Below are 576,716 nucleotides of genomic sequence, written 5' to 3' on the forward strand. Positions count from 1 at the left end.
GCTTCAGAAGATCCACCATCTTCTTCTGGACTCTGATGGTAGCAATACTTATGTGGGACACACACACACACACCACACACACCACACACACACACACACACACACACACACACACACACACACACACACACACACACTAACACACACACCATATATATCACAGTGAATTTCTACCTCCCTAGGTTCCTTCCTTACTCCCCATCTTATACCTTCACCTTAGATTCCCACAAGACACACTGTTTATACCCATATGCATAGATGCAATTAAATCAATCACGAGTAACTGACCTAAGTTTAGTCTGTTGGGCAACTATGAATGAATTCCAGTGATTTTGATACATTCTGAAATTTCTCTAGGCCACTTTTCTTTATAATTGCCCTCACAGTCACTTTTACTAACTACAAAAGACTCAAAATAAAATAAGATCTTTGAACTTATTATTTGAATAAATGTAATATTCTCCAGCTCTGTCAGACATTTAATTCACATAAAGAGATTCTGAATGCCATTTGACCATTTCAAGGGATGAAAGAAATAGTTACAAAAATATCTCAAGTGCGCTGATGAGCAAATCCAATGATGCTCACAGAAATTGTAGTATCATAGGAATAATTTCACAGCCTTTTAAAATGGCAAGTGTGAAGACAGTTATACTTATTAGACAGTGGCTCTAATTGACCAGTTTTCAAAATGTCTTTAATAATTTTATTCCATAGTTAGTCATACCCCACATGAGTAGGGTTCTCCATAAGATAAGCCATGAATGCTCATACCAAATGAATTAAATTTGTGATTTATGTGTCGTTATGTCCAATATTGGTTTTAGTAGCATCAATGGATTGAAGCAACAGGATACAAAGTTGTTCAGCGAAAGTGGCTCTGGAAAGATTGGGAAGAAGAACAAAACAAGAGCAAAATACATTTTATGATATTCTCAAAGCACTAACAAAAATATTTTTAAAACAGAAAAAAAAAAGATGAATGGATGAATTTCTCACAATGTCTGCTTCCACATTTGCATGCTTGCCCTGTTGGTATCTAGGTAGGAAATAGGCAAATACCTTAGATTCAAGTCGGATTTTATGCATAAAATTTGCTAATGATGAGCCACTCTGGCATTTCCATGTGACAAATCCTAAATATTGCCGCAATTGCTATAAAAATAAACTACTAAGAAAATAATCAGTCCCCAATTAGTTGCATCTCCCCATGCTTCTCTTGAACAGTTGCTGAACTAGGGTGAGTATAAAGTAGTATAAGGGAAACAGATTCTTGGCTAGCTAATCAGAAAGCTGAAAGTACTTACAAAAAAGTGTTTATGCTCATGGACTGAGTTTGGGACTTTGGAGGACACTGTTTAGCTCTCATAGATTTCATTTCCCTATTTGAAACTGTCAAATACAAACTTATAAAGTGTGCATTCTAAAAAGGACATTGCCAAAAGTATACTTTTTACACATCAGGATGCAATATCCCTCACAACAGACTAGATCTTCTCACTTACACCAAAGTCCTGGTATATACAAGTAGCGAGTGCTCCCCAAAGCCCTGGTACATATAAGTATCGAGGACTCATTTACACTCCCTCAAAGTTCAATGCAGAAGTAGGCAACTGTCCAGTGTACCTTTATACATGGTAGTTATGCTCTACTCACCTCATATTTGGGGGTGGGTTTCATCTTTTCATCCATAATCTCCATGGTCAACCATTGAAATGAACATTTAGTACATGCTTGAAGAATATTTGATGCAGGTGTTGTAGCATGTTATAAAGCTGGGTTTACCCAAAACCATCAAGTACTTCTCTGGGGTCTACATGTTAGCTAAACACTCTGGGTTGGTTCAAGCTTATGACATATACATATTTGTGTGTTTTGTGGTTGATTCCATGTTTCTAATTAAGTGGTTCAAAGGGTTTCTATATATTCGGTCAAACACTATTCTGAGATTATACTTGATGTATATTAGAATTCTAACAACATTTGAATCAATAGACTAATCACAGAAAATTGCCTTCTCCAGTGTTGGTGGTCCTCAAATGGATCAGCTATAGTTTTGAATAGAAGAAAAGGGTTTTTTGCTTGTGTTTTTTGTTTGTTTGTTTTGTAAAACAGAGAGTACAAAAAATTTCAACGATGAAGCATGTAAAATACAGAAGTATATGTCATGAACTAAAACATTTCATTAATATTTTTCTTTTTAAAAGTATTTTTATTAATACTTAGAGAATTTCATACAATACGTTCCTCTTATTTATTATTATCTTATTTAGTCTCTTCCCCAACTCCTCCATATCCCCCTTGCCTGAGAGTGTGAGGTTCAATATTATTTTATTCTGATTTTGTACATGATAGAAACATTAATTCTCTTTGGCTCTCAAGCTTGTCAGATTTTAGACTAGCACTGACATCAGTGTCTCTCCTGGTCCCTAAAACTTTTGTTCACAGGTTTTCTTCTTGCTAAATTCTCTGGGAACCCCAATCAATCCACTGTTAAAAAGAAAACCTGGGCGGGGGGCCAGGAATGGAGACTGGAGAGATGGAACAGCGCTGGCTGCTGTTCCAAAGGTCCTGAGTTCAATTCCCAGTAATCACATGGTGGCTCACAACCTTCTATAATGGGACCTGATGCCCTCTTCAGGCATGCAGGTGTACATGCAAATGGAGTACAAAAAATACATAAATAAATGAATCGTTTAAAAAAAAAAAGGAAACCAGGTTTGCATAGTAAGACCCTGGCTCAGTATAATAAGTAAATAAATACATAATTAGAAAAAGAGGGAGAGATAAAGAAGGGGAGAAGAGGTTGATAAATATTTCCTAGGAGAGAAATATCATTTTTGTTAATGTCTTTGGCCTACTGATCCTTGTGGCCCTTCTGACTTCTAGATTTCCTGGCAGTATAGTGTTCTCTGGGCTAGAGTATGGCCAGGTAGGTGCTTTAGTAAATAATTAACATTGATTAACTCTGAGTTTTAGGCCGCTAATGATTAAAACACTTGTTACTTTCAGTAAAGTATATGTGCTGTATATTGTTTGTCTGTCCCTCATGCCCAAACCATAATAGATTATGTAGCCTAAAGGGGGAGAAATAGTACAAAAGTACACACACACACACACACACACACACACACACACACACACACACATGCACAAATATTAATCAATGAGATTATTTTATTAAATAATTTTATGCACATCTATAACTTATATTCTTATGGCATACATGGCCAATCAAATATTTGTACTATGTCAGATGTGATGGCACCCTTCTGTAATTTCCTCAATAAGGAAACTAATGAAGGAGACTCCTGTGCTCCAGGCAAGGCTGGACCATATAAGGAGACTCTACCTCAAGCCCATCCCCTTAGCACCAAATTATAGCACAGTCACTATTTACATTGTTCAGTCACTATTATTTGAATCATAATTGCAGTCATCATGTTAAAAAATAGTCCTGGTAAACAAAAAGTATACCAAAGGCCTTAAAGAGATGCCCATTCTGAAAATAAAAAGGAAAACCAGGAGAATTCATTCTAACACTCACTACTTTTGTGGACCGCTCACAAAGATCACATTGTAGAGAAATATCTGTGAGTGGGGCTTTTTCATAACTATTGATCACGTGTCACCTCTGGAAATAACACTCCTCACATTGAAGGTTTCCTTCTAAACTTTTAAAGTTAAATGTGTTGCTTTAAAAGCAAAGGAACAAATGAGACATTTGCTTTCATCTGGGAAGCAGATCTATTTTTAAAAAGCCATAACCTATGCTGTAGTCCAGAGAACTCTGAGCACAGCCATTTAAAATTAGTTGTATTTATAACAGAATTTTACTAGAAAAAAAAGCCCACAGGATTAATTAAATAAGGTTATGTAAACAAGAAAAATGTTCCAAGGGTCTACTTATGGGTAAAGCTTTAGGCGCTAATTATATTAGTCTTCCATCACCATGTGAGTTATTTACAATAAATCAGTGTGAGAGGTTTCAAATCTGAGAGAACCAAATGAAATTTCCTAGACCAAGTCACTTAGTAGCTATAACACCTTTCATTTTTAAGTTCTTAAATTTCAACACTCTCTTCTATCCAATGTAGAAAATAATGTCCATAATCTAATAACTTTTAAAAACTACTATCTGATAATATTTGAAGATTAAATGTTAGCCATATGTAATATGCTAAGACTGGTATCTGGCAAAAAAAATGAACCACAATATACTAACACTTTTTATTATTAAATCTAGTTCTGTCCTTCAACATCATGAAATGAACACATAGAATACTCAAGTTTCAGTGGCTTGTTGCTGAGGAATAAAAGCTTCCGAAATGCATTGCCTGTATAACCAGTCTATGTCTCACCCCTGTGAAGGGTTGGGGACTTGGTTCAGGTCCAGGCAGCCAGTGCTTTGGCTCCTGCCATCTCAATGGACAGATGGTATTCAGTTGACAGAAGGACTCGTCTAGAGGGTCCAAAAAGGCCTGTCTCCTATTTTAGATGACTTGGATGAGATGAGAGGAAGGTGGAGCCCAGTAGAGACTGTCATCCCAAATGCACACATGGTGTGAGGTCCCTTCAGCATGGTGTCAGAAGGCAATTAGGCTTAGTAATGTGGCTTCTCGGGATTCCAGAGAGAGTGGTCCTGGGAGGGCCATTGGTACAATGTCATGTCTACTGCTTTCTATTGTTAAAATCATCCTTTCATGGTTAAAGGGCGGGGGGGTGGACAGAGAAGGGACAGTGGCAGGGGCATGACTATCTCAACACATTACAGGTGTTCTGTATGTTCTCTGTGCAGGATTTGTATTTGTATTTAAAGCATACGCATGCATTCAAAACATAGGATGCTCATAGTTTATCGGCTACCTTCTTAAACAAGTACAGAGGAGAGAGTTTCTTTTCTGCTTAGGATTGTCAAAAAAATAAATGCTTTTCTCTTAGCCTCTAGTTTTGGTTCTTGAGAGTGTGAAGAGAAACTGACAAAAGGCGGAATGGCAAGAAATACAAAACATATTTAATTTCCATTGTATGCACAGGGGTTGACAGAGAAATATGTCTAGGAGATGGTAAGGGTAGGGCTGACATACCATCTTAATAGGGGCTGTGGGAGGGCAAAAGAGGATTTCTAGAAAAACAAATGGCTTTGGGGGAAAATCAATGGGCCTTTAGGAGAATAAATGGAAGATATGATGGTGTCATGACAGGGCCATTTTATCTTATGCAGGTGCATTCTGCCTGCTGCTGACTTCTTGACTTCAACCATAAGACTCACTTCCCTACTTCAGGGGAAGGGATATTGATGAGAGTTGAATTATTTGGGGGAAATTTTACTGTGGTGAACAAAAAGTGTACAGAAAACTCAGCAGCTGTAGGTTCCCAAGTGCCATCAGCTTGACGTCGATCTTTATGCCTCCAATGTGTCCTGAGCCCTTTTAACATCGAGGAGAAAAAAAAAAACAAAAAAACACGTACACACAAACACATTCTCCACCTAGAATTTTGCATGTCTTTGTGGAAATGCTTTGCATACACTAGTTTCTGGGTCTGCACTTTAAAACAGATTCCACGCTACTCCCTTTTCCAGGACATATCCTAACACAATCTGTGATAGTACACATCTATACCTCTGTACTTTCTAAGCTGCCAAAGTGAATGCTGGGAAAATCCTTGGAAGCCATTACACACTACAGTGGCATACATCACTTAATTATAAACAAAAGCAAGTGTGAATTCACAATAGTACAGTGCAATACACTCAATACAAATGTATCCCTGTTTCAACTTTCCCATTAACAGAATCTGTCCTATTCCCCACACACACACACCAAAAAAAAATCCCCTAAAAAGTAGGTGGCATTTTAAGCACCATGTAAGTCGTAAGTGTGACAAGGAGGAACCTGGGTTGGAAGGAATATTTCAGTTCTTAATCTCTTGTAGCTGAAAATCTTGGAAGATGCTGGTGCATGTGAGAGCTCCTCTAAGCTCCATCAGCATCAAGGATCGCTCTGTAATATTTGTGGGTAGTTGGAAGGCACACTGGTTTATAGAATTTTGAAAATTATGATTTTATGGAGAAATTTAATGGAAATAGGAGTACTACCTAATTTTCGAAGATACTTTTTGAAGTTCACCACACTTTGTCCTGTCTCCTGTATTTTGAAAGAAGGTTAGAGACAATACTTTCTCTTTGTTATATGAAAAGGAAAGTTCAGTTGGGCGGTGGTGGTGCACACCTTTAATCCCAGCACTCAGGAGGCAGAGGCAGGTGGATCTTTGTGAGTTCGAAGCCAGCCTGGTCTCCAAAGCGAGTTCCAGGAAAGGCACAAAGCTATACAAAGAAACCCTGTCTCAAAAAAACCAAAAAATAAATAAATAAATAAAAATAAAAGAAAGAATGCTCTATAGCATGGGAAAGGCCAAAGTAGGTGCTATTTTTCCCCCTGAAAATAAAGGGATATGCTCAGGTTGTAACATCTGTAGAGAGAGACAGGGAAATCCTCAGAAACAAAAGAACCTAATTTCAGTGCTGAATGTAGGTTCACAATGTCAGCCATAGAGCCTGTTGCTAATCACTGCTGCTATTTACTTATAGAACAAAATGCCTAATGTTTTCTCCATTATTCAAACTAAATGCTCACGTTTGCATCTTACAAGGTTATGCTACAGTTGTGGAAATAGGTGGAAATAGGTTCTCTCTCTCTCTCTCTCTCTCTCTCTCTCTCTCTCTCTCTCTCTCTCTCTCTCTCTCTCAATACAGTCAATTGGAGACAATACCGAGAATTAGCTACACAGACAAAACAAGAAATAATCATAGGAACCACAAATACAAAGACCCCTTTTTATACTCACATTCCACTGTGATTTTACAATAATTTATCAAAAAGAAGTCTTGTTCAAGGTGTTAAACTCTTTAGCCTTCACAAGAGAGAAAAATAACTCAACAATGCTACTGTAATCCATCAGGTACAAGTGTCAGTGCTTTTATGAAAAACTTACCTTGCCAATGAAACTGTTTCTATCTATCCCTGAAGAGCATACCTGAGGTTTTATATGGTTGTATAGGTGAAACTGATGTTGTCAACCTTCATATAAGTATTTTTAATCAGCTTTACTTGGACGGGTCTGTTAGATCAGTACTGAAACCAGCCTTCAAAACATACTACTGATTTCCAAAGTCCATTTCTTCCTGAAACTTGTTGACAATCCTTGAATATTGTTTCTATTGACATCAGTAAACAGTTTTTTTTTCCCCCAAGACGGTTTCTCTGTGTAGTTTTGGTTCCTGTCCTGGATCTTTCTCTGTGTAGTTTTGGTGCCTGTCCTGGATCTTGTTCGAGGCTGGCCTCTAACTCATAGAGATCCACCTGGCTCTGCCTCCCGAGTGCTGGGATTAAAGGCGTGCACCACCACTGCCCATCTCAGTAAACAGCTTTACTAAGAAAGGCAAACAATTTATTTCAGCCAGTGCCTCAATTTCCCTTCCACTCAAGCTGCCCAAAAACTAGACAAGTTCATTCTGCCTGCAGGAAGCCTAGAATCGATCGCCTACCTTAGGCCTAGAGTCCAAGTCAGAAATACTTATGAAACAGTCTAAATGATAATCATTGGAAATATCATTACTTCTAAAATATCATAGGAAATTAACCTAAGAAATGAAGTTAGCATTGTACAAGTAATTTATTATTTTCAATGGCTTCTTGTATAAGCATGGTCATTTGTTTTAATGTAACCCTTACTCAGACCATTATAATGAGATCCTCCTCTCCTCTCAAATTCTTAATATACACATTATTTGGATCAATGGTAATTGTTCATAGTAACCTTTGATGTATTCTGGCTCTATAGTGAAGAGATGGTAAATGTGTCCAGTCCATACTGCAGAACACATTGGCACATCCAAATTTACCATAGTTGTTGACAGGTAATAGCTTCAAGTGATTCAACAGAATGCACTACTTCTGACCTGCCAAACACCTTTCTCCAAATGTTCATCTACATTTGTCAAAATCCTTTTTTCTTTCCAAATTGAAGATTGTTAAGAATGTGTGAAAATTAATAAATCTGAAATATCCCATAAATTATGCTGTAAATAGAGCACAATGTTTCTCCTGTTGTAGTAACAAATTGGACCTTTTTAATGTGATGCATAAATTGGGAACCTGTGTACATTGAATATTTTGGCAATTATAACTGTACAAATGGGAAAACAACCAACCCTAAATCTTTGCCAATATTAAAGTAGAAATCTTATCTATCAAGTTCTTTGAATTATTTTAAAACATAAAACCTTCTAATTGAAATCTAAAAAAACACAGTTTATGAGCTAATATTTATATAAACAAATTTATCTGCAAGGTTTTTTTTTCCTTTGAAAACATAGATCTCACACCAGTCTTGGTTGAGTATTTTACAGTTATCCAATAGGCTGTAAGAAGCATTTTCGTGTAGTTATCTAACTGGTGGTCTTCTTCTACTACCGTTATGTATAGCTTTGCATACATGATTTAAACAGCACAGATGATGTTATTTCTTGGCTAGGGACCAATTAAACAACCACCGAGGGAAGCAGTTGCTACCTGGCTAAAAGGAAATCTGTGGTTTCCTTATTTAAATTGCTGAGTTTTAATGTCCATCAAGAGGCAGTTATTGCAATGAATTATTCAGCCATTTCAGTCTACTGTGCTTTGGTGCTACACCCATGGATTTCCATCTGCAAAAACGGGGCCAAAGTCTCTCAGCGACCCAAAACTCAAATTGTACTCGGTACTAGATTGTTATGTTTACTGTTTAAAAGTATATGCTCAATGCGAAAGCATTTATAAGTACTTAGAGAAGGAAGACCAAGGCATCAAATTTGCCGAAAGTACGTCGGGAAACCGCTGATTAACATAGGCATAACAGGCACCTTCCAGGAGAGAACCTCTCCTTAAGGACGAAAGGTCAAAGCGTTTGGAGATGTCGGGTGTCATTTCCTCCGTTTGTCCCTTGGTGGAGTTCTTGAGTCACTTTTTCCTTTTCCCCAGTACCCGCTTTCTATTTCTTTCCAGGACTAGCTATCAGGTTTACTGTATTTAACCTTTCTCTCGTATTCTTGTAAATAATAGGACGTCTATTATAAATGAAAGCCTCCCGACCCTGAGACTCTGCCTCTGGCACTGGCTTCGTAGGCTCACCATAAACTTTTGTTGTCCTTACTTTTTTTCCAGTCCTCTTTTTTAAGGCTCAGCCTACATCAGGGACCAGAAAGCTATTTTTTTTTGTTCCGCGCTGGCACAGACATTCTTAACTGAAAAAGTATTTGAATTGTTCAGTTTGGGGGACGGTGTTCGGCAAAGAAAAGTAACCCAGCTCTTATTAGACAAACATTAGTATGGAATCCCTATATTTTAATCAATTTCATTTTTACATCTAGTTTATTTCATATTTAGATTTATCAAGGGGGATTTCTTTTTAAACATCAACAAAGAAAAGAAACGAGACTTGCAAGCTTTTTAATAGTCCCTCAAACATTTTGCTTCCTCCAAGTGATGAGGTCCCATTACTGATCAATGCAGGCTTTAGAACACTACTCTTACTCGGTTTTGTCTGCCAGCGAAGCCGCGGCGGCGGCGGCGGCGGCGGCAGCGGCAGAAGCAACAGCAAGCTGTTTAATTTCTTGCAGCGGGTTACACTTTTTGATCCCATTTCCTCGTGAACCTTGCCTCTCAGGTTGAGAAGATAAAAGCAGCCTCGGGTCTGAGAGGCCGGGTGGGGTCTGTGCGTGGGGGCGAATCCGGATATCACATTCCCCCGGTGAGGTCTGCTCCTGGGAGGATTAAGTCCCCGGGTTCCATTTAATGAAATTGCTGAGCACTTGTGACTCTGGCACTAAGACTGCGGAAATGGGGCGGGGGTGGGGGAAACTGCTGCTCGCCTTCATTCACCCTGCGCACCGGCTGGAGGCAGGAGTGACGGTGTCAGCGCCCAGACAGGGGGCGGAAGAGGATTGGGAGCTGCGGCTTCCACAAGGGCGCAGGGAGGGTTCCTCCTTTACCTCCCTTCACCCTCTTCCCGCCCCTTCCATTCTCTTCCACAGGAACCGCTCTGCGAGGCAAAAGAGCTGCCACTTCTTGGCTGCTCTGGCGGAAAGGTCGGAGCTGGCGACCGAGGTGGGAGGGAGCAAAGCTAGGTTTCCCGGCCCAGCAGCAGCCTGGCAGCGCTGCTCTCCATGCAGCACACGTCGGACCCATTTCCCACGCTGGCTTGGCTCCGCGGCGGAGTCGGTGGGGATAAGTGGGGAGGGCGGGAGGGAGGAGGCTACCTCCCTCTCGCGGAGGAAACCACTCCACTGTGAAGGACGCCCTGCACCCCTGTCCCCCAGTCATCGTGGAAGAAATATGTGCAGCTCTAGAGAAGAGTCCCCCCCCCCCTCCACTCAGTGGTCCACCCCTTTCCTGCCAATAGCGGCGGAAAAAAAAAAAAATGCTTGAAGAGGCAGAAGGGGGTTATTCAAGTTTATGGTCTGGCAAGGGAAAAGGTAGTGCATAATGTCTCTCTGCCCACGCGACTGCCTGAAGTTTGCAAAATTCTAGTAAGGCGACGAGTGGAGTGAGTGCATGTGCGCCGCACTGGCACGCATCGGAATGCACGGCGCAAAGCCTAGCCGTGGAGATGGCGTCCCCCTTCCCATTCCAATCCGGATCGGGAGAAAGCAGGCATTCAGATAAACCCCTATTCTTCCAAATGTAAGGGGGACATCGCGTTACTGCCACTTCGCCGGCCGCTGAGGCGCTGCGGCGCCAGCCCCCGCCTCCAGACTGCGGCGGTGAGCACTGAGCCTGCGCGCCAGGCTTTTCTCGCTGATGCTGCAGATAGGGAGCTGTGAGCTCTGGTGGCGGCGGCGGCGGCGGCGGCGGGAGGCTTACGGGGAAGGCCGTTCTATCGGAGGAGGAGGAGCCACCCCTCCCGGAAAGATGCTGCTTTATGGGACAGGAAAATACTCGCTAGCTCCCTGGCACATACTACTCACAGCTCCGTCCTCTGTGCTTCCTCAGTCCCCCCCCCCCCCAGGGAGAGCTTGGAAACCAGAGCCGCTCCCCTCCACCCCTCACACACACACACACACACACACACACACACACACACACACACACACACTCACACTCCTGATCTCTGCGCTCGCCCAAACAACCGCGCGCTTCCTGTGCTCCTAGACTTTATTGGTATTTGCCTTATTTAAATTATTCAGCCTCCTCTCTCCGGTCTTACAAAGAGCGAAACTGACGCTGTGAGCTTTTGGGGAGGGGGTCCGCCTTAAATTTCTTTAGGGGGAGACCTTTAAATTTCCAGAGTATTCAAACCCAACAACATTCTTCGAGATAGTAAGACTCTATCTAAATACCACCCAGCCTTGTCCTTCTTAATCTTTAGGGAGAGGGGCTTTCCTTTGACAGTCTTTGAAATAAGGAGTAAGTGGCTTCCGTTCGGAAAATACCACCAGCCCTGAGATCTGACTAGGCAAACTGCGGTGGTCATGACTGAGAACAGGGAAAGCCTCACGCCAGGGAATGGCAGGGACGATCACGAGGCACAAAGTCAAAAGGAGAGAAAAGGCGTTAAGCATACTCGGTACACAAAGTTGCCATTAAAGTTTATTTCCCTTATATCCAGATAGGTGACGCTACACTTTGCCAGTTACTAAAGACTGCAGGTTCTGCTCAGAAAATAATATCCAGGCTTCTAGCATGTGTTTTATTCCCCAGGCGCGTGCACACACGGTCTATCCCCAGTGAAAGCCGGATGACAGGAATTCCAAGCATTTAAACAAAGGCAGGCATTCTCCCCGCCCCAGCCCAGACCTCCAAAGTCTGGGCTCCAAAAAAGGAACCTCTCCGGCTCTCACCGGAGTTTGATGTTCTCTCAACACTACTGCAGTCGGTCATGGTTTTACAGAACACAAGCCTCGCTTTCGGGACTCACACGTTGTCCTCAGCCTACCAGTAGCAATGCACTAACCCAGATGCTCGATTGCGAAGCGAAGACACGCCGGGGGTGGGAGTTGGGGCGGGTGGAATACATCGTCTGAGGGTGGACGTAGGAGGAAGGTATACTAACACCCTCGCTACAGCTCTTACCCACGCAGCCGGATTTAGTCAAAGGAGAAAATCTCCCAGTCCTAGAGGGGAAAAGCAATCAGCCCCCTCCCCTAAACTGGCTAAGGGGACCAGGTTCTGGCTTCAAGGGGCTGAGACTGGGCAGTGCCCAGTCGGCCCTGCGAACTGCAGCCGGGCTTCTGTGAGCGCCGCGGCTGGCTGGTACTTCCTCTCGCCTCCCTTCCCCGGGCCCTCCTCCCTGGTTCTCTGCAACTGTGTAGTTTCGGAAACCACCGCCGCCGCTGCAGCGTCGGGGACAAGTCTGAGTCCGGAGCCCGCGAGCTTTCCGCCGCAACCGCCACTTTATGCAAACTTGCGGGTTTCCGGCTCGCGGGTAGCGAGAGCAGGAGCTTCCCCGTGGCGATTCAGTGTCTCGGAACAGCCACCGCGGGAGAGGCGGCGGGAGCGCGCGCACCAGACTCTCTCCCAGACGCGAAAGCGGACGAGACAACTGCGGAATTCACCCGCCGCGCCAGGGCACTTCCGAGACAACAACCGACTGGCACTTTTTCTCCCTTTGGCAAACTAGATTTTTTTTTTTAAGCTACTTGGCAGCTCTGTTTGACTCCACCTCCCCCTCCACCCCCGCCTCAGTGCCTTTGGCTTTTCTTTGGAAACCCGGACAGAATTGGGCATCTTTGTTAATTGCCGTTAGGACTGCCGGGCGGTGCGATTTCACCCGGCCAATGTCTGCGGATGCACGGAGCCAGGCTTGCTCACCTTTGAACTGCAAAGGGATCAAGTTCAGCTCGAGTTCCCTGCATTGAGACTGGAAGAAGCTGAGAGACTGTGCAGGAGAGTGAGAGAGAGGGGGGAAAGGGGAAAGGAGAGGAGGGAGGAGAGAGGAGAGAAGGGGAGGGAGGAGAGAAAGAAGGAGGGAGGGAGGGGAGGGATCGAGAGAGAGCGCGGAGAGAGAGAGAGAGGCTGCAATCTCCTCCCTGAATCGCGCACAGCGCTGCAGATCCCACTGCTCCAACACGCGGGCCGAATGCAGGTGAGGGAAGGCACGGACTCTGCGGCTGAGAATCCAAACTTGGGCACCGCGCGGTGCGCACGGTTCGGCTCTAGCCCCCGCGGGCGAATGGTTGCTGCGGTTTCAGGCGGCGGCTTCCTGACTAATGACCTTGCGCAGAGTTGTTAAGAAAAAAAGAGAAACCCGAGCTCTCCGGGGTGAGGAGCGACCGACTCTGGGCGGCTCTGAAGATGGCTCAGGCTGCTCTTTGGCGCGCTGGGGGCACCCGGTCGCGGACCGAGCTGTGACGCGAGGCGTCTTCGCTGCACCTTGCCAGGAGCGACCTGCCGTGGAATTTTTCATTCAAGATATGTTGAGTGGCTTCCCGGCTGCTTAAGAGGAGTCAGAGTTGAGACTGGCTTGTTGCTGGCCCCGGAGCCTCTTGCAAGAAGCGGCTCACGTTTGTCTGGACCTCCGGAGCCTAAACAGAGACTGGGTCTAGAGTGAGTGGCTGGAACCTGAATCGGACTTAACTCGAGTAGCAGTAAAGGACTAGCCCGGCTGACAGGCGGGGAAGGCTGCAGGTTTGCTCCACTCCGCTTCCGAGCTACACCGCCCGCTTGCCGAAGCGGCTCCGGGCCCCTTCCCAGAGCTTGGGGACTGGATCTCAGGATCTTCCCGCGGCGGGGATGACTTTGTGGGGGCACCGAGCCCGTGGCGCGCAGTGTCCCGTGAACTGTAAGTACTGCGAGTGAACGGTGGCTGGCGAGCGGGCGATTAGCACCCATTGCATGAATTATGAAACAATAACTTTCGGAAGAAGCAGGAGGAGGAAAAAAGAAGCATCTATAGCTGCCCCCCCCTCCCATCGGCCGACTCTACACGCTACTCTGGCCCCCTCCCTCCCCTCCCTCTCGTTTCTTCCTTTCCCGGAGAGGAGGACCGAGGGGAGGGCAGGCGGCCAGCCCCGGAGGAGGGGGGTGTCGAGGGGGGTTGTGGTTAGAAGGAGCAGTAGCAGCAGCAGCAAGAGAAGATGCTGAGGATGCGGACCACGGGATGGGCGCGCGGCCGGTGCTTGGGCTGTTGCCTCCTTCTGCCGCTCTGCCTCAGCCTAGCCGCCGCCAAGCAGCTGCTCCGGTACCGGCTGGCGGAGGAGGGCCCCGCCGACGTGCGGATCGGCAATGTGGCCTCGGACCTGGGCATCGTGACCGGCTCGGGCGAGGTGACTTTCAGCCTGGAGTCTGGCTCTGAGTACCTGAAGATTGACAACCTCACCGGCGAGCTGAGCACCAGCGAGCGGCGCATTGACCGAGAGAAGCTGCCCCAGTGTCAGATGATCTTCGACGAGAATGAGTGTTTCTTGGACTTCGAGGTATCAGTGATAGGGCCCTCGCAGAGCTGGGTGGACCTGTTTGAGGGTCGGGTCATCGTGCTGGACATCAACGACAACACGCCCACCTTCCCGTCACCGGTGCTCACACTCACGGTGGAGGAGAACCGGCCTGTGGGAACGCTCTACCTGCTGCCCACGGCCACCGATCGTGACTTCGGTCGCAATGGAATCGAGCGCTACGAGCTGCTCCAGGAGCCCGGGGGTGGCGGTGGCGGCGGCGAAGGAAGGCGCTCGGGGCCGGCGGACAGCGCCCCCTACCCAGGGGGCGGCGGGAACAGTGCGAGCGGCAGCGGCCCTGGAGGTTCCAAGCGGCGGCTGGAGGCGCCTGAGGGTGGCGGCGGAACCGGTCCTGGTGGCCGAAGCAGTGTGTTCGAGCTGCAGGTGGCAGACACCCCAGACGGCGAGAAACAACCGCAGCTGATAGTGAAGGGGGCGCTGGACCGGGAGCAGCGAGACTCCTACGAGCTGACCCTCCGAGTGCGCGATGGGGGCGATCCACCTCGGTCCTCGCAGGCTATCTTGAGGGTGCTCATCACCGACGTGAATGACAACAGCCCCCGCTTCGAGAAGAGCGTGTATGAGGCTGACCTGGCTGAGAACAGCGCCCCGGGCACCCCCATCCTGCAGTTGCGCGCCGCGGATTTGGACGTGGGGGTCAACGGACAGATCGAGTATGTATTTGGGGCTGCTACCGAGTCGGTAAGAAGGCTACTGCGTCTGGATGAAACGTCGGGCTGGCTCAGTGTCTTGCACCGTATTGACCGGGAGGAAGTGAATCAGCTGCGATTCACAGTCATGGCCCGTGACCGCGGGCAGCCCCCCAAGACAGATAAGGCCACGGTGGTCCTCAACATCAAAGACGAGAACGACAACGTTCCCTCCATCGAAATCCGCAAGATAGGGCGCATCCCACTTAAGGACGGGGTGGCCAACGTGGCCGAGGACGTCCTGGTGGACACCCCCATCGCCCTGGTGCAGGTGTCCGACCGAGACCAAGGCGAGAACGGGGTAGTCACCTGCACGGTAGTGGGAGATGTGCCTTTCCAGCTTAAACCAGCCAGCGACACAGAGGGCGATCAGAACAAGAAAAAGTACTTCCTGCATACGTCCGCCCCACTGGACTATGAGACCACCCGGGAGTTCAACATAGTCATAGTAGCTGTGGACTCTGGCAGTCCTAGCCTCTCCAGCAACAATTCTTTAGTGGTCAAGGTGGGAGACACCAACGACAACCCTCCTGTCTTTGGTCAGTCTGTGGTTGAGGTTTACTTTCCAGAGAACAACATTCCCGGTGAGAGGGTAGCCACGGTGCTGGCGACAGATGCCGACAGTGGGAAGAACGCAGAGATTGCCTACTCTCTGGACTCCTCAGTGATGGGGACTTTTGCCATCGATCCTGATTCTGGGGACATCTTGGTCAATACAGTACTGGACCGGGAGCAGACTGACAGGTATGAGTTTAAAGTTAATGCCAAAGACAAAGGTGTTCCTGTGCTGCAGGGCAGCACCACGGTGATTGTACAGGTGGCTGATAAGAATGACAATGACCCTAAGTTTATGCAGGACGTCTTTACCTTCTATGTGAAGGAAAACTTGCAACCCAACAGCCCTGTGGGCATGGTCACCGTGATGGATGCTGACAAGGGACGGAATGCGGAGATGAGCCTGTACATAGAGGAAAACAGTAACATTTTTTCTATTGAAAATGACACAGGGACCATTTACTCCACAATGTCTTTTGACAGGGAGCATCAGACTACATACACTTTCCGAGTGAAGGCTGTGGATGGGGGAGATCCTCCCAGATCGGCTACAGCCACGGTCTCCCTCTTTGTGATGGACGAAAATGATAATGCTCCCACGGTGACCCTTCCCAGAAACATTTCCTACACCTTGCTGCCGCCTTCAAGTAATGTCAGGACAGTTGTAGCGACGGTGTTGGCAACAGACAGTGACGATGGCATCAATGCGGACTTGAACTACAGCATTGTGGGAGGGAACCCTTTCAAGCTGTTTGAGATTGATCCCACCAGTGGTGTGGTTTCCTTAGTGGGAAAACTCACCCAGAAGCATTATGGCTTGCACAGGCTGGTTGTGCAAGTGAATGACAGTGGCCAGCCCTCCCAGTCCACTACGACTTTGGTGCACGTATTTGTCAATGAAAGTGTTTCCAATGCAACTGTGATTGACTCTCAGATAGTCAGAAGTTTGCATACCCCGCTCACCCAGGATATAGCTGGCGACCCGAGCTATGAAATTAGCAAGCAGAGACTCAGTATTGTCATTGGGGTGGTGGCTGGCATTATGACGGTGATTCTAATCATTTTAATTGTCATGATGGCAAGATACTGCAGGTCCAAAAGTAAAAATGGCTACGAAGCTGGCAAAAAAGACCATGAAGACTTTTTCACACCCCAACAGCATGACAAGTCTAAAAAGCCTAAAAAAGACAAGAAAAACAAAAAATCTAAGCAGCCACTCTACAGCAGCATTGTCACTGTCGAAGCTTCCAAACCAAATGGACAGAGGTATGATAGTGTCAATGAGAAGCTGTCAGATAGCCCAAGCATGGGCCGATACAGATCTGTTAATGGTGGGCCCGGCAGTCCCGACCTGGCAAGGCATTACAAATCTAGTTCCCCCTTGCCTACTGTCCAGCTTCACCCCCAGTCACCAACTGCAGGGAAAAAACACCAGGCTGTACAAGACCTACCACCAGCCAACACATTTGTGGGAGCAGGAGACAACATTTCAATTGGATCAGATCACTGCTCTGAGTACAGCTGTCAAACCAGTAACAAGTACAGCAAACAGGTAAGATGGATCCCAGACACATTTGCATACCCCAGGGAGGGCTGATCACTTGGAGACAGCTCAGCCTCTAGGAGGTTGTGTCTTTCCTTTATAACGGTCCTTCCAGTTTTAAAACCAGGAGTTTAATGTTCATCTATAGGTCACTAATGTACCAGAGGCCTTATCGGACAGAGGTGTGTCCCTGTTATTTTACAAGCTAGACCTTAGACTCCTGAGGCCTAAAGGAGAGGTAGTGTTATGTGCTACTTTGTACTTAGCCTTAGTTCACCCATATTGTCTGTTTACAGGCTAAATATGTATGATGTATTGGGAGAATTCTAAGGGAAAATTTTCTAGAGTAACTAACTACTGGTGACCATGCTAATTGGGCCCTGAAAGTTTTAACTGTGTCATGAATCATGTAGGATTTTACAAGTCAGCAGATACTGATTCATACAAATGCAGAGCCAAGTCCAGAATCTGGAAATCCTGCCATCATGACTTGATTTGATGGAAACAGTGGCTCAAAAGCACTTAATGATAAGCAAGTGTCATTCATAATTGCATTTTTAATTTTTTGCATTGATAACATTTATTTATAGTGAGTAGGCTCCTATGTTGATATGCAATCAGCACCTGAATTCTTCATATCCAATATTCCAAAGCTTCTAAACAAAATCAGGTTGTACTGAGTACAAGATCCTTGTGGGTGTTTGAGGATATACTAGAAATATAAAGGTTGTGTGTGTTACTTTTGTGTGTTACTTGACAGAGCTGTTTCCTGGTGTAATCTGGAAACAGTCAGGTATATGTATATATGTTGAGGGTAATTTCTGAATATATCAGATTTATTTTTCTACTTTCCTTGTGTAGTATGTATTACGCAGAAGTTTACTTTTTATAGCCACCAAAGTTTGACACATAGCAAATAAAACCTTTGGGAAACTGCTCACCTACTGCCCAAAGCATTGTAAAGAATGCATCACATGTTTCTTATTACCAAAACTCACCTTAAGAATTACATTTATGGCTTGTTAGATGATATAATATAACAGTTTTTCTACTAGGTATGTTTTGCATGTAGAATGTTTCAACTGAGAAGAATTGAAGTTGTTATATAGTCTCATTTAATGTTATGGAGAAGAATATTAACTTCTTGTAGTTTTCATCATTGTTAAAATATTTTCTACACGTAGAATTTTGCTTTGGATAAGAAGAATATACTTTTTAATATGCAGCCTTAAAAGCAGTAAAAATTATAGGTTTGAACTACCGTATATGAAGTGGCTTTTGAAAATAGGTCTTTGGATGCATGTAAGCTTGAATTATTTATCTGAAACCACAATTTGATAGTGTGGCTTTACTGGAGTTAAGAGCAGATGTGTTTTGACCTGGTGTTTAATGCCTTTCGTCAGTTTTGTAAATAAGGATGACGCTAATGAAAATATAGCAGTTTTTTCATATTATTTACATACACATGCAAATAAACTGAGCTCTTGGAATTTCCTTAGAAAATGATAACATTAATACAACATAATGTGAAGATGGCTTTACGCAGAATATTTACATCTCCATTACCATATTAGTAGTGATTTTGCCCTATAGTAGAGTGGCATTTGTACTCTAAGTTGTTTAATTGTATGCTTTTGAGTGGGTATATACAGTGGAAAACTGATAAATATCGTATGCAAACACCACATGAAGTTTGTGTTGTCACTTAAGCTACGTTTGATTCATTTGATGGCATAGCTGTATATTCTTGAATTTTAAAAGATATTGAAGGTCAAGACAATTGGCATGCCATTTGAAAAGCAAAGTGATATGCTCATAAATTAACTAATGCATGGTATTTGTCGTCTAATTGAGCCAAGTCCTTTTGCCAAAAAAGGAAACCCACAGAGTGAGTGGGATGAATCACTCAGCTTGGCAAAGGTGACTTTGGAAAACTTGCATGCCATTAGTTTTGTCAGAGATGTATAAAGTGTTAACCACAAATAAATAGCTGACCTACAATAAAATAAAAACAAATGAAACACACTTCCCCTAATGCAATTAGTAATAGTAATTGATACGCTTCATCTGTTCAGTATTGCTGTCAGGGGACAAGAGATCCACTTCCAACTCACTTTGTACCATCTGACATGAACACAGTGCACTTGGTCTGGATTTTTGTTTATCTTATACGTAGCTACTTTTCTATTTTTATGCGTAAAAGATGTAGTTTTCACAGCACTAAGACATGTTTTGTTTTGTTAAACTTCATTTTTTTTTAAATACACAGAGGATTTTGCTGTTTTCTTCCTCTGATCAATGAATATATCCAAAATTCAAGACTTCTAGTCTTCCAATTTATTAGATTTGAAACTTGTACTTTTTCAATTCTTTAGGGAACAATTTAAAATGTGCTTTTCACTTGCTACAATGCCTTCATTTTATTTATTTCTTTGAGCTGTTTTATTATACTCTATTTAGACGGATAAAATGGAAATGATGTTTCTTTTGGTGTTTTCTGCATGAGAATTGGACAATTGGATGTGACATTTAAGTGATATTAGGGGATCTAGTGTAGTAAGCCAAGGCCTCCCCAGAAAAAGTTTGTAAATAGCGCTTATCCTCCCTGCCCCACCCCCATTTTTGTTGGGTTGGTTTCTCAGGCTCTAGGGACATTCACTTCAAGCACCCAGCAATACTTTGACAAACTCTAGATATGTGTTGCAGAGTGGTTGAAATCATTTTTTCAAATTCATGCACTGAAAAAACTGAGGATGGTACCTGGGTTTTCATAGCTCAGACCTTTTCAATGCAAACAAAAGCCTTTGCCATCTAATACTTGATGTTTACTTAAGCTCATCCACAGCATTTCTGAGATTGTCACCCTTACATTTAGTTCTTTGGTTTCTAGGTAAACTTGGTGGCTTTTAGTCTTGTGACCTAAAAGGACAACTGTGCATTTAATTTATGAAGAAAAGGAAAATGCATGCTAAATAATTTCAACAAAACTGCAAAAATTAATGAACTCCAAATGTAGAATTAGCACTTCTCTTGCTATTCTTAAGTCCTGCTGAGTTTGTCACTTGGTATGCTATTTTTTTTTTTAGATAATGAATTTATGCTAAGTTTATTGTCTTTCATAAATGGAAAGTAAAGTAATTTATTTTTGATAAGAATTGAGCTTAAATAAACATTTATTTTAAAATCCATTTTGAACTGATCTCAATACACTTATGAAAAAAAAATCCTGTTTACCCTCCTGACTGTCTCCCTTCTGTAAGGAACTACTGAATTAGTCTGAGTAATGTTCTCCATGTTCTTCATGCACTTAGTTAAAATGATACAACAGAACTTAATGAAAAGATGACTATGATGTTGGAAGCAAATGGGTGGTTTTCCATTATTATCAGAGCGCTACATTTTATGAAAAATTAAGCATCCACTTGCTTGTGCACCAGCACATTTATTTTAGCAGTAATATGCAAAGTGATGTCAGCTCCACACAGCCTTTTGGTTCATTCTCCAGGCCAACGTCTGTAAGATGGTCCACCTGGCTATAACCGAGAGCCCTTTCATGAAGCTCAGTGACTCTGCACATTTTTTTTTTTCTGTTTGGCTTGGTATTCTAGGCAGGGACCAGATAACTAATAGGAGTGAGACCTTTACTAAGCAATATTACCTGGATCGTTGAGTAAGTAAGGAATACAGGAAACTTCATCTAGGTATGGGGGTCCATGGTGGAAGTGTAGCTTTAGAGGGAAGTTCACATTGGGCACTTTAAATTGTCTCCCATACTTATCTTAAATAAATGAATCAATGAATGGTTAGCTGATAGAAATGATCAATGATAAGAATGTGCTAAGTATACACAGTCTGAACTATCACAAGCTATCTTTCTGTTTACCTTCAACCACCACGCAGGCTTGTGTGGCAACTATGGGGCCAATCGCGCTTTATTTTGTGTTAATGTTCATTCACTGATGTGTTTATGATATTTGAATGCTAAAACTTACACAAAGGAGAAATAAAAACATGCTAGTGAACAGCTTATTGCCTGTACCTAAAAATCGTGAGAGTTATCACATTTGAAAATGAAAAAATACCACCTCAGCAATTCCCCCGATTTATAGAAGAGGAAACTGAGAAACTAGCATGAAAAAATTAATCTGATTGGGATCACCAAAGTGTTGGAGATATACTGTAGACCAGGGCCCTCTCATTAACCATTCAACCACTTTTAGAGGCAAAAACAAGCCCCGAATCTCAGTCAGTTTCTCTGTGTAGAATGCAGCAGTAGCCTGAATCTGTTTAGGTTTTCTTGTGTCCTTGCTAATATATTTGGTTTTAAAGACAGACCTCTTTACAGTAGAGTGTAATTTTGCCCTGGGCTCCAGATCTTATGTGGCTCTATAAAAAAAGTAAAAGCTGCCAGGTGGTGGTGGCACACGCCTTTAAATCCCAGCACTGGGGAGGCAGAGGCAGGTGAATCTCTGAGTTTGAGGCCAGCCTGGACTACAGAGCTAGTTCTAGGACAGCCAGGGCTGCACAGAGAAATCCTGTGGAGAGGGGGTTGGGAGGGGTAAAAGCTGTTACCATAAATCTACAGTAAGTTTCCTCTTTTATTTATTTATTTTTTCCTTTTTAAAGCCCTTAAACCCTTGTCTAGAGCAGAGCCCGTCTCACGTACATTGCACGGTGCTTTATTTAGCATTAGTTAGTGGGAGAAATCACATCCAGGAAAAGCAGAGCTGAAACCACTAAAACTAATCTTAATTATCACTTCTGGTGAATTAATGTTTTACAGGCGGAAGAAAGGTTTATTTTCAGGAATTTAGTGATGTTTGTATCAAGCTCTAATGCTGTGTACAAACAACAGAACCATTTAAAGCCTCTGATGCAGGGTTCCTCTGACAAGTCAATTTTTATCCTTAAGCATATTTATTATTTATAAATCCATAATTTGAAAATAAGAGTTTTGTCTATTTCCAGATCTCTGTACCAGCATTTTGATAGAGTGTAAGACTTTAGGGAGATTTTCTACCTCGTGATTTTTTTTTTTAACCTACATAAATCTTTATTTTCCTTCTTTCAGATGCGTCTACATCCATACATTACGGTGTTTGGCTGAATTCCACTCCAATATGATGCTCCATTTTGCACCATACTCTGTGATCACCTTGCTACCCCGACACCTGCTGGAGCCTGCCCTTGGCCGTGGGGTGTCAGCCAATCACTGTTTGTTCCACTTGTACATTTTATTTTCAAGCCTTTTCCTCCCTATTTAAGGAAAATAAATAGTGTGAAAATAACTTCCAAAGAGGCAGTATTAATACAGCCATGTATTCCTCACAGATGTCTACAGTTCTGTTCTCAAAGAGATGGCAAGCAACTGTTAATACCTGAGAGCAAAATCGTTAGTAAAAAAATAAAAATTAAAAACAAAAAACAACCGTATTTCAATAATAATAACTCTAAGGCTTTGGCTTTGTGTGAAGAAAGGGAAATGGAGTTTCATACATTTTTGTCTACAGTACACTAAATACTGACTTCAAATAAAGCCCTGAACTGATCAATGTTTTCTGTGTCATGGAATCAGAAGTTCTTCCAGATAGGCAGGCAGTTTTAGAAAGAACAGGTTCCTGCTCAATCTGTTTTGCAATTCTGAGGGTCACTGTGTGTATTTGTGTTTTTATCCCCACGTGAGTATCAATGACTTCAAGCACTTTTATTAAATATATGCTCTGTGACTTTCTGTGAGTATCACAGGCACAGCAATGGGTGAAATTTTCCTTCATCTTGAAATAAGCAATCCAAGAACCTATATAATTTTCAAGAGTTGTTTTGTTGTTGATGATGAATTCATTAAGAATTAAAAAAAAAATTCAGTTAGCTTTACCAAAGTCACTGTAGCCAAATTCAGAAAGAATATGTACCCTCCAGTTTTGTGGACTGCAGTTGGAGGGAGGTTAATGTTTGACGTCAGATAATACAAACTCAGGATTCTAAGAATTAAGCACGTTCCATTGATTGGGAACTTCAATAGGCGGTTTTAGTTGTAGGAGTGATAGTTTAGGTAAGTAGGCATTGTCTGGACAACCCTTCTACCTCCCTACGGCTGTCTGTGCATCTATTTGTTATATTTTATGTTTACATGCTGTGCATAGTCTGATTCTTTTTATAATGTATTTATTGCACCTCTGTCCTGCCCTATTACAATTTTCTCCAAGTTCCAAAGTACTGAAGAAGAGTTCCATATTCCCAACATTTTGTTTTGTTTTATTTCATTCTGTTTTATTTTGTGTGCCTGAATAATTGCCAGTATAATAGCTTTTTAACAAATAGAGAATATTGGAACAACACTGAAGTATAAAGCGGTGGAAGCTGCTGGAGCCCATGCAAATCCCTAATGTACACTTAAGGGTTTTTACGCCGTTAACTGTTTATCTGATTTTGCAAAAGGGCCATTTTCTGAAGTATCATTGAAATGACAGTGAAATTCCTGAATAAAACTTAATTATCCTTTTCCTCTCCTTTTGTTTTGAAGATAAGGCCCAGGGTAAGAGGCTGGAGAGGAACCCAGACTCTGTCCTGCTTCTCACAAATGCCCATTTCTTCATCTCAAGGAGCAAATCCACTTCAGTAGAAATTAAAATGTGGATTTTGTAGCAAACCATAGCAACTCACAAACAAACAATTAAATGATAGAACAAAGTCTGGGAGTTGGGGTGAGTAGACTGTGTAGTGGGTGCCTACAGGTGGCATTTGTGAAAACTCTTACAAAGAATCCTCCAAGTCAGCATTTGCAAACTCAGGCTGTGGCATACTCTTGAGGAACAATTCTATATATCCAACTTCTACCCACAATAGGAAGTTATGAGATAGTACATGGCTAGCATGCAGGGGCACTGGGTCCAATACCCAATGTTCCCAAGGCGCGCACACACATACACACACACACACACACACACACACACACACACACACACACACAAACTATACACACACACACACATAAACTATATATACATACACACACACACACACACATATATATATATATATATATACATACATATATGTGTATGTGTTTTTTATAAATAATTGAAGAACAGGAGTCAGAGCAAATACTGCAAGTGCAATATTTTTGTTTGTTTGTTTTAGTTGTGTCTGCGTCCACAAGAGCATTTCTGTTCTTGGTTCCCAGGTAAAGAATGTATCTTAGTGTAAGAGAGATCAGGAGTACATGGAGAATCATGCTTTATCGCACTATGGAGTGGGAAGTGACAGCTGTTTACTGTTATGATCAGAAAAATTCAATAAAACCAAAGCAAAAACTTGCCATCATGCCCCAGGATTTCAGGTTCCATTCATTGGAATGAGAATGGACAACCACACACTTTTTGCTGCAGCATTTAACACCAGCAAGACTTCTGAGACACTGGAGCCCTCTCCTTGACATTTTTTGCTGGTTTTTGTTTGCCTAGTTTTCAACATGCATGTGTGTCCTGTGACCAAAGATTGCCCACTTTCCCCCAGCTTCCTAGTCCCAAATATTATCAACTTTGGGGTACTTTTCCAGTCTTTGCTGTAATTACTAGAACTTACTGTTGAAGGGTTCTCCAAGTATTGGTGGAGTTAAAAAAAAAGTCACCCATTATACTGCTTATCTTAGTGTTTAGATATTTTATTTTAAATTAAAAGACAGTAATTAATTCTCTTAGAAAATCCAAGGAGGACTACAGCTATGCTATCAACTAGTTCATTTAGTATGTTCATTCATTTAAATTTTTTTTTTTATTTAGTACTTGGAATATTACTATCTGTCGAGGGTATGGAGCCTAAGTCTCTGCCCTCATGAAATTAATATAATGATTGCAGAACCTAAAAAGATGGGAGTCAATATTTGCATCATGCCTTTTGATACATGTTTGCTCCTTTGCTCTCCAGAACAAATTGTTGAAAAAAAAAGCACTTTCATTATTCCACAGATGAAGCTAATGAAGTAACCAGCAGTCTTTTCAAACCGAGTTTAAGAACTTTATAAAATCAATGACAAAATATTCTCTCAGGACTCAAGAATACTGAAAGTGTCCCAGTGAAATAGTGAAGTTCATGTTTTTGTTTTGTTTCGTTATTGGTTTTGTTGAAAAAAGGTCTCACTGTGTATCCCAGGCAAGCTCTGAACACACTGTAAACCCAAGCCAAACTGCTTGCCTCTGCCTCCTGGGGTGCTGGGATTAAGGGCCTGTGCCCACCATGCTTGTGGAAAATTGTGTTTTAAAATAAAGTTTATTTTTAGATGTTAGGGGTAGAATCTTCCCCCAAATAGATGGAATTCAAGAGTTTGGAAAATATGGAAGAAAAGTTTGTACATTTTATTTTATGATAAGGTATATTTCCACAATCCTAACATGCCTTTTTTTTTTCAAAAGTCACTAACAGTCATGAATTCCAAAGTTTTTAGTGAGTTACAACTTGAAGATCTAAGTGTTCAGTGTCAAATTGATGTGTACCATTGTATGTTATTAACACAATATTTAAAATCAAATCTTGAAAAATTAATTTTGACCTTGCCATTTTTTTGAATGTATGTAGGAAAATGGCCCAGGACCTTTCCACTTGCTTGACAAAGTGATTCCGTAGTCTGACTGTCTCTCAGGGAACAAAACAACACACACACACACACACACACACACACACACACACACACACACACACACTCTCTGTAATTTTGTATCAAACTTTTCTTTCATGTGTGTTATTTTTAAATCTGTTTCATTTCTATTACCTCCTGCAAGGCTGTGACATGGAGCTAAAATGAGAACTAGATCAAGGCCATTACTTTCCACGGATAAAGATGCAAACATGCTATGCCTCGGGCAGTGGATTCATTATGTTCAGAGGAACTGCTGCCCCTAAGTTTGTCTCTCCCGTCTGTAGCCAGAAGATTTCCTTCGTCCCAGCCTGCTGGAGGTCAGGACAAAACTCTCCCACTCGTGTCCCCCAAGTAAACTCTTATATCTTAAATTAGCCCATAACTATTAATCTACATATTGTCACATGTTCTGTGGCTTTACCTGTGTCCCTTTACATGTTGCTCCTTGGGTGGCTCCTTGGTGTCTCTCTCAGCCTTCTTCCTGTCTCTCTCTTTGAATTTCCCACCTGCCTCTCAGCTGCCTTGCCATAGGCCAAACGGCTTTATTTATCAACCAATCAGAGAAACACATATTCGCAGCATACAGAAAGACATTCCCCCCTCACCCATCACACTTTTTCCTAGTCCCATGGAGCAGTCCTAATTTAAAGAAGACACATGTGTTTGTTGAACAGAGGATAGAAGTTTCGTTCAGAGTTAGCTTTCAAATCCATCCATATTGGCTGTGGAATACGATAGGACCTCTTCCATATCACTCTCTAGGATACTCTGAGACCTGGCTTGTCTTTTTTTTCCTGAGAGATAAGAGTTCTCCAAGATGTAAGCCCCCTATTGTGTTGCCTGGAGTCTGTCTTCTCCACCAGGACAGTGTGGTTTATGATCCTGGCTTCAGTAGCAAATAAACAATTCCGTTTTCCTGACCTTCATTCTTGGTCAAGTTGTAAACATCAAACCCATTAATAAGATGAATCAAGGAAAATGTTTAAGATGAGCAAAGGAAGCAGCGGTTACTTGACATGTTTCTGGCACATTTTGAGAGGTGGGTTGGGTAGGTCTTTTGTTTTTGTTTTGTTTTGTTTTGTCAAATCATCTGGGAAGAAGGAATCTTAAACTGAGAAAATGCCTCCATCAGATTAGCTTATCGGCAAGTCTGTGCACTTCCTTGATTAATGATGGACTGATGGACGGAGAGGGGGACATTCAGCCCACTGTGGGCAGGGCCAACACTGGGCAGGGCCAACACTGGGCCGCTGGTCCTGGGTTGTATTAGCAAGCAAGTTCAGATAGCTGTGGAGAGGAAGGCAGTAAAAAGCATCCCTCCAAGAACTCTGTTTCCCTTTATAGTGAAATAAACCCTTTCCTTCCCCAACTTGCTTTTGCTCCTGGTGGTATTTAACCTCAGTAATAGGAAGCAGTCCAGGACAAGGGGGCTCGAAGAACCTTGCAAGCAAATAGGTTGTCAATATTTTTCTGGAACTCCTTATCTGAGGCAAAAAATAGATACATGTACTCCCCAACACAGGCATGGATGGATCTCTGTATCTGTCGATTTGTATATTTCTGCAGATATTATTCATATTCTGTGCCAACTCAGACACCCCAAACATTCTGTTTCCATCCTACATCATGGCATGTTGTCATTTTTAAAGGGGAAATGCTGGCATATCTGGAAAGAGAAATCAGGGTGTATTGAATGGATAGAGAAAAGGAGGTCTAGAAACGGGAAGACAGCCTTAGTTGAAGGAGCTAGGCAGTGGGATGAAAGCAGAAAAACTTGTGCCATTCCAAAACTTTCCTCTGGACTTTGGAATGCCCTGAAGAGTTCCCTTTTTAAAATGTAAATGACCTCTGCTGGAGTTTGCTGGGGCTTTTTAGCACACCTGGGTGTAAATTGCTTTAAGCAGATAACTAGGTCAGCACATCCCAAAGATCAATAGTCCTTAAGAAATGGAAATTTTGATTAGGGCCTTAGGGAAGGGTGGTAGCGCCTGGAGCCTGGAAGAGTGAGAACTCATTTAAAGCACCCAGTGTCTGCAACTCTTAACCAGCGTCCCTTCAGCGTGTGTGTGTGTGTGTGTGTGTGTGTGTGTGTGTGTGTGTGTGTGTGTGTGTGTCGGTGTGTGTGCACAGCGCGTGTGTGTGTGTGTGTGTGTGTGTGTGTGTGTATGTCTGTGTGTGTGTGTGTGTGTGCGCGCACAGCGCGTGTGCCTTAGATTTTTATCAGAAACGGATGTTCTGATCTGAAAAAAAAAGCAAATGTCTAAGGCTTTGCTTTTGGCAGAGGGATGCCACTAAATGTCAGGACTTGATATGACTGCAAGATAAGAATGAAAAAGAGGTACCCTCTACTTCCTCCTGTTGAGGTCAGGTCTTTTGTGGCTGGTTTGGTCTTCCTTTTCTCTCCACAGCATCCAGTTCAACTGCTGTGTTCTATTTATTATCTGCTTCATATTTTGGGGGAGAAAGAGAAGAATAATGGGAGGGGTAGAAAAGGAAAAAAAAAAAAGGCTTCCTGCAAGTGTGCCCACGTTCTTCCTACCATTATTATTCTGCTAGCAGAGTGAAACAGTTGCCACTTATTGGGCCTTTGTTATCAAGCAGTTGTTTCTTATCCCGGTTTTAACCTGAGGAAGCTGAGATTTAAAGAGGATAATAACTTTTTTTTTTTTTCACGGTTGGAAGAAACTTCAAAGGGAATTCTTTTGACAAAAGTCTGTGGATTGTCTAGAGCAGCCTGAATGCGCAGGGCTCCAGCTGCCTCCAGTTCTGTGGAGTGGACTAAATACTTCAAGATTTTAGAGTCAGTAGAGGGGCATTATTTTAGTAAAATAATTAAAATTGGGAGGAAGTACACACTTCTAATCCAGTACTGTGGCGATTCTCTTATATGGTAAGCCTGTCCTGACTGAATATAATCACTGTTGGTTTTTACAGTGCACAGACACTACAAATTAGGATTTGCTTTTCTTTCGTGGAAATTTGATTCTAGTATATTACTTCTAGACGCTTTATTTATCTGTCTATGTAATTATTTAGGTCTGGAGGATCTAAAACCTAGGACATTTTGCCTGCTAGCCATGTGTCCTTTACCATGGATTTCCAGTCCTAGAGAATTGACTCCACACGGTCATGCTTAACTTTTTTCTCATGAGAAGCCTGTTATTTATTAAGCAGTGCAATGTTATTCATGAGGCCTTGTTGTTTACCATGCGAGAAAGCCACTATAAGAGTTTATTAAGGGAAGGGAATAGGAAAGATATGCATAGACCTAGGGAATGACTGTGCAGGAAGCGAGAAATATGTGGAACCCACCCACATGCGCATAGGGGCTTACATAGCCATGCTACGCATGCGCATAGATTACGTGATCGTGCTGCACGCAAATTACGTGATCACGCAGCATACAGTACGTAGGATGTAAGGCCCTGAGATAACTAAGCATCTTGCCAGCCCACCTGTGGTCATGTAGCTGGGAGAGTGGCTACGGATTCTAACAAAGCCTGCCTACAAAACTGTAAGTGAGAGCCTCTGAAATTCTAAGTTCTTCTTAGAAGTTCACTCCTGGGGGAAAAAAAAAAAAACCAGAAAATTTGAACCTGTTGGGAGAGTGTGAAAATCTGTCCACCAGCCCCAGCTGTCCCTGATTGACATGTCCACAGGAAATTCTTCTGTCATTTCACATACTAATCCCTGTTCTGTGGGGGTCCCAGGGAACGTCTGGGACTTTCCTCTGCACCTTCATGAAGGAAGATACTGTTTCTAGTTTCCCAGGGGCTTTTCTAGTCCCTTCTGAAGGTAACTCGACACTTCGGCGGACTTTCATTAGCAGTACAAAATGATTGAAAAATATTTTTTCCTTGTCAGTTTGAACCTCTGCTTGTCTGTTCCCACAGTTCCTGTTAAATTGACACTAATCTGGTACTGAGAGACAGCGGAGTACGGCCCTTCCACGTGTCAGGAGGTCCGAGAGCTGTTGTCGGAAAGACAGACATGAGGGTGGGTGCCCTCTCCTTGGTAAAGAGGGGTGATGGCTTATGCTGTAAAACAGGTAGTTTAGAGAAGGCTGGGGCTAATTTGATTATATCCTTTTGACACTGTTTTGATTCCAACACTTTTTAAGTCAGTCATTTCTTCTCGAGGGCAACCTTGCTGGGAACTTTTCTTTCACTCTATGTCCAGCATCTCAAATTAACAGATGCCAATTTACTGAACTTTGACCCTGTACCAACCACTGTGTTGAGCGCCTGTGCTAGGATATCATTGCTCTTTCCAACTTTCTAGAGGATGGTGGTTTAGCTATCTGCTGCTGCACAGGAGCAGAGGAACGAGCTGCACCCTCTCCCATCCACCTCTTCCTCACAGTACCCCAAAGAATTCACCCCAGTATTTCTCTCTCCATATCTGAAGGTCTGTATTAGAGCGGTTTGGGCAGACTTCAGTTGGCAAAGGAACTTATTTAGACATTTGCTGCTTTTCTACTCCTCAGTATCTGCTGTATGTCCTCAGCAGCTGTGCCTGTGTGCATGTATGTGCCTGTGTGCATGTATGTGTCTGTGTGCACATGGACGTGTGTGTGTGTGTGTGTGTGTGTGTGTGTGTGCAAGTGTCTGAGAGTGCGTATGGAACCTAGAGAACAACCTCCTATAACTTTCCTCAGGAACAGTCTCCTCCCCCAACCCCCTCCTTTTTCTGTTGTTGGTCAAGGAGCTTCCAGAGATCTTCCTGTCTCTCCATCACCAGTGCTGGGATTACAAACTGTCATTACATCAGACTTTTTCGGTTTTTTTTTGTTTTGTTTTGTTTTTTACATTGGTTGTGACAATTGAATTCAGGTCCTCATGTTCTCAGGACTGTAGCTGGAGTTTCTTTCTGGGTCCCACCAATTCCCCGTGGTCCCACAGCCCACTTATAAAATAATCACTCAGAAGCTTATATTAATTAATATTGCTCAGCCATTAGCTCAGGCCTACCACTAGCTCTTACATTTAAACTAACCCATAATTCTTATTTATATTTAGCCACATGGCTTGGTACCTTTTCCCAGTTCTGCCTTTACATCTTGCTTCTCATGGTGGTGTCTCCTGCCCCAGCCTTCCTGTTCCCAGCATTCTCCTCTCTCTTTGTCCCGCCTATACTTCCTGCCTGGGTACTGGCCAATCAGCACTTTATTTATTAGTCAATTGGAGCAACACATTCACAGCATACAGGGAGATATCCACAGCACAGGACACACGTTTTTCTGACTGTACTATCTTCCCAGGTCTCTCAGCAATTTTAACAATTTGTAGGAGTCTTCTACAGGCTGCCATAACAAAATACCACAAACTGGACATCCTAAACACCAAGAGTTAAATTTTCTCTTTCTCTGAAAACTTAGATTAAGTGCTGGTCAGTCTGGTTTCCAGACAGGTCTTTCACTTGGCTTGTAGGTAGCTGTCTTCTTATTACGTCCTCACATGGCTTTCCCTTTGTGCATGTGCAATCAGGAAGCTCACTATCCCCTCCTCTTAGAAAGGCACTAACACTTATCAGATGAGGACCATAACCTTCAGATCTCATTAAACCATAGAACCCTGTCTGGAAATACAGGCATGCCAAGGATTCTGACATTAACAGATGAACTTGGGAACACACAGTTTTGTTCATAGCAGACTCCATTCTTGGTTTGCACGAGAACATGCAGGACTGGACCATCAGTTTTCACATGCCTATCACTCATTATATATAGTCTTTATGTTCAGGGGAACACATACTTTCCACTTATCCTGTCAAGATGAACCTCACATATGTTTTACAATGAAAGATTATTATACTTGCTTTATCTTCGTGATGAGTATATGACACTGTAATATGTGTACGTGCATATACAATTTTAAATACTTCTTTTTAGTTTCCTACTTATAACATCTCCTGCACATCACTGAACGTTTTTGCAGTTTCTCCTTTTCATGGAGATCTTTTAGTTATTTTAATTTTGCTAACCAGTAAGTGTGTGTAGGTATACTAATTAAAGAAATACCAGTATTTACACAAAACAATTCACAATTGTATTTTTTTTTTTTTGGTTTTTTGGGACAGGGTTTCTCTGTGTAGCTTTGGCACCTTTCCTGGAACTCACTCTGTAGCCCAGGCTGGCCTTGAACTCAGAGATCCACCTGCCTCTGCCTCCCGAGTGCTGGGATTAAAGGCGTGCGCCATCATCACTCAGCTGTAAATTATTTTTAATGGCCATTTTAATACTTAGCATTAAACATCCAGTTTTTTCTTAATCGTTAAAATCCAAATGAAAAGCAGAAGTTAAATGTCCCTCTGTCAGCATTCCTAGGCAAGGAAACAAAACACCTGAGTCCACTTTTCACAAGAAGTATCATTCAGAGCCTCTAAGGCTGGTTTTACATCTGACCTCCAACATTTAACAATGAGAAATCAAATAGTCCTCTGTTCAAAGAAATAGAAATAAGTAGCACATGAACAGAAGTGTATTTACAAAGTTGCACTCAAATCTGCTTTTCAGTATATTTAACTCTTGAACACAAGGAACAAAATTAGTTCCAGAGATAACATTTCTGATGTCAGGAATCAATAATGCTAATGTCTATTTTTCCAAAACCAATACATCAAGTGGTCAGAAACAATGAAATTCACTCACCTAAGCTTGTTGGCTTTTCCTTTAATATTTTGGTTTTAGCATGAAATATATATTAATGCATATAGGTGTGTATACAGTGTACATATCCATACATGCACAGAAACATATAATACCCATGCACCCACAAAAAGCAATATAGTTAACATTTCAGAGAGTAAATGTTCAATCACTAACAGCTACATGCCATTTATATTCCGGGTAGCATCTAGGCACTGGGCAAACAGAAAAGACTCCCACCAGAAGAAAATGTCTTCCTCCAGGGCATCATTGGAACACTATACATATCACAATAGCTAAGCTTAGACTGCACATTATATTCTGGATGTTAAGCAACGTATCTTTCATATATATATATAAGCATCAGTTCAACACAACAGCCATGAAGTCTCATTGATAGTCATCTTTACAGTGTAGACATGTGGAGTTGTGAGTAGTAGAGTTAGTGACTTACTCAGTCACATAATTTGCCAAGTGCAGAGCTGCAGTTCAAGTACAAACAATCTTGCTACAAAAGGCCACATTCCCAAGTACCGTGAAGTACAGGAAATCGTTCTGCGTTATACACAACTAGTTCTATGAGAATGAAATTGGATTTGCTCACTTCTCAGCAAGGCTTCAGTGATATCCTAACCTTGCGATTTTGATATCTTTTCTTATGTTCTTGAAATTAGGTCAGTCAGTCCATTTTAAAAAAAAAATAGTACCACCTTAAACCTCAATCAAAATGTAAATCAGAAGATGGGAATTTGTGCATTCAATGGATGCTTTCTCTTCCTTTCCTTCAACTTACTCTAAAATTTTTCAGAAATACCCCAACACATACTTTTGTTATTTTAATATTCAATTCATTCTATATTCATACACTCTTCTGCATATCATTAGTGCAGGCAGGAGAAACAAATTCATTAATCTTCTGTGAATTGCCATTTGATGCAAGATAGGAAATGCCTTTTAACGAAGAGTAAAATTTTGCCAAAATTTTGTTAATCAGCACTTTATAAAAACAACAGTATGTACTTTTCTCTTGAGTTTTCAAAAGCATATTTGAAAGAAAGTAAAGAGAAAGTGAATTACTTACAGAAGATTTTTAGTCATTTATTCTTCTGTTCCTTCAAATAATACTGTTTGTTAAACATTTCACTAAAATATAGCTTGCAATCTGCAGGGGGCATATTCCAAATCCACAGTGGATTTCTATACCATGCTTTATGAATACTTTATCTTGTCCCACGCACACTTGAATATTTGAATGTGAAATACTCCCCCAACAAAAGAATCACGTGTCAAAGTTGTGGACCTGCAGCAGTGTTCACAAGTGATTTGAACATGAAGAGTATAACCTCAGCAATGCATAAATCCATTGTTGGATGTAGAATCTGATGGCCACATTGGGAGGTAGCCTGACCTAGGCAGTAGATGTAGGTGATTAGGGACATGTCCTGGGCTACTACCTTATTTCCAGCTTTCTTCTGCCTCTTATCTTCACCTCCCTTCTTGCATGAGTTGAGGTGCTTGGTGCCATAGCACGTACTTCTCTTTATATTCTGCAAAGATACAATGGAGTTATGTGAGGATGGACTGAGACCTCGGAATCCAAAAGTCCAAATGAATCTTTCTTTATTGTTTGCTAGGTATTTTTGTAACAATGATAAACAGTTATTAACATTCACAGTTACTATAGCAAAATGTAATTTATAATTACATTTAGTAAGCTAAACAATACTAACTGATGGTGATGTAACAGGATTATAAGAATATACTATAATGAAACTTATTGAAAACTGCAAACTTCGTACATTTGGAAATTTTTATGTGATATTTATCTGACTGTTATTGACTATCACTAACTGAATCTGCAACTAAGAGTTGTTATTGCTTAACATTTGTATAGTTTAAAAATAATCAGTTTTTTAATTTAAAATTCAAATCAATTTGTAAGAAATAGCTAAAATGCAAATGAACAGCACTGAAAACTATATTGTAGGAGGAAGTTCCTCTCCCACCCGCCAGTTCCTGAATACTTGGCAGCTGCTTCTTAAATAATTGACTCCGAGGCTTAATATTACTCATAAATGCTTGGCTGGTAGATCAGGCTTATTAGTAACTAGCTCTTACACTTAAATTAACCCATAATTCTTATCTATGCATAGCCACGTGGCTTGGTACCTTTTCTCAAAATTACACTCTTATCTTGCTTCCTCTATGTCTGACTGGTGACTCCTGACGCTGCCCTTCCTCTTCCCAACATCCATAGTTTGGTTGCCCTGACTATACTTCCTGCCTGACTACTGGCCAATCAGTGTTTTATTAAACCATTTCCAAATCTTTACAATGTACAAGAGCATTATCCCACAGCACTGTATCTTAGTGATTTTTTTATGCAAACAATGCTGCTCTAATTTTTGGCATGACTAGTATTTAAAAACACATATCAATGATACTTTCCATTGTCAATTTTTTTCCAACTGTAAAGATTTTCTAAAATATCCTTGAAAAATATTTCTGGATTCTCTTGTATATTGTCTCTACCTACCTACAGTCAATCTGAATTTATCTCAGTTTTTGTAGGAAGGGTGAATGATTTTTAAATTACCGTGTGTGGTGTGTGTGTGTGTGTGTGTGTGTGTGTGTGTGTGTGTGTGTGTGTGTGTGTGTATGTGTTTGCATGAGGTTTTGTGCACTATGTGTATCCAGGAGCCTGGGATGGGCAGAAGAAACCTCAGACACCTAGTAGCTGGAGTTGTAGAGAGTTGTGAGCCCCTATGTGCATGCTGGGAACTGAATCCAAGTCCTCTGGGAGTGCAGCAAGCTCCTTTAACCATTAAGCCACCCCTGAAACCTCCTGTTTACAATTTGTAATCATTAAAATCGATGGACCAAGATTCTGAGGCTATTGTTTCCTCATTTCATTTTCTTCTCTTTAATATATTGTGTCTTTGTTACTCTGTTGTTGTGAAGACATAATCAAAGAAACTTATAGGATAAATCATTTAATTGGGGGCATGCTTACAACTTCAGAGCATTAGTCATTACTATCCTAATGGGACCATGGTGATGGTGTGGACAGACATGGTGCTGGAACAGTAGCTGAAAGCTCACATCCTGACCCACAGGCAGGATACAGAAAGAGAGCAAGGCTGCGTCTGCATTGGGCTATTGAAACCTCAAAACCCAACCCCAGTGGCACACCTCCCCCAACAAGGTCAAACCTGCTCCAACAAGGCAACACCTCCTAATCCTTTTCAAACAGTTCCAGTAACTGGAGAGCAAGCATTCAAATATATGAGCCTGTCGTGGCCATTCTTATTTAAAGTACCAAAAGTGGCTGAAACATTTCCACCATTGCTGCTAATTCCTACTGAAGTAAGTAAAGTACAATAAAATGATAAGAGGTTCAGTTAATTTCCAGATCACCTTTGAATTCTTACAGAGTACCACATACCACTTGCTTTTTCTTCTCTTATGACTGCTATTCAGCAACAGCCAACTTGGAAGCACTCTATACTAGATAGAACTCTATCACAGTGTGTAATTGGAGAACTAAGGATAGATATCATAAATATACTATCATCACTAAATCAGTAGAATATGACAAAAGTAGGGTCTAGATCCATTCTATTTGAGTTGGAAGGCTTGCCTGAATTTGGTATCTGAAAGAGGACAATTAGTTATGAATTTGTAAGTTGCAATAAGGGTATAGATATTACTTGATGGGGGTAAAACAATAGCAAATGTTGATGTCCTAGTATGTGTTGAATGCTTACATTGTATATACTTGGTGAAGTTCATCATTTCTTCTATGTGCATTGTCTTTCAAAGTGCTTCTTGGGTATGTGTTGATGTCAGGGTCTTGTTGTTTGTTTGTTTTTGTTGTTGTGTGTGTTCACTCAGACAGATGGGAATACTTGTCAGTACCTAGTAAGAAGCAGGGTGAACGCTGACTTTACATAGTGAGCAAGCAATGAGTGCATATGCTTATGGGTCCTTGAGAATTCTTAGCTACTAATTTTAAGTTCTTTGATTGTTCTCTAGTGAGAACGATTGTCACCAAAGCACAAGGCAGGGCTTGCTGCCTGGTGGCAAACAAGTATGCTGCTGCTCTGTTTAGCCTCTGTTTACTTTCACAGTTGGCTTGTGATTTTAGACACATTCTATAGTATTGTTTTGTCTTCTAACTTCCCCAGGTGCCATGGCATGTGTGCTCACATGTATGTGCAAGCATATATACACTCATTGAATAAATGCATGCAATACATCAGTAAATATAAAGGAAAGCTCAGTTCTACATTTTAAGCCGACAGACACCACACAGAGAAAATGAGAATGATTTATGTGAAGCCTAACAAAGGAAACCCAGCAGCAATTGTTGTCTTTAGTTATGCCACGCGACTCCTGGCACTTACCTTCTGTTCAGCATTGATGGGGTGGTGCTCTTAATCTCCATGATTCCCATGATTCGTAAGGACTGAGAGTGTTGATAGGTGAAGTGTGAAGTTAGTTTTGATGCTGTTTAATAGGACTACCAAGTGAGTTCCAGGAAAGGCGCAAAGCTACACAGAGAAACCCTGTCTCGAAAAAACCAAAAAAACAAAACAAAAAAAAAATACAGAAGTAAATTACTTAGCAATACTATTTTGCACATCGAAGATAATGAAATTAAGAGATTTCTAACACTCTAACTCGCTTTGCAATGTGTCTTTGTTTCAGTGAGTGCAATTCTAAGCAGGAGATGGATACAGAACTTCTGAAATTCATTTGAGTTTTTATCTCTGATGTTCAGCAAATCATTCAAATTTTCCCTATCTTTCTCTCCCTTTGTTCATCATTGAACAGTCTATCTTGTTCATCATGGAACATTTTATGTGAGATACGAGAAACTGTACAAGTCCAACTGTAAAATCTGTGGGACTAATGAAAATGATTCCTATTATGTTTTATATTAAGCATTTTTGATAAAGATAGAGGGAAATTTCAAATGAAGTAAGGATTCCAAGTCCAGGTATTTCCTAGAAAAATTAGTTTTATAAAAAAGACTATCTTGTTACCAAAAATAGAGTTGTCACCTTTCATTCCTGCCACTCAACTGTGGAAGTGAATTGAAGACACATTATTTTATCAGGCAGGGAAATTGCTGCAATGTCATGTGGAAGAAAGGAGACAAATACGCTTCAGAAGTAGTGTGCCAAGTCTCAATTTACAAAAAGAAAAAAAAAATCAAGGATTTTGCTCAGGAGTCCAAAAAATGTTTGGCTTATTTCTTCTTATCACTTAAGCTCATTCCTTGCTGTGCGTTTTTATTGAATAATTGAAATAAAATGGGTAAGGAAGGGACTTGTTCATCAAAGGCAAAAGGTAGTAAAAAGTAAAAGTACTCAGGGAATAGTGATAGAAAGTTTTATCTTTCTGTACTTTCATGATTGCCTACATTTCTTCCTAAACTTGTAGTTGAAAAGGTCTAGGGGGAGAAAAAAACCCCTCAGTCATGAGGAGTAAGCCAGAGAATAAAGGCTGACATTCCCTGCTCCTTCTCCCTACCAGCCCTTCTCACCCCACGCCACTCCCCCAGTCTCTCAGACACAAACACACACATCACCACAAATGCTACCATCACAGCTACCAGCAATTCACCTTCACTAGCTCCAACTATTTTGTTTTTCAATAATCACTATTTATATCTGAAAAATTAATTTAAAAAACAAGAGTCCCTTTGGTGATCACTAATATTTAGGGGGAATACTGGACTTTTTTTGGAAGCTGCTTTAAGAAAACACTTTTATGAAATCCCTCCCTTGATTTCAAGCTGTGGAGGAAGAAGGATGCCAGAGTGATAGTGACGGCAAGTTGGAAGCTTGGTCCTCTGCCATCTTCCTGCAGGACACTGGACAGGGGGCAAGCTGTGTCTCCCTTGCTCCTCTAGCTCCTCGGCAGCAGGCTGTTTGGGGTCATCTGAGATGCTGTGTCTCTCCCCCAGTGACATCCTGTCAGCCTCTGCACTAATTCTCTCCTCCTGCCACCAAGCAGGCTGTCTCCTCATGGCTGCAAAGAGCGTCAGAGGTCAGGACGAAGCAGCCAAGAGCTAAGAAGATCTTATACACCGACTGTCCTGTCAACTTCAGTATCCAAGCTACATTGAGAACATATAGATAGTGCATACAGATTTTATTTCACCAGAAAATTCCCAGGATTTCTCGTTCATGTAACTAACATCAGTAAAGCAGAGGTAGAACACAGTTTGTCTAAGTTGTGTTCCTGTTAACTTTTAGAACTTGAAATAAGGAGCACCTTAAATAGGAGTCCAATGGTGTTTCCAAATGGAATGTCTAAATGAATGTTATTCACTTGTGTATTTGTTTTCTCATTGTTGGTGCCCTTTTATACCAGGAATCTAATGCAGAAACCAATGGTCTTGTAGGGAAACTGCTTTCCACATCTTCTACAGGAATAATAATGTAGTATGAATGAGGTTGTAACGGGAACCATACACACCCCAGGGAAAGACTTAACAATTCCTAGGAAGGTTGATGCTTGACAAGAAAATGGTAATACAGCTTTGATTTCTTCCTCCTTTGTAGTCTGGCATCAATATTACAACCCTGGCTATGGGGCATCAGCCATTCTCATTGGAACTGAATTAAAATGTATTTTCTGGTTTCTGGGCAGTAATGGCACACGCCTTTAATCCCAGCACTTGGGAGGCAGAGGCAGGTGGATCTCTGTGAGTTCAAGGCCAGCCTGGGCTACAGAGTGAGTTCCAGGAAGGGCCCCAAAGAAACACAGAGAAACTCTGTCTCAAAAAAACAAAACAAAACAAAAACCCCGTATTTTCTGTCCACCTTCTTTTACAATTCAACAGTTTTGTTCTTATTGGCTCCTAATGGGTTTCCTCCTTGGCTGATAATATTTAGATGCAGTAGATAAGCAACTCAGCTACACTCTATTTTAGTCAGTCTGTGATTTCAGACCAAAACAAAACTTTTTTTCATTATAACTCTTCACTCTAAATTCTTAACACTTGACTTTTGGTTATTTTTAGATGTCAAAACACTTTCAAGTGAGAACTATTACTGTCACTAAAGAGATAGAAAGTAAAGCAGTCTATGCTTTGAGGTGAGTTCCTGTGGCGGACTTATGCAGATGTGTGTAATGAAGGCAGCATTACTGGCATGTGTACCCCTTCTCAGGGCAATTTCCTTAGGGAATATACTAATCCATCTGACACGTGTTCCCTTTCCCTAAAAATAGCCATGTAATCTTATGTTTTTATGCCCTGTATTTTTTAAAAAGTATAATGATTGTAGAAAGTACTCTAGCATTGGGATGTCTGCAGAAGAATCATAAAGATTACTTTTTAAACAATTTCTTATTATTTTTAGGTGCTTTTCAATTTTTACTAGTGCTTTCTTTTTTTGAGTTGAGCACCTATCATGTGTACTATTAACACTGTTACTTGTTATCAACTGGCTTTTAGATAATCCTGCTTAAGTGACAGGATGGTGACAGCTTTTAAGATATTGCCTCTCCAAGTTATATTTCTGCTCACAGAGGGTGCTAGAAAAGCAGAGCCTCCGCGTGAGACTTTTATGAAGGAACTCAGAAAAGACATGCAGAATGCAAGGGAAAATGCTTCGAGGTCAGGAAACCCTGGTTGAATTTTCTCCCATTATTCTTAGTCTCTTGATTCAGACTGTTAAGCTATAATTTAGACCGCTGGATTATAGTCCAGCTGCAAATTAGGCATTCTTTATATAGTATTTATGTCATTGTCAACTTTCTCAGGGCTGTTGATATATCTGTGCGTGAATGGTATGTTGAATGTATTATGTATTTATAAACATACTTATGCATGTGTGTGTATATATACATATACATGACACACATACATACACACACACACACATACACACACACACACACACACACACACACACACACACACACACATATATCTCCTATGAACAAAAATAATAGTGCTAAGGGAATTAAAAAAACCACAAAACTCTCTCTTCCAAAAAATAATGAAGGTTAGTAGTAGCTCTGGCCTAGATAATAGCCAAAAGAGAACACAAAAATTACATTACTATCACTTCTAAAATGTATTAAAAAGAAGCAACAGGAAGAACAACATTTTAAAATGGTCCTTATCAGGCCTCAGGATAAAATGGTGAGTGCAGATTCCGCAAAGGATGCTCCTTATTTAACAAATGACTAGGTTCGTTTCCAGAGGGTTCACTCAGGATGCAAAGCTCTGCAAGATGGAGTACGAGCAGAGGAGCCAGTGTTTAGAAGAAGTGTCTCAGGGTGGTCTGCCTCAGTTGCAATCCGCCCCTTAATATTTTGGCACTTCAACTTCTTGGTGTTTTATCCTGTGAACTCGCCCATCTCCTGAGGCCTTATTTTCAGTAACGATTCTTGGAATTTGTCCCATTTATTTTCTGCAACACCTTGCACAATCTTTTTCTAACTCTCGCAGGGCAGTGGTTTGAGCTAATACATTGATTGGAACATACCAAGAATAGACTTACACTGGTACACATTAGTGGTTTAATAAGGTAACATTACTAATGGTTATCTGCAGGAATTTAGAATTGACTTGATAAGAAGAAATGACTCTCACAATGGCTCTTTCACATACCTCTGCCTTATGAAAAAGCACTTCCTCCTTCATTCATTCATTTTCCTATTACTCTTTTTGTTCTTTCTTTTTCACCTTTATGTTGTGTAGTCTAGTAAGCCACAGATACATGTCATTGTCCTGTGTAGATGTAACCAACAGTCTTATAAAATAAGAAACACAGAGCCAATTCAGAGAAGAAAGCCAAGAGGTCAGAGCTACGAGTCTCACCCTTCCTGATTCAGGGATCCTCTCCAGCCAAGAGAGCTCTCCGAAAAAGGACCTACTTCCTGTGTGTCTGTCTTTAAAGTCTTCCTGTTCTACCTTCTCATTGGTTGTAAACCCAAACATGTGACTGCCTCGTCACTGCCTGAATGTACCGCCCTCCAGGTCCTTAAAGGCGTGCGCCACCGCCGCCATGCACTTGCTATGACTCTAATAGCTCTGACCCCCAGACAACTTTATTTATTAACATACAATTAAAATCACATTTCAGTACAAGTAAAATACCACCACAGTCCTGGGCCATTCCTGCATGAGGTTCAGTGACCTGAGTCATTTATGTCACTGGGTCATTCATATCTGTAGTGAAATGATGAATGAATCAGAATAGAACCATGTGATTATTTAAAAGAGATTATATGATGTACCTTAATATTTTAAATATTTTATCAGAATTTAAGATTATTGGCTATCATGGCATTCCTATTAAAAAATTTAAGACACTGGCACAGTCAGTCTTTAATATTAGCCTGTTTTGATATCCTGTATACAGACAACATTGAACTGAATCTAAGGAAATGGGGACACTATGGGCACAATTAGGAGATTAATCCACTTCCTGTGTGAGGTTGGCCTGTGCCACTAACCACCACTTTCCAAGTGTTTTGGGACTTTGCCTTATTCTTCAACTATATCCTCGAGGTTTCTGTATCAAATTAGAATGTTAAAACGCATCTTTCTTTCACACAGCTCCTCCAGTTGTTAAAAGTTAGCAATGGGTTTCACATGGTTGAAGTCACTGCATTGGCAGAGTTGTATTTCTTTTTAGTGGGTAAAGAAAAAAATGTTTTCTCAAATTTTTCAACTTTTAGAAACGGCCTGCCTTCTTTGGCTCTTGACTGGCTTCCGTATTCAGGCCCATCATTACAGGTCTTCATCACAGCATCTTACTCTAACCCTTATTCTCCTGCCTCCCTCTTAGACATGGAGACATTAGGATTACTTTGAGTACATATGGAAAATTAAAAATTTACTCATTTATAGAGTTGATTGGAAGTTTCAATTTCTTCTGCAATCTTTTTGTTCATAATTTTTAATACATTTTTTGACTATGTATTTTTGTGTGGGGTGAGGAGGTGTAAGCATGTGCAGGTGTTCTCAGAGATAGAAGAGAGAATAGGATTCCCCCACAACTACAGTTACAGGCAGTTGTGAGCTTTCCAGCGAATGCTGGGAACTGAACTGCGGTCCTCTCTAGGATGCATTATTAATGGCTGAGCCACATCTCCAGCCTTCTGCCTAAAATCTTAATGCCTCTTTGCTCTGTGAGGTATATACATAGACTCCCTGGATTATGAAAGAAACATCTTGGGGATCCATCTCTCTACCTACTTTAGGTCTAATAGGTAAACTCCAAAAATGGAATGACCTCACTTTATAAACCATCTGGTACATTTTGTCAGTCTTCAAAAATAACAATTCCGGATTGTATATCAGAATAGAAAAGGCTAGATAATCAAATATTTTTCTCGTATGATGAAGATTATTTTTATACAGAAAACTTTAACCTATTTTGAAATGTCGACCATGAGTTTGGTCGCCAAGTTAGTGACTTTACCCTTTTATAGGATTACAAGTCTGAGGAATTTTATTATTTCTTGAACTTCTCAAGTATGAGCTATCTACAAATTCTATGCTGGCTGTTTGGTGTGGTTTGGCTGAACTCCACCCAGAGACAGGAAAGAGAGTGGCTAGCCTTGAAGTAGATTAGGTCTTCTTCTACTCTTTTGGTTTTGTTGTCCAAATCTTTTCATTGAGCTGAACACTACGTTTTCGGTAGGATGTTGTAGATGGTAGATGGTATAGTGGACACATGAATGAGAACTTATCAAGAGCAGTGTCTTTACTCCCTAGGATGGCATATGACAATGACGTCACTGAATAAACTGCATGTCGGGCATTTTCAGGGCCATCACGACTGCAATGCCATGCAGTTGTGACTGGCACAAGTCAAATTCCTCCCTTTTACCTTCCATGATTGTGATGTGTTATCACAGGAAGCCATGGCTACTATTTTTAGAGTAATACTCATCATACAGAGGAGGGTGTCATTGTTCATTGCAAAAGACCATTCTGTCATAATTTTCTTAGATGTATTCTGCTTACTCTGTATACATTTTTTGTTTGGAGATAATGACTTCAAGATGCTGTCATTAAAAAAAAAATACCCACTCTCCATCCCTGGCATACAAGTGTTAATTTGTTTCTTAGAGTCTGGTAGCAGTTTGTGTTCTCTTTCTTAAATGAGCAGATTTCGATAGGTTTGTGTTTTTCACTCACCATAGAGCAAGCTGAAGGTGGGTGAAGGAAAAGTCAGTCTTTGGAACTCTGAAATGCATTAAGCTTCTCACTTGATTTAACACAAAATGATCAAATACATGTGCATGCCTATGCCTAGAGTTATTCTATTTTTCTATTGTAATCCTGGTGGGCTTTTTTGTAGAAGTGGTTCAGAATACATTATCTTTGAAGTGGATTCCAATTGTCAATAAAACATGCCTGTAACATTATTCTTCTACAGGGAAGCAAAAGAGAAAATAGATAACTGACTGTATCATTCTCATTTAACATAATGCCCAGAAAACTCTACTATGACTTTTGTATATCATATGCAACCCACAAGCCATGCTGATGAAGTTATGGTATCAAGGCAAACGGTAGCATGCAGTCATTTAATAAAAATATGTGCTTATAAAGCAAGGGCAGTACAATGGGGATTAGATTCTGACTTTGTTTTTTAAAAAAGTCTATGCACATCCTCTGTATAATTTTAGGGTAGAAATATCAGATTATTATTTATGAATTTTATTTTTTCTTGTATGTAAGAAGTGATTCTAATAATATCTATCTGCAGAACTGGAGTTCAGGTGAGAGTAAATAGGTGAAAGTAATTTATGAATTGTAAATTGCTATACAAAGTATATCTATATTTAGGATGCAGATGCTAAGGATACTGCTAATATGCTACAAGTCACAGGGTAGAACTCATAAAATTATCCTACACCTGACATTACCAATGCCATGGTAGTGAGACTTTGTCCAATTGGGAGTCATGTCCACTGTAGTTGAAAGTGCCAGACCAGGCACCAGATGTTTTGAGGGAGAACTGTGTAGAGAGACCCTGGATGTGTGGAATGTGGAGTTAGGTAATAAATTTACTAACCTCTCTCTTTTTCCACTCTTTTATTTTAAAGATATGCTCACTTTTATTTTATTTACATGAGTGATTTTTCTGCATATACACAAGTGCAATTGATGCATGCCTGTTGACCTTGGAAGCCAGAACATGTTGCTGGATCCCCTGAGATTGGAGTAACAGATGGCTGTTAGCTACTATGCGTGTGCTGGGAATCGAACCTGGGTTCCCTGTAATGGCAGAATGTGCTCTTAAATCACTGAACCATCTAGCCAGGCCCTCTTTCTTTTTTTAAATTTAGGCAAAGGATTTCCCATCGGGCAAACAGAGCTGTAAGCCAGAAGACATGGGGATGTTTGAATATTTCTCATACTGTTTGTTTTTCGTACTATCTAACTTGATTACGTTGGGAATGGAGAGAGTGGGTAGAATGGACATGTGCTAGCAGTGAGAAATAGGAGATAACTATTCCCCAAATTTCTTAAATTGATTTAGAATTTTGAGTCTACAAAGAAACTACGTCTCTGGAAAAGATCATCTGTATACTTAAAGGGAAGTCAACACTAGATACTAATTTGGAGAGGAGAATTTTCACACATACATCTGTACATTTAACAATATTTTAAAATTGTTATGTGCATGGGTGTCTTGTCTCCATGTATGCATGTACACATGTGCATGCCTGGTGACCAAGGATGTCAGAAGAGAGCATTAGATTCTCTAGAACTGGAGTTGCAGACAGTTGTGAGCCATCAAGTGGGTGCTGGGAATCAAACCAGGCTTTCTGGAAAAGCAGCCAGTGCTCTTAACCACTGAGTCACCTCTCTAGCCCCTACTTTTTTTGTGTGTACATGTGTAAACATTCATGTATGTGAATGTTGGAGTGTATGCCTGTGTAGCAGCAAAGTACAATTTCAGGTTTCAGTCCTTGGCTTTCACCTTCTCTAAAGTAAGATCTCTTTGGTGTTTTTCTTTTGTGTAAGCAAGACTAATTGGCCCATGAATTTCTAGAGAATCATCTGTACCTCACCCCCATCTCTCCATGGGGATACTGGGATTTGCCATACTGTGCTATGGTATGCTTCCGGCCTTTGTGTGGTTCCGGGGAGTCAAACCTATGTCTTTTCACTTTCCTGCCAAGTATTTATTTTTATTCAGTTTTTTTATTTTTATTATTTTTATTTATTTATTTCTATGCCAGTTTTTATTCACCGAGCCCCCTTCCCAACCCTGTATATGCTTCCCTTGAGATATTTTGTGTTCACTCACCGTATTAAAACTGAAGACATCTGGTTAGAAATGGTCTTCCTTCATTTATGTTGATTCATTGGTGAGTTCCTGAAATCGTGTCACCAGCCAGGTACTAGTCTAGAGACAGAGTCAACCAAAAATTTGAGAAGAAAATGGTGTCCATACTTGAAGTTAGTATTAGAAATGAAAGCTACTGCAATCCCTCGAGCATCAGTGTGGAAAACTGGGGGTGTATGGGGAAGGGGTGGGAGGGAGGCCCCACTTTACTTTGGCTGATTAAAGCTCTTTCAGAGTGAGTAACATTCATAGAGTTCCTTAGGACAAATCAGTGCTGTCTGACATGGTGAAACATGAAGAGGTATAGCAGTACTGTGAGGGATCCTGTGTGTTGGAACGGAATTGGTAGGGAATGGGGTTGTAATGTACACCAGAGTTTCAATTTACAAGGACTTTGTGTGTTGTGTTAGCATATTAGAACTTTAAAGAATTAAAGTCATCCAGTCAAAGATGCTATGAATGTGCAAAATGAGTCAATTTTAAAAAAATGTTTCTAACTGTTACACCCTTATGTGGTATGAGTCATTCAGAATTTTTTTGTCTTTAAATTAAAATCCTTCAAAATAATATCTTACCATTGATTCTGCACCAATTCAATTATTTCTAAGTGAGCTTAATTTACTGAAGAGTTTTCTAAGACATTTTGATCTTCAGAAGGGATAGCACTTAACACATATCCTTTGCGAGCCTATTCTGATCAGAGTACTGGAGGATCAAAGACACCGGACATATTTTGAGAATAAGAGTCCTACTTCTTTTTCTCAACTATAAACGTTCTTTATATCCTCACACACAGTAGAAAATATTTCCTGTATCATTGGTATATAAAGTTAGAAATTTTAATTTGAGAATATATTCTTTAAATGTGCACACTGTATAACTGGATTTCAAATGAAATGTGCATTTTCCTGACTTTGATACTATATAGCCATGACTGTACATTGTACTTGGTTATTGTACTTGGTCTTTATAATTTATTAGTCATTATATTTCCTCCTCAGCAGAGTTTGATGCTTGGTAGATGTTTCATGGGGCTTTAGATTTACTGTATAGATGTCCTTTTGTCAGAACAATTGGATTTTTTTTTTTTTTTTTGAAAAAAGGGCTCATGTAGCCCTGGATGTTTTGGAACTCACTATGTAGACTAGGCTGACCTCAGACAGAGGTTTCTTTGCCCTTACCTCCTAAGTACTGGGAATAAAGGTTTGTACCAACATGCCCAGGTAGAAAATTTGATTTTCAAAGAATTTTAAAACAATAAATAATCTTTAGACAAAGCTATAGATTATTGTGGTCGACATAATAATAACTCATATGTTCCCCATAATTTTAAAAACTATTTTCAAGGCATATTTTTTGGCTATATAATTTCTCTTTTGTTCACAATCACTTAAACAAATCTTAAATTCCCCACATATTTAGGAGATAAGAAAATTGATAACCTTTAGTTGTTAGTGTTTTGAGAAACAGAATGATTTTTTTTCCTAATTCATTTGAGAAATCACATCACATGGTTACTTTTAGGAAACAGAATCTGCCTGAGTACTCCTCCCTCATCTGCCTCTCCCTTCTTTCCGCTGTGGTCTTTCTTGTTGGCTTCCTTGGTCTGACAGAGGAGGACCTTTGATGATCTTTTCAGCATACTTCTAAACCAAAGAATTGATTGGAAAAGCAATGAGGTAGTGACAGCCCCATTGTGTTCCTTCTTTTCCATCCTGAACATGAAATGTGAAAAAAAATTTCATTGCAATTGGAAATTTTAGCATTTCTATTTTTACTTCTGAAAGTAACAAATGCTAAATTCTGTTTTTTATCTTGGTGTGAGGCATTAACACAGCAAGTCATTGTTAGAAGATGTGCGTGACTGCTTTGAGCATTTGCTGAGTCGTTTTCAATAAACATGTAATGTTGAAATTTGGCCATTAATGCTGACTCAGTTAGGGACAGAAATTTTATGGTCACTCAACTATTCTTGTTTACTTCTTACTTTTAGGGCTAAAGTAATATCTTGAGGACAAGACAGGACAAATGTTATTGATAAATGGTGGCTCCACATAAAAGGTACTATTGAAATATATGTCTAGTTATTCTTCAAGGAGTGTCTTAGTTGGGGTTTTTATTGTGATATTAAAATAACATTACCAAAAACAATTAGGGGAAGAAAGGGCTTATTTAGTTTACACTTTCATATCATAATTCATCATCAAAGGAAGTCACTGCAGGAACTCAAATAGTGAAGGAACCTGGAGGCACGATCTGAAGCTCAGGCCACGGAAGAGAGCCACTTACTGACTTGGTCTTCAGGGGTTGCTTTGCCTTCATCATATACCATCCAAATCTCGAGCCCAGGGGAGACACAGCCCAGAGAGAATTTGGCTCTTCGTCATCAACCATCAATCAAGAAAACGCCCACAGGCTTCCTCACAAGCCAACCTCGCGGGGACATTTTCTCACTAGATATTCCCTCTTCTGAAATGACTCTAGCTCATGTCGAATTGACATTAAATAGCTAGCATGAGGAGTAAATACATGGCATGCTCCTGTAACCCAGTTTAAAAACATTAGCTCTTAAAAAGGGAACATTTTAGTTTCCTGTCACATATTTTGGGAAGTTCTGAGAGGCATAAGCAGTGTTCAGATTCCAGGAACCTATGATTAAAAGTATCAAAGGAAGTGGAAGAGTTCTCACTTGGCTCATATGGGAGTTCACATACCATAAAGGTCAGCACCATGCTTTGGTGACTGTTTAAGTCATTATGAACAATAATGGGCACTAAAAGACAAGGCCAGCTCATTACTTTTAACTCCTCCATACAGGACCCTTTTTATTTCAGGTACATATCTTATTTCTTTTCTAGTATCTCTAACTGTAAAAGGAGAGACAAGCTTTATAACTCTCTTTTATTGGTAGGGAAGGAGAATGAAAGGACTTCAGTGCTCACAAAGGTATTTCCCAAATGTTAATGTGGTTAAAACACCAAAGAACATATGAAGAGCTCAAATATTGCTGAGTTGATATATGAATGTTCCTACTTGACGAAATTGAATTATTCCTTAGGAACACACTTTGGATAAGTAGAGACATTGAGCAGCCATTTTGTAAGGTGGCATCATATATGCTGTGTCATGAGCCCTGTACACATCTGCCACAAATCTCAAGGTGGGGTTGAGCTGGGCTTCAACAGGAACATTTTCCAGGCTCTGTTAGAGTGAGTGAATTCTTCTGTCATTCAATATTTATTACTTAATAAATATTGTTCATTTTGGCTCTGTGTCTGTTCTCATGGAGTTTACATTCTAGTGTAAAATGATAACACACATTTATAATATGTTGAAATTAAGAATTGTGGTGAAGAACTGGAGATGTAGCTCGGTTGGTAGAGTGTTTGTTTAGCATGCCTGAAGCCCTTGAGTTCAAATTCTAGCACTGTACAAACTGGGTATGGTGGTACAGGTCTGTAATCCAGCACTTGGGTTGTAGAAGCATGATAATCGGAAGTTCAAGGCCAACCTCTGTTACATAGCAAGTATGAGGGAGTTCTGGGCTACATGAGATCCTGGCTAGACAAACAAACAAACAGAAATAATTTAAATGGTGTCTTTTTCAAGTACATCTCTTTTAGGTGTTGTCTCAGTTACTGTTCTATTGCTGTGATGAAACACTATGACCAAGTCAACTTACAAGGGAAAGCATTTAAATGGGGGACTTGCTTAGAGTTTCAGAGGGATAGTCCATTGTTATCATGGCAGGGAGCATCATGAAAGGCTGGCATGGTGCTGGAGAAGAAGCTGAAAGTTCATATCTGATATTTAAGTTGCTGGCAGAGGGGGAGAGAGAGAGAGAGAGAGAGAGAGAGAGAGAGAGAGAGAGAGAGAGAGAGAGAGAGAGAGAGAGAGAGAGAGATACAGAGAGACAGAGAGACAGAGAGAGAGACAGAGAGACAGAGAGAGAGAGAGAGAGAGAGGGAGGGAGGGAGAGAGAGAGAGAGGATTTAGCTTGGGTTTTTGAAACCTCAAAGTCCACTACCAGTGACATATCTCCTCCATCAAGGCCACACCTCCTCCAATAAGGTCACATCATTCCCCAAAAGTCTCACTAACTGGACCAGGCATTCAAACATATGAGCCTATGGAGGCCATTCTCATCCAAACCACCGCAGCTATTAATAATTTTTGAGTTCACTGGATTTACAAAAAAGAGTGATATTAAAAGAGTTAATTCTATATCTGACTTGCAAAATAATGCTTGAAATCTATTTGAATATTATACATTTTACTGATAAAGCCTCGCTTTCACCCAGAAGTATTACTGATCACAAAGCACCAGATGCTTTTTAGCATGTTTTGTTAATGTGACTCATCGATAACTCCATGCACAGGCTCACAAATTGGAGTCAGGGTGAGCAATCTGTGTCCACTTACATTAAACTCTGCTGGAAGCAGTTGCTCTTTTCATGTCTGTTTGCAGCCAGCAAGTTTTGCTGCAAACGCTGGGATTTTTCTGGAGGGAGGAGGCAGTAAGTAGTAGCGGGGATTACTCTTAGCCTTCCCCATGACTCATTAGAACGTGTCCTGAAAGAAGTTTAGCTCCCCATCAAGCAATCAGCGAAACCTTCCTAAGTCATTTGTCAAATGGGAAGGAAGACAGTTGTCCTAGTCTGGCAGCCCCAGTGATGGGGACAGAAATGTGTCCCTGTATCATGTTTCTTTTCTGTTACAGAAAACATGATGTGCTGATTTAGTTTAGATTGTTTAGGGTCTAAGGTGGTTTACACTTACAGAAGTTAAGAATTAAAGGTCTTAAATTGTAAGGTGCTAATGTGAATGAAACTCACACTTGATGCAGGGAATATTACTTAGGAACAATAAATCTTGTCTGGTTCAAGGTACTTTTATTGCTGTTAAAAATGAAGGTCACACAATAATACGATTCAGGGAAGTATGCAAGACATTTAAAGAGATTTATCATTTTCATATGACACATGGGTACCCTTTTAAAGGATTCTGATATTTTATCTTCAATTCAATTTGGTATTTAAATATTTTAAGTCAACCCTTTAGAAGCCCATATGTATTACTTTTTGACATAGTCTAGCTATGTGGTTTAACACATAGCTGGGTGGCTAAAAATTCTGGTAGGCGCACACCATTGTTGGAGTAATTTTCATGTGGGTTTACCCTGGGTTAAAGTGTGTGAGGATGGGTTATCCCATTTTACCTTTAAAATACTAATTTCTGCAAATGAAGATATGGAGATTTGCCGGTTCAATAGTTTGTCAAAGATTACACAGTTACGAATAGAGATCTGGACTTTCAAGGAGAGATGCATGATTCTATCACTGTCTCAGCTAAGATCAGCCACAAACAAGTGTAGCCTGGCCTCTCACAGCATTTGTGTTTGTCTGAGGTACTAATGAGGGACTGAAATTCATATGGTGATTATCTGAGGAATGCAGACAATTCAACTCTTTAGAAGAACTGATGCTTGGTTTTTTAAATCAATGGGTATGCTTTTTCCCTGTTGGCCTCATCTGTCTGTAGTGGCTCCAAGAACTGTAACGGTTTTAGTGTTCCCCGCAGCTTTTATCTGTTTGTTTGTTTTGTTGTTGTTGTGTGGAGAGGTTTATGTGTGAGAGCCTGGCGCTCATTTCTTCTTACTGTCTCCATTTCATTTGGCTGTGGGCTTGCTGCTGACTCATGTCCCACTCAGGGGATCGGCTCTCTGTGCCTTGCTGGACACAGTTGGAAACTACCCTCCCAGGGCTTACAGAGGCAGCTGCCACAGCAGTCTGTGTGTGGTGACCCCTCTGAACATTTCTCCTCAGTGGTAGCCCCAACACTTCTACAAGGATTATGTTCCTTATTTTACTAGTCACCACCTACCAGAAGAGTTTCAAGAGGCTGTTGGTTTCTGTATTTGAATATCTCTCATCTCCATATGCCATTGTAAACCTGAACTCATTACCTCGCTTGTTGCTGCATATTCTGCCTGCTCCTCTGAATGGTCCCATCTACCCGCTGCCCAGCTTTTATCCTGCCTTAGGAATTACTGCAAAAAGAAAAACAGACTTGCATTCCAGATCACCCAGGTAAAATGCAGGATGGAGTGGAGACTGGGGAATGTATAAAGAGGTCCCGAGCAGGTTGCATTTCCCACTTGTCCCTGACCTTCTCTGGTTAGCCACACTGACTCATTTGTTCTTTGCCCAATAGGACTTTCCCATGGTCAGCTCCTTGTCTTTGGGTATTTCTTTTTCTCTGTGTGAAAGGTTTTCCCATCCTTCTTCAGGCCTCAGAAACACACTCGTGTTTCATGACTCAGCTCAAATGTCACTTCCTATCAGTGCGTTGCCTGTCTCCTCCCACGCCCAATGACTTGCTCGCCTTCCTTCAGTCTTTATTGCACATGCACTAACACTTTGCATTGCAATTACATTTTTACATGTCTATTCCCATAATAGCATGACCTTTTCAAGAAAATAAAATTACCACATTTAGTTTATCACTGAATTTTCAATGCTGAGATCAGTCTGTGGAATGGTTGGAGTGATTGGATAAATAAATATAAGCAAAAATGCCTTTATTACATAAGGTTGTGGTCAGTACAGGACAGTGCTGAAGTCACCAGGATACAACAAAGAACAGCACTGTTTTTTTTTTTTTTTTTTTTTTAAAAAACAAACGACATTTTACTAATCACGTACAGCTTAAATTTTAGTGGTAGGACTGATGCAGATAAGCAAATTATAAATTTAGACAGTGACACATATTATGAAAGACATGTAGAGGCAAGGGATAGAAAGTACCAAGCCCAAATTGAATGTAGTTTTGTATGTATCTCGGGGAAGGCCCAGAGTGGAGGATGTCTGATGGAGACCTAAAGTGTAGGTTGGAGGAAAATTTGGACACAACTCCTCAGGAAGATAATAGCAAGCATGAGGGCAGAGATCGGCATGGTGTACTGGAGGCATCTTCCTGGACATCAGCGTAGAAGTGGGGAGGGAGACTTGGCATACAGAAGGAAGAATTACCACATAAAGACAAATTAGGAGAGACCGAGAGTTTGGATTGCCTTGGGACTCCGCCTTTGTTTTTTATGTGTGTGTCTGTGTGGTGTTCATGTGTGTACCTGTTTTGTTCCTTGTGGTGTGCGGGCATCCACATGTGGTTGCTTGTACAATTCTGTGGGAATGCATGCAGAGCTCCAAAGTGGATGTTAGGAATTATCGCTTTTCCCACCTTGTTCATTGGGTCAATGTCTCTAAACAATGGTTCTTAACCTGTGGGTCGCAACTCGTCCAAGGAGTCAGATGACCCTTTCACAGGGATCAAATATCAGATATTTACATTACAATTCATAACAATCGAAAATTAGTTAATAAGTAGCGGCTACAATAATTTTATGGTTGGGGTCACCACCACCTGCGGAGCGGTATTAATTGTGCCAACATTGGGAGGGTTGGGAATCACTGCTCTAAGAGGTCCCTGTTTGGGTGGGGCTAGCTTTGCTCTAGCTTACTCTGAGGATCTCCTTGCTGTCTTCATCTTCAGAATCTGGAATCCCAGGCAGGCCTTGAGTTCCACACATTTGCTTACATGGCTTCTGGGCATCTGGAATCTGCTCCTTACACTTGTGCTGTAAGCCCCTTGGTCCCTGACCATTACTCTAATCCCCCACTTGAGGTTTTATGCTAAGAATCGAATCTACAGAAGATGAGCAGAGAGGGAAATGTCTTACGGTATTTCATATAATTCTCCAACAACAGTACCCTGTTTCAGGTATTTCTGGCAAATCTGTGACCTTGGCTTTGAAAAGAGTGTGGAAAGGCTGTGACAGCATGGCTTATTTCCCTCTACATATGTATGTGAAGGTAGCCAAAACAAAACACAGACACAAGCCACAAATCCTACAATTGCGTGGCTATTTGGTGAGCACTGAAGGCAGATAATGGAAGTTATTTGCTCTTGCCGGTAGACAGGAAGGAAGAAAAAAAAAAGTCAAAGCTTGAGAGTGTATAGCCCGGTACTTGTATTCCCAGCAACCGCAAGTGGCTCCGTGCTATTTTATAAATGGAGAAATGAGCAAGTGCTGTGTGTGGAATTATCGGTGTAGTGCTTTCACTGGACATGCTAAGGCATTCAGTGTGGCTCTCTGTTTGCTTCTGGGAAGGATCTGTAAAACGGTCAGATCATTGCTTCTATCTGTCCTGGAAACATGTTGCAATGCCAGACTTACATTGAGGTTAAACACTTTTCTGCTAAAGTGATGATACTGGGTTTTCAGTGCTAGAAGTGTTGACTCTTAGGACATTTTGAAATCAAAGGCCCTTTGAAAGACAAAAGGAAGCTAATCAAACAGGCAGCTTCATGCCAATCTGTGTTTTATAAGGAAAGATAACATTCCTCGTTTCCAAGAAGCGAGAAAAGATGCAAATTGAACATTAAGCTGTTAGGTGCCAGACATTTTATCTTTTTATGAAAAGAAAAAGTCTATTGTAATTTTCTCTTAGCTAACAGTATTGTGATATAAACATGTTAATATACTATAGACTTCATATCAATGTGTCTACAGATATGTTTTTTGAAAAACTTTTGAGTATTGTGTGATCTAGTTTAAGTAAAAAAAATTAGGAATAAGTTAAGAAGGAGCAAATATTATATTATTTAAGAGAAAATATATTGTCCTCAACATACAGAGATCTGCATGCTAATGATGGATATTACATTTTTTGGTGATGTCCAGTGTGCCTCAAAAGACTGGCCTTTTTTTTTTTTCCTCTTGTTTTTTTTTTTTTTTTCTTAATCCTGCAATTTCTTTATAATGAAACTTAGGTGATGTTTTTACTAATCTCTGACCTCAAAACGCAGATGGCACCTCTCTGCCCTGGAATAGAGTGAGTAGAGTACCAGTGGGTACACATAACCGAAAAGATAACAAGACACTTTAAGAATTCAATAGGTGTGATATTTGAACTTCAACAAACGTTTGCTTCTTGAGGTCAGTATTCCTACTTAGAGGACTTTTACAGGATTATAGATCTCATCTTAATAGTTATTCCCAAACAGTGTCCTTCTATTGATGAAGGGGTAGAACAGGAAGGGCAGGGAATAAAGGAAAGGGGATGGATATTCCCAGCCTCAAAATGCTCATCTGCCCAGCTTATACTCAGTCCTTGCCCTTCTGTGGAGTCATTCCGTCTTCTAGCCCAGCTTTCTTGCATTGCAATTTTCCTTTTCTTCCAGGATTTCCTACCTCCTCTCTTAGAAAGTGGTAGAAGTCTTCAGACAGTGTCAGTAAGAAGCTACTGTTTCTTTCGTGATCAGGAATCATTAATTTTATTGAAGACTGAAGGTTTTGGTAGGACTTGGACATTGTTGGAAATACTAATAGTCTTTTATATTAATTTGTAGGGGAAAAGTAGCTGATGTGTGTAGTTTTTCCAACTTTAGAATTTTTTCCTACATGTTTTTGTTGGAATTTTCTGTCTTTGGTCACTTTCCTGGTTCTGTTAGCTGATAGAATAAATTAATAGAGTGTTTTTATGACACAGAGGTGAGAATTGGATAGATGTACATGCTTCATGTGACTTTGTGTTGATCAGCTTTAATGTATGAAGTTTTTATTCAATGCTGTAAATTACTTTCAATTAAATTCCTTAAGTGTATCTCTGAGGTATGATATTGCTCAAAGGGTATACGGCACTGATGAGCCCTTCAAGCCAAGTATACGAAAGAACTAATTTGCAACCAAAGGCTCCTTTTTTTCTGGGCTCCTTGTGGTAGAACTAAGCTGTATATCTTACACAGAGACAGGTCCAGGTGGACAGTGTTCTGTGACATCATAATAATGTGCCTTTTCCCCAGCCATCTTTGAAGTTCTGCTTGCAGCATACATTAAGCAAGGCCCATATGCTTTGGTTCTATTTGAAAAGGAAGGCTTCTGTAAATTCCCCTTACAGAGGGTGACCGTGTGGTTTGGCGCTTGACAAAGAAATTACTCTTTGTTTAATAGTCACCACTCATGTGTGGCACCATATTCTTATTAGACACCATGGAGAAATAACTTAATGTCTTAGGACTTTAAGGTAGTCGGACCAGGTGAGACCAACTTCTTGGCAAAACTTAATAAATGAAGCCTAAGGGAAACAATTTTTAATTTTTTTTTCTAGAAGAGATTCACTCAGGGAGATTTAAGGAAGTGACATTATGCTCTGCATATCTCAGCAGGGGCCAGGCACCTGCTCTTCCAAAAAGTATGCTGGTTCATGCTCATGGAAAAACACATTAGAGCAGCATTGGATAATACATTTATAATGAAAACAATACATATATATATATATGTGATTAAAATTTTTCTAATAACAACCTTAACACAATAAGAGGCAAAATTAATTTTAATATCATACTTAACATTAACTGCAAATATATAGTGTTACATATCATTTAATTAAATGTATTTAATATCAGTTGATATAAAAATGACAAATTAGGGGCTGGAGATATGGCTCAGTGGTTTATAGCACTGAGTGCTTTCAGGAGGACCCTGGTTCGGTTATCAGCATCTCCATGGTAGCTCACCACCCTTTGTAACTCCAGCAGGAAATCTAATGCTCTCTTCTGGCCTCTTCCGCACCAGGTATAGACATGGTACAAGACATACATGAAGACAAATAGCTACACACATTACATGAAATGAAAATAAAAGGACTGTCAATGAAACATCTTACAGTCCCCTTTTTAAGTCTGATATATATTCACAATTACAGGATCTTCTTGTAATTTGGCCTAGCATCATTGTTAGTGTTCATTAATTATCTGGAGCAAGTGACCTCTGTGTTACTTCTCACAGTTTGAGACAATTGCTTTCAAATCTAATAAATAAGCTTGCAATGTGAGAAGGACCAAATTTGAACCACTCGACTGTGTCTAAATAAGAACATGCTTAACACTGTGTTGTATGTTCTACAGTATGCCAAGTTCACAAAACTCATCATCTTTTAAAGTCCATGCAACAGGAATATGAATTAGATAGACTATGTTATCTATTTGGTAGGGGAAAATGGCTTTTAGCATTTGTTTTGCCTGAAAGTCTCACGGGAGCATACGCGACCTGCCCAAGATTTGATATAACATACCTGCTAACCACACTTGAGGATCCTCTTAGACACTGTGCTTAATTCTTAGGCAACTATGTGAACTCATGCTTCCTTCTACAGAGAAAGCACTACTGGTGTTCAGGGGACCGTGACTGTGCGATGTAAGAATATTATAAAGTATAAACCAGAGGCAGCTGCACTGTGCTTATATATTAATCTGTGTGGTATGTGTGCCGTTGCTGAAACCCAAGTGCTGGAAGAGGAAACCACCTCCTGAATACTGCTCCCCTACACACACACATGCTCAATATCCTTCTTGAAATGTGATAATTGGACAACTGAATATGAAACTCACAGAGATCTGTCTGCCTCTGCCTCCTGAGTGCTGGGATTAAAGGTGTGTGCCACCACTGTCCCGCAAATGTTGCATTTCTAAAGATTACTGATTATTTTTCTTCTGAGACCATAAGAAACATAACAATTAATATGAAAAGCTGTTTCCTGACTATCAATCACTGTCTAAAATATATGGAAGACTTCATCATGACTACTTTAGCGCAGTATGCAACAAAACCATGCTGCCTAAAGCCCTTTAAGGACATGACTCTTTGCATGTAGCCACATGGTTAAAGAAGGTCATGTGTGGAAAGTCCTTGACTCTTATTTTCCATTCCTCCTGAACTCCTGGTACGAATGTCTCCTCTTACTCTATTTCTAGCTTGACTACGAAGTGACCTCCCTTTGCTTTTGATATTGCCAAATATTTGAAGATCAATGGTGGCTATTAAATTAAAATAGTTTATTTACCCCTTGAGGATTTTCAAAGACCAAAAAAGCACTTTTTTTTTCAGACAGAAAACTTTAGTCTTCTATAATTGCTGTTTTGTAATAGATCTTTAGATTATAACAGCAAGTATTTTGAGAACTTGAAGGTAGTTGTAAAATGTAGAATTAATAAAAGCACAAAATCAAGCAAACATGTTTTTTTTTCTCTTAGTTATAATAAGCAGAATCAACTTGCTAATCCTTATTTATCTATCATTAGAGTGACTGGGTATATAATCAGAATGTTCCAAACTTGATTATATTCTCTAATGAGAAAGCTGTTGATAGATGATGGGACAATGATTTAAATATATTATACCTGGCCTAAATTGTCTGCATTTTTTTTTAGCATTTATTGAGCGTGTGTGTGTGTGTGTGTGTGTGTGTGTGTCTGTGTCTGTGTGTCTGTGTGTACATGTGGACACCTGTGTTAGAGGGCAGTATTCAGGAGGTGGTTTCTTCTTCCAGCACTTAGGTTTCAGGAATGGCACTTAGGTACAAGTCCACGTGTCAGAGACCTTTATCTGCAGAGCCATCTTGGTAGTACAAATAGTATTAATTTTAAACATTTATTTTCTAGTCCTGAGAGTATAGACATTAGTCGATGAGGACAGCTTCTTGGAAGCTTACCCTTAGCAGAATCAAACTGGAGTCACAGTACTTTATAGCTAATTTCTGATAAAGCTCTCCAAACAATTCAGGGTAAATTCATTTGAATATCAAGAACTCTCTTCAGCTGCTTACAGGAAATTGTCTACTGCTGTCGCAGATAAACATGGAAGCAGAGGGAGAAACTTCTAATGTGGAGGGCACACTCATTACCAAGCCTGTAAGTCAGTGTTTTAGCAAGCACCACTGATACTCATGGGGATAGCTGTCTAGTCAGAAGTAGGAAATGTAATCCCATGGGGCTCTGTTAGCCTGGGAGTTCAGGATCAGTTTTGTTTTTGATCTCTGTTATTTCTCAAATCCCTTTTCATTAATGATGAAACAGGGTCTCAATAACCTAAGATACCATTTGGAAAAAGAAACCGAAAGATTATACTGTTCACCTTGTAGTTGTTTGGTATCTAACTTCTTGTTGCTTTACATTTGTATGCTCAGTTGGGTTTTGATATATTTGTGCATTTCAAACATTAACTCATCATATAACATCTACTATTTGGAATGAAATTAGACTGAGACACCTAGGGGAAAAAACCCATGGAATAGGAAATATCACACAATTCACTAACATCTAGTTTCTCACATAGACCCCATTTCTTATTATTTAATTCACTATTGTAACAGACAATTTATGCATATTAAAAGCAGTCAGTGCCAGAGACATGAGGTGTGTGGAAGACAGCTATTTTCTGTTTTCAGTAGTACATAATAGCCAAAGATAGGAAAAACATAGGTGTAAGAATCTTGATATTGATCCCTAAGTAAAAATTGAAATCAGGTGACACTAACTAATTGTTTATAATGGTTTAATATTCAGCACTCACAACAACTGCAACTTTGTTCATCTTGTGTTTCAAAATTCAGGTTACTGAGGAGGATATTTTAGGAAATATTTATTCAAAATTGTTAAATTTGCATTTAATAAGTATGTTAGCATGTATAACAAACTGTTGTGGGCATCAACAGTCCATCTTTAAATATAATTCAGGAAATGATTCAAGTTTATAGTATTTTAAAATGTTTACAGTTTGTAATTTACCGTAACTGGTTTATCTATGCAATAGTAATACTATGCAATAGTACACAGTCAATTTGTGACAGGCAGCAAAGTTTTAAAGATATTGAAGTAAATGTTAGTGCTAAATCATCATATTAGAATGAGTGGAGTGAAGTTCATGAAGGAAACTGCTTAGTGTTGAGATCCTAGCTTGGGATTGACTGACTCTTTACTGTTGTATGAGACGATCGTGAAAGCCATGTTCTATCTAATGCTGTGGTTGACTTGATGAATACTCAGTCTTTTGTCTCACCTGTCCTGCATGTGTAGTTTCTATAAGAAACATCCATTGCAGATAAGATAGCTCTTGTAAGGGAAGGCAGATTTGAGGATTTAGGGCACTTAGTATGTATCCTGGTCCTTTCATTGATGTATGAAAGAAAGTAATGACACTTGTTGGGCAGAACATCTCATTATCTACACATTACTTCTGAAAAGTACTTAGAGTGATAAATGTAAGGCCACGATATCAGAGAACTAGTTTGAATAATCCCTACTATCTTCGTATGCAAATCTCATTTGGTCACAAATCAAAGAAGGGCTCTTAATGACAACTGATGTCTTCATGTGTAGTGTTCCTAACCTTCTGTCCTTCCTATAATAGAGGCTCAAATTGTTCTTGCAGAGATTTCTAAAATGTATCATCTTTTGCCCTTTTTTTTTGTTTCCTTAGGCTCTGGTACCTTTGAATACCTTTAGACACCCACGCAAAATTGTCCTCTTACTGACTTTGTACATTGGGTTTTAAGTTAATGCATATATGGTGAACATATAGTACAGACTATCTGTGGGGCAGGGAATATGTTTTCCCTTAACTTATGTTTGCTATTTCGTTTTCAGCTTTTTTAAATTTGAGCATCTAAATGTAAAATCCAAGACGTCAAGAATAAATCAGAGTATACATGAGTTCCAAATCCTTATTTATGAATTATGTACCGTAAACCTTTTATCATGTTTTCTAATGAGAGGGTGATGGCTGCAGGTGGATCACAGCACTGGTTGTTTTAATAGTTGAGAGAGTTGAAGAAGGTACCAAAGGATTTGAAACAATAATGACTTCAGATATTCAGGCTGATTAATTAGACTTCCTCCCCCACCCAATGCTAGTGTTTTACCGGGAGGCTGTCTATTCATTTTAGGCAATGCATCAGTCAAAGGGGTGGGCCAATTATCTAACCTGCATATTTATAATTGGGAGGGAGTAGGAAGGATCCAAATTGCCTTGAGACCCAAAAAGGAACCAAATGACGCCTGTTAAGAGACACTGGTAGGCTTTGATAAGACGTCACAGGAAGGAGTGGTTGGGGATATAGTCCCAAAGGAATCTTTCCTTTTACAAGTAGGAGAAGAGTCCCCCTTAACTGTAAAATGACACTGTGTCACAAGTAAGATATCATTTTTCAACTGTAAGAAATTTAAGCAAAATATTTCGATATTATTTTGAAACTTACAACCAAATTAAAGTCTTAATTAATATTTTTGTTCCTTCCTAAGTATTCATTTGCAAAACAAATTGGTCTGACAAGACTTGTGATGTGTGATAAAGGCACTGATGCATGGTTTAGAATTTTATGATACCTTCGTTAGTGTGTAGAAAGAACACAGGGTTTTCAATTCACTCAGGACTGGTGTCTTTATAAACAGCATACAGTGCTGTTATTTGGAGAAGTACTGCAATGTGTAAATAAACAGAGGTTGTATGAATATATGGCATGTGTCACTAAAATAACGTCTTATTTATGGGAAAAAATAAATTTCTTCTCTAATGAAGGAACAGTTAATAACTTTCTCTTATTACTTCTTTCTATCTTTGTGTGGTGCTGGGAGTCAAATAAAGGGCCTTGATTCTGAGAGTCACGCACTCTGCCACTGAGCTACATCCCCAGCCCTATGTGGATTTTAAACAATGACTCTAGATTTGTGAGACAAGTATGCCTAAAAATGCTGAGTTATGACAAATATTAGGTTAAGTTAAATTTAAAATATCAGTTGTGCCACTTTTATCTGCAGAGGATGGTCATTGCTTTCAATCTATTCTTGACTCATCTTTGTAATCCTATATTAAGTTTTAAAATTAGTGTTGGGCTGTAAATGGTTTCCCCATTAGGAATCCCCATAGTAATAACATATGGCCACTGAAGCCTGTGCATCCCCTCCCCCCACCTGTTGAACCCGGCAAGGGCACACTTTACTGATACACTGTGAAGTCATGGGTGTTAACAGGAAACACAAACGCCATTTCTTGAGACTGTAGCCTTTGTTTAATACGTTCTCAGGTAAGAATTAGCAGTCGGCAGTCATCCACTTCAAACTATGATCTAATCGGAACTCGAGAGCTAAATCAGAACCCTGGTGATTAGCTCTTAGTTAGTAGCAAGCCCCAGGGAAAACTTCAGTGCACAGGAAGTGATGCTAATGATTCATCCAGGCGGTAGCTGCAGGGACCAAACCAGTGCAGAACGGAGCCTCGACCCCAGTGATTCTCCACCGTCCCAATGCAGTTTGATACAGTTCCTTATTTATTATTTTCATTGCTATGTCATAACGGTAATAATCTGTGTTTTCCGACAATCTTGGGAAACACCTATGAAAACATCTTTCGAACCTCGAGGGGTCCTGACCCAGAGGTAGAGAAACAATGCTCTAACCTATCTCAGTTTTGCCAGCAGCTGTCCGAAGTACTTTTTTTTTTTAAGCAGAGGGCAGAAGTAGGAACAAAAACTGTGACGACTTTTTCATAAAAAGTCAGTCTCTGAGAAAAACAAAAATCTTTCATTCTGGCTGGAAATCCTTAAAGCTCTGCCAACAGTGAGAAAACACTTATCTCCTCTAAGGTCCTGAGTGGAAAGAGTTTTAGAATTTAAGCAACACATTAAAATCAGACCATAATAGTCATGTGGACTGGAGGACCTTTCTTGTAATTTAGAATACTGACCTGTAAGCTCGGGAGAGTTAGACTTTTTAGAAAAGCCTTCTCCTTCTTCTAAAGTAAACATCCAGAGGAAAGATGTAAGTGAGCCTAAGTTAAATTCTTTGGAGCAACAGGCAGAACTCCAATTCTGCTTGCCTCATCTGGCCTTCAGGAGCATACTTTTATCTTTTGAAAACGGCACCCACTTGACTTTTCCAAAGGGCTTATTTCACAGTCTTTTCATATTCTTTGTACGTTAATAATGTGACGGTCAGCAGCAGTCTGGCATTTCAAACATAGGAGATGGGTAGAGTTGGCTCAGCACTGAAGAGCACTTGATACTCTTACAGTGGACCAGAGTTGGCTTCCTAGCACCCTCATCAGGTAGCACATGACTGTCTAACTCCAGCTCCAAAGGATCTGATGTCCTCTTCTGAGGGCCAATGCACTCAAGTATACATATCCCCACACAGACACACAATGCATACATACAATTAAAAATTAAAAGTAAATCTCAAAGCAGAATTAGAAAGGAATATTTTCAAATGTATTTTTCACTCTAGTTTGCAATATTATATTCGCCATCCCTATAAATCTGGGGCTGCCCATTACTCTGGATGCAATAATAGATACTCTATACTGATGAAGCAATTCTGTCCTTACTCCAGCCCTTAATTTATTGTTGTGTAACAATTAGATTTGTTATGGTTATTGGCTATTGCAATTCTTATGCTTGTTTTTCCAATTTTAATTTGGTTATTACTAAGAATGTGAGAATTTTGTAAAACGGGTGAATGGTCAGCAAAAGAAGGCAGGTGAATGGATTCGACTGTGACGCACTTGATTTCAGCCTCCCCAGGAAGCATCATTGGCAAAGGGGATAAAACAGAAAGACCTCTGAGGGCTGGGATCTGAATATGCTCCCTGCAATTCTATCACGTTCCGCCAAGAAACCAGGCTGAGAAAATAGTGTAACGGAGTTTCAAACAAGGGATTTTAAAGTAAAATTTCTTGAGAACTGCTATTTTTCTTCTTACATTGTCCGCGAATTGATTTAAGAAGGTGCCAGTGGATAGAAATATAATCTATTTTACCCACAATTTCCTTTTCAAGCTCTGTTATTCTGCTACTTCCCATGTACTTTAAAATCTACTGACTGCTCAGAAGGCCCCGTATTTATATAAATTGGACAAAAATCATTGTGGAAACAACTTGGAATGAAGCAACATTGTGACCAAACAGAGTTGACATCAAATTTTCCAGGTAGTGATATGATAGTACCAGGTAAATTCAGAAAATGCACAATTTTTTTTTTTTAAAAATGGGATCAATTTAATATTGATCTTCAATGATTGTGATTCCACTTACATGCATTATTTACAATAATTCAATTTAGTGAGGCACACAGATCAGGGTCAAATAAATGTTTGCGTAGCCCTTGTTGGTAGAGAGGGTGTTTTTTTTTTCTCTCTCTCTCATGATTCTGAAAGTAGAAGTCTGCACTGCTCAGTATTGAGCATAGACAAGCAGAACTGTGAGTTTTTGCATCTTTTTTGAGAAATCACTTGCAGAGTTGCAGGCTGGGCACCGGGACTTCCTGCACACAGCCAGCAGAGTCACATCTGCCTCTGGACTTGCTGACTTGGCTGCAGAGCGGGCCCCCTTAGGCCCTGCTGCCAGATCAGGTGTGGAGGACACTGCAGAGCTGTCACTCCGCATGGTTTCCTGCAAGTCAGCTATCTCCTTCCCATCTGTGTTGATATTCTTTCATGGCTTTTTTCCCCCCTCTGCTTGTCTGGCATGCATATATTTGTCTGATAAGTCTCAATTTGGCTCCAAGGCTTGCCTTCCCAGTTTTGAAGCAAAAGGGAATTTCTCCAAGCCTATATCTGTCCTTTAATTGTGCTTGCCATTACGACATAATTCCTGACTTTGAGATATTTTATGATATCCACAGCAAATTAACAGTATTTTATATGTTCCTTTTAGTCTTGAGGATCTCATTCCATTAAGATCTATCAAACTGCAAATTTTATTCACTTTAAAGTTTAAATAATAGACTATGGAATTACGTGTGGAGTGGCTTTTTCCATTTTATAATGCTCTCTTAAGCTAAAACGTCATTGTTCCTCCCCTTCTACTTCTCAGCAGGAATTGTAGATAGTTTCATTGTGGCCTTCCGAGGCGCTGTCTTGAAAAGTCAGGGCTACATTTCATAGGTTTTATTTTTAGTGCCTAACAGTTTTTACATAGCAAAAGCTTGATTATTTGTGCTTTGCACCATTAATTGGTGTTTTCAGCTATATTCTTGATTATGCAGCTAAATTTTTGCCTGAAGTGTCCAATCCCGCAGGCTTGTACTTGCAAAACACCCCTTGAGTTTATTAAGAGTGCTATACTCACAATGGCCAATGGAGCGGGCTCAGTGGGTATCCTGAGTTGGAAAATGAAAGGGCGGATGATTCAAGTGTACCAGGCTCTGATTAGAGGGCCACGAGCAGCTTCCTTCTCTTGCAGATTAACATCATTTCATGTTCTGTTTTCAAACAAGTAATATCTGTGCTAAAAGCAGATCCTACAGATCTTGCTAATGCACTGAGTTCCAGTGGCCCTGGCCTGAAGTAATCCATCAGCCTTCCTTTCCTGTAGGGAATAAATCAGTATTGCCTTCATGTGTTTTGGCAGGCTTCCTTAGTTATGGGAATGTGGTTTGAAATGGTTTATGACTTCCTGCTTCTAAACAATAAGAACTAGTGTGAGTGTCTTGGCCTTATTATGAGAGCATTTGTTATGGAAACTGTTTGGGGTGAAGTAAATGGAAAGACAAATTGACACTCAGGTGGGAATAGTGTGGTCCCTGAGAGTTCAAACATCTGTCTTCATGGATTCATTCACTCCAGTAATGCTAATGGAATGCCTGCTTCTTTAAAAAAAAAAAAACAAACTTTTAAGTTACAGCAAGAAATTTGTAAGTTGCCTTGTAATTAATGTTAAAATCTGTGTTTCAGAAAATTATTTCAGAAAATTTGACACTGGTCAAACTTCCTATAATAAACACAGGGGAATAAAATGCATTCTCTTCTTTGAAAAGCTGGAAAACTGAACAAAAATGTCATTAAACAACTATAATATCTCAGTAACTGCTGCTGAAGTTTTACAGGGAAACAAATTTTGAGAAGAAAATTTGCATATTTTCTTTGTCTTCGCTCCAAAACGAAACAAAACTGGGTATGATAGTTCATGACAAGAATCCTAGTGCTTCAGGAAGCTGAGGCAGGAGGATGGATCAGGTACATAGTCCAACCCTGTCTCAGTAAATAATAAACATATAAGTAGATAAAAATAAATAGAAACACTGTAAGCTATCATATTGTTAGCTCTGAAAAAAATGACATTTGTTGAACTTGGGTTATGGAAAAACCTCAGAAGTTTTTCTTCGTCAGCAAAACAAAACAAGACCTTACACACATGCTTGCATCTGGGATGCCATCCAAAAGTGTTTAGCAGTTTGGCTGAAGCCACCTTTGGAAAACACATAATTTCCTTCTTCTATCTGGACATCGGGAGGCCATCAGAGTGTCAGTGCTCACACCGAGAGAACATGACAGTTGGTCAGTTGTATTTTTTCTGGCATATAAAAATCTAGATTTTCTTCCTCAGACCCCTTGTTAGAGAACAAAAATGGAAAATTGTAATCATAATAAATATGGTTATCCCTTGGTTTTGCTTTACAAGAAGATTCTCAACTAAAATTTTCAAAGTAAAAAATGTTGTGACTCCTCGGGATTAAAGCTAATTGCACATTTTACAAATGTTTACAGACATGAGGAATCATAAGTCAATAGGAAACCCTCATTTTTTAACTTGTGTATGACTTTTTCTTTCATAATGACATAAACATTTTTTTTTTTATGAAATCAGAGAGCTATCAAAGCCATAGAAGGAAAAAGGAGCATGGGTGGTCTCTTTTAAAGGCATTCATGAACTCAGATTTTGTATAGCCAACTTGATAACATGTTTCATGCTGGGACCAAGATGAATGCTTTTAGTCAGGAGTCTTGGCTTCTAATATGAGGCTATAACTTCATATAGTTCATGCAAAACAAAGGAATGCATAGACTAAGTCTTAAGAAGTGGCTAGAAATTGGCCCTTCTTCTGTTACCCTTATTTGTACATAATCCTTTTATCTTGTACTGAAGATGCTCTGTTTGTGTGTGAATGTCTATCTGGTGTTACACGCCATATTAGTACAAACATTGTTCAGTATTCTTTTGAGGTAGCAGTTTTTAATGTCAGAAAGAATATGTAACCATGCTCGGACTAAGAGTAGTCCTATAATTCCATCAGCTATGACTTGGAGGGAAGAGTCATGAGGCCGAAATATACTTGCAACAGTCCCTTTCTGGTATTGCAGATATGTCCTAGAAATGACAGGGACAAAGAGGGTTATAATAGCACAGTGGTGATGATGGATAAGCACTTACTGTATCCCATGTGGATAGCTGTTAGCAATGTGCAGTGAATAATTAAATGTTTTACATACATTACTTTATTAATGTTGATAATGTCCCTATGAAATAAATAGTATGCTTTCCATGTGTCTTTGAAATAATTCTTATTAAAAATTTACTTAATAAATAAGACAGTCTAAATTGAATATCATGTCTTATTCCTGGTTCAGGTATAAATGATAAACAGGTAACACTTAAAAACTGTCCTCATGGGTGGGCAAGATGTTTAGCAGGTAATGAAACTTTACATTGAGGTTGAGGACTTGGGTTCTAGTTCTATAACACACATGGTAGAAGGAGGAAACCAACGCCTACAGGTTTCCTTCTGCTAGGCTCTGTGACACATACATACAAGCACGTGCACACACACACACACACACACACACACACACACACACACACAAACACACACAAACACACAGAGAGACAGAGACAGATAAAGAGTCAGAGACACACACATACACATAGAAAAATAAATATAAAAATTGAAACAGCTAACTCTTCTTTCTGCAAGAAGTCAATTAGGTAAGAGAAAACAAAGTGTAAAAGTCAATAAACCAAACACAATACTGACCTACATTATTTAGTGCTGTAGGATGTTCTGTATGGCAGATGTGGTGCTCTGATTGGTCAATAAATAAAACACTGATTGGCCAATAGTCAGGCAGGAGGAAGTATAGGCGGGACAAGGAGGAGAATAAAGCTGGGAAGTGGAAGGCTGAGTCAGAGACACTGCCAGCCACCACGATGACAAACAGCATGTGAAGATACCGGTAAGCCACGAGCCACGTGGCAAGGTATAGATTTATGGAAATGGATTAATTTAAGCTATAGGAACGGTTAGCAAGAAGCCTGCCATGGCCATACAGTTTGTAAGCAATATAAGTGTCTGTGTTTACTTGGTTGGGTCTGAGCGGCTGTGGGATTGGCAGGTGAGAGAGATTTGCCCTGACTGTGGGCCAGGCAGGAAAACTCAAGCTACAATTTAGTGTTTTAATAGTTGCAACAATGAACCCTCTCACCCTCTTATTCTTATCTTTCTTATATTTTTGTTGTTGCTCATCTCTCTGCTTTTCCCTTAGCAACAGCATCACCTCGGAATGCACTCAGCTGCAAATAGTGGATTCACCACAGTCAAATAGGGGAGGGAGGCCGCTTTTCCCTTCGAGCACAAGTCTAGATATCAGAAGTCAACAAGTTTTCCTGAAGAACCCTTGTACCACCTTCTCCTGGCCCACCATTCTTAGCCTTTGATTTTCCTTTTCATATTTCTAAGAATGTGGTTGTCTCTATTTTGTATTTTTTTTTTTCAAGTAAGGAAAGAAAAATGGACACATAGAATGGAGAATGGAAAATCATCCTTTGGACCCATTTACTTTCTACTTTGGAAAGGATTGCCTCTTCAAGGCCTTCTCTATGAATCTTTTTGTCGAGACTCATGTGCCATGGCTTGCCAATGATACAAACTGGAAGCAGGCATTCACATTTTCTCATTTAGCTTTGATGACATAGGAAGACAAGAGAAAGGATGGTTTAGATTCCCCGCCTTACTGTGACTGAAAGCAGTAACCCGGGTCTTCAACTACACGCTGCCAAGGCCTCCCACATCTGTTAGCATCACTATAGTTTCTTCAGTAGTTTTTTTTTTTTTTTTTTTTTTTTTTTTTTTGCTCAATTCAGTGACCAGTTTCTTTTCACTCCAGTAATAGGATTGCTTGCTGTCTCTTTTTCTGACCTGTAGAGCCTCTTTCATTGATTCTTTAGAATTCATGTCCCTTCAAGTATCCAAGAGGGTATATTCCCAAGAGGATACATGAGAACTCCCTTATTCTTAAGTCTTTCCTTGTTTCTGAAGATAAGACTAGAGAGTCCTCAGAAGACCAAGTTACATAGCAATCTAGTGAGCTAAAATCACACTCCATTCCTCTCAACTATCCTGCCTAGTTTTCTCACAGTATTACTAAATAATGTTGCCACAACCATTAACCACAGAAATTTTGACATTGTAAAAATCACTGATATAGAAAACTTTAATCACTTAAGCATTTTCTCAAAATCAATCATTTAAATTTCAGAGAATGTTAGCAAGTGACTAGCCATATGGGGGACATCTTCTATTCATCTGTTTATTGTGTGCTTGCTGAGTAGGTGGGACAATACAGAAGCCAGACAAAAAGTAGCAAACCAGAAAGAGAGAAACTTTGCCCTGATACAGTTTATATAGGATACAACAAACACATAGCATTGTTTTTTCTACAGCCATAGGATATTTATTAAAAGGCTTATTCTGCTTAGGGAACTGTCTTAGGCACATATAGTTTATGAGAAGAAGGATGCAATTTTTTGCTACCACTGAGCAGTGATGTCAACATTAACATTATGTCCCAGGCATACATGCAATAAGGAATTCAGTTAACACTCTTTGACTGCTCATTAACTGATGCAAGATAGGAAATGAACGTGTGTGTGTGTGTGTGTGTGTGTGTGTGTGTGTGTGTGTGTGTGTGCGCGCACGCGCGCACTCAGCAGATACATATCTTTATTTGGGAACTACAGTAATTTATATGCTTGTTTTAATTTATAATATATTCTTTTTGAATGGCTTGAAATGCAGTTGGATTTTAAAATAAGTCTAGATATAAGTATACATTTATTGGATTGAATTCTAACAACTTTGACTCTCTCCACCTTTATTCCTTTGCTTTATTGAATTTAACTTGAATGAAATCTTTTATTTGTCTAAGTCTATTTCTGTCTAGTAAGGAAGTTGAAATTGATCATGCCTTGACTTTGTGGGCCAGCAGAGAACCATGACATTCCAGGGTATTGATTTTGTGGTGTTAAAGGGTGACAGATCCAGTGTTAAAGTGCCAGGAGAGAATTGGGTTTCGGATTGTACACCATAAGCAGTCTTGGCTTTTGCTGAGGCACGACTAGCTTTTTAAAGTAAAGATACAATTACAATATTTACGTAGTTTGTACTGCATACACTTAGAAATATTAATTTCAGCCAAAATTGTTTTATCACGTTTTTGAAGTAAAAAGTTGCATGTGCAATGCATATCTTACTTATCTATACATATTCAGCTTAGAGCATATGTTTATGTGTGTATATCCTAAAAGTATATTTTATGTTAAGAATATTGAGTGATGCTTTCAGTCAACATGACTGATCCTTCCCAAAGCACATTTATTACTACATATGGACATTGCTTGATAACTACAAACCTTGTTAGTTCTTACACCATTCATCCTTACATATATTACTTTAAGGTTAGTATCTGTTATGGCTTCCCTCATTTGGGTACCACAGGATATGAGTATATGATATCCCACATTTCAGAAAGGCCAGAAGTCTATAAATGTACTGCTTCATGATTTTTGTTGTTATTGTGGTTGTTGCTTTCTGGGTCAGAAAATAATGACAAGTTATATTATGATGGCTGTTGTAATCTTGAACTGAGGAAAGATAACCATGGTCATCTTTCATTGTTCCATTTTCCCACCAGGATTTGTTTTTATACAGGCAATGACCTTTAGTGAATACATTGAAAATAACATTTTGATTATATGATAATTGCTGAGAAACTCTGCTGAGCTCTGTCCAAGAGTATCATTCAAACTAATCAGAAATGCATGTGATTCATGGACTTTAGCCAATCCATCATAGTCATCTTTCAAATTTTTCCACATGTTCATCCAAGTTCCCATTCTTGCCTTAGATTCTGACCTGCAAAGAAGAATAGAATGTATTTTATAATCTGTTTGTTCTGTTTTCTAACAACATAACTATTTTGCTTAAGCAGATTTGCTAGGAAATGACAGCTTTGAAAAATTGGACATAGGAGCTACTGGAAGCATTTCAGTACTAAGCAATCTCAATAGTGCAGAAGGGAAAATGAAATATCACTGTGTTTTAAAGATGACAGTTTTGTCAAAGATCTTCTTCCACTCCTTGGCTTAAAACAAATGGAGTAAATCAAGAATGTATCTGTTCAAAATGCGTACACATCTCTACCAAGGAAGCTCTTCTTCCTAGGTACATCTGTTCAGATGCAGGGGAGATTGTCATCCTCTTGGCTTGTTTTTTGCTTTTGTGAATTTTGAGGTCTTGATATTTCATAAGAATAAGCATTGTTGAGAGGAGAGAAAAAACGTTTATTTATATATCTAAATATATATTTATGTGCATATAATGATTAATATTCAGGAATATAAATAGTACTGTGATATGAACTGTGTGTGTGTCCATGCACATGATTGTTTATGTGTGTGTGTATATATATATATATATATATATATATATATATATATATATATAAAAGGATGGGAGATAGCCGGGCGGTGGTGGCGCACGCCTTTAATCCCAGCACTCGGGAGGCAGAGCCAGGCGGATCTCTGTGAGTTCGAGGCCAGCCTGGTCTCCAAAGCGAGTTCCAGGAAAGGCGCAAAGCTACACAGAGAAACCCTGTCTCGAAAAACCAAAAAAAAAAAAAAAAAGGATGGGAGATGAAGACAGATGGAGGGATGATGAAGAGGAAGAAGGAGAGAGCAAGAGATCCTTTCTTGTAAGAGACTAAAACCAGAAGATCATGAATTTGAAGGTAGCCTGGGGACATAGTGAGACCATGTTTAAAAGAAAGCAAGAAATAAAACAATAACAGCCACCTTAAAAAGCCTAAGTTTAGGTGCTCAATTGTTTATGGATATATTAAAAATATAGATCCTTAAAAAACATTTTTAGAGTTGCAAAGGCAGAGCAAGTGTGGCGTTATCAGCCTTTAAGCAAAAATTCATCAGCAACTGGAAAGGCAGTGGGGTGTAGAGTGTTTAAGAGTACAGAGATTAGAGGAGACTTCCTGGGCTTAAAATTCCACTGCTGCCAGGCTTTGGTTCTGTGATTTGGCCAAGCTATTTTCTCAGCCCTGAATTCTTTCTTTGTTCCATGTGATTGCTGATAGTCTCTGTTTCCTACTGACCTTGCGCCTTGGCCTGAGATCCTGTAAACACCCAACAGAATGTTAGTTATGATCAATGACAACTATTAACATGTAAGGAAGCCAAGAATGGCAGCAGAAACTCCAGGAATTAATTCAGAGCAGCAAATAAATGTTCCAAAATTTTTCAGGGTTCCTGTAACACTGTTTCTTATAGAAAAGTAATAAATGAGTGTTGGCCAATGTCATTATTGTCTTAAAAGAAAAATTACTGTTGATTATAATTGAATATGGGAGATACACATTCAGCAGTGTAATTTAAAGATTCTACTAGAAGGGAATCACTGGCAAATTCTGGCTCCAGATTCCACAGACAATGAATGGGATAATTTAAAGTTCATAGGCGATTCCCAGATTTTCTTGTTTCTGTTAAAGAGAGGTGTCCTGTAAATGCTTACATGTTTTAATGACTATTTCTTTCCACTCACAGTTAGCAAATGTGGTTATTTTCCTTGTATTAACTTTCTGAAATGGTTTTCATTTAATTCTTTGTCCACTTGTGGGCAGAATTTGCCCCTTATTAAAAAGGTACCCAATCGTATGACTTTAACTGCATTTTAACTTAACATGTTTCATGAAAAAGATTGATTTATCATAGTATACACTAAAAGCATCCTCATATGTGATTTATTTATACATTTTACTCTGTTTTAGAGCCCTTCAGAGTTTCCTATTAATAGGATTGTCATTTTTATGTATGGATGGATTCTTGGTATAGTTTGGCTTTGGGCCATCATGTTATCTATCCTTTCAACTCTTTGGAAACATTGACTTATCTCATTGCATTAGTGCAGGCTCAATTTTGTTTCAAGTCATAGATGACAAAGGTCATTTCATTAGGCCCCTCGATTGCCTTACTTCCCTGCAGTCTTCAAGTATCTTCTACTAAGTATCATAAAAAAATGTTCTGCTTCCATTAACAAAAAGTGAGCAGGGAAGAAAAAAGCCAATTATTTGCAGCACATAAAATCCTTATGATAATTTGGTAGACTTTAATTAAACTAATACATCACACTGCACTTATAAAGACAAAGGAGGAAAAAAGGGAAGCACGTAATCTTTTTTTTTCCTGTTGAGACACACCATATTGCTTTGTGATTAAGTGCTTTAAGCATTGTGACCTATTTTAAAATCTAAGATTTGCAGTCCTTTTCATACAATATTAAACGTATTAAAAATTCGATGCAATATTGATTAGAACCAGGCCCTCCACAAAAGCTTGAAATGAAGCTATATTAAAGCTTGGCTTAAAAGTAATTTGTATTAATTTCTTATGATTTTTAAACCTTTTAAAATAAAAATCCTAACGTGCCGCCGAACACAGACATATCTTTTATCACGAAGAATATTGTTCTGCCATTTTGCATTTATTTTATATTTTGTGCTGCAAGTGTTTTGGATAAGCCCACCGGCATTATTAACATAAAGTCCACTGTCAGTCAGAAGAATTCTTTATTTCACAAGTAGGGTTACTGGGATTAGAGGCATTTGATTTTTATTTAAACAATCTCCTGAAATCTTCAGCTTCTCTGAGATGTAATTTGGTAATTTAAGGGGAAATAAACACTGACCTGGGGATGAGGATTGAGAATAAGGATGATTAAGACTTCTTTGTGTGCTTGTGAGTATGTGTTGTGTCTGTGTAGGGTGTGTTTTCATGCACCAGAGTGTACATGTAAAGGCCTGAGTGCCTAACTCTATCACTTTCTGCTACATTCCTTTAAAATAGTTTCCCATCGAGCCTGGAGGTCGTGGTGGCCAACAGTGATCCTCTTGTCTCGCATCCCCCTCAACCACCAAGCTGGGTTGTAAACACAAGCACAGGCATGCCCAGCTTTTCACATACTTTTGGGGATTTAAACTCTGGTCCTCATGCTTGGGCAGCAAGTGCTTTTTACCCTCTAAGCTATTTCTCAAACCCTGAAGACATTTAATTTTAATCCTACATCTTCAGTGTTTTATTGAGTTGACTTTGACACCTCTCTGGACTTCAATAATTGTCACCGGTAAAATGGGTCAGGTAGTAAAGGAAGAATGCAGACAGCTTCTTTATCTTTGAAATTACATTGCTTCTATATGTTACTTATTAATATAGTGTATCTCTATATTCTAAAAGTGCTATTAAATCCATGCACATCAATCCTTAAATCAACGTCTTATTACTTAGGAAAGCATTTATTAAAATGTCTAGTAATTTCTAATTGTAATGAAGCACAGATTTTTGACACTGGTAAGCCACAAATAAAATTAAAATGGAATCATATTCAATTTCTATCCACCAAATAGACCACGTAAGCAATGTGCCAAATTTTGCATTTTGAGCGGACACTGTCTGCAAGCTCGAAGCTGGCTGGTTAGATTTGGTTTTCTCCTGAGAATATAAATGTTGCGTCCTGTTGTATTTCCTTTATTTGCTTGTTTCTGGGTCTGATTGGTGGTTGTCTAGGGTTCCCCAAACATCTCACTGTTTTCCAGACACGTGTAGCTTCAGTGGCATTTGCGGACAGCAGGCTTCCTTTTGCCATCTCCTCACAAGCACCTCTTCCGGTTTTTTTTTTTTTTTTGGAGGCGGTTTTTGCTGCTAATTTAGCACACAAAGATTAGCTAGAGCTGCCATGGTGTCCAAGGGTAGTCAATACCGTGCTCTGAAGAGGATGATGATGAGAGTTTAAGCTCGTATCATTTCACTCTTTACTGTGAGCTTTAAGAACACAAATATATTCTCGTTCAACTTTAGTCCAGTGCAAATGAGACTGTAAAGCTGCGATCCTGTCTATCATTTTTTAGTTATATAGTGCTTAGCAGTACTGGGATTAATCTTTATCACTCCAGGATTCACACATTTCTTTTTCTTTGAAATAGTTATTAAAAATTAAATTTCAAAGAAAATGAGCTAAATGAGAAAGGCTTGGATATGTGTAATAAAACAGACAAGAAACCTGCAGCTGTATCATTACGTTGGTTTTTTCTTAAATAGTTTAGCTGCATGTTTTATCTCTGGAGTTCCTGACATGTTGTCTACATACGATGTTCAAGAGGATGGATTTCTGTTTCTCCTATCACATTGCCTGCTATGAAGTGTAGGGATATTAAGCTAAGGACAGGAAATTGGGGAGTCGCCCAGACACATTTAAAAGGAAATCTTCAGTGTACATAGAGGTTTCTTACTGCCTGGGACTTCATGTCTTATCTTCTTCACCAATTGCTTTTCTCCAAGGCAATTCTTGCCCTGTCCTTGGGCTCCTAACTGAGCCAAGTTTAAGGTCAGTCAGTCAACAAGCCCCTTTCCCACTGCCTTTACCATTCCTGCTCTGATGGGTTGAGTCTCTCAGAAACTCACCTCCTTGGGTTTTGTCTTTGTCTCCCCTCAGCTGCGAAAGCATTCACACTTACGCTTCTGTGGCTTTCTTTAAAAGATTGAAGAAGAAGAAGTTCCCCTTGAGCAGGGCTGGTCTCTTGGGTTGCTATCCATTTTTTTCCTATGCCTCCTACTAGACTGGACTTTATAACCTTAGGTATTGTTGCTGACACTAAGATTCTATGATTCTAATAGGAAGCCAAGTGAATCAATATTGATTGTGTGGTTCTCCGGCCCAAAGAATTCTTTTATTAGGCTCCAAGTCTTTCACACTCTGAAGTAAGAGCAAGCTATTTCAGGTGAGAAACGGGTATATATTACTTACTAAGGCATTTCCTTTCTTGGCTGATTCAGTGGCTAACAGTGAAAAAAGACTTCTGGTCTTTAGTAATGTAGAAAAAATATTGGCAAATGTCTCTCTGTGTGTGTGTGTGTGTGTGTGTGTGTGTGTGTGTGTGTGTGCACATACCTCACACAAGTAAATGAGCTAATAACGATTAGTCTGATAAATACATAAGCTTCTAGGAATCATCATAACATGTACATTTAGAGTGGTTTAGGAAATATATAATTTTGGTTATTATTTATTAAGCCATGCCCCAAATGGAGGCAGTTACCATTGTGACAAACGTGTCTGTTTTTTTAAAGTCAGAATTTAACAGTAATTTATGTGCAAACAGTGCAGTGAAAATGCATTTGATTAGGAGTTCCAAGTCTTGGTTTAGGTCCCTCAGTTTATCACTTACATGTATATAATTTTATATAAGAAGATTCCTGTCTCTGGGCTCCACTTTCTTCAACGTGAAGTGATCAAAGTTCAGATGGCTGCTTCACAAGGCCTTTGCAAGTTTAAATGATATTTTAATAAACACTCTTGTGAAGAAAAATTTCTTCCCTCATATTTTGGGAGGTTCATAAAAAAGTATATTTGACATATACTTTACATGATACAGGGTCTGTCATAAGGAAAGAAATCAAAGAAACCGGGAGACATTTTTATGGTTAGATTTCACAAGAAGTGCAGAACCATTGCGAAGAGTGTTGGGACGGGGTGTGTGAAGCAACGGTTACGCACAGAGAGGAGCACAGCATGGCCTGTCTGTGTAGATTCATGTGTGACCATGTGTTGCCAGAGATAAGGAAATTCTTGTCCTCCAGGCATACATACATTTCTGCTCCGCAAGTCTTCCGGGTGATACCTGATGACCTGTTTCAGGGAGAGGGGTTAAAGGAAGGTGAAAAGCCATCTGTTTCTTCTGTTGGCACAACTGTGAGTGTGCAGTGTTTTGGGGTCCTGGATGCTGGCTCTGTCATCTCTACATGGGTGTCACAGTCACAAATAATCATCACTGTTTACAGTTTTTATAAATTATTTATATAGATCATGAGTAAAAAAGCAAATTACTATTGAGGGTTACCTTTTTATAGTCCTTCAACTATCTAAATCCTGTGTTTACTATATTTCTTCTTTTCTATTTAAAGTGGGTTTTAATATATTCCAAAATATAATAAACTTCCAGCGTTAAGGGGCTGTGCTTCTTCTTTATTATAACTGAAAGTGACTTCCTTATTGGGCAGTCACGCTCTCAAATATTAATAACAACTTCAGTTTCTAGATGGTAAAAATTAGTATGAACGTGTTCTCTGTGTTGTGGAATACAGTCTGCTTTTTATGAGATACCTCTCACTTTTTCCTCGATTTGAACATCACTCAAGGAAAAAGTGATGCATATTCATAGAGTTATTTTGCATATTGCCAATTATATGCAAACACATTCAACAGACACGTGCACTTAATTTTCTCCAATTACATAGGTGCATGATTAGTACTGAAGCATACCTAATGAAAATAAGTAGAAAAATACATACATACTCTTTCACAGAATATAGATTTTATTTTTCTGTGGTTTTGGAGTTTTTTTTTTTTTAAAGAATCATAGGTTAAAAGCAGGTCTATTCCTATGTGGGAGAGTTCTGTATTTTCTTATACCTAGATTTGAGTCCCTTCCCTAGTCTCTGAGTAGATCAATTTCCCTCTCCTGGCCCTTGTCACTATTGATGTCCAGGGAGCACAAGAAAAGGGGGAAAGTCATTTTTGTAACTCAACTACTTTCTAATAACTTTTGTAAATTACATTCCTAGTTTAATTATTTGGTCTTTTAGTTAGGGGATGAAAGGTTTGAGATGTGGTGATAGCCTCATAGGAAAGGGTCCAGAATGACTTGGCTTCAAATGTGTGTGTGTGTGTGTGTGTGTGTGTGTGTATGCACGTGCGTGCAAGTATGACTTGTTGCCTGAATGATAGAAATTAATTGAGGAGAAAGGTTGAAAGGGGAAGACACAGACCATGTCTTTACAGCTTTACCTGAATTGGACGTGACTGAAAGATTTGTTGGATCTGATTTACTGAAGCCTATCTCCTTAGCAGTGGTGATCTGAAAATTACTTCCAGGGCCATTTTAATTAGCTGCTTCAAATCAAAGCAAACACATCCTGGTAACACACATTTCTATTCTGAACCTTACCAACAGTTTTCAGAACTGTGATCCCTAAATGGTTCTCTGTGAGCTCAACAAATGATTTGAAATATGCAGATTTTTTTGAAACAATAATTTTTAATGGTGAAGAAAGAACCCATCTTTCCTGACTCTAGTGACAGGTGGATATTAGAATACAGTTGTGTTTTTCCATGTATTACAGCCTAAAACCATAAACAGCTCTCTACAATTGGTTGAGTTGTGAAGTAGTTCTAAGTAATGTTTTAATAAGGGGATTTCATTATCTTTCATGACAGGATGGTGCATATATTATTTAAATGTGTTATATTCCTGGGTATGATTATAAATTGAAATTATAAATAAATGTTGAAAATAAAACATTAAACATTTTGACTCTTCTGATTTTTATTTTTTAAATGTTTCATCTATTTATTCATTTATTAAAAGCTTTGCAGAAAACTTTGCATAGATAATACTTTAAAGAAAAGTAAATGAATCTCACATGGAAAAGAAAAAAGAAGCTTAATGTTTTTTTTTTTTTGTCAGACTAAACTTAAATAGGAAAAATGAAGAAAGTGAGGTGATATCAAAGTATATATCATTTACTGCCCTTCAGAAGAGCTATGTTCTAAGATCAAAAGTCATATGACAAATAATGTATAGCAAGTATGTCCGCATCATTTTAAAATTTCAAAATTACCTTTATGATATCATGAGATAACAGATAATTTGATTTACTTAGCTATCAGTTGCCAAATATACATTCATTCATTAACACAATTTACTACCAACTGATCATGTGCAAATTCTGGGAAAGAATAGGTAGAGTGAACATGATGTTTATCCTCAGGGGTGACAACATAGCCTGGAATATGATAGAAAAATTAAATGAATAACTATAAAACAGTTAAACGTGTCATAAGCACTATGTATACCTGTCATATATGTGAAGGACACAGAATAGGCAGATGGAATGTTTTTCATGCTTTATGGTTATGTGATGGTTACAAGCTAATTTGCATATAGAACATAAAATGAAATCTTTCAAATATCTTTGGTTAAGAAGCTTGAATTAAACATGTACTGATATGAATCCTGTGAAATGAGATAAAGTATACCTGATGTAATTTTATGATTTTTATCATATTTACTTATGATTATGCAATTGATCAAATCATGTTAAAATTTATTAACTTTTAGAGTTGCTAGAGAAAAAATATTTCTTGGAATAGACAATATTTAATAAGCAATTATGTCATTTTAAAGCTGCTTTAACTTACATAGTGAATAAGGATAACTTACTAAGAGCGCTTCTCAAAGCTTTCCTCTCAAGAAATTAATTTTCAAATTAGCCAGTCATTTTATTATACTATTTAGTTTTATAAATAGGTTGGTAAGCATTCAGAGGAAAACAGCATCTACTTCTTTCATAAGTTTGTATTTGCATGCAGGTATGTTGTGACCTTGGAATTTCAATAGAAGATTTTTCTTTCCTTATCCTGATTCTTAAGCACTTTGAATCAGGAACTTCTTTCACCAAGTTTCTGACAATGACATCATCCTGTCGGCAGTTTTCAGGCTTACTAAAGATTTTGCTATCATCATTTGAAGTTCAAATTGGGAAAAAAAAATGCTTTGTGTAGTTTCTTGCATAGAAAGCAAAAATTAGCCCATTGATTGGTCTCAAGTTCAGAATAATATTGAATACCATTTAAAGCTTACATTAGCACCAAAATATTTTGAAGGCATATGCATCATCGTTTCCCTTTCTACAAATGAGTTACAAAGGCAGCGAACACAGCCTGACAGCAGTCATGCCTTGGAAGCACAGAGTAACGTGTTTACCAGAGATCAGCAGTCCGTTTGTGCATCACATGTAAATTGCTAGGCTTCTAGGAAGAGAGAGTGAGCCATCTCATGATATCATTAGACACTAAAGCGACTTGGAGGGTGTGAACATTTAGATCTAGCTCACATCCCTGACACTTCATGGATGTGTAAGTTAAAAGGCATCTGCAGCATAATTACCATATCACTTTATTCCGATTATAGAATACATACACTTTACTCTCCATCTTCCCTCCCCTTGACATTTCATAGCCTTGAAAAGCTTGAACCTTGAAACACAATTAACTCAATGATTCTTATACCAATCAAACAGTTCTTGTCAGAGCTAATATCCTTGGGACTAGCCAGCTCTATTGATTTTGGTGCCCCAGGGTTGTTAATTGTAGCGAGAACTGCTATGTCTCTGTGACTTCTGAAAAAAGGTTGTGGCCGCCACAAATACATCTTTAAGAAGGAAAGAATACCATTAGTCGAGATGTGCAGTTCAAGCTTTGCAACTAGGCTGGCTGGCAAAACCCTACTCACATCCCTGTAAAGCAGACATATATTTTTGTATTTTTTATAGGTGGATACAGTGCAGACCACGAACCCACCTGGCCACATTGAGGAATCGTGTAAAATCAATGTATGTGCTCGTAAGTGAAACACATGCCAAGTTCCAACTCAATACGTTGGATCCTAATAGACCCGGATTTGTCTGCTGTAGAAAGAAATTGATTCCCAAGGGGCGAGATCACTAGCTCATTAAAATGAAGCCCTAATTTTGAAGAACACAAAAACTTTCTGCTAAAAGAAATCAAGCAGTACTTTGCAAACAAGTGAAAACAATGAAGGTCTGAATACAGACTTAAAGAGGGATGTGAGAGAGGTTTTACAGTCTTTGCAATTCCCGTGGGGAGAGTCAAATGTCATCAAACTCAGGAGTGTGAAAAGACCAGGAAGCCCTTTCTTCACTTTCAGTTCAATGGACTCAAGTGAAGAGTGGCCATGCCTATCTCCCCTCATTTCTCCTCATTGTTGTGGAGATTACTATGAACATGTATGTGTTCATTTGCCTTGCTTAAACTCATTGGATGCATTGAGTAGAAGTCATCAGGACCTGCGCTAGATGAACAAAGAAGTGGAAGTGTATTCCTCAGGACCTAATTCTGGAAATTAGACAACGTAATGCTATTTAATAAGGCACTGAAGAAGAAGTACCACTGCCAATCAGGGAAAGTGGGGAACTGGAGACTTGAGAGGAAATGCAATTTAGGTCGTTCTGGTACCCACTGAACATGATTTATGAGGTTGTAGAAACAGAAGAAAAATCACACCATATTTAAAAATCTTTTGCACAATTTCTGAATGAGTTTAGGATTAGCCACATAAGTGTTCAAGGAATACATGGCCATTATGTCAATAGGAAACTGGCCTTTTGAGTTTGTAGTCCTATTCCTTCATGTGTGTAGAGGAGGGACATTTTAATAATAAAAAAAAAAAAAGATAAGGTTGAGTTGCATGCTAGAAGCTCTTCACATTATTGTTACTTCCTCAATGGAAGACACTGTATAAACCTGCAGACTAATTTTCTTAGGAGTGTGAGTGTAGATGTGTACAGTGGTGTGTGTGGAAGGAGGTAAAATTTAACCAGTAGCATTTGCACTTGGGTCTGTTACCTAGAATGGAAAGAGGTCACGTCAATTGTCCTAAGTCATTTCATCTGTTACTACTAATGATTACTATTCACAAAGCAAGGGATTCTAAAATAGTATGCCTGCTGCAGACTTTCTCCAATTAAATATGATATTTGATGTGATTGAGCCATTTATATTAGGATGGTTCTGATGTCTGATAATAATGACTGTAGCTCCTGTGAAATGAGTGTGCAGACAGTTGAAAATGCATATTACACTCCTTCAGGCTGTTTCCTTCAGTGACAGGGCATGAATGAATCACGGATGCTAATATAGAAGGGACTAGGGAAATATTTGTTTTCCCAATTATAGCTTTTTATTCTGTCAGTAGGTTATGTGCATTTATCCCTTACATTTGTTCAACCTAAAATGTGTAACAAATAATCTTGTGTTAGTATAAATGAGGCAGTATATATTTGAAACAGATGGACGTATTTTTTGTAGTCACCATGTGCCATAAAATTTTTGAAACTGCTGTCCTTTGGTATTTTTATTCATTTCTCCCTATCTTGCTGATTAATTTTATAGTTGAATTTTTACCTCTTCTTTCTATGTGACAATCAATTGCAACTGATCTTCTTATCTATAATGTTACAGGGATTTTTCTTTATTTATGCTATTACAATAAATTATAAAACTGTATGATTCTATTGTATTGAATATTTTTTGTGGCCAATATAATAAAGGAAACCTACTTTATAAAATGCCTATGTTTCTTATGTCAATAGTCCTGTTAAGCACGTTGGTGTACATTGCTACATATAACATGTTCAGCTTACTGGTCTTTATTGGAGACAAAAGAGCTTAGACACTGAAGATTTAAGATTTTTTAAAAATATATTTTGAGGACTGAAGAGATGGCTCAGTGGTTAAGAGCACTTGGGTTCAATTCCCAACACCCACGTGGCAGCTCACAACTGTCTGTAACTCCAAGATCTGATACCCTTACATAGACATACATGCCAGCAAAACACCGAAGCACATAAAATAAAAATAAATAAATTTAAAAAAGAAAAAGGTGTGTATGCTACCACACCCAGCCAGCAATGTTTAAAAAATATATATTTTTAATTAAAGTACAATTACATTATTTCCCACTTCCCTTCATCCCTTCAATGTGTCCCTTGTCTCTTCCTCCCCCACCCTCTCATGTTCTACCCACTGCTGTCTCCCTCTTAAATTTTTTTTGGCCTCTTTTTCTTTGATTATCATTGCTACATATAAATATAGATGCACAAATATATAAATACAACGTGTTTAGTCTGTTTTTGTTATTTATGTGTGTAGTTTCAGGGCTGACACTTTGTATTGTATAACCAAATAAGGCCCGTGTCCTTGAGAGAGGCTAAGTGTACCTCTCTTAGCATTCATTAGTTGCCTATAGTTCTTGGTCTAGTTGTAGGATTCTATGAGATTGTGTCCCTCCCACCAAAAGTGTCTGTTGATACAGACATTGTTCAGGTCTTGTTTATAAAGCTATTTCTAGGAGATGAGTCTCATAGCAAGCTTTCTGGTCCTCTAGCTCTTACAATCTTTATACCCTCTCTTCAGATATGGTCTTTGAATATTAGGTGCAGGAGTTGTTTTGTAGATGTTTCTGTTGGGCCTGGGTTACCCACAATCCATTCATCTATGCAGTATAAAAAAAACCTGAACATTTGCAAATCCATGTTTGAGTTTGCTTTCAGCCAAATCTGAGAAACTGTGCTTTGATATTCAAATTCAAATAGGCTTTTGCTTGTACCATCAATAAAATTAATTTTCACTTTCAATTTCTAAAATTAGATAATTTACAGATTCTCTAAACTGATATTTCTTCCTGACCTCATTATTAATAAGCAATGATCTTCAGTATAAAGAGGATCATATTCAGTTTTCCACTTTAAATGACCCAAGACACAACCCACACCTTAAGACCAAGGTAACAAAATTCACAGTTGTTGCTTCTGTGCTCTTGATTTACCCAAAAGGAAGCATGCCATGATATTTACGTTCCCTCTAAGTTAATAGAAGCAAGAGACACCTAAGTACAAAATCATTGTGTTTGCAACAGAGAAAACCATTTTGTTCTGCCCAGAGTTGAATGCACGCCCTGGCAGACTCTAAGGGAGAGAGAGAACCAGTTTTTCCTGCTCTTTACCCCCCAAGGATTGATCTGCACATAAAGGTCTCCATGACTTCAAAGGCATTTCTGGACTTGGATCAGGCTGGTTGAGTTCAGAGGAGAGGCAGACACCGGCCCCTGATGTTTATTGCTGTAGGCTCTTTTATCTAATGGTAATTCTTTGCTTAGAGGAAGCAACAACAGACAGAGTAGTCCTGTGACTGTTAAAATTTCAAGAGGCATGTTTAGTCGCAAAGCACCTCCCCAGGACAACAGTACTGTCATTTGACTTCCCTGCTACTACTCCCACTGTGGAAGTTTCAGGAAAGCGGAAGAAACAAAATGAAAGCAAATTTCTCTATCAACGGATCCAGTATATATGTCATGGATTTTTTTTTTCTTTACTGTATACTGACTTGTAAAGCAGTGCTGTTTTCATAATAATAGAGGTGGCATGGCTCAGAGTTTCTCTTCTTTTCAGAGAACTGGTCAAATCTATTGTTTCTTTTTTTTTTTTTCATTTATCTTATTTTCTAGTCATTTGTACAATTCATCTAGACAATAAAATTTAATAGCTCACATTAATTGATTTTAAAAGATTAGCAGTTGAGGTGGGAGGTTCGAAGATGTTACCTCCTCCTCCCGGTTCCAAGCCTCTGCTTTGCCACTTTCTAAGAATTTTAGAGCTTTTCCTCATCCCTCTTTTTTGCTGAAGATTGTTGTATAAGTCCTGGAGCAGCTGTGAATGAGAAGCAGCTCAAAAGCTGCATGCAGATCAGATTTTCACAGGAATCAAAATTTCACTAAAGTAAAATCAGAAAACATTAAAGATTACAGTGCTTTCCATTGTAGCTCAAAAAAATTTTTTTTTGAATGCTGCTTAGTTTACAGCCATGTTTTGATAAAAAAATTAATTGAAAACTGAATTCATTTTAGTATTTTTCAGATCACTTTTTAAACAAGTTACTAAAAGTCACCTCCATTCCAGTGATGTATTAATTACTGTTTACTATTACCAATCTCATATTGAAGGCACTGGTATTGTCATTATACCTGTCATACAGCTGGGAAAATAAGACGGCGTTTCAGTTACCATTTAGAGCTACAAAACTAGCAGGAGATGGAGCTGGACTGTATTTACACCCTGATTCAGTGGGTCACACTCTAGGCTGCAAGGCTTTGGGCCCCCAAATACTATAAAACACAGATATGAGGTTGTTGAGTTATATTGGGGGTACAGAGATTAATTTTTTGGATCCTTAGATCACAGTTCTATCAGCATGAGATGGAGTCAGGCTGCCTAAGTTTGATTTAAACACTGTTCGAAAGTTCTAGCATACAGAAATATTCGTTAAAGATAGACTCTGATATAAACGATCTGCTTTAAATACTGTAGACAGGAAAGAAGGAGAACTCTTTTCCAATTTATTTGCTTTGTGGGCTAAACATATGTTCCTATAAATATGGAGTTTTACACTGAAACATTTTAAAATGCAGATTTTGCTTCCCGAATCTAAGAGGACTGCAGAAAATGACAACTGTATTCCTTAAGGAAGTGGAGTTCACAGTGCAAGGGGAATCCGTGCGCAGGCACTTACAGTGCCCCACGCACAGGGGCTCCGGGGTCAGTGCTCTGAACCCAGACAGCCTGGGTTGGAAACATTACTCACCAACTGACTTTTTGCACAAACACACCTCTCTGCTTCCATTTAATCATGCACACACTTACAAAGTTAACAATGTCTAGCCCATAAATTAGCGATGACCAATTAAGGATGTTAATGTGGGCAACATATAACATAGTATGTCATACTATCCACTAATTCAATGTTTCCAATCATTAATTTTCTTATTAGTGTTTTTATAATTGACATCGGAGTGTATTAGAATGGGTGTGGCGGATGTTCATGAGCTAAGAAAGAGCTAATATCATCTCAAAAAGGGAGATGGAGACCCCTAGAGCAACTCAGCAGAGTCAGGCAAATAGGGGTTCTCCAGGGAAATCCACCAGTTTCTGGTCTGCTGCTACTCAATCCCTAAACTCTGTGTGCTACGGTTTTCTCAAGCATAGCCAAGTTAGAGTGAACCGGGAAAGCAGGGATCAGTCTTTGTCTAAGCCAATGATGAAAGTTTTCAAGAAGAATATTTGAAGACCATCTTACCCACAGGTGAAAGAGTACAGACTTTCCTCCTGATATCACTATCATAAAATTATAAATTTTTTTCTAAAGAATAATAAAAAAACTAATGGTACAGTGGTTTACATGACCACTAGACAAGTGCATTATTTGTGTTATTTTTGCAAATGTCCAAGAGGTATTTGTTGTATGAAAAGGGTTTTATTTTGAAAATTATTAAGTACCAAGTGTTCTGTGTTTATTAAATGGTAGGGTTTGAATGCACAAGATAGAAACAAAATATATGCCTGTGCCATTGAATTGGATAAAGTTTAGTATTTGCCAATCAGTGGCTTTCATCAGAAGCTCTGTGATTGCTTGAGCACTGGAGAGGATAAAACAAATGCCACGACCTTCATTTTCACCTATTTAGAACCCCTTCTTCAATAATGCAAGATGATTAGTAGCTGTACCTGGCAATGATGGCCTCAGACATGGCGCCATAGCAGTCTTGAAGCACATCACGTCACTTGTGAAAACAGGAGAAAGTTCTATTTTAAGTTCCTATTACCGTTTAGAAGGGGAGCTTTTGAAGAGAAACAAAGCAAACTCAGGAATGTTATGAGACTGCAAGTCTGAGGAATTTTTGCTGTTTAAATGACAGAGCTGGACCCTGTGTGTTTTATGATGTTAACTGTAGCATGACCATGGATCCTATGCTGTTTTCCGTAGATCTCTGATGGGGAATTATCATTGCCGTGATTAAAAGGAATCTCTTCCTACCTCTATCCTCAGATGTTAAGGGGAAAAGTACATTCCTCATTTTGAGGCTCAAGCACCCTTATGAGTACAGTTCAGCCTATTTTCTAATTGCTGCTGCCCAATTGTGTTGGTGAAAAGTCTGTCCTTGCAGGATCTAAGTGGGATCCAGGTCTCTGATCTTCCATCTTTTCTGCATGTCTAGCTGTGAACGGGGAGTCAGCATAGGCTTTTTTTTTCTCCCATGTGAGACATTCATGAAAGACACAGACATTTGGAATGTGTATTCTGGAAACATCAGAAACTGGATGCCTCCTGATAAAACATTTTAGATGGGCACAGCTAGGATACATGAACTTTCTGGTGACTTAATACCCAATAAAATTTGTGACATTTTTGAACTTAAAGTTGAAAGTCGATTGTGATAGTCATGTTATTGAAACAAATGTGCGCAAAGAATAGCATTGAAAATATGAAGGAAAAAAAAATCAGATGAATAACATGGACCTTTCAATAAAAATCTTTTGCTGAAAAGTTACAGAAATACCTTATTTTTTACATTGAGAAGTTGCTATAATTCTTTAGAAGGAGAACTTCCATTTAGTCCTACATTAAGAGAGACTGTATTCAAATGAATACCAAGGAATGTACCAACACAGGACCTTTCTTATCTTCCAGCAGCTCAAATTTAATGTAAAGAAAAAATGCAGTCTATATCTTGCATGCAGGCTCTGTAATCATAGGCTGTTGCCATCTGAGATTAACATTTGGGCTAAAGAGCATGATTAGAGGATTTCAAATTACTGGTTACCAAGTGGAAATGACACAAAAGTTAAAACAAAGTAATACAGCAATCTATTTTGTGCAATATATTTCTTCTACTATTTAATTAGCAGCTTAATTAGCATGATGTTTCATGTTGTGACCTAAGCCATTCTACTCTCAAGAGGTTTGATGAAGACAATGAACAACAACAAAAAACTACACTTCAAAGTGTTGATGGATGTGTCAGGTGTTACCAGAATTAAAAATAATTCTTCATAAAATAAGAGAATGCCCACCACGTTTTTCTTGAATCCAGAACCGGCATTTTTAAGAAGACTTTTTACAATGTGAAATGCTTCCAGGAATAAAAGTATATGAACTAATTCTGTGTGATGTAGTCAAATGAACCACATTTTAAATTCTAAGTGACCACAAACCAATGCCTGAAGGATTCTCTTAGATAAAAAGATATGACTCTTGCTGTTTTGAGAGCAAACATGAAAGGCAGGTATAAAGATAATCAGATTTTTGAATATATAATGTGACTCACAGGATTCTATTAAGAGCCATTGAAATGATTTACAAAGGATGGCATTCTGGAAAGTCTAACAGCTCTGCTGTTGGACAGGCTTGAGGGAAAAATGTGACTTAGAAATAATTTACCCTGTGTGTGACATGAAAGGGTCTCTCATCTTCTCTTTGCTCCCCCTGTGAGCGTGTGTTCAGATGGTGAGCATTTGTCTCCATTATACAGGATGCATGTCTCTGCCAAGCCTCCCAGTCATATGCTAGAAGAGTAGCTCTGGTTTGTCAGAGCAGACAGTAGCCACGATGGTTTTCCTCTGAAACTCTGAAATGCAGCAAATCTTATGGAAGGGTTAAACTGCTCATGATCAAATTCACGCAAAAGAATAAAATATTTCACTATTATGTGAATGAAATTCATTCTACAAGGAACTATAAGGAATTTATAGGAGGCTACTTTTATTATTGACAAAACCGTACCAGGAAGAACTTATGTAAGGTTTTCATTTTGCCCTTATCTCTACTACCATACACTCACATGACCCAATTTTTGTTTAGTAGGATTTATTAAAAGGTCATAGTAATTATATAAATAGAAATAGTATGGATCATTAACTGATGGCATGCAGTCAACCAAATTTCTGTTTTCTAGAATACAGACTTGATTGGTGATATGAAATTTGTTCTGGAAATAAATGGGCTGGGACAAACACAAAGATGTGTACATATATGTGTATACATACACACATACATGAATATATGAAATTATTTGAAAAGAAATGTGTGTGATATTTCTCAGATCAATTTTGAACTGAAGTCACTAAGACACTGCTTCATTGCCTGAGGACAAAGGTTTCATTTCAGTTTTCACAGTTTGCTCTCACTTGTCTGTTCTTGAAAAATTATGATTCACAGAGAAGACGAAGCTGATGAAGATTCTCTCCCTAGTCTGAATGAGTTTCACATCATACATACACACAAATGAATGAATATGGGCTTTTAAATGTGTGTGTGTGTGTGTGTGTGTGTGTGTGTGTGTGTGTGTGTGTGTGTGTGTGTGTGTGTGTGTGTGTGTGTGTGTGTGTGTGTGTGTGTGTGTGTGTGTGTGTGTGGGGTGTGGTCTTTTATGAGACAGGATTTCACTCTGTAGCTGTGGCCTGAAACTCACTCTGTGACTCAGAGTGTCCTGAAACTCCTTACAATTCTCTTGCCTTAGCCTCTCCAGTGCCAGGTTACAGTCATAAGTCATCACCCACAGCTATAACTTAAAGACATAATTGGTTCTGGGAATGTAGCTCAGTTGGTAGATTGTCTGGTTAGCATACTAAAGTTCTGGGTTTGATTGGTTGGCCCCTCCTAATCCAGAGTGATAGCATATAGGCCAGGAATCCAGGACCGGCCAAAGGTTTGACCTGGAATGTCAGGAGTTCAGGGTTGTCCCAGGCCTCAACCAACCCTGGCCCACTTGTTCTGTGACAAAACCAGTCTCAAACCTTTTTTAAAAAGGACATAATTTGTAAATTGAACAATGAAGAGTTTAGTCTATTGATTATGGACTGATCTTTGAGCATCTTTGATAATTCTTGTGTTTAAATGAAGATGATAAATCACTCACTGTGTTATGAAAAATGTGGTTTGTAACATTTTAGACATCCTCGTCTATGATATATCTACAACTGCCTGCCACATTTTAATCAGCTGTAAATGAAAGTTGCTATTAAAGGAAGGCTCAGCCAGTTGATGTAGGGTACAACTTAGCTACTTCCAATGAGCTAAGTTTCTGAAGAGGTCTGAATGTAATACATGATTTTGTCAGTCATACGCTATGGACCTGTAAGTGCCATCTGATATAAAACAAATCTTATATAAAAATAATCTATACACATTCTCCTGCCACACAAGCATATTATCACATCTCTCTATCTGTCCATCCTTCAATCTTTCTGACCATCCATCCATCCATCCATCCATCCATCCATCCACCCACCCATCCACCTTTATTTTGAGTTTGAGACAGTCTGTTTGTAGTCCAGACTGTCTTTAAACCATAGAAATCCTTTGGCCTCAGGCTTCTGTAAACTAGGATTACAGGCATGAGTAACCATGGCCAGGAGTATGTCTAACAAAGGGCTTGCCTTAATTATAAGCTAGACTGAGATTCCAATAATAGATTGTAACTAGAGTGTTAGGGCAAAACCCTGTCTGCACTGATGGGCCGTGACATGGACGTGTAAATCAAATAAGCCCTTCCCTCCCCTAAGATGCTTTTGTTCATGCTGTTTATCATGGCAACAGAAAACCAGAACACGGTGTGTCTAACTTAACATTTTTCCTTTATTGTTTTCAGGAATTGAAAGCTGATTTTAGAACCATTTGTTGCTTTAGACTTTATAACCTTAATAAATGAGCTTGCTGCTTTGCATCGCTTCAAAGGGGTGTTTTAGAATTGTTTGGAGCATACAAATGTGTTTATAAAACATGGTAATTTTTGTAAATGAGAACATAATAAAAATGATGATCAATGCATTACTCTGAGCTGCTTCCACAAGGATTTCTGAGTTTAGAAACTATTCATTAAAACAAATACCAAGAAAATACGCAACAGTTTTTCAGTGTTCATTATTTATTTTCTAATAGGATGCTGGAGTGTAATTAGGTAAATTCATATCCTCTTCTCCACTTTGTTCTTCCTTTGTTTTATTATATCAAAACTTTTAGGAAGTGAAACTTTTTTTTTTGCATATTTGGATAGGATCTCACTATGTACACCAGGGTGGTCATGTGTACCTTTCCAATGCTAAGATTAAAGGCATGTATCAGCACGCCAGGTCAGGATGCAACACACCTATAAACAGGACATTGTTTCATCAACCATTGAATCCTAGTTACCATTCAATTTTGCTTAAATGTAAGGTTTGGGAACAGGTAATTTTTAACATCTTCAAATATATTGTTGCAACTTTTCTTACTAACTTGATTCTCAAATGTCTGCTGCAGCTGGATAGTTAGGTTGAATGCATGTCCTGTGGATGGTTGTGGGTATCCCTCAGCAGCGATTTCCACTTTTCTTTGAGTCTGCATTTTAAATTGATCTACTTTAATAACTGTGAATAGACATTTCCCAGTTACTGTACAACCTAATATTATTATATGAAAACATATGTTTAAAAAAGCATAAGCTTTTTATATGCTGGTATTTTATGTAACTGATCAAGAGGATGAAATTAAGTAGATGGAATTAGGCTGGGAGAACTTAAATTAAATTAATTTTAATGTTGTGGACATTTATTTTCACCAATTCAGACATGAAAAACAGCTCATCAGTTCTGCCCTGTTCATACTCCCAGATCTTTCAAGGATAAAACAGCTTATTTCAGAAATATTTAGAGTGGTTCATTTCTAATAAACCACAAATGTTTTATTTAGTCTTGGAGTCCTGTTGCTCTGGATCTAATCTCTCTCTCTCTCACATCTGTACTTTCGTATTTCCATAAGACTATCTTTTAGTCATTCCTGTTATTTATAAGGGTATTTTCTCACTTCATAGTTTGCTAACAGGTAATTCTATGCAAAAAAAGTTTAAAAATTATTATTATTAGTGTGTGTGCATATGCACATAAATGATGTATATGAGAGTGTGCTCATGAATTACACACATGTGGAGATTTGAAGACAACTCTGTAATGCCAGTTACTCCTTTCATTTTTACATGGATCCAGAGGATTGAACTGAAATCATCAGGCTGATGCAGTAAGTGCCTTTATCCCCTGAGCCATTTCCCAGGTCCCATGCCAGCTCATTCTAAACCACACTTTAATCTAATCCTGCAATTCTTTTTTTATTTTCATCTAGACAAGAGTAAACCTTACCATTGTGATTCTTCTTTTATTAAACATTTTCCAGCCTAACAAATTGTTGATCTTTAACTGTAAGCATCTTTATCTGTGTGGTTTTTATGGTGCCTAGAACTTTTAAGTTTTGATGATTCTGTGGTTTTGCATATTAGTATATGCATATTTTGTTTCATTAACATATCTCATAACTATGTAAGTACACATATGATTAATATTTACTGTTCCTCCACTATCAGCCTTGTTGAGTTCTTTGCTGAGAGGAAATGCCCACAAAACAGAAGTTGAATGTATTTTATCATATAAACGGAATTTTTGTTTTCTGGGATATTGTACAGAGTCTATGGCAGCCATCCAATATTAGGTGTTGTGCATATTCCATTCCAAAGAAGTACGAAATGCTGGACAACACCTGCAGGGGCTCTATTTGGTCACATTCTTCTGTGATATTCAGGATCTACTAGTTGTAGAAATTCAGTTGTGGGAAAATAAATGTATGTTACCTGGATGTAATAAATACAGGATGGGAATAGCTAAACACCTAATGGAATTACAAGTAAGTATCAAGGAAAGATGGCATTACGGAAAATTGAAACAAGATAAAAAGAGTTAAGACATTATATTCAATGTTAATGTGGTTCAACTTGATTGGGGAAAAATTGAAGTCAGGCAACTGGTTTCTAAACACAGAAGGGTAGAAGTCTTGTATTGTTAGGAAAACAATGTAACAGAGAGAAATGTGGATGAAGGACACAAACATCACTTAAAGAATTTAGTTTAAATGCTTAGCTGGAACATATTTCCTTTTAGAATCTCAACTTCAGTGGCCGTACTTTATGCAGCATAAGAAGTAATAGAGGCTAACTGCAGCCACTTGTAGACACCAATGCAATGCAGTTCTCTGGAGATTTATCGAGTTACTAGAAGATTAACTATAGTTAACAGCAACAAAACAAGAAAACTACATGTACTCATGGTTCAAAAATACACAGAGATGGATTCATTCTTTTACCAGAGTTCACTTTTACTTGCAACAATACAGTAAATCTATGTGGCATTTGGGAGGTACAGAAAGCATGATTTTATTGTAAAAATCCCCACATTCTAACCCACAAGAGCCAAAGAGACTATGACATTAAGCTATAATCTCAAGGAAACCATGCCCACTCGGCTGTGCTGAGTTTATGGGGTAAGAATGCATTAAATCCATGGTATTCTATCTCAACCATAGTCTAGACTTATTGTGTAACTTATAAGCTGAACTTTTTTCTGTTTATCTCCAGATCTACATTTCTCTGATTTTTATTTTAAGATATATTATTAAATCTTTTTTTTTGTAATTTATGATTAAATTTGTCCTTCGTGGATAAAGAATTTCTGCAACAAATAATACAGATATTATTTCTTTTTTCGCTTCTTCTTTTTTTTTTTTTAAAGACAAGGTCCTGCTCTGTCACGTAGGCTGGCCTTGAATTTACCACATAGTTTTGACTGGCCTCCAATTCAAGGGAACCCGACCCCTGTGCCTTAGCCTTGTGAGGGTTTGGATTATAGGCAGGTGCTGTATGCCCTGCTTGGATATAATTTTCACACTTCTTCATTTTATAGGAAATGATGTTTTCTTAAAAAAGAAAAAGTCAGTAGTTCATAAGATCTTCTTTTCATAAACAAAGGAAAGTCAGTTTAGTGACAGGGAAATTTTAAGGATCATCAGTATGGAGGGCACAGTCTGGATGGTTACTTGTTTTACTTTTCTCTTTCTTTTTTCCACATTTAATTTCAATTAAAAGATATGCTACTGGCTGGATGCTTTCTGTCTGGATGTATTCTGTCTGATCTTTGACTTGCAATAAAGAATTCCAACTTCAATCTGTCAAAACTGAAGGCACCCATGGTATTCTAGGGGCTATCTAGAATTTCAAAATCTAGAACCATTTGTCTTTAAATAATGACTAATTCATGCTCCCTAACTTGTTAGGGTTTTCCATGGAAGATGTCCTGGAATGTCTTGCTGAAGCCATTTTTCATTCATGAAGTGCAGAGGTTGTACCTACTGTATTTAGCAAGGGACTTTATAGGAGATGCTAGCGATAAATACATACATAGTCTTTAGATACTGTTTCTAATTTTACTTATGGTTTATCATAAAATTTATGCTAAAAGTAAATAGAAGTCATGTTCAGTATATCATATAATTTTTGTTGTACATTTATTTGGAACTTTGATTCTTGATTAATTTCAAAAGGAATTCCATCATGCTTTTAATATTGTTCTTGCCCACCTGTGACAATGAAATACAATGTCTATTCATTGAAATGGTTGGAGGACTTTATTTTCAACTTTTACTTACAAGTCAAATTTTCTTATTAATATTATGTTAAGATGGGATATTATTCCCATAAGATGGGATGTAATTTAAGTTTTTTCAGTGCTTGATTTATGAGTAACAACTATATCTTCCATTGTTATCACAGTAAAGACTATTAGTAATATCAATGTCAGTTCTTTAATTCTTGAGCTGACTTGACAAGTGCATTAAGCAAAAGAGCATACGTAATTAGAAGAGAACTGGCTTATTTGAGATACACATACATATATGTCAATATATCTACTTATTTAAAAAATGTATCTGCAATGCGGATTCTCTCTTCATATTGTTACTTCATATATGTGTTTATTTGCCAATAAATATATTTGTATATTTGAAGATGCTTAGAGGGCTATAATAACTCAAAAAAAATCTGTTGTAATCCAGGCACTATTTGAATCTAGGAATATAAATATTAGAAACACACTTTCTGTTCTACTGAGGGACTCATTACAAAAAAAGGGATGCTGTGTAGTAAGAACTGGGGAAAAAGAGATAATGAAGAAAGTGAGGGCACTTGTGAAAAAGGTTTAAATATATATACACATACATACATACATATGTACACATACACATACATATATACATACATACATACACACACATATATACATACATATATATATATCTATATATATATCTATATATATGTTTCTGACTTGAACTTTACAATAAAGGAAATTTCCTCAAAGTAAATTAAAAGGAAAAGGCATTTTATCTCAACAAGAAATAATGAGAAAAATCTAGAAGTTTACCATTTATTAAATAAGAGGTACATAATCTCTATAGGATAGGCAGTTGAGATGAGTCTACATATGAATTAGAAAGAGTAAGCATGCTCAACTCAAGATGAACTTTGACTTCCACCCCCTGCCATTTGCTTTTATCCTATAAGCATTTGAAAGAATTTGAAGAGCATGGTTCAGCTCAGAGTGGATGGCAGTTCATAGTAAAATCACTGAAGGAAGTGATTCTTTTCAGGGAACCAGAGAATCGGATGGAGTCGGATCATACATTCTGATGGCATGCACACTCACATTGACCTTGGATATAGATCTTGAGGTACATGGGTAGATAAGTATGTGATATTTTTATAGTTGAGTGGATATTGCAGAAGAAAGGAGAGAAAGACGGAAATGAAGTTTGTTTCAGATTTTAGGTTCAACCTTTTTAATAAAAAAGTGAAATTTGAAATATAGGAGATAATAATTTGGAAAGAGAATTGCAGGTTCATTTGTACTTACCTATAGATAATAGGAGAGAGAAAGAAAGAAAGAAAGAAAGAAAGAAAGAAAGAAAGAAAGAAAGGAAGGAAGGAAGGAAGAAAGAAAGAGAATACAAGAATATAATAATACAAGAGAGCACAAAGAAAGAGAGAATACTGATTTTGATAAATCACAAAAGGATGACACAAAAGTCAGATAAGTAAATTTAGAATGGCAGGACACCCTCAAGTGACCAGAAGAAAGGAAGAAGTCATTTTAGTGAGAATGGATATACTAATAATACCAATAAAAATATCAACAATAAAAGCAAAATCAGTAACCCTGACTCGGCACTAAACTGTCAAAAGTTTTGTGAAATTTATTTTGGCTGGGAGATTTTAATGACTGTTTTTAATTTCCTTAGGGGTTATCCGTCTATTTAAATAGTTTATCTGGTCTTGATTTAACATTGGTAAGTGGAATCTATCAAGAAATTTGTCCATTTCTTTTAGATTTTCCGAATTTGTGGAGTGCAGGTTTTTGAAGCATGACCTAATGAGTCTCTGTATTTCCTCAGAGTTTTTTGTTATATCCCTCTTTTTGTTTCTAATTTTGTTTATTTGGATACTCTCTCTCTGCCTTTTAGTTAGTTTGAATAAGGGTTTATCTATTTTGTTGATTTTCTCAAAGAAACAACTCTTGGTTTCATTGATTCTTTGTATTGTTCTCTTTGTTTCTATTTTATTGATTTCAGCCCTGAGTTTGATTATTTCCTGCTGTCTATGCCTCTTAGGTGTGTCTGCCTCTTTTTGTTCTGGACTCTTCTGGTGTGCTGTTAAGTCACTAGTATGAGATCTCTCCAAATTCTTCATGAAGGCACTTAGTGCTGTGAAGTTTCCTCTTAGCACCACTTTCATTGTGTCCCATAAGTTTAGGTATGGTGTGCATTCATTTTCATCAAATTCTGGGAAGTATTTAGTTTCTTTCTTTATTCCTTCCTAGACCCGGTGGTAACTCAGTAGAGTGCTGTTCAGTTTCCATGGGTTTGTAGGCTTTCTGTTATGGTACATTTATAGCATTGGAAATCAAATTTGTAACTTAAAATGTTAAAGTGAAATCATGTTTGTGAGCCATTTTCTTAATTAGAGTTACTATTTCCGTGATGAAACACCATGACCAAAAGCAAGTTGGGGAGGAAAGGGTTTATTCAGTTCACAGTTCTATGTCACTGTTCATTACTGAAGGAAGTCAGGACAGGAACTCTGATAGGAAAGGCATGTGCCTGGAGGCGGGAGGTGATGCACAGGCTATGGAGCAGTGTTGCTTATTGGCTTGTTCTCATAACTTGTTCAGCCTGCTTTCTTATAGAACCTGGGGATGGCACCATCCACAGTGGGCTGGGCTCCCCTTCATCAATCGTCAATTAAGAACATCATTCATTAATTAAGGAAATACCCTACAGCTGGGTTTAGGGAGACATTATCTCAACTGAGGCTCCCTCCTTTATGTCACCTTCACACAAAACTAACCAGCTATGAAGCTGAATTCTCCAAGGAGAGGTTGAAGTGGCATGGCCAGGACAGGGAAAGATCTGCTCCACCTTAGAGGATACAAGTAAATATGGAGTAAACTCTTGCAAACACCACTGCATAAATGGCTGAAATCAAATTTTCTCAATTTATGTAATAACTATGCCATAATACAGAACATGCTGAACTTCTTTATTGCCAGTTTTTCTGTTTGTTTAAAGAAGGATATATTGAATGACAGACCTACCAAACTAAAGTCGTAGGTAAAATGTAATTTTCTCAAAGGAAGCCACAGTGCCCTTATCAAAAAAAAAAAAAAAAAAAAAAAAAAAAGATAGACTACAAGATCTTAGTGTAAAAGTGAACTAGGCAAATTCAACTTAAATGTGAGGGAACCATGTCTTGGAATGTTAAATAACGTGTCTGAACTCACTTTGGAAGGTAAATGAATCTACAGTAAAGCCCAATCCCAACACTAGTTATAGAAAATTGAAGTATGTGAAAATGGTAACTTGTAAGGACATGTTTTTAAAGAGTTTCATTATTATTAGTATCAGGCATGACAACAGCATCAGGAAGGAGTATATAAAGATGCTGAATCTTGGCAAAGGTAAAAAACAATGCCACCAAGACCTGATGGACAAAGCATTCAAGATCCTTCCATGGCACACAGTGAGATGCAGATGAGCAAAGATTCAGATAAGTATAGCGACATGGAGGAGGGACAGGGTTGGGTTCACAGCTGATGGCCTGAATGTTCTCTGTAGGAGGTGGACCCCTCTGTGGAGAGTGAAGGCTGTGAGGATGTGGGTGGGCACCCAAAGAGGGTGTGGTGGGAACAGCTGCTGTGTGGAATGGTAAGACCTGCCAAGTAGGAGTGAGTAACCCTGCTGCCGAGCAGCTCAGGCAGGGTTCAGCTGACATGGGAAATCATAAAATTGTAGCAGAGTCAATCAGCGTGGTTATTCAATTTTCTCAGGAACTCTTGGCAGCTCAGGAGGAAGAGGAGAGCACACAGATGGCAGGGCTGATTTGGTAATAGGATTGAAAAGGCAGCTGTGAGAGAAGGTCAAAGACTGGAAGAAATCAATTGCACCCATGAAAGTGTGTGGAAAATGGTTATGCGGGGCGGGAGTGCGAAAATTGGAAGAAGATTGAAGTCGTGCAAGGGGGGACTACTAAACCCTGAGAGGGCAAAGCAGTAGAGTTCATCAGCCTCTGGTCCTTGAGAAGAGGTATTCTTGGGTCAGTGGGGCAGGTGACCTGAAAGAAGAATGTCACCATCCTAGATATTACACAAGAGGACAGTTCTTTGCCAATGAGCGTGAGTTGTCAAAGCTCAATGGCCGTGGAAACTACTGAAGAACAAGGTTGAAGGAATATTGAAGATTAAATAGAGAAACAAAGCATTGAACAAAGTTAAATTGAACAAAGCATCCAACTCATCCAAAACAGTAAGGAGTCAGAGAAGAGAAAATAACAACCTACTGTCAAATTCCTCAAGTGAGTCAATGATGAAAGAAGCACTTCTGCATGAGAAGCCTTAGGAGGGTAATGGAGAGCTAGAAAAGTTCCAGAGAATGCCCACTTTCCTCTTTTCAGTGAAGCAGTAATGTCATTAACAATATCATGTCATGCATGCGCATGAAACTCAATACCTCCCACACATGGGATTTCAGTTGGTAGTTGACCTGTGGCATGCTCCAGTCATTGAATTCCTTCCTGCTTACTGGGTCATGCCAATTTACAAGCAAACCTAAAGTGCCTTCGTCTATTTTAAACCACAAGGATCTCTGACCTCCTCCAGTAATCACCCTGTGTTTCTAATGTCCTCCATCATTGCTTGGGAAAGTGTTGGCCCCATGGTTGTTCTTCAAGTACTTACATCTTTTTTTTTTTCAGCTAAAAATATTTTATTTTATCATCAAGTACTTACATCTTAAGAGTCTCCCCTGTCTACTCCAAGGGACTTTTGTCCTTGCTGTACTACTGACAAGAGTCTTAACAAAGTCACCAAATCTCCATTTTCTGAAGCCAGTGGCCAGTTTGGTTTATTTGTTCCAATGTTCATATTTGAATGGTTGTTCACTTCTTCTCCCTGGAACATTTCTGTGCTTTCATGATCCCTTAGTTTTCCTGTGTTTGCCGCTAAACCTTATTAGTCTTCTCTGTTGTTTTATTAGATGCCTATGTCATGATGTGAGCCCAATATTTTGATTTCATGTATTATCTCCTAGGCTTCTCCTCTGGACTCTGTTCACTATGTGTTATCTACTTGGCTTCTCTGGTGGTGTGGAAATTTCTGGTCCCAGATTATCTTTGGTTTTGTCAACCATTATCTCTGGAGTAGGGCTAGTTAATGAATTCTGGCACTTTAGTTTCCATATCTCTAAATTAAGGACAATAATAGGAAGTACTTTGTGATGTTTTGTGGGAGGATTAAATAAGTGAAATCATGGAAATGTTTAGAAATGTGCTTGGTACATTCTATAACTAATAAGTATTCATGTTATCACAAGCACAGCAGGACAAAAGCAGAAACATTGATAATTCACTTAAATTTTCTATTTTGTTTGAAGGTGTTACCAAAATGCACATTGAAAGTTAATGTCTTTTGCATGGTAATGAATGTGGACACTTCATCCCCAAATTCATATGCTTATAGTATTTGGAAATGAGCCTTTGGGAGATAATTAGAGCTAAATGAGGTTGTGAGTTTGGGACACCAATGATTGCGTGATTGGCTTTGTAAGAAAGGAGAGACATTTGAGCTAGCAGGCATGCTCTGGCTCATCATGTGATGCTGTCCACCACGCAATGATGCAGCAAGAAGGCCCTATCCAGATACAGTCCATTGATACTGAAGCACACCAGATCTGTAAACTGAGTTAATCTATATACTTTAAAATTATGTTGTCTGTGGTATTCGGCTTTAACAACAGAAAATAGGCACAGACTTGCCAGTTTGCTCTTCTTTTAAAATTTTTTCATATGCATGAACAGTGTTAATATTTTCCCAGTTTGTACAGGATAAGACCACATAATAGAGACTCAAGTCTGTATTATGCTCCTCCAATACACTAGTAATTTGTATTCATATAAAAATCTATAGCAAGTCTGACCATTGTTTACACATCTTCTTCTGATTCAGTGCTGCTCCTATAGCCCCTATAGCACATTCCCCATGGAGTGATCTCTCTAAAGTGTAAATGAAAACAGAGCCTTTCACCCTTTAAAATTGCTGGTGACTTTTATGGTGGTGTGAGAATAAAGTCTAGTCTCCTAAAGTGATCTATCTACAGCAGGCATTGAATGTGTAGCAGCCTGCCTCTGTAACCCCCCTCCTTTAATTCAAGCGTTATTCATAAAGTCAAAGCTGTTCTGACACCTCTTTGTGTGTCACTCAAAATGCCACAAGATTTTCCATGTCAAAGTCTTTGAACTTGTTCTTTTCTCCTCATGGAACACTTTTCCCCCGTCACACCTTCAGTCTGCCTCTTTTCCATCATGTAAACCTCATGCTCAGTGCCAAATCCTCACAGCAGTTTCCTGCCTGTTCCATCATGGTGCTCCGCTTCCCCATTTCTTTAGCATTCATTAGGATTTGCAGCCTCTGCTCCTACCTAAGTTTCCACACCGATCACTTCTCAACTTACAAAAAAAATTAAAAGGATCTGTAACAATAGAGTTGCACTTGTTTTACCTGATTATTTGCTTTTTTGTTACTAGATTTCTGCAGGATTATTTCTGTATGTACTGGGGCAGGTGGTTGGACATTCATTCAGTGATTCATTGATGTCTGATAAATAATTAGGCATTGTTCTATGATAAGCATCTCCAGCTCTCCTCTTCACTTGTGGAAAAGTTGATGTGAATGAAGGACTATTAGCTTTGGATTTGTACTTCTTTTGAAACGATTATATTTTTGGAAAAGTTATTCTTTTGGCACAATTAAGAGCTCTAAAGCAACTGTTAAAATGGTGTGAAGATTGCCTTTAAGCTCAAAAATACTTCACTTGAATCATTGTCTAACTAATAAGGTTAATGAATTAGAAGAATCTAATTTCACCAGTCGTTCCCAAAGGATTAGGCCATGAAATACAAGCAAATGTAAGACATTGCATTCTTACACTTGCTTTCCTTTTGAGCAAAGAAATGGAAAACATGTTTCTCACTTTTTCTGAAGCAATGATACCAATGTACTTGTACATCTTCATGTGGTAATAAATGTCACTTGTCTTGTGATTGACTTTGACCATAGAGGCATGTTCATTAATTACTGTTTAAAGGTAATAGTAGCATAAAGTGGAAGACAGAAGTATAAATTAACATCAACCACAAAGTTTCTTCCACAAAGTAGGCTAGACTCTTCAATGTAAAGATAAAATGTTTGCAGTCCCCGTCACCCCTTTGCTATCTCTAAAGAGTTGAATGGGAAGTAGGTCTACTATGTACAACCCTAAACCACAACTGTCCATTTCTGGATTGTGTACATGATTTTAAAGATTCTGTGCTACAGAATGGTCAGATAAATACTGCACCAACAAGCTGAAGTCATCACCTATTATTACTATCAGCATCCACTTGTAAAAATTGAAATTTGGTAGTACAGATACACTTTCAAAATTCAGTTGACAGAAAGGGCTGGGACAGTGTCTCTCCACTCAAATAATTTGTGCATTCCGAAATGAGACTCTTCACTAGAGCTTGTGTCAGGAAGACTGCAGCAAGAGTGCTCTCAACCCAGTTCTTTTATTACCAGCAACAATGGTCTCTCTTGTGAGTCAAGGGTGACTTTTTTAAGTAGTAGGGAGAAGTGGAAATTTAAACACATCTCTGTTCACCTACAAATACTAGGACTGAAAAAATGTACTCAGGCTATGGAATAGATTCCAGACTTTTTCATATGTAGTGAACAAACATCCCCCCAAAAATGAGATAAATGTAGTGAATCAATAAATGATCTGTGAGGATAATAACTAGTAAATTTCAAAATCATAGACAACCAACTATAACATGTTTTCTGGGTTAAGATATACAGTAGTTTTTCTTATGTTCTTGTTAAGATCTTCAATGTATTAATTCCAAAAGATAAAAAGCATTTTCAGGGTAGCTTGCTCATCTCCCCCACTTTCTCTCTAATTTTCTTTCAGTATAACAGAAACAATTGCTAAAAGAACACCATTTGGCTAATTTCCATCTGGCATCCTTTCCCTTTCATTTTCACTGGAAAGTGTGGAGTCTGCTCTCTAATGCTATTTCTGAGTAAACCCTGCTATCAGTTCAACACCCTTCTTCCTCATTTCTAATATAAGCAGTTACCTCTTGGCAGCAGTGGGAAGGGGGATAAATATAACTGTGGGCTCTGACTGTGTGGAATTAGACAAAAACAAATCGTAGAAATATGGGCTCACTAATTTCTAGTAATCTTTTAGTGCTTCAGCATACAAATGTGCCATGTGGAAAGTTCAGTCTGTGTAGAAGAATCTAGTATTTTATACACAGATAATTAGAAAATTGTCAAGACATATGTTGCTTTTACAAAAATTTTTGTATTTATTGCTTTGTAGATGATACCAAAAATTATCATGGTGCTGAATTATGAACAACCTCTTGACTTAGAGGTCTTTATCAATGACTAATTGCTGCTATTTGTAACCCACTTTACAAGCAAATAAAGCCCCCATCTGGTAATTCTGTTAACAGCTCTATAATAAAATAACGATTGAACTTCTAAAAGAAAATATGTAATTATGAAATATTCATATTTGTGTCACTGTTGAAAAGCTCACAAATGTATCTGGCAAAACAAAGTTTATCATTCCTCTTTTTATTCTCTAGTAAGCTTATAACCTTTTAAAGATTCAAATTAGATTAATGATGCAAAGATATTTTCATACGTACTATACAAAACAGAAAATTAAGGCGGTTATTTGCATAAATCAAGACCAAAAAACCCCTCATAATGAGGTATTGGGATAGAATTCACAAATTCTTTCCCTTCCTCATCAGTTCCCACTGCTTTCCACAGTAAAATTTTTGGGTCAGCTTATGAATCTCAACTTCCTCCACAGAGAGAGAGACGAGAGAGGGGAGCCCTTTCTAATGTTACCTTCAACCTTGTTTTGAAAGAGCTTTTCTCTTCCTTCCTTCCTTTTCCTTTTCTTTTTTTTTCTTCTTCTTTGAGACAGGGTCTCATGTAACCTAGGCTTGCTGTGAACTTCTGATTCTTCTACCTCACCCATCCAAATGCTGGTTTTAAAGATGTGAGCCACCCACAACACCTGGCTTTATTTTGAGACTTTGAAATTGAGCAAAATTCTGCATCTTCCTGAGAGTCAGTGACCAAATGTGAGAAATTTCTATTCTAGTCTTGAAGCCCTGTTATGAAGAGTTAAAAAAAAAACCAAAGACTGGGAAATGTTTTGTGAAAGCTAAATCCCTCATTGGATGTAGACATAACTACCATCACCCAGGCTTTTGAAGCAGAAAAACATTCGCTCACCTCAGTGCCCCAAGAAAAGTCATCCCGTAGACCTGCTCTAGTCCTTCTTCCTCCTGAACTAACACCTGTGGATGGCTCACTAACCAGCTACTTTTGCAAAGGCTGGGGTTTAGGACTGTTTCTATATGTTCCTAGTTTGAAGACCTCTCATCTGCTGCTTGCCTTCTGCCTTTGACACCCCAGAGAACCACAGGCAGAACAGGTTGGCCTGGTAGACATATGATTTATAACAGCCTGTTTTAGCAACCTCACTTGTGGATGATATCTCACACGTCTTGGTGTTGCTTACAAAGCAAATTCTTCTTTTCTTCTTGCTGTTCTCTTTGTTCTTCAGTGTGCACCTGAACTAGGTGTGCTTAAGATTTCAGGTGATTTGTTATTATTATTTTTTACTCTTGCTTATGTTCTATCTAATAGTAATTTAATTTTGTAATTAAAAATACCATTTAAAGTTTTGGTTTATAAAAACCTGAAGTACTTGAGAGCCAAGTCAGGAGTAAGATCTCCAATGGTTCACCTCTTCTGATATTTACCTGAGTCTGAAATAAATCAACTGCGTATATGTTTATTTCACTAAGCGAGGCTGAGATGCTCTGAAAAACATATTTCTTTAGCTCTGCTGTGATGTTCTTAGCAGGTACTTTTTATGTGCCAGCTGAATGAATGGATCTGTCAGTAATTGTTGCATGTAGAACTAGCTGTATTAATTTACCTGAGAGAAGTCACCTTAAAAGGTGAAAGATTGAGGCAGGAGAGATGGCTCAGTAGTTAAGAGCACTGGTTGCTCTTCCAGAGGACCCTGGTTCAATTCCCCGCAGCCATGTGCTCACAACTGTCTGCGACTCCAGTTCCTGGGATCTGACACCTTCACACCAATGCACATAAAATAAAGTTAAATAAAAATTTTAAAAAGGCAAGTGATTAACTTTGGCATAGTTTCACAGGTTTTTTTCCATGGTCACCAGTCTCTATAATGCTTTTAGAAAGTGGCCAGGCAGAACAGTGATGGAGGGGCAGGCAGAGGAAAATGGTAGCCAGGAAGCAGGAAAAGCCAGAGAGAAAAGTGAAAGAGAAAAGATGTGCTCTTCAAAGGCACATCACAATGCGCTACTTGCTCCAACCAGCCTCCTTCCTTGGCGCATTCACTATGAACTCAATATTGGATTAACCCGTAAATGAAGTTAGTTCCTGCCTGATCCAATCACCTCTCAATGTCACCAAGTTGGGCTCAAGACTTCAACACATGAGCCTTTAGGGTTGAGTGTTTAAAAAAAAAAAACAAAACAGGTACAATATTAACTTTACCTAATAACTAATTTAATATGCATTTGTTTAACACCCTGCACACAAGTTCTTGGTTTAGCTTATGCTTTTATACCCATTGTCACAAACGATAAAAAGAACATAATTTTCTCATTCCTTGGCTATATTACTTAATGTATTTTATTCTTGAGGTGTACACTTAAATTTTAACAGTGAAAATAGGAGTTCTATGGCAAGAGAAGGACACAGGTCATAAAATCTAATGACCCTGTGTAATGAGGCACTATTACAGAACATTTCAAACAGTTAATCATTTTCATATCAAAATGAGATTCAGACATCTGGCTATATTTAAGCAACAAGGGACACTCCAAACCTTCCCTTCATGTAGAAGGACTCTGTACCCTTGTGTGGAGGATTCCTTTGCCTGGAATGTCAAATTACCAGCATCTGGTTTGAGTTGGACAAAAATAAGCAGTTTTATTCAGTTCAATCCAATAGACATGTGTTGCACAACAACTTATTCATGAGCCTCAGTGTAGAACAGTAAAGAGGGCTTTGGACTTTTCTTAGTGGATCTCATAACTAATACAGGAAGACAAAGCACCGTCAGTCACCTATAGAAGTAGCATTCAACAAAAATGAATTAGGGCTTGCTATTTATCTGGCACTGTACTCGATATCAATAAAATGCTAGGAACATTAAATTGACTTGCCCTTGACATTGGAGGGTGCCCACAGACAAAAGAGACACTTTAGATATGTGATACTTCTTGGACATTGTTATCTTTTTGAATTAGAAATTGAAACAAGACCATTTTGAGCAAAGTAAAAAGTTTTGGTACATGCAGGCTATGAGCTTATTCTTGCAGCAGATGTCAATCATATTTGGTAGTGTCTTGGGCAACTAAAATGCCTCACAAAGGTAAGACAGTCAGTGGCCTATGTGAATTGTAATATAGTCCAGGTTGGGAGATGGAGGCTGGAGGAAGGTGGGTAAAAGATTCAGAGCACCTGAACTGTGCCTGGGACTAGTGATATTTCTCTAGAAAGACGATGAGAACAACAGCAAAAACTAATGTACAGATTTATGGAACTTATATAGTGGAGTAACTTATGGATGCCTGAGATACAATTTCCAACAAAAGAATTTCAGCTCAGTGGAAAAAGATGGCAAGATGAAGTGTTGTTATCTCATGAGAGACAGGGGTCATTTCAAGCAAGAATGTGAAGCAAGGAACTGTTGCTGAATATTGAACATTTCATTTTATTTTTTCTCTCTGTCTCTCTCTCTCCTCTGTCTCTGTCTCTGTCTCTCTCTCCTTTCTCTCTCTCTCTCTCTCTCTCTCTCTCTCTCTCTCTCTCTCTATCTATCTATCTCTCTCTCTCTCTCTCTGTGTGTGTGTGTGTGTGTGTGTGTGTGTGTGTGTGTGTGTGTGTGTATGTGTGTATGCAGGTTCAGGTGCATGTGTACAGGCTTACACTGGGATTCTTCTTGGATTGCTCTCAATTTTATTCTTTGAGGCAGGATCTATCAGTTTAATCCAGCACTCACAGAATAGGTTATTCTAGCTCTGGGAAACCACTGTGCATTGTGATTACTGCCCCTGACCACTAGGCATTTATATAGTTTATTCCTGTGGAATCTGGACTCTAGTCCTTGCTGGGGAAGTACTTTACCAACAGAAATATCTTCCCAGCCCCTGAGTTCTCAACATGTCTGAGTAGTAAAGCTTTCTAACTGGATTGAAAAAGAAAACAAACAAACAAACAAAAAAATGCCAAACACTGTAAGGGCTTAATATTTTGGTGGAGTACGCGGCTCTGTGGTTTGGAGACTGCCTTTTATCATTGCAGTCTTCACTTGTTAAGTATTGTGAGTTTCTGACTGTTTCTTTCTTACCATTTTGTTATTCTTCACAGAGTTTGACTTTTCTGTGTTGGACATCAAACCTAGGGTCTGGTTATGCTAAGTAAATGGTATACCGTTGAAACCTACCTTCAATTCCTCACACACTTTGAAAATATTACCTATAAATGTAAAATTTCAAAATTGTATGTGAAATAGTGTAACTATCCCAAGTCTTAGAAACTCATTTGGGCTTAATTAAATACTCTAATTAGAATATAAATTCTTAGCTCCATTATGTGACAATTTCCTCATTTACCCCTTGTTGAATACATTTGAAAGCCACATTTGACAGTGAGTAATAATACAGTTCATAATGATGGGACTCTTTTAAATGATTTTCAAAAATCTAAGGTGTGAAGGAAATCTACCTTCTAGTACATGTGGTAGCTTTCATTTCATTCAAACTTTAATGAGTATCTAGCAGAATGCACAGTCTTCCCATGTTTTAAAAATCTTATTATCATGATGCCATTGTTTTTCTCTGCTGAGTAGTATTCCATTGTGTATATGTACCACATTTTGTTTATCCATTCTTCAGTTGAAGGGCATCTGGGTTGTTTCCATGTTCTGGCTATTACAAACAATGCTGATATGAACATAACTGAACAAGTGCTCTTATGGTGTGGTTGAGCATTTCTTGGGTATATGCCCAAGAGTGGTATAGCTGGATCTTGGGGGAGATTGATTCCCAATTTTCTAAGAAAGCGCCATATTGATTTCCAAAGTGGTTGTACAAGCTTGCATTCCCACCAGCAGTGGAGGAGAGTTCCCCTAGCTCCACATCCTCTCCAGCATAAGGTGTCTTCAGTGTTTTTGATCTTAGCCATTCTGACAGGCGTAAGGTGGTATCTCAGAGTTGTTTTGATTTGCATTTCCCTGATGATTAGGGATGTTGAGCAGTTCCTTAAATGTCTTTCGGCCATTTGAGTTTCCTCTGTTGAGAATTCTCTGTTTAGTTCTATAGCCCATTTCTTAATTGGACTGTTGGGCATTTTGATGTCTAATTTCTTGAATTCCCTATATATTCTGGATATCAGTCCTCTGTCAGATGTGGGGTTGGTGAAGATCTTTTCCCATTCTGTAGGCTGTCGCTTTGCCTTGTTGACCGTATCCTTTGCTCTACAAAAGCTTCTCAGTTTCAAGAGGTCCCATTGATTGATTGTTTGTCTCAGAGTCTGTGCTACTGGTGTTCTATTTAGGAAGTAGTCTCCTATGCCAATGCATTCAAGACTACTTCCTACTTTCTCTTCTAGCAGGTTCAGAGTAGCTGGATTTATGTTGAGGTCCTTGATCCACTTGGACTTAAGTTTTGTGCACGGTGATGGCATCATGAGGTTTGCAGACAAATGGATGGATCTAGAAAAAATCATCCTGAGTGAGGTAACCCAGACTCAGAAAGACAAACATGGTATGTACTCACTCATAGCAGGATACTAGACATGAAACAAGGATGACTTGTCTGCTACTCACATCACCAGGGAGGCTACCTGGAAAACAGGACCCCAAGAAAGACACAGGGATCACCCAATGACAGAGAAATGGAATGAGATCTACATGAACAGCCTGGACATGAGTGGGGGTAATGAAAGGCGAGGGTTGAGGGAAAGAGAGCTTGGGGGAGCGGGAGATCCCAGCTGGATCAACAACAGAGAGGGAGAACAAGGAATAGGAGACCATGGTAAATAAAGACCACATGAGAATAGGAAGAAGCAAAGTGCTAGAGAGGCCCACAGAAATCCACAAAGATACCCACACAACAGACTGCTGGCAGAGGTCGAGAGACAGCCTGAACTGACCTACTCTGGTGATGGGATGGCCAAACACCCTAATTGTTGTGCTAGAAACCTCATCCAACTACTGAGGGATCTGGATGCAGAGATCCATGACTAGGCCCCGGGTGGATCTCTGGGAGTCCAATTAGCGAGAATGAGGAGGGTTTATATGAGCGAGAATTGTTGAGACCAAGGTTGGATAAAGCACAGGGACAAATAGCCAAATGAATGGAAACACATGAACTATGAACCAATGGCTGAGGGGTCCCCACTGGATCAGGCCCTCTGAATGGATGAGACAGTTGATTGGCTTGATCTGTTTGGGAGGCACCCAGGCAGTGGGACCAGATCTTGTGCTCATTGCATGAGTTGGCTGTTTGAAACCTGGGGCCTATGCAGGATTGTTTGGCTCGGCCTGGGAGGAGGGGACTAGACCTACCTGGACTGAGTCTACCAGGTTGACCTCAGTCTGTGGGGAAGGCTTTGCCCTGGAGGAGATGGGAATGGGGGGGGGGGGTTGGGGGGAAGGTGAGGGGGACGGGAGGGGGGAGAACAAGGGAATCCGTGGCTGATATGTAGAACTGAATTGTATTGCAAAATAAATTAATAAAAAAAAAAAAATCTTATTATCGCATCCTTCCTTCTCCTTCATGTAATAAGGAGAAGACATCATTCATCTAATTCATTTTCAGAGTCAGTTTGACTACATACCTTCTTCTTCTTGTAAAAACTGTAGTGAGTAGTAGGTGAGCTGATGAGTTTAATTTTTCAACTACATAAACATGCACATATTAAATCCTCTAAGTGTCATAAATATAATCAGGCCTTTAATTAGAAAATGTAAGAAACATAATTCTAAGAATTATGAAGATATATTGAGCTTCTGTTGGTGAACACATCTGGGGAGATGAGTAATTTGATCAGAATGTCTAGTTTCTAGCAACTTCCAGCTGAAAGCTTTGCAAATCCATTTTGCCTGAGCCTATCGAGAACCGTTGAAAGTAAATATAGTGCATGATACAAGCAATCTTCAAAAGCAAACCCATCTTCCACTTGAGAAAGCAGTTAGATAGTTGGTTATTTTTTCAGTTTTATTTTATCTTTAACTAGAGAGAGGTTGATCTATGATCTGTTAAAACATGTTTTGAGTTAAATATGTATTTATAACAAATTTTAAGGGGGGAGTATACAGTGAAAAATGAACTGATCATTTTGACAGGTTACTGTAGCACGAATCTTAAATCGTCTTATTAATAAGAACAAACCTGGAGTCAGGTATTGGGGTGAATGCTGAAAGATCAGAGAATCAGAACAAGCCACAGCTACCTCACCTCGACAGTTCCTCAGCTGATCCTGTTTCCTCAGATTGGAAGCCTCTGAGTCCTTATCCAAATGGATCTCAGCTGAACTGCTTCTCAAAAACCTGAAAGCTTAACCAGGCTCTACTTCCTGGTCCTCAGACCTTATATACCTTTCTGTTTCCTGCCATTACTTCCTGGGATTAAAGGCTCTTGTTACCATGCCTGGCTGTTTCCAGTGTGGCCTTGAACTCACAGAGATCCAGGTGGCTCTCTGCCTCTGGAATGCTAGGATTAAGGGCATGTGTGCCACCATTTTCTGGCTTCTGTATCTAGTGGCTGTTCTGTTCTCTGACCCCAGATAAGTTTATTAGGGTGCACAATATTTTGGGGAACATAATATCACCACAGGTTACTTGGTTGATGATTTTGCAGGCATTCTGGCAATTCTAGATATCACAAAGTCAACATTATTCATCTTATATGAATATTGCTATGGTAAAGCATTATGCTAAAGGCAGAGAGTTGTGGAATATATATAAATAAAATGTATAAAAGTATAACATACAATATATATGTTGCAGTCCTTAACCATGAAAGTGCGTCTTTCCTCTTTGGGGAAATCGAAACAGTACAGTATGACAAATACTACTGTATCCTAGAGTTGAGAAGAAAGACACCAGACTGTAGACAGTCTGTGCAGGCTGCTTCAAGCAAGAAAATGTCATATTTATATTGGAGGTTCTTTTTTTAACTTTCTTTTTATTTATTCTTTGTGTCTTTCACATCATGCATCTCCATCCCATTCGTTTCTCATCCCTTCTTTTGCATTCTCTGTCCTTGCAAGACCCTCCCCCCATCGAAAACAAAACAAAATAAAATTTAAAGAAGAAAAGGAAAAGAGGGGAAAAAATCATCATGAAAGTTGTAGTGTGACACAGTGAGTCACACAGTCAACCTCTTTATCCACATATCTTTACTTGTAAGTATTCTGGTTCGAGGCCTCTGGTTTCTGCTACACTATCTACGCTGGGCCCTCACTGGGACTCCTCTTGGTTATTCTGTTGTTGCCCTGTGTTGTGGAGATCCTGCTGCTTTAGGTCGGCAGGACCTGCCCCTTCATGTACTCCAGCAGATCATAGATGGAGTGGATGTTGGGGTGGGCCAACTCAAAACCCTGGTCCCAGGACCATGTAGTTACAGGGTTGATCAGCCCGCCAGTTCTCCCTGTCCTCACCAGCAGGGTGAGCTCTCCAGCATCGCCCTAGCTAGTTCAGCCCTTGTAGTGATGAGCAAGGGGCAGAGCCAGCTCTCCTCTTCTTATGGCCTCAGGGCCAGCTCTCCCACCTGTCACAGGTAGAGAGTGGGGGGCGGTCGGGGGGGCGGGAAGGGGGAATCTTTTTCCTGCCCACACCACCATATGACCATATGGCAGATGAGGGGTGGGGCCAGATCTCCCAAGCTCACATTCTCAGGGCCAGTTCATTAGCACCAGTGTCGGCAGGGTCAGCTCTCCTGTGCTGTCCAGGTGAGATGCAGGGTCCACTTTTCTAAGCGCTGCAGATGGTAAGAGGGGGTTGTCTTTCCCTCACCCTCGCCACTACATGGCAGACAAAGTGGGTGTAGCTGCTCTCCCATTTTCACAACCTCGGAGCCAGCTCGCCTTGCCTCCGCCAACAGTGTCAGCTCTACTGTGCTGCCCAGGCGAGGAGCAGGGCCTGCATTCCTGACTGCTGCAGTTGGTTAGGAGAGGGTCAGCTCCCTCATGTGTCACAGGATGGGGCGAGGAGTAAGGAGGAGCATCTCTCCCCTGCCAACATGGAGGTTATTTCTTAAGACCTGGGAATTCTATTCAAAGTATGTGCTAGTTTTGTCAATAAATGCAGGTGCCACGAACTTCTGATCCTATCTATGTACTGTTTTCATATTTGTACCAGTGAAGCTGCTTTAACATTATTGTTTCTTATATTTATATGAATATGCAGGTAATAGTTATTTATATGCAGGTAATATTTACATAAATATGGAAGATGCCTCTGTGAAATATGCACACTAAAGAAGAAAGAAGTTACCATTAAAGACATTTGAAAATGTTTCTTCATAAGACTTTTGCATTTCTAGTGATTTTAATGTTATACAAAATCTGCATTAAAATTTTATTCATTATATGAGTTTAAGTTGGACTTATTCACATGTGATCTTCCTTAATTCTCAAGTCATCACTGAATTGATTTAAACCATGTTAAGCAAGATAGTGACTCCCTTTTACCTAGATTTTCTTCTCTGAATATCAGAGTGAAAATTTAAACCTATCATAGCATAAATGACCGCTTTCTCTACCTACTTTGTCTTTCTTTTTATGTGAGTCAGCCATTTTATGTTAGAAACCTCTGCAGTTCATGCTTAGCATTCACTGCTTCTCCTGACTACTAGTTGCTACCAAAGCAGGTGGGGATTTATAATACTGCTGCAAACTTTATGGAATCTACCAATTCAATATATTCCTTAAATTTAGGGAAATGTTCCTAGATCCTCAAATTTAATTACTAATTTAAGGGTAGGAAAATGAATGAGTCGACTTCTCCATAATTTTTATTAAAGTCAATGCGTTAATTAAGAGTCATGAATTGAGCATCTGCCTTCCTATATTATGTATGACGTGATGAGAATGTAAAAAGTGTAAGACTATTCTTGTACAAGATGGGTTGGTAACATAAATCTTTGAAAGTATTAACACAAAACAAATGATATATTAATTAAAAAGAATAAAGTCCAATTGTAATATATATGATAAAGATTAGAAGTATCTATGTTTCTATCTCAGGACAAATTAAATGTGTATGTGTTTATATATATATAAACTATAATAAAAGAAATAAGATGCCACTCAGCCTCTTACTAAGCTGGAACTTTCAGAAAAGGAGTTTGAAACAACACAAGTGAACTCATTCAGTAAATCAACAAATGTGTATACAATTTGCAGTTTCCAATGCTCTAATGAGACTCCTGATTCATAATTAAATTGTGTAGATGAATTGGTCTTTTAATTCTCTTATAAATATCATTTTGCCCTTCTTAAGTGGGAACTCAGAAAAAAAATGACTTGTAAAATTTGGTCACACAAGTTTCATAGATATTTTAAAATGCATTGTATATATTTAAAGAAATTTGCATGATGCCTGGTTCTCTGGAGTTTTTATGTAATGCTACTAGTGGAATATTTTGCTCTAAAATACATTTTCAGGTCTAAATTCCCTGAAGTACTTCTCTCCTGCAGTGAAATCCTTTAAAGAGGAATTTAAATTTAAAAGGTGCAATTTGAAACACATTTTCTTGTGTCAAGTTTTGACACTGACCTTTTAAAACATGTAAGTTGGGACTTCCCTTTTTAATTATGTTGCTTCTTTTAAATTAAATCTACATTGTAATTCTTCCTGAAATTAGGTAATTCTTTAGAATGAGACTTCTTTTCCTTGTCTTAGATGTGAGGGGTGGGGCAGAGAAAGGATAGTTTTATATGCATGTTTAAATGAGACACGAAAACAACTTAAGCGGGATTGCATCTCTATATTTAGGTAGTGGAAGACTGAACATTTTTTCTACAAACACTGACTGTCTATGATATCAAAATGTATACATGTTCTTGAAAATAGATTTTCCGGGAGTTTGGAAAAGTATTTCATTATGATGAGTTAGTGGGGGAAAAGTCACCCACCAGTGAAGTATTCCTTAACTGCACTGAGGGAAGGGAAGAGTGATAAAGATTTCAGAGGGCTTTTGTCTCCATTCAAATATGGAGAACCACTTCAGCTACATCATCAGGAGTTAGTGTATCCACTCTCCTCCTGCAGCATCAGAAATCTGACAAGCTACCTAATAAGATTCGGACTGAACACATCCAAGTACATTTTTTGATCATGTTGATTATTCTAAGATCCCTGATCCTTTTGGCTGTGCACTGCATACTTGAAAAAATGTACAAAAAGAGAATAAAAGTTATCCTCAAGTAAGGCTCTGACAGCTATGATAAGACAAAAGTGTACTGGGATTAGGCCCTTGTATCTGAGCAGCTGCCTGCCATTTTCTTGTTGAGGAGCCCTGGACAGTTGGTTTCATCTTAGAGTCAGTTTATCATCTTAGTGTACTATTACAGGGCATCGAAGGCTAAGTGCCATACCTTCTGATGCTTTTCTCAACACTCCCCATTGAAATTCTTCATGTTTTTGTGGCCTGAGTTGTACAGTGTTAGCATTTTACAGCTTTTTTTTTTAACCTTGTAGTTTAATTGTGAGATATAAGGGGGACTGCGTTAGACATTGAACATTTGAGATCCAACAATTTCACTTGCATTCCTGTATCTGCCTTGTAAAGGTCTTTAACTAGGTGGGTGTAGAAAATACTGTATGTAATAACGATAAAGTTAATGAAAGTGGGGGCTTGGGTAAACTGTTGCAAGACATGCATTTTCTCCCTCGTTGATAAGTGTTTATCATCTGGGAAAACGTATTGATCAGAGATGAGCAGATTATTCAGAATGTGGTGCATTTTTGTTAGAGGGTTTTGTTGTTGTTGACACTTTTTTTGTTGTTGTTGTTGTCTTCTTCTGTTTCTGCCTGGAAATGGTGCCTAAAACATCTAACTGGTCTCCCTGCTCCCAACCCTGGCCCCTACAGCAGTCTAGTTATAAACTCATTGTCAGAGTTCTTCTTTTCAAACATCATTTAAATTACTCCACTGTTCAGAAGCCTCTAGTGACTTGCCATCTCAACCCTAGTGAGAGCCAGACGCCTCCAGGTACTGCAAGGTCTGGCTTCGTCACAGCTCTAGTCGCCTCCTTCCACATCTTTATCACTCAGCCTCTTCTGCTGCAGCCTCCTCCCTGTTCTTGTAGCATGGCCAGATCTCCCTACTCAAGATCTACGAGCGCTTGGCCTTCTAGGAGGCTTCTTGCAAATTTACAGTTTCCTGGTTTGAAATAGTATCTCTGATCCATGCTCTTGCCCTCCTCCTCTCAACTAACTTAATATATGAATGTAGAGTGTGTGTGTGTGTGTGTGTGTGTGTGTGTGTGTGTGTGTGTGTGTGTATGTGTGATTATGTGTATGTGTGTGTGTGTGTGAGTACGTGTGTGTGTGTGTGCATATGTGTATTTGTGTGTGTGTGTATGTGCAAGTAAGTATGTGTGTATGTGTGTTTTTTGATTTATTTTTGCCTCACTTCTTAATTTAATTCCTATGAAGTTTAGACTTGCTGTTGAATTAGACAATTAAATAGAGAAGTTCTTTATTTTTTCTCAGCTTTCATATTCCAGTTGTCAAATGGATCCAAAAGAAAGATTCAGAGTCCAACACAATAAGACTTTTCCCCATTGTTGCTGGCTGTTTTTCACTTCCAAATACAAGATGATTCTTTCCTGAATTGTGAAAGTAATCTCTGTGAAGAGAACCTATCAGTTCCAATGATGGTAATCGATTTTAAATGTAGCTGTAGCCATGCAAGCACAAATAACCACAGATTTGTCCCAAAGAAGTATAAAAAGGGGAGTTTACTGACAAAAATTTAAGGAGCAGCTGTCCTTTACTTTTGACATGCTCATTCTTACTGGAAAAGTCTTGATTTGAAACTAGAACAAGTTTCCGGGAAAGCCGTTCTTGCTGTTAATGTATGCACTTTCATGATGGCAGGAAACCCAGCCTCAAGGAGCAATATGACTAAGAGTCATGTCAAGACCTGGAAAAGAAGGGATTAACAGTAGGGGAGATTGCAAAACAGAGCCCAACCCTGAGCTATCTAATTCCCGTCTTTTACACCTGTGGTTCTAAAACCGAATCTGATTGATTTGCACTCTAATTGTCTCTGTTGCCAAGCATTTTGCATTGTCATATCCTGCCTGGAAAGGGGAAGAAAGCTTTTAGAGTATGCCATTCCTTTAGTCATAGCATGAGGCAGAGGTGGGTAGACTGTGGCCCACAGTACACAACATAGATGCGTATATTCCAAGAGTTATGTCTCCTGATTCTTAAAGATATACTGTGCCTGAGGGTGGATGAGGCCTTCCGAAAACTTTCTGTCATATTAACTGAGACCTCCGAAGTAAGCAATGCCTTCCAAGGAGGGAAGTCAGTATGAGAAGAATTAACATTGACTTGGAGAGCCTTTGCCTGCCCATTTGTTGCTGACCTGAAATTACAGATTTAACTGGCGTTGCTTCCTTTTTTAGATCATTTAGATATGCTCTGATTTGAATGTATTACAAGAAGAGTCTATTTAACTATATATATATACTTTTCATTCTCCTGGGATCTGATAATGTTTGGGTGGATTGTGTGATTAATTAAATGCAGATGGCTTTGTGCTTGTACAAGAATTTTACATTGTTAAAGGAAATTGAATAGATAAGTAAAAATAGACTCTGTTGTCGTTTGCTAAGGACAAGTTAAATGACTCATCTTCAGATTGTCTATCCCTGCCTTAAAGTTGATGGGGGTGTTATGTTATGATAGTTTCTTGAATAATTAAGTTAAAACTGGTTATGAAATCATTTGTTTAGTAGATTTTGCTCAGATAGTTTTCAATACGTAGAATTTTTCTCTAGCCAGGTATGGTGAACAAATTTCTCTAATTGGGCTCAATATCCATCTCTTTTGGATAGTGAATTTTCTAGAAAGTTATCTAGAAAGATATTGAGATTTGGCATGTATGAACGTGGTCTCTTGTGTGATAAAGGTAGCTTAGAAGTGATAGCCTTATGAGTTCTGAATAAATCCTTATTGAAGGCATTGAGTAGCAGACATTAAAGAAGCCCTGAATCTTAGAGGGTGATCTAAATATAGTCATGTACTACATGAAATTTTGTTTTACTAGAGATGGATGGTCCACATATATGATACTATACAGTCCATAACCTAGGTGTGTAGCACACAATATTTTCCAGGTTTGTGTGAGTAAGTTTTATGACAAAAATTACCTATTGACATATTTCTCAGAATGCATTTCTCAAAATGCATCCACATCACTAAGGAATGCATGTTTATGTTTATTGAATTTTGAATTCTTATGAAACAATTAACCAGCACAATTAAGATCTTAAAGGTTTAATAGGCTAATCTAATTTATCAATTGAAATAATTATCTTAGGTCTTTTCAATTCAAATTTTAGATAGCTTGCTAGAAAAATCAACTTATTATCACAGAAAAAAGTGATATATTGTAAAGAAAAATAGGAAATGACCTGATAACTTTCAAAATGGGACCAAAGTAAAAGAAAACAATAAAAATAATCGTGTGTGTGTCGGGGGGAGGGAGATGAAGAGAGAGAAAGAGAGAGAGAGAGAGAAAGAATCACCAGGCATAGAAAACTCCAGTAGAGCTGTATGACCCTAGTCTGTCTTGTTTTTACAGTTTTGACTCAGATATTTTTAAAACATGAAGACAAATTTCAGCACCCTCTAGAAATCTTTAAAAAATGACATTCAACTGAATGGCTTCTTCACATTTGTTTAAATCTGATCTGTTTGTAGAAAGTCTGCTAGAACAAAGGGAAGTGTATTTGATAAGCTCTTACACACGAAGACCATCTGGGCAGCAACAAGTGAAAGATGACAAGCCATATTCAGATGAGTCTAAAAAGGGAAACACATTATTTGGAAGAGAAACAGTACATTACTGTGGCAAAACGGAGCACTGTGCTAAGTAAAAACCAGTAGCTTCTTTGAAGGAATTAAGAGGTTTTGAGAGGATGTAGGTTATAATCAATGCATCATATAAAAATTGTTATCATACTATGAACATGCAGATGAGTTAGGAGCAAACACGGGGTACATTTGCCGAATCACAAGGATCCAGAGCAGAGCTTACTGGAGATGACGTGCAGAAAATGCAACATTCTCAAAAATAAGTTATAGTGAGAAATATCCTGGGTGTTCTTATGTCAACTTGCAGGGTATTTTCAACTCAAGATCCTAACACTGTTCTTCTTATGCTAGAGCCCCTTTTCACATTGTAACAACAATCACAACAATGAACCCAGGTTGCTTGCTTATGTCTTGACTTGGGCACATCATTCCCACATGTATATAATATTTCTTGAGCATTATCGTATAGCACATAGTTGTGCTAAGAACTACTGGATCACTGCAGTGGATCTACCATTTCACAGGTAAAACAGTTGAAGCCTACAGAGATTAAATAGCTTTGTTGCTTGCATCCAGTAAGTTACAGCATTAGGTTTATGTTTGGTTCTAAAGTCCAAATCTCCACCACTTAGCCTATTCTCTTCATTAGTTCTGGAAAACTGTGGCACGTGACTACTGTATATTGTCAGCCAAGCATTGGTGGAAGGCAAGAGATTCTTTTATTAATAGATTACATAAATAAATATGCACGCATTTTTAAGAGTATTAAACATCTTTGTGGAAAATCAGCATAACCTTGGAATAGTTATCTGTGATGATTATTATTATCAAGTTGATAGATTCTAGAATCACTGGAGATAAGACTCTGAACATGTCTTAGTGATTTTCCAGATTAGGTTAAGTGAAGTATTTGGCATTCTTCTACGCAGTGGAATAGAGGACCGTCTAAAAAGGAGAAAAGTAACTATGTATCAACATTCATCTCTCTTTCATTCCTGACTGTTGAAGCCATGTGACAAGGTGCCTCAGGTACCACCTGCCATGACAGGGTGTGTTCTCTTCAACTGTAAGCAGAGATAAACCCTTGAGGACTTAATTTTCCTTTTAAAGACAGTATCATTATTATTATGTGTGTGTATGTGCACTGGTGTGAGAATAACTGCACAAACATGTGCTTATGATGTTTTAGACTTCCAGAAGATATCATGCAGGGGCTGGACACTCTCTTGGTTTAGTTTTCAGTTGAGAAGGAGGCATGCTTTTTTGTAGTTGATTCATGGAAGTTGGTGTGTCTCTATCTTGGCACATTGTCCCAGAGCACAAATGAGGATAAAGCAGTTCTGAGATGAAACTGGGGATTATGGCCTTCCCCAGGTCTAATTGAGAGTTGTCATAGTCCATCTTTTCCCAACTTCCTACCCCTTAGGCTATTCTGGAGTGAATGGAAGGATTTCTTATGTTGCCAATGCACTTGTCTTCTGCTAAGACAGAGAGGCATCCTTGCTTCTTCATAGCTACCCCTTATTATTTCCAGGGACAGATGACCTGGGTTCAGATGTCTTAGATATTCAGTGTTTTGACGCTGTAGTCATGGGAGAAGAGTTGCTGAAATCTGAAACATTTTTTTCTTAAACCCAAACCCATCCTTCTGAATACAGTCTTATTGTGTCTAGGAATATTCAGTTGAAATGGCTTTTGCATACTGATGTAGCAAGAATAGCATCAGTAGGAAGGATGAAATGTGTATCCCAGAGGCACTATTCAGAACTTTCTGAGTGATGTTCCTCGATGCTTAGTTTTTATTAACAGCTAAATTAAAAGTGAGATAAATTGAGGTAAGCTCCTTCACATCGCAGCATAGTAACCGGTGATCTGGGTAGATCAGTATCTCAGATATTGGCTGATAGCTCAGAGGAGTAAATTCTTAAGCTCAGTCCTGTAACCTGAGTACCACTCTTCTCCTTCAAGCATGATTAATTAAACTCACTGGCGGTGAGGTCATGGGAGTCCCTCCCACCCACAGCAAATTCATTTTCAAAGAGCACCTGCTTTTACATTAATTTGCAGGCGTCTTCTATTATTTAAATTCGTTTTTACTTAAAATAATGAGTAAATTTAAAACCTTGCCTAGTGGAGCCCTCGATGCTATAAATGTTTTACAGTACAAAGTGGTGAAGGGTGGGCTTGGAAAGCCACATGCCACCTCTGAAAAGCATTTTCTCTTTGCCTTAAATTAAACAGCCACAGCCTGGTGCAGACTACCAGTGAGCTGTGCAAAAGGTCAGGTGTTGGCGTTGTCGTCTTTTGTTTGTGTTGTTATTTTTCTGGCTGTTAAATGGCACTGTTAGGTTTAAATAGCTACTTTGCATTCCTGTGGGGATATTGTGTGTATTTTTATGAATCTATCTTGGTTTACTTATTTGTGCTCCTACCTGTTCAGATTAAAAATTCATATATATGTCCATATTTGTAGTGGTGCATTTTTAAGTCCAAGGCTTTTAAGCATCCATGCTTCTTGTGGTCAGTGCACAAGAGGAACTGCCCTTTAATACAGAATGCAACTGTGGGGAGTGCTGGTGAGTAGAGTATAATCCACATGAAATCTGAAGACCTGAGAATTATTTCTTGACTGCCTCCTGCTTTTCGACTGAACTCATTTGACTCTGAGCTTTTAGAAATAACATGTAGAATTAATTCCCTTCTAAAAGCAGCAGGATTTTTTTTGCATGCGCTATCCTTTTCATTCACCAGGGTTTGCATTTTATACATAAGGCAGAAAAAAGAAAAAAGCATTAAATAAGATAAAAGCTTATGGTTTGGATGTGTTAGCATGGTCTTGACGCAGAGATTCATATAATGAACAGTTGGTTTACAAATTGAGGTATTTATAATGAACTAAGAAATGAAGATGTTCCCATGTAAACGTTTGGACACATTTGTATTTCATAGAGTGGATAATATGGCTGGCTTAGTAGCTTTCTGCTGATAAAAAAAAAAGATGGAGGCATGTAGTAGGCATTCTGATTTATCTCATTCTATAGTCGTTGCTATCTTCTTGCCCCCTTCACTCTGATGCTCCTGTCCTTTGGTATTTTTCATAGCTTGACATGTAGCAGTAATGGTTCTATTAGCTGCAGCAAATCTGCTGAGCTTGCCTTTTGAGGTGAGCGTGGCGTCGCCGCTACTTTTTTGCAGGCCCTTGTTAGTAAAGTGCCCTTTACTGACTCTGCAGGAGCCATCACCTAAAATTAAACATTTTCCGCTAGACCTGTCCTGATGGTGTGCAAAATGATTATAGTCTATGATGCCACCTTCTCACTGACAGCTACATACTGCTGAGATTACAGTAAGGTCCTTAAAAATTTTAATATGATGCTACTGTTGTGTACTAGGTCTGTGATAACAACTATTTGAAGCAATGCTTTTCAGAGAGCAGCATGTGATAGAAGCCCCTTTAAGTCATATTATGGAAGCACGCGGGTCTTATTAGACTGAAAACATCAGGATTTAGAATGGTGGGTTTCTATCAATTGGAAAACTGACATGAATTCTTCTAGATGAGGAGAGGCTCTCTCAGCACAGGTCCGAGAATGCTGCCTCCGCAGAACAGAAAGCAGTCAACCCAAACAGAATCTCTCATTTCACTAATTTTAGGGTTATCGTTTACATTTCACTCTGAAAGTGTTTCTTTTCTTGTTTTACTCAGCAAAAAGAGTTTCTTTTTATTCTTCAGCAAATGTACAGAACCCAGAATATACAGAGGCCTATAAGGTTTTTGAAGAGTAAAACTCGCAGGAATGGTGGAGCCATTTCTCCTGTCTGCCTCTCTGAATGTCTGCAATAAGCACAGAATATTCTTTTCTCCTCCTTTGTGTCCATTCTCCTGCCTCCATCTTCTGGGCAGATTTTCTTTTGCAGTTTATCTTCATAATAGCTTAGAAGCTTATATCAATTCTTTTTCTAGATCATAATCCATCAAGTATAGCATATGTGTGTGTGCTGTCTCAATTACAAAAACAAGGCTTTGAAATCTAATTTACCACTCTCCTGGAAAACTTCAGGCTTTTAGTTAAAGAGATACTACCGACCATTCACAGGCACATTTTCCTTTAAAAAGGGAAGAAAAATATTGAATTGCTCTAACACTGGATGAGATGCTTTAAAGTTGCAGTTCAAGAACAAAATTCCTAAAAGACCCCCACAGTTTTTTTAAAAGAAAGATACTATAATAGTTATCCAACCAAGGAGTAAGACTTTCCCCCCCCTGCTTTGGGGGCTTTTGTCCAACTTTTTAGGGAAGTTATTTAACTCTGACTGTGATGGTTAGCTTTTACTATCGATTTGATACAACTTAAAAGCAGCAGATAAGATTGTTTACAAGGGATTGTTACATTGGATTGGTCTGTGGGCCTAATCAGGGGGATTGTCTTAATTAAGTTAAGAGACATTGGAAGACACAGCCTACTGTGAGTGGAGTCATTTCCTAGCCTGTACTGTAAAGCATTAGAGAACTGGAGCTAAGTAGCAGCAAGCAAGTGAATGCCTGTGCATTTATTTCTCTCTGATCTTGACTGCAAATATGATGTGACTATCTGTTTGGCTAGCTGTGACTTCTCTGCAATGATGAGCAGTAACCTGAAATTGAAAAGTGAAATAAAACCTTTTCACCTCTAAGTTGCCTTTGTCACAGTATTTATCACAGCAGCAGAAATTCAACTAAGATTTAATGCCAACATTAAAATTTGTATTAAGTGAAAAAAGAAGAAAGAATGTAAACATCGTTTGAAGAACCTGAAAGCGATTTCGACTGAATGTGTTGTAAAGAAATAGCAACATAGAGCAAACAATTGAATTATGGCCCTGGGGCTGCAGGAAACTTGAGTTTATCTGAGTAATATGCCAAGGTGTTTTGACCCTATCATTTAAGAAATGGAAGTCATCACTAGTTTATAAAAGATGTGTTAGAAACATGGAAACAGATAGGATGGGGGGTGGTGGTCAAAATTCAGAGGCAGATATTTAGCAGGGCTTGTGGACAGATGACAAGTGACTTCACAAGATCAGGGGAAACGGGGAGGAGAATGAGGAAAGCTACTGAAGACTTATGTGACAGACTCGGCAGATCTGGGGTGTGTGTGGATCTACTGTACCGAAGAACCTGGCAAAGGAGCAGACAATATGGCTAGTAGCCTCGATAAGAAGTGTGTCCTATAAAACAGCAGAAAGCATTCAGTCACGTCTTTTCTGCTTCGGCACTGTTGAAGCAAGGGAGACAAGGCATGCTGCATAAGGGATTTATTTATTATTGCTTTTGAAAATCTGTGAGATCCACCAAAAGGCCATTAATGATATTTTACTTTTGTGTCATGCAGTATTGTTTCTAATTTGCACTTTACTGGAAATTTTTATATAAATACATTTCCAATACGTTTTCCCCTTTACATAGTTCCTTTTCTCCCCCTCCCTCTCTTTGTGTATTGTACGTGAACCATAAGGAATCTTAAGATAGATCAATGCTACATTAAACTTTAAGAAACGACTTCATCAAAACCACATGCTTCATTTCCTGAGGATTGTCAGCAAGCCCGGGGAAAAACACGTCTGAAACTTGTGTTGTTATCAGTGCTTCTTGCTTCACTGCTGTGTTGCCATTAGGTTGGTCTCAAATAGCGGTCTCTTGCCAAAGGCATAGAGGATGTGTGCAGTAACGAGGTCAAGACTTCAGTGAGGACTTGGAAAAGGGGGCCCTGGCGCTTTAATTCCTTAAGTCCTTGGATCATTTCTAACATATCCAAAGATATTAATGTGTTCTGTGTGGCTATTTTTTACCTTGCTTTACAATTCCAAAATGGCAGGTCAGACTAGGCCAAGGATTGACTGGCTTTTTAAATTAATGTTTAATAAGATGGGATGACTGCCAGACCCTAGAGTAGTGGACACGGCTTAGGTAAATGTAGCTATTTTCTTCACTTTTTGCTTGGGTCCAACTAGAAAACATCTCTCCCTCTCTCTCTGGTTTTTAGAAACGGGGTTTCTCTGTGTAGCCTTCATTTTCCTGGAACTTGCTATGTCCATCAGGCTTGCCTCGAACTCACAGAGGTCCTCCTGCCTCTATTTCTCTAGTGCTGGGATTAAAGGCATGCGCCACCACTGCCTGGCTGAAACAGTTCTTTTTCTAAGCAATTCTGAAGTCTTTCTTCTTCTTCCTTGTTTCCCTCTACATTGTTTCCTCATTTATTTCTAGCATTATTATTTTGTCATTCTCATTTTTTAAATAAAATTTCTTTTTATTTATGTGGTGTGTGTGTATGTGTGTATGTGTGCGTGTGTGTGGTTTATGTGTGTGTGTGGTTTTTGTGTGTGTGTCTGCACATGTGCATGTACTCATGGAGATCAGAGTGGAGTTTAGTTGAATCCCTTGGAGCTTGAGTCAAAGGCTTTTGTGAGCTTCCTGGTATAGGTCCTGGGATCCAAATTCTGATTCTCTAATAGAGCAGTATGTGCTCTTAACCCCTGGACACATCTCCATCCAGCCTATCCCTCATTATTCATGTATCAAGGAAGGCTTTACACTTCACCAACCATTCTTTAAAATCAAATAGCAAACCTTAAGTTCTATTCTATTTGATGACTTCATTAAAACCACAACAGTACCATCATTTATTTATTTCAAGGACCTATACTGAGTTAGAGTCATAAATATTCATTATGAATTTTGTGAAGAGGAAACAGCACTGATAGAAAGTCATGTCTTCTTCCCAATGGTGGTTCAGATTCTTTGGGAAGGTATGTATATATATATCTCACTGAACATTGAGATAAACTTGGAGCTGCAATTTGTAGGAGGAAACTCATGCTTTTAAAAATTAACCACAGTAATATAATTCATCAATAGTCCATCTTTGCTCCGGTGGAGCTTCCAGAATATACAGGCCATTAAATACCTGTGTTCTGGAGCTTGTTGTATATCTTAGACAATATTGATGGGAAACAAGAACTGAATGTTTTTACTTTTGGAGCATAAAACATACATGTAAACTAGACGCTATGAACACTTGGAGATTTCCAAACCAACAAACGTCTTCCACTATACTATTCCTAAGAGGCTGTCATCTGAGAAGGCTGGGAGGAACTCTCCTCATCTTGCAATTAATTACTCTCAGGAATTTTTTCTTCAGTTTTTCTTCTCAGTGCTACTTTATATTTTCCCCTATGCTTTCCACCTCTTGCACTTAGTGTGTATATAAGCAGTGACAATGCATTCTTTTCTTTAAATGAGGGAGTAAGAGTGTGGAGAAAATCTATACACTCGGCTCAAATAAAGTCATCGTTAACTTCATTTATACACACACACACACACACACACACACACACACACACACGTGTATATATATATATATATATATATATATATATATATATATATATATTCTTTTTTTATACCTCAGTGCCTTGTAGAAAATCCCCAGAGATGCTTACAGTCTTATTATGTGACACTTGTTTTGTGCCAACTCTTCTTTTGTTTGTTTTAATCCTCCCCAGCACTTAATTAAATAGGCACTGGAATTCTAATTTAAAATCCACAGTAACCGAGGGTAATAACGGTTAAGTAACCCTGTGCACAACTCAAAGTTAGTAGCAGTCCCAGTGGCAGGGCTAGGGTACACAGCTATGTCTGCATCTGCAAAGACCATAAAATCCATTTTTTCATAAAATAGAAAACTATCTATGCTTGACTGTCAGGGAGTGACTGTTCAAGCATAAATAATACTTTTGTGAATGTTATGTCCCACAACTTGGTCATTGAACATTGATACTAATGAACATTGAACCTGCAATATCTGGGCATCATAGTTTCAGAAATAAAGAAAAATGTAAGAATTAAACTGAGTGGATAGTGGTGTCATTAAGCATAAAATATTCAATGTGAATCTGTTAAGAATTTGAAGGTAACACCTTATCATTTGAATTATACTTGAGGACCATCAGTGTCTACGGGCAATGATGTGTGCAATGAACATCTTCTTGCCACACGTTAGCAAACAGTATCCCTTGGAGGAGATAACTTGTGACTGAACATGGACTGTGTTCTCAAGAGTCCTACAGGCTAGAGAGCACACAGATGTTGAGTTTGGAAAACATATTAATGGTTATGTTTAGGATGAATATTTGTATCATTTTGTACTGGAATCTTGTACTTAGGAGTGTAGGTTTTGCAGTCATACAATTGATATTTAAAATTTAACAGCACCATTTATTAACTTGCAGTCTCTGGGCCTTTATATGATCTGCTTTCCTTGTCTTGTCTATGAAGGGAAGTAACACACAGATCTCATTTCATAGGATTGATTTCATAGGATTGTATGACAGGTGACCTCACAGAGCTTGCTGTGTGTCCGAGAGTGTATTAAGTATTCTCTAAAAAAAGAGCTAAGTGGGCACTAATATTGTCCTTTTTGGGTCTTTAAAAGGAGTTCATGTACTTAAAGTGTTCAGAGCCATGGCTTGAACATATTAAAAACTCAATAAATGTTAGCTCAATAAATATTATCCTTAGCAAAGAAGCAGGAAAAGTTACTGACAACAGAGCAAATATCACATGCATAAACTGCAAAGAAAAGAGCAAATACATACTACATGCTTGCCAAAGTAAGACTTGTGAAATTGTTTCCAGTAGCCAATAAAGAGACACTCTCAAGTAGTATGTGACACAGAGAACTTCTCAATTTCTACTTGTCAAACAACATATGAAGAAGGGCCAGCTGTTAACTCTGCAGTAGCATAAAACTAGAGTTGATTAACTCATAAAGTGTCTTCTTTTCATTAAAATGGGAAAACTACCTTGTGAAAATGCATCTGGCCATCAAGGGATCTTATTTTGGTGATGTGAAAAAAGTAATAGAATACAATGATTTATATGCCTGCATATTTCTTATTTATTATTTGTTTGGTCAAATAGTGATTTGTTGGAGTCTAGGAGCATGATTCTCTGGTTTGGAATTGACTTATTGATATACTTCTTTTCTTCTTTTATCCCTTTTTATTTGTTTTCCTTTTATTCTGTGCTGAGAATCTACTCATGGTCACAGGCATGCTAAACAGACACTTTGCCACTGAGCTACACTCTGAACTATGGAGTAATGTTTTAAAAACGTTTCTTACTTTTTCTAACCACAGAATACACACTCGGTATTATGTGTGTGGAAAACCATGGTTAATCAAGGTATTTTCTACTTTGTTATTCACAAGGCTTTGTGTATAGTATGCGTTTACCTGGACCCATGTTATTTTAAAACCAGGGGTACTAATAGAGATATCTAAGTAAACTATTTCTTATTCTAATAGTCATTTGACTGTGATATATAAAAACATTTAATAGTCTCTAATGCTTTTGAAATCTTTCTGACTTTGCCTGTTAGGGCATATTTTCCTGAGTCAACTAACCTGGATGTGAAAATGTATCTGTTTTATCCAGTCTAAGGCATCCACATTGAGATACATATAACATCATCTCTGGATTTGCCATGTTATCCTTTTGAACCTTATCTGCCATTCTATTGTGTGTGGTTTGGGTGAAAGGAGCCTGAGCAACTGACCTTGGAGACGAAGTCAACTGAAAGTAAGTGGACTCCAGCTAGGAATCCCCACAATAGACATGAAACGTCCGTAGTTGGATAAGTCAACACTTCATTTCCCACAAATTCATTAAATATTTAATATAAACAAAATCCACATAAATGCATGAATACAGAACATTGTCTGTTTGTTATGAAACACATAGAACTTCAGATGTAGGTGACAAATTAAGAAAGAATGTGATATGGGTTAGCAGAGAAGTTGAAGAGTAATTTTAGAAATTTCCCATTTTTTTAAGCAAACATGGAAGGCAAACTTTCCCCTAATTAGGTTTTGGTATTGAGAAGCAAAATGCTTGTTGGGTCAAGTATCAATATATAAATATGTGGAAGCAGCTGCATGAGCTCACAGACGAAGCTCAGTTTCATGAAGCAATTGTCTGAGACAACTATTTGATGCCTATGAAACAGTGCTGCAAATGCCAGCTCTTGAAGTATGCGCTCAGAGCACTTTTCAGAGCTGTCCAGGAGTCCCACTGTCACCAGACCTCCCCATTCAAATCTTCCTGCATGCCATGCTTTTACACAGAGGAGACTGTGACACTGCCGCCCACTCTAGGTTTCAATTAGCAAAAGGAGAAAAGGCCAAGATATCCACATGGTCCACAGATTTTTAAGGAACATGGCTAATAAATGTAAGACGCCGCACAGTTTGCTCTAAAACAGAGAGAGGGGTGCGAAGGGGGTGATGATGCACTTTATGGCCCGTGTTTTTTTTTTTTAATGATACTGCAGTTGCTCCTTTAACACCCTGTTATTTATTGAATACCAGAGTAAACAGGATCGTAAATCATAGACACACATCTAGCTAATAAGAACTGGCTTTGGTTTTAGAGAGTGCTAATTTGTATAACTTTATTTATCCTGCTGCTTTTCATTTTGCTCTATTAGTCTTTGTTCCATGAAATCTCTTCCTTTAATAGATTCTCTTCTTGAGACATTTTAAAATGCATCACATGTCAAATCCAATTCAACTAAGATACCTAAATGCATGTTGTTTCAATAAATATGAATGATTCAAAAAGAGTATGCTTGTAATTGCATAAAACTGACTTTCCACATTATATACATTGCAGAGATGAATGCTGTCAATGTATGCAAGAACCAAAATTAAGCTTTTAAAAAAACACATAAAATAAATTATTCACATCACATACGTCTATACATCTGATAGTGCAATTAGCAATCAAAAGAACTACATATGGTGATGTAGTGGAGGCATTTTGAGTTTGTGTATCCTGCCGTTGATGGATTCAGGTTCTACGTTTTGCACATTTTCTATTTAATTATTTTACACTAAAAAGATAAAAATAAAATAACATGCTTTCTTTATTTTAGTTCCTTTAAAAATCATCCTTCTCACTTTTCTCCCACGTCTGGCTCTCATTTCCCCAGTTTAGATAGAACGTGTTTTTCTTCTTTTATCTTCCCTCTCTTTCCTGATATGCAGGCCTAACATGAGTAACAATAATAGAAGCCCGGGACCCAGATCTGGGGAGATTTGGAAGGTCATCAAGGTAACCACTCTGCAGTTGGTTAGCTGCTAAGCATTCTAGGATAAGATTCCTTGGCACTCTTCTCAATAGCCCCAGGAATTCTCTCATGTTTCAGATTGCTTATTTCAATAGTCTCAAAGTTGTGTACATTACCAAATTAGTCACTTTAGCAGAACTATGGCTTTTCCGATTGTTATTTCCTTATAGTGATCCCATAATTTTACTACTGCTCTCTTCTGTTTGAACTTCCTTCAGTCTCTTTTTCTCTTTATTTAATGTTGCACCTCTATCAACTATAGCAAAATACTTACACCTTTAAGTAGAATAGCATTTCTTCAAAGTGCCCTTTGGAAACACGTAGAAACATCCAACTGTGGAAGGTTTTCCAAAAGTAGACTCTTGTGTGTGTTCTTTTATTGTCTTATGCACTGTTTGCTCTCTAGCATGTCTGCCTTGTTCTCAGTGATAATTTTGTTCTTTCCATTTGGCCAGAATTATGTGCATTTGTGTGTATACTTTCTATATGTATATACATGTTCATATTTGTATATGTGCTTATTTGTGCATGGAGGGACCAGAGGTCAATGTTGGGAGTCTCTTCAGTCCTTCTCCAGATTATTTTGAAGATGACCTCTTAATCTAGTTTGTTGGCCAGTGAGCTTTTGCTATCTGCCTGTTTCTATCCCACTCAGAGCAGTTACAGATGCAGGATGTCCCACCTGGCTTTAATTAAATGGATTTTTCGGGATCCCAAATCAGGTATTCATGCTTGTGTGACAAGTACTTTACCAATTAATGCATCTCTTCAAACCCAAGAGGACAGATTTTATCCATGATGACCTTCATCTATTTATGCCCGGACAATTAAGGAAGAGAAAAGATATAGTTATACTTAGAATTCACTCAGATGGGATATACTGTTCAGTGCCACCATCCTAACTATTTCAAGAAGACGGTTATGAATCTGGACTTGTTAATGCAAAGAAGTGGGTTAAACTTAGTATTTAGCATTTAAGGGATTAAAAACCTAACCAGAAAAAGGGTACAAAACTTACAAAAGATAATGTAAGATTTAAACTTTATCTGATAACAATTTCAAAATTTTGAGCACAGGCTTCTAGATTCAGTCTTGTATAATAAGATTGCCAATGAATTTAGCAAATGAATTTACTTCCATCATTAATTTTTTCTGTGAAACTATTTTAAGTTGGTTAATTAAAACAAACTAAAAATGAACAAAAACAGCCAGAAGGGCCTCTACTTGTGGTGCACACTACCTAACCAGCTTCACTCTAAAGTAGGAAGAAATGTAGTCGAGTCAAATTTAGCTATAATTAATGACGTAATGGTAGAAGACCTGTTTTCTATGACACTTATGGGGTTCATGTCTCATCTATAAAATGGATGCAGATGCCACCATCAGTAAAAGTTTTTGTCATGCTTTCTCAACTAATGAGTTATATTCCTTCAATCAAAGTTGGGTGGATGATAAATGTTTCAGATGTTTTATAATTTTCATAATTTCATGTTTTTAGTGACTAGCCTTTCATTGAGATCTAGTCACATATGATTCAGTCCTTTAATGATTTCCCAAGTTGGCACTTTATAAAAAGCACAGTAACTCACACAGGTCTATGTGGGATTTGTTAAATTTCTTTTGAGAAAACACAAATGTATTCACACCTACAAGTGAGCTGAGCATCACAAGTTGATGCAGACTTGTGAGTTTTTCTTGTCACAGATGAATGAACCTGTTTTTTTGTTAGAAAAGATACAGTCTATAATAACAAGCTGGAAAATATCTAATCATAATAATACAAAAATAGATTCTAAGACTCCACTGTTGAAGAATTTTGTCTCACTACTCCCTCACAGACAATTGGATGTAATCTAGTTTTCAGGTTTTTAAATACTTTTGTTTTTCTGTTATTCTGTCCCACTATTGGATGTACTCTGTATAGTCTAAAATTATGTGTCTTCTTAGCAGTGACAATTTTTGTAGTTAACTGGATAGACTATAAGTGATAATAATGAAGCCCATTGCCCACTCACTGATGGTTCAACAAGGATCTGAAAACTCTATTCATGGTTACTAGCTTTTAATACCTCAGTAAGACTGTACAAATCTTTCCTACCATTACATGCATTCTCTCCTTTCTCTCTCTCTCTCTCTCTCTCTCTCTCTCTCTCTCTCTCTCTCTCTCTCTCTCTCTCTCTCACTCTCTCTCTCTTTCTCTCTCTCTCTCTCTCTCACACACACACACACACACACGTACACATACACACACACACACACACACACTTCTCGATGTGCATGAACTTGAATAGATTTCTAGTCATTTACTCATTAATTTAAATCAAAATACACTGATGTTCTTGCCATTTGACAGACACTGTCTAAACACTGGATATGCAGATATGAAAAAGAACAGTTATTTTCCTTTAGGCAGTCGCTGTCCAGCAAATAAGAAAAATAAGTGTATTAGCTCTCAACTACTGTGATTCAAACTCTAATTGAAAAGTTGTTTCTGTGCAACAGCAATGTTTTGGAAGGTCAAAATACTCAGTCATACCCCAACTGCCAGGCCATCTGCACGTCTGTATCATATCTCTAGTTCATAATGAAGGAAATATTGTTGACTCAAGCCATAAGAGTCCACAGTCTTGAATGGTCCGACTAGAGCAAGGTAAGAGGATGGAAAATACTCCAAAGTGTATTTGGAGTATACTTACACCTGTGTGTATGCATACCTTTAAACACAGTTGTTTATTGTCTTTCTGGTGGTAAGAGGGTGGGAATGCAACTTAATGAGCTACATTTCAGGTGTCAGTGGGTTTGTGTTCTTTTCTGGAGTCTCTGAAGAAATATCTGCTTTCTTGTCCATTTTAACTGCTTGAGACAGCTACATTCTCTGTCTCTCAGCTTACTTCCATCTTCAAAGTCAGCAATGGTTGGTCAAGGTGTTTTCACAAGTTATCATTCTAAAAACTTCCCTCTCAATCTTCTACATTGAAGAGTCTGTGTATTATAATTCCTTACTTGGGTAATCAAAAAACACCTCCTTTAAAAACAATCATTATTGACAATCCTTCATTTCACCTTAAATCTCAATTCTCCCCCACTTTATGATATAATATATTCATAGATTCCAGTAATTTGGACATTGGTATCAATGTGAAGGGACACTTAATTCTAAACACACACACACACACACACACACACACACACACACACACACACACATTTCCATTAATTATTAAATATCGGGGTGAAAATGTATAAAATAATGAACTGTTTTGCATCTGAAAGCAAGAGTGATAAGGACTTGAAGATTTCGTTAAGAACCTTCCCCATTCTATTTATTGGGTGCCATATAGAGACAGAAATGATGTAGATAAACAGCTATAAAATATAACAAAATGCATTGAAAGGATGGAGCAAAATTCTTCTCATTATGTGGTAATGAAATATAGAAGAAGTACCTGCAAATGAATATGAAATGTGTGTTTTTGATAAGACACTCCAAGTCAAAGTTAGATCAGACTATTTCTACAAAAAGTTAAGAGCTGGGTAGAATTTCCCATCAATTTGGAAAATTTAAAAATCCAATTTCCTTCATATTTCTTTTGAGTTTATTTAGTGAAGTAGTTAACCATTTAATGACAATAAGCTAATACATATGACACTAAGCGTATGGCAGAGACATAGCTACCTGCTTTATATTGAGTGACTACTTTCTCATCACAAGGGATAGCATTAGCCTATGAAGAAACCCTTGGTCTTACTGTGAAAAGGGCTCCTTGTGTTTCTGTCACTATCATAACATTTTTAAGAAATCTTTCTCTTTGGTGTGTGTATGTACACATGAATGTTTCTGTGCATATGTGTGTGGGTGCTCATGTGTATGTCCCACATGCACATACAGGCCAGATAGCAGCATCTAATGTTGGTCTTCAGGAGGCATCCCTCTTGTTTTCTTTGGACCTGGGTCTCTCAATGGGTTTTGGGACTTACACATTAAGCTAGAGTGGCTGCAAAGCAAGACTAAGGGATGTACCTTTCTCTGCCCCAACACCATGGAAATTATAGACACACACCACTACACTTGGCTTTTTCTGTGGGAACTGAGTGTCAAATACAATTCTTCATCTTTGTATAGTGAAAACTTTGCTGACAGATCCAGTTCCTTGTCAACAATTCTTAAATGACTATTTGACCAAAGACCTTAGATTTTCACTTTACACTAGGGTTTGTAAAATCTGTTTACTCCCACCTTGCTCATCCCAACAAAGCAAAGCTTTGGATTTACATGTTATGAAACTCTTGGAGAAGAGAACACTGATAGAAAAGAAGGCCGTTTGGCATAAATGACAGTGTGGAGAGTAACAGAGTCAGGATTTGAAATGGAGAAGGGTTAAGCATTGGACCACTCCACCTCTTCTTTGAAGTAAAAAATCTTGTTGTCTTAGAAGTGTCTACTGCTCACCTATTAAATACTGTCTGGTCTGTGGTTAACTTCTGCTAGACGCTAGTTGAACTGGATTGTATTTGGTGTCCTTTGGTAAAAAAAAAAAAAAAAATGTTCATTTCACTTCTAAACAAATACAAATGAAAGTATCAAAAAAATTCTTGAATCTCTCCCCAGACATTTGTTCAAATGGACAAAAATCAGTGATTTTCTCCTTTGCAGAATTATGTCCAAAGGGAATCATTTGAGCAAGGTCCCTTACTAAATACTTACTAGTTACAATTACACTGTAAAATTTTCTGGAAAGACCTGATAAAACTACATAAAATAATATTTCTCCTCTCTTTTTTTTCAAGAAATTCAAACTTTTAGGTGTTGTTTCTCTATATATATATATAGAAATATATATATATATATATATATATATATATATATATATATATATATATATATAATATATATATATATATAAAATTAATTTTCGGAGCATAATTAAAGTATAACCAAATAAGAATAGAAAAGTCATCCATAATAATAATGATGAGTAGAGGATACAGATGAGATGTTGTATTTCTATTTGATGTTGTATTTCATTTATTCAGTTTTCTTTTGAGATATCATCTTGTTCTGCACCCCACTCTAGCCTCAAATCCTAGATCCTCTTTCATGTGTATTCAGAGTGCTGGGATATCTGTAATACACTCCACGCCTTGATTGGTGGATCAACTTCTAATTAATTTAAAATGCATCTTTCAGGGTTTGATATATGCCACATAATACTGCAATGCTATGAGAATAATGCCAAGTTCTTGCTAGTGGTAAAAACACAAACTCTCAGGGAGCACAGAGTTCATTTGCCTTAGAGATCCACTCATATGAGATAAGTTATCTGGCAAGGGCTAGAAGAGAGGACAAGACACCAATGTCGGGTTTTGAAACTTTTAGTGCCAATTTGAACAGTTGATCAGCCCACTGCCATTTGTTCTATCACCTTGCCATCTACAAAAGGGGCATAGTAATATTTACAATTTCTACTTCATAGGCTAACATAAGTGCTCACTTAGAATAGAAAGAAGGTATTCTGAAAAAAATTTAAGAGGCATGAAGGAGATATTAAACTAAGATAATTTTCTTGTGTCAAGTATGTTTCCAAAGAAAATGTAAGCAATAAAATTAGAAAATGTGAAATGAAGAAGACTGTCTTAACATTATATACAACTACCTCACCTTAATTCCTCTTTTATTCTTTACATAAACCATATTTAGTGACGCAGTGATTAGTTCAAAGCAAATAAAATGAAGATGTATGCATAGCTAATTTATTTTAATCCTTAGTTTACTATGTTATCTATATTTGGGATGACTTAGATAGTTAACGGAGAGACCAAAGTATGAAATCCTTAGCAGGGCTGACTTACTTGGCTCTTCTCACCATTTTATTGAACATTCATTATTTATAAGGTATCTCAAGTAATGCAGAGATAAATTAAATAAGATGCAGTCTTTGCCTTCACAGACAGCAGTTTACAAGTGATAATAGGGATAAAATGTGTATATACAGACCATGTGTGTTTAGTGCTGTAAGACCATAACTCCTAATAATCATAGGCGGAGTGTGCATATAAAATAGAAAAGGACATAAATGACAATCTGAATTTCATTTCTGGTAAGAAACAAACAGTTTGAGAATCAGGTAGTGCGCATGAGATGGAAAGTATTACAAATTTATTGAAATCTCCGTGGTTGCTTTATAAGGAATAACCAATGCTGCTCAGGTAAGGGACTATATATGCTGGTGCAAATTGCCACAGCAACATTTACTGTGGCTTATGAAATTTAAATTTCTCTCCTGAAAGTTTTATTGCAAAGAGTAAATACTTTTGAAAATATGATCAGTAGCTCTAGTAGTAAAATAATGTTATGATAAGAACATGTACCCAGGAGTTATGATAATGATAAAAAATATGTCTGACTCTAGCTGGCTCAGATCATTTCAAGATGGTAATACAATATCTGTAGGTCTCAAACACGGGAGATAAAAATCCCCCGATGAATATACAATTTACATTATTGTGACCTTGAAAGCATGTTAAAATAGCTTACTGTTTAACTTCAATAGCTGAGCTGAGTGCCTCTGAGTCTGTTATAACTGATTCACATTGAGCCTTCCTGACCAGCACAGTAGGGCATTCCTGGCTCCTTGAGATGCACATAAAACATTTCACATTGAGAAGCCAGCTTTGGTTTCTAGGAGTTTCAGAAATGAAGGTACTAAAGAATAGTTGCATAAAATCTAGAATATTTTAGGATGTATGAAGCTCATCTTAGAGTTTTCAGTGTGTTGAATCAACAATTGTAGGTTGCATAAAAAAGATTTATTTCAGCAGCAAACTTTACTCCAAACACTGGATCAGACATGTGCAGAAATTAATGATATTGCTCAGGAGTGAGGTCTTGTTCCTGATGGCCACATACAGTGACTGCTAATGCCCTTTTCAACTTCTATCCCGGGCCCTGCATGGACTCTCTGACTTGACATTGGACACTACTAAGAAGAGACAAGCATGCAGAGAGCAAATGATTAATGTAAGCCCTTTTCCAACTAGCCAGAGGCTTAAGGAATTCTTTTCTGCAGCATTCCAGAGATAATGGTCTACCATTTTATCTCAGAACAGTTCAGGTCATTAAAAAACATAGATATGTTAGACTGTGGCATCTAAGAGGTTGATGTTATGTAGACAGGAAAACAAAGATCAAAAACATACATGCATGTGTTATCTCAGAGAAATAATGGGCTTGCTTTGAAATACATGTAAGGAGGTTCATTCCATTTCACATTGATGAGCTAAAAAGTTTTAATTAATATCTTCTTTATAGTTTGAAAAAGTTGCTCAAATTTTCTGAAAAGGGCATGTTGTGTGAATTGAATGGCATGTACCTGCCACCTATAAATAATATTTTCTCCAGTTTACGCAGAATGATTCTAACTCTATTCTACTTATTTCTAGAAATGAAATCCCCAAATTAATCCTAATATAAAGCACAGGTTTTAAAATTAGTTCAACACTTACACACCCACACAATATTACTGTATTTGGATCCATTGTTGACTTACATGAGGTCAGTTCTGTTCCAATTTGGCATCAATAGTCCACAAGAGTATCTTAGGTTCCAAAATACTGTAGCCAAATAGCCTTTCCATCACGCTGGACTAGGGGAGAAGAGAGATGATCAACTTCACTTGTGCTCAGAAAGCCTAGGTGTTCCATATGGCTTATTTTCCACTAGCAAGTTATTTCTGAAAATTTTAGGGATTCTGTTGTAGTAGTACAATATTAACATTCTAGTATGTTTGAGGCCTTTGCCAAATAAATGAGAAGTAAAATGGAATAAAAAATATTTTTTTTAAGAAGCCATACACTGGTGTTTCTCTCCACACATTGAAATTGAGCATCTGAACAGATATTTTTCTTCAACTTTCTTTTTTTTTTTTTTGACTGTGGGATTGGATCCTTTCTTAAATTTTAAGAATTCGATGTAACTGAGGCATCTTGTTACTATTATAGTATTTAGAAGTTAATTCTATGTTAATTCAAATCTTATATTATTCTCATCCGTTCTCAAACACATATTAAAGGTATTGTTTTTCTTTTCAATTTTAAACACAAACAAAGAAGGTGTATCAATCTATGGGGAAGTGATCTGTCAGCAGGCTGATGCAGAAATCCAGCACTTAACAAAACAAGCCCACATTTTGTGTGAGGGCCATGGCAGACCAAATATGTGTTTTCTTCCTTCCTTCCTTCCTTCCTTCCTTCCTCCCTCCCTCCCTCCTTCCCTCCCTCCCTCCCTCCCTTCCTTCTTCCTTTCTTCCTTCCTTCCTTCCTTCCTCCTCTCTCTCTCTTCCTCCTACCCTCTATATTCAAACTGGTTCTCTCTGTGTTTTCCCTGCATCTGGAAAGCGGTGTGGATTTTATTTTCTATTGTAGAACAGTGATCCACAGGAAAAACAGTTGACAGAGAACCAGAAATAAACAAAATCTAGACCTACATGATCTCCGGCCTCAGCTTGCCTTCAAATCAGGGCCCAATGATTCTTACAAAACAATTCATAGCTAGAAACATGTGAAAACCTAATACTAGTATGGTCTTTTGGGAACCAAAGCATCACATTTCCTTTCTCTGTTTCCTTGGTCCCTCTCTTCTGACATTTCTTTTTTACATTTTTGGGTATTTATTTTCAGGTAATGACTACTAGACATAGGTCTAAGATATCATACAAGAATGAAACAGTAGTGTGAAACAAGTCTCTGAAACTATAATAGGTATTACCAATGACTACTTACTATATATTAAATATAATTATATATAATCATAAGTGGCATATTACATTAGTGCATATAAAATTACAATTAAAATCTGTAGGACTTTATACATAGTGATTGCTATATATTATATGGTATTTATACTTATTCAATAGAATATAATTAACAATAATTGCTAAATATTTTGTGACTAAATTTTCATATTCATTAGCAGAGGTGATTCAACATAAAAAAATGAGAAAGCAGTTTACATTCTAGATAACTCAAATCAAACTCATAAACCTTGAGGTTCATCTGTAAAATGGGAGTGTTTATAGTTTGGTCACATACTGCCCGTAAGCCACAATACATGCTTGATGCCTGGAGTAGAGTCTGGTTCAAAGAAAAAAGAAACATTATTCCAAACCATGCAAATTGAAAGTATGTAGTAATCCTCTTGCTCATCCTTTGAGGGGTGGGGTCATATGAGCCTGTATATATATTCTTTTTTTGCCGTAGAAACTGGTAAGGAAAGATAATCTTTACTCAAGGTCAGCTAGTAAGTTATACATTGCCATTAAACCTACGAGGTTTTGGCTTTGCTGTCTTATTTTAGTGCATTAGGCCACAAAGTCATCAAAACAAACCAGAGAAGAGCACCATCAAAGGCAAAAGTAATAAAATCAAAGGATACTGGAGCAGCGTGGTACTAAAAGCCCTCCGCTATCTTAGTCCACATTCTCAGACCTCTCGAAATGTTATTGTAAAGCTTAAAAAGGCTTGACTGGAAACCTTCATGGCTTTTTAAAGACACCGTGTATCTCTTGCTGACTCATGAATGCTGAATTAGCAATTGTAATATAGATTTGTGAATATACATCAGAAAAATGCCAATACTTTTTGCATTGCCAAAGCCTTTAGGCATTTACTGTTGAGAAAGCAGTACTATGATTAGCTAAGCAGATGGCTGTTGCTATAGCAGTAATGGAGGGGAGCAGGAGAGAGAGAGAGAGAGAGAGAGAGAGAGAGAGAGAGAGAGAGAGAGAGAGAGAGAGAGAGAGAGAGAGAGAGAGAGAGAATATAACCGAGAGAATGAGAATACTTAAACAAAATGATTTGAAATGTTCAACTGAAAATATTGGTATGCATTTCTGCTTTCAATGTGTGTGTACATATACATGTACAATATAGGTCCAGTTCTTTGCCAACCTACCAGGATTTCTCTGTCAGAATCAGGTGAGAATATACAAAAAGGCAGGAAAGTGCAATCTTAGCATTTCCACTTGACTTTGGTGCTTTTGTTTCCCCGCCTACTCTGTCTGATGCCCATATTCTTCCTACTGATTTTCTCCTTTAGGCTTGGCAGGGACACTTAGCTCGATGCCAGTGCGGTAACCTTAAATTTGCTTCCTTAAGTGGCTGAGCTCATCTCTTCCTTCATGTGGTTTGTGGGATTTTTCCTTCTGCTTCTGACTTCACTCTACTACCTCGTACCTTGGCCACGCTCATCGTACTTCCGTTATTGTTATCCTTTAAAAAGAAAGCCATAAATATTTAAAGCATAAAGCATTAGCCTGCCAGTTGCGGGGATGGATATTTTTAAGTGAGTAATAATGAGGGGGAGAAATTGGATTTCTCCAATCATTATAAGGGTCTAAGCGAGCAGGGAGCAATTCTTAAGTTACAGGATCCTACTTGTCCCATTTCTGTGGAGTAAAGCCAAAGAAAAAAAATTGTAGATATTTTAAGAGATGGCAACACAGGGAAGGAAACCAAAGACATCACAAAAGCCTCCAGTGTAGACCCAGCCATCTGCATACAGTTCACAGAACTCTTCTGTTTATTTATGAGGCATGGAATGTGTAAAGCCAACTCCTAGCTGTAAAAGGACATACAGTTGCTCTCAAGTTATTTCTTTGCCCACCCCTCTTTTTTGTTCACTGCAGAACCAGGGATTTGCTTTCTTGTGCACAGAGATCCAATGCCATACAAGCGAATCCCATTCAGGGGATTTCAAATTCTTGTGCTTGCACAATAAAATGACAACTAAAAATTATACTTAAAAGACGAGTAAAAAAGGATTTACGTAAATGCAACAGATCTTGATGAACATGTATTGAAGTACTGCATCTGCCAATAATCCGTTGTAATAGCTCCACCATCCTCCGTAAAAGAAACAAAATTAAATTGAAGACAGAAACATTAATTTTCTAATGTAACATCATTCTCTTCAATATAATAATCTTAGATTGTGATAGACAGGAGGAAGATAATGAAAGAAGCAATATCTTTTACCTTAAGATCTCACAATTTGCTTCCTAGTAAGATTCCCCTCCCCCAGAAGTTTTTATAGGGAAAATGATTTTACAAATTTCATCTTGATGTAAGAAGTTCAAGAAGGTAAATTGTTTAGACATTAAAGAATTAAATGTGTGTGCCATTGTTAATCTGTTGCTCTATGTTCTTTCTGGTTAAAAAAGAACATAATGTCATGCAGCATAGTAACTTCCTTGATATGATGTTTTAGTTTAATCTATCCAAAAGATCACCCTCTAGATATTCTACCAAGCCATTTTACGGATGTGATTTTATGATCTCTTTGAAACATTTTCAGCCTTAAGCAGTAAGCACAAATAGATGGAAATAGTTGGTAGCTTGAATTTTTGACCTCTAAATGTGGACTTAGAATCACCCCCTTGGAATATGTGAAAGAGTGCATATACCTATGAATATGAGGACATAAACTATAATAGTGTGCCAGCACAGTATTGTCTTACCACAGATTCTCTGTATCCCCCTATGCTTTACAGAACATAACTATCTTCTAGGGGTACATACTATAGGCAGAAATTGATTTTTCCTACCCACAAAAGCCTGTGGCAAGTTTGATATCCCTCTGGGTTTTTCAGTACCAGATTAGTTATTTCTCTGTCTATCCATGTAAGACCCTTGCTTCTAGAGGAGTTGTCAGATAGTAAGTACATTTCTCTTAGGGATATAGAGTCTCAAGCTACAGTCTCAATGATTCATTGGGGAAAAGCAAGGACATGGGTCATAGAGTTGAATGAGAGGATGAGTGTGGAAAACGCTAGCTAAGAATACAAACCTGTGCTCAGTCTGTTGCCTCTAATTTGGTAATGATTCTAACTCTCTTTAATATAGTTTCTTTATTGGAATTACTGCTTTCATTACTTTAAATATTTTGTATGTAGTCTGATACTGAGATACATACCCAGAAGCAATACGTCTTTAAGAACACACGAATTCACTGGACACAGAAAAACATGGATCTATGGTGTAGTAAGATAAATGTCAAGATGCCTGCTTAACATTTGTTCTGGTCATCATATATATAATCTTTGTATTATTATTCTATTGACATCATGCTTTTCCATATTTGGAAATGGTAATTTCTTTACCAAATTTGACTAACAGCTAACATTATACCAGTTCCTTAAAATTTTATACAAAATACCATAGACACATATTCCAGTCTCATATATCTCAAATGTATGTGTAGATTTCAGCAGATAGTTTCTTTAATGATTGGATGGACAAACAAATGAAAGTTATATGCAGTGACATCAAGTATAGAAGAAGAGCTTGTGTGGACTGAAGAGATGGTTTATCGATTAAGAGCACTGGCTGCTCTTCCAGAGGTCCTGAGTTCAATTCCTTGCACCCACATGGTGGCTCACAACCATTTGTAATGAGATCTACCTGATGCTCTTTTCCGTCATGCAGGCATGCATACAAATAGAGAAGTCATATACATAAATAATAAATACTTTTTAAACTTAAAAAAAAGAAGAACTTGGAAGACAGACAAGTAGGGAAGGCTCATTATGGGAGGTCAGCATTGCCATGGAGCTTAATTTGTATTCTGTCATCTGTATTGAGAGGTGTCTAGGCTGGCTATGACACTGTGGGACAGATGACCTAGCAGACCACTCTGGAGGTAAACTGAGGAAGGACCGCTGCAGGGGGCACACTATGTTGAATAGATGTTGAAATTTTCTTACCTGTCTTTTCTATTGTTTTCATGGTACTTCTTCTCTGATCCTGGTCTGTTTGTACATTTATTTTTATTATTATTATTTTTAACCAATCCCCTTGCCAATTCTTATATGAAAGGAAAGATTGATATTTGTTTTGTTTGATACCATAGAAAAAGCAATTATACCTATGGTAATATAGTAGGAGCTTAACTAGTGATAAACTGTAGAAATAATGAACGCTCAACACTTTAAAGCTGAGTATGGTCAATGACCAGGTATGTGTTTTTTGAGCTTCGTGTTCTTTCTCACTTCTCTTCACCAGCCCTTTCTTCGGAATTAGCATATTTCGATATTCTACATTTTAGGTAGGAAATTTGAGATGCAGTAGACATAATTCTTCCAGTTGATGGTGTACAGAGTATTTGCACAAGCTTCCTCCCCTTTTCAGTTCTGTCCTCATATTGTGTGTCTGTGTGTTATGAGACATGATGCAAACACACAACCCAAACCTATCCTAGCTAAGTTTAACACATGAGCTACAGAACAAACTGGTTCCCACAGCCTTCTAGATTTTGCCCTTCAGAGACTTGTAGTGCATTTGGCTGTGACTGCAATTTACCTTTTCATTACAGTTTGAATGGGCTCTTCTTTCCCATACAAGAAATCTATTTAAATATGTTTACATGGACTGCACTTTCTCTTAGGGACAGAAAGTACTTCACTGTGTCTAGGCACTTAAAATTCTTTCAGGACCTCAGGAAGATATTCACAGTGATGATTTTCCTGTAGATCTCAGTGGTAAAAAAAGTCATAGTATCCAGAAACGCATAAATGATCTTGACAATCGAGCTCTATTTCCCATTATGCATTACTTGCACTGTGTGTGTGTGTGTGTGTGTGTGTGTGTGTGTGTGTGTGTGTGTGTGTGTTGTCTTCAATGTCTGTGACTTTCCTTAGCTAGGGAGTTGAATACATCAGTTTATTTTCATATGGAACTTATTTTAAATAATTGCCACCTGTGGGAAGTTCTCCTGCACTGGAGGTCTGAATGAGACCTATGACTGTTCCTATTACATATTACTTAATTGCATATACAGGAATTAAGCATGAAAACTGTCACTGAAAATGAGGTCAGTGAGAAGAGGTTCCCTGTGTCTCTCATGTTACTAACCAAACAAATTCAAAGTTATCTTAACCCATTGCAAAGTTACTGTAGGAAAGAACAAAAAGAATGATAAGCAGTTTAACTTCCTCTGGTGTACTTAGCCGTAATTACAAGAGAGTAAAATATTCAAATGTCTGTTTTTGAGTCAGTCATCGGCAAACCTGGGGAATTCATTTAGTGTTGACTTTCAGGGACTCATAGTGGCAACTTCCTATTCCTCTCAGGATTTTCATATCTAAGGTTGTATGTAATCAGAGGGCATGGAAGAAGACATGGAGTCATAGCTATAAATTTTGTTTCTCAAATCGAATACTCATAACCTGACAATATTTATTAATGTGTATAGTATATGTAATGCTGCTTCAAAAAGAATTTCAACACAAATCACTTTGCATATTAATGGAGTAACATTTCACTCTGGAGTAGTAGGGGTATTGAAAACAATGCACATTATTACAACTAATAACTAAAGTTTAATCATTCTTATTATGTTCCTCAATGTTAAAATCAGGTAGAATTAGCCTCTGACATTGGGCATAAGCATGTTTGTTTGTTTGTTTGTTTTTAATCTGTGTGTGGTTTTTGACTACAAAAAAAAATCTTCTTGGAATGAGATGTCTCCTCCACGTCATCTACCACCCGATAGCAACACCACTAATCTTCAGGAGAGTTTTATACTTAGCTTGAAGTTCCTCTAAAGAGCTTAAATACTTAAGTGATTTTCTTTAAAGCAGTAATGGTGAATTATGTGGTGCTCTAATTGTGCTATTAGTTTATCTAAGTTAAAATGCAATCTACTTAATTTGAGGGTTTTATTACACACTGGTCACCAAAGGTGAAATACATTGAAAGCATACTGGCTCTTAACAGGTTAGGCATTTGCAGATGCTATATTTGATGGAAAACACGGTTTCCCACATTTATTTTGGTTGCTATTATGGGATGTTTTATTTTGAGCTGGAAGTATAATTTAGAAAGCTTGGAGGAAGCTTGCTTAATGTTTGGTCAGAGGTCAGTAAGTGTGGATCAAAGTCTTTTATTTCTTCTTAGAAAAATGAATATCACTTCCTGATATATCTACATGATATGTAACTTTTTAATAATCAAATGTCTCTATTTATGTGGCAGCATGCTTGAAATTTAAAAAGCACACAAATATCAATATTGTGTAAATGTAAATAGAAAGAGATGTTTTACCATGCCTTTTAATGAGTAGTAGAAAACTAGAAATCAATTGATTCAATAATGTTTAAAAGTATTTAAGAAATGATTTTTGAAGGCTGGAGAGATGACTTGGTTGGTAAACATACTTGCTATGCAAATATGAAAACCTCAGTTCAAATTCACAGAACCCATGTGAGAGCTGAGTTCAGGGTGAGCATCATAGTCCCAGTGCACCTGTGGGAGAGATAGGAAGCAGAAAAGAGGAAGAGCCCCAGAAGCTTTGGGCCCAGCAGAAACTCAACAGAGAGACCTTGTTCCAAACAGGATGGAAAGCCAGGATCACCTTAGGTTGTCCCCTAACTTTTGATGTATTATGTACCCACTCACAGACAGACAGACAGACACACACACACACAGAGACACACAAACAAATACACATATACACATGCACACATGGGGGTGAGGAGGAATAGAGGAGTGAAGGGAGATATATATATATGTTTTTTTACTTTTCAAAAAATTATTTTTGACTGTGTCTTTTTGTATGTATGTATCTGGGTGTGTGTCTGTGAGTGTATGTGCCTATAAAGGACAGTGTTATTGGATCCCATTAGAGCTGGAGTTACTGACAGTTCTGAGCTCTTCAATATGGGAACTAGTAACTGAACTCAAGTCTTCTGCAACAGTATTATGAACTCCTAACCCCTGAACCATCTCTCTAGCCCCAAGCAGTGATTTTCAAATTTAATTTTATTTATATTTTTTCAAAAATAATAATTTAATCATTAGGCATACTGTTTATAAATCATTAACATTTTGTTTAAATAGAGACAGCTGTATGGTCAATAGCTACATGAACTGTAGCTAACATGACAACTATTCTTACTTATACTCAATTCATTGCTTTTAGTGTGTGTGTTTGTGTGTATGTGTCTTTTCTGCATAGTATGGGCTTCTGAAATTATTGATGTTCACCTCCTAAAGTCTAGTAGTGCCATTGAAGTTGTAATGATCAAAGACCTCTCTAGACGTTACAAAACATGCCAAGAGAACTGTGGCTAGTAAGATAAATTTGTGCAACTGTGTTTTTACTGTTGTTCAAAACATATGTTGTGAATATGTGTATTATAACATTGGACCAAATACTACAGGTAGAAATTAGGCTTTCATGAGACAAGGTATAAAATCCAAAAGAGAACATTTTTACATCCATTCACATTTGTGTGCTTGGCAGATGTGGGGCTTTAATGCTTTATTATTGTGAGTTAGATCAACAAAAGACACGTGCAGATTTGGACCCCCTGACTCCAAGACAAATGTGTATGAACATCCATGACTAGCAGTCTGGGCTTTCTGCATTAGGGGATGATTCAAACCAGAGTTGCAGGCCTCCCCTCCTGCTTCACACCAGAAGGCTTTCGAATAAACATTTGGCTGGAACGTCTTTACAGGGCTCATCCAGCTGTCCTGTGAAGGAACTGTTGCCCACACCCACATGCATTAATGTCTGCTTGCCAAAATGTTTGTTTGCCTTCACATAGACAAAGGCAAAATGCAATGTGAGCAGCATGCTGTTAAATTATTGCAGTGAACTCAGATGTTTTCCACATGATGTAGACAATTTACTGGAATATTCTTTAAAGAATGATGGGAATTACTAGTCGACATCTGCTGAAAATTATAACTCTAAGTTAATCTTACAATTGCTTTTAATAATGTAAAGTTGTGTATATAAATTATGGTGTGATTTTGTTCTCATTTTTAGAGAATTGAATTCTGTACTTTAGAAAAGCTTTTTGTTTCAGTTTTTTTTTTAAAAAAAATCCTATCTCCTATCCCTTTCCTCCTTTCCACTCTACTACTACTACTATTACTACTACTCTACTATTACTACTACTATTATTTGGTTATTTATTATCATTATTTGCCACTACTCTTTCATCTCTGGATCCAGTAATGTATCACCTGGGAATTAGAGTAATTAGAATAATGTCAATAGTGGTAGAATTTTACTCTAAAAATGATTTTCCAGGGAAGAGTGCAAACTCTTTCCACATGTAATTATTAATATATATTTAATAAATTGCCTTGAGACAGCCTGTCCTAATGTGAATGGTCAGTATTGCTTTCTCTCCCATATAATGTGTACTTAATTAATTGCATATCAATGGGGATATGTACACCTGTTTCGAAAAAACAAAAAACCCATAAACTTATATGCAACGGTGCTATAAAGTTTCTTTTTTATATAAACTGTTTTTCAAAATAGTTTTAGTTAGTCACTAGTAATCTGAAATGTTCTCTAGAACATAATTTGTCAAGGAGCTCTTTTTTGGCTGGGTAGCAGCTCAAAATACACTGTAAAATTTGAAGGGTTTTATGTAAACAGGGGGATGGTTCCATCAGAAAACAGGAAGAGTAGATGGAAGAGGGTCAGGTGATTGTCTGCATAATTCTGTTTTTAATATGCGTGTCCCACTGCTGACATTCTGTGGCATGCACAATGGTGATTTTTTTTGAGCAGTTTTAGAGAGGTTTGTAGTGGGGTTTTCTATCCTCTTTTGCATTGATTATTTTTTTCCTTCTTAGATGAGGACAGATGCAAGGAGGGCTGTGTGCCTAGATGAATACTTTTACTCTTAGCTAAATGAGTCTGGCACAGACACAGCACTGCTAGCTTTCAGTACAACTGAAAATAAACGCTGTGGTCCAGAGGTCTCTCTTTCCATAGTTCTGCTAAATCATGCTTAAAGTTCAGTTTGTGTTCCAACAGTAGCATTTAAGACAGTGTAGTTAAGAATCCTTTAACATTTCCATTTACAACTTCCCCCTCATTCTAACATTTTCTTTATTGATTTTAAGATGGTTCATGGTAACAGCTTATCAGCGCTTACAGCCAATGACCTAAATATGCAATTAAAATTGCACTACGCTAGCTAGGTGATAAACTAGCTCTAGCTATGAGTTTTTGAAATGCTATTTTCTTTCCTCAAGACCTCTTCTTATTACTAATTATAAAATGGAAAAACACATTGGTTAGATTGAACCCTTTAGAGAAATCATGCTAGGTTCTTTATAGATTTAAAAATGAGGATGCTTAAACATTCTTTTCCTTGTTAATAAGTCTCATTGGCCTTTAACATTTCATTTCAAGTATAAAAATGTTCAGTTATTTATGATGTGTTGGTGGAGAAAATAGGAGCAGAGGCATGTGCATTTTTATCATGCAAATCGCTATATGAAACACTGATATCCAAGAGAACATGCCTGGAGATGAAACCTAGCTTTTTGACAGTTGTGTGCTCATTTATCAGAGAAGTCTACTCCCAACTCAACTCCCAAAATGAAGTCTGAGCTGGGGGAAGTCATTGACTCTTTTAATAGAGAACATGTGAGTTCACCTTTCTGTTTATTTATTCACTAATCATTTATTATTTCTATTGATCTTAAAAGATGGAGTCTCACTGTACAGCCTCTGCTGGTGTTTAATTTGTAGAGCTCCTCTGGCTTCTTCCTCTCAAGTGCCTGTATCGTCCCACACCTTGTTATCACTTCTTTAAATTTAAAGTCACTGACTCCATGTTAAATGTGGGACAACTTTGTAAGATGACTAAAGAAGCTTCCCATTTTAAGGGCAGGAGGACGTGGTCTCTTTTGGACCTTTGTGCACTTTTCAGTATTCTTCCTTCTGACATATCACTGTGTCCTAGGACACAGCTTTAGTGGTATAAAGGATACTGTTGTCCTAATGGTAGGGACAAACCTGGATGGCGGGTTACCTGGATTCATTTCTTCATGACTCTGTTTGCACTTAAGAATTAAGTTATTAAAATGTATAACCTGCACTTATTCAAAATTAAATAACCACATAATTTTGTTAGCTTATTTTACCTTTTTGGGTCTCAATTTCTTTGTGTGTAGAGCACAAATATGCTGTTTCTTTTGAGAGATCTAATTCACTACAGTTAAGTCATCAATCATTTTCTTCACTAACACCCCCACATCGGCCCCCTCCTTGAGCACCGAATCACTTGAGTTCCCTGTTCTTCTTTGATATTTCTTTCGTTTCTATTTCTGGAATCCAAAGCAGAACAGGGTTCCTATTCTCTGCCAGCACAGATGTATCTGTATTAGTCTGGGCTCTGGTCTTCACTTTCTAACTTCAAGTCACAGTCCTTCCCTTGAGAACTGTATTCCTGTCAGGACTCTAACCATCTGTAATGCTACATTATTTGTAGAGAGGTTGCTTTTTTCTGCATCTTCCTGCTACCTTTTCCCTTTTGGATCCTTTATTTTTTTCTTCCTTTTCTATATTTTTCCTCATGTAGCTCCCAGATGATTGTTTTTTGCTTTTGCTTTAGTACAGCAGACATAAGCTATTAGCTCTTCTCATATAATCCTACTTTATTACAATTAAAACACACTTCTTTTAAAACACACTTCTTTTGTGTGAAGACATCAACTGAGAAATATCCTTGACATTCATATACATTGTGTGTGGTCAGAGAGGCCTTACTGTATCTCATTGTCCTCACTCAGTCTTCATAGGAGACATCAGAATGGGCTTTTAAAGTGCAGTGTGATGGCTCAGCATTTAGTCTACTTAGATATTGATTTTTCTCTTCACCAGGACTCCAATTTTGATAACTACTCATCTTGTTCCTCTGAACAAGCCATAGACTATTTGTGCTAGAAATAGATGTGGGGATAATTTTGTTTCACCTCGTATTATAAATGAGAAAACTGGCGTTCAGACAGCTTCAGTGACATGTCTGAGTCTATTTCTAGTCAAGGCTAGGAATGAGATCTTACCCTAGTTTTGTTACTAGAATGCATAGCTCTCCACTTGTGCTTCATATTTATTTTTTAACTTGATCGATGCCTATGGCATTCATGTTTGAAGCATGGCCCCTCACTTTCTAGTTTATAAGGCACTGAGACCTATGCCAAGACCATGCTCTGTGGTTGATCACTCATCTCCAAAATCTGGGTACCCTAATCCACTGCCTGCCTACTCTTCTTCCCCACAAGTATATTTTCTCAGTGACAATTCACTGGCGAATCCTGTGACCTCCACATAGCCTTTCTGGTTTTCTCTCTCTAGAGTCCTGTCCCTTTGCTTCTGGTGCCAAGATTCTCCTTCATACCTCATATCCTCTAGTTGTTTGCCCAAGAGAAGGATGATGTATATCGGGTATCTTTTTACTTCAATCTCTTGCTATGCTAAATGATGATGTTTGAGCAAGCCAAGGAGTACTTCCCTGGAAATCCATTATAAAATGAATATAAGACTGCTTTTAGAAATGTGTAGTCTTCTTTTTAAATGACAGATACTATCTTCATGACCTTGCAAATTCCTTTCACCTGCTGTTAATCTGTGTGTGTTTTATGTTGAAGCATAATGCATAAAAGCATCATGTTATTGGGGAAATTCCTTTCAGAATGCCTCATGGGATAGACTAGTAAGATTGATTTGAAGTGAGAATCTGTCACACTTCATTTTAAATGTAGTTTCTATAATTAATATGTGACCTTGTGAAAAGTTGTATGTTAGATGCAAAAATTCAAACTAAGGTTCATCAGTTTCCAAAAGGGTTTTTATTTTTGTTTTGTTTTTAAATTTTGTGACATAAGAAACACTCTATTTGAGAATGTTCATTAAATGTCATTGAGGAAAAGAGAGGATTGATGATTTTCAGTTTTAAAGCCAAGGAAGAAAAGCAAGTGCCCTTATCTTTCTTGAAGGCAAATGATTAAAAATTAAGTGAATCTTCAAATTATTTGACATCTTAGCACTTAAGCTGTTTCAATTGTAACTTGGAGGTAAAGATAGTTGTATAATCTAAATAAGATCATTTATGTATGTCAGTGACATTTTTGGCAAATGGACTCAATGGAACTTAGATTTTTCTTTTCATCTTAATGAACTGAAAGAGTAGTTTCCTTAAATTAGTGGGTTTTTTCCCTTGACAGTATATTGTTGACTTGACAAATTTGATGGCCAGTGATGTTGTATATCTCACTTGTTACACATACTTTATATAGTTAGAAATGATGACTTATAGTAGTCAACACCTGAAAACTAACATTCATAAAAGTCAGCTGACACTGTGGTTCTTAAAGAAAATCATTGGTTTCCCTTAAGGTAATCTTCAGTTATAATTTAGGAGAAGAAACTTGTTGGCCAAAAATAATGGAAGAAAGACAAAAATGCTGTGATTCACTCCGTACTATTTTATATTTACTTCAAGCAAAGGCCAAAAAAGTGTATTCATAAACAAATGAATTGTGGTATAAATATTTTTTTTTTATTTCTGGCCAGTGAGCTGAGTGTCTGCACAATTTTTGTATTTTGCATTTAAGAGGGTATGGCAAAAGAATGACACCAAGTTAAGGTATGAGTTACCAAGGTTAGGAAGCACCCTAGGGCCACAAAGGCCCTTTTTTCATATGTGGGTAGACATATATAGAGCAGTGCAAAACTTAGCGAGTGTGTCAATGTCAGGAGAGCAAAAGGGAAAGGGCATTAGAAGATGATGAAATAATTATTCAAGACCTTAGACAGTGGTCCAGTCAATTAATGGCTCCAGCTCTGCTAGAGGAGAATGTGTCCTTCAGCAATACTACTTCATCTAATCAGACAGAATCTTAAATTGTCTCTGGAGACTACTTGAAGTATCTCAGGCTATTAATATGTTAACCAAAATGGTGGTAGTGTGGGAAAATCTCTTGGTGATCAAATCAAACAGCACTCCTTGACGTTTCTTATTGAATCATAATGGTCCTTCTGAAAAGTCCCTGAAGGAGGAAAGACTTTAAAACTTTGCTGATGAAATTCTTACTTAATAATATTATGACCTCCAAATTTCCACATTTGTCTTTGGTGTTTCTTCTATCCCGACCAAGTGTGAGGTAGAGGCTAAGGTTAAGCAGCTCCTCACGTGAATGTTCCAGAAACAGATTTCAGTCTTCATTTTCTTATGCTCAACAAAAACATAAAAGTCAGGTCCAAGGATATTGATTCAGCTTAGCTAAACAGCAGAAATTACACCTCTGAGTTCTAGATGTTTATCAAGACTGCAAACGGACTTCATCCTACCTGCTGCTTCATAAAGATTGATGGATGTTGTCTTTCTGGAGTGTTACCTTGAGAAGTACTCTATGGTAGATCAATGTATTGGGCAACCAACATGTCTAATTAGAGAGACCTGCTTTGAAATGTAAGGGAGAGGGAGATGGACACTTGATAGGATTTGCCATTTCTGTCTTAGATAGTAAGAAATAAGGAGACGTTTGTGGAGAAACTGTAGATCATTAGTTAAAGATGTAAACGAATTCTGGTTTAGGTCTATATATCTGAACTGTGTGACTTTGGGGGAAAACAAACAGCATTAATTTCTTGTCAGAAGAATGTTATCAATCTCTAAATCTTTTGAGAATAAAAGGAACTACTTATGTAGGAATTCAAATTTTATATGCTTGTCTTTTAATCAAATATTTGGAGATTTTTGTAAGAGTTGAAATTTTCTGAAATATGGAAATAATTTGAAAATTATTTTTCTCTTGTATTTATTAATATGTCACAGCAGGCCTAAGCTGTTCAGGATGGAGACCCAATATAATTGATGACACAGTTTGTTTTTCTTTTAGCATCTCTTATTATATTTATGCTTAGAGCTAAAAGTCACTTTTCATGTAAAAACTATCTATGTAACTATCAAAATTAGATGGAATTTTTTTAAAAAAGCTATTGTGTACTCCAAAGCACATTTTCTGTCTGAGTAGATATGCAAGAATTAGCTCCAAAGAGATCATATTAATCAAATTTAAAAGCAAATGTAAATTTAAATCAACCATGCAGCCCTGCTGTACAGCAATTAACATTTCAAGGTAAAATGAAGTGTGATGATAGTGAAGTCCAATTCTGTGTAGAACTGGAAACATTTTGTTTCATGGTGTATTTGAGCAGAGAATTGAAATTTGAAAGAAAAACAGTTGTTAATAAACTGGCTTTGACATTTCAAGATATAATCTAGACTTGATTACAATTTCTATTAAAAGCACTTCTAATAAAAACATCTCATTGTTTCCCCTTATAATCCAGATAAGGTTTTCTAAGTCTTGGCACTGTTAATATTTTGGATGGCATATTTTTTCTTAATGAGTTTATCTATGCATTGTGGCATCTTAGCAACATTCTTAGCCATTATTCATTCACTACAGGCCCATAGTAAGCCAATCCCTCCCATAGGTTGTGATGCCAACTATATTTCCAGATACTAGGCATTGATTTGAAAATGAAAAGAACAGGTTCACCTCTCACAAGTACCACTGCTCCCAAATTGTGCAACTTTTACTTATTGTATCTGAACAAACTCCCCCTTAAATATATGAAAACTGTTGGTAGTTTTCTTCAGCTCTAAGTTTATTTTCTTCTCAAAGCTCTAAGTTTATCTGGCTATATTTTCTTCTCAATTTCTTAAAGGCAAAAGCAGGATTTCAGAGACTGAGTTCCTTCAAAAGGGTCTTTGAGAGGCACAGAGAAAGATAGTATGAAGAAAGGTAGAAATCATCGTTGGTAAAGGCAAAGGGCTGTAGCAATGCAAATCCTCTATGAATGTCACCCAGGAGTCTGAATTTTATAGTTATTCCTGGTTGCCATGGAAATATGTGTGAAGGAATTGGAGAAGTGGAAAGGGAGGGTTGAAGGTTGTAGGACATAGGTGGGTGGCAATAACACATTTCTCAAGAGTGCTCAAGTAGTAAATGTACTCTCCTTGTCATATTTATTTTTGAAACCCCTTTTCCCATGAATCAAGTGTTGTTATTTGTGCCCTGATTAGGATCTCTTTGGCTCTAAGTTAAGCACCTCACCTAACATCATGAGGTAGCTATTACCTAGGCCGACTCAAGCTTTCTTCTGTCTGAACAGTGACTAGAGAAATATTGGCCTTCTGAAGGCTATTGCTAATCTGCAATGTGTGCAAAATCTGCTGCTGTGATTTTTCTGGGTGTGCTGACAAGGCCAGGAAGCTGCAGGTTGCTGCAGTGTCTCTGTCTAGGCAGCACTGTTGCTGAATAATGGAGATTCTAATTTAATCTGCTTGAGCTGGGGAAAAGACAACATGAATTAAAGCTTTCTGAAGATGTCTGATTTGTCATACTCACAACACAGCACATAGGTAAAGGAGTTTTTTCATTTAGCAGCCAGCTTTTTTAATGCCTTGTGGTTTTCTCCTTTCCTAAGATATTCATTGTCCATTGTCCCTTGAACAAGACAGTGTAACAGGACATACACATTTGGTGTGAAAGTGAGTAAACTGGCTGGCCAGTGGGCGCTGTTGCTCTGTTCAGTGAACTCATCTTTTGTCCCGGGTGAGAAATCCCCTTCACTAGAATTTATCCTCAATCATGAGTCAAATGCTCCTCTCTTGAAATCTGGCTTCTCTGTCACCTGCTGCTGTCACCTTATTGTATTGGCATGCTGCACAGTAATCTATCAGTGCAAATTAATCTCTCAAAATTTGGTAAATAGGATGATCTTTTGCTCTGTAGCATGCAGATCATGTTGGTAAACTCAGAAAGACATTGCAGTTAGCACAGGAGTAGCCCAACGATGTCCTTTCCCTTGTTACAAAGACAGGGGACAGGTAATTTATTGTACACTTATTCACCCCGAATAGGTCAGAACCATGAAATTTGAGAATCCTTCATTTGAGGCTATCAAGTCATTGGGGAGATTAAATCTACATTGTGCTTTAATCTGCTGGATGGCCGCTGCCATCAGTAAAATGTCGGATCTGTCGGCATAGTTAATGGAAGGGGCACTGTCTGGGTAATCAGCAGCTGAATGCAATGACAAGTAATTTTATTGAAGTACCAAGTGAGAACTTAACCCTCTTGATTTCTTCCCTTGAACCCTTTTTCTTACTTCTGATGGAACGAGGACATTTTTAGAAAATACAGTGAGTTCCATGTCAGGTTTAAACAAAATGTTTCTCACCCTTACTCCTAAATTTAGTGCATCTGAACAGTGGTGCCTGGAAGAATGAACAGATTACCAGGGGGGAAAAGTAATTTTACAAGATTAATGTAGACTCTCTCTCTCTTTTATCTTGTAGTAGGTTGCCGTCTTAGTAGTAACCCTTTGTAATATTTACATCTTGCTTCTCAGCAGAGGCCAGTTCAGCTTCATCATGTATGTACACGTATTCATTTTTGCTGTTGCTGGAGCCAAGTTTTCATAATAAAATATGTTCTCTCCCCTCCCCCCATTAGAATGAGTGTTGAGTAGATAAAACGGAGAAATGCAGGTTTAATTTCGAGCTTATGAAAATGGTGCATGATTATGTTGCAAAAGCTGCAAAGTCAGACATGAGAATCAGACTATCTTTCAATGGTCATATGGACAAGAATGAATGTGACAGTAACATTTTTCCTTCTTGTGACATTTAAACCCATACTTTACACAAACATATAGAATCGCTCTATTGATGCTTAAGGATCTATAAACATCACTCAAATTGTAAATAATTTTTAAATTAGTAACCATTCATCTATATATGTTTTAAGACATATACATCTGGATTATAATTTGTTGACATGTGAATCAAACTAGTTTATGAAGCCTACTGAAAACAGCAGTTTAATGATTGTCAACATCTAAATATTTGCCCTTCAAAAACAAGCTGGTAAGATTTCTTTCTTAAAACCAAGTCCTATGACGTGGGATTGTGAAATTGTACACCAAACTCTCGAAATAATTTTACAAGCTTTTTTTCCCCTTTTTAAATCTTAAAATGACTCTACTTTGTCAGGCATCTCAGCCCTCAAAGAACAGCGCTAGTGGTGGTGACTCAGCCTGGAGGTTGAGACAGAGCGGTAATGAAAGACGTTCTGCAATTAGAAAACAAGGTTAATGGTGATGTTTGAGTGAAACCTTTTCAAACCCACTGTCAAAACACAACTTCTTCCCCCCTCTTGTTTGAATTTCGTGGCAACCTTGCTACTTGACTTTCTTTCTGGGGTGTGTTTCCCGAATGCCTTTCATTTAATAGACATATTTTAGAAATCTAATTTTGCTGTCTGCGTCAGATCAGCGATACTGTGGAAACCTAACAATTTTAGACTGTCTGGATGCCGTTTCCATCAACTCATTAGCATTGTTATTGAGGGTGACATGAGGGAAGTTATCTCTCTCACTCTGAGCATCTTATTTGTTGAAGACCACAGCCCCGGCACCTTTAGAAAGGATGTGGTTTCGCCAAGTTCTCTTTTTTTAAAAACGTGGTGCTGTTTTCCATTATAACCTCAATTTATGTCTGTCTACAGTGCTTCCTGGAGATTTTATAAGACCTTCCTGCATGCCGACAGCATGGCTGGGTTATGAATAGGTAGCCTAAAGAGCTTAGCTCCATAGAATACTAGATCTGGAGCCCAGGCTCCTCATTTTACAGAGGAACTGGAATTCAGGGTGGTGTTGCGAGGAGCATCAGTAAGAGCATTTTTCTCACCCCCCCATGTTGTCTCCCTTCCCCCATTATGTCCCTTGGCACTGGTTCTCTCTCTCTCTCTCTCTCTCTCTCTCTCTCTCTCTCTCTCTCTCTCTCTCTCTCTGTCTCTATTAGAAACATTTTTCTTGGAATCAGAAAAACCAGTTTATGTATATCAGCTTTTTAGAAAAAGAAATTTTCCTTGGTTTTGTTGAATGAAATTACAGACCCTACCCAGTCTGTTGTCTTGTGCATTCATTTTGGCCCAAATGCCTATCTTTGGTGTGGACTTTTAAATATTTATAAATTTAACAATGCAAAAAACCTAAATCTCAAGAAAAATTATAGGAACCATTCAAATCCATGGTTCGTATTCTGAACCATAAATTTACTTCCAACCATACCTCTGTGTAGAAACTTTCTTATCAATAAACCAAATATCTATATTTTGCCTTCTGTGATTCATACCAAAGTGTATGGCAATACTCAAGATTGCCAATTGCCATTTCCTATGAGAAGTGAGTATACACTTTGGCAACCTTTTTCGTTTCTTCAATAATGAAACATGTGAAGAAAAATATTTTAAAAAAATTGTCAACTCGGTATAGGTCTTCAAATTACCTTCTAAGCTCTCTGTTTTGGTATGTATCATCACTTTCATGGTCCTCCTATCTTTTGTCCCTACTCTTAACTGCACTTGACTTTGTATCACTTCAGCTGTTCACTAAGGTTCTCAGAAAATACTTTTGAAGTCTTTCATAGAGCTTCTCACTTTGCTATTTCTCTTTATTCTTGTTTTGTTTCCATAGGATTTCCTTAAGAGCAAAGATAAACTCAGTTTTCTAAATCTAGCAAGGGATGGAAAAAATTATATTAAAATTAACATTAAAAGATAGGCCTGTAGAAAAGTTAATATTCAGATGAAAACAAACACACCCAGACCATTTTTAATGCCTTTTGGAGTAAGTAATAGTAACATCTCAATGGCAATGAGAGGGTCTCTCTTTAGGTAGTAGTAGCAAAAGCTGGGGCATGCAACTAGGCTAATTAGCTGTTTACTGATTTCTTACCACTGAGTTAGTATGCCCTGAGCATTTAATTTGTTGTCTTGTTACTGTGTTGAGGCTGCACATGAACCTTTTAAAAATTCACATATATTAAACGTATCTTAGGTCAGAATGTATTCTGTGCTATGTCTTTTAAATTCCTGCTTGAATTCTCCCCACACGCCACATGTTATTTTATTACAGAACTGGGAAAATAAAAATTCATGGGCTGTAAGGATTCGGCATTGTGTTCAGGACCGACTCAGACACACTTGCCAAACTGGGCTAAAATATAAAAAATAAATAAAAATTCATGGGCTGTAAGGGTTCGGCATTGTGTTCAGGACATTCTCAGAGACACTTGCCAAACAGTCACTCGTACTGGGCACTGCAACTTATAGCTAAGCTTCTTCCTAGCAAACAACTCTTCAGGCTTTTTCTTCTTTGTTGCTGGTACTTTTGTAGTGGGGATGTTAATTTTATTGTCGGTCTAATGCATTCTCATTTTTTAAAACTTCCTTTTACTGTCTAAAATTATGATTTCTCTGATTCCTTCCTTCCTAGCTAACAGAGACATAAAATATCAAACTACCAATATCCAGCTCAATGTTTTAAGCATTTGATCAGGTTTTGAGGTATAATCAGATCACATTTATATCTGAAGAAGTCAATAATTCTATCCTAAACTATATGGACTGCCTTCTGAGTGGTTCATGCTTTCAAAACACAGCTCTCAATATTCACCTCTTGTATGTTCAGCAAAGAGAGCTCTGATTCTGCCTTATGTGATTCAATATTATCCTTGGGAAGAAAGGAACTAAGTTAAATGGTAGGACTGGATCCAGAACTAGCAGGACTTGGGTTCTAGTGATATGGGAAAGTAGAGTGTTTGAATAAAGCACTTAAGCAATGAGAGAAAGCCATCTCTCCATGTGTCGGTACCTTGAGTTGTTCCAGAGCAGAACAGTAGTGACAAATAAACATTACAAGAACACTAACACTAGGAATCTTTCAGATTTCCTCCTTAAGGAGAAACAACAAAATTAGTGGGGAAAATAATGAGCACAGCCTTAGTAAGAACGTATAACATGTGCTGGAGGACAAATAATGAGTTCCGCCCTTGTAAGAACATATAGCATGCTTGGAAGCTTTTCAAACATCATATCCATAAGAGATTGGAGTCTGAATGTGAGTTTTTTTCAGTCCCATTATACAGAAATGGGGACTGAAGTTCAAATGAGCTAAATATTTGACAGTGTGCTGTTTAAGTAACAGAACACTGACTATTTCCAGGTTTTCTAAACCTGCACGTTTCTTTCTTTAGTAAAGGTCTAGAAAGAAACTTCAAGGGAAAGAAATTTGAATTCTTTGATTGTGAAAATAACAAAAAACAGTTCTTCATACTACCAGGAGGAAGTAGAGGAGAAGAAATATTGGTGGGCACAAAATACTGCTTCCTGGTGTTTTGATTGTTTCAGTATTACCTGTATTCACAAATGGAGAAATTTTAGTTGGATTTCCTGGCTAGAGTTTTCCCAGTAAAGGTCACCATTAACATCCTTTTCTCTTTTATGATATTCACATTGTAGGGTTTATTATCTGTACTAAATACTTTGGGTAAAATTAAATATTGATCTCTTACTAAAATTCATGTATTAATACTGAAATCATCTTAATGCTGTATCTATATAATTATCTTCTATATCTCAAAAATCACTTTTAAAAGTCCACTTCTGCTTACCAACAACATGTGTCTCACTATTACACACTTAGGGTTATTATAGCATGCTGTCCATTTTTGTGCTTCATAGGCATCATAGCTGGTGGACTGGATGGTTGCTTTCTGCCTTTGGAAGCTTACATGTTGTCTAATGGTACCATGCAAGCAGAGAGAAAGCATTCTGGCCACAGATCTCTAATTAGATTTAAGACCTCTCAAGGAACAGAAATAATGCCTGGTACTGGAACTCTAGCCAACTCACTACTCAGGGATATTGAAGTCATGGATTTTGGAGAATCTACAACCATCACTTTACTAAAACAGCATTATCCCAAAATACATTTTAAATATTTTTCTTTATACTCACAGATTAAATGTAGTCTTTACCTATCTTCAAAGAGACTTCTCTTTGCAACAGAGGGAAACCATTACAAAAAAAAGCATAATCAAACAAAATTCAGAGTCGTGGAGCCCAGCCACAAGAGATACATCTACAAAACAACACCCACATGGAAGGCCCATGGAGGGAAGGCCCTTCAGAAAAGGCGGTGAAAGAATGTAAGAGCGAAGTATCAGGGAGTTTGTTGTGACATTGTGTATGCTAAGAATTCAAGAAGCTACACCCATTAAGCCTCACCAGCCTGACTGTCTAAATATGAGCTGAACAAGGACAGCAATAAACATGGTAATTCGGATGGGGGAGAGATTATAAGGACTCAACCCTACACAAAGAACTACAGTCAGTTAAGGAATGCTAAGACCTGGAAAAATAGTCTTCGGCAGGGAAGAGCGTACCAATTGGATAGCCAATATCAAGTGGTTAGTCCTGAAAGCATACATAAGTAACATTGTACAGACTGAGCAAGTTATATTTAGGAACATATGTATATACATATACGCATCTAAAACGATTTTAAATTTAAATTTAATTTAATTTAATTATTTTACCTTACAGGTCCTTTGAGTATATTATGGCTTCTCGTTTTCTGTTTGTATGGAATTCCTCTGTATGCAGACATGTGTGTCTCTGCGTCTGTGGGTGTTTCTTGTGTTTTTTGGGGGGCTCTTTTTCTTCTGTTTGTTTGTTTTGTCCTATTCTGATTTCTTTTTGTTTTGTCTTATTTTATTTTATTATTATTCTTTAAGTGCTGGTTTGTTTTCTAATGAGAGTCAAAAAGGGGGTGGATTTGGATGGGAGGGGAAGGGGGGGTCTTAGAGGAATTGGAGGAGGCGAAACCATAATCAGAATACATTGTCATAATCACAATGCATTTTCAATAAAAGAAAAATAGAATAAAAAGAAAAAAAATAGAGTCCATGCCATGAATTTGAAAGAGAGCGAAGAGGGGCATATGGGTATGTTTGGAGAGAGGAAAAAGGAGGGGAAATGATGTATTTATATCATAATCTCAAAATTAAAACCTACTTTTGATCCCCATGGTTCCTAGAATATTAAAAAAGTGTTTGAATATACCGTGCAATATTTCAAGAAGCTCTCATCAACTTGATGTTTTAGGAAGAGATATCCATATGCTGCCTTTCTATTGAACCTTCTATATTATATGACAGCTCCGCCTTGCAAGTATCAAGTGCTGTTTGCTTCTATATGAGAATGATGCCAGTCTTGATTCCACACCCACAGAAATCAGTCTGGAGTTGTTTTTCTGGTAGAGGTGATTATGCTTATCTGAATTAACCCCACTCTCTTGTTTTGGATTCCTCAGTGATATAGTGTATGCAGGTATGATATGGCTATAACGATGATGGCTGGAGAACCCTTGCAGCAGTTTGGAGGTCTTAATGCATGGGATTATTTGTCTCTATGTTATGCTGTAAAGTCCAGTTGGACAACATTTCTATGGTCACTTGGACCACACTCACACACATTTGTACATGCACACATACACATAGTTTTCCTTGTTAATCATTCTATGCAACACCATGTTACTTGCTGGTATCTTATGGATCATTCTTTTATCATTTTTCTTGCTGAAAAACAAATCCAGCATCACCTTAACAAATGTGTGTGTGTATGTGTGTGTCAAATTTCTATTTAATTCAGTTTTTACTGATAAAGAGTCATATTTTGGTTAGCCAGAGGCCATGCCTTAGCTATTTAGATTTATGTTGTCAGGTTTTTATTATTTATATTTTTAAGTGTTAAATTTCTGTTTCGTTTTAGTCCTCAGTTTCAAATATAAGTGACATGTGAATTATAATAAAATTATAATTCTGTTAAAACAAAATTAGATAGTCTAATATATGTAATGGTAATGGTAAAAGCAGCTAGGAAAATGATCTTTCTGGCCTTCTCTTGATCACTAACTAGAGAAAACTCAAGATAAAGCTTGTGTTGTTGGATAACTTCCAAGATTACTTGAATTTTGGTTCTTGAGTTTCTAGTTTACCCATAATGCATATATTTAAATTTAGAAACAATCATAAGACATTGCTGTTGACTAGAGCATATATACAGTGGAACCTTGTAATGAAAGTGGAAGCCAAAAGTGTAATTAACTTCCAAAAATATAAGAGGGAAATGCCAAAAAAACCCTCAAACTCTCTAATTAATAATGAATTTCTTTTCTTGGGCTTAAATTGCCAACATCATGTTAATTTTGCCTTAGGAAACATTCTTGCCATTATCTATCTCTACTGCAGCACATGAAATCATGTTGAGGATTTGGGCGACCTGTCATACAGCACACTCTTTTAAGAAAATCAACCATTATTTTTGTTAGAGCAGCATTGACTATTTGCAAAAGACTCTTCAACTAGCTTTGTGACTCTTGACATTCCTTCATAGGAAGAGGGGATTGGAAGGGTCACTGGGCCCTCAGCTGACATCCTGGCTACTCTATCCTGTACCTTGAGCCACTTTCTATAATTCTGCCACAATTGCATGTAGCTTTATAGTTTTGAGGTCTCAGGAGGAGCTAGAATGTATTGATTTTTACAGATCATCTTAAGGACGGGACTCCATTTATCCAGCTATGTGGAAGCTATCTCAATGTTGGGGCAAGACTTTTTGGTAGACTATTTGATTTGGGATCACCCATATTCCTGGAAGCAACTCTTCACTCATGATGTGAAAGTCATGCCAATTAGTTCTCCAAGTTGGGCTTTGTTGGTCTCTGTTTTGGTTTGTTATTGGAATGTTATAATGAAGGGATGGATGTTGGTTTGCTTTTGTCCCAGAGAATGAGATCCTAAACCTCTTTGTGAGAGTAGAAGACTATAAGTTGATGGATTGACTATTGTGAATTCTAGAAATTTCTCTTTGAGATAATCCTTCTTTGAATTACATGTTAAGACAGACAGTATATTCAGTGTTCTTACCAAGATGATTGCCGTGGGATGTCTTTCTGTGTGCTGTGAATATGTGTTGCTCTGATTGGTTGATACATAAAGCTGCACTGGCCTATGGCAGGGCAGGATGGAGCCAGGTGAGAAGATCCAAGAGAGATAGTGAAAGGAGAAAGGAGAGGTGAAGGCAACGCCATCCCACTGTCCAGGGAGCAGCATGTAATGGCACACAGGCAAAGCTATGGAACATGTGGCAACATATAGATTAATAGAAATGGGCTGAGTTTAGTTATAAGAGCTAGCTAGCAAGAAGCTTGAGCCACAGGCCATGGCCATAAGTTTGTAAAAAATATTAAGCCTCTGAGTGATTTTTTTTTTGGTTTTTCGAGACAGGGTTTCTCTGTGTAGCTTTGCGCCTTTCCTGGAACTCGCTTTGGAGACCAGGCTGGCCTCGAACTCACAGAGATCCGCCTGGCTCTGCCTCCCGAGTGCTGGGATTAAAGGCGTGCGCCACCACCGCCCAGCAATCTGAGTGATTTTTTTATAAGTGGCTGTGGGAACATGGTGCCTGGTGGGACCAGAGAGACATCCGACTACAGATGATCTCTTATGCCAATTGTGAATGTCCTTGTGGGGTTTGCTATCTTTGCTAATTCTTCAGTTATTGCAGGTTTTTCATCTCTTTACTCAGCAGCTTCTCTTGGCTCAACAATAGACAGTTCATAAGTCAGATCAAGTGGAGCACCGTTTGCCCTTAGTCTGTCACTTCCCACTATGACATAGCAATGCATTGCTAATAGAGTTCCATGAGTTGATGCAGTGTAGCTTGGTACTCTGTGATTATAGAAACCAATTCTAATCATTAGAATACACAGAACAATGCGATTGAAAGGAATGGAAAATAATAATCTTCTAATCATAAGCAAGGGACAAATTCTAAAGTAAATAAATTCTTTCATATTTATTAAAAATAGTTAAAATTCTTATATTTTGCCTGGCTGATTTAACATTACTAACAAATGTGTCCCTTTTGCAACTTCAAAGATCTCTTCAAGTTCATGTGTGTTCTGGGATCAGAAAGCCACTAAAGGAAATTGGACTTTTGCCTAGTAGTTATGGAATAACTTCCCCTTGTTCCAAAATATTATGGAACGAAGAGGATATTGTATTGGTTTTCTGCCCAGAGAAATGATGCCTCATTCCCCGATTACGCAGTTTGCTGTTCTCAATTCTGTAATCTCCACCACTCTATGTGGCTGTCATGCTGTGTTTTGCAACTGATGGTGACTGTGCCTCCAGGGTAATATCTGCTTCCTCTGGAGATATTTTGGGTTGTTATGTGTAGCCTGGTGTTATTGGCATCTAGTGAGAGTAGGCCATGGATGCTGCTGAACATTCCAGTGTTTATTGTAGCTAGGCCCCTGCAACAACGAATCATTGAGTCCCAAATGTCAATAGTGCTAAAGCTGAGAAACCCTGCATTACACTGCTTTATATGTTTTATGTCTAGTACCTTGAAAGTTTGATATTGGACAAAGATTGGTCTCCTATTTCCCAAAGTTTCTTAAAATACAAAGGTTGTTCTATATATACTGAATGGTGAATGGCTCTCAAATGGAAGTCTGCCTATGGTTATTAAATTTTTATGTTTTCGCTCCATTTACTCATTAGCGAAGTTTGGAAAAGATTAAACTTTTATATTTGGCACACAAAAGATTCTCACAATTAAAAAAAGAAAGCGTGCTGCATTTTTTTTGCAGAATTCTTGTTAGTTTTCTTTTCATCCCCCACTAGAACGCATTTTAAAATTATATATTCTGAACAGAAATATCAACATAAATGTGCTTTCCTGAAGCATGCATCTGCTATCAGTGAGGCTGACTGAAACTCAGACATATGCTGGGTGGCAGCAGATAAGTTGGGAATTAGTTGTGATAGGTAATCCACAAAATAGCTAGACCACATGCCAGTAATCAAGAATTCACTGTAATTACTTTAATCTGTAATCAGCTCAACACAGTGCACAAAAGACTGGCAGAGGAATTCTGCAACCAGAGAGGAAGTTGGTTAATTATTTCAAGACCATCTCTTTGTTCCTGTATTGATTTTCAATTGTGTGACCTTTTTATTCATTCATTTATATATTTATTCATTCAATACAATGTGTTAATTACTCTAAAAGCATATTAATTACAGAGAGAACAATAAACAATAAATATATCCCCTGACCTCTCAATCCTCCCAAGCTCAGAGTGAGAGATGGGCATGCAAATAAGCTCATAGGAGCCATCTTTCTTCTGTTTGTCCCTGGGAAATGGGGACGTTGGAGGTTCAAAGTTAATAAGCAGTAATTATGAGAAAGTCTTTAATTTTTATACTGGAGTGAAAATAATTATTGGAAAGCATGCAGACATACACACAGAGATGCACATCTGTTGTTGCCAAGGCAGACAGTTTACTTTACTCATGAAACTAGAGAATTTTAGTTTCAATTTGAATTTTTGGTTCTTGAAAGTATATACTTTACATGCTAGACAAATTTTATATGGGCAGCAAGTTTACTGCTGGTGTTGGTCGATAACATTTAGGTGCTTTTGTGTTTCTTTCAAACAATCATCTTACTCTATGAGTGAAAAACTTTGCATTTTCAAATGTGACCCCACATTATTGCATACTAAGACATTATGGTTTGGTTCAGATGTTAAATACCTCAAAATGAACAACTAAAAAAGGTTTTTACAACCTTTTGGATTAGAATTTGTCTTTTACAAAATACAGTATAATATGAATAATAGGAGGTTTTTCAAAGGGGGTGTTTAGGTAAAGAATGAAGGGGCGGGGTTAAACTTCAGAAGCATTGTGAATTAAAGAACAACACCAAAAAAATCCTTCAGAGATTTTATATGAGTTCAACGTAAGTTAGCACCAAGTGTTGCTCTACAAAAAAGTGAGCACCTGTGATTTTAGAATGCTGGATTAAGATAGCCTATGGAAGATGAGAATGCATAGATGGTCTCATATTGATTGTACCATATGAGTAGTAGCGTGCCTATTTTTCAGGCACCTTAGGTAACCAATGACATCACACATGCACAGGCTAGAAGAATATTTAGAATATGGGGAGTCAGGATGCTGAAAAGCCATGTAAAGAAAAGTTGAAGGTTTTATTCTTGGTTTGATGCATAGGACTTGTGAGTGTTCATCAAATCTCATTTGTAAAATTCTGAGTATTTTAATGTCAGTTGTGTTCAAGAAGAACTAGGTTATAATACACAGGATGCTGGTAGAAAGCTATGTGGAAAGTGGTTTCTGATAACGATTACTATGTACCAGGGGAGCTTCTTCAGAATTGAAGCAGGAATCCTGAAAAGTAGTTAAGTTTGTACTAGTAAGTGGGTGAGTGATCTACAGAAGCTGGATTACTGCATTATCATTTGGAAGGCTGTTTACTGACCCGCACGAAAGGAATTTGAACATCTGACCAGTGCTTGATCCAACCATGTAAATAAAATACCACCTGCTGATCCTACTAAACCCTAAATACTCTGGCCATGCCATGAGAGGAGACTTGAAAGGAATCAATAATTAACAAACACTTTAATTATCTACAATGGCATTCTATTTCTAGAACAATTTTGTAAGAAAACACCATAGAGACAAGTGACAGAAAGTACCTAAATTCTTCACAATGCAGCTAATATTTTTGGCAGAGATACAAAATTGACTGGATTTAGATTCTAGCAGAAGTAGTTGGCGAACTTATAGAAAATGATGCTTATGAAAACAATATGTTCAACTTGGCATGGAAAAATCATCACATGCTAGATGGAAGGCTTCAGGGATATAAGAATGATGGAGCGTAGATCCATTCTCTCCCTGTCCCTTGATTTGGAAGTATATGTTCATTGTGAAAAAAAGTGAACACACAGTCCCCATCTCCCTTATCTTCTGGCATGAACCAGTAAGTTAAATTTCCACATGTCATAGGGACATATGACCTTACTCCAGTCCTTTCAAAGCTCTAATTAGCTAAAAATATCGAGCTGTTTCTCTTCCTTTGGCTGTTTCCACTCTTCTCATTATTTCATGTGGTAAAATGAGTGAAGTTGGCCCTTCATCAAGCAGTTTAATGCAATTTACATATTCATAAGGAGGGGTTACATTAGAAATCTAATTTCACTTATAACCTAACAGGATTGCTTACTGTCTAATGTAGCTACATTATTTCATTAAAGTCTCTAAACTTCCTAAAGAAAGTTTGTGACTATCATGGTCCATCTAAAGATGTGGAGGCTTAGGCAGTTAGATACTGAAACAGAAAAACTGAGATCTTCTTGGTGCTAAATCCATGCTCTTTGCACCGTGTACCCCTTTCTCCCTTATTTGACTTAAGGCATATTTATTAGGGCTATTTTTAAACTGATCTCTGTAGAGTTTGAGGAGATTTACTCCAGTCTCTAAGTTCGCTGTTGAGTTTTTCAGGTTGCATTTCTGTGAAATGAAGTGAGTTGATATTTTGCTTGCACAGCTGTGCTCAGCAAACGTTTGCTTTCTGGTCATAGCCATAAAAGGAAAATGCTTTCTACAAATAGTGTCTTGAGCAGAAAAAAAAAGCATTGTTGCTTTTGATGTGTTTTTACTTCTTTCTCTGAAATCCTTACATGGTAAGTTGGAGTAAGACAATCACTTACAGAGGAGTGAGCTTGGAAAGACAGAGAAAATCGCCCAGAGCCAGTTTAAAAAAAAAAAAAAAAAGGAGTTTTCTGATTGTGGCCCTCATTTGGTAGGTCAGGGTGCCTGTGGTTTACATTTCTGTTTATAGTTTTGTTCTTGAGTTTTCTTCCTCAGAACCTTGCGCTGGACATCTGTTGGGTAGTCAAAAAGTGAACTAACGTCACCTTTATGTATGAAGAAAAACTAGAATTCATGCAGGCACAAACAGGAAATTTCTTTCCTACACCTTTGCTGCCTGCTCTGTGGATAGCATTAGAGATTCTGTTTGCCCAGGGTGATGAGATCAAATTGATATGTCAGCCCAGGCTCCGTACAGGTCCAGGGATCAGAGCTCTCTGTGGTTTCACCGAAACACAAACTACAGATTGAGAATTATTGCTGGTTTGAACTTTTAGTTCTGATTTGATTTGGTTGTCCCAGGTGGAATTAGCCTGTGTGTGAGGGTAGAAGTAGGTAGGGCTGAAGGTGAGGGGCCAACTTACTGTTTCCCAAAGGCTCCTTCCAGAAAACTGTTCAAGTTTTAAAGGATGTACTCTAAGCAGAGGGGAAGTATAGAAGCTCTGTAGTGGGTTTTTTAAGTATTGGAACTTTTGACATATACTTAATGGCAGCTAATAACAAAATAATACTTACTAAGAAATAATGGAATGGCCTCTTTTAGCATAGCTTGTGGCCCAATGTCTTTTGTGTTTCAACACCTGGCATTTTTCTCCTGGATCATATCACCTGGTTGTCAGTTTTCTGGAGGGACAGAGAGCAGTGTCTTAGATTTGGGTGACTCCATAAGAGCCCAGCACACAGTGCCTTTGCATGAAGAGGGTCTGCAGAAGGCTTGATGAGTCAACAGATTTGCTATTTCCTTGTGATGGAAGACAGAATGTGAAGCTGAACATGCCTCTCTGTTTCTGTTGCATGTTTGGATCACCTGAGGGAGAAATAGCATCCATTTTCCAGCTTGGTTGTGGGACTTTACAAAGAAGGTATTTGCATTTTATCAAGAGGCAAAGTCTCATTCTGAGAGACTCACATGTAATTCTAGGTTAGGATGCAGTTTGAAATTTGCATATTTTTTTTTTTTTTTTTGGTTTTTCGAGACAGGGTTTCTCTGTGTAGCTTTGCGCCTTTTCCTGGAACTCACTTGGTAGCCCAGGCTGGCCTCGAACTCACAGAGATCCTCCTGGCTCTGCCTCCCGAGTGCTGGGATTAAAGGTGTGAGCCACCACCGCCCGGCTGCATGATATTTTTGATACATGTTCAATGTATAGGTCTACCAATCATGCTGGTGTATCTATATGGGAACACCATAGTGTATTTCCCTGGAAAGGGCTCAGTTTGAGAACACATTAGTTATTATTAATAGTTATTATCCATCATTACGTGTCTTATAAAATCTATCATTTTCACTACTTTTCATCAGTCTTGTCAGAAATGTATTCTGACAGGAATAAAAATTCATGTAGTAGTAACTGTGACTCCAGTTAATGACACCAGCTGCTATGAATATTCACCTTGTAATGCTATCATATCTGGCTATGTATTTCCTGCACACCAGGCTTTTTTACACTCATCATCTTATTGATGCCTATTATAATGTTATTTTTAAGGTGAGGAATCATTGGGTTAGGCTCATTTGCATACTAGGATCCTACAAATGGCACAGCTGAAATTCAAATGGTATGTCAGATTACACTGCTCAAATTTTAAACATTACGCTGTTGACTCAAGTTCCTGGCTGACTATCTTTGCCTTTTCCCAAGCAGTTATGAGGAGGCATTGCATATTTTCTCATTTAGCTTCTTTGATGATGCATCTTCAGTGCCTTCCATTTTATGATGTATATTCAAAGATTTCTGTTTGGGTAATAGCAATTCCTAGTGCTTCAATTTTTTCCTATTCTTTTTGTGCCTTGTGTGCATTTAAACAATATAACTAAATGATAAACACTCTGATGGGGAACATAATCCATGTTTATGTACGTGTGACTGATGAAAGCCAGGGTCTCATATGCAGAATTCTTGATCCTAGAAAGAAGCTTGTTGTTTTAAAAAGCAAACAAAAGCAATTTGTTCTTTTACTCAAGAGCATATCCAATGTAAAGCTGTCAAACCCTACAGTGTTACAATACATCTGTATAGCCATATGTTGACAGATGTTTTTGTCTGTAGCACTGGCACTCTGATGTATAGTATGACTTCGATGCAAAGATATTTTTCTTTACTTTTTGAAATACTACCTTCAAAAGATAGCTCATGCATACCAATAAAAGCATTGCAAAAATGAAAGCAAATTTAAAATATATAAAACCTAAAGAAAGCCAAACATGTAACTAATCAATTTTTCCTTGGGCAGTCTTGGAGGATCGCATGAGAATCATACATCCCTTTTGTCAGGTAGTGTAGAAAATTACAAGGTAGAGTGCCAGTTCCTGATGACAAGAGAGCACTGATACAGTAGGTCATAGCATGCTAGGAAGACAGATGTGAAGTGACACTAGGCTTTCATGTGAAAGAAGCTTGTGAAAAAGGCCAAAGGAAAGATGGCCAGAAATCAACCAATAAATCATAGCTTAGCCTACATACACTAAAAAAAAGTAATTAGATTGGCTAGAATTTATAAAAAGAAGAAAGGAGAAACATGGACTGTCTCATTTGGGAGCTTTTATATTTGGCATCTCATCTTCCTTTATTCAAGATAGGAAAATGTTCCTTCTTATCATACATAGCTTCTATGGAGTTGTATTTTTAAAGCCTATCTTTGACAAAGACTGTTCTCTCCATGTGTTATTCCGTCGAGGAAGTACAAAAATAGCATCAGTTGATTTCCCTATTGCACCTACATAAAGATCACATTTTAGCGTCGTTTGGAAGCTATTGTCTGCAGAAGGAAGAACTGTGATGTGACTCATTTATACTCACCTGTCACCTGATGTACTTCAAGCACAGTCTTGGTTTGACGTCAACTAATCTAACATACTTTTCTTATTTGGGTGTCCCCAAGTACGTCCTGGTACCAGGTTGTGTACTTCATGGCAATTACAAGCATTTTTTTTTTTATCAAAATCTGAGGGTTTTCAATCTTTTTTTCTTTCTCTCTCCTTCCCTCTCTCCACTTGAAGTTACTTGGATATTGGTTTTTATTTTCTCTGTTTCTTGCATTTCATTCGGCTCTTCCACAGGGATGCTTTTGTTAACAAATGTTGCTGGTGTTTCAGTGAATGAGTGTAGAAACTTCCCTCATATATATTTATGAAAAATTATTCATAGGTACTTTACATTGCAGCACCTATAGGGATTTTCAGTCTTAGGACTGGGTAAGAAATTTGATTGTGTGGTTGTAGTTAATATAATTGACTTGATGGTAGCAGACATAAAATAAACGTATTCCAGGGTATTAGCTCAGTACTTTATTTTTATCTCACAGAGACCAGTTGGCAGAGGTAGGATGGACCAAAAGTCCTGGGTTTTATTTTGTGCAGTAGTTCTGGTGTTCAGGCTCCTTCCATTTGTAATTACATTACACATAAGATCTCTGAGCTACTAGCTATAGCCTCAAATCCAGCCTGCAGAAGATCCACCATCAGCTTTATTGCTCTGGCCAGCTTGCTTCCAGTGATGTTGGATTGGTAAGTACTAGTCATGCTGCTGTGATAAAAACAAACAAACAAAACAAAACAAAACAACCCCCCCCAAAAAAAAACATTAAAAACAAGAAACTATAGTCTCTGGCAGCACAGAAACTTTCTGATTATAAGTCTCCAAATACTAACAAAACCCAATTATTTTGGTGGTCATCTGACATTCTTTAGGACACCATTCAAAAGAAGTAGCTTAGTTCTCACCTCAGCCTCCACTCTGTCCATGATTGAGTGATAATATTTTTTTTTAATTCTAACATAGACAACTACAACAAGATAGGCAGTAGAAAGTGGAAATGAGTGTCTTTAAGGTTCTTAAGAGTAGAAAATGAAATTGCAGCATGGGCATTTCTGACCCTCTGAGTCTTGGTGGGATTCTTTCCTCCCTATTTCTTGCCTGTGGAGGTACCCAAGTTTGCCGAGCATTTCTTGACTGCAACTATACCACTCCATGTCTCTCTAAAATCTAATATAACTTTTTTTTTAAAGTTGTGTCCTTGACTTTTTATTTTAGTGCTGGGAATTTAACCCAGGGCCTCACATGTTAAGGGTACACTCCGCCACCACGCTGTCTCCCTGGCGCTGTGCCTTTGACTCTATCTACTTTCTTCATCTTTTATAAGAATTCTAGTTATGCTGAGCGAAGGGCCACATTAATAATCTCTGTTTAGCTTGCTTACTTTTAATAGTTTTTTTAAAATAGGATCATGTTTCTAGGCAGCCAGGTTTAAGACTTTATCATGTCATATCATTGTGGAAGACAAGATTCTACCCAGGACAGAAAAACTGAGCCCTTCTGTTTCCCTTTTTATTTCGTTGGCAAGTATTTGTCTAGTAATAGAATAAATTCAAGACATGACAATTATAATTATATCGAGATTAAAAAAAATCTTTCCAGATGTTGACCAGGGCTTAGCTGACATCTTTTGATTAAGTTCCAGATAGTAATTTTGAATTTTTGGACTATGTAGTCATTTTCACAATTCCTCATTTTTGTCACTGTAGCATGCAAGCAAACACAGACAATAGGAAAGAAATGTCCCTGTTCCACTAAGAGTGGATTTGATTGAACTTCATTTGCTTTATTGACTTTGGCCTGTGGACTCTAATATTTGCATTGCTGTGTTAGACTGTGCTTCATTATAACCTGGATGTGAACTTGATGAAATGAACCCCAGTACTGAGCTCAGACAAACATAAATTCAAGTTTCGGCCATTGCTGAGTAGCTGTGATTGTGAGTGGCTTACCCTCTGTAAGTTAACAGTCCCTCATTAATGAAATAAAGACAATGCCCATAAATCATGCTCACAGTCCACAGCTCACAGTACTGGTTCAGATATTGTTGTCTGTAGAAGCATTCCTTCACAGGAGCAGTGCAGTACCGTGAGTGAGGATTATGGCTATTTGTGTGTATTTGATCTTGGGCAAATTTTTTTGTATTGCATGCCTCATTTTCTTCATCATTAAAATTGAAATAATAACAGTGCCTACATTTTAGCTTGCTTATGATCTTCCAGTGGATTAATACATGTCATGCAATTAGACCATTGCCTGACACTTACTCAGCACTCAGGAAATGTTAAGGACAGGTATTACTCATTATTTTTATAATTGACCTCCCTTGTTACTCAGCAATAGGCTATATTATTGAATTTTAGTTTTGTTGAATTTATGTCAAAGGGTGGGCCAAATGGGCAGTCATATTCATGACTAAGTACTGACCATTTTCTATTATTAGTTAGATTAGGATGGAAAAAATGGTTTTTTTTCCGTCCTTTACACTATTCATTCTCACCTGCAGCGAGCAAAGGTATCAAACTGTTAGAGCAACTCTTGTATGCTCAGGCTGCACTAAGCAAAAAGGTGTCCATATGTATAATGATTGGAAATTGAAGACAAATGGAATATAGGTAGTTACAGTTCGGTCTTTGTTATAAAAATTCAGCTGTTTTATCGGCAATGTGGACACTATTTAAAGTCTTTCCCATTATCAAATATGTGAAGATGGGTAATTGTATTTTTATGTATAACAGAGATTTTCAAGGATATATAAAAGATGAAAACTTCTTCAGTAACTGTGTTTTCTTATGTATACTAACTTAACAAAAGCCAGAAGCTTTTGTATCTTATTAGAAATAAATAATGAGGACGACAGATGGAAATCTTGAACTAGGTTTAGACTAGTAAATTAGAGGACTTGTCTGTTAACCAAGATGTCTACATTTGTTGATGTTACTTAGAAACATAAATTTGCCTTGAAATAAGTGTGTAAATAATGAGAATTCTTGGGACTGCAGAGATAGCTCAGTGAGAAAAGTACCTGCCAAGCAAGCCTGATGGTTAGGCTTTGATCTCCAGCACCCATATAAAAGGTTGGGGCTGGAGAAGTGGAGACATGTGCAACTCTGGAGCTCATTTGTCAAGTTCACTGAGAATTCTCAAAGAGCACAGTGCAGAGCGATGGAGGAAAACACCTGACAGTGACCCCTGACCTCCACACATATGTGCACACAATTGTATATTGAATGTTATGTGCGATATGTCACGTTTCCAGCACATATGCCACTTGATGCTTATTTAAGTTACTGAAAGTCCATAAATATGTAGCTTGATGTACTTTTATGTCTTCAGTTGGTTTATGGACGTATTGTCTGAATTTGCAGGGTAGGCTAGTCTTGAACTCTTGATCCTCCTGTCTCAAATTATCTAATGCTGACATTACAGACAAGTAGAAATTATTACTGGTGGCCACACCTGGTCAGCTTAGTGATTTTTTTTTAATATTTGAGATATTATTTCAACAGAAACAACAAAAATCTGTATAAGCTTACCTGAATTTGTAAGCTCTCAGCAATAAGAGGCTCACTATTTTAAAACAGTAAATTTGGAAAATCACATGCATCACTGTTTTTATTTTATTTATAAGTTAAAATTTGTGTGTGTGAGGATAGTACATGTACATATGTGCATACATGTGTGTGTCATTCCCTCAGGACCCATCCTCCTTAATTTTGGAGACATGGTCTACTAGGACTTTGGGGACATATGTCCAGCAAGGTTATTGTCCAATGGGCACTAGGATTCCTCCCATTAGCAATAGGCTATATTATTTATATATTTTTTTGCTTTCCAGCAGTAAGATTAGTCAGGTTACCACCACTAAACTTTTTAGGTGGGTGGTAGTGATCAAATTCAGAACCTCATGCTTTTACTGTACGCACTTAAGGTTTCTCTTCTTTTTTTTTTTTTTTTTTTTTTTTTTTTTTTGGTTTTTCGAGACAGGGTTTCTCTGTGTAGCTTTGCGCCTTTCCTGGAACTCACTTGGTAGCCCAGGCTGGCCTCGAACTCACAGAGATCCGCCTGCCTCTGCCTCCCGAGTGCTGGGATTAAAGGCGTGCGCCGCCGCCGCCCGGCCAGGTTTCTCTTCTTATTCTTCTGTAGCAGAGACCGTTTGGCCATCTTGGTCGCATTAACTCATTTAGCAATCACAGTTGTTGGGGCTTTGGTTTATTATTAATTCGACCGTAGCTTTTGAATATATATGTGTTCACGGTAGCTCTTACATTTGGTACACCATACAAGAACTTCTACCTACTCCCATTTATTTCCCTATTCCTAACATGTATTTTTTTTTTCAAGACTCTGACCTCTTGTTCCTCTAAATCCCCTTTACACAAGGACCCCTGAGACTACTAATTCATTAGGGCTGCTATTTCAAGGTACCAAAAAAACTAAATGGTGGTAACCACAGAAATTTATTGTCAAGGCTCTGGAGGTGACAAGTCCAAAATTAAGGCGTGCGTTCTCATGGCTGAAGCCTTCTGATGGCTGTGAGGAGCAAGCTGCCCTGGCCCTCCCTCCTTGGCTCGTCTAAGCTCCTTCCAGTTCACCTGGCACTGTTCCTGTAGGCATAGCTCTGTGTCTAGATTTTTCCCTTTTAAGAAGGACATAATTTATACTGGATTAGAGCCCACCCTAATGAGCTCACTCTAATTCTGTTACCTCTACAGAGGCCTTCCAAATAAGGTCACACTCAGAGGTTCTGAGCATTTAAAACTTCAACATTAAGATCCAGGGCAGCTTGAGTTAATCGCTAACAGAAACTATGGAGACACTCACTTCTTTCAAGCCAGGGAGGAGAGAATGGAGAGGCTAAGCAGCCGTTCAAGTCACAAATTCTCTTTGTGTCACAATTGGAAGAACACCAAAGTTGTTTTTCTTTTTCACTCCTTTTCTGCTCTCTCTACATTAACACATCTGTTTCTCCTACCTAGGCAGGCAAATAATTCTAACTTGGACACACATGTTTTGCTGAGAACCATGTGGAAGGCATTTAGTCATTTAACCCCTATTTGCTTTGTTAGTGCTTAGCCCAAGGTTTTTAGTTACAGAAGTAAATATGGTTAATTTTATAGATACCTTCTACACGTAGGCACACAATTTATTCATTCAGTAAAAACTTCCTGAGAAGTCTCATAGTCCTGGTGACAGCTAGACATTTACCCTGTTATTGAATTAGGACGTGTGAATAATTTTCACAGCTTTTTCATTCTTGTGCTGTTAGTTATGTAAGTAGCTTCTGACGTTCAGATGCTCTTGAAAAAGCATGTGCTACCTCTAGCTAAGTATGCCTCTGACATTTCTAGGTACTGATGGTGTTCCTGTGATATCTGTGAAGGATTAGTCAGTCTTAGAAAATCCAAATCAGCATATTTCCTCTTCTTCATCCCGGCCACTGACATTCATCAACCTGAATCAGTAGCAGATTGCAAATGCATTAACATCAATCTATAGTGTAGATATTCTTGTCTTTCCCATCAAGTGAAATAGGAGAATGCATCAAAATAGAAATTATTTATAGGCAACGTTGCAGTAAACATTTCAAGTATGTGAAATATTCAATGTATATTTATTTTGAGCTTAATATACATAAGATGTGAAAAATGAAGAAAAGCTGTTCCTATTACCTTTTTATATTTAAGATCCAAAAAACGTTTCAGTGATGATGTATGAAAATACTATAGATACTTCCATTGCATGTAACACACTTCGAAAGATATGTGCTGAAATGCTGTGTATTTGTATTATATGCAAATTATGAGGTATATTCATTGGAATTTGGGGGTTAAAATGCTTGAAACCTGAGAGAACAAGTTTTACTTAGGCACATAACGTGAGTCACTTATCTCTGATGTATAATTTATAATATCTTCTGCAACATGACTGATAGGTACAAACATGCTAATGTTTGCAAACTATTTTTTTTGTTCACCCAAAGTCTTTTAGCAGCAATTGGGGGGTATTATGAAACGCACATGAACTGTTCTGTTGGAGGGAGAGTAAAGGAACAGGAAAGACTACTTAGGATAAACAGACAAAGTTAGTATAGGGATTGCTGTCTAGAGGCCATGACAGGAACAGTACTGGAGATGGAGCAGAAAGCTTGACAGGCCAAGGCCAAGCAAAAGTCAGACCCATGCGTGAAGCATGGATTCCTGTGAAGAAGGACAGGCACTCTCTATCTGGTGTCAAAATCAGAAATAATTAGGGAAGAGATGTGAAAAGTGTCAAGGAGTAGTAAGAATCTTCCAGAAAAGAAATTACATTGCCAACTCTTCTTGTATTGATTAGCAAGAGTTGTGTAGTAAGAAGAAGAATTTGTAGCTGTCAAAGAAAGACCTGCTTAGGGCAACGTTCCCTGTGTGTAATAAAAATAAAATGGTAATACAGCTTGAAATAAAAGAAAGTCAGGAGCAAGCCTGTCTGATAGGCAGATAGATTCCCCCTCCTGCCTTGTCAGAGTCAGCTTTCCCTAAATGGACTCTCAGTTGGGTGTTTTATAGTTCTCAGGGGTCCTTCCCTTTTTCTGGTTGTTCTTTGTAGATACCCGCCCCCCCATCCTACCCCACTTTGTCTGCAAACACAAAATCCCCATCTCATGGAGTCTGTTTCTGCTTTTCCATGTATTCATGTCCTGCTGAATCTCCCACATGAGTGAAAGATAGAGGAGCTGGCTTTGGACCATTAGAAACCGTATCACTTTGACCCATGTTTTGTTGCTCACACAGTTGAGTAGATTTATCCAGTTGAAGGAAGTTTGGAAGATGTAATCTCTGTGGGCTCTCATGGACTCTAGAGATTAAGAGAAGGGTGGAAAGAGAAAGGAAACATATAGCCAGTGGCTTTTATCCAAACTGTTATAATATGGCCTGAAAGAACTTTCTATCTCTTCATGGCTAAATGAAGAGAGACATATGCTGATTGCTAAGAAAACAGACCTTGAAACTTCAATGTATTTTCTGTTTGGGTTATCTGCTGTGGTCTTGTGATCATTTGAAATTTTTGTCAAACAAGATCCTTAGTTAATATATCTACAAAGTGAAAATATCAAAAGTATGTAGTTTAGCAGCACCCAGCAAAAGTGAATGCTAAGTATTGTTAGGTAGTTTTATAAGGAAGTAAAAGCTAAAACCACATGGTTTCTCTGCAAATTTGTAGTTAGAATAAAAACTCCAAAAGTTTTGTTTCTTCCTGTCTTTCTTCTTCCTTGTTTTTTCTCACGTTTCATTCCTTCCTCGTCTTTTCTTTCTTTCCTTCTTTCCAATTTGCTTAGTTCTTTTTTTAGTTTGTCAGTCAAACATGGATGAAACTGTGACCTGAGTCTGATTTCTAGGCATGGAAACAGTAAGAATGAATATTTTTCAGGAGAGACATAACCAAAATGCAATAAGGGGAACATATTTATATTAGACATTTTTATACTTGGAACTGTGATAAAATGAGCCGTACCTGAGGATTTTGGTAAAATTTCTCCCCTAGGCTCTGAAATATTTCCACTTAAACAACAGTGTCTTTGAAAGTACATAAATTCACCTTTTAGGCTTGAGTCTGTCTGTACTGAGTCTAATTGTGGCATCATGGAGATATGGTTTTTGCATTTGATTCTTAATTTGAATTATACCTTTTTTTGGCAAGGAACCTGACCAATAACAATAAAGCAATCATTGTCAAGATGAAATGCAATATTGTACAGATTATGTCCTGGTTATATTTACATACTCATGATTCTGCCACCTGCAGGTGTTGGCTTCATACTGAAGGGAGTTTTTCACAAGAAAAAAGAAGTAGAAATTATAAACAAACATGCATCCTCATTTCCCTCTAGATTTTCTATTTAAAAGACAGAATTTTCTTACTTCTTCTAATCTGATGACACATTTTGGATTATAGACTTCTTTGATGATTTGATTAAAGTTAGGAATATGTCCCTGGAAAAAAGAAAACACTTAGATAACATGTTTCTGAAATATTTTTTCATACAATTTCAATGACAAACAGATAACCTACACCCCACTAATAATTTCTACTTCAGATTCTAATGCTTCGAAACTCCTATTTTTATCAGTCTGTTACAATGAAGTGTAGAATATGTAATGGAATGTCTTTTAGGTGTTTTACAATTACAATCAATTTTAAAGTATTGGAGAAATGCAATAACTAAGAATAATCAAAAAAGTTCAGGAGGTTTAACTAGCTGCCCTAAAATATACAGTGAATGAAGCCAGTCCACGCTTTTCCTCTAAGGGTTTTGATGTGTCAGTGGAAAATGGAACTACAGAAAAAACTACAACAACAACAACAAAAACCTCTCAGTTTCCATACTCTCTGTAGAAAGTTTATGTTGCAAAGCTATTTTCAATATAAATTCCTTACTTAAAATAGTCTGACTAAGCCCAATTTCATTGCCCAGACTTAAAGCACATGTAGACTATGCATAATTTGTTATATGGCACAGAGTTGTCATAGTTGTGAATCAGTGGCAAACACTGTGATCAGTATTAGCATCACTCTATACCTTTGCACCAAATTCCTATTACAGTTCTTTATTGGGTGAGGAATCATCTCCTGTGTGTCATACAGGTTGCGCAAGCAAAACAAATATAGAAGCATCAGTCCTATGCTGTTGGCATCTTCTTTCCGTTTTTTTTTTTTTCCTTGATATTTGTGATGGTTAGAATTGATTGTCAGCTTGATAGGATGTGAGATCATATAGGAGATAAACTTCCAGGAATACCTGTGAGGGACTACCTTGATTTATTAGCCTATGTGTCTGAATGTTAGGGGTTACCTAGATTCAGCTAAGTGAAAAAGGAAGAGCCAACTTGCTGGAGAACATTGAAAAAGTAACCTGGACACCAGTATTGGTTTCCTTCATCTTTATTCCTGTGGATGCAATGGGAGAAGTTGCCTCAACTTCTCACGCCATGGTAGACTATAAAAAGTAAATTGTTTTTGTGAGGGAGTTTTATCACAACAGCAAGACAAGTTGCTGTGGAACAATCTTTTTATACATTATGATTTACTCTCATTGGCTAGTAAAAATGTGATTGGCCATAGATAGCTCAGGCTTATTAGTATTTTCTCTAATTTTGTCAAACACGAAAAGACTAGATATTGTACTGTATTTCTTACCTAATAACATTTTTACTGTATACAATTTACTATGTTAAAGTTAAAATTTTTCTTTTTTTATTTAGACAAAAAGGGGGAAATGCTGTTGAACTTTTTGTACACTATGAATATGTATTACTCTCATTGACTAGTATAAAGCTGATTGGCTAATAGCTGGGCAGTAAGAGATTGAGGTTGAGAGCCAGACTAGGAGAAAACTGGGAAGAGAAAGGGCGGAGCCAGAGAGTCATCACAAACACAGAGAAGCAAGATGAGAGTGCTGTACTGAGAAAAGGTACCAAGCCATGTGGCTAAGCATAGATAAGAACTATGAATTAATTTAAATGTAAGAGCTAGTAACAAGACTGAGCTATTGGCTGATTATCTATAATTCATATTCAACCTCTGAGTTGGTTATTTTGGAACTGGTGGGCAGGAAAGAAATGTTCACCTACTAGTAACTACTGCAGTATCATAGATATTTAATTTATATGAAAACTCATTGGATACCTATACCTTTTTGGCAAAATGCAGGCCAATAATTTCCTCTTTAATTAACAAGAGTGATATACAATAACAAAGATAAGAAGTAGAAGTGAAGTAAACAAGGAGAGTGCAGCAGTAAATTGAACAAAGTGCTTCACTGTGTGTTCAGAGGCTGTCTTGTTGCTGGTGTGATTGAATTGGGGACTTAAATGAAGACATCCGTATTTGTTGTTGTTGTAGTTACTGTCACAAAACACCTGACAGCTATTTGTTAATGGAGGAGAACTTTATTCTGATTCAGTTTAAGGGAATTTAATGCGTCACTCTTGGGAAGCTGGTGTTTAGTGGGTCACTGGCAATGGGAACTTGCTGTCACCCTCTCACATGTTCATTACCAGGAAGCAGAAAACTTAGACTAAAGTTGGGCGGGCTATTATCCTCCAGGCCTGTTCATTAGCAACTTCCTTCCTCCAGAGAGTCCCTAATGTTTGTAAGCTCCACAGCCATCAAAACAGAGCCGCTAGCTGGGGATAAAGTGGTAACAATCCACGAGCGATGAGGAATATTTCATGTCCAGTCTGTGCTCAACATCAAACATGGTCATTGCACCAGTTCTCCTGTTGTGTTGGTTTTGCTGTCAGGATCTGCAATGGTCTCCCTAACTTCAAATGTACACGTTTTTAATCCCAACATGATCAGATTAGCTCTAATTGAGCCATACACCCTTCCTGAATTTTTGTATATGCACCTCCTTCTCTCCCTCCCCTCCCTCTCTCTCTGTGTGTTATGGATTGGTACAAGTTCATGAGTGCTCAAGTGCACATCCCCGAGCACATGTCTAAAGACCAGAGATAAATGTCATGTGGCTTCCTCAGTCAGTTTTAGCCGTATTTCTTGCAGCAGGGTATTTCATTGAACCTGGAGCTTGGCATTTCAGCTTGGAAACGCTTGGCATTTCGTTGGAGCTTGGCTAGTTGAGAACCTCCAGAGTTTGCCAGCCTCCATGTATCTTCCTCAGTGCTTTGATTAAAAACCTCTGCCACCATAGCCTGATCTTCTATGGGTACTGGTAAACTCTGGTCCTCAAACTTTTAGGGCAAGCATTTTCCATTGGTATTCTCTCTTCAGCCTCTGAATGAAATTGTTTGAGTAAGGTCAGGGAAGAAATAACAGACCTTTTTTTTTTTCTCAGTCACAACCAATCACCTGTAAGTAACAATGCAGACAAGAGCTGGATGGGTTGTAGGTGCAGTTACTGACCCGGATAATAGCGTGCTTAGCATATCACTCCTGGAACAAAGAGGAGAGAAGAATGACTTCACTTGCCAACTATCTATTTTCTTACCACAAGAAGCATGAGTCCTGGTAATGCAAAGGAACAGCTACCCACATCTAAGCACAGCATGAAGAAAAGAAACAAAAACAAAAACAAAAAAAAACCCACTCACAGTTGCAATAACCAGAGGTCACTGAGGAATTTGTGTCAACTCTAGCACGAATTAGGAACCATTTTGTTCATTTCTAGCCATCCTCCACCACCATTTCTGGCTCTGTGACTGCAGTTAGATCTCTTAACGGCTTTGGAATGTGGTGTTTGTGTGCCTAAAGGAGTCCTTTCATTTAAGAAATTACTTTTCCCAGAAAATTGAAAAGTGCTTTCAATAAGTCACACCATCTGCTGCTCTCATATTAAGTTAAAATTGGCTAAAATTGAATCTTCATTCATCTGACATGTCGCTTTCTCCTTCACAACTTTTGGCAGTGTTGTGTGAAATCAACCCTTAGTGATAGCCTTTCAGTTGGTAGGGCTGAAGTTTGGGGCCCTTTCCTAAATCTACAGCATTTTCCCATTTGTACCACTTAGTTATTGACTTTCATGATAAGAAAACGAATATAAAATTAGAGACCGTATTTAAATAACAATTCTTTAACATTAGTCATCTAACTGCCACCAAAGCTGAGGGGTACCTTGAAAGGCCATCAAATGGAGGAACATCTCCATCGGGGGGCTATAACCTGGGCCAATAATGATGGGAACAGTTTCCTAATTGTTTTTGGATATGGTAACTAGAAACCTGTCTTCTGTGTACCAGGTGGCCAAATAAATAAAATGTAGACCTGGGGAAGTTCCCCTCTCTGCACTTTAGGCACATGGGAAAATAAATATTTCATTGCATGCCTTACCTTTGGAAGAGCTGAAAGAAGATAAAAAACACAACGCAATTTTTACTTATGGAAGTCACTGCCTTAGCAATAGCTGTGATTACTGGAACATGAACTCATGCCAAAGGTTAGTAGACACTTACCCAGCATTCCCAGTAATCTTATATCTGTGCTAACTTTAACTCACGTCTCAAGTGTTTTATACTTTCCGTTTTATCACTGGAGTCTCTTATTGCTCACAAATTCAGCCTTGAAAACAGAGGTATCCTATATGCCTTAATGTCAAGGAACTGTTTTTTTTGTCTTATATTGTAGAACATATTTTCCCTTGTTATCTGTCACTAGGCCATTTTATTTTATCTTTTTAGACAGTGAATTTTCTTATCAAGTGTGTTTACTTGCACACATATATACACCTTTCTCAGGAACATTTCTCTATTTCACTACACTGACTTTTCTAAATGTCTCAGAGTCCCATGGAGGTAATTAGTAAGAATGAATTGTTATCTGCTCTTTCATGGTGGAAAAAAAGCAAGGCACATAAAATTTAATTGATGTACCCACTCAGCTTGTTAGTGGTAGCATAACCAAACAACATTTCTCAGGTACTTCCTGGGGATATGCATTCAAATAAAAGATGTAAAATCCTCCATCCATTCTCCATCCATATGCAGGATATTTCCTTTTTCCTTGAAATACTTTTAGAGTAACTGTAGGCCTAAGCAATTACCGAGTCATGGATTTGGAATTTAGGACCTCAGTGTATTTGTTTATCACACCAGTGTGAGGAAGGTGACATGGTACTGTGTGTTTCTCGTACTTTTTGAGTCCTCTGGATATTGAGAACTATTTCTATGACAATGAATAGACAGCTGGACATTTGTCTTGCATTAGCTCGGACTTCATTGGATGCGTTCTGATATTTTGTGTTTTGATATTTTGTATTTTCTTTTTAATAGTGATACTGTCTACTAAAATTATTTCATGACATTCTAAATGATTATGGCTGAAAGAATGAAAAACACTAATAAACTAAAAGCAATGTTGTTAGGGACATATTGTTTCCAAATTTCTTGTCATTGTCATTTCCTTACAGACACTAATAATGTTCTCACAGTCTTAGAATTTCCTTACAGTTCTCTAATAATGAGCATGACCATAGTTTTACTGAGTTTAAAATGGGGCATTCCTCCTTTGCACAGGCTTAGCAAATAATGAGTAAGATAACCGTGAGAAGAGCTAATATTTCTTAGTCTTTATTGACAAATCTGTCCCATTTGCCTTTCCTATTTTGTTGCTTTTATCCCATAGGGGGAAGGATTCTTGAAAGCATCTCATATTCTATTTTATTTAATATTGTCTATTAGACATATTGTCCCATGCTAGGTACTGGTATACTTCCTCTTTGTTAACTTAATACTATAATGATATGCATACACGGAGCAAAAGTAATAGCTACACTGTCCACTTTCCATTAATGCTGTTGATGTCTGTATGCAATGAGTGTTGAAACTATTCACATTTCATATATGGAAAGAGACATGGAGTTCTGCAAACACTGATGTGGATTCAGCATTAAAGCTAAAGCAATTTGACCCCTGTTCAAATGACATGGTTTTCAGGTTTTCTGTTTCTCACATATACATGTTGATAAGCGTGTAGTGTGCCACTGCACTCAGGTTGACTCAGTTTCACCTTTTGTTTTGTTACTTATCAGCATGAAAAAAATCAGACAAGTGACTAAAACTTTTTTCTCATCTACAGCAATGTAGTTGTGGTATGCGTTTTGGATGAATTAAGTAAATCATCAGTATGGAATGCATAACACAAATCACATAAAAAGCATCTTGAAAGGATAGACTATCTTTTAGTTTTTCAATGTCTGTCTAGAGTATTTCTTTTGAAATATTAATTTCTCTCTCTCTCTCTTTCTTTCTCTCTCCCTCCATCTTGTTTCTCCTCCTCTTTCTTTGTGTGTGTGAGCTATGAACAAGGCAGTCTTATACTTAGTAAATAAAACAGTGGACTGCTAAAGTAGCTATGACTAAATAATGATTCTCTGTTGGTGATACAGATATTGGATTTCTTGAAATAGCTATTGTCTCTTTCAATATGAATTCTTAGTGCTAAGTTTTTTATAAGCATACTTTCATCACAATGATTTGAAGCAGAAACTATCTGTGTGTATTTTTCTCTTCTGTATTATGCTGCAGGATTATCAAGCTTGTCTTTACATCCTAAGATCCACAACACTGAAATAGAGTAGGCACTCAATAAAGGGTTATTATGCTGTCTAATACACTGAACTATAGTGTGAAGTGTCTAATACAATTTAAGGCCACAGCAAGGTAAACACATATTTGTTGTCTACAGAATGTCATGTTTTCCCAAAGACCTTCATTAAATGCACAAGAAGACATATCCTTTGTATTCTCTAGTATCTCTTTTTCCCTCTAATAATGTTAAATTCATGTGAATGCAATTTGACCAAAGATAATTTTGTTAATTTTATGTTTAGTTCAAGGATGCTGTAAATCACAGAGTGTGCATAGTCAGTCTTATGTGGAAAGATTTCTATGTCAGCATACTACACAAGTGAACTTGGACATGTACTCTTGCACTACATGATAGTATTCAGAACTTTATAGTAGGAGAAATATTGGGCCTTTTATAAATGGATCTATATAAATAATTCCATCATAATTTCAAAATTTGAATGCTATAATTACTCTCTGTGAGGTGGTTTAATAAAATACAATAACAACACAAATATGTTGAATGTGATAAGCCTGTAAATATGAGAGTCATGTTATACTTAGCCACAATATTTAATCAATGAAATTCAGTTTGAGAGATAATTCTATAGGTGAAATAGAAATAAGAAAATTCTGTTGTTCAACAAAAATGAACTGTAATGCAAAAAACAAGTGAGGTAGAGAGAAAAATCTATACATTAAGGATGCATTATAATAAGTTGGCAGTGTGTAGAAAATTTAGGTCCTATTTTAAAAACATAGAGCAAAATTTATATGTAAATTGGAAACAATTGAAAATACAAACAATGGCTATTTAAAAGGAATTATTGTGAATTGAGTAAAAAAAATTGTGGCTCAGTTCCAGAACTCTGTGTTATTCAGATAGATGGTAGAGTATGGATGGAGTGAGAAGATAACTGGGATTCAATTCCTGGCCACTGAGAAAATATGGGAAAATAGGACAGATGGTTCTTGGAATGATACCTGTGGAGACAAGACAAATGTGTCCATTAGAACATGCACTACTTTGTTGAGTTTACCATATGACTGAAATTTTCCATTGCAAAACAAGCTTGAAAATTTACTAGACATTATTTTATAACTACTCAATAAACTGGTAGAATTCTGAGCTAGAATATAGAGGAGCTCTAAGGAAACATATGTGCTCTTGTTTGAAAATAACGGAATGCTTTGAAAGGTTAGTTGAATATTCTTTGGCTTATATAAAGGCCATATATTTCACTACTGATTTCTTTCTCAGGAAAGCTGATATTTAGGAGCTTTATCAAATTTATCTTAGACCATAACATATCAAGTTCAGAAATTAAACAATAAAAAGACACACATAGTGATGTTCAATGGTGTAAATAAGAATGCAGTAATGTCGTTTTATAACTTTAATTTTTTTTTCAAAATCTGTTGTGAACTTAGCACATGTCATAGGACTTCTGTCCTCCTGCCACTGAAACAACCTGGCATAACTCCAGAGGCTTGTATGGCACAGAAATTTGTGTCTCCCACTTTTTGTGTCTGGGAAGCCTATAGCGAGATGCCAGCAGATTTGGCATCTGGTGAAGTTCTCTTAGAACATAACAACATCAGACTGGGCACTAGAGCCATAAATCAACACCAATTTAAGAAATAAGCAGTTTCATTGTGTAGATAAATATGTAGATGAATGGTTTCAGGACAACAGGATGAGTGTAATAACATATACAGGGTTGTCAGTCAAATTGCTCTGTGCATCTATGGAAATACCGTTAAGCCTTTGAAGTGATATATGCATGTCATTTACTTGTGGTGATTTAGATTATACAATTCAGTCATTATTCACAAAAGCTTTATGGAAATATTTGCTTCTGACCAATATCTATGGCGATCTTTTCAAAAATATAGACATGAAAATCACTGTCCAAGTTATAATTTATGTGTCCATTGTATCTGATTTTCATTTAAAGCAATTCGTATTAATTTAATTTGAAGTATTCTGAAGCTGAACAAATAGATAATTGTCTTATACACTCTAAGGACTTTCAATTGTGTGCTTAATATAAATACCTTATAGTTTTATATTATTTATAGTGCATTGTGTTTTATGGGCCAGTTTAAAGATGGAACTGTGGGTTAGGTGCAAAGTGTTTGCAGTTCAAGCATGAAGACCGTAGTTTAGATCTCCAGCCGCCTAGTGGACAGTTGAGCCCACCTATAATCCTGGCTCTAGGGAAGAAGAGAAAGGAGGTCTCTGGGTCTTTTTCCCTGGGTTTGTTGACAGACACTACCTCAGGGAATGTAATGGAGAACAGTGGAAGGAAAGACAGAACACCAACCTTCAGACTCCACATGCACACACATGTAATGCACCTGCCCATATGTACCCTAAACATGAGAACACACACACTCACACCACAAGCAAGCACATGCACAAAATATAGAATTGCTTAAGATTTCATCATTTATTATTTTTCTTCATGATTTGTAGCCATAAGTTTTCTAAGTCCCACCCCGCCCCTCGGTCCTGCAGCCGCTTATAAAATAGTCATTCAGAGGCTCAATATTAATTGCAAATTATATGACCTATGGCTCAGGCTTCTTACTAGCTAGCTCTTATAAAATGTGATTAAATCACTAGCAACCCACAGAATCAGCTTAATGATCAAAGGAATTTATTTGGGAGTAAACTCACAACCATGGCAGATTTATTGTAGGGTCCGGGAAAGCTGAGCTATATCCTACACTGAATGGCTTGTTCCAAGATCTCAGCATCCAAACCACAAGGTAGCCAAGAAAGAGCCCCGCATACCATCCCAGGTCTTAGGGTCCCTGGTGGCCATGCCACAGGGTCAGGTACCTCAAGGTCATAGGCTGTAACAGCTACAGCTGCCTCATCAGGTGTGGTGCTTCAGGGCGTGGCTCAAACAGCCATGAATTACATCAATTATATAGTCATTATCAATTTCTGAGATTTGAACGTTTTGAACACTTAAACAAAAACGTATGTTATTGTATTTCTGTCATACTGTATAGAGTTTGGAAAGAGATCACTCTTTTGAGGAGCATTATTGAAGTTCAAATTGCAGGTTTATGTTAATAGTTTTCAAGGTTAGGTAGTAAAAAAAATACATGATAATTATGTAGAAGTGATTCATACCAACATGTTTTGGGAGAAAAATCATATTATTTCTATGACTCTACTTAAAATCTTACCATGATCCATAACATGTGACATCAGCAGTGTTTTAATAATATATGAATGAAGAAACTAATATCCCTAAACTGAGGAATGTGTCTTTATAGTTGCCATGTTAACACAGTTGAATGGGGAGCCTCTCTTTTACTAAACATAACAAAGCAATGTGAAGAGAAGTTCCGAGGGCTGGTAATAGGATTACAGGGGATACTGTGTAAATGCCTGATGAAAAATAAAAGCTACTGTATCTACACAATGTACTCTTTCTAGCCCTCTGTGTTTCTCTTTCTCTGGTTCCCTATGAAGGAGGCCTATTGTTATCAGCTGTCATTTTTAGTTGTCTATGAGCTCCTGTCTGTTGATCGAGAGAATTACTTTGGTTTAATATCATGGTCCTGCAAAGGGATGACACACATTGGAGGTCTAGTGACTGTTTACAACCTCCAGTGAATCAGAGTCAACACTTAATTAAATGGAATGAATATGTTGCTTGTCTATGGGGAGATTTGATCCTGATGCTATAAATTCAGTCTCTGCTTTACTCAATATTCAGTGCTGTACAGAAACACTACTCCTGATGTTATCAAACCCTAAGAGTATTTACTACATGTATAATTTGTGGGGCTCCTAGTTATGTGGATTAACTGGATGTTGGTCAGGATCTTGTTACCCTTAAAGGCTTTCTCTTCTTCCTAATGGGGGACTGATACTGCCTGGTGCATTCTAATCCCCCCCCCTCTCTCATTTAACTATACAAAGAACAGCAGCTATAATAAACTGCATTAAGGAAGGGAAGCCAACATCCAAAAGGCATTTGCTCAGCAATAAAAATCTCCTAATTAATTGTATATTCCAATAAACTAGTTGAATCTGACTTTTTTCATTTAGTCTTTGATTGGCTGCTTTTTGTTACTGTTGTTGCTGCTGCTGTTGGTTTTCCTTTTTTTTCTTTTTTCTTTTTCTTTTTCTTTTTCTTTTTTTTTTTTTGTTTTGTTTTTCGAGACAGGGTTTCTCTGTGTAGCTTTGCTTCTTTCCTGGGACTCACTTGGTAGCCCATGCTGGCCTCGAACTCACAGAGATCCGCCTGCCTCTGCCTCCCGAGTGCTGGGATTAAAGGCGTGTGCCACCACCGCCAGGCCCCCCCCTTTTTTTTTCTTTTATGTGTTGGGATTGTACTCTCCAGAGAGTTTGGGGGTGTCATTATGCCAGGAAGCATCATGAGAGAGGACTATCATTTTGTTATGTAACAAGTCAGACTTCTACTCAGTTTAAGTGGAAAATAATCTATACAACTGTTGAAAACTGACATCCACTTTACATAATATAGACAGAAAAAAGAAAGTCTACCAAAAATATGAATGTTGAGTATACTAATTTTATATTAATTTAAGTATGTTATCAATGAAAAATATGGGGAAAATTGGCAGAAAATATTTACTGTTTATAAAATAGACTGCACAAAAAGATTCTATAAACTACTATGGATGGATGTATATGAAAAGGAAGAGTATTGAGAAGAAAAATACCACATACAATCTTTCCAGAAATAACTGGAAAGATACTAAACTTACTATAATATTTCTCAGTGAACTAGAATCTGAAATACAATGATAACAAAGCAAAACTCTCATTATAAAAATAAATTCCAAGGAGAACTTTATTAATTACAAATTATTCTGCACAGGTCTGTTAAAAACGATAAAATATTAGTACTCCAGGTCGCTTTACTTTAATGGATCCAAATAATCCGGCATTCATAAGTGAACACCAAAATGTGAACCAAATAATCACATTCTGTTGTGTTAATATGAAATTTCTCATGCCTTTGGTATCAAAACTTATGCACATAGGAAACAGCACAGAGGATCTACATAACTGTATTGTTTCCTGAATTGGAGAAGCCAGATTGACAGATGCTGTCATGAATTAGGACACTCAACACCTGTTAATTAAATAGTATAACTGACCCCTTCCAGCAATGTATCACTTCATACTTACCAAGCCATCTTCTCCACACAATAATCAAATGAGCCGATTCCACTCTACAATGAAAACAGCCATACTCATCTGTTTCTGCCTGTAATTTGACTATTATGGTGAAGTGAGATCATCATTGTTTAAAGAGTTCTAGGAATGTTGTACTGTCACCTTTTGAAGATAAGCATTGTTAGTAAAAACTTATATTCTTCTTTTACTCTATGTATTATCTATCACAGTCTATATATTCTCAAAATTATCAGCATCCAGTTCTTAAATAGTTTTAAAATTTCCAAGCAATGCTAGTGGTAGCTTCACTTGTAGTATATTCTAATTTTCCAAAATGTTAACAATAAATTTGTTTCTGAGAGTGGAGATCTCTCTATGTCCCTCCCTCTCTCTCTCTCTCTCTCTCTCTCTCTCTCTCTCTCTGTGTGTGTGTGTGTGTGTGTCTCTCTGTGTGTGTGTGTGTGTGTGTGTGTGTGTGTGTGTGTGTGTTTGTGTGTGTGAGAGATAGAGACAGAGATAAAGAGACCCACACAGACAGACAGACAGACAGACTGATGAGGTGAGGAGGGAGGGAGCAATGGAGAGAGAATCGCTTGGGGGGGGTAATAAAATTCACAGAATGGTTAACTATTGAGTATGCTGCTATTCATTTTATTATATGTCTATAGAATTGGCAAATTGCTTTTGTTTCTCAGTTGGTGTATAGTTTTCTTCAAGTTGAGCTGTGAATTCAGCCATTCAGCACCTTTTCTGGTCTGCAGGTGTGTGAACTAATAATCCTGTAGAAATCTGACTTGCTATATGTGTGATTTGAATGTTTCAGTCTCCTGGTGGCAAGGTTCATTTTGTTGAATGTTAGTATTTAACAAAGAATCTTTTGCCTCTGCTTCCAGAAATTATAATCTCATTTGTGGGTGAAATAAGGAGTAAATTTTGCTTAAATAATATATGTGTATGGTTTATTCTGTTACTCAAAGTACTGTTTTCACATTTTAATTTGACAACAGTGTGCATAATTCACCATGCTTTAATATGTTAGATTAATATCCTGTAGAGTGATAATGTTCACTACAGGTTTGTGCAATCAGTGGGGTAGAGAGAGGTTATTGATGGTGATAGCCATTCACACTTCTTTAGGTTATTGCTCAAGGTGCCAGACAGATTCCTAACTGTCCCTGGAGAAATAAAACAAAAACTTTTAATATTCTTCATAGTATCTGATAGCAAATTATTTATTGTATGAGGTATTTTTTTTTGGTTATGAAACATGATTCCTGCTGGAACATTAATCATGCATGCAAAATAATCATGTTTAAAAGAAAGCCTTCAGGGGCTGGAGAGATGGCTCAGCTGTTAAGAGCATGGCTGCTAATCCAGAGGATCCTGTTTTAATTCCCAGCACCCACATTGACAGCTCACAACTATCTGTAACTCCATTTCCAGGGAATCTAATACTCTTATACAAACATACTTATAGGCAAAACACCAATGCATAGAAGAAGTAAATAATTTATTTTTAAAAATTATAAAAAGAAAATAAAAAAGAAGGCATAGGGTTTACATAGAACTAGTTAAGGCAGTTTGAATATTTCTTTACACCAGATACCTTCATTCTGGAGCAAAGTTTTATCCTAAAGAACGTATCTGCTGCTTTAAAGTACTATCAAGTACAGAAATGTTAGGAGAACTTTTCCCCTACAATTATGTGTAGCAAAGCACATACTAGTGAATTACAGCATAGTCTTCCTAGTTCTGTAGTTTCTGGGGAAACTCAGGAGATGAGGGTAGGGTACTGGCAAAGCTGAGACCATCGTTTAAATTTGGCAAAATAAGAACTAACTTTTGCTGTCACAATCTCAAAGCTTAACCAAGTAAGAGATGTTTCAGTTGTAAGTATCTCTTGTACGGAATGCGTCATGACACAAATACTTACATTTTGAATGTGAATTTGGGGATATTGTGAGAAGAAAAAGCATCTCCAGGAGTGGAAAGACTCAGAACCAGTGCCTGCACTTTGTATGCTTCGGTGTCCGTTGTTAGTCAACATCTCTGAAAAAAAAAAAAAATTCATCGCCTATAAAATCAAATTCAAATGTTTTCATGAGAAAAGCTATATATAATCCTCTGGCATTTTATTATGTGTGAAGTTACTTGCTGGGCAGTGGTGGCACACATCTTTAATCTCAGTACTGAGGAGGCAGAAGCAGGTGGATCTCTGAGTTAAAGGCCAGCCTGGTCTACATATCGAGTTCCAGGACAGACTGGGCTACCCAGAGACACCCTGCCTCAAATAACAACAACAGCAACAAAAACCCAAACACCCCAAAACCAAAGACAAATAACCCCAAATTTCTCTTTACTAAAAAGTTATAGTTTTTATTTTTTTAATTTCAGTTTTAGTAATATATCTAATGTCAGCTTCACCTTCTACCATGGCCAAATGAGTAATGATACAGACATTTTTTTTCTCACTAAGATAATAAAATTTCAATAGGAACATTAAAACATTTGTGAAAATAATGAGCTCCCATCTCATACTAATAATATTGAAGGGTATAAAGACTCTAGACTTCCAAAGAACCTTCTAGATCTGTCAGCAAGGCATGCATAAATAACCAGGAGAATATTGCTGTATTTATTATACAGTCTTATATGTACATCTTTAGTGTTCTATGACATAATTTCAATTAGTAAAATAAAAATATTTCAAGTTAATTCAGGTGAAATTTTTTTTTTTTTTTTTTGGTTTTTCGAAACAGGGTTTCTCTGTGTAGCTTTGCGCCTTTCCTGGGACTCACTTGGTAGCCCAGGCTGGCCTCGAACTCACAGAGATCCGCCTGGCTCTGCCTCCCGAGTGCTGGGATTAAAGGCGTGCGCCACCACCGCCCGGCTTCAGGTGAAATATTTTAAAAATCAGAATAAAAGAGTTTATGAGCAGGCAAATGATGATAATATCTGATATGCTTCTAATGTGGTGTAGATTACAGCTAGATTTCCCCCAATGGTATCTGTTTTACAATCTTCAAACTGTTATACCTCTATAAACCTTACATGCCCTTATTCATTTTGCTTCTATTCAGAATCAGAGCAACATGTCTGTTGTTAGCTAACCTACAGTAAAGTTTGAGCAATTGTGTGGGTTTTTTTGTTTGTTTGTTTCCTTGGAGCATTCTATGATGTGGGATATCTCCCTTCTTTTCCAAGCACATCTAAAGATGTAGAAATATTGAAGCAAGTATCCTTGAGTAATGGCTCTAAACTAGTTTGATGCAGACTCTCTTTTGCTGCCGTCTTATTCATCCTAGTTTATACGATAAAACAGTTTAAACAAGAGCAAGCTCACTCAAAGAAATGATGCCATCAAGGATGGATGTGGCTAGTCTGGCAATTCAATATGCCAATAATTGAAAACACTATCAATACTTTATTTTCCCACTCACTCAAAATGATTCATCTGTTCATGCATTATGGAATTCTAGGTTTCATAGTACAGGCATTCAGAGCACTCCATCCACTCTGATAAGCAAGAGCGATTCTCAGTGTACAATAAGGAGTTTCAACAGGTATTGCTTCATTCTGAACACATAACATAGCTCAATATTTTGATGACATGTTTATTTTCCTTTCATTTATATTGTGAAAGACTTCTGACTAAATCTTGTTATATTTGCATTTTGGACTGTAAATTTTGAGAGAGTATTTATTGCAATTTAGGTATATGGATTTGAACAGGCACAATATTCTTACTGTGATATTGGAAAGCAAATGAAATTTAAAAGGACATTTGTTTGAAATTTTTATTGGTTCCAATGCAGCTTAGTTGTTGTTGATTTCGGGCGTTACTCAAATGCTGAGCTGGCTGACACTGTTCTGTAATATTTTTCCATCTTTAAAGCTCTCAGTCACCATGAATGAGAAAATTAAACTCTATAAATGTATAAATTACCTTGTACTTTAAACATAAAAAGAAAACTTCATCTCTGGCACAAGAAATGATTGTTTTTTTTCCTTTTAGTTTTGCATATGATGAGTAATTTGACCAATTAGGTATAGTAAAACCACACTAATTTAGACTAATTGTGTGGAAAATTTTAATGAAGGAGTGGAAAATGTGATAAAGATTTAAAGAAGGATGTACTTTTTCAGAATATTTACTATGTCTCTGAAAACTGCTAATTAAACCATAATTTTGACGTAATATATGACTTTTATTAGAAGAATGTGATTTTTTTTGCAATTTACACACAATTTTTCACATACACAGAAACCAGCACACTTTTGAAATGTTAGCCAAACAATTCTCACTTCTTACCTGCCCCCTAGGAGCCTTTTTCACACCAGCAAATTGCCTCACAAACTCCTCTTTCAATGATAATACAAATATTTAAAGAACCTTGAAAATGTGAGATTTAAAAAAACCACTCTCATTTATTGTTTCATTCAATCAACAATATCCTGAGTATGGTAGTCTACTTAGTCATAAGCAAGAAACTTGGGATTTTTGCTCCTATTCAAAAACATTGATAGAAGGTTAACTTAAAGAATCCTGATATAAAATCCTTGCTAATCTGCATATTGATGTCCTTTAATACTTTGTAGAAGATAATTACTTTAACCCTTTAGTAGAAATAAGTTGAAGGCATTTGATGTAGACATTGGTTGAATTTATTTCTCTTAGTTACAGACTTATAAAACATGGTTAGAACTCCAAGTTTTCAAACTTTCCTTAAACAAAGCTGTGTAAATTGATAATTTTGATCATGATGGTAGATAATAATGATAATCAAGTAAATTGAATTAAACATACATAGATGTTTAACTAGCTGTAATAAATCACATTGGTCAATACTGTAGGCAAATAAAATGGATTTAATTTACTTTTTTGTAGGAATATCCTGGGAGTGGTATTAAGGGTGCTCCTGGGTAGTTCGGAGAAATCATTTAGTACAATGCATTTGATTCTTTAGTAATAATGGAGCACATCTCCATAGCCTGGTTAATAAGCTGATTTCAGACTTTTAGTGGGCTGTCTTACTCATGTATCTCTGATGTACACTGGACATGGTACCTCCCTTTACCTGAAGGGTACCACTTTGTTATGAAATCCTAGTAAGAAATTTGAGAAGCTAAAATTTCCAATTTGCCATAGGATAAATAAACATTAAGAAATAGAGGTCAGTCAAATTGAGTTAACATGCCCTTAGTTCGTAACCATAAATGTAGCCTCAAGAGAAAAAGCTTGAAGGAAGTAAATGGCCATAGATTGCATTTGATGACTTTTCTTTTTCCTTTCTTTTTCTGTCTTTCTTCTTTTTTTGTCAGGGGATTGGCTTGATGTAGACTTGATCTCTGGGATCTTTAAAAAATTTGAAGGAGGTTTTTGAGGTACTGTTCCAAAATAGAACACTTGGCTGTTATGTGTAGCCAGAAGTTTCTCTGGTCCTGCCCGGCCCATGGTCAGGATGAATCTCTCCCACCCACATCATGCAGCAGCTTGGTCCTAAGTAAACACACACTTTATTTACAAACTGTGTGGCCTATGTGTCAGGATTCTTGCTAGCTAGCTCTTATAACTTAATTCAACCCATAACTATTAATTTATGTATTGCCATGTGTTCTATGGCTTTCCCTGCATCCCATTATGTGTTATTTCTTAGACTGAAGTTTAATGTCTTCTCCCACTCCCCTTTCTCCTCTCACTATCTCTTTTGGATTTTTCCTGCCTGGCCCCATCCTGCCCTGCCATAGGCCAATGCAGCTTTATTTATTAGCCAATGGGATCAACACATTCATAATATACAGAAAGATATCCCACAGCATTTCTCCTTTTCTGTCTAATCAAAAAGGAAGGTTTTAACTTTAACATAGCAAAATTACATATAATAGAACAGTTATCAAGCAAGAATTACAGTTATAATAGCTAGTCTACTTGTATTTGACAAGTTTAAAGAAAATATTCTATTATCTATTCTATATTTGTGGGTCTAAAGTTTCATATCTAATTTACCTTTTATCATAACCAATGAAAATTATAACTGTCTAGTCTTCAACTACACCAAAGACTCTAGAATGATATAATATTTCCTGAGTAAATAGAAAGTGCATGGCAAGCAACTTCCACAATTCTAGAAATGACAGAGACATCTGGCTACTTGGACAGTCATCCAATGTTCCTCTGTAATGTTGGGGCATCCATCTTCAGCCTATAGACTTAGAGTTCTCAGTCACTTCTCCTTGTGTCCCGCAGAATATCTGGCAGTCTCCTCTGTGAAGCATGAACCTGAAGAACCATCTCTCCTTGTTTTGGCATAATGTAGTGGTCATTTTCTTATGGGTCCCGTAAGTCCAGTTTCTATAACATCCTGTCAAGCAGTCAAGGCAAGGGCACTTTCTTTTAGCCCAATGATTAACTTTTGCCACAAAGAAAGCATACTCCATTAATGGGTTTCTTCAATGCCCATCATCTTCTTTGAAGTAGATTAGTGCTGCTAGGATCAGATGTGTCTCATTGTCCAGGAAAGTCTAAGTTCTTAAAACATTTTAAATGCGGTGTTCTATAGGTCTTTCAAGTGTTTGAAGATTATCTACCTACTTGAAATATACCTATGTATATCTAGAAAACCTAACTAACATGACTATAAGTTTAATTATCATAGATGATTAATTATTAATCTGTATTTCTTAATTATACATTACAATTTTAAAAGAGTAGCATAAACATAATACATTAAACAAGAGTAGAAGTATATATACAGTATAACAAAATTAACTTTAAATTTGTATCAGTAAGCCAAAATCCATAGCAATGTAAAACATTTCAAATAAGTTGTTGCTGTTTAAAAGTAGATTCAATAATCTACCCTTTTATCCTATCATTTCTATATCAGACATTTCTATATCATACCCCCTCTTCTTCTTTTAGAAAGAGATTGATTTTGACCAATAACAATTTATAACCAATCTCCTAAACAAAGACAAACATCCACAATCCATTTTTGGGAATTGTGGGCATAGTGTTCTAGGCTACTTCGTGCTGATTGGGGGTGCTGTAATCTTTGGGGATCCTGAGAAAATTTGAGATAATGGTCAAGTTCTGGGAAGACTGGCTATAACGTTTGTTGATAGATACCATCTGTCAAGGTTTAGGAGGTCTCTCTTGATCAAATCTGATCCATCTTAGCCTACAACAAATCCGCAGCCTCTTGCTTCCTATGGAAACAAAGGCATAGCCTCCTTTCTAAAGCAACATATCCTCAGATCCAAATTTTGAATTCAAGACATCTTTAAAGTCTATATATTGGTTTACTTCAGCAGCCTTTACAACCAAATGTCTCTCTCAAGTTAAAAATCCCAAAGACAACATAATCCAGATTCTTTGTGTAATTTCCATCTTTACGTAGTTTATTATATTTTTTATGTATTATTTTATTTTTTAAGACTTATTTTTAGGACTATATCCTTTCTATTTTCTCTCTCAAGCCTAAGTACCTTTTTACACACATTGTAAACTGTTTAAAGTTTTTTTTTTTTTTCCAATCTGGATCTGTTCTGTTGTGTATCTGTAGTCATTTTTGATCAGAAGAAATTTTAAACTGTTAAGCTTCATGGCTAGGATAAAAGCAGCAGCAGCCCTGGGTGCTGGCTCTGCCTCATTCTGCTTTTCACCATGGTGCAAGTCCTATGAGTAACACTTACCTCCCCAATTTTGGGAAGCAGTATAAAGTCTACATCTGTGTTTTTAAGCCCATGCATGGCTGTGCTCCCAGGCCTGTAGGCATCTGCTGGGAGAAGCCTTTTTGTATCATGGCCTGGCCAGTCAGAGACTGTGGGAGTCTGCCATGTTGCCGCTGAAGCCCACTGTGCCCAGAGCATGCGTCTCTGTACTGAAGTCCTGCATGAGACCTGAAGTAGGAAGCTGGGTTTGGCTCCATTTTAGAATCTCTTATTAGGTTCTCTTAGGTTTTATATGGAAACTCTTGCCAACACATCAGGCACCAAAATATAGCCATAAGTTTCTCCGGTCCTACCCAGCCCTGTGGTCCCACAGCTACTTATACTCAGAGGCTTATATTACAAACTGTATGGCCTATGCTTCAGTGTATGGCTAGCTAACTCTTTCATTTTAAATTAACCCATTCCTATTAATCTATATGTTGCCACATGGTGGTGGTGTTACCAGTCTGCTAGCATCTTGTTGCTCCTCAGGCAGCCTGGCATCTCTTCTGACTCCTCCCTTCTTCTCTCTGTATTTCTGCTTGGAGTTCCCACCTGACTGTAAGCTTTCTTGCCATAGGCCAAAACAGCTTTATTAATTATCCGATGGGAGCCACACATATTCACAGCATACAGTAAGACATCTCACAGCAGTTTTGAGTGAAGGAGTCTTCAGCACTGGGAAGAAAAAACACACACATAATCTGAAAGAGGTGCTAAATTTATGGCTGACATTTGTGTTCTGAGACTCAGTTCATTCATCTGTTAAATATGGTATCAGACATCAAATTGAAGTATTATCAAGGTTGGCTCCAGTTCTGGTTTTTAAGGGAGAGCATACAGGAACAGTAAGGTGGAGTACATCTGTGAATGAGAGACCAGCTCTTCTTGAATGTCATTTTTAACTTTGCAGGTCACAGATTTCGACAGTATGTTTAGAGAAAACCTCTGACCCCTATCACAACACTACAGAAGGCAGTGCTTGGGTTGGAGCTGAGGCTGAAGTCTTCCTTTTTTTGACAAATGCCATTTTACTCCAACTGAGATGGAGAGGCCATAATGGCTCATACTATCTATTCAGTGGTTCTTAACCAGCACTTTTACATTATAGAAGAGAATGGAATAGAATAGAATGAAATGAAATAGAATGGAATGAGATTTGACAAAAATAAAGTAATATAAATCAGTGTTCTGCATGAAGTAGCAGAAAATGCAGTTTAAGGAGACTTCCCTTTCATGTGGATGTGAACAGGATAGGATTAGAAAGTTTATTTCTTCCTGTCATTGATGATTTTTTTTAAATTGAAACCCTTTATTATGAATTGCATTATATTTTAAGAAGGATTTTGGAGAACAATGCAAATTCTTAGACATTTCTCTCCCGATCCCTTTAAATGTACCTAAAGTCACTTTATAATGAGTGACCCTAGGGATAGTGCTACATACTAAATTTGAAAAGATAAACTTGACTTTTCTAATATATTTCTGCTAAATAGTCACCTCTCACCTCATTTTCAATTTGTCTATTATCCCTGGTTCCTTAAGATACGCATCTCTCAGAGGCTCACCCAGGGCAGACTGCTGTGCACCGAGCATGATGTTTGTCATCTGTTGCTGATTTTAGTCAAGTCACTTCGCTTCCAGGCAGCAGTGACAGGTCTTCTAGGAGGAGCCCAAGCCATTAGGTAGTTGTCAAGATGTCTTCTGTGGGTTCTCTCAGCTGTTGACTCTAACCTTTGGGAACTTTTTCTTTAACTTTTCTCAGAATCCTTCAAAAAAAAAGACCCAGTTGGCTGTGGCTTTATTCCTTTTCCTTTGTTTCATGAAGCCCTGATTAAATGCATGTGTTTGTCAGACAGTGACAGAGGCTGAAATCACTGTATAGATTGTTGGTAGATCTTGCAGTAACTAAATTTCCTGATTATCAGTGAAGTTGAATCCCATTTTATTGTCTGCTGTACGTTTCATCTCACAGTCCCCCATAAAAATAAGGATATTAATGATGGTATGAATAAACAGGAGTCAAGTAATGTGACTAGTGTTACATCTTTTATATAATTTTTTTTTTAAGAAAGGAAACCTACCTAGGTAACTGGGGGAAGATATTTTTGTTTTATTGTTTTTTTTTTTAATTTTTCTTTTAATCCTCTAAACACTTTATATTCTGAATGCATGGCTAGGGGCTTTCTCTAAAGTGATTTCCATGTACACAGAGATTGAGATTGCTATGTATTTTTTAAACAAAGATCCATCAGTTACAACACAGTTTGTCTCCATATTAGAGACTTGAAAATTGAGACAGGAATTATTTTGCCTTATATTGTAGACCTAATGAATAGAAATGCTAGGTTTCCAAATCAAGGGGGAAAGTTGGGAACTTAAGAACTGTTACTGAATTGCTGCTGAAGTGGAAAGCTGAAGCATGGACGGCAAGTGTGCCAACCATAGTTTTCAGTTGAGGGGAGAGATGGGAAGTTCTTGCCTTCAATCTCATTCTCCTTTTCTTCTTCTTCTTTTTTTTTTTTTCCATTTCACATACTGACCTCAGTTCCCCCTTCCAAACCTCCTCCTGCTCACACCCACCTTCCCCTCCCACTCCCATCCACTCCTCAGAGAGGGTAAAGCTTCCTATGGGGAGTCAACAAAGTCTGGCAGATGGGGGGAGGGGCTTGGTCATTTGCATTCTTTTTAAAGTATTATTAACCCCAGTGAAATAGTCCTTGGAATTTACATCAATTGTGAAAGACCTCCCTATGACGCAGGGGATTTTTGAGGTTCATTGAGGATAATCATGTTAACTGAGGAAAGCAATATAGAATGTAGGGAGCAATGCACAGACACCTACTCTCATTATCGTTACCATGATTATTTATGAATCCAGCATAGAAATCACAGGACAGAGGAAAGTCAAATTGCCCTAGGGGGTTGTGGTATAATATACCAACAGAACAATTTGAGAGGTTTGGAAGGTGGAAAAAATGAAAAGGATATGTATGTATATTAGTAGAAATGTCAGAGATCTGGAGGAAGTGGGGAAGTCATGGCTTTGGAAATGTTTCATAACGTTACTTAGTGATAACACTTTTTAAGACCATCCTAGTCTTAAAGGAGACATTAGCCTTTTACCACATGGAAACCAAGTCAGAAATGGCAGTAACTGTTAGTAATGTGAGAAATAAAACTCTCACTAGTCCTACATGACTGGCTGCTAATTAACAGGAAAAAAATAGCTTTAAATGTCTCTTGATAAGTGTTAGATAACTTCCTGAAGAGAAATTTTCCCTTTTTAAAAAATCACATGTTGCTTACTCCAATACCAGCTAATAAATAAAAGCCGATTAGTCATTCTGTGTCTGAACAAAATCCCAAGCTGATTTTAATTACAAATTACTTTTCTTAGAATGTATTAGCAGTCCAAAAAATAGAACCCAAGCTAGTCTTCATGCTAGAGATATAATGTAAATGGGATGAGATATTCATTCAAGTTTTCCTGCACTTGTTTTCAAAATGTAAACTATGTACTTCCAAGGGTTGAGACATTTTATAGCGAATTATGCTCAAGATCAGACCACTAAACTAGAAATGGTACCTTTAAAACCACACTGAGAGGAACAGGTAAATATACTTCCATTGCATAGGCTTATAAATATACAATGATTGAATACTGAGATTTAATTGGCAGCCAAGGCAAATTAAAACTGTACTAATTTTCCATTTTGTTTTAGGTCTAGAATGGACTTTTTAACTCTGTTGACATAGATATTCAACTTCATGCCCAGAACACATCTGGAATGCCGTCTAGTCATTAATTTTCTATTTAATATATTTATGTATTTTTAGTTTCCCAGGTGATTCAGATGTGCAACCTGGATTGTAAAATGCTGAGTTGTTTAAAATAAGTGAGGAAGTCTATTTGACTTCAAGCAAATGGTTCAAGCTCAGATCATGGAAAGTATAGCAACACTTTTCTTTAGACTTGGCTTAAATATAACAACCATCACCTACAGATAATGTCCAGTGGAATTAAAATATCATTGTCTAATTTTTCCATCTGAAGGAACATGGAAAAAAACACCTATCAGTGCCAGCTAAAGTAATTGACTTTATTCTTCTTAGTATGGTTTCTTTCTTACAGTCCACACTGTCCTAACATTGTTTTCTTTGTCTTCAAATAATCTGGCCTGTGCTAAAGGATGGCTTAGTTAGACAAGTTCTCTTATCTACATATGCGGAAGTCTCCCTGACTGTTTATCAACTGCTTAAGTTCAGCCAAGGCCACATTACTGCCCGATGAGTAAGAGCCCATCTGTGGATCGCTCAGCAGCTGCATGAGTGTAGCCACACTCTCTTTATGGGCACTGGCATCTTCTGTGAAATGCAGAATAACAGTAAGACTTACCCATAGAGTCACAATTTCAAGGGAATGATGTCTGAGTGGACACACAGTAAGCAGACTGTGAGTATTAGAGCAAACCACAATGCATTTTAATTCCGCGCTCTTTGTCTAGGCTGTTGCTAAGGACAATTTCCCATCTTCTAGAGTTGCCTAAGAATTGTCTATTACAACTGGGCTTCTCTTTCTCTTTATTAGTTATTGCAGTATGTCCATGCCCTTTTTAGACATAGCTGTATTTTTTTAACTTTAGAATTCTGTCAGATAAAAATACCATCTTTATTTATGATCTGCAAATATAAAGCAGTTTTCATTAAAACCTGAAGCTAATCATTTAGAAAAAATGAAGATTATCTTGTTCTTTCCCCAGAATAACAGTTCATTCTGTGTTTATTATTACTGCTGTTTGTTAATATAGGAATAGCTTGTGATGAGATCCAAGGGTGCAGAAGCACCAGTGAGTCAAACGTTTTACTCTATAATGAATTTGACAATTTATAGATGTCACATATGTTGAAAGTTTTGCACTTTTAAAGTGAAAATTAAGGTAATGTAATGTGTGGAAATGGCAATGTTTATAAACATATAAAATATGATGTTGGAGTTAAAATACAATGATCTCAGGGTCTTTTTCTTTCAAACAAAGAATAAGAATATTGTAAGTTCAGCCCATCAAATCTCTGACAGATGTGGAGGTAAAGCGGATTAGGAAGCTAAACAATAGTACTAATAAAATATGACTGTTCGGCAGTTGCTGTGTGGTTTTATTTCTGTCACATGCTTCAAAATGTCCATATGTCCATAAGCTTAAGAATTCAATCACTAACCATAATAAGATGATATATAAAATAAATTTTTTGTAGTACTTAATATTTGAATAACTTACGGTGAATATTGGAGAGCTAGATTACTTTACCAAATATGCTTTGACTTTGAACTCTAGGGTTTTATGAGCTTACTATATGAAAATCAATCACGCTTAAGTCCCTATCTCAGAGCTAGATTGTAGATATCCATACTTCCCCAAAGAATCACAAAATGCCAACATTTGTTGCTATTTAGTGAATTCCTCTTTCTTATTTTTCCTAAGAAGCTCAAGCTTTGCATATGCAGAATTCATCTCCCCATAATATATTATTTTTCTCAAAAAGATGAAAGAAGAAAGAATTTAGGGATGAAAAAAAATCTACAAATAAGGAATGAAAATTACTGCTAGACACTAATGATTTAATAGCCCTCCCTAGGGTAGATTAGACCATTCTTGAAATCAAGGTACTCATTATCATCAGCATCATTGTTTCTCTTCCTATTCTAGTGTGGTAGGAAAAAATATTTTTTTCTAATTTCATAGATTGTTTCTAATGCTCTCTAAAATTCTATGAGACATAGATACCTCCTATGTGTATGTACTTCATTGTTATTGCTTATAGACTAAGCCATTTTATTCTTTAAGTTTCTTTATATCTTTACAAGTAAGAGGTTATTATCTATATATACACCAGAGGTGCAGCTTTTCTCAGACCAATTAATGACCTAAGATTAGTCACTTTATACTTGCTGACAAAGAAATTCTGTTAATCCAAATTGATTTTACCTAAGAAAACTCAAACTTAAATTTGTGGTATTTTCCCCTCACCCAGGTATCCCAGAGTCTTGGTTGCTCTTCATTTACTTGTTTTTTCTTTAATTGTTGTTTCCACCACATTATGATGACATTAACATGATTGGTTGCATATCTGTACTCAAAGTCTTTAAATGATAAAAGCAGGAAGACCCTCACAGCACCAAGACAAAGTTTGTCTACTGAGTGAGTTTCATGTCACCCAGGGATGGATAGTAAGAAATTATCTCAAAAAAACTGAAACAAACAAATAATATACACACACATAAGACTATAAAGATGTCTTTTGTGAGCTGTGTTATACTTACTAAACTAATAAGTTCACATAGATGACACATATATTTAAATGTTGCTCTGCGATAATTTTTGGAGTAACATATTTTGCCCCAACATTTGGATATGAATGTAAATTTAAATGAGACAAAAACCTTTATCACAAATGTGAAGACCAACTCAGCTACTCTCTCTTCTCTTTCTCCCATATGTAAGGTCCATGTATGGTCCTGTGTAAAGTTTTCTTTGCTATGGAACCAATTACTGTGGACACAATGGCTAAAAACCATATAAACCCTACTTGGTGTTTCTTTATTGCAGAGAACCAAAACGTATCTAAGTAGGCTATGAGTCAGGAGCTGGCAATGCAGTGGACATTCAGGAAGTTCTATGGCAAACCTGTTCCTTCAATTTTAAAAGCTTCTGGGGGTCACCTGTGTCCCTAGGATGTAGTCCCCTCTTTCCAACATCTAAGCAATGGGAAGGGACCAGAGTTCTTTTTGCTCCACTTTGATCTCCTCTGAAGATTCTTTTTTTTCCCACTTTAAATAACCTTGGTGAATCCATTGGACACACACAGACAATCCAATTGTACCTCCCTACTCGAAGGTCAGCTGGTTGGCAAATGTCATTCTACCTGCCACCTTAATTCTCCTTTACAGGTAAGAAAAAGCACTCATAGTTTCCCGCAGTTGGCATATAAACTTCATTAAGAGTTAAACAACAACAACAACAACAACAACTTTTTTCTGACTTTCACTCTTTTCCTTATTTTTTTTTTCTAATCACTCGATCCATGATAAGGAATAAAGAGATATTGAGACCATGGTTGGAAAAAGCACAGGGACAAATAGCCACACTAGTGGAAACACATGAACTGCGAACCAATAGCTGAGGAGACCCCATGGAACTGGACCAGACCCTCTGGATAAGTGAGACAGTTGATGAGCTTGAACTATTTAGGAAGCCCCCAGGCAGTGGGACCAGGACCTGTCCTTGGTGTATGAGCTGGCTTTTTGGAACCTAGGGTCTATGCTGAGACACTTTGCTCAGGCTTGTTGCAGGGAGGAGGTAACTGGACCGGCCTCAACTGAATCTACCAGGCTGGGATGAAGCCCCAGGGGAGACCTTGCCTTGGAGGAGGGGAGAAATGGGGGGCGGGTTGGGGGGCGAGGCTGGGGGGTGGGAGGAGGGAGGACAGGGGAATCTGTGGCTGATATGTAAAACTAAATTAATTATAAAATAAAAAATATTTTTTTAAAAAAGATAAAAGGAAAAAAATTAGCATAGACATGCCATTGAATGTAGTACTCTACATGTTACCTGGTAGATTTAAAAAATAATTGGATAATTAATATGAAACAAGTGAATAAAAGAGAGGTCACAGAAGGGTGACTTATCCCTGTAGTAAACTGGCTCCAAAGTTAGGTTCCATTCCGTTTCATCATCCAATGTTTCAGTAAAAGTTCAGAGACTTCCTCTACTTCTCTCTCTTGATTCTGTTCGGAGGCTTGAACCCAAATGGAGTAAGGAAAGGTATCTAAGGACACAAACCTTCATTTCATACAGTATGAAAACTCCAGGATTTTAAATGTATAGAGCTCCCTTAACGGATTTCACCAGGTGCAGTTCCGATGAAATGTCTAAGAGAGGAGAGGGGAAAAAACAGAGAAGTAAATGGAGCATCTGCTTGAGCGGCTCTGCAAAAGCATATTTTATTTCCATTCATTTCAATAAAGGAGAACTGATGGTAGAGCTTTCGCCCCAGGCCCCTGTCTGTGCTTCTGTGTTTTACAAGGTAGCTTTTCAAAGCTTTCTTTTTTTTCTTCTGCCGCTGCTTATGTGTTTATTTCTAATGTTTTTTAACATTTACAAACCTAGCCATTCCTGCTGGAATTCCTCTTGGTTCTTCAGCATTTCTCCCATGAACTGCTGTGGACTGGCCTCCAACTGTGTAATTTACCACACAGGTTTATCGATCTCGTTCAGCTCTTTCTGGAACGCAATAGGTGTGTAGGGGCATCATGCAAGGCAAGTGAGAAACAGGAGAACCGAGCGTGATTACCACAATGCCAGATTGAAAAGCATAAAAGAAAAGAAGCCTTGGCTTGTAGTTTGTGAGAGCTTTTTAATGATTAATCTTCACCTGGCCCAGCTGGGTTTAATGACGGAATTTACCAGCTATAGATGATTCAGCCCAGTGGTAGGCACAAAGCAAGTGCTTAATAAGTCTTTGTTAGACTGAATGCTATTGTGAAGATACTATTTTTCTCATTAGTTGCCTGTCAATATTCTCTCCTTACCTAGGACTCCCTCTGTTTTCCTGTGTATATCAACAAAGAGACTTACAAGAAGATGTATCTCAGATGAACTGGGGACTGAAGTCCAACTGTGGTCCCTCAGGCTTTCATCACCGTGTTTTATCCCAAACTTGCTAGCACCTGCTTTTAGGATTATACATCCCAGAGATGAATGTTCTCTTACTAACATTGCACATAGTAGGGACACAATTAGAATCGTAGTTGGCTGCGCAAAGAAGGAGCACAGAATAGGTGCTTTCAGAGGATAAGGAAGATTTAGACAAGCATCTTTCATAGACAGGATTTAGAGGATGCCTTTCCATATTCACTAAGATGTTAAGCTCAGTGGCAGCTTGCCACTTTTGCAACTCTTCATCAATATAATTAATTAAAATGTTTGATTACTTTGCAAATTTTTTGTTTGTGATGTTCATTTGATGAGTAAGTATTCCTACTGTATTAATATTTTTCCTTTTTCCTTTTTGTTTTTTGTTTGTTTGTTTTTTTTTTTTTTTTGAGACAGGATTTCTCTGTGTAACAATCTTGGCTGTCCTGGAACTCACATTTTAGACCAGGCTAGCCTCAAACTTACAGAGATCAACCTGCCTCTGCCTCCTTTGTGTTGGGATTAAAGGCGTGTAGCACCACCACCCAGGTGTATTAATATTTTAAAGACTATGAAGTATTTGGATTTTCTTAATGGATGAACAAAGTTTATTTTTAAAATCATGTACTTCAATGATTTAATCACTAATCCAGCACATACATTCTTACAGTTGAAGGCAATTATAAAGCTGAATAAGTTATGAAATATCATGTGCTACAACTCATTTTAATGTTGAAGATATTGAAGCTGAAATACTAATTACTGTCCCATGTTTCATATTTAATATTGGGCCACTCTTCAAATATAATTCTTTCAATCTCACAGATCAGGGCTATATCGTTAAAAAAAGAAAAAATGTCAAAATATATTACTAGGTGGTATTACTATATCATATATAGTGTAATAATTTAGACTATATTTAATTACTGGTATTGAAATGAGAGTATAATAGATAAATTGTTCAAAACTATAATATGCATTAAAGTCTGTAATAATATCTTCAAATATTTATTCAAAAGAATTAATACATATTGAAACAATTGGATGTATTTAATTTGATTACAAATATACTTTCTAATAATTTGCCAGAATAGAGAAAGTTTATTAAATAGCATCTGCAACTTTATACTTCAGGGAATTAGAAAATAGAACTGATTATAACCCTCCCCAAATCATTAGCTATTCACATTGTTTGAGATCTTGGTGTAAGGAAAACTATTAAAGGCAGATCCAAAGCAGGGAAATTTTCATCCACTGTGCCGGAAAGTAAGGTTTCTTGGGGATTATGGCACCTGCAAGTTGTTGTTTGTTTTTGTCTCTTTTGTGGGGCCTGCCACCCAGTTCCTCAATAAATCACACACAGAGGCTTATTGTTACTTAGGAATGCCCGGCCTTAGCTTGGCTTAGGTTCTCGCCAGCTTTCCTTAACTTAATTTATCCCATGTACCTTTTGCCTCTGGGCTTTTCCTGTTCTCTTACTTCTGTATCTTACTCTTACTCTGTGACTTGCTGTGTGGCTGTGTGGCTGTGTGGCCGTGCAGCTGACCCCTGATGTCCTTCTCCTTCTATGTCCCCTAGATCTTAGATCATTGAGTTCATTTCAGGTTGCATCAGTACTATTTTGTACTTAGTTGTGAGTTAAGAAAATGTAGCAATGAGCTTGTGGTGCTCTGCTTCTCTCAAAGTACATTCATGTAAGATTAATGTTATCTTAAAAACGTTATTTAGATTTATCTATTTTATTTAATTTTTGAGTATTTTGCCCCTATGTATATATGTGCAATATGTTCACAACAGCCATAAAGGTCAGAAGAAGGTAAAACATGCACTGCAACTGGAATTATGGATGGTTGTGTGCCACCCCGTGGGTGCTGGGCACCCAACTCGGGTCTTCCGCAAGAGCAGTAAAAGTATTAACTGCTGAACTGTCTCTCTGGCCTCCAGTTAACCTTAACCTTTAAGGAAAGAAAACAAAACAAATAATGCTTGGTGAGAAATCCAAATTGTCATTTTAGAACTATTTGCTACTGGTGGATACTAGAAACCCAAACCCTAATTTTTATTATTATATGAAACTCATATATACAAATACATATATCACCAAAACGATTATCAACAGCAACACCAAAATCAAATGTAGCAAATATCTGCAATATCTTAAGCTGCTATTTGTTCTTATTTAATCAGCAGATGTTACTCAGTGATATATTGTTATATCAAGTTTTATATGAATTAATTTTATACAGTGCAGCTTTTAATACTTACAAGACTGTCTTTTCCTTGATATTTGTATCCCAGTTACTAGAAACTGTTATTTTAATTGGTAAGAAATGAAGTTCAGGCAGATGAAATGATTTTTCTCAAATCATGATGTGAATAAAGCTAGGGTTAGGATTTGATTATAGCGTTTTCTGATCTAGATTCCAAGCAAGTTTTCACGCACCATAATACTGGTGACTTGAAAAACAATTTATGAGCTAAGAAATCCATATAAATGGATTATGATACTGTGGTGGACTCAAGATGCTTTGTTAATTAAAATAAAGACTTGACAGGTTCTCCATGAGAGCGACTTGTTAACATTTTCACAGTGGTACCCTGCTAGACTGTCTATTATATAGTCTAGATAGCACTAGTTCTGGAGCATGGCACTTCTTGTTCTTTAAAGAAGGAACAGGGAGATGGGGAAAATGGGCAGAGGACCTGGTAGGGAAGTCAAAACAAGAGAGAAAGGAAGATGAACAAATCACACCAATACTGCATGTAAAAGCCTCAAGGAATCACATTGTTTTATATATACCTAAAAGTATGCACAATATGATTAAATGTGTGTCTGGGGATCCCACACCATGTGGGTACATCTCAAATACAGCCCCAGCATTATGGCTCAGGGGATATGGCAAAGAGGATTGAAAAAGATCGTAAGAGCCATAAGACCTGAAACTCTGTTGGGAGATTTTTGTCTCCTGGAAATAAGGAAGCTACATCCATGGTACCACAACAACACAGCTGCCTAAACAAGACTCGATCAATGGTAATATCAATAGACATGCTAATACAGAAGGGGGAAGTCTTTCTGGGTACCACTCTTACTCCTAGAAAAAGAACTACAGGTAACTAATGACTGTTAAGAGGGAGCCTTTCCAAAGGATGAGATTCATGATTAGTTATCCAGTACAATGTAGTTAGCTCTAAATTTATACATAGACAAGCTACACTAAATAGACTCTACAGGTTGTATTTGAATAATAATAAAAATAATACAGAGGCTATCAATTTGAGAGAGATGGAGGAGGGACATGGATGGGGTTGAAGGGAGGACAGGAAAAGGAGAAATGATGTAATCACGTCTTAATTAAAAAATAGTAAAAGAAATAGCAAAAAAAAATTCTGTGTGGGTGATCTTAACTTAAATGATTTTACTGCTAAAAACAGGCTTCTATGTTTCCACTGTCTCAGAATAGCAGGTTACAAGAACATGTATATGTTTCCATTCCATTGGACAGCAACTATGGAATTCATCCTGCAAAATTTATCTTATGTGGTTAATATTATTAAAAAGACACACTGGTGTATTCTGTGTGTAAGAAATATTACAGTATAAAATATTTAAGCATCAATCATTTTCTCATTACTCTTCAGGGTAACCAATATGTAAGAAATTCAGGAAGATTCTATTTTTAAAAGAGAGAGGGATAGTATGGAATAAGTAATCTGATGGAGGAAATAGGAGACTCTAATTAAGGAGGATAGAAGGAATAGAGAAGAGGGAAAAAGAAAGATAAAATAACAGTAAGGATGTCTGAAAAAAATCATAAGAAATTATACTATTATCTATCTACCTTCAAAAAGAACCTATAATACATGTAAGTCTGTGTATAAGTATACATATAGAGTTGAACTGAAATCCTCTGATTTGTATTTACAATGCCCCCTTAATTAACCAAACATAGTTAACAAAAACCCCCACAACAAGCATGGGAAACTCTTTTTAGTGTAGTTGGTTAGGGTTGTCCAAGAGAGCACCAAACCATATAGCTTATAGCTGTTGCCCTTAGTTACCCCCTAGAAGTAGAAGATAAGTCCTTTCTGCTGAAGACACAATGCATTTCAGAAGCAGAACCCAGGATCCCTGAACTGGACTGCATGCCTTCTCCTTGAGAACAGACTTTCTGGTACAAGAGGGTGCATACAAGCTTCCAGTGGAGGGATTCACTCTTTTTATTTTAGAATCCCATATATGTTTATCCTCCCTTTCAGATCCTCCCAACAGATCTCCCTCCTAATTTCATAACCTCTCTCTGTCTCTCTCTGTCTCTGTCTCTGTCTCTGTCTCTCTCTCTCTCTCTCTCTCTCTCTCTCTCTCTCTCTCTCTCTCTTCCCTGTCTTCTCCCTCTCTCAATCACTGAATTTATTTGATGCTGCTATTATCTCCCTGGGTTTAGGGCCATTGGCTGGAGCATGGAAAACCTAGGCTATGGTACTAATGTATCACTTAGGGATAAAGATTCTATGCTCTTTTTTTCTCTATATGTTGACCAATCATAGGTCTCATTATTAAGTGCCTGAAAAAAAACAGCTTGTCTAAAGAGGGTAGAGAGTTCCCCCACTCTATGGGTATAAAGGTAAGAACTTGGAGAGCAATTTGATACTATGTCCATTTAATAGCATTGCATTACTTTGTCCTTCCCTGGGGTCATAACCTCCCCTGCCAGCTTGTTCTTGGCCCTATTCACAGAATGTTATAACTTCTGTCTTGAGAAGCAGGGCTTAAATCCAATGTGAAAGTGGTTGGTTCAATATACATTTCTTATGTAAGTGTTCAGTTTTATCTCATCATTGGAACTCTATGGGAAGCTGTTAGGAATAAGATGGATCCACATTTCTGTCAGCATCTGGCATATCTTTATTTGGAATCATACTTTCAGAAGGTGAAAATATCTTCACTGAAGGAAGTCATGTCTAAAGATACACATCTTTTGAGCGCTGTGTTTTCTTCTTGCTGTAGAGATGGAAGAGTAACACAATCTTTAATTCAAAAGAGGATAAATGAAGTGTCCACAAGAGTCTTTTGTTCATTTGTTTTTGTTTTGACTTTGTGTCAAAAGGAAACACCAACATGACTTACTCATAGTTTACAAGGGAACCTTCCATTCTATCCAGTTGTGAGGAACAGCTGTTTCATTTTAACTCAGTTTTCTTTAATATTTGAATTTAGTTTTGACAATTTCACACATGTATACAATGTGTTGTATACATATTCACCCACTGTTATCCCCTTCCCATTTTTACATTTCTTGCAACTGGTTACCCTCTTACCTCCTGTCATATTGTTTTCTGTAGGTAGCTGCTCTATGTTCATGGTTACATCTTCTATATCACTTCCAGAAGACAGTATTTCATAGCACTCCTTCCCATTCTCCAACTCTTCTCGTGTTTCTATTCCCTCATCTCTGATGCTCCTGGGACTTAGCTGGGGGAGGGTAGAGTCCTTTTTATCACAGTAAATAACAAAGAGAAAAATGAACCAAATCTGTGTAATGTTCTTTTTGTGCACCAGTATCTTGTGCTATTAATAATGAGTAAGGCATATGTACAAATTAAAGGCTTAGCAACAAGTCTCTGAACTGGAGCATCCAAACAACCCACAAACTGTAAAATATCCTTTTGAATAATTAGGTCTAATTTTTTTTATGGCGTCTTTGTACAGCATCTTGTACTGGATTGTATCAGAATAAGGAATTTCTGCCCAATCTGGTCTTCTGCTTCTTTTTGTGTCATCAGTCAGATAGGATTGATTCTGTTCTTCATAGTTGTAAATATTGAAAAATAACAATAGTAACATTTTATTGAGTGGAAACATTATTAGAATCTCAAAATGCTGTGTCCACAAGTAAAGTGTCCCCCAGATGTGGTTGCCCATTCACTTTTGTGTGTCCAATGACTATTTTCACATCACAGTTGCACGGCTGAGTAATGAAGTAACTGTCTATGCCTCAAAGAGTCAGAAATGTTTATATTTTGGCCCTTCATGAAAAAAGGTTTATCAAATTGTGAACTATGTTTAAAAGCAACCAATAAGAAGTGGTGAAAAATACATAAATTAATAGTGGCCATAGTGTATCATCCCAGCGTGTTGTGTTCTAGAACATTTGTTTTTCTAAGAGATTTTATTCTTAGTCTGGCTATTTTTTCCCAAGAATTTTCAACTTTGTTTATTCTGTTTCCTGATGCTTTTCATGAGAGAGAAAAAAACAAAACAAAAAGAGGCCAGTTTCCACCTTCAGAATAAGTAGTTCTTGCAGTGGTTTTCACTTTGAAATTGAGCATTTTTTTTTCTAATTTGTAAAATCAGAACAAAATATGATGCCTCTGGACAGGGCCTGGAGAAAGGACAACTGGAGTGGAAGGCAGATTGTACATTGCTGGTGTGAGGAACCACCGTTTCATCCCTAGAATCACTGTTCTTTTGTAGTAACACACCCCGATCTGTAGAACTAAGAAATATACCTCTGGATTCTTATTTTCTCAAGTGTACATGCAAACAGTGATGTCAAATATATAACTGCACACCAGTAAAGCAATAGCTATTTAACTTTCCCCAAATGAGCGTTGTAATTAACTAATCCACATGCCTCAACATGAGTCTTCTGAACATCCTTTCATCTATTGACATGAAAGAAAGATGGGCATTTTGAAGTGTGGAGGAATGTTGAGGCTTCGGTACATGAAGGGACCCCTAAAAAGTTTAAAGACCTGATTAAAGTTTGTTTGAGGGTCCTGCCAAATATTCTGGCCACTAATGCACTGTAGAATCCTAGGTATGTTTATTCAGTAGCATTGACACAGGCTGAGAATGTTTGCAGATTCATCAAGCCTATGTTCATTTGCAGGGAAAGGTCTCCCAGCATTAGAGAGCTCTGTTTTTATCATAGAATGCACCACTCCTCCGAGGGCAAGAGCCTCCTCATGACTATTTCGGTGCTTTATGACTGACAAAGAGTCATTAGAAGTCTGTTTGATGGACATAACTAAGTGAATTGGAAAAAATAAAAAAAGCCTTTCAGCCCATTCAGAAATAATTGATGTGACTGAGACAGCTGTATGTGAGTTCCAGATAAGGAGACAATTTATGGAGAAACTACTGAAGCTAAAAGAGAAGGTGCAGATTTAAAGTTCCCAATAAAGCCGTCTGTTAGACACAGCAGTATTCAATAAGGAAAAGATTTAACCTGAGGTGTTTTCCAATAGATGACATCCTTTGGGGCCCATCCTCTTGCAAATAAAATTCCCATAAAGGTATTGTCACTAGGTTTAAAAAATGGACTCTAATGGCAAAGTATCTGCACTCTTAACCCAGTGTTGCATTTATTCTTTCACTCTGAGGAACAGAACTTATAATAGACAGGACTTACTAAGCTTAAGCCTCCCTTTTTCTCTCCAAGAATTGATCGCTGCTTAAGCAAAGAAACATGCATTTTTTTTTATTCTGTGTGTTGCAACTTAAAAGATTTTTCTAGTTGTAGACCTAAGGTAAATATCTTTCCAAATGTGTGCTCTTGTAACATCATAAATATGTAGTCAGAAGTTTTCCTATGTCCCATCCAGTCCTGGAACCAGCCGCTCACACCCAAGTAAACACATAGAGGCTTATATTACTTATAAACTGTATGACCAATGGCTTAAGTTCCTGGCTAGCTAGCTCTATCATCTTAAATCAACCCATTTCTATTAAGCTATGTTTTGCCAAATGGCTGTGGCATTACCAGTCTGCTGGTATGTTGCTCCTTGGGCAGCAGACTTTCTCTTTCCTGTCTCTCTCCTTGGATTTCCCACCTGCCTCTAAGCTACCTTGCTATAGGCCAAAGCAGCTTATTTACTAACCAGTGGGAACAACATATATTCACAGCATAAAGAAAGACATCCCCCAGCATAAACACATTTCAGGTACAATAGATTTTTAAAAATTGTTCCAACAATTTAGGGTAAATAAAATAAAGGTGTTGTTATTGTACATGTGTTTTTACATAATCATCTGTACTTCTTTCCTCAAAAATATACATTAAACTTCTGACAAAGAAAATTCAACCTGGGTATTTTGTATATTATCAATGATTATACTGTGTAGCTGAAGTTTCCCTTTGTCCCAGCCTATTGGCAGTTGGGATAAATCTCTCCCACTAGCATCCAAGTAAACACACAGAGCCTTATATTAATTAAACTGCTCTGCCATTAACTCAGACCTATGACTAACTAGTTCTTACATTTAAACTAACCCATAATTCTTATTTGTGTTTAGCCATGTGGCTTGGTACCTTTTCCCAGTTCTGCCTTCACATGTTGCTTCCTCTGTCTCTGGCTGGCGACTCTTGACTCAGCCTTCCTGTTCCCAGAATTCTTCTCTCTCTTTGTCCTGCCTATACTTCCTGACTGGCTACTAGCCAGTCAGTACTCTATTTGTTAACCAATCAGAGCAACATATTCACAGCATACAGAGCAGTATCCACAGCACTTCCCTTTTTCGTTTTTCCCATGCTCCAGACTTCTCTGGATTTTAGTATATGTTTCTTGTTTGATATTGTTCATGTTGGTTGTAGTTCTATCTTGTCTAGGTCATTATCCCTTACTCCTCATGGAAAATATTTGATAATCATTCCTATTGTATATAGTTTTGTATTAGGTTATAACTTTTCTTATTTAGACAAAAAGGGGAGATGTAGTGGGTAGTTGTTCCAGCTTTGACCTGGAAGTACTACCACCATTGAGGCTTCCAGTAACTGTCATGCCTATGAGGTGGGGCTGAGAGAGGAGTCCTTAAGACCCAAGATCTGGATGTGCCAGCTTTCTTGGTTCCTGGATCCTGGACATTGTGGGTAGATCGAGCAGAGTTCTCCAGCAAACACTGCTGGATTGCACTATACTTTTCGAGGACCCTGTAACCCTTACTTGTAATTTACCCCACAAAATAAACCCCCCTTTAACTACATGGAGTTGCCTTAATACTTCCACCAATATCACTGTTTGTCCTTTTAAGTTCATGAAATTAATTTTATATGCAAATGGTCACTATAGTCATACATTGCTGCCCTTGCATTCCTATTTTCAAGGAGGGAGGGAAGAGGCTGACTTCTCAAAGTTCATGACAACAGAAAAACAAGAAGGCTGCCTCTGTGTGATACCAGAAAACAGTGAATGAGATGATAAAGAATGTAGCATGCTGGTTACCAGTCTATAACAGTTTTAAAGCAATCTGAATATGGTTTTGTAACCTAGGTGTTGGAGAGAGAACAAGCAGCTAAATTACCCCAGAGCGAGCATCTCATCTGGAATTTGAAGATATTTGTGGCCACCTACACAGTATTGTGGGTAGACCCTATCATTGTGTCCTTAAGTATAAGCTTCTAGTATATAGTATTGAAGCACACAAGTAGTTGATAAATATCTTTACAATCTAATTGGCCACCAAAATAATTGTTTTATTGAGGGATACAGTTAAAATAGTTCTTGAAATATTTGGTTCCTATTATGTACACACTATGATTTTATAAATAATTTGTGGTTTTGAACATGAAATTAGGCTTGAAATTTTATGTGGATTTTAGAACTTCTACCTAGGAGCTTTGTGAATTACTGAGCCAGCTCTATATTTCCTTTAAGAAAAAAAATCAAACTAAATGATGGGAGATAACTTTGGTTATTTAGCAATGGCCTGAGGTATAGTGCCTTTTATAGGATGTGTCTATGAGGGAGCTTAAGGCTCTTTTTATAAGCTATCTCATTAATTCTCCCAGAATTAAGGGGCAGATATTATTATCTCTATTTTACAGTCCCTGGGCCTAAGGCATAAGAACCAAAGGTCAGCTAACTTGTCCAAGGTCACATGGAAAATCTATAGGGGAATTTGAAATATTTAGTTTTCTCTTTTTTTATTTTTAATGTATTGCTTTTCTTATTTAAAACCTATATACACATTTACATGTACCAAGATAAGAAATTCATTTTGTGGTCCTTTGAAATCTAATTAAACATATTTCTCTGTTTTAGTTAATTTACCAGTCACTGAGCTTTTTATTTTTCCTTGTGACTTCTGTTGTTGAACACCAAGTTTTGCATTTTAAAAACTCACCTTACCATGAGCATTTTTCTGTGCCCATGATAAAAGACATTAAGTATCAACAAATAAACAACTGTCTTGCCTATGGGCTGACTCCCCATGGGAGACCATGCCTTGGAGGAGGTGGAAATGGGAGGTGGGTTGAGGGGGAAAACTGGGGGTAGGGGGAGAGGGGGATCTGTGGTTGATATGTAAAATAAATAGAAAATTTAATAAAATAAATTTAAAAAAGAATCAGCAAATAAATCTCTGCTTAAATTTCTCTTTCTTTTAGTTTGTACAAATGGTAAAATGCTTTTCTTTTTCTTCTTTCTCTTTTCCATCCCTTGTTCCCCATGGTTTAGATTATCCAAGAAGTGATCACATTATTTTTAGCATAGAGTAACATTTTATTTCTGTCTCAGGGGTTTCAACAGTGTTCAGATTTTTCTCCTCAGTTCCTTCATTTAATCATTCCTCTTTGCCCCCAGTAGTAAAGTTTGAATTGGTCCTCAACTCTGTCCTGTCATAGACACCTCGGTTCAATAACTTGTAAGGACTGCTTACAATTCGTAGTATGTTTGATAATGTCTTCTCCATTTGCATTTTATTGGAAGTTTCGTTTTATTTTGTTTGTGTGTAGATCTATGAGCCTTTGAGCTTCTTCACTGTATACAATTTTTTTTTTTTTTTTTTTTTTTTTTTTTTTTTTTTTTTTTTTGGTTTTTCGAGACAGGGTTTCTCTGTGTAGCTTTGCGCCTTTCCTGGAACTCGCTTTGGAGACCAGGCTGGCCTCGAACTCACAGAGATCCGCCTGGCTCTGCCTCCCGAGTGCTGGGATTAAAGGCGTGCGCCACCACCGCCCGGCCACTGTATACAATTTTTAAAGGCCCTGGATGATATTGCATACCAAATGTGTGGAAGTATAGTGAATTAATGAAGCATGACATATTGATGACCACTTCCATTCAACTACCCAGACCAGACTGTCCAACACTGTTGCTGCTGCCTCTTTTTAGTCCTTCGTTGGGGTAAATGTTTCCCATACTCTGAAGTGTATGAGTTTGAATGCTTTCAGACCCTGCCTTTGTACTCTGAGAATGAACAGCACATGGCTGTAATTGATTATAGAATTTGTAGACACGGTGGTGACTCAGGTGATTTTTAAAGCAGTTTATCTTTAATGCTGATTTATTTAGTTTATGTTGTGGTAGGTAAGGGCATTTCATTATTTACAAATTTTCTAGGTAATTCTATGTTGTGTGTAAACTGCAGACTCATCACTTTCTCTGTTCTACTTTATATCACCAGTAGTTAAAAAAAGTACCATGACACACACGATACAGTTTTTGTCAGAAGTCAGCATACTGTCTACATTTCTACTTGAGTCCATCTTCTTTGAATATGGAGGTGACATAAATTCTGTATTATAATCCTTATTATAAAACCTAACAGTTTTTTCACTTGATTCAACTTGATGATAGATGGTATATAAGTCTCTCTCTCTTCATCACCTCCATATATTTCTTTCTTCTTTCTTTCATCCGTCCACCTCTCTATATATTTCCATATACCAACTAAGTGAATATGTGTGACATACTATGAAAGTCGAACTTTAACCTTTGCATCAATACTCCATTCAGTTAAGTTCCAATACTAACTTTGTTCTCTTCATCAGTTTAAATGCATCACCACAGTGATTTCTATATAAGAATATAAAACATAAAATAATAAAGTATGAAACAAAGTGTAACATATAGTGATATAATGTTGATATTGCAGAACTATAGAATTCTAATGACATATTTTAAGAGCACATCGAGTGATTGGTGGGTGTATTCTCACTCATTGTGTGATACTTTTCATTTTGAGTTTTAATGTGAATAATATTTGCATTCATTTAGAAACTATATTAAGCAAAACAACTTTCACACAAAAAAGAAACTGATGAACTGAGTGCTTGTTTAAGTACTTAGTATTTTAAAATTCTAATGCTCTTCTAAAATAAGTTATGGAAATCAAAATATTCACAATCAGAATGAGGTAGGAAATCAAGAAAATGAAATGCTAAGTTCATGACTATCATTGTATAATCCATTGTGGAATTATTGCATTTATTTTTGGCATTTTTTTCGTTAGAAGTGTAGACCTTTCCCTGCGATTGTGGCACTGTTTAGGGGGGAAGAAAGATCTAAGTAGAGGTTTTGAGATTACTACCTTCACCCAAAAGTTTCTAGTTTTTGAATCAAAATGAAACACCATTTCTAAAATCTCTCATATTTTCTTTCTGTGTTAGTATAGTTTATGTGTCTCTGTGTTCATTTTGAACTGTTTCTTTCTTTTGATAGCTGAAACTATACCTAAAAGATCTGAAAGTCATTGAAATAGATTTTAGAATAACATTTAACCTTCCATTTGCTTTTTAGATAGATAAATACTTTTAACCCATTGCATGGCCCTCCTATTTCCTGCCTTAATATCATTACTATTAATAATCATTAATATTTCACTGTTCAGCAGTGTTGGTTGAGCAGAACAGTTTTAAATTTTAAAAGAGCTGGAGTGGTGTCATTTTCAAAGGGAGACTGAATTCCTCAGACAATTCCAGATACTTTGTCGCCATCTGATAATGGCAAATGGGAGGAAAATTTAAAAAAAAAAAATGAAAAGTGAGATAAACCAAAATGATTTATCTCTAGAAATGGTACAAAATATAATGATCATATTAACAAAATGATAAAAGTTCTTTGTGAAACAAAGTCCATGTCTCTAGGTTTTTTGTCAGGGAGTTGGTCCCATGATGTACATGCTGTCTACAGTGAAATCCTGTGTAACTATTTTTCCGTACTACTATCCCATTCTGTGATACATTATAAAGACCATAATAGTATTTAGTGCCCACCCATGTTAAGAGCTTGAAGTAGGATAAAGAAGATTTTGCCTAGACTGTATGTTCCTATTAAGCTCATAAGGAATGAGGTAGTAGCAGAAATATCAGCAATGTGCAGATTTTGCAGGAATATTTTTTCTCTATAGCAGAATAATGGAGAGATTTGTGGAAGCATATATTTGTCTTTAACAAAGCCAATTTATAAATTAGGGGCAAATGCCACAATTATTAACTTTCTCATTACTAATCCACCATGTGCAGATAATCCTTAGAACTCTACAGTCCTATTGGTCACAGTTATGATTAGACTTTTGTACCATGAGCTTTCAAGCTATAAACAGTCAGAAAAGGTTCTTAAATTTATATTTATGTTTTAGCAACAGTAATTTTAAGCTGAATACTGGAAAGGAGCAGTGTGGGCTGTAAATACAGTAACTATGTATGCTTGTGTCACATTCAAATTCATGCGGAGTTAATGTATGTAGCTGTTATTAAGAATTCCAGGCAGCTAATAAGCAGCATTTAGTATATACATTATGTATCATATGTCATATCATCAATATTGTACATTCCTTTAATGTGTTAGTTTTTTCTATGTGTGATGCACCATTAGCTTGTTCCCATAATGAACTTAAATTTGTTTTCATTTTATTATGTAACTAAGATAACTTGCAAGTCTTATGCACAGTAGATGTGACCAGGCATTGTCACTAGCAGAGGTACTTGTTGGCTCTAGTTGGGTAGTTTTACAGGATAGCTAATAAACAAAATAAACTTTACACTTGACCTTAATGTGTTTGATTGAACTACAATTATGGTAAACACATGTAGTTGAGTCTTTTGATTTATTTCCCATTAATAGGATAAAGAAAGTTTTACAGGTCATCTTACTATGTACCTTACTTACAATGTCAAATAGAGTTTTTATTGGAACAAAGTAATAAATACTTTGTAATTTCCTAATACCACATCCAAATTCTTGATTAACAGCTGCACTGTTTGTAACTGAGTGCCAGCAAACACAGGTTTAAAAGTCTACATCATATGGACTTGATTTGAATGTGTTATGTCATTTGGATGAAGTATTTCAATAACATCCTTTCACAATGGGTTGATTCAGTATTTTCTCCCCAACTTGCTAGCCCTTGTTTTTTTTTATGAAATCTATTTTTGAAAAGTGTAAAAACTACTCAATGGAAAAATGTTGAATATATAAAACTAGTCTATATGATTTTAATGCATGTTGGATAAAATTTGTGTTTTCTTACCTTTCTTGCATAAGTAGATTTTTTTGTTTTCAATAAGAAAGGTATAAACTCTAGGCTTTGTCTTAGTTAATATATATTTATCCAAATATATTTCTACCTGTTTAATAATTTTGTATTGAATTCATGTCTATAAATTTTTAAGTATGTGTTTTATAAAATAAGATCATTTAAAATCTTATATCTTAGTGACATTCAGAATCTTTTCTTTTACAGCCATTTCGTAGAGTGACGTTTTCTGTTGTGAGTCAGCCTCAGGACCCACATCAGGGGTCACTGCAGAGTTGCTATGACAGCGGGCTGGAGGAGTCAGAAACACCAAGCAGTAAGAGTTCATCAGGGCCAAGACTGGGTGCCCTTCCACTCCCAGAGGACAACTATGAAAGGACCACGCCGGATGGCAGTGTTGGTGAGGCAGAGCATATGGAAAATGGTAGGGGCAAACACAACATCCACACACATAATCACGCTAGGCAGCCAGAATAATTAGGCTTGTGAAAGTTAGTCTAAAATAAAAACAAAGCAGATTACACCAAAACTATTTAAAAATATTAAATACTCTGTAAAATTCAGAAATGACAAATAAAGAAACATAATTCTGTAGATAAAATTCATAAAATTATGCCATCATTTAGAGTAGCTCATCAGAAATAAATGAACCAAGAAACAAATTAGAACAGTTCCTGATATGAAAATGCTAAACCAGTGCACAATTGCTAAATAATAACAACTAAGGGAGGCCTTATTTGGCTTTTTTCTTCTATTCATTTTTGTCATGCAACTATTTCTTCAATTGTCACAAACCAATCTTAGTGAAAGGAAATGACCATGAACACATTTTGCTTGAGTTTTACCTTTCCTGAATATTCAGCAATGCATTTTCAACCCTGTTTGTTTGAATGCCAGGTGAAATGGGTGAGACGTGAGTAGGAGTGTCTTGCTCTCGTTAGTGTGCAGTAAATACCATTAGCACTCCTCTCCCCTTAAAGTAGATGGCTTATCCCAATTTTTGCAAGAGAACAGAAATAAAACAAAATATAATTCTCCTTACTCTTGCCTCATTGTGAGGCGATTCTCATAATTGTCACAATTCTCCTTTATGCCTTTTTGTATGTCATAAAATGATATTTCAAACAATACATGTAAATGCTTTCACATTTGCTCATGTTCCTAAAGACAATTGTGGTATTTATTTTCTGGATTTTGAGTACCAAGTAAACATTTGAGGAATATGTTTATGCCAAACAGTGGAGTGCCAAAGCTCTTCCTAACTTTATTATTGTTTCCAATGTGAAAGAGATACGGTTATATATCAGGAAAGGCAAGGGAGGTGCATTCATTTTGTCTGTAGCGAATAGTTAAAATTTATGTCATTCATGTCATTCACCACCTCAATCCACTAATGAAAAAGGATCTTTTTTGCTTGCTTTATATCAGTTTTATCAGTGGTGGCATGCAAAGATGGTATATTAATGCAAAGGAAAACAAGCTTGTTTTTAAAAATTTTACCTGTGAATATTAAAATCCATCAATGAATAAATCAAAAAGTGACCCCAAGTGAAGTAGTCTAAACTAAATTGTAGTAAGTAATTATCTTTCTACATTATTATTAGATTTGATACCGGAACCTACTGATTGACATCCCTCTTGATCAATTATTCAGATTTTTAAATGGCATTTTGCCTCATGGCTATTAGGCTTGCTTATCTGTGTGTATGGTGGTGTGTGCTAATGTGGAAAGGAGTTTGATGTGGTCTTTCTAAAAAGCAACATTTTGTCAGTAATATTATTAAATGAGTATAACATTTTGGTCTGGATTAAAATGATGCTGAGTATATATTTAAGGCAAGTATATTAACTACTTGAGCAAAAAATAAATATTAAATTAGAAAATAACTTATATGCAATTATATATAATATATAATCCTTTTTAGTAAGACAGGGTTCATTGCACTCGGGGCTTCTATTTTATATGAAATTATCTTCTGATAATAGCACAATTAATGTTTTTCCTATAAACAAACAGCATGTTGTATCACCAAACCTTTTTTTTGGGGGGGGATATCAGTGATTTTGGTAACACTGGCATAAAAAGCATAAAATTGGTGCTATTTTTCTGTTTGTTTTTTATTTCTTTAACTTCAAAGCCATTCCACGTTTTAAAAATAATCAGGAAACGATGCCTAATTAAAGTATAATTATTCTTGATGAGCCCACATAGGTCAATTTTCAGAAAACATGCATGTCATGAAAAAAAGGAGAGGGTAGTATATAAGTAGAACAGAAAGTTCACTGAAAAACATTTGCTAATGAAGGTTCCAGTTCTTTTTCATAACCATGCATTTCATAACCTATCAACAGAAAAAGCCATGGTAACATAACCAATTTTCCTACACATGACTAACACTTGATACACAGGGTCTATATAAGCGATTTGTCATTTGTTGCTGCCTGTGAACTATGTTGTACCTGATCTATATATAATTGCAGAAGGAGATGAGATGCGCTTTGAATCCAGACACAACAGTTGACATTTGAGTAACAGTTCTATTTGGATCTACGTCTGATAAATTCTCCTCTAGATATAAAGTGTGATTGTATTGCTTGAGTTCGGGTAATTTCATTTTCAATATTGATGGGCCATTATGACATAAATAGAATTGGAACTGAAACCTGTCAAGTATTCATTTATTATATTTAATTGGAATACAGATAATCTGTAGTTTTTTGCTTGGTTAGGCTTTAATCAGGATTTATTTTGATTTGCATTTGGATTCTCCACGAACATGCCATTTTGGTACGTGCTCTCCTATTTCCTAATTATTATTATTTCAAATATTTTCCTTCAGTTTTAACCTGTATGAAACTGTGTACAAATCACTACCTGTCTTGGATTAACTCTCTTGGAAAGTTTAGAAGATAGTTTGTAGCATGGTAACATATGGCATTCCAATGCCATGTCACAATCTAGAAATAAGTTAGGGTCAAAAATAAGATGTCAAAGATGCTGTGCCACGGAAGTCACTGAAACAGAAAAATTGAAATAAAAATGCATTGGGGTGTATTTACATTTTACTAAAATTTGTATTGATCTTTTTTTAACTCTTTATTAAAAATAATTTCATTAATAAGACCCATGACTTTTTTCCTATTTAGCTAGCTTTATATAGTCCTACTGTGAGGAAAAAATAGCACAGTATTAAAATGAACATAATTTGTTATAACCTGAATAAAGTAGAGTCTCACTATTTTGAAATTCCAAGGAATTTCTAGAAAGTTTAATAGCACTTATGCCATGTAGATACTTTAAGAAAATTACATATTTATCCATAAATAGGATTACCAATACATTCCTTTTTTAATTAATAATCATCAACATTGTGACTTAATGTTGATGTTTTATTGATAAAATTGATATAATTGGTTATTTGACAGTTTATTAAAATTTTAATGCAAGGATATATTTTAAAATATAAGAGTGTGGTACAAAGTTATGATAAAATGTTGGGTGATAAAAATATCTGAAACCTGTATCAAGTAATTGATAATTCAAGAAGGGAGTAAATATAGGCATAAAGGCATCATTACATTAAAGACAAATATTGACTACGCCTAGCTTGCTCTTTCTTAATAGCGAACTACTCTTCATAATTTCTCTTGAAATGGTATTTCACTTTCATTGGGGCTTTTGTATTTATCTTGGTCCTCATCTGTAAGCCCTGGTCTGTCTATTCCTTTAAAAGTCTCTCTCTGAATCAACTTTGCAAAGTCACTTTGCCTTTGCTATATAGGACTTTAATATATTTGGAGCACCAGAAGCTCAGATACAGAAAGCACTCTACTTGACTTCTAATTGAAACATTGTCATCAGTGGTGGCCTGACCACATAACTCTTCTGAGTTTGTGTCTGATTATTGTCATGGCAGTGAAATAAATTAACTTTGAAATCTCACTGTAGTCCAACAATCTATGATTTTTGACTTTACATCTGATCCTTCTATCTTTAAGTCTACCTTCATATTAGAGATATAGAGATAGATATACAGACAGCAGACATACAGACAGACACACACACATGCAGAGAGGGAGAGGGGAAAAGAGACAAGGAAAGGGAGAGGGGCATCGCCTAGTGAGGTGGGCAGTGAGTTTTATGTGTATTATGTGGGCAAGGCAGTAGTAATTCTAAGGCCTGCCTCACAACCCACATAACATCTGTGCATTCTAATAGTAGATTACATTTATCACATAAATCAAAGAAGAGGGCTGAGTCAGGGCTGTGATTTCTGATCAGGTGGGTGGACATGTTGGCATTACAGCAGGCCAGTGTGGGTGACAGTTTCGGAACCTCCTTCAAATCACACAATGCAAGAACCATCTGGAGATGTATTTCACCAGGACTTTAGTGCCCTTCACATACATTAGGTGTTATTAATTCATGCCACAGTAGAGGAAGGATTGTTACTTCTTGCTTGACATCTAAGTGGGTCAGAGTAAGAATGGACAAACGGTATGTACATTTTCTTTAGGTAAACTTTCATAATACAGCATTAGGCAGGCTTTAAAAAATTAAAGGAGGTGAGAAATTTGACCCTTCTAAGTCCTCAGTTAAACTCAATGAATTTATTTTTTCAGATCTTCATAAGTACATTTAACTTTTTCCAGTTATAATTTTGAATCCCATTTCTAAATTTTGTCAACCTTATATAAGGTTGACTCTATTACTTTATTCATGCCCATGTCTTGTCTGTCTCTTCATTTCGCATGCTTTTAGTAGCATTTAGAATACCTTGATCCTGGAAATTAAAACACGGTACAGTGCACGGCGAACCCATTTTCTCTTTGGCATTACATTTTCACATTACATTCAGATGAACATGAGCATTCATTAGGAAAATCTGTTTTCCTGTGGCCAAGCAAAATGAGTGTGGAAACCAAGCACATTTTTGTGTGGAGTCAAGCATCCTCTGTCTTCTCTTCACCCAATATCCATCTCTAGTGACAGCGGAAAAGCATTCTTGTGTAATTGATGTTATCATATGATGTTTTCATTTAGACTGGGCTGTGTAGCAAATTTTTTTCACCTATCTCCAGATCCTTATATATGTGTGAATAGCACAACTTTGAAATTCAAAATAAATATCTTGCATTATTTTCTATTGGAGGAAACTACTAAGGCTTGCTAAGGATTTATTTTCTGAGTTCTGCATATCTCCCTGTCAATCTAGTTGCCAGTATCTCACTGAGAGTATGTTTTTCTACTTTTCCAGCCATCTGAGACATGGCTCTATACCTCCCAAATGTCCTCAAGAAATCTGTATGTCTCCACTTCCAGACGATGACCTTGTTCTTCCTTCTTCCCAGTGATTAAACAGAGACAGTGATTAGAGATGTTGTCAGGACTCAGCCAATCAAGACTTGGGCTGCAGCTGTTCTGCAGCCTGCCAGTAAAAGAGCAGTACAAGCTAAAAGAATCTAAGACGATACTGTCCTAGAAGACACTGAGAGGTGCTGTGAACAGAATCTAGTGGCTTGAAAACAGGTCTTGAAGCCTAAAAGCACCATTTGAATCCTATTTCCATCTTTTTCTAAGAGTGTAACTTTTTAGCACTATACTTAGCCCCAATTTCTTCTAGCACAAACCCCAGCTTTGTAGAAGAAAATGATTCTGATGAGATAAATAATTTATGCATAAATATGATGTTAAATCTATTATATAAAAAGGTTAAAAGTTTTGCTATTATTTAAAGAGTTAGGAACAGTAATCTTTATTATTAAATTTAGGTGGATTTGATGTAACTTAATATCTGAAGTTACCATAAAATGTTTAGTCTTACAAAGACAGTATGTCAAAATTAACAGTCAAAATATTCTCACCATGAATAGTTTCTGCTGAATTTCTCTCCTGGTAGAGAGCCATGGGACGAACCAGGTGGAGATGGGGAAGAACAAAGGTACAAAAAGATTGGCAAGAAGCCTTCTGTTTTCTTGATATCAAATCAACTTGAATGTTTCTACCATCCAAGTTTGGGCAGTGCCAATATTAACCTTGTAGCACATTTTTTTTTCTTTTAAAAAAGTTTTTGCAGCTGGGCAATGGTGATGCATGCTTTTAATCCCATTACTCTGGAGGCAGAGGCAGGTGGATCTCTGTTAGTTCAAGGCCAGCCAAAGCCACACAAAGAAACCCTGTCTCGAAAAACAAAACCAACCAACCAAACAAACAAACAAACAAAAAACAACAGAAATTTTGCAGTTTATAGTTTATATTAATTTTTTTTCATTGACTCCATTATTCTTCAGGTATAGATTTCTCTTTGAATGGCTGCAAAATACTCACACTTACAGGGGAAATGAAATAAGAGTGTTCAGTTAATATGGTTATCCAACTCCCAGTCCTTTCTCTTCTAATCTCAGTATTAATAATTGATGCTGATAAAATGTGTGGCCATGTTATCCTTTTTATTCTAACCTTGTCCTTTAAAGCTACATCACTCCGCTGAACTCTTATGACATTTAAAAAGAGAATGAGCTCTCATCAAACCTCCAAGTGACTTTGGAGGTCCATTAGTGGGCTTGCTCCCATCAGACACTCAAAGCATGGGGTTCTGAGAAATTTTATCCCTAATTGAAAATGCATTGCTTGTTTAACTCCTTATTTAGTTAAGGGGTTTATTATAACCTTTCCTGCTTTTTCCTACAGGTACACACACACACACACACACACACACACACACACACACACACACACAGAGTCTCTGTCTTTTTGGCTCTGATTATCTGTCTGCTCTCTCTTTGTCTCTTTCTCTCTTCTTGTATTTTTCCCTCTCAGTTTTTACACAGAATATGTGTGAAAACACGAGATTTGAGAATAATCTTAAGTGGCCTATTCAGTGACAAAAGGGAAAAAGAAAAGAAAAGTGTAATTGGTCTTTGAAAGTGTAGTTAGTATGCCTAATCTCTGGGTCTAGCTCATAAACTGAGAAACTAATCTGTATCAATATTCCTCTTGTGGAGAAAAAACACTTTCTGTTTACCTCTTCTATTGCAGCTTTTTTTTAAAAAGCGAAGTGTTTTCTCCTTGAGTAAAGCCATGTAAAGCAATATCCCTTAAAACCCTTGTTTCATGATTATATAGAGACAAAACTATGGTTATTCATCTTGACTCAACAAACAGGTATTGAAATTGAAATATGACCAAGGCTTTTTGCGGAAGCTCGAGTAAATGGAAAAGATTCCCTGCTTTCAGAATGCAGTTTCTTTCTGCCTGGAGACGCAGCCTTTATTGTTGTGAATTAGATAGGATCCAGAAAGGAGCAAACCCACCAAGAAGTTCAGACTGATGCAGGAAACAAAGCAAGGAAAAAGACATTGTATCAGCAAACAACTATAAATGCATTTCTATTTTACAAACGAAGTTACAGGCTGTAAGAAGGCTTGAAATATTGCTTGCCTCATATCCTCTTCATCTGTGTTCAACTTAATTTAAATAAAATAATTACACTGTCTGGGAAGCTTTATGTTAAATCAGAGATCTTTAAATCATTCAGGTTTTATAAAGTCATTGTTAATATTTCTCCTTGTGTCTCTGTGTCCATGCTCGTGTGTATGGAGATATGGACATGTACATATGTGGGCATTCATGTGGGGGTGAGATAAATATTGGGTTTTCCCTTCCGTTGCAGTCCACCTTCCTTTTTTAGACAGTCTCACTGCACCTAGAGCTAAGCGATCTACTTCCCGAGCCTGCCTCTGAGCTCTAGGGACCCTGTCTCTCCATGCCTGTGCTAGGGTTACAGGTGCTGCACTGGCCTGGCTTTTCCACATGGATGCTGGAGATAATTTAGTCTCATTTTTGTGTTGCGAGCACTGTACCAAGGGAGTCACAATCTCGGCCTCTGAATCAATCAATCTCTCTCTCTCTCTCTCTCTCTCTCTCTCTCTCTCTCTCTCTCTCTCTCATCTCATCTCACTGTGTATGTATCACTGCCCTGAAATTGCTATTTAGACCAAATTGGCCATGACCCCACAGAAATTCATCTGCCTCTGCCCCCCCCCCCATGTCTTGGTATTATAGCCATGTGCTATCTTTCTTTTTAGTATATATTTTTTTCATTTTGTATACCAATCCCAGTTCCCCGTCCTTTCCTTCTCCCCGCTCCCCATCTCCCTCCATCCCACCCCCTATCCACTCCTCAGAGAGGCAAGGCCTCCCTTGGGGAGTCAACAAAGTCTGGCATACTAAGTTGAGGCAGCACCAAGCCCCTCCCCACTGTGTAATGGCCGAGCAAGTTATCCTGCCCTTGGGAATGTGTTCCAAAAAGGCATTTCATGCCCCCAGGGTAAGTCCTGGTACCACAGTCAGGGGCTCCAAAAACAGATCTAGCCACATACCTGTCTTAAAATCTGCTACTTTTCTATTTTTTCATACAATTTTTTGGTATTGACATAATTGGCAACAAAAACCAGATTCAGGTCTGCTCTATAAAACAAATTAATTGTTTACCAAAGTGGCCAATACTACATATGTTTATTCTTCCAATAAGGCCTTGCAAATTTAGTTAGACCCTATAAAGACTGTTTTTATGTCATCCCTGTGCTCAGGAGACCAGTTATTGTTCAGGTTTAGTTGATGAATATATTACATCACAGTTGATTGGATTCAACAAGCTTATTTAGAAAATACTAAAAAAAAATACTCCATTCTTTGTGTTCATTAGAAATTATTTTTGTATTGTGACACATTCCATTGTTATCTACAGTTTGGGCAGTTAGTTTGCTTTGTTTTAAAGTCTTGATTTGAGTAAGCTTTACTTAATTCTTGCAGGCAGAGTTTTGACATTGGGTCTTATTATCTTGTTTGCATTTCCAATCCTGTCCAGAAAACATGATTAACTTTCTGTTAAAAGTATGAGAAAATACTTGTGACACATGCAGATTTAAGTGCCTCCTCCAAACAGACTTTTACTGTTAATATGTAGCATTCTCAAGGGAAATGACCTTTTATACTATATATGTTCAAATGAAATCTATGACAAGCCTAAAGTTGTTTTAGAAATAAACAGATTATAGAATCAGCAGCAAGCTGTTTAAAAATCTTTTTCTTTAGTGCTTCTTATTTATAAATGTGTGGCCTGTGGTTTTCTTTTGTTTGTTTGCTTTTGTTTTTTGTTTTGTTTTTTTGTTTGTTTGTTTTTCAAAACAGGGTCTCTCGGTTGATTTTTTTTTTTTTCAATCTGGTGTAAAGTGATCATCATCTACTTTGGTGAGATCACTGGATACCAATACATGATCTACAACAGGCACATAGCTCTGAAGTTGCATTCTTCTGAGCCACACTGTCTTTTGCTGAATTGTGTATATTGTTTCTCTTCTATGTGAGGGCATATGTCACTGAACCCGGACCCACAGTGAAAGTTCATAGATGTTACAGTGGAAACTCTATACAATCCCAGAATGTGGAGTATTATAAGAATTCAAAGTTAAATGAATCAATTGATTTCAAATAAAACATTTAGTCCATTAAAATTCCAACTCAAGAGCCAAAGGTGAATGCTCTTTGCTTTCTATAGCCTTAAATATTATGATGTAGAATTTTGTGGACATATTAAATGTGTAAAAGTAGTATGAAAAGTTTAAATACTATAAGTAATATAGGAGGAGGTTTGATATACTGGAGGCATGAAGAATTGTAATCAAACCTTGAGTATGTGTGTGTACATATATGACTGTGTATACACAAAGATGTACACATTTGTACATCAATATACAAGTTATAGCATATACATGAATATGTATATTTGATAAACAGAAATATAGAGTTATTGGAAATAGTAAGTGATACCAGGAATTGCAATGGAGAGGGCAGGGAGCAAAAACTGCTGTTTGCCAACTTAGGTTAAATGAAAACAGTAGTACATTTCCATAGGAACGAGCATTGTTAAAACATGTCAAATTTAAGATGTCATTAAATAATATGGGTAATATTTATTAAGTCATGGGAACAATATATCTGAAACTTGGGGGTTACATAAGCATCAAAATTAAGGTTTAGGGGTCATTAGTATGCTGGCCGTGATGAATCGTTTGGAATAGGTAACACACTATTTATGCATATGACATCAAGTAAGAGTTGATACTGAAAGCAGGGTCCTAAAAGGTATTGGGATATAAGAGGATGATGGAGAACACAGTTTCCATTTGAAGTGACTGAAGAGTATTTTAAAAATAAAATAAAACAAATAAACAAAAAACATGTGGCAGATGAAAGGGATGAGTAATGATGAGAAAGTACTTACTGGATCCCTGACTCTGTAGGAATCAGTATTAAAGCAGAAAACGCAGTCGTTAGCATATCTTGGTTTGTTGAGAGTTTTAGAACACTAAGATAAGATGGTCAATTCTCTGTATTCTTATGTTCATTTATGCTCCATTCAAATTTCATTTTATGGCAAACTGCTTATAAACAGGGTCTGGCCCTTTTGTCTGTGGATGATATGCTTGAAATAATCTCTCTACTGGATGTCCAAAAGAATAAAACATGTTAAATTTATTTATAGGTGCCAAATAGGAGTCATTTATTTCTGATATAGAATTGGTGGAAGTTAGATAGCTGGGGAAATTGGAGATCAAAAATTGTATGATAAATACACAAGATGTATGAGAAATACCAAGATGAGGTCAGCAAAGGAAACCCTATGATTGCATCATTTTATATTAATCTTAATGCCCTGATGTCAAGAACTATAATTTATGCTTTCATTTTCAAGATACTTTGAGACAATGTTCTTCAGAGTCTGAAATCTCTAATAAATTACTTTTGCTGTCTTTTCTTAAATGCTGTAAATAATTTTTTTCAACAAAACTAGTTATAGTCTTCTATTTGGACTTTCAGCCATTATTTTATTTTATAGTGCTAAATAATGTTTACATTTCACATGATTGGGACTAAAGGAATATTTGAATTGTTGAAATTGTGATGAGATCAAGTCATTGATGACATTGCCATGGTCTTGTTCAAAACATTTAGGATTGAGATTCAAAGATTTTTGACACTGAGACAGTGAATAGTGTGATTGGATGTCATTACCACAATTGCAAGTAGATGTGCTTCAGAACAGAAAACAATAAAATTAAAATTGAAATGACAACTGCGTTTGAACTGTGTGGCACAATGATGTCTAAGTGCACCACATTTCACATATCCTTAACACCACAAAAGTGCAGTGTCAATGATGCCTCCACTGAATTGCAGAATCCACAGGAGGAGATGCCTCCAGATATATCACGTGTGTAGACTTACTAATAACAATTTGGCAGGACAATGTGGCTTCTTATGTTGTTTTATATATGCAAATTTAACCATGAATGCCATATAATTTTTCTTTCTGTATGTTCACTGTTGCTTAGTAGGAATTCATGGATAGGGATCATATTGGTGGAAGGCATTCTGTAGCTCAAGACAGGCTTACTATTGATAATCACTATTTAATAACTTCTCAGAAAAATGGGAGCTGATAAGTATTTGTTTTCTCGATATCTCTAGACTATCTGGAAATGTCCCTTTTTTTCCCCTCAGGATATTCTTTGTCCATTGACTTGGAGCAACAAATAAAATTATAGTAAGGCAAAGCTTGTACTAGAATTATCTTTCTAAATACATAAAACACACTTCTCTCAGGGCTTCAGAATCAGAGCCAAAGATGGTACCTAATTCTTAACAGTAAGAGTGTGTTGTTGGATTGCAGTATTGGTTCAATAAATTTAGAACAAGAGAATTTCCCTTTCTGGAGACAGGATGGTCATGCCTTTCTTCCAAAAGCAATAGCCTTTATTTAAGAGGATCAGGGAGAAATCACAGTACTTTTAAAACTATTCAGTGATGAGGATGGACTCAGGGGAGCTTTTGAGCTCAGACCCATGAGGTCTAAATGGGCCTGCAGAAGAACCTTGTCTAGACAAAGAAATCTGAAACACTGAGGACTTAGAATTCTTCCATTTAGTACCCTTATCAATACTGGATTCTAACCCAATTTCATGTCTCTAATTAAAGGTTATTTTCTGTCCTCTTTAGGCTTTAATCCCTTAATGGATTTGCATATTCTTTCTTAAAATATATAAATTATATTCTCAACATTAGCTTCAGAAATGTATGTATAATCAAACCTTGTGACTCCATACACCTGGGATACTCAATAAGCTGTCTTTGCAGTAACTTTAGCATTCAGGAAAAGTACTTCAATGTTTAAAGGCATTGGTGATACTCGACATCCAAATTACAGATAAGAACTATATCACTGATTGGTACACATTTGATGCAATAGGCATTAATCTGCTTCTCACTTGTAAAAAGCTCTGTCTTTAATTTATCAAATTGAAGGAAATTGAGTCTCAAGGTCCCATCTTTATTCTTTCCCTTTGCATCAGTTGAAGCAATGTTGAGGATACATCATCTTTGAGCAAGTGGCTGGAAGCAGCATGTTCACTCTGAAGCATATTTTATCAGAGATTTTCCCTTTCAGCTCACTGCCCTTTATGGGATGTGATCAATTGTATTCTGCCTTCACCATTTCTCTGTAAATTCAATTTTGAAAGCCTTTGCTAGTTTCCTGGACAACCTGGGTTCATCTCTTTCTCCAAGAATAATGAAGATCTGAAATCTAATTCTAGCCTATTTTTAACCCTAGCTTGTTTTTATCTTCTTTTGTGAAATCAAACCCACATGCTTTTCTTTTGCAGCACATGTCTGAGTATTCTTAGTGTCCTCAGGCTCAAGGAACCATTAAATTAGTTCTATCAATTGTCCATGGGTTTACAGCTGCTCAGGTGTGTTTTTCTTAGGTATCCAATATTTAATTTTAGAGCACAGAGAACAGAACTTTTGAGTAGATTGTTCTGCTTTTGGTATCTTAAATGTTTTTAAAAATAGAAGGTGAAATGCATTACCATTCTTACAGTAATGAAAAGCTCTGAGTTCCTCTGATAGTCATTTTATTTCTGAAGGAAAGTTAGGATTGTCCCAGAGTTAGAGCCTCAGCTTTCACACTTGATTTGTCTACTTCTAGAAAACTCATTCCTTTGCTTCCTAGACTGAACCCACCATTCCTTCCACTCTGTCTTACTGAAACCTTGTCTAAGGCCCTTTGGGAAATAAATAATTCATTTTCTTTATTGGAAGTCATTATATTTGTGTTATTTCAGATTATAATATTTCTCTTTTCCTTTGGGATGTCTTCTAGAAGTGCCTTCACAAATTTGCAGGTTTTTTTTAAAGGTCTCTTAAAATATAACAAATTCTACTATCTCACAACTTGTAATTTAATATATGTACTTGCCAACAATTAGAGCTACATGTCTCAGCTGTAGTCCAAAGCCCCATTAATTTGAACAAGAGATGCTGAGTTAATTTATGTACTGTTTCTCCATTTATGTCCACAAAACTATGACAATTTCTCTCTTTCTCTCTCTCTCTCTCTCTCTCTCTCTCTCTCTCTCTCTCTCTCTCTCTCTCTTTCTCTCTCTCTCTCTCTCTCTCACACACACACACACACACACACACACACACACACACACTGAAATTAAGCATTGGTACAGTATTGTTAATTAAGTGCTTAGTAATTTGCACAGCTGTTAAAATCATTCTGGAATATACGTCCCTTTTCTCTATGTTAAATCAGACTTCAGATTTATAATATTAGATACATGACTTTGGTCAACTCTTTGCTGCTATTATTTCTCTTTAGCCAGGAATGTGAGCTTTCTCTTGGCCCTGTTGAATCCTCTATTGGATTCCGATTCTCTATGCTTAGAACACATGGATTTTATTTGCTGTGTACATGTTCCAGTGTTTATTACAAATATAATTATGTCAGAACAATAGAAAAAGAAAACATTGTAATGTCACATTTGTTTTCTGTCAGTCAAATGGCTTTTATTTTCAAGAGTCCTGCATATGTTTTACTAAATTTATTGATGAGGAATAGTAAATGTCAGAAATGAGTATCTAATAAGATATTGGTCAATATCTGTTAAAGACCTTCAGTGCCAGGACCAGAGTAGTTCTCAAAGACATTACAAACAATACCAAATACTAAGGATAAAAGTAGAGCTTTGTAAAGATCATAACCAATATCAGAGAGTGGATAAAATCTGCCAATTAGGCACCCATTCACATCTCTTAAGCAGATACCCATTGAAACTGCTAATTAAACCAAATAAATTCATAACTCTAAAATCAACTTTTGTGGGGCATTTGAGATAATTTTAGGAGCACAGTGCAAAACATCCCATTACAATACAATTCAAGCATGAAAATATAGAGCAACTAAGTCATTGAAAGTGTTTCTTATGAAGGAGACAAATGAATTAGAAATGCATTCACTCATCCTCCTACACACACAGGAAACCACCAGGAAAGAATAGCAAGAAGTTTATAAGACAAATGGAACATCAGCATTATTAAATATCTAAAAATAAAATATCATCAGCATAAGGAAGAATTAGGATAATAAACTAATACCTTTATAGTACATAACGACCTTCTCGGGGATGTTACACATCCATCTGCTTTATGGAATCACCCTAATGAAAATAATATTATCTATATTCCCAGATGAAATGAGAATATATGTAAAATCTTAGGTATCTAAACTATACTAGGTGTTATTAATTTTTGCACTATTTTACATCTATTAGATAGAAATGACTACATTTGCATTATTTTATTTAATACATAAATAAACCTATTTAGCCAAGACAATTACTACTATTTTTTAGCATTCACTTTTAATTTATGAATTTGAAGATTTTTCTGCACATCTGTGTGCATTCATACCATGTGCATGCATGTGCTTGCTGAGGCCAAAGGGAGCATCAGAGGCCCTGACATTAGAGTCACTGAAATTTGTGAACCACTATGTGGGTACTAGGAATTAAGCTCAGGTCCCATGGAAGAACAACTAATGTTTTTAACCACTGAGCTACTCCTCCACCTCTAAACTATTTCTATTTTAAAAACACATAGATATGAAAAATAGTTTTTGTTTCATACACTTATTTGTTGTTTAATTCTGAGCAAAGCACTTCTGTTGCTGCCTCATTGTTTAAGGCAAGCAATAACTTCATGCCTGTCATCCTTTGTACAGAATTCTTCTTAGATGTTTGTTTACAAGGAATCACAGTGAGTTTGGCACAGTGGTACAAGTCTATAATCCCAACACTTGGGAGGTAAAGACAGGTAGACTCTGTGAATTCACGGACAGATGGTCTTATAGCAAGTTCAGGACAGCCAGGTCTATAAAATGATAACACGTCTCAAAAAAACAAACAAACAAATCTCAAAAATAAAAAGTACAAAAGAAAGCATGGTGTGTGTTTTTTCAGGCTTTGGCATAAATCAATATCTTATTTCATCATTATAACCAATCTGATCACGACTTTGACATGAGCCAGGTATTTATAAACTAAATTCAGTCACTAAACCAGAAAGAGACTAATAGGTGTGGTTTTATTTGTCTTAATTTTATTTGTTGATGGGTTTTAGAATAACAAGATAATATATGTTACCCCAGATAGAATGAATGTCAAGTTTATATTCACTTCTTACATTTGATGGTTCGATTTCATTGGTATTTTACACACACACACACACACACACACACACACACACACACACACACACACACACACACACCGAGGAGGCAGTGCAGTGCAAGCGCATAAGGCTATGTAAGGAAACTAGGAAATTATTCATTAGGATTAGATTCTAAATTTATTTTCTAGACTTCAAAATAAGGTAGAAACAAAACAATTCCCTTTCAATTAGAAAGACTATTCAGTGAAGTAAATGAAAAATGATGCTTGGACAAGTTATTTAATACAATTAACATTGTGTCAGTAGGGCTGCATGTTTCTAATCAGGTAAAAGGTCAGCTAAATTTATAAAATCGGAATTTTTTCTAAAAAATTTCTCTTTATAAATGTAGTAAATATTTCATATGTGTATCACTGCCTTAAAATTTCTAGAGAACCCACATAATATTTATCATATATTAATAAATTAAAAAATGTTTTAACTTTTTAAGACATGGGCACACATGTGCAACACGTCCCCACTCTCTAGAGAATGCTTACTTTAATTATACTTACCAATGATCTAAATTATTAGGCTTGCTTAAACTTGCTTAAGCTAATAAGACTCATTAGCTCTAGTTACCAGTTCAAATAAAATGGAAAGCATTTCAAATAACTATCATGAAGATATGGAGAAGGAATACATATTGTGTACACAGAAAAAAATGCATCATTTCTCACTCTTACTACTGTATCTTATTGAATCATTCAATAATTAGGAACAGTTATACCTTACAGAAATGTATTTATAACTCATTGGAGGCAGCCTTTGAGATGTGTAATTTTTCCTTCTAAAGGAAGAATGATTTTTAAGTTTTAAATTAAAGAGAGAAAAATAAATTTTAACAGAATGCACATACGGAAAAGATGTGTGTCTCAGACGGTAAGGTAAAAATACTTGTTTCCACTGAGAAGCTGGCATTGTTAGTTTGCTCATAATTGACCTAGTCATTAAGCAACTCTCAGCCCCCATCTGTCCCTGCTGCTCTTTTGCTATCATCAAATACATCTTCCCATTAGTGAAGAGGTTTCCATTTTCTTCCTGAGAGGAAGCAGGGCATCTCTGAAGTGGATAGGGTTGTTCCCAACTTCAACAGGGAGAAAGAGAACAGAAACCACAATATAGAAGCATAGCAAGATGTCTGCCTCCAGGATCTTTTCATTTGAGCAGCTGAGAAACATTACTACATGTTATTGCTAAGACACACATTATTATACTAAGTGAAGGTTACTGCCCTTGATTCCCAAGACCGAAAGGGTACATTTTTAATAAATTTTGCACTTCATTTAGCTGGTCTCCTTATTGATTGGACTTTATGAATTACCTAGTTGTACCTGATGTGCATATCTAAGGGCAAAGTTTTTAGCTTATGGAATAACATACAGAGAATTTGGCTTTTAAGTTACTGTATAGTTTTGATATACGTTCTGAAATTTATGAATGAACTTTAAGAAGACAGAACATTGCATTGCTCACTGTGAAAACACACACGCACACACACACACAAACACTCACACATCTCAGGTCAGATAGTAGACTGGACTAAACATGTTAGAACCTGTCTTTGAAATTACTTGTGTAATGAAGCATATGTTCAGAAATAATTTTCTTTTGGAAGCGATCAGCTAAATCAATGGCTTAATACACTGCAAACTTGACAGTGTGCTATCTTATGAAGAGTTGGATATTTAAAGATGTAATATACTCTACAGTAAAATGCAGTTAGAAAATTTGTAGTATATGCACCTTGAAAATTAAGTATCTTTTCTTAATATTTAATACACCACCATGGTATACGACATAATGCTTTAGCTAAAATGTTAACAAAAAACCTATAAGACTTAACGTAAGGAATTGTTTTCCTAACTTTTTCTAGGGTGTTTTGCCCCATCAAGAATAAGATGTGATATTGTCCATTTGCAAATGTACAAGGATATATTGGAATATTTAAAATACTGCTTCAGAGCTATTTCACCGGATGATCTCAACTATTTTTTTCATTTTAAAATACCTTTTATACCTAATGCTCTTTTTTAGAGATTTATTTTTTTCTTACATACAAGCTTAGGAAAGTGCTTAGACTTGGCAGTGCTGATACGAATGGATTTCAGAAACAGCAACAAAACCTCTTGTCTTCGGATGGATGCAGACAACGTTTGTATTTCAAGTTTCTGTTGAAAATCTCCGGTAATCCAATGTAAAAGCATCAGTTATTCATTATAACCATTTCAGTATTGCAGTATATTAAGTTTTTATGCTCTTTTTCTTAGCACTGGAAGCCAGCCATAACTGTCCTTGGCTTCTACAATGCTTGTTATAATAAAGTCCTTTGGATATTCCTGGTAATAATCCTTTGTGGATGCAAATCAAGATAGACCCAACTGTTTACTGACTTCTCTTTAATAGTGAATTGTATTCTTGGGAGATTCCAGCAGTTATTTTTCTATGGAAGTAAAGGTTTAGTGTTGAAATAGTACTTATTTATTTATTTATTTATAGCATTGAACAGTATCACAGCCATGCCTAAGAAAATTGCTTCATAAAATGCTTGGTAATGTAAATGTGAGAATGAAAGTTATATATCGTATGATTTATTGAAATTATGGCTTGTAGGAACATGATCATCTCTATAAAGGAATCTAATATACATGTTGGGGAATAGTCCAATGATGTCTAGTAAAAAAGGATGCTGCTGTAATATCTGCAAAGCAGGTACCTGTCCAGATTTATGCCCTTGGCATTTCTAATCATGCATGGCCTGGCTGTGCAAATCTGAATTTGATGTAGGAAAATTTAAAATAAGCATTTATTTCTGAAGCATTTTTCTTCCACAGAAGATAACATTCTAAGGCTATCCTGCTTTTGATTGATTTCCTCATCCACTTCTTACATTAGAAAGAAATGGATTTGCCTGTTTAGAGTAGGATCTTTAATTGAATTCATAACAGAGGAAACCTAGGTCAACGATGATATGGCCTGGAATCTGAATCTAGTACCTACCCCAGACAGCTTAGTATGGCAGGTAAGAGGACTCGGGGCTGCACCAATATTCTCTATGGATATAATATTGAAATATGTTTAAATTATTTTGTGTTCTACCAGAAATTAAACCTTTAAAGATATACTTGAGGAGTAGTGACATGGGAGGGGTTTGAGGGACGGTAGCTGAGAAGTAAGGGAGAGGGAAAACTGATGTGTCTATTTTAGGATCGGGGATTTGCTGTGAGATTGTGTCTCCTAGTAACATCAGAAGCTACATTCATTAAGTCTCACCAACATGACTGCCCCAACATGAGCTGAACAAGGATTACATCGATGCACATGACAAACTGGATAGAGAGAAGCCCATGGGGCTTCAACCCCACACAAAAAATATAGTCAACCAAAGAATGCTGGGAACAGGAGAGGTGATCCTCCCCACGGAACAGCACACCAACTGGTCAACCGTGAGCCCTGAAAACGTACATACAGGCAGTAGCATACAGATGAATAGTTATATTTAGGAATATGTACGTATGTACATACATATGTGCATGCAATAACAATTAGTGAAAACAGAGACTATGAATTTGAAAGTGGAGATGGGTGTAGTGGAGGGTTTGGAGGGAGGAAAGAGAAAGAAGAAATGTAATTAAATTATAATCTCAATTTTGAAAGTCTATTTAAATTAAAAACATAATAAAATAAAAAAAAGAATTAAAGTGTGTAGCTAAAAAAAATTGTTGGACTTTTCCAGATTTTCCCTCTTGTCTTGATTTTATTTTAGTTTCTGTCATGGCGTTTTCAGAGTTTGGTTTGATTGAAACTCCTTTTGTGTAGTCTAACGTATGTGGTCAGTAATTTGGAATTGAAAATAGGATTTTGAGTTAAGCTTTTAAAGATGAAACTCTCTTTAATGGTTGGGAATGTTGTTCAGTGGTAGAACACTTGCCTAGCATACATATGGGCCTACTTTTGATCCCTGACATTGCCAAACAAAACAACATCAGTGACTATTCAAATTGAAAATTTAAAGGATTGAGAATCATTTAGCCACAGAACGTAAAACTTCATAAAGTTACGTTTTTAAACATAGAAAAAAAAATGGGCAACAGCAAACCATGAAATTTTTTTGTGTGCATGATGTACAAATAGAGAGTTTAAAGGACAAAAATGTAGTTTCTTCTTTTACAATATCCTTAAAATAAACCCAGTTATTGTTTTCTTACAGTGGAATTCATGTGGCATATGGCTTCTTTTCAAGTTCTCTCCATCCAGGAAATGCTTTACTTAACAAGAATATAAAAGAGCATGTAAGTAGAGCTGGTGGAGGGGGAGAAATAGGTCTTCCACATATATTAGTAGACCAATCTACTGTTTATTAAATTTGCTGATCATCCACCAGTGAAGACAGCTGATTGAAATACAAAGACTTCAGCAGTTATGCGGAAGTATGAAAACACAAGCACATGGCCTCCTCTTCTGCAGATTTATCATCTGTCAGATTTCTCAAGAGTATACCATATTTTATAGGCTTGAAATAAAACATTATGAATACATACATATATAATGAAAAAAAGATATATGATTTGAGGGAACAGCATTGCCCAAAGTTAGCATTTTATTTCATGTGATTTAAATTATGGTATTGAAAAAGGTGTTCTGTGTGTTAGCTGAATTCCACCTCTAAGCATATTGCTTATCTGTTTGGGTGGATGTGAACAGGTTGAAGGGGAAATAATTTTTTAAAAAAAGTTTTAGCAAGTGTCTGAGATGCTTTGTAGCCAAAGAACAACTTGTATTTTAAAAATAAATTAAAATGCATTAACTACGAACAGTGAGCAGAGTATTTCGAGTGAAGGATGGGGTGAACAGAATGTTGTGATTCGCTCCCATTCTGCAGACCTATGAATAATCATTCCTTGAGGTTTGAAGATTATAAATAACAGTGCTGAGTGGAGTTATTTCTACTTTACAAAGGAAATCATCCATTTTGTTTTCATTTTCACGTGGGTAAACTCAAAATGGATTTGCGTAGCTTCTGCTAATTGTATCCAAGACCTAAGCCTTTTTCAACAAGAGAACTGCTTCCTGATTGTGAGTGGATTCCTGTGTTTATGTGATAAAATTGACTCAGGACTGACAACTGTGGTTTGCCTTGGCAAGGTTAGACGATGGTAGTCGCTGCTAAGGGGAGGTAGGTAACAAAATATGAGTTGTAAAGTAAGATACATAAAATAAAAAAATGCTGAAAACAAATTGAGTTCTAGGGATGAATGATTGGGGAAGGATATATTGACTTAGGTTTTAAGTCTCAGTATAATAATGTTAACATTTCACGTCAGTTATGCTACAGTGTGCTTTCAGAAATGCACTCCCGGTGGAAATGAAAGTTCTTAAGCAATGTTCAATTGCATATCTTGAGCTAATTGTGAGATCTAGATGATGTATGCCATTGGCATAAAAACATAAACAACAAAACAACCACTATTTTTAATAACCTAAATTACCATTATATATAAGATCATAATGCAAAGGATATAAAATATTTGTTTTAATTGTTATATAATTTTAAAACAAAATTCTTTTGAAAATGATTTCTAGGTATATTGGTAGGATGGACGGTGCATGTATGTACGTATACATTTATTCAGTATCAGACCTCCTAGCTTTAGGCTACACAATGTGAGGATGGATGTGATGATATATTGTGTCTCCCAATATATTGTGCACCCTAATAAAGCTCATCTGAGGATCAGAGGAAAAAGCCAGCCACTATATTAAACATAGAAGTCAGGCAATGGTAGCACATGCTTTTTATCCTAGCATTCGGGAGGCAGAGATCTCTGTGGGTTCCAGGCCACACTGGGGAACAGAGCCAGGCATGGTGACACACGCCTTTATCCCAGCACTAAGCATAGAGGTCTGTAGGTCTGTACACACAGACAGGAAGTGATGTAGCTTGGCGGAGAGAGGAAGTGAGATGTAGAACAGGAAGGCATATAGGTGTGGGTATAGAGGAAGTAGGTCTCTTTGGCTGAGGATTTCCAAGTGGTAAGAATGTGGCTGGCTTCTTTCTGCTTTTGTGATCTCTCAGTTTTTCACCCCAATATCTGGCTCCAGGTTTTTATTAATAAGACTGTTTAGCAATTTGTCTTACAGATGGATATCCTAAGATGTCTTGCTCACCAGAGTATCTCCAAATATTAGGATATTACCCGGTATATAATAGATAGTCACTAAAATTTCTTGAATACTGCCAGGCGATGGTGGCTCGCGTCTTTAATCCCAGCACGTGAGAGGCAGAGGCAGGCAGAACTTTGTAAATTCAAGGCCAGCCTGGTCTACAGAGTGAGATTTAGGAAAGGTGCAAAGCTACACATAGAAACCCTGTCTTGAAAAACAAACAAACAAAATTTTAAAAAAATTTCTTGAATACTGAATAAAATATTGCTTTCTAGATCTAGGTTTTATCCACATTCCCATTTTTTTCTTTGCTTGCACTTGTGTTTATTTAGTTTAATTGTGCTCAAAATTACTAATTACCATGAAATAGACTGTCTTTTTTTTTTTAAATTACGAGAACATGTTTATTGATAATACCCTGAAGATACATCACTTCTTCACTGTTTGTGCTAAAACTGTACGGACTCCATACACCCCTGAGAAAGCATTGAATTAATACAACTCAAACTTATTTTCTAAAAAATAAAATTAGTTGATGTCATGTGACACAGTCAAATATACAAAAGAGAAGTCCGAGACTGGAGGAGAGAAGTATAAAGATGACTAAGTGTGTCTGATGACATCAAGTGGGCGAGATTTAACAAAGATGTCAGAACAGTTAGTGATAACAGTTAATGATTTATGCATGTTAACTTTCTGATTTCTGTAATTCTAGTGTGGCAATGACTGATTTTATTGAGCAAAGAGTATATGGGAAGTCTGTTACATTCGCAGTTTTTGTGTGTTTGTTATCATTTCAAAAACTAAGGTTTTTTTAAGATTTTTTTCATTTAATAATTAATTTAATTTTACATATCAGCCACGGATTCCCCTGTCCTGCCTCCTCCCACTCCCCAGCCCTCCCCCATAATCCTCCCCCTATTCCTACCTCCTCCAAGGCAAGGTCTCTCCTGGGGATTCAGCTCAGCCTGGTAGATTCAGTTGAGGCAGGTCCAGTCCCCTCCTCCCCACACCAAGGCTGAGCAATATGTCTCAGTAGAAACCCTAGGTTCCAGAAAGCCAGCTCATGCACTAAGGACAGGTCCTGGTCCCACTGCCTGGGGGCCTTCTAAATAGTTCAAGCTAATCAACTGTCTCACTTATCCAGAGGGCCTGATCCAGTTGGGGGCTCCTCAGCTATTGGTTCATAGTTCATGTGTTTCCACTAGTTTGGCTATTTGTCCCTGTGCTTTTTCCAATCATGGTCTCAACAATTCTTGCTCATACAATCCCTCAATGTATTTTGTTTTCTTTCTGGGTTATGGGTAGGGATGATAGTGGATTTAGGGAAAGATTTGCTAACATATGCATATGAAAATGTTCTTTATCTTTGTTTCCTAGATAGTTCTTTTTCTAGCATCAGATATCTGTTTTAAAATTCACTCGTCACCATATTGAGCTTCCTTACCAGTAGGGATTCACTTCTGCAATTTGCATTTATTTTGTTATTTTTCCTCCTGTTCCTACTGCCTAACTGTACTCTACTGGCAACCATTCATTCTTTCTAAATATGCAGTTCACCTCTTATATTATCCTAATTCTTTGTTCCATGTGAAAAGATATATATTTCATTTTAATCTTGTCCTTTCTCTTAGATCACTAAGTGACTAGCCATACCTGTCTCTCACTGCAATGGTTCCTAAGTTCCATCACCTGTATTTCTTTACATTTTTACCAATTCTTCCCTTAAAGTTCGATATAAATAAGAGCTTCTTAGCATTGCACATTGCATCTCTATCTTAGCACGTACTTCTTCATATCACACCGTGTTAACATCTATCATGCATCTTGTGAGATATGGTCCCAATAAGCAGAGCTTATATTGTTACAATTACCACTCTTACTAATCAAGCTCAATTTGATAGGACATTTTCAGACTATAGTGACACATCTTCAAGAGTCAAGTCCATTTTCATGATAATGTTAGGATGTATACTCTGAACTCTCATTCACTCATGCATAAGAGAAGTCGTCTGAAGCTGTAATTTTCATTTCTCTCATTCCAGGGAGTTCTCTCCTCTGCACTATCAATTAACTGACTCTAACATTGCAACACACTGAATAAACAAAAGATAGGTGAATGCATCCTTCTTGTACCAAACTAGTCATTAAGAGTTGCACAAGCACAAACAATGCCATTCATTTTATAGGTTAAAATATGGTAGTATTTCATAAAATGTCTGTCGGTATATATAAACATATATACTGTATATGTATATTTTGTGTTATATATATGTGTATATATATATATGTATATATATATGTACATATACAAAATTTGTTTTGGCTATTTTCAAAAACACCAGTAATTGTTTAGAGAGTGTACTAATTTCAGTTCAGAGTGTAGTGAGTATCAAGAGCCACACCCCAGATAAGCACAAATATTTCATTCAGTGTAGTTTCAAAAGTGTACAGCAGTCATGAAACCCAGGTGTTTGAATCCCCATTGCTAGGGCACAGCCTAGAATACACTGATCACTGATGAAACCTTGAAAGACCAAACTGAATTATTAAACTGATGATATCCTCGGTAGTAGATATTTTATGTGTACTGGTGAGGTCTCAAACAGTACTATATTTACTTTTTAAAATAATACTACGTATTGCCAGGCAATGGTGGCACACGCCTTTAGTCTCAGTACTTGGGAGGCAGAGGCAGGCAGAACTCTGTGAGTTTGAGGTGTTTGTTGTACAAAGCAAGTTCCACAACAGCCACAGCTGCACAGAGAATCACTGTCTTGAAAATCAATCAATCAATCAATAAATAAACTAATAAATGTATTCATACATGATAAATAAATAAATAAAATAATAATAAAATAAAAACCAAGTTTAGGATAAGATAAGAAAACTCAGTAAAAATATAAAGTTTTGAGGGGAAAAATAAAGGTTTTATTTTTATTGAGCAAAATCATACATGGATTAAAGTAAAATGAGCAGCAGCAAACATGACTCATCACATTAAATAAATTATAAGCAAGTGCTTAGGTTATCAGTTTTATGTAAAGAAGGGTGAACCATACTAATTTACTTATACATTGCCAGGTTTTTTGAAATAATATATTTAAAACATTATAGACTCGAAACCGAGTGAAATAATATACCTTTTCTTCTTTTTATGAAAACACAATTTTTCTCGTAGAACATATCCTGATAATGGTGCTCCTTTTCTACTCCTCCCAGTTCCTCCCCATCTTCCCTCCCGTCTGGATGCACTCCCTCTCTGTCTCTCATTAGAAAACAAACAGGCAAGCCACACATTTTATCCCAGACAAAGGCAGGCAGATCTCTGTGAGTGTGAGGCCATCCTGGTCTACAGGGTAATCTCCAGGACAGCCAGGACTATGCAGAGGTAGAGAAATCCCATCTCAAAAAAAAAAAAACAACCAAACCAACAAACAAAAAACCACAAAGCAAAAAAACAGGCATCTGAGAGATAATAATAAAATACAATAATATAACAAACTATAGTAAGATAAAACAGAAACTAAACATTGGAACTAAATAAAAAAGAATGATAGGAGCCTAAGAGAAAGCCCAAGAAACAGACCCATTTGTTCTCACACTCAGGAATCTCATAAAAACACTAAGCCAAAAACCATGATATATATACAAAGAGCCTGGTGCAGACCTACATACCAGGTCTAGAAGTTTTGAAATGTTTTAGTTGAACTGGATCTTCAAATATTAATAAAATTATAACCTGAGAAACTTTTTATCATAATAATTCTCAGAGTTGTACACGATAATACTCTAATTATCATTATGAAAACTAATTGTGAAGAAATCATGTATAATATTAAAAAAAAATCAATGAAGAACATTTTTAGTTAAATAAAAAAGAATGAATGTTTTTCTTCTGGAGTTAAGAATTTTAAGCACCATATTGTTAACATCAATATATAACACTTTGAGTTTTCATGTATGTGTATAAATGTATCTTTCCATATCTATATATTAATCTCAAATCTAATTATAATGCAATTTAGTAATAGTGGCTAAGGATTACACTTAAATCATATTTACAATGCTTCTAATCTCATAACTACTTAATTGTTTTATCAAGTTGTTTTTATTAATTTTCGTTGATTTTTGTCAGCATTAAACTTTGAAACTTATTTCTTGAAAGCTCAGGACCATGATGTACTATAGCTTAGAATCCTAACAATGCCATTGACCTTTCCCTAAAAACCGAGCTAAGAATAACATTAAAATCTACTATTCTTTCTTCTCCTCCACAATTTTTATTGGTTTTTAACAAGCTTCAACTGGAACTAAAAAATGTTTTCTTTTTACATTTTTTATGCATTTTCTTCTAAATGATCTCAGTAGTTAAATACTGTTTAATACCATTATCTGGGGCTTATATAATTATACATTGTATTGTGAAATGCTGTTTATTCCTTTCAAAAACCAAGTCCAGCCGGGCGGTGGTGGCGCACGCCTTTAATCCCAGCACTCGGGAGGCAGAGCCAGGCGGATCTCTGTGAGTTCGAGGCCAGCCTGGTCTCCAAAGCGAGTTCCAGGAAAGGCACAAAGCTACACAGAGAAACCCTGTCTCGAAAAACCAAAAAAAAAAACAAGTCCAGCCATCCCTATGACAGAACAGTGTATTCTGTGAAGTGACCTACCATCCTATCCTTTACAAAAGTTCTGAATATCTTTCCCTGTATGGCAACTTTTGTTGCAACTGAAGGTGACCTAATTTCACTGTTAAAGTGAATGAATGTGGTCCACCCTCTCAACACTCTAGACCTACCATAATTCAACAGGCATAAGCATTGTGATGACTAAGATAATCTTTTCTATATTATTCAGCAGTTATTACCAAGACATAAGATGAGAGAAAACCCAAATTATCTCATTGCCTAAAGCATGGAGTCACACAAAGAATACACTAGGTAGTTCTGTGCCTGTAAGTGACCAACTGTGAGGAGTTTTAGTCAAATCCAGAACTGAAATATGTTGCAGGATATTTGATCACACAGTGATACCTGAGACTGTGTAATAAAGTTGAATCAGGGGGCAAAGCCAGCAACTAGTGGACAAGAATTAGTCATTGAGTATGCAGAGGACCCAGGATCTGGAGAAAGGTACAGGAAGGATTATGGAGGGACTTGGAGATTCCCAAGATTTTTGGACTTCCCTTTTGGTCTAGGAAATGTAGAGAGAAGGTCAGCTGGCCGCTCCTCAATGCTTCTTTAATCTGTCAAGTTTTCACCACAACATCTGACTCCTGAGTCTTTATTGGTAATAGAACAACTTAGATGAACACAACAAAGATATCTCTTTTCAAATTCCTGCAGGAAATTTATTTTTCACACTTCCCTCACCAAAAGGATAAGGAAAATAATCCTGATATCTAGAATTGGTGAGTTTTTCCTGCATGTTTTTGTTCCACATATACCAGACTCTTAGAAAAAATTGATAGAAGTAGGCATAGGGCAAGACTCCCACAGACTACGTAATAGCCTAGTCACATCTTATTCAGCATGTCTTTTTGTACACCACACAAACTTCCACTACTTTTCCCATTACTAAGTCCATACTGGCTGAGAGAATGCCACAACCTCCCTGACATTTTGTGTGCAGGTTTCCTTGTTTCTTAAATCCAACCCTTTGTCATTCCTCTCCTCAGTGTTTAGAAGGCAGCTCAGTGTGTGCATTCTCAATAAAGTGTACTCCATGAATCTCTTTTCTTCTAACTGCCAACCACTTTTGATGCTTTGTCCGTAGTTTTCAGCCACCTGAAAAATAACATCTGTGTTATGCTTTGCCCTTTAAGTTCACCAAGGTTTCCTGTACTTAATTCACAAAAATCACAGAGAAACCAGTAACAATACCTAAGAAATATAATTCTCACTGCCAAGCTCATACATTTTTCTTCATTTAGAATCTACAAGAGTCAGGCTTAATGGGATTCCCCACAGTGTTCTCCATACTATTGTATTTTGTGAGAGAAAGTTCCCAACATTCCTACAACGTCATTACAAATACTTTACTGCCGGTGCCTCTCTATCGAAAGGACCAGCTTTCCCCCAGAATTCTTGTATTCATGAAAGTGACAGCCCATCCCTTTCTTCTTCTTATTGCTATGTGAAATCTAGCTCGTATCATTCTTCACAAGCAAAATTTCCACCAGGAATGCCTCATGAATGGCAATGCTTCTTTCATTATCTTGATCTCTAGCTTTCCAATATGCAATTTTCATTTCACTTGCTTGAGAAACTTCCACCATCCATTGTACACAGCTATTCATAAAATCATTCCGCGTGACTTGGTAAGTTGTGATACAAGTATTAATCTTTTGGTGTACATGCACTTACTGAAGTGACTTTCTTATTTCTGACAAGTTTCAAATATACTATAGATAATACACACACATACACACACATATACACCCAAACAAAGATTTAATTATCTCTAAAACCTTTAGTGTATTAAAGATTCATATGCCAAAAATAGTCTATTTCACCATGTTAAATGTAACTATCTGGCTGCAAACTCAGAGCATGTGGATTCTACTTTTTTTTTTCTTGGCTTACAAGATTCCCACATTTAATTCATCCAAATATGAAGCATTTGCTGATCCTAAAATAATCACTCAGGAGTATTTAAATATGTGAATAATGTGATTTAATTAAAAAGTATTTATTACTGGACTTTATAGGCTTTAATTTTGGAAGGGAATCTAAACTTTAAAATGTTTTGTGTAATGATATTTTAGGTTAAATATAAAATAGATAAAGATAAGAATCATGACCAAACTTCATAAAAAAGAACATGTCCCATTAAATAATTGAGTTTGTAGTGTGGAGATGTCTCTTTTAATTCAACAGGCCTCCATAGTACTTCTACCTCCAGAATTCTGTGATGTTAATCTCTTATGATAGCAATTAGTTTCCAAGATTTCTCAACTTAAGAGCTGACTAATACTATTGCTCAAGCTTTAGGTGTTTCCTGTTAAACAGAGGGGAAGGCCAATCAGAACTGTGTCAGAGATAAAAAGATGTTGAGAAACTGGAACATTTTGAGATGTACTGTCTAAACAAGGCTGTGGAAAGACCAAAAGGATCGCTATGTTCAAAACCTCAAAGGTTTTTCTGATAGCTGCTTTCCTAAACATTGGGATTAAAAGTTGAAATTCTTGTAGAAACAGGAATGCAAGCACACAGTTGCGCTAATCCTTGTCTTTACAAAATAACTTCAACAATGTTGTGGCCTTTTGGTAACAAATACACTGAGAAACATTTTTCTGTGAGGCGTCACCTTCTTTTTTCATACAAAGGAAAATTAAATGTTATTTTTAATTCTTGGGCCATATTTTATAACTAGTTTTATGTTTTACATTGCTGTGATAAATACATTTAAATGTGCAAGTTAACTTCTACAGTGTCTAAAACATAATTAAATAAATAATCCAAAAGAAACAGTCCTATGTGTAGTTTTCACTTGAGTATAAACATAAAAAATCGAAGACTTCTTTACAAAACAGAGATCATGTGTGTAACAAGTCTTGCTTTTCATGTGGTTTTATTTCATAAACTGATATTAAAATAATTCTGATTAAAGTACAAATAATTTATTATTATCAACTTTTTATTAAACATTTCTTTTTCATTTTTCTATATAATACTACTTACTTAAACTATCATATGCAGTCACAATTAGATCATGTTAATAAGTATAATTAAACATGAATATTTTTACTAATTTTGTTGGTTGGATCTCACAAGGTTTGTGGACTCTTATTAAATTAAATACCTTTTCCGTTAATTTAAGCAAATTGTTCTGATGTTAAAGTTGTGTATCCTTAGGAGATGCATAATACAAAAACGACCTTTTGGTGTCAGTTAGGTCGTAATTGGGTAGCAGAAGCAGGAAGAAGTGACATAACCCTGAGTTCTGGAAAGCAACTGAGTTAGTGTTCGTTATTAGGCTTGGCCTACAATCTTTTCTCCCTTAAATCTGCTTTTAAAAATCTATACCCCGCCTTAAGCTACTCTGTTCAACTGAATGTGAACATAGGATGTTAGCTCATTATGAAGAGCAGTACTCTGGAGGCAGAGGCCAGCCTGGTCTACAGAGCGAGTTCCTGAACAATCAGAGCTACCCAGAGAAACCCTGCAAGGAAAAACAAGTTACAAAAGAACTAGTTTGTTAACATTATTTTTGAGATTTCTGTCCTTTAAAGGAAAGAGTGTAAATGCTAGGATTTGGAAGTGGTTTTGTTGACACAGTCTGTGGATGGACAACGCGGTGCAGCCGCTGCTGATTTCCCTTTACATATTTCGCCATCTCCCTTCCCCAGGTGTTGCTGCCATCACTTCCTTTCCCTTCCTTCCCTTTCCTCATGGCAAGACGCATGGAAGAAGAGTGCTGTTAAGGCCTCTCCATTAATCAACAGGTATGGCGGTTCTCAGCTGCCCCCTCTTCTGAGCATTCCACTGCTGCGGTCTCTCTTTTCCACTTAGAAGACACCATTATCCACTGCACCGAGCTGAAAAGTATGGTAGCCTTGGGTGTGTTTTCTCTTTACATTTCCCACATGTGGCTCATTGCAGAATCCTTCCAAAGTTGTAGATCGTTTTTTTTTTTCCTGGATATAGAACATAGAAGAATTATTATTCTCAAAAAGGTGTTATGTTCAACCAATTGGAGAGAAAAGATCCTGCATTTATCAGTATGTCACTTTCAGCATTGTGCAAATAATGATGCCATACGTTTAAAGAGAGTAAAATAAACATACTTTGTGGATTTTAACTCAGAATTCAGTCTTATTTACATTTTAGAAGCATTGTATAAAATGATATGTTAATTTTAATACTTGTTCTCTGGGTTGAAAAACTTAGGTGTAAGCCAGATCACACACATCTACATCTATCTCAAAACTGCCATTCTGATGTGAAAGTCTAGTGCATGCTAATTCCTCCTGGAAAACTTCTATTTTGTCAACTCATCTGGTGGCATTTGAGGAAGATGGAAGAGACGGTTGTGTTCAAGCTGTCCCAAGATACCCTGAATTCAGAGTATTGCATTTTGAAAAGAACTGGACCCTCAGGGCACAAGTCTAGAAGAGTCATGACCAATAAAACATAAGCTCTTAGTCATCCAGGGGCAACGCCTGTCGTCTTGATTTCCTCTTTCCACTGGTGGAACTAGTCCGTCTGGCTCCTGCAGGGGCCTGTTGTGGATTTGTTAGGCTCCTCATGGTGTAGCTTTTTCTGGTTCTTTGAGACATGTGAACAGAATACTACCTTTGGGCTAGGAAGATTGTCGACAGATGTCTTTAAGAAAAAATGAGTGTGTCTTTAAGTTTGGCTGCGTGTGCAGTCCTTAGAACAGATATGTATTGACAGAGCAAATCACTTTTATTTGTATGTGTTTAGCTGGAGTTCAAAGATTTTAAAGAATTGTTTCTGTGTAACTAAGTATGTTGAAATGTCAGCAAACCTGGAAAGGCAATGAATCTCAGGTTAGATGATTAATCTTTAATTAGAAACATATGGCTTCCTGTCAAATGATCATTGCTTGATTATCCTTGAGAATCTCTCTTGGAACATTCTTTTATTCTTTATGTCTTAGTGATTTTGGCCTGACTACAACAAATTCTCTGGCCACAACATCTTACTCAACAGATTCCGTTGCTCATGTCCACGTGTGTTTATGTAGTTGGATTGCTATATGTGGAGACCATTTCACCAATGCCCATTGGGAAAAGATGCATTTACAGCCTATTTAGAGGTCGCTGTGTCAGAATGTTGGCCTCTATTTTCTCCCAAGTTTATCTACATAAATGTATTACTTTTAAAAATGTTTATCTGTGTGTAACAGGTAAGAACAGTGAGGATTGGTGATGTCTAACGTAACCAAGGTTACTCAGGAGTCTCTTAAGTGAGATGTGCCTCATGTAAATCCGATTCAGCCCATGCCATGTAGACACACGTTCACAGTGACCTTTGAATTTCTAGAGGACAGAAGTCCACCTGTCACTTAATGTATCCTCAGGGTGCTTGCTGAGTGCATGTTTACTGAGCAGTCATTTTTTTCGCCATACATAAACATGAAACATTTTCCTTATTTACATTCTTATATATTACTGCTTCTTTTACATTCCCTGTAGGTTGTAGCTTTTGTCCCTTATTAATTTCTGAGGTTACTCAATATAATATTTTCTGAGGAGTAATTCATGTATTACTTCATTTTTAAAATCTATAATTTTTAAAAGGTATAAAATTACCACACACAAAAAAAACATTATTCAATTCCATAAATTTACCAAGTATAATGATAGAAAAGAATACAATATTTTTATATCTTATGAAAGATAAAATTTCAAAAAATGTGTTTAATAGATTTGAAAAGGGTGAACCATAAAAATTATACCTCACATTATATGAAAATGAAGAAACTGTATATCAATGTCAAAATAAACATATGGATATATCTTTTAAAAAGAGAGGAGACCTAAAACTTAGATTTAGAGGTCGAAGCAAGCAGAGAAAATCATCTTGGATAGAAAGAATCAGAAAGTTAAAACTATTAAAATTAAAATTAAAATGAATTTTTTAATGATGAAAGTGTTATTGGAAAATGAAAGCTGAGCAAACTTTAAAATAATATGCAATAATATTGTGAAGCAAAAAAATTGACTTGGAAAGAAAAGCATTATATATGAGTTGAATTTGTCTTTATTAATAAGTCTTTGTTCTAAAATGTCTTCGATGACTACTTTTGTGGGAACAAGACTTCCCATTGTGTGATAAGGCCAAATGCATTAATTTTGAGCTATACATTTTGAATTTAAAAGATTGTGCCAAGAAAATACAGTTGAAATAGTTCTTGATGGAAAAGTAAGGTCTATGTCAAAATATTCCACCTGAGCACATTCTACCTATAAGTCCAAAATGAATGAACTCACCCTTATAGATCCATAGATGTACAGATCAATTTGTGTCTCTTTTCATTATGTGGGGTGACTGGTGCATAGAACACATGTTTTTTGTTTGTTTGTTTGTTTGTTTTAATTTCCCATGGAATTTTGAAAGCAAATAGATAGATCAGTGGTCAACAAATCTCGTATTTAATTATGCATACACCCTCCATATATGTCTGTAAGATTTTCTGCTGTGTGCATCAGTAATCTCAGTGACACTAATGTAAAGGTATCTAGCTCACTCTGCTTTAGTGTATTTCAGTTCCCCACTTTTCCCTCCCTCCCTTCTTCCTTCCCCACTTCTCCCCCTCCCAGTCCCTTTGCCCTACCCTATCCCCCACTCCTGGGTATTCTTTTTGAGCAATAATTTACTTTCCTTTAACTTTTATTTGTTCATTGGTGTTCCCTCAGGGAAAAGGAAAACCAAGTGCTGTTTCTTTTCCAAGTGCAAGTATTTTCAGATTTAAATTCAGACTGACACTACGTCATAATGTCTAGATGTTTATGTCTCTCTCTATATTTTTTGCTGGTTCACAGCTCAGCCATCTAATTTTTCCATTCCTTGGTTGCAAATCCTTTTAGTGTTCTGGTTATTATCAATTTCTCCTTTAAATCAAAATGCTTTTTTGTAAAACAAGAAGTTCAGGATGGGCCACCTCTTTTTATACCCGTATTTAATCTGTTTGAAGAATCTAGTAATTTCATTGAAATATCTTCAATCTTGAAAAAGAAACAGAGCTTAGAACTATGTAAGACTTTGGACATAATTTTTATGTGCATATGTGGGTTTGGACTGTAGGCAATAAGTAATAAAATGAATAAAATCATAACATTTAGAAGCAAAAAGCATTTTTGGAAGAACTTAGTCTTTCTTAATGCAAATCTTTACCAAAAGACAAGCAAATTCAGCACTAAAAAATAATATTTTTAAGTTGATAGTAATGCCAGCAGAGAAAAAAAAAAGATTCTCTGAGTTCAAATTATTGACTTAACTGATAACCATATGAGCTCATCTATAACAATAAGTTTCAGAGAGGTCAAACTAGAGCAAAATAAGAATAAAAACTGAGTAAGGCATGTGCTGTCAGGACTGTACTAATAAAAGCTACTACAGAGTACATTCTTCACTTATGCACACCCTTGTTTAATGCCAAATTGCTGTCAATGTCCCTTGGCGAGTTCTATTTATGAGTAGATTACAACACACTCTCAGAGGCCCAGCACATCTAACTCTCAGTGAGTGCCGACACAGAATATATGGTCTTTCTGGAGCTGTGAAATTTAATTAATTTGCTGGCAGAGTACGGTGTTCATGCCACATGCCTTTGCCCTGACCCTGCTCAGAACTTCCATTTTCAAATGTGCTTCATATATTGTAAGCCTATATCATCTTAATGACGCTCTTCCATGTGGTAATTTTAGTGCTTGACTTAATTTTCTCAAGTGCTCCAGTGCCTACATGCATTCTTTTTTTTTTTTTCTGTAATACCAGCTGTCGTTTGCTAAGTTGCATGAATCTTATGTATGCCCCCTTCTGATTTTTGATATTTAGATCTCAAACCATGACCCTTTCAGTATCACACTAAATCTAAGATTCTTAGGTAAATTATTAAAGCAACAGGAAACCTCTATCTCCTTAGTCTCTCACTGCTATTGAAGGTATAAGTCGCGTGCAATGTATCTACTATCTTCAACTTAGTATCATAAAGACCAGTATGAACGGAGGAAGCTATGGAGTAATCACCCCTTTAATCTCACCCACTGCAGAAACCTAAGTCTCTTGGACTACATCACCTTTAAAGCCATTTTTTGGCTTTCTATAAAATATGGAAGACTAGGGAGGTTAGAAATTGGGATTTTGCTCTGGCTTTGCCAGTAACCTGACAGAAGTATGATTCGTCATCTGTAAAATGGAGATATGAAGCCAGTTAAGAACGGCTTTTCAGTTAATGGAGGTATTTACTTTCATTTCTTGAGCTGTATCCTCAAGAGCGCTTCTGGGAACTTTCTTTTTTTTTTTTTCCAGTGGTGTGGAGTACTGTGATCATGCAATTAATTACATCATATTTTCACAGACTTGCTGCATAAATCTTCAAAATACTTATTAAAAAAGAAAAACTTATAATTTTAAATTGTTATATTTTCCTTAGGGATGTGTATATGTACATGACTGTGTGTGGGAGTGGGTTACATATTCAGAAGTGTGTGTGTGTGTGTGTGTGTGTGTGTGTGTGTGTGTGTGTGTGTTTGTGTGTTATATTCAAGATGTGTATGTTACCGGTAATTGTTTGGAGCCTCACCTGTGGTGCCATATGTTAATGGGAGAATTAAGGTCTAATCTTGGGATTCTTAATACAAGAATTTAAGATAGAAAGAAAGAGAAAAAAAAAAAGCTTGAGGACAGTTTTATTAGAGTTCAGAAGAAAAACTCCAGGGCAGTCAAGGTATTAATCTCAGCAGCTGTCAGCGAAGGAAGATGGAGAGTGGTACAGAGAAAAGTCTGCCACTTATAAACACCCACATGGCAGCCGAGCAGCCACAGGGTAGGGGTGAGGGCTTAAAGAAAGAGTAAAAATTCCTAAAGTAGCCAAGAAAGAATGCTTAGGCTCCAGACAAATGCAGGAGAGAGAGAGAGAGAGAGAGAGAGAGAGAGAGAGAGAGAGAGAGAGAGAGAGAGAGAGAGAGAGAGAGAGAGAGAGAGAGAGAGAGAAGAGGAAAGAAGGAAGGAAATACGTGGTGTTTTTGCTTCAGGATTCAGAAAGGTGATAAACCTAACAGAAACTTGGGGGGCAGGGAGATAACAACTGCACAGAAGGTAAGAGATCTGGGAAGGAAAAGTACTTTTCCTCAGCAAACAGATAATTACGCCTCCCATCTCTTTAGTATAGCTTACAAATCCGAATTCAGAGGGTTGGTCCCTGGCCGGGGGGGACTGAACTGGATTCACTCTCAATGAAAGAAACAATGGCATGTCTCCATTCGGAAACAGAGTCCATTCTTTTGAACAGAGTGAAATAGCTTCTCGTTAGGGAACATTCAATGGTACTGTGTGTGTGCGTGCATGTGTGCGTGTGCATGCGTGTGTGTGTGTGTGTGTGTGTTTCTTCTGCTTAAAAATATTTGAGCCCAATTAAATGTTTTGGGAAGGACAGGGCCAGTAGGATATTTGCAGAACTTTAATAGAAGCTAGATGTGAGGAGTGAACTCACACTTCGTGACTCTTTGTTCTAGAACAAATGACAGTGGGTTCACACAGTGAAGCATATCTCTGTGAAAATATAAATTTTACTACTTGCTCATAGAAATGCTCTTTGAAAACTGGTCCATAAAAAAGCCTGTGCTGTTAATTCTGTATCAATGAAGACATTAAACTCTAAGTTGAATGACAATTTTCCACTCCCATTATTAACATTCATAAAATAGTAGAATTTTAGACGTAATGAATTCCACTTCTAATGCCATTTAACAACAGCCGTGTGGCAAGCAAGCAGCCATGTGCTGGGGACAAGGGCTTTAAGGAAAGCATATAAACCCTAAAGTACCAGAGAAAGACATGATATTAGCAATAATTCTGTACTGTAGTTTGGTGACATCATTTTCAAAATTCTTTATTGGGCCTGATGATTGCAAATTTGTAAAATCTCTAAAAAGATGACTCTTTCTTAGAGAATGCTATAATACTCCAGTGACCTTTTCACTCACTAGATCTGTCACTGGGAATAGGATGTCACTAATTTTCTTTTGTGAACCCAATATTCACTTTGTTATCTGGAGACTGGATGCTATTTTTCTACTGCGATAGGAATGATGATCGTGAAAATTGTAAGAGATGACTTACAAAAGTAATTTGTTTGGTGATTTTCTAGTCACTAAGGTATAAAATATAAAGTATTTGCATAGACTCTGAAATTATTTTACCTGGAAGAGATTATAAAAATTTTCTTTTTTGAAATGTAGCTAAGAAGAAAACAGAAGGAAGGAAGGAAGGAAGGAAGGAAGGAAGGAAGGAAAATAGGAAGAAGGAAGGAAGGAGGGAAGGAAGGAAAGAAGGTAGGAGGAAGGAAGGAGGAAGGAAGAAAAGGAGGAAGGAAGGAAGGAGGGAAGGAAGGAAGGAAGGAAAGAAGGGAGGGAGGGAAGGAAGGAAGGAAGGAAGGAAAGAAGGAAGGAAGGGAGGGAGGGAGGGACGGAGGGAGGAAGGAAGCTTTTCTAGAGAACTGTGAGCAGATATTCCAAATCTTACACTGGAGCGACCAGGAGGATAATGAAAAATAAAGATCTTGCGTTTCAGTTGACATTTTCTTCTGCATCTGTGAGTGGACTACATGCCTTGAATCAGCAGGACAAAATAGGACAGCAAACAGTTCTGTACATGAGAAACAAAACACCACCAGGTCACATGGTCTGCTGCCTCTCTGGAGGAACATGAAGGACAGTTTGGGCTCTTTGCAAAGTTTGAAAAAAAACAAACAAAAATTCTTTATAATCTACAAGCAACTTTTTATAGATGTGAAACCTGTAAGAAAAAAAAAAAAAGGTAACTCAACCTAGAATCATGAACTGCCTAACAAGAACTTGTCAGGCCCATTGTTTACCTCTGGACTTTGGAATGCAGCACGCTTCCCTTTGGGTTTGTAGCAAACAAGACAGGAGACAGTTACCAAAGATTCCCAAATAAACATTAAGCAGACATAGCCATCATTATTTGTGCTTCTCTGTCCCTCCTAATCAGCACAGCAGACATCAGCTAAATAAACAGAACGTCTTGTAAAGAAAACTGTTAGCACAGATGCATTAGCTGATTGCAGTAGGATACCGGTTAATTGTAGGGGAGGGCAGATGTCCTTAGATGACTATTGCACGTTGCTCAGCATTTTAACACTTTGTGTTCTTTCTTGAGTATACTATATGAAAAGTCAGTGACTTGAAGTAAGGCAGAAAATATAAGAAAAGATTTTCAAAGCAATTAAGGAAGCTAAGATTTAAGTTTGGTATTCTAACAATCCATCTCTATATTTACACTCAAAATAAAGAGGAGGCAGGGAAGGATGATAGTTTTGTGAAGGTGTTTTAGACTACATATAGTTTCCCAATAAAACATAATGATTCCTATGATATCTTCATATTTTTGAATTGGTTATCCAATAAAAAAAGGATTGTGTTTGGTATGTCTTTAAATATATGAATTAAAAACATTTTTCATATTTGTTTCATATTACACAGCTATAAACTGTCATCTTCTAGCACACTGAAACTCTAGTTTATCATGTAAATGAAAGAAAAAGTAAAGTTAAGCTCTTTCTGAGCGAGCACTCAGGTGGATACTTCTAGGTTACCGGAGAATATCCCAGGGTTATTTGAGGGAGAAAGAAGCAGAGCTCAAATAACGAGGATAAGTTCTGAAGTACTTAATGTTACGAAATCTTGATGATCAGAGATTGAAGAAAGAAAGGGAGTATTTGTGTGTGGGAGAACAGAGAGGAGAAGGCAGAATAAAACCAGGCAGAACAAAAGACTTCTGCTTACAAAGAGCAAGGAGGAAGGAAGTTAGAAAATTTTTGAATCAGTCGTGCCTTTAGTTAGATTGCGTGTGTTTACAGAGAAAGGCAAGCAGCTGGAATGTGAGCTGGGAGTCCTGGAAGTGTAAGGAAAACCAGGGTGTCTCACATGGGTTAAGTGGGTTGATACAGTCAGTCTAGAATATACAACATAGATATGTGATGGTTGTAGGTCCATGCATCATATCAACTACACATCAAGCAAATCCTTGACTCACCTTTGAATTTGACATAATAGTGCTAAACAATAGGGTAAAATGGAAAACACCTATATGTGGTTGTGTGAATTTTCAACCTTTTAAAAATTTAAAGAGCAACCTGAAAAAAATGTAATTTATGCAATATATAATGAGTCCATTTTAATTTTTGGAGGAGTATAATGTTTTTATGAGTAAAATATCCTTTTGTTTTTTGGCCAAACACTTCAAAATTCTAATAATATTTGACACAATAAATTAGGTGAACCTGGGCTGTGAAAAAGTTTACTAGTAAAATTAATAATTTTGGACATCACAATATATTTAAAGGATATACCACTTAGTCTTTTTTCAGAGAATTTTAATATGTCGTTAACCTAACTAGAAAAAATAAGTCATATATATCATATAAATGACCATTTTTTTGAAGTTGGCACTACAATAGACAAAACTCAAATCCTTTCACTACAAATAAAAGAATAATTTAAAAAAAATATGAAGTGATAAATCCTAAGAGTGATTTAACTAATATACAATAAGATATGTTCCAAACATAACTATTTCATATACATTTAATTATAGTGCAAATAGTACAGCAGAACGCTACATCAAAAGTTAGAGACTATGTCATCATTTTTAGTAATAAGGAGGCATTATCTTGAATGTATTGCATAAATCTTAAATCACTAGATTACCCAAACCAGGTGATTCCAAACTTAAGTACCAAGCATTTCCAAAGATGTAATTCAGGCATTGCACTTATAATTTAATATGTGTTTAGCTTTTACTTTCAATTAAAGTCTTATTTATGAGATTAATAATGAGAAAACCTTTTTGAAATTTGCTCATAAATTGAGGGGCATTAAAAGGAGCATTTTAGTAATATGACATCCTTTTTCTTTAAAGCCAAATGTTTTATTCTAAATAGCTGAGATTTTAAAGCGGTATGTGCTAAGGAAGTATGTAATATACACAGCATCATTACTAATTAAAGTGATGAAATATTACTGGGATTTTCTGAATCATAATTTCAGGGTTGTAAATTATTTTGTCTTATGTAACAAGTTTTATATATATATATATGTGTATATATATATATATATATATATATATATATTTTAGGAAGAAATAGAAATAAAAATTTCAACCAAGTCTTGGGCGAATATTCTCGGGAAAAGAAAAGCCATCAACTATCAACAACTGCTCGAGTACTTACCGTGGCACAATTAAGTCACATAGAAGCATTCCAGCAGTTGTATAACATGTTAGCACTGTAATGTGTAGAATGCTTTCTTCCAGAATTCTCATGGCATCCAATTCATTGTCAGTGTGTATGGATCATTTTTGTTCCTATGATCATGTCTTGTTGGGATTTATTTTGTTGATAGTAAAATTCAAGTGAAACTGCAAGTGAATGTCATCTTGCATTTTTATCTTAAATAGACAACGGCATATATTTTTATTTTCTCTACTATTTTAATAAGTGGTTGCTATTCATTTATCTCTCTACTTTGAAGAAATAATTAAGATCTTCCATTTCATTTGCTATGACTGCTAAGTGAAAGGGGAAAATGAAAGATGAAAGACTTGATGATAGAATAATTTCATGGGAAAGCAAAGTGCTTGGACTGAATTGCCTTATGTTCAATATTGGTAGATAATCTAACTACTCTGTGACCCATTTCTGGACCTGAAAATGGAATAAATGCTAGTGTACATGAAGCTTCCTTAATTCATGCACACTTTATAGGAGTAGTGTGAAATAAAATATACAAAAGGTTCATATTTATCATTAACTACCAAAAGAAGTAGTCCTCAAATGTATCTTGGATATGCTTCATCTAAGAAGAAAGCATAGGATGAGATGTAATAGAAATTTGATAGTTAAAGAAGAAGCTATAAATGGCAAGGATCACAGGAATATTTGGGGAAATAATTGTAGAATATAGTCACGTTAAATAGAACACTTACAGTGACATTGTATATGTCTGTTTATTTGAATAAAGTAAGATTAAGGAAGTGTAGAAAACATGCAGTTTCAAATAATTTGCATGTACAGACAAAAAGAAAAATATATAAACTTGATACTTTATATTAAGAGAGAATGTAAATTTAATTCCTCATTTATCGGTCAATAAAAATGTATTTGTATTTTCTTTGAAATGATTAATGCAAGTAGAACTTTTCCACCACCAATGTGAAGCTCAATTCAAGTTGCATAATTTTACTCCATCTAGAAAATAAAAATAGGGCCACAATGAGACAAAAAACCTCTCTACTGTTTTATTAATTAAAATTATTTGACATTTTCAAATGTGGAAAAATTAAGCAAGGCAGTGATGGTGTATGCCTTCAATCTTGGCACTCAGGAGGCAGAGGCAGGTGGATCTCTGTGAGTTTGAGTACAGTCTGGGCTACCGAGTGAGTTCCAGAACAGCCACAGCTACACAGAGAAACAGTGTCTCAAAAACAAAACAAGAAAACAAAAAAAGCTTATATTTATTTGAATATATAATTTAAAACAATACAGTTGTTTCAGTTAAGTAATCTAGGTGAATGAGACATGTGACCTAAGGAAAAGAAGACATAACTATGTCTTGACCTTGAACTCATATCTCGACATTGAGCATTTGTGGATTCATAAGGTCTTCTATTTTCTCTTTCTTCAGCAGATATTCTCTTACATAATGAATACAGTCATGTCTCATTTCTTACATGGGAACATTTATAAAATACTGTGTAACCGACATTACTCTTTTAAAATAACGAGTTTCAATCATATTATCTTAATAAAATTATTTAAATAGACTTACAAAAGCACTATGGGATACTGGCAACTATTCATACTTACTTAAAGCGCAAAGCATATAAAGTGCAGAGGAAAAAAATCTGTTTTTCAAGCCTTGTCAGAGAGGCTTTCTCAAATTAATCATCATTTGTCATCACTTTAAATGTTTAATCTGAAGACTATGAAAAAGTTATAATGTGGTATTTGTACAATTATGTGTACATGCGGGTGCTCAGCCATGTTCATGTTTCTAATTGAAAGTAGAAGACAACCTGTTAATCTATATTAGGGAAACATTTTTACACCTAAGACTTTAGCAACAGCCTTGAATTCATATTGCTATTTATCTTGCTGGTTTTACCAGTTTTCTCTATTTTGAGGGAATTGACAAGAACTTGGCTAGCCTACCTCCAGGAGAGTAGCCATCTTGTAGAACAAGGTATGTTTCCACCACTGTTTAAATTAGCCAAGCCACTCACTGTGTTACAACTCTGGCATGTATCTGTCATGGGAGGATGGGAATATAGGGCTTATTGCGACTGCAATTCAGGACGAGAAACAGAGGGACATGTATTGGGGCATGTTTTGGGGCACATACTAGGGCGCTACTGAAACTGTCGTGTGGACTACAAGACTAAGCAATTGTTACATAGTAGTACTCCATTGTTCAAGGTTAGCATTTACCTTATCAAAAATAATACACCTATTGCTTAAACCTATGTGCTTGGCTTGAAAGCTTTAGATTTGTCAGATGTTTTTCTAAATCTGGTGATAAATGCTGATTTTACAGTATTCATACACAACACACACAAACACACCACACATACTTTTAGTGTCTGTGATCTTGTAAATTCCAAATAAAATTTTCTAATTCATAATGATTTCTTAATATATTTTACTCATTATAAAATGAAGTACCTTTACAAAAATTCCAGTTACTAATCTTGACTGACAGAAAATGAGACCACAGATGAATGTCTTCATGCCTTGTCTTGTGTTGGTAGAAAGACTGACTGTATGGAATTTAATTGACTGTTTCTGTTACTTTTCCTTCACATTTGCATTTCATGGCAGTTGGAATGAGTGCCTAGTCTTGCATTTTTCACAGTTCATGTGTAACAAGCTCTAGTCTATGCTCATGGTAGTCTGTGCCCTGCCTAACAGGAGCAGATTTCAGAATGGAAGCAGACATAAACAACATGAGTGAACTCACATCCCCTCTTATCATTTCCAGACTGATTTTTTTTATCAGGTTGAAGAACATCCTAACATTATCAATCCTTCTGAACTCCTTGAATGAGGCTTATTTGAGATCAAAATGAGTCTTACAGATCATGATTGTATCAGAGATACCATATATTTACTTAATGAACCATACCACCCCAATTTCACAAATGGACTGGACATAAAACACGTGAACTTTCCATTTCAAACACAGGCTTTATCTCGTTCTCTTTATGTGGCTTCTGCAAACACATGTATTTGGGCTTTGAATACTATTCCATTTTCTACTGATACTAAATTATCTGAACACTGTCTCATCACAGTAGTTATGTGGACTGAGGCTACTCTATGTATAGGTTTTTATTTTCACACCGGAATTCCTAATTTGTGGCTTCCATCAGCTATAGGAGAAAATGTCAGGTGCTTGTTTCTTAGGAAAAATAGTTAATACTTTTTTTTTCTGAGAGCTTACTGCACTTCATTTTCAGTATTTAGGCATATAAGGGCTTTCAATGGAATGGGCCACATTTCTGATCTCATTTCAGATATGCTGATTCAGAGCTTTGGAAACAGAAGTAACAGTATTGGATGTCTGTGTGAATGACTGATGTGAAATTCAATGTTGGCAGTTTATAAACAAACTAAAAGTCCTTTCTTTTTTTATTTTATAGATGGACTATGTATATTTTTGACTTATTCTGCTTGTTTATTTTTTCTTTTATTGTTTTTTTTCCTTTTCTAAAAAATACTTTCCTTAATGTTTTGAGATTATAATATAATTACATCATTTTTCCTTTCTCTTTCCTCCCTCCAAACCCTCTCATATACCCCTCCTTGCTCTCTTTCAAATATATTCCAAAATACATAAATACAGCCTGCTTAGTCTATGTAATATTACGTGTATGTATGTTTTCAGGGCAAACCATTTAGTATTGGATAACCAATTTGTATGTCTTTACCTAAGGAAGACTATTTTTCCTACTCTCAGGATTCTTTGGTTGCCTATAGTTCTTTGTGTAGGCTTGAGACCTTGTGATATTTCCCTTGTTCACAAAAGGAAGTCTATTACTGTTTTCCTTATTTACCAAATGTTTAGACAGTCATGTTGGTGAGACTTTATGGGTGTAGCTTCTGACCTCCCTGGGAGAAAAAGTCACACAGCAAACTTTCTGACCCTTCAGATCTTACAGTCTTTCTGTAAGGCCCTGAGCCTCAGGTGAAGTTGTTTTGTAGATGTGTCTAGTGGGACTGGGTTCCAGAGCTCTGCATTTTTATTGACTGTGACTAATGATGTCCTTAATTGTAGCAAGCACACAGAGTGGTCCTTTCTGTTTCTTTGCTGAAGATTCCCTTTCAGCAAAAGTGAGGAATATCCATAGCATAGTTGATGTGATTTTTGCTTAATTATCTTTAATTCCTATTTATGATATATTGTTTAGTACAAAGGGTTTTCGTCATGCTTTGAAATTTGTAAGAAATGTATCTATATTAATTAGTTCACATCTTGTTACTTTAAATTCATCAACTGTACATTTAATTTGTTTTATATTCAAATATGAGTCTTAAAAAAGTAGTCTTTAAAATAAGTCATTTTTATTTTAAGTGTGTGAAATTTATATATAATAAGAAAATATAAGCATTTTCTGCAATATATATTTATATTTGTCAATCCTAACTCAAATAAAGGAAATAAAATAGTTTAGCATAAAGTAAACCATGGAAATACATTAATTAAATAATCTATATTTCCACAACTGTAATTATGTGGTATATTTTAAATTAATGAGTAATTGTGGAGAACATGAAATTTGATTCTTCCACCTTCTTTACAAATTTCAGTGAATCATTAATATAAAAAATTCGCTTTACATTTGTTTGACCAGAGTACTAAAATACTCAAGCCCCCAATCTTCCCTACAAATGAATGTTTTCTTGGATCACAGATGAGTTATGAAATTACTTTTTCATGGAACTCTAAGCCTTTAGCTCTCAAGAGTGATGTTGCCAAGTGATGCTGAAATCTTAAGGAGGCAGAAGTAGGAGATTTGAAAAAAAATATTGAGGAATGTATTGTGATATAGATTGCCACAATAATGGTGATACAGCAGTAGGGTGCCTAGCATGTGCAAGCAAGTCAAAAAATTGAAAGGAGTGGGAAGAAGATTAAAGGGGGAAGGGACAGGAGGGAGGGAAGATTTTATTCTAAATTCAAAAGTATCCTTGGTCAAATTGTTGCAGAAAAATTACTGTATTTCTATATCTGGCTGAGATGGCCATTTTCATTTAAAAGTATTTGTCTACCTGAAAATGCGTTCTCTCCTAGAACTTTTCAGGATAATTCATTTTCAGCACACGACATGATTTAGGCGGTTCGCCTGCCCTTGTTAAACATGGGTCTGCTGTTTCTGACCACCAACATTATAACTCATCAGACTTTCCAAGCAGGAGCTGTTTAAATCAAAGGATTTTCATTGTGGATCCCTGAGTGCTACTGGCTAGACCTAAGGGCTGGAAATACACTCTACAAGTAATTGCAGAACCCTGTTCTCCAATCAGCATACATTGTTGCAAAGGAAGAACTACGCCGTCAGAATTGCTGCCTAAGTTACATCTCAGTCTGTCTTTTGAACTTGGAGTCCTACATATTTAAATGCCTCCACTAAGTTATAAAGAACGTGACACTTTTACCTTCCATAAAAGTGTTCAACCCGGCGGTGGTGGCGCACGCCTTTAATCCCAGCACTTGGGAGGCAGAGGCAGGCCGATCTCTGTGAGTTCGAGGCCAACCTGGGCTACAGAGTGAGTTCCAGGAAAGGCACAAAGCTACACAAAGAAACCCTGTCTCAAAAAAAACCAAAAACAAACAAAAAAAGTGTTCAGGACAAAACCACACTTTTTGATTTATCTGATTACTCATAAAGGATAACTGCCATTGTTTTGTAGGCAGGATTTGAAATCTATGAAGTGTTTCATGGCAGATTTAGTGTATTGTTCTAAAATGCAGGGTAGTAGGTTTTTTTTTTGTTGTTGTTGTTATTTTGTTTGTTTTATGGAAAAGGGGAACATTTAGGAACATTTGGGTAGGAATAAATAGAGAGAAATAAATTTAAGATGATCCTTTTGTTTTTGCTTTGTTGAAGGGGGTGGGACATAAATTGACTAAGCAAGCAGTTTTCCTTTTTTGTTTCCAAATCTCAAGTTAGAAGTCGAGAATCACATACAGACTCATCCGTGTTAAGTGACCAGCTCCCTTTTGTAGTTGGGAGCAGTCTACTGCTTTGTATAAGCTATCATCAACTTGGGCATAGAGGCTCCATTTTGTCAATAGTTAGGTGTTGACTATGTTAAGATTTTTATTTTGCTACAGCAGGGTGGAAAAGTTACCTCAAACCATGCATCAAATTGCTGTTAAAGCTGAAATGAAAATGTATATTATCAAAATTATTTTCAAGGACAAATTCCTAGTATTCTTGTGAGAGAAGCTTATTCAGTGAGTAGAGCACCAAGGTAAAACTGAGGACACTCCACTTTAATCCTTCTTAGGAAATGAATTAGGAGACACAGTAGCCTCTCTGCCTCTATTTCCATATTGCAAACATCTGGAATTGGGCTAAAACTTTTAATATTCTATATAGGTTTAAAGATTTCTTTCTATATACTGTCTATTTAAAAATTAGGCAATGAAAGCAGGCATGATGGCCCATGCCTTTAATCCTAGCACTCTGAAGGCAGAGGCAGGTGTATTGCTGAGTTCCAGGCCAGCCTGGTCTACAGAACAAGAACCAGGACAGCCAGGGCTACACAGAGAAACCCTGACTCATAAAACAAACAAACAGACAAACAAGCAAAAAACAAAATCAAAACAATAAGAAAAAAATAAATGAAATAAATAAAATAAAAATTAGACACTGTAAATAAATGTAGACATTCAATATAAATAAACACAAATTGCTTTCAAATTATCATAATTTTAAAGACGGTTTCGATCCATATAAAGATTTTGCTGACAATGATGAAATAGCAAGGTCGGGAAGCAGTGATTGTCACTGATGAAGAAAAAAAAACTGTAAAAAACACAATTGATTTTTAGCCTTTTGATTTTTTTACTTTGTGTGAATTGTAATTCCAGACCATACTTTGGAAACTAGTCATAAAAGAGCATGATAGTCTGCCGCAGATGTTTTCTTAAATCGGGCCCAATAGAACTTCCTGAGTATTGAGAATCAAGCCGTTCTCATTGTGGGCACTATTCTTCTGAATGGAGGGCCTGAATATTATGTCTGCCTGACTTTGCTCTCCCTTCTTAAAATTATGCCTTATACTTTTGAATAAAAACTAAATATGCAATAATTGGGTGAAGAAATAGACAACTGTGTGTATTTTTAGAATAGTAAACAGTGAATTTTACAAGAAAAAAATAGTCTACAATAAAGGGTCATAAGATCCTAAAACCCTTATATTTTCCAATTTCTTTCTGTACTTTATTCCTATCATGTGCATTTCAAATATATGTTATTTATTTCACTATATATTTTATGTATGTTGTCCTCAGAACATTCTCAATATAAATTTAACAGATACATGAAGTTCTTAGATTTTTTTTTTTTGAAAATGTGCTCTTAGAATCCAAACAAATTCAAGAATACTATTCTACAAATAGCACCTAATGTTCTTTGGATATAGTTTTATTTTTCAAATATGTTTTGAATTGAATCTGTACATCAATAACTGTTTAATGTCCAGGCATGTGGAAAAAAGGTTTAACCATGTGAGCTCTTTATCTTACTGCAAACTCAAGATCCACAGGGAAAACTGACACCTTAACAACAGGAGAAGTTATTATGAATATAAATACAAGTTATTGTAGAAGAAGAAATGAAGGGGAAAATGGGAGGAGAGCAAGCAGAAAAGTCAAACTGCCCAACCCAGGCTCCAGCCGGAGGACTTAAGCAAGTGGACAGAAATGGGCTTCTCTCATGAATCATTCTTTTAAGACAAAAGAGCCTTTAAACCACATGCTTCTCAACCATCAAATTCTACACACACTATCGCCCATGAGCTTATTTTCCACAAAGGAAATTTTGTTGGTCTTAACCATGGAAGCTGAATTCCTCTTGCAGTTACTTAGTATCTAGCCTTAAAGAACTACCTGGTTTAGTTAGCATGCTTCTGTGTGAAAAGGAACATCGCTTAGGTTGGATTGATTCTTATGGAAGTTTGAAGGCTGCAACTGACAGGGACCCTGTTCAGTGGCATGCTATTGATCTAAGTTCCTCCAGCCTCCTGCGGATGTACGCAAAGTTTGTGTTCCTTCTATCTCTTTCTTTTCTTTGACTGAACAACTCTTATTCTTATATTAGCATCCATAAAAAAAAATCTCTTTCCAAAAGTTTATGTGACAGAGCATGAATGAAATTGTAATCTCTCCTTCCCGTTAACACATTTTGTGTGTCTCTCTGTCAGGGAATATTTACTAAGAGCCTGTTTTGTTACTATCAGTGCCCCAAGAACAAAGAGTCATTTCAGTTTGAAAACTAGGCTATTTTATGCCAGAATGCAGAGCATAGACTAGCTGGTTATTTATGGCCAATGCCCATTCTGTGAGTCCCCTGCCCTCCCTGGAAGAGTTTGTAAAGTATTTTGCACGTCACTCCTCCATAACACATGAAGAATTCCTGTGCATTCTCGGAGATGCTGGGTACGTTCCCTTGCCTTGAAGCTATACTGTTTCACATATGTGGCAAATTCCTAGGTATAAAAGCTTAGCTGTGTGCTGCCAGGCATGTGTCAGCCAGTTCTGTGGGTTTTTTCAGGAACAGAAGTGCACACTCGGAAAGCAACTTAGGAAAAGCATCAATGGAAACTGAGTGAAGCAGAATTGTTGGGTTGTTACATTGAGATAAGCAGTAGTTAGCTAAGATGGAGGAGGAAGTGCTTCAATGTATAAGTCATCTCTGCCTGGGAAGGGGAGAGAGAGAGAGAGAGAGAGAGAGAGAGAGAGAGAGAGGAGAGAGAGAGAGAGAGAGAGAGAGAGAGAGAGAGAGAGAGAGAGAGAAGCAAGCAAGAAGGAAATCTTATAGCTAGAAACTCCAATCAAAATTCATGATTTTATACATGGGCATGGAACAAAATAGACTCTGAAGTTAAACCAACTCTTGGTGACTCTTTCTCTCCGGTATGGAGGAGCTGAGTAATTAGATTCCTGGCTTGTGGTATATCTCTGTGCACACACACTTTTGCCTAAAGAGATAAACACTGTTTGTTGAGGACTTCAGAGGCACTGCTCTCGGGTTTATGTGTTAATTAATGTAATTACCATGGTAGTCTTTCTCCATCTAACACATGAAGACACTGAGGCTTGCAGCTACTCCTTCTGCCCTGGTTACCCGTGTGCTCTTCGACCCAGGTTGTCAGACCAGATTCTGAAGCCCAGGTACTGTACATGTTGCTATGCCACGCCCATTTCCTGTGTATAGGGTTTTGCTAATGGCAACTCTCTCTACAGAAGGCCTATTATGTTCCAGGTGCTTTGTTGTAAATTATATAGCACAGAAGTGATAGTTTTGCTTTCCTGCTGGCACAAATAGAACTTCCTATCAGTTGAATGATTCCTGTTAAAATATCAGACCTTCCCCCCTCCCTGCCCATTCTTTTTTGTCTCTACTTTCTAAGTAACATAAGAAATCTTCACCAATTCACAGAATATGTATTCTGTTAATTATCTCAGTCAGGTGAAAGATTGGTTTAGCACATTTGGTGTAGCTGCAAAGCCTACATAAACGATATCAAGTAGCATTAAGTGATGGCGTCCAGGTCTTCATGTGGTAGATGCTCCCTTTGTCTACTTTTCAGTCTTGAGTAAAGCATGGCATTCAAACACAAATGATGTTTCCTTCAGGCTCCAAGCACAGCCGTTTAATGCTTGACAAGTGAAGTCCGGGGATGAAAGGTTACCCACATTGCAGTAGAATAATTCACTTAGACCACTACAGAATCACTTGATTTTTAAAGATAGTCAGGTCTGCATTGCTTGCAATTCTCAGAGAAATTCCTTGCCTTCGGGGAATCAGAAAGACAGCTGTGTAGGGCAGGCAGACAGAGTGCTTTACGTATTAAAGTGCCCGACCTTGAGTTTCTTAATGCATGTTTAAAGTTAGTGGTCTATGTTATCTCAGAAAAGTTGAGAATGAATTTACAAATCCAGAGAGATGGCTCAGCTGGTAAAGTTAAGGGCACTTGCACCCAAGCCTGATGACTTGAGTTTAATTTCCAAGACCCACATTGTAAAAATGGGCAAACAAAATTGTCCTCTGCATTCTACAAGTGCGCCATGGTACACACCACACACACACACACACACACACACACACACCCCAATAAGTATATCAAATAAATTTAAACTTATTATTATTATTATTTTTAGTTAAACAACAACAAACTAGCAGAGTTAGGTCTGTTGGCTCTTGTCTATAATCCTAGTATATGGGAGGTTGAGACTGAAAGATTGCCATAGGTCCTAGGACTGCCTAGGGTACACAGTAATACATTGTTTTAAGCAAAAATAAATCAAAGAAAGGCAGAGAGAGAGAGAGAGAGAGAGAGAGAGAGAGAGAGAGAGAGAGAGAGAAGAGAAGAGAAGAGAAGAGAAGAGAAGAGAAGAGAAGAGAAGAGAAGAGAAGGAGGAGGAGGAGAGGGAAGGGAGGGGAGGAAGGGAGGGAGTAGGGAAGAGAGAGGATCTAGCCCAGGTTACAGTCAGGTGTTTCAATCTGGAGAAGCAAAACAAAACAAAACATCTCCATGTATACTGAAACCAAGGCTCCAATTACTCCATAAACTCTGGCAGCAATGCAATAGGAAAACCATCCGAAACACCTGCCGTGTGTTTATGTAAATCAAGTTCAGGCAAGATCATTTCTCCAAGATTTCCCAGGTAACAATGGTTCAGTAATTCCAGCTTTGCCATCACTACTGCACATCCGATCAGATCTTCTTAAGATGAGTCTTCACGGACTCACTAGAGGTCCAGTTCTCTGTGCCCCAGACGTTTAAATCTGAAGCTCTAGTGCTTTCTCTTTTCCTCACTGCTGCAGCAAACCTCTTTCAGAGACCTTTGCAAACATTTTGTGCTGGATCCATGCTAACTGGCTCATCATGAATTGGCTGTTTCATTTCTAGGAGAGGCTTGCAGGACCCACAATGACTGTGAGATCTCCATTAAAAAGAAAAATAAAATCTGTCTGTGGTTTAAATGAGAAGCTACAAATGTCATCTGAATAGTAAACTATTGAGATGGTTTTATTAGTAATTTGTTTAACATTTATGAAAAAACTAGTATGCTCTAGGTTATGCGATAAAAGAAGCCAGTTGTAACTTGTCTTCCAGATAAAAAGGGAAATCTTTATAATTAAGTTAAGTCTCGGCCTAGATGTCAGCATTTTATTATAGAAATTCAGAGTGTGCCACTTTTACTTAATCTGACATCAGTAGTTTCTTTGCTATGACTAAAATATGTGGGCTATTTTTGTTGAATTTATTTACATATTTATTTTATTTCTTGTGTGCAGAGATTCTTTTTAAACTCTGAGTCTGTTTCAATTCCAATTCACCCCTATACTTAACAAAGAGATGATAAAAAGGTAAACCCCGAGAGTTCTCAACCATCTGAAAAATCTTTGAAAACAGTGACCAAGCATATCTTCCATCTTTGAAATTTAATTTTTTTCTCATGTAGGTCCACTAAAAAGACTTCCAGTGAGCATAAGGCTCCTTCAAAGGGTGAGGTCATCAAGACTATTATAATGCCTAAGCTATTTTATATAATTGTCCTTTACAACACAAACAAATTATCTCTGAAACTCAGATCCACTCCACAGATCTTCTTTTGCTCATAAAACCACTGGCCTCACCCACATCATCCCACACCCCAAGCTGCATGTTTAACTTGACCTATAATTACTTAGGCAGAGCCAGGTTTCCTTTATCCCAATTGTGCCACACCCAACAGAGATAGACACATTTGGCAACATGAATCCATATTCATCTTCAAACAAGCTGATTTCAAAATGTATCTCTTGGCCTCCTTTGTGTGTCTTTATTAAATGGACACTTTCAGTCTTACAAATATATCTTAATTATGTTTTAGATAAGAAATCAAGTCTTAGGGTTACTAAGAGTCATACTAAAATGAAAATATGTTTGCTGACCGCCAAAAAGATGATATGCCTGAGGGAGTGAAATATAGAGATGCTCATTCTGTAGCATTTGTAGGGATAGGGCACCCAGCACAGATCAAGTGCACAATATATTTACCAGCAAGTGTGTAGTAGAGACAGAATTCATAACCACAAGAGTTCAGGAGACAGGAGGTGGTATTTATAAACTCTGGGTTTAGCAGTCCTTGTATAGTTAGAGAGGAATGGAGAGTATTAAAAGACAGAGTCAGGGCCCAATGAGAGAATGCTTGGAAGAGAAGGAAATTACTGGGGGACTGCAAAGAGTTTTAAGTGGGAAGCCATTTGGATAGAGGAGATAAGAGTCCACCGCTTGCCCACCCCTTGCCAGAAAGCTTGCCTCCTACTGTGAAGAGACTGTGCAAAGGCATACATTTAATGACCACATTGTTTGAATTTTATGCATTAATAATTTTTAGAACTGGAATAAGTACTAGTTAAAAAGGTTTACACTGAATGCGTGGAACGCAGGGAGCATGGCCACAGCAGAGCAGTGTGTGGAAGAAGGTAAATGTAGAATCAAGTGCACTGTCCACAGATACACCGGGCATACCCCAAGTAGACCAAGGCCACAATTTCTGGTGTCTGTCTTTTTTCCCTCCTCAACTTCCTTCAGATTCCTCTGTGTCCAGTGTGTGCTTGAGGGTAGAAGTTTTATTAGTTCCAGTATAATACATATCAATTTTGCCTTGAAAAAAAATTGCTCTGGTGTACTGAGCTACTTTTGAGGTAAGAACTATGCAATTGAGCAATTTCTCTAGCCTGATGAGTCATTTCTTTCTGAAAAATATAAAGAAAATATAAAGAAAACTTGAGATTTACTGGCAAATGGTATTCTTTGCATTTATATCAGTTTATATTTCTTCTTATTAATAAAGCAAACTTGTTTAATGAGCAGTGAGAGGACAATGGCATAAACTGGGCACTCTGATGGGTGGTGTAGATTTGCAACAGGCACCCAATATCACCTGGCCTAAGTAGCTTCCAAAAATTGAGAAAAAAAACAAAACAACACAAATCTACTCTTACACTTTCCATGGTTTCCCCTCAAGTCAGGTGGCACAGGTGGGATCTAATTACTAAACCTTGTGCAGGGGCCATGCTAATCTTCTCCGTATCGTTCCAGTTTTAGTATATTGCTAGCCGTGCGGTGGTGGTGTAAGCCTTTCATCCCAGAACTCAGGAAACAGAGGCAGGCTGATCTCTGTGAGTTCAAGGTCAGCCTGGGCTACAGAGTGAATTCCTGGCCAGGCTCCAAAGCTACACAGAGAAACCCTCTGTCGAAAAACCAAGCAAGCAAGCAAGCAAGCAACCAACCAACCAACCAACCAAACAAACAAACAAAAACTTGCCCTTTTTACTCATCTTCTCTTGGTTTCTTCTTCTTCTTCTTCTTCTTCTTCTTCTTCTTCTTCTTCTTCTTCTTCTTCTTCTTCTTCTTCTTCTTCTCCTTCTTCTCCTTCTTCTTCTCCTCCTCCTCCTCCTCCTTGTCCTCCTCCTCTTCCTCCTCTTCCTCCTCCTTCTTCTTTTTTAAAGATAAGCGTTTCTCTCTGGTGACTACCTATAGCTCAGTCAGTGACATGGAGAAGAAAATAAAACAGAAATTCTCCATAATGACAACAGCTCTGTATGGAATTTGAAAGCTAAAAGAACTTTGACAACATATTCAGGCATGCTCTATTTCATAACAGAAAGCCAGATACTTAAATGAGTTAAATTGTATAATGGAGACATTTTGCAGGACACAACATCCCATTTTTCTTGATAATGATAAGAAGTAGTGGGAGCTGTCATGGGACATGACTACCTAGAAACTACTACTTATTTGTTGGCTAAGAAAGACAATTAATCTTTCCCTCAAGCTAATTCTGCGTAATTAACCAACATCCAGGAGTGCCAAAGAACCTACAGTGGAAATGATAGCCTCACTCAGTATTTTTCTTGGTTTTGTCATATGTAATGTAAACCACCATTCAGAAAGTGCTGGAAAGTGTCTGTTAAAGGACTCTTTAAGGGGGAAAACTGTGGTAAGGAAGATGAGTGGTAAGAAATTGTAACTGCAGACAAGGAAAGAAAAGAGGTCATGGCTGAGTTGACTTAATTTCTCACATAATTACCCTTTGTTGACTGAATCAGGCACATAGGTTAGCATCTCTCCAGGCAGCTGCATTGCAGCATTTTGGCATATGTATGGCCTGCTGACTCTTGAGATGCTGGCCATCCTGACTGTGGAGATTCAGTGAATTCTGGACTAAGTGATGGATGGAAAGGGGGATCAGTGCCTTAGGAATAAGGAGGGATGGATAGATAGAATTCAAGTCTCATTAAACAATAACCCTCTTGAACCATTCAGCCTCCACCAACACCCTAACTCCCCACCCAGGTTGCTTAAAAGGACCACACTAAAAATCCAATGATATACCATGCTAGAAAGAACGAAAACTAGGTATCGGTGAAAAATGCAATATTTCCACAGCCATCCGAAGCCATTGTTTTCTTCCTTCATCACTAATACAGTATGGGCCTTTCCTTAGCACAGGAAAAAATCTTTATTGTGCAAGACAGCACCCACTCATCCAGAGACTTCTGGAATGCTCTGGGCATTTTTCTTCACCTTAGAAAGACTACTAAATGCTCAAATGCCTGACACCAGTACTCCCTGAAGATGTTATCTGTGGCCATTCATTTTGAGCTTTAAAGTAATCAGAGAGAGAGAGAGAGAGAGAGAGAGAGAGAGAGAGAGAGAGAGAGAGAGAGAGTGAGAGAGTGAGAGAGAGAGAGAGAGAGAGAGAGAGAGAGAGAGAGAGAGAGAGAGAGAGAGAGAGAGAGAAGTTTTTCATTATTTGTCTTGTTAGGTATATTAGTTCAATCACTAAGCTGGTTATTTATTCATTTTCATTTAGCTTCTGAGCACATTCCTCTCTTGTAAGTGCTTAGAACTGGCTCACTTACTGTGTTGGCGGTGTAAAGGAAATGCTCCTTGTTCTGAAAGTGTAATTATTGGAGAATGTGTCAGAGCTTACTTTTCATTCAACTGCCCCTCCCCATTACCAGCTCACCCTGAGATGCTAGGCCAGGTAAGAATGTTCCCCTGCCTGCCTTTGCTCTTTAACCCCACCCCCTGCAGGTTTCTCCAGTATGTTCTTCTATCCCCATAGGCCCTGCTGAGTTCCTAGCTCCTCAGGTGAGCATTTGTCTTACTTTGAAAGAATTTGCAGCTTTCATTATGTAGTTATTTATAAATGCCTGCTGTCACTTGAAAATGAGGTTTTTCTCTAGTCAAAAACTGCAATTCAAATTAGAGTGGGCTTTTAGATCGAAAGTCTCCAGAACTGAAGCTCATAAATCAGCAACTGATTTGTACAAACGGCAGAATGTTCTATATCTACTTAGCATATAAATAATTTTTTTAGAAGCCTGCAAACTCAGTAGTATGGAAAATCACTTGATTGCCACCGAAAAGGTAACAGTGGTTACTTTTCATCTCATTCCTGCCAGGACTTTAGAACAAAAGTCAGTGTTAAACGACAATAAAACATTATTATCTTACTTGATCTCCAAGGTCACTAAGTGAAAACTCTTTGGTTTCACTAAAAACAGTCTGCAGTTCTCACGGAAACAACCAGATGATTATTAAACTAAGCATTTACCCACTTTGGTTTCATAAATAACAGGAAGCTATTGAAATATTTGCTGTGTGCATTTGTCAACAGGGGTTCTCGATCTTGGGCAGGTGGATCTCTGTGAGTTCCCGGGCCAGCCTGGTCTAAAGAAGACAGCCAGGGATACACGAGAAACTTTGTCTCAAAAAACAAAGCCAAAAAAATTAAAAAAAAGAGTATGATTATTTTAACAAATAGGAGAATTTTACCATTAAAGACTTTGATCTACATTAAAAATACAAGATCAATAAATAAGCAGGCACATATGACAGCTGAAGGCTTTCTGTACATGAAGTTAGAAAAAGCATCCTTATATTTCTTTCTGTCCTCTTATTTGCAAATCAAAGCTAGGATCTACTTAAGCAGTGGCGAGGTTGTTTTCTCTGTCATCGTTGTGTGGTCCTAAATCTTTTCCTATTATGTTTTTTTTACGAAAATTACACTTAAACCCCTCTTTCTGTCACATTTTCTGTCCTACTGACACTGTCCACAAAATAATGTGTCCTGCTGCTTTCTAAGAGTGTTCCCTGATGTGTTTGGATGTCAGGGCAGTGCCAGCTCCTTTAATCAATGAAGATTAATCCACTCATCTTTAATAAGCAAAATGAAATATCTTTCCATTTTCCTTCCTCTTGCTCCCTTCCTTCCCACCCCTGGTACAAATTTGGTGTGTACTTCAGCAGGTGTTAGAAGGTTGCAGTTTATTATGACCTTTGATCTAGACTCATTGGCAATGATTGGTCTGTGACCAGAAATAATCTGAATTCTCCTTCAGGACCACATGTTTCCTGCCTGTGTCTTTCTTGTGGCAGTTTTCAGTCTGACCTGGGGTTCTTTATTGTGCTGTGCAGATTCTTAGCTTCTTATGCCTAGGGATCTTCAGCAGAATCTCTGATCAAGTTTTTGCATTTATTTCATCATCGGTATTGTTAAATGTTTCCAAGGGCTTGAGGAATGGCACAGCATGTAAGTGTGCACTTATTCTTGCACAGAGCTCTGGTTCAATTCCCAGCACCCACATGGCCACTCACACACTGTCAACAACACCAATTCTAGGAGATCCAACATCCTCTTTTGACCTTCACCGGGAGCACCTGTGGTGCCCAGACTTTCATGCAAAAACACTCATGTGCAAAAAAATAAAATAAAATACATCAATAAGAATGTTATTAAGAAATATAATTGCCCTTTTCTGTGTAGGTCATTTTGAAATGGATGCATACATTAGTCATTTTCCAAGGTGGCAAGTGCAGCATATGCATCGGTGTTAGCATGCATGTAGGTCTGTGCATCACCCTCAACTTTTCCAGCTGGTTATTTTTCTCCCATACTCTGAAATTCCTTGAAGGCTTGTCATATTTTATTAAAATGCCATAGTGAACTAAAAATTATATATATGGCTAAAATCATAGAGAGGTATTCCCCAAGAGTCGTTGGACTCCCTAGGAATCGTGGCTTTGTAAGGATCACAGTAGTTTTAAGAGGTTCTGAGACAGATCATCAACAGTTAATGAGTGCTTCTGTCTCATTCCTAATACATTTGTTGCTTTTGTCTTAACATCTACAACAAGATGCTTGAAAACCTTACAGGCTACAGATGAATGGTTGCTGAAAATTATTTACCCTTCTTTTGGTAACTAATAAAAAGTTGTTGCTTATTGAAATTAGAAAACTACATCATACATCAGGCAGGTCTGATTCCTTTCCAGGATTGCTTGTTTCTGATCTTGGCTTGGCACCCAGGACCTGGAAGTAGATTTCCCATTCCCAGTCCTTATTTTCTCATAGGAAAAATTATAATAAGGCACTACTTCTTTATTAAGTAGTTCTTGACACTGAAATTTTATTTAAGAATTATTTTAAAGTCAGGCCATGTGGTCCAAGCACTGAAAAGACAGAGGCAGGAGGATCACTGTGAGTTAGAGGCCAGCTTGGACTACACAGGGAGACTGTCTCTCAGAATCATGGAACAAACAGAACAAATGGCCAAGAGTCATTTCTGCCCTTACTAAAGAATTTCACTTGACACTAGGGAGGTCACAGTGCCATACTCTTAGAAGATAAATCGTTTGTGTGGTGTGTGTGTTTGTGTGTGTGTGTGTATGTCTTATGTTGAAAAATGCTATGAGTAAGTAGGAAAGCAGAGGTCTAGCTTCAGTATATTTGTGTACAGTGTGCTCAATTGTTGCCTCAGGTGATTTACAAAAATTTTCTGAGCTGAGAATTTCTCACTTGCAAAAAATTATATTGGGAAAATAACACTTAAGAAGTTATTGTGAGTCTTAAAAACACCTATCACATTATCTGGGAACATTTAGCAGTTAATGAATGCATTTTTTCTTCTTAATATAATATTTCCTTTATCTTAACAATGTGTATAACAAAATACATCAAGAATTAATTAATACTATAGAGTGTGAGTGATGGCTGAGCATTCAATATATTTTCCCTCTTTGATAAATAATAAAATCTCATCATTCATTAAAGTTAAATAAAAGATTTGGAATGAAAAGTCATACTTGAATAGAGAGGGAAAATTAATTATTATCTCTAATATTAATAAAACTATTTCATTTTAAAATAAAGTCACAAAGAAATTGTTTCTAATGACAGTTGGCATGGGTGATGAAAGATTGTCATCAGATAACAGAACAAGTGATCTCTTAAAAATTATTTTGAAACTACCTATTATTAAAGCTGAACCTCAGAATGATAATTTGTTTAACCTTTTTTCCAAATAAGAAAAATTAAAGATAAGACAAATCAATGAAATGGTCAATATTACACATTTCAGTAACAGTCGATTATCTGAACCGTATCTTACAAATGGCTTGCTTTTTGCAATATAATCTGATAATTGAAAATGTATTCTCTCCCAATCACAGCAGGAATTTTTCTCACTCTTGAACATCATTCTTCTACATGCTAATATGACAGGCAGTATCATGGGATCAGGAATTACTGTCAGAACTTTATTGCCTGACTACTGGCATTAGTTACTGTTTCACATTCAGTTGTTTGATTTCCAGTTAGCATTAGAGGCCGTTGACATCAGGGATGGTATCTTTACTATTCATATCCCTTGCAACGGTCATAAGCACACATAAAGTCAATTACTTTCTTCCATAGTGGGCTGGCCAGTTTCTTCAGTAGTATGTGCACGCACTAGGCAGATTGTATAGTCTTTTACTTTCTAGCAATTTTTCTTTCATGGCCTCCAACCTGGTGTTTATATTTTCTTATCTGATTTTAAAACATCACAGGTCCACACTGTGAGGACATTGTTATAAATGATTGTTGCCTCGGGGTGACTTCACTGTCTACATAACTATACTATAGTCCTTCTCCTTTCCCAGAAGGATGTTAATGCTCCAGAAGAATGAGGAACTTTCTCGTTTCTTTGTTCCTTAGAGCAAGATATTTCAAGACCTTCTAGGACTTCAAAAATGACTTCATAAATTCCACATTAAATAAGGTCAAGAATTAGATATTAGTATTTAAACTAGAACTTCCTGGAAACAAAATGTACATTTGCCCAATTAAAGGCCATTATAATCTATAACAACTCATTAAGTCATTATTGAAATTAAGATATTATATGTAATCTAGATTAATTTTCTATAAAGAAGAGCTTTAGGTGTTAGGGAAGAGCATGGGATTTCTTTCCAGACTTAATATAATTTCATCCAGACAATGATATGGACAGAAAAACAAATTTTGCACCTGAATTCAGTTTACTTATGTGTAAGAAAACAAAATATCATGTCACATTCAGAAACAAATGATTTATGTGGTGATGAATTAGAAAAATACAACCTCTAATGCTTGTGCTTAAAATTGTGTACATTTATGAAAGTCTCAAAGTTTTGAATTAATTTTAAAATTGAAAGAAGTGAGTCAGTTTTGGTTAGTTGTATATAGAATTAATATACACTTATATTAAAATATGAATTTACTCACATTATGTGCACTCCATTGTTTTCAGTCCTTGAGACACTAAAAACAAAACAGAGCTTTGATGGTTGGAAAAAAATCATCCCCTGTCCTCATCTCAGTATCCTTACTGTTTGTAGACTGTTATTGCTGCTGTTGTCAATTGCGAAGGGTCAATATTTTATTTATGAGGCATATCAAAAACTACCAAAAAGTGTTGTATTATTTGAAAGCTTTACTAAGTTATTGACAGTAGGTTATTGTTGGGAAATATATTTCATATTCTGATGTCCAGACTTATAATAGAGTTAGTTACAAGGGAAATGAATTTGATGGATAACAGAAGAATATTTGAGGCAAATGGAAAATACCTCATTTTTTTTAAATATTACCCTCTCACACTGAGCTATGCAGTGCCTAACAGCCCAAGGTCAAAGCAAATATTTTAGTCGAAATCAAATCAATTTTAGACAATAAAAGACCTATATCCCATCAGTGAATAAAATATAACCTCTTTAAAGATTCCCTTTTAAATTAATAGGACATATCAGTTTATGTGTTATAATATAGTATCCAAGAATAATAAAAGTTTATTGTTCACCTTCATATTAACCTTCCTTTTGAATGTGAAGTCATATGCCAGTGTTGGTTTGATAGGAGTGTCCTTTCATTAAATATCAGTTTTTGCTCTTGTTAAAAGGTCACCCTTATGTGGTCTGATTTTAAGATAGTCAAAATCCATATATGTAATATATTCATCTTGCTGGACAGGTTGTATTCCACATCTATTCATACATAGAGTCTATTGGAAAAGGATTGCAGTGTAATGGAAAGGTGAAAGTTTAAGCAATCTATAGTACTACCTGGTGGCTGTACTAATGTTCTCTTGAAAATTATGAAAAATGATTTTAGATGTTACCAGCCATAATAGCTGAGGCTGGAGAGATGACTCAAAACTTGAAAGCACTTACTACTTTTGCAAAGGAACCAAATTTGGTTCCCAGCACTCATGTGACAGCTCACAACAGTGTGTTAACTCCAGTTCTAGAGGATCCAATGCCCTCTTCTGACCTCTGTGGGCACCAGCATGTACAAGAGACACATACATACATATAGGCAAACCATTTAAGTACATAAGAATAGAAGTAAATCTTGAAAATGATAACTATTCAAATAATGATTAGTTCAGCTGAGCCCTTTTATTATGTGTACGTATTTCAAAACCTGTTTTACATGAAAATGTACACAACGTTAATGTATAATTTAAAAACTGGTTATATAAATCAAGAGAGGAGAATTGTTAGGGCAGTGGTACAAACGGAACATGAAGAAGGAGAAGAATGAGTGCAAAGTTCATTCTACAACACTTTTGTTGCATTCATATTTTTCCTATCTTTGTTCTCAGACAGTAGTCCCACCATTGCCTACAGGCTGTCCTCAGACTTCAGATGCTCCTCTCTCAGACTCAGGGCAGAGTGCTAAGATTTTAAGTGTACACATCTATGTCCAACCTCCTTGAAGAAATTTCGCAAACATTTTCAGCAAATTTTCCTCTTAAACTTCTCGTCCAGTTTCCCTCATCTCCCTTTCTCACCCCACTTTTGCTGGCTGCTCCACTTGTGACCTGATATTTCATGGTAAGGATCTTGACCACCTAAGTGGATCTTGACCACTTCTCACCTAAGACACAGAATCATGGTGCTATCCTAGCATGACAGTGAATCCTGGGTTCATCCTCCAAACAGAGCTATCATGCCTCCCCCAGGTCCAAGTCTGTTATATTATTTCACAACTTGAAACTCTTACAGTGATAATAGGACCAGCCGCATCATGATTAGAACACCCTGTAGTGTTTTAGAATTAGTGTTTTCAGCTACTTGACTGACCTTGCTGTATCTAGCATTAACAGACAACTCCTATATTCTTCCTTTCATTGTCTCTCGCGTGCTCTTTCATTTCTTCAAGACCAAAGGACTAACTGACTCTGCTTCTTGTAGTACTGGGGCCGATTTGTGCAGAACTGAGGAAGAATATGTAAAGTTTGTGTTCTGGATTTTAGAGGTGATGAAATAAAATAATTCCATTGTTTTAAACATTGAACATTGCGGTTGGAATATCAAACTCATAACATGTTCTTTCTTCAAATTTTAACTTTTCATTTTTAAAGAATAAATTGAGAACTGGCCTTCTTTCTTTTTGCTGTTAAGCAGGCAAAGCTGCAAAGACCTTCAGTGACCTGAATTTGGTCTTTCCTATGATATAACATATCAAATTGAAGTTACAGGTCAAATGATTAGAAAAAAAGTCAAATATTTAAGTTTCCACATGCATATTTGTGTCTGCATATACATTCGTATATGTATTTTTATTTTTATCTAATCTAAAAATCATCATTATTTGTTATTATTATTGAGACAGAACCTCACTGTCTGGCACTGGCTGGCCTTAAACTCACTTTATAGACCAGGCTGGGCTTGAACTCATAGAGATTTGCCTATCTCTACCTCCTGAATGGGGTTAAAGTCCTGTGCCACCACACCCAACATGCTATTGTTTTAAACTGTATGTACCATAGAGACAACTAATGTCCAAACAAAGATAAAAGTCAATTTTTGTGAACTTAAGAGAAGAGCAGTTTGTTATAAAGTCAGTACATGAGTCAACATTTAACTTTCAACTCAATCATCACTTCCTCAATAAAGAGTTGACATTAATTTATAGAATGTAAACCAACCAACAAAGAACAAACAAAACAAAAACAACAAAAAACAAAACAAAAATCACCTGTTTATTTTCATTGTTTGAAATCCTAAGTTCTCACTAAATTTATATTTTCAAAAATGAAAAACAAAGAAACAGTACCAGGACTGAATATATGAACTAAAATAGTAAATATTTTGTACTCAAAAAATTAGTAATAATAATCACTGATAGCTTTATTTCTCACTAAATTGCATTGAGGATAGTGTTTGATATATATCTCAATCCCTAAAATGTTAACATATCTTTGTGTCTAAATGTACATGCTTTAGTACAAATCATGAGGCCATGATCAGTATGCATTTCTTGTAGAAAGAAAACGTAAGTGACATTTTGAAATATTTTAATTGCATGTTCAGAAGTGCTAGTGGATATGCCAAAGTGAGAATGGTTCCTGAAACTAATTAACGTGGCTTCATTTATCAAGAGCACAAGAGATGTTATAAATACTAATAATAGCATTGCAACAGTTCATTTCTGTTTGTCTGTTGATACTCAGTACTGTCATAGTGCCCCACACCACTGAGTCCAAGCAATCTTTGTGTGGCTTAAAAAAAGTCCAAGTCCTTCTGTACTGAGGCTTCTTTGTCTTTCATTGCTATCCATATTTTTGATGTTATTGATTTTAATCAAATAAATGTGGTCATTGTTTACAGAGCTGGAAAATTGAAGGAATCAATAAAACACACTCTAAGTACAACTGTATTAATAGTAATCTGTAAAATGCTAAAGAAATAGCATTAACATCAATTCCCTAAGGGTAATACAAAATGAGCTAAGGAGAGTAGAAAACATGTATGGGTAAATTAATTAATACAAAGTCTTGCCCTATAATTTGATCCTATATGAAAAGAAATGTTTCCAAGTTACAATATAAAATAACAGCATGACCTTCATTTGCCCTCTTTAAGATTACCAGCATCTGGAGATCTATGCCATTGAAATGTATTTTTTCTGATGAGTGAAAAAGCATTGCATTGGGAACTCAAGATTTGTTCCTGAATTGGCCATGCCTTAGTAGTTGCTTGTAAACCATTTTACTTCTCTGGCCTCCAGTTTTGTTACATATAGATATATATGAGGGTTGTAGACACTAGTGCTATATGTCTCTCCAGGTAGCTCTACACATGATTCTGGGATTACTGACACAGGAGAAAGAGTGATGCAAAGAAGGAATGCAAGAACAGAAGTGCTTTATGGTTAATAATGTAGTCATAAGCCTATTGATAGGTAATTCTACAAATTCCCTTTAGATTCCTATGATTCATCTCTAAAGGCAAGGAGTCTGTTTACTTATAGAATAATAACACTTTCTGGTCAAATGCAATGATGACCAACTGGCACAAGACAATTCAAGTACAATGTGACAAAAGCAAGTGCTATCAAGTTTATTTTAGAGCTACAGAATATCAGAAGCAAGTGCAAAGAGAAATGTGTCTGAAATGGGAGTTACACATGTCTAAGTCAGCAAATAGAAGATCAGCATTACCATTAAATGAAAGAAAGGGTACATTTGTGCACAGTTTTACATGCACTTTTGCTTAGAAACTTAATTTGTCTCTGTTTTGAGGTCCAAACTGTGCTAACTATACATTGAATAGTGGGTTTCTTTTCAGGCAATGCTGTAGCTCATGATGTTCAGTGTTTCAACAAATGTCATTTCAAGGTAGATGGATTCTAAAAGAGGACTTAGGCTTCAGATACTTTAATGTTTACTAAAATGGAAAGAACATACATTACAGACAAAAATGTCTTGGGTTTTAGTAATGTCTATCCACGAAGCTCACTTTATGACTTTGGAAACTTTGCACAGTCCTTTTGCAAATTTATTTTCCATTTGAAAAAAATAATGAAATTGCTGACCTCTAAAACTGTCAGAATGGGATGCAAACATTGCATATGAACAGTGTGGGAGTGGCCAGCCAAGAGGGATTCTTGTCAATTTGTATCTAATTTATCTTAAACATTCATATACCTGAAAAAGAACAAAATTTCCAAATTTTGAAACTGTGATGCATTCTTGTTTTGATCCTGCACATGTAGCTTGAGTGAGCCACTGTTTTCTGGGACTCCAGTGTGAGCTTAAGCAAAAGTGAGGAGTTGAGCTAAATAAGGTTAAATACTCCATTGTCCTCTCAACAGTCAGTTTTGTTTTAAAAAGAAAAAATGTAAAGAGATTTGCTACAATTTTCTGACGTGTGTCAACCTACAATGGTCTTAATGTGCCATACCATAACCTAGTAATATAGTAATTATTTTAGACTTCCAAAAACAAAACCTGGTTCTCTTTATGAATCAACTAGTTGAGGGGAGAATTGGAAAGGGTATTGTTTCTTTTTCTTAAAAACAAAAAAAAAAAACCATGGACAACATATTTAGAACTTCAGGAGTTGAGAATTTCTTTCTGCTATTGAATTTTAAATATGTAAGTTACAGTTTCTTTGGCTTGCAATTGATTTCTCCTTGTCTGCCAAATGACAGCTACTGATTACATTAATATTCAAATCTGTCCTGTCTTCCCAAGAGGTCATTTAAAAAGAATAGCCTGTATTCTCCTGAGAATAGAATTACTTCATCTCCCTTAAAGATGGTTGTAGCTGTCAGGGATTTTGTTAAAGTGCATAGACAAAATAGATATATCTACTGTATCATCAGGTAATTTACTGTTTTACAGACACTGTAGGAAATAAGCGTGCTAAACCCATGAGATATCTACAGATGATTCTTCTTTTAAACCCCACCCCTAAGTGAATGAGTCTACAAATCCGTTATGAAGAAATGGTTGAACTATGACAAAGGTGATCTCTGCACAATTCATTTTAATCTGAAATTAAAACTTGTTCTAGTATAATCGGAATGTATTTGACAATAGTTTCATCTTAAGTGCAACACTCTTAAAATAGATTGAGATAGTTCAAATCTGCAAAGAAATACCATTGGCATAAGCTATAGGTTAGAGAAAGTTGTCTATCCATGAGCTGTTCCTTTATGATTTTATTATGGATAACTCCAATCAATGGTATTTTTCTGCAGCCTAGAAAATATTTCTCTTTGTCCTCCTTTAGAGAAATTTTAACAACTAGCAACTAAACCAAAACACAATCTAAGAGTAAGAACATTCCTCATATTACCTTCTCACCCTTTTTGAGTGTCATACAATTAACTTACAGATCACCTAGAATTAGGAGGAATTAATAATCCATATTTATTTTTCCAAAACTTGTATTTGAAAGGCTCTATTTTGCATTTATTTCTTCCTGGTATATCTGTTCTTATAAGGGCATCCTCCTATGATCTTTAAGCTTCTGTATTAAGATGTTGAGTTAGCTCCACAAATCTCAATTAACAGCTGCAAAATGTGGAATTTATTATGGATATTATTTGTAGGAAATTTAGCCATTAATAATAATTGAATTGTGTGATATAATTTAAAATAATGTAAGTCATAGAGTAGAATTTCATTTTCTACATAATACTTACAAAGAACTAAGAATAAAATAGTTTTAAATATATATGTATATAGATATGTATATTGAAGTGTAATAGTACTATAAGAAAAGATTTTACATCAAAGATGAGTTGGAATATGGAGCAACAATATCAGATGTTAGTGCATTATGAGATACTGAAAAGACTTAGGAAACACTAAGGAAATCCAGGAGTGTGTGCCTGGGAGCAGAGACTCTTCTAGGTTCATTAGGGAACATTTCATTTCCAGAACGTGCACTATATAGTTAATAGTGGCCATTCACTAAGTCACCATCAGGGTGAGATGGAGCTAAGAAAGGAATTTAATTCTAAAGATCAGGTTTACTTACATGTATAACATGTTCTCCCCTGGGGAACTCACAGACACAGGTTCCATAAAATACCAATTCATAAAACTTGTGTTTCACCTAGTTCAGCCATATGAATCACCACGTGAGAAACATTAGCCACTCTAATAGGCAGATGGAAACTCCATGATAATAGAATGTGATTAAAAATGAGGGACGCAGCTTATGGGAATCACGTTATTTTGGCTGATATGCTTTGGCCCACAAGTATATCAGCTCCACTGCACTGCCCTACACGCTAAAAACCTTCAGCAGCTTGACTCTGAATATTGTAATATGTTAGCTAGATGAACGGATAAGTGGATAAAATAGAACTCTCACCAACAAACTCCTAGCTACAAACAGTTATCTACACTGTAGTCTGACTTCGTGTAAACAGAGTTCTCAGTTTATGAGAAGCCTAACATTTTCCATATGCACTGTCATATTCCATTCTCTCTCTAATATTCATATTTCATTAGCATTTAGCACACAGGCCTTGGTTTTCTTGAAAAGAGATATAATATATTCATTTTTGTATTTGTGACTAACATATGATTTAAGTTACTATCAAGGCCTGGTTAGTGTATTTAAGACACTAAATTCATTAAAGACCTCCTCTTATTTTTTCTGTAGAGATGTTTTTTGATGTTGTATCAATACAAATTGAAGTTTGTGACATGAATTGCTAATGCTAATGTGATTACTTTCGTATTAATGTTGAGTGCTACAAAATCAGTAAGAGATGGTTTAAGACGTGAAACTGGGAATGGAAGTGCTCTCTCTCTGCAGCCCACCGCAGTGATTGGAGTGTGAATGCATGCACAGTGATGCTTACTATTCCTCATGAACCAATGCGTGCAAATTGGAAGGCAAGCAAGTCAAGAGTTTTGGAAAACTTGACAGCTTGATTTCTTTATTCAAACAATGATTCATCACAAGTCCTTCCTTTACTTTTTAATAGATAGCAGAGGTCAAGTCTATTTAAAATATTCACTGCAGATGACTTCTATTATAATTTATTTCAACAGTCAAATGTCTTATGTAGTAAAGATAAGATGATTTCATTGTGAACTTTATATTTTTTGGGGGGGCAGAAGTGTATCAACTTGATCTTTCATTTTTTTTCCCAAAGAATATACTTGGTTTTCAATTATTTTATTTACTTCATAAAAAGATTTCTGACCACTTGTGAGAGCAAGGATAGTAAAAATATATGCTTTGCAAGCAGACCTAATAAGACAGGTGCACCTAAAAACAGTTGAATTATGATCTAACTCTTTTCAAAAATATTGCTTGAAAATGGCATCTCACCAAGCATATATAATATCTCAGAGACATATGTAGTCTGTAAAATATCGCAGTGGTGGGGCTGCATTAAGACCTGCCACCTGTACTGTGCCTGGAGCTTGCATGTTGCTTGTCTGTTTATTGATGCAATGTCTGTGTAGTGTCTGTCCATAATTTGCCTTTTGCTTGAAAGTCTCTATGCTCATTAACCTTTTACAGGTGCTGCACCATTCCATGGAATTTCAGGTACTAAAAGAATGGGCAGTAGTTATAATGTCAAAGCAGAGACAGCGTGCTTAAGAGCCAGCCTGCTTCTGGCACGTATTTGGGCAGTGTTTGATAGCGGACTCAGTGAGTTAGATATTCATGACCAACTTGAGGAAGTAGAATGGACAATTGTCTGAAGACCACATTACTGTGTTGTGTATTACTGTGTTGCATATTGGAGGTGTATTTATTTCTCATTATCTTCACACCAATTCTCTCAGAGAGAGAGAGAGAGAGAGAGAGAGAGAGAGAGAGAGAGAGAGAGAGAGAGAGAGATTCCTGATCAAAAATTACTTAAATATAAAATCACCAGAAGTTTTTTCCTCAAGATGTGACTAGAAAAATTCATCAGAATGTAACCATATGCTCTTGATTTTTAAAACAGTTTTAAAAATGTATGTGCTTCATGGAAATTCAATATAGAAGTTCACCAGGTTAGAATGTTGATGAATAGAGGTTAATGGGCTAAAAGTCACAAACAAATTTAATTACACTAAGTATTAACATTGAGATGTATTAGGTTGGTTCTCTTTATAATTAGAAGAGAATTTAAGTGTAATGTTACCAATTAAATGAGAGCAACATTTATCATTCTTTGTGTTTTCTTAATAAAATGTATTTTGTAATTAAGGAAAAAAATCATAAAATGTAGGCAGTCACATAACTCAAAGGAATGCAACGACATATGCTTCTATTTCTATTATTTATAACCTTCTATCATTCATCTATCTATCTATTTATCTATCTATCTATCTATCTATCTATCTATCTATCCATCTATCATACATCTCTATCTAACTTTCAGTCAGTCATCTGTTCTTAAATTTAATGTTTAAAGAAAACTAGAAGATTCCTACCCTTTTTAGGCAGGCCTGAGAATATTTTTGTTTTTCAGTATAGCATCACTAGTTTACCTTTGTGCTCCTTTATTCACAGTACAGTGTTTAAGAAGCGAATAAATCTACCCAAGCAAAGGGTTTTTGAGTGAGTGCTGAACAGACTTGGGCAAACCAATCATGTAATCCACCAGAAAACATTCAGTCAGTGAAAACTACTATGGTTGTGATCATCACTAATATTATTAAAAATAATGATGCTATTGATTTAAGTCTTTGTCTGTGAAGCCATTTAAAGGGCTAGATACTGAGCAAAGCATCAAGGGAATCTACTTCTTCTACTTAGTTGTATTACAATATAAAATACTGTCTTTTTCAATTTTTCATTTTATTCCAACTCTCATGTAACTGTCTCATTCAAATTATTAACATTAATAATCCCTCCCCTTTTTAGTAGTGATCACAAGATGTTGTCTATAATCTTTGCATATATAATGAAAGAAAAGAGAAGTTGAGTGCAATAAGAAAGTATCCTATTTTTCTTACTTTAAGGAACACATTAAATGTAGGTAAATTCTCACTGTTCAGTTTATCCTGTCTTCACCTCACAGTATTTCTCTCAATGCAGACATACAACTTAGAATTCAATCTAAAAACTTCTACTCTACCCTGTCAATTCTACAGTGCTTTAAGTCCTAAAAAGATATCTCTTGAAACATGATATTGGCTTAGCCTGATGCCTCAACCCAAGTTAAAGGGATGTTTCTCTTTTGGAAGCCATCCTTTGTATGTAAACTGAGTAGCTACCCACCCTTGGGATGTAGATGGCATAGTGCACCTTCCTGCTAGGAGCAGAGTCAAGAGATAGAGAAAAGCAAAGAAGCTCTAAGTGTGAACTATTCTAGGGAGAATATCACTAACAATATATACTCAGTCTTTGGCTCCATTTAGATCAATACAGCCACTTCAGGGACTAGGGAACTGATTTTGCTCAAATTTTCTTTAATCACAATTTGCATATAAATAGCAATAGTTGGCTAGTAGTTATCATATTGAATAGTGCAGATTCAGACACTTACGTTCTAATTTTACTTTAAAGGATGGTGGTTAAAAGTTTTCAATTTAATACTGGAATTAGACACCAAAAAGTAAAACTGATAGTTATGCTTGTAGCTAAACAGTACTCCTTTCATAATTATTTATCTGATCTCATGTACCTAATCTTCTTTCTCACTAGAAAGAACTTCTTTCACACCAAAATGATGACTTAAAATCAGGATTTGATTCACATAATGTATACACATACTATAAACAGATATTTACTTTATCAGTTAATACATAAAATGTACTGATATTTGGACATATTATAGTTCTTAACTACATGCAGTAATTTTTCATTATTAATAGAATTCCAGTAAAACCATTCAAAGATCATCCATGCAGTTAATAGTCATTGACATAACATTGACATAACATCACTGCTCTGTGGTATCTAGAGCTGTGGTATTGATTCAAACATGACATAAAGTTCTAGTTTTGTGACAATCAGTTTGATCTCAATATATAGAGATGATTGTGCTTCATACATTATATATAGAACAGTAGTGAAAACTAAATGAGCCAGTGCTCAAGAGAATATAACATTGTACTGTTTGGTTCTTGATGTGGGTTACATAGATTGCAACATGCCTGGTCATCATATTCCTAAGGTTGTGTAAAGGTTATTTGAGTTCACTGTGTCCTCAAAGCAAATATTTTGCATTTTCCCTCCTTGTGGTGCCTGCAAAAAGAAAATTCCCAACACAGATGAGTATAAACAATGTCAATAGATTTTATCATGCCTTTGTTTATATGAGAAAAAAAACGTGGGGGGGGGTTCTCTAGTACTGGAATACAACAACAAAATTCTAACACAATTTGGGAAACAACATATCATTTCCAAGTGTTAATCACTCATCTCTGGGAAAGAGAAAATTCCTAGACATTGTTTCTCACAAGCTTCTAATTGCTTCATTTGATGCTAAATTACGTTATCAAAATTGTGATACTAGCCAATTGTGTGAACTAATCACTTGAAATATGGCTGTACCTATCAAAAGCACATGAAATTTAAAACTGATAAAATCATAGAAAATATCTCATGAATGACTTCACACTGAAATTTTTTCCACATATTGTGTTGAGTAAAGTGCATTAGAATTAATGTCACTTTTATTTACTAACTTTTGGTTCCTTAAACATTGCTACAGTGGTATGTTAACATACCTCTGTGGTTTGTATCTGTGATTGTCATTGTATTCATATTAATTGAGGCAGACAGGATTTATTATATTCATACAAGAAAACCCCAACAATTAAAGATGAAAAATGAAGCAATATTTTCTAGTGCTGTTATATCAAATCCCCACATTGTTAGTGTCTTAATATTATAATGTTATTATCTTACATTTCTGCAATTCAGAGGCCCAATGTGACTTCCACTGGGCTGAAACTAGTGTGACAGCAGGTCTATGTTCCCTCTTAAGAAATTAAGGGAGAATCTTTTTATTGCCTTTCCACTATCTTCTACTAAGGGCTTTATTCGTCTTCTAAGCAACCTTGGAATGGGCACTTTGAGCACTGCTCTTTCTCTGATAGTCTCTTCTGCTTCCTATATAATAAAATGACCCTTTGATTCTATCATCTCTAACTGGATAAACCAGGATATTTTCCCCCAATTCAAGGTCAACTGACTTATTACTTTCATTCTCCCTTGTCACATAAGGTAATATATTCACAGATTCCTAGAATTCGAATGAAGATATTTGTAGGTTTCCATTACTCTACTTATCACAATGTTCATACACGTTTTTACATTTAATCTGTTTTGTAAGACTATACAATTCTTCTATCATGTACTTGTGAATGTATAATCTATTATCTTTTATCTATCTACACAGTTTTTTCTTCCTCACAAAACCTTGCGTCTCTCTTTAAACTTTCTTTTTTTTTTTCTTCATGGTACTAATTTTTTTTCTTGTAATCTATGCATCATAAAAGCTTCAGATAGGTTTTTTTTTTAACTTACCCAAAAAGTCATAGAGAAAAGACTAGAATACGGCAACATTAAAAAAATGAGTCTTGATTTTTAAATAAGTGGTTCTGATTAGAGAAAAAAACCATCCAAGTTTGCTGTCATTTGGCATGTTACTCAGGTAAATTAGTAAACAACAGCCATCCACGGAATAAAGGAATGTGGTACCCAAGTGGGACCTTTTTATGAGGAAGAAAGGGCCTTGAAACAAAAGCAAAGAAAGGAAAGAAGAAAACTTTTCTCTCTAAGAGACTTGGTTATTTGAATACACCTGTTCAGACTTTTAGAGATTACCTTGGGGCATACTACTGTTAAATCAAAAGTAAGTTTCCCAGAAACTGGAGAAATGTGGCAGATGTTTGGTAACATTTTATTTTAACTTTTGGTGTTAGGAAGGTTAACTTTTATTGTCAAAGTCTACCATATTAAATTCAGTCTTCATCACACTTTATTTTCAATAATGTTTTTTGATAACTATACATAATTGTAAGACAGTTGTTGAGAGTAGTACTTAGAGTCAGGATTTAACCATGGCATTTTGAGAGAGCTTTTCAAAGGTGCTAACTCATGATTTAAAATAAAGTCTATCTTAGCAGGTACCATATACTAAGGTGCAACCCTTATGTATTGTTTTCCTTATTTTCAATAAGGCTAATGATTTAACTTAGACATGGAAAAACTGCTCATTTACCATATCTTATGTACAAAGCTAAATATAATTGTAAAGCAGTTGGTTGAACCATAACAGTGCTGCCATTATTGTACCAGCATGCACCTTACCTGATAGGTTGGTATCATAGCCCACAGAGCCAATAACTAGTAGGACTTTTGGCAACAATTCTCCATCAGCAGCTGTATGGTACTAAGAATGATAGACATTATGGAGGGAACTTTGAGCTCGACCCTAGCTTGATTGAAGTATCTTCAGTAATAGGTATATATACCATTAATTCTAGAATGCAACCACCATTACGGATAATATGTTTTATCATATAGGAACCATAAGAAACTCACTGGCCAGCAACTTACAGAGAGATAACCTACATTTGGTATTTGGGTTTTCATCCAGCAACCTTAACCATTTTATTTTATACGTTCTAGCCTGTTAGCTTTGGGGGTCCATTTCTGCCTTCATACATTAGGCCCTCTGTGGCATGGCAGGCACATAGAGGAAGATGGCTACTATGAGATTTCCCCTGCTCAAAGATGCTGCCCTCTCAAATGTCTCAGCCTTAATTATGTGTCTTATTACTCATAGCAGAGATTATGAAACTTCTACACAGCAAAGAGGAACACCTTCTCCTAGATCATGTAGAAAGGTATTCATAGGAAAATTGTCCCATGGATGGTTTAGTCTCAAATAAATCCACCTCCTCAGTTATTTGTCTTAACACTCTTTATAGGAATGATGCAATTGCACGTTCCTGATTCATTTTTAGTTCTGTTGTATCTGTTGGGCTATCAGTTGTGCGATTTTCCTAGGAAGATCAATTGCCTGTTCACCTCAGTTAGGACACAGATTACTGACAATTCAAGTCTATCTTGATAAGCCAATGGATTTCTTGGGATCACTTACATGAGTGTAGATGACTCTCAGGTACTTACATCCCTGCAGAGCTCACTTCAGCATGGGTGATGTCTCATAAAAGCTAAATCCCTAGATCTTTTAGTCCAGCCATCAGAGACTCCATCAAAGAGTCTTTTCGAACTCAGCAGTTGTTTGCTGGTTAGTGGCCTCATGAATTCTGTAACTTTTTAGGATTTCCTGATCCTTGTCAACTTGGAGAGTTCTGAGTATTATGAACCCCCTAACTTCATCCAGAAGAGACTGTTTCATTCAGAAAGAAATAGCTACATGTCAAGAAGTTTATGAATAGCATCAACACACCCAAATTGCTGTTTTAAGTAGTTGTCTGGAGAAGATAAGATAGAAACTTACTTCAATAGTTTTTCAGTTTGATAAGGCCAAAAGTGAAATGATCATCTATGAGAACACTTCTCCAACTATGGTTTACGAATAAGACACATTGATGCTACCCACAACTGGTAAATGTCCATTTCCTGGAGCTCATTGTAGATCTATAAAATTAAAAAACAAAAAATGAACACAAAACAAAACCACCTGAGGATGGAGATTAACAATCTATGTTGTAAAATATCTCTGGAATATCAGGAGACAACTTCCTTAGAGATGTATTTCCAAGTTAGTATCAGATTTTAAAACAAGAAAAGAAGCATAACTAAGAACAACAACAAAAAGTCCATACCCCTAAGGAGTGAATTGATTTTCCAAGATGCTACAGGAGTTACATATGTATTGCTGTAGAGTAAGTGTGCTAGCACAGGGCTCATGGTTCTTTCTGCTGTATCATATATTTTAAAGGTATCTTAACCTCTAGGAATGCTTATCTACAGAGGTGCATAACAAACACAATAACACACTTTCTGATTCAATTAAGCACAATAGTTATCAAGGACAATTCATCCGTGATCTCAAGCTGTACTATAGAGATATAGTAATAAAAAAAGCTTGATATTGGCCTAAAAACTGGCCTGTGGACCAATGGAATCAAATTGAAGATCCTGACATTAATCCACACACGTATGAACACCTAATGTTTTATGAAAAAGCCAAAACTGTACAGGAAAAAAGAAAGCATCTTCAACAAATCTGCTGGCATAACTGGATGTCAACATGTAGAAGATTGCAAATAGATCCATAGCTGTCACCACGCACAAAACTCAAATCCAAGTGAATCAAAGACTTTATAAATCCAGCTACACTGAACCTGATAGAGGAGAAAGTAGGAAGTAGCCTAGAATGCATTGGCACAGGAGACCACTTCCTAAATATAACACCAGTAGCACAGATACTGAGAGCAAAACTTAATAAATGGGACCTCCTGAAACTGAGAAGCTTCTGTAAGGCAAAGGACATAGTCAATAAGACAAAACTATAGCCTATAGAATGCGAAAAGATCTTCACTAACTCCACACCTGAGAGAGGGCTGATCTCCAAAATATATAAAGAATTCAAGAAACTAGACAGCAAAATACCAAACAATCCAATTAAAAAATGGGCTACAGATCTAAACAGAGAATTTTCAACAGCAGAATCCTAAATGAAATCTAAGGAATTGCTCAACATTGTTAGTTATCAGGGAAATGAAAATTAAAACAACTCTGAGATCCCATGTTACACCTGTCAGAATGGCTAAGATCATAAATACTGATGACAGCTTATGTTGGAGATGATGTGTAATAAGGGGAACACGCCTTCCACTGTTGGTGAGAGTGCAAACTTGTACAGCCACTTTGAAAATCAGGATGGTGGTTTCTCAGAAAATTGGGAATCAATCTACCTAAAGACCAAATGATACCAATCTTGGACATATGCCCAAGGGATGCTCAATCATACTACAAGGACACATGCTCAACTATGTTCATAGTAGCATTATTCATAATTGCCAGAACCTGGAAGTAATCTAGATGCCCCTCAACTGAAGAATGTGTAAAGAAAATGTGGTACATATACACAATGGAGTATTACTCAGCTGTAAAAAACAATGACATCATGAAATTTGCAGGCAAATTGAAGATGCTAGAAAATATCATCTTGCGTGAGGTAACCTAGACTCAGAAAGACAAACATGGTATGTACTCACTCATAAGTGGATACTAGAGGTAAAGCAAAGGATAATCAGACTACAACCCAGAGCTCTAGAGAAGCTAGGAAACAAGGAGGACCCTAAGAGGGATGTACTGATGACCTTGGGAAGGGGAAACATGAAATTCCTGTGAATAAACTGGGGATGAGTGAGGGCAATAGAGCAGAGGGGATGAGGGATGAGAACATGAGGAAACAGGATGGTCAAGCTGGGGGAGGGATGGAGTGGGAGAGCAATAAAAGAGATATCTTGACAGAGGGAGACATGGTGTAAGGGAGAAACCTGGAGCTAGGGAAATTCCCAGGAACACATAAGGATGACCCCAGACTAGACTACTCGCAATAGTGGTGAGAGTATCTGAACTGGCCTACCCTGGTAATCAGATTGGTGAATATCCTAACTGTTATCATAGAGCCTTCATCCAGTAACTGATGGAAGCAGATGCAGAGATCCACAGGAAAACACCAGGCTGAGCTCCAGGAGTCCAGCTGAAGAGAGGGAAGAGGGTTTATATGAGCAAGGGCGGTCAAAAATAACCATGGGGCAATCTACAAAGACAATTGAAGCAAGGTCAAAGGAACTCAGGAACTTTAGACCAATAGCTGTGGAGCCTGCATGTGACTGAACTAGACCTTATGCATACAGGAGACAGTTGTATAGCTGTGTTTGTTTGAGGGGCCCCTGGCTGTGTGATCAGGATCTATCCCTGGTGCATGAGCCGGCTTTCTAGATTCCATTACCTGTGGTCAGACACATTGATCATTCTTGATGCAGTGGAGGGGTGGAGATGACTTGGTCCTGCCTCAACCGAATGTACCAGGCTTAGTTGTGTCCCCATGGCAGAACTTACCCCACTGGAGGAAGGGATGGGGAGAAGGCAGAGGAGGGGATCAGGAGGAGGGATGAGAGAGGGAATCTGTGGTTGGTATATAAAATGAGTAAAAAATTAAAAAAAAAAAGAACAGATAAATTTGTATTATAGGTGGCAACTAAATAGAAACATTTAAATGAGATAGGAATTATGAGTGAATTGGTTGTTTTGGCAAAGGGTGTAATCTTGAAAGTATGCAACTGGAAAAGAAGTTGTTAGTAAACGCAAAATTAAAGATCTCTGGTCAGTTGTCATGTCCTTGATAATTATTGTGCTTAATTGAATCAGGAAGTGTGTTATCGTGTTTGTGATGCATCTCTACAGAGGAGCATTCCTAGAACTTAAGATACTTTTAAAATATATGATACAGCAGAAAGAACCCTGAGCCCCAGGCTAGCACACCTACTCTACAGCTATACATATGTAACTTCTGCAGCTTCTTGGAAAATCAATTCACTCCTTAGAGGTCTGGACATTTTGTTGTTGTTTTATGCCATCCCTCAATCCCGTATTTAAGACAATTGAAATATTGGTCCTATTTTATAGTAACTGTCAATATTGTAACTAGTACTAGCGGCATACACTTGTGCTCCTAGTGCTAAGGAGGCTGAGGCTGAGACATCTTAATTTTGAGGCCATCTTGCACTGTATGGTAAGACACTGTCTCAAAAACCAAAGAATGGAAACAAAACAGCAAAGCTTAAGTGTGTGATGACATACAACTCACTGATAACAGGAAGCTTTGAATGTATGATAAATTAATGTTCCCTGGATTGAAATTATTTAACAATTTAGTTAGAGTTACACAAAAAGAAAGAGTAGGAGAAGGAAGAAGTTTGAAAAATAATAGATTTGTGAGGAAAAGAGAAATGTGACAATACTTTTAAGGATGTTTCTGAACATGCAGAATTGTCAAAGCAAATATTTACCTGGAAACTCACCTTAATAAAGCACCCCTACTATAACCTCCTATAGTTAATGTCTTGCAAAAGTTATGGAACAATGCATCTGAAAATATTTACTGAGAAAATACTGAGGAAAAAAAATAAAACGACTATGGTTCTTCTTTGAGAGATGTGGGACCAAAGACATATTACAATTCAAATATAAAATAGCAATTCTCTGTACTGTTTTGCTATCAGCTACACCAATTAATGCAGATGATGCTAATTAAAAATAAATTTAGAGAGTGATTAGATTCTCTTGCCATTGTTAGGGAGAATTGATTCTTCTATAGATCTAATATAGTAAAGTAAGAAGTTAATGATATATTGATGTATTTTAAAGCACCTAATTTAGACAATAATTCTGCGGAAAACATTTGTGTTAATACTGAATATTAAATGACAAACGTTTTCTCTTGGAAAAGGAATGGCACCATTTGAGTACCCCTAGAGCAACACACATGTTGATGTTTCAAATAAATTATTGTGTGGGGCTGTGTAATCTCAATTTTTAGTTTTATAAAACTTATAATACATGAATTCTTTTGCACATGTGCTCTTTTCTATGGCAGTGTACAGCTGTGCATGGCACAATAACTTTAATGAACAAAATTATGTGTTGTAGAACTTGTTACAAAAATTTCATGGTTCCATCTGGACTACCTTTCAAACCGGAGAGGCTGAAGTGGGAGAGATTGGACTAGATTGCGGAAATCACTGGGAGAAGATTATCAAGACTCTGCAGAGAAGTTCATGAAAGTGTTAAAGTTAGAACAATGTCCTTTGCACAGTGAAAGGAATTTCTATCTGTAATAAAGTTCCTCTTCAGTTAAGGAGGCACCTATAGTCAGGGAGCTAGCTCATATTCGAGGACCAAGGTTCGGAAAATCTTGCAAAATAAAAAGTTGCGTTTTGAACACTTAATATTGCATTTCACAAACATAAGGAGTGCAGTTGTCTACCTTTCTCTAGTTTTCTGAGGCCTTAAATTTGTGAAACATTGCGTAATACTTAAATATATTGTTTCTCTTTTTATGGGAAAAACAGATAAACAGTTAAAGCAAGTATGAGACGGACTGTAGATTAAAGGCAAGACACTCTCACTCACTGCTGCTTCTAATATCTTTACCTTCTTTATCTCATGTCCTTCCATGACTTATCCTCACTTTTCTTTTCTTTTCACACAAGCATGAAATAAAAGGAACAGAAAAAAAACAAATTATTGCTTTAACAGGTTATGCAAAAAAACCTCTGTAGTACAAAACAAAAGAAAAAAGAAACACCTTAAGTAATAGTCACTTAGTCTATTCTGAAAGGAGTTCTTTTTATCATGGCATAATGTGGCAAATGAAAATGCTGTTATTATTTTTAAGATTAACTATTTTTTATTATATGAGTGTATGTTCTCTCTGTCTATATATATATATATATGTATATATATATATATAGTATGAAGATTCAAAAAATATATGAATTTGGTGGTGTAATTAGGGTTGTGGCTTTTAAGTGAGGGAAAAAGTATGTTATTTATAAGAATGTGTGCCTAAAATTACTTAAACTTAATATAAATCCCAATTTTCATATATTAGGGTAAAGACTTATTACCTAAATACTGAATTCCTATGACTAAAGGCTTTGGGGGAGAAAAGGTCACACTGTGTTCCTCAATTCTACTTATGAATACTAATTTTAAAAATATTCTTGTGAAGATCAGGAAATATGGTTTAACTTCAAAGACGTAAATCATTAAGGTAATTATTGTTCCTGTGTGAGTATGAGTGTTGTTCTCAGAATTTAAGTTTAAATGCAAGTTAGTTGTTTTTTTACTAAAAGGGTGAGTACCACCCCCCCCACCACATAGGTATCATTAGTAAGATAAGAAGGAACAGAGTAAACATACAATGAACTAACCTCTGTGTGGAGAGATTGCAATTAATTGGATCTCAAATCTGTTTATATCTCTATATTTAGTTCATATCTAATGTACATGATCTCCATTAAACATATATTAGACACATAGTCTCACAAATCCAAGTATATAAGGACACACTCACTGTGTTCTCCTGAATATTCTTCACCCACACATTATTAGCAAGAACTTGTATTGAAAGGAACAGCCTAAGTACTAACATACTCTTTAAATCATGAGGTGAGGAAAGTGAGCCAAAGCCTGATTATAGATAAGCCATTTGGAACAGTAACTTTTGTTGTTATTTTTATTGTTGGAAATAGTTACACAAATTAAGAGAAAAGTCAGTGTTATGTTCATATTTTATGTTGGCAACAAAAATATTTACCTCTGCTTTTATGATCAACAAAGTAATTATTTTCGTAACCAGTATAATAGTTAAGCTAAAGTAACCAATTATAAACGACAACAAAACAACAAAAGCATCATTTGGACAGCACTTCTGAAACTAATTATAAACTCCTTAAAATAATGATTAAGTATGCTGAACCAACATGATAGAATACAGCTTTTTTTTAAAAAAAATATAAAACCAACAACTTCTCTGTTATAACACACACACACACACACACACACACACACACACACACACACAAGCAAACAACTCATTCTATGTCAGTCTTCCTTTTTCTTAACCTCAGTAGGAATTATCAACATGATTTTAAGTGCACATAATTGAAACATAGTAACTGGATATATATATATATATATATATATATATATATATATATATATATATATATATATATATATCCAGTTACTATCAAAGAAAGCAGACAAGCTTGGAGTGGAAAGTTAATTCTGGGTCTATGTTAGCCTCTCCAGGGGATAAAATGATAAACACCCAAGCACCATGGCTTCACCAGAAGTACATGTTCACACAGTTCCAAATGAGACACATCATTCCTATTTCAAGCAATGTGCACGATTTAATAGCCTTTAATAGCCCAGGAGTTTCACTGCACTATTCAAAGTGCTCCAATATAGTTAATGTAGACTGGTTTTTAAAGTAAATTGGCATAAATAAGCTCGATAGCATTACAGGCTCTACTTAGAAGACTCTTGGGCACAAGGGTTGAAATTTTTTGCAGTTTTGCTAACAAAATTAGTTTCTGATGCATGACTTGAGTAGGAAAAGAGATATAAACCAAGAAAACTGGAAAATACTCTGTGCAAGCCAATAAAGTCAGATATTTCTTTAAATAAAACTAAGCTTTAGTAATTAATGCAAATTTTACTATAATTTTGCAATGAAATAATTATTCCTGGAGGTACTATTCTCAGCTCAACTTAATAGAAAACTCAAGTGGGAGAATGATGTGAGCTCCTGCTCTATTGATTCTGCCAGTATCTATAACCCCAAATATTTTGACACATGCAATCCTGTAGTATCCACAGCTCCCTGCTATTTACAATTATAATTCCTCGGCAGAGATAAGTCTTCTGCTCATGCCAGCTTGTGGCACTTTCCTGGAGGTCAGAGGAAAAGTTACATATATTTTAATTAGTCTAAACTTTAGCTGTGGGTAGATGGCTTTATCTAATCTTTAGTACCTCCACAGACAAATACATTGTTTAAAAGACAGCTAATTTCCACAAGTGTGCAGCTTATGGAAAAGGGATAGTTGATCTAGAATCGTATTTGTTTTAAGCTTTCTTTTAAAACACTTACCAAGTGCTTATTTGTTTTAAGTTTGCTGATCACCCCTCAGCCTCTCCTCTATAAACGGGCTTTTATTCAAATGTATCACTTTTGGACTCTTTTTGACAGACTTTCCAAAGACTTTTCAATATATTATTGAAAATAAATATATACAGAGTGAATTTCAAGGAAGTAAAACATACACACCAAGCAATTGAGGGGCAGGGGTGCTGGGTAAGGAGTCTGGAGAAGAATGGGACCTGAAGACCTTTCCAGGTTGTCAGCATTTTACTACAAAAATTCCTAAGTGCTTCACTTTGGAGATAGTACCAGCCCTCCTTTGGTACCAACCCTGACTTATTTCTCATAAAATACTTCTTCGTTGTAACTAACATTAGATAAAATAGGATCCTCTTGTAACAACCCAGCCCAAGTAACATAATGTCATTTTCCTCTAAGTCTTTTGATGCTTGAAAGAGTGACCCTGTAAATACTGCCAAGGTTTTAAAAGAAGGGGTAACTTAGGCTCTTAGTGATTTATTTTTGTCATCAATTTTATCATTTCCTGATGTCCAGAAAAAAATCTTTCTCACCCACAAGAAATGAACATTATAGAGATACATTTGATTTCACTGTGAATGCAAGTTTTGTTTATATTCCAGATGTTGTAGTCTCCCAAGTTTTAAAGACCAAGGAAAAAGAGAGAGAAATGGAGGCAGGGGAGACTCAGAAAGTATAATAAATGGAGAGAAGTAGAGTGTAGAACCTAAAAAGTAACTGGAAAAAGTCATATATACTTGTCATAACTAATTAACAATACAGGGCAATGTATGTTTTGTTTACTATGAAATGGAAACTGAGTAAGATTAATAACATTGATATCATCTGTTCCCTGTAATATCTATTTATTCAAGGCACACACTGTTAAAAGCATTGTTTATTCATTCCATATTTCATCATTCCCTGCATATCCAGGTAGAACCATGTTGTTCCCATTTTAATGAGAAAACAGAGCACAGAGTAATCAGTCAATGTATCCAAGATTATACTACTGAATGTCTAAAATGGCAATTAAAAATCAGAATGAGCATCAGATTTCAAAGTACACAGGATAAATTAATGTCAGTAGAGTGCAAATGAAACACAGAGAAGCAAAACAAAATTCAAGAATAGTTGTCTGTGATTTTAGTTTATGAAAAAGCGTTTCTGGAAAACTTTTCATAAGTCAATTGTTTGAATATAACTTGGTATTCCTAAGTAGGCTGAGGGGCCAGAATGAAGGTAAGAGATAGACAGGGAGAAGAGTTGTGAAGTACAATTGCTGTAGAACGATCCTTTTCTACACTACGAATATGTATTATTGTCATTGGTTAAGAAAATCTGACTGGCTGGTAGCTGGGCAGGAAGTTAGGTGGGAAAGTCAAACAGAGAATCATGGGGAGAGGGAAGGCAGAGTCAGGAGAGATGCTAGACAGCCGCCCAGGAAGCAAGGCATGTTAGAGGACAGGTAAAGCCACGAGGCACGTGACAATACATAGATGAATAGAAATGGGTTAATTTAAGTTATAAGAGCTAGTTAGTAACAAGCCTGAGCTATTGGGCTGACCATTTGTAGTTAATATAAACCTCTGAGTTGGTTATTTGTGACCAGGAGGTCAGGACAGGAAACATCCACTGACATGCGATCATCTGGGCATGATACAACCATGACAGTCATAACTGCATAAGTCAAATTAACAGACATGTGAAGGTGATAGAGAAGAGTGGGGATGAAAGTTATCAGAATACATTATACACAGGCATAAGATGTCAAAGAACAAATTTAATATTACAAGAATTAGAAAAGGAGACACGTAGCCTTCAACGTAGAGTATAAATTATTTGTCCTTTAAAGGACTTGCTGATATGCCAATAGTTCTGCAAAACTTAGTTGTTTTATCTGGTTGAAGTTTTGAAACTGAGCATTTGTTAAAGATTTAAAAAGGCATTGAGCATATTTTGGGGGCTGGAGAAATGTCTTTGCAATTAAGAGCTGCTTTTGCATAGGAACTAAATTCTATTCCCAGGACCCACATAGGGCGGCCTACAACTGCCGGTAACTTCGGTGAACAGGATTGAATGCCTTCTCTTGACCTCGGTGAACACCCATATACTTGTGGCACACAAATAGACACACACACACACAGAAGAATAAAAAATAAAGAAATAAAATTTTAAAAATGGTTTAATAAGATAATTTTCTCTTGAATCAGAACAATTATTTTTTTTTGAGACAGGGTTTCTCTGTGTAGTTTTAGTTCCTGTCCTAGATCTTGCTCTGTAGACCAGGCTGACCTTGAACTCACAGAGATCCATTTATGTGTAAAAACAGGCTGCATTCATATTTTTAAAATGTAAGACAAAGTGGACATGAGAAATTAAAAGTGCTATATCTTATATTCGTGTGTTTTGATGCAGATTATGGGAGATACAACTTTTATTGCCTTATGATTTTGCTATTTCTTTTTAAAATATTTCGGTAGGCTTTGAGTCAGACCTCTAGCATCTAACTAAACTCGAGGCGTAAAGACTGAGAACATATGCTAATGGGGATTACTTAGACTCTAAATCTTAGAGAAACCTGAGTGAATCCAGTAACTGCACCATCTGTACTAATGAAATTAGATAGTGCACTTAAACTGATCCAATAATTAAATGTGTATTTATTAAATCATTTTTAATAGCTTTAGTATATGACTTCAGGATTCAAAGGCAACCTCTTCGTGATTACCCTTGAAGCTTCACTGAAGAGTGAATTACAGAGTCAGCTTTTTTTCACTGTGTGAACAGGCTCTACTCATAAGCTTCACGATTAAAGAAAGTCATCTGTTACAACGACTGCACATGATTTAATCGCCGCTGCATGACACGAGGTGGCAGTTACAGGCACTGGGGAGAATGTCCTAAAAAGTTGATGGTAAATGTGAGTCATCAAGGCAGATATTGTGATATCAAAACAGAAGGCCAACTCTCTGCTTTGCAGTTGGAGAGGGAAAACACAGACATTATTCAAATGAATTATTAAAAACGGAATCAGATGTTACAGAGGTGATGACATTTGATTCCCAGAAACGGACATTTTCTGTTTTCAGCTTATATTTAGTTGGTGCCTACTTTGTTGTTGTTGATGGTAGCTTGTGTAGATGAGAACTGGCTTTTAGCTTTGGGGGTGAATATAATACGTAATGGATTACTTGGAATGATCCCATGACTTCTAAAATGCACAATTATTTTCAGATTCTCATTAGCTTAACTGATGAAAATATTTTTTTTTGTCCAAACATTTGCTTCCTAATATATCACTTACAAGTTAGGATGAGAGATGTTTGTTGCTGTTGATTTTGCAGCTCAGGTGTTCTGAGAAATTCGGTGAAAATTGAAAGACTGAGGAGATTGTAAAGGAATAGTTGTGTTTCTTTTTCCCTTGTCAATGTGCAAGGTCTCCCTTAAAAAAGCAATGGTTGCAAAACATCATTTTGGGCTCCATTTTAAGCTTTTTGTCGTATTAAAAACAACAACAACTAAGTAGACAAAGGTGCATCATTCTACTGCCCACACACACAAGGTGTCTGCCGGGCCATTTGTCCACATTTCTTGATTACTTCCCATAGTTTAGTCAAGTTTGTATTCAGGAAAAATACCGTCTGAATATAATTTTAAGGAAGAAGTTTCCTTTAACTCTTACACAGTCATTTTTTTTTCAGACTCTGCAATGCATAACCTTTTTTGTGTGTTTTTTTTTTAAATTTTATAACTTAATTTAATTTTACATATCAGCCACGGATTCCCTTGTTCTCCCCCCCCCCACCTTCCCCCCAGCTCACCCCCCCCATTCCCATCTCCTTCAGCTCTCCTGTCCACTACATTCTCTAACTTGCAGCACATACTTTTAGAAGAATTCCCTAGTGATTGCCTACTATCGTCATGTTTTATGACCCATGAAATGATAGACCAAATATTTGGGGTGAAGAGAAAATCTTCCTGGGTGGCCACCAAATCACTGGATGGCTCAGTTGTTAAAAGCACTTAACCACTCTTGCATAGAACCCGAGTTAAGTTCCCAGTGCTCACATGGCGGCTTCCAACCACCTATAACTCCAGTTTCTAAAGATCTGATAACCTTCTGGTCTCTATAGGCTCCTGCACATACAGAATGTACAAAAACTTATGAAGTCCCTCTCTCATTCTCCCTCCCTCCCTCCCTCCTTCTGTCTCACATTATTGTAAAACCTGAAAAATAATATTAAAGTTTTGCACGATGCTTAATATGCTAGATATATAGCATGACAGACCAGCATTATTCCAGGAATGAATTAACAGGTATACTGGTTTATACAGTCTACTTTACGAAGCCCACTTCACACAGCCCACTTTGCACAGCCGGCATTAGACAGCCCCCATCTCTTCTGGGGCCATTTGTTCCACCTGTCTCCAATTTTGGCAATGGGAACTACAGTCAAATAAATGGAAATGAAGCAGCTGTTTGGAATATCAGGCATTTTTGTTGTTGTTTATGGAGAACAAGTAACTGATTCATGTTATGACATAAGGCAGACACACAGATGCACACAGACTCATTTTATGTTATTGCTAGCATAGAGAAACATGGACTTTGAGTATCTGTCAGTCGTCATAGCAGAGTTAACTGACAGAGCATTATCAAGATCTGATAACTCCTAATCAAGCAGTATTCTAATGACTGCATTGAATGCAGTCTGAGACTTCGAGATTTGCCATTACTTCTCAGCCAGTTATTTTGCTGTTGGAATGTACTTCATTCTGTCTACATATGTTCAGCATTCTGTCTCTGCCTATATAGCAAAGTTTGTGGGCAGCTTTCAGGATACTTATTTTGAGCTCAGATCCTCCGTAACCAGCCATAACGATGTCCTTTATGCTGAAAAGGCTCCAGCTTTCATTTGGTCTGAAGTATACTGTTGATGGTGCTGAACACGACAGCCTGTAGTGCGTGTGTTTTCCAGGAAACATCTAGAAAGCCAACTGTAGAAGGTTAATTTTTTAAGGTTTTCAATGATTTCTTTTTGTTACTTTTGAGATTGTATTTTGATTACAACATTTGCCCTTTTTTTTCTTCCACCAAATCCTCTATTATCTGTCCCACCTCCTTTCTTTCAAATTCATGTCCTCTTTTAAATCATTTGTTAGTACATGCATATATGTATTTGCATATGCATGTCTCTTCATAAACAAAACCTGTTACATACATATAATGTTACTTGTGTGTTTGTTTTCTGGGCTATTTGGCAATGGACAACCACTTAATGGGCTCTTTCCTGGAGAGGGCTATCTTCCCTGCTTCCAACTTTGGGCAATTCCCTGCTGCTCTTTGTGTAGGGTTGAGGTCCTGTGGCTTTTCTCCATCAAGTTTGACATGGGCCTTGGGGCCCTAGTTCAGCTCACATTTGAGTAGCCATGTTGATAAGACTTTATCTGTATAGCTTCTGACGTTTGTAGGAGACAGCAAAGTCCCTGGTCCCCTGCCCTCATTTCCGCAATGTTCCCTGAGCCTTAGATGTAGGAGTGTTCTGTAGATGTATCCTTTGGGACTGAGCTCCACAACTCTGCATATGATTTGGAGGAGTTTACATAAAGCTTGTTGTGTCACTTGTGAGTTATATGTTAGGCAGAATGAAGGAGCCAATGGGTCCCTACTGATCTATGAAACTCTAGCAAATTGTTGTTTCCATAAGGAACCCCAGGCTTAGAGTATAGTTGTCGTGTAAGGAGAAGCGTGATGACAGCAAATGCAGTCCACATTAACATTCATGATGATGGGAAATTTTATCTTATTTTTTAAAATAATTTCTTTATTGGCTCTTTAGGAAATTCATATCATGCACCCCAATTCCTCTCACTTCATATCTTCCCCTCACCCCTGGAGTGCCCCCAAAAGAAAAATTTTAAAAAATTAAACTAAAACAAAACATAGTAAACAAACAAACAAAGAATAAACACAAAAAGAAAAAGAAAAAATACCGTAAAAAACTCTTCATTTCTCCAGAGCCTGCATACCTTAGAAGCGTTCTTCTGTCTCTCTAAACTTTCTATTTTGGGGTTCCCTTCAGACTTAGAAACTTAGGGTTAATCAAAAGTTTACATGTAAATAACTTATTTTGTGAATTCCTTCCCTCTCATGGCTTAAAGGAATTTATGATTTATTTGTATATTTTGTGCTTCCCTTTCTTTTATGATTTTTTAAAAAATATAAAATGAATAATAAGCACAATGTACACGTTTATTAATTGTGACCATCTGATTAATTGGGGTAAATGTAAAGTTGTATGATGTACATCAATAATAATCCCCTTTAGCTTGATCTGATTTCCCTGACTTTGTCAATGCTATGAGTAAGAAGTCAATGACATTGTCAGAATTGTTCACATATACTTTGAAAACATATTTGAGTTTCATTTGATCATGAAGTATTTGTAAGAACTTTTGAAAGAAAATTTGACCATGTATTAACATGTTAGAATTTTAGTTCTTGTCACATACTCTTAAATAAAAGAAATAGTCTTTAAATAAAGCAACAAAGAGCATGTTTAATTGGATCTTTACCTGCCAGAAATAAGGAAAATATAGCAAAATTATTGGATAATTTCAAGCCTCATTTATTCTCATCTATATTTTTAAAAAATGAAGTGATATCTATACCTTCAGTCTTTTAAGCAATTTTGATTTGTTTTTGTTTTTGTTTCACAAGACAGGGTTTCCATGTGTAGCAGCCCTAGCTGTCCTGAAACTACCTCTATAGACCAGGCTGGCCTAGAACTCACAGAGATTCACCTGCCTCTGCCTCCCGAGTGCTGGGATTAAAGTTTTTGCAATTTTGAAGGCAAATATATTTTATTTACTTAATAGAAAATACATGCTAAGACCTTTCCCCAGATAAATCAATTAAAGCATGATTTTTATTTTATTTTATTTTATTTTGTATATCGAAATAGCAGACTTCTTTCTTGCGTTAGACTTTCACAGAAATTATCCCTATCATCATTCTGTGGGTTCTTATAATGTTAATATAATATCCTTCAATTAACTGTTGTGGTAAAATTAAGTCTAAGTAAACAACAGACAATAGTTTCATTAACCAAAGAAACCACAAAGTTACAATTTTACAGCAGGCGTGGAATTTATAAGCAGATTGATCATAAAAGTAATGAAATAAGAAGATGGCAAATGCATTAATCCATTTTATAAGAAGATCTTAAAGAACTGGCCAGCTATAAGAGAGTACTTCAAATTGCTTTTTCATTGAGTATGCCAGTCGAAGTGAAGACATTATTCTTGGAACTGGTTCTGTTTGTAAAATTCAGCATGGAATTATCTTCCTGATGTTTGACTTCTTTCCAGACATCTAAGTGTCTAGAGCAATATCTTGAAGTACAAGCTAATAACTAATACTAATAGACGTCCTAGGCCTTCAGACCACTGTTTTCTTTACTTTTCTTCTTTTTCTCTCTGCAACGCAATGAAGCCACACATTAATGTTTGCTTTGAATGTGCTTTAATAATTTGTTTGTTTGTTTTTATTTTCAAAGACAGGGTTTCACTGTGTAGCCCTGGCTATGCTGAAGCTTAATCTGTAGACCAGGCTGACCTTAAACTCACAGAGATCCACCTGCCTCTGCCTCCTAGTGCTGGGATTAAAGGTGTGTGCCACCACTGCCTGGCACATGTATTTTCATAAAAACTCTATATTGGTATGATATGGGAATCACGCTGTGACACCTTTCATATAGTAAGAAAAAGATTGCTGGTAATGTATTACAAATTAATTTTTAAAAGTGCAGACTTTTTTTTTTTGCTTTCAGACTTAATTTCATAGTGCTGTCAAATTACCATGGCATTTCAAAACTACAAACAGACATGATTTTCTTAAACTATATTTAAGGTTATATTTAAGAAAATTTGTAGAACATATAAGGAAAAATGGAAGGTACTTCTGTCATTGAGAACAACATTGTTGCATTATAATGGTTTCTGCAAAACTATTTTTTAGGTAATATGCCATTGAATTAATATAAATAACCATTATTTTGTTGTGTTAAGACTACTTATTACATATATGTGTTTATTACATATAAACATATAATTAATTATATACTCATTAAAGCAACATACCCTTTACTTTATACAAGTATCAAGTGAACTAGCAAACTTTCAGTCAGGAGCAAACAGACTTGTAGAAACAAATTATAACTTGAAAACTTCAATGGTTTCTTTCAACAGTGATAACAAGCATGGTAGAACTGAGGGTGTCTTCAGAAATAAGGAACATTTACTTTTAAGTTTGGTTTACTTTCAGCTGTACAAAAAATGCATACAATTATACATCCCAAATTCCAGTCAGTTTACAAAAAGCGAACAGCCCTGTTGTGGGAAATGGCCCCTTAGAGTAGTTTGGCCTATGCATGTTACGGCTCTTGTCACAGTAACCATGAAAGTAAACAACACAGCTGTTTTTTGAGCTCTAATATTCATGTTATGGGTGGAATTTATGAAAACACTAAGGCAGTTTTATATAAAGTCAATAATTTCTATATTTATGAAAAACAAGCCCATGATTAATATTAAGAAAAAGGTACACGCACACATTCTCTCTGCCTCTGTCTCTCTGTCTGTCTCTGTCTGTCTCTTTCTCTCTCTCTCACACATACAAACAGAGATACTTTCTTAATTGTTTTTGATATAGAAAGAAATGCAAAGTTTGAATGCTTGCTGGGAATCATAGCAAAGACTGCAGTGTGACATGCTCTGACAACTTCTAGAAAGGAGAATTCTGGTTTCAGAATTCTCTATTATGAGTCTAAGAGATTTTATTATTATTATTTTTACATTTTAACTGACTTTCCCCAATTCAATTGCTTTTCAAGCTTATATAAATGATAACCACATGGCATACTAATTACTTGGTTATAGCTATGTCCAAAAAAACTGAAAGGAAGAAAACTTACTGAAAGGGAGAAAGTATTTATTTTGAGAGATGCTATTATCATTTTTTTCGGGGGGGGCTCATAGGTTTGCAATCTGTATTTCAAGTCAGGTTTGGCCACCTGTCCTTGGAGAGTCAATTAGAAGAGTCAAATTAATAGCAGTAAACAAAGAAAGATGGACCCAATGTGGCCTCGTTGGGAGGAAAGACAAAAAGAAGATCCAACAAACCCCTCCCATCCATCTTCAGGATTCTGAAGTGAGGTCCAAATTTAAAAAGGGAGCCAAGAGTTTGCATATCTAAACTGTCCTGGTCAAGGTGTCAACCTGCCCACCATTGGCCCACCATTATCTGGATTTAATTCTCACTCTTCTGACAAGTTGTTAGAACTGTTTGAAATTTATTTCTAGGAGACAAGAAACCCCTGTGGCTGGTATCCTTTCCTTCTCCCAGTATGAGATTCCTGAAGTGAATTTCCTGGGGATCTATTATTTCAAGAGTCTGATAGTAAGATCGAAAGATGCAAGCATCTCTTTAGAATATATTTGTTTCTGCTAGACTGGTGAGCATGTTAGTCCACAATCTTTGGCTTTACTGATCATAGTAAAATAGTATGGTAGAACCTCATGGTAGAAGATTTAGCAAGGAGAACTGTCCCCCTTGTCAGAAAGAATGCACAGATAGGTAGAGTCAACAACATGATGACATTAAGGAAACCTACTTCATTAGCTATTCCCAGCCTCTAAAATCTTCTTGAACCACCTAAAGTTACATCTTTATCTGGAGTTCTGGGATTAACTATATGTCTATGGGGTATATTTCTCATTCAAAGTATAATTTTGCTATTCTAATTTAATAGGGGGCTTATGATTAATTGATTTGTCTTAACAGCCATGAAAGAGAAAAGACTGCTCTACTTTTAAGAATAAACTGCCATCTATGAATTCATGAAATACATGCCTGAAAAGGATTGGGAATATGTGAAGAGGGTAACTAATGTGATCAAAATACATTGTAAGAAATTCTCAAAGAACTAATAAAAATAAGAAAAAAATTATGCTGCTTGTTGAATCTTGGACACAATAATTGCTAAATTTTTAGACACAATAATTGCTAAATTTTTAAATCTTAGACACAACAAATCCCAAATTTTCTACAAATAAAACATAAAATTTGTGCTTTATTTGACAAAATCTGTAAATTTGAAAGTTAAAGTAAGGGCAGGCTGAGAAAGAAAAAAAGTGAATTATTGTATTAGTATTCTACTCATACTTTCCAGAAAATGAACTACTGAAAAACAGGAAGTAACAAATGTATTCAAATACAGAACAGTTCTTTTGAAAAGCTGTGTGTAGTGGTATGTCAGGGTTGGGGGTGGGATGGGTGTGTGGTGTATGTAGGTAGGAATATGTGTATGTAGGGAGGTGTGTGTGTGTGTGTGTGTGTGTGTGTGTGTGTGTGTGTGTGTGTGCATGTGTGTGTGTATGTGTGTGTGTGTGTGCGCGCACGCTTCTGGATGTGGAAACATTTGCGGTCTTTTTTTTGATCCCTTTCCACCTTTATTTTCTGAAACAGGAACTCTCACTGTTTCTCACCAGTTCTCCTTTGGCTAGACTGTGTGGCCAGCAAGTTGCAATAATTCCTCCCCGACTGCCACACACACACACACACACACACACACACACACACACACACACACACCATGCTGAAGTCCCCAGGGCCAGGTTACAGCTGAGTGCTTGACACAGCAGGAAAACCACCAACTGAGCCATCTCCATAGTCCCTAGAACAGTTCTCATAAATCTTTGCATTCAACTAAAAGCAAAGAAGAATCAGGGACATTTAAAAAAAAAATAGAGCAGCTATGAATACTTGTGAGGAAGTATTTTGAGTATTAATTTAGAATATATTCTTTCTCCAGGAAAAGAAATCATACTGAATGCAGATAATAACTGGTTTGACTTCTTTCTTACATCAATGTCACATGTTTATTATATGGCATATAACTGTCAACAATATATGACAAAGGATGGCCCATGCTAAAGATAAAGATGGAATCATTTAGAAAATAAATAATTTATTTTATTTGTTATCATTCAAGTTGAAGGAATGGTATTTAACAACATCCATACACAGGATTTTATTTTGTTATAAAAGTGTTTGTGTTATTTATAACGTCTTATAGCTGGAATATATTTTTTTCTGGAAATTTCCTGTCTTGTTTACGACTTACACTTAAGTATTGCTGCAATTTAAGCTAATACTGTAAAAAATGATAAAGCAAAGAAAACCTTTTAAATAATTCTGAAAAAATGGTAGTTATTTGGTGAATTAAGAGCCGTCAATGCTAAAATAAACAATACCTTGCAAACATATTTAAATTTCTTATTTATACTGAAGTTTATTGTAGGTAGAGTTTTCCTGCCTGGCCCACACTCAGGGCAAATCTCTCTCACCTGCCAGTCCCACAGCCGTCAGACCCGACCAAGTAAACACAGAGACTTGTATTGGTTTCAAACTGTATGGCCATGGCAGGCTTCTTGCTAACTGTTCTTTCAGCTTAAATTAATCCATTTTTATAAATCTATGCCTTGCCACATGGCTCGTGGCTTACCGGCATCTTCACATGCTGTTTCTCATCTTGGCGGCTGGCAGTGTCTCTCTGACTTAGCCTTCTACTTCCCAGCTTTATTCTCCTCCTTGTCCTGCCTATACTTCCTGCCTAGCCAATGGCCAATCAGTGTTTTAATTATTGACTAATCAGCAACACATTTGACATACAGAACATCCCACAGCACTTCCCCCCCTTTTTTTTTTTTAAAAAAAAAAAAAAGGAAGGTTTTAGCCTTAACAAAGTAAAATTACATATAATTTGGGAATTTGGGCGTAGCTTCTCTTACTACTTCCTGCTGGAGGGGGGCGCTGTATCTTATGGGGATACAAAGAAAATTTTAGGATCATGGAAAAGTCCATGAGGGTGTATCGTCTGAGCCAGTTGCCTTCAAACCATTCTGGATGTTGGATCATCTGGGCCATGGTGTCATCGGAGACCTTTCAGGGGGTCTTGGCTGGTCAAACCTGATGTATCTTAATCTGGAACAAATCCATAGCCTTTGGCTTTCTGTGGGAACAAAAGCAGAGTCTCCTTTCCAAAGTAACATATCCTTATATCCAAATTTTGAAGTCAAGGCACCTTTAAAATATACATTTTGGCATAACTCAACAGCTTTTACAATCAAATATTTTTCTGCAGTTAAAAGTCCCAAAGACAACACAATGCAGATTCTCTGTGTAATATCCATTTTTACGTGGCTTATTTTTTATACTACCTTTACTGTCTCTTTAAAGACTTTATTTTTTAAAACTATATATTTGTTTCTATAACTCTATATATCACCTTTTTTGTCTCTTTTAAGCCTACGTATATTTTACACACATTGTAAACTATTACATCTGAATCTGTCTTATTGTGAATCTATTGCCTTAAACTGCAGCAGCTGTGGCTGCTGGATCCACCCACCTCAGCTTCCCAACATGGCCATGGTTTACCGCCAGCTCTGGGAGCTATCGGGGGTCTATGCTTTTAGCCAAGCAGCGTGTAGCCCAGAAACCTCCCCTTTTGCTCTGCACCAGCAAAGGCTAAATCCACCATGCAGCTCAAAGTGCCACTTGCAAAGGCCTCATTCCCGCCATAGGCAGGTCGAGCACGCACGCTAGGAACCCACCAGTAGCTCAAACCAGCAGCTGCCGCTCATTTGAGAGAGACAATTAGGAACTGTTTTTAGCTCCGTTTTAGAATCTTTTCTCAGGTTTTTAGGTGGAAACTCTTGCCACCACGTTGGACGCCATTTGTAGGTAGAGTTTTCCTGCCTGGCCCACACTCAGGGCAAATCTCTCTCACCTGCCAGTCCCACAGCCGTCAGACCCGACCAAGTAAACACAGAGACTTGTATTGGTTTCAAACTGTATGGCCATGGCAGGCTTCTTGCTAACTGTTCTTTCAGCTTAAATTAATCCATTTTTATAAATCTATGCCTTGCCACATGGCTCGTGGCTTACCGGCATCTTCACATGCTGTTTCTCATCTTGGCGGCTGGCAGTGTCTCTCTGACTTAGCCTTCTACTTCCCAGCTTTATTCTCCTCCTTGTCCTGCCTATACTTCCTGCCTAGCCAATGGCCAATCAGTGTTTTAATTATTGACTAATCAGCAACACATTTGACATACAGAACATCCCACAGCAGTTTATATTGCTATAAAAAAGAAAATGGCTTTTTAATTTTTTTGCAAAAATATAAACAGATTGTGAAAATACAGTGAAAAAGAGAATGCACTCACAAAAACGCTTAGAATGGTAAATTAAAAACAAAAACAAAAACAGGGACTTACTGTGCAGTCCTGGTTGACTGTCTGGAACCTGCATCTTACTGTGCAGTCCTGGTTGACTGTCTGGAACCTGCATCTTACTGTGCAGTCCTGGTTGACTGTCTGGAACCTGCATCTTACTGTGCAGTCCTGGTTGACTGTCTGGAACCTGCATCTTACTGTGCAGTCTTGGTTGACTGTCTGGAACTTGCATCTTACTGTGCAGTCCTGGTTGACTGTCTGGAACCTGCATCTTATTGTGCAGTCTTGGTTGACTGATTGGAAATTGCATCTTACTGTGCAGTCCTGGTTGACTGGCTGGAATTTGCATCTTATCTTGACCAGAATGGCTTCATATTCACAGATATCTATGCGCCTTCCTCTGCCTCCTACGTGCTGGGATTAAATGAACATGTCATTGTGCTGCATGTAATGATACTGTTAAGAAATCTAATATATATCTATATATATAACCTAATTTATATACATATATATATATATATATATATATATATATTTAACTCATTAATCATAAAAATGAGGACCTTAATGATGATATATACTTGAGTTATTCAGTTTTTTGCCTGGAATAATTTCTCTACCCTTAATATGTTACTACCAGTGTCTTTCAAAATTGTATCTTTTGTTAATTTCTTGGACTGGTTTACCTGCAAACTAACAAAAGTTATGCAGAGAAAGCAAAGTGTTTACAAGGACTGAGAAGTGAGGGAAAAGAGTGAGAGAGTAGGGGTATGGAGAATAGCAGTGTAATGACAGGAAGGAAAGAACGTGGAACAGAAGGGAGGTGTGAGAAGAAGAATGCGATCCCCGTGTAACATCTGCTAGTTACCGAATCGTGCATTCCTTACCCCAGCAATATTGATTTCCTTAACAAAAATTTTATTGCAAAAATGTTAAGTGAGAAAACATTTTTGTCCCCTCTCTGTCATTTTTACAAAATTGTTAAACCTTATATGCATAATCAATTCTATGAACTAAACTCCTGTGCTTTTCTTAACTGATTTTATTGGAAATTCCTTTTTAGATCGATACATTGGAATATTAGCCTTTGCAGTTCATATTGCTCTAATGAGGCCTCTTTAACCTTTAATCTACCTCCTCTCATATGATATAGTTTTTGCCACACAGAAATTACATACCACCTGGTCAATACATGTTTTTTTTTTTTTTTTTAATGTGTGCCATGTTACTAGAATCTAAGCTACTGTAGGAGAGAAACTGTTGTACATGACACATCAAACACCATGTCTGAGTTAATAGGAGGAATGAACATGTATATTTAATCTATTGAAGTTTCTTTGTAATGAAACCGTGATTTGTTTTGGTTTGTTCATTTGTTTGTTTAAATCATTCCCTTCATTGGTGATGGTTCCTTGACTCCATAGTGTATCTGAAGATATATCCATGGCTATGACTTCCTTATCAATGAGTCTATTCTTTGAAGGACTCATATCCATTATTTCTCATAATAGAAACAGCTATACCTCATGCCTTGTCTTTTTCTGTCAAAACGCCAGCATACACATACTCAGCAAACTGCTGGTTGCTTTATCATGCAAATAAACAGAATATCACTTTCTTGGACTCATATCAATGCTTTCTGATGAAATGCCAAGTTGGTGACATTTGTACAACACAGTTTTACAGAGGTATGCTCTGAATACTCAGGTGATGATTCCCAATGAGTTTTGTAAGTTTTATTGACATAAAATATGTCTGTCAAGTAGACACATACAACACAAATAATATTACACTTGGTCTCTGTCACTCAAGATTTGCCGTGAAAATATGGGTAAAATGATAGTCTACAAGGATGGCATGAAAATTCTTTACTCATCAAAACTAAATACAAAGTCCACCTCTTCTCTTAATGCTTCTACAATGCTACAGTTCTACAGTTCTGAACTACAGTTCAGAATCTGTGCCCTAAACTCTTCACATGGCTTTATCCATACTTGCTAAATATATTTTAACACATTCTTTTCTAGTACAGAAAAATTATTCATCTATGAGCTTTGACTGTAACTAATCATATACTATTCTATAAATTCTTAGAGGTAGTAACAGTGTTGATTCATCTTTGAACTTTCTAAAGTACCTAGCATAATGCTTGTCCACAGAGTTGCTTACTCAGAGATTTAATTGAATTATAGATCACATGGGTAGGACACATTTTGCTTAATGCAAAAAGTATCAAAATCTAACTGAAATTTATTCTGGAATCAAAGTTTAAATTATGTCCACATATACATTGATTAATGCTCACAGATTCATCTTGTGGTGTGATTTCTAGGGTACATAGCTTCTGGCAATAGAAAAAGGATGGCAAAGATGTTGGGTAGGTGTAATATAATCTATTATATTTATGCAATTAAAGTATTCAAGGCCAGCATCCCTCCTGCCAAATCCAACCAATTATTACAAAAATGTAATGAAGTGACTTCAAAATATCCAAGGACATTAAAGTAATACCTACTAATGGGCAGTGTTCATGTTCTTATATTTCCGAGTTAATGTGAAGGACATGCTGAAATTCCCAAATAACTAAAGGAAAATACTTGTATGTGTGCAAAATGTAATACAATATTCACACATTGGCAATTATGAGATTACAAGTGTAACGTGAAAATAGAAAGCCAGTGTGCAGGTAGTGCTTTAAGTAGTGAACAGATTTTAAAACATACTTTTGGATGTTTTTGAATAATTCCTTCTGAAAGTAGACTTGAAATTTTTATAAGCACACAATAACTGTAAGAGCTAGCAGAGGAAGAATTTCAAGAGGTAATTACATTTCAAGCACATTTCTTTGGCAGAACAGGGCTGCTGATCTTATTAGGTGCCAGAGGAGGAAGCGGTGACACCAGGGTTGTCGTGGGTACTGCTTTGAGCAAATTCAGGAAAGCCACTTACCTTAAGCCACAGTGGGAATGGTGGCCACTAGTTCAGAGTCTTTGGTAAGAAGTAGAGGGTTGAAAGGAGTGAGTTTATACTAACCTTTAGATGATTTATTAAGGAAATAATTATTTCAGAGTTTGTTCATATAAAAGTATCTGGAGAAAAACTGGAATAGGATAATTGAAAAACTATCTTGTAAATACCATACCCAGTAGTGTCTTAAAGTAAACAGAGGAATATAAAGATTGTTGTAGGGAAAGGAAGGTGGGAATAGGGGGTTAGTTATATTCTTCATGTTTACATGTTTACAACCTTGAGTTTCAAATTGGGTGGAAGAGTTGAGTGTACTGAATGTGAGGATTCATTTTTTTAAGTAGCTTGACATTTTGACATGTAGTGAAGAAGCAGAGCTAGATATTGACTTGAAGATCTGTCCACAGAAGATTTATCATGCTTCTGCTCTTTTGAAACCCAGTGTAAGTCTTACTGTCTTCGGAAATTCTGCTTTCAACTAGCTTTTCCATTCAAATTACCATGGAATACCTAATTGCATGACTAACACAAAGTTGAATAGATTTTTACTTCTTTACATTTTTAGATGTGTTTTGTGCATAGCATTATGATATAGACTATCATCCCAGCAAAGACAAGATGGTTGGCAATTGTTCTGCTCATTCATTTGTACATAAGCCTGATATACATGGGAAGGTATAAATAGTTTGTAGAGCATATGCAAACTAGGCACTCAGAGCAAAATTGAGCAAATGAGGATACTCTGAGTAGAGGAAAGTAAACAGATCATTCATTTTGTTAATGACATACATTGAATGAAATTCGGGTACTTATTTATTCACATCCACTGCCAGCATGGCCACCTTGAACACCACAAACACTACCATAGAATAGTAACAATAATGGTTGTACATAACATCAATATATATTTGGTCAGATGCTGCAGAGAAATCAGAATTGAGAGTACAAAACTGCAGTTGACTAGCTTGCTTTGAATAAAGTGTTTGTTCAATCTATCTTACATTGTAAGACCAGTGATGATCAAGATAGAGCAAACCCAGGACAATAGTATTAACACTAACATTTTTCTATCAAACATAAATACAGCAATACTTTATCCCTGCAGTATTGCATGAATGAAGCCTCCCACTTACCTGAATGAATCAAAGTCAGCTTTACCCTTGTTTTAATTAGATATAAGACAGCTTTAATAATTTCTTCATTTGTAGCTCCAAAGCATCAAACATTATTTTTCAAACCATTGGCATTTTTAACTCTTTTGATTATTTGGAAATCTTAATTAACTTAGAAGAAAGGCTAGGAAAGAAGATTATCAACATGTGGTGATTGACAGGATAATGAAAACTTTCTCCTGCACAATTCAGAAACATTTACTCTGACTTGACTTTCTGTATCATCAGCTAGCTCTCTTTTATTTTTAATCCAGCTGAATCAGTAAAAAGAAAATATTCACCAATGTAATTTGTGAAGTAATTCAGATCATAGAGCAGAGGCCACCAAATATACCACGAATGTCATGTAGAGACAAACTGCCCTGTCTAAGACAACATGCACGATTCTCTTAAACTATTTTCCTGTTTGCTTTCCTCAATATATTTCAGTTTCAGCTCGCCTGTTTTACACATAACTCCTTTTGGGGCCACAAGTCAAACAGGGTTTCTCTGTGTAGTCCTGGCTGTCCTGGAACTTGCTCTGTAGACCAGGCTGGCCTGGAATTCATAGAGATCTCCTTATCTCTGCCTCCTGAGTGCTGGGATTAAAGGAGTGAGCCCCCCCTATAAAATATGTAGTCTTAAAAAGATCCACCAGAGCAGGGTATGGTGACACACACTCTTCATCCCAGCATTTAGGAGGCAGAGGCAGATCGAAATCTGTGAGTTTGAGACCAGCATGGTCTACAGAGTGAGTTCTAGGCCATCCAAAGCTACACGGAGAAACTGTGTCTCAAAAAACAAAACAAAAACAACAACAAAAGATACTAGTTTTAAATTTATTGTCATGAAAAGAGACTTTAAAACATTAAAAAGTATGATCATATGTCTCTTAGTGATTACATTAAAATGTTGACTGACATCTTAAAATATTCATTCATTCATTCATTCATTCATTCATTCATTCATATAGATGTTGTTTCTGCAAGAATGTCTGTGCACCCTGTGAACACATGTTGCCCTTGGAGGTCCAGAAGCTGGAGTTACAAGCAGTTGTGAGCTGTCATATGGGTGCTGGGAATTGAACCTGCATCCTCTGGAAAAGCAGGTAGTGCTCTTAACTGCTGAGCCATCTCTCTAGCTCCATATGTTGAATGATGTTTACTTTGTATAAGGACAGTCAGGTATTATAACCCAGAGGATAAAATGATGATAGAAGTGTAGTTTCAGCATTCATGGAGCTCAGAGTTAACTAGAAAAGACTTTTATTAACCACAGACACACTGGACACATGTCAAAATAAACCAAATCTCTTGTAAAAAGCACTATCCTTCATTGACTACACATTCTATATTTTTCTATCTTTTTGTATTTGATGTCAAATTGTATACTTATGACTAAGGGTGTGTATGCATTTTGTGTGACATGAGTATTTTAAAGGCATTGAATAGTGAGGCAACTTGCAAAATGATACAGGCAAATCAAATTCAAGCTCACAATTGAACAGTAAACTTGGGAATCACGGCTGTTGCTAAACCCTCTTTCACTTTACAGCAACCAGTGCTGTCTGGCTGTCAGCGCAGTGAGAAAAAGTGAAGGCCAGGGATGTACTTGAGGATAGGTGTGCTGGACCATGTGGGTTCACAAGGTCAGTTCTTCAGTATGTTATAAATTGACAAGCTTTAACACCCCAGCAAACCTGGTTTAGTAAATCAACTGTGGGGTTCTCTCTTCATTAACACAAATGCAATCCAGGTTTCATTATGACCATTCACAGCATCACTAGCCATTTGTTTGAGTAATGCAGGGTTGTATAAATTCACACTGTGAAATCCAGGTCTGATCAGCATCTACATCGATTTCTACCCACTGTCTGTGTGAAAGGATTCTCTTCTAAATTGTTTTGTCTCGCATTCTGTTCATTCCTTATTTTGCTAGGTGAATTATAGAACTTAAGATACATTGGTACTTTGGGAAAAATTTTTCTAGGCTTGTTTAAAAATGAAAATAATGTATTGGGAAAACATTGTTACCAATGTAGGGAAGAAATATTTCATATATCTATTCAACTGATTTATGTGATAAAATCATGCATTGCAAATATATTTGAATTAGACAGTTCGTTCTGATTAAGTAATGGGTTAAGGATCTCGAATAGCACAGGGCCCAGAGTAGTAGATTAAGTTACTCTTGATTCATTAAGACACCTTCAATAAGCTCCTTAACTGGGTTCATGCAGCCCCCAGGGAAATGCATTTCCTAACTAGAGAAAGTAGATTCATCATTCTGAAACAAAACCCTTCAATTCACTGCTTCCCTTTCAAACCTTCTTGAGAATGATTTCTGTGCAAATAAGTCTGGGAACCATCCTATCCAAACAAAAGACCATGTTTCTTTTTGAAAACGCATTTCTGAAACTCAATTGGTCAACTTTGGGTCAATGTAATAAACAACTGCAGAGGTATAGTGATTAACACAATAGACAACTGGCTTTTGTTTATGTTATGAGTGGATGTGGATGGGCTGGCTTTCTGTGACAGGCAGGCCTGATCCCAACTTGTAGTTCCTGCCCCTGAAGACTTGCAGCCTATTCAATTCTAGAGGGAGATGAGAGAAAAGAAAAAGAGCAGCTTGTATTACATTTGAGCCAGGCCTAGCTGTAAATGCCTTCTCCAGGACTTGGCTATCACTCTATCTCCTTTCAAAGGAGGTGAGGAGACATAATTTAGCGTGGATCCCTGAAAGAGGAACAAATAGTTAAATGAACATCGAACCACTTGCAATTGCAGAGAGGGACTTGTTGACAAATGTGTTTACTATCCTATAGAAAAAAGGAGACTGGGTAGAAACACCTTTGTGAACTTTCAATGTTTAGAAATGATACAATTCATAATTCTTTGGATCAGGAGATGTACACACCCTATTTTTCTTAATGTTCTGGGGAGAATTGCTTGCATGTTAAGAAGTGAAACACAAAATTTCCTTTGAATTACCTCTGACACAACTTGAAGCTGCAAAGGCTCTGTTATGGTTAACAGTCAGGGGCCTTTAGATTTTCTGAAACAACAAACTCTGCTTGCAACTGATTGTGTTCAGGTGCCCTTCGGGGATTAATAATAATTTTACAAATCTCGTGTGTTCCGCTCTGAAAACAACCCCAGGTTTGCTGATAAGGTCTCCCTGGTACTGCAGAGATTTGTGATTTTACACAGTTGATGATGATTGTTCCTAATGGTAGAGTAGGTAATGACTTTAAAAATTCACACTATAAGCTCTAAAATTCCTAGTGCTTAGTTTTATTGTGCATAATTTTGCTTACTGTATCATTAAACCTATTTAGGTAATGAGGCAAAACATTTTCTAAAGCATGGTGTGAAAGTAGAAAAATACATTTAAAGCAACGCCTGACTGAATATTTTGTATTTTCTTATGCATTTGCTTAATAAAAACTCGTTCTTGGATCACAAGTAAACCAACTTGATGTTTAGAATCCATTTCCACCTAAATGTTTCAGCTACAAATTAGATTTATCACCTAAAAGATAAGTGGAATCTGCTATTTCTGCCCATTTCTAGGCCCGGTTTTCAACTGAAGAGAGCTTGTAAGTATGTAATTCATTTCTGTTTTGTTGAGTGTTGATTGGAACAATTGTAGGTCAGGAAACTCATCGGGCTATGAGGAAAATTGTTGGAAGTCCGACTTAGATCTTGCCTTTCCAAACGATTATGCAAAGGGATACACATAATATCTGACATTTAAGCTGCAGTGTGAGAAGGAATGTGGTACTGATGATAAGGAAAATGGGGAGCAACAGACTAGGGGTTCAGAAGTATTACAGCGGGAAAGATAACAGAAAACTAGTCAAGAGATAATGTGAGTTTGAGGTGACAAGTAAATGGAGAGGAGATTACCAGGTAAACATGACAGTTACTTGGCTTAAGGCATAGGGCTTTAGCAAGTATGTACAAGCAGGAAGGAAGAGAAGCTGGCAGAGGCTCCCTGCAGACATCGAGACAAGGCTTAGAAAGTGTTAGACATGTGACTGAACATAGGAGATGGTGAGCTAGGGGTGAGGTGCACGGCTGGCAGCAGAAAATGAAGCAGCCCAGCTGATGTGCTAGAAGCAGTAGAGACCCTGACGCTGAAGGTCAGATTGGATGATTAGAGAAGCCAGGCTTACAGCTTGTGGCAAAGCGGCTCTGCTTTAAAAAGCTTAAAGGCTTTAAAAACAGACAGTGGAACTCAGATGAGTCTCTTGTGCATCTTAGGTATTTCATGATCTCTGTTTTTACGTGGACACCTAAACACCCCCAGGAGAATTGCTAAGAACAAACGTTCTACCCTCAGACCCATATCAAATTTCTGTTCTATCTCACATTAACTGTATGCAGGACAACTCTTTATCTTCAATTTTACTTTCTGAATCATTCTGAGTTATTCTAAATCAACCCATTGTCTGAAAATACAAAATGGAGAATTCAAAAAATATACATAATTCATGAGCTTTAATGTGTGCGTTCTAAGAAATGTGGTGAAATCCTTCACATCAGCTTTGTCCCACACAGTCATAAACCATCCTTTTATCTGGCACAGGCCTGGCTTGTGTGATACACACTTAGCAAGCATCACCCCTTGTATTCTTAAAGAGTCAGAAGTGCACTGTGCTCTAATTCAACAGGTGACTGTTATTTTACTTAATAATCATCCCAGGGCACCAAAGCTGGAATGTAGACAATTAGAATAAGCCAAGGAGTAGCTAGAAAGTAGCTATTTTAAGTGAAAAGGTGGAAATTCTCTGCTTAATATGGAGAAAAAAAACATTCAGTATGATGAAGTTTCAAGATCTACAATAACCATGAATCTGCTGGCCATGAGTTTGTGAGAAAGGAAAAATAGATTAGTGCTTTTTTTTAAATGAAAATTTAGATTATGAAGAAAACTGCTCTGTGTAGAACTCACCAATATTTTAAGAGCCATATTACTAGTTTAGTATCCTGTCACATTCTGTTTCAGTACTAGACACGGCTAGTAATCTCTTACTGACCTCATTTATAAATTAAAATTTAACACAGATGTGCAGATGCAGTGAAGTGTGCATATTGCTTGATACTGTTTGTCAGTTTGGAACCTACAGGAGTTCTTGAAATGTATCCCACATAGATAAACACTAGTTGGGGGAGCAACTAGGTGTGTTTTCTTTCTTTTTCTGAACCTAAAGTTAATCTTAAATAAAACCGAGACGAACTGCTCATTTCCACCACTACTGGCAAAAGTGAGTGAAATAATGTGTGAGCAGATAAGAATCTAAACCAATAGAAATCCAGCACAATTATCCATTCCCTTGCTTATGTATTTCATACATGCCAAGTTTTCCTTCATTATAGATTCCCTACCTTGCTTTTCTATAGTTTTATTTTAGAATTGTAGCAAAATTGCTATCTTTTAATATAAAAGAGATGCTATGATATCTATGCCTTATCTTACAGTACAGCAAAGGAAGGTTGAATCCCAAACAAATTTCCCAGGAATCACACTCAGGAGGAGGTGAACAAATATGAAATGTTCAGGGCATGTAGAGGATCAGGAAAATCAAAGTCAGAGCAGGTAATGAGCTGTGACTCAGAGAAGCAGTCAAAAGTGTTGAGACCTTGAGCTCCACTTGGGTAGAAGCTTAGATTGATGCTTATTAGTAACGATGGAATTAAAATTTGACACGGCAATTTCTATGGTGTGGATGGATGTTCATCTGACTGCAGGGAATTCTGTGCATGTAGGCAGATAGACTCTATGAAACTGAAGTGTAGTAGAGAATTGTGAGAAGAAACATTATTTGAGAAAATGAACCTTATTTCTGAGGATCTTGATACTTATTGTTGAATAAAACATAATTTCCTCTACTACTTGAAAAAAAACTATACTTTGGTTTCCTTCTGATTCTTTTGTTTCAGCTTCTCCATCTATTGAAAGCTGGAATAATAAGGGGTTGAACAGGACTGTCAGAAAAGTCAGAGGAGAGTCTGCAGTGTACCCAGTACAATGCTGGAAACAGATCATGCTCTCAGCAATAGTACAATTGCTATCATCTTTACCTAAGAAATAGAGCCTGGGGATAAGGAGATTTTGTAATTGAAGGTCATGATAGAAATAATTATCAGAGTCAATACTGGTGCCCACATTTGTCTATAAGCCCTACCCTCTATATATCTCATCACTTTGCTTTTCACATATTAGACTCAAACCATTTAGTCTTAGAAACCACACACACTCAACTATTATTCTGAGGAAAATATGTTCCTTATTTAAAAATTGTCACAGCTTTCTAGTAAATACTTAATTTTCTGAGATTTTTTTTAAAAAAGATCTTTTAAAACCTATGTAATAAATAATCCTACTGAGAAATTATCTAGCTGTTTATGGTAGTGATATCTGCTACTGCTTTGGATCGGCTTCCTGAAATGCACAATTTTGTGTCAGTTTTTTCTTAAGAAGTATCCGAAAACAGGAAAAGGTTAACGTACATCTCGCAGGATGTTCGGAGAATTTGCCTTGCAGATTTAGAACACATTGCATTTGCCATCTTGCATAGCATCTGCCCTTAATTTCCAGCTAAATGAAATGGCCATTAGTGTCCAAACAGCAGTAAGGTAGTGACTTGTTTCTTAATGTAGTTCTACTGAGAGTTGGAAGAAATCCCAACTCCGGCAAAGAGATTGAGTATTTGGAGAAATTTTGCGATTGCTTGTCACGCTGCAGAAATATTTTGATCCTACTTCATAGGAATGTTGAATCTTGTATTATTCCTTAAGTGTCAAACAAGATCTATGTGATTGTTTCAAGTAGATGATTTATTTCCTAATTATCATAGGTAGTTAGCCTATGAATGAAAGAAATTCTTCTGTTTCTCTATTACATAAAATTCTCTAAAATCTCTATTCAGGCTATACACAGTCCCAGTTGTGTATTTAAAGCTTCCCATATTCTCTCTCAAATGTAACAAGAAGCAGTTTCTCCCTTACTTCACAGGTTTTGACCCTTATGAGTTTTTATTCAAGTTGCATTTTGGAAGTCTAGTCTTCATAAAGATATGTCTTGTAAGATATATTTCATGATACCCCCATAAAATATGATTATCATGAAAATATGTTGTGGAAATCTTTGTGGCCGATACTAGAAGTTTCAGGGATGTATTGAACAAAATGAAAGGAACGATGTTTAGCACGTGAGATCTATTTTTTTAGTATTGTTTATTTATTCCCAGAAGACTTCACATAGCCATTGTTTTTCATATATATCAAGAATTTACCAATTAATACTATATGTCACTTCACGTCACTATCACTGAGTAATTTCAAATTGTACTTTACTTTCATCTGTCTATCTATCTATCTATCTATTTATCTATCTATCTATCTATTATAACATCTATCTATCTATCCTCTACCTGTTTATTGATTTTAGTAAAGGTCTTTCTTTGTAGCCCTGGCTGGCCTGGAACCCACTATTCAGACCCATGCAGGCCTTGAACTCACTGAGATATTGCAGCTTCTCCCTCCCAGGTGCTGGGATAAAAGGCATGAACTACACACCTGCCTTTCATTGACCTTTTAATAACCCAACTTTTGTCAGCTTTAGGCATTTGGAAACTCATGATTTCATGTCTTTTCACCCCGTCTGCACATTTCTCTTTGAGATTGTTCCTTAGTTACCTCCAATCATAGAAATTTCACATTATCTCTCTCTCTCTGACTACGGTGTCATCCCCCTCTATTTTTGCTCAAGTTGTACCTTTAATGGTAATAAATTGAAGTCTGCATTTTTGATGTATAAGTGAAGTATCGAGGAATCCCAAGGCTGTGATCTGAACGACAGCAGCCAGGCAAGAGAAGTTAACAACAGTGGGCATACCAAATGAGCATACTGTGAAGACGTGTGTTCCTAGCTTCATGAACATATTATGGAGCTGACAGATGCTATGATAAATTTGTATAAAGATATTGTCTGCAGCATAATTTTTCTGTATTCCCTCTGAAGCTGCAAGTGTATGTGTCTGTGAGCAAATATGTGTTAGCATACGTGCCTTCCTGCCTGCCTCATATTCTTTCTGCAGAACTCAACATTCTGCCACATTGGCATCCCATGAAATTGTAACAGTCCTACACAGCACTGGTACTGGCAGTACCTCTCATTTTGGGCCATAAAATCATTTTGCATTATTTGACTTTCATTTGGAGAAAGACAGAAAAATGAGAAGTCAACCACATATTTAAGGAGCACTTCATTCATTCACCCTGAAGACTCATTCTCAGAGCCCAGCTTAATGTTGCTTGATGACTACTTTGAAAGAACTACATCTACCCATGTCACAGAGCTAGTGGGCTACTGTTGATATACAAATTACCTAATATTTAATGAAGTTGTTCTGTGTGGTAGTGTTTTCTCAAGGATGACAGACCAAGGCAGTTTAAACAAGCAAAAGTAAGATGTTAGCATCTATTTCGAAGCTTTTCTTTTAAGAGACTCTCATGCAATTGATGCAGCAGAACTTTGTACCCAAGTCCATAGCAACTCATGAGCTCCCACGAGGAAGTGGTGCCCAACGGCTGCTGACATAAATCTCTACACCAGCCGCAACTTGCTGCCTCTCTGCTAAGTCTGGATAAAGTAGCTAATTCATCTCTACAAGGACTCTAAATGTCCAGCTGAGCTTCCTTAGAACCTCAACACACAAGGCACTGTGCTCTGTGTGGGGGGATGTTTGCTTTATGTCCAATCAAACACCTCAGTCCTTTGAGTGCTGGATATACTCTTCTACATTATTCTTTCTAGCATTGTACATTATTCTTTATAAAAATCCTGACAATTTCTACATTTATATAAATGTATATGTATGCATGCTTATATACATGTACATAACTTTTTATATAAATATTTCCCTGTATACATGGGGAACACAATATTAAAATATGGAATTCAAAATTGGTAAGTATCTGATTTCTGGTTCTATTGAAATTGCTTATTATGGTATTTTATTAGTGAAAAAAACTGTTGTATCAATCCTGCTTATCTTTCATTGGTGTTTTATTAATTTAATTAAACATGAAAAGGCTTGAGTTTCCTGTGAAAATTTAATTAACTAATTGAATACAAGCTGTAGCAACATTGTTGTATATATGTACTTTATTAATGGTCATGATCATATTATGCTTTCTATAACTTTATTTTCAGTTTAAAATATTGTCTTTTAAGCCAGATATAGTGGCTCATGCCTTTAATCCTAGCACTTGGCAGGGAGAAATAGGCAGATCTCCATGAGTTCGAGGCTATCCTGCTCTACATAGTAACTTCCAGAATAGCCAGAGTTACATAGTGAGACTCTTTCTACAAAAACAAAACAAAAACAAATATTTTCCTTTTAAATATAAAAATCTTTTTGAGAAAAGTCTTCTTAAATATGCAAAGTTATTTTTCTTTTTCTTTCTTTCATTTTTTCTTTTTTGGTTTTTTGAGACAGGGTTTCTCTGTGTAGTTTTGGTGCCTGTCCTGGATCTTCCTCTATAGACCAGGCTGGCCTCAAACTCACAGAGATCTGCCTGGCTCTGCCTCCTGAGTGTTGGGATTAAAGGCATGTACCACCACTGCCCGGCTGCAAAGTTATTTTTCTACAAAACTGCCTATAAAATAACCTATATTGATATGACATCACTGGTTTTATATACATAAAAATGGATACTTATGAAGAATGGCAATCGGGGTGGAAGAGACAGCTTAGAGCGTAAGAGGTTAAGAGGTCCTGAGTTCAATTCCCAGCATCCACATGGTGGCTCATGATCATCTATAAAAGGATCTGATGCCCTCTTCTAGTGTTCAGGCATACATGCAGAGCACTCATACATAAAATATAAATAAATGAAGAGTGCCAATCATAGAAGTATCTTTAAAAGTTTACATATTTTTTAACAGAATTGTTTCACATACTAAAACTTAATTATTTAAATGTAAGAAATTTATTTCTAACAGATGAGAAGACATGACTTTCATTTTAAAACTCCCATGATTAAGGATTAGCAGTTTAGGATTCTCCTAGCATGTTTTAAACTTAGTCTTACTTGAGCTCCAGTTCTTCATGTTGAATAAAGCATGTGATAGACATCATTGAGGAGAGCTAATCTTACAAAAACACATTAAAATAACTTACTTTAGGATAACTTCAAGCTTTAACAAGTATAATAGTTGTGGGAAAAGCAGGAAATGACATCTTTGTATGGCAAAGTTAGCTACCTCGGTCACTGGAACAAAACCCCAACTGGCTTGTGGCTTTGATTTGTTTTGATGTCTGACTATATCCAGTACTGCTAATTAAGTGAGGCCACAGAAATGTGATTTGATACACTGCTAGCAATTTTCATAGATTATTATATAATTTTATCTTGTACATTCAAAATATAGTTAATGTTAAATATAGCTTAGAGTTTTGAAGGCTTGCTTGATTTCTTTTGCTCCTCATCATTCATGTGTGTCTGTGACCAGGAAAACACTTAAGGATATTAATTCATCACTGGCAACTTTGCCCAAATCAAAGGCATCTAAGTCTGCTTATTGCAGTATATGGATCCTGTGCCAACTCTAGTTAATGCCCAATCAACTAATCACAAATTTTAAATGGGAGCCTTCATTTCAAAGTGTGTTCTTGACATCTAGACAGTTAGGGCCGATCTATAAGACAGTGAAGTTGAGAAGAAAGTTCAATTAAATGATGAGCTAGGGGCCCTTCATGGAACTCTATGCCTATATTTTCACTCACATACAGTATATATATATGCGTGTATGTGTGTGTGTGTGTGTATATATATATATAGGTATATATATATATATAGGTATATATATATATATATAGGTATATGTGTGTGTGTATATATAGAGAGATAAACATCACACACACACACATACACACACACACACTGTGTGTGTGTGTATGTGTGTGTGTGTGTGTGTGTGTATGTTTCATGCAGCTGAGTGTGATGCTAAATCTTGACTCATAGCTTTAGGAATGAACTTCATTGCAGGTCTTAAAGCATTTGTACTTTTCCCCTTCTACTCACTCTCCATCCTTGTTATGTCTTAGATAATGTAGAGCAAAATTCTAGGATGTGACTGGGAAGTAAGATCTGGAACCCAAGGTGAATAGATAAAGCACACAATGAGAATCTGATATCAATCACTGGGTTCTAAGGACTGAGTTCATCCTAAGAATGTAGGACTTAAAGGTTGCTTATTAATCTAGACACAAGTTTTATGGTTAACAGGTGTTTTATGAAGAAAAAAGATAAGACTATAGAACAACAAAGACTAATGTTAATAGCTGATAATGTAGACTAATGCGAGCATTGCTGCTTAGCATCCACGAGGACTTGGGTCTAGCCTTTAGCACTCCTAAACAATCAATCAAGCAAAACAAAGATATTATATTAAAACAGAGCAAACCCAGTACTCTTCAACACAGGTCATTTTAGATCTTGCTCGTTTATTACTCTCCTCAAACACCCAGTGATGAGCTGCGATCTGAGTTTGTAGCATTATAGTTCTTAGTAACTCTATTACTAAGAGAGAACGGACTATCTGGGTTGGATTCGTTTCAGAAGACAGAAGAGTGTGTTCAGTGGCAAAACTGACAACTGTATTGACTTGTCCTATAAGACAGAGCCTTGTCATCACTTCAGAAATCCTTTTTGTAAGCTTAAATTATTTCGCTTAGGGCCTGTTTCTGGAGCTAGTGAAGAGGACCCTTTCATGTATCAATTTTAGTCCAGGGAGGAGGCTGAAAATAGTACTGCGCCAGTGTACTGCTGTTTTCAGAGTTGGGTGACGATTTGTTTTCCATTAGAGATTTCATTCATTGCTTTCTTTCTTTTCAGACATTAGTTCAGCAATGTGATACTAGGTTGTCATCGTTTCTAACAAATAATAGAGCCAGGCATGTATTTATCTGTCCATTTGCCTTAGTGTAAAAAACGTTCTCACTTAAAACTCTGGTGCAAGGACAAGCCAGGTTTAACTACAGGAGAAAGAGAGGGAGAAGAACAAAGAGAAGGACACACACCCAGACTCACACACACACACAAAGAGGGTATTGCTTTAAGTTTGTTATCTAAATCCATGCCATCATGCTTAGGGCCGAGCTATACTTTTTTATTTGTGTGTGTGTGTGTGTGTGTGTGTGTGTGTGTGTGTGTGTGTGTGTGTGTTTTATCATAAGCGGCACAAATTCCTCTTATTTTAACTTATTAGTACTTAGAAAAGAACAACTAGGAAAAAAAGACAGTGGAAGTTTTAGTAAATTCCAATTACTTATGGCTTAGCGGCAGGAACTGAAAAGCTAATTTGTTTAGTAATGAACTTTATCTGCAGAGAGAAAAGAAAACATGACTATTACTGGATTCAGCATCAATGACTTATTCTCCAGTTTCAAACAACAACAAAGTGGAACACATATGCACTATTCTCTAGATTGCTAGGCATTAATCATTTTTCACTTTCTCAAAAACTACAGAAAATGCCTTGACATAAATCCAGAGAATGTGGAGATTATAAGATTATTATATTATAAGAGTATAACAACTATGGAACAAAGTATGTAATGATCTCTGAATAAATAAGAGTCATAAGGTCCTGAAGATCCCTTGGATATAACAAGGAACTATGTGGTCATAGCTTTCAGCTAGATTTGCTTTTAAGGATGTAGGTAGGATTTGCTCAAAATCACATGTAATACAAAGATCAATGAATGGCTATTAGAAGATAGAATCCATTTACTACTGCAATGTGGGGATGTCATTGTTTGAATGCAAAATGTCATCTACAGGCTCATGTGTTTATAAAAAGTGAATACTATGACCTTAAGGAAAACCTGTAGCTTAAGTTTTCCTGCCTGGCCCACAGTCAGGACAAATCTCTATCACCTGCCAGTCCCACAGCCCCTCAGACCCAACCAAGTAAACACAGAGACTTATATTGGTTACAAACTGTATGGCCGTGGCAGGCTTCTTGCTAACTGTTCTTACAGCTTAAATTAATCCATTTCCATTAATCTATACCTTGCCACATGGCTTGTGGCTTACCAGCATCTTCACATGCTGTTTGTCATCGTGGCGGCTGGCAGTGTCTCTCTGACTCAGCCTTCCACTTCCCAGCTTTATTCTCCTCCTTGTCCCTCCTACACTTCCTGCCTAGCCAATGGCCAATCAGTGTTTTATTTATTGACTAATCAGCAACACATTTGCCATACAGAACATCCCACAGCAAAAACCAGCATATGTTGTTGAGCATTTGGTCCACGGCATGTAGTGCTGTTTTAAGATTATGAAACCTTTAAGAGGTGGGGTCCACCTAGAGGAAGTGAGTTACTAGAAGACATGTCTGGAGTTTCATAGCTGCTTTTTACATCAACCCCCTTCTCTTCTTGATTCTCACAGCTGTGAGCCAGTGACCCTTGAGAGAGCCTTGAGCCGTTTCTGCTGCCATGGCTTCCTTGACTGTGAGGGACTGTGTTCACTCAAAGCTGGAGGCAAAATGTGTGCTTCTCTCCTTAAATTGTTTTTATTAGGAATTTTAGTATAGCAACAGGAAAAGCAAATAATGCAAAGGAAGACTATATATTTTTATGTGTACATGATACAGGTGGCTAAGCTTTCAGCAAGCATGGATGAAGATTTTAAACAGTGATCTTCTCTGCAGGAAATTTTGCCACTCAACCTCTTTCTGGGAACATTGTTAATGTCTGTAGACATTTTTGTCACAAGAGGTGGGATACAGCTGACATTTAGTGGGTAATATTCATGGGTGTTGCCAAATATCCTTCCCTCTACCCTGTAGGCTCAGAAAACAGAAAAATCCACCTCACTTGTCAATCATACCAACAGGGGAAGCCATATTAGGGTTCAAGCTGATTATCAGAGCACTTGGGAGGTTCAGACAGGAGGAGTTCTTGTGCTACATATCAGTCCAATGAAGTCTAACTAGTCAGACCCTGCCTGAAGTCCAAGAAACAAATAAAAAAAAAAAGAAGTGTCAAACCTTGGATAAATAATTCTTTCAAGGAGGAGAAGGCAAATTTGAAACATTTGGGGCAAGTGTTGTGGTATATTTCTCCAGAAATACTGATTATGTGAAAGAGCTAAAAGTAGGTGGTACTGAAAGATAAGCTATAACCAAACATGGACATATTTTGTTCCTGATTAAGGAATTTCAATTTCTTAGTTACTGGTCTTTTTTATATTCTTCTAACAGAATATTTCCCGTCTAAGAAAACAGACTTTTAAAATACTTTTATTATTCAAACTATTATGTCAAGTCTGCAATGGACTTTTTGTACCTTTCAAATGTTTTCCCCCCTTAGTGCAAAAAAAATTAACAGAGAATTTTGAAAACATATTCAAGTAAATCTTTTAAAAAGTGTTCTCTTTAATCTGACAATTTTCTTTCAATGTATTTATGAAGAATAAGAGGCTGTGCCCTTAGATGAGTTTTGGAATTCTAACTTCAGGCTTTCAGGATTCTGACATGATATTCCTCCATTACCTAGTTAATTGTTTTTATGACATTTTGTGATTATTTTAATTATACGTAAGTAGTATTCAACTCTTGATGCTAGGATAACTAGCTTCATTGCTCAGCCCCCATAAGAATCAAGATAAAATGTATAGTTACTTATTTCACTTTTAATTAGCTTTTTAAGAACTTTCCTTGCCTTACAAAAACTATTTGTTTATAATTATGTGCATGTGTCACACCTTGATAAGCAGCTCCTTAAGATCAGAGAAGTCTTTGTTCTCATCAGATTAAACACCTTTCATAGAAGGGCTGGTCTCTAATTGTAGAATTGAATGTGTATAAATTATATGTGAAGTCATATCTAAAGAAGCCTCAAGCAGCCCATATAGGCTCTTTAAACTTATGCTAATAGGATTTAATTTAAGAATAATACATTGCCACTTTTGAACATTAAACGATTAATGTTTGTTAACACATATTATTCTAAACCAAAATTCCTATGCTAACACACTATATTTTATAGAAAAAAAGGTTAAAATCTGAATTTTTGCCATGGAATGATATCTCCACTTGGGAAATAGGTTTTGTATGACTTTGCGTTTGATACCTATTTGCCTAATTTTTTTCTTGTTTGTAGCTCACCCTGTCTTTTGTTGGAGGTTACTTTTAGATAAAAAGCATAGTCCAGGGCTGGAGAGCTGGCTCTTCACAAAAGGTTATTTTCACCAAGCCTGGCTACAAGAATTCAATTCTTGGAACCCATGTGGTGGAAAGAGACATTATGACACTAGCAGGTTGTTCTTTGGCCTTCACCTATGTGATGTGATATGTATGTGTTCGTATGCATCACACACACACACACACACACACACACACACACACACACACACACACACACCCCACAAAGAAAATCTTCAAATTAATCCTATGAGGCAAAATTCTAGTTCGCTGTCTCTTTACTCAATTGTCTTCGTCCTGACTATTCCTCCCCTTCTCCCGTTTTCAATCACCTTCTTTTCCTCTTTAACATTTCCCCACTTCATCCTCAGAGGCACGGAAAAAATGCTTCTCATCACAATAAATTGTTTTCTCTCCTGCATAACATCCATATCCAAACCAAGTCACATAGCTATAAATGGAAACAATTATTCATCATTAGTATCATTTTTTAACAATAATTACTGTCTAAATAAGAGTTATGTGTATTCAGTTGTTCAAAATGTTGGGTTTTCAAATTTCCTATAATATCAGTGTGGTGATATTTGTGGTAAAATGTGATATTTTATTTGTATGTTAATAAATGAAGTTTGCCTGGAAATCAGAGGTCATAGCCATAAACAGAAGTCAGGTAGTGGTAGCATGCACCCTTAATCCAATCACATGGCAGGCAGAGTCTCTGTATGTTCAAGGACACAGTCCAGCATGGTGACACACGTCTTTAATCCCAGTACCAACCATAGAGACCTGGAGGTCTGTGTAGACAGGCAGTAATGAGGAAGTGATGTGGCTGGGCTTAGAGCCAATGAGAAGGCAGAGCAGGAAGGCAATAAAGGAGCAGGTTAGATAGGAAGAAGCTCTCTTGGGAAGCTACGGTGATGTGGTGAGCTAAGGTTAGTTGGTGGCTATTGCTTTGGTCTCTACAGCTTGCACCCCTGTATTTGGCTCTGTGTTTCTTATTTAATAAGACTATTTAGAAATTCGTCTACATATTAGTATAGGCAATACATTTAAAAAATGAGCACAACCAAGAAAAGCCTAGCAGCTTGCTGCTCAGTACCTTTTAAAAAACTTCAAATAAACTTTTGAAATTAGAAATTCCTGTTATCCAAGTCTGATTTGCAATTGCTTATTTGCAACGCTACCGTAGAACTTTTTCAGGATGGTAAGAAGCTGTTGTGGTTTCCCGGGCTGCTCTCTCTACATTCATTCTGCAATCACACCATCTGTTTCACTTGAAATGGCCGACTCCGAGGGCAGGGATCACATCTTATCTGTGAGATGCTATATGTAAGTGTGGATTCTGTCAGCATTTAAAAAATAACAGAACTTCAAATAGGGTTGATTTAAGCCTCCCTAGTCAGCAGTTAGCCTTGGTGATAGGAATCACTCTTTCAAATGGTAATTTGCACCTGTTACCTTCATCTACAGGTTGGAAAGTACTGGCACCTTAATTAATTACACCCCTGTGATGTGAGAGAATGTATTCTCAACCCTAAGACAAGGAGGCTGGGACAGAGAACATAAAGAGCTATTCTGATTTTTCAAAGTAGACTATTTGGAGGACAGCATTACAATTCAGGTCACTCTTTGAAAAGAGATTGATGTGGTTCTTTGAAATCCAAGTCTCCTCTGGCCCCAAACATAGTGAAGGTGTGCCTTCCAGTAAGAGACATGCTCGTCTTTAGCTTATTCCAAAGCATCAATCTGATATGACCTCAGAGAGCATCTCTGTTCCTAGTAGACATTTTTACTCTCTGTTTCAGCAGTGGCTGACGTCATCTCAGAACCACAGGCAGGTGGCATGCAAATTATTTTTGAGATGCGTATGACAGTAGACTGTAATTTCCCAAATGGTTGTGCCGCCATGTAATTAAGCTGCAACTAAGTGGCAAGGGTCTGACATCAGATAATCATTTAATAGAAGAAAATGGGAGGTGGTTCATTATTTTAAACTATATTTTTTAAAGTTCCTTGAGAATATGCAAGGGTTTTCTTGGCATTCGCATGATCTCAAAATGTTGTGTGTAATTATTTCTTGGCAGGTGTAGTAACATGTTTCTGATAGTGGTAAGTGTTTCCTTGGCAGGCATCATTAGTCGTTCATAAGAAGTGTAAGTGGACTTTCACCTTTGATTTTTCACTGTCAGAGAACATGCTGCCTGAATTTATATGCTTTTGGTGACTTGGAAATGAAACAAACCATAGGAAATACTAGACAGACACTTCATAGGGCACTATAAATGTACAGTTTTTATTGTTTTAATTAATGGAACACATCAATCTAAATTTGGCTAAGTGCTGTATGTTTCTTTCCATTGGAAGGAAAAATTAGGAAACCGTGGTTCTTTAAGTACAGAGACTAGAGCCTATTTAAATCAGAGTATCCTAAACATACTTTAAATCATAGATGAGACAAATTTTGTTAAATCAGAAAGAATAAATTGAGTTGGGAAGGACCATGTGATTGCCTAGTTTTCTACTGAAAGCAGTTCATGCAGTCTATTAAAGGCAGAGGGCTTCACTGGCCTAAGAACACATTCTACAGTGATTAGACACAGGAGTCAGAAAAATTCTGTTTATTTTAATCTATTCTTTACATTTCCACCACCATTCCATTTCCAAATTAAGTTGATTATATTATAATTGTCTCATTATGTCTTTATTTTTATGAAGATTTGTTTTTATTTGTGTCTGTGTGTGTGTGTGTGTGTGTGTGTGTGTGTGTGTGTGTGTGTGTGTATGTGTATGTGTGTGTGTCCATGCACACATGTTTGGGTGTTCACCGGGGATTGGAAAAGGGTATCAGATCCCCTGGAACTGGAGTTACAGGTGGTTGAGAGCCACCTTATAAGAGTTCTGGGATCTTAATCAGGTCCTCTGGAAGAGTAACAAATAATCTTAATCACTGATACATCTCTGCAGCCCTTTATGTCATTTGCTTAATTGTCCAGCCCTCGCCTGTGTACCTCACCTTGATCCTTCATCCTTGAAATCTCTTCCCTAAAGTTGATGAATTCTTGGTGTTTTCCATCTACAGTAATAAGAATAATAATGTAACTGGCATAGTTTACTGATGTCCTTCAAAGATCTTAACAATCTGGTCCTTGGAGGGGTACTGGGAACTGACACAATCTTCTGGAGTGCCTCTTACCAGGTCTCTGTGATACTGGTCCTCTCCCCTTTAAGGGAGATCATGGGGCCTCAATCCCATCCTTTTACTCTTGCTTCCTCTACATGAGTTGAAGTGTTTTTGCTCCAACCTGCTTTCCTACCTTACAATAGGCTCACAGCAGGGAGACCAACATATCACAGACTCCCTCCAAAACCATGAGTCAAAACTAATCTTTTCAAGTTAAAAACAGTACTTACTTTTTGTTTTGTTTTTCAACACAGGGTTTTTCTGTGTAATAGCCAGTGTTGGCTTTCCTGGAACTCACTATGTAGACCAGGCTGGCCTCAAGCTCATAGAGATCTACCTGCCTCTTCCTCCTGAGTGCTGGGATTAAAGGTGTTATGCCACCACCCAGCTTTCGTACTTCCTTTAAAATAAAGTACTGTTTGATTAGTAAATTTTTAAATTTTATTAAAATATGAAAATGCTAATAGTTATTATAAGATAATCTGAAACATCCATTAAAATATTCTATGAGACTAGGAAAATAAGTGAATCAAAACACAAATAGTAATTTTTCCTTAGGGATTGAAAGACTGACTATAAATGAAACAAATACAAAAGTACCTGGAGGACTATTTGGGGACTGTGTTAGAAGTTATAAACCAGGTGTGTTGACATGTGCCCATAGTCAAGAGGCTGAGGCAGGTTGGAGCTAGGAGTTACATTTCTTGTTGCTGCGATAAAGTACTTGATAAAAAGCAACTTAAAGAAAAAAGGGTCATGGCTTGAAAGAGTATAGTCTTATCACGACAGGTCATCCATGGCAGCCTGCGAAGGAGATGGCTGGTGACTTCACTTCTACAGAGAGAGGTGAATGCTGGTTTTGTTTTTGTTTTTGTTTCTTTTTCTTTCTTCCTTTTAGTTTATACTGTAACAAAGCTCATGGGATGGTAGTATCCACCTTTAGGTGGATGTTTCATCTTTAGGAAACTCTCTCTGTAAACACCCTCACAGAAAGACCCAGATTGTTAAATCTAGTCAGGCTGACAATAAAATCCATTGTCATGACTTAGAATTTACAACAAACTAACAAGAAAAAAAACCCAACCAAACAACAACAACAAAACAACAAAAAACTAAACTAAAACAAAACAGACCAAAAAAAAATTACTAGAGATGAAAATCACCTAATATGGTATTTTCATGGTGTTCAGGAGATCCCAAATAATCCTAATCATCTCAAAAAAGACAGAGAGAGAAAGTGTGAAAAGGAGAAAATGATTATTAAAAAACATGATGTTTGCTTTATGAATTTTATAAAATGGTTTTCTGTTATAATACTAAAAACATTGATATGGATTCCCATAACATATCATTGTTCATTTTTCTTCATAAATTCTTATAACCACACCTTATATATTCTTCTGTGATTATCTCACTCACCAGAAATTTTGTTTATGAGATTCATTGATGTGGTTCGTGTATGTTCAACTGTATTTAGTATGTTATGACTGCAAGTATGACGATGTATTTATCAGTCATATTTATCAGTATTCATAAACCTTCATTAGGGTATTTTCAATGCTCATCTATGGTTGCCTTGCTCCCATGTACACTCCAATGCAATATTCTGCACATTGCATTTTAAAATCCCAGTTCACCACAAATGTGGTGCTCAACTTTGGATAAACTATACAGTAGTTTAACACGGAAGACATATGTGTGCCATATAGGAATGATACAGTGGAATTTACATTTTCCTCAGTGAATTAGATAATACACTCTGTACGTGGAACAGCCTCTCTCTCCAGTATCCCCCCTCTCCATCTTTCTCACTCTCCCCTTCTGCATATGAATGTGTGTTTATCCCTACTCCATGATTATAGAAAAAAAAAGAAAAAGAAAGAAGGAAAGAAGGAAAGAAAGAAAGAAAGAAAGAAAGAAAGAAAAGAAAAGCAAGAAAGAAAGAAAGAAAGAAAGAAAGAAAAAGAAAGAAAGAAAGAAAGAAAGAAAGAAAGAAAGAAAGAAAGAAAGAAAGAAAGAAAGAAAGAAAGAAAGAAAGAAAGAAAGAAAAAGTACAGAGACACATGAATAGGGCACACAGAAGATACAGAATTTGGGGGGGGGGGGACGGCGGTCAGGATGGATAATTAATTAATTAATTAAGGACCAAACATTGTCTGGACCGGTTGTGCAAGGAAGAGACAAGTAACTGTTGCTTGAGTTAGTATTGCTTTGGTAGTTTCTCATTCACATTTTCTTTTGGTCAGAACAATTTCCCCTTAAACAAGTGGTCCCAGTTTGCTCATCCAGCCTTCAGGTCAAACCAATATGCTGCCTCCTGTTGAAGCTGGAGAAATGCCACCAAACGAGTTGGTGTAGTCTTAAAATCATAATGTTGCTCCTCCAGAGCATGTGTTTGTGTCTCTAAGAATCAGTACATTCAGTCTGAGGGGCATGAAACAGATGGAGAATTTAAAAATCCCCCCGTGGAACTCAGCGTTGTTTTTCCTTCAGGATAACTGTGTATAGCAGAGGACAAATGGCGGCGAAGGGAGTGGGAAAGTTGATCATAAAGGTCACCATGGGACTCCGATCAGCATTCCCTCTGCAGCAGGGGGCCAGAGTTCTGATTGGCAGGCTGTTCCGAGAACCAGGGTTCAGCTCCGTAGGCAACAAGGTTGCCTTCAGCTGCATCCGCAGCCTTGATCAGTTACGTGGGGTAGAGCACTCAATCTTTATGGTATTTGAACAAGTGTTCTCAGGCTTGGTTTTATTCATTTATCTATTTGTTGTGGTTATTGCTCTCTTTTCCATTTTCTGTTTTCTAGGTAAGTAGAATGATAACTAAGATTAACTACGTGTGTCCTGATAGCCATCAGAACACTGAATTCATGATATCGAGTCAGGCATTTGTGTTTACCAATACTAACCATAATATTTCACTGGAGAAAAAGGCCAATCTCTTTTTGATCTTTCCATGTTACATTGAAGATTAATCACATGGATATAGAGACTGTATTTTTTTTTTTTTTTGGTTTTTTTTTCGAGACAGGGTTTCTCTGTGTAGCTTTGCGCCTCTCCTGGAACTCACTTGGTAGCCCAGGCTGGCCTCGAACTCACAGAGATCCGCCTGGCTCTGCCTCCCAAGTGCTGGGATTAAAGGCGTGCGCCACCACCGCCCGGCTTAGAGACTGTATTTTTATGAACAAGATTATAACAATTCTTCAGAATCATTGCCTAAGTTTATTTGGATATGTATGTGTGTGGATACTAATGAATAGCTTGTTCAGATTATTTCAAGAAAAAGGATATTTTTTAATACTCAGTTTATTATTATTTTGTGGATAAACACTAAGCTTTGGGAAAAGACCATGATATATGGAAGTTAACCTCAAGAATTTTACCTCTAAGCAAGAGAAAAATAACAGAGAAGTAAATTAGATATAGTAAACTACAATAGCTCTCACAAGGGCACAAGGGAAATAAAACAATATTCAGTGGAGAAGACGAAAAAGGAAATCATTTTGAACAAAAACAAGTTAGCACCATTGCAAGATAGACTGTTTTTGTGGCAGGTTTCTCAGCAAGCATCATAGTGTAGGAAACAGATACATCCAGACAAAAAAGAAGACAGTAGGATGTGATCATATTACCATTGAAGAAGGGCATCCAAACAGGTAGGGGTATCTTGAGGAAATAGTCAAAGAAAAGAAAAACTAAACATTAAACTCATGCCACCCAATATTAGAGTGTGCATGAGAATAGAGAGTTTCACAATACTGGAATGGAAAGATGGCTCTAACACAAGGTCTTACAACTTAGGTAAACAATAGGACGTTAAGCATAAAGCTTTGAATGGAACATATTGTGCTCATTCAGCTTCGAAAGACTAATCTGACAGCAACAGATTGAAGTAAAAGAAAATAGCAGGAGACACTCTGTTCAAATATCCTGTGATTGAGTACTGATAATGTACACCATGTGATAAGAAATATGGTGAGAATTACCCAGAGAAGGGTATAACTGGATCCATTAAACTGTTTAAACACAGAGAATTAAAGTTTGACTTATGAAGGCAAATGGTGTATTAATTTAGATATAATTTTGCTTTGCTTTGGAGTTTGTTTTTGTTTCATTTTGTTTGTTTGTTTGTTTGTTTTGAGACAGGGTTTCACTATGTAGCACTGGCTAGACTAGAAATCACTTTGCAGACCAGGCTGGCTTGGAATTCACATAGATCTGCCCACTTCTACGGCGTGAGTGATGTGTTAAAGGTGGGCACAACCACACCCAGTTTGAAAGGAATTTTTTAAGTTCTTGAAATATTTTTACAGTGTAAAGACAAACAGAAACTGAGCAATCCCAAGGGATAAAGATTTAGAATCTTTGACCAAGATAAGTTCAGAAAAGTGTTGATACACAAACCTTTCTCATTGGCGTGATACTTGAAGCCATGGTATTACTGAGAAAAGGAAGAGTGGAATCGAGAAAAAGAAGTTATGAGGATCAAGCAAGCTTGGTGGGAGGAGAGGCAGGGTCTGAGTGGACACTATCATTGAGAAAAAGGAAATGAAATGCTAGAATAGAGAACAAGAACTCCCATATGTCTCTGTAATTTCTAGACTAACCTAGAGCAAGAGGCCTGGGGTTATTGGAGTTACAAAGTGGATCTTTGTAAACTTTCACAACTTCTCTGACGTGGTGAAGGCATAGTTTAAAGGGAAAAGAGCTAAATATTATGTGGGAGCAGAAATAGGGATTCTTGGGAGTGGCCTAAGGAAGTCTAATCTTGAGAGCGGAAAAAACGGGAATGTGACAGCTTCAATTGAAAGTGGCCCTCTCTATAGTACAGGATTTCTACCTCTTTAAATAAATAAATAGGTAAGTAAATCATAGTGGAGCCCGCCATTGAAAAAATAATCAGGGGTTAGTCAATATAACAGCTGCCCCATCTTGAGGGTGACAGGAAATCAGGCTGTACAGAAGGCTAGTCACACTCAAGACTGACAAAGTGGACTCTAGGATTTTTGTGTGAGTCCATGAAAACAGCCACAACTCCTGATGCTTTGCAGTCTGCATCCATGTATGCTGTGTTTCACAGTTGACGACACTCCCATAAAATAATAGTATTATCTGAAAAACAGTTTTTGTCTTTTCATTTTCTTCATAAATGTAATCATTATCTAGGAAATGTAAAACATGGATTTTGATTTGGTATTTTGTTGATTGGTATTTTTTTCATTTCCTCATTCTAAGGAGTCAGAGATACTCTTTTTTTATCTTTTTTTGGATTTAAAAATCATTAATGATTTAATACTTGTAGGAGAATAAATTACCACCATCCTTTCATGTGACAGTTATTACTAACTGCTATGCAGTAAAACAAAGGAAAAAAAAATGAGTTCCTAGGGATAAAACTTGATGTTTTAACAAACAGTTATGAGAATATGAAGATAATTAACTGGTTATTTTTAGTAAGCTGAGAGTCACTTCATGAAAAAAAAAATAAGAGATCCATTGGGGTTTCCTATCTTTACGGAGAACAGGGGGAAATGTATTTGTGAATTATTCTTGAGCTGAGACAAATGAACAGGGAACACGAAGTGGTGTTTTGATACTTCATTACTTTCCCTCAGGTTAGTGTCTAGATAGCGATCTATATTTCCTGGGAAAGACAGTAAGTGTCTTTCCTAGCATGCTATTTCACTTTTGTTTTTGCCTTTTTCATCTTCCTTCTGTGCCCTAGAAGAAATACACACCACTTAAAATTTTCAGAAGGCAAAGCAGTATGAAGGAATGACTGTAAATTCAAGGCGTCTTTTGAATGTATCCTAGCAGGACACAGAAACTTCTTCTGCTTCCAGAAAGAAACCCCATTTTACTCTGTTCTGCTCACTAGGTGTGTTAACGTCTGCTGTTTTTCCCCCCAAAGTGGTATCTATAAATGTGTGCCTCTCTGATAAAACTTGGGCTGCTTTCTTGGTGATGATGATGATGATGATAATGATTATTACTATTATTATTATTATTGTTCAGGATTTTTGGAGGCTAGGACAAAATTCTTTCAAGGAACTTTTTTTTTTATGTGACTGCAAAGCTTCAGTAATGTCAGGGTTTAACAGGGAATTCTGCAGAACCTGTGCATGGGAGCTCACAAGCATGTGTGCATTCTCAGGGAAAAAAAGAATGGCCAGAGGAGACTACAGGTTCCAGACCGTGGAAATAAACCAGAACTTTCACCAAGAAGCCTGCACCTTGCGTACTTAGCAGTGAGATGCCACAGTGTGATAGACAGAATGGCTGCCCTTCCAAATGATGGCAACATTTAGAGGCCTTTGTCAAATTCGGTTTCTGATTCCCTACAGTTTCTTACGGATGTATTTTACTAACACATTTTGGACTGAAATTCTCGGTGCCAAGCAGTAATTTTCTCTATATATGCATTTACTGTGACGTGACTGTCCCATAATTCTAGACACCCATACTGCGCTACCTGCACCAGGATGTAAAGGTGACAGTCCTTGGAAGGAAATTAAAGAAGCAGTTTTGATATTTCTTTTATTACGTGAATTTTTCTTATAGTCATGGAAATGAAGCATAGTGATTGTGTGATACAGGAGAGAACATCAATTTTACCTGCAGAATTTGAGGGGATACCGGTGTCAGATTTCAGTAACATCCTCAAGAGGGCACTGTCACCTGTTTTATATACTTTATCACTTCTGTTCTTTTATTAAGACCCTTCATAATGCTTGAAGGGAGGTTTTAATATAGTTTCATCTAGAATTTAGCATTGCATGCTTTGTGTCATGCACAGTGCCGTTGTCTACAGCAACCCCCCATTTGCCCGTTGTTACAAACCATGTGCGGACTTGTGTATCCGTACACAAGTTTTCCTTCGGTAACATTTCATAGATCAGCCCAGCTAGGCTAAAGAGTCCAGTCTAGGCTTGTTTAATAAGCATCTTGTACAAGATACTCACTTAATATTGACGCTTTCCACTGTTCTGTTCAAACATCGCTCGTTTTATCATTTTACTTTCCACACCACTTTTGCACAGTCATGCATGCTTGTGGAGTTTGACTTCCAACAACTAGCTCTACCAATTAGAAAACTGGAATGTGAACAAAGGACTTCTCAGCCTTGGGTGGTTGTGAGGCTCATGGGAGTTATTGATGTAAAACATAAGGCTAGTTTCATTCATCATATGTTTGCAATTTCTTCCACAGGACTTGCTAACCCCCATGTTATCAAGTTTGTAGTGTTTATAAATTAAGAGGTTCTTTAGTGATTGAAAGTTTTTCAGAGTATGTGTAATTCTTTTAGTTTGGTAGTTTAGTTTAATATATCCATTTAAAAATATTTCCAAATCATACATGTACAAACATACACAGCTTTGCTGGGCTTTTGTGGTGCTTGCCTTCATTGCTCAGAAGAGTAGAATCTTCTAAACAATAACAATATAAGCATTTTACAGTGTTAGTCTTTTAAATGATATTTATATCCAGCACAGTAAACCATTTCTATTGCAAATACTATAGAAGAGGAAAGACCAATTAATCATAATATGTATTTCCACTTTGCAAAGAACTAGGCTCACATTTATATGTTATAAATGCAACATAGGGATTTTAAACAACATATGCACTGTTTAATAATTGTTATAAAAATAAAAGAGGTTAAAACGGTCACTGTTGCTACCAAAACATTCAGTAAGTAATGGTGCTTATTTGTAATTAATTCTGATAAATTTAGGTAGTTAAATTTTAATGATTTTTAAGATAACAAAAGACTTGAAAGGTTTTTTTTTCCTTGTTTGATTTTTTAAATAGTTGTACTTTCCAAGCAGTTGAAAATTCCTTTTCCCCAGGGTTGCACGAGGCTGAAATAATAAACAGTTGGAGAAAAGAGATGAAATGGCCTCAAATGTTCTGGAAGATTAAGCTGATGAATAACTACATGTGGATTTTTTTTTTCTCAGCTGTTGTTGAGAACAAATATTCAAAAACAAATCTGCCCTGCTGTGTACACTGTCCTGTGATGTGATTGCCAATTTCTAAGTTCAAAGTTCATGCTAGTGTTCTCCAAACTTGGGCATGATGGCATCATTCTTGGTTTTGCTCCTGGCACTAGCTATGGAACGTGTACAGCTGCATGCTCTGGACAAATGCTTCCTGTGATAGACGCCGCTGTCCCCGCCTCACACTGATTATCTCATTTCTGATGCTCTATAGGCCCAGGACAGTTGTCATTTTTCTGTCCTTTAGATTCACTACTTAGGCCGTGTTCATTAGCATTGAAAGGGAACTACAGACAGGGCAAAGAGAGGGATTGTACAGTTAATGTGTTAGATTGATTAGGGGTTAATTTAGTTACTGAGTTTTCTCAGTGGTTTATCATTTCTGCACATTGAAACCAACTCGATTTCTCAAGTTCTGGTCTTATTTAATCAGATGTTTCTCCTAACATCTGCAAAGACAACTATGCCAGACGCCTTTACCTGTACTTCAGCTATCTTGATCATTTCTTGCTTGAAGCTACCATTTATTTCACTCAAAACCTACTCAAAGCCAGAAATATTGCCATTTGATAGAAAATCCATGTTGTTTAGCTTTTTCAAACACATGTTAAAAGGATTTTGTGTATGTGTGTGCAGGGCTAGGGGCTGAATCCAAGGGGTGTGCTTGGGTGGTCTGATGCTCTAACAATGTGCTATACACCCTTAGCACTTAACTAAATATTCCTTTATATTCTTGGTTGCAAGCCTAGTGTTCATAGATGAGCCATCTCTCCAGTCCAACAAAACTAATATTCCCTAGTGTCTTCTTGAAGTGTAACTTATAGCTCTGAAAGTGCTTAATACTTGTACCTGTAAAATATTAACTTAAGAAATTATTGGTTGAATAGTGAGATGACTTTAGTCATAAAGATGCTTACTGCCTAGCCAGACTACCTGAGTTTGAGTCCTGGAACACACAGGGTGGAGAGAAAGTACCAGCTCACAGCTTATGCAAGTGGTTCTCTGACCTCCACAAGTATGCCATGATACCTCCCCCCCAAATAAATAAACAAATGTGAAGAGGAAATTACCTATGTGAGCGTTTGTTAGGAGATGACACACCATTTTATTATGAAGTTGTATCTCTGCTATTCAGATAAAGATCAATGCAGTAATAGAAACTCAGCAGATGCCTTTGGAATGGATGTCTAAAATAAACCTATTTGTTAGTAAACAGTACTGAATAGAAGATAAAATGATTCATTTTGAATTCAGTTTTGAAGAGGAGATGTTGTTAGGCAATGTATCTGGAATGTAACTGTGTCTATACTCAGTTCTTAGACTATGAAAACCTAAACAGGGCTGAACATGGTGCTCTGCACCTTTGATCCTAAGACATGGGAGGCAGAGACAAGCAGAACTCTGTAAGTTCAAGGCTAGCAAGGTCTAAATAGTGAGTTCTACGACAGCTAGAGCTATATAAAGAAACCTTTTCTCAAAAACCAAAGCCAAAACCAAAAAACAAAATAAAATAAAACACACACACACACACACACACACACACACACACACACACAAACAAGCAAAAATTAAACACCTAAACAAAAAAATTAATAATCAGAGTATCACAATTTAGAATAAAAACTTAGTCATTCTGCTTTCAGTAGACATTATGCTTTATTATGGCTTGCAAATATTGACACTCTCTAATCCATGATAATATCATTATTACTAGTCCTCGGGCTTGATGTCAGTTAGAATCTTTCCATGTCAGTAGAATCCAAGACTAATTTGCTGTGATTAGCATAGAATTATTTTACAGGCTTTCTGTTCATTTATGCAAGGACAGAGCTGTTAATTGCAATTCACTGAGTTTATAGGGATGCCCAGAAAAGTCCTCAGAAGCTTTCAGCACAAAGAGTTTATTTTTCCATATGCCTGATAGGAGCTTTCCGGAAGAAGCTACCCCACTGGCACCGCTGAAAAGAGCAAGAGGTTAAGTGTAATTCCTTAAGAAAGGGTGTTGTTGCCACTCACAGCAAATGCACTTAACCCAGAAAACTGTGAACCCTTCTTCCAAAGAGTCCAGTGCGAACATCATATCAAAATGCTACCCTACCAGAGCGCCACAAAGGAAAAGAACAAAATACCCCTTGAGAATAGAAGTACCAGCGAGCAGAAAAACAGCTGTGATGGCGACTATAATGCATGGAAACACACAAACAGAAAAACTAGCAGTGGATGCAATTTAAAGGTGAAGGTTAATTTTGCCACTTGAAAGGAGTTTCAGAAAAAGTAAGCCAACATGAAAGCAGAGTTACTGTGAGCATCGGGGCCCCCGTGGAGCCGAGAGTAATCTTAAGCCAGCTCTCACCAAATCCTTCTAGGGTGTGGGATTTCACACGTTGGAGGTAGATGACACAGGTTTGTAGGAAAGAGGACTCAGATATGGACATGGCGATTAAAAAAGGTGGCCCTAAACAAGGTAGACTTCTAACTTAATCGATGAGCTAGACTTCTTTTTACTAGCTAGCAACAAGGAAAAAGACAAACATAGTCACAATTGATTTTAGTCTATTAATTGCATTGCAAATGACAGGGAACTTGATCCGAACAGTTTCTAAACTCAGACTTTCACTGGTTGAGGTATCTGAAATGTTTCCAATCTGCTCTTGTTTGGTCAACCACAGGGTCATACGTATTCGTGGGGAAACTGTTGTTTTCTTCCATCTTTCCTTTCCTTTGTCTATTTCCAGTTTCTGCAGTGCAGGAACTTAAACTCACCATCTCCTGTATGCGAGGCAAGTGTTACTCTCTCCAATCATGTTCTCCCTTTCCATCCTTAGATAAATTGGTGACCAGCACTCCACTATCTTGGAAACCTGAGGGCTCACCAACACAGTGTTCAGGATGAATTTTTTTTTAATGACCAAAACATGCACACTGAACAGAGAAGCAATCCTGCTTGGCTAGAATGCTTTCCCAAAGTTTTTGGAGCTAGACCTGAGCAACTGTTTCTAGCTGGAGTAAAAGCCTTGGAGTTTCTATGTAGTTATAGGTGGAGTAAGAGCCTGGGAGTTTCTATGTAGTTATATCCCTGGCACTTAAACTGCTCACCCAGAAGACCCTTCTGTTTTGTTTTGCTTTGCTTTGGTCTTTGTAAATATCAAGTACTGTCCACAAAACTGAGACAATTCTCCTGCCTCACCTTCCCCAGTGCTGGAATTACAGACCTATTCATGTCAAAGCTTGAGTCTACTTTTTGGTCATGGCTTTACGGCCCTTGAATATTACTGTGTTTAAATTTAATTTCATTTTTGTTTGTTTTGAGACAGAATTTCCAGGAGGCCGGCCTGGAAAAACTTCATGCTAAGTACATACAATAAAACAACACTAAATCACATGTTTTTATTGGTTATCCAAAGAAGTTAAAACATTACCACATAAAAAGTAGCCTTCAGTTTCCACTTCATTAGGAATGCAACTGCTGATCAAAAAATCATACACTTTGTCATGAATAGAAGAAGCAGATTTGACATTTTAAAAACCAAAGCATTGTTTTTCTCCCCCGCTTTTTTCTGCGCATGGTATGGATTTAGGAGAGTAAGGATATAGGTCATGGTAGTTCGTTTCTTTAATGTAGATTTGAAGAAAATTGATAAGCCCTATTCTGTGATTATTTATGATTTTGTTATTGTGAAATTAGTTGTCAGTAGTTTTTAATGATTTGTTTTCATGGTTTCATAGAAGAAAATAGTTATTAATTTCACAAGTGTCTAACCAAATTCTAAGAAGACTTATTTATTAAAGTACAAAAGCAATAGATGCAATGCCTTATGCTGAATGTAACCATGTGTTTTGTCTTTAAGCCATTAAATGGGGTAGGATTGATATTTGATGGAATGAATTACCATGTCCTTTCCTGAGCTACATGGCTCAATTGAACATGACTATGTACTAGGATCTCAGCACCAATACTTGAAACTTGGTTAAAATGGTAGAGAATCCCACCTATCCTCAGTACCTGCAGGATTAAGTGATGATATTATCCTCACCAGTAAACATTATGGAACTACTGATAGGCAGCAACTTATTACAGTAATATTGGTCATTGATTACTTGTATAGATTTTAAACTTACAGTATACAATGTAACTGGGAAATTCAAAACAAATTTACCCCAAATGCAATGAATTTGATCTATAGATTGCTTTGGGGGGCAAAAATAATTAAAGAAATTATGGACAGAGCTCTGATTCAAGGCACTTGCCTAGCATTCATGAGGTCCTGGTGGTGTGCTGTGGCCTGGCAAAAGTCTCAAACACATAAAAATAGAAAAATGAAAAAAAAAACCTGTATTTTTCTTTAAGTAGCTTTAGTCTGAGTAATCTAATGTTTAGCCTGAAGCCATTCTCCTAAGTAAAAATAGCTCATTAATAAAAAAGAATACAGCAAAGTGACTGGAGCCATACGCAACAAGTCTAAGTGTATCTGCAAACTGTGTGCATGGGTGTTATAATAGAAAGACCTTTGTTCCTGACACACTGCAAACTTTGTTGAGTTGGATGAGCTGCTGCTGATGTGGTGTCTAACTAGATGACGTATTTGTCATTGGAACCCCTGCGTAAGACTACATTTCAGAGCGTTTAAAGAGAAGAACAAGAGAATATAATATGTTCAAAACTTTCCTTTTGAAATACAAGACAGATTTCATAATACATTTTTCAATTTATTCTATTTTTTAATTGTTTAAAAATTATAACTAGATAAATTGTGGGACCATCAGGTAATGCCATACCTTTTTTTTTTTTTTTTTTTTTTTTTTTTGGTTTTTCGAGACAGGGTTTCTTTGTGTAGCTTTGCGCCTTTCCTGGGACTCACTTGGTAGCCCAGACTGGCCTCGAACTCACAGAGATCCGCCTAGCTCTGCCTCCCGAGTGCTGGGATTAAAGGCGTGCGCCACCACCGCCCGGCCGCCATACCTTTTTAATATGTGGGAAATCATAAAATTAAGCTAGTCAGTTTGAGTATCACCTTAAATACATAACTTTTGGTGATTAAAACATTGGAATTTTATTCTTAGCAGTAGTGAAATTAGTTGTATTCCCGAGAGACTATATTGGGCTATTGATGTAACAAAAGAGCACCAAAACTTTTATTATTATTATTATTATTATTATTATTATTATTATTATTATTGTTATTATCATCCAGTTGAGGATATTTATCCTTTAACTATCAACATTGTCTATGGCTCATCGACCACCCCAGAGACCAACAGCCATCATCTTACACTGCTTCTCTATTTATGATCCCATAACTAAGAGAGAATGGGTGCTATTTATCTCTATTTGCCTGGCCTCTTTTGGTTAGTGTAAAATCCAGTTCCAATCATGCTATCACAATAGACAGATTTTTTTTAAGACTGAATAGTATTCTCCTATGTATATTTACACATTGCTCTGCCTATTCATCTATTAACAGACATTCAGAATTAATTCATAACTTGTTAGTATAAGCCAGATAACACGTACTATAGACATCTGGCCTATGCACCAATTTATTCTCTTTGGGGTACATACACAAAAATGTGATTGGTGGATCATATTTTTTTAAAAGAAAATCTCATGCTATTTCCATAGTAGTTAAAACTGTTGTTAGGTTGTATTTCCTTACAGATTTCCTGCCATTTCATACTTTTCTTTTCAGTGTTATTAACTCAAATCTTTTGCCTTGTCCAAACCCCAAGACTCAGATTCTTTATCTACAGCTGACTCTTCCCTCTACCTCTCAGCTTTCATAGTCTTTATTTACTGTGCCTTATGACACTTTGTGTGTCAACACACACTTGCTGTTTATCACTTACCAACCATAATTTTCTCTCATGCTGCTGTGTATTTATGATTTATCTTTATAGTGAAAGTTTATTTTCTAGGGCTGGCTGCTGTATTTCATCATTCTTTTTATTCCTCATACTTTTTAACAAAATGTGTTAACATTGCTAAGTTATAAAACTAAGCTTTAATAGATATTTGGAGTTATTTTCAATAATAACAATGATAAAACTCTTACTCAAAAGTGTTGCAGCACCTGGATCCTGGAACAATGTTTACCTCAGGAAGTAATACAGACATTTTTAGAAGAAACATTCAAACCGCAGATCTGAAGCCTGTGTTCAGGTTTCTATATGTAGAAGAATTGGTAACTAATAATATTAAAGATAGAGATCTGCAGCAAACAAGAGACACAGATTGACCTTCCTGTAAGATTGGATTGCATAGAGGGAGCCTGGCTCTAGCTTTAACAATGCCAGCTTTAGAAGGAGAAACCTTGCTTTATGAGTATCAATATCTCTTGCTTCTAAACACTGGGGTAAGGTTAAGTTCTTCTATCCCATAAGGTGATTAAAGATGCTAAAACACTCTCCTTGACTTTAAGGAAAGTAATCTTAATGACGAGATCTACCAAGCTTGGGATTTGGGTTTCTCTTCAAGTTCCACTATAAGGGAAAGGCTGGGTGTTGAAGGTGCCCAATTGTTACACCTGCTTCATTGTGTTCTTGGTTTCGTGGTGTTGATTAAAGTTAGATGAATTTATTCATATATATATATATATATATATATATATATATATATATATATGTTTTAGAATTTCCAATCATTAGACTTTTCCCTATCTATTAAAGGTATGTCTCATAAAAATCCAACTGTAGACACTAACAGCTTTGGATAGCGGATTTCTTAAAACCAGAGATAAAAACTATTTCATCTCCTTAGAAAAGAACTCACTTGTGTTCTACACCTGAGCCTCATAATGTAAAGGCTGTAAATTCTATAATCACTCTTTTAAAACTTATTTATTTGTGTGTGTATGTGATTATGGACACTCACATGGCATGAAGCCTGTATACATGCCAAAAGACAGCTTTCAGAGGAGGTCAGTTCTTTTCATTTCCAACTTCTTGAAGCAGGGTATCTCTTTTTCTGCCATCCTACATGTTCCAGCTAGCTGGCATGAGAACTTCTGAGCAGTTTTCCTGTGTTTAACCTCCCATCTCACCACAGGGAATGCTGGGATTGCTGGTGTAAGCCTTCACATCAGACTTTTTTTTATGTAGGTTCCAGGGCCAGGTCTTAAACTTATAAGGCACATGCTTCTAACTTCTGAGATGCCTAATAGGTTCTCTTTAAATAATCTTAAAAGTGAGGTTTCCTCATCATTGTCTAAAATGAGACACTAGATAAATTATCATTGAGATATGGTAATATAATCCTTAACTTCTAGCCTGGATATGCAGTTTTTAATACTGTTTTTCCACTGAAAATGAAAATGAAAAACTCAGTGGTTAAGAGCATTGGCCACTCTTTCAGAAGACCTGGGTTCAGATCCCAGTAGCAACCCGGCAGCTCACAACTTTCTGTAACTCCAGTTCCTGGGGACCTGACACCCTTCCCTGGCCTCTGCAGTTGCTATGTATTGTAGTATAATGCAACATAGTGTAATATATACATGAAGGCAAAACAGTCAAGCACATAAAATGAAAATAGATAAAGAAGTCCTTAAAAAAGATTTTCTTCAAAAAGTGGATTAAAAAATAATGAAAATCAAACGATTTAATAAATACTATAAATTTTTTGCTGTGTTTTAAAGGCATATTAACAGAAGAATGTGAATATCTTTATGCTTAATTTTATCTAGATTATAAAGAAGTCTTTAGCATTTTCTAATTTTTAATGGTATTCATCCATCAGTAGGACTAGCTGGAGGTTTTCTTGCACACCTGGGATACAGCTGAGTTCAGAGAAAAGTACACTGTGCCGACCGAAACCTTTAATATTTTCCTTATTTGGCTATGTGATACATGGATAGAAATTTAAAAAAATTTTAATGGTAATGCTATTATGTGTTTGTTTATTTCTAGACAACCTCAGTGTTCAGGACAATGATCTTACTAGATGAATTTGACCTTGATTAATTCTTTCATTCAGAAAAAAAGCATACAAATGCACTTCATTCAAAGTGTTTACAAACTTGAGAAATATTTTTCTTTCGTGCTTTTTCTTTTTCCGTTTTTCAAATAGGTTTTGATTTTCCGTAAGAAAATATTTCTTGTTATCTTTTCCTATTCTCCTCTACACCTACTAGGCAGTGACGCTGGTTTTCCTTTTTAATTTCATTTAAGTGATAACATCCTATCCATTTTGCTCTGAAACTACCATGAAAAAAAGTGAGACAATGAAGGCCAAGTCTTATAGAAAAATCTACTAAACAAAATGAACATCACTTTGAGCAGAAGTAATTTGGAGGAAAAACTCAAGTATTGAGGGGTTAATTGCATCATTTTACATAAACACATTAGCTTTTCTCTGCTGCTGATGAAAGATGAAAATAAAACATTGCTGCATCCCAATAATTAAGTTGGGAGATGTTGATATAGCAGTAAATCAAGGTGTCGTACCTGTTAGCACTGGAGGAATCTGATATCGCTGAGCTTGACTACCAAAGCCATATATGTATTGTATGGGATTAGCAGATAGTCACACGGTTAGGATTCAGCTGATATGTGATCACAGAAAAACCACTTTAAAAAATCCAAATATCACTGGATTTCAAAAATTTAGCCGGGAAGTTGCGGTGCGTACCTTTAATCGCAGCACTCAGGAGGCAGAGGCAGGCAGATTTCTGCTAGTTTGAGGCAAGCCTGGTCTACAAAGAGAGTTCCAGGACAGCTAGGACTGTTATACAGCCAGAAACTCTGTCTCAAAAAACTAAAAAAAAAAAAACACTTTGAAAGTACGCCTTTAAATTTTATTTGTGTCTGTTTACTTTGGTGACTTATTTCTCCATGAAACAAGTTACATGGGAATGCTTTATTTAAAACCTGCTGCATTCAGTCAGCACAGTCAGAATTATAAATTTTTATGACATCCTTACCAGATTTCTCAGAGCTCAGAGAAGAAATGAACCTGAAAAATGTAAAGTTTCTAAAAGCCAATACCAATAAAGTATGAGTTCAAAGAAATAAGCCATCCAGTATGTTCTACATATCACTGAAGTTTAAATGATGTTTGCCAACTGACAGCAGTACAATTCTGAAAAATAATACACTGCAAAACTATAATTTGGAAGGTGTAGATAGTTTTATTTATGAGCACTAGGAGAAAATTTAGTTCATACAGAACAATCAAAAATAACAACAAATACCTCATTGTATGTATGTGCAAAATTCTAAATGAATAAATAATTTTTAATGAAGAAAGAAATCCGCAAACAAAATTCAGAACAAACAACACAAAACCTGCTACCAATCAATTCCAAGACAGAGATGTATCTAAGAAGTTAGCTGATCATTTCATTTAAAGAGTTGCTGTGGTCTTTGTATTGGTGTGTTCTGTTCAAAACAGGAAGCCCATGGGTAAAAGTCTGTGTTGATGTTTATGTAAGCAGCATTAATTTATTTGTTAAGCTTTCATTTACCTGTGCCAGTCCATCAAAGCAAAATTTTGTCAAAATCTTATAAACCTAATACTCACACAGCAATAACTTAGGCAAAGTACATTTATGCAAGAAGTGCGTAATACATGTGTCCGATATTCCGTTACAAAGATGACTTTTCTCAACTTTTATTTTATTTTAGTGAGCTTCCTGAAGATAATAAATGTAATTTGACAACTGATTTAATTAAAAATGTAAAGGACCTTAACAATATAGGTAATATTTTTGGAAGTCACTGAATGAATAAGTTAATTGCCTGGCAGCCTTTTGCATTAACTGTGCTGGCATTCTAGTGGCAAACTTAATAAATACTCTCTCACATAGACAAGCGTGCTTCAGAAAATGATGGAGTCTCTGAGTAGAGGATTGTAGATATAGTCACTGGGAAGGAGAACAATACAATGTACGGAGCCAAGTAGAGGAAACAAAGGAGGCAGTGATGCACGGAACTGTAAAGCTCTTTTGAGGCTGACTCTTCCTGCCACATATGAGTGACTGTAGATCTCAAACCCATTGTTCTGTTTTCATTAGAAAGAGACGTAAACCCAAGCATGAGATGTAATGGAAATCGAAGGAGCTTTTTTTTTTTTTTTCAGTTATACAGAGAAATCTGATGCTTAAGAAATGTTGCAAGCTTCTCCCTTACAATTTACTTTTTAAAAACATGTAACATTTCCCGTGACTTTGCATCACTAGTCCTCAGGATTCTTTTTATATGTACGGGCTCTTGCCTTTGTTTCTGAAGTCTGTAGTTACCAATTTTTTTAATTAACTTGGAACAGCAAGCAGTATTGAAGCTGTTTTTCATTCTGAGAAGAAATGTTCTATGGCTTCTTGTAAACAATTAACCTCTGAATGACTTCATAGCCTCTTCCTTTTTAATTTAGAGATTATGATAAATTTACAACATCTCTGTCTTCCCTTTCCTCCCTCCACACCCTTCCATGACCACTTCCATTCTCTTCCTCAAATTTATTGTCATTTTCACTAATTGTTATTATATGCATATGCATGAGCATATATATTCCTAAATGTAATTTGCATAGTTTATATAATGTTACTTGTATATATGTTTTCAGGATTCACATTGTATTTATGTAAATATTAAATCTAAGCCAACTAAATCTTTATCTAAAGATTGAGTTCCATGTATCTCCATTTTGTTTTGTATACATAGCAAAATACTATAATCTCCAACTTCAGTTAGAGAGTTGTGTATTTTAGCTTTATATCCTTCTGGTATGAAAATAGCTAAAAATGAATTAGTTCTTTGAGAGTCTCATGCATCCTGTTTGGAAAATATTCCTACCTTCCCTCAGCTCGTTCCAGATCCAACTTCCCCTTTCTGCTCATTCCACATTTATGCATCCTTTTGCTTTTAAACCCATGAAGCTCGGCCATGCTTCCCAAGTGTTCTTTAATGTGTCACCATCCATTGTAGTGCGGCAGACTTACCAGTGGCTACATTCTCAGAGAAACTGTCTCTCCCTCCCCCAGCCGCTAACAACTGCTGTAGTTCCATGGCTTGGATTGAGATTTCATGCCCAACTACCATCTCCGTGCTGAGATCCGATCCAGCTTGCACTTGCACAGGTTTGAGCATGCTGGCTCATCTGCTATGGACTCACACTGAAGCTGCGAGCCATATTCAGAAGATGCTGCTTCCCTGTGGTCATTCATCACCTCTGCCTCTTCCATTCCGTCTGCCCTGCCTGTGCAGTTATTCCTGAGCCTTTTGAAGGTGGTAGGGAGGTGCAATATGTATGTTTCCTTCGGGGCAGAGCATTCTGAAGTCTCTTATTCTCTTTACCTTATTCAGTTTTGGGTATTTTTGTTCATCACCATCTACTCCAACTAAAGGATTGAGATATGCATTCATCTATGAGTATAACGTAAGTCAATAGGACTCGGGAGTCAGAAAAACAATAATTTTAACTATGACAAGATAGTTGAGTGAAATGTCTCTTCAGTAAATTCATTACACCTATAACTGAAATGAATTAGAATGAAGATTATTTTATAAATTAGATATTCTATAGATTCATAAATATGATTGAATGCCATGCTCACTTCCTATATCAAATGTAGCTTTTACACACACACACACACACACACACACACACACACACACACACACACACACACACACATACACACACACACACTCTCCATCTAAGTTTGTTTAAATGTGCCAGTAATACAGTGATCTCGTGACAGAGACAGAAGAATTCCTGTCTTGAAGCCAGATGAGGCTTCATAGAGAGACCGCTCAAAGAAACCAATTGAAATGTAAACAAATGGGCCTCAAGTAACTGTGGATTCTGGACAAGTTGAAGACATTGAACAACAGTAAGGCAAGCTGACTCACAAAGTAGTACAACTGTTGAGGAACAGTGAAGGGTAGAATGAGTGGACTGTCGGTCTTTCTGCCCCCACAGAAGCACAAGTGTTTATTCAGATACACCAGACCCAAAGCCTGAAGCAATTGTGCTCATTTGGACCAAGAAATGCTTTTAACTTTATACCCAATTTCCTCAAAAGTTTTAAATCTTGTACAGTCAAACCAGTTGCAAGTGACTTTGAGCTCATTTTTCTTTTCTCCTACGTGCTATCAAATTACTGATTTTGTGGCTATAATGTCAGTCTCGGTCATGGCTGTATATACCTTTCTGTGTAAGAGATAATACCCCTTGCTGTTTAAATAGTCAAGATGGCATCCATGGAGAGTTCATTTATTTGAGGTCATATAATTATAATTTTGCAAATTACAAAGAAATTTCTTAAATCTCCACCATATTCAGTACTCCACTAGATTCTTTTTAAATGGCCCTTAGTGACCAAAAAGCTGATTAAAGTACCTCAAGTGGACAGGTTATATACATATTTTTTTTATATACTGTAAGACACAGTTTTTGTACCAAGTTTTTGCTAATGGTCACAGGTAGGTTTAAATAGTCACCAAGAATAATTCTTTTGTCCTATCTTCAAAGTCCCCAAATATTCAGTCAAAATATTTGAAAATTAGTGTGTAATTTCTTTACATGACTACCTAATAATAATCTTTGTGTTTTCTCAGAATTTCTCAGCCATGTTGATGGAGCTGTTACTTTAGTTTGCTTACAAGATTAATATTATTACCATTATTCATTTATTGAATGCTTTTTCTTTCAGCATTCTGAGTAGCACATGATAGATACTATTTTGATGAAATTTTGCTAAGAATTTTACCAAAGTCTCCCTTTTCTAAAGGAAATGGGGCTTACATGGTCAAGAAACTTACTTTCCTTGTGTCAATTAGAAGGGACATGGATTCTGTGCAGTCTTCTGAGCTCACATTTTCACAGTTCACAATACAAATCTCTCTCCATCTCTTGCCATCTGTGGTTGAATGTGAAATACTGGATCATTTCTGTCTACAAACTTTGTAATATAGAGTGTTTTGTTTAAATTTTTATTAAGAAAATTTATTCATTTTACATACCAATCTCAGATCCCCCTCTTCCATCCTCCTTCCCCTCCAGTCTCCCCACCCCCAACCCACCCAACCCCCCGCATTCTCTCCTACAAGAAGGTAGGGCCATACACAGGGAGTCAACAGAGCCTGGTACATTCAGTAGGGGCGTGGTAGGTAGCCTTGAATACTTGTGATCTTATACTTAAGTCTATTTCAGGAAAGGAGACGGACGGAGTGATTCATACTTTAGGCTTGACTCACAATATGTATGGTACATGAAATAATGCTTTTATTATTTGTTAATTTCATTTTTAAACCGAATGTGTGTGTGTGTGTGTGTGTGTGTGTGTGTGTGTGACATTTAAATGGCATGATTAAAATCCAATGATACAAAATCCAAAGATTACAATTTTAATTTTCTTCTAGGTGTAATATTTTTTCCCAACCGTGTAAGATTTTCCCCCAAAATGTGTTCCCTTCTATTATTTATTCATTTATTTGCTTCCGAGACTGCAAATACCAGAAAAACAAAGTCTTATTTTTATTTTTATATTACAAAATTTATCTGAATTTTGTCAGTGAGAAACATTGTCTCCAGTGTTTAAATTAACATCTGATTTTAGCAGTAGCAAAATGCCCAAGGCAAGGTAAAGTAAAGATATTATTGTTACAGAGTACACTTAAAAATCATTGATCTTGAGATCAATTTTCCAGCAGTGAAGGTTTCATTTCCTTTGTTCTGGAATAATTTCATCTCCTGTCTTATCCAAAGCATGCAGATTGGAAGTGAAAATCTGGCTAATTTTCTTTGAATTGATTGTTGGTTTGACTGAGCTGACCTTTCTTTAAATCTGAATTGATTGACCAATTGAGTCAACGTGGTTAAATTGGTCATGCGTATGTGCAAAGACTTTGTTTATTGAATTTAATATATTCTGAGTAACAGTTCTCCCCTGCTTCTCCTCTTCTGCTCTAGGAAACAGTCCACTTTATGATTGCACTTAATAAATGGAAACAGAGCCATACGCAAGGGAGAGTAGCAGTAGATCCTGCAGTTGTTTAACATCCAGAGAAACAATCTTTACAAATCATTTCAGATTCTCACATAGTTGTGTGTTATATTAAAGATGGTATCGAAACTTTGGCTTCCATAAAGTTAAGTTATCAGAAAACCGAAGTCATTGACAATGTGATTACCATCTATTATAACTGAACAATTTCCAGCATTTAAAAAAAATGGAGTGCATCCTGGGACAATCAGATATATCTGAATGGCCTAAGGATATTGCTTTCTAACTCTCCTGTTTACAAGTCAAATTTTCACTGTACTGGGCAACATTATGCAGAAAGAACCCAATAATACATAAAAGAACCAATACAGATCATAATATCTCAGTGCCAGATTTTTCTAAGAGTAATAGTTTTCTTGTTCATTTAAAATATCCAATTTCCTTTACTTTGTCCTACCTTTTATCTTTTGGACATCAGAAACAGTCCAGAAACTCTGAAATTAATAATCAAAAGGATATGAGAGTCACACCCTCAGAGTTCTAGAGGAGCCTGTCTCTTGGTGCCAATCTGACAACTGATTTTATAAATTTAGCTCTGTGTTATGAACTGTAGTATCAATGACGATCAATAAACACAAGTTCCTTCTACATTTACCATCCTCTCTTTAAACTCATTCCTCATATTGTTTCCTGGGCCATTTTGTCAAAATGCCATAGGGCAGTGCAAAATATAATTTTGCGCTTCTGTGTACATATCCCACAAAACCTGACTTGTGTGTGTGTGTGTGTGTGTGTGTGTGTGTGTGTGTGTGTGTGTGTGTGTGTGTGTTCTTTGATTGTTATAAAGTGTAACTTTGGGGCTTTACGCAAAATTTAACAAAAGAAGAAAATTTTATGTTTATGCTATTTTGATAATGTACGCTTTATTGTTTTAACATGAAATTTGGGGCTACAATAATATTTTATACATAGCATGTTACACTCAGTGTATCCACAGAGATAAGTTAAATGTGCACATATCTGCCTTGGGTAGGATACGGTTTGTCCACAAAATGTCCATAGGCTGGAAGAATGAACTCTACTGTGGTATAGCAGAGGTGGTGGACTTTTAAGTGATAGGGCTTAGGAGGACATTGAGTTGTGTGCTTAATACTTATGAGAGGGACCCATGTTCTTGGCTATTTCTACATTTGCTTGTTTCCTTTCATGCATCCCCCTCATATGGTGGTACTGCCCTAGAATCCTTTCTGGAGGTCAATGCTGTGCTGTCTGTACTTTAAGCCTCTCCAATTGTGAGTTAAACTGATTTCATTTTTCATGGGTGTTCAGTCTCAGATTCAGTCAGAGCAACATTAGCTGGACTGATAAACTACATGTGTGTGCCATGTATCTGCCTAATCAATTCCTAATGAATGTCTGAGAAGATTTAAAAGGAATACATTTTCAAATGGAAAGGCCTAATCAACTGTACTCAATTCTAATGGAAAGTCCAGATATTTCTAAGCACATTAATTCATTAATTCACCCCCATTCATGTATTCCACTAAAAAGTATTTGTAAAAGTAGTCCTCACCCTTCATCAAGGACATTTCTCTTAGAACAGAGACTACTACAGAAAAACAACCAAAATTCAGAGTTGTGGAGACCAGTATCAATGAATACAACTACAATACACTCCCTCACCTAAGATTCAGAGACCATTATAGAAGAGGGGGCTGAAAGATGGTAAGAACTAGAAGACCAGGGAGTTTCTGTGAGACTGTGTCTCCTAAAGTGTCAGAGGTTACAGCCTTAAAGTCTTACAACATCACTGACTAAACATGAATTGAACAAGAATAATGAGTGCTGAGACCAGAGAGACTACATCCAACAACTGATGAAAGCAGATCCAGAGTCCCACAGCCATCATTAGGTGAAGCTTAGGGTATCTGGCAGAGGAGGTGGAGGAAGGATCTGAGGAACCAGAAGGGTCAGGGACACCATGAGAACAAGTTCCACAGAATCGATTAACCTGAACTAATGTGGGCTCGCAGAGATCAGAAAGCCCTTAGGTGTCTGACCTAGATGCTCTACATATATGTATGGCTGAGTAGCTTGGTGTTCTTGTGGGTCTCCTAAAAGTGAGAGTGGGGATTGTCCTTGACTCTTTTGCCAGCTTGTGGGACCCTTTTCCTCCTAATGGGTCACCTTGTCCATCCTTGATATGATGGTATGTGCCTGCTCCTAAGGTAGCATATTATGCTGTGTTTGGTTGATGTCCCTGGGTGGATAGCTCTTTTCTGAGGGGAGGTGGAGGGGAGATGGATCTGGAGGAGAGGGGAGGGAGGGGAAACTGCAGGTGGGATGTAGAAGAATAAAACAAATGTGAAATAAAATTTCAGAAAATCTGAAATCCAAACAAAAGTGAGTAGATACGCCAAACTGGCCAGGGGAAAGCCCATGAGGCCTCAAGAAAGAATTACAGGCAACCAAGGAATGCTGAGAGTGTGGGAAATAGTCTTCCCCAGGGAAGAGCACACCAATACCAAATGTTCAGCCCCGAAAACATGCCTAGGAGTACTATACTACACATCGGGCAGGTTATATTTAGGAATATATATGTATGTACATATATACATATAATAACAATTAATGGAAAAAAAAGGTGCCATGAATTTGAAATTCTGGAAAGAGGATTTGGAGACACAAAAGAAAAGGGATAAATGATGTAATTATATCCCCCAAAAAGAAAGAAAAATTAAGTTAAAGGAAATAAGTATGTGCCATGCAGATTGTTTTCATTTCAAGGAAAATAAATAGTTTTCCCTCCTTTCAAAACTTTCTTAAGATATTGAGGCAATTTTAAATCATCCTTTTTTATTTTAAATGATTCATTTATTTTTATTTTATGTGTATATGTAAATGTCTAAGTTGATGTATGTACACCAAGTTCATGCCCTGTGTACCAGAGGCCAGAAAAAGGCATCACATCCCGTGGAACTGGAGGTACAGACAATTGTGAGCCACCATGTGGGTGCTGGGAACTGAACCCTGAACTTCTGCAAGAAAAGCAAGTGTTCTTAACCCTGAGCTGTTTCTGCAGCCCTGAGATACTAATCTTTCTTAGGAATTACTATACTATAACTTTTGTTTCAAATGTCAACCAATATTCCCCTGAGATTTATTTAACTTTTAGGGACTTGGTCCTGAAAATCATTCATAAAATCATTTTCAAGAATTGCACTGTGACTAGGTATTACTGTATTTAACTTGGTACCTGATGTGCCAGCATAGGACTTTGTACAAGGAAATAGTTATTAGCAGTGTTACTCTTCCCCCACATGAAATGTGAATTATTTTCATTTTCTTAAATTTCAATTAAGAAACTGAATCTCAGTCAGGTGGTTTTAAAAAGCGACTGTTTACTTGGCAGTCCTGACTTTCAAAACAAGGAATAATTTATTTTAAAGACTTAGCTAAACAACTACGTTCCACACTTGAGTTTGGAACGTCACCATGTTCAATACAATCACATAGAATTAAATTTTATTCTTTTGCAAAAATTGCCACTTCTGCTCACATGGCATTTCACAGCTTCTTTCCCCTAGGATATTGTGAACAAAAGAGACTCTCATTGATTAATATTATTTTGGTTTGGTCAGGTCAAGTTGACTTTGATTCTCTGTATGGCAATTAAAGATGCTTAATTTAGAATTTCGTTTGGAAGATACATGACACTGCATTGGTGCTTTGGTCAGGAACTGAGACAGCTCTGGGGAAGGCAGTATAAACCTGTTGTGTTGCTATTAATGTCAGGTGATACAAGAACACCAGAAATGTCACATATTCTTGTGCTTCTCCCCTCATCTCGGCAATAAAATATGAGTGTGGCAGCTCCAGTCTAGCGTGCTTAGCTGTGAGTCATCCTAACATCCGAGAGGCAATCCTTCAGTTCGGAGGAGTGAGCGCCGCCCTAATAGCAGTGATTAGTGGTAAGGCTGTCTGAGAGGCAGAAAAGAGATTTTAAATTAAATGGACTTTAGTGAAAATCGTCTTCATGTCGCAGTTTGGAGTCAGGGTTGCAATTTTCAACTTTCTTTTCCTTCACTTACCTGTTGCCAAGAGATCATATTCAAGGTAAAAATTAACGCTCCTCCAATTACAAGATATATGGCCAGTCATGGAAGAGAAAGTGTAGCTTGTAGTGTATAGGTAAGAACTTCAAAAAATAAGTGGCATTAGAGAAAAATTGTGAACATACACACTTTAAGCAAGTGATTATTAAATGTCTCAAGAAGAAGTCTTGAGTCTGCAAATGTGACTGTAACAATTGATGTTATATTTGGTGAATTTTTTTTAAATCTTTTTAACTTAAAAATCTGAAAAAGTTCTATTGAGATAGAATTGGTAAGCATTATTATCTTATATGAGTGTCTACTATGTCTCTGAAGTCTGTTTATAAGCAGGACATTTTATTAAATGTCAGGGAAGTGTTAAATATGCCTTACAATATCCTTGTTAAAAATTGTATTTGTCGCCATGGTGGTGGTGCACACCTTTAATCCCAGCACTTGGGAGGCAGAGCCAGGTGGATCTCTATGAGTTCGAGGCCAGTCTGGTTTACAGAGTGAGATCCAGGACAGGCTCCAAAACTACATAGAGAAACTTGTCTCGAAAAAAACCAAAAAAAAAAAATTGTATTTGTCAACAACAAAGGTAGAAATGAAGGGTACATGCACAGACCTATAAAGTCTTTGATCTGTTTAGGGCCACATTTTCCCTTAAGAAATTTTGAGGGCCATAGTTGGAGGTGAATGTTGCCTATACAATCAGAGAAAAAAAACTGCACTAACCATTAACCCACCTATCCCTCCCCAACCATACTGTTTACTCAATGGCTGACATCAAGTTCTTCTCAGGAGCCACTTGATGTGTGTGGAACTGACAAGCCAATCCAAGGCAAAGCTATTTTTTTTCCTCTTTGATTTGAAGCAGCAAATGCAAATAAATAGAAATAAACTCTCTTTGGGAAATGAAGGGTCCAGATTTAGAGCATGAATGTGATTTGCTGTAGTATTTCTTTTATAGTGAACTGTTGTTGATACATAGAATAAAAGTTCCCTGTTTCCACCTTTTGATTTTTTTTTTATTTTTTCAAAAAAGGAGTGAATGTTCTTCTACATAAATAATGAGTCATTCAGAAAAAAAAGCAGAACCTTATCATCTTTGTGCTCTTGTTTAATAAAGGATTATAATCAAAGTGGGATTTCAAGTGGGAAATTAGTTCAGGTGTTATTATTAGCCATTGTCACTTGCAAGAGTCACATTCTCAACTGTAACAGTGTCTCAGACACCTTTTAATGGGCTCTGTTAGCTTGTTCTATTGTTTTGAAACTTCATGGGGGTGGCTTCTTCAAGGTACTTTGACACGGAACTTGACTTTAAATGGAGCTTAATGTGTTCCAATTAAGCCAATAGCATAATACTTATTGCCCAAATATTCCTTACCATATTGATGGCACTGTCTGTGCTATTAAATAGACCTCAGAAGAGTTAAATATCCTCCTCTATTTGCTGAAACAGGAACAACAACAAAAAGTACAATAAGTTGACAGCTGTGGCTGATGATGTAGTTTGGTAGGTCAATGGTAGAGATCATGCGTAATCATGTGTAATGTATAAAGCAAGGTTCTGGGATGAATAATGATCTCAGAGGGGTGGGGGTGGGGGCAGAGACAGGACTAGAGGGGCAGAATGAAGTTCCACACATTTATGAATTTTCACCCTTAATCCCATTAATTTTATACAAACTTTACTAATGCTAACTTCTAAAGGCAATAAGATATACTTAAAATCAAGATGATTCAATCTCCAGGAATTGTTGATAAATATATAAAGCACCTGAAAGAGAACTAATAAGAAAGGTGAAAGGCATGGTCATGAGTGACAATATGAACACAGGGGTGAGTATTCTCACACAAAAGATACTTAGTGGAGATCCGTGTTCCCCAGATATACTCTACCTCAGATAGAGCTGGGGAATATTGAAGTAAAAATACCTTAGGGCAACCCTACCCACTGTTTTCTTCACCATCTTTACTACTTTTCCCTACTCCAGTGGTTTGGTGTACAACAAAGTTTAGGAGGCTATGTTCCAGTAATAATTAAGGTCAATTTCAGTTCAAAAAGTCTATGATTCTCCAAGTCTAAATAAGAGAAATGTCACCAGTGAGAGGCAACATGTCTTCCTGGAATTCAGAAGTATGAGCATGTTTTGGCTGTTTTCTGCTGTTTACTGCTCTTGGAAAGCAACATGTAAACTTTTGAGATAAAAAAATTGTTTGAAATTAGAATAGGCTACAACATTCTCCCTTTCTTTTTCTTTCCCCCAACCCTGTTCATATTTCCCCTTACTCTTAAATTTATTAAACTCACATATATGTAAAAATACATAAAACATATATATATAATACACACACATATAAACACTGCCTGATCAGTGCATATGAAGTTACTTCTTGTAATAATATATCAGGTTTGATCAAGTGGTATTAAAGAAACAATTTTTTCTTTGAAAAATAATAGTATTCATTTTATTACCATGAGCTACTACATGGATTACACTACTTAGCAGACTGTCAGTAAATATTAGCTGGAAGGACAGATGAAGAGAAAACTCCCAGAATGAAATCTTATCAAGGCTCTAGGAATCAATGTAAGCATACAAAATGAGTAAACAGCAAAGGATACATAAGGCCTCTATGATATCAATAACTTAGCTCATTCTTTATCAATTGTAAGAGCCGTTATTCAACAAAAATCTCAGCAGACAAACAACATCCCTGGGGAATCATGTCAAATTCACTCTAGATCAAAGAATATTGACAAACAAAGTGTTTTCCACTGTTAAAGATGGATTACTAAAAGAACAAACCAAAGAAGTGACATAACGCCTCCCATTCTAAAAGGAAGACTATATTATACTTCAAGACTGCACTAATACCAAAAGCTCTTCTACTTTAGTTAATATCCACTCCCTAAAACATGACTGTGATCTCTGTGCATTCCTATAATCCCAGATCTCGTGACAGTGATACAGGAGGATTATGAGTTGAAGACCAACTGGGATATATAAAGCATGATCCTGTCTCAGACAAAACACACAGTTTTACAATGGAGTTTTGTATATGTCTGTTGTCTATGACAGCTTCTAGTTTAATTCAGTTAACACTCACTTAGGTATAGAGAAGTGAAGAAAAAAACAACAGTACAAATATGATAGGCTCTGACTTACAGGAAAACAAGATTTTTGAGATATTTTTCTTTTACTTTTGAAATTGGGGAACTCATTTTGATCTCCTTTCTTTCTGTTGATTTAATTAATTCAGAAAATAATAAGATAATGGAGGATAGGATTCTTATGCTAGGATCATGGAACATTTGTTGTATATCTATACCTTCCTCAAAAATTTTGTGAACCTAAGATTATTCTAAAAGGAAAAATGTGTAATACAAGTTGAAGTACAGTAGAAAAATAAATTACATACAACTGACAAATTATTACTCTACAAACATTCCTGCATGGCAAGACTTGCAAGCTGAAGGCATCAAGAATGTTTAGGAGCTTTATTTTATATATATTTAGTGTATATATATATATAATGTATACATACATATATATTTATATATTGTTATGTACAAAGCTTATTTTAGCACAAAGAACTCAATAATCAGACACCTTTCTTGGAAGTATATTATTCTGCTGTAAATTTCCTGCTAAAATTTTCAGTAAGATTCAACTCTCTTTAATAACCCAGGAAGATAATTCCTCAAAGAAGTTGTGACCACATTGCATGTCCCTCATAACCATCAAAAACTTCCAGGGTAGCAGAAGGTCTCCGTAATCTGTCTGCATTTGAGTTATAAGAAAGGAGGCTGTGTCCAGTGAACTCCACCTGACATTGCTCTTTGTCACTGTTTCCTTTGCTTCTGAATATTGCTCCAGGGCTAGAGTATAAATAGGATGAACAGAGGCTTGAGCCGCCTCCATGACTCATGTAAGCCATAATTACACTGGCCATGTGTCTATTTCCAGCACAGACTTAAGGCCTATAATTCAGTGTAACATTTGCTTTAAAATATGATTCTAAACACTCTCTCAACTATCGTAGAAATGTTGGGGTGACAAGAAGGATGATCTTCTTGTCAAATTCCCATAGCTTCTTACTACACGTATGTATGTATATGGGTGTACATTCATATATTTACATAACTGGTGTGTTTGAGTGAAATGCTAAATTGGTAGCCAATATAAATACCTTATAAATACTACTTTTTCTTTTTTAGTGTCTTTATTTTTAGGAATAAACAATGGTCTTTAAAAAGGGAGTTGACTGCCATCATAAAGTGTTTTCATGCCAATTTAGCAGACAAGTCTCTTCCAACTTTCAAACACACTAATCTACAAAGAAATTTACATTAGCCTGACCCACCCAAGTGTACCCACTTTGCTTACATAAAAATGGGCTTCATCATGTTTCAAGTTTCTTTGTAAGAAATTAGAAAATGGAGGGAGAGGAGAAGCATGCAGGACCTTACATATCATGAGAAAGTGTTTAAAGAGCAAAAAACGACATTGCAATGTATTTTTATTAAGATGCTACCCTAAGACCTTGAATTACATTAGGGAAATGTTTGTTTTTAACTTAATGACTACAGAGAAAATGATAACAAAATTTTTCTGCAAGTAGGCTAAATTTTGATTGATGCTGAAGCCTTTGAGTGAAACATGAAGATCCTTTTTTATTAGCCTCTATTTAACTCTATTTACAAACTTCTTTTCTCATATTTTTGAGAATATCTTAACTTTGCAACATTCAACAAGAGCTCCTTTTAGCGTTATTTTACAATACATGTAGCAGTAAGTGTTTTCCTAATATAAATAGTGTTACAAATATATAAATTAATATCAAATTTTACTGTATTGTTTTTATTTAGGATTTCTTTCAGCATATATGTGACAAATGAACTTATGACATTTGGTCCTCCTCAGAACTAAAACATTGTGTCAAATCTGTCACAGGCCCAACATTTTGGTTGCATTTTTAGTCTAGCAAGAAGATAACAGTTTTTGTATTCACACCGAACATGAGTGATGCAGACATGCCAAGCATCGAAATACAAAGGAGGTTCAAATAAGAGTGAGTCTGCCTTTCCACGGGAGGCTGAGTTAATACAGTCACTTCCTAAAAATAGATGAGAAATCTGCATGTGTGATAATGAACTCTTAGAATCCACCATAATTTTCAACTCTGAATGTTCTCAAATGTTCAGGATTTGAGTGACTACTATACTCATCTCATGGCATGATTTTCGAGAGTTATTTTAATTAGTTGTTTAAATGGACATCTGACAATGAATACTTTTCAAACTGACTGGATGATGTTTTTTAGCACCATTGATCCAGCGAAATCCAATAGTAAGACTGACTTTTTGTTTAATAGAGTTCTTTCTGGAATGTTCCACTCCATTAGCAAGAAGTAGTTGCTCCAGTTACATAGATATTGTCTCAAGGATGTTAGCTAATAAAACACAGATATTTGTGTCTAGATGTTTAATGTTAAAAGCAAACCTTTTTGTAAATATATAGGTTATATTAACAAATGACCACCCTATTAAAGTCAGCCTTGCTTATTTTAATCAGGATTTTTTAAATCAATGTAGCTTATAGAAACCATTCCCTCTAAAATGTTGAATACTTTTCATCTTTAGTTTTCTATATAACTACTGTAAGAACATACATAAGATATCAAAAATAATGTGTAGTTAAAATTACTTTGCAGAAAATACAACAAGAATTGTTTTCTTCCTGCACCATTTTATCATAAATCTGAACATGAAGATGAATAAATATCTGCTAATATTTGTACTTGTCAATGCAATGTTCCAATGCAGGAACATTCAGAATTATTTCAGTCACAGTTTGTAGAGGGTGCTCCAAAGGAAGGCTTCTAGCAGTGTTTGCCTGAGAAAGCATAAAATACTGCAGCTGTCTCCAGATGTCTTTCCCTGGTGAGGAAAAACTTTATTCTTCCAAGGCAAGAGTGCAGGACCCTGTCTTGCCCTTATTTGCTTTTAGAGACTTACACTGTCAGGTTGATAAATGGGCTTTGACAGAAGCAAAGGTAATTCAAAGCTCATTCATAGGTAGCATAGTGTTTAATAGATTCTTTTTAGAACATCTCTGGTGGAGGGAAACACATAATATTAATCTACTGTGAAGTTTTTATTCTCTCCAAAGCCCAAGCATTATCCTCCCTGTATGTCTATACTTTAGTTGACTGCTCATGCTTACCATGTATGTGTGTTTATTTACAAACAAGCTTATTTATCTTTATTCATATGTAAAGAAATTACTTTCCTATTGGAAGTAAAAGACGTGGAGTAAAAGGTGATGTGTTTTATGAGTTAGCATTTTATGAACTGCATAATATGTTTTTGACAAAAGCGTCCTATCCTAATCATATTTTGGAGCTGCAGAGGAAAGACGATGGTTCTGGTGAATGCAGGCAAATTGTAGTTCTCGTCTCTTTGCTCCTGATGTTTGACAAATCAATTCATTACTGATATAAAAAAAATGAGGTAGATTTGCAGAGAGAGCTCAATTCATTGTGTCTCTCCCACCCACTTTAGTTCATGCAAAGAGTGGTTGCTCAAACTTTTGTTAGAATATTGTTCTCATCATCCTCCCTGGCATAAACTTTTCACATTTCACTCAGATTTTTCCCCCTTTGTTCATTAAAAAAAATCACATAGATAAAAGCATTTAGAAAGAGCTTTTTATTTAATGTCAAAGGCATTCTATAATTAATAGTAAATACCAGTAATAGGATGTTTGCTTGTTGGAGTATTCTAGAGGATGCTAACACTTTATTTAGATGTTATTACCTTTAGATTAGCTTATATAAATAACTACCTTTGCTACCGAACCAGTGTCAGAACTATGACTCACTTTTACTATATTTGTTTTTCTAAGTTTAGAAATGTAACGCAGTCAGTTTTCTTTGGAAAACAAAGAGTAATCAAACACCCACACATGGATGTACATAGCACACATCTAGGAAAAATAAAACAACTAATATGAAACCCCCAAGGAATTGTTTTAGCAAATAAAAATTTCCAGTTCAACAAAGGGCTTTTCTGAGACTTAACATCTTGGCCAGAAACAATGTATGAAATTTAGTTTGCTTTTCAAGAAATATTTTTATTAAGAAATTTTTATTCATTTTACATATCAATCACAAGTTCCCCCTCTCTTCCCTCCTCCTGTCCCTCCCCAGGCTTCCCCCCAACCTTCTGAAAAGGTAAGGCCTCCCATGGGGAATCAGCAAAGCCAGGTACATTCAGCTGAGGCAGGTCCAACCCCCCCGCCCCCCGCTCCCACATCAAGGCAGTGTAAGATGTCCCATCATAGGTAATGGGCTCCAAAATGCCAGCTCATGCACCAGGGATGTATCCTGATCCTACTGCCAGGGGCTCCTTAAGCAGATCAAGCTGCACAACTGTCTCACTTGTGCAGAAGGCCTAGTCCAGTCCCGTGGAGACTCCATAGCTGTTGCTCTAAAGTTCATGAATTCCCAGTAGCTTGGTTTGTTTATCTCTGTAGGTTTCCTAAATCATGATCTTGATGCCCCTTGCTCATAGAATCCCTCCTCTCTCTCTCTTCAACTGGACTCCTGGAGCTCGGCCTGGTGCTTGACTGTGGATCTCTGTATCTGCTTCCATCAGTTACTAGATGAAGGCTCTGTGATGACAGCTAGGGTATTCACCAGTCTGGTTACTGGGGTAGGCCAATTCAGGCACCCTCTCCACTATTGCTAGTAGTTTAAGCTGGGGTTATCCTTGTAAATTCCTAGGAAAAAATAAAACAACTAATACGAAACCCCCAAAGAATTGTTTTGACAAATAAAAATTCCCAGTTTAATGAAGGGCTTTTCTGAGACTTAACATCTTGGACAGAAATAATATATGAAATTTAGTTTTTAAAAATGACAACAGGAGACAATTTATAAATAAACATTACTCTACTGAGTATTGCAGGTATACAGCCCTGAGATATGCACTCATGTACATATCTATAGGAGAGTCACTGATATAAAGAAAGTCACATATTGTCATATTTAACAATTCTGTCATTTCACAGACTCATAAAAACACACACATAAATAATTATCCTTCAGTATACACAGGCATGATATGGAAAGAGATAAGGTTTACAGTGAAACATCAACATTGAAATAGTATATAGAGAATGGAGTGGTGCTGTATAGTGAGGAGTCCGTACATACTTCACTTGATGGAGGAATGAGAATCTTATTTTGGAAGAATGTAAGAATAGATTGGGTTGTAGGAAAGGGGCAGCATAAAGCAAGCAACAGCATGTGGAAGAACATGGAGGCCAGAAGCGTTTTATGCAGTGGTTTCATCTTACTTGTATCCCACATGTGACATTGAGTCAGGACATCAATTAGAAGGATGCTAGGAGTGATAGCTGACATCTAATCACTTATTCAGTCGTGCACTGAGTTCCTTCAATGGTGGAATGAACTTCAGTGAATAAATGCCACCCTATCGATAGATTGAGAGGGGAAAAATTGATAATGAACACCAGCCCAGAAGAGAATCATTGTTTATTGAAGCATAGAAGCAAAGAACAGTAAGTTCTTCATTTGGTACTTAAGGACAGTTACATCTAAAGAGGAAAATATGCATGCTGACTAAATCTACTCTGGAGAAATTTTCCTGCTCAAGGAAAATTTAACAGAGAAGCTGACATTTGGGCTGGATCCTGAGGCTGTGTAAATATGAGAGTATGTGGACAGACTGTGAGATGAATAATAAAGCAAGTGAGATAAATATTTGTAAGTGCTAGTGAATACAGAGGGCCATGGTTTGTAGAAGCCCTGGAGTGCTGTGCTTGGGAGATTAGGGTTTATGCCATGACATTACACTTCTGAAAATGTTTTAGTAGAGAGATCTTATCTTTCTATTTAAAGAAGAGATCATGTTCTAACTTTAGCACTGGTTCTCTGACACTGATTTATAGGATACATAGACAGATAAAGAGGTTGTAGTCTAGTTAGCACACTGATATCTAATACCTCTTAAATTATCCTGATATATTGAATAACAGAGACTTTATATGATGTCAGTCATTAAGAATTGAAGGGCCTGGGAGAGCTGCTCAGTTGCCAAGCACTTGCCTGGCGTGCATGATACCCTGAATTCAATCTCTAGAATATTAAAAAATGCACAATAAAATTGAAAAATCAACTCAATACACTATTAATCCAAATAACGTATCATGGTTACCTCTGGAATATGAACCTTGACTTTAAAGAGAACAGAAAAATTCAACAAATACTGGCCCCTTGAATGTCATGTACATATCAGTAGTCAGATAAAAATATACTAAAAGAATCCTGTGGCTGTTTGTTCATAAGACAACTGTCTATGTTAATACAAAAGAAATTCATATGCCACACAAAATACAAAAGTAATTTCTATTACTTCTGCCAAACCTCACTCATATCAAGAGTAAGTGTTAATCAAAGATATATAATAATTATCTGCTGGGATTATCTTATTGTACTTATATACAACATATAATAACTATAACATTATTTCACTTTAGTGCACAATATTTGTAACTTTTTAACATGCATACTAATTTTGGTATATCATCCTCTCATTAATTTATTTGCCTTCCAACTAACTCTATCTCTACATATTCTTAAGACACATTGAGCTAAATACACATGGCCATTTGTGTTCACCCTTATTCACTGAGATTCATATGACTATTTTGTCTTTTGGATTTTATTTTTTTTAGTTATCACCATCAAATTGTTTTAAATTAGCTTCATTGTGTAACCCTCACATCACTGCTACACTTCAACCATATCCCCACTCTGACCTGAAATCCCTCAAGTGTCAAGTTTATGTGATCATTTTGATAGTTTCTTTCTGTTTCTCATCATGCATACATACTGCATTTCAAAATATGAGTGATATAATATTATATACATACAAGCAACACTAAATAGACTCAGCAGGCTTTTTTTTATATTTATTCAGACAACACATACACACACACACACACACACACACACACACACACACACACACACACGACAATTAGACTTTATAAAGGGCCATGAATTTGAGAAGGCACTATGAGGGTTAGGAGATAGGGGTAAAGGATGTAGTTATATTTTAGTTGAAGTAAAAGGCCATGAGTGAAAGTTGTTTCTTCACTTAGCTCATGACTACTTTTTTTTTGGCCTAAGCCAGCAAGAATTAATTCAGTTGAATGAATGAATGATCTTGACTAACAATTACACTGGATTTGGTGAGAAAGGAAAACTTGTAGCTTTTTATCCTCTCCTAACTATGAAAATGATGAGATTCTCTGTGTGGTTAAAAAAAATTCATCTATTTAAGTGGCCTAGTACTGCCCTCCCTACATTTAAAATTCATGCCCACTGATCTACTGCTCACCATTTGTGCTGGAAAAATTAATAGGAATTACAGGACAATGTTAGTGGCCTTTCTTCTCCTGCTACTCCCATGTATAATCAGGCACATCCTTCTCATCAGCAGAGTGCTTATTAAGACTACTGAGAAAAACGTTGAAAGGGAGCCTGCGATAGAGAGAGTGCATGACCCTCCGAACACTACTCTTTCTTAGAGACAAATGCAGATAAATGATGGTTTTATATGTGTTATATGCATCCCTTTGTAACAATGTGCTGCTTTCAAAAGGTTGTTCGGTTATTCTTGTTTGCTTGTTTTGATTTATTCAGTTTCATTCTATAATCATGAGCTTGACCTTTCTATTTGCCTGAAAGTGCTCCTTTTGCACGGAATAATACTATTTATAAGAATGTCACTGTGTTGATTATATTTATATATTAGCCATGCGCCGTGATGGAAACAGGCAGAGATTAAGAGTAAATAAGAAGAGATGCCCTAGAGCTGTTTCTACTGATCAGAATCAACTTACACCAACAGCAGCAATGAGGAATCCTTTTAGTTCCCTGTAGCCTTAGTTTCTACATCTGTAATATTGTCCATCGAAATATGTCCAACACATAGAAGAATCTGATTCGTTGTATCTGGCAGATGTGTATGTTTTAAAATATCCACAGATAATTTAGATAACTGCCTCTGGCTGAGAATCAGAGGTCCGGAGTACAACTCAGCGGAGCATAGGTGTGCTACCAGTACTACTTTTTAAGATCTACCAGCTCTGCACACAGGTAGCAAAGGACAGTGTCTACTGGATATCAGGATTATTGCATCTTATTAGAGGTGATATCTGAAACCATATTGAATTCAGTGAGGGGATAATTCATTAATATATGTTTATATCTAAAACTGATATCTAGATATATTTTTATATATGTTTTATATCTAGAATTAATATACTCCCCTTTGTCCCCTCTTTCCCTTTCTTTCTTCCTTCTCTTCCTTATTTTGAAGGCAGCTGTGCATACTACCATAACACCAGTGCACTCTTCCCAGATGCTATTTTGAAACATCTTCACAAAATCTCTTCATCAAGTATATCTTAAGTTTTCCTCCATACATTCCACAGGCAGAGTTTAAGCATCTTTTAATCCAAAGAGATGTGAAATTCTCCAGCAACCTCTGACAGACTTTGTGGAAATGTAAGACCTGGTTTCTTGGCAATATGAGTTATCTCATAGGATTATCTGCACCTCTATAGTGTTCTTAAGATTAAATGACATGTACATGCTATTTGGCATGTATTTTATCTGAATTAAACAGTCGCTGGGCTTGGTGTATGGGATCTGAAGTATGATCGCTACTCTGTCAGAACCTGTCTGTGTTGTCATTTTTTCTGAGGGTTTTACTATGTGACAACTGATCAGCAAGTTTATGTTACAAACTCCCTTAGCACAATTTATATTGCACCAGTTAATTCTACAATCAGCTTACTGCATGTTAACCTTTCTGGTAGCTTTATTTACGTGCATGATTATTTGATTTCGTACTTTATCCAGTTGTTCTTTGTGGCCTACTAGCATGAAAAGAAAAGAAAAACCTTAGTAAATAGAAAGTCCTTTTATTTGGCTTTATTGGAAGTATAAAGAAGCCATTAATAGAAAACAGTAGTACTGTTTAAAATATATTGCTTGTGCTGAAGCTGTTTATGACACTCCCACATCTAAATCAGTGTTTATGTTCCTGTACTCTCAAAGTTGCTATGAAGTTTCTTTTCAAACAAACTGGTACTGGGTTTTATTTTTCTCAAGTTCTATATATGACAATAGTCACAGTTGCAATTGTGCTTTTAAAAATAAATTTTGCAAGTAATATTGTTCCATATGTCATTTTATGAAGATCTGAAAGCAGGCAGGAGAATTGACTTTCAGGGTTATTACACAGGTGTCTGTCTACGTAATGCACCACAAAAGGTCGTTGAAGGAATAATATTCTTCCTATAAATAGAGAAAACAACTCTAATTCATGACAAATAAGATTGTTACATACTTGAAATTAGAAAGAGTTTCCTAAATCTTCATGAAATTTTATATTTAGTGATGAAATACTATAAGATTTCCTTTAAAATATGGAAATATGAGAAAGTGTTGAGGTCATCAGTACAAAAAGCTAAAATATGTAATGATTGGGGATGCTATTGCATATGCACATATTCACAAACCTGATGTAAGTATACAGAAATCCAGTGATGATTAGGCGAGTCTTTTCAAAAGATCTTATATCAAGTTTAGAATGAGACGCAGAGACAACAGATGTCAGACCTTAGAAAATCATATATAATTAATTGCAAATTTTAAAAAGAAAAACTAAAATTATTTATCTCTTGTAATATAGTATCCTGTAATATCTCTCCCCATTTTACGTTTATAAGAGTTGGTGGTAAAGAATTCTGGAATGATGCAGATCTACTTCATGCGTTGTAGCATTTGCTCCTTGCTCTGTGTCTTCTACAGTAGAACTGAGGAGAGCACACATATAGTGAAGGTATTGTCACTGCTTGAAGAATTTGACATGTGATTATGGAAGTTAGAACATAGATGGCCATGGCTAACTCCTGGAAGGAAACCTAAGAAATCAAAGAGAAAAGAGTGGTCAAGCTGCTCTGAGGGAATAAGTAAAAGATGGTGGCTAGCCTGCACCAGAGGTTAGGTTGAAGGTGATCTGAGTTTTATTAAGAAAAGAACTGCCCTATCAATATTTTTAAAAATATTTTTAAGAGAGGGTAGTGGTAGGATCCTGTGCAATACTTGATGGTGATGGACTAAGGACAGGTGCAGAGACTGAAAGGAAGTCACATGCCGGCCCTGACCTTGAAAATGTAGCATGAAGGGAGCAAGCAAAGAAGCCAGTAGAAGTTCCCACACTAGGATCACATGTAGCTATTTCCCAAGTCCAGTTAATGCAGATTTAAGGACTATTTTCATTTTAAAACAATTAAACATCTTAGATGTATTTTCTAGATAGCAAATCAATCCAACTTTGATTTGGAAAGTTGAAAGTCAAAAACTTGGCAATCTAAATTTTAAGAAGAAAATTGGTAAAAAGGAGTGTCGTATTTCAGATGTCAAAGGTTGTTTAAAAGACAGAATGGTTAAGAGTTTAGTATCAGTATTATGCTCAAGCAATAAGCAAATGGAAAATAACATGGTACAAAATAGAGCTGCATACGTGTGGGTAATTAATTTTCAAGAGCTTCATTAGAATTCAGCAGAAAACAGACTGTTGATTGTAGCCAATAAATATTCTGAGATAATTGGGGGAGGAGGGAATAGAAGTATACCTTACAGACTGAATAAAGTAGATTCCAGGTAAATTAAAGACCAAATATTCAAGGCAAGAAATTAAAAAAAAATTAAGAAAACCACCATAGCAAGCAGTCTGACCTCAGAGTGAACCACTTCTATCACATACAAAAATATTATCGAGGCAAACTCCAAAAAATATTTAACAAATTGACTTGGTTAACATTAGAAGCATCAATAGACTAGAAAGCTCCACAAATTTAATGAGGGGTGAAAAGCAATAGAGTGTGAAAAGTACTAGGATGTGTTGACTAACTTTAATTAATAAACAGACCTTGGTATGAGAAAATATCCAAATGATGAGTTAACATATGAAAAGATGCTCCCTGTCACCAGTAATTAGGAAATGGGTGATTATTGCATCATTTGAATGCAAACAGCTCCCATATTCTAATAAAGAGTGGCATGCAGCAACATTGAAAGCATGGCAAATATACAGAACTGGGAATTCCAATGTACTGTTGGTGAGGACTATAGTTCTGTAGAATCAGACAGTTTAGGAAGAAACTTCACAAACCATTTGAGTTCAAGATATCCACAGCCTACAACATATGGATTCCCTGAAACAGACCCTAGGTAGCTCTTAATTGCAAGCATATTAAGATATACCCAAAAATTCTCACTGCAGATCTGACAGCACCCATTTTGTCCTCTAACAGAGCTCAGATCCACACATTCTTACAATCAAAGAGTATACTGCACTTAAGTAAAGTAGGTGAACGGGACAGTTTGGTACACAGTGGAAGAAAATGTTAATTTTTAGAGGAATACAAAATGATTACAGATAGAATACCGTAGTAAAAGTAAATGGGCAAGAGGAAATGCTAGCTGGAGTCCTGCTTCTCAGGACCAACTCTCTTCCCTTTGTCACCTAAGCCCTATCTAAATAGCAAGAGCATTTAACATGCTTACTTTAACTACTACATCCTTCATACCAATTCCCATAAGTCTTAAAATTAGACTCAAATATTTAAATATACTCTAATTATAATGATAGTGTTGGAGTTGAAATATACCACCTGATTTTGCTATTTCCTCAGCACGTAACTGTAGACCATCCTTATTTTGTTTAGAAAGTTTTATCTAGCTAGGACACTAAGTCCTTGGTTAAGCTTATTCATAAAATTTGAATTTTACAATAGCATTTTAGGTAATATGATAGAACATTGGGATTTGTATTGTTTGTGATGAAGAGAACCTGTAAAAAATCCATCAGTAATTTGAGAATGATAGTAAGAGGCATATAATCATTTGATTTGTTAAAGATTTATTAAAGGACACTATTTCCTAAATAGCTAGCTATTGGCAATTAAAACAAGATTACTCTTTAGAAGAAGTAAAATGCTCACATTGCATTTATCCATGTGTTTAACAAACACCTGTAGCTAAATTCATTCACAGCAGTGAAACCATAGAAAACTGTGAAATGAATAATAACCTTGTCACAAGTCTCAGAAATAGCACCACACTGAACATTATAATTCATGCAGAATCTGAAGGATTTCTGAGTAAAGAAGAAAACTCTAAGAGAAAATTTCAGTACTAAAATAAGTAGCCATGCTGTAGTTTCTGGTAGAGAATAGGTGCTTTCAAATACTCTCCAGAGATGCTTTTTCAGCAGTAGATTTTAACAAAGAAATATGTAAGAACTCTGACCAAGGAAACTGCACAGAACTTAATATCTTACGTCTTTACTTCCCAAGCTGCCCATATTTTATTTCTTGGTTTCTACACCCAACAATGAATAACCATTTATTTTGCACATTTTGATTCTTATGATCAGTCATCACATCTTACAAACAGAAGCATAATGAACATAGATGCATTATATACTATTTTCATAATATGACTATTAAATTTCTTTTGCTCTAAGCTTCACCAAGCATCTCAATGACACACCTTTACAATGACAAGTATTTCATATTTTTGTCTCTTTTAATATTGCAGCATTATTATTTTAGGTTCTTTTATGTGATTTTTGGTCAAGATAGCTGAGATTATGTGAATCTATGTCAAGAACATTATCAAGGTTCCTTTTCCCCATTACCCATCTTATTTTAAAAAAGAAACTCAATGTAATACTCCTGTAGGTAATCTAATATAGAACAGACCTAGTTTAAAGGTTTTGTGTTTCTTTTCTTCTTATTTCAAGTTAAAAGCTGATTTGTGGAAGATGGAAAATAGGGACCTTGTTACATAAACCTTAAATAACTAGCTTTGAAAGTTCTAGAGTTCAGACAGGGAGCCAAAATTCACTTACCTTTTTCCCCCTAGGTAAAATTAGCCAGCGTACTCTAGAGTTGCAGGGTCTGACCACCATAAGCCTAGCACAGGTGAGAAAGACACAGGCAACCCGGGGCGAGAAGACTGCAAATTGTGTTGACTTTTCCCCCACCAATCGAACAACTATTCTGGCTTCTTGCTGTCTGTTCTTATATCTTAAATTAACCCATTTCTATTAGTCTGTAAGTTGCCACGTGGGTCGTGGCTTACCAGTACCTTACAACTCGCTTGTCATGGTGGCGGCTGGCAGAGTCTCTCTGACTCAGCCTTCCACTTCCCAGCTTTATTCTCCTCCTTGTCCCGCCTACACTTCATGCCTAGCCACTGGCCAATCAGTGATTTATTTATTGACCAATCAGAGTAATTTGACATACAGACCATCCCACAGCAGGTGGTGTACTACGGAGGAGAGTGTTGGAAGAACAAGAGCAAAGCGTGTATGATCATGCATGAAACTCAAAACTTTGCATCCTAAGTTTAAAAGATGCACTCTTTCATTCACCAAAATCCTAAGGTTGAGGTACCTGCACAGAGTTTATGATAAGAAAGAACCTCTGAAAAACAAGAAATTGATAACAAATTATAACATTATCAGAATTTGATTTTGCACATTTTTTTTTTCAATAATAAATTTAGCAAGAATCTATGGCTGGTATCGAGAAACTATGTATCCTTAAGCACTTTTCCATAAGATGGATATGAACAATAAACTGATTATTATAAATTTTAATATTTGTTAACAGTCATGTTCTTTTTTGTTTTTATTATGCACCAGTTGAATGAGATTGTTTTCCCAGTTGTGTAGAGCGTTTTGCTATCCTTTCCAAAAGTGCAAAACCTAACTTCACTTTGGTTTGTGTCTTAGCCAAATTTTAAAAGATTCCATTCTTAATCTTGCCATTCTGAGGAGAGATATCCTGTGATGCTGCAAATGTTGCAGCAGGGTTAAGGGAAGAGAATGCAGTGTCTCTAAGAACTCTCCACCCTGTCTTCAATATGCTTGAGTCTCAGTGGTGGGCTGGGAAAGAACAGAGTCTCTAAGTCTCTGACCTCATCAGAGAAGTCAGTTGCGTCAGAGTGTTACGACCTGTAATTTGTTATGTCATAGAGGGAATTAGTGCTGCAGTCTTGGCCTGTATCAAATTCTTCTCCAGTTCATTTCGTGATGCTGAAATAATTAAACGAAAAATCCAACCACTGCAAGCCTTTTATTTGTTTTTGTTTTGTTGTTGTTTTTGATACAAGATTTCTCTGTGTAGCCCTGGTTGTCCTGGAACTCATTGTGTAGATCAGGCCGGCCTCAAACTCATAGACTTCCACCTGCCTTTGCCTGCTGAGTGCTGGGATTAAAGGTGTGTGCCACCACCTCCTGGGATGCATTTTTTTCCTTAAAAAAATCTAAATGAAAATTAAGTAATGATAAATATAGAATCCAGTAATAATTTTATAATCATCATGTGTTCAGAGTCAGTGTTTTTGCTACCTACTATGTTTATCATATTCAAAAATACTTATTGTCCAGGGGTTAGAGATTTGATATCCTCCTTGATCCAGGTTAGTAATAAACGCCATTAACCTTTCGGACATGACTATCGTATGGACATGCTAAACACCAACTAAAATGGAAGACTGCATTTGATTGCCCACAATAAATATAAGAACAGATTGCTGGTAAATATTTAAAGATGGGAACCTATGTAATAGGTTCATTGATAAGGATAGAAATTTAATTTCACTGCACTAATAGATTTACATATGAAATTATTTTAAAGTAATTTAAAATACTACTGAGCTCTATTATGGAGAATTTAAAACACAAGTAGAGGGTGTTTGCATGAACTTGCCTGATTGCCCAAATGATTAACAATTGTTAAACTTGTACCTTAATTTATCAATTGATGAAAAAGATGATCAAACAAAAGATACACTGTGACACCCTGCACATCTGGGCATTCCTTTTAGTTATCTTTCCTCTGCATGCAGAAAAGCCAGGCTTTTGTCTATAAATGACCATGTCTAACCCACAAATGACAGATTTAGTGTTTAACAGGAAGGTGATCTTAAAAGAATTCCAGGAAGTAATGAACAAAGCTGAAAAAGAAAAATAGTGTATTTTGACAGCTAGGGGAGCATTAGGAGAGCAAAGATTTGAATTTGTTACTCAAGTTCACTCTAAGCTTTGCACTGTTTGGAAAAGTAGAAACTCTGTTTAGCCATGGAGAAGCTAGTTAGATGAGACAAATAAACCAGGGGAAATTGAGGTCCTGTTTTTTGTGAATTGTCTCTTCTCTACTATTTTCTTTCTCTATTTTACTTTTAATGCCAAACTTGAGTAAAATGGAAATAAAGGAAAATTGATCTTATTTACTTTAAGTTAAAAAAAGTCCTTCACAAGTCTAATGCTGATATATATTATCTCCAAAGATTTCTTAGGTGTGAGTTTTCCTTAAGAAGTCTATTTTTGCAGTTAGGCTTTGTTTGTGTGTTTCTCAATGAACAAGCATCACCTCATATTACACACACACACACACACACACACACACACACACACACACACACACACACACACCGAGAGACATTATTATGTACACATCAGTGTTCCTTATAGCGTTTGATTTAGGCTCACACAGTTTGAGTAGAGAGGTATATTGTGTGAAAAGCACAGAGAAACAGTACATAGAAATTTTTGTTTTTTGGAAAAACGTTGGTATCTGTGGAAGTATTATATTTTGTCTGCCATTTTTAGTCTATACATTTCTATTTATTCAGACATATAAATATATAGTGTTGGGTATCTCTCCCAAAACAGAACCTTACAGTAACTCACTTGATATCCTTATGGTTCGGCTACATCAAGATCAGAGTGCCAAACGGGTCCAAGTGAAAGCACAAGAATAATACATATTTGATCGAGATTTACTTGTACACTAAGAGATGATTGGCAGAGAACAAGCAATATTAAGCACTCAGCTCTGCTCAGAGGAACTGCACTGAATACATAGCCAAGAATACCATCTGTTGAATATGAAATTCTTGGATCAAGACATTATAGATACATTTCCCCAAACAGCAGGGACAGAAGTCTTTCTGGAAACAAAATCACAACAGGGTTGCAGAAACACCCAGTGAGAGGGAGGCCAATAACTGTTCGCTGCATCGTGGGGAGCAGACTCACTCACTGCTAGTGCAGAGTGTGATTAATTACAAGGCACGGTTCATGATGGTGGGAGTAAATAAATGTGTGGCAGGCAGTCACCCTGCTCAAGTAATTTCTAAATCAGTATATCAACTACTAGCCATGGGGGTATCAAAATCTTTTCACCTGCTGTGATATCTGCACATTTTTTCACTCTCAGAATGCACAGTGCTGCCTGCCACACACGTGGTTTATAAAGATTACAGGATGATGTCTGTGTGATAGTCAGTGGGAAGATGCACTTAAAACTATAGACAAATGATTAGATGATAGTTATCCCCAAGGTAGCACTCAAATACAATCACACACCTATATTTGCATGTTTTTCTTAGGACAACTGTAATATGTGTGCATGTATGTCTGTGATAAGCAGAATCATCTTTAGGACATTTGTCTAGTATCTGGGGAGAGATGGTTGTTGGTATAGAAATAACCTATGCAAATGAAAAGTGTCAGAGATTGGCAGGTAGGAAAAGTGACAGAGTGGGAAAAATAAGAGTGGGAATGTAGATGTTAGTGAGAAGAGCTAATCCTATGGCAACATTTTATCTTATTTTTACTCTGAAAATTTTGGTAATTCGGTCCTAGAATTTTGACCACAGGAAACAGTTAATTATTATTAATATATAATAGGTACCCATTAATTAGTTAATGGGAAGACTTGCTGGTCCTGTGGCAGAGAAACATTTTTTTTTTTTTTTTGGTTTTTCGAGACAGGGTTTCTCTGTGTAGCTTTGTGACTCTCCTGGAACTCACTTGGTAGCCCAGGCTGGCCTCGAACTCACAAAGATCCGCCTGGCTCTACCTCTCAAGTGCTGGGATTAAAGGTGTGTGTCACCTTCTTAGTACTTTATATGAATTAACTTATTGCTCTCCTTTACCAGTTAGAAAGGAGGAGATACAGTTAAAATTCCTAACTGCCTCTGCAAGGAACTAGAGAGTTTTATGTACAATGACAGAAGACATGTAGCAAATTGATTTGAAACTATTCCCAACTACCCTATTTTATATTAAAACAAGCTAGGGTGCTCTTTAAATACATGCTTTGGGGTCTGTACATTCCCATATGGAGGTTATTTTTCACGGGTTTGCATAGGGCATTAGTTGGGGACACTCCCGTGTTCTGAGTCATTTAGAGAAAGAAACCGAGAACCTATTGGTCTTGGAAGATGCAAAGGAATTTGCGAGTTCCTGGTAGCACTTCTACCAGCAAACTATAAGCAGTATGTATAGCACAGAGTAACTTGGATGAATTCAGCTTTATAAATCAACTCTGAAGGGTCAGTTTCTTCTCCTTAATTTTCCCGGGGCATTTCTCTGTGTCTCATGCATGCCACGGATTGATTTGGCAATGTATTCTTGTTTGCCTTCTTTCTGGGTCTTGGGTTCTTGAAGGTACATGGTTTAATAGGTTTTATAAGATAAACTACAGCTATTAAAAATACATGTCAATGATATCAGTGATAATTACCAAAATTATGAAAAGAACATTCTCTGAGTGATTTGACTTGAAACATTATTGCTGACTCCTTTAAAATGAATATTTGGTTTTTACGTACAAAAAGGGTGCATCTTCTCTTTGATAATTTTTGTGTTAATGCCTGTCATCTTTTCAAGGTAATCAGCTTACTGAAAGCATTTAAAAATAACTACTCTTAATTCTTTCCACCTACCTAGCAAACACAATGAAATCTTCCAATACCTTAAATGTTTTAAATAATAATATACATGCACATTTCTGCACTAATATTTGTTTTGACAGTATTGAAGAGTATATCCTATTTAATGCCCCCAAATGTCCTACACTTATCATTTATGCCTTCACCGCCTAATATGGCCTCCTCACATTACACTTTTGAACTATTTCAGACATGTTATCTTGTAACTCAGAGTGAGTCTAAAAAAAAAACCTGTTAGGAACACTGCTTGTTTATTTTAGATAAGTGGGTTCCTAGTCATTCATCAGCTCTCACATTTGAAATGTCCACATGCTGGTGACATGATGTTGTTGGCAAAAGTTTGCAAAGTTATAGAAGGAGGTATTATTGAGCTATGTGTTTGAAACGTCTTTCTATTATAAAGTCTAAAAATGTTATGGTTTAAAAAATACATAATAAAGCGTATTTTTAGGAACAGAAAAAGAACTTGTAATAAAAACAGTAAGAACATACATGCCTTTTAAAGGCCACCTTGCTATTTTAACAGTTTAAAGATTTTTGGCTACTTTACCAAAATATCCAATGCCAAGATTTCTTTCTTTCTTTCTTTCTTTCTTTCTTTCTTTCTTTCTTTCTTTCTTTCTTTCTTTCTTTCTTTCTTTCTTTCTTTTTCACTTTTCTTGGCATTACTTACATGTGAATCCAAGCCAGGTTGTAAATTAATCTTTCTTTTGATAGGTATTATGTCAAAAATGGCTTAAATCATAACTATGTTTTTATATTGTGCAAGTCCCAGTTTAGAAACATTAAGGCTAAAATTCGAATAGTGACATACATAGATATGATTTCTTACTTGAGAAGCTATAAAACCATTTTAGAAAAGCTATCTGCAACAATTTTCATTTTTCCCCATAATTCTGCTTAATGATGCTCCTTGAATAGTAATTTCAGCTAATGGAGAAGTAACATTATATTCAGAGACTCATCAACTAACTCTCAGAGTCTTACAATAAGGAACTACCCCAAAATGGCTATAATAATGAGCTCAGCAGTTGAGCTTTCATACATTGCTGTTGAGTAAAGTGAGCCATTTTCTCTTACAGGCCCCAGATAACTTAGTGAGAGTTTAAAGCTGCTCATCAAATGCAATTTGACCTAATAATTACCCCTGAAGATGTGATTAAGAAACACCTGACTCAGATGTCATGTACATATGCACACCACAAGTCATCACCCCTTTCTCTCCTTTGATTTTAGTGGCTGAATGCCAAGTCAGCAGGCTCTGAAAACTGGCTTTCCCTTTATAGTTTATTCAGGTCATTACACTTACACCATGTGGCCTAAGAAAAAGTGGTCTTTTATGTGTGCAAGAATTAAATGCTTGTAATATTCTCCACAATTATGGAAAAATGAAAAGAATTTAATTATTGTCTACCAATGCTTTGTAAGGTACCCTAAATATAAATGCTATTAAATACTGGAAAAAAAATGACTCACACAGTATGAACATGTGCTGTAATTACACTACTCTGAACATACTCAACCTCCTCTGAATAAAGTGGGAATGCAATAGCTTAAGGATGCCAAAATATTTTCTTCCTTTAATACACAGCATCAATTTTTATGCAAAATATTGCTTATTAATCTTTGTAGTTTACGAATTAATGAGAAAAATACTGGGTATAATTATTTTTACTGTGCATAATTATTTTTACTGCATATATTTATTTTTGAAATTTTTGCTCTAAATTTATGCATGCCCAAATTCTAAAGAAATAATTTTGTTTTGATTTTTAATGACTTGTAAAAGCTTATGACCAAGACTACAAAAGTTAATACTATAACACAGTAGAGTGAAAATATCTTGATGAAATGAAGTCAATGAGTAACTTTATTACCATTTATCTCAGCATAATCATTTTTTGACATGAGATAGTAATTTGTCATTATCAATATACAAACCTAGCTAACTTCATTTTTTCAGACTTCTATTTTTAGAACATTTTTGTGGACATGTTTTATTTTACCTGTTGTTGAAAGACGATTTCTGAACTTACTGATGAGAACTGAGCAATTTGGTGATGTAATAACACGGTGACATCACTGACTGTTTAATGCATCCAACACTTCATGGAAATCAACAGGGAAGAGCAAGTGCCTAATCAAAATCAGATTTAAATATACAGTGTAGAGGTCATATATGTCTTACCTGAATATATAAAAGTCCCTGCACGGTTTCTGGCTACAGACTTATGGATTTTGTTTAGATATTTTATGTTTTCAAACAAATTAAAAATTAAAATATGTTTTCAATTTATTAAGAACTTTAATTATCCCTTGTATGACTAAGATAATAGAACTTCAAAAATATGGAAAACGTGTTATTTATGTTCATTGATTGGCAGCTGGGTTCATAAAGATGTAACAAATGTTTATGGTCAATTACTGGTTTGTGGTCTCTGTTGCATGCTGTTATGTCTTACTAAAATGAAAAGGGTCAAGTAAAAATGAATTTGATGCAAATAAACCTTTGAATCACAATTAACTCCCATTTACTCTCTCAGGTACCATGAACAACCCTTGCCCCTCCAATCTATGTTATGTAATTGCATATAATATAGAATTCTTATTCTACTTACTTCTTTATAAATAAAGCTTCCACTTAACTCTATAATTTCAGAACTTAGAAACACATAATGTGAGATTCAAGATGTATATAATCAAAGACTGGAGCTACATGCTCACATGATTAAAGCAAATGAAAAACTAGAAGTATTTATAATCGTTGAATTGTGAAATTGTAATCAGGCTCTATCTGAAGTTCTGTGATTTCCACTTTGGAGTTTGTTGCAGTAATCTATCACCTGATGGAGTTACTACTATTCTTTCCCTAGAGGGATGTTCAAATTTTCTGCACACTCTACATCAGGAGAAGCTGCCTAATTGCATATTCTCAAAAGTGCTTGGTACAACATTGATGCTCAACAAGGTTCTATCAGTATTTCTTATATACTTGGAAACATTTTATTTCTGTATATGTAGGCTATGACATTAGCCATGCCCATACAAACATAAAAGCAAGTCCCCCAGTCTTAGTCTTTGTTAGTTAGGAGACTAAAATACTAGGTGAAATGTGCAGGGTCTTGTAAGGATAGACATGAGGGAAAGGCAGAAATGGGGAATTTATGCTACCGACACAAGCTCAGGGACTCACTTAAGGTGGATAATCTCTCTCTTCTTCAGAGGGAACTGGTTAAATGTCTCTGAAGGCATATTTTGAACTAGCATCACCATTGAAAAGTCCAGTGATTCTTAACTGCTTAGAGATTATGCGACACTTTACGAAAATGATGAAGGTAAAAATCTTCTCACTAGTAAATTATATGCATTAGCCCAGAATCACATTTTTGCACACAATTCTGCATACATATTTGGGAATACCAGTTTATGCAGACAGTTGAGATGCAGTTTAAATACCTCTAATTATTCAAAGTTTGTTTCATAAATAGGTTGGGTAAAAACCTAGAGAGATACCTGACACCTCACTTCCTCTGGCCTTCTCTGAAATATCTGAAGTATCTGACCATTTGTGCTGGGGAATTTTCAAGCAGAATCTCATTTAATGCTTACTTTCTCTATTCTCGTGACTGACCAGAGAGATGCAAGAGAAACCTGTGTGTCCATCTTTTGTCAGAGACTGATACAATTCTATTGCCATTTTTTTCTAGGGAAGGTATTCCATCCTTATGTGTGTGCCTCTGTACAAGTGTGTGTGTGTGTGTGTGTGTGTGTGTGTGTGTGTGTGTGTGTGTGTGTGTTTAATCTCTGAGGCATGCTGGCCCACTTCTCTATTGTTGGCTTCTGCATCTATCCACCAAAGAATAATTTGCAGAAGGAAATCAGCTTTCCAATGACAGGCACTTGGATGCTGTATTTTTATTTCCCACAGATATTACCTGATTTTCAAACAGAATAGGATGGTCTTTGTTATAAACCACAAGGAATTATTTTGATTCTCCTACAATAAGTGCTTTGTGACAAATAAAAATAGCAGGAGGACTCATTTCCATTCCGTGCATTTTATTACCATTTAAGGGAGAATCGATGACAACACAGCTTGCTTTCCTCTTGCCCTGAGTGATAGTCAAAAGGCAAAAAAATATTTTTGCACCATTCTTGCTACATAAGTTACACATTAGGATTTGCTGTGGAAATGACTTCTGGACTTCTTTCTGGTTCTGAATGTTCATTAACAACATACCCTCCAAGATCATCCTTGATATATTTAGGTAGAGAAAGAGCTTTGAATTTCTTGAGCAACAGAAATACTGTACTTCTCCTCTACAGGTATATTTGGAAGTTGTAGAAATGATGCTGCAAATCAGAACAAAATCTCCATGTATGTTATACAATACTATATGCTATACATACATTAGTTAGGAGAAAAATCTTTTCAGTTGTGTTTTTTTTTATATTTTTATTTTACAATTAATCTAATCTTTTAACTTAAAACTCAAACAGGATTTATTTAGGAGGCGTGACTACACACATTGCTACTATACAGGATGCCATTTCGATTGCTTCCTATAACCTACCCAATGTTTCTGTGAATATAGAAATTTATACATCTGGGACTTTTTAAAAGACAGCAACATAAGCCAAAACAAACTAAGTAAGATCATATGTGGGAAAGCTTATTATAAACAAAATAAGCTATATCAAGATAATAAAGCAACTACTGTATAGCTATCCAGTCATTCAAGTCAGTTAATGAGTTCAGCTGATAACTGTAATCTTTAGGTGACATTTCCTCTTCCATCCTTGTACTCCATTCACTGTAGACATGTTTTTTAAAGCATGCATTGCAGGTTTATTTTCATCTATGTATTTGGGGACATCTCTTCAATTTCCACATTCTCAAAACAGTGACAGTACTTGTCTATTAATGTCCCAAGCAGTGCTTGAGTTAATGCATGTGGAAAGAAATTTGTAAATTAATATTAGTAAAGAGGAAGAAAAAAGTGATAGTTCCATATTTCCAAATAAAAGTCACCAAAACAAAACCAGTCTGCAGAAATGTTATTGGAATTTCCATAGGTATCTTCAATAATCTCTATAATAGAAACATTCCCCGTATCCTGGGATCTGGTGAGCCAATCCACTTGACTTTGATTTAGAATGAAAGTTGAATGACTGTCTGTCTACCAGATATTACATAAGAACATGTTAAAAAACAAATCAATGAAAGGCTACATAACATGCTGTTGAAAAGACTGAAAAAATCTTGACAATGGATTTTGAGGTGAGTTGTGTGTTTTGTTGGTAAGAATTGTTTTGGTTTATCTTGCAGAATCACAGACAGGTCCTACTGAGATAACAGAGAGCATTTCTGATAAACAGAAGCAAATCAGCAAGGCACACACATCCAGCCGTGGGACTGGGAGCAGTTTCACAGCATCTGTTAGAGACAAATGGAACTGGGGAAAGCTTTAGCAAAAATCCTGCCCTTCTTCCAGATACCACTGATAATGAACACATAACAAAAACGTAGGGTTCAGCTGAAGGCTGCTCCTCTAAAACACTGCCTGCAGCCAAAGCACATTTCCTTTTTAATCCTTAAAAACATTCAGGTTGAGCCTTGTGATCCATTTGACCAAAACTGTTTGCTTTGGGGATGCATTATTTGGAAGTTAGTATCAAATACCAATTTATCATACAATTCCTCTGTTAATGTGAACAGAGAGATCCTTGGGTTTAAATATTAATGGCCAAACTAGTAATTTTTTAAAAATGTATAGTTATAAGGTAAAAAATAAATAAATATAGTACTTGAGTTTACATTTTCAGAGACAAAAGACCTTGACCTGTAGGGAATGTAAAAATGTCACACAACGACCTGAATTATAGACCTATACAGGAGTACAGGATTTGTTTATGGTGGCAACCATGGGTTTAAATATCCCTAGTGCTATTTTCTTTCTTTTTATTTTAGGCTATTAATTGTGTTCATAGAAATTAGTCCCATGGTGGATTTTACAACTAGCGTAAATTATATTTCTTTAGTCTAGTGAGTCCCTGTGTGCCACCCAAGTTTCACTGTGAAGTGTGAAACAGGAGTATGATTAAGGGCTGCAGACACAATGGGATGGAAGGGGCTCAATGGGTCCACCCACCATGGGGCTATATAACATTTCTCCTACCACTAAGTTTCCACTCTCTGCCACAGAGCTGTTCTCTGCAGCTCCTTTAAAGTGCTACCTTCTTAGGATACAACTTTAATCTTGCAAAATACCTTGTGGGAAGGTTTTTGCATCATTTCCTTTTTCTGAGTCAAATTGTTATGTCATTCATTTTCATTTAAAGATGTTTTTGCAAAGATATTGTCTTAGTCTCCTGGTGCTATAACAAAATACTGGAAACTTGTTATAGTAATGAAGAGAAATTCCTTAGTCCACAATTCTGAAGTCTGGGATATCTGAGACTGGCTGAGGCAGAGTCTTGTTGTGTCTTTCCAGAGTGAGAGGTTGAAGAGAGTCTTGTCCAGACCCTGGACAGAAGGTTATTGACCATTATGCCTCAAGGCCAGAGCCCTTGTGGCCTCCTTACCTCCAAGGAGTCCCACCTCTTTACACTGTCATGTTATAGGTTGTGTTTCCAACACATGCACTTATGTGACAAAAGCTACTGTAGTGCTGTATATGCGTTTCAAACACGACACCATCTATTGGGGAAAGAACCAGGTCCCTGCTGAGGGACACGCACTGGTGGATGAATCTCTGGAAATGAAGTAATCAATGGAGATATCCAAGAGGGAGATGATGTCCTTTGTAAACAACTAAACAAACTGGTCCAAAATACTTAAGAGATCCTGCACATTTAGAACAGTATTCAGAAATTCTTTCTGTGAGTTTGTAGCCTGGTTCGCTTATCTTATTATTGGATTAGTAGCTTTTATTCTAGATTTTACAGAATGGTTATTTCATCCTTGACTATGTATCAGAACACTGCTGCATGGCTTGTTAAATACAGGTCTACAGAAACATTAAGTATGTTAGAATATTTTTACCATTACAGGACTGAAATGGTCTTGGAACATTTTTACCCATGTAAATAGGTAATATAAGAGATGGTATATTGAAAAATTCTAACTCATCATTAGAATTACTAGACTTCTAATAAGCACAGAAATAATCTATATAGCAGGGGGTTTCAACCCTCCTAATGCTGCAACCCTTTAATACATTTCCTCATGTGGTGTTCACCCCCAACCACAAAATTATTTCGTTGCTACTTCATAATTGTAATTTTGTTACTGTTAAGAACCATAATGTAAACATCTGAAAAGCAGGATATCTGTTATGTGACCCCTGTGAAAGGGTCATTTGACCCCCAAAGGGAGCAAGACCCACATGTTGAAAACCGCTGCTGTAGGGATTTTTTTTCTGATAAACTATATCTTGATCATGCAAAGAAAGCAACTGATAGTTGCTAACATTCCCCACATTAGTTCCTCAAGTATTGTTAGTGATTTATATATATTTTATAATATATAAAACAGTTCTTCTGCTGTAAGATGCTTGGGAAGTGAGAAGGGATTATTTCTGGTCCCTGGAGTAGCTTTAGCTTGGATACACAAGAAAACCTATTTTTCAAGTTTTAAGTCACCTTTCCAAAACAGAAGAAGATGTGATCAAGCTTACATGAAAATACTAGGTTGGGCTACTGACTCTGGAAACCAGGAGGGGAAAGGAAGCAACTGAGAGATATAAAAAGCATCTAGAGGAGAATTTCCATTCACCTTGCCTAAAATACTTGGTAGAAGTACACACTGTCAATTAAAACACAGCAAATTTAGAATTTCTTTTTGTAGCATATAATCAACCTGTGGAATTTGTAGTCTCATAAAATTGAATTAAAACTAGATCTAGAGTTTAAAAAATAAATAGTTTCATGGTTGGAAAACATAAATGATGGTTTAGGAGTAATCAAATCTGTTGCTCAGGCATAAATTGATATAAGAAAAAAAATGATTTCCTGTCCTGGAGTGAAACATAACTGGAAGCATATTTGAGTTTATTTATTCTTAAGTGGTCAACTGGGAGTCATCATAGAGAAAGAGTAGGTCATTGTTGCTTTATTCTTGGTAAGGCTGTTTATTTGTCTCCAGCATTTAAAGCTTAGATCCTTGTCAGTATGGGAAAAAGAACAACTCAGATTTGTAGATTCTGTGATATTTTATTTTCTTTTGCATCACAAAATTTGTTACTGAGTTTATTGTCTCCTCAGAAGTAGAAATAAACAAAACAATCCCCACAAGCATACTTCCAATAAAAGTTCATACACACTGCGAGAATATTAACTAACCTCTTTGTTTTTGGTGCAGAGATATTTTTCTATCTCTGTGTGTAGGTATTTAAGTATGCTTTTCTATTCAGATGGTCAGTGTGTGCGTGTGTGTGTCTGTGTGTGTGTGTGTGTGTGTGTGTGTGTGTGTGTGTGTGTGTGTAGACAGTGGTGTAGGGATTTCCCAAAGTCTTATCACTACACAAATCAAAGGAGAGAATGCTTGCTTAGCATGTCATTCTTCAGACTATGACATAGTAATACATTTATATTGTTAAATATGTGTGTGGGTAACTTCCTTTCTCCAATATTACATAGAACATAATCACACACTTGCTAATATATACTGCATATATACTTACCATATGAATACAGCAAATATTTTTTAAGATATCATTCTTTAATATGTATTTTTCCTAGTAAAATTTTATATTAAAATGTTATCTATCAAGTAAATAAAACAAAGGTAATTTAAACAGTGACTAGCTTAGTTAATTTCAGGAGTACCTTTGTGTACTTCTCTAAATACATTTACTTTTTTAGATGTTCAGTAAATTAAGGAACTGCTCACGTCTTAATTGTGAAATCAAAGATACTTTTGAAGTATAGTGGTTAAGTGAGAGCCGGTATGTTGAAGGAGTAAATCATTACTACAATATTATTGGGTAAGGATATTTATCTGCTTTAAGATAAGATGATTTATACAGAGAATTGACTTTTTATTAAATAAGTTTTAGATTATGGGATATCTTGATGAAACTTTTTGGGGGGTAACACTATAACCCAAGGTTCTTCTAATAATTCCAGAATGGAAATTTTTTTTTTGTTGTTATTGTTTCTCCATCCAGGTAAAAGACAATTGTAAAGAGGGGGTTGATTGATGTCCCAGCATGTACTGATGATCTATCTCTACACACACAGCCTAGGTTTCCTGTTACCATTTGAAGCTCTAGTAACATATCTAGGGGTGTTCTTATGTTTAGTTTCAATGGTTGACCACAGGAAAAAAGTCATCCATAATCATAGGCTGTTTTTTGAGAAATGTATTTATGGCACAAAATTTTCAGTCAATATTTAAAATCACCACATAGTAATCAGAATATTCACATATCAAACACCTGTTGTTAGGAAGATCATATTCATTACTTTCCATTTTCCTAAGCATCCTGAAATATCAGAGATATTGTGCCCAGTTTACAAGAGCCAAAGAGGGAGGCCAAACTGCATGGCCAAAAAAAAAAAAAAAAAATGAACCAATGTTAGAAATGGTTTGGGGACTGGTCTTAAGATGAGTGTGTGTGGTCAGTTTATAATCTACATGACTTCACATCAAGTTGTTCATTTAAATAGTTCCCAATAATTGGAAATATTTGTAGGTGATAGCAAATTTCCAGTAAATATAATAATTTTCTTCTGAATAATATACCAAGTTCCTACCTTGCCAAAGTATCAGCTTTAGTGGATTCTGTATATTTTGCACAGTAATGCCAATGCAACAATTTAGTATTTAGTCAATGGTGCCATGGAAAGTATTCATCAACTGAACACCAGAAGTAAATGTATGTATGATTCTATTAGATGATTGCTCTTGACTGGGCATGTTTAATTGAAGAAAGAAAGGAGGGAGGATGAAAAGGCAAAAAAAAAGGGAGGGAAATTTGGCCGAGTGAGGCTCCTACTCTGGCATGTGTGTTATAGAAACAATATCACAAAGACCACACATACATACATGCATGCATACATATATACATGCACGCAAAGTATAGCTTGAACCTAAATGAAATAACCCTGATATGTTTAATCCAGACAGGAGATACAAAATGATAGTTGAGAATGGGTCACAAAGTAGAGTTTAGTACAGAGATTCGTTAAAGAAGAACAATGTAGCTAAGATACAGGGCTCCAGTCAGGAAACCAGTTTAGCCAAAGCAAGCTCAAGAAGAGGAAGTGGTTTATGTCAGCCACAAGCAAACTTCTAAATTAAAGCTTACATAGTTCTGTATACTGTGAATTCTAGTAAGAATTGATGGGGTAAACCTAGCAGAACTGCTATGGCATAGCTTCATGTGTAAGCGCACATAGTTTCTGAGGCTTAATAAAGGGATTATAGATACTAAATGAGAAACTCAGGCTTTCTGTGTGTGTGCTTAGCATTGGAAGCCAGGAGCAGAAGTTTAGAATTCCTGACATTTAGTGGGTAATGTAATTTTATCCTCTGATTTTAGAGGAAAGTGAGTCATAAAGAGACTAGTGGGAGCTAATCCAAGTTTATAGAGTGATGGAGGAGGCAGAGCAGAGGTCTCCTGGCATCACTTTAGTGTCTTCCCTTTTAATTCCAGCTTTCTAGGCAAGTCATAAGTTAAGAGCTTGGAAAACAGAACTGTGATACGAATGGCCTGTACCAAAAGTTATAGAAAAACATTCCTTTATCTAGATCATTCTGGACATGCATTTTCTTATATCTTTGGCATGTGGAAAATTGGTTTCATAATCTCCAGAGGGGGAAAAAATTGTTAATTTTTGCTTGGAGCATTCTCTTTGCTGATTCCTATCTGAATATTCTCAACTCTCAAATTAATTTTACCCTATTTGCTATGTTGCCTGTAATGAATCATATTCAAAACCAGCAAAAAGTTATACAAAAGACTACAGAGAAAAGAAAAAAAACTGCATCTGGCTTTTCCAACCTGCTTCTGTTGATTCTTACCGGGTAGCACTTTTTTCCATCTCTTATTCTCATTTATATGAAAATCCAGATAGAAATGAAAGTAATATATTAGCTGTTTAGGGAGAAAATGTTAAGTCAATTATACTCTTGCAAGATTTATAAGAACTAAAGTGAGTTTAAATTTGAATTGTCAAAGGAAATTTTACATGCATTAAGCACTGAGTAAAACCCATCATATGTATTTAATTATGTACTGGGCTTTGAACTGCTGTATTTAAAGTGGTATTTTTATCTTCAAAAAAGAGTTTTCTTAGTGAGCTGATTCTATGCATCACTATGTACTTAAATTATACCTGTGGGTATAATTCAGATAGTCATATATGTTGGTGATGAGATTTGGAGAAGAGTGTGCGTGAGTGTCAGACAATGAAACAAGGAGTTACCCCCCCCCCCCGTTCTTATAGGCATCTGTTTAAAAAGGCAACAACAATTGCCTTGTCTGTCTAATGCAAGCACCTTCAACTTTATATAGTCAGGTGTTCTGGGAAACCTTCTATTCTTTGTTGTCACTTGGATTTTGAAGAATATGTGCATGCTGAATCCCTGCATATTGGAATGTTATTTCTAAGTAGGAAAGAGCTTATCTTAGAAGAGTAAGCAGTGACCTTTAAATCTTCCTTTCAACTGAAATGTTTCAAAACCAAGCCTATTACAGAAACGCATTAAGCATACATATTTTTTTTAAAAAAATGCAAAGCACCGCAGAGAATATTGAGCGAGTCCAAGATATATGAGACGGCACCTAGGTGTGCATGTTGTGTCTGTATACTCTCATGCTGAAATATGCACAGATCGAGCATCATGTTACAAATGAAAGGATGTGGTAGGGATGTACAGCCTTAGCAAACGCATCTCTTTATGTATGAGGACCTTCACATTGCTTTGACTCCAATGACTTAAATACTACTTTTGTGGAACATTTCTCAAGCCTTGTTAATGTTTTCATATCTGCAGTAACAAAAGTATTTGGAATGGAGTAAGATGATGAGCATCTAAGGAACAGGCATCATTCTTCAGATTGTTATTTTAGATGAAGAGTGGTATGTCTGGTAGTCTGAAAATGTAGCCACATTTGATACAGTATTATTGTTTATTTTATTCTTGTCTAGCTCAAACAACATCCTAAGTCCAGAAGCATAATATCACCTGGTCTCAGTCTGAGCCAAATGCAAAATCGAGGAAGACGATGCTTTAGATTGTATGCCTTTGTAGGAGAATGAAATTGAGAGTCAGAGGCAGTATGCTTGGAAGCATCGTTTTTACCATGTGGCAGACTGACTGTGAAGATAAAACAATGAGGAAAAGCATTCCTGAACAAAAGCTATGTGCTTGTGGCAGGTACATGAAGACAAAAGTCCAGTGTCAGGGAACCAACATGCATGTTGGTGGTTGTATATGCCATATGAACATCTAATTTTCATTTTTTGTATCAGTCTTTAATGGTGTACATTGAAAATGACGACTGCTTATTAGGCCTAAAATATAAGATCACTGAATTTTACATTATTTATATTAATTAATATATGGCTCTGTTACATTTTTTTATAGAACCCTGATAAAGTTTTATGGACCTTAAACATAACTGAACAATTGTTAATCTCATAGGATGGTTTTCTTTTAAATTTGATACTTGTGTGTGTATCCTCAAGTGGGAACTAGAGTCTGCAGTACTATCTTAAGATCAAATATTTACTCATATTTCCATGCAAAATATATGACAAGCTATAAGATCAGTGTCTTTTTCATTTTAATAATTATATAAGCTAAGAGATATCACATAATTTTTGTAACTGTTTTCTGATGTGTTCATGTAGTGTTTACATAATTAGGAACTCTATGTAATGTTGAAGCAACATTTTATTTATTTTTAATATAATTTTTTAGAAAATTTTATGTAGTGTTCTTGATTCTGTAAGTGTTGCCATTGCTAGTTATATATTATGCTATTTCCATTTAGAAAACAGTTTGGCTTAGTTTTCTTAGGCTCATTATCCTGTTTTGTACTCTACATATCCAATTTTATATTTAAAAATATTCTGCAACATATTGCTTTGCGCATTGCATTTTCAGTCATCAACATTTACAGGTTCTAGTGTGACATGAGTTTTGCTGTGAAATCACCAAGTTCTGTTTATTGTTGTACCATATGAATGACTTCAGTTGGTAGACTATTTGCATATGATGCACAAAGCTCTAGGTTTCATCTCCTAACAAAGAATAAACTGTGTGTGGTGGCTCCTACCACTGATTCTAGCACTTGAGTGGTAGAGGCAGCAGGATTAGGAATTCACAGTCCTCCTCAGCTACAGAGTGAGGTAGAGGCCAACCTGAGAAATGACAGCTCTACATCTCAAAGCAAACAAACACAAAGCTACTGAGAGTGTTTGACTAAGTAAACTGTGGGAGCTTTTGAGTAGGTGTGTTATCTCTAATGGTCCTTAGTTATACTATCTGTCAAATGCAGTTAAAACAAGTGACAATAAAAAGCATACAGCTGTCCCATTTGTACCCCATAGCTTGACCTCTGTAATTTACATTCGAAAAGACAATCTTTTTTTTCTTATAGGTAAATGGTACAATATTTGACTGAATGAGTGTTTAGTGTCTCTTGACAGAATGTTATCATTTACTATATAGCATTGTCGTTTTTCAAGAAATTTTTAGGTGTTTTCTTTGCATTATAATACATTGCCATGCACTGTGTTCTCACACTATTTTGAGCAACTACTTATAATGATTTAATTTGCAGGACTGTGTGGCTAATAAGCTTTCTGTTTAAAATCCTCACACTGAGCTTTCTAAGAGCAACGTGTTCTACATGTAAACTCTTTGCAAAAAGCATCTGAATTATAGGCAGAGAGACATGAGAGGCTGCCAGGATTGTGTTTGTTGTGGCTGCCTGGTTAGCTGCCGCTTGAACAGCTGAAGTATGTGCTTACTGATCCACTAAAGCCAGCTCAAACAAGTAGTATACCAAACTCAATGGGAAGACAGCCTCATATGCTAAGTTGAGTTAAAAAATTCTGCTGAAGTACATGTTGATGGGATGAGAATACTAGGTAATGTGAAGACACAAGTTGGTCTTCATAAACACATGACAGTTTTTTGGAATATTACAAAATGTTCCTTTGAATGTAATAAAAGGCAAAGTGCTTTATTTTAACTCAAAGGATGATTTTTGCAGTTACAAATGGGATGGGTAATGAATTTACTTGTTGAAAATATACAATACAAAATCTAACTAGGAGACACTATCACTGAATAATTATCATATTTATATGATGTACATTTATAAATATCATGATTTCATTTTCAATAAATAGAGAGTATGGTAATATGAAGGTAATATGAATGAAGTAAGTCATTTCTTTGAAATAATTAAGTTTTGCCATAATAAATTAATATCTTTAATTTAACTCATATATCTAACTCATAAGAATGACTATAATAAATATACTATGGTTATAATAAGTATGTGGGTAAGTATCAAGAATCAAGGTGTTTATGTTAAATTCTACCTGTAGATAAATATAAAAGCAAGTTTGAGTAAATATCTAGAAAATATTCAGCTATGCATAGCTATTGAGCAGAAGAACTTGAAACTTCCTGAATTCAGTCCCTTTATTATCTCTATATTCTCTGGAAGCGCTTGCTCTACAGGCTTGCTCTTTCCACTTAGAGGAACTGCCAGACCCCCCTCCGTGAAGAAGTCCAGCTCAGTAGTTCAGAATTCTTTGGCTAGTATTACTCCAGTATGTAGGTAAATGTGTTAAACATGGAGAGCTAAGGGATGCAAATAGACAATCATAGAGTTCATTCTATGGATTTATGCCAAGAATATAATCTATATGTAATTTAAATGTTATACAGATAATTTGTTAATTTCTCCTTCTCTCTGTTTCTCTCTTTGTCTGTCTGTCTCTCTCTGTCTCTCTGTCTCTCTCTGTCTGTGTGTGTGTGTGTGTGTGTGTGTGTGTGTGTGTTTATGGTGTGTGGATATGTAAGGTTGTACTCACCCATAAACTTGCATGTGGATGCCAGAGTTTGACATCAAGTATCTTCCTTTATTTCTGTCCTCTCATACTGTTTCAGACATTACTCATAGTCATTCTCCCTGAACCTGGATCTTGCCATTCCAGACAGGTTTGCTGGCTGTCCCAGGATCCCTCTGTTTCTGCCTCTTCACCTTCCTCCTGCCCCCTACACACTGCCTACCACACACAGATGAACTCTGTCCTACCTAGTGTAGCTGGAAGTTTTCCTGTGTTCTGCCCAGCCCTGAGGTCCCACAGTCGCTTATAAAATAATCATTCAGAGGCTTATATTAATTACCAAGTGTATGGCCTATGGCAGGCTTCTTACTAGCTAGTTCTTTCATCTTAAATTAACCCATTTCTATTAATCTATGTATCGTGGTGTGTTCTGTAGCTTTATCTGCATCCTATTATATATTGTTCCTTGGATGGTGGTTTGATGTTCCCCCCAGCTCTCCTTTCTCCTCTCATTATCTCTCTTGGATTTTTCTGCCTGGCTCCATCCTGTCTTGCTATAGGTCAATGCAGCTTTAATTTTAGCCAATGGGAACAACACATATTACAGCATACAGAAAGACATCCCATAGCAACCTAGTATTTATATGGCTGCATGTGGACCAAATTCAATTCTTTGTGCTGTGCAGCAAGCACTAATGGGCCACATACCCAGCCTCTGATGTGGTTTTCCTTAAATAACAACTAAGTGAAACAGAGCAAGAATGTACAGTATGTTTAAGGCAATGTATGTTTGAACTTATTGAACACTGATTCATTTCCTTCTTGAGGGTCTGTCGTTGCCCTTCTTGTCTCACCCTCCTGCTCATCTTGTGACTATTCAGAGGTGATGATCACTTAACACTTAAAAGAGCTTGTAAATGTATACTAATTTTATATCAGAGACTGAACGAAGGTCCCCTGAAAAGGCAGACTTGCTTCATGAGCTGTTGTGTTGAATGTGTTTTATGTTTCTTGAGCCTGTGGTCTGCTGCCCACTGGGGTCATATTGCCTAAGAATATAGCAGCTTTAGCTAGGTTCATGACTGTTCTGAGGGTAATAAAAAGGAGGTTTATCCTTTCTTCCTTTAGATGGAAAAGCCACTTCCTGAATGGGTTCTGGGATGGTAGTAGATCGGCGTTTGGGCAAAAATTATGTATGTCATGGTATTAACTTTTTATCACTATGATCAATGCTTCCTAGGTATAGGAGATCAGCACTTGACTATTCATTTCATGTCGGTTTTCAGGAAAATATTTGTAATGTAAGACATATTAAGAGGGAGAAATGACTACAGTTGTATAAAGGGATCTGATTTAAACATTTTCTACTGCTTCAGAACTCCAGTCCATTTGGCAAGGTTCTGTTTTGGGAAGTGGTAACACCATTACCACTTTTGTCTTGGATATTAAGGGCACTAAGGCTTTCAGTTAAGGATTGTCATCTTACTCTCTTAAAACATTGGATATTTATATTCATCTATTTATTCTTTAAATTTCTACTACCTTTTTGATAATTATATGTTTAAAAATGACTCATATTAAGAAGCTAATGCAATTTACTTTGTCTGCTAACCTCTCTTTGCTGTTCCAAATATATTTCCTTGAGTCTTTGTTCAATAGTTTAACTGATCCATGATTTTTATATTCTTTTCTCAAAGCAGTTTATATACCTGACAAAATTACCCAAGCAATATTTCTGTAACTAAACACTGGAATATGCAAGTAATAACATGAATATATGGGTGATAGAATGTAAATTGAAGACTAAATGGTAATAGAAATGCATTTTGCATTTGCCTTTTTTTTCCCTCTCTCACAATGAATTGGGGAAGAGTGACACAAATACATGTCATAGAAGACCCATTAACTGACACACAAAATCGCTCAAGCAATGTAGTTCACCGGAGAGACTAAAGACATGTAATGAGAGTGGAGAAGTAGTTTTGATAATTAGAGTGAGTCAAAAGCAATCTCTTGCCTGCTTTAGCCTGCACGGATGACAGTGGAAGGCAAATGCTCATTTCTTCTGAGACAGAAACAGGACATCAGTCAAAATGATAAGAGACGTCAGTGTGATATTTCTCGGACTGAGTAAGGGGCCCCTGAGCTGCTGTCTGCACTGGATATTTCTAATCTTTTTCTTTGCTTCAGTTTTGTTTTGGCCTTTAGGGTAATAGATTCCATATCGGTATAACATAAGAAAAGTTCAGATTTCTTAGTTGAGTAATATAAAAATAGTTCATGATCTGCTAACAAAAATGCATTGCTTTTGAAGCCAGTAAAATAAAAAAAACTTTTTTTCTCTTTAGCATAAATAAGGAAAATATTGCTTAAAATGAGTATGAAATTACCTTTGTGATAGGAATTTTGTAGATATTTGTATTTACTTTTTAATTACATGCAAATGTTTTTGCCTTGACTAACAAGGAATTTTATTAGTAGTTATGGATTTATTCAAGAGGTAGCTGGAAAGCAATTGTGCATACTATCAAACTGAACCATCATTCTAAGTTCATCTGTATGGTATGAAATACAGCACTGCTTGATTTTTGTATTATGTTACATTTCTGAAGAAGAAAATAGAAAAGGAATATTTTAGGTAACTAACAAAATGCAAAATAAAAGTTTATTTTAAAATTATCTGTATCTCCTAATTTCAAATAGGCCATAGTCATGTTTGTGGTTTAAAGTCAGTAATATTCACTCTTACTTTGTCTTACACTTCTTTTTAAATATAAAAATTATGTTAACATAATCTGAAAAGGTTCTAATGAGAAAAATAGATAATTCAGCTGATATATACTGACATACTCTAAAATTAGAGCTACAGTCTTAGTAGAGTGTGACATAAGGCATACAGTAAAAAATACTACATAATTGAATAATCCTCTTAAGTAAGTTGTCTGCTATTTCCGTGACTCGGTATTCATGCCACATGGTTTTCTACTTGAATATTAACCCCAGTATTGAGACATTCAATGAAGGGTTGTCATCTTACTCTCTTAATACATTGGATTTTTCTATTAGTCTACTTATTATTTAACTACAAAGACTACCACCACTTTGGTAATTACATGCTGCCCTCTTCAGTGATAATTCAATTTGGATAGACAACTGCTGTCTCTATCATTCCATGTATACCAGACTCACAGATGGAAAGGCTAAGCCCACCACTGTTACTTTTATTGGAGAGAAAAATCAAGTAAGATAATTTATGTAAAATATGGAACATTCATGGCATGAAAATGCCATAGATTATAGTACACTATTACCAAATATCAGTTGACTTATTCATACTAACGAGCATGTCATGAGCATTTTATGCAATAGTTATTAAAAGCGAATGGATAAAGTAGGCATAAAGCAAAGGATAACCAGATAACAAACCACAACTCCAGAGAAACTATCTAACAAGGAAGACCCAAAGAGGGATGCATGGGTCGCCCTGGGAAGGGGAAATAGATGAGATCTCCATGAGTAAACTGAGGATGAGGGGTGGGCAATGGAGGGTAGGGGATGGGGGATAAGAGCATAAGGGAATGGGATGGTTGAGCTGGAATAGGGATGGAGTAGAAAAGCAATGAAGGATACACTATGATAGAGGGAGATATCATGGGGATAGAGAAAAACCCGGTACTAGGGAAGTTGCCAGGAATCCCCAAGAATGACCCTAGTTTGGACTACCAGAAATAGTGGAGAGGGTGCCTCAACTAAACTGGCTTATCCCAGTGATCAGATCAATGAATACCCTAACTGTCATCACAGAGTTTTTCTCCAATGATTGATGGAAGCAGATGCAGAGATCCACAGTCAAACACCAGGCAGAGCTCCAGGAGTACAGTCAAAGAGAAGGGAGAGGGATTCTGTGAGCAAGTGCATCAGGATCATGATGGGGAAACCTGGAGAGATGACCAAACCAAACTAATGGGAACTCATGAAAGTTGGATCAATGGCTATGGAGCCTGCATGGGACTAGACTAGGCCCTCTGCATGGCAAGACAGTTGTGTAGCTTGATCTGCTTGGGGGGCCCCCTGGCCTTAGGATCAAAATCCATCCCTGGTGCATGAGTGGGCTTTTTGGAGCCCACTACCTATGATGGGATACCTCATGCAGCCTTGAGGCAGGGGGAAGGGCTTGGATTTGCCTCTACTGGATGTGCCTCCCCATGGGAGGCCTTGCCTTCTTGTTGGGGGGGGGGGAGGGTGGGGAGGTTGAGAGGGGGAGGCGTGGGGAGGTGGGAGGAGGGAAGAAGGGGATCTTTGATTGGTGTGTAAAATGAATGAAAAATTTTCTTAATTAAAAAAAAGAAGACGAACTTCAGGAATTGATGTATTATAAACACCTGAAGATAGGCTTAAGATAGAATTTTTTTTCAGTTGTTAGGTAATTCTTATTCATGCCATAGTGATATGTTTCTTGTGGCAACCATCCTCCTCCTGTGGTCCACTTTGAGAATTTTTGACATTGGCTGACTGATCTTTCTCTTTTTTTATTATTGGGTAAATAGGACAACTGTTTCCCTGCAGGTTAGCTCAGCCTTGGGTTTAAACATTAGTTGTACTTTAATCACTTTTCCTAATACTGATAATCTAAGTGATTATCATGAGTTGTTTTTCATATCTATCTTTGTAACTGGACAGATTCCACTATAGTTTATCTTTGACACTGAAGTCCATCTGAAAAAAAAATTAATCTTTGGCACAACTTCTTTTTTTTAATAAATATTTTTATTTTATAATTAGTTTGATTTTATGTACCAGCCACGGATTCCCCTGTACTCCCTCCTCCCAGCCACCCAGCCTTCCCTCTCAACCCACCCCCCATTCCCACCTCCTCCAAGGCAAGGTCTTCCCTGGGGATTCAGCCCAGCCTGATAGATTCAGTTGAGGCAGGTTCAGTTCCCTCCTCCCTGCACTAAGGCTGAGCAAAGTGTCTCAGCATAGGCCCTAGGTTCCAAAAAGCCAGTTCATGCACCAAGGACAGGTCCTGGTCCCACTGCCTGGGGGCCTCCTAAACAGTTCAGGCTCATCAACTGTCTCACTTATTCAGAGGGCCTGGTCCAGTTCCATGGGGGCTCCTCAGCTATTTGTTCACAGTTCGTGTGTTTCTGCTAGTTTGGCTATTTGTCCCTGTGCTTTTTCCAATTATAGTCTCGATATCTCTTGCTCATATAATCCCTCCTCTCTCTCACCGGTTGGACTCCTGGAGCTCCACCTGGGGTTTGGCCATGGATCTCTGCATCTGCTTCCACCAGTCAGTGAATGAGAGTTCTATCATGACAGTTAGGGTGTTTGGCCAGCTGATCACCAGAGTAGGTCAGTTCAGGCACTCTCTGGACCATTGCCAGTAGTCTATATTGGAGGTATCTTTGTGGATTTCTGGGGACATCTCTAGCACTCTACAAGCTCTTGACCAAGAAAATATGTAATCTGTCTGAAGATGAAATATCAGAAATGGAGATTGTACAGTGAACATCATAAGCATGGTGTATATATTCATTCTGAAGATATGCATGGATACCTATGCTTGCCTTAAATACTTTTAATGCATTGTCATTAAATTCTTGCAGCAACAGTAAGAATCTATTATTTTTAATTCTGCGTGGAGCTAAGAAATTATAGTTAAAACTAGTAAAGATTCTCTGGCTCCATACATTGAATTGGTAGACCTCTGATTCAAACAGAGACACTCTAATCACACAGTGTCATGTTAGCATCCACAATACACTGTCTCTCAATGCACACAAACACTTAAGAAACCAATCATTTGGTATTGATTATTTAGTGTTTCACTGCCAAAAAAAAAATCGATGTCAAATATTTATGTTTCCTCAAGATCTAGTTCAACTAACAGGTATGTACTGCCATGGAATTTTACCAGATCTGGAGATGTTAGTAAGAAATATAGAGTATAGGATTCATTTATTAAACAAGGCCTCTTTGTGGAGAGAGAATAAACAATTAATCAAATATGTAGTACTTTTTTACAACTATAGCCTGACTTCGTGATTTTATGGCTACCTTTGTACATAATCATGTTTTCTGGAAATATAATGTGCAAAAGGTTATTTGTATTATTATAGGAAGTAAGGAATAAGTTTCGTTAGAAGTACACAGGAAGTTCTGCCCATTAAACTGAGGTTTAAAGCTATTTTGCCATCTCATATCTTCCATAAGGGAAGGATTTTGTTGAGAAGTTTCATTATTTTTCCCAAGCAAATCATGGATTTAACTATCAGAAGAAATCTTAGAACACAGAGCAGTAGAAGATACGTCATGTCATCTGAAGGTCATGTTTGTGTCAACATAGGAAATTTTACTATCAAGTAATACAGCTGGTCTAATTTTCATATTTGGACATAGACTTCAACATTAAAAAAAAAGCAAGAAAGACAACCACAACACTTCCACACTGGAGATATTAGCATAATATGTTCTGAGGACAGTGGATGATGGCCTCTGGGCTACAGAGAACAAGCAGAAAAAACACGGACAATTCCCAACACTCAGCTGCTTCATAGTGTGAGCCCCAAAAGACCCTGTGTCAACCATTTGCTTCAAAGAATGATTTTTTTGTATATGTTTTCCTCATAAATGTTGACATCTGGAATACTTCTTGGTCAGTCTCTGAAGAAAAACTGAATTCAAATATAGTCTAGGTCACTTACAAGCAGTGTAATTTGGACAAGTTACTTAATATTTTTGACCTATCTGTAACACGAGGATCAAACATTAAATGATTCAGTGGTGTAACATGCAGAATCATGACTCATACATAAGGCATATTCTCTAGATGTTCTTACTGTGAATTTTAGATCTTCCATATGGAGATACATGCTGGTTAACTGAGATGTTTGTTTTTCTTGACGTTTCTTTTAATCTCGTGTACTTGCCTTTTTATACACCCTCTTGGCATCAGTGATAGAAAAATTCCCTCTGTTGAGTACTTTGAGAAGGGTTGGTGAAATCCCATGTCCTTTCTTAAGCAGATAAGAGTTGCATATCAGTGTGTGGTATAGGAACTAAATCATCATTCTAAAACCCTTTCATAATTTTGAAAGCAAATCCAGAGCTGTGTCTTGCATGGATGCTTTTGCTAAAGTTTATGCTCAGTGAATTCACGACTAGAATATTTGATTTGTACAAATGATTTGTATGTCCATGAAATTGATTATAAGGACAAGAGAATACAATATTTACCAACTGATACAGAACCAAAGTCATTTGAATCTACATTTAAGGTCTTTCATGGGAAAACCACTTTGCAATGAGAGTGTGCCTTTATCAATACTATATGTATTCAGTAGACTGAACATGCTGGGAGCTCACAGGATGGTCCAGACTCTCAAATCCATGAAGCAGAGCCTCTCGTGTTTATAGTGTTTAAAATAAATTGTTTCAGTTCTCTGTGGGATTGTTTCCTGTTGTGAAGAACCTAATAATTAAAAGCAGCAACTGGAATAGAATTATAATGCAGGTATTTTGACAATGCAGGCACCTGGTATATTATCTTGAAATAAACTGACCTATGGCTATTACCCATAGTGTTCATTCTAGGAGAGATTTGCATAACTACGGAGAATTAGTCCCTCTGGCCATCTTTTTTGAAAAGAGCATAGAGTATTTAGTAGAGAGGAGGTAATTATGCTATTTGGGATAATAGTCAGATTTACTGTCTAGAATGTGATTTTGAACACATGAATTTCAGTATAATTGTTCAAATCCTGTTTTGATAAAAGCTGATTCATTTTTTGAGGTCTTTCTTTATTCTCTCCTTTTATACTTGTTATTTTTTTAAACAAGCAGCTCTATATTATTAGCAACAATTCTATTTAATATTAATATTGACCTTTTGTCTGTTTCTAAATATTGTTTATTGGAAATTTTTGAGTTATCATAAATCAAACTTTTTTTCAACATGATGACTGCACTTTTGTCCAGTATCTCATTTCTTACTCATCATTATCTGTAATGCTTATAAGCTAGGTTAGTTCTGTAAATTTTCTTGGGTGTCCAAAAACACATAATTATTAATTTTTTCTTTGGAGTGAAAAAGTACCCAAGTAGCACAGCAGAAGAATTCTCAAGTTGGTTTTCTTATTAAGAGAAAGTTGTAAAATGGTTGTATTATTAAACTTAAATATACTTGCTATATTTTTATTCTGATGACATTATTGCACAATATGTTAAAAGCTTTACCTACTAATATAATATTTTCTCATCCAGGTCATATTTAGTTCTGTTTCTTGTTATATACAAACACATTATCATTGTGATAATATATTGTTGTGATAAAGGAGAAGTAAAAACGAAGTATTTTGTGTGGTTCATCTCACAATTATCCATTTAGAGTAGATGCAAATGCTAAATGTTGCTTTTAGTTTAATGTGATTTGTAAGATTTTAGAAAATTCCATGTAGTGACCATCAATGAAACTCTTAATCTGTATGTAATTTAAGTATACTATTTAAAGTTTGAAAGTGAAACACTTGTGTTACTTAAGCCTATAATCAAAATTATTTTTTTTACATTATACTAACTTTATTTTTTAATTAGTGGCTATTCTAATAAAGAGAAATCATCTAACACAATTAAATATATACTATCGCTGGCATTCAATTGAGATATAACTATCTATTTTGTGTGATCTTGATTGAATAGTAAATTATTATACTATCATTGCTATATCCAGTATCATGTTATAGATATTTTGATGAAGTGGAAATTTAGTCCATTCTTTGAAATTACCTAGATATAATCATGAATTCTTGTCCATTATGCAGATATTTACCTACAAATTACAACAAATATTCTAACATCCAAAATATCCTAGTATTACAAAAATCAGGCCTGAAATGTCATTATTACAGCATAAAATTCATTTTGTCTATTTTAGCCCTGTTCATCTCAAAATGAGTCACCTCAGACATGTACATTGGAGAGAGAGAGAGGTGAGCATGCACAATTAATAAAATATGCAAATTTCTATTATTTAATCAGAACCTTTAAGTAAAAGTTCATGAGCGCTGTCTTCCATAGTCTTTTCTTAGCACAAATTTTTATATGGCATCCTCATTCATCCAGTCCACAAAGCTATCTGTGATGGCAGAAAAAGGTTCTTTCTTGAAATGGATACTTCATTCTCTTCCTCCAAGTTGCCATTCACAGTCCTTTGTCTATTTATATTCATTATTGCCGCTGCAGGAACAGTGTGGGTTTTCATTACTTCATTGGCATGGGAAGCTCTGATTCAGGTTTGCTGTCAGTTCTGACCCACTTCCTCCCCTTCTCCACTTCCATTCACCGAAAACTCCACCATAGAAAAAACAAAGTACACAATATACAACTGCACAAAATCAATGGTGTATCACAGATTAAGTTGTCATGTCTCATTTGAATTTAATAAAATCCAATGTATTGAAAAAGGAACACAAAGCAGCTTAGGAAAAACAGTACTTTGAAGATCTCTTTTTTTATACATCATACTTTTAAAAACTGGGCTATCATTGTCAATACTCTGAATGTGCACTACATTATTATTATGGGTAATTTTGATTTCTTCCAAGATAATCTTCTGGTGACGCAAAAGTAGTTTTGTTGCATGATTGATATATTAAGTTCACAGTTTGAATGGTAAATGCACTCAACTATTTAGTGCAACTTGTTCAATTTATTTTGAGCTGAACCTTAATTTTCTGTGACTCCTAACAAGTTCTCCTTAAACTTAAAGTCATGTATATTTAGATAAATATACTTCATTTAATAGCATGGGAGCTCCAGGATTCTGTTTTTTTAATTTCTTTAATTTTAATATATATATATGTATATATATGTATATATATATATATATAGAAAGAGAGAGAGCAATATAATATGAAGAATCCATTATCATGACTAAAACACCTAGAAAAAATAATGAAAATATATAATCCATGCTTTCCTTCCTAATAATCATGAAGATGAAAGAACAAGAGGATTTGATTTTATTATGATTTTTTTTAATTTTTGAAATTGAAATTCAATTGCATCATTTCCCCCTTTCTTTTTTTCCCCCAGCCCTCCCATGAACACCATCCCCCATTTCAAATTCATGGTCTTTGGCTTATTTTTCTCTAATTGTTGTTTTATGCACATGGATATATAGCCCTAAATAAATAGCTAGAACCTTCTTAGTCCTTATAATGTTGCTTGTATGTTAATTTTTTCAGAGCTTATCACTTAGTATTAAATAAATGATTGAGGAAATGACCCTGAAGAGGACTGTTTCTCCCATTCTCAGCACGCTTCACTCACCTGCAGGTCTTTGTCTAGGGATGGGGCCCATGGTTTTTCCCCACCTCCATACTGACATATCTGTTGTCGTCATCCTTGGTCAGGTTTTGTTTGGTCAGCCATGTTGAGACGTCATGGGTGTAGCAATATTGAACTGGAAAGGGGGTTTACAAAAATAATTGGATCTCCAACAACCAAACAATCCATTTAAATATGTATTCTTTGTTAGCTTGGAAAGTAAAGTCCCTTAACACTATTGACTTCCTAAACATTCTCTTCTCACACACTGGATAAGAAAAAAAATACACTGTATCCAAATACCTTAAGTGAAGCTTATGTCTGTCCTGTCTTCCTGTTTCGCTAACACTACTTATAGGAAATCTGAGATAAACAATGATGTGACTGCTCATCCTCTTGTTTTGGAGAACTGTCGGGCTTTTAACAATCCTCTTCACAAATGGCTTGAGATTTTTGTAAGCTCTAAACAGACCAATGAGAAAGAAAAAGTGTCCTAGAAGCTCTAAATCCTCTAAAATATATGCTTCTCACACTAGATAACTTTGTCTTGTGCCCAAAAATATCTTGAACCATCTCCTGACCGATGTTTCTTTCCTTCAGTGTCGCTCTCTGGAATAGCATGAGACCTTGGTTTTTCATAAGTGGACTTGATTATAAAAAGGTCCATAAACACTGTTCACAGGCTTTCTTGGCTGTTATAGGTAGTGCCTAGTGCTTTTATGAGGCCTGGAATTTATAGAAACTTGTAGTATAGCACCATCAAAGTCTCCAGACACATGCAGGTGTGTCCAACTTTTAATGTCGCAACAGCCATTGCAAAATACAACGTCCACATCTGAGAACTCACCATCAAGTTACAAAACACATCTAAAGCAGACCTTACAATGTTTTAAGAGGGTGAGTTTTGTTTCTAGCTGTCCTTGACTGCTCACAGCATGGTCACCCCAGATCTGGCAGGCCTACTGGGGGCAGCATGATAGTTTCATCACTTTGCCTGGGAAATAACTGAGCGGGGAAGACACATGTCACACTTCAAGTGGTACTGGCGCCACCATTTGCACAAGTAGTTTGTAGACTGCTTAAGATAACATTCCACACAAGTGATACCCATCTAGGGCTGATCTGGTTTGCTTTCTCTGCCAGTTAGAGGGAAAAATCGGGAAAAATCAGCTCAACAGGTAGCCACAGAGAGACCTCAAGCACCGAAGATATGTCAGCATTTGAAAAGAGGAGTTTATTGGGGGTGGGATTAACACACAAGCAACAGACTCACAGAGAAAAAGACCCTCTGCAAAAGGGGGCCTAGGAAGACAAAAAGTTCAGTCTTTTCTCAAGAGGGGGGCAGGGAGTTAAAGCTTCCGGAGTTTTTCCTGCCCTAATTTAGAGTTGGTCCCTTTGAAGAAAGCTCCTTGGATGGTTGGTTGGCCCAGAACTGTTTTATGCCATACCCTTGACCTCGTTGAACCACTCCATCAGCAGGGCGCCTGCTTGTGGGAGACAAAGGCCTACAACATCTTTTCCTTAAGCTGCCAGGCTTTTGTCTCAACTCAGGAAAGGGAGGAAGAAGCCAGACATCTTGGGAATTTGCGACCTTTGTTAACTAGCATGCACCCCCTGACTGTCTTTCTGCCTGCTCCCGAGTCTGTGTAACTGCTAGTCTCTAACAAGCAGTGATGACTTTGTGTTATCTCTGGAATGAAACCTCATGTATGGCTGTTTTCTATCAGAAGAGGTAAACCAGCAGTTTGAGTGTTGCAGTTAGACAGGATAACGTAAAAAGAGAGCATTAATATAAGCCTGGAGAAGTGACTTGCATAGCAGCATAGGGACTTGAATTTTATCCCCCGAACTCACTTAAAAAGCTGAAGTGAGTGGTTACTTATAATCCCAGCAGTGGGGAGTGGAGACAGGAGGATTCCTGGGACATTCTGGCCAGCCAAGCTAGCTAAATTGAAAAATCTCAGCATAAAGTAAGAAAACCTGATTGAGGAAACAAGGTGGACAGCTTTTAGGGAACTCCTCCCAAGGCTGACCTCTGACCTGCACATGCATATTCCCATGTCCGGACATACCCTCAAAAACATAAACAAGCCCACATATGCAAACAAACATAAAGGTAATTGAAAATGTAAATAAGTGTCAATGCAGTGGTAAAGTCCAGGAACAAAGGGGCATGCCAGTGCTACAAGTAGCTGGATGACATCACATGTTTTCTGTATGTTTTAGAGCATTTTCCCAGTCTAAGGATATTATACAATGTATTCCAGATCATGTTTTAGAATTTTAAATGGGAAAAATTACAGATACTTACTACCTTGTCCTTAGTAAAAGGCGAGTAAAGTAATTCCTTGAGCTTAACTTTTACATGGTGGCATAGGCACTAACACAGCTCAGCAACAAATGCTATACTTGCAGTCATTCCCTTTCTAATAGAAGATTTTGAGCTCTGCAATGAGCAATGCTCAAAACTCCTCTATATACTTCAAGCATTTGGCAGAACAGAGAGAAGTATTATGGTGCCGAGACACAGTTAATATTTTAGCATTCATTAATTCATTATTCCACAGTTATTCATCATGAATCTGAAATGTGCCAAGCAGCTCTCGAGGCAGGATATTTATCAAGCCAATATGATTCATTTTTGTTTTACTAGGATGTTAGCATCATTATGATATTATTCTTGCTAAAAACAAGGCATTTCCAGTTTGGAAGAGACTTTACTTGTTCCTCTACTGAACAGAAAGACAGAAATAATGACTGACTGGAGATCCAAGCTAATGTTCCCCCATTCACCATATTAGGGATGAAAACCAGTTTTCTCCCGGGTACAGATGTCTGTTAGGACTCTGAGGTCAACTTAGCTGGAAGGGTGGGGAGGGTGATTATTAATGAAGCCAGTCATGCTGGGATTGCTATAGACCAGTGTTTCCATTTCAAATGTCAGGCGCCATGACAAAAGTGAACTTGTATTCATTTTCAAACATTTCACATAGTATATTGTGCTTTCAAGAGAATGGAGAGCTTTAGAATATGAATTAAAATTATTTGCATTTTTTCTTTCCTCTATTTTTTTTTCAACATCTTAAAGACAAGATCCAAATGGAACTTAATTCTGTTACTTTCACAGCCTTTAGGAAAGACTTACACCACTATTATTTGTTCATTAAGATCGAGGCACACAGTACTACTTTTAAACAATATGTCTCCTTAACGCCTTAAAAGTAACAATAAATCAAAGACATAACAAAACAAAAGCATAGAGTCCATAATATTTTTTTAAAGTTATAATATAATGAAAGCATTCCCACCCTTCCCATTCCTCTCTCCTACCCCTCCCACGCACCTGCCTTTTTCTTGCTCTCTCAAATTCAAGACCTCTTTTTCTTTAATTGTTGTTACACACATGCCATGTGCGCACACACACACACACACACACACACACACACACACACACAAACACCTACACATACACCATTGATACATTTACATATAAATTCAGGGCTGACCTTCTGGTCTTATCAAGTGGAGTTCATTTTGTGTTAACCAACTATTCCAGAGATAGAGTATGGTTGATACACCCAGTGTCACTCATTGTTAAAAACTGAATTTTCTTTCTCAGCAGGTATCAGTAGCAAACAGCTTCTGGGTGAGGGGTGGGATCTTGGATCTCGTGTCCACTTCTGCTTCTCCATGCTGGAATCGCATCTGGCTTGAATGTGTTCAGGTCTTATTTATGCTGATTGTTCTATTTTATATTTCTTTTTCCCTTTTGTGTTGGTTTTTTTGTGTGAGAGGAATAAAAACATGAAATGGAGTGGGTAGTGATCTAAAAGGAGTTGGAAGGGGAAAGAATAAGATCAAAACACAGTATATGAAAAAAAATTAAGCAAAAATAACCCAAACAACAATAAATCATTTTTCTTTAAATCCGTGTCTAGCCTTACAAGACAGCAGCTAAACCTGTGTGAATTGCAATGAGACTTCCCTGTCATTACAATGCCCAGATTGACTTTGAAAGGGAATTGAAAGCAGCTCTGGGAACACTCTAAACCCTTTACTAATTTTAGGTCATTAGTTGCTCTTTCCTTGGAACATTAGACAATTCTCAAATAAGGTTTTGTTAATGTTGTTCTAAAATATATGCTGCGGCCTAGCCAACTTTCTTGGGAAGCTAATCTATCATTTTTCCAGTTTGAAAAAGGAGTTTTAGCAGAAAACATGTTTAGTGTTAGTAGCCCCCCTTTCAAGGGGGATTTACAGGGGAAAGGGTGGGGAAAGAATGTCAACCTGAGTAATGGGTAATTTAAAAAAGAAATGAGATGCTCTGACCTAATCTGAAACCCATAGTTTCTCTACTGATGGTACACTTGAACCATAAGCACTGAAGATACTTCTTCTTGCGACTCTCCTACTTACATTGTTTTCATTCTTCTCTTCTGCCTTTCATTCTTCTCCCTCGCCTTCTGCCTGCCCGCTTTCTCCCTCTCCCACTTGCTCTCTCTATTCCTTCTTTCAATGTCTTTCTTTAGGCACAGAAGATATTTATGGGTAGATTTGGACACTCACGATCAAATTTTAAAATAAGACAAGACAGCCTGCACATCTAAATGTGTGCCTAGCAGACAGCTGCTGTTGACTCATTAATCTTTTTTTTTTTTTTTTTTTTTTTACCTGTTAGGGTGCTGCTGAAACCTTTTGGCAATTAAGCGTAGATGTAAAATGTTGAAATGTTCTATGCCATTTATCTACATATTTTTCCTTAATGCCATTTTTTGCTCCTTGCTAGGACCATGGTTTTCCATTAACTTGTCTACCATGGTGCTGTTTTAAATTCATTTCAGAGGCTTTATGTATTTCTCCATCGTTATAACAGGAAATGATTGATCAACTCACTCATTTTTTGTTATTTTTCATGCTGATGTTGTAATGTGCTGTAGAGTCATTTTTAAATCTTCGTTGTAGCCTTTTGTTCCAGCCTGCCCATTCATGTAAAATGAAGGGTACTGCTAGCTCTAACACAACGTCTGACAAATCAAACCAAGATTAACGTGTCATGTACCTGTAACTGCTGAGTGCCAGAACTCATTATTAACCACTTCTCCAAGCAAAACCAAAAGGCTGTAAGATTTTCGTGGAAGGTGTGTTTTTCTGAATGTGACAACCAAAATGGAGACTTGGTTTTCATTCTTCTGCCTTTCATTTCTTCTCGCTCTCCTGCCTGCCCGCTTTCTCCCTCTCCTGCTTTCTCTCTCCATTCCTTCTTTCTGCGTCTTTCGTTAGTTTTCTTCTCTAGGATCTCTTAAAATGTCACTAAACATCGTGCCACATTTCCTTCCAGATTTTCTTTTTCAATTATCCTTACTAAGTTTCTTAAGTCTGCATGTTGTATTTCTTATGTTTTCACTGAAAGTCCCACACAGGAGAAGGATTAATATACAGAAAAACAGAACCCATTCTTCCTTCCTTTCTCCTTTCCTCCTATCTTTTCTTAAGCACATATTTACTGTACTTAAATCCAAGAATTCGAGGACTGGAATCATGTTCACTCTTCACAGAGTCTCTCTAAGACAGTGGGAGGTAAATGGCTAAGCAGGGTTAATTAACTTTTATAAGCGTAGAGGTGATTGATAGGATTGGAGAAACAGGTGTGCCTGTTCTATGGGCCTCAGTTGAGCTCAAACCTTAAACCTCTTTCCATATAGATTTGGTTTTAGACAAATCACTTGTTGCATGTTTCTTATTTTGGGAAATGGGAACAACGCACACGACTTTCTTTTCTGTATACAATGAAAAGACCTCCTCCCACTTTGTGACAGGAATTGAAGAGTCAACTCCCATAGCTTAAACACACAAGGTCTTCTGTGTGTGCAGAGCTATTCTTACTAGCTTACTGGGATAAATGTGTGACACTCATAGTAACAGCTGAGCTATTTTTCTCAATGAAGGTGGGTGTGCAGAATATAATTAGCACATGGTCACTGTTCGAAGGTCATGTGTCAATGTCCAAAAGGCAAAACAAGTGTTTGGTGTCTGATGTATCTTTTAGACATTGTCTTCATTATCATTCTCAGGTGCTGGAAGACTGAAAAAGGCATTTTCATCATTATATCATTCAGGTTAAATAAAATACTCCTTTATGATACAATAAGCACAGAGAATCAGTATCTATGAATTTGTAGATTAGTATAGTTTTTAAATAAAAGGGTAATATTAGGAAAGAAGAAAATGATGAAAAACATCACTTGATATAATATTAACTACAAAGAAATAAAATAGACATGCTATCACAATTACATTATTGTTTAAAGTGCTTGAAATGCAAGAATAATTAGGGGTGACATTTCTTTTATTCTGATAGCCAGTGGTTTGCAGCAAACAGCAACATTCTAATCTATGGGTGTTTGGTTATGTAAGACATTTCATTTTTGTGGAAGTTTTTATGCCCAGTATCTTTTAAAATACAGTCAGGAAAATGCATTTACTTGCTGGGAATTTGTAGTTATTGTTATCTTTCAATATATATAGATAAGCACTCCCAACCCTAAAAAGAATTTCAACAACACTGAACATTTTAAAATAACTATCAGGGGTGGGAGAAGATACGTTTCTCATACAAATTCATTTTTTTTTTTTTAGGTTTCTCTAACTTAGCTTAAAATAACCTAATTAAGTATGATGGTAGTAGCTTTGTGGATTAGTCTGGAAAGAATTCCATTCCAGAGGAAGAAAAAAATATATGTGGATTATTTTAGTTACCTACAGGACAGCAAATTTAATTATATCTTGCCTAGCAGGGAAGGTTCATAATGCTACTTCATGTCGGTTGGTAGCCTTGGGGTTAAGTATTCAATATTATCGTCATTATATATGAATTGCTATCTGGCTAGAACTTTTATTTTATGTTTCAAAAGCAAAAGCATGTTAGATGCTAACTGTTTTAGAATATGTCATGGTAAGTGTCTGGACACACTGTAAGGGGATATTTTATTTCACTGTTTTCTCAAGTTCATGAATAATGTATAACGAGTCACACTTCTCAGATCGTCTTAGATGGAATCCTGAACCTGACTGCAATTGTAAATGCATTTAATCATAGCCAATCCCCATGTGTTCTTTGGAAGCCATGTAGGTATATCATGGGCAGATAATTAGTCCTCATTTTGAATGGACAACATTTTAAATAGTTAAAAGACATTCTTTAATACATCCTAAAGGGTAAGTGAATCTCTAAATGTATTCATAGTTTTTATGCAGAGAAGCAACTTCTACTTGACACTTACTTGAAGACAAGTTCATGTCAAGATGTTGTTTTCTCTTTAAATTCTCTCTCTCTCACTTAAGCTCTGCATTATTGAGCCCAGTTAACATGCAAAGCAGGAACCTGCTTCTTAACTTTCGCCCTCTTTGGAAGGTAATTTGATGCACATTCATTGGGACTCTGTCTTCTTATGCTTTCTATTCTGTTAAGGTTCTTTACATCAAATTCCATTATCAAAATGATAAAACACTTGTAGAGTTTACCTAAGGAATGAAATTATATTGTATTAAAGGCAAACATTCTACTTAATTTCTTCAGTTTTACCAGCTTTTCCTGTTTCCAAATGCAACAAAAATGGAATTGAGATTTAAGTTACAAAAATGTATGATTTTAAAATGTACAAAATAATAATTACACAAAAGTTCTCTTTTTTTAAGGAATGAGAGATTATATATGGTTAAATAGATGACAGAGTACTAATTATTATTTTTATTCTTTATTATTATATAGCTGCAAATAACAAAAGATTAAGTCTCCATTAGCTTTGAACAGCTAGTAATTATAGCAATACAGTGAAAACTGTCAGAAAAATCATTAACATATGGAGAGCTAATCTTCTAAATTAAATTAAAATTATTTTTCTAGCAATTTGTAACATGCATTTTTAACATTTATTAATTTAAATAACTAAAAAATAAGCAACCTAACAGATGATTTTCCCTCATTAAATTTTCTAGGCATATTTTAAACAAATGTATTTGTCCCTACAAATTTTGTCACAAAGATATCTGTGATTGTTCATTTGTCAACACTATTGTTTCTCCAAAGTATGTAGATAAGCCACAATTTTAAGATATTCATGTATTTCTTCAATTTGGTCCAAGGAAAAGAGAACATTTGAGTAAAATACTTGTTTTTAATAATATAGACTAAATATTCATCTAAGTATACAGTATGTGGGAAAAGGATGCATGAAATGGGAGAATGCATTAGTTTTTGTGACAGCAGATCTCATGATGAGTGCCACTGTATAAAGATCTTAATGTCATACACTTAGCGTTTCCTTGTTCCTTCCTCAAAAGATTCCATTGGCTGGTATGGGGTAGAATATGAGCTCACATCATACCCCTGTATGCTTGCCATTCTAACTCATTGATTACTATGACTCTCCAGACCACTCTGTGAGACACGTTTCCTTGTTTGTGTTCCAATATAACACCTGATAAGTAATAAAGATATACATGTACTTGAAGGCACCCTCTCATTTCTCTCATTATCTTTTGGTATTTGCAGCTTTTCGCCATTCCCACAGATTATATTTTAGTTTCATGAGTGGCAAGGATATATCTGTGCAAAACTAAAATTTTGGATATTATCAGATAATTTAGTTATTTTAGGGAGTCAAGCTCAAACAATGTCTTGTGTGTACTTTCTCCTACAAAAGCTATATAATCAATATTTTCCAATTTAACCAACTGAATTGAGATCAACATTTCTTAGATAGCCAGATATTTTGCTAGAACTCACATTATGATTTTTCTTTTTCTGTTTGTTAAATCGTCCACTTCTTTCACATCCAAATTATCAAGAAGAAACTTGGCATCCTCCAAATTCAGTCATCGCAATACACTGTAGTTTACATACTTGACTTTTCATGGAATGACAAAGATTCAAAACCTCATAACTGAGTATTCTTTCTGACATGTGGAATTTAACTTACACATATACCATGAGAATGAGACTTTCTCTTGGATGCACATGATGGTAATAAGAGAAGAAGATGGAGGATTTTTACCAAAACTGTAATTCAGTCTCCTTATTTTGACATGGATTGAAAATTCTTTATCACATTCAAAGACAACTGAAGTGCATCTGGGAGAGAATATTTTAAGGGAAAGAAGTGGAATCCACGCAATTACATCTCAGGGATATTCTGGCACTGGATGCTTCCATGTAGGCTTGTCTCTTTTTCACCCATTCATCTCTTCAATCTAAAAATGTTCCCATATTTCAAGCTAAAACATTAGCTATGATTGGCCATCACCACTCTCTGATAGGCAGGAACCCTGCTTTTACCTGCTTTGGCCATGTGTAGAACAATGTAGAACTTCATTTCAGCTCCAAAGAATAACTATATTTTTCATATTCATAACCTAAGTTTATGTATGTTTTGTTGTGCTATTCATTGAAATGTGGTAAAGTGGTAAGGAGCCAGATCTAAAGGCAGATTGCCTGAGTTTGTAACCACCTTCCAACACTCAGCAGATGCAAGCTCGTGAGTAATTCACTCATTTTCTCTTTGCTTTCATTTCCTCATCTGTGAACTGTAGGTGTTAAACAATGAGTCATTTGTAAAGTTTTCAGAATCAGTCTGGACAAATCAGTATTTCCTAAACACATGAATAAGCATACTTAAGAATTTGGGGAACCCCAAGAGTGGGATCTGTACTTCCTGAGCTTGCAAACTTCATACCAGTTTTGTTCAATAAAGTTTTCCCTCTTTTCTATTTCCTCCTCCATGTTGGGATATTCTCTGAGTTCCTGTGTCTTGCCACATGTCTGAAATCCACTAGTCATTGGCGTATTTGCAGAATAGTGAAGGTTGACAAGTTGGAAGGCAGAACTTGCCCGTAATATTCTTCTGATGTTCTTAAGCACTCACAGAGTATAAGCCAGTGGTTAATACAGTACACATAAATTTGAATTGGGCCATTTAAAGGAAAACTTGCAAAGCATATGCTTGCTTTGTTACAATACTTGTAGCTTTGTCTTTTGTGATTATTGTTCTTTCTTATAGGATTGATGTATTTGAATTTCAAGAGATACGTTGGCCAATCCACAAATCTTACGAAAATAAAATCCCTTCATCCTGTGTTCTTTGCCTAAGTGCTGCAGACTAGGCAGGGAAGCTAATTCATTGCACACATGGGAAAATCTGTTTACACCAGGAAACCTATTTTCTGATGTGAGGCCAACTGCTGGCAAACTCAAAACTGAAAACATTGGCAAAAACAAAAATGCACACAAACACAAAAAGACTTAAATGAAAGCATGTACGACAGATGGTGGTGATGAATAGTTGATCGTCACTGTCTGCTAGCCCCACTGTACAGCCTTTGAATTGTTGCAGTACCATAATTTTGCCATGATTATCTATGAAATTATGTTGACTATTAAGCTCTGATTTATGCTTTTCCTAAATCATCTGCAGGAGAGATGACATGCTAATTGCACTCTTGAATTTTTTACACTATGAGTTTGTTAAGGGTAGACAAGTTTTGCCAAAGAAAAAGCCCAAATGTATATAATTTGACATTGTGACAGATTAATGCTTAGGCATTAGAAAGGCAGTGCAATTAGACAGCTTTAAATGTGTCCTACATCTCACTGTCTGTGTAACTTTAGGAAGTCACAGGAAGCCCTCCCTTTGTAGAGGTTCTGCTGCCATTCAGCAGACTGAAGTAAACCAAAGTCTATCAGTGGATTTCAGTGGATTATGTGAAGTCGCACTACAATTACACCCGATTCTAGAAAATTGTAATCAAAGGAATTAGTTATCAATTCAGAATGTCTCAAGGTAAGAACTGTATTTACAGTAGACATCCTGAAATGATTATTGAACATGTAAATGACTTACTTTAGAGTTGTCTGAGTTATTTTTTAATGAAAATTTAGTCTCTGAAGTACTACTGTAAATAATAGCTAAAAGTAAAATTTCAAATGCAGTTAGTATCATGCTCATATTAAAAATATATTAGATTGTGTTAAATGTCACATAATAGCATGTAATTTATTTTAAAATATCCAGCATTATGTATTTCTGTTGCATGTAGGTCTATTCTCCGACCCCTCTCTCCCCTCTCTCTCTTCTCTATGCATGTGTGTGTGTGTGTGTGTGTGTGTGTGTGTGTGTGTGTGTGTGTGACACAGAGAACAGAACCTAGCCATGTACAGGCTAAGCAAGTACTTTATAGCTAAACAACACACCTAGACTTTGATATAATTTAAATGACAGAAACTAGGAACTTTGGGCATTTCCATTGTGATCTATAACCATAAATTCATATAGGCATCAATTGTATGCATATACACATATGGGTACACACATGAAAAATTGAAGTAAAATCATCAGAAAGCAGCATAAACTATCTAAACCTGGTAATAATTATTTCAATGGATTTAAACCAACTCTTTATGGGTTGTGATGTTCAGTATGAAAACCACAGATCTAAAATCTGACCATGATCCATCAAGTTGTTCCCATAGAGCAAAAACAATTCATCAAAAGGAATAAGGCTGGTGCGTTGGTGATAATAGCTTGTGTTAAAATAAAAATGGTGTTTAGCTTCATAGTAAATTTTGTTTCCCTGGGTTATTCTTATAAGAAATGCACAACTGTCATTCAGAAGTCTTGATAACACTGACAGAGCTCCTGAACAGTTAGTTCCTACAAACTATTTAGTAAATTAATCCATGCATCTGAGTAGACTTGAGCCTACAGATAGAATTTTCTAATTAGGCTTTCCCATAGTACTCCCTCCTGCTGCCACTGACAGCCCCCTTGACTAAGTAGCAAAACTGAACTATATGGTTGAAAATACATCTGTTGCTATTTCCGGCCAACCACGTTGTTCTTTTGGAAGGAGAATATTATCCAGCGAGATTTCATATATAGAACACATCCTGAAAGAGGTTGTTAGGTGGGAGTGAGTGGGAAAAGTTCATCCAAGTCAGCCCATTCCATTCTAACAAGCAAAAGCCACTTCAACTTCACAATATGGGCAAAGGCTTTACACTGAGGATGAGCCCATGCCATGATAACAGTTCTTCATAGGACCACCATGAAAACACATAACATAAACTGTATCCCTTCCTTGGCACTCATGGAAGTTCCTTGGCACTCATCTTACTAGATATTTATTGAGTGTGTATCTAGCCTAGTGTCAGTATCCAGGGACATACAGTTTTACCATGTCTCATTCTGCCCATGGGGAATTATACTTTACAAATGAAGTCACATAAATATTGGCAGATTTCAGTACACTGTATTAAGTGATATGATGAAGACAAAGGACAGAAACAAGAGAGTCAGAAGAATGGAAATTAGTCTAGCCAGAGCAAAACCCTGAGGAAATACCTTGGAACTGTATATTAATGCTTCATGAGAAATAGATAAATAGAAGAAACAATTAACGTCATGAAGTTATTAAAGGACACAGGATTTGTAGAAAGGACGTCATTGGATCTGTCTGTTGTGGTGGCAAGTGGAAACACAAAAGAAAGAAAAAAAAGATCAAGAGCAAAGAGGAAGTCAGAATCCAGATCTAGTAGGGTCATTTGGACTGAGTCTGGGATTTATTGTGAAGCTTATGGAAGCAGTGCTTACAGTAGAGAGACACGTTTTACTCTAATTATTGTTCTTAAATGATCCCAAAGTCACACAAGTTCTATAAAAGTAACAAGCACTGGACTGTACTACCTGTTTCTCTACAGCTTGGAGGTCATGTGAATTTTTATTTTAACAATCATGCTACCCAATGTTAGAATGGCTTAGTTATCACTGCTAAGAATCCCAGAGGCAATATAAATAAAGTGCTGGAAAGGAACCCTCCAGGATTACCCTAGAAAAGTTAGTTGCTTGTGTCTTATTGGATAAAATGAAATTCTATGTTGATTGATTCTTTGAAAATAATACAGACAACTAGATAGCATAGCAAAGTTGAAAATTTTAAGATTCTTTACTAGATACTAAAACTTTAAGGTCACATGATTCAACAACTGTATAATGCAAGTCAGTTTTCCCCTCCATTTCGTTCAGTGGATGAAATATAAGCAGTCTATCTCTTCTCCTCTTACAAAACAATAGGAATATATACAGGTTCCCGTGTCCACTATGAAATTTACCACAAAGTTTGGGTCTCAAAACAGTAGAAACACTTTCTACTAGAATTAAGTAGGTCATGAGCTTTACACAAAAATTAGAAGGCTGAAATCGACTTTCCTTTTTTCTGAACTTAAGAATGCTATTTCCGTGTCTTTGTTAGTTCCTAGAGCATTCCCATTTTGCTTGGTTTGTAGGACTAGCTCCCATCTTCAGAGGAAACACTGGCAGGTGGACTCCTTCCATATCATTTTACTCTGACACTGACTTTTCTTCCGCCTCCCACTTCCTCTCAAAGCTCTGCCACTGTGGTTATAATTTGAGTGCTTGGATAATCCAATGTAATTTTTCATCTTTTTGCTTCTATACTAACAATTTTAAGATTTTTGGAAACCTTGTTTCCCATTCATTATGTTACCTGACTTTTTCAGGGATCTAGCGTCAACATTTTAGGATGCAAGTATTTTGCCTACCCCAGAAGAATTGCTAGAGGGCATGTGCACTGGAGTTTGGAATAAAGTCACACAACTTAGCAGGGTGGACTGCAGACATTAGAGTGTGCCCAGAGCTGTCTTCTTATTTTTCAAAGGCTTCGAAAAGGTGCAAGAATGCACTCTAACACTCTCAAAAAATAGGAAGTAAATAAAAGAAAACATTTCAATGAGAAATAAAAATCAATGGAGCAAACTAATCCACGGCTACTTCATCGATTTCCACCCCTACCTTTAGCTGTTCATTGAGTTTTGTTAGCTGGATAGCAGAGGTCATTTCCTCCTTTTCCCTTTTATTACCCTGCTGTACTTGCTGAGCTCTTTAACATGCTTGGTCCTAATCATGATTGCCATATGGAGTGTCAACCGATCAACCTATTGACCAGAGTCAGGAGCCAGCATTCTAAATGTTTTAAAATTCTCCCCATGAATGTTTTCTCAGGGCCTATGAAGAGTCCCAGAGCTCCATCTCTCAACAGCACTTCAGAACTCAATGTTTACTGGAAACCTTTCTCAGTGGTTGAATTCTCTGTTTCTCCAATCACAACCTTTAATGGAATCACTCACAAGTAGCTTGTTTTTACAGTAGAATTTCTAGCCAGATAAGCTTTTCTGTGTGTTCTGGGAAACGGTCCAATGAATAAACCAAAGCAAAAAGTTTGAGAGTATACCTGGAAAATGCCCACAGAAATTAGAATTATTTTATAGTTTCTCAATATCACTATATCAAAAAGGAAAATTATTTGGTATCATGAATTTTGCTACTTCAAAAACTAAATTAGTTGAATAAATTCAAATTGCTATGATTTACCCTTGTCCAAAACTAATGTCACTACATTACAAGTCTACTCTGTACATTATTTAACCTTTACTATGATGTATTTTACACTTCTGCAAAAAAAAAATGTAGAAAAAAACCCACAGAACACTTCAATGTTATAGTCACTACTTTTTCTCAATACAATTGCAAACATCAAAATACCTTGATTCAATATTTTAAAAAATCAGATTTGTTCAGTGTTTATTTAAGAGACCCTCATATTCTGGGAGCTAATGTCTGACTTCTTACTTTCAAAGAAAATATTTTGCCATGATAAAGGAAAAATAGAAAAAAGTAATATCTATGATATGATTCCTTTTTAGTCTTCTTTCTTTGTACACATTTATTTATGCAACATAATATAATAATATAATACAGCAATTGAGCACATTGTATTATTTTGGAAACAAAGATAAGATTCCCACTGCCTTTAAGTATGGAACCTAGAGGCATTCCTACAGCAGTAGAATCTCTATATGCTATTAACGTCCATTCCTAAAGATGGTTTATTTATTGCAGAGTATACATTCTCTAGCTCTAGAGAATTTCCTGGACAGCAATAAGTAATTGACTAACCATCAGGCTATAGAACTAATGAGAAAAATGATTATGCCAACAGATGATAATCACCCCGTTGTCTTAAAACTCAGTGATTTCAGGCCATTAGTATAAAGTGATTATAAATTGATACTTACAAATCTTTTAGTACCACTCAAATGACATTTTCTAAGCAAACCATTAAAATGTAACCAAAATAATAAAAAAAAACTATTAGCCTATAAAAATTTTTATTTAGTCATTACTGGTTTTGTTTAAAGTTCCATTATAATAAGAATATATTTTACTTCCCAAGTAAAAGTGACTGATAGTTCAAGATCTTTTTTGGAAGCAAACGATGAATTTTGATTGTTGGAAATAAAGATTTCAGTCCAATAAACACATTCCAAAGAATTAATTCTGTGCTAAAATAAAAACTCACAAATTATTGAGCCTTTTAGATTTGGACATTTACAATATTAATCTAATCCGTGTTGTTTTTTTAAATTTGTTCTAAATATATTTCATATTTTTTTTTTTGGTTTTTAAATGACTCCTTACTCAGAGACAGTTACCACAGATAATTTCAATTTTTTGAGACTAGGTTCTGAATTGTTAGGATTTTCTTAACATTAGATTCTAATTCCAGTGGTGGTGGTGGCGGGGGTGGGGAAGACTATGTATCTAAATACACCTTCTTTTGCCCATCTACTATGATGTGGGAAATAAACTGGTACTCTAACTGGTATGTTCTGATTGCCAACTATATTATTTAAGTCTATAACTGCATTGAGAAAAGGGAAAACTCTTAGTTTACAACAAATTATTGAAGTCCCTGAACCCTCAAGTAAATGAATTCCAACATGAAAGAATCCAAGCGTTTGGAAGGAGAATCAGAAAAGTGGAAAAATATTCATATAAAGTGATGCCCCCAAACTGTGTCTGTTCTCAGTGGCAGAAGGCAGTGGGGGCTGGTGAAATAAACACCCTGGTTCATTCATGGGTTTCAGGGCTTCAGCTCTTCTGCAGAACCTCTATCTTTTCCTTACCCTCTGCTTTATCACATTACACTCTACTACCTCTGGTTTGGCCTAGATGAAGAGAGGAATCAAACAGAAGCCATATCTGATATTCATTAACCGATCATGCCCAATCTGTCACCATAAAGTTTTCTGCTACTATGCTGTTTTCATGTGCCAACCAGCAGATTCATATTTGCGTTGTTTCAGCAAGAATGCCTGAGATGAGTGTGCACAGCCAGGGCTGTGTGAAGTGATGCCACATTCAGAATGACAGTGGTCTGAACCTCAGGGCGGTATATGCTTCTTGCAATACATTCAATTGCCATTTAACTGAGTTTAGCCTAAGGTATAAAGAAAAGTTGCTGATGCTTTCAAACATGTTTAGACATTTTAATATTGTCTAGACATGTCAGCACTGAATGAAAACACTCCAAGGTATAACACAGTGAATTTCTGTAATTAAAGCAGCCGAGTTTGAAACAGTTTATAAGTGAGCCCTCTGTTTGAACTTTTTAATTAAATGTGATTATATCTCTGAACACTTTCTCTGAAAACATTGTATCTGAAGTAATAATGGCTAAATTTTATCTATGAAGGAGACATGAATGAAGTAGAAAGCATTGCTTCCGGATCTCAGGCTCTCTCTTGGGAGCTGTTAATGTATTATAGGCAGCATGGTTCATCTGTGGTCATTATTTATGTGATATGGTGCTGCCTCCCCGCTCCCTGCTTCCACCTCCAAACAAACAAGTTAGTGCTTCAAACAACACAGACTTCCTGCTTCTCCTGGTTCAGAGGTTGGCATCTTGGTTCGCCTGTTGGTTTTTGCCTGGCTCGTCTACACTGCTCCACATCACTGTCTGGGGATGGGTTTACTGAGACAGCTTTGACAGCCAGAGTTCCTTTTCCGGTGGCAATCATCTTTAGAGAGGACAAAGAGACTTTCTCTTCCAATGATGGCCCTAGAACTCTTGGGGCAGTTGCATATGCTGCCAGGCCTGTGGAAGGCCATGCTGGGGACAGCACAGCATCTTTTTACCTCATTCTGGTTGTCAGCTCCTCCATAGTCTTAAAAACTACCTCTTTGTAGTAGGAGCTATCATGAGACATTAAAGATGTGCACAGAGAGATTAGAGGAATAGATGGCCTTTATTTCTCATTTGATCCAATCATGGATGTTCATCAAAAAGTCGGCAGAGCTTAGGATGAGCAGCCCCTCTGTTTTATCCATTTGATATCAAAGGGGTGCATTGTGTTTTAGGTATTTGTCCTGTTTTCATTGTTTCAGCCATAATTTTAAGCTCTGAGTCTTGGGTTTGTTTGTTGCTAATTTGACAAATGTTTTAAGCTGGTGATGATGTCCAGGATGCTTTCCAGAATAACATCAGCAGCCACCCTTCTAGCAACCCAGTAGCTTAGGGGCAGGTTTAAAGGCAGTGACAGACTTTGAGGCTGTTCAGTTTGTGTGGCAAAGATAACTCCATTTAACTGTTCGTACATTTTTTTTTTTTTTGAAAAACCATTGTGAGTAAAACACAAATCTTCAGAGGAGAACTTGCAGGAGTTAATTCTCATGTGGGTCTTGAAGATGAACTAAGGTTGTCAAGCTTTGTAGTACATGGCTTTACCTGCTAAGCCACTTTGCTGGCCTCACTTGTTTAAATAATTGAGTATAACATAAGCCAAACTTTCAGTAAAATTTAAAGATACTTCTAGAAGAAAACATCATTTTTAATATCTGGAACTCAAGAACAAATTATTTTTAAAATAGAAAAAAAGGAAAAGGTGTCAAAACTAATTTTCTGTAGAAAGAAGAAAATACATTTCCCATTCACAAAATTTTGTAAAAAATATACAGATACTTGATTTGAAAGATCAAAGTGGAGGATTGTCATGAATATTTGAAATGCAAAACACTGAAGAACAATCCATTTATCTCATGGAGTGTACAAATTAAGTAAGTTATAAGTAAAAATGAATAAATGGTGCATATAGTTTAAATAAAGCCTCACTAGAAATATTTCAAAGCTCAGTACAACACATGCATGCTTTTTCTCCAGTGAATGGTAAGAGCAGTGTTTTGTCAGTCCCAGTGTAGGACCTGGAATGCAGTTGCCAGGATTCTGGCAAGAAGCTTCACCACATACATACACCAGCCCTTCCTCCTGCAAAGCCATTTTCAATATCCGAAGGAGTCCTTTGTGCTCTCCTAGAATAATAATGCCTCAAATGCTATAGGCAGGCTTGTGGAGATACTAAGTGTCTCTGTAAATCTGAGCTTTCCTTGCTGTTTCTAAAGACTCTATGTATTATCTACCTGTCTTTTTTTTTTGTTGGCTTTTTAATTAAAATACTAAATTATTTCCTCTTTTCCTTCCTCCAGCTCTTCCCATGCATCCTCTATTTTCTTAATTGTTGTTACATATATATGTATTATATATATATATATATATTATATATGTGTGTGTCTATATCTATATTTACATCTGTATCTATATCTATCTGTGCATGTGTGTATGCACAATCTGTATAATGTTACTGGTATGCATATGAATTTAGGACTGAATATTTGGTATTGTGTAAACAACTTGGTGATTCTTCATTGGAGAAGAGCACTTCTCCTGTTCTCACCATTAGTTACCTCTAGTTCTTTGTCTAGTGATGAGGCCTCATGAAATTTCTCTCTTCCACATTAGCATCTCCCCTGGAATCTGTCATTCTTATTGAGTTCATTAAAGCAGCACCTTGCAGCCTCTGCCTACGATCTCATACATCTTCCCTTTCCAGTAAAAATAAAAATCCTTTTAGAGAAAGAGCTTGACTTGTTAAATTAATGTATAATTTCCCCTACTTTAGGAGATTTACAGATTTTTAAGAAAACTAAGCCATTCTTTTTACTAGGTAGTAAATTGTATGACTTTGTGGCATCAGTTTTCTGTGCTATTTAGATACTTCTCTTTCTTCAGAGTCTATCTTTTTCTTAGGTGTTTGGGTAGCAGTAATTGACCTACAAAATTACTCCTTTGTTATATTTTAAAAAGGAGCCATGTGGTAAAATGGAGAAGCCCTAAAGTGAAAGTCAAAACACTTACCCTTTGGCCTCAGTTCTTCCATACATTTGACCCCTCACAGCATCTGCCCTCCTTGGACTCCATTGAAGTGATAAGGAAATGGATAGAGTATAGGACGGCACTTCCCATATTCTAAACTACTCCAGGATTCCTTGCTACTATAATGGCTTGTAACTGTGCTTTTGAGCAGGTAGTTAATTTCATGTCTAAGAAAGAACTTGAGCTCTCCAAACCAATGCAATCTTTCTAGTACATTTCGTAATTCCTTTAAAATAGAGAATTACACATGTAATGTTAAGCAGGAGAGGATCTATTGAATACCATTTCTACATCAGTTCTTCTTAATATTTGATAAGAGTTGGGATTTGTGCTCAGCACTTGCCACCAAAGCTGAAGCTCTCAGTTTGATTCCGTAGATACACATCATGGGAGGAGAGAACCTACTCCTGGGTGTCATCCTTTGATGTGCGCATTCATTTCATAGCTTGTGCACATATGTGTACACATAAACTTGCACACATACACACTAAATAAATATATATACAGAAAAAAAGAGTTGGGAAAATATGAAATTCCAAGACCTCTGAACAGTTGGTTTATCATTGATGTCACTTTTAGAGAATATTATATTTCCAAATGGAACATTTTATCTTTCTATTAATGTACTTCATGATAACAAGATTTATGTTAGCTGTTCTACATTTTTACATTGTTCAAAATAATGGAAATAACACTGCACTAAAGATAAGATAACTTTCTTAGATGTTAAAAAAAAATCTATGTTTTTGCTGGGCAGTGGTGACGCTTGCCTTTAATCCCAGCAGTCAAGAGGCAGAGACAGGAAGATCTCTGAGTTTGAGGTCAGCTTGGTCTACAGATTGAGTTCCAGGACAACTAGGGACACACATAGAAATCCTGTCTCAAAATAAAACAAAATAAAATACATTTTTTTTTTTTTTGGTTTTTCGAGACAGGGTTTCTCTGTGTAGCTTTGCGCCTTTCCTGGAACTCACTTGGTAGTCCAGGCTGGCCTCGAACTCACAGAGATCCACCTGGCTCTGCCTCCCGAGTGCTGGGATTAAAGGCGTGCGCCACCACCGCCCGGCAAAATACATTTTTTAAAGACTAAAAGGAGGTAGTGGTTATAGAAAATTGGCCTTCATAATCCTACAAAGGATATTTTAACAGCCTTTTATGGAAGAAAAAAAAATCATCTCAATGATCTTCAGTGTTCAAGATTTAAAAACATATGCCTATATAATTGAAATAAGAAAAACATACAGTCACAGAGAACTACTGCCCTACTCATTGATTCCCTTAATAAATTGCATCACAATACAAATTGCCTGGGTTAATCATTGGCATTGCTTTTGAAGATTTATTTCAGTCATCAGGATGGAAAGTTCTGATTGCTCCTGATGACTCCCTTATAGTCGTTCTTGATTATTTTCTAAATTTGATGACAAACACTGCAACATGTCTCAGCCAATTAGGCTTGTCAACTTCCACTGTGGTCCCCAATCATGTGCTTGACTTTGGAAATGACAGGAGGTCCTTATTAAAAGTCGTCCTTTTTGGATAGAGATGTGGCAGCTTGCAAATAGACTGTGGCAAAAAAAAAGAAAAAAGGCACAATGCCTGTCATTCAATGCAGTAGGAGGAAAACATTTTTACTAGGAAATAATCTAGATTGTGAAGTAAGGACAGAGGGAAATATTGAATACTTCATGAGTAGATGATTAGAAAATGAATCAAAGTTAAATAAATAAAATCCTTATGGCCTATGTGTAGTTCTTAAACACAATTTAGGAAACAGTGGTAAGAAGAGCTGTTGGATCATCAGCATACCTTTCCAATATGATTCTAAATGCATTCCAAACAAAAGAAAAACAAGAGCAATCAGTTTCAAACCAGAAATAAAGATGTCTACAAAGCAGATTGTCACAGAGACCATTATGTAAGTAAAGTAGCAGGATGAAACGATGGAAATCAATTCTGGATCATTTTCTGTGGAGAATGACCACCACCTTCATGAAGATATTTCCTATTTCGGTGACTAAGTTCCAATTGTTTTATGTGTGCTGGATAAATACTGTAAGCAGAAAAGGTGCTTCAAATTTCTTAAAGATGCTAGAAAAATAAATGTTTAGAGTGAAAAATGGAACTGATTGTACACTACACATTTTCAAATTATTTTTCTATTCAAGGAATATATGTCAATCAAGGTGGGATATATCCTAATAGATTTCATATTTCCCTATTTAAATCAAATGAATTACAAAAATCTTATTAAAAAGAAAACATTAGCTTTTGTTTTGTTTTACTTTGCTTTTTTTTTCAAGAGATGATGCAGTAAAGGGACTTAGCATTAAAAAAAGCAATGAAAGTGTGTGTGTGTGTGTGTGTGTGTGTGTGTGTGTGTGTGTGTGTGTGTGTGGTGTAGTGTGTCTGCATGTATATTTGTTTTCATTAATCCATGGAGACCAGAATAGGGCATCAGATCCCTGGGAATTTGTGAGCCAGTGTGTGGATGCTAGAAACAGAATCTAAGACCTCTAAAGGGTAGCCAGTTCTCTTAACTGCTAAGCAATCTCTCTAACCCACCTACTTTTATTTCATTGGCTCTTAAAGAATTTGTTCATCCAGAAGTCAACTAGTAGTGTGAATACATTCAATGGATAATTACATCTGTCAGTAATCTGTCAGTAAAATAAAGGAAAACATGTAAACAAATGATTGAATCTTTATGACATTTAGCAAAATAAAACTTAAAAATTATTGGGAATCATATAACCATCTCTCTCATTTTAAACCTAAACCACTTTGGATTATGGATATTTAGCTCACTATTTTTGTGTATACACATTGGAGTTAGAATTGGTTTATTTTTAAGTCCCAAGTTATAATAATTCAATACCCATATGATATTCAATGGGGTGATAGCATATTGTGCTTTTTATGAGTGATAAATTAAATTATGAAATACATGAAATGAAACCCTAAAGGTTATTGTTTTAGAATCTCTTGTGGTAGATCAAGTTTCTGTCTCTTTATCTCTCTAAAAATTAGTAAAAGCCAGTAAGTAGATTTTTTATTCTAAGAAAGTATATAATCACATATCATGATTTTATCCATGCATACCAATAATTCCTGACTGTAATATTTAATCTCAGTCTCTAAGAACTCTATAGAAATGACTTAGGTCTTTGGAAATGGAATACATTTCCCATTCCTTTGATAAACAACATTAATTAGAAACATATACTCTTCCATCAATCATTTCAGACCTGAACACCACACTTACTCAATACATTATATTTCAGATTTCCATCCAACAAGTACATTTGTGAATGTACTTCCATATCACACACAGGAACTGCCTTCCCACACACACTGGGTCATCTGTCATGGTGGTAGAGCATGGAGGGGGTAGGGGTGGGACGAGGTGCTATTGCTAATGTGCTCAGACCTTTAACCCGCTTGTACTTTCCTTTGGTACTTTAGACCTTTTAATGTGCTGTCAGTTTAGATTCTACTTCTCAGTCACCCTTGTGTCTTAGAATGTATTTTAAGTATAAGGTTCTGCCTATTTGCGTATTCTATGAATAATGCATAAGTGAACCCAATTGCCAATAGCACACTATTTATGGTATAACGTATAGATACAGAAAATTATCTTTTGGACTTAATAATTTTTCTTGTTTATGTCAAAAATTAACAACCATTGAAATATATATTCACTTAGCACTTGAGAATATGTGTATGGCTCTGCTATATACCAAATGAATATGTAACTGGCTATTTTACATACATAAATTATCATTTCTCCATTTCTCTCTTCTGTGGTATGTATTTTTGCAAAACCTTATCTTTACTATACATGAAATAAATATTGTTTTGTGGAGTGATGAGTAGCAGGCTCATATGCATCAGGAAAGTCTGTGGATGCATGTCTAACACTGATGGTTTCTTCTTCTTGAATTTCAGATTCAAGGCCTCTTCCAGATGTAGCTCTGACTGGCAAGTGCACCCGTGAATGTGATGAGTATGGCCACTCAGACTCCTGCTGGATGCCAGTCCGCACTTCCCCTGAGAGGAAGAAGAGCCAGCCCAAACTCTCCACTTTCATGCCTGTCGATGAACGAGGAAGCCAGGAAAAGCTGGCCAATGGCGAAGCTGCCATCATGGGTGACCGCAACAGAAACCTCCTGAACAAAAAGTTGACCTCATCCTATGAGACCTTCAGTGCAGCTAGCTTCAGCAAAAATGAGGAAGCCAACCCTGAGGATATTCCTTTAACAAAAACAGGGGAATATAAGCCATCTCCTGTCAACACTCTCACTAGAAGAGAAGTTTACCTGTAGGCTGTCAAGGAGCAACAGCAAAGTTCTTTTCATGTATGAGGAGAGTTAGGGGCAAAAAACCATTACAGAGTAAAACCATTTAATCACAAAGAGGGGGCTACCAAAGAGACAAAGCTTTCCTGCCACTTCCGCCTCCCAATCAGGCCTTTAGTGATATTGTTTGCCTGATGACAGTGTACAAAGTTAGAATCCATTCTTGTCACTTGCATGTCTACACCCTTCACTGATCCCCAACACCCGCTCTCTTTTTCCCACCCCTCCCCTCAAAATCCAATAACAAAAAAAGGATGGTTGCAAGTTCTTTTCATGGTAACAAGTCTGATTAGCAGAACACGGCACACCCTCATTATCCCCAGTCTGAAGCATGATTTTGGTCACTTTGATTTATTTGAGTGTCATCTGACTAGTTAATAAATGCAAGACAGGTAAAAATAGACTTCAGACATGGCATCAATGGTTTCTTGTTGTTCAAGTCAGCCCTTTGGAATTGATAACAATCCCTTTAATCATACAGTCCTTACATAGGGGACCCTTTGAAAAAAGTAGTTTAGGAAGACAACAGCTTTAATATTTGAACAAAAATTAAAAGCAAAGTAAAACACAGTGGGAGAATGCAGTCCCAAGCTGCCATATGTTATTTTCAGGTCAAAAGCATCAACCTCTTTTCCATACATTCACAGAATATACTCACTCAATCTTGACAAATCAATTACGTGAATTGTATAATATGTTTTGGAATAAAATCACTAATGAATGAACTTGAACTATTATGTCATTATGAGGCCAAAGATCACATGGCAGATCAGGGAAATAATGAAATTGATTTGATCTTGACATAGAAATTCACTAGACAGCAGAAGCAATGGGATCTGAGCAGACACAGACACACTCAGATGCTAGCCTGTTTTGTATTAACTCTTTTCCCAGAAAACAGTCTTCTTTGAAAATGAATTTTAGTTGAATGCTCAGAAAATGAAAGAACTAATGAGACACAAGTTTAGTATGAGAGGCAACTGATCAAAGCCTAAGTCTAGTCTCATGTAATACTGTCAGGGAAGATTCTACCTTTTAAAGTCATATTGATGCATAGTGAGATATGAAAAGACACACTGGAATTTGATTTTATGAGGTGTCCTACTGTCATTTCAGGATCCCAGCTTTGCTTGATGATCCTATTATCATTTCTAATTATAATCACAATTTTCACTTGGTCAGAACACAAGTTAATTAATTTTAAATTCTGTGTAATACAGAAATATTTTGAGACAACATTTAAACAATGTAACACCTTAATTGATTTTTATTTGAATATTATTTGATATGTGTCTTAAACAATTTCTGAACTTGAAAGAATGGGTTCTGGACAATAACAGTTCTCACAATATATGCATCACAAAGTTGGAAAATATATAGATTTTTCAAGGCATACAGAATATGCAGATTTTGAACTCTTTGCTCTATGCAAGATGATTTTTACAAAGTGAAATTTGAGCTGGGACATTCAGAAGAAAGTGACAATCCATGGACAGAATAGGGGATGACAGGTAAAGAGCGCAAATGTTCTCATCGTCGAATGTCGGTAACTTGGTAAAGGCGTAGCCTTGATGGCTTTCTACAAAACTGTAGAGATATTATAACTTTGGGTAGTTTCATGCTTTGCAGAATTTCTTAGACTATAAGGTGAAGAAACCTAGACTATAGGTTAATAATTCGCAGTAGGACATCAAAATACTTATCATCGAGGGATATTTCTCTGGTGGGTCTTTTGGGATCATTTCCTTATGCTCTTTCTTAAGTGGAATTTTCATTTTGATGTTAGTTTATGTATAATAGGTAGAATGAAACAAGATGTAACTGAGATAAAAAACATTGGACTAAAATATCAATAATTGAACATGCTTATGTTTGGTTATTATTTACACTATGGAAAGATGAAATTTTAGAACTTTGTTAGAAAACTGCATTCAAGCAGTTCTGCCTTGTATAATCTGTAAGTACCTATTAAGACAAAATACTTCTAAAGATACTTATGAAAATGTATACATATTTTTCTTGCACGCTACAAAGGAAATAATTGCATAACACTGATGTTCAACACTTTTTATATGCATATTTTCTTTCTTTCATGGGACTCTTGAAGCCACTAGATAGCTCATTTCACTCTTAAAATCCTTTGGTTGTCTATAAAGCTAATACAGGTCACACTGGACCTACAGATTTATTCAATCCACATTCCACAATGATGTTTGCACCACATGCCAGGCAGCCATGTCATTGTCATTTAACGTGTGAACCTCTCTTTAGAACTAAAATGGATGTGAAAGAATAAAATTCAGTGTACTGTAAGTATTTGAAGTAATTCTAGTAGAATTAGTTATCATAACATGTTTATTATATAATGAGCTGGCATGACACAGAAATATATTTTGTGTTTGTATGACTTTTATTTTGAATAGGTTAAATCTGGTGCCACTCCATATATAGAGTGCTTTTGAAAAAAAACAATAAAAACAAAAAAATAAATAAATGAGTGAATGCAAAATAAGCAACTGTGCCTTTTATACCTCTTGTTATGGTAAAACAAACAAACAAACAAACAAATGGTTGTTGGGTTTGGATAATGAGGGGAAATGGGCTATTCCCAACTTTTTTGATCCTGTATATTTATCCATGTTTATTTTCTGAGAATAAATAATATATTAAAAATTTGCCTTCTGACAAACTCAGATAATAGACCAGTCTTAAATATTGTTCATTCATAAGATAGGATTCAGGAGTTAATATGGGGCTGCTTAAATCTCACTGGACAGTGAAATCATTGGTTATAGAATCACACAGGGAAGTATTATCAGGGGTGAAATCAGTCCATTTTGCAAGATAGAATATTGATTTAAAACTTTTATTTTTTCATTTTTTTTTAGGTGTTATTTCATTTTTGGTTGTACAGTATATAAACTCTCTTTGTTTTCTGTACGCAAGACTCAAGTGGACTTCTGCATGATTATACATTAGGACACATTTGCAGATTGAGTAACTATAAAAACGTATGTGTATTTAAATGTCTACAGCATCTGTCTAAAATCGACTGCTCTGTCTGAATCTCCGGATACCATTGTTGTCTGATTTTTTGACTGGCCTGTTGCCTAAGTTTTGAAAACAAAGGAGGCATTATTTTTATGAGAGGAAGAACTAAGGTGGTACAGAGGATGTCTGCCTGAAAGGCTACCCTGGGAGGCTGGGTTAGAGGAAAATACAAAAGAAAACTCACAGGCCAAAAAGAAACTGCCAGGAATCAAATAGCCATCTTAAAACAGTTGTGAGAAATCTTAAGACCTATGACATTTCAAACAATAGGTTATGTTGGTAGTAAATTTAAATAGCTGTATCCTTAAAATAATAAATAAAAGGAGAAAAGTTCATCAGGAGTATGGTAAAACTTGTTAGTTGTGACCCAGGCGTGGTGTGTGTGACATCTGGATGCAGCATCATTAGTTCAGCTACCTAGGGTTTACTTTCAGACAACTTTTCCTACATTTTAAAGCACTTGCATTCCGTGTGGTACGATCTGTTTGTAATGTTAATCATTGACTATTGTTCTGCTACTTGGATGTTGATAGTGAAGCAGAGAACAATTAATCATCATTGATTATGTCACTATGCACGCGACTTTGCTAAACATGGCGAAATGTATTAAACACTCGTCCAACTATTTATGAAATACTTTACATAATTTAATTTGCTTTTGTACAGTTTTATGTAAATAAATTGCTTGTCATTTTTGTCTTTACAAATTAAAATATAACATGAACAAATGGTTTCACACTTGTAAGTGTGCGTCTCTGTTGACAGTTAATTCTCTTTTGATTGGAAAAAAGTGAATGAATGCCTGTATCATATTTTATTTAACATGGATTGCTTTCTGCTAGCTTTAGGTGAAGTAAGGCAGATGATGGGATGATAACTGAGGATTTAGGGTGAACCCTGGGTCAGGGACTTTTCACAGGTGGCAGGCAGAGAAGAAACCATCAAGAGGTAAGAATAAAACTTGGTTCAGATTGACATTGTCAACCTGGATCAAACCTTCTGGAGCATCTGACGCTAGGTGATTAATTCTCAGCCTATTTAAACATAGAATAACTTTGAAAAAAAAATTGGAAAAATTGTGGACATAAAAAAATTCCAGATACAATACAATCCCAGGATCACAAGGAAGTATAATTGTACTGAAACTTAACTCAAAGGTACATGTCATTTCTTCCAAGAATAAGGATTCCATATATAGGCTCACTGTATTAGTTTAAGGGCCTAAGGAAAAATCTGGCCTGGTCTTGGTCATACAGATACCATATAGGTCATTCATTTGGGCTATTAGCTACTTCTGGTGCTGGCTGTGGGAGCTCAAGGTAGCTCCTGGCTACACAGGTAATTTAAGGGTCATTTGGGCAATTAGCTACTTCTGGTCCAGGTTGTAAGAGTCATGGGAGTCTCTGTCTGTTAAGGTCATTAGATTAATAGCCACCTCTGGTCCTGGTTGTAAGAGCATTATATGGCCTGGCCCAACAGATAACACAGATCACTAGGCTATTAATCACTTCCAATTCCCAGCTTTCTGGATGGAAGAACAGGTTTTATGCCCATTCCTTTGACAAGACAATCCTGTGTGCTTAACATTCCTGTTTTTCCCTGGAGATCTCTGGACACAGGACCTTCAGGTTCTCAACACATGTGTAATTGGCATATTACTTTCCTTAATAGTAGATCTGAATTTATATTTACAATTATCAAGATATTTCTGGGGCAGTTACACAGTTAGCCTTAAAGTCTTATATTATACATGAGAAAAAATTTACAACAAAATCTTTTTAACAATACTTTTTCTCTCCACTGGTACATAAAAAAACTTCAGCCTTAAGATATAGTTAATTCTAAATAACAATGTACCTCTATATAGGATTATTAACATCATTTATCATTGTTGTTTTGTGATCTGGGGAATCAGACTTAGGACTTAGTACATTATGTTCTTCTATAGATACACATTCCCAGCAAACAGAATTCTTGTATTTAGTTTGAGTTAATGACAACTAGAAAACCATTGCAACTTAAAAAAATATATCATGTGAGATGTAGGGAGAAATAATTTGAAAGTAAAAATACAATATATACTTTAGCTCCTTTTTATTTGGATTAGTATTTTTTTTACCTTTTCTATATCTTTAAATCAGTTTTTATCCTCTGTGTATTGATGTTTCTATTTGCATTTCCTGGAAGGTCATGTCTTTAAATATAAGCATAGTGTTTTGCTCAGGATGTTTGTGTATGTTCAAATACCTGAATTCTCTAGTCCCCAGGTCATGACCTTCCTTCCAACCCAGAGACTTGCAATAGTATTTTCTGTGTTTAGTGATCTATTGCAAGGGTGTTTACACCATCTTGCCACAGTAAGAAGAGCTAAACATGTAAAGATCCTCACCTTGAATTTGCTTGTTTTTTTCTATGCCTACTTTGAAACATTCAGTTTTCTCTCTTCTTTTTCTTTTTTTATTTTAGTGGGATGATATATACTTTCTCAAGTCAATTGTATGCTGGTAAATTGACTTTTATTGGCCGTCTTCCTTTTCTAATGAAGGAAATGGAATGAAGTATGATGAAGAAATCTACTTCAGGATGTATTGAGGGAAGCAATGACATGCCCATCCATTTGACTTTCTGTCTCTCTAATAGTAAAACCAAATATCAGTACACCTATATAAAAAAACAAAAATGCCATGTACTTTCAAATACTTAATTTAGTATTTGAAAAGTTTATGTATTACTTTACCTTGAAGTCATAGTCTTAGGATAAAAATATTTTAAAACAAAGCAAAACAATAAGTCCTCAGATATATGAATATAGTGAAGCGCTTTAGAAAATATATAAACACAAAGTAGGTCAACACAAGCTGCCTAGTGGGCCTGAATGCTTAGTAAAGACAGCCTTTTCAGGGGACCAGAGTTCATTCTACCTGCAGGGAATACCATACCCTTTTCTGGCCTTTGCAGGCATCTGTACACATATGACGGACACATAAACACACACATAAATAAAAATAAATATAAAGGGGGAAAAAGCTGCATGGTATTGATTCTCAGGCTCAGGGTAGATTTACCACTGCCATTTTGAAACTTAGCACAGAGATGTCCTCACAGGCCCTTGTCTTTAGAGTGTATATTACAGTTTGCAAAGAGTTTTTATAGGACTTATCTAAAAGTTCTTGTAATGCTGACATACTTACATTATAATTTGTGGAGATTACTTGGGTCATATAAGAAAGTGGATTTTGTGGTTATTAGATACTTTTAAAGTTATAATAATAATATGAACACATATTTTTACTAATATTGATGTCTATCCATTTAAAGACTCATGTACCAATCAAAATAGTTTTGTCTGATTTCATATATTAAGTTAAAAGAAAAAAACCTTCAAATATACCTGAATATTTGTAGTCATTGGATAAAACAGGAATCTGGGGAGTGATACATTCAGTATGCAGATGGGCAGTAATAATTTGTCTCAAATTATGACACCAGATTAAAATGACATTATATATATATTTATGTTATATAATCATACATATATAATTATGCATTTATATATTATATATATTTATATATTCTTCTGCTAACTATGCATGGCCTTGAGATGTATTTTTGGTAGAACTTGGATGAACAGTCTAGCTTTAAGGACTAGAGTTACCAAAATTGAACAAACACACCATCAAAATTCATTCTATAGTTTTGGTGACCTCCACTGATTTTTTTTTTTTGAACAAACTGATTTCACAAAGAAGTCATCTATTAAGTTTGTGCCTTCTTTTCTTTGGTTGTTTCCCAACCCCCAACTTCTTGTATTCGCATTCCAAAGTCTTCTCTATACTTGAGAAGTTATTAGCTCTCTCTGTATGTGTGTGTGTGTGTGTGTGTGTGTGTGTGTGTGTGTGTGTGTGTGTGTGTGTGTGTTTTCTCCTTTGAAAAGCAAACCTAGCTTTCCTAGGAGACTGAAGTGATTTTCAGCAGCTAACCCAGCACTAGAGGATTTGCACCCAATCAGCTTTATTTTCATGAAAATTCACGACACGAACTCCTTGAGCTCCAGGAAGGAGCTTGAATAGTGACTAAACTGCATTTGTTTATTTTCTCTTATCTTTATTCCCTGCTCCAATGTTTGTTTATAAACTGCATGAAAGTGATTAACCAAGATAATATAAATTTTATAAGCTGCAGGGAATAAGGAAAGGATAGGAATGTTAATAGGTGCAAAGCTAGAAATACATGCTCTTTCTTACCCCTAACTTTGTTTTTTCCTGTTGTATTTATTTGTTAAATGGAAATTTTATTCTTGGGTTGATAGTCATACACTTGACTTATACAGAAATAACTTTGTCTCTTTGTTGAAACTCCTGAGGGAAGATAAACTGGTTAATAATCTATAAATGTAAAATTTTCCCTCAAATACTTTCTGATGATGCTAAGCAAATATACTTCACATGTGATATTCAGTGCTATTTTTCTACTAAAATTTATGACTCAAATGATTAATTAAGAGAAAGGTCATAAAAAAGATGAACAAGGGCTACAGAGCAATGCTAGATATATAATCATGAAGATTAGAATGGGATTTGAAAAATAAAAGTGTTAATTAATGTGCCTAATTTTAAAAATAGTCTACTAAAGAAACAACTATATACAAAAAAATTTAAAGCGAGAGATAAATATAAAATATTTTATTCTTGCAATTTATTTGAAAGTGTATTACAATCCTCTAGACTTAGTAAAATGAGAAAAAACTAGATAGGATCATATCAGTATTTCCAAGGATTCTCACTACAGAATCACATGGAACATTTTATTGCAGCTTTATGGGTTGCTATAAAAATTTGACCACATATTTAAACCATTTTATAGTACATTTATATAAAAGAAGTGGGGGTGAAAATATTAGAAAGAAGCAAAGTCATTAACTAGATTATTTATTTAGCGTTTTAACACCTGCACATATACAAATCCTTTTGCAGAGCCTGCAGTACAGTTGGACTATACTACAGTAGCATTTTTTTTTTAAACTGAAGTTGCCAGGGAAACAGAAGATGATGTTCCTAAGGGAAGGGACTATCCCCAATGGCCTCCAAGCCTACTCATCCTTGTAACGTAATCAACCTTTCCATTTTAAATGCTTTGGCTACCCAGGTTGCAGTCTTTCCTTTTCCTTTGTCAAGCTACATGAAACACCTATCCCTACATCACAGAAGGCAGACTCCATGAGAGAGGCATGTTGCTGTATCTGAAGGCATCCAGCCACTAGACTAGTACCCTCCACCCCCAGTAAATAAACGTGTCTTATTCTCTAAGTGTCCAGGAAGAGGTGAGCGATTTTCTTTTTCCGGAGAATTAAAAGACTTAAACATAGTTCTATTAAAGAACTGCTGCCCATTCACTTGATGGGGGACAAAATAGTTATTCACAAACAAAGCATGCAAGTCACACAGTAAGAATACTGAGTGTAAGGCGTCACACCACAGGCACCGGATTCCCAGAAGCCTGCCCATAAACCAGGGACAGATCCCGATCCCCCTGCCTCGATGCCCGCCAAACAGTTCGAGCCTAACAACCGTCTTCCGTATCCAGAGGGCCTAGTCCAGTGGACCTGCCTAGGCTCAGTGTGCTGGGCTCTGCTGACTCCCCATGGGAGACCTCGATTTGGGGGATGTGGGGATGCGGGGTGGCTTGGGAAAGAGGGCTGGAGAGTGGGAGGAGGGAGGAGAGGGGATCTGTGGATAGTATGTGGAGTGAGTAGAAAATTCCTTAACAAAGAAAAATGAAAGAAAAAAATGAATTTCAATGAAAAAAATACTGAGTGTAGCAGAAAGAGGCAGGTGAGTTTTTCTTTTTTTTTTTTCAAAAGTATATGTAAACAATGGGTTATATAATAATTAGTGTTGTAAGTAAACCTTAAAAAATACCAATATTAGGGTCAGTTGGTTAAATAAACTCAAATAATTAGGAGAAATGTTTAAATTGTAAAAGACTGAATTATTTCATCTCATAATGTACCTAAAGGAAATTATGAGGTCATTGTTTTTACTGCTGAGTAATACTCCAGTGTGTATGTGTACCACATTTCCTTTATCCATTCTTCAGTTGAGGGGCATCTAGATTGTGTCCAGGTCCTGGCTATTAGGGATAATGCTGCTATGAACATAGTTGAGCAAGTGTCCTTGTGGTATGATTGACTATCCCTTGGGTATATGCCCAAGAGTGGTATCATTGGGTCTTGAGGTAGATTGAGTCTTAGTTTTCTGAGAAACAGCCATACTGATTTCCAAAGTGGCTGTACAAGTTTGCACTCCCACTGACAGTAGAGGAGTGTTTCCCTTGCTCCACATATGGCAAACACAGAATGTACACACATACAAACAAAAATATTGGTTTATCAATCTCTTTTGATATTGGGTGTTAATTTTATACCTCAAAAAGTGATGATATGGTAAATAAATTCAAGGATTGTCTTATCAAACCTGCACAAAGGGAATAACACAATACAAAGTCTGCTAATAAGCACTGGCAAATTATTTATTTAAATATAAAGTTTATATTTTGGATAAGACAATGCATAATCATGAAGTTTGATAACTATTATTATTAAACTATGAATTGGGTTTCATCAGTATAGAAAATATGTGTGGGCATTGTGCTACTTAGCTTCATCATTGCCATTGGCTTAGTTTTAGAGGCTAAAGCCCATATTTGCTCTGACATATGGTGATGCAGAAATTGTAGAAAAGTCAAGCTGCTTACTTCATCAAGTTAAGGACACACACACTCACACACACACACACACACAGAGAGAGAGAGAGAGAGAGAGAGACAGAGACAGAGAGACAGAGAGACAGAGAGACAGAGAGACAGAGAGACAGAGAGAGAGACAGAGAGAGGTGGAAAAAATGTCTGGGGGCAAGGTCTAATTTTCCAGGGCATGTAGCAAGTGACCTATTTCCTCCAAATATGCTCAACCTGCTAACAATTCAATAACTTCAGATAACACTAATGGATTATAAATCCATCAATGAATTAACCCATTAATTAAGTAGAGCCTTCATGATCCAATTACTTCCCCAGTGCCCATCAGGTAGCAACCAGGACTCTAAGTATGAGCTTTCAGAGGACAGTTTATATCCAACAGTGTGTAAACTGTATTATTTCCAAATTGAATTCTCCAGTGCAACTATTTCTGCAGCCTCAATCTGAAATTGTTATAGACTTTCATTTTTTTGCAGTTATGAATAGTGCATTTTGTTATGTATCTAGAAATTAAACTCCCCAAAACACGGCTGTAAAAATCTACACCTCTTCAATGGTACAACCAACTAAGCATTAAGCAAATTCTTTATTAAGCAAAATAATCTGGGAGAACAATTGAAAAAAATAAAATGCAAATTCTTTAGTTGCATGTGTAGCTGGAGAGTTTTCTCTCTGGTTCCTACCAAGCCCTGGCAGTCCCTTAGCCCACTTATAAAATAAACATACAGACGCTTATATTATTTAAACTGTTTGGCTGAATGGCTCAGGCTTCTAGCTATCTAGTTCTTACATCTTAAATTAATCCATTTCTATAAATCTATACCTTGCCATGTGGCTCATGGCTTACCTGCAGCTTCACACGCTGCTTGTTATGGAGGCGGCTGGCAGTTTCTCCGTCTGCCTTCCTGTTCTCTCAATTCTCCTCTCTGTTAATCCCGCCTATACTTCCTGCCTGGCTACTGGCCAATCAGTGTTTTATTTATTGACCAATCAGAGCAACACATTTAACATACAGACCATCCCACAGCACGCATGGGACGGGTTCATGTCATTAATCAGTTTGCTAAGGAGTAATGATGATGAGAATACTGCCATACTGGAAATCTTTTCAAAGTTTCAGATGCTATTGGCAAGGAGATAGTGAATGAGGTGAGCTGCTTGGCTCCTATGGCAAGACACTCAGCATTCCCTGAGCCGTCATTACTGGTTGCCCTTGCACTGTGCCCCATGCTATGTCAATTACTGGAGTGTATAAAACAGTGTTTAGCTTTCTACCTGTTGACTTCTTTGCTTAAATTGCTAAGAATACTCCACTTATTTTCTTTTCCTGATTCCTGCTACTTTTTACTAGATAAAAACAAATAACATAACTGGTGATTTAAATTTCTCTCTGCTTAGAATTTATATGTGCCTCACAGACAGCATTTTGTTATCCCCAGGATTCAATGCTCCAAGTCATCAGAGAAACATTCGCACTTGACTATAAATGAAAGCCATATGATTATAATGACATTGTCACAGGTAGAAAAATAATCTTCACTCTATTGTAATCAAGTCTAAGCGGGATGCATCACCTTGATGCTTCCACTGAGATGACGGCTCCAATTTTTATTTTGACTCTTCATGAAGGGCAACATGGTATGTAAACAGAAGGATATAGTCAGACTTCATTTCAACCTGTGATACAAATATCAAAAACCCTTAGGACAAAGGATGGGAGCCAAATTACCAGAAGCTAATTTGAAAAATAACACTTGCATTGATTGCTTTCATCATACTTCTTAGAAAGGTGTGTATGATCTATGGACTGTTAGCTCCCCTACATCACAGGCAAGGAATTTACACAGCTAGTCCTTCTTCCAGACATATTTTAAATCACCAGCATCAGGTAGGATTTATTTATTTCACTCATCAATTGTGAACATCCATCTGGGATAATTGAGATGATTCTATTAAGGTCAAATTTATTTATCTGATTGACTGGATTTAATTGTAATAAATATGCAGGTTTGTTTATAACTGGGTAGGACACAGCATAAGTTATGAGCTAAGAACCAAATTAGAAAGTGTATTTCACAAAGGAATATCTTTTCGTTTGTTTGCTTTTGATGCATGGTTTCTCTTTCTATCCCTGGCTGTCCTGGAACTCACTCTGTAGTCCAAGCTGGCCTCACATTTAGAGATCTGCTGGCCCCTGCCTCTGCTGGGATTAAAACTGTGTGTCACCACTGTCCAGCTATAAGATATCAAAGATATAGTTTCGCTTCTCTATCTTCACCAATTGTGTAGGATAAAGTTGTCTGCCAAAACTGCAGTTCTGACCTTCAAGGGACATTCTCCTCATCAACAAAGTTAAGGATGATCTAATTCAGAAGAAAAATTCTGAAGCCATGTCATACCTGCAGTAAATATGTTTAATATATCATTTTCTCTTAAATTATTTCATTGGTGCATTTCCTCATGGAATGTTAATATAATTTATTAAATTATGTAAGGTATACAAAACCAGTCTTGGCTATTTGGGGTAGAGTGATGAAAAATAGATAATTAGGCCCTTATTTTATAATATAAGTGAGAAGCATCCCAGAGGGAAGAAAATATTGGGCCCTAAAGCAACATATAATCCTTGAACCTCACTATGATCAGTGATAAGAAAACAAAAGGTTTTGGGAAAATTGTGACTATCTCTCTTAGTCTATGCTAAAAGAATAGACACTCAATATTAAAGAGCAAACCACATCCAAAATCATCAGAGAAAATAGCAATCCAATAGCTCCATGTCAGGCATCTGGGACACATAGTAGAATGATGTGAGCTTCAGAGGACTTGAGAAGCTCTGCCTCTGTGGCCTTGACATCTACAGCTGACATAACCAGTTTCTCTAGGTGTTCCACATTGCCGGCACCTCTGGCTTCCTACATACAGTCTCTACTTGTATTATTCCCTTTCCCGTTGCTGTCATAAAATGCCACAACCAAAAGCAACTTTTTTTTTTTTTGATTACTGGATACATTCCATCTATCTGGGGGAAGGTAAAGCAGAAACTCAAGGCAGGAGCTTGAAGGCTTGAATGAAGCAGAGACTGTGAGAGAGAGAGATGCTTACTGGCTTCCTCACGGGCTCCTAGGAGTTGAGTAACCTGTCTTATACAGCTCAGGCTTAATTTCCCAGGGATGGCATCACCTACAGATAGCATTCCCATTTCCCAGGTGTGTCAAGTCCACAACAAAACTAACCAGTATACACCCGAAACTTGAGTTTTCTCTCACATACTCATGCATCTCTCTTTCGGATGCTACTTCCCGGGACTCTTATCACATCACACACTCCTTGAACCTTTCAGGACTGCTTTTGAACTTTTGTGGGAAGCCTTATTACCCCCCAAATCTTATCTTCTAAATAAAAGCCACATGGGAAATATCATTCTCAAATTGACTGGAGTCATACATATCTATGCTGATTAACCTGTGGGAGTACTGCTTACTGAGTGCCTAGACAGACAACATGGAAACTGTTCTAGAGAGGAAATTTACAAGGTGGTCCTTGTGATAGTATGAGGTAAGGTTATCTTCTAATAAAAGTTGAAACCTGAAATCCTGGGATGTTGATGATCCATGGAGTTCTCTCAAGCTGTCTTCCCTATCCTCCCCACACAAGGTCCTTGGCATCTTTTTATAGTGGAATCTCATAAGCAAACATGCCATAACTTCAAACCCTTTTCTGTCCAAACCACAATGTTTTCAACTATTTTGACTTTTGTTTTCTCCACTGATTATTATAACACCATGGGATCCCCTGAAATCTATATGCATGCTGACTTAAAATTTCTCCACCAGATTAATTAGCCCATCTCCTTTAAAGTGAGTCTTTCATGTCTCCAAACACAAAGTACAAACAAGTTATTTGCCAGGATTTAACATGAATAACTTCTAGTCCAGTTCCCAACAAAGTGCCCATTTCTATCTGAAACCTCATTATCCTGACTTTTAAAACTGTCCCAATTTATACTAATATTTTAGTCTTCTGAGGCCACACCAGCATGTGCCAGTTGTCAGGTGTGGTCTCAGGACCAACCTTCTGTATACCAACCTTTTCCTGTCTGCCTTTCATTGCTATCACAAAGCAACTGAGAAAATCAACATTTTTCAAAAATGGTTTATTTTGGCTTATGGATACAGAGATTTCTTTTTTTTTTTAAAGATTTATTTATTTTTATTTTATGTTCAATGGTGTTTCTCCTGTGTGTATATCTGGGTGAGGGTGTCAGAGAACCTGGGACTGGAGTTACCCTAGTCATCTGAGCAGCCCCTGCTCTTAAAAGCTGAGCCATCTCTCTAGTGTAGACAAATTTCTAAACAGTCTTATTAAATAAGAAACACAGAGCCAAATACAGAGTTAAAGCCAGAGATCAGAGCAAGAGCCACCTAGCTTGAGCTTACCACCAGCCGTAGCTACCCCTGAGAGAGAGTTTCTTCTGTCTGACTTGTCTTTTTATTGCCCTTCTGTTCTGCCTTCTCATTGGCTCTAAACACAACCACATGACTTCCTCATCACTGCCTGTCTATACAGACCTCCAGGTCTCTATGGTTGGTACTAGGATTAAAGGTTCGTGTCACCATGCTTGGCTGTGTCCTTGACCACACAGAGACTCTGCCTGCCATGTGATTGGATTAAGGGCATGTGCCACCACCACCTGACTCTGCTTATGGCTTGCTATGACCTCTGATCTCCAGGCAAACTTTATTTATTAATGTACAAATAAAATCTCATTTCAGCACAAATAAAATATCACCATACTCTAGCCTGGGATTTCTTTTCTTATTCACTTGGTTTTATGTGGAGGTCCTTGATCCATCTTGAGTTGAGTTTTATGGCAGGTGATAAGTATGGACCTATTTTCATTTTTCTACATTCAACCATCCAGTTTGACCAGCATCATTTGTTGAAGATGCTGACTTTTTTTTTCCAGTGTGTGTTTCTGGCTTTAAAAAAAAAAAAAAATGGTGTCTGTAGGAGTGTGGTTTTAAGACATCTCCTTTTGTAGCTTAGAAAAATTGTCTTCTAAGATTTTGCTGAAAACATTTTCTATGACTTTGACCTGAGTTTCTTTTCCTTCTTCCATTTCTATTATTCCTAGATTTGGACTTTCCATGATGTTCCAGATTTCCTGGCTGTTTTGTTTCATGATTTTTATTTTTAGAATTAACAGTTTCTTTGTCTGTGATATCCATTTCTTCTATCATGTCTTCAATGCCTGAAAGTCTCTCTCCCATTTTGTGATTTCTGTTGGCAAGTCTTGCCTCTGAGTTTCCTATTTGAGTTTCTAAATCTTTTCATTTCCAGATTTCCCTCAGTTTTGGTTTTCTTTATTGATCTATTTCTACTCTCAGGTCTTTAATGGTTTTATTCATTTTCTTCCACTGTCTGCTTGTGTTTTCGCAGATTTTTTTAAAGGGATGTATTTATTTCTTCTTTAAGAAATGAATATTTCCTTACATTTTATCTTTCTATCACATTTGTAAATGCTATTTTAAGGTCTTTATCTTCTGCTTCAGATTTGTTGCAGTTCTCGGGGCCTACTGTGGTAGGGTTGCTGGACTCTAGTGGAGACATATCATCCCAGTGGTTACTATGGTTTCACACTCTCATCTAGGCATCTGGGGTTGGGAAGATTGTAATTCTAGGTGCCGATATCGGGTCTTGTTTTTGTTGGGTGGCTCTTTTGTTCTTTGGTTTCTGTTGCCCTCTCTGGTTCTTAGGAGAGTATGGTGGACTCTGTTGCCTGGTAGTGAATTCTCTGAGATTCTGATAGGTGTGGCCATCGACTGCCTTGGGTAAAATGTGTCTCTGTATGTTGGGAGCTGACACTTAAGAATGGAGAAGGACTTTGGAGGAATTACAGGGGTTCGTAAGAGGGAAGAAAACAGAGTGTTCCACCAGAATCTACTCAGTTGCCTGGGAATACAGATAGGCAGTGAAGGGAGGCCACAGCAGGTAGTCTATTCCAGAGTTTGAGATGAGACTTGGAGATTAGATTTGGAGGTGAGGAGGAAGAGTGAATATCTGAAGCTTGCCTTCCTGCTAAGCTGGCCTATTTGTTTCTCTGGCAGGTTTGGCTGGCAGGTTCTCAGAGAAAGCTTGTTGGAGCTGGGAGCTGAGATAACAGAATAAATTGGGAGGAAGACTGGAGGAGATCTGTGTGATCCACTGGAGATGGCAGTAGAGAGGAAGAAAAGTAGAGCACAGCAGGTGGTCTATAGAGTTGTGGGTAAGCCTGGGGGATTGGGTTTAGAGGAGAGGAGGGAGGCATGAAGATCTGCAGTTAGCTACCTTTTCCCCTGGCCACTGTGGCCTATGGGTTCCAAGGGAAATCAAGCTCCCCTTCTTCTTTTTTTTTTTTTAAATTACCTTTTATTGGTTCTTTGTGGATTTCTCACCTTGCATTCCAGTCCCACTTACCTCCCTGTCTATTTGAATCTGCCCTCTGCCCTTGCAATCTCATCCCCAATCAATACCAAATTTAAAAGAAAAACCAAAAACCTCTGGTTTCTGCTACACCGATTATGGGTTCTCACTGGGGATCAACTTGGGTATCCTGTTGGTGTCCTGTGTCACGGAGATCTAGCTGTTTGGGGTCTGTAAGTTTGTTCCCCTCACATGCTCCAACAGTTCACAGATTCAGTAGATGGTGGGGTGGGCTAACTCTTAGCCCTGGTTCTGAGACTGGGTGGTAGCTGGGTTGGTCAGCCATCTAGTTTTCCCTCATCCTCATCGGCACTACTAACCGAACCCGCCCCCCCCCCCCCCCCCCCCCCCGACTTCCCGCGAGCAAGCTCTCCAGCACTGCCTTGGCTAGCTCACCCAATGCAGCCTACAGCAAGAAGAGAGGCCCAGTTCTCCTGCTCTCAGACCCTCAGATCTGCATCCCCCACACTAACATTGCCCGGGCCAGCTCTACTGTTTTGTACAGGCAAGGTGCAGGGCCCTCTCTCCTGGTTGCTGAAGGGGACATACAAAGGAGAAGGTTCAGCGCTCCTGCTCTCACGCCCTGCGGTGGTAATGGGCAACGGGGGAGGGTGTCTTTCTCTCACCTATGCGACCACATGGCAGACGAGGGTGGGAGACAGGGCCAGCTTTCCTGCTCTCACACCTCCAGAGTTAGCCCACCTGCGTCCGCCGACCACAGGGTCAACTCTAGTGTGCTGTCCAGGAGAGACGCAAGCCTGTAGTGAGGGCTGGGGCCATCTTTCCCGAGTGTGATGGTGAGTTCTCCCTTGCTGCAGTGCCCAGTGAGGGACGGGCCAGTAATCCTAGGGCCAGTGAAGGGTAGGCCTGGCTCAACACAGCTTGTTTCCAATGACTCCTGTGCTAACAAGGGCCGTGAGCATCACCACAGACCCCAGCTGCAGCAGGACCATGGACCCAGACACGGCCCTTAGCAGCTCCATCCCCATAGCAGCACAGGCCACCCATATCAGCATGACCCCAGTGGCAGCATAGCCTCTGGGCACCAACATGGTCCCAGGTGGCTGACCAGACCCCAGGCATCCTCAGACCCGTGGGTGGTAACAGGAGCCATGGACACCACCCCAGACCCTGGCCCCCCAGCGCAGGGCCACAGACCCACACATGGCCCTAGGCAGCGGCCAGTGCTAGGATGTCTCCGTGGCTCCAGGTGACAACAGCGGCCACAGGCCACCCCGATCAGCATGGCTCCAGGTGCAGCAGCACAATCCTCAGACACTGACATGCGGACGATCAGACCCCAATCATCTACATGGCCGTTGGTGGCAACAGGAGCCCTAGATATCAACTCAGATATGGGCTGTTGTAGGGCTATGGACCCAGACATGGCAATTGGCAGCAGCCCTGGCCCTGAGGACACTCACATCAGAAGGTCCTTGATGGCAGCACAGCCTTTGGTCACCCTTACGGCCACAGGTTTTGACCCAGACCTCAGGCATCTATTCGGCTTTTGGTGACAACGTGGGCCACGAACATCAATACAGATCACGACTATGGTAGGATCACAGACCCACACACGGTCCTAGGCAGCAGCCTAGGCCTGGTAGTCATCATGGTCCCAGGTGGCAGTGCAGGCCACCCAGACTGCATAGCCTCCACGGCAGCATGGCTCTCTGACACCAAAATGGCCCCATGTAGCGGTCCAGACCCCCCCCCCCCCCGCCCCGCATTGGCACAGTAGTCTGCAGTCTCAGGAGCCACAGACATCAACACACACTCGGGCTGCAGCAGGGCCAGGAACCCAGATACAGCACTCAGTCACAACCTTAGCCCAGACAGTAGCATGACCCCAGTTGACAGCCCTGGCTACCCAAATCAGCCTGGCCCCAGGGACATGGCACAGCCCTTGAAGACCAGCATGGTCACAGTTTGCAACCAAGGCCCCTGGGCATCTTCGAGACCCCTGGTGGCAACATGGGCCAGGGACATCAACACAGACCCAGGCCGTGACAGGACAACAGACTCAGACTTGGTTCTGGGCAGCATCCAGGACCAGGATGTCACCATGACCCCTGCTGCAGTATGGCCCTTGGATACCAATGTGGCCTCAGGTGGTGGCCCAGGCTACAGGCCCCTACACAATGCCCAGCTGCAACAGGCAAGCTCCATTTTTTAAAGTATATCCCTATAATATCATAGATTGAGGGTCAAGTCAAAACCCTCATGGTAATCTTCCTAGCAGCAGAAGAATGGATTAATTTTAGATGGTAAGTAGAAGGGGTATTGAAAAAATAGAGTAATTCTTGGGTTTAGCTTCCTTAGTTTTGTGTGACACTGTTCCTGGGGGAGACATGAGCAGACTTCTACTGTCCAAAGATAGGAAACTGACAACAGACCAAAGTCACGATATTACCAGAGTCCAACTTGGTGAGCCAATGAGTTTTATTAAAATTACTAGCAAGAATAGGAGAATGGGCTTATTTGCAGGAAGAGATATGACTCAAAGAGGGCTGTGCCCCCAAGATGCCACTCAAACATCAGTGACACTTGACGTGGAAGCAGGACTCCTCCGGCACTTCGCACAACCTGTGGGCAGCTCCATAGGTTAGGGAGTGGTTTCTATGTAGCACAGTTGCTCTGAGCCTCTCCTAAGAAGCATGGGGATAGAGGAGCATGGTGGGTCTGGTGAATTTCAGTGACTACTTAAAACCTTTAAGTTATGTCCCAAGCTGAAGGAGCTTCTTTGTAGATTGGAATGGTTCACTTCCAGCATTCTGCTGCATTTCACTCTTCCTTTGACATTCTGAAACTTAAGAACTTCAGGCTGGGATGGAAGTTTCGTATTTGGAGGTTTTCTGTTTGTTTGTTTGCTTGCTTGCTTGCTTAGGTATCATCAATTTGTTACAAAAGGGAGGCATGGAAATTGTTTACATTACGAAAGAGTTCAGAATGTCAGCAGAATGGACAGCTTCATGTGACAACATTTCAGCAGTTATTTCACTCCGTATGCTTACCGAGGATGTCACCATCTGTAAATAACTGGTTGTATCTCTCCACCCTTTGCTTTTGTGTCTGATCCCACAGATACTACTGTTGCTTGCAATGTTTCTCATTTAGACTTTTCTGGAAGCTTGTTGCCACTTTTGATTACAGTTTTGGCTCCACACCTTTCAAGTAATACTCTGTTGAGAGAAGAAGAAACGTTCTAAAAGCTTGTCCAGCCATGACTTGTATCACCACAGTTGGGATTCTGCACTCAGGCAAAGTCCTGCAGGCCAGAGCCAAACATGTGAAAGGTTTATTTTCTTTTATTTTTTTATTTTATTTATTTTTTTAAATAATTCATTTACTTTTATTTCACTTTCATCGGTATTTTGCCCTCATGTATGGCTGTATGAGGGTGTCAAATCTTGGATTTAGAGAGAGTTATTAGCTGCCATGTAGGTGCTGGGAATTTAACTTGAAGTCCTCTGGAAATTCAATCAGTGCTCTTAACCATTGAGCTGTCTATCCAGCCTAAAAGATCTTGATGTAGGAAGAAATGGCTACATGACACTGGATGGAAATTTTCTTCTTGCATGTCTCTCCTATTTTGTAGATACATAGAAGAGGATAAAGTTGTAGATCAATATAGAGAATGTAAATACATCTCAGAATCTTTATCTGAGATACTATCTATAAATTCTAATGAGAAAATTTTCTATCCCAAGTTCTAATTATTAAATTTTTACCTTAGTATCTTGTCTTTCCTTTATAGGACTCTTTCTAATCAGAAAATTACATTCCTATACTTCGATATTTTTAGAATAACATTATATGTTATTATGGTGTAGTAATTGAGCACATTTTTCTGCCAAATAATTCAGCATATTTAACCAGTCTGAATATTCACTAGTTCATTATTATTGACTTGATGATTGCTAATAAATAGATATCTTTTTCACTGTTCCCAAAAAGGAACTATGATTTATAGTAATGTAGAACAGAAACAACAAGGTTCATAAAATCTTTCTTTGGAACTATCCTCCCTTTTTACTATAGCTTTTGCATAACTTCAGTGGGTATTTCGGAATCTGTAATAAAAAATAAACAATCATTTTCTGTGGTATTTTACTTGGAGGATAACACAATTTAATATATAGTGTTTCTGCTTCATGTGCATATGTATGTGCCCACACATACCACAAATAAATAAATTAAAATTAAAATATAATGAAAAAGTAAAGACTTGTAAATGATATGAGGAATCTATGTGAAGTAAAGACAGCAATAAAGAAACAGTAATAAAGACTGTGTAGACAGGGCTTTAAGGTAAGAATAATTTTATTTTCATCTCCTGGCTGGCAGAGAAGCCAAGCTGACTTCTGCCACTGGAGATATATATGAGTACTGTGCCTCTTACTGCAATTGTATGTGAAATTTCCTTCGGTGTGTTTGTGACTTGCAAGTGGCAATGATACACCATCTATAGAGAATCTATTCAATGGAAAGGAGGTAGAACACTGCCTCTGGTCCAACCGAGCACAGCCAGAACCTACAGACAAAAAAGAAGCAACCATTACCCTCACAGCACTCTTTCAAGGAGAGACAAGTAGTGAGCACTGACCCACCATCCAATATGAAAAATGACCTACAAAGAAAACCTTTAAATAACTTTCAGTGGGATTCCCATATGGCCTCTCTGTTGTTCCGGGCAATTTGGCTTTAATACTAGACTTTCTCCTTCCAAAGAGTTTTCTTCATGTTTCAAGTCATTCCATGTGTTTGTATGCCTAAAATAAAAAGAAGATGAAGTTTAGGAATGGAATATAATAATATCATTTATCATGGGTCTCTCTTTTTAAGAAAATGACTAATTTTCTAGTTCATGAAATAATTTAGCATATGTGTGTGTGTGTGTGCGCACACACATATATATGACTTACTGTCCAGTTGGTATTATCCCTCAAATCTAATTTAATTGTTAAAACGATTCTATGAGAAAATGATCATCTCAATTTCAGATGAGAATACTGAGTCTTGGAAAGCTTCGATATATTGCCAAGGTCACCAATAATGAATTGCAAATCAAAACCTAGGGTTTTGCCACCAGCTTCTGTGCTCGTCACCACTGTGCTCTGTCACCTGATTTGCAAGGACGTTGTATTTGCCTTAGATCTTCAGCTATTGGAAGATCATTAACAATTTGTATACAACGTTGCAGAAGTTGGATGTAGACTTGCAAATGCTCTGTCATTGTATTCTGACAGTGACCTAAATCAGTCTGTAGGCCAGGAGGGGTAGCATGGACATTTTCATCAATAGTGATTCTTCCAATTTATGACTTTGGAATATCTATATCTTCCTCTACAATTTCTTTGATTAATACTTCACAGTTCACAAGGTAAAGACCTTTTACTCTTTGATTAAATATGTATCTAGGTATTTCTGCAGCGAGTGTCAGTGGAATTGCATTCTGGGTCTCCATCTTAGATAATTTGCCGATGCGACACAGCAATGCCAGTGAGTTTTGTATGTTGGTTTTGTATCCTGCAGCTTAGCTGAATTGTTTTCTCAGTTGGTGGAATCTTTGGGATTTTCTATGTATGAAAATTGGCAAGCAGTTGCTATCTAAATTCCTCATTTCCAATTTGTTTTTCTCTTGGGTGGCTTGGACTTCTAGTACCATACTGAACATGTACATGGTTGTCTTATTCGAGATATCAGAGAAAAAGGTTTCAAACTTTCCCCATTTAGTGTAAGGTTAGCTGTTGGCTTATAATGAACTTCATTATATTGAGGTATATTGCTTCTACACCCAATTTCTTCTGTGTTTGATAACCAACCAACTTTATACTTTATTAAATGACTTATCTGTATTTGTGGAGATTATCGTATTTTCCCCTGCATTCTGTCAACGTTGATTAATGCTCCTTACTTCCAAGGAATAAAACCCTGGTATCAGGATAATGCAGGTATTTTTGTCAGCCATTTCCTATTAGAACAGATGTCTATGATAATCAGGTCAGAAAGAACAACGGTTCATTGCCCCAGAATTTTGTAGGTGTCAGTTCATGGCTTCTGTACCTGTGGAGAAGCAACACACTGGTTATAAACACGTGATTACACAAGCTGTTCACCTTTGACCCAGTATGTAAATGATATGAAAAGTGTCTCATAGTCTTCCTCGAGGACATGTGCTCCCTAACAGCAACCCTCTCTATATATCTTCCACATCATTATATATGCTAGCAACAACACTTACAGTACATGGACTGTTAGGAACAGTCTAGTGATAAACCAGAGCACCTAGCCTTGACAAACATTGTTACATGAGCTGATTTCTTTTCACATTTTAAAAACAAATTAAGAAAAATTGGAATTAGTTTTTTCTCAAATGTTGGTAGAACACAGAATAGCAATTGTTTGATATTGGGCTCTTTTCGAATGCGTTAATACTTTTTACAGATTTAATCTTACTTCTTGTTATTATTCAGTTTTTATATTTTTTATCATTCAATCTGGGTAAGAAATTTGTGCCCAGGAATTTGTTTACTCCTTTGCAGTTATTCAGTGTGCTGGCAGATAGCTATAAAAATGAAAACTCATTTGTCCCAGTCATTCATATATATTATTTCTATTTTAAAAAACACTACTGTGTAAAATTATAACCTCTATCACTCAAAATGTAGGGGAAAAAACAAAGATGATGTTTGAAGGGTTTGTGGGTAAAATGAATATAGCCAACTGCAGTTTGGTGAATTTTTATGTAAGATCTAAGAAATTTATTTTTAAAAGTCTTATAACCATGTTTTAGTTCTTCCATATCCCAGCCATAATTCCATTATCTCCTTTCTTTCATTCAATTATTTAGGCATGCCCCAGGTCCTAATCCAAATTCTGTTTGGAGATTTTACACAAATACTTTTTGTCTTCTAAGATAGTAGCTCTTTTCTATGATTAAAGTCATGCATGCAACTATAAACTAGGCAAGCTCTTTGGGTCCATTTTGCATTCATGAATCCCTTCACATCCTTTCAGAAAAGTCATCTTCTGATCTAAGCATGACTAATGCACACTGGGTTGTGGTTATAACACCCAGGGTAAAAAAATAAAGAAAAGAAAATCAAATCAAATCAAACTCTGAGCTTTAGATGTTTGCCTTGATGCTGTGTCTACACTGGAGCTCCTTTTAAGGCTGATCAGGAAAGAACTTGTTTTACACAAGATTTTCCCGAGAAAAGGCAGTGGGTGGAGGGAACTGTAGGTTAATGCATGAACAGAGTTATGTTCTTTTTCTTCTTGTTTCCAGGCATTTCATCTGAGTTATTTATAAATAGTATAGATGCTTTGAATGCCTTGTAATTTTGAATGAGTGTCTATTTTTAATTAGGCAAGGAAGATAAGTATTTTAATTATATATCAAAGTATATCATATGAGATTCTCTCTCTAAGAAAATAATTTAATTTCTCCTTTATTAAATATAGGGGCAATAAAATCTTATGGATATATTTTCAATTTAAGATGTCAAGATCTTTTTGTTTTAAAATATGTGCAGATCATTTCCTCTTAAGTTTCTCTAAGTTAATGAAGTGTATGAAAGTAATGAAGTTGAACCACAACTTGTTAAGTGTGGCACATTACTCCATGATAAAGAAAAAGAACCTTCAGCCTTAGAGCCTACTTTCATCATGCTTTATGAATATGAACACAATAAAGCAAAGTGAGAGAGATTGAGATCAAGAGAGAGAGAGAGAGAGAGAGAGAGAGAGAGAGAGAGAGTAGAGCCAGGAGAAAAAGTTGTCACATTAAGATACAAAATTCATATAGTTTTGCATGTTTGTATTGCAACCAACCAAATAATGTTTACCTTTGTGTAGCTTATAATCTTTTGTATCCTTACATAGAAATTCAATTTAGAAAAAAATACCATACATTCCAAACTGAAGTAACAGTGAGTGCTACAAAGAAAATGGTTGGAAGTACAGCTTTTCTCCTCATTGGTGACCCAGGTGGAGGTATTTCAAAAGTTGGAAACTTAATTTTATTATGAACAAATGGAAGTTGGGTACATGTTGTAGGTTTGATGCAGTTATAAAAACATGTACAGAGTTATTAAAATATAAGATCTTTCATGAAGTACATGGTAGCTATTATTATTTGATCATCTTTTCAGCCATTTCAAACTCTTTTTCTTTTCCTTTCATTGGCTGAGCATCCATCAGCTGTCTACAAAAATGTTATACTCAGTTTGCTAAAACACCATTATGTATTTTCCAACAGTAAGTCAATGGGAATAAACTTGAGCAATATACTGTCTGCTCATTTTCTTCATAATGTGGAAATCAGAGATACTTAAGAAGGGATTAGAGGTAAAGGATAATCTTCAGCAAGTTTTAACATACATTAGAATAAATGCTTAAATTTCAGATGTGTTGGGTAATGAGAACAGTTCAACCACGTGGGTTTTTTGAAGGACCTGCCTGGAAGACAGTGTTTCAGCTCTACTCTTTAAAAAGGAGTTCCAGCCAGAATGAAGACATGAAATCAGTGTTAAACTGAGTAACAGGAAGAAAACATGCAAATGTATTTAATAGGTTTATAATGAGGATGGAGCATTCAAGAGGAAGCTAATACTCGTAAAATTACAAAGCATAAATGTTTATTTTCTATGTGGAGCAAAGGAGATTATAGGGAAGGATTGAAATTGTGGCAAGGTTAAAAGAAGATGATATTTGTTTTGAGAAGTTCTTCTGTACAATAATCTTTCAGTTTCAACTTTTTTCCTTGCAATAAGAATGAAACTTTCTTCCTTGTGTAGGAAAATTATCTTCTGCATAGGATTTCATCTCCTCTGGTGAAGAAGAAAAAGAGAAAACTGCAGTGCCCTTCTGAGGCTAATTGTTTTTCTTAATGTGTGCTCAGCTCAAAATAGTCTGTATGTCTAAGAGGCAGATTTTGAACTAGTGTATTGTCCCACCCTCAGAGACAATGAAATCATCTGTAATTTGAACCATTCTATTTGAATTTTATTGAGTGTGACTTGAAAATTAAAACTATTTTCACAAGAGAAATCCTTTTTCATATTTTATATGACTTTACATGTATGTATTATTTCATTCTTGAGATATGCACATTTTCAAATGACTGTGTAAAGGCAAATGAAAAAAAATATGACCATTAAAAACTAATTGAAGCCTATCTAAACAATGCTATATTTAAACCCTTAAAGGATAACTAATGTTTTCCTGTATATCAGACATGGAAAGGGGTGGGACTTGGAGGCAAATCTGATATTAAACATCATGTGCTTCTAAACTTTATTCTTAGAAGATATTTTTTTCTTTCCTTCTGGTCTCCTTAAAATGATTTCTCTTGTCTGAAAACCATCTGGATGTGGAGAATTAATCATTCCTTCATCCAAATTACTATAGTATAATTCATGTGTTTTCTTAAGGTATACTGCATTTTAGTGGCTGTTTGAATATATGTATCTGCATTTCTAAATTTAGACTTGAAGTAAAATCATTTCTTTTCTTCTAGGTAGGCATGAAGCTGAAGCCATATGTGAACATTTGTTAACTGATTGTTGCCATCATGCAGAAACATGTCTTGGTACCATTAAAAACTGATACATAATCTGTCCTCAGAGGGTAAATTTAAAAGTGTTTGATACAGATAATTTTACAAGTTAGAGTTTGCCCATTAAAGCACAAATTGGCATAAATTAAGGAGTTAAAAATTATTGTAGTAGATGAGTTTGTAATATTGGTGTATGTTTTATATCTTCATTCTATTTAGTCTTTTCCCCTCAAGTTTTCCACTAAGTCACACATTTAAATACAATGATTTAGTTCAAATTTCATAATTATTTTGAATTGTTTTTAATCCTCTTATTTGCACAATGGGTATTTATTAATGGTAAAGGAGGCAGAGTTTCCAAGATGTTCTTTTATGATATCTCTGAATTGCTTGACAAAACTGCATGTTTATACTCTTTCTATTAGATCCTAAAACATTCGATTTTAGGAACTTGTTTTTGTTATTGTTGTTTTTAAAGAAATGCTAAAGGATTATAACCAACAGTAAATAAGGTCTCCTTAATGACAGACAAGTATATTTAACAGGTGTAGCCTCTACTACATAAAATCATGATCAGATCATTCTTCACAGGAAAATGTCTGGTATTTTGTTGGTGAGTAGAATTATGTACATTTATACTATGAATCTGACTTAGATATTTAGTGGTGACATTTTTTTAATTGAAAATAGATTTTTCTCTCATACAGTACATCCTTCTCACAGTTTTCCCTCCCTCCACTCCTCCCAAATCCTCTCCACCTCCCCTCTCTTCTGGATCCACTCTCCCTACATCTCCCATTAGAAAGGAGCACAACTCCAGGAGACAACAGCCAAACATGATGACACAAGATCCAATAAAACAAGGCAGAAGCCCTCACATTGCAGCTGGACAATGCAACCCAACAGGAGAAAAAGGGTCCCAAGAGCAGGGAAAAGCATCAGAGACACACTTGCTCCTACTGTTAGGAGTCTTACAAAAACGAGCTAAGGCTACAACATTTACGTCGAGGACCCGATGCAGACCCATGTAGGCTCAGGCTTGCCATTTTAGTCTTTATGAGCACATATGTACCCTGCTTAGCTGATTCTGTGTGCCATGTTTTCCTGGGCTCCTCTGTCTTCTCCAACTCCTAAAATCCTTCTGTCCCTTCTTCCCCAGGATTCCAAGAGGTTCAAGGAGAGGGACCCAATGGAAACTTCCCATTTAGACTCTCTCTTCTCATAACGTCTGGCTATGGATCTCTACATCTGCTCTCATCTGCTGCAGGAAGAAGCCTCTCCGATGATGTCTGGACAAGGCACAAATCTATGAGTACAGCAGAATGTCTTTAGGAATTGTTTCATTGGTTGTTTTAAAAGATTAGTTGTGTTTAGTTCTACCCTATGTCTGTTGGCTCTCTTGTCTCCAGTTCCTGGCTATCCAGGCAGTGTCAGGCATGCGCCTTTAGTTTAAGCAGACATTGGAGGGCCACTCCCATCAGTTCTGCACCACCACTGCCCGTGCACATCTTGCAGGCAGGACAGATTGTAGGTCAAAGGTTTTTGTGGTTGGGTTGGTCTCCAGGTTTCTCTTTCAGTAGCCTGCAGTGTACCTTCTCACATCAAAGAGACTAGAACATAAGGGTGAAGGCTCCATGCAGGCACCTGCTTGACCTCTCCTTAGTGGAGACTTTTTAAAAGTTTGAAAGAGAAAATCAATTCAGCAGGCAACAGCTAAATTTCTATAATTCTGTGACAGCGTCCCAAAGCCCCATAGGTTGACTGCAGGCTTTTTAAGGTCAGACCAGCTCTTTTCATCCATGTAAAGAAAGTGTCTATTTGTCTATGCTTCTTTCCCTGCATTCTGTCAGAGAGATGCTCATATATGGTATACTTGGCTCACATGAAAAACTATGGCTTTTTTATTTCTACCAGTTAAGCAAATTTTCTAGGACAGAGCAGCAATTGTGATCAACATAAGGAGACATTTTCGGATTTAGACACTGAATGAAGCCAGACATTTCATGTTGTGCAGTTTGTCCACATGGAGCCAGAAAACATAGTATCTGTGTTATGTAGCCACTGAAAATGAGGCAAGTTTAAAGTAGGAGAATCATGCAGTAGTGTCTATCTGCCTTGCATTTATTTCTGTGTATGCACATATATGTAGATTCCAAGCCATGTGTGGTCGAAAATAGTTTCCTTATGCTAAGCAACTTAAGGACTGGTTACACAGTGTGCAGAAAGAAGTAGTAGTAGGAAGGAATTTAACATTAGTATTTTATAATAATGTGAGCAATGGGATGATCTGAAGCCGCACTAAAGGACCCAAGAATGGGATAGGAGGCATGATTGATGGGGCATTTGGTTCCTTTGAGTGTAAAAATGATAATCCTGTCTAACATTTCCCAAATTCTAGAAGTCTTAATTTTTATTGCATCATTTTTATTACACTTTCTCTTTTGCTAATTCACATAAAGGAATATATGTTGACCCACCAAGCTGCAAGTATCATGCTAGCTGCAAGGAGTACAAATGTATAATCTTTATTCTTATAGAGTTTGCAATCATTAAATATGTGCGAGCATGCAAGTACATTATCAATGATGATAGAAGACTTAAGGATGAAAACCAAAATACATACTGTCATATGTTTGTTGCTATAACAAAGCTGGGCATGGTGGCACACATCCCTGATCTCAGCACTATGAAGGCTGATAATCAAAGATTATTATGAGTTCAAGGCTAGCCTAGGCCACATGACAAAGACAAGGCCAGCTAGTGTTATATAGTATGACCCTGTACAAAAATTGAAAATTAAAATTATTTAAATTTTTGAGATAAAGAAGAAAAAAGCATAGAAAATATCTTGGGTCCAAAGAAATGGGGACTAGCTTTCCAAGTAGGTAACCATTGATCCAAATCAGAAACAAAAAGACAAAAATTGATCATTGAAGGCAAAAGGAGAAAAGCTGTTGGAAAGTGGAGATGTTAAGTGGATTGACATCTTAATGTAAAATGGATTGTAGAGCAATTAAGAGATAAGTTGAGGTCCATTGTATCTGGACCACAGTAAAATCAGATGGCAAATTGAAGAAACTGTAGGAGAGTTATACCAATAGTCCATAATGCCACCTTACTATGGAAAAAAGGCAAAAGGATACCACATAAACAAAATTCTTAGCATATAATCTGCTATTTTTTTGAATCTATGCCATAAAACTAATCATAGTGGTCAATTTCTGATCATAATTTTCTTTTGAATTTATCCCATAAAACTTAACTACAATGGTAAATTTCTGATTATAATTTTTTAACCTCTCATGAAATTCTTGGGCATGGGTTATATCCACTAATATTATTACTATATACTTAGTAGCCATTTTCCTGGTTTTTTTTACTCATTTGTTTAAAAAGCTAATTCACATATCCATATGTTTTATAGATTATGTTAGATGTTTATATGTGCAAGGGGATTAAAGGGCATACCTGCAGGAAGTTTACAGTTTAGAGGCAGAACACTTACCTTTTAATTCACCCTTTTTATTCTAGCCTTTTGAAATTTCACCAAAGAACCGAGAAGATAGCTACAGAGAGTTCATGTGTATTTTCCATTCAGTTCCCCCTGTTATGAACAACAGGGTAGTTACTATGATACCTTAGTCACTGTTAATAAAATTAAAAAGTCTATCAAGCTCCCAAGACATCCAAAGCCAAAGGAATGTATAGATAAATCAATCACTAGATAATAGATTAGATAGATAGATAGATAGATAGATAGATAGATAGATAGATAGATAGACAGACAGACTGACATAAAGAGGCAGAAATAGATAGACTTATAGGTAAGACACAATTTCTTAGGAAAGCTTGGTTGTATGATTATGGATGTTGATTCCCTAATAGGTTCTTTAGAAGCTTCAGATGCTGGGATGTCAGAGTGTAGCTGTGGTCAAGTTATAAGGCTTCTGAAAGAGAGAGTCAATTGTGTAACTTTAAGTCTGATGTTAATGTGGGAGCTGCTGAGAAGATGGAGGTCTCTTGCCTAATATCTGATAAAGAAGGTCATCCTTGCTCCAGAAGCAGACACACGAACATTCATCTTTCTCATATTTTGTTCTTTTTAAGTCCCTGTGAATTCCATGATACCTACCCACAACAAATTCTAGAAAGATCATTGCAAACAAATAAAAGTCACTGTTTCCAAGGGCAGTCACAGAAATGGATAGTTGTTCTTTATCTCCATGACACATTAGTGTCTGCACAGATCATTTGGGATTCATCTGCATGAGACACTTAAAATTTTATTTATTCTAATTGTAATCTTTATCACTATGGATACAAGAATATTTCACTTTGTTAAAACCCAATATTGTTTTATTTTGTTGCTCAAAACATTATAGTCATGTGTACTAGAAATCTTCTCCTTCATCCACACGTTCTCTCACTTTCTCTACACTCCCATTGGAAATCCATTTCCCTGTTTCATTTTTGTTTTATTGAAGTCACACATTGTTTTTCTCTAATTGATTGTCTCACTTCTGGCATGTGACACTATAACAACACCAGGCAATAGATATCCTTATTCTGAACGAACAGCTGGACTCTCAGAGGCCTCCTTGTGCCAGACACTTAATTCCTCAGGCCTCTGCCTGATTAGGAATGATTTTTCTTGTGTATACATTTCCCCCCCTCTTTATCCTTTTGAGAAGTACTTGCATGTTCTTAGATTTGTGGCCAAGCACTATAATATAGCTCCAAGCCTTTCCTCTGGACCTCAGACATGTTCCCTTTTCAACTGCGTGGCATTTCCTAGAGGGAATTTGTTTCCCCTTCTAGATTTAGCTACTTAGGTTAGAAAATCAGATGTCACTTTTAACTTTACTCCTTTGTCAGAGATCTGTCAGCTTACCTTACCACTGCTGCCAACCTCTGAGTATATGAGAGACCAGAAGTGAGTGTAATATGTAAGGCATGCAATAAATTTTTAGTTTTCCAATTGGTAAAGTATCTAATTATAGCTCTTTTACTGTATATATTTTCCCTTATGAAACGTATTAAACTTTTAATTTTGAACTCAAATTTTTCTTGGCTCACCTAGAACTAAGATTTAATAAAAGACATTCTTCTGTTTATGGAACAAGGACTTTTTTATCTTTATATTAGAAATAATCCAAGAGGCAAAAATGATCTAAGAAATGCATGTAAACTTCCCAGTAGTCTTTGATCTTATAAAACTCACCCATATTCTTTATTGCCCAAGGAAATTTTATGACTCTTTTGTCAGTAACTTAGGGATGATTGGAGAGTTTTGTTCTGGTCTCTTGGTTCTTTGGATTGAAGTGGATATGGATGAGAGCTGATGTGAGGAGTCACAGGTTTTTATCTACTTAGTTAATTTGGACTATCCTTTACTTTGTAAAAACTGTCAATTCAAAGGCATCTGTCCATACAAATTAGAATATTTTTTTCTCTGCATATAGTAAACAGCAGCATGAATTCTGTACCCACAGAGGACAACTTGTTCTAAGGACAGAGGAGTGGTTTTGTAACTCAAGGGATAGCAAAACAGACAACATTGGGAAGTTGGAAACCTTCCAGAAAATGCAAATCTGTCCCTTCATTCTCTTCCCCCATCTCTTGTCTGTGTTTCTTCCTGGGCATCTGCTTCCTGCTCTCCCTGTAGACCAGCTTTCCCTGCTATTCAGTCCATATGGAAGCAGAAGGCTTCCTCATTATGTGAACTTCTTCCCTTTCAAGAGACTCTCTCTTGCTGAGACTCAAGTTTCTTATTCTTAATTCTCAATTTCAAAGAAACTTATTTTGCCTTACTTTATTCAGTTTTATCTATTTAGATGACCCAGATGTCATGGCCTCAGATACAGACTTGACTTCTGGGACTGATCTGATGAGCGAGAGTTTGATCAGAATAGACAAGCCATCCTAGGTGGTAGAACTGTAAGCAAAGGTTTAAAACTGTCAAAAAGCAGTCGGGATGAAGGTCACAGAGAAATCAATTTAAATAGACACAAAATTACCTGTCTGCAATACCTTCCCTTCCCACAGGGTCATGAGAATGTTGATAAGTACTATCTGATTGACAAATTTGTTGGCAGTATTATTTCTGGTTTTTGAGTAATAATCATATATTATTAATTGTCAGTTTTGACAGACATATGATATTGTTTGCTCTACAACAACTAATGAGTTTCAATATACTACAGAACACATAATATAGAAAAAATCTCTTAATGATGCAAACTGTTTTTATAAACATTCAATTCAATAAACACATGTTTTAGAATCAGCACAAATCTAGAATATGGAGTCACTTTTCCATCCATGCTTTCAGTTCCAACATATGTCCTATAATATGATCTTATCAATACACTGAGCTTGTCTATAGTATTTGCAATTATATGCTCTCAGCAATGTAGTTCTTGAGTATGAACCAACTACTTGGCCTTGCACTCAGCTTAAAGAAAACAATCTGTTGTAACAATGGAAGATTTACTTTCATCAGTATTATTACTTGATTTTATTAAAAGTAGATGATTGAGAATTTCAGAAACATGTATGTGTAAATATGCATATGTAGCTAGAGTTTTCCTGCCTGGCCCACAGTCAGGACAAATCTCTCTCACATTCCAGTTCCACAGCTGCTCAGACCCAACCAAGTAAACACAAAGACTTACATTGGTTACAAACTGTATGGCCATGGCAGGCTTCTTGCTAACTGTTCCTACAGCTCAAATTAATCCATCTCTATAAATCTATACCTTGCCACATGGCTCGTGGCTTACCGGCATCTTCCCATGCTGTTTGTCATCGTGGTAGCTGGCAGTGTCTCTGACTCAGCCTTCCACTTCCCAGCTGCATTCTCCTCCTTGTCCCGCCTATACTTCCTGCCTGGCCACTAGCCAATCAGTAATTTATTTATTGACCAATCAGCAACACACTTGACATACAGACCATCCCACATACATATATCAATAAAATATTTTGTATATAGAAAACATCAAAATGTACATATTGTTTGTTCATGCTATACTAGGATCTTGAATGTCTCCCAAGGATTCCATTTGGAGAAGGCTTGGTTTGTAGACTATGATGCTATTAAGAGGTGAAGGATGAAGATGGGGTTTAGTGAGATGAGGTTGGGTATTTGGGAACATGCCCTTAAAGGGTATATTTGAATCCTTGTTTTCCTCTGGTATTTTCTCTTTTTTTTTAACCTACCATGTCATAAGCAGGTATTGTTCATCCACTGATTCTATGTAATTCCCCCATGATATACTGTGTCTTTTTAGAGATAAAGTGGCCATAGACTAAAACTTCTGGAAATATAAGGCAATATATATGATTTTGCTTCAAAGTCCACTACCTCTAGTATTTTGTTGTAGTAATGCAAATCATGCCTGATCATTTCACTGTAGAAAATTAGAATAATTGTTGGATGCTACCTGCTGCAAATATTACATTAGCTTAGATGATAAAATACTTCATTTTCTTTTAGGGAAAACCTATTAGGATATTTATAGACAAGTATGAGCTAGTTTCTAAAAACCTGTCTTCTATTCATTTATTTCAAAAGTCATATATATTCAGGTCCTTTACAATTTCTTCCTTTGCAATATCCTTGTAAGCTTGCCCAATTAATTTAAATTTAATTAATCTTGGCATATGGCCATTTTAGCAAGTAGACTTAGCGTCTAGTAATAGTCCAAATTCATCTCATGTGTTAGGCACTTAAACTAGAAAAAATATTTCAAGACAAAATGTGTTGTGCCTCAAAAGTAATGACTGTTTTACTAGAAGGAACACAGTGTTACTCGAAGTAAAAGTCACAGAAGTGACTTTTAAATAGCTCATAGGAATTTTACTGTAAGCAATAAATAAATGTGATAGCCATATTGATGAAGACAACATGTACAGGGATGTGATGGTCCTCATAAAATTAGGCATCTCACTTTAGTGCAGGGGGTTCTCAACCTTTGGGTCTCAACCCCTTTGGGAGTCACATGTCAGATATCCTAGATATCAGATATTTACATTACAATTCATAGCAGTAACAGAATTACAGTTATGGAGTAGCAATGAAATAATTTTATGGCTGGGGCTCACCAAGGAATGTGGAGAAACACTGCTCAACGCTCTTAATCAACAAGAAATTTAAAAGCAAACTGTGTTAGTTGGGGTTCCTATTCCTGAGATGAAACAGAATGACTAAAAGCAAGTTAGGGAAACAGTGTTTATTTGGCAGACAGGGGTTCCAAGCAGACAGTAGTTCTCAGACAGAGCTAGGAAGATAGCCATTTGTACCATGGAGGCCCAGTTCAAGAGGTTTTAAAGGAGAACAAGGAGTTAGAAACCATTCTAGTAACATTTCAATAAAAAGTGTGACTACTCTTTAACAATGTCCTAAGAAGTTGTCTAAGGATAAATTTAAAATAAACGAACTGATTATTTTCGTGGAGGAGATTTTAAAATAGCCTAATATTGGCTGTGTCCTGTGGTTATTAGTAATCACTTTTATGCAGGTCTACAGTGAAAAAGGAACAAGTGGGACAAAAAGAAATACAAAATGTGTGTGTGTGTGTGTGTGTGTTAAACATACACTAGGAAGCTTGATCATAAAACCATGGCATGTACTGGAAGTGAGACTGTATTGTTACAAAAATGAGTGGCACTAACTAGAACTCTATTCTACATTAGAATAATAAGATAGGAGCCTGGAGGGTAAGACCCTACATAGTTCAGCCTCCAACTTGTGAAGAAGAGCCTGTGGGGTTTTCTTCTCTTATAATGCAACAACAAACAAAAGCTGCTACAAATGTAGCATACCAAGCTGGCAGCCACAGTTGGCATTGTAGACTATCTTAGAGTTTTTATTGCTAGGAAGAGACATTGTGACCATGACAACTCTTATAAATGAAAACATTTAATTGGGGTGACTCACAGTTTCAGAGGTTCAGTCCACTATCATCATGGTGGGCACCATGGCACGTGCAGGCAGACATGGTGCTAGGGTAGTAGCTGAGAACCCTACCTCTTGAAGGCAACAGGAAGTCGAATGAGACACTGGGCAATGTCCTGAGCAAAGGACACCTCCAAGCCTACCCACACAGTAACATAATTCCTCCAAAAATGCCATACCTACTCCAACAAATCCACAGCTCTTAATAGTATTGCTCCCTATGAGATTGTGGGGATCAGTTACATTCAAACTACCACAGCACCATGTGGAAAGGCTTTCGAGGCATGAAAGATGCAAGAGTGAGTGTGTCAAGGAGTCTTCCTCTGTAATTTCCTAGAGCTGCTGAGGCCAGGCAACTTGTAGCAGAGGAATCCTTGTGTGAAGAGCTAGAATGGGCAAGAGACTCCTAGAGTCAGTGTGTGAGACTGTGTAAATGAAACTTGGGTTGTAGTGAAGACCAACATACCTTGAGTTTTCCAGAGCTCTGAGATATCAGCTAAGGAGAGCTGCATATATGTAGCAGAACCAGTCCAGTAGACAGTAAGCTGGAGGGGCTAGTTTATGTAAGCCTTTGGATACTGGCCACAGAGCAACATGATTTGGTGTTTGTTTTGTTAGGTTTTAGTCTTGCTTGGTTCAGTAATTTCTCACTTCCCTGCCTTTTCTTTATGTTGGAATTGTAATCTATTGGAGGTGTTTAGTTTGCTTCTGATTGTACAGGTAGCCACAATTAAGAGATTGTCATGAAGCTCAAAAGATACTTTGGACTTTTAAATAGTGTTCAGACAAAGAAAGACTTCGGGAACTTTTAAAGTTGAGATGTATAGAGTTTGTATCTTGTCAATTTTTGCTGTGTGATACTTTTTACTTCTAAGGTTTCTTATAAAAAAGTTAATTAAGAAAGACAAAGCTATGTGTCTAGTGGTCACTGTCATGCAGAATGAAAAGGCAGACAGTATTGTTCATAGAAGTCAACTTGAATGTCTGTTTAAACAAACTTGCAATCATTTAATTATAATGATAAATCTTTTATGAATAATATAGAAAAATAAGAGACAAAATAATGTAATATAAATGCCAAGAGATAATACTATAGTGCACCATTAAAAACAGAATTCTGCATGTATTTTAATATTCACATATGATTTTTTTTTTTACTCAGCAAATGACTACATCAAATTGTTTAAAACTCAAGTACTTGTGTTTACTGTGGGTCTTGTTTGGAGTGTTTGGTCTAAAGTGGTTTTTTTTATTTTCTGTATGCTATTTACAACCTAGCTTAGCAAAATCATTGCTTTTTTATATATTAATTGAGGAGCAGATATGAAAATAGTTGATAAAGATAGTTCAAATGATATTCACAGTGGCAAAACCTTGAAATACCTGAATACTCAAATCATTTGACTTTAGTTTTAATAGTTCTGAAATGTAGGCAGTGATGGTGCATGCCTTTGATCCCAGCACTTGAGGTGTTCGGAGCGGGGCAGATGTGAGTTCAAGGCCAGCCTGGTCTATAGAAAAAGTTCCAGGACAGCCAGAACTTTTACATAGAGAAACCTTGTATTGAAAAATGAACAAACAAAAAGTAACAAAAAATACTTTAAAAAACAGAAGTTCTGTAATGTTATTAGGAAAAGAAATGAATAAAAATATATATTAGACAAAAATGTAGCTGTGATAAACATAGGAATATATACTGTTACATTAACATGTGTAGCAAGATGCTGTGCTATGTGGTTGTTAGAAGTGTAGCTTTATAATTATGTTGTGATAGAAATCCTGGTTTTCAGCGCCACAGAATCTCTATGACTTTGGACAACATCACGATATTCAAGAGGAGCTCCAGTGAGGGTCTAGTATTGATGGTGTGGCAAAAGCCATAGGCCTTGAACAAGACTCATTGCAATGAATATTTGCATATAAAGCTGTTTGGGCAGAAGGGTACACTATGTGTCACACTGCAGCTCTGAATGCCACTATGATAGATGACTATGTGATGGAGAGATGGGAAAGATAGAGGAGCTGAGTGGTGCATTCATGGTGGAACTGGAGACATGACATCTGTGACGGGTGTGAGAGAAGGTGGTGGTCTATGGAGGAACAGGTTGCTATACAGTATGTTCAGCAGGCTATTGTGACACAACTTGGAGCTTGCACAGACTCAGTCCCCAAAAACACTGCCCAGCCCTGGCTCTTAACTGCAACAAGATGTTTGAGATGAAGAATGGTCCATTTACTGTACTGGACCTCCTCAACAGAACTTCATGGTCTAGTACTTCTCTCAGAGGCCATGCTGGCCTGTGGTCTGTGTTTTGGCAGAATGGCAAGTTGATGTCCATGGGCTATACTACCACTGGAGACCAGGAAGAGGTCTTTGGCATGTGCTGATGCTAGAAACCATGTGGATGTTTGTGGTCTGTAAACCATGTACAAGTCTAGGATCCGTGCTCCCAGTGACTATAAAGGGCAAGGAAGGAAGCTACTCTTGCAGTGGTATTGATGACTGCAGATGCGCAGTTGAGAAAAAGGAATATAGAAGGCTTCTGTGACAACTGCTACCTCCCCTTCAACTCTCCCCTGCCCCCACCTCCGGAAAGTAACAGCCTAAAAAGGAAGTCATCCAAGAAAACTCCTAAAAATTGTGATAGAGATGCTGAAGTGTAGTTCTCCACAACTGATGGCTTCCAGCAGGGGTGTGTAGCTGGAGAATTTCTCTCCAGCTCCCGCCAAGTCCCGGCAGTCCGACAGTCCACTTATAAAGTAAACACGCAGACGCTTATATTATTTAAATTGTTTGGCCTAATGGCTCAGGTTTCTAGCTATCTAGTTCTTACATCTTAAATTAATCCATTTCTATAAATCTATACCTTGCCACATGGCTCGTAGCTTACCGGCATCTTCACATGCTGCTTGTCTCCCTTTCCCTTCCTGTTCCCTTAATTCTCCTCTCTGTTAGTCCTGCCTATACTTCCTGCCTGGCCACTGGTCAATCAGTGTTTTATTTATTGACCAATCAGAGCAACAGATTTGACATACAGACCATCCCACAGCAGGGGTGTAGGTGGAGAAGGACTCAGGTTTCTTAAGGAGCTGGCCACTGGGAGTTTGACCATGTTCCAGTGAGTATATGGACAACACAAAATGTATTTGTGTTTTTCTTTCTTTCTTTTTTTAATCTTCTTTTACTTTAGGAGGGGGTGGTTACAAGGGAGGGGGAGCAGACATAGGAGGACTGGAAAGTAAGTGTGATCGGGGGTGTACAATGTGAAATTCCCAAGTAATCAATAAAAATATTATGTTGGAAAAAGTTGAAAAAAAAAAAAAGAAGTCCTGGTTAGACTGGGCAGAGGGAAGCCTATCTGAGGAACTGCCTACATCAAATGGCCCATAGCCAAGTCTAGAAGATTTTCTTGATGACTGATATAGGAGGGACCAGTTCACTATTGGTGGTGTCCTTTCTGGGCAGGTGGTCCCGGGTGATATAACAAAACAGGCTGAGCAAGCCTTTGTGAGCAAACGAGCAAGCAGCTTTCTTCTACTGTTCCTGCCTTTACTCCTGCTTGAATTCCTGCCCTGATTCCCTCGGTGCTGGACTATGATCAGAAAGTGTAAGCCAAATAAACTCTTTTAACCTGAGTTGCTTTTGGTTATTGTGCCTTTAAACTAATAGAAATTAAAGTAGGATAAAAGGTAAGAAAATAATCTGATGGGTGGGCTATCTGCGAATCATCAGTGAGCTTCTACATAAAGCTCTGATAATATGTTTAACAGGGGTTTTATAAATATATGCCAGATCACTTTAAATTTTATTGCTTAATGTTCATTTTCTTACTGTCTGCATATTATTTTATCCTCTTTTAAATAATGGCTTTCACTGTTTACTGTTACTAGCATTTACAGGTTTGCTTTCCTTTGAATTTCTACGGAAATACTCTAATATTACAAGATTTTATCTTATACCTGTATTGTATTTTAATTTCTAACCTAAAATAATTACAGTGGATGCACAACTTTCTTTTTATAGTAGTTGAGTGAGCTGTAAGTAAAAAAATGGTCTCCAATTGTACATTTCAATCTTTCATTTGATAAAATTGCTACAATAAAACAAAGGTTATCAAAACCCAGTTTTGAAAGCTAGCCAATGCAATCCATCACTAACTGTAGCAATTTATTTTACTGTAAAATGTTAGAGCACTGATAAATCACAATTAATACCCAGATATCTTATTAGCTTTCAACCTCTTGCCAATCAACAGAGACAGGAATAAAAGGTCAAGGTCAAATCAAGAGAGGAATAATGTCCATGAGACAGAGACAAACACCTCATTCACAGGGTGCCCATGAATCTGGAAGAGTCCAGAAACACTTTCCCTAAAAGTACTGATAAATATAATATATGCCCCAGTGAATCATAGCCTCATGAACTTGTGTGTTTCTCTAGGGATCTTTCATATGAGCTCTTTGGGTTTACACAATTGCCTTCTACATGTATTAAATACAGCAAGCAGCTCTTGGTCAGACTTAGTGAATTTAAAAATGGGAAAGACAGTTTATGTGAAAATTCTATCCTCCCTACTCATTTACAGATTCAGCTACATAAACAAGACAAATTGACCCAAGAAATGGACAAGCTGTTGATAACTTGGGGCTCCTTATTGCTTTTAAAATCCCCATGTTCTCAACAAACTATTTGTTGTCAATTCTCCTTTGCTGGTATTCTATCAACTAAAGGACACTTTTTGCTTTGTTTTTGTTTTCTCTTTTCTTTATTTAGCTTGTAGTAGAATTCAAGATATTCTAAGGGCATATTAGGATTGTCACTTAACCTATTATTTTACAATTTTACTTTCTTATAAATATTCCTAAAAATGAAAGAATTTTAGCTGGAAAATATCCTACATGCCAATAGTATGTCAAAGGATTACCTTTGGTCTTAACCGCTGACTTTTATATCTATGAGTAATTAAATATGTAGGAAGCTAATTCATCTCCAGCCATTAATTTTCATTTCAGGTTAAGTGCTTTGTCTGTTTGACTTTATTTCAAATTATCAGAACTTGAACTTAGACATCCCTTGGCAAAACATAAAAAGCCTCAAAGTTCCAGGAGCCCATTTATTCTCCTTTTTGATAGAAGTAACCATAAAGGATGAGTAAGGAGCATCATTTAAAAACACCTCTGAATCCTCCATGAGGCACAGAAGAAGAAAAGACAAAAGTAAATTTAAGATTAGGAACTTCAACTATTGTTTTCAATACAGTATTTCTTTCTGTGTAATCAGTGTATCAGATATTTTTAAGATGACCACTTCTATCTATTTTTGCTGATTTGCATGCTCATCAGGAAAATAAACTTTTTTCAATTTTAAATTAAATCATTATTATTTAAATTAAATCACCATATAGCATCAATAAAATGACTCCTAATGATATTCTGCTATACTTACAGATCAAGGCTTTATCTAGTCATCATCAGAGAAGCTTTCTCTGGAAGCAAATGCGAACAGATGTAGAAACCCATAGCTAGACATTATGTGGAGAGAGAGTCAAAATTCTAGGCCTCCATCAAATCTTTTCCCTCAGAGCTCAGGGAATTTTGAAGAAGAGGAAGCAGAAAGATTATAAGAGGCAGAAGAGAAGGAGGACACCAGGAGAACAAGGCCCACCAAATCAACTAAGCAAGGCACATATGAGTTCACAGAAACTGAAGCAGCACAGGGCCTACATGAGTCTGCATAAGGTCCTCTGCGTGCGTACTATAGCTATTAGCTTAGGATTTTTATGGGACTCCTGACTGTGGGAATGAGTGGGTCTCTGACTCTTGTGCCTGTTCTTGGGATTCTTTTCCTCCTGTTGGTTTGCCAAGTCCAACTTCAGTATGAAAGGCTTTGCTTTTTGCTTCATCTTGTTCACCTTTGTCATGCTTGGTTGTTATCTCTTAGAAGTCTGTTCTTTTTTAATGAGAGACAGGAAAGGAAGCAGATTAAGGGGAACAGGGGAAGTGAGAAGGAGCTGGGTGGAGTAGAGGGAGGGGAAACTATTATCAGGATATATTGTATTAGAAAATAATCTATTGTAAATAAAAGGAAAAAACTAAAAGAAAAAAGCAGCTTAGAGGAAACTAGACATGAAGAGCTGTTCTGACATAAAAACATATGTAAGTTTGTTTACCGGAAGGAAAAGCAAACAGTAAGAAGTAGTTCTGTGGTATGTCTACATCTCTTACAAGAGGAATTGCAGAGATTTATTACTGTTTCAAATTAAATGGATAGCTATTAACCCCCAATTAAATCATTATTAATTTATTTTTGCCTTGTCTCCAAGTTTACCTTACAAAAAAATGGAAATACTTTTTAAACAGAAAGGAAAAACTGTTAGGTAGCACAGCAAGTTAAGCCCATGAATGAAGAGGTGTGTATTAACTTCCTAAGGTCAACAAAATTGCAGGTCCAACTGATGAATGTCTTCAGTAAGCAGATGGTTGACCATACGAGTCATTGGTGGAACATAGGGTAAATTGAAGAGAACGGTAATGCCATTGAAAATTCAACCTCAATTTGCAGTTTTTAAATTATAGTGGAATGAAGTTAAGCATACTGACAATTGTGGTTGTTTGAAAGAAAATGGCCCCCAAAAGGAGTGGCACTATTACGAGGTGTGGCTTTGTGGAGTGGGTGTGACATTGTTGAAGGAAATGTGTCGCTGTGGAGGTGGACTTTGAGGTCTCATTTATGCTCAAGCCACACCTAGTGTCTAAGACCACTTCCTGTTGCCTTGGACTCAACATGTAGCAGCTCCTTCTCCAGCACATGCCTGCCTGCACACTGTCATGCTCCACAACATAATGATAATGGAGTAAACTTCTGAAGCTGTAAGCTGCCACCTCAGTTAAATGTTTTCCTTTATAAGAGCTGCAGTCATCATGATGTCTCTTCACAGCAATAGAAACCCTAACTAAGACAACAATTTAGCTTGCTAATAATTGGATTTCACAGTACCTATTTAATTTTTTAATAGGAAAAAATTTACATAAGTTTTTAATGAACTGTATTTCAAAGAAGGATAATTCCATAAAAATGAAATTTTTCTGTAATAATGATGACAGAAGGTGATAACAAAATAAAGTTTGGCATCTGGACCTCTGTGAAGAACACAGATCAATGAGATGAACTTTATTACTAGCTATTCACAATTCTCCACAATTTTCTGCTTCTTTTCAAGCAAAGATAACAGGGCAATTCTTCAAAATACAGAATAGCTGTCTAAATAACTACCTATTCCATTTCCTCTTAGGAATTAAAAAGGAAAAAAAAGTTATCATTTCAAGAAAATCTAGAGGAAAGATAACCTACAGTCTTCCAAATAAAGCTGACTAAAACTGGCTGAGTTGGAGGAAAGAGAAGTTCAGTGAATTAAAAAAAAATAGATTTGGGAAAGGGCTAAAGGTGGCAGATATCAAAATATGCCAGCCAAACACACTTCCTGAAGGTGAAAGCATGATCCGAAGTGAAAAAACTAACTCTTATGGACAATAATAGAGGTGGAAATTGGGGTGAAAAGGGCCAGCAGCCAAAAAATTTAGAACATAAAGTAATAGAAGAGGAGGCAAAGCTGCCCATGGTATAACAGGACAATATTTGCAAATGTTTCCAAAGAAGTCACTTCCTGTGAAGCCCTCCAAGCCACCCTGGCATCCTACTTTCTATTCACTCCACAGGATTCTTCTACAGGGCCATCAAAGCAAAGAGCTCATAATTCAATGAAGAGTAAGTATAACCAGATGTAGAGAGCAGAGGATTAGGACAATATAAAAACATATTCAGGAGAAAAATAAATAATACAATCTAAATATATGACTAAGAGAAAGCAAAAATATATATTTTAGGCTAACAGTTCATATTTGTTTGATTGTTTCTGAGACAGTGTCTCTCTGTGAATCCCGTCTGTCCTGGAAGTTGCTATACAGACAGGATGGGGGTAGTGGAGATGGGTGGGTGGGGTGGGGAGGTGGGGGGCACTCAAGCTCATAGAGATCCATCTGCCTCTGCTTCTTGAGTGATAGGATTAAAGTTTCGTGCCATCACACCTCTATGTTTGAAAGAACATCTGAAGAATCACCACTTTGTAGGAAATCAGGCAGCACCAATGCACAACCTCAAGAAAGCAATGGAAAAAACAGTAAATACTAAATGTTAGTAATAATGACAAAAAGCGGAAATAGAGGAGGAAGGAAGGTAGTATACTGTAATCGGTCATAATACTCAATGTATCTGGTGTGTCTCTAAATAGGAATAGGTTCAAGCCACCTAGCAAAAGAGAAAATGTTTTTGATATTCCATCACAAACTCAAGATGCCTTTGTGTCTATAAGAAATAAAAATATTTCTATATAGAGCAGAAAAAAGCTTTCACGGAAAAAAATGGATCACAGGGTCCTCATTCCCAGAGAAAAACACATTTAATATTTTCTCAGCCAAATGAAAAGATGACCAATCTCTTTTATAAAAGCCCAAAATAGTGCAATTTTTATTTATTTTATTAACAAAATTCCTAGCTAAACACTACATCAGAGTGGGAAACAGCATTTATGCAATACATTGTAAGTAGAGAGAAGAAAAATTGGTATATTTTTGGAGGTTACTTTTACAAAATTAGTCAAAACTGAAAAAAAATCCATCTTAATCAATATTATTTCTAAAGTTACACCTGCAAATTGTAAATAAACTTATATCACAGGAATGATGTAACATAAATCTTAAAAGGTCTTATTAATAAAAACAAACCCGGGAGCCAGGTATTGGGGTGAATCCTGAAAGATCAGAGGAGCAGAACAAGCCATAGCCAACCTCACCTCGCCAACTTCTGTTTCCTCAAACTGGAAGCCTCTGAGTCCTCATCTGAATGGCTCAAAGCTGAACTGCTGCTAAAAGCTTAAAAGCCTCTAGTTCTTGGTCCTCACACCTTAATACCTTTCTGCTTCATATCATCCCTTCCTGGGATTAAAGGTGTGTGTCACCATGTCTGGCTGTTTCCAGTGTGTCCTTGAACTCATAGAGATCTGGATGGGTCTCTGCCTCCCAAGTAATAGGATTAAAGGTGTATGTGCCACCATTTTCTGGCCTCTACGTCTATCTAGTGGCTGTTCTGTTCTCTGACTCCAGATAAGTTTATTAAGGTGAACAATATATTGGGGGACACAATACATCACCACAGAATGATGCATGGAAAGAGTTATTTGTTCAATATTATTTGTCAAAACAAATAGTAAGAAATATAACAAATACTTAATTTTTAAAAATATTTTAAAAATAAGAAAATTGCAGTAAAATTTTACAGAATGGTATACTATAGAACAATAGAAAGAAATTGAGATTCCTTTCCCTACAGAAGCATCATTAACATTGCTATGACCAGATTGTAGGGTCCCCCAAAGATCACCAAGGATGGTGTATGCAAAAGCAAAGAGACTTTATTCAAGCTTGAGTTCCTACCCTCAATCTGTCCAACAGAGCAGTGAGAGAGGAGAGTGCTGAGCCAGGTGGGGTAGGGTTTTCCTCATAGTAGAGGTTGCGGGTGAGGGGATTTCCTAGGTTCAAGGAAACATTTATCTAGGGGTGTCTTGGCAAAAGAAGATAGGTGTGTGCTGGACTAAAGGACACCTGGTGATATCTATAATGGTTGGAACATTAGATATTTTCTCTGGACATTAGGTATTTTCCCCTGGAATGCTGATGGCCTGTTCCTGGGTGGTGCCAGTTTATGGTTTTTCCTGGGGACCAGGTAGTACCTGTCAATAAGCCTGTGATGGCACCTGTGTCTGGGTCCCTAAGCCTGTCATGACATTTGTGTGGTCAAGCTGTTTTGGGCCCCCCACAACATATATCAAGTAAAAAAGAAAGAGAAAGGATAGCATAAATATTACCATTTTCTTTTAAAAGCCCTTTAAATATAAAAGGTTCCCACTCATACTCATTCCGCCCGTCTAAGCACAAGGAAGATTAGAAATGCTACCTTCAGAAGACCAGAGAGTCCCAGAGGACCCTTTCTGGATGAAGCGTAGTGGGCATCTCAGTTATTTCTACAATTTAGCCTTTTCTTTCAAGCATTGTGAGAATTTGGATGAATATTATTGTGGGTTGTAGATTATATGACTAACACCTCATCGTTTCGACTGCACATTTTTAAGAACATGCCCAACAAACAGCAAACTCTCAGAGGATGTAATTTTGCCTTTGCATTCACTGCACTTTTCTTAGAGTCTGTAGGAGAGTCCAGCACACAAGACCTTCAAAAAGATTTGATAGAGCGCATTCATGTGGGAGTGAATGAACCAGGATGCTTAATGCCTGACGGAAAATGAGCAAATGGAAAGATTTGTTTCTTATTTCCTCCCATCTTTATCCTTTCTCTTACTAAGTATCCCTCCCTGGGGTTACATCTCCTCCAGTGTTTTCCTTTTTACCTGCTAGCCATGTCAACATTGGGTGTCATCTATACCCAACCCATATCAACATGGTGTTCTTCCATTCTGCTATGATGATGTAGTAAGCCTGGAAGTGCATCCCACATCTAGGCTATATATGATCATTTTAAGTTTTCTGGGGAAAAGAAAAAGCTTTTAACAGTTTAGTCTTTATTACAAAGAGCAGGCTTTCAGGACACATGGAGAAAGCAAATAATAAACAGCAGATGTAATTTTGGGGGCAACATCAATCCAAGCCTTTTATGTGTGGCCACTGGGTTTGTTTTGTTTTGTTTTATTTTTGTATGATTCTCTTCAATCTGACCCACAAAGCAGTAGGCCAGCTGTCCTTTGGTCCTTAGGGCCTTGGTTCAGATAAGACCCTGAGAAACTCACAAAATATTTGCCTCTCTACCCAGTGTCTGACAGATAACTCCCACAATAAAAATACTATTTTTCTTGTGATTTTAATAATTTTAGGCTTACTTTTTGTTCCTCCAAAAATAAAGACTTACAACGTAACAGCTCAGATATTCAAAGGAAATGTAATATCTCCTAGTGCTTTCTTATCTTAGTGATAATCTGTATTTTTTCTTTGCAAAATGAAAAAAAAACATTGAAGTCCTAAGTTTGTAAACTTATCAACCTATATATTCATAAGAATAATTTGTGATATTTGATTACTTCTAATTTCTCTAACTTGGCTGTAGAAGTTTTCCTTAGCAGTTTCATAGAAGCAAGAAGAACTGGTTAATAGTAACACATACTAACACACTTATGCATATCCTTCCAATGAAGCTAGTTTGCATTTTTTCTTTTAACTATATGCCAGGACCAGAAGAATGGAAACATCATTGCTCTGTAGTTTCTTCTTCACTAAGGTGCTTAAAGAAGTAAAAATCAAAATAACTGTGTAGCTCTAAATTCTCTTAAAAAATAAACTCAAGAGACAGAGGAATACTGATGCTGCCAGCTTAAAGCTAGAAGGAATAAACATTAATGAAGAGGTATTTTATTGTATTGAGACTCTGGAAATGCTCTTACAATTGAATCTGTAAAAGACAGGAAGTGTGTTATTAGATTTAGAAATTTTACAATAAAACCATGTGCTATGTATTCTAATGTTTCCATAGTTCTCCCATTAGATTACATGGTATGCATTTTCAGACATCATTTTTGCAGTTTGAAATCTCTACATATGCCGTCTGACGGCTGTCAGCAGTTTTAAAGCATTGGATGTAGTTCTGGGAGAAGTAAATTGTACTTATGGGAAGCAGGAAATCTGTGAAGCAGTCAGAAATGTCTGGGCAGAGAGAGCTACAGAGGGAAGAATCCCCTGCATCTGAGGGTGTGGTGCCCACTGTTCAGCTGATCTGAAGCAGAGAAATGGGTCCTGGCTCCAGGACCAATCTTTTGAAAGAGAAAAAGCAATCAGGAAATACCACTCTACTCCCGAATCTGCCTGAGAGCACACTGCATCCTTCCATTTCCAGCAGTCTTTTAATTATTTTTCTTCCCAAGTCCTATCCAAAATCCAAGCCAAAAAAAAAAAAAAAAAAAAAAAAATGAGAACCTACTAAAAAAAAAATTCCAGAGGATATCACAGGAAACCTTTTGGATAGGGTTTTAGAAGCAAGGGTTGGGAGAGTGGGGGAGGGGTGACAAAAAGCTGAAGAGAAGGAAAGGAAACGAAAGGAGGTGACAGCAGTAGACTTGGAAAAATATAGCAACCTATCACACTGTGTTCAGTAGCATGCCCGAGTGGAAACACCACTGGAGACTCTCTGCATGCAGAGAGCAAATGTCCTTGCACCGTTTTCCACTGTGTGGGCTGGGGACATTGGCATCATCCCAATCAAGTGTTCTGATAGGGAAATCTAGAGCAGGATGCAAAGGCCAAAGCAAACTTCAGGCTTTGTATAGATTTTTACACACCCCGAGTGCGAGATTCTTCACAGAAAGTCAGAGAGAAGACAAAATATTTTGAATGCACTAAAAGACCAAAGGCCAGAACTATCACTACAACTATCTCTCAGGAAATTTGTAAATATTATTCAACATTTTTCTTTTTTTATATGATTTAAGTTTTGGCAATTCCATACATGTGTACTACGCATTGTGATCACATTCACCTCTCCTTACCCTCTCTTCTCTGTTTCCCACTCCTGCCAACTCCTTTGTTCTTTCCAACTTGTCGCCTGTGCAAGTCTTACTCAGGTAGCCATGGCTGCTGTACATTCATGATTGCAAGGACAATGCCATGTCCAGAAGAAACTGTTACATTGTACTCCTTACCATCCTCTAACTCTTGCATTCTTTCAGCCCCCTTCCATGATGTTTACCAGGCCATGGTGAAAGTGATGTAGAGTCCAGCTGATGTCTGAGCATGCAAGTGCTACCTATTCTCTGTACTGAGTCCATGTGTCCAGTGCAAAAATAAGATTTTCTGAACAAGGCTGAGAACAGCACTGGGCGAGGAGTATAGACAAATATTCAGAAGTAGTTTTCCATGTCTATTTACCACAGCATCAGTAGTAAGTTCCCCTAGGTCCTGTGATATCTCCAGGATAGGATTTTGACTAGGTTTACAACACCAGGTATAAACTTTGTCCTATTGAGTAGGTTTCAAATCTGAGCAGAAAATAATTGGTTATCTCCTAAACAATCATGTCACTATTATTCTAGTGACTACATCATGTCTAAAAGGTCATTATTGTGGAATTCATTGTCCACAGCTGGGTAAGGCCTTTGGCCTTTGAAACCTATTTTTTTTATTAAGAATGTTTTTATTCATTTCATGTGCCAATCAAAGATCCTCCTCTTCCCTCCTCCTGCCCCTCCAGCCTCCCCCTCCCAACCCACCCTCCATTCCCTTCTTCAAAAAGGTAAGACCTCCTATGGAGAGGTACATTTAGTAGAGGCAGATCCAAGCCTCTCCCCCTGCCTCAAGGCTGTGAGAAGTGTCCTATCACAGGTAGTGGGCTCCAAAAAGCCTGCATGATGGATTCTGATCCTACTGCAAGGGAGCTCCTTAAGCAGATCAAGCTACACAACTGTCTCACCCATGCAGAGGGACTAGTCCAGTCCCATGGAGGCTCCACAAGTGTTGATCTAAATTTTATGAGTTCCTACTAGTTTGGTTTGTTTGTCTCTGTAGGTTTTCCCATCATAATCTTGATTCCCTTGCTCATAGAATCCTTCTTCTCTCTCTTTGACTGGACTCCTAGAGTTCAGCCTGGTGTTTCACTGTGGATTTCTGCATCTGCTTCCATCAGTTACTGGAAAAAGGCTCTATGATAACAGTTAGGGTATTCATCAATCTGATTACTAGGGTAAGCCAGTTCAGGCACCCTCTCCACTATTGCTAGTATCTAAGCTGGGGTCATCCTTGGGGATTCCTGGGAACTTTCCTAACACCCGGTTTCTCCTTATCCCCATGATGTCTCCCTCTATCATGGTATCTCTTTCATTGCTCTCCCACTCTGTCCATGTTCCAGCTCAACCATCCCATTCCCTTATGTTCTTATCCCCCAAGACTAGACATCAAAATAATGAACAATATAATTAAAAAATGGGCTACAGAGCTAAACAGAGAATTCTCAACAGAAGAATCTCAAATGGTTGAAAGACATTTAAGGAATTGCTCAACATCCTTAGTCATCAGGGAAATGCAAATCAAAATGACTCTGAGATATCATCTTACACCTGTCAGAATGGCTAAGATCAAAACACTAAAGACAGCTTATGTTGGAGAGGATGTGGAGCAAGGAGAACACTCCTCCACTGTTGGTGGGAATGCAAGCTTGTATAGCCACTTTGGAAATCAATATGGCATTTTCTTAGAAAATTGGGAATCAACCTCCCTCAAGATCCAGCTATACCACTCTTGGCCTATACCCAAGGAATGCTCAATCATACCACAAAAACACATGCTCAACTATGTTCATAGCAGCATTATTCATAATAGTAAGAACCTGGAAAGAGCCTAGATGCCCCTCAACTAAGAATGGATTAAGAAAATATGGTACTGAATTGTTGTCTAGCAGCTGTGGAGCCCCCATGAGACTGGACTAGGCCCTCTGGATACAGGAGACAGTTGTTTACCCCAAACTGTTTGGGGGACACCCAGGCGAGGGGATCAGGATCTATCCCTGGTGCATGGGCAGGCTTTTGGGAGCCTGGTGTCTGCGGTGTAGCACCTTGAGCAGCCTTGGTGCAGCAGGGAGGGGCTTGGACCTGCCTCGGCTTGGTGTGCTGGGTTCTGCTGACTCCCCATGGGAGATCTTGATTTGGAGGATGTGGGGATTGGGGGTGGCTTGGGAGGGAGGGCTAGAGGGTGGGAGGAGGAGAAGGTAGGATCTGTGGGTGGTATGTAGGATGAGTACAAAATTTCTTAATAAAATAAAATAACAAACAAATAAAAGAAAATGTGGTACATATACACGATGGAGTACTACTCAGCATTGAAAAACAATGATATCTTGAAATTTGCAGGCAAATGGATGGAACTAGAAAATATCATCCTGAGTGAGGTGACCCAGACTCAGAAGGACAAACATGGTATGTACTCACTCATAAGTGGATACTAGATGTAAAGCAAAGATAACCTAGAGCTCCAGAGAAGCTAGCTAACAAGGAGGACCCTGAGGGAGACACATGAATTACCCCGGGAAGGGGAAATAGATGAGATTGCCATGAGTAAACTGGGGATGAGAGGTGGGCAATGAAACCTATTTTCATGCAGCAGTTTACATAACACCTTTCATCTTATGAATACTACCTAGTGGGGAGAAAACTTCTAGCTCCATTCCATCTTGAAATATCTGTTTTACGTAACCACAGCATGTGGTGTCCTCAGCAAGAGTCTCTATTGTTTTAGGAGCCACTGGTTGCTCCTTAGCCAACAACTCAGAGAGACTTTAATTTTTTTTTAATTTTATACAGAGCAAGGGGATTTTCATTTAAAAAAAAAACTATGGCTTTTGGAACCAGCGTTAATGATCCATGCATCTTCAGATTTAAAGCATTTCTTTTTACCACCACATGAAATGAGAAATTACAAAAGCAAGTTTAATAGTTTTTCAGGGGAATCTTTGATACATAGAATTTTTTTAAAGTACATCCACTGTGTATGGCTAAGCATGTTATGGGTTTCCGATAGACTTGTTAGTGACTATTGTATTCAGCAGATTACAGCAGACTACTAATGATGCCAAAGTTCAATTCTTGTATGGACCCAGTTAACTGTGCCCTGTTCCATGATGACCAAGCATGCCCCTAACTATGGCCAGCTATGTCCAAAATGCATGCTCTTTGTTACTAAAGGAACCAGTTTGTATAGGAATCAATGAAAATCTATTCTCATAACTAGAAAATTTTCTCAAGGCAAATGGTTGGTCAGTAATGCTACTTTAATATATAAAGGACAGCATGTATTCTCATATTGAAAAGTAAAGTGGAGATATAGACGAATTTCTAAACAGTCTTATTAAATAAGAAACAGAGCCAAATACAGGGTGCAAGCCATAGAGATCGGAGCAATAGTGATAGCCACTAAACTAACCTTAGCTCGCCACACCTCCATCACTTCCCTAGAGAGCCTCTTCCTGTCTAACCTGTGCCTTTATTGCCTTGCTGTTCTGCCTTCTCATTGGCTCTTAACCCAGCCACTTCACTTCCTCTTCACTGCCTGCCTATACAGACCTCCAGGTCTCTATGGTTGGTACTGGGATTAAAGGCATGTGTCACCTTGCTTGGCTGTGTCCTTGAACACACAGAGACTCTGCCTGCCATGTGATAGGATTGAGGGCGTGTGCCACCACCATCTGTCTTCTGTTTATGGCTGGCTATGACCTCTGATCTCCAGGCAACTTTATTTATTAATATACAAATAAAATATCACATTTCAGCACAAATAAAATATCACTACATGGAGATTTATCAGATATTCAATTGTAATTTAATACTTGGGATAGAGTCAACTGAGTGTAGGCAGTCACCATGAAGTTATATGGCATTTACTGAATGTATGACCATGTTGCGATCTCAAGTTTTAATGATCTTGGTGACTAAAATGCTATTCTGTTCTTCTGTGTGACAACCAGGAATGATAGACATGGTGATTACATGAATAATTTCTACCCTATGTAATCAGATAAAAATAAATCAGAATAAAGCTATTTTATAAGACATTTTGATTCGTATGTGCTTATTATCCAAAACAACAACAAAAAAATCACAGTTTCAGTTTTAAGCATTGGATAATAGAAAACACAAATGAATAAAAGTTAATCATAATACATATCATGTTATTACCATAATTATTAATTTCAATTTTATTTCAAAACTGAACTCTGAAATATACAATAAAGCTCATGCTTATCATTTCTACAATGAAAATAATTGGGAAATATAACTCTTCATTCATAAATATTGAGATTTTTCTAATGTATGGTATAAATAGTAAATTATAGAAGCATCTCAATTATTTGTAATATCAATTTCACATGCATAAATGTATTCTACTTCCAGTATATTAAAATTTCATTAATATAAATTGTTATAGATGGATATTCAAAAGATTATCCCTCATAATTCAGATATCAGAAACCTGAATGCTCCTTTACTTTACATGCACTACCAAACGAAAAAGTAAGTCTTTGATTTGACTTAGGTAGACTTTATTGAAGGAACTGAATGGACTACAGTTAGTGTATCTCCACAGAGCCATTTAGAAAAGTATTTGCTTAAGTTGCTGAATTTTATGTAAACTAAAGCAGAGGAGGGTAAAACAGAAATAAACAGTAATTAAATTACCCAGAAATTTCTGGATGGAATAAAACAATTCTTTACAGTTTCTAGGTAATGGCAAAAGTGTTCCTGGCACGCAAGAAAAGCATAATTAACAGCAGAGCAAAGCTTCACTTTCTGTTCTGTTTGGCAATTGAGTCTACTAAGTCGAAAGCTGCTAAGTAGAGTATTTGGGTTTCGTATTAATTTGCATTTCCCTTCACTGCTCTTTACTGTCTTGTAGGCAGGAAACAGGTCTGGGTTCAACACAACAAATTACTGTACAAAATAAGAAATTGCTACTCAAGCAGCTTTTTGTTTCTCCTGCGTATGACATGCTGTGAGCAAAAGAGGAAGAAAAAAAAAGGAAGAAAAGAAAAAGAAGTGTTGAATCTTTAGAGGCATTTCAGCACCAGATCCACACTATCAAAAATAGTCCTCAAACACGCTTAGAGTTATCTAGAAATTCATCAGTTTGCAAACAAGTGCACTAGGGAATATTTTCTTCACACAAAAATATTTTTGCTACACATTGGTAAGTCCTTGAAGAGAGCCTGCTGGCTCCAAAGGCCTGCATTTTGCTGTGGAAATAAGAGAGACATATTTAGCCGGAGCTCACAGGGAAGCCGTGGTGTGGTTGCTCTTTGTGGTGCCTGCTCCACTTGGCCAAAATTGACTGAACCACTGGGGTTAGAACACTGAAATTCACTCCAACTATTCTTTTTTTTTTTGGTTTTTCGAGACAGGGTTTCTCTCTGTAGCTTTGCGCCTCTCCTGGAACTCACTTGGTAGCCCAGGCTGGCCTCGAGCTCACAGAGATCCGCCTGGCTCTGTCTCCCAAGTGCTGGGATTAAAGGCGTGCGCCACCACCGCCCGACTCTTTTTTTTTTTAATCATTCATTTCGTTTTATTTTATGTGAATTGGTGTTTTGCCTGCATCTGTGTCTGTATGAGGGTGCTGGATTCCCTGGAACTGGAGTTGCAGATAGTTGTGAACGGCCCTGTCGGAGCTGGGAGTTGAACTGGGGTCCGCTTGAAGGGCATCCAGTGCTCTTAACCACCGAGCCCTCTCTCCAGTCCCTCCAAAAGATGTGTGTGTGTGTGTGTGTGTGTGTGTGTGTGTGTGTGTGTGTGTGTGTGTGTGTGTGCTCATACATATTAGCACACATGAGTGCAGATGCCTACAGAGGCCAGAAGGGCATGGAATCCCCTGGAGCTGGAGTTACAGGTGATTGTGAGCCACCTGATATAAATCTTGAGAACTTAACTTAAGTCCTCTTTGCTATTATCTATTTGTAGAAATATTAATATATGGTTAATACTGAATCTCAACTTGGCAGGATCCAGAATCACCTAGAAGGAAAACTTCTGGGTATGCCCTTTAGAGATATTCTAGATTAGACTAGCCTTTGGGTATACCAGTGAAGAATAATCTAGATTGGATGAACAGAGGTAAGGAGATTCACCTTAAATGTGGGTGACACCACTCTTGAGCTGGAAATCCTGGACTGCATGAAAAGGAGGAAGCTGTCTTAACACCAGCATTCATCTCTCTCTGCTTCCTAAATTGGAGTCGAATGCAATCAGCTTCTTTAAGATCCTGTGGCCATGATTTCCTTGCCTGGAACTGGAAGTCAAAACCCCCCTTCCTTCCTTAAGTTGTTGTTGTCTGGTAATTTATCATGGCAACAAGACACGTGACTTGTCTTGTAGACATGTAACCTAGTATTTACAAAGACTCTAATATCAAAATGTAAAAGACTCTCTAGCAAAAGATTCTGTGTCTATATGTGATCATGCGCATTTGTGCTTATGTATGGCTATGTCTGCAAATATATATATATATATATATATATATATATATATATATATATATATATATATATAAATTTTATTGGTTAGTGTCCAAAAAATGAAAAATGAATGGAATCTTACTATCCTCAAGAGTTTTATTGCTTATGCTTCTTAATAAATTCTTTGTACGGTTAGGAACAATGCTATTTTGTACTAGCTATTTTAAAATCATTAGACTATTTTGCTTATATTCCCATGACAACTTACATAGGCCTGTGATATAACCTAAAATATTTTGATGGTTTGATCACTGATATATATATATATACTTTTCACCAAAACCTGCAAGAAGAAAGATACATGAAAATTGCTGCTTTACTAAGCAAGAAAAAAATCTTCATTGAAGAGGCTTTCATATTGGCTGTCCTCCAGATGCCAAACAAACTTGTTTAAATATTTAGTCATTAGTGAAATGAAATGATATGATTTTAATTCATTCCCAATTCTTGTTTACTATGTTTCAAAGCAACTTTTTAATATGTGCTCTAATGGTTTCTCTGGAGCTCTTGTGTTATAATTTGTTTTCTTTTTCTCTTAACTGGATATAAATTAATGAGGTAATACTGAATGAGATGTTGGATTCCCTCTAAAATCTTCCTAGTAATTTGTTTGAGAGTTTTGCTGTGCTTTTTGCAACTACACAATCACACAGTGTGGATCACTAAGTACATTATTAAAAAAATATTACAGTGTAAGTCAGGTTGTGGTAAATAAGAATCTGTGGAATAAGCCACTCTGTAGATCTAGGCATTTCTTGAGGCATACAGACAGGGAGACAAATGTACATAAATACCTAAAGTGAATAGGTTTTTGTGACTGTATTGGATGAGAATTGTTTTTCCAGATTCAGCTAAATGTGTGTATATGAATTCAGTGTTGAACTATCTGGATTGGAGGGGAAACTACAGATGCCAACTATTCTGTTTGTTTGTGTGTTCTGTCTCTGTCCTCCAATCCACCTTTACTGTACTGTGCCTTTTTGAGTGGCCATTAATAAAATTAACATTGTTACCTCCTTCTAATTCCTTTCTGACCAGGATTTGCCATGCAGAAGCTTAGAGCAGGAAGGTGACTAATTGACATCTCTTAATTTTAACAGAGTCAGGACCCTTCACCCCAAGTTCCTTCAGGTTGGAAACTGTGTTAGTTCCTATAATTTCTTCCAGAGTGTCTAGGACCATATTAGGAAATAAGTACAGCATACCTATTTGATACGAGAACATCTCAGAGATTATGAAGTTGTGTCCTCTTTTGTAGCCAATTTTTGTTCTTTAATATTTTTTCCTCTGAAAAGGATTGTTACTAAAATTAGTTCATAAGCCCTCACATGTAGCAGAGCAAAAGAAATTTTATTTGATTAGCCACATTCTGGGTCCTATCCTATGCATCACCAGTTTTATTTTCTTAAAAAATAATAAATGAACTTGTTAAAATATTATAACATTAGGCTGGGGTAAGGGCAATTCTACAGGTTACTGTTATTTTATTGAAAGTCAAGAGAAAGATTTGGGATAGATGTCAATTTAATTATCTTTCTATTTGGAATACTACCCTGGTGATTGTTTAAAGAAAGCACTAGATGGCCTCCCCTCCCCCCTTTAATTGTGATTACACAACAATGCAGTTTAGAGCCAAGGAGATTTTTTTAAATACTGGTTGAATTCCCATGCAAACAATGCGTTCCTTTGAAAATATGCTGAAATAAATCTTTAGACTCAGGGTTTTGATACTTTGACAATTTAATTTTATAAATGCAGTTAATAAATGCTGTATCAGAGTCTCAGGTTAGTGCCTAAGTGGACTAGATGCAATCAGCTTAGATTCATTTTTACTTGTATGTTTAATATGTCAAAGACAGATATCCTATTTTTTGTGAAATATATGACTTTCTTGTTCTCAGTCTTATTCCATTGAACAAAATGAGAGTAATTTATAGTGAAGATTTGAAGACTTTAAAAAATGAAGAATTTACATTCTTGTCAATCATAGTGATTTTTTCCTATGATGAGGATGAAAATTTCTGTCAAGGGAAGTTTCTATATTTTATATTTTCCTGTATGTCCTATCTTAGTCTTGAATTATGTTGGAGCTGGGCTATGTGACTAATAGAATGTGGAAAGACAAAATATTGCTATGCCTATGCTTATATTTGACACTGATCACTCAGGAGAAGTCAGTTGCCATGCTAAGTAGCCATTACTGGAAGGTCTCTGTGTGGAAAAAGCAGAGCCTCCTTCCAGTAGCCAGAAGCATCAGTTCACTAAGTTGGAAAAGCCATCATGGAGGTTGATCTAAGTTCAGTTAAGTTTGCAGGGACTTATAATCTGCATCATCTGGATTGTACATATTCATAAAAAATTAATACAAAAATGGTCCCCTGAAGATGTTCACATTCTGGCATTTGGAATATGTTGTCTTTTATGATAGAAGAAACTTAAGACATTGTCAGTGTCTTACAACTTTATAGAAAAGAAAGTAATACTGTTCAGCTAAAGGTAGAGATACAAGCCAAGTGGATTATTATTGCCAGGTCTTTGAAAGACAATAGAAGTAAATGATGATGATTAGATTGGAAAACTTTGAACTGATGAGAACTTTGACTTGAATCTTGTGGTATAATAGATTGAGTCAGAGAGGCAGTTGAGACAAATGTAGTTGTTCTCAGATGAAAACTCTGTATCTTTTGGGGCCAGAGGATAAACTGGGATAGGCAGAACCACATGCTCCTTACCTATAGGTACACTTTTGCTTCCCTGAACTATGTGCTAGTTTTAGCTTATATAACAAAATCAACTTTTCGGATGCAGCAGGGAGTTAAGGATATTGATGTGAGGAGATTATTTAATTGTACTCAGTGCAATTATGAAACATAAGGTAGGGGAGTTTCATAGAAACTGAAGGATGTATGAAGCTTGCTATGAAGATGGAAAAGGGGACTGTTAACTATTGAATGCAAGCTTTCTAGAAACTGAAAAGATGAATTAGATTATCTCTTAGAGTACTCAGAATGAAGATAAGAGCTTTATACCAAGATATTAACCCAATGCAAACTACTATGGAATTCTCTCTATAACTTGAATACCACAAATTTTTGTAGTCTTGATATGCTATGCTCTTGGTAAGGTTTTAGAGCGATGACAAGAACTACTGTTGTATACATAGTCCCTAAAAAGCAGTAGACATTAAGGACATTGTGACATTAACCGTTTCTTTTCACTCTGTCTCTCCAAGAAATTACTAAATAATAGCAAGATGTCAAGTTCAAATATATAAAGTCCAAAAACTCTTTCCATTTTTTTTCAATTTTAAATTACCATCATTTTCTGCACTCAAGAGGAAACTTTGAATTACAGTTGGCCATACGATACATGATACAGTTAGTTTTACTGGAGTTAATATTTGTTATTTAAGATATGTGTATCTTCTTTGCCAAGACATCAGGGTTTGAGAAGAGATTAGAACTCTTGCATTGTTTATAGTTTCCAAATCTCTATTATCATCATACTCAGCTCCTGTTCATTTAATACTGATTTGAGGAGCTAGAAATTTCAGTTTGTCATTGCTGCCATTTCCAAATTGTATATAAATTGCCTAAAAATAAAAAGTAGAGGTGGGTATTGTGGCACAATCCTTTAATCCCAGCATTTGAGTATGGTGATATTTTATTTGTACTGAAATGTGATTTTATTTGTATGTTAATAAATAAAGTTGCCTGGGGGTCAGAGCTAATAGCAAACCATAGCAGAAGCCGGCCGTTGTTGGCACACACCTTTAATCCCAGCACTTGGGAGGCAGAGCTATGCGGATCTCTCTGTGTTCAAGGATACAGCTAGCATGGAGACACATTCCTTTAATCTCAATACCAACCGTAGAGACCTGGAGGTCTGTACAGACAGGCAGTGACAAGGAGGTCATATGGTTGAGTTTATAACCAATGAGAAGGCAGAACAGAAAGTCAATAAAAGGACAGACATACAGGAAGTAGGCCTTTTTGCTGAGGGGAAGGACAGCAGTGGCAGTGAAGGGTAAGAAAGGGTTTTTAGCTCTTAGCTATTGCTCTGACCTCTTGGGCTTTTAACTCTGCAATTGGCTCTGTGTTTCTTATTTAATAAGACTGTTCATCTACACTTGAGAGGCAGAGGCAGAGGCAGGCAGATCTCTGTGATCTTAGTTCCAGGCCGACTTAGCTATACAATGACACCCTTTCTCAAAAAAAAAAAAAAAAAAGAAGTAAAGGAAAATAATAAAAATGTAAATTTTAGTGCATGATACAGCATTGAACATTTCGGTAGACTCCAAAATTTTCCTTGTGTCTCTTTTACCATCAATTCCTATTTGCCAACAACTATTTTCTGTCTTAACAAGATGTTCATTACCAGTGGTTTCTCATGTTGTAATTGCAACATAAATTGTTTATCTGTGTTCACAAGCTGTTATGATAGATGCTTATCTGACTTGATCAGAAGTTGATAACATTATCTGAAATCACGTCAAAGAATTTGTGCTATTTTATATCTTTGCCAGCAATTAGTTAGAACGGCACTCGATCTGTCCTTGCCAAGATTCGCTGCCATTCAACTTTTCATTCTAACTTTACTAAAGATGTTGAAGTGACATCTCATTATTGTTTTAATTTTACTCTATGTATAATGAATCCTGAGGGTATTTTAAAGTAAATCTGTGACTCTTCTATTTCAAGTATTTGCTTAAGACTTTAGTTATTTTTAATGAATTATTTGAAATTTTATTAATGCACAAAGATTACTTCTAAATTTTGGATTTTAGTCTTTGTTTTCCCCTTGTGTTTCTACGAATTTGCAGCTAAAGAGTCCAAGTATTGAATTTTGATGATGAAAAAATTTCCATTTGATTTCAGGGCTCATTGGGTAAAGGCACTTGCTGAAAAAAAATCTGATCTCTTGGAATCACATAGTGGAAGAGAAAACTCACTTCTACAACTGGTCCTCTGATCTCAGCCAAGAAAGCAGCATAAACAATTGAAAGTTCAAAAATAATTATCAGTTTTAATGAAGCCTGTTTTCAATTCGACTTCATCTTTTGTTTGTATTCATTCAACCTCCTGTGCATCTCTACTTTAACTACATAGCATATTATCTGTATGAAACAATGTTTCCTTGTAACATTTTAATGTGTACCTGAAGGACCACAATCACTTTCATGCCTCCATTCTTCTTTCTTCTCCCTAGTCCCCACTCTTACTGATTCTTCCTTCTTTCTTCATGGTCCCGCTGTGATTCCCATAGCATCCTTTTCCAGATTCCACGCAGGAGAAGCAAACACAGAATATTACTTTTTCTGTTCCTTGATTAATTCATTTAACAGGATAATCTTATTATACGCATTTTTTAAAAAATCCTGATGAATACAACCCCATTCTATAATCACCCCCACCCCATGAAAGTTTTTCACTGTGTAACTCTGGCTGGTCTGGGATTGACTACATAGGCCAGGCCGGTCTCAAACCTACAGAAATCAGTTTGCCTTTGCTCTCTGAGTGTTGGAATTAAAGGTGTAAATCACCACACTGTGGTAAATGTTTTATCAAGTTTTTAAAATATAGATTTTTCTATTTGTTCAATTTATATTGATTTGTATTCACTGTATATACATCTGAAGGTGAAATTGCTGGGTCTTATAATAGTACTATTTGTATTTGGGAAAGAACTATCACATTTCTTTCCACAGTGTTTGGAACAAATAATTATTTCCCATGAGGGGTGTTACTTTGTCAATTATGGTTGTATATAGCTGTACGTTTACTTATTTTTCTCTTAACTTCTATCACTGACTATTCTACACTAGCTGTAGTACTTTGTATGTAATTCACCCCCATAAGCTCATAGAGTGATGCTATTAGGAGGTGCAACTTTGTTGAAGTAGGTATGAACTTGTTGGAAGAACCATGTCACTGCTGCCTTGGGCTTTGAGGTTTCCTATGCTCAAGATGTTGCCCAGTCTCTGAGACCATTTCCTGTTGCCTCCAAGATGTAGGACTCTCAGCTACCCCTTTAGCATCACAACTGCCTACATACCAACATGTCCCACCATGATGATAATGGACTGAACCTCTGAACTGTAAGTGAGTCACCCCAATTAAATGTTTTCCTTATAAGAGTTGCCATGGTCATGGTGCCCCTTCATAGCAACAGAAACCATAACTAAGCAACACCAGCTTTCTCTAGTGTTGCTACCAATCGGGCTTTGATACATATTTTTTTTCCTATGATGTTCCTGATTTAACATTACAACTTATTTGTCTTCCAATCCCTGGCTTAATTTTGCTTTTGAAATCTAATTCATCTCTATTAGTATATATTCATGCTAACATTTTATTTATTGTTTCTATGATTGTTGATTTTTTTGTTTATGGTGTCTGTTTTTTTACATGCAGAGTGAGTTTTTGTAGTCAGTGTACAATGAAACTCGTTTTGTATTCGATTTGACAATCTGTTTACTCTATTACAATGATTTTAGTTCCACTTTATTGTGTTATATGTTAGTGCACAATATAGAGACTATAACAGGAATTTTTAATTTATCACAATCTACTTTTAAATAAAAAAAAGCTACCACAAAATAACAGCAGAAAATTTTCCAAAGAATAATTCTACTTACAACTCTGATTTTCCGTTCTTCTGTTTTCCTGTATTGAATTTCTATGTACACAGTAAATTCAGAATATATGACCACAATTTATCTTCAAAAAGCAATCATTTCTAAAATCATATATACATATATCTACATACATTCATAAGAAAACATTTTTATAGAAAAAAAAAACCTAATAAAGTAAGTGGTAGTCTTCATCTTTACTCCATGGATACCCACTTTGGTTATTGTCTTCGTGTGTTACATTCAAGCTTCCGTTTCTCCATCCTGTGCCAACTTGATGAACAAATTTTAGATGTCTTGTGTTGAAATTCGACTACAAGTATATTCTTGTGTCACTAAAGTGTGTTTATTTCATGTTTGGTTTTGATAGTTATTTTTCTTGTAAATAAGTTTCTGGTTTGACTTTTAAAAATTAATTTGAATACAGTGCCTTTCCCCTCTGATTTGAATTGTTTCTCCTGAGAATGTTCCCCTCAATAATCATCATTGCTGTCCTTGATAGTATATGTTCTCTCTTTCTGTGCTCATGAAAATTTCTATTTATCTTTGATTTCCAGAGACTGTAGTATGATGAACTTGGATATAGTTTTCTGTGTATTCATCTTTCATGGGATTTACTGACAGTCTTAGGCATAAGATGCATATGGAAGTTTATTTTATTAAGCTTAGAAAATTGTGAGCCAGTACTAAATATTTCTTCCATTTTGTTGTCTATCCCTTGTCTTTCTCTTCTTATTCATTCTTTGTCTTAAGGGTTAAGCCATTTCAACATCTCTGTTCACTATTATTAACATGTATAAGTAGGCCCATATATACAATAATTATCAATAAACTTCTCAACCTATTATTTCTTTCTCCTAGCAAAATTTACACTCCCATTTGTAGTTTAGAGATTGTTGAAGTACTTTTGAGATGAACCCATATAGTGTTGCAAAAATGAGACAAATTATGACTTTAGTAATTAAATATGACCCTGGGCAAAACAAGACAAACACCACCACCAAATAACAAAACATCAAACCAGTAGCCAGGCAGTGGTGGTGTATCTTTAATCCCAGCACTTGGGAAGAAGAGGCAGGTGAATCTCTGTGAATTCAAGGCCAGCCTCCCCTACAAAGCAAGTTCCAGAACAGTCAGAGTGGTTACACAGGAAAAACCTTGTCTCAAAAAACAACCAACCAAAACCAAAAAAAAAAAAAAATCCACTACCACCAAATAAAACAACAACAAAAACTCAAACCAGCAGCAAAATGGGATTGGTAAATGAGTCTAAAGAGTTGTTCCCATCATCTCTGGTATCAATGAAAAGCCCACGGGTGGGGTTGGCTAGTATATTACACATTATCTGGAATAAACAGGTGGGACTAAATGCTTTGCATTTGCTATGCTTCACTGTTTTTCTGAACAATTGCCTTGTTTTTGTCTTCACTACATGTGCTTTCATTTGTATTAATCAATATGACATTAAATAAAAGATGACAGAATCCAGGTAGGATGGACACACATGTTGCTGTGACATACTCCTTGGCTCACAGGAGGATAAGTCAAGAGGACCATAAGTTTTTGGTTTGAGCTACAAAGCTAGTTGATGTCTCAAAGAAATGAATATGTAAATATAAGACAATGGGCCTAGAATTGCAGTTCAGTCCTGAGTTGGATCCCTTGCCCCACCAAATAATACAAATAGATAGATAGATGATAGATAGATGATAGATAGATAGATACATACATACATAAGCAACTAAGTGCAATTGGAAAGCATCTACAAATTATGCGTTTTGATTGAGTTAAACCAAATACAAGTTTTTTTAAATTATTATTTTATTTTATAATTAATTTAATTTTACATATCAGCCACGGATTCCCCTGTCCTCCCTCCTCCCACCCCCAGCTTTCCCCCCAAATCCACCCCCCATTCCCACCTCCTCCACAGCAAGGTATCCCCTGGAGATTCAGCTCAGCCTGGTAGATTCAGTTGAGGCAGGTCCACTCCCCTCCTCCCTATACCAACGCTGAGCAAAATGTCTCAGCATAGGCCCTAGGTTCCAAAAAGTCAGCTCATGCACTAAGGACAGGTCCCATTCCCATTGCCTGGGGTCCTCCTAAACAGTTCAAGCTAATCAACTGTCTCACCTATCCAGAGGGCCTGATCCAGTTCCATGGGGGCTCCTAAGCTATTGGTTCACATTTCATGTGTTTCCACTACTTTGGCTATTTGTCCCTGTGCTTTTTCCTATCATGGTCTCAATATCTCTTGCTCATATAATCCCTCCTCTCTCGCCAATTGGACTCCTGGAGCTCCACCTGGGGCTTGGTCGTGGATCTCTGCATACCTACTCTGGTGATTGGATGGCCAAACACCAAATAAAAGTTTTAAACAAGAACATATATATCTTATGGTATTACTCACATCAGATACATACCAAGTTAAATAGAGTTGTCTTTATTTAATAAGGCTGAGATGCAGAATCTGAAAACACATTAAAATTTTTACTAAATTTGGTGTTTGGTTAACTGTTTCCCAACTGTCCACATGGTAAAGGCTATGTCTGCAGCCTATCCTGGTTTGGAGATGTAGGAAAGCCTTAAGAAGTCAGGCTTGGATGGCCTTAGCGATTTAGGTCAATGGGAAAGAACATTTAAAGGAGATTTTGGCACCTAATCTACTACTTTTTCTTTTTCTTTCTCTTTCACATTCTGGCAGAGCAGTGAATGATTTTGATCTTTTGTGCACTCTTGCTGTGATGTTCTGATTTATTAGAGGCCTAAAAGCAACCTGGTAGTTGTGGTTTGAATATAAAATTTCTCCAAGTGTTCATACTTTGAAACACTCACTCCCCAGCTCATGGTAATGTTTTTGTAGCTTGTGGAACCTTTGGCACACAAGCCCTCCCTGTTAGATGTAAGCCACTAGGGAGAGACACTGAGGCATTTAGCCTGGCTCTGCTTACCGATGAATCTCTGCTTCTTGTCTAGCACTGCGCTCTGATCAGGTACAGTGAGGCCTTAATGGCACTGAGGGAGCCACTCCAACCTCCAGGGATTCTGCATCACCTGAAGCTCTGCATCAGAATATGCCTCTCCTCCCTGCGGCTGTGTGTGCTGCCTGTGTGCTGCCTGTGTGCCTTTACCTTTCAAAAATTATGGAAGAACATAAAAACTACTAAAGGGTGTGGGGTGAGGGGAGGAAGGCAATGGATCCTGTATTAAAATCTCCGAGTCTATGAGTCAAATTAAACACTTTATAAATTGATTACATCATGTATTTCTTCTCATGCTCTAGCCTTATTCTGAGCCTGTTATATACGGTTGTATTTTAAAGACACTTCATATGTATTTCAGTTATATGAACAGAATCTGTTACTTGTAATCCCAATCCCTAAATAACGAGATCAGAGAAACTTGAACTGATTATATTTTCTTCATAGTTGATTTTCCTAGTAATACACAGCCAGCCATCAGTTTGATCCCTACCATAACCCCCCAGAACTCTCTCTCCACGTTTAATGATTCTTTTCATATCATTTATGCCATTAATTTCTTTCTACATTAACTAAATGTGTGTGTAAATATATACATTATATAGAAAAACAGAAACAGATGTATAATCTTTTAAAAAAAAAACCAATCTCTTCCAGTATTTCCACACTCAAATATCACCAAACTAGTATATCAGGTTCTGGTGTGTTTATTTCACAAGTGTGTACTTTATTTGTAGCACTTAAGCTTGGAAAGTAGTATGAAAAAAATCTTGAAATACAATCTGAATTGATATTTTTTGCTTTTTTTTATTTTTATACTTATTTTAAATAATTTTTTTTTATTTTTTTATGTTTTTTTTATTTTGCAGTACAATTCAGTTCTACATATCAGCCACGGATTCCCTTGTTCTCCCCGCTCCCGTCCCCCTCACCTTCCCCCCAGCACCCTCCCCCCCATTCCCACCTCCTCCAGGGCAAAGCCTTCCCCACAAACTGAGTTCAACCTGGTAGACTCAGTCCAGGTAGGTCTAGTCCCCTCCTCCCAGGCCGAGCCAAGCGATCCTGCATAGGCCCCAGGTTTCAAACAGCCAACTCATGCAATGAGCACAGGACCCGGTCCCACTGCCTGGATGCCTCCCAAACAGATCAAGCCAATCAACTGTCTCACCCATTCGGAGGGCCTGATCCAGTGGGGATCCCTCAGCCATTGGTTCATAGTTCATGTGTTTCCATTCATTTGGCTATTTGTCCCTGTTATTTTGTCTCAGAAGTTGTTTTTCTCTTTCTATCTCATTATATAAATATTGCATAAGGTAATATCTATCTATCATTTATATATAGTTATTCCCTCTGTATGTCTCATGTTGTTAATGTAGTTCTCTAATAGTGGACTCCTAGTTATTTCAATTTAGGACTTGCTAGAAGCAGTGCTATTATTGATCACTCATCCTAACTCCATTCATCAGATGTGACTTCCACCAGCAGGAATTTATCATTGCAGATCTCGTTTCCCTCTGTCTGGATGCCTGTGCTCCCACTTGTCTCTGGGCAAATCCTCTACTCAAGTATCTGCCTCAACACTCTTGATTCTTGCAAGAGAGACCTTGTGAGACTCTATAACTCAATAGCTTGAAACAGAAACCTTCCCAACCTTCCTCAAATCATGAACTGAAAGACATCATCTTCACATCTTACAGTTCTTATTTTTTGCAAAATACGTAGGTATTAAGTACTATTTTACCCAGCGTGCTTCATTTTAAAATGACTTAGCTGCTAACTCATGCTTTTATCTGTCTTCCATTAATTTAGTTTACATGAAATATTATTTCCTTACTATTTGTTTTTGATGTTGTAGGTGAACTCAATTCAAGAGGTAGAAGGCAATCAGGCATTGTTTGAGCAATAACAGTTTTCCTAGTTCTTCAATAAAATATGTGTATATTTTTAAATGATTATTCATGGCTAATTTGATATGAAAAAGTCGATGAGGATCAGAATCACTGGGACTTTACTTATAATTGTGTTTACATTATTACAGTCTTGTTATTCTTCTCCATTGGGTTTATGCCTGTGGTTTCTATGTTGGATTCCCACCCTAAGGTGGTTTAAGATTGCATATCTAAAAGCACACTGAAGCCCTGAATCATTTAAATGTGATAAAAATCAATTTTACCTGTGTTATTCCCAGCTGAATGCCACTTCTGATGTGCACCAGCCTCAAAAGAAATTAAAAGATAAGTAACATGATTACAATCAGATTAGCTTGCCTAGGCAGACAAACAAGATTGCAGAGTTCTGTGAGTTAAGATACTCACTTCCTAGTGAGTCTGGTTTACATCACATTAAACAGAAATGAGTTTCCAATATGTATACCACATAACAAAGTGGGAGAGGAATTCCAGGCTTGTAACTGAATGTGAGTCAAGGAAACTGTTATTTTGTGACTGTTCAAGAATTACAACCTGTCAGGAAACTTTATATGGTTTCTTGGGAAAAAATGAATCATTCTCCAAGACTTCCTGGTTGTTCAACCTAAAATAAGTATTTCTTTGACTAAAGGAACTCATGAAAGTCAAGAAGAGAATGAAGAGGGGGCGGAAATCTCAGCTCCCAACTTTTTCAGCACTGTAAAATAGGATAATGAATAATATCAAATAGCAAACCATGCTGAGTCACCTCTATGCAGAAAAGATAAATACATATGAGTGAATTATCTCAAGGAAGAAGAATGTCTGGACTCAGTTTCATTAATATGATAGACTGTAGAAATCAAAACTAGATTTATTAATCTTATTTAGAAGATAGATTTTAAAAATACTCTACCTTAGAAGAAAAAAAATACAAGAAAAATAGTATAGGCCAAATAGAAAACCAATTTGAACAATGTTTATTTAAGCAAGTTTGTTAACGTCATCCTCAGCTCTTTTCCCTTTCAGTCTCTAAGGCTTAGCAAACCATAGAGAGCAAGCCAGTAAGCAGCATACCTCCATGGCTTCTTCACTAGCTCCTGCCTCTGTTTCTGTCTTATTTGAGATCCTGTCCTGTCTTTCTTCGATGATGAACAGTGTTGTGGAAGTGTAAGCCAAATAAACCCCTTGTTCCCCAACTTGCTTTTGGTTGAGGTGTTATATCACAGCAACAGTAATCCTAACTAGGACAAAATTGGTGCCAAGGTAGTAGAATATTTCTGTGACAGACCTATGCTTGGCTGTATCCTTGTGGCCTTGAACTCACAGAGATCCAGACAAATTTCTGCCTCTGGAATGCTAGGATTAAAGGTGTGAGTGCCATCATTTTCTAGCCTTTGTATCTAGTGGCTGTTCTGTCTCTGACCCCAGATAAGTTTACTAGGGTGCACAATATTTTGGGGAACACAATACTACCACATTTGACCATGTGTTTCTGGAGGATTGTGGAAGGTCATGGGAATTTGGGGCTGGAAAAGTCATTGAGTATTAAAAGTTTGATGAGCTGTTCTGTGGAATCTTGGAAAATAAGAATGTGGAGAGAAATGCAGAAGATAGAGGCCTACCTTGTGAAGTTTCAGAGGGTAGCAAACTACCAGGCCATTTATGTGAAGAGTGTGATGTTTGATGAATCAGCTATGATAAACAAGAGACTAAAACCACTAAAGTGAAAGGAACATTTCCGTTGCTTGGATAATTGATATTGATCAGTTGGAGCTGAGGAGTCAGCAGTGATTAAGAAGAGACCAGCATCAATGAGGTACTGGAATCTCATGGAAAGTGTTTCCTAAGAGTCAGCACACAAAAGCTATGTTCCAGAAGCGGCCAAGGTTTTACCTCATGCTGGCAGCCAAACTTGGTAGTGTAAGATTCATCCAGGTGGCACTTGTTTTGAAGGCAGGGAGGAGTCAGAGAGAACATCTGAGGGTTGGTACTCTGAAAGGCCAGGAAAGGTCACTGGTGCAGGTTCAGCTTCAGAAGGAGTTGAAGCCCCAGGATTGTATGGGTCATGCTGAGAAGTTGAGGCTTGTTGACACCATGAGAGCCCAAGAGAGGCTATTGATAAAAAGGTAGCCCAGTTGCAGCAGATGCATTTTGAAGATGCCAATACTATGGAATCAGCAGCAGCAACAGAGTAGAGCTGGTCAGAGCCTAGAGGACAAGGTGTGTATGTTGCAGAGGGCAGAGCATGAGAAGTGACCCAGGCCCTTTGGACTAGCCCAGAAGATTGTGAGTATATACCCCTGATATTGTTCACTGAGTGATTTACTATTGGAGTTTGGTTTCACTGTGATCTGTTTGTGACTGTGACCTGATTCTTCATTCTTCCCTCTTGAGGTAAGGAAGCATTTAACTTATTTTTGATTTTATGAGAGGCCACAGTTGTAGAGTTTGGATTTTAAAAGAGACTTTGGATTTCAGAAGGGAGACTGAATTTTTTTTTTAAGAGACTGAATTTTAAAGTGTTTGGATTTATAAAGACTGTGGGACGTAAGTTTGTAAAATGTTTTCTATTGTGATGTTTATATTAAAATGTGATCATGGGGATGAATACGAAAGGAAAGGTTGTGGCTTAACAGTGTTGTGTTTGTATGTCAATTTGACAAAAGGTTAGTTGTGCTGGCTAGTTTTTGTCAACTTGACACCAGTGAAAGTCATGAGTAGAAAGAGCCTCCATTTTATAAAAGCCTGTAGTGCATTTTCTTAATTAGTGATTGATTGAGGAGGGCCCTGATCATTCCGAATGGTTCCACCCCCTGGTTTCTATAAGAAAGCAGACTGAGCAAGTCATAAGGAGCAAACCAGTAAGCAGAACCCATCTATGTCCTCTTCATCAGCTCCTATCTTCAGGTTCCTACCCTGTTTGAGTTTCTGTCCTGACTTCCTTTGATGACGAACAAAGATATTGAAGTGCAAGCCAAACAAATCCTTTTCTCTCCAAGTTACTTTTGGTCATGGTGTTTTATCACAGTAGTAGTAACTCTGAGACAAAAGCATTCTCAAGTTTTAGGTTGTAACCCGTACTTTGGGGAAGTAAATACTGATGATTGATCAGTAGTGGATCTAGAATTTTGTTTTTTTTTTTCACCAAACCAATCTTTTGGAGGGTAACCACTATTTAAAATTCTGTTTCACAACTCTGAGATACCATCTTACACCTGTCAGAATGGTTAAGATCAAAAACACTGAAGATAGCTTATGTTGGAGAGGATGTGGAGCAAGGGGAACACTCTTCCACTGTTGGTGGGAATGCAAACTTGTACAGACACTTTGGAAATCGGTATGGCAGTTCCTCAGAAAATTGGGAATAAGTCTTCCTCAAGACCCAGTTATAGCACTCTTGGGCATATACCCAAGGAATGCTCAATCATACCACAAGGACACATGTTGTGGGATGGTCTGTATGTCAAATGTGTTGCTGATTGGTCAATAAATAAATCACTGATTGGCCCGTGGCCAGGCAGGAAGTATAGGCGGGACAAGGAGGAGAATAGAGCTGGGAAGTGGAAGGCTGAGTGGGAGAGACACTGCCAGCCGCCATGATGAGAAACAGCATGTAAAGATGCCGGTAAGCCATGAGCCATGTGGCAAGGTATAGATCAATGGAAATGGATTAATTTAAGCTGTAAGAACAGTTAGCAAGAAGCCTGCCACGGCCATACAGTTATATGTCTCCATGTAAACAATATAAGTCTCTGTGTTTACTTGGTCTGGTTTGAGTGGCTGTGGGACTGGCAGGTGTCAGAGATTTGTCCTGACTGTGGGCCAGTCAGGAAAACTCAAGCTACAGACACATGCTCAACTATGTTCATATCAGCATTATTTGTAATAGCAAGAACCTGGAAACAACCTAGATGCCTCTCAACTGAAGAATGGATAAAGAAAATATGGCACATATACACAATGGAGTACTACTCAGCAGTGAAAAACAATGATATTATGAAATTTGCAGGCAAATTGATGGATCTAGAAAATATTATCTTGAGTGAGGTAACCCAGACTCAGAAAGACAAACATAGTATGTACTCACTCATAAGTGGATACTAAATGGGAGGGAAGGGATGGCCAGACTGCATCCCACAACTCCAGAGAGGCTAGCTAACAGGAAAAGACCCTAGGAGGGACATATGGATGACCCTGTGAAGGAGAAGTAGATGAGATCTACATGAGTGGACTGGGTGTGGGGGAGTGGCAGAGGGCGAAGAGTGGGGGATGAGAACATAGGGAAATGGGAAGGTCAAGCAGGAACAGGGACAGAGTGGGAGGGCAGGGAGGAAGATACCATGATAGATGAGGGCATCATAAGAATGGGAAGAGGCAGGGTGCTGGGGAGGCTCTCAGGAATCCATAAGGTTGACCCCACCTGGGTCTGCTGGCATTGGTCCAGAGGGTGCCTGGACTGGTCTACTCTGGTGACCAGCCTAGCAAATAACCTAGCAGTCATCATACAGCCTTTGTCCAGTGACAGATGGAGGCAGATACAGAGGTCCACAGCCAGGCACCAGGCTGAGATCCGGGAATCCAATTGATGAGAGAGAGGAGAGATACTGCAGGCGAAGGACATCAAGATCATGATGGGAGGATGTGCAGAGATGACCGGCCACACTAGTGGAAGCCCATGAACTGTGGACTGGTGGCTGTGGAGCCCCCATGGGACTGGACTAGGCTTCTGGACACGGAAGATGGTTGTTTGGCTCGAACTGTTTAGGGGGCACCCAGGCAGGGGTATCGGGATTTGTCCCTGGTATATGGGCAGGCTTCTGGAATCTGGTATCTGAGGTGTGACAGCCTTACACAGTCTTGGTGCAGTGGGAATGGGCTTGGACCTGCCTAGGCTCAGTGTGCTGGGCTCTGCTGACTCCCCATGGGAGACCTTGATTTGGGGGATGTGGGGATGCGGGTGGCATGGGAAAGAGGACTTGGGGGTGGGAGGTGGGAGGAGGGAGGAGGGGGTCTGTGAATAGCATGTGGAGTGAGTAGAAAAATTCTTAATAAAGAAAAAGGAAAAAATAAAAATAAAAAATAAAATTCTGTTTCATTATTTATATTTTCAGTTATTTGACCAATAATCTTTGTTTCTAAATTATAGTCTTAAATTAAAAATTAGGATAGAAATAAGCAATCCTTCAATAAGATTACTGTACTAGATTTCGACCTGCACATAACTTGCCAAAAATTTAGGCTCTGGTTCAATTTTCTTAGGACAGAACTTTTGTTTCTCAGTAATCACCTGTCTTTGGAAACACCAAGTTTTTTTTTTTTTTTTTACTGATTAGCTTTATCAGTTGGCATCTTCCTTGTTTAGTGATTTACACATGATGCTCTTTGGCTTAGGACCATGGCAACAGGAGATAACAACAGCTCCATATTTCTCTGTACCTCAGTATTGCTTTGCTTTTCAAAAGCTAATTATGCCTTCAGAACATTTGAAACTATTTCTTCATGTTCTACCTATGATATACTTTGGGCAATGTACAGCTTACATTTTTATATTCTGATATGTGCCTTCTGCACCAACACTTAAACCCTTTGGCTCTTTTGCGTCCCTCAGTATTTAGTCTGTACACTGAGATCCTTTTGTGGGATCTTTTCAATAAAAGGTAATTTATTATCTCTTAGAGATTCACTAATCATCAGAAGACATGGCTCTGTGATTGTTAGTACATTCCACATCATGATGCATTTGTGCTTTGGATTATTACTTGATTCTTGCATATCTTTCAGATATTTTCTTTTCTTTAATAAAAATAAAATAACAACACCTCTCCCCCCAAAGCTCCAAACCAAACAAAATCAAAACAAACAAAGACAAACACCAAACAAACACCAACCAGCAAATCATCAAACAAATAAATTTGGTTTAGTGTTTATCAATTGTTCTCAAATTCTAAGTAGTTTACCAGTTTATTTTCCTTGAAAATATAAAGTTCTTATCTTTTAAAAAATTTCTAGAATAAACATGAAATGGTGTCCATTGGCCTGGCACTTATTAAACCCTTTGGAGGTTAAACTCATTGTCAAGCCCATGAGATGTAATTGTGGAGACTGAAGACCTAAATGAGCAAAAAGGTTTTAGTGCTCAACTTATTTAAAAGGGATATTTTCTAGAGAGCTTCAAGGAAGACACTGTTGACTCTTATTATAAAGAAAATCATTGAGACAGCCTAACTTTTCTTTAGAAGATTGAGTAGGTGTATTTACCATAGCATTCCACTAGGTAATAATGTGAAATATTTAAAAATATGGGTCATGGTGGCACCTGCCTTTGATCCCAGCACTCAGGAGGCAGAGGCAGGTGGATCTCTGTGAGTTGGAGGCCAGCCTGGTCTAGGGAACAAGTTCCAGGACAGCCAGGCTTGCACAAGAAATCCTGTCTTGAAAACCCAAAATAAATAAATAAATAAAGCCAAGTGTTTAAAAATATTGTGTATGAATGTGTATCATAATATGCACCTCTTATGTTGATATGAAAGAACATAATCACAAAACAATGATGCTTATTTTGCATACTAACAGTATATATAAAATACATATATGTTAAAAGGTAGGCTTCATCTATAGATGAACAGATATACATGCAAATACTAAAAATAACACCTGGAAGAATATACACAGAGACAACAGGAGGGAATGGAGAGAAAAATGTTATTAAGATTGGGAGGCAAAGTAGAATAAATTTACTCTTAATATTTTAGTTTATAGCCGGGCGGTGGTGGCGCACGCCTTTAATCCCAGCACTCGGGAGGCAGAGCCAGGCGGATCTCTGTGAGTTCGAGGCCAGCCTGGGCTACCAAGAGAGTTCCAGGAAAGGCGCAAAGCTACACAGAGAAACCCTGTCTCGAAAAAACCAAACCAAAAAAAAAAAAAAAAAAAAAAAAAAAACCAAAAAAAAAAAATATTTTAGTTTATAAAATATAATTCATGTGCTTGTTGTATAGTGGTTTCTTCTATGATAAAACATTTCCATCTTGGAAGTTATAGGATGTAAAAGGGAGGTGGGGAAAAAATGGAATGTCCTAAGGGGAGGTGAAACATTCATCCTTCAGGGCAGTTACTTAGAAAGGAAGTCAGTAACTAAAAATAGCTTCAGGAAGTCCAAGAAACTGACCAGATTCACTAGGTCCCACCTTCTCAAAGAGTACGTTTCACATTGTGTTGAATTTGTGCTTTGGGTTATCACTTGATCCTTGCATACCTCTCAGATATTTTCTTTGCTTTTACAAAAATAAAATATCAACACCTCTCCCCCAAAACCTCCACTCAGATAGGCTGAGCTACTTAGAACAGGCACAGGCTGAGCTGCCTGGAAGAAGCAGAGACCAGAAGACCTGCCTAGAAGAAACAAAGACCGGTGGAGATGACTGGAAGAGGCTCAGGTCAATGGAGCTACCAATAGAGCACACAATCTAAACTGCTGAGCTGCTGGCATGCTGTGCAGTCTGCTCCAGAATGCCGGCTTTAGTGACCTGTCATCCCTACTGCAGTAAGCTTTAGTGACCTGTCATCCATACTGGGGTAAGCTTGAGTGACACAATCATCTTTGAGTCACATTTCTCCTGTAAGTGACCCCTTACCCACATTCCTCTAATTAAGTCCCAGAAAAAACGCCGGTTTAGCAAGTAGTTTTTGGTGTTCTCCCCACTTTGGTCTTTCATTTTTATTCGTATCTGGGGTGATTGCATGTTTGTTCATATCTCCACAGGAAAAATCTTTCACACAGTAATGTGCTTTTTTGATATATGAAAAATTTGATTTTTTAAAAAAACATTTATAAAAAAGACACTGTAATTTTTATATTTATTTACTTATGTATTTATTTATTTTTTAGCACCCCTCCCCTACTTAACTCTACACACTCAAAGGAACAATAGTAAGCATTTTATGAGATTATTAATAATGAAATTATGAGGCATCTTTGGAGATTCTTTTTCTTAGAATATTTAATCAGGGTACTTGTTTATTTTTACTTTTACATTCTTTATCAGTTTATTTATTTATATATTTACTTACTCTACAGTTCTTTGTGTATATGTTCTGGCTTCTGACTTTGTGTTTTTATCAGAATCCTGTCTGTGCAAACGTGTATGTCTCGGTGTCTATATGTGTTTCCTGTTGCTTTTTCCTGGCATTTTTTTTTTTCTGTTTTGTCCTAGTCAATTGTTGTTTTTGTTGTTGTTGTTTTGTCTAAGGGATGCAGAGAACTTGAGAAACAGTCTTCCACCGGGAAGAACACACCAATTGGATATCCAGTATCAAATTTTCTCCCCTGAAACTATACATATAAATACACACAGAACAGGTCATATTTTAGACATGTATGCATCTATATATATTCATATAATTAATGAAAAAGAAGCCATGTATTTGAAAGAAAACAAAAAGTAGTATACACGTGGGTTTGGAGAGACAAAAGAGAAGGGGGAAAATTAATCATTTACATTGTTTTGAGCTGCTAAGGCAGATACATTTAAACTTAACTGATAATGAGAAAGTACAGAATCTAGTTGCAAAATAAGGAACACACACATATGTATTTATGGGCTCTAGACCTGTATGAAACCAATACCAAGATGATGATGACTGATGGACCTGGTGATGGCATGAACGAGTTCTCAAACAATAGTCAATTTTCATATATGGACTAAATGAAAAGAAGTTGTAGGTACATATTGGTACACGATGACATTTCATATATGTATAGGTTGACCCATAGACAGTCTGATATGTCCTGGGTATCCAGTCTCTAGTCAATTTACCGCGAATGACAGTTCGATTTTCTGGTTGTGAGGATTAAACCTAGGGCCATGTATAAGCAAGGCAAACACTCTAATCCCAAGCTGTATTCTCAGCACTAACAATAATTTAAAAATAGGACAATAATTTTTAAATTCAAGAGCCTCATAAGGCCATTAAATATGTATCTCTTGGTCTTAGTTTCTTTGGTGCTAATATGTGAAGGATTCAACAGATGGTTATTATGCTGGGTTCTAGGCATAGAACCCAGTTTCAAGTTTGGTTCTTGAATTCTTAAATCTTGGTTTATAGCATTCCATTGAATAGTATGTTCACTTCAAGAATAAGCAAGGTCTACTCTTCTATAATTATTATGCAAAATAAAAATGAGGAAAATGGATAAGGAATCAGGTTTGATTTCAAGTTGAACCTGTCTATTCAATGGTTATGAACATTTAAGCAAAGGCCTACAATATCTCTAGTCCTTGATTTTTCTTTTATCATTATAGGATAATGACTTCCACAGCTGCTATAGCATGTAGGGAAACAGCATATTAATATATGAAAATGCTTAAAACAATTTAAAGTGTTTTAAATCATAAAGCATCCAAACAACAACAAAAGCCTAGGCATATTGTCCCTTGATTATGTTAAGCAAAGATTTTCTTACTTGTTTTTTGAGATTTTACAGCAGCTCTGCCCAGAAAACCATTTGACAGGCTTATCTGCAAGGTTTATTTTCTTCTTTCCTTTGTATCTCCAATGAAATGTCACCTTATCAGAGAGGCATTCTTCCTCTGACATCCTATATCAATTAGCAACACTCACACAGGCATCTCCCATCTCCTCTACCATGTGTTATTTTACATTAAAAACTGAAGCATTATCAAGTGATGGGGGTGTCTAGACTTCATAAGAATGAATACCTCCTCCCTAATGCACAAGGAAATTGGATTTAATTAATAGTCCTTTGCATCTCTCACCCTTAGAAGAGTGTGTGACATGTGCTAGGCACAGAGCAAATCTTTGCTGGGAGAACGAACAAACTTACACATTGTCAGAGGGACTTTGAGTTAAAAAATAATAAGCACTAAAACTGTGATTCTTTTATGAGAATCACAGATTTTATATAACCAGTCATTTTTTATATCAATCATTTTATCAACCCCATCCATGCTAGAGTATTGATAGTAGCTCATTTCATAAAGTTTTACATTTATCAATGACTTATTAAAAACATAATTGATTTAAAAATTCCATTAAATGTTATTGATACAATTCATTTAGAAAAATATAACAATGCCTACTGGAAGGAGATGACTTAGTTTTCATGTCATGTTAAAATATGTAACAATTAAACCAAATGTATGAAGAAAAACACATTTTAGCTGTCTATGGGTATCAAAGGATCCTTCAGTGTGTAAGGTCAACTGCATAGCTAGAAGTAGGCAAACTATTTGTCCAAACAATTTAGATCCTCGCAGAACATGATAGTAACAAGGAAGGACCCATTCTAATGTTATCTAACTACTTTAAATGTCACACATAGCAGGAATGTGTGTCTGTATATGTCATGGAAAATTGTTTAGTTGAACTTGACACAAATTGGGAGTTATCTTTGAAGAGGTACCCCAGTTGAGAAAATGCCTCCATCGGATTCCCAACCAGAAAGTCTGTAGGGTATTTTCTTGATTAATAATTGATGTGGGAAGGCCAGGTCCGCTGGGGTGGTGCCCTCACTGGGCCTGTGGTCCTGGATGGTATTAGAAGGTGAGGGGGCAATGGAGGGTAGGGGATGGAGGATGAGAACATAAGGGAACACTATGGTTGAGCTGGAACAGGGACAGAGTGGGAGAGCAAGGAAAGAGATACTATGATAGAGAGAACAGGGAGAAACAGGGTGCTAGGGAATTTCTCAGGAATCTGCAAGGATGACCCATCTTAGACTACTAGCAATATTGGAGAAGGTGCATGAACTGGCCTTCTCTGGTAATCAGATTGGTGAATACCTTAACTGTCACCACAGAACCTTCCTTCATCCAGTAACTGATAGAAGCAGTTGCAGAGATTCATAGCCAAGCACCAGGCTGAGCTCCAAGACTCCAGTGGAAGAGAGAGAAGAGGGATTCTATGAGCAAGGGGCATCAAGATCATGATGGGGAAACCTACAGAGACAACCAAACCAAACTAGTGGGAACTCATGAACTGTGGACCAACTGTAGAACCTCTATGAGACTGGACTAGGCTCTCTGCACGGGTGAGACAGTTGTTTAGCATGGCCTGCTTAAGGGGCCCCTAGCAGTGGAATCAGGATCCATCCCTGCTGCATGAGCAAGCTTTTTGGAGCCAGTGCCTATGGTGGGACACCTTACACATCCTTGGTTGATGGAGAAGGGCTTGGACATGCCTCAACTGAATGTACCAGACTCTGCTGACTTCCCATGGGAGCCCTTACCTTGGAGTAGGTGGGAATGGGGGGTGGGTTGAGGGGTGAATAAGACTGGGTGACAGGAGGAAGGAGGAGAGGGGCAGCTGTGGTTGGTAAGTAAAATGAACGGAAAAATTCTTTAAGAGAGAGAGAGAGAGAGAGAGAGAGAGAGAGAGAGAGAGAGAGAGAGAGAGAGAGAGAGAGAGAGAGAGAGAGAAAGCAGGCTGATAATCAAGCTATGGGGAACAAGCCAGAAAGCAACATTGTTCCCTTGATTTGGCTTCACTTCCTAGCTTCCTCTTTTTTTTTTTTTTTTAACGCAACTGTCACACACGAGCAGAGGACCTAGGTTGGTCCCATGTCAGCTCCATAACTGTTGGTTCAGTGTCCATGAACTCCCATGTGCTCAGGTCAGTTGTCTCTGTGGGTTCCCTATCATGACCCCTACCCCTCCCATTGGCTCTTGAAATCCCTTCTGTCTTTCTTCAGCAAGACTCCCAAAGCTCGGCTCAGTGCTTGGCTGTGCATCTCTGCATCATGTCCAGGTTCTTACCTTGGCTTTCCCCCAATGGACTGTGACCCAGGATATGTGAAGGAGACTCTAGAACCTGGGCGGGGCGCGGGGCTTCTTCCAGGAACCTGGATTAGGCACAAACCACACACAAACACCTGTTTTTACAGAGAGATGATTTATCAAGCAGGGGGAAAATGTTAAAGAGGCTGCTTTCTGACTCAGGGAGAAACAGCAGCAAATGACCTTGCAGGTGTAATTTTTAAGAGAATGAAAGGGAGGTCTCTGTTAGAATGGGCTAGAATATAGTGGGGTATTTTGATTGGGCGTGTTAATTAGGTGAACCAAAGAGGACTTTTGATTGTGGACTTTGGTACTCATCCTCAGGAATGAGTCTGGCATAGGAAAGTATCCAAATAAAGGAAAAGACCTTGATGGTTTTGCTTTTGGGATGTAATCTACTGGTCTTTAGCAAGGCAGGGGAAATGGGGGAGAAGGGCAAGGTCTGCCAGAGCCGCATGCTCGAGTGGGCTGGTGTCCCTCAATATGTAAGCCAAATAAATCCACTTCTCCCCAAGTTCTTTCTGTTTATTGTATTTTATCCCGGCAATAGAAACCATAATTAAGAGAGTATATATTCCAAAACCCGATTAGACAACTCTGCATTTTATATCTTTAATTTGAAGGTGTTTCAAAAGAATGGCAAAAGGCCAGAGAAGTAACATGCAAATTAGTTAAAAATTCAAATTGAAATTTCACTCTACATAATTTCTTTATCCTTTGGTGTACTTTCAGAAGGCAGTTGCTGGCATTACTACTACTAGCTAGGTAATAGTGTTAAGAACAGTGTATTATTTGAGAGAACACACAATCTTAATCTACCACTAGTTAGATTAAAACACAAACTTTTGGCAAGTTTTAGCAATGTCACCAAGAATATACCACCTCTTCAACAAAAATAACTGTGACATTTTCAGCTGAATCTTTATATTAATAAAATCTCAACCTTTCTAAATATACTAAGTGGAAATGTAAGTACTGAAGTAACAGAAGCTGCCTATATTTGTTTTATTTTTCCAAAGTGCAGTGCACAAAACCCTCTCAGTGTATCCATGGTGAGTTTAGTAGTACATGATGGATAGAGTTAGCCTTTATCCAAACATGAGCCCTTTGAAGGCATGAACACCCACAATACTTACAATGTAGCTACATCATAAATTACATAAAGAATATGAAGGTGTCCTTTTGGGAGTTAATCAAAGTTTAAAGAGGCCAATGGGTTAACTTCAAAGTTAAACTTCAAATTGAGTGTTCTAAAGAGTACAAAATAGATGCAAGTAATGAGATGAACAGTTGGATTCAATTTCTTATGTGAACTCTGAAGAAAGGCTGCATTTCAGCATCACAAGAAAACTCATAACACCAGTAGATTTATGTGAAAATTGTGAGCTGCAAATGCTGTATAGAAGTGAGTGTTAAATAGAGCAAGATTGAGAAAAGGGAGTAGATATTTTTGGGTTATATTTATGCTGGACTTTGATGTGGAGAGAGAGAGAGAGATACAGAGAGGATGATAGACATGTTACACTGAGTGGGTCATCAAACCAAATTTGAGAGTCAACTAAATTGGGGAAAGGAACATGTTATTTTCTAGAAACGTTTCTAGAAATATGTTTAATAAAAGTATCCCCGACTTCAATGAGCTTATGTGGCTGAAGTAAACAGTAAAAATCCCAAAGGGTTTTTAATTGTTTGTGTTCATAGAAAGGAAGGTAGCTATGACAAAACAGTTTGCCTATAACTTCTTAAACCTAAATAGTTATGGATTGAGTAAACTCTTGTATCTGGGAATGTAATATGTGTGAAAGCCAGGTGCTTATCTTTTGTTTGTTTGTTTTAATGAAAAATATGACTATCAGTTTACTACACAGTGTTTTAAGTTACCAGTAAAAGGTGGGGTGTTTCATACTTTTCCTCACATTTAATGGAAGATTTGCTATTTTGTTTAAAGTAGCAATTGAAGAGGCATAGGTTCTATTATTATACATATTTTATTATTATTACTTTCATTGATATGTTTTCATAGTATTTTGAAACAGTCATACGCTAATACTTAACTAAATGTTATAACATTTTTCTCACTAAGTGTTATGAGATAATTACTAAGGTATGTTGTATGAGAACCTGACAAGGAGATCAATCACTGAAACCTGAATAAAAGTTTTATTTTGCCTGGGGAGCGACTGTTCGTGTGTGTGTGTGTGTGTGTGTGTGTGTGTGTGTGTGTGTGTGTGTGTGTAGAAGGGGAAGTTACAAACTTGAATGTTATCTATCTAATTCATTGAAAGGGTCTCTTATCTCCTGGTCATTCTATCCCAATGCTTCCAGGCAATATTGAATTTCTTCTCCACTCACTGAATAAAAATATTTGAAGATATTCTTTGCTGTGGATATTGCTCTGTATAAAATAAACTGCTGATTGGCCAGTAGCCAGGTAGGAAGTAGAGGCTGGACAAGCAGAGGAGAGTTCTGGGAAGTGGAAGGCTGAGGCAGAGAGACTCTGCCAGCCGCCACCATGACAAGCAACATGTGAAGATGCCGGTAAGCCATGAGCCACATGGCAAGGTATAGATTTATAGAAATGGGTTAATTTAAGATAGATGAACTAGATAACAAGAAGCCTGCTGTGGACTTACAGTTTGTAAGCAATATAAGTCTCTGTGTTTACTTGGCTGGGTCTGAGCAGCTGTGGGACTGGCGGGTGACAGAGATTTGTCCTGACTGTGGGCCGGGCAGGAAAACTCTAGCTACAATTCTTTATCTTCTTGATAAAACTAATTCAAATCACATACAAACAATTTAATAACCAATATGAGGCCATAATCCCTATGATCATTTTTTTCTCATCCAATTCCTACTTTTATGTGTGTGTGTGTGTGTGTGTGTGTGTGTGTGTGTGTGTGTATGTGTGTGTATACTTTACTGTCCAATCCCATAAAAACTTTTATTGTTGTGCCTTAACATTGTTCTTAGGATTATTGGAAATTTACCACAAAATGGCCTGCTTGGGACATTGCTCAAAGAGTTTTAACTATATTTTAAAGTACTTTGTTCTTTTTTTATTTTTCATTTTTTCTCCTTTCTTTTTGGGGAAAACAAAACCCATCTGTAAGCATACTTTACCATTGGGTTCAAAAACTCTGCTGACCTTCACCATGATAATAAGACATTGGATAACAAACATCTGATGCCATATGCATCATCAGTTATCTATTGCAAACTGTTTTTGCTTAGGATACTGAGGATTCTAAGGGTCACTCTGAGTTTGACTTGGCTATGCTTTGCTCGTGTTGTGGGCTATTGCAACTGTGGATTTGATGACTTTAGGGGGATGCAGTCAAATGTCCTCCTCTGTACCTTCTGTTGGCTGTTTGTTCTCAGGCATTTACTACAAAAGGCTCCAGTTTAGTCAACTCATTTCTCCTCTTTAAGGTTTCCTTTTCTCCATGAGATAAGTTGGGCCTTCTAGTTATGGGGTCTTAGGAAAATTCCGAAAGAAGTAATACAATTAAAGGAGGAGCTTATGATAAGGTCCAGAAGAGATGAAGTATCACTTCTCTTGGTTCAAATTGATCCCTATCTCCTTGATATTAATACATGCTTGTATAATAAAAATCTCAAAAATGCTATTGAAAGTAATTGCTACTTCTCTTAATTTGCTAAATTGGGTTGAGCCTAGAGTTTCACCCTGCTGTGAGATGTCTTTCTGCATGCTGTGAATATATGTTGCTCCCACTGGTTAATAAATAAAGATGTTTTGCCAATGGCAAGGCAGAATAAGTTTAGGTGGTACATTCAAACTGAAGATGGAGATGAAGAAGGGTGGAGTAAAGAAGGGCGGACTTGCGAACTACCACCAGGAGAAGCAAGATGTGAGAGAATAGGTAATGCCACAAAGCCACATGGCAAAACATAGCTTAATAGGAGTGGGTTCAGTTAAGTTGTAAGAGTTAGTTAGCAAGAAACCTGGACCATAGGCCATAAAGTTTGTAATTAATATTATGCCTCTGAATGGTTATTTTATAAGCTGCTGTGGGCCAGGCAGGACACAGGAAAACTCCCAGATACTTCATCCTGTTGTTTTATTCGATTTGCTAAACCATAGTATGCATATTTAGTGAGTGTTCATTGGTTAAAAGTGGATCCCACCTTGCCCAAATTATTTGAGTAAGCTCATTTTGCAGCTCTGTTTCCTTGGTCTTATACTTTTAACTTTTTACCTGTTATCTCAGTTGAAAATATAAATTCATAGTATAAAGAAAATAAATTACATTCTCCTTTTTATGTTTGTTTAAATATAGAATACTGAATAATTTGTTTATAGAGAATCTAAGAATATTCATTTATCAATCCTTTTTGAACTGATATATGGAAAATGTGTGTGAATGCATGTGAATGTTCCCACAGGTCTATGTATAGTCATGCATAAAAATATCAGCTGTGGTGCATCAAATGACAAACAGAAAATAGTCGTATGTCATTATGCTCCTAGTTTCAAGATAATTTCATGTTAGTCATATGTAGAATCAGCACTAGCTGTGACAACAAATGAAATGTTATACCCTGAGTCATTCTGGTTCAATCTAGCCTGCTGAGATCTCTGCTGTCATGTGATTATTTAAGAGCATAAAAAAGCTCCAGGGCTTGATCATGCAAGTAAGAGTATATTCATAGCCGGGCGGTGGTGGCGCACGCCTTTAATCCCAGCACTCGGGAGGCAGAGCCAGGCGGATCTCTGTGAGTTCGAGGCCAGCCTGGTCTCCAAAGCGAGTTCCAGGAAAGGCGCAAAGCTACAGAGAGAAACCCTGTCTCGAAAAACCAAAAAAAAAAAAAAAAAAAAAAAAAAGAGTATATTCATGAGAGTAACTGAGTGGCTAACCCAAAAAGATAGCCTGCTGTAGTGTTGCTTGCCTAATTAAAAAAAAAAAATCAGAAACTGCCTTTCCTGAGATCTTTGAATATACCTGATACTTCCTGAATATCATGAAGATTTTATAGCCTTGTTTTCCTAAGATAGCTTCTGAATATCTATTTTGGGGGACTACAATTCAAGGAACCCTGCTGTAGTTGAATGATACTGTGGTCTTTATAGAGTTCACAACAAAATAGAAATTATAGCTTCAAGTTGAGCTGTAGAGGCTAACATACAGGTACAAAGAAAAATTCCAAACCTGAAACTAAGATACATGTAGGAAAGTCCAAAGGCAAAAGAGGACTCCAGGCTAGCTACAATAATGTCACAAACAGAGCCTTGCTTAGTAGCTAAATCTAGATAGTAAGCATAAGGCTACTCTTTCCTTTGAGATTCACATGGATTTGCCTCAGTTATTACATTGTATTCTGGGAACACCATTAGGCTTTGCCTAAGTTTAATGTAGTCACTAATGAACAGTGCTGCGGGCCTTAGACTAATGGTCTTCCGATTATTCAGTACGACAGACCGTGTTTTCATTTTGTGTCTTTATTTCCTCCTTGGAATGACATCTAAGATGAACCAAAATAACATAGAGAAAATGCTGTACCATCTTTCATCTGTGAGTAAACAACCTTCCAAGAATGGCAGAAAAAGAGGGGAAGAACCTAAAATCTTGATGACATCACTTAGCTACTGTGTGAAGACTGGAACCAGCCTCTTATTGATTGATATGACAAATGTTTTTCCTGTTCTATCTCCTTTATTGCATATTCTGAGGTTGTTCCCAAAACAGAAGAAATGCTACAATGTCTACCTAAAAAGACTAAAAATCAAAATGTACAATTAAAAAAATCCAGTAATCTTATGACATATGATAAATTACATGTGATATGCCACATAATACTATTAAATTCAGAAAAAAAATCAATGAATAAAATAATAATACATTTGGTGATTCACAATTTCTATTAATCAAGACAATGAATAAAATAATAATACATTTGGTGATTCACAATTTCTATTAATCAAGACAATCAGATTTTTTTCATAGACACAAAATGAAAACATGGTCTGTTGTATGTTAGCCTTTGCATGCATTATTTTAGTAACTGCCATTGAATTTAGTTTCTTCAGATAGGGAGATATTATTCCGCTTACATATCTTATTGTTATTATTACTTAACATGGTAAGAGACAACAGGCTTTTTTTTGATAGGACCTATTGTACAAATTTACTTTGATTGTCAGGTTCCCCTATTGCCTTCACTCACCCTGCCCTCCCCGCACCACTTCTATGTTTATACTGCCTTCTCCCATCTCCTAGGCGGACAGCGAGTGATGATTAGGTAGATACACTTTCCTGCAAATAAAATTATTTCATTTTTCTTTATGGCTAGATAGTACAATGTTGTGCTCATATTTTTTTATTATTCATCTGCTGCTACATTCCTAGGCTGAATCCATAATGTGATTATCCTGAATCATACAGGAGATGAACCAGGCTGTGGTCCATGTCAGGAAAGCACGCTATAGTGCACTGAGACACACCCTTGTCACCAAGAATAGAGTTTCTGAGATGTTTCAAGGACAGATTGCAGTCGTCCTGCTTAGAAACTTACGTTGGTAACTCAGCATAGCACCGTGTGTGAAAAACATCCCCATAAACAAAGTACATAAGATTGTTGACTTTTTTTTAAAAAATAAACTACATCTGGCATGTTCTGTAAGGTGGAATGTAAAAGCTCAATGTTTAGTAACTGGCTGCTTCTGGTCCTCTGGTAGGAGCAATGTCATTCATACAGCCTTCCAAATAACACACTGTGTGTTATAAAGCAAAGCATCTTCCTTATAATACCTTACCGCATGCATATATATTTGTATATATATGCATGTATATAAACTTTATATATAATCATATTCATGGATATATACATACATATTTTTTCATGTACCTTATCTCATTAATCTTTCCTGGAGATTTCTACTTTTGTATTATGTAAAGGAAAACTTTCCTCAGTACATGAATAAATGCATATAATTTACTTCTAGGTTTTTTATGGTATTTTAGTGAAAATGTAATTTATTTTTAAAATAAAGTAAAAGTAAAAACATCTATATTTGATTTTTTTAAAAGTTTTGATTTAGAGGTTTTTTTTTAAAGGAGTAGTTATACAAAAGTCTGTCCTTTCTCTCTGGACAGGAAAGCCCTAATCACCTTCTATCCTTGACATCATTCTTCACCAATCTTTTCCCTTCTCTATCTCAATATATTAATATCTACACATACATACGTGCGCACACACACACACACTCACACACATACTTACACATACACAATTACTGTGTAAGCAGTAATCCAGTACAACCTCCTGAAGCTGATACTCATCCACAGCTTGTTCCAACTAATACACCACCTTATTAAGTTACCATGACAATACTGAGAACTGTGTATTCTCTATTTTTGCTTTACCAGCAATGAGTTGAATCACACAAGACAAATTTATGTGGAAGCAGAAAGGTCATATTTCAAACTCAGCTTGCTGACTCCATGCATTGTATTACAAAATGCCTCATCTTTAGAATGACACCAATTTTTAAAGCCAGTTCATCGCACAATATCAGTTGAAGAGAGTTTAAATATAAAACACAATTAACATTTTACAGGTAAAAATTGATATTCACAAATATATGTTGAATCTTCATTTCCCCTAGTATGCAATAAGAACAAAGTAAACACCTCATTTTAATTTTGTGTCTTTATAAATACTGTAAGTTATTGAAACAGATACTTTTCATTATTATGTATTTGGTTTATTCTTTCTTAAAATTTTTCTTTATTCTAGAGACTTTCGTACAGGTATATGATGAAATGCAATCACATCTATTCCTAATTTCTGCTACACTCCAACATGTCCTCTAGGACCTATACTCCCTTCACTGAAATCTGCTTGTATAGTTAGTATGTGTCTGCATCACTGTTCTACTGCTGTGAAGAGACACCATGACCAAGGCAAATCTTATAAAAGAAAGAATTTGTTGGGAACTTGCTTACAGTTGCTAAGGTTTAATCCATTATCATCAAGGCAGGGAGTATGGCAGCATGCAGGGACGTGATGCTGGAGAAGTAACTGAGAGTTCTACATCCTGACTTTCAAGCAGAAGGAAGAGAGAGAGACTGGTCCTGGCATAGACTTTTGAAAACTCAAAGTCCACCTCCAGGGACATGTAACACAAATCTTAAAAGGTCTTATTAATAAAATCAAACCCAGAGCCAGGTATCGGGTTAAAGCTGGAAGATCAGAGAAGCACCTCACCTTGCCAATTCCTCAGCTGATCCTGTTTCCTCAGACTGGAATCCTCTGTGTCCTCATCCCAATGGATCTCAGCTGAACTGCTGCTCAGAAGCCTAAAAGCTTAACCAGTTCCTGGTCCTCACGCCTTATATACCTTTCTGCTTCTTGCCATCACTTCTTGGGATTAAAGGCATGAGTCACCATGCCTGACTGTTTCCATTGTGGCCTTGAACTCACAGAGATCCAGACAGATCTCTGCCTTTGGAATGCTACGATTAAAGGTATGTATGCCACCATTTTCTGGCCTCAATGTCTATCTAGTGGCTGTTCTGTTCTCTGACCCCAGATAAGTTTATTAGGGTGCACAATATTTTGGGGAACACAATATCACCACAGGGACACACTTTCTCCAACAGGGCCACACCTCCTGATCTTTAATTATTATTATTCTTAAGAAATATTTTATTCATTTTACATACCAACCACAGATCTCCCTCTTCCTTCGTTCCACCAATCCAGCTCCCACCTCCATCCCACGCCCCTTTCCCTCCTACAAGAAGAAAATCATTCCAATCCCTGGTGATAAGTTTTTCCAATATATGAGCTCATGGGGGACATTTTTATTCAAAGCACCACGGTTGGCATTTTGTGGAAATTAATGGGTTCTGCCTAGCTGCCTGGCTCGTTTCTGAAGGGAAACAGTGCCCACCCAGTTTAGGACACTTCTCTGTCAATCAGATTGTGGTATGGCTAGGTTTGAAACCAAATTCTCAGGTCTTTGGCACAACATTCTTTCTAAAAACATTGTTTTAATAATAGAATATTTCCTAATAGAAACAAATGGAAAACATTCTTTTTTTTTTTTTTTAACTATTGATTGACTGCGGGCTGGGTAAATTATAAACTATAAAATTCACTTGGCTCACAATCCTAGAGATCGGGCTGTTTAAAGGCAAGTTCTGGAATCTGGTGAAAGTGCTGCTGTAGTCTACATTAGCAGAGAGGCAAGTGAGTAAACAGACCGGAAACAGAGATAAACAAAACCAGGTTGCACTTAACCCTTCCCATTAGGTACCCATTCCCACCACAGCGAGCCCACCTTTGTCAGGCCTCATCTCTGCTGTCTGCAGCAAAGCATACATGCATTGATGAGGGCAGAGCTCTCCCAAACTAATCTTTAAAGGTCTCACCTCTAAAATGGTAATGAAATATCAACATGAATTTTGGAGGGTGACTTCAAAGGATAACAAGCTAAGTGTTCCGTTTCCATAGAAAGGGGTTTATTTGGCTTCTGTGTCTGGTTCACAGTCCATCTTTAAAGACGTCAGGACAAGATCCTGAGACAGGAACTTTTGGGTGGGAATCATGAAGGAACTGCTTTCTGGCATGTTATTAGCCTGACCTGTAGTGTTGTGTTTAGCTAGATTTTTTTTTCGTATATGTTTCGGGGGCTACATTCCTAAGAATGCACTCAGGAGGCAGAGGCAGGTGGATCTCTGTGAGTTCGAGGCCAACCTGGGCTACAAAGTGAGTTCCAGGAAAGGCGCAAAACTACAGAGAAACCCTGTCTCGAAAAAACAAAACAAAAAAAACAACAAAAAACCCAAACAAACAAACAAAAAAGAACCCTCATAGTGAGATGGGCCCTTTTATATCAATTGACAGCCCAGACAACTCCTCACAAACATGTCTACTCACACCACAACATTATAAAGACAAAAGGCAACTACCCAAGTAAGAGTTTTTTTTTCCCCAAGTGATTGTAGGATCTTTCAGTTGACAGTTAATCCTAACTAGGACAGAATGGTAAACACTAAGTGCATCAACTAAAGTGAATTAACTAATCATTGTCTGGCCTAATACAAATTCTTTATAGATGTTAGATTTTTAAAAATTCTTCATTTTCCCTGGCTGCCAGCCTCATGTTACATTCCCACATGTAACCATCACAAAGCTACTGGCTCTGGTCATTCACAAAAATGCTATTGACTTGAGTTTTTCACCCTCTAAAATCAGCCATTTGAATGGTGGCTTCGTGTGGGATTCAAGTTCTATAGCACTTGAGAACTATGGGCTTAAGTGGATCACTGAGGTGCTATTCCACACTTAATAGCATCTTTCACTGAGTATTTCTTCCATATCTCATCCTTCTTTATGAACCAAATGTGATCTCACTATAAACAGCAAATATGTAGCCAATTCCACATATTGTATAATTTTCTTGAGCCTTTGATCTGTAACTCGAGTAAAAGAAAAAAGAAAAAAAAAACTTCATCTCATCCATGGAGACGTAATGGAAAAAAAAATGGATCCTCTGAATGAAATATCCACTACACCAACAAAAACAACTGTGTGCTTTTAATTGTTATTGTTTATAGCAAACATTACTTCAGAACAATGTGTACATTTGTAATTGGTGTGTGGGAAACTGAATATCTCCTTCCTTACTGTGAAATTCAATGGCCAATTTCAGGTAAACAGGACTGAACTGAACACTACCACAGCCTAGTTACACTTTTAATTAAATGGCAAGGTACAACAAAGTCACACAATTAGATTGTGATGTTTCTAGGCTGAAAATGCAATTTCCAGGCACTTGGTAAAATATTCTTTCTAAAACACTATAAAGACTTTCTAAAGTGCTTTTATTAGAAACAAAGAAAAAGAATACTCATCAATAAACGTACAAAAATATTACTGAGCTATTATATACATATATTCACATATGTATTTTGTATTACATTCAGTTATCATATTTAAGTATGAATTAGATTCTATGTTTTTTAAATACTATTTTGAAAATGCAAATAAAAACGTCTTTATGTTTTCCTCCTTTTTGGAATAGACGAAAGTATCCCTTCCTGTAAGTGACAAATAATCAGAACTTTTTCAGTTGTGCCAAAAAGAACTGGATATAGGGGAAGGTAAGAAAAGGCAGGTTGCAGTGGTTGGGATGGTTTTCATTAGCTCTGGAGCACATTTGTAATCTGAGAAATGGCATGATCTGTTGACCTTTCTGTGGTAGTTTAGGATGGTTTCAGCATCACCGCATCCACACACTTACCATGAGGACCAGTTCTGAATGTGGTCTTTCCTAGCCTATAGTGGCCTCTGTGAAATGCCAGTCCTGGTTGAAAGCTACCCTCATAGAAGAATGCTAGAAGACTCAGTGCTGTAGTTTTTAGTACTACTCATAAATGGAGATCCCTTCTATCTGAAATTTAGACTTGGAAACTACAACTTAAAACTTAGCCTGTTAGAAACATATTTTTCTATTTATATCACTGTGTAGCATGGCTGTAAGCATAATGAAGAGCTGATGATTTGATGGAAGAATTCAGATCTCTTCTAACTAAGAATCTCAAATCAAAAATAACTTTCAATATCTGTACAGATCTCAAAAATAAGGCAATAAGATACATGTCTTTGGTAAAGTCATTACTGAACATGCACAACATTTTGTTTTTTCATTAATCACTAATGCAAAAGACGTTGGGATAATCAATATTGATAGGTCAGTCCACATCACAATGCAGCTTGATGGTTTACCTCATAATGTATGCCTTATTTAAGATCTTTTTAAAGTGTTGTTTAAAGATCTTTTGTAAAACACTTGTTTCTCTAGAGATTAGGCAGGACTCATTCTTCTCCTCCTCTTACCTCTGCTTGGGTTTCTTCTAAAACTGCCTTCCAGGTAAGTTTTCTGAAGATTTATTCATTGTATGTATTTTGTGTATGAATGTTCTGTATACATGTATGTCTGCATGCCAGAAGAGGGTTAGAGAGCCCATATAGATGGTTATGAGATGCCATGTGGTTGTTCGGAATTGAGCTCAGGACCTCTGGAAGAGCAGCCAATGCTCTTAACTCCTGGGCCCTCTCTCCAGCCTCCTCATCACTATTATTATTGTTATTGTTATTATTATTATTATTATTATTATTATTATTATTGACATTGCCTTACTGTGTAATCCTGGCAGGTCTGGAACTCTACTTTACTTACAGAAGTAACCTGCCTCTGCTTCCCTTGTTCTGGGATTAAAGGAGTGTGCCACCACACCCATCTTCCAAATCTTAACATCTTTAAACAGGTCCAATTTCACTAGCAGAGATTTCAGCTTTCATTAAGTTTACTGTTTCCCATCAACTGTGGTAAAACTAGTGTTCATATTAGTTATAAGTAAATAAAATTAGGACCGAAATTTTTCAACTTATTTTGTGAAGAATTTTTTCAAAGGCATTTTTTTTTTTAAATTTATTTTAATTTATTTTGCAATACAATTCAGTTCTACATATCGGTCACGGATTCCCTTCTTCTCCCCCCTCCCGTCCCCCTCACCTTCCCCCCAACGCCCCCCCCCCCATTCCCATCTCCTCCAGGGCAAAGCCTTCCCCACAGACTGAGGTCAACCTGGTAGACTCAGTCCAGGTAGGTCTAGTCCCCTCCTCCCAGGCCAAGCCAAACAATCCTGCATAGGCCCCAGGTTTCAAACAGCCAACTCATGCAATGAGCACAAGATCTGGTCCCACTGCCTGGATGCCTCCCAAACAGATCAAGCCAATCAACTGTCTCACCCATTCGGAGGGCCTGATCCAGTGTGGACCCCTCAGCCATTGGTTCATAGTTCATGTGTTTCCATTCATTTGGCTATTTGTCCCTGTGCTTTATCCAACCTTGGTCTCAACAATTCTCGCTCATATAAACCCTCCTCATTCTCGTTGATTGGACTCCCAGAGATCCACCCAGGGCCTAGTCATGGATCTCTGCATCCAGATCCCTCAGTAGTTGGATGAGGTTTCTAGCACAACAATTAGGGTGTTTGGCCATCCCATCACCAGAGTAGGTCAGTTCGGGCTGTCTCTCGACCATTGCCGGCAGTCTGTTGTGTGGGTATCTTTGTGGATTTCTGTGGGCCTCTCTAGCACTTTGCTTCTTCCTGTTCTCATGTGGTCTTCATTTACCATGGTCTCCTATTCCTTGTTCTCCCTCTCTGTTGTTGATCCAGCTGGGATCTCCCGCTCCCCCAAGCTCTCTTTCCCTCGACCCTCGCCTTTCATTACCCCCACTCATGTCCAGGCTGTTCATGTAGATCTCATTCCATTTCTCTGTCATTGGGCGATCCCTGTGTCTTTCTTGGGGTCCTGTTTTCCAGGTAGCCTCCCTGGTGATGTGAGTAGCAGACAATTCATCCTTGTTTCATGTCTAGTATCCTGCTATGAGTGAGTACATACCATGTTTGTCTTTCTGAGTCTGGGTTACCTCACTCAGGATGATTTTTTCTAGATCCATCCATTTGTCTGCAAACCTCATGATGCCACTGTTTTTTTCTGCTGAGTAGTATTCCATTGTGTATATGTACCACATTGTGTTTATCCATTCTTCAGTTGAAGGGCATCTGGGTTGTTTCCATGTTCTGGCTATTACAAACAATGCTGATATGAACATAGCTGAACAAGTGCTCTTATGGTGTGGTTGAGCATTTCTTGGGTATATGCCCAAGAGTGGTATAGCTGGATCTTGGGGGAGATTGATTCCCAATTTTCTAAGAAAGCGCCATATTGATTTCCAAAGTGGTTGTACAAGCTTGCATTCCCACCAGCAGTGGAGGAGAGTTCCCCTAGCTCCACATCCTCTCCAGCATAAGGTGTCTTCAGTGTTTTTGATCTTAGCCATTCTGACAGGCGTAAGGTGGTATCTCAGAGTTGTTTTGATTTGCATTTCCCTGATGATTAGGGATGATGAGCAATTCCTTAAATGTCTTTCGGCCATTTGAGTTTCCTCTGTTGAGAATTCTCTGTTTAGTTCTATAGCCCATTTCTTAATTGGACTGTTGGGCATAGAGGCTGGCCCCCAGCTCCCATCTTGCTCCGGACTTCCCTTTTCAAAGGCATTTTAAAGAAAATCAGAAAAGGGGAATGTTAATTGACAGTAATGCAAGATTGTTTTCTTCAGCTATGTACTTTGATATTTAGAAATCACCTTGAGTAGAAAAAAAAAAAAACCGAGAGGAAAACGATAAGGAAGACATCTTTAATATATCACACAGTGGTAATGATCAGCGAGCAAATAAGTGTAAGGAAACACAACAAATACAGTGTCTCCACTGACAACCATTTGCCTACGTATACATTGCACTTTGAAGACTTACGAGTCATAATAATAATCTTTTAAAATGATGCTTTCGTGAGTTTCAATTATGAATGATGTTACCTTCAATTGTTTTAGATGTTAACACAGTTTTTTTTTACTGATTTTTATTTATTTTTGGAATTACATAATTTAATTTTAACACTTGTCACTTCCGTTTCCTCCCCCCAAAACTCCCGTGTACCCCTCTCCACTCTTCTTCAAATCCATGGCCTACTTTTCCACTAATTATTATTGTGGGTGTATTAGTTATAAGTAAATCAAATTAGGATTGAAAATTTTCAACTTGTTTTGTGAAGAATTTTGTGAAGAATGTGTGTGGATATACATACATATTCCTAAATATAATCTGTGAAGTCTGTATACTGTTACTTACATGGATGTTTGTTGTCAAGAGCGGCCATTTGGTACTGCACAGGCAATTGGTGTGCTGTTCTCTAGGGAAGACCACCTCTCCCACTTCCAGCTTTCCTCAGTTGCCTATAGTTCATTTTAAAGTAAGAGAACATGGAAACATAGTACTTATTCTAATCTTCACAAACGAAAAATGTCTATGCAGTGAATTACGATAAAGAAAACATTATTTTCCTATGTATTGGAATTTTTTTCACAAATTTGTAGACTCAAATTCTTTTGATGATGCCACATTGCTCTTAAATAGTTTGGAACTTGGCATGTGTTTAAGCTTCCATGAACCAGCCTACACCTGGTTCCCTCCCATCATGCCTCGGTTTTCTCATGATGGCAGTCATGGACAGTGTGCAGCTCTTGCAGTACACTGGTTTCTATTTCAGAGTCTTTGTATATTAATCACATTTCTCCTTTCTTCACCAATAGTGCCGTCCCCTTCTCTACCTGTCATCCATCTGCTTTGCTTTTGTTTAGCCAATAAACAAAAAAGGTTCCATGTGTTGCTCCCCAAATTTAGATTTCTTGATGTTGAGAATATTTGTTCTTAACCTAGTATATTTTGTTCAATGACACACACTTAGGTTTTTATGGATTACACATGGCGATTAATTAATATATGGTGTCTATGAGGAAGGCAAACTCTTTATGCTCAAGGGGCCCATTTTTGCTATGGGATGGTCTGTATGTCAAATGTGTTGCTGATTGGTCAATGAATAAATCACTGATTGGTCCGTGGCCAGGCAGGAAGTATAGGCGGGACAAGGAGGAGAATAGAGCTGGGAAGTGGAAAGCTGGGTGAGGGAGACTCTGCCAGCCGCCATCAGGACAAGGAAGATGTAAAGTACCGGTAAGCCACAAGCCACGTGGCAAGGTATAGATTAATAGAAATGGATTAATTTAAGCTGTAAGAACAGTTAGCAAGAAGCCTGCCACGGCCATACAGTTTGCAACCAATATAAGTCTCTGTGTTTACTTGATCGGTTTGAGCGGCTTGGGACTGGCGGGTGAGAGAGATTTGTCCTGACTGTGGCCCAGTCAGGAAAACTCAAGCTACACATTTTACTATTTAATCCTTTAGCTCTTGAGCTAGTGTGGGAAAAAGATCTATATTGCATTGTTACTTCAGCCACATTCATATTATTTCACTGATAACTTAGAAACTACTAAAAGTCTGAAATTTGTGAAGAACAACCTAACAAATGTTTGGTGTAGTTTCTAAATGTTGTAGTTTTGAGCTTGCTTGCCTAAGTACAATAACCATTTTACAAAGGGAAGACTTTCAGGATATGCATGGGAGACTCACCTTGTGAAACGCCATCTCTTGGTTCACATCGTTGGCCAGGACAATGTTAACCTATTGTTCTTAGTGGAATGTAGGTTAAACTCTGGGAAAGCAGTCTCACAAAAGACATTGTAGATGTTTTGTCCAAAAGCTAGGGCACAACAGATATTCAGAGAACAAAACTGAGAGCTATGTTTTATAACTCTGGTGGCTGTTTTATTTATAGAATGGAAGTAAAGCCCAAAACAAAAGCAGAGTAAAAGATCTGACCCCTTCCTTGCTCAAAGAAATTAAGCCGATTTCTGTGCCGCATCAGAACTTCTCTTATATCCCTGCTTTGACTGCTTGCTTCATTTGTCTCTTTATTATGATTTATATCCTTCCATATTTTCCCCTCTACTAGCTTTGAGTTCCCCTAAGAACAGGGTCATATATTTTTGTCAATTATTTTACAAAATCAGATAAGTACTTTACAAAACATTTAAGATTATTTTGGGGGAAAGTTTTAACTGTTCAGTGCAGTGTACTTTCTTCACCACAACATAATAGAAAGAAACAATCTGAGTGTGTACTATCCTGGGCTGGGGATAGAGCTCAGACTGGAAAGTACTTCACTAGCATGCATAATGCCTTCACGTTGGGACTTATATAAATCGTGCATGGTAACATATGCTTTTAATTGCAGAATCCAAGCGATCAGACAGAAAGATCACAATTTCAATGGCATTTTCAGCTACATAGAAAAGAAAGCTCAAGATCAGCCTGCGCTAAGGGAGTCTCTGTCTCAACAAAAAGCAAATCAAACCAGGACAGGCATTATTATATCCTAACTTTGTGGAAAGCACATTTCATTTAATTCTGTCTCAAGATTTGAAATATAGTTTATGTGATAAACAAATAATTCCATTTCCCCTTTTGGGAAATGCAACATTAGATTGTGAGCTATATAAAGACAGGGCCATGTCTATCCTAATTCACAGAATAACATCAACTTGAACCTAGGTAAGTTGATTAGTAACAGAAAGATTACATATTTAGCACTTAAAAACCAGTTGATAGCTGGATATTGACTGGAAGCAACAGCCAGGTGTGTGTGTGTTTGTTTTTACTGGTATGTACATGGTCACAAATGTCTTTAATCAGCCTTCACAAGATCCTCACAGAATTTTCAAATGGCCCCTCCTCTCTCTCTGAGGCAATAGAAGTGATTGACTCCAGTGCGACTCTTTTCTTTGGTAGTAGAGCTGAATTATGTTGCACAGGGGCCTCTTCAGCGTCGCAGCTTTTCATGCATTGTCCCTGTGTAGGTTGGAGTCTTCAGTGGCCTAACTTTTCTAAGAAGCCCAGGAAACTTCCTGGTGGATGGATACCTTTGATGTTTAGCACTGTTTAAGTCACCTCAGTCAACTCATTGATTCAACACCCTGGACTTGGACTGGATCCTTTTGTCAGCCTCTCTGTCTGGGTGAATAAATGTTTTACCTAAGAAAAGAATCCTGACACATGTCCTTTGAGATTGTGAAAGAGTCTTGGGAGATTTGTAGAATTTTGATTTTATTGGGACAATATAAAAAACATATATATATGTATATATATATATATATATAAACATTATTATAACAAAATGATAATACTTAAAGTTATTGAAACACTGATGTGGAACAGATGGACATTTGGCATTCAGTTTAAAACAAAATAAAATCATACATTTGACTAACAGAATCTGTAAAATCATTGGATCAACTATGGTCAATATGGTCCATCATTAGAAAGTTCATAAATTTCAAGCTTTTTGATGAATATCCTTATTTAAAACCATAATAGTAGGACTGGGAGATGGCTTAGTTTCAGACATGTTTGTTATGGGAACATGATGATCTGAGTTTCAATCTCAAACTCATGTAAAAAACTAAGTGTTGCAGACACTTGCACATGCACCAAAACAAGGCAATGTATTTGTGTTCCCATTTAACACTGAGCAAACACATGCAAATGCAGTTGTGAAATTTAAAAAACACTAGGCATCTTTTGGGCATGTGATTTTCCTTCTTGGGCATAATTTTACGGTTTTTACCTTGTAGTTTTAAGGGAAAGGTGTCTCAATTGAGGGACTGTTCTTAATACATCTCCGATAAAATGTAAGCATAGTAACAGACTGGGAGTAATGTTGCCTTAAGTAACACAAGAAAGTCGAGGAGAGTAGAGAAACCGTTTTGAAGTTGCAGTAGATTATACTTTGTTGAGACCCATTCCTGCTTAGATTACCATTGCCCTACAGTACCACCATAATATCAAGGAACATGAAGGACACTGGGAGTATTGTCTATACACCTGGGAACATTAAGAAATCTTAATGCTTCACTTAGAATGTCACTTTCCCCTTCATCTTCCTTACCAGTGTCTCTATTATTCCCAACTTGTTTTCTACCTACATTCCTCATCTAGGGTAACCCATTCTACAACATAGCCAGAGTGAACTATTAGAAATTCAAATTTTTCTGTATGGTTCAACAGCTCAAGAAGGTTTAATAATTCTCCCTAAAGGGGAAATGAAAACAAAGTCACAGAATGACACAAACTTTTCTACCTCTCTTCTCTCCCTCCATTTCCTCATTGAAGCACCATGAGCACCAATGGTAAATGAAGTCTTTCTTTCCTTTTTCTTCTTAGACAAAGCCTCAATACAGAACCCAGGCTGGCCTTGAAATACAGTGATAAATCTACCTCCTGTTCTGAGTGCAGGGATTTCTGGTGACAACCAGGGAGCCAGGCTTTCCTCCTTCTTTTGAGACTATTTGAATGATATCTCCTCTCTGGCAAACCGCTGCTGGCTGTCTTTTCCTTTCTTCAAAATTATTTGTAATTTTGTATTTCCGTTTCAAAATTATTTGTAATACATTATCTGCAAACTTTTTATGTGTGTGTCTGTGTCTGGTTCCTGCATCCCTGCAGGCTTAAGATGCTGTCACACTTAACACTGTGGCAGAATGGCAGCAAAGACTGCACAGGCTAGGCGGGGTGGGGGGTTACTGACTGTTGGTTTTCCCAGTATAACTGACACAACATGAAGAGGCTATTATGAATGTCTTCCTAAAATACAATGTTCTGATATAGGATTGTGAACTTTGTGCAGCTTACACATACAAAGTTCTTTGCCACCCTTGGAAGATGCATTTTTCAACCAAGAAGTTACATTAACCATTGGATCTTACATTCTTCTGAAGAAATAATGTGGCATCCTCCCCACATTCGTCTTCTTTCATAATAGTGGTGATGCAGGCAATCAAACCCAAACCTTTCTGGCATTCACTAATTGTCAAACAATATACTCAGCATGCTAAAACAAGTTTCTCTTATTTTCATTCACACAACAAGAAATTGTGTCACAAAGATATAAAGTGATTTTTCACAATAACAAATATTATATGTGCAAGTGCTGAGTCTGGTCCTAATCACCCCACCTCCAATATTTGTAGTTCTCATCTAAAATATCTTGATTTTCTTATCAATCCATTTTCTGACTCTGACTTTGCTAGACTGTATTTCAACCTTTTAAGGAAACAATTTCATTGGCAAAATGGGGGAAATAAAACTTGAAGTTTGGACAAGTTCAAGACAGACAATGACTGATAGACACATTAGTGCTTGACATATGATCTGAAGCAGAAATCAAACTTAAATGACTTCTTCAAACGTAAATCCCTCTTCCTCATCAGCTATAGATCATGGGAAATATATGTGTGCACTGTTTCATCTTAACCTAATGTGTAACTCAGATTTCTCAGACACTAATAGCTGAAGACAAGGCTACTTACAGTTGACTAGTGTATGATCATGCCACCTCTCCACCTACCACTTCTCACAATTGCTCATGATTTTCCAGGACATGTCATGTAATAATGTGCTTGTACCTCTTTTGCAGTTTTGTTTCTCATGCTTCCATTACCTAATAACAACTAGAAGAGTTAGACTAGCACTATGAGCTATTTTGAGGAAAGCGTAGGGGGAGGAGGAAAGAAGGAAGGGAGGGAGGGAGAAAGAGAATGGTCACATAACTTTTTCTACAGTGCATTGCTATTGCTCTGTTATTATTAGTTATACTTAACTCTTTACTATGCCACACATACAAATTAGTATTAATCATGTGCATGCACATAGAGGAAAAATGCACAATATATATAATATTTGATGGATGCTATCACTGTCATCAGGAGCCCACTGAGGATTTCAAGAATATCTAATGTGGATGAGGGAGGACAATGGTAGCATCATCTAGGCATTTTCTCTGTTTTGAAAATTGCTATAGTCTCTTTAATGAGCTACACATTGTCCATCTTCTAAGGCCTGGCATTCTTCCAACATTTCTGGGATGAACTGAAGCCTCTCTGCTCCCCTCCTAGGTATTTCATGTCACAGAGTCTATATTATCTTTGGTTAACTTTCCTTTTTTGTATTTCAATACTTCATATCAGATAAGTGATGTTGGCAGAGTGACCATGTTTATCATTCTATGTATTCCATCCACAGCCGAACATACTGACAGGTAAGGGTAACTATTTAGTAAGTGGCAATTGGGTTACAGTGGCCATAGGGGAAAAAAAGAACAACTTCAAACCAAACATTTCTTTTACTTCAATTTTACTCAGCTAAAATGCTAGAAATATTTCTTTCATTATTATTTCTGTTTTAAAATGTATACTAGTTATTTTCAGAGCACCAACGATTGCATGTGAATAAAATGACTAAAGAGGACACTTTTACTAATTTTCTATTCTTATTACTTTCAGTGCACTTGAGATATATGAAAGGGCTTTGGTGAATTCCAGTGTGTAGTTAATTGACAATAACAAGCATGTTGTTGGTATTTCACACTTTCTCTTTTGGAGGGCCTGCTACCCAGCTCCCAGATGAATCACACAGAGGCTTATTCTTACTTATGAATGCCTCGCCTTAGCTTGGCTTGTTTCTTGTCAGCTTTTCTTAACTTAAATTATGCCATCTACCTTTTTTGCTTCTGGGCTTTTCCCATTCTTTTACTTCTATACATCTTACTCTAACTCCATGGCTTGCTGTGTAGCTGGTTGGCTGGCCCCTGGAGTCCTCCTCCTTCTCTGGCTGCTTCTTCTCACTCTACCCTTCACCCAGATTTCTCCTTCTATTTATCCTCTCTGCCTGCCAGCCCTACCTAGCCTTTCTCTTGCCTTGCTACTGGCTGTTCAGTTCTTTATTAGTCCATCAGATGTTTCAGATAGCCACAGTAACACAGGTTCACAGAGTCAAACAATTGCAACATAAACAATAGTAACACACCTTAAAATAATATTCCCCAACACTAGAACTTGCTTTTGTGAATGTTGGTTCTCTGGATTAGAAACTATTTTCAGTCTATGTTGTACTTAGAATCTGATAACATCTCTATGACTCCACATTTGTATTAAATAATCAAAACTGAATAACTAAACTTAACCATCACAGTGTCTGTCTTTCATCTCTGCCAGCATTCATACAGATGCCTTTTATATCTAGAAAAAAATAGTCTTGATGTCCATTTTTCCAGGTACAGTGAGTTCTAAATCTACTGTGATATCATACACTAATAAATAATTTAGAAAGAAAAGAAAATGGGCCCGAGGGAGGAAAAATTATCTGATTTTGATTTTGATTAAATAGAAAAGTAATTTTACATTAAAATGCCATTTAAAAGCTATCTATTCATGTTTTGAAGCAATTTTATTTGAGAATGAGAAATCTTTAACACTACAGAATGTGTTAAAATAGTGCCTATGTTTGTTCAGTAATCTTTCAGAATGCTTAATCTGGGCTTCAGTTTGTAGAAATGAGGTCCAGCCCTTCACTGTTGTAATGGCTTGCCTTTATTTATGCACCTACCACTTGTTTTAGAAGTCAGGTAATAGCTGCAAATCAAATAGCATATTCTTGTTCCCTGTCACTTGCCCTGCTCCTTAAACATTAGAATAAACAGATGTGGCTTGGCCAAAGCTATTGTCAGCAACACACTGCTTCCAGTGGCAATAAATCTCCCACTAATGACGTTCAGTAATAGAGCTGGTATTTTGCACTGTCTTTTCTCACTGCTCTATTTTAAGGCAATGTCTCTGTAAACAAACACTTCTATAATGTGAGGTATTACATGGTGTGAAATAAGCTGGGTCCATTAGCATGGTGTGAAGCTGGAGCCTAGAACAATAAAAGGAAATAATGTGATCTGGAGGGCTGGGGAAAATACTACACAGAACAACATAAGCATGCTGACAAAAGGCAGGATGGCTTAGTTTTATTTATAAAAGTCTTTGCATGTTTCTACATTTATTAAAAAGTGACCCTCTTGAACTCAGTCTGAATGATATTAAAACGCTGACAGGGAGACAAAAACGAAGAGTCTGCCAAAACATTTTTTCCATCAAAGCTGATGTTTTCTATTTATTTTACCCTAGATGAAAAAGAATGAGTGAATTAGGGAACTTGCTGCTTGTCATTTCAATAGCAAATAACACCTACTTAATAATACCTCTGAGGAAGTTGCTGGGGATTCTTTTTTTTTTTTTATAAGCACGCATGCCATGTGAGGGGGAAAATATTGAGTTATTTTGGTATATTAGATCTAACTCTCCTAGCATCTCACCAATGCAAAGATCAAAAGAGAGCACCATGCATTGTTTCTTGAGATTTGATCTCTTCTAAAAGGCCATGCCCGCATTTGCAGCTTGCGCTCTTCTCCGCTCTCTTCCTCCAGGCTGGAGAAAGCACATGCTTGGGATTACTTTGGCAAATTGTCCTCATCTTCTTTCCATACTTTCCTTCCTCTTCACTTTTAAGAAGTCCATATTTTCAAAACAGTGTGTTCCAGGACCTCAAAAGGGTCTGAATTAACAGACAAAAATGATATATTTGTGTATAAAATAAAATTTTTGAAAAACAGTGTTCTGGCCTATTAGTATCAAAGTGACTTTCATTTCATTTCCTAGGCAGAAATGCCTTCATTGGTCCTGAGGTTAGTGTTTTCTGTTCAACGTTCAAGATCAGCAATTGATCCTAAAGTGACCTCACCCACAGCACTCTGCATTAACTCTTGCCATGAGACCTAACAAGAAGGAATTAGTAACTTCTTGATTCCTTACTTTCAACGGCAGACAGCTCATGAGGCACACTGATTTGGCTTAAGCATTTTTTGAGTGTGTATTATAACATAACATGAGGAGAAATCTTGCTTATAGGCCTGGAGAAAGGACTCAGTCAGTAAGGTCTTTGCTGCACAAGCATAAAGACCCAAGTTCTGATCTTCAGTCCTCACCTACAAAGCCACAAGTGACAGTATACATTTGTATCCCAAAACTGAGGAGGCAAGGATCCCTGGAGTTTGCTGATGAGTTCGTCTGGCTGAGTCACTGAGTTCCAGGTTCAGTGACAAAATCTATCTCAAAAAATAAGGCATCTGGCATTCACATCTGGCCTCATATATACGCATCCACATGCACCTGCACACACCTCTCCACACTCGCACACAAGGCACATACATGCAGAGAGATGGACACAGAAACACACAAAGAAATTATATTCATATGGTTAAGTTAGATCTTTTTCCTATGCAGAGTCATGCCCAGTGGTATGATTGTGGGATGCTGCCTAGCATTGGCAGTATTATGTTGACATCTTAGTCAACCATACAATCATTGAGAAAGAAACAAAGAAACAAATAAACTATAATTCTATACAGAATTGTGTTTCTAAGGTATAAATTATAGTCAGGTGGGATTTTTGGTGCATTTTTTTGAAACCCCACTCTACGTTGAGGGTCATCTTACTACCCTCATGATATATATATATCATATAAAGCATGATGTGTGGCATGGATCAAGCATATATTTGATAGTAAGGTGAACTAAGTCTCTTTCAGTAAAAATATTATTTAGATTGTAAACATCTTTACCTCTATGATTCTATTCATCATATGTGAACGAGGTTTTTTAAATTATTATGCAAAAAAAATACTTTGGAAAAAAATCACAGTTCATTTATTTTCTTTCTGAATGCATGCCAACCACATGCACAATTTTTTTTATTAAGTTTTCAGGACAAAATGAAATGATCAAGGCATATTTTCTTCCCTTAATTAAGCTAGAGTCTGTGAAGCTATAGATAAACAAATAGCTGAAATACACAACTTAACATGACCTTTGGGAGGTAGGAGGCTCAGAAAAGAGGATAAAATGCATTGGAGGAAACAGAAGTTACAGAAGAGAGAAATATGCTACTTTGCTGATTCTGAAGAGGGAGGAAGAGCCAAGATCCGTGTCACCTCTAGAAGCTGGCAAATGCATGGAAACTGAGTCACCTCCAGCCTCCCAAGAGAGCACACCACTGCTGACACCTTGATTTTGGCCCAGAGATACTTATTTTGGTCTCCTGTGCTGCAGCACTACAAGACAATTAATCTGTACTGCTTCAAGCTTCTTCTTCTTCTTCTTCTTTTTTTTTTTTTTTTTGTACTATGTGTCCACAGAAGACAAACATAGATTCTGTCACTTCTGTGGGGGTGTTGTTGCTGTCACAAGGGTCTAAAAAATATGGAAAGAGCTTTTGTTGGTCAAGAAGCAGTAAGTAGATTAATTTCAAGAGGATGAAAAAGATTAGATATCCTTGAACGGACTCAAATGCATGTGAATGTTAAAGAATTTGTCTGAGAGGGCTCACAGTATGAGCACAGGAGAGACGAATGTCATCGTGAGATACTCAGTTGTTATAAACAGACTACTGACATAGATATGGAAGTTTGTGAGCTGGGGAGAGGGATAAGTGGGTAAAGTGCTTGCTGTACATGTGGAAATATCTGAGTTCAAATACTTAGTACCAACATACAAAGCTAGGCATGGCTACAAGTACCTCCAATCCCAGCACTGGGTAGTGGAGACAGAAAAATTATGGGTTGTTTGTCAGTCAGTGTTGTCAAACAGTGAGCTTCAGGTTTCATGAGAAATCCTGTCTCAAAAATTAAGTGGGAGTAAATAGAGAAAGATATTCAAAGATGAATTCTGGCTTCCACATATGCACACATAGGAACTAAACAGGTCTCTTACACACACACATGCATGCACACACATATACAGAGGGAGAGAGGAGGGAGGGAGGGAGGGAGAGAGAGAGAGAGAGAGAGAGAGAGAGAGAGAGAGAGAGAGAGAGAGAGACTAATAAAGTACCACAAGTGAGGTTAAGAGGAAGTTAGGAGAGCTCAGTTGGAAATTAATACTGGTAGTCAGGTGGTTCAAGGTAGACTCAGAGTTGATTGGTTTAGAACAAACTGAATTACTATGAGACACTCTGTAGTCTGTTATATCCTGAGAGCTGATATCGTAACTCTTAGAAACATCTACATTTGGGATGAGGAGAAAAAGTCTAAATGAAGAGTTGACAGAGCAATACCAGGTGGTTTAAGAAATTTTTAGAATAAGACGTTTCATTACGATCACACAATACATGGAGTTTGTAGAATAGAGAACGTTATTGTACCTCACAATTAAGTAGCCATTATTTCCCTCAGGAGACCAATTTGCCCTGGTAATGTATAGTGAAAAAACTGCAGATTTTTAAAAGTGATTGAAGGAATGATTGTGGTAAGAATGGTACAATACTCAATTAATTAAGTATTTGAAGATAAAAAGGGAAATTAGTGGAGTAGTTTAAGGGAAACATATCTAAGGAATTACTAAAAGAAAAACGTATTTTCCCCCTTTAAGGTATGTAAATGCTATATGTTAGGAACGATGTAAAAGGGGGCAGTGCAAACAACTAAGACTTTCATTAAAAAGGAAGCAAATGTTGCAACCAAAGGAAAACAGGAAATCTGGCTTTGGTCAGGAAAAGGAAATCATGTTTTTCAGCTATGTGAACAGAGTAAGAAGGAAACTAAAGATCATGGATACTTTGAATTGGAAAGGATGGACAAAGCATTCCCACAGCTCTGTTAGCAGTCGGCATAATATGATATAAGTAAGAACATTAAAAAGGGACATAGAGGCTTAGTCTGATGACAGAGAAAATTTAGGAAAGCCTTTGTTATGGGATCAGAGGATTCAGAAAACTGAAATACAATCAAGGGATAGAGAACAGGTATTTACAAAGTGTGAGTCTCTTTCCATCACTCTAATAAAGATATTTGAGATCATCAACTTATAAAGATCATAGACTTATTTTGGCTCACATGCTTGAATGTTTTGGTCCACGATTGGTTGCTCTCATTGCTCATTGCAAAGTATCTCATTATGGAGGAACACGTGGAAGAGCTAAGCAGCCTGCCTCATTTCCAGGGTGGAAAAGAGTGAAAACAAAGGGGCAGACTTCCAAGAAAGCCTTCAGAGACAGGTCTCCAATAACATAAAGACCCCTATCTAGACTACACCTTGTATCGTTTTCACAGTCTCCCAACGAAGCCTTTCTGGGGAGCATACCTTTGGCACACATGGGAACATTTAACATTCCAACTACAACAACCATTAGTACAATTAGTGATATATCTGCTGTCCATAAAAATATACAGTAGCTGCTAGAAGGTACCAGAGTCAGAATAGGATGATTTTTTCCCAAAGCTACTGATTAGCAAAGAACTGAGGGATTTCAAGCTGTGGTGAATGAATTTTGTCAAAAGACTTCACTTATGTATAACCAAGAGGCAGAAGGAAGCACAATACAGGTCTTGGCCTCAAATAGCCTCAAGCTTTGATTCTCAAAGTCTCACATTTCAGTGTTACTAGCAATCTAACCCGTGATGCTAGATAAAATTCCCTGGGCCCAGTACAGTTGCACTAATTCATTAGGAATAAGGCACAGGCAGGGTTTTGCATTGAAATGCACACCCCAGGTGATTCTGACACAGGTGCTCTAAGGCTCACACTGAGACGTATCCTCTGATTGCACATTGAGAACTATCGGCCTGGGAGAAGAGGGATTAAGCTAAGAGGGTACAGGTCATGATAGTAATGAACAAGATGGATTGTAATTAGATTGTAGCCGGGGGTGGGGGGCAGGACCGAACGGTAGTAAGAAAAATTCATTTTACAGAGTGAGGGTTGGAAATGGAGCTCTTTTAAAAGTGTATATTGGAAAAGGCGAAAGGCTTTTCTTCTTTTGCCCACCCCACTGTCTTCTGTGCTACAATCCAACAGCGAGCTATTTTGTAAAAACTCACAACAGCAAGTTAGCCATCATTAGTAGTATCTAGAGTGGTAGTTCTATTGCATTACATATTCACACATGTGTATAACATTATTCTCGTATAAGAACTGTCACTGAGACTAGCAGGTAGATAGGGGCAGCACCCCAGTTAATATCAAAGCTATACTCATATTTTCTAATCACATTGCTCTTTGTGTGTGAGACTGCTTGTTCCTTCCTTTAGGAAATAGTGACAAAAAAAGGAAAGCTATAATTAGTAATCTTGATCTTCTAGCACAATTTCTTTCATTAAAGTCCCAAACCACATCAGCTGCCTCTACCAGAGGTCAAAGACTTGTGATTCAAATGTAAGATTGGTGTCCTCTCATTATCATTTTAATCATTTTTTTCTGAAAACTGTACATTGCAAGAAATCAGATGAGAGCCTATATTAAATATATGCTCTTTAATATATAGTGTCCTCATGGAATGGTCCTGTGCTGAGGTTAGTGTGAATTTGTTTATTCATTTCCCTATAACCATTCTAGGAAAGGTCTACAGCATTAGCTTCTTAAACTGAGAAGTATAGTTGAAATATTTTACATTGTTTTGGAATTCTATCCCAAATCATACAAAGATAGTGTGACAGATGGTCTGCACTTTCCAACCATATAGCTTCTGAGGCTGTATTCTCAAAGGAAATTAGAAAGGAGTAGACAATATACTCATATGAGAAGTGTATATTATCCAAGACTCAAAGTGTTAAAAATTACTTTCATCACTATCCATATCCATTAGCTCAGACTCAAGGATAAGGTCACAAGGTCTGCATGACAGGCTTGGAATGCAATATTGAGAAAGAAAATAGAAATTAAGCTTGTTGAACATACAACAATCTGATTAGGATAGATCACCACCCCCACCAAAAGATGAAAGAAAGAAAGAAAGAAAGAAAGAAAGAAAGAAAGAAAGAAAGAAAGAAAGAAAGAAAGAAAGAAAGGAAGAAACAAGCAAACAAACAAACAAACAAAGAAACTAACAAAGAAAGAAAGGAAAAGAAAAGAAAGAAAAAGACATTCATTGACATGTTCCTAACTGGGCCTTTGATTCAGAATCAAAGTTAGAGACCTCACCATACTTGTAGAGTGAAAGATAATCAAGAGATGTTGGGAGTAGCCAGTATACTCAGTTTTGTAAGCACTACTCAAGCAGGTCTCTGTGGCAAGCTCTGGGTGGGACACTGACTCACTAGATTTCTCTGTGTTTGAAGCCTAGTATTACTGCAATTTCCTTTTTTTCTTTTGGGGTGTGTGTGTGTGTGTGTGTGTAATACTCATGAAACTCCATTTTTCTAAATATTTTTTGCTTCAATTATGCAGAAATTGTTGTACTGCTCCTGTATTATCACTTCTTTTTCCTAAAATTTTGACTAAAATTTGTTGTTGGTACAGAAGTGTTGAATGTTCCCAAAGGCAAGGCTTTGCTTTCAGCTTCCATGCAGTTTTGGGCGAGTGGTCTCTTGTGTCTCTTGCTCTTCACTGACTCCCTCAATTTTGAAAGAGCCCACTATCTGAAGTCTGTGGTGTATGCTGCCACTCAAGAGCCTACAATAGGTCACCCTAGTTTACTGACAATTTTGCTTGATCGCCTCCGTATTGGTTGTCCCACTTAGTGGACACAATATTCATGTAGGATAATGCATCCAGAACCCTAGACTGCCCACTGCCACCTTTACTGCCTTCATTTCTGACATGAAGTTTAGACCCCATAACTTACCACCATAGTTCCTTCTTTTAATTAATCTGAACTTTAATGGGATCCTTTTATTTTCTTTATTATTGATCATCAAAATAATACTTTGATTGGTCCAATTGATCATGTGTTGCCATAATACTTTACACAACTACGTTAATATCACCAGTGAGGATCCCACACTTGAATGCACTGTTTCAAAAAATTTGAATGTCTCAAATAATACTCTACATTCTCAGATAATTCACTATACATTATAATAAATTAATCCAATAATTCTCAAGACCAAATACCATATGTTTCTTCATTCTCTAACTACCAATTAGCTACCAACTTTTCTCACTTATTTTTTTTATCAAATTCTAATTTTACAATGGGTGAAAACATATATACTGAAGAGATAATTTATCATCCTCCTAATCATTCCTCAATCTGTATTCATTACTTTTCTGTTGCTAATTAAAAGTGAAACCACAGAGTTCAAGTCAAAACCAGAAGAAGCTTAATAAGAGGAACTGAGGGCGTAGGGAAATCAGTGTAAGTTCTGTGGATGTTAGCTATAGGCTGAGGTTCAAGAAACGTGTCTTTGAGCACATGGCTAGTCTTCCAGAGATGCTATCGACACTGCTACTATCCTCATGCAGAAGCGCAGGATACTTGTACCTCCAATAGTAGACTTCCTCTGCTCACCCTGTTCTCTAGGGATGCCTTAACACACTATGCTTGGAGTTCAGGGTGGAGTTCAGTGGTACAGTTCTTGCCTACCATGCAGAAAGCCATGAGTTAAATCCCCAGCACTCCTTCAACAAACAGAAAATTCAAAACATCCAAGAAACAAACCCTCAAGAAACTTAGACCCCAAATCAAATCGAGTGTCTTATAGTAACAGAAATGTATTGTGTGACAGGACTGAATCCCCCTGGGTGGCTGTGAGGGAGGAAACATCTCATGTTCGTGCTTCATGTCTACCTTGGTTGCAGTGGTCATGAGGAGAGGTCACTTTAATCTCTGCCTCATTTCCACATTGCCTTCTTTTGTCTCTGTATTGTTTTCTATCTTTATATTCAAATGAGAATGATTTCATTAGATTTTCTGATGTCAGTTCTGTTCTGATCCTAATTAGTTAATCTTTACAACCTTATTTTACAATTAGGTTTCATTATGAGATATTGGGTAGATAAGATATTGAAGAGAATACCATACCAAGTATTTCCTACAAAAGGATGACTGTCTTACTTCTTTCCTTTGAATATCTATGAGTTTAGGAACCAAAATTAGCTTTGCTGCTACAACTGCTACAGGATCTTTCTATAAAAGCTCACTAAAGTTAACAACTAAAAAAACCTTATAATTAGAAGCTAATGTAGTATTCTGTCATTTAAAGTATTAACCATGCATCACTGCTCAAAGTTCTATGAGTGATTTGGCCAGTCCACTGAACTTCACTATGGTCATCCCACACCTTTAAATCTGGCAGTAATCTGGGGGTAATGTTGGGAGCTGGCTCACCACCCAGTTTCTGCTATATGACTGACTCTCTTAGGTTGTAATGTGTTGGCCTGGGTATATTTTCATGGTGATTTTAGTGTCTAAGAAAGAGGGCAGAAGCAAGTAAGCTCTCCTAAGACAGATTCCATTCTTTGTAGAGAAATCTGTGGTCTAAAGAAAGTTATAATACCCGTACTATACACAACAGAGAAACAGACTCCAATTTTGATGACGAGAACTGAGAAGGTACATTGCTAAGGCTAAAGAGAAGAAAGAATGGGCTGTGCTCTACTATGTCTGTCATAGCTGCCAGCCGAGCTTCCTAGGTAGAAATAACAGGAGTTGCTGAAAAGGCAGCTGTCGCCTAATTTAGAAATTTGTAATCTATAAGTGAATGTATTACCCTCCTAAGTTGTATCTTTTGTGGAATTTAAGATATGAGGGAGTATGGAAAGGACATCCATGAACACATAATGAATTTAAATGTTTAAAAGGCCAGATTCAGAGAGGGCTCACAAGTTCCTCTCAGTTGTCAGAATGCTGACATCATTCTATTGCAACACTATTGAAGCAGTGATACCTACTTTCTATATGATAACATTGGAAGGAAACTGAGTACTACCTTCATGGGCAGAAATCATGAATAGACAAGTACTTTTTTCAGTGGACTTAGGCAGAAAATGTCTAATCATTATTGCTGATTAAAACCATTATATAAATCATATAAACAAACTGAAAAAAATGATCATCTCATTAGATGCTGAAAAAGCCTTGGACAAAATCCAACACCCCTTCATGATAAAGGTCTTGGAGAGATCAGGAATACAAGGAACACACATAAATATAATAAAGGCAATTTACAGTAAACCAACAGCCAATATCAAATTAAATGGAGAGAAATGTTAAGCAATTCCACTAAAATCAGGAACAAAACAAGGCTGTCCAGTCTTTCCATATCTATTCAATATAGTACTTGAAGTTCTAGCTAGAGCAATAAGACAACAAAGGAGATCAAGGGGATACAAATTGGAAAGGAAGAAATAAAACTTTAACTATTTGCAGATGACATAATAGTATACATATGTGACCCCCAAAATCTACCAGGGAACTCCTACAGCTGATAAACTCCTTCAATAATGTGGCAGGATACAAGATTAACTAAAAAAAAAAAAAACAGTATCACTCCTATTTACAAATGATAAATGGGCTGAGAAGGAAATCAGAGAAATACTACCCTTTACAGTAGCCACAAATGATATAAAATATCTTGGGGTGACTCTAATTAAGCAAGTGAAGGACCTATGTGACAAGAACTTTGTGAAGAAAGAAATTGAAGAAGTTATCAGAAAATGGAAAAATCTCCCATGCTCATGGATAGGTAGGATTAACATAGTAAAAAATGGCAATCTTACAAAAAGCAATCCACAGATTGAATGCAATCCCCATCAAAATCCCAACACAACTCTTCACAGACCTGCAAAGAACACTACTCAATTTTATATGGAAAAACAAAAAACCCAGAACAGCTAAAACAATTCTGTACAATAAAGCAACTTGTGGAAGCAACCATCCCTAACCTCAAGCTCTACCATAGAGCTATAGTAATAAAAACAGCTTGGTATTGGCATAAAAACTGACATGTGGACCAAGAGATTCAAATTGAAGACCCTGACATTAATCCACATACCTATGAACACTTGATTTTTGACAAAGAAGCTAAAACTGTATAATGTGGGAAAAAAAGAATCTTCAACAAATGGTGCTGGCATAACTATATATCGGCATGTAGAAGACTTCAAATAGATCCATATCTGTCACCATGCACAAAACTCAAATCCAAGTGGACCAAAGATCTCAACATAGATTCAGATACACTGAACCTGATAGATGAGAAAGTAGGAAGTAGCCTAGAATGCATTGGCACAGGAGATCACTTCCTAAATATAATGCCAGTAGCACAGACACTGAAAGCAACAATTAATAAATGGGACCTCCTGAAAATGAGAAGCTTCTGTATGGCAAAGGATACAGTAAATAAGACAAAAAGACAGCCTGCAGAATGGGAAAAGATCTTCACCAACCCCACATCTGACAGAGGGCTGATCATAAAGAACTCAAGAAACTAGACATCAAAATATGAAACAATCCAATTGAAAAATGGGTTACAGAGCTAAACAGAGAATTCTCAACAGAAGAATCCCAAATGGCCACATGACATTTAAGGAATTGCTCAACATCCTTAGTCATCAGGGAAATGCAAATCAAAACTCTAAGATACCATCTTACACCTGTCAGAATGGCTATGATCAAAAACATTGATGACAGCTTATGTTGGAGAGGATGAAGAACAAGGGGAACATACCTCCACTGTTGGTGGGAGTGCAAACTTGTACAGCCACTCTGGAAATCAGTGTGGTGACTTCTCTGAAAATTGGGAATCAATCTACCTCAAGACCCAATAATACCACTATTGGATATATACCCAAGGGATACTCAATCATACCACAAGGACACTTGCTCAACTATATTCATAGCAGCATTATTAGTAATGACCAGAAGTTGGAAGCAACCTAGATGCCCCTAAACTGATGAATGGGTAAAGAAAATGTGGTACATATACACAATGGAGTACTACTCAACTGCAAAAAACAATGAGATCATGAAATTTGCAGGCAAATGGATAGAATTAGAAAAAAAATCATCCTGAGTGAGGTAACCTAGACACAGAAAGACAAACATGGTATGTACTCACACTCATAAATGGGTACTAGATGTAAAGCAAAGGATAATCAGATTACAACCCACAGCTCTAGGGAAGCTAGGAAACAAGGAGGAGCCTAAGAGGGACATATAGGTCACCTTGGGAAACAGAGGAGATCTCCATGAGTAAACCGGGGATGAGAGAGGGGAGGGAATGGGGAATGAAAGCATGAAGGAACTGGATAGTAGAGCTTGGCGAGGGAGTGGGCGAGCAATGAAAGAGATATCTTGATAGAAATAGCCACTATAAGGTAAGGGAGAAACCTGTTTCTAGGGAAATTCCCAGGAATCCACAAGGAGGACTACAGTTTAGACCACTAGCAACAGTAGTGACGGTGCCTGAACTGGTGTACACTGGTAATCAGATTGGTAAATACCCCAAAAGTCATCATAGAGCCTCTATAGTAACTGATGGAAGCAGATGCAGAGATCCACCCCCAAGCACAAGGCCTAGCAGGGGAGTTCAGTCAAAGAGAGGGAAGAGGGATCATATGAGCAAGGGGGGTGTCAAAATCATGATGGGGAAGTCTACAGAGACAATTGAACCAAGCTCCTAGGAACTCATGAACTTTAGACTGACATCTGTGGAATCTGCCTGGGACTGGACTAGTTCCTGTGCATACGTGAGATATTTATGTAGCTGAGTCTGTTTGAGGGGCCCCTCACAGTGGGATCAGGATCTATCCCTGGTGCATGAGCTGGCTTTCTGGATCCTATTACCTATGGTCAGACATCTTGCTCACCCTTGATGCAGGGGTGGAGGTTTGGTCCTGCCTCAACTAAATGTATCAGGCTTTGCTTTCCCCCCATGGGAGGACTTATCCTTTTGGAGGAAGGGATGAGGTTGAGGGGGAGGTTAGGTGGGGTTTGGGGGAGCAGCAGGAGGGATGAGAGGCATATCTGTGGTTAGTATGTAAAATGAATAAAAAAATTTAAATAAAAAATCATATAAATTTCAATGGTAAATCCATTTCTTTCTATTGAAATATCTACATTTTTTGACATTATTGCAAGGATTAAATACGTTATGCATACAATAAATAAAATAGAAAGTAGTGCACCGATAATATAGCTATTCATGGTTGTTACAATAAAATAGTTACTAATATTAATAATAATTTTCAGTGTTAACTAGCCACTGGCTTTAGTCAGTTACATTCTTAAATTCTGTTTTGAAAACTGCATGTTCCACCATAGGTAATAGGCTACAAGACACAAGCTCATTCACCAGGGATAGATCCTGATCCCACTGCCAGGGGTTCCTTAAACAGTCCAAGCTATACACTGTCTTGCTTATGTTGGAGGGTGGGTTGTGGGGGAAAGGCTGCGGGGGGGAGGGATGAGAGGGGTATCTGTGGTTGGTATGTAAAGTGAATAAAAAATTTCTTCATAATGAAAAAATGCAAGTTCACTAAATGCAATTTATATATTAGTAAACATTTTGAACATGTTGTAAATTTTGTGTTTTGCTGCATTCTGTCATACCCAGTGAAAATATTAGATGAATGATCTCCATTCAGTGGAATTTGTCAGTACAGCTTGCACAAATTTCTCTCTCTCTCTCTCTCTCTCTCTCTCTCTCTCTCTCTCTCTCTCTCTCTCTCTCTCACACACACACACACACACACACACACACACACATACACACACACACACACTCCTCTTTAGGCTACAACACAGATGCCCACATCTGGTGTGAAAATGTCTTTTCCAATTTCATGTAACTTTCCCTTTACAACTTCACAGTTATAGCTGCAACTCTTCTTCACCTTGGCAGGGTGGCTGTATTCCTATTTTTATATTTATCTCTTTTCTCACATCTATTTTGAATTGTCTTTTCTATTTTTCCCCTTACTTCTATGCCTTTTATATCTCTTCTATTTTACTCATCTTATATAGAGTAAGAAAATTCATCAAAGCCATCTTACAGCTGAATCACCATAGATATCAGTCAGTCTCATATATTTTAGTTCCCAATTTCCCACTCATACTATCCAATTGCATCTCGCTGAAAGAGAAGTAAGGTAGATTCAGGTCTTTAATAACCAACCATTGGAGTGGCTAAGGTAGGAGAATTGTGTGTTCCACAGTAATTTTGGCAAATATTACAAGTTATTGCAAGTGTTTTTGGTAACCCTCCAGAATTTGATAGTAAGAGTCAGTTGTAAAGAAAGCATATATTTGAGTCATAGGGCATGGCTAAATCCTATTGGTCCTGACACATGTAAGCTTCATCCCTACTGGCTAATTTTCATTATGCTTTTAGGTGCTATGGATGCTACTAGGGGGAGAAAAGTAACCATAAGTCTTATCTAGCTGTGAACCCTGTGAGCCCCAAGAATGACTATCCTGACAAAATATGCAATGATGGCATGAATCTTCTGGGAGTAATCAATGACTTTTTGTTTGAATTTAAGGTCTATCACAAGAGATAAAACTCATGTCTGGTACCATCAACAGGATGAAGAATCCAAGGTTAAGCAAACAGTAGACCCTAAAGAAGAGCCAACTAATATTATTCTGCTAAATAGGCAATATTAAACATTATCTTAAAAACATATCCATACTCTAATAGTGTGCATGTCAGAAGCTTCTTTTTTTAGTAGATGACATTAACAGAGCCATAATGAGTCAATATGCAGAAACTTAAAGACTGTGGACATCTATATCACACTTCCTCCCCATCTCCCTCCTAATATCATCATGGAGGTTAGCAAAGAAAGGCTGTAAGAGTCAGAGATAATGAATGACTACCGTGAAACAGTGTTGTCTGGACATTTTATAACAATTGCAAACGAGAACGCATAGTGGTTGCAACTACATGCTCAGGGTCTGCACAAAGTTATGCCAGACAAAATCCCAGCAAGAATGTAGGAGGTAGCCAGGAAGTCCCACTCCCAGCTAAGGAATTGTTGGAGATTGATGGTTGGAAGGAGAGGGAGTTAATTTTATTCAGGATGTAGTGACTTAGAGGGTATATCCATGCACCAGTATAGCACCCTACACCCATGGACTTCAGAGCTGTGGGACATTGTTCTGTATACTGTGAATATGTGTTGCTCAGATTGGTTTATAAATAAAGCTGTTTGGCCAATGGTGAGGAAGAATAAGGTTAGGTGGGACATTCCAACTAGAGAGAGAGGAAAGAGAAAGGCAGAGCAGGGGGATGCTGCTCGCCGACACCAGAAGCAAGATGTGAAAGCAACAGTAAGTCACAAGCCACATGGTAAGGTAAAGATTTGTAGACATTGGTTAATTTAAGATGTAAGAGCTAGCTAGTGAGAAGCCTGGGCCATTAGGCTGTATAGTTTGAAAATAATAGAGTGATTATTTTTAAAGCAGCTGCAGGACCATGGGGCCACAAGAGCCAGGTGGGACCAGAGAAAACTTACAACTATGTTGGCATACAAATGTTGGGCTCTCAAATTTCCATAAGCTCTAAAAGAGTTTAAAAGGGGCTTCTAAACACACAATAACAGAGCCAAAAACAGCTTTCTACTTCATGTCTCATGCGGGTCGAGATACAGAGACACCAAGGTATGCAGACTTGAGCTATAGTATGGCAAGTTCACAGTGTGCAGGCTGAAATGCAGCATAGCAGATTCCCACTGCAGCACACAGAGGCATCTCCAAGCCATGCAGTATGCTGGTTGGTGGATTTAGCTTTTGCTAGTGAAAAAAAAAAAAACAAACCACCCCCCCCAAAACAAAAAAAACAAACAAACAAACAAAGTATAAAAAAAAGAAGAGGTTTCTGGGCTACACACTGTTAGATGGAGGCATGGACCTACTGCCTCCCAGATTCAGCAGAGAGCATGGCATCCAGGACTGACTGTAAACATACCACTGTCCTATTGGGAAGCTGAGGTGGGTGGAGTCAGAAGCCAATGTTGCTGCTTTTGCTACTAGTCACATAGTTTAACAATTTAAAATCTCTGCTGGTCAGAGAAAGATTATAGATTCACAATAAGACAGATTCATATAAAATAAAACTCTAAACTGTTTAAAAGTGTGTAAAAATGTACGTAGACTTGGAAGAAAAAAGAAAATGAATATAGACAGTTGTATAAAGAAATAGATAGTTTTAAAAAATAAAGTCTTTAAAGAGACAGTAAGTAATATAGAAATAAGCCATGTAAAGATGGAAATCACAGAAAGAGTCTAGATTATATTGTCTTTGGGATTTTTAACTACAGAAAGACATTTGATTGTAAAAGATGTTGAGTCAAGCCAATATATGTGTTTTAAAGGTATCTGAACTTCAAAGTTTATGTCTAAGAATATGTTACTTTGGAAAAGAGGTTCTGCTTTTGTTTCCACAGAAGATGAGAACCTATGGATGATTTCCAGGCTAATATGGTTTAATCAAGGAAGACCCCCTGAGAGGTCCAGATGATCCAACACCCAAAACAACTTCAAATCAACTGGCTCAAATAATGCAGCCTCACAGACTATTCCAATCAGGACTGAACTATAATTCTTAAATTTCTCAGGATCCCCAAAAGATTGCCAGTGCCCTAAACCAGCAGGAAGTAGTATGAGAAGCTATGCCCAAATTGCCAAAATATCATTTATAAATGTTTATTTTTATTTAAAGGGGGTTGATTATAAATGCAATCTCTTTCTAAAGAAGAAAGGTAAATAGTATAGCTATGATAGAATGAAAGAGTAGATTATTGAACCTATTTTTAAAGAGCAACAACTTTTTTGAAATGTTTTACATTGCTGTGTATTTTAGTTTATTGATACAAATTTGAAGTTAATTTTGTTATACTGTATGTATTTTTCTATTTTTGCTTAAAGTATTTTGTTTATGCAACTCATTTGAAATTATGATGTATAGTTGAGAAATACAGATTAATAAATTAGTCATCTATGGTAATCAAACTTATAGTCATGTTAGGTAAGTTTTCTAGATATCCATAGATGTATTTCAATTAGGTACTTAATCTTCAAACACTTTAAAGACCTGCAGAATATGTCATTTTAAATGTTTTAAGAACTTTGACTTTCTGGACATTGAGACATGTCTGCTCCTGGTAGCACCGATCTACTTTAAAGAAGATGATGGGCATTGAAGAAATGCATCTTGGAGTTTCTTTGTGGCAAAAGTTAGCCACTGGGCAAAAAAAGTGCCCTTGTATCAACTGCTTGACAGTATGTTGTATTAAATGGATATGCAGGACCCATAGGAAGGTGACCACTGACCTTTGCAAGGCAAGATGGTTCTTCAGGTTCCTGCTTCAAAGAAGAAACTGCCAGACATTCTACAGGACACAAAGAGAAGTGACTGAGAGACTCTAGGCCTATAGACTGAAGATGGATGCCCCAACATTGCAGAGGAACTTTGGATAATTGTCCAGGCAGACAGCTGTCTTTGTCATTTCCAGAATTTTGGAAGTTGCTTACAATGCATTTCCTGTTTACTTAGGTAATATTATATACTTCTGGGGTCTTTGATGTAGTTGAAGACTAGATAGTTATAATTTTCCTGGTTATGATAAAAGATAAATTAGATTTGAAAATTTAGACTCACAAATATAGGATAGATGATAGAATGTTTTCTTTAATTTTGCAAAATACAAATAGACTAGATATTGTAACTATAATTCTTGCTTGGTAACTGTTTTGTTATATGTAATTTTACTGTGTTAAATTTAAAACCTTCCTTTCTGATTAGGCAGAAAAGGGAAGTACTCTGGGATGTCATTCTATATGCTGTGAATATCTGTTGTTCTGATTGGTTGATAAATAAAATGCTGATTAGCCAGTAGCTAGGCAGGAAGTATATGTAGGATAAGCAGATAAGGAGAATTCTGGGAAGAGGAAGACTGAGACAGGAGTTGCCAGCCAGACACAGAGGAGGCAAGATGACAAGGCAGAACTGAGAAAAGGTGCTGTCATGTGGCTAAACAAAATAAGAATTATGGGTTAACGTAAATGTAAGAGCTAGTTGGTAATAAGCCCGAGCTAATGGTTGAGCAGTTATAAATAATGTTAAGGCTCTGAATGATTGTTTTATAAGCTGCTACAGGGCCATGGGTGAGAGAGATTTGTCCTAACTCTGGGCCATGCAGGACACAGGAAATCTTCCAGGTACACTTCAGACAGTGTTAAATGGGCTCAGCAAGTTTTGAGAAACAAAAGAGGGCACATGACATTTGTAGGGATTAGGAGCTATGGTGGAATGTGAGATAGACTTGATCAAACCATATCATATGCATTTATGAAATTATCAAACATTGCCCTTTAACCATAATAAGGCCAAATCAAACAAACAAAAACCTTGGCTGCCATATGTTTACCACCACTTTTAACTTAGTTATTCAGATGCAAAACCAACATTTTCAATGTCTTACTTTTCTTTATCTTTGTTTCTAATTCTACATTAAATCCTATTCACTTAGTCATTATAATTCTTTCTCACCTTTTTCCTTCTACAAGTCTTCATACCTGACCACTGTCTCCTAGGATAGGTAAGTGACAAGAGTCTCAGAGTTTATGTTCTAGTATTGCCATCACTACCCTATACTGTACCAGGCCTTTTCTTTTAGGCCACCAAACCAGCTCCCAAATCATGACATGGAAACTTATTATTAGTTTTGAATGCTCAGCCTAGCTTAGGTTCATTTCTTGCTAGCTCTTTTAACTTAAATCAAAATGTTTCTATTTATCTGCCATTTGCCTTGGGCCTTTTGACTCTTCTTTCCTTCAACATGTCTTACTTTCACTACTTCTCCAGTCTGCTGGCTTGGCAGTTGCCTGCCTGGCCCCAGGTGTGTCCCTTGTTCTCTTCTCGTTCTTCACTCGTTCTTTCCCAGAGCTTAGATTTCTCCTCCTATTTATTCTCTGTCCCTACAAGCCCTGCCTATCCTTTCTCTGCCTAGCTTTTGGCCATTCAGCTTTTTATGAGACCAATCAAATGCCTTAGGCGAGCAAAGTGAAACAAATGCAACATATCTTTACATAATTAAACAAATGCAACACACCTTTACACAGTTAAAATAAAATTCTGCAGTGTAAACAAATGTAACACACCTTTGCCTCGTTAAAATACTATTCCACAGCCCTATACCTCAGTCCATTATCTCGCTTTTTGCTTTTCACACAGAAATGGAAATAACAGTATAAAGTTAGATACTTCTCTTCCCTGATTCAAGTCAGACTACCAATCTAATCTCTCCCTAACCTTCCTTTCTGTCTAAACAATGAGTCAGGAGAATAGATTTCTTATTCATAGGGTGAAAACATGGTGATTTTGCATGGCAAGAAGGAAGAGCATAGTAGGGGAAGTTTTGTGATTGGCAAAAGTTGGTAAGTATAGTAATCTTCACTATCCACAAGGATGAAATTTGAAGACTCCAGTAAATCTGTGAAAATGTGGAGATTACCAAGTTCTATGTACACTTTGCTTTTTTCCTATAAGGATATCACTATGATAAAGTTTCACTTATTGGAGAATGTAAGTGGTTTGTAAGAACCAACAAAAAGAAATGTGGTGGTATTTTGTTCCCCAAAATATTGTGTACCCTAATAAACTTATCTGGGGTCAGAGAACAGAAAAGCCACTAGATACTTAGGATAGGCAGTGGTAGCACAAGCCTTTAATCCTAGCATTCCAGAGGCAGAAATCCATCTTTTCAAGGATACAGCCAAGCATGGTGACTCACGCCTTTAATCCCAGGGAGTGATGGTTGAAAGCAGAAAGGTATATAAGGCATGAGAACCAGAAACTAGAAGCATTTGGCTGGTTAAGCATTTGGCTGGTTAAGCATTTGGCTGGTTAAGCATTTGACTGGTTAAGCTTTTAGGTTTTGAGCAGTACAGTTCAGCTGAGAGCCGTTTGGATGTAAGGACACAGAGTCTTCCAGTCTGAGGAAACAAGATCAGCTGAGAAGTTGGCCAGGTGAGGTTAGCTGTGGCTTGTTCTGTCTCTCTGACTTTCCAGTGTTCACCCCAATACCTGGCTCAGGTTTGATTTTATTAATAAGAACATTTTAAGATTCCTGCTACAAAGAACAGCTATCACAACATAGTATGATAAATATGATGTGACTGTCTTTTCTGTAATGCCCTCACCAATGATAGTAATGATCTCTGACTATGTGAATTGATTGATGGCCATGAATGATGTAGGCATTTGACATAATTTTAGATTGTCATTGGCCTTCTCTATTGACATCCAGGTGTGGTTGTGTTCTGTCCCACCCAGGATGCTAACCACCTCTGGTCCACTGTCCATGTCACACAGGATACTCATCTCATAGTTACTTAGGCACCATGGGGGTGATGTGATTTACTATTGTGGTAACAAGATGCTCCAATTCAAAGAATCCCCAAAACAAATTGTAATTGAAAACTTTGGTATTATTTACTTATGTAATTATCAATTAAATATTTTTAGAAGCGTGAAACCTTGAAACCTAAGGAGCTTCAAGTAGTTAAGAGAATACAGCTCATTACTGTATGTAGGTAATGGTTTTGTGTATTTCCTCTTAGAAATGTTATGTATTGTTAGGCTTCTTTTTGTTTCTTAGTTTTATGTGATTTTAGGATTAGTGTGTGATCAGAGTAACAGTGGAGTCTACTGCCTCACACTGGAGAATCCTAGTCCACCCCCAATGTTATCCTTGAAGCCTTTCCCCAACTCCTTCCCAATGCTAATTGAGTTTCTTTTAATTGTATCATTTGATTTTCTTCTGTCTTTTACAGGACAATGTAAGCCTGACAGCAGCAGCTGTCTGTCTCTTGAAATGGCTTCATTACACAGTTAAGAAATGTCTGTTATCTTTAAGATAAGCAACAAGTATGCAGTGAAAAAACTTACAGTCTCCTTTGTATAATGAACAGGGTTAATATTAGCTGATGTGGCTCTGTTACTTTAAATTTCATGATTTTTAATTCCTCTGTTTCCTAGGGTTGAACTTAACATTTCTGAAACTCAGGGTGTATGGAGGTGGGAAGGAGTGGGGATGTGGGCATGAACTCAGCTTCCTGGATTTTGTACCTGGATCTTTGACTTCTTCACTGTTAATCTGACTTGATTTGGTTCCTCTGTCCCTAGCACTGAACAAAAGTAAAGGTTCAGAGTCCTGCAATAAATATTATATTAAATTCTTGGTGAAGCATATTTGAAATTCAGATGCATTCTCTGGTGAGGTTCTTGAGTTGAAGCCTCCATAGAGGTTATTTTATGAGTGCCTCACTGCTAGCCACTCATGGCTTACTTCTCAGCTTAGTAGATTTTAGAGGGCCATTTCTTTGTTGTATTCTTTTAAATACACCTGAGTTGTTCTGTTGTCTTTCTGGGGACCCTCACAAATCCACTCCATCTGTAAAAAGTACAGCACTCTATTTCCTCACCCTAGAAATAACAGTTACATAAAAGGATTCTTTGCATTTCATTTTGTCCACAGAGAGAGTGTTCCCAGCCGGTGTCTCCTCCTTTAGTTGAAGCAGGTGGAAAACAGAAAGTTAGCTCTACAGTTATGTATCTACTGGAAACCAGGTCAAGGTCTCTATGATCTCTACATTTTTTTTTTTTTTTTTTTTTGCTTCTTATCACTCAAATTGAAACTTAAAATGTCTGTCTTCCCCTTCCCCTTGACAGAAGGGATTGACTAGACATAGCACACCCTTTCCTCGCTACAATTCCAAAGTATTTTCCTCATCTTACAAAGCTTCATGATAAAGGATGAGTGTAGTGGGTAGCTATTCCAGCTTTGATCTGGAAGTTCCAACCCCCATTGACACTTCGGCAACTGTCACACCTACAAGGCGGGGCCAAGGGAGGCGCCTGGAGACCTGAGATCTGGATGGGCTGCGCACTCACTCTGTTCCGGGACCTTGGACAGTGAAGGTGGGCCAAGCAGAACTCCAGAGAACACCGCTGGACTGCGATACACCTTCCCCAGACCCCGCGACCTCCCTATCCCTTAATTTGTAAGTTACGCCATTAAATAAATCTCCTTTTAACTACGTGGAGTGGCCTTAATAATTTCACCAATAGATGAGTACAGTTGGATGAAGTATACGATCTTTTCACAAGTCTGCATAAATGGACTGAACACTTGTTGAGGATATAGGATATTATCCTCTAGTTCTGAGTCCTCTGAAAATCTGAAGTCAAAGGAAAGTACCTTTAGCATTCTATTACACATTCAAAATATTACTGTTGGACATTCTGAAATGGTATCTATAGGTTCTGTTTGGGGAGCTGATGCAAAATTATGACTTCACTTACATTTGAATGCCGAACTCTGAATGATGGCAACCAGTAAAGTTAAACATTCTCTCTCTAATAATTATTGCTCTTCATCCCTTTTATTTCTTAGTAGATACATGAGTTTTCATTCCTGGTGGATAGTACTTAGCTTCTAATATAAAGTTCTTTCCATATGATATAAAAATGATTGCCAATAGATTGACATTCCTTTTTTATTCATCTGTTAAAATGATAAATACATCCAAATCTGCACTAAAATACTTTCTCTTGATACTTTATTAGATATCCAAAAGTTTCTGTTGAGTCCTACATAATTTAATGCACCTTGCTGACATAATATTTGGAAACCAAAAATGGTACAGATTGAGACATATGCTCAATTTTTGACCAAACAGACTGAAGCACCAACACTTAAAAGTATGTTAATTCAGGTGATGGTGGTGCACACCTTCAATCCCAACACTGGGAAGGCAGAGGCAGGTGGATCTCTGGAGGTTCTAGGGCAGCCTGGTCTACAAAGCAAGTTCCAGGACAGCCAGGGTTACACAGAGAAACCTTGTCTTGAAAAACCATGAAAAAAGGTCTGACATTAATATAAAGAAATTTGAGCTACTCTTTCACGAGCGAAAATAATAAAGACATTGATAAGAATTTTTGGTATCAAAATGTAAGTTACCATTTGTGTGGATCATGCTTCCATAATGAACTTGGTTCAAATTTTTCTCTTCCTCTCCATTTTATTACAAATAGATTCATTTCTCATGTAATATCCTGATTACAGTTTCTCCTACCTCTATTCATCCAGATTCCTCCCCTTTTCCCCTCACTTAAATCCACTCTCTTCCTGTCTCTCATTAGAAAAAAAAAACAGGCTTAGATATGTTGCTATCTAAAAGATAAAAACAAAACATAACAAAATAAAATATAATAAGATAAAACAAATATCATCACTTTGAAGTTGGACAAGGAAGACCAACAGAAGGAAAAGAGCTTCAAGATAAGGCATAAGAATCAGAGACTCATTTGTTTACACATTCAGGCATCCTATAAAAATATTAAACTGAAAGCTATAATATGTAGAGGACATGTTGCAGACCCATGTTGGTTCTCTGCTTGCTGCTTCAGTGTCTGGTAGTTTATGTGAGTTTTATTCAGGTGATTTAGAGCACATTGTTCTCCTGGCATCCTCCATCTTCTCTAGCCCTTACACTCTTTCCATCTCCTTTTCTGCAGGGTTCCCTGAAGGGAGATTTGATGGAGAAATCCCATTTAGAGCTGCATGTTCTAATCTCTCTCTCTCTCTCTCTCTCTCTCTCTCTCTCTCTCTCTCTCTCTCTCTCTCTCTCTCTCTCTCTCTCTCTCTCTCTCTCCTCAGTCTCTCTCTCTCTCTCTCTCTCTCTCTCTCTCTCTCTCTCTCTCTCTGTGTGTGTGTGTGTGTAATATCTGGCTGTGGGTCTCTGTATTTGTTCCCATTTGCTGCAGGAGGAATCTTCTCTGATGATGGCTGAATAAGGCACTAAATCGCAAGTATAGTAGAATACCATTAGAAGTCATTTTATAAATACTTTTTTTAAAAAAAATCTCATACTGGTGGTATTTGGTTTTATGCTAGGCCCCTGGACTACATAGTTTCACGCTCTTGATCACCCAAGCAGTGTTGTGTATGAGTTCCATCTCATGGACTGGGCCTTAAGCAAAATCAGACATTGGGTGATTACTTCCACAAGCTTTGTGCCACAATTGCCCTAGCATATTTTTCAGACAGGACAGCACTGTAAACCAAAAGTTTTATAGTTGGGTTGGTGTTTATATTTTTCCCTGGGTGGCCGGCAAAATGCCTTTCTGTACCAAAGACACTAGAACACAGGACTAAATGTCCTATGTAGGCACCAGCTCCACCTCTCCAAAATCAATGAGTTGTGTGGGTATTGTCTTCAGCAATGGGGCTTGGCTGTCAATTTATCAAGAGCAACCCATTGTCCTGGCAACAGCCTAGGTTTTTTGGGGATTTTTTGGAGACCCCCATGGCTAACAACTCAACTGGATGTAACCCAGTCCTAGTATTAGAAACTTCATTTGGTGACAAGAAATGGCCAGCTGGGATTCTATCTCCCTTGTTATCTGGATAATTCATTAGGATCACCTTCATATTCAGATTTGTCTAATAATTTGCTTTTCCCTGTGAACTAATTAATTGAAGAAGAATGATGGTGTTCTCTTTTTTCATGGGTAAATATTCCACATGTCAGTTGAATACAATGAATCTTGATGTCAGTGAGGAATTGGTTAGAAAACCTCCATGGATTCAAAAACATTTAGTGTTGACAGTATGAACACGGTGTATAGTCATTTACTGAACCACTACTCCTGAATGTGTAATGTTGTGGTGTGTATGTATACCCGACCCATATCTTTCTGACTGGAAGTGATTTTGAGGTTGCTTATAATATCAAGGACAGTGTGTAAATAACTGTCATACTTATTGTTTTCAGAAAAAAATTTTGGACATATCTAATACAGACGTGGTATTTTTTAAATACTAAAGTTTACTATATGTGTAAATGAAAAAAATCAATTAACTTACTTAAATACCAATGATAACCTTCTATGACTCTCTAATCTTTTAATTAAAATATATTTATTTATTTATTTATTTATTTAGTGTGTGTGTGTGTGTGTGTGTGTGTGTGTGTGTGTGTGTGTGATGTATGTGCCTAAGAAATCCAGAAGAAGGTATTGCATTTTCAGACCCTGTAGTTACAGGTTGTTGTAGTCACCTGATGTGAATGGGTGTTAGGAAACTGAACTTTTGTTTTCTGGAAGAATCACAAGTGCATATAACCACTGCTCTAGCTATCTAGCCCCCGGTTTAAGCAATCTCCATGTCTTGAAATTAAACTCTTCTTTCTGTATACATATGTTATTCATCTTACAGACTTTTTGGAATACATAAATGCATGAAAAGTATATTAAGTAGTCAAAAGAAAAAAAATGAAACAAATGGCAGTGATATAATAAAATTTGGAAAACTGATATTGATAAATCATTCATTTTATAGTACTAAGTCATGAAGCATGACTTGGTTACCAGTCTTTACCATTGGTTTAATCTACCATTAACTAAGAGAAATTAGAATCTTGCCAGCTATTTCTTCCATTATTTTTTGTCAAAATGATAATGTAAATCCTTAACAGTTGCATGTTCTATAGGAAAATATAGATATTCTTGGTAGTGGAATGTACACCAATGCATATCTGATTCTTGGCACCAATGTGAGGAAAAGTGAAAAATAAAACTTCCCTATTGCTTCTTAGGTAGCTATTTTCAGTGTAATTCTCCCAGTACTGTGCACATGTATTTGTTAACCTTTTAACACAAGAAGCGCATCATGTGACATGCTAAATTTTCATAACCCTGAAGTAGAATGTTTTCAACAGTAAGTTTTTTTTTCTGTTTTGTTTCGTTTTGCTTTGCTTTGCTTTTTTTTTTTTTTAAATAATCTTCTTGTCACCATGGGAACATTTTATTCCCCCAACAACACAGCCTATGGTGCAGAAGCTTTGGTGACCATCATCCCTAAAGAGAGAGGAAATGTGCTGAGAAGAAACAGACACCTGCTGGAGTTATTTTTGTTTTGACTAAAGGGGATCTTTGATATTCAGCTGGGGGGAGGAAATGCAAGGGAGAAATACAGACTCTGATTAAAACCATGTTTTCTTTCCAGTAGGGCTTCTCTTCAGGCTTCATCACTGCTTCGGGAGGTAAAGCAGGGAGGCGTGTAACCTTTGTCCTCCGCCGCCACACCATTAATCTTACCCAGAATGAAGACAGAAGTTCCCAGTGTGTGGTGCCCGTGGAACAGATATATTTAATAGATCCGGGCTTGATTCTATCACAAACACTGGCATTTGCCAAGTTTAACTGGAATAGAAATCTAATCTTACAAACAACTGAAATAGAAGAAACTGCATAAAACATCTGTTTTTAAATTATTCTAATGCTTATAAATTGAATGAACCACTTCCTAATTGAGTCAACTTATCTTTTTTTAATTACTGGGCTGTAATATTATTTATAAAAGTACTAAACTTCATTTTAAATTAGTTCTTACAATGCTTTAAATACTACTCCTCTAGAAAAGGAGTTGAATTCCTAGATATTTTTGTGGGATCACTTGTGGTTTAGGACACATTTTTTAAAAAATATTGTGTATATAATGAATTATTTGATGAAAATATCAGCATTTTATCATCTAGCACTCAGCTAATGACAGGTAGTGTGGGTGGAAGGAAGTGACTTTCAGGAGTCAGAGGCAGTGGATAACCGCAGCAGAATAGTGTCTTTTGAACATTAGAGGGCTCTTGCCGTCATGAACTCATAGCAGCTGTGAGTGTGCATACAAGGCTTGCACAAGATCAACCCAGACAAAGATTCAGGAAACTCTACAAAAGTTGGGGCTGGGTGTGTAGGCTAGGATGGAGGGCTAAGAAGCACCATACTAGGATATTTGGTACAATTTTTGTAGTCATTAGCTCCTATCAACTGTAGTTACCTACACTGGGCACATCGCAAGACCAGTTCTATCAAAAAATAATAAAAAAAAAAAAAGGGTGAGGGGCTGATGGGAGTGCCCTATACTTTACTTCTGAACTAATGCCTATCCATAGATTCTAGAGAGGGGGAGACACTCTCTGTAGTTGTGTACCCTTGGCTGAGCTCACCAGACTGCAGCAGTTGGAGCTAAGCTCATTGTGACACTAATGGTCCTGTTAATCTTGATGAGTCACAAGACAAACTCATAAGCATGAACATCACCAAGGAGCTATTAGTGACTGAAGGCTGCTAGGAGGGTAAGTTAGTTTCCATAGCAATGCAGGCCGTGACAGACTCCCCACAAGTATATTACCTTACAAGCATGTACATACACTAAGTTTAGAGAAAATAGAGGTGTATGTTAGGAGACAGGAAGCAATTGGAAGAGAGGAGATGGGAGGGGATTTGATAATTTACCTTTGGCTTTTGATTTTGATTATTTTGGTGGGATAGATTGAATCCAGGTTTTGTGTTTGTTCTATCAATAAGATATATTCAAAGTTCATTCAGAAATGTTGAAATTAAATAAATAAAAAGTTAAGTCTTATCATGAAATTTTATTTCTTTTCTATGAAAAAAGAGGGGAACAATAATCATATGCTGAGTCAGTAACATCAAAGACACATGAGGAGAGACTAGTGAGACTAAGTGCTTCCTTTATGGCTGAAGTCCTGATGGCTCGGGGTGGAAAGAGCTCTCTTCAAAACTTCCCACACCAGCATGTCATTTGTTTTTATGTAAAGACTCTTTTAAAAAGTAGCAGATAGAGAAGGGCATGTTGGTCTAAAAGCAGGAGAGGAGGAATTGCCATGTGGACCCTGTCCTCTATGCATGAAGAAAGATATTCCTTTACCAGAGATAGAAATTAGAAGTAGTGAGAAATCTGTACAAAGTTTAGCAATTAACCCTCAACTACCTAGTAACTTGACCCGGATCACTGCCACAAACCTAAGCTCCTTCCCACTACATTGTTTCAAAATTTACTGCCCTCGGTCCAATTCAATTTATAAGCATAGCACTTCAACTGGTTTTTAGGATTTGGTATTTTTTCTGTAATGAGAACTCCTACAACTCAGAAAATGTAAATATATGTGTATGTGTGTGTGGAATATTAGTTTAAGATGTGCTACATTCATTTATGCCATGGAATATGTGTTTAATGATGCAACGATGTGTTGCATTCTTTTTATTTTTTTATTTTTTTAATTTTTTGCAATACAATTCAGTTCTACATATCAGCCACGGATTCCCTTGTTCTCCCCCCTCCCGCCCCCTCACCTTCCCCCGAGCCCACCCCCCATTCCCACCTCCTCCAGGGTAAAGCCTCCCCCACGAACTGAGATCAACCTGGTAGACTCAGTCCAGGCAGGTCCAGTCCCCTCCTCCCAGGCCGAGCCAAGCGACCCTGCATAGGCCCCAGGTTTCAAACAGCCAACTCATGCAATGAGCACAGGACCTGGTCCCACTGCCTGGATGCCTCCCAAACAGATCAAGCCAATCAACTGTCTCACCCATTCAGAGGGCCTGATCCAGTTGGGGACCCCTCAGCCATTGGTTCATAGTTCATGTGTTTCCATTCATTTGGCTATTTGTCCCTGTGCTTTATCCAACCTTGGTCTCAACAATTCTCGCTCATATAAACCGTCCTCTTTCTCGCTAATTGGACTCCCAGAGCTCCACCCGGGGCCTAGCCATGGATCTCTGAATCCAGATCCCTCAGTCGTTGGATGGGGTTTCTAGCACGACAATTAGGGTGTTTGGCCATCCCATCACCAGAGTAGGTCAGTTCGGGCTGTCTCTCGACCATTGCCAGCAGTGTGTTGTGGGGGTATCTTTGTGGATTTCTGTGGGCCTCTCTAGCACTTTGCTTCTTCCTATTCTCATGTGGTCTTCATTTACCATGGTCTCCTATTCCTTGTTCTCCCTCTCTGTTGTTGATCCAGCTGGGATCTCCCGCTCCTCCAAGCTCTCTTTCCCTCGACCCTCGCCCTTCATTACCCCCACTCATGTCCAGGCTGTTCATGTAGATCTCTTCCATTTCTCTGTCATTGGGCGATCCCCGTGTCTTTCTTTGGGTCCTGTTTTCCAGGTAGCCTCCCTGGTGATGTGAGTAGCAGTCCAGTCATCTTTGTTCCACATCTAGTATCCTCCTATGAGTGAGTACATACCATGTTTGTCTTTCTGAGTCTGGGTTACCTCACTCAGGATGATTTTTTCTAGATCCATCCATTTGCCTGCAAACCTCATGATGTCATTGTTTTTCTCTGCTGAGTAGTATTCCATTGTGTATATGTACCACATTTTGTTTATCCATTCTTCAGTTGAAGGGCATCTAGGTTGTTTCCATGTTCTGGCTATTACAAACAATGCTGATATGAACATAGCTGAACAAGTTGCATTTGTTTAACCCTGTAATGCTGTGGTACTTTGCCTGCCTGAGACAACTGATTGGTCTAATAAAGAACTAAATGGCCTATAGCTAGGCAGGAGAGAGATATAGGCAGGGCTGGCATGCAGAGAGAATAAATGGGCAGAGGGGTAATCTAGGAAAGAGAGCGAGGGGTGAGGAGCAAGAAAAGGAGGAGAGGATGATGCCAGGGGCCATCCACTAAGCCACACAGCCAGTCACAGAATAAGAAGGAAATAAAGATATATAGAATAAAGAAAGGTAAGGAGTCCAGAGGCAAAACATACCTAAAGAGAAATGGGATAATTTAAATTAGAAAAGCTGGCTAGAAACAAGACAAACTAAGGCTGGGCAGTCATAAGTAAGAGTTAGTCTCTGTGTATTTATTTGGGAGCTGGCTGGCTGCTTGTCAAAGAGTAACAACAACAACAAAACCAACTACATATGTGTATATTGTTCAATTAATTTGTCATGCCACTATAATTCTCAGGCCCACCTGAAAAGTAAATTAAGGACAGAGGTCAAATTTTGCCTTACCTGTTGTTTTCAAAACCATTTTATACTCAAGTAGCTGTGGGGATAATTTTTCTTTTCCTCTCTCTCTCTCTCTCTCTCTCTCTCTCTGACATTTTTTAATAAAGTTATCCATGGTAAATGCAGTTATTTCTAGGTAGTTTTGCAGGTGTTACAATGACCCCGTGTGCATTAGTAAAGATATATTTGCTGTAGTTAGATGGGCTTTTGACTCAAGCAGCTTCTTTCTGTGTCTGGTGACTTAGCTATCTGAATTACTATTGCCTCATGTTTTGTTCATCTGAATGCATGTCCTTCATCATCATTGTCAAAGAAGCTTTGGCTGGCCATATGACTTCTTATTTCTCTGTCCTGAACTATTGACAAGCTGAAATAACTACAACCAGATTGATAAATGGGGCAGATTATATATTCAGCAAGTAGAAAATGTTGTTTACAACTCTTCACATGTAAATGAAATATATATCAGAATAGCAGACCCACACACAGGATCAAAGGTTATTGTTCAAGGTAATTTTCTATAGTTTAAATAACATTTAAAAATCAGTGATACTGATTAAAACCTCATATAAGGTATATCCTAGAAATGAATGTTTCAGTAGTTAAAACATAAGATTCTCAGTCATGCTTAAATTTTAGGATGATGTAATATTGCAGTAGAAATCCTGTTGTACACTAACTGCCCAAATGTCTTATTCCTCATCAAATATCTCAGCATCTCATAGACTTTTGAGTTCAAATATATATATATATATATATATATATATATATATATATATATATATATATATATATATATATATACCTCTTTACTTGTTTCACTTCCTTTGAGTTACATACTGGATTTTTCAACAAATATGGACCTATATCTTTAAAATTATCCCCAAAATGAAATATTAGCAAATATATCATATTTTGACTGAAATTTTCACATATAAGCTTTCAAGTATGTCAACACTAGAAAAGACTATTTTATTCCTAATATTTACAGTTAGAGCTGTAAAACAATGGATATTATAAGTTCATAAGCACTGTTGGTTGGTTGACTACTCTCCAGTGAAGACCACACATACAAAAGTATATGAAAGATGAGGAGCAATTGGGAGAAGGAATGCATATGATCAAAATACATTGTCCAATATTCTATAAAAACGAAGAGAAAATGAGAAAATATGCAAATACAGAGCACCTTTACAGTAAATCCTCTGACAATTATCTAATAGGAACCCATTTTCCTAATTCTTGGGTGTCTGACCACAGCTACTAGATTGAATTCTATTTTTAAGGAATTAGAAGCACGTAGAACAAAAATGGCCTGGTTATAATATTTTAAAAAATACATATTTCAGTCAGCCAGACATGTTTTCTTGCAGATTTTTTTTTTAAATTTGAATTTTAAGGTTTTTTTTTCTAGTTGTTAATGGTAAACCCTGGGGTTTATCACCTTAGGGGCAGAGAAGACAATGTCATTGAAAACAAATTGGCTCAATCAACTTAGATGATTAAAGCTAACTTTTAGAAGTTAATTGCAAAGCTAGGCATTGTATAGAAGGAAAAAAGGTCCTATTTTATTTTTAAATTCAAATTCTCTTCACTTTTTTTGGATCTTGCTCAAGGATTCAGTTCAAAGACTGACTATATATAAATTGCCTATTATAGTCAAAATTAAGTTCCCATTTAACAGTAAGTGAATGCAAGTTTAAGCAGGAGCTTGGATGAAGGATGTATTGAGAGTGTTGTGTGAGACTGTTCCTGCAGAGATGCGAACAAATATCTACTCACTGCAGAGAAGAAGCCAAGAACAGTTCATAGTATGGATATCATCAAAGTCTAACTTAGGGGGCCGGGCAGTGGTGGTGCACGCCTTTAATCCCAGCACTCGGGAGGCAGAGCCAGACGGATCTCTGTGAGTTCGAGGCCAGCCTGGGCTACCAAGTGAGTTCCAGGAAAGGCGCAAAGCTACACAGAGAAACCCTGTCTCGAAAAACCAAAAAAAAAAAAAAAAAAAGTTAAAAAAAAAAAAGTCTAACTTAGAGTACCAAAGAGTTTCATTGGGGTACTTACAGGAGTATGGACGAGTGGCTTCTTATATGAACAGTAGCAACTGGAGACTCTTAGGGATACTAGACTCCCTCTAACATTTCTGCTATCAATGGGAGAGTGGGTGTCTTTTTAAAGAGTCTGTGACTCTTTTATTACCTTGTGTTATCCATTTAAATCTCTCAACCCAAAACACTTTGTAAAAAGGACCAAAGGAATAAAGAAAGCAGGGTGGAGGGGTGGTCTATAGAGAGGAAGTAGATTCACAAGATGAAATGGCCCTGAAATATTTTTGCTTCAAGTGTTAAGCTCTGATGGTAATACTGCTTTCTAACATTTGCTACATATTAGGACCACCTGGAGTTTTGAAAGTACCGTCTGTGGCCCACTGTTAAAGATTATTGATCCCAATACTCCAGTACAGTTTTAGCTATTCAAATAATAATTGCATTTCTTTTGGTATTTACTGAGCTGACATTTAAGTTAAATAGTTCAAGTGTAAACTTACTGTCAATCCCTGTCCCCATGTAAGCATTCTTTTCAGCATTTCTCCACTCTCTCCTCTCACTCTGTATGCTCTGGAGAACAGCACTGTTTGTAGAGGTAAAGACTGAAATGGCTGAAGGAGTTTGAAAGCTAGGAGGCTGGTCTGTGACCTTGTTCTTGCTGGTTGTTATGGATATGACTGACTTGCTTTGCCATTGTGCAATTGCCTTAATCCTCTGTTCATTCCTTTCTAATGAAATCAGTTCCTCTTCCATTGTGTTGACAACAGGTTTCTCTGTTCCTAAGCCTGACCCATGATTATGGGAGCCATCTTCTTTGAACCTGAATGCTTCACGTCAGAATCTATTCCAGTCACGATGTAGTCATCATTGGGGCAGATGGGATATTTGTAATCCCTTTAAAGTATGTGCTGCCTGTAGGCTGGCTAATTCCTGTGCTTCGTAGGACTAAAATCTGCACCATCCCGAGACTGTGTGTGATCCTTGCTCCTGGGGGTGTTTAAAAGAGGAACAATGACTGTCACACTCAAAGCTCTGCTTTTAGCATCTAGATTCTTGTAAAAACTAAAAATAAACAAACACTTCACACATGTTCCAAAGGCTGTGCTAAACTGTATAGCTGTATTCTTGACTCAGTTTCTGAAGTGCTATGGAAATGAATATGTACACAGTGTTCTTCTATTTCCTGAGTAGTGAATATGGAGTATTTTCAGCAGAGTGGTTTAAGTTCTGTATGTTTGATCAGATCAATTCCTACCCCTCCTACCTGAGTGCCTAGATTTGGTATATATGTGAAAAGTTAATTTTTTTTCAGGTAGTCTCTTGCTAGACAGATATGCTCCTGAGACAAACTGTAGAGTTTGTAGAGGATAGCCTCTAATTTGCAATCTTCCACCTACCTGGAACTCTCTACCAGTTTCTACTGAATGCTAACCCTAATAGAAACCAGAAAAGAGGCCTGAGGCAAATTTCCTAGTTGAGCCAACCAATCTACTTTATTTTCTTGCTTCCTTTCTTCCTTCTCTCCTTCCTTACTTCTTTTCTTCCCTCCCTCCTTCCTTCCTTTGCTCTCTCCCTTTCACTTTTCCTCTTCCTTCTTCCCCTTCTTTCTTCCCTTCCCTCCTTCCTCCCTCCTTCCCTTCTTTCCTTTTTCCCTATCTATTTCATTCACATACTGAGATTTTCCCTTTCTTCTAAGATTATTTCCCTTTAGTACAGACAGCTATTATATTTTTTTCTTACTAGGTCAGAAGTACTGGTTTTCTGGGCACAGGATTTCTACTTTTTAGTTTTTAGTAAATCTCTATGCTGCATTCTCTAATTTTGCCCTTTATCTCCCTGATCCACACAGTTTCCACCACTAAATTCTTGCTCTTTAAAAAGTAGTTTTTGGTTATTTTCTTGCTCTGAGTTAAAAGAAAACCACTCAGATTTTCCATTAATTTATTTATTCCATTATGTATCTGCTCTGTATTAAGCAATAAATTATAATTGCTGAATAGATGTCACAAGAAAAATACACATACAAAAAGGTTATGGTTAAAAAATATTCAAACATTATTCCTTATGTCTAGTGAAAAATAGCTAACATTAAAAAAACTGTAATTATTCATCCTTCACCTTCTTCAGATTTCCTTTGTTCAACCATACAAGGATCTGGTCTTCTAAGATTGTCACCCGTCTTTCAGTTCCCCTTAATTCTACTCTTTCCATTTTCTGAAGCATAGCGTCTTATTAATACCCTACTGTGATCAATGAGACTGTGCACTAATTGTTTTTCTGAATCTGATACTATTGTATATGATCTATGTATCTGATAGCAACTTCATAAAATGAATAAACATTTAAAATTAGCATATAATTACATTTCTCCTCTTCCCCCATGTGCTCCCGTGTGCTCCCACCTCTGCTCACTCTCAAAATCATGTGGCAGTGTGGATGGCACCTCTTCTACTTCCAGGTGGCAGTTAATGGCTGGGTCTTCAGATCGACTTTTCAGTACCCAACTGCAAAGATGAAGGAAGCTAAGGAGGAGGAAAAGATAGGGAGGGAGAAGGGGAGGGAAGATGGGATTAGGAGGTAGGGAGGAGTTGGCAGCGAAGAGAGTAAGGGAGGTCTGGGATCTGTTCCTCTTGTCAGTATTTTTGTCAACTTGACACAGACCTAGACACATCTGGGAAGAAGGAACCTCTGTTTCCTTCACTTACCTTCATCAGATTGACTTGAAGGCATGTCTGTGGGAACATTTTTCTTGGTTAATGCCTGATGTCGGAAGGCCCAACTCTCAGTTGGCATCACCACTCCAGTGCAGGCGTTCCTGAGATGTACACAGCTTTGATGCAGGGAGAGGAGCTTTGACCTGCCTCAACTGAACGTGCCAGGCTTTTCTGACTCGCCATAGGAGGCCTTACCTTTTCAGGAGAGGGGATAAGAGGGTGGACGTGGGGAGGGGAACTGGGCGGGGAGAGCGGGGGAGGGATGAAAGGGGATCTGTGGTTGGTATGTAAAAATGAATAAAAAATTTTTTTTCTTAATTAAAAAAAAAAGACAGCAGGCTGAGAAAGCCACAGGAAGCAAGACAGTAAGCAGTAATCCTCCATGGATTGTGCTTCTATTCTTGCCTCCAGTTTCCCGTCCTTGAGTTCCTGCCTTGACTTCCTTCAGTGATAGACTCTGATTGGGAAACATACGCTGGCTTAGTCACTGTTCTGTGGCTATGAAGAGACACAATGGCCAAGGCAACTCCTATGAGAGAAAGATTTAATGGGAGTTTCAGAGGTTTAGGCTATTTTTATGATGGCAGGGAGCATGGCACCATGCAAGCAGGCGCTGGAGCAGGAGATACGTCCTGATCCATAGGCAGAGAGAGAGCGAGACTGGGCCTAGTGTGGATTTCTGAAAACTCAAAGTCCACCCCCAGTGGCATACTTCCTCTGTCAAATCCACATTTCCTAATTCTTCTCAAACAATGCCATTCCCTGATAATTAAGCATTCAAATATATGGGCCTATAGAGCCATTCTTATTCAAACCACACATATGTCAAATTAAACTCTTCCATCCTTAAACTGGCTTTGGTCAACACTTTCTCAGAGCAACAGAAAAACCAGATTAGAACAATGCCCATCCCTTTTAACTTAGTTTCCCAACGCTAACCTTAAAGCTCTCATTTCAAGGAAAATCACATTGGAGCTAAGCTTCCCTGTATAAATTTTGAGGACACAGTCTAGTCTGTATTATCATCTCTATAATCTATTAAAGTGTTCTCTTGAAGGTATTTTAATCCTCTAGAATGCTGGATATTTTCCTCATGTCTGTCCCCAAATAACAACACTAATAGGTGACATTGCATTAAAATCTGTTTCATTATACAGCTGTAAACAATTTATTGAAACACTTCACAATTTGAAGACACCCTCTTTTACTTAAAATGCTAAAAATATTATTTTTTCTATTGCCACCATGAATTACATGGAACTTAGTGGTTTAAAACCATACAAACATGTTTTTTTAAAGTTATGGAAGACAAAAGCAAGTCTTGGACTAAGGTGAATGTGCAGAAAGAACTATGTTCCTTATAGTGTAATGGAGATTATATATTTATGCCCTTAAAAGTAATACTGGCTGCGTCCTTTGGCTTCCTGCTCTTCCTACAATATCTCAAGTTTAGTCGCTTCTTGTCCCCTTGTTTTTTCTGTCTCTCATTGTTGTCTGAATATGAATTGTTTTTTCTCCCCTTTATGAGGGTGCTGACGACCTGGGGATGTAGGATAGTCTCCATATCTCAAAATCCTTAAGTTCATCAAACCTGCAAACGTTCTTTTTCTACATAAGGTCTCAGGTTATAGGAACAAGGGTTTGACATTGTTCCTAATATTTTCTGTGACACGTTTCTTTAGGATATCTACAAACTTTGCTTAACATTAACAATAATGAGTTACAATAAATGAGTCTACAAAGATATCTGACTCACAATGGATATTTTATCTTTAAATTTTATACCTATGACAGGAATAATTTTATATCAGTTTAGATTAATGTTAGATCATCCATTACCTACAGTCAAAAATTCAGTTAAAACATATCCTTTTAAAAGATGTTACATGCCATAGATTCAGATTACCTTCCAACTGTCAGGTACTCCAATCTGTTTTTATAATTTATAATTTATTTCTTTTATATAAGTGAAACGATGAATTCTTCAAATTGGCCCCAAGATTATTCATTTTTTTACTAAGATTAAAGCTCATTGGCTTAAATGTCTATTTTTATAAAATTCTAATTGTTGCATATTCCAACTGTTTTAAAAACAGCTTAAATAATTTTTTTTGTTACATTTTCTTTTTTTATTTTTTTTTTATTTTGCAATACAATTCAGTTCTACATATCAGCCACGGATTCCCTTGTTCTCCCCCCTCCCGCCCCCCTTCACCTTCCCCCCAGCCCACCCCCCATTCCCACCTCCTCCATGGCAAAGCCTCTCCCGAGGACTGAGATCAACCTGGTAGACTCAGTCCAGGCAGGTCCAGTCCCCTCCTCCCAGGCCGAGCCAAACAATCCTGCATAGGCCCCAGGTTTCAAACAGCCAACTCATGCAATGAGCACAAGACCTGGTCCCACTGCCTGGGTGCCTCCCAAACAGATCAAGCCAATCAACTGTCTCACCCATTCAGAGGGCCTGATCCAGTTGGGGACTCCTCAGCCATTGGTTCACAGTTCATGTGTTTCCATTTGTTTGGCTATTTGTCCAGTCCAATTAAGAAATGGGCTATAGAAATAATTTTTTTTCATTTAGAAATTGGACTTACATACTCTATAGAGCCTCACTCGTTAAATGTTATCCAATGATAGGACATGGTCTTAAATGTTTAAGGCTTGAAAGCGCTCCTGATCTTCGGGTTTCTTTGAACAGAACATTCATTCCCTGCTGTGTCCTAAGCAGCATCAACGAAACCTAATCATCCTCTCCTTATTGCAGTCCCCTCAAGGATGCAGGCACCTTGCTTTAATTCCTTCTGTTGGCCACATGCCAGAGAATAAAATCTTTAGGGTGTTATAATTTCTTATGCTCATTCTTTTCCTTGGACTGGGATTTCCATTGCTGTGATAAAACATCAAGGCTATAAGCGATCTGGAGAGAAAAGGATTTATTCCACCTTTCAGTTCATTGTCTATCATCTAGGGCAGTGGTTATCAAGCTGTGGGTTGAGAATCCTTTGGGGAGTTGAATAACCCTTTCATGAGGGTATCAAATATCTTGTATATCAGATATTTACATTAAGATTCATAACAGTAGAAAATTTACAGTGATGAAATAGCCACAAAAATTATTGTATGGTAGAGGGTCACCACAACATGAGAAACTGTATTAAAGAGTCACAAAATTAGGAAGGTTGAGAACCACTAATACAGAGAAGTTGGGGCAGAAATTCAAGGCAGAGAACTGAAGCAGGAACTGAACTAGAGATTACAAAAGAGTCCTGTTTACCAATTATCTCCTAAGACTTAGTTAGCCTGCTTTTTAAATTTTTTTTCATTTTTTATATCCCTACTGCCGTTTCCTCTCCCTCCTCTGCTCCCATCCTATACTTGCCTCTACTGCCCTCCCCCATCCATTCCTCCTCTACCTCCATTCAGAAAAGGGCAGGCCTCCAATAGGCATCAACAAAGCATGGCATAGCAAGTTGAGGTAGGATCAAACTCCTTGCCCTCCATCAAGGCAGGGTGAGACAACCCAGCATGGGGAATAGGGTTCCCAAAAGCCAGTTCAAGTGCCAGGGACAGGTCCTGATCCCACTGCTCAGAGCCCCACAAACAAACTAAGCTACACAATTGTCACACACAAGTAGGGGGCTTAGGTTGGTCCCATGCACAGCCTGCTTTCGTTATACACCCAAGGACTATCTTCCTAGAGATGGTATCACCCAAAATAGGCTAGATTCTCCTTCATCAATCACCAATTAAGAAAATGAACTCACAGGATTTCTCACAAGCCTACCTGTTGGGGACATGTTCTCAACTGAGGTTTTAGCTTCTTCCTAAATGATTTTAGCTTGTGTCAAGTTGACATAAAACTAACCATCATAGTCTTCAAGACCCTTCAGCTTACAATTTCCATTTCAGCCAGCAGAAATTCCCACATTTCTCATTCTGTAACACAGTACCTCTCTCAATGGTAAGATGCCTCTCATTATATTGTAATTATCTAGTTACATAAATGTTTATTATATTAAGAATTGTCATTAACATAGGAAATAAAAATATTTTCTACTATTAAGTAAATGTTACTAAATGTGAGAAAAATTTTCAAGACAATATGCAAATAATCATATTTAATCATCATCAGGATAAAACAAGGTAGGGGGTATTTGAAATATAAGAAAATGTGATTTATGAAAGTTACATAAATGGCCCCAAAGAAGATAAATTATTCATGGGTGAAATAAGTCATTATTAGACAAAGGCTATATGATAGTGCAATCAGGTTAGCCTTTTCCCCTTCCAAGTCATCCTTTCTTTTGTTCCTCTGTTCACTTTTTATTAGGTTTTACTCTTTTCAATATGTTTTGTTTCACTAATTCATGGGATTCAACTTTTCATTGTCCATAATAAAATATAATGTTTTCCTTCATTATGAAATTAAAGTAAAAGAAAAACGACTCACTGGGAATATTGAATTGACTCTGCAGAAAATAACTATTAATTTCCCTTTGTCCTTCATTGTGTCTAATATACTTTTCACAAATCATTTCCCCTAAATTGACTCTGAGTCAATTAAATTCCCAATGAGTATAAATACAATTATATATATTCTTGGAATAAATGATAAACAAATATGTTGCAAAAATGACATTATAAAAATATCTTGAAAATGTACCTTGCAATGTTTATACCAAGCACTCAGGAAGGAATTGTCTATATTTAATAATTCACTGATAGTAATTGGTTCCCTTGCTAAATTTAGTTTGCAATGAAATATCTATATCCTTTTGTAAGTGATGTAAGTTAGAAAAGGAAGAGTTCAAACTCCAGAAATTTGTTGAGCTTGCTAATTGGAGAGGCCAGGGGAAATTAATCACATCTGTATACAGCATTCATTGTGGTGTAGAGGAATGTGGTTCTTGAAGGGTCCAGACATAATATCAAGGGAAATCTAATGGTGTGACTTACACATCAGACATCTATTATAACAGAAGTAGACACCAGGAAAATAATGTGTTAGTTTTTAACAAGTAATAAAAATTTTATATGAATCAGAATTCTCATATCATGGAATTTCAAGGAAATACAGTCATAATCAATAAGATGCAATGTTTTTGATTTGCTATGAAAACTCATGAACAGTGAGATAGATAATATCATTCTGAGTATTTCTTTGAGTCTAATTTTTGTGGAAATTAAAATCTACACTTAAACTGAGACTCAAAATAAGGAGAATTGATTATGTTGAGTATTTACTAGTTGTTGCTAGAGTTTTTCTGCCTGGCCCACAGTCAGGACAAATCTCTCTCACCCGCCAGTCCCAAGCCGCTCAAACCCGATCAAGTAAACACAGAGACTTATATTGGTTACAAACTGTATGGCCGTGGCAGGCTTCTTGCTAACTGTTCTTACAGCTTAAATTAATCCATTTCTATTAATCTATACCTTGCCACGTGGCTTGTGGCTTACCGGTACTTTACATCTTCCTTATCCTGATGGCGGCTGGCAGTGTCTCTCTCTCAGCTTCCTGTTCTCTCAATTTTCCTCTCTGTTAGTCCCACCTATACTTCCTGCCTGGCCACTGCCAATCAGTGATTTATTTATTGACCAATCAGCAACACATTTGACATACAGACCATCCCACAGCACTTCCCCTTTTCTTTTCTTAAAAAGGAAGGTTTTAACCTTTACACATCTCCAAAGTCAGCTTGGTATATTTGGGAATTTGGGCGTAGCTTCTCTTACTACTTCCTGCTGGAGGGGGGCGCTGTATCTTCTGGGGAAACAAAGAAAATTTTAGGATCATGGAGTAGTCCGTGAGGCTGTATCATCTGAGCCAGTTGCCTTGAAATGGTTCTGGATGTTGGATCATCTGGGCCATGGTGTCATCGGAGACCTTTCAGGTGGTCTTGGCTGGTCAAACCTGATGTGTCTTACTCTGGAACAAATCCATAGCCTCTTGCTTTCTGTGGAAACAAAAGAGACTCTTTTCCAAAGCAACATATCCTTACATCCAAATTTTGAAGTCAAAGTATCTTTAAAATATACATTTTGGCATAACTCAACAGCTTTTACAATCAAATGTTTTTCTGCAGTTAAAAATCCCAAAGACAACACAATCCAGATTCTCTGTGTAATATTCATCTTCACGTGGCTTATTTTTTTATATTAATTTTACTGTCTCTTTAAAGACTTTATTTTTTAAAACTATGTATTTGTTTCTATACTGTATATATCACCTTTTTTGTCTCTTTTAAGCCTATGTATATTTTACACACATTTTAAACTATTACATTTGAATCTGTCTTATTGTGAATCTGTTGCTTTAAGCTGCAGCAGCTGTGGCTGCTGGCTCCGCCCACCTCAGCTTCCCCACATGGCAGCGGTATGCTTACCGCCAGCTCTGGGAGCTATCGTGGGTCTATGCTTTTATCCAAGCAGTGTGTAGCCCAGAAACCTCTTTTTTTGTTTTGTACTAGCAAAGGCTAAATCCACAATGCAGCTTAATGTGCCACTTGCAGAGGCCTCATTTCCGCCATACTGCAGGTCGAGCGCGCACGCCAGCAACCCGCCAGTAGCTCAAACCGGCAGCTGCCGCTCATTTGAGAGAGACAATTAGGAACTGTTTTCAGCTCCGTTTTAGAATCTTTTTCCTCAGGTTTTAGGTGGAAACTCTTGCCACCACGTTGGACGCCATTTGTAGCTAAAGTTTTCCTGCCTGGCCCACAGTCAGGATGAATCTCTCTCACCCGCCAGTCCCACAACTGCTCAAACCCGACCAAGTAAACACAGAGACTTATATTGCTTACAAACTGTATGGCCGTGGCAGGCTTCTTGCTAACTGTTCTTACAGCTTCAATTAATTCATTTCCATTAATCTATACCTTGCCACATGGCTCGTGGCTTACCAGTATCTTTACATGCTGTTTGTCATCATGGCGGCTGGCAGTGTCTCTCTGACTCAGCCTTCCACTTCCCAGCTCTATTCTCCTCCTTGTCCCGCCTATACTTCCTGCCTGGCCACTGCCAATCAGTGATTTATTTATTGACCAATCAGCAACACATTTGACATACAGACCATCCCACAGCAACTAGTACCAAGTTCATTTAGTGCATGTCTTAGTCAGTATTCTATTGCTGTGAAGAGACACCATGACTGAGACAACTCTTATAACAGAAAGCATTTGATTGGGGACTTACTTGCAGTTTCAGAGGTTGAGACCATTATCATCATGGCAGGGAACATGGAGGCAGGCATGGCATTGGAGCAGTAGCTGTGTGCTACATCATGACCTGCAGGTTAGGAGAGAAAAGAGGAGAGGAGAGGAGAAGAAAGGAAAGGAGAGGAGAAAACCTGGGCCTGGCTTGGGTTTTGAAATCTCAAAGCTCACCCCAGTGACACATTTTCTAGAACAAACCCACACCTATTCAGAAATATTATTTTAAGGTGTGTTACTTTTGTTTATGTTGCATTTATTTAACTCTGTGCCTGTGTAAAGCACCTGATGGTTTGATAAATAACTAAATGGCCAATACCAAGGCAAGAGAAAGGATAGGTGGGGCTGGAAGATAGAGAAAATATATAAAAGGAGAAATCTGGGTGAAGGTAGGAGGAATGAGAGAAAAAGAAGTAGCCAGAGAAATAGGAGGACTCCAGGGGCTAGTCACCCAGCTACAGAGCAAGCCACAGAGTAAGAGTAAGATTTACAGAAGTAAGAGAATGGGAACAGCCCAAGACAAAAGGTAGATGGGATAATTTAAGTTAATGAAAGCTGGCTAGAAACAAGTCAAGCTAAGGCTGAGTATTTATAAGTAAGAATAAGCCTTCATGTGTGTATTTATTTGGGACCTGGGTGGAGGGCCCCCAAAAGAGCATAAACAACCAACAAAACACACCTATTCCAGCAAGGCTACAGCTTCTAATCCTTTTAATACTTTCAGATAGTTCCCCTCCTTGGGGATCAAGCACTCATGTACATGAGCCAATGGAGACGATTCTCATTCAAGCCTCCACAATGTGTCTAGACATCTGATGATAAACACTATCATGTATGTAAGTAGCATGACATATCTCTGTATCCCATGGCTGAAATTCAGTCTCTGAGAAATGTGAAAATTCTCATGGGTAATAGATTCACTGTCATGAAGTAGCTAAAATAAACACTGAAGGCAAGTATTTATAATTTTGTTTTTCCTCATTGTATAATATACACCATTCAGTTTTATATCTGTACTTACAGTGAGGTTATGTTGCTTAGGGAATCCCCTCATGCCCTTTGGCTGGTGCTAAGATAAAATTATGGAATTGCAGTCTTGTCATTCCCAATTCCTAGCTTGAAAAGTGATTTATTATACTCAGTACCTAAAATTAATCAAACTTATACTTTCATCTACTCAACAATGATAACATAATTTATATAATTCATTGATGAAGGTCAGAGAAAAGAACCTTCAATATATAGAAAACTCATGACATACATTGCATGCGTCTCAGGTAGAATTAAAATGGATACTTAAAAATGTACTTTTTATATTCTTCATTGGGCTATATATAGTTATTCACTACACTCTTTCTTAGAGTATTTAACACTGTTTTTTCATGAATAGACTAAATGAATGATTGGTAAAATAAAACAAAGATAACAAAAACAAAGGTCAGCTTTTAAAAAAAACTCAAGCAGAATACATGAATTTTTTATATTTTGGTGTTAGGAGAAGATGAGTTAGTTTACACTTGAATATAGAAAGCATGGACTGAAATTCACACAATATGGATAAAGAGTACTTTATTTATTATTTGATCTTGCTACTAACGATAGGATGGTGTCTTTTATGTGGTATTTAAAGGTATATGGGGTTTTTTAAATACAGTTTGTATGTATATATGCACACATACATACACACATATATGGATACTGTTGGCTCTTCATGTGATTTATTTTTATGAACATAACCAACCTTGGATAAAAAAAACTTGAAAAAAAAATCTTCCTGTACTGAAGTTGTACACAGTTTTTCATTATATCTGTCCTCTAACAAGTAGGATAAAGGATTCACATGGCATTTTCCACATACTAAACTTTATAATCTATGCTTTAATATATAGTATAGGCTGTGACTAGAGCACATGCTAATACTATGACCTTTTGTATTAGGAACTTGAACATCTGTGGATATTTATTTTCAGGTAGATTCCTGAAAACAAGGGCCTAATATAAACCAGGGGACAGTTGTTTTCATTTTACTGGAACATTTTTATGTTTCCGGTGTTTATATGAGATTGGTTTACAAAGTATTTGAAATGAAATACAAAAAGATTACAATCAATAGACACTTTCATAGAGATTTATCTTTGTGATTATTGAGGGTAGCAGTGTTGAAATACTGGGAATCAAGAAGGGGACAATGATTTAGGGCGAAACCTTTTGATTATGTTAACCATTAGGAGATTTTCAGAGTGAGAAGTATGATAAATGACTGCTCTCTAGTCTTATCCACAGTTGACCTTTCTCATGCGATGCGGGAAGATTCAGAAGAAGCTGACATCCAAAAAGTACAGCTCACTGCCAGAAAATTTGAATTTCATTTCCTGAAATGCCATTGGAATAAAGCACATCTTCATTGGTAAAGGATTTCTCACTGTAGGCTTATGAATGTGCTAGAGTATGATGTGCAGAAAATGCCCTCTACTGTTTCAGACCTGATTTTGGAAAACACTGTGCAAGGCAGCAGGAAATGGGGAACTGCCCTGCCTCATCTCATGTAAATAGCAACCCCAACCCTAGAACCTTGTCCTACATTAAAACACATCACTGACACTAGCTGCTGTGGACACAGAAAATTTAATAAAAAACTATATAACAGCAAGATCCTCTCAAGGTGAAGTGGTACTACTGCTTTATTACCTTAAGAGTGTCTGCATAATAAAAGAACTACAGGGTTCCAGCCAATAGTATATATCATACATACTCACCTATAAAAGTTCATAATGAATTGAGTATAAATATCTGTAAATTATGTGAATAGCAAAAGTACTCACATAAATATTGCATGTAAATGAAGATAGAAGTTTATTCTTGACTTCTCTAGAGGGCGGCATAAAATGCTGCTGCTGTTCGAAATCCCAGCTATGAAATGCCCGAGAAATGGGGAGGTTGGAAAACAGTGAAGTCACATTCTACTCATACAAAAATTTCCTTCAGTTTTTAAAAATACAGCAGGTGTATACTTCCTTTTTGATATATTGTTTATTAGCTTAAATCAGCAAAGCATATATAGCTTCTTATCCCTAACCACATCTTCATTATTTATTGTAAATAGAACCCTTTGAAGATTATTTCTTTAAAAATATACTCATGACATCTTGACAATACATAATGTACCTATTATACTCATAAGGATCTATGTCTATGTCTACATATCTATCTGTCTGTCTGTCTATCTATCTACCTACCTACCTACCTATCCATCTATCTGTCTACCTACTTGCCTGCCTATCTATAATTTTCTCTATCCTTATATCATTTATCTACATCTATTGCCTGTACCTGACTTGAGAATGGGTGTGGGGCCAGATGTAGTTTATACAATATGAGTGTATTAAATTCTTCCCTGCTTAGCTTGTATATGAGGCCATGTGTCGAATAGGTCAATGGCTGAGATAACAATTTTGAATCATTTGGAAACAGGATTGGAACTCATTTTATGATAAAACCAATAGTCATCACTGGTGTCAAGGAAAATGGAAAAAACTTGACTTTTATTAAGCTAATAAGCTGCTGGCTTAACATGCTTCTTCTGAATTTTGTTTCATGTGAGATAATACATTTTTTACAGTATTTAAGTTAGTGAAGTCAGAGTGTTCTATTACTTGCCTTTGAAAGCAGCATCACTGGCAGAGAAAGAAATTTAGGATGGAATCACAGTGAATAGCAGTTAGTAACTTAAAAGACTATTTCAGCATAGTCAGTGAAATCTGTGATGCCTTTACATTTCAAAGCAAGCACAATGCCTAGATCTACTTGGCTTATGTGAACACTAAGCTTAAACTGTATGAATCTCACATTATTTTCTAAAAGAAATTCTAAAAGAATTGTCTTTATAGCATGTATTCTTCAATTTCCCCACTTTCTCTTCTATCAGGTTCAGTGTATCTGCTATATGTTGAGGTCTTTGATCCACTGGGACTTTTTTGTGCAGAGTGATAGATATGGATTTGCATTCTTCTACATGCCTACATCAGTTACACCAGTACCACCTAAAATTATTTTTTAACTCATAGTGTGTGTAACCAGCGCATCAACTAAAAAGATTTCATTTTCTTTCAGTCTATGCAGTTTTAAACTATTTTTAATTAAAATATCAATATTTCCAAATGCAACAAAAGAAAAATAATTTGATCCCCAAATTTTTAATATTTACTTACAAGTTTATTTTTAAATTTATAATTTGAGTTTATGCCCAAAGTTACCTACCTAATCTTTAGCTTAAGAGAAATAAATCCCATATTTTTCTTATAAAGACTACATCTATTCATTGTAAGTTCACCTTTCCTCTCTTTGTTCAATAAACAATCTCTTCTTCAAATAATGATATATATATATATATACATATATATATATAATTTTATATATATAAAATGTTTCTAGGCATCCATCTTTCTCACACACAATTCCAAGTGCTAAGGAGCTAGCTTTATAATTCCCCAAATACATGACATAGCTCATACCTAGGCAAGCAATATTAGTAATGAGACTGTATAATGTGAAAACCATTGTGAGTAAGCAATCCATTGTCTTATGTCAAACTGCTACTTATGCTATAGCAGAGTCTGGGAATCTGTAAGAGGAGTTTACTTTGATAGGTATTGCAGAGAAGATGGGGATATGGAAAGTCTTTTGGGACCCAGATGATAAAAAAGGTTTAATGATGCTGGAACAGAGACATTGAGGTAGGATGTGTGAACAGAACTTTGGCAGCCCTTGAAGTGAGAGGGGAAAGCCTTCTCAAATATAGAAACAAAGGAGTTTAATGTATTGTGAGCACAATGCCTATCCCCACCCCCTCTCTATTTTATTACAGTTATAAATAAATGAAAGCCACACCAGCCTTATCTGTATGATAATTCTGTGACAGAAAATTATTATTTTCTTCTACCTTTATTAGGGTATCTTTATAATTTTTAAGACATTAGATTTAATTAGTAGGAATGGACTAAGAGCATTGAGTTCTTCAGTCAATTCCAAAATATGAATGTTTACTTTCCTTTTTATTCGTCTTTTCAACTTGTTTTTTCTTAAGACAAATAATGTGTCATATTCTGCTCTAATTGGCTTCCCCAACACACCTTCCATGAGGGAGAAATTCTTTTAAATACAGTTGAGTTTGAGCCAAAGAGGAGTCATAAGCAAGGTCTTACCTATTAGCATCTGACAAAAAGTAATTTGGTTTTAGTCACACTGGCTTTGATATTCGCCTTACCTGAGTTTGAATTCTGCATCAGTTCCTCAGCTGGTAAACAATATTGTGTAATATGGCAATCTCTATCTGTATTTTCATCAACTTTAAATCATGGAGGATTATAAGGAAAATGCTTTAATAATTGTTACAAGAGGCAACATTTAGCATTTTAATATATGGCTGCAGCCAATATCTTAACTATACAACATTCTATCTCTGGATACTATGTCACTATTTTATTATTAACCCATCTTTCAGGAGATATTCCTGTTGATATTTATTCATCACATAATTTCAAATTCTACTACATGCTCACTCAAAAAACATTGCTTTCAATAAAACGTAAAAATAATTGCTATATTTAGTAATGTTGACCTTATAGGTAAAGATTTGGTTAAAAGAAGACCAGAATGAGTTTCTAAAATTATATACACATAGCTAAAATTTCTATTTATTTATTTTAAAGATGCTATTTAGATTTTAAAAGAATATTAAATGTCTATCAAACAACTAGAAAACTATATTCTTTTTTCTTTCTCTTTGAAACGGGATTTTTCTGTGTAGTCCTGGCTGTCCTGGAACTTGCTTTATAGACCAGGCTGGCCTCAAACTCACAGCAACCCATCTGCCTCTGTCTCCCTAGTCAATAACATATGCAAACATGTTCATACTTTCATTCAGTGAATAGTATTAAGCAACTACTATGAGACTGATATTAGATGTATTCTGATGGGAAAAATTATTCTCACTGCATCCCATCATTCCTGTCCTCTCCTCTCATTCTGGTATTTTCTCTTCTTTATTGGTATAGAAGATTTGTTTGCCACAGGTCTGCATGGGTACGAGGTTGGCTGAATCATG

General features: G+C 37.1%; 1 protein-coding gene and 1 pseudogene across 8 annotated transcripts; one reads left to right on the forward strand and one right to left on the reverse strand.

Moving 5' to 3' along the window:
* The first annotated feature begins 11,616 nt into the window (after window positions 1–11,616).
* On the forward strand, window positions 11,617–434,253 carry Pcdh7 (protocadherin 7). 8 transcript variants are annotated; one of them, XM_052734955.1, is made up of 4 exons: window positions 11,618–17,290; window positions 218,516–218,732; window positions 248,443–248,538; window positions 430,060–430,170. In XM_052734955.1, exons 1-3 carry the CDS (start codon window positions 14,117–14,119, stop codon window positions 248,529–248,531), a joined length of 3,480 nt encoding a protein of 1,159 aa, XP_052590915.1. In that variant the 5' UTR covers window positions 11,618–14,116; the 3' UTR covers window positions 248,532–248,538; window positions 430,060–430,170. The 8 variants fall into 8 exon arrangements, with proteins under 8 accessions (XP_052590917.1, XP_052590918.1, XP_052590915.1 ...); XM_052734956.1 differs by having other exon boundaries at window positions 218,516–218,708; XM_052734952.1 differs by lacking the exon at window positions 248,443–248,538 and having other exon boundaries at window positions 11,619–17,290; window positions 430,060–434,253.
* On the reverse strand, window positions 271,146–271,214 carry LOC128109237 (uncharacterized; annotated as a pseudogene).
* Window positions 434,254–576,716: the final 142,463 nt, after the last annotated feature.

Source organism: Peromyscus californicus, unplaced genomic scaffold (genome assembly GCF_007827085.1).
Source record: "Peromyscus californicus insignis strain IS unplaced genomic scaffold, ASM782708v3 Scaffold_13__1_contigs__length_99412109, whole genome shotgun sequence".
NCBI classification, from domain to species: Eukaryota; Metazoa; Chordata; class Mammalia; order Rodentia; family Cricetidae; genus Peromyscus; species Peromyscus californicus.

What these genes read in the sequence shown, in the direction of transcription:
- Pcdh7 (XM_052734952.1), top strand. Translation starts at nt 14,117, where the DNA reads ATGCTGAGGATGCGGACCACGGGATGGGCGCGCGGCCGGTGCTTGGGC. An exon ending in GTAACAAGTACAGCAAACAG is followed by an intron (nt 17,291 to 218,515) that starts GTAAGATGGATC and finishes TTTCTTTTACAG; the next exon opens with CCATTTCGTAGAGTGACGTT. An exon ending in GGCAGAGCATATGGAAAATG is followed by an intron (nt 218,733 to 430,059) that starts GTAGGGGCAAAC and finishes CTTGAATTTCAG; the next exon opens with ATTCAAGGCCTCTTCCAGAT.